Here is a 492,252-nt window from a genome sequence, read left to right on the forward strand (position 1 = left end):
CTGGAGGACACAAAGTTGGGAAAGGCTGCATGATTTTAAAGGAACATTTGACATATATTGTTCAGTGGGGTTTACTCCTATATCTGCATGTCCAGGACTGCAGACATGGAGATTTATTTTATTATTATTGTTATTGTTATTATTATTATTATAAAAATCATTCTAATACTGCAAACATACACACTTACCTGGGAATAATCCATTCTCCATTGAACTCAGGGAAGTAGTAGATACTAATTTCTGAATAAACATGTATAGGGTTGCGCTATAAGTGGATGTGTTTGGTTTAATCTTGTTGCTTTAGGCCAAGGTACACTTATCTAGCCGTAACTCTGCAACTGCTTCTGTTTCCCCCAAGTGACACTGCAAACACACACTCATGCACACCCCATGCACCGTTGCTTCTCCCTTTCCATTCACCAACAATATTGTTATCAATGTTACATGTACATCTTTCTCTTCCAAACGGTCAGAAATCTCAGGGGTTCCAGAGCTTACCCACAGTTCAATTTCCTAAGAAGGAGGTCACTGTAGACTTTTGGCACTTCTGTGATATGAGGTTAAATTACACACAATCTGAGCATAAGATATTAACTTTTTTTTTAGACTTATTTTAAACATTAACTTACATGGAAACTTGAGTTATGAATAAAGGCTCTGAAATTCAAAGAGAACTACAGCTAGTTTTGGTAATGCATGCCGTAAACTATAGAGCTAATGTCCTCAAATGGACTGCACTACTGAATGGAGATGGCCTTGTTTCATTGCTCACCCACATTAAAACACACACACACACACACCCTGCAAATTAAAACCTATTCCGTCAGGAAGAGAGAATGTAGCCCTGTCTCTCCCAGTTTTGTGATCTTCCACCTGAAGTTTGAAGTAGTGTGCAGTCTGAGACCATGGAAAGAATTGGGTTTTCCCAGGGTTTTTTATCCGTGGGAAAACCCCTCCCCTGGGAGTCCCTGTGCATCATTTAGACCACGGCCAAGGTTGCAATATTCTCAACATTCATTAACAACTGTCCAGAAGCTGATGAATACCTTTCTTCTTTTTTTTAGAAAACAATCAATTTGTAATTTTAATGTGTTCTTTTAATTAGTCTCTAATTTTTGAATATTTTAAACACTTTGATTGTTGTTGCATTGTGGTTTTCTGCTGTGTGTGTGTTGTGTTATGTTATGTAGTAAATTGGAAGGATGTTTTTAATTGTTAAATTAGTGACTGAGTCCTTGGAGATAAGTCAGAGCATAAATATTTTAAAACAAACAAATAAATGAATGATACAGAGAATTCTGGGATTTATTGTCTATTCACACAAGAAGCCTGTGCTACTTCCAGCATAGGTAGTTGCTAAGGTTCCAGGCTGATCCCTAATTTGATCCTTTGGTTGAGTAAGCCCTGGAGATTCCATATGATTACCTCTGCAGAGCTAGCAAATGGTAAAACAATGAAGAAAGGCTATGGGAAATAAGGAAAAAACAATATGAGAACTTGCTCCAGGGGCCTCATGTGAAACACTTGTGTTACTGGCAATGGATGCCGTTAATTGACAATTAGTATGTTTTACACTCATTTAAGCTTTTGATATGTTTTAACTGATCTCAGAACTGGAACAAGCTCTCCCGCCACCTGAGGCAGGGGAGCACACATGCCCCACTGCCACGTCACCATCGCCCCATTGCCTCCATGACCCAGAAAATCAGAGTTCTTGCTCACATGATTGGCTCCACAAATACAGGAGTGTTTCTTCTACAGAAGTCACCTCCAGAAGTAGAGGACGAGGGCTGAGACAAAGGAGAGGGGCGGGGCTAAAGCATTCCCTCTCCTCATGTGCTTGTCCTGTTCAGGTACAGAACGCCTGAATAGGGCATTCCTTCTCCTGACGAATGTGCTGACTGAGTCTGGGGGAAAGCAGCTTGAGCCTGAAGAGACACATAGGCCTGACAGTGGGTGCTTCCAGATGGATGGCTCCTAGCTTTACCAATAAGAAGACAGTGTACAATTATTTTGTCTTTCCTTCTTTAACAGGGTTGTGTTTTTTTTGAGGCCAGGAAAAAGAGGGAAGAAGCCTTGGGAAAACATGGGAGGGTTACAAATGGAATTCAGTGTTGTCTGGACTCCCATAAAAGTTTGCATTCGAGACAAGGCTATTTCACAATAAAACCTCATGTGGAAGTACCATTGCTCTCTGTGAGAATCCAATCTATGGCACTGGGACAGGGGGAGGAAATCTGAAAAGGAGACATATTTGTTGGAGTTAATGCTGTGAATCCACATCTTATACTTAACCAGTATATTTGTGTGCAAACCGCTCTGTGCACACTTGTGGAAAATGTAGTATATATATAAATTGACTGTGACTATGGCGATCTTGGAAATTTTCAACAAGTCTTTTGCCTGTTACTTTTGGAGGACTGAGTAATACTGCTCCCTGAGGGAACTCTTTATGAGGAGAGGAGATGGCAGTTCTAAGAAGGCATGATGTTCCAACTGCATGTACATTGAGAGTCAGAATGTACAGAGAGACAGAAGTGCAGGGAATGTTAATTAATTAATTAAATTTATACCCACTTTAAAAAGTGGCACTAAAAATGAATGGATTTATTCTAATTGCTAGATTTGTTCTTCTCCAACACAGTTATATCTCAGTAATTTCTGAACAAATATGGCCTTTACATTTCTTGTCCATCTGGTGAACTAGCAATCCCGCAAACTACCATTGTGACTTCAGGCTGTTGGACCAACTTCATTGCTGTTCACTCAGCAGTAACACAATTGGACTTAATCCACTGTGTTTTCTGTGGCTATAGCAACACATTAATTCTATTCTCCATGGCCATCTTGTTTGCATCCATCATCCTGTAATTGTTGTCCTCTTTTGTTTTAGTAGTTGTTACATCACACTGGCTGTTATAATTATGAATTTCATTCTTTCCTCTCCGATTTCTGGAACATTTGTATGAGCAATTAAGAGCTGTTGGCTTCCCAAGCCTAGATTATTCAGTAGCTGTTCTTGGCAGATATTTAAATCCCCAGCATATCAGGCTAGTTATTCATGGCCTGTAATAAGCTTGGACAAGTTGATGAAAATTAAGGAATGGGTTTGTAGCTTTTCTTCCTCTGTGGCCTAGGTTTTCATTATTTATTAAAGCTACAATCCTATACACACTTACCTGGGAGTCTCTGTCTGTGGTGAGGTAAATGTTCCCCAATGAAGTCCCATGGTTTGTGCCAACCAACTGACATCCAGAGTACTTATGCTTCTCTAGGGGGCATAATCCTATGCATGTTTAGACAGAAAGAAATGATGACTCCCAACAAGCCCCAGCCAGCAACAAGAATGATGGCAACTTCAGTCCAACACATCTGACAGGCACCATGTTGGGAAGGGTGGTCTACAGGGACCTTAGTCCCAAGCATTTTAGGGCTTTAAAGGAGCTCCATTGCTTACATTGGTACATAATACATGTTGAAGTTTAAGAACTGATCATAGACATTGGCAAGTTGTTGAATATGTAATGTGCATTCCTCTGCGAATGACGTCTATAGTTTCTGAAGCATTAAGACCAGAGCTTTTTTGGTAATACGTTTCATCATACAATCCCTATTCATCACTCGTCTGAGATCTGTGACAGTGGATTGCTTTGAGAATTGCATAGCATATATCTGAACTTTAAACAATGCAATCCACAGTGCTGTAGTAACCTCTTACCCTTTTGCCTCAAGGGTGGCTACAGCTTACTGTAAACCTCAATATTAGTATGAATAAGTTTGAGATATAATGGTTCCTCACTCTTTAGTATGCGTTTAGAGGACAGAAAGTGTGTGTGTGTGTTTGTTTGTTTGTACTAATAAAATCTGAAGTATCAGAGTATTTGAGCTCCATCAGATGAGTGTTTTATTGCCTGCTCCTTACTGGGCACTCACAGATTTTCACAGGTCCTCTCACGTCATCGTCTGCCTCTTGCACACCTCCCGTCCCTTCTAGCCTTCTTCGCACTACAAAAACACCCCAGTAAGTCCAACGTAAAATACAGATGGAAGCTGTCGCTATCTCCTGCTGTATGCAGGAGAAATAGCGCAATCAAAACAGCCCACTGGATGAGCCACATGCACGTTATTTACTTCCTTTTTCAAAAGAGGAAGTAATGAGGGCCAAACATGCAGGTGGAGAAGCGACAGTAAGCAAACGCAATTTCTCCCCATGTGATGTCTCCCTTTATCACCCCAGGGGTAATTGGAATTAATAACAGAAATACATTTGTTATGTGTATCCAGCAGCAGTTACAAGCAACCACCACTTGAGGTCCTCTTTCACCTAAATTACCATTATCTATTTCTAAAACTGGCCACACTTTCTAACATTATTTGTGCTTCTTTCAAAAAACATTCTTTTTGTGCTGGATTAGTACAAACACAAAATGAGGAAGGGAGTGTAGCTATTAGACAAAGATTGTGCTGGTAAAAAAAAGTACCTATGTTTTTGAGTTATACAGATCTTTCAGGCATAATGAAGAGTCGTTACAATCTTATTAGCTGAGAACATACCTTCCAACATTTCCCAGACGGAAATAGGTATGGAGTCTTGGAGCCCAACAGCATGGCCTGGCTGTTGGACAAAGGCAGAGCTGGTACAATTGGACTCAGATAGGCTACAAGGAACTAAAGGTGCATGCAAGTTTTGGTCATGATCATGGTGACAACAGCAATGAGGCAAGGCACGTACTACACAGCAAGTCAAATACATATACAGTATAGTAGACGTGTATATGCACTAAGTATACCTCCCTTCAACAGAAATTCCTAGGGTGGTTTACATTAAAAGATACAGATGTGATTAGAAATGTTCCCTTGTCCTAAGGAGTCAATTTTGTGAATCGGCCAGAGAGCTCCGGCTATTGGGCGGTATAGAAATGTAATAAATAAATAAACAAACAAATAAATTTTGGCTGACAGAAACCTGTAGGGCCTAAAGAATGTGAGGTGCAAAATATATCCAGGGCCAGTTTGATTATATGCCCTTCAGGTCTCTTTCCCTGCTGGCATTTTAAAGAACATTCCTTGTTTGCAGTATATTTGAGTCTGCTAACCCGGAGATTTAATTTTATTAAAGTCTCTAAATTTGGAACACTTCCATCTGCAGAAGAGACTGTTCTTCAGCTGTATTTTCTAACTGTGTTTGTTTCTGAGAGAAGCATTGCCAGAAGCAATACTTTTTTTCTTTTTCCTTTTTATAAAAGCAGGAGAATAATAAGTGTCCAGAGCAAATGGGGATGTGCAATTGCTCTGCCTGGGAAAAGTAACTGCCGCAGTCAAATGTACAGTTTGCACAGTTCAGCACATTTTGATATGTCATGAAATGGCCATGGCCATGGTATGTCCACCTCATTAGGTGCATTATACTGTGTCCTTAGACTTCATTTGGACTCCTCATGGGCTGGAAACAGAAAACGCCGCCTCAGCTTCGCACCTGTACAAACACTGGTTGCAACTCACTGCTCCTAGAACAGTGTACTATGATTTATCATTAGTAAGGGAAGCCGGTTCCCTAAACGCAAATTCCTTCAGGAAATCAGGACGCTGTCAAAAGAAAGCATCAAAAGGTGTATATTTCAATCTGAATGCATATTTTAGTAGAGGACTGCTTCATGAATGGATTGTTGTGGTATAAATATCTGTGACGCTTTGACAAAGTTCTGAACTATTCCGCCGGAAATATTTTAGTGGGGCTCTTTAAAAGAATAAGATCAGAAATTATTAGTGGTCCTCAAAATCAATGGGAGATCAGGAATAAGGGTGTACACTGCTCTAATGAATTATTTTAGACCATGGGTTAGCACTATATGCGAAGCAGCTCCTGGTTATGCAGAGTGCTTTAATGCATGGATTATTCTGTAACTCACTCCCTTATACACAGTGCTTTTAAATTAAAAGTCAACCATCCAACAGAGCTTGCTGGGCTTGTGAACATTTCAGTGCTCAGAGAATGATACTGTTCAATAACAATTTAAGATATTACACAGACAGGTGGAGTGGGGGTGGGAAGAACTATGCTATATGAATCTGGAACTGCAACAAAGACCAATGCTTAACAATCCAATGAATAAAAGCAGGATACAAAGCTCCTAATTATTTTCTCTTCTAACATAAATCAAACTGACTCACCCTCTCTCTTGTATAAGATTTCCCTTTATCTCAGAACATTGGTTGTGTTATTAATCCATTGTATCTTATGCGTTCATTGTTTTTGAAGTGGAGCTATGTGGAACTATAGCATTACTAATGCATTCTGAGTATTAAAAATGCAACTCCTAGTTGTTGTTCTTTAAAAAAGATAATTGATCTCATCAAGAGCAAACATTATGCATAAATTATGTAGGAGCATACTTCCCCTCCCTCCAAAATCATTGTTCAGCACAGCTATCTCAGAATTAAAATTCACAACACAGGAGAAGAAGCGTGATAAAGTGCATCATTGGGAAGTGAGGGAGACAGGAAAATATATTATTGTGATGTATTTTACAGTTCTGTATTTCAGAGCAGTGTCTTTATGCAAACTACATAAGGTCATGGTATGATGTTTCATGGCTTTCCCTTGCACTTAATATCAGAAGCATAGTTTTCACATATAGACTGATGGGATCTGAGCTGGTGATGACTGACCAGAAAGAGAACTTGGGGTCATGGTGGATAGATGTGCAGCAAATTCTATGGTAAGGATTATTAGGAAAGGGACTGAAAATAAATAATCATAATGACCTTAATATTAATCACTGGTGTGACCACACTTAGGGTATGTCTAGATGGGGCGATATCCCAGGGATTGTCCTGGGATCGTCCCTGTGCATCCACATGATGCACAGGGCATCCTGGAGCATGGAGGGATGATCCCTCCCTTGGCCCAGGATGTCACCCTACCCTTTCAGCAGGGTAATGATCCCTCCCTTGGCCCACCATCACGGTTTTGTCCTGGCTCCTCATGAGTAAATGCGAGGAGCCGGGAACCGGGCACAGAGCTCTGTGCCCATTGGGGGTGGGGTGAGGGGGTGCAAGGTTTTTTATTATTATAAAAAAAAAACTTACAATTTCATTCGAGCACTTGTACGCTCATTTTCCTTTTTTAAAAAAGTCCTCCTCCTGGGACGCCATGTGCCACATGTAGATTAGGGGAATGATCTCACAATCATAAAATCGCGAGATCATCCCCCTCCACCCCACTCGTCTAGCCATGCCGTTAGAATAGTGTGTACAGTTTTGGTCACTGCACCTCAAAAAGGATATTGTAGAACTGAAAAAGGATCAGAAAATGGTACCCAAAAGGTCTGAAGCAAGTCTCTTGAGAGGAATCGTTATTACAATTGGGGCTATTTATTTAAGAAAAGAGGCAGTAAAGGGGCACATAACAGAGGATTAAAGGATTGTGCATGGTGTGGAGAAAATGGATAGAAAGAAGTTTTTGTCCTGTCCTCATCACACTATAACCCAGGTCAATGAAGCTGAATGGTGGGAAATTCAGGACAGAGAAAAAGAAGCAGTTCTTGACTCAGTACATAATTAAACTATGGAGCCCTCTGCCACAAGGTGTAGAGATAGCCACAAACTTAGATGGTTTTAAAAGCCAGCTGTCCTCAGCTCAACCTAACTGAATTTGACTGTGAAACTTATTGAAACTTTTCCCAGTAGAAGAACTGACAAGATAAAGCTTCTGCAGCCACCCACACAAGCCTCTTTGCTTTTGAAAAAGAACACTTCTTCTGCCACCTTTGCTCAGGAAACACACACACATTCTTATAACAAATTCTCAGAAGCAAACACTAAGCAGATCTGCTGCAATTATATAGCAAGCAGGAAGCAGGTGGTCCGATTTCAAGATCGACAAAGGGTGTATGGGTAAGGAGGTGGAATCCTCCCCCAGCCTGCCACTTACTTATCCTCCTGCAGCCTCTTCCCCATAAGGCATTTTCTCCCAGCTGGGCTCACTTAGAGAATCATCAGACAAGGGTGAGGGGAAAACACGGTTCCTACCGTCAATTCTCCCACCCACCAACCCCACTCCACTACTGTCACACAAAACTTTCTCTTTCTTCATGGAGAAGAAAGAGGAACTAACAATGAGCACGTGGCCCATTCAGTGACCGTTATTAGCCCACAGCTTTTCCTGCACAGAGCAGGAGATCATGGCAAGTTTAGCATCTAAAAATAAATTGGACTTGCCGGGGCCTTTTTTTGTGATGGAAAGAAGGCCAGAAGGAGCAGGAGACACATGGGAGGCGGATGGCATCATCAAAGGGATCCGTGAAAAACTGTGAGTGGGCAGTAATGAGCGTGTGATAAAGTGCTCGTCTGATGACGCTCTTACACAGGATACTTGTTGAGGGAAAAGTGATGTCAAAGGAGAAGTTGGCAGGAAGCAAGCCACAGAGAGAGCAGAACCTCTGCACTCTTTGTCCACAGTCTGCTTTTGCACTAAAAATCATAGCCAGTGTCATGTAATTGACCCAGAAACTTCCATGAGTAGCCAGAAATGAGTGTGCTCTAAATAGCTTGTTCAGAGAAACCCTTAGCCATGCTATCCATTTTATGATGCTGCCAGAATGGTGGGAATCATTTGACATCAGATTAGGAAAAGACAGAGGAGAGGGTAAGTGACTTGGTAATTTTCCAGTCATACTGCATCTGGTAATAGAGCAGAAAGACAATGGGATACAAGGGGAGGGAGTAACACAAAGAAAATTGAGGTCCTGTTCCTATTACCAGGATGTAATGTGTGTGTGTGGTGGTGGTGGTGGTGGTATGACTTAATTGTGAAATACCTGTTTTACCTGGCATCCCAGAATCTACATAGTCCCAGGATCTCTTGACTAGGGCCAGATCTACACCAAGCAGGATAATACACCTTGAAATTGGCTTGCAAACTGTACATGGAAGGTGTTCTGGGCTCCAACAGTTGTCACTACTGTTATAAACCTTTTTAAAGCAGTAGGGTAGATCCTGCCTAGTTATTAGATAGCCTCCTCCAGACTGGTGCCTGCCACGACACAGGCTCTGAACACCAGGCCAGGCCGCAGCTACTCCCTGCTCAAGCCAAGCACCACTGCTTGATACGCCTGAGGCGAGGGATAAAAACCACCTTCCTCCAAGCTATGTGGAGAAAGGGGTTAAATGGAGAAGGATTTCAATATATAAAATAATACACTGTGAGTTATATGTGCTGAGGTGAATTATTGTCAGAGTGGGTGCTAAATGTATAAACTTCAGATAATATATGCCAAACAGACACGTGGGATTTTTGTGGTAGTTAAAACAAAATAATTAAAATTTATTTTAAAAGTTCACAAGCTTTGTTTCAAAATAAAACATTTTAAAAAAAACCTTTTTGAAACCTTCCATCCAATCCTTTCACCCATTCACATACACACTTTCCTTTCTCTCACACAATCACTTTTGAGCTTTCTTTATTATCAGTATTGTTTAATATACATCAACTATGTACACACCACATTCCAAAGACACCACTCTCTACACAGAACCTCAAATTCTCCAGAACCCAAGTACTCTAAACACCAAGAGCTAACACAAAGAGCGCGCTAACAATCCCCTCAGTCATTCCCTTATATAGCACTCTTCCCCCTCCCAAGACATTCTAACTCCGCCCACTCTGGTCAAAATTCTAAACTCACCACAGACTTACCAATACAGACATACATTAGGGAACTGACTTGTGGGGTGTAACGCCACAGTGCCCTCCAGATGTTTTGGGCTACAACTCCCACCATTCTGACCACTGGCCATGCTGGCTGGGGCCGATGAGAGTTGAAGTCCAAAACATTGGGAGCCCACAAGGTTGGGGAAAGCTGCAGTCATTTTGTCTTAACATTTCATTTATAACAGCAGTGAGCCTTACTTGTACCTTCACAGCACAGCCTTTCAGCTTGCGGCTTTTGAAAGACGGATGTAAGCTGTGCTGAAGAAAACACTTTCAAAGTCCTTAAACCATAAAAGGAATTCTTGATATCTAGCCTTTACACATCCATACCTTATTACATCTCTTGCTTTTTTAAAAAATAAATAAATCCGGTGAGGTCAACCTTGAGTCAGTTCAGCCTGCCCTCTGAACCTTCCTATATAGATCAATAGTTATAAAGTGGATCTTCCATCTTCCTTATTTTATTCACACTTTCTTTTTGTGATGATAAGGCTGAAATCCTATACCCATATACCTGGGTTACTCAATGAGACTTACTTCTGAGTAGCCATGTCTAAGATGGCATGGCAGATTGTCCTTATCCTAAATAAGTCATTATTAATCATATTTTCAAGTTAATGATTGTTTTTTCAAAATATTTATTTATTTATTTATTTATTACATTTCTATACTGCCCAATAGCCGGAGCTCTCTGGGCGGCTCACAAAAATTAAAACCATTCAAAGTATAAAACAACAGTATAAAACCATAATATAAAATACAATATAAAAGCTCAACCAGATAAAAACAGCAGCAATGCAAAATTACAAATTTAAAACACATTGTTAAAATGTATTTATAGATTGTTAAAATGCTGGGAGAATAAAAAGGTCTTTTGCTTCGGAAAGCAAAAAAATATGTTTTTTGCTTTCCGAAGATTTGCAGGAAGTAAGTAGACACGTCAGGCAATTGTTGAGTTGGTGATCTTAAGTGTTGCGTTTTTGCTTTTGTGTTGTGAATCATACTTGGTCCTCCAAAAGATTTCTTAAAATAATTTTCAACCTTGTTGCTAGTCTAAACATAGAGACAGAGATTCTCAGATGTGAACATTTTCATAAAATTATGAAATTATTTTCCTTGGCCTAGCTCCAAAGGTCTGTGTGATTAGTTCATAAGAACATGAAAAGCCCTTCTGGATCAGACCAAAGGCCTATTTAGTCCAACAACTTGTTTCCACAGTGGCCAACCAGAAGACAGTGGGAAGCCCACAAGCAGGATATGATGGCAACTGCAGCATCCTGTTTGTGTTCCCAAGGAATTGGTATTCAGAGGTGTGCACTAGCATCTGATACTGCAGATAATATATAGCATTCATGGCTGGTAGCCAGTCATAGCTTTATCCCCCTTGACTCTCAAATCCCCTTTAAAGCCATCCAAGTACATCTTAACTTATCAAGTTCTAAGTTTATTTATGCCCTGTGTTAAAAAGTATGTCCTTTTGTTTGTCCTGAATCACTTTTCATTCAGCTTCATTAGATGACCCTAGCATAGGGCATGTCTAGACCTAGGGCGGGGAGGGGGATGATCTCGCGATATGGTGATCACAAGATCCTCCCCCTCACTTCACACACAGTGCATGGTGCTACGTCCTGGGAGGAAGAAGACGTAGCACCCGCCTTTTTTTTTAAAAAAAAAATTGAAGATGGGGGGCACACGAGCGCTCCATCGAAAAGGTAAGGGCTTTTTTTTCCTTTTAAAGATCCTGCTCCCCCCTCCCACCCCTGAAGGGCACGAAGCTCCAGAAGAGCTCCGTGCCCCATGCCTGGTTCCTGGCTCCTCGCCTTTACTCGCGAGGAGCCAGGACGAAACCAGGACAGCTGCCCACGTGTCCCACGGTCCCGAGACCATGGGAAAAGTCAGGATTAAAGCCATCCCAGTTATCCTGGGGAAAGGGAGGGATCATCTCTCCCCACCACCGGGATCGCCTGTGCATCATGTGGATGCATAAGGATGATCCCAGGGCAATTCCTGGGATAAGGCATGGTGTAGACATTCCCTTAATGTTAATGAGAGAGAGAGAGAGAGAGAGAGAGAGAGAGAGAGAGATCTATCCACTCTCTCAACAACGTAAATAACTGTATACAGCCCTATCATGTTCCCCACCATCATCACCACCACCACCACCACCTTACTCACTTTTTTCAAAGTGAGAATGTTCCATGTTCCCTACAGAGGTTTGGACTTACATTTCTTGAAATGCAGCATGGCAAATCTTTTTTGAAACTGTGAGAATTTCATAAGCAGTTTTGTGATATGGAGGAGGGTCTGCCATTCAAAGCAAAACATATTTAAAATTCACTGAGCATGCCGCAGAATACTGAATGTGCCCAAAGAAGCTCCTTAAATCTGAGTCCTTTAATGTCCTGCAAACCTATCCATTTTTGATAAATAAAAAGAGCATCAAATTGCAGAACCATTTGTTGCCCCATTTTAAACTATGTGGCGCTCAGAATATCAGATAATAACACGTTTTAGAGCTGACATGAAGAGACTAACACAGAGTTTCTCTACACAAGGCCATTAATCTGCTGTATCTACTTACAGTTTCATCACAGAATTGAGATCTAAGGACTAAACAAAGAGCATTTCCTTTCCCGCGTTTCCACTACATAACTTCTAGGTGGCAGCAGGGCCAGCTCGCCTGGCCGGAAGCTGCTCTGGAAGAGTGACTTCCGGGCGCACCTTTCTGAAGCCAGCTGGCCCCACCCCCACCCTGGCATCCTGGCTTCGCTTCGGCTGGGCGGGCGAGATGGCGCCCCGCGCCCAGGTTCGCTGGGGTGGGGGTGGGGATGCTGGGGGTGGGTGGGGTGGGTGGGTGAAAGCAGCTCACCTGCTTGGGGCACAAAATAGTCTGGCACCAGCCCTGGGTGGCAGTGTGGTATAGCAGAATAGAAGTGAAAATAATGTTTTCTTTCACTTTCTTTAAAGAATACCGCATTTTCCCCCTTCCAAAAGAACAACAACCTCACTGAAAGTGCTATTTAAAAATGGAAGCAAAACTGGAGGGTCTCGGGCCCCATCTACACATTTCCAGTATGATTCAGTTTAAAACTGCATTTTCATCCATTTGGATTTGCTTCTCCCATGGCCCTCCCATCCAATTAAAGCAGTGTATACATGAGGAAAAAACTGCTTTCGTGTCTCAAACTGCACGAGAAACTGCATTAGTTCGGGCATATGTGCGTAGAGTCTTGTGGCATCAAAAAGTCATTAAACTTATGCGCTGGTCAGCCACAGTGAAAAAGCAGAGATTGAAAGCAAAAGGCATCAACGTGTTTCCTTTTTTGAAATCATTAAACTTATGTGCAAGGGAAGGTTTAAAACAAAAGGCAAAGCATTCCCCAATTCCCCACACCTCTCTCCCCTCCTGTGCTGAGTAAATGCAACTGAAGACAATGGCCCCGTTCAGAAGACACCTTCAACCATGGCTTTAACCATGGTTAATAAGGCTTTTTGCCTGACTCACCTTGGTTAAAGCCATGGTTTAAGGTGTCTTCTGAACATGGCCCCGGCTTTCTGGCTTAACCACTGGGATTAAAGCTGGGGTTTAAGGTGTCTTCTGAATGACGGCCACTGTGATTTACTTCTGAATAGACATGTTTATCCAGGCTGTTTTTAAGCTAGTAGTTCCTTCAGGTCATTAATATTATGTGAATATTTATATTTATTTATTTTATTTTTATTTATTTAAGCATTTTTATGCCGCCATTCAGCCAAAAAAAGGCTCTCACGGCGGCTTACAAAAGTATTTCTTGACAGTCCCTGCTCACAGGCTTACAATCTAAAAGACATGACACAAATGGAAAGGGGACTGGGAGGGAGGAGGGGGGGAAGGAAAGCAAATTCAGGCACTACAATCTTAGTTGCAAAGTTCAGCAGTGACAGTTGACAGTTGGCAGGAGGAGGGAGGGGGCTTTCAGCTGGAGCTGGACCCAGGCATGATGGAGAGGTGCCTGGCTGCTGCTTCCTCCCTCACTGGTGGCCTCTGCAGAGACAGTTGGTAGCAGGAGGGAAGGAGATTCTAAGAAAAAAGGAACCCCCGAAAAGCAATGTGCTGACTTTCTTGGGAAAAAGCTCATTTGGGAAAATATAAAACATGCTGAGCGAAGGGTAAAACCATCTCCTCTCCTCGAGTCCTCCCTTTTTCCTCCTCACAGCGCTGCTCCCCCAGCTGCTGAAGCCAATATCTCAAGTTGAGTCACAGATTCCCAAACCACACTGAAGTCGGCGCAATGAGAAAATCCTTCACAAAATGACTTCACAAAACTGCAGGTTTTATGGAATGAAAACCCACAGATGCTGCAGAGAGGGAAGAACATCCTGTGCCACGATCATATGTGAGGTGCAGTAGCACTGGGGCAAATCCTTGGGTAGATCCGGCCACATGTCATCTAAATAACCCGTAACCAACCATGAGTAGGGAATGATGAATACACAATAAATGACTGATGTAGAACAGCTGTTGTACTGAATTCACAGTACAATAGCTGTCCAATGGAGAGAGATCAGCACAAATTCCTCCTGCCATTCCTAAGATGCATCCAGTTAAACAAATCAAAGTTCGAAATGAGTTTAGACATTGTTGTCCGTATAAAGAACCCTAGGGGAATCTTTAAAATTGTTTTTTTTGGGGGGGGGTAATGCTTCTACTCTAATTATTCAATACTATAATTAAAATAATGCCTGCTGAAAAACCAACTGCAGTTTAAAATTACATGCCACTACCAAATCACTACATAATCATTTGGGAACCAATTATAGCTAACTGTAAAAACAAAACACAAAAAGCTTTCTTAGCTATTGCCATGATTTTCTATCCAGGATATTCTCAGATTTTATTGTGTATCCAAGGCTGAAAGAGTACATGCATGTCTTTTAAGGATTCCATCTTGACTAATTCACATCTCTCAATAATACTGTATATCATAAGTAGGGCTGTGCACCACCTAGGGCTGAATCCCTTAAACTGAGGCAAGGCAGACTGATTCAGCCCTCCTCACATCAGTTCTGAGTCATTTCTGGGTCAGCTTGAGGTGCCCCAAGGCCGAAGCAGATTGGTACCGAAGCTTCAGGGCATCTCGGGCCACTTTGTAGCGGCACAGGGCCCTTTCCATCTCATGAAAGCTGGCGCAAGGCCGGCGGTGAGGCTATTGGACTTACCTCCTTCTCCCCGCACTCCCTGCTCACCTCCCACCACTTCTGCATTGCCGCTGCTGCATCACCGCTGCCACACCACCACTGCATTGCCGCCGCTGCTGCATTGCCACTACCATTGCCGCCTGCTGCATCACTGCCATGACCAGGAAACACTGCATCCGCCTTAGAGCCAGGCCACATATTTTGTATAACTATGGCCGCAAACTACGGTGGCCATAAAGGGTAAATGGCCTTTTGTGGCCACCGTAGTTTGCCCCCCGCAATATCTTGAAATCATGGCCTGGCTCTCAGGAGGATGACACTGGTTGTAGAGGCAATGGGGGTGATGTAGCAGCGGTGATGATGCAGCAGCAATGAGACAGTAGCACGGCAGCAGCAGGTGAGCAGGTAAGTCCCAGCGGCAGGGGCTCTGGGGTGGGGGTGGGGGCAAGGGGGCAGCAAGGGCGGGAGCAGGAAATCCATTGGACTCCTGCCCAGCCTTGCTCCCAGCTTTCCTGGGTGCCAGCTGTACAGTCGGCACCAAGGGGCCTGCAAGGCCGAGTCGCCCCAAATCTCACCTTGGCTTCAGCACTTCGGCAAGGCGGGCAACTCCCGAAGCACCCCGAGTCAAATTGGGGTCATTTCGGGGGCTCTGAAATGTCCTCCAAGGCAAATTGTGGGGACCATTCACAGTCCTAATCATAAGAACAGAAGTAGAGTCATGCTGGATCAGACCATCTAGTCCAGCATTCTGTTCACACAATAGTCAACCAGCTGCCTGTGGGAAACCCACAAGTAGGACATGAATGCTATAGCACCCTTCCTGCTCATGTTCCCAGCAACTGGCATGCTGCTTGTGGTACTAAAGGTAGCATATAGTAGCCAGGAGTAGTAGAATTTGACTAATCCTCTTTTAAAGCCTTCCAAATTGGGGGCCATCACTACATTTTGTGGTAGCGAATGCCACGATTTGTCTATATGGTGGCATATTCACTCCACAGAAGCCTCCATACATTGAGTCAGAAATCCCAGTCTTGTAGCCCAGTATTGAACAGCTCCATATGGAGCTGTAACTCAGTGGGGCAGCACATGCTTAACACACAATGGGCCCGGACTTGATCCATCGCTATTTTCTTGCAGGAGATAGGGCTAAGAAGAGCCCCATACACACTTCCATTAGTACAGTTCAATGCCTACTTGGAGTCACTGGCACACAGACCAAGGGCCTAATTCACGTAGCTATCTGAACTAGTCATGTCACCTTCCCGCTGTAAAATGATGCCTATCCCCTGTTCATTGGATAACTTCCTTGGATTTGCTGGCTTCCCTGGCACACCTTGTTATCAGTATACCTGCTGCTATTTCAGTTACTCTGAAGAGGACACTGACAGGGTGCCCTGAGCTGCCCAGCTCACCACCTCACATCCAAGCACTCCAGCATACGTGGTTTGATTATTGGGTTGCTAATCCTCCAGAACCGTTATCCATGCAACATTTTGCTTTCCTGAGACTAAATTTGGAGTCTTCTCCCACGTGTGTAATTGAAAAATAACCTCAAGAGTCCTGGACTTCCAAGTTATTTTCCCCATCATTTCAACAAATCATTAATTTAAGCAGAGACTCCATTCCCACGTACATATCGGGTCAAGGCATAGGGAAGAGTGGTTTTGATCTTACTATAATGATAAGCCTCTCATGAACTCACTAGAGGTTGGAGAGGCTACGTCAATGAGAGATTTGTGTGAGCAATTACCTGTGCCTGCAATATGTCTGGCTGCTCATTTTCCTTATCACTTTGCCTGTGTTTTGCTCATGATTTTAAATTTATTTAATTTCAAATATAGCTCAAGTTGCAGAGCCAGCTGTTTCCATCATCCGGTAAAGTATGAGATAAACCCAGTAAACATGATTTCAGCGTACCAATATGAGTATTTAATCTCACTTTCCTAAATGGCTAAATAATTTCCTAAATAATTTGCATCAGTAACATTCACTCAGAAATAAATCTCTCTAAGTTCAGTGTGGCTCACTCCTAAGTAAGTATGCACAGCAACGCAGCCTTATTTATCTTAGCCCCAAATATGAAAAGTAACAAAAGTAAAATCAAAACCCAGATTTTTCTGAAACCTCAATACCTAGTCATAGCTGGACATTTCACTATTGCAAGGCTGATCAAAAGAAGAAAGAAACCATAGCAACTGTACAACCATGAACCAATTATAGCGCTGCTTGCACGCCTGCATAGAAAGCACCAATCATGACAGCAAAACTGAGGACAGAATTTAATCCTTTCCTCCACATCATAACCAAAGACGCAGGCAGGCAGAGGCAACAGAAGCATTATCTTTTCCTACTTCTTCAGCCTGTTTATCATAGAACAACTGGGAAGTACGAGTTTGAATCCATCACTTGCCCTGGTGACATTGATACTGCCTGAGTTATACCAACATCATCAATGTCAGAGAGAAGCAAAGCAATCTCTTGGGACCTGTCTAGTGCCTTTGATAAAGAACAATGGTAGGTTATGGGGAGAGGCTGGATCCTACCGCTGAGAGGTTTTCAAGATGAGGTACCCAGAGCACATCCTTCCATTGTGTGCTTGACTGTGAACACACTGGCGTCTGGGAATATGTGACCCACTATAGAAATAAAGGCATTGTTTTCATCTTGTCCATCAATATTCTGTTAAAAGTTTAATGTAGACAATCAAAGCTCTTTTGTAACCTTTGTTCAAATTTGGTGTGAAATCTTAACTTGATACAATGATCAAACCTGTTGTTCTGCTGGTCTCAATTTTTAATCCTAGCTCTTGAGTTCTCTGATTTTAAGAACAAAAAGGGAGATATGGACGAAGAGTGCAGAAGCCCCCGTGACTGCAGCTGACCTCTGTACAGTTCCTCCTTTGACATCACTTTCTCTTAATTGGTATTGACTTTTTTTCAGATGATGCACTAAGCCACAGTGGTTAAGCATTTTGCGCTAAACATTATGGCTTAGGGTGTCATGTGAACCAGGCCTTAGGCCCTAGGTAGACCTAAGGTTTATCCCGGGATCGTCCCAGGGTCATCCCTGTTCATGTAAATGACATACAGGGGATCCCAGGAGCAGGCAGGGACGACCCCGGGATGATCCCAGGATAAACCTTAGGTCTAGCCAAGACCTCAGTGTGTTGTGTAAACCATTCTTAACCATGGAGGCTACATAACCATATTTTAAACATCCTCACTAACCATTTGCTGCAAAGGGGTTAGTGGCCTAATCAGGGCTTAGCACGTTGTCTGAACAGGCCCATTGTGTGTATATCTCAGCTCAGTGATTAGAAAATGCCTAGGGGAAAGGGCTGCAGGTGGCGGGGGGCGGGGGAGTGATTCCACCTCCTCACTCATGCACCCCCTACCCCCTGCTTTCTTTGTAACTCCAGCAGATCTGGGTTTAGTTTGGTTCTGAGAATTTGTCACATGAAACTGTTTTTTCTTGAGCAAACAGCTTTGTGTGGGTGGCAGTGGAAGCTTTGTCTTGTCAATATTCTACCTGGAAAAGATTAACGACTCTCACAATAAAATTCCATGTGGCTGGGTTCTTCCTTTCTGATTTTTGCTGATGTGGGTCTGCCAGATTTTTATTACTTCCTGGAAAAACTGACTGGATGCATTTTGTCAGAAAGGAACATAAAATAAATAAGTGCTGCATTGATTGGATTATGTTCTTTCCCAGGAGCTCCAAAAGGATGGCAAACTGGTTTATTGTCAATCCATTACCAGAAGTAGTGTGAAAAACAACTTACCTTATATGAGTTGTTGGTTACAGTTTGTGTAACTTGGTGATAATGTGACATGTATTTATATAAGTTGCTCTATTCCAGCCTGAGTGGTACTATATTAATAATGAGTGAATTTTCATTAGCTTGGTTTAGAACTGACTCATTATTTATGAGCATTCTCTGCAAATATTTGGAGAAATGCTTCATAGTTTTTATCTGGTTGAGCTTTTATATTGTATTTTATATTATGGTTTTATACTGTTGTTTTATACTATGAATGGTTTTAATTTTTGTGAACCGCCCAGAGAGCTCCGGCTATTGGGCGGTATAGAAATGTAATAAATAAATAAATAAATAAATAAATAAATATTTTGTGTTGCGAAAGGCAAATTTGACAAGTCAGAAGAAATTACAAAGTGTTAGCCAGGGTACTAATATGCCACCCACGCCTTGGAATACCATATCTGGGCCCTGGCTAGCATTTTCTAATTTTCTCTAACAACTTTGCCTTTATTTATTTTTTATTTCTTTATTATTAGCATTTCTGTACCAGTTTATCCACTACAAAGCCACAAAGGTTTTTAGATACCATTCACATTTTATAAGCACAAGATGTGAGTGGTAAATTTATTTAGGAGAATTAGACCCAAAGTACACGTCACTTTAAAGGTGAAGCAAACAGCTGCATTGTTTTGTTTTAACTTTAGAGTAAGTGCAAGGGAACCTAGTGTGGAGGATTGGGAGGCTTTAACCCTTCCTCCCACACTGCAGTTCTGATCTGGACGCCTGCCTGCAATATTGGATCACTCTTTGGCAATGTGAAGCCCTCCTATACCCCACACTAGGATCCCAATCCATATTAGGACTTCAGTTCTTACTCTGAAGTAGCTGCTTTGGCTTTTGACGGCAGAAGGTTATAGAGGATTTGCATTTACTCCTTAATAGTTCCATTATCAGCCACCGCAAGTTGTCATGCAGCAAGCAAAACCAGAGCAAGTATAGAAACAAAGGATACTCCTGTAAGCAGAGGCAGGCAATCTAGCCCAGCATCCTGGTTTCCACAATGGCTAAGCAGGTGCTTTGTAGGGAGTCCAGGAGCAGCACACAAGCTCTACCGTCCTCTTCCACTGTGTTCCCCATCAACTGGCATGCAAAGCCATACTGCATCTGATCCTGGATACAGCCATTATCGATAGCCCTTATCCTTCATAAATCTGACTAACCTCCATTCAAAGCTGTCCAAGTTGGTATCACATCCTGTGGAAGTGAATTGCACAGTATAACCATGTGCTGTGTGAAGAACTATTTTCTCTGTCCTGAATTTACCACCATTTAGCTTCATTGGATGGTCTTGGTTTATAAAGCTTTTCTATAGGAGGCGTTTATTGTGTGCTTGTGATTCCTTACTAATGGTTGTTTATGGGTTCTTTAGATGACACCCTAATCTTCCAGTTTTGCTTGTTTTTTTTTAACACTTTACCGGGTTTTTTTTTTAGAATGGGGAAAATGGGGTATTATTTCTGAAAGCACTGTTTCTACTTCTTTAATTGTGCTATTCCACTGTAGCACAGCTCCACCTAGAGGTTATGTAGCCGAAAAAGAGGAAAGAAAAAGCTTTGTGTATAACTCAGGTCTCAAATCTGCGACAAATCCGAAAGTAGATACAGCAATTAACAGCCTCATGTAGAAAGGCTCACAGTTACAAGAACAGGACAAAAAAAAAAGAGTCCTTCTATCCATTTCCTCCACATTATGCATAATCCTGTAAGCCTCTCTTATGACTATTTAGTTTAGAAGAAGAAGAAAGTATGCTCCATTACATGCCTCTTTTCTGAACTAGATAGTCTCAAGTGTTGTAACTGTTCCTCTCAGGAGAGGTGCTTCAACCTTCTGATCCGTTTGGTTTCCCTTCTCTGAACCTTTTCTAGCTCTACAATATCCTTTTTGAGGTGCGATGACCTGAATTTCACACAGCATTGCAAATGTGGTAACACAACATATTTCTATTAAGGGCATTATGATATTGGCTGATTTATTTTGGATGCTTTTCCTAATAACAATTGGCATCGGATTTGACTTTTTCACGCTTGCTGCACACAGGATGAATGTTTTCATTGTTTTCAGTAAGGCCCCTGTCCAAAGAGGGCAGCACTGCTCAGCAACCCCAGGATGATGCTTCAATCTGGGTGATCCTTCTGCAAATCCCCACCCTTTCTCTGTCAGGTTCTCACAGAGAGCTTCTTCTTTTCAATGCCAAAGCTGGCAGGTGGATGGGGAGTAGGGTAGCTCCCCCTGGCTCTGATCTGAAAACAATGACAGAGATAACCTCACACAAATTTTGAGATTCCAGAGGTCAAATAGGCTCAAACCATTCCAGACTACTTTTAATTAAGGCCCTTGCTAGACCTACCTGTTAATCCGGTGGGGAGTAGGGGTGAGCCCGCGCTGCAGCTAGCATAGGCTGTCGCCCCAGTCTACACATGACATGCGACAGGGTAAGGGAAAGCCCCATTGCGTTGGCCATTTTAAAAAAACTTAAAGGGGCCATGTGTGCAGGAGCACACCAATGACAAGGTAGGTATTTATTTTTATTTTTAAAAAAGGGTTCCCCGCTTCCTCCTGCCTCTGATTTCCCCGTGCCGTGTCCAATGCCACCCGCTTACCTGCCATGTCCGATCCCCCACCTGCCCCCCGCTTGCTTGCCCCCTGCCCACTTGCCTCCACCCGCTTGCCATGTCTAATCCCCCACTTGCCCCCCTGCCCGCTTACCATATCCGATGCCCCCTCCGCCCCTCCGGCTGCAATTTCCCCACCCTGGCTTCGCTTATCCTCATCTCTCCTGCCTGGTCCGCTCTTCCCCTCTCGGCCCCCATCTCCCCCCGTGATTTCCCCCCAGCCCAATGGGCACAGCGCTCCTATGGAGCGCTGTGCCCAGTGCGTGTCTTCTCCTGGCTACTCGCAAGTAAGCCGCATAGCCAGGAAAAGCCACAGAACCGGCTAGACCTTCTGCAGCCCCAGGCTCAGCCCAGGGCTGCGGAAATACCAGGCCACAAGCGGATCCGGTTATCCTGGGCCAAAGGAGGGTTTAGCCCGGGCTGACCCCAGGATCCCCTGTGCGTCCACACAGGGGTGAGCCCAGGTATCAGCCTGGGCTAAACTCTCGTCTAGCAATGGCCTAAATCTTAGTTAAAAACTACAAAGCCCTACCATCGTGCTGAAACTGTTCCCTGACACAATGACTTCCAGACACCCCTCCCTTATCTGCATACTTGTTGAAATTCTCAAAAAATCTGAAAGGAAAATAAGTTAAGACTTACCTTTGCAGAAGCCATGTTTATTCTTCTTCAGCAAGACTTGTTCTTCTGTATTTTTTATATTTTTTCTGTAATTATGATTTCCATTATTTCCCTGGAACAGATTTAAGCTATCCAGCCTGCAATTTCCAGGATTCATCTTTCTAAAATTGGTGTTACATTGGCTACTTTCCAGTTCTCTAGTACAGAGGTTGACCTTAGGGATATGTTGCACATTTTCTTTAGTAGTTTAGCCATTTCAAATTTGAGTTGTTAAAGGACTCTCAGGTGGATAATATCTGGACCCAGTGGTTCATTAATTTTTAATTAATATGGCCTAGAAATTTACCTTGTATCACCATTTGCCTAATTTCTTCAGATTGCCTTCCTGAAAATGTCAATTCAGGTATGGGTACCTGCCATACATATTCCACAATGAAGGCAGATGCAAAGAATTCATTCAGATTTCCTTCAATCTTCTTATCTTCTGCTAGCACATGTTTAACCTCCTTGTCTAACAGTCCAACAACCTCTGGATGGTTGTTTGTTTTTGCTTCTGATGTATTTATAGAATGTTTAAATTGTTGGACTTAAATTTGTATTCCTTTTTGTTCTCTTCCTTTGGGTAAGATCTCCATTTTCTGAAGGAAACCTCCTTACTTCTAACAGCTTTCCTGACTCTGGCATCCTTCTGGACCTAGTGGTACTTTTCCTGACCTGCAGAATACATTCTAACTGAGCTTCTGTAATTGTCCTTTTGAATAATCTCCAAGCATTCTAGAGAGATTCAACCCTTTTAATCTTACCTTTCAACTTCCTTTTTACCAATTCCCTCATATTTGAAAAAAATTGGCTTCTTGGATGTTAACACATGGTCAGTGCAGATGTACCTTCAGAGCCCTTACAACAGCCAAAAGACTTATACTATCACATTGGAAGGACAAATTCACACCTCTCATAAAGCAATGGATCAAGGACCTAATAACATTATCAACTTTTGAACGGGTGTTATATAGACATAACTTGCAAGTGGATAAATATGCGTATATCTGGTCTGCTTTTCTTGAAACCGTTGTATAATTCTCTCCCCCCCCCCCTTTTTTTTTTTTTGAACAGTACACATGATGGAAATGACAATAATCCGATATATGCAATGTATGGGCTTTTTTCTTTCTTTTTCACAATGTATTTTCTGTTCTGTTTTGTTGATATTCACAATAAAATTTAAAAAAGAAAAAAAAGAAAAGAAAAAACATTTGAAAAATTTCCTCTTGAAGTAAAAATTGACCGTGTTAAACTTTCTTGGCAATTGTCCATTTACATATATGTTCAATCCCTTTCCCTGTGTATCCAGGGCTTGGAGAACACTGAGCTCAGTATAGGAAGGTCAAGGGGGAAAGTAAGGTGCCTCTGTGTAGTGTCTTCCTTGTGGCTTCCTCTACATGCTTACAGCAAGCTTGGAGTGTCCCAAATCTGCATAAATGGGGAGCAAGGAGGTAGGGATAGTTGGAGCAAAGGGAACATGAGAGGAACATGGGATAAGGTGATGGAAATGGGAGAGTAAATGGTTTTTCCCTATCTGTGAATACCACACTATCGTCACATCCACTGACACACCCGCAGCAAGTCATGTCTGTGTGTCAAATAACCCTGAGCAAAAGGAGTTAGAACTTATTTTTGTGGGGGGAAAGTTATTTATGAGTGTCTTTGGAGCATTCCTCTCATCTAGAAGATTGTAATGAAAAACGACAGCTGGAAAAATCAGACCATATGGTAAGTTCTGAAGTGGAATATGAAATCTGTGAAATAAATGCAGCTGAGATCTGCAGTGACCATAGGGTTATGTGTTCCATTTCAAAAGCTGTCTCTGCAAACGGTTCACTGCTGGTAGGCAGGTGTCAAGTTTTAGAATCTCAGCAAAATGTGTGATTGATAATGAGGACAAGCTAGTCTTTGATTTCCCGGGAAGACATTATTCAGTCATTGTCACCATGCTTTGGCAGAACGTCATAAAGAAGCTTATACTTCAGTATGCATGCTCTGTTCCTTTGCAGAAACTAGCTTTGAGTCATGAATTCATAATCAAATGCAAAAACATGTGGTCTCTGTTTTAGCATTGTTTAGAATGAATAGGCCCCTGTTGAAGAAGTTCGATTCAAGCCAATTGAATTAGTTTCGAAATATTTGTAGGCTGTGTATTTCCCTCTATCAACATGGTGTGTTCAAATCTTGTGATATTTGCTGTTGCTGATCAGAAGCAGGTGTTAGGAGAAAACAGGCAAGATGAACAGCAGTCAGCCGCTGGCCATCCTCTAGAGCAGAGAGAAAGAACAAAAAAGATAATACAAAACAGCGGGACCCGTTCTGTAGGAAACTTTTCATTTGAGAGACAGAAGCCTCCTCAGGTGTCATCGGTGGTGCTTCCCCAAATATATTGTATTGTGATGCGAGGCCTCAAAATAGACAAGAGTAATATTTGACACCTTGTTTCTGAATGCTTTCCATTTTGGTGGTTATGCTAGATTTTAATGTAAACTGATTGTTAGAATGCATCGGCGAAGGATATATTAAAAGGATTCTAAGCATGTACATGTATTGAATCAGGATGCTGGAGCGCACTAGATAAATGGGTGACGCATTCAGCCTGCAGATGAAGGAGACCGATTGTGGTTCAATGCATCATCTGAAAGTATCGGAAGAGCAACAATCATTTGAGAAGACGTTTGCTATTCTTGAACATTAGAAGCAGCTCTGTTTTCAAGATCAATAAATTGGAAGCCGCAGCAGAGTAACCAAGTTCATTAGGAAGCTTCTTACTCTCCTTGGCTTTCCTTTCCCATCTCAGCTGAACAAATGAGCTGAATTAATAATATATAAGGGATCACAGATCCAGAAAGTTGAAATGCCTGGCTATAATATGGCTGGCCTTAATGGCTGGCCTTATTTGGCAAGGGGTGGGTGAGGGGAGAATTCAGAGTGCTCTGAGTAAATGGCTGCGCTACAGCATTCAGAACTCACTCCTCTATTGCGTCTTCAACTGAAGTCAAACTCCTGAACTTCACCCTGCTGTGTATTTGGGGTGGATTTGTGATCCAGGTCATCCTTTCCTCTGCACTTCTGAGTTTGGCTACAGTCTCACTTCTGCTCTTTCAAAAGGGCAGCCAGGAAAGGACTGCTGGCAAGCCCCCAGCTGGTCACTGTTGCTTAGAGTTGTTGGCACTGCATTGCAGGGTGGTTTTCTCCTTGCATGCTAATTTATCTCAATATAATTAATCACTGGACTTTTCCCAAACTTGCCCCCTCCCCCCCGCAATTTGCACCTTCTTGGCCTATTCTCTGTTTGCTTTTCCTTATGACAGCCATACTGACCTGCCTGGCCTCCCTTTGGGGTTTTGGTCTTGCCCGGTGTCTATTTCTAGCCTGTGTTCCTGTTCCAGTTCTACCTTATCTAGACCTCAGGCCAGGCTCATCAAGGACTCTTTTGGCCAGACATACTGGACCAAAATTGCTATTAAACTGCTGCCAGTTCCTGTGATTTTTCCATTTCCATTTGAAAGCTTGGCAGTAAATGCATACCCAAAGCTCCTATTTGTTTTTGCATGAAGAACTGTTTCTTCTCAAAAGCAGATCATGCAGCCATTGTCCTTTTTGTGTGGGTATCCAGGTCTTACACACCAATCCTCTTCATGTTTACTTGGAATTTAAGTCCCAATGATTTGAATAAAACTTATCCCCAAGTAACAGTGCAATCATATACATATCTACTGTGAAGTAAGTCCCACTGAGTTAAACAGGACTTACACCGAGAAAATGTTGCAAAAGATTAAAAAGGGCTTAATTACATGAGGCTTTTATTGCACATTTGTGACTGGTCACTCATGGAAGTTTGTGTGTCCTTTACACAATGTTGTCAACTTCCAGGGCATTTCCCATGCTTTTTGAGCTGTATCCCCCTTCCAAAAAGTTCAGGGAAAACCCAACATGAAGACTTCAAAGTGCAATTCTTTCCCATAAAATTCTGGAGCTGCGCTATAACCACAGCATCATCTAGTGGCTGTAAAATGAAACATATAGAAAGGTATTCCCTGAATCCAAGCACATGTCCGCCTGTGTAAAGGAGCCGATCTTATTCCCACAAAGAATCTGGAAGCAGAAGGCCTGATAAGGATGTGGGATGTGTGGTGTAGTGGTTAGAGTGCTGGACTGAGAAACTGGAGATCCAGTTCTAGTCCTCACTCAGCTGTAGAAGCCCACATGGTGACTTTGGGCCAATCACAGACTCTCAGCCCAACCTACTTCACAGGGTTGTTGTTGTGAGGATAAAATGGAGAGGAGGATTATGTATGCTGCTTTGGGTTCATTGGAGGAAAAAAGGTGGGATTTATTTTATTTATTATTTACATTTATATACCACCACCACCCCCGCAATAGCTGAAGCTCTCTCAGCGGTTTACAAAAGTTAAAAACAATGAACATTAAAAACAAATATACAAAAATTTAAAAGCATAAAAACAGCAATATCCATTTAAAACAGCTATTCTGGGGTCAGCCGCTCTCTGCGTCCCCCTGCACTCGGCCACGTCCATTTCCCTCCAACTGCCTCCCCTCTGGTCTCCTCTGCCTGGAGCTGTCGCTGCTATTGCGATTCTTGGCTGTGTTGTTTTGTTATCGCCACCCTTCAACGCCACACTGATTGGCCGCCAGAGCCCTATATGTTCCACTTTGAAAATGACCAAAATTTCCAACCCAGTCCAACCTACTCCCACCCTGTATGTGTCACCAAATCTTGCATTCTTGCTGAAGCTCCCCTGGTGTGGTATATAAATGCAATATTATTATTATTATTGTTGTTGTTGTTGTTATTTTAGCCTCATGTGGTGAAACCCTAAGTGTGCATAAGATTGAAAATTCTCTGCCATGAATAGAAAATGTCTGTACCTAGGGAAAAAGTCCTTTTTCCTCTCTATTTGAAAGTGAGGTCTTGTGATAAAAGAAAGAGGACACTGTGAAAAATAGAAGGTGATTTTTTTAGATGAGATCATGTCTGTAAAGTAGATAATAGATCAATTTACTTTTTCAAGAATGTACTTCAGGTTTAATATTCTCACAGAACCCCCTAGACTGGAAATAGATGATAGTTCAGAGAGCTGGAAGTGGTGTGTGGCAGAGCTATCATTGTTCAAGCTGCATATATTCATTACTTTATCCTTCCATCTTTTCTCTAGTCAGACAAGTTTTGCAGGTTTCAGACACCACCTTCGAAAAAAACTCTTTGTCCAGAGAAAATGCTCAGGCAGAAAAAAAAATTAGGGAGAAATCCAACACTGCATGAGTGGAAGGCAAGCTTGTGTGACGGATATTTCTCTTCCCTTCTTCATTCCTGCAACCCCTGTAGCCCCCAGAAAGCCTTTCCAGGGTGTTAGGGGACCTACCAAACACTGGGGCTATGTCTTTATGGAGCTGCAGTGGAAGGGGAGTTGCCAAAAAGGGGTGGAGGAACACTGCGCCAATTGCACAGTGCAAGTCCCAGAGGCAAAGATGGCTCTATTATGTCACCTTCTATCACCTGTCTCCAGTTTACGAGGGGGAGGGGTGTCTTTCAAATTTTAGAGTCCACATTTATTATGTTGTGCCTCTCCTTTCTTGAGAGCCACAGAAGAAGAAGCTTCACTCAGATTTGTTCACTCCTACTTAACTTTCCTCCTGAACTAGTCTAAATTAATAGAATATGATCATTTGCTTTCATAGACTTTTTTTTTTTAAAAATGAGCCATTCACCTTTTACAAGAGGACAAATAAACAAGCACATTATGAAAACATGGCAGAGACTGCCGCCTTGCTACAAACCAATGCCAATTATGGGTTTATGAGAATGAGAATTGAAAGAAGGAAAGCACACATCCTGATGATGATCAGCAACAGACCTTATAATGGATTTTAATATCTTCTCTGTATAACTGTTTTTATTCTGTTATTGCTGGGGGATCATTGTGTTTTTATACATTGTTTTATTGTTTTAATCTCGTTTTCTTTATGATTGTAAGCTGCCTTGAGTGCCATTTTTCTTGGTAGAAAGGTAAGGTACAAATCAAATAAATAATCTCATTGTCTTAATTATAGTGACAACAGTTGTTGCTGTTGTTTTAAATACTTGCCCTGACTACAAGCCTTTTTAGGGCTCAAAGCTAGAAAACTGATTTGTACCCAAAAGGTTATAAAAAACCCAGGGCATTCCATGGACAATGCCCTGCCCTACCTTGGCATGGGGCTCCCAGGGAGGACTGGGCTGCAATGGTGGTACTGCCTAGAAAGGCTGGATCATGTTTGGCACAGCAAGGTCAGGTTAGGCAATGGAGATCGCCAACATATCTGTCAGGACCCTGGACAGATCACTGAGTGAAACTCACCCTTAATGAGATGTTTCAGCAGCATGCAGAGGTCTTCTGAAATTTATTGGAAGCTGGTAGATCTGGAGCTGCAGTTAACGCCACCCCCTCTGAGGAGCTGTCTACTTCTTAAAGGGCCACTGTCTGATTCTGCAGCTATTGGAGGCAGTGAGGATTACATCAGATGGTGCCCTCCGAGTCTGGTAAAGCCATGTCTGCTGTCCTGGAATGTTCTGGAGTAGGAGATGATGGATTACTGGTAGAAGCTTCTCCCCCTCTGACTCCTCCTCTGAGCCAGAGCTGGCAGGGCTTCAGGGCTAGAGAAAGGGTCTTCTTATTTGTTTGCCAATTTCCTACAGCAAATGACTTAACATAGCCAAGATACTGAAAAACAAACACTTCAGAATAGTCAGACTTTGAACAATAAAAAGAAGACATTTACCACAACACTCTTAAATGCTGGAGAGAGAGAGAGAGAGAGAGAGAGAGAGAGAGAGAGAGAGAGAGAGAGAGAGAGAGAGAACCCCTCCATTTTCAGGTGACATTTAATTTATACATCTAGGATGAAGCTTTTCTTTTTTTAAAAGAATTAGTACAATAAATCATTTCCTGGTTTTATTGTGTGTAATTATGTTAAGGTTTTGTCTCTAGGCTCCTGACTAGAAGCTGGAAGAAGTTGAGACAGTCTGCAATCCAATGTGCCGATGATAAAACTTGAGTGAAGAGCAGAATACAAAACAGGTGTGGTGGTTTGAGTGCACTCTATTCTGGAAAATACATTTTTCAGAAGTTCTCCAAAAATAAAATAACTGTACACCATTCTCAATGTAACTGCGTAAGCACAAAGATCATCATAAGCCAGATATGTTCTAATTGTTTCCCCCCCCCCCCCCGTAAATTGAGAACTGCTGTGAGGAAAAGATGGCAATTTACCTGTAATCCCCATCATTATGCAAGCTCTATCCAATTTAAAAATATCAGTCAATTCTGCACTTCAAGATGGGCTGATGCCACTTCATTTTGATTCCTTAAAAGATTTGCACCAATGTGTTTGCATCACAATGGCGTTCTTATTGATTTCATCCATCTGCATTCCCTTTCCCAAGCTGATTTTATATTTAGCAGTGCTATTCATATGCTGGCCTTGTCTCTTTTCCCTTCAGGCAGTGGAGAGGTACCTGAGCAGGCTCACCGATTCTTTTCAGTTCTCACAGAGCTGTCAAACACTCTATGGGCTCATTGGTCTTAAGCCCACAATCCCCAGAGTGAGACTGAAGCATAGACATCTGTTCAATAATACCATTCTGCTGATTTTTTAAAATTTATTTTTTACAGTGTACTCATCTTGGTTGTTTAAGTGATACTCCTGTTCCTATAGCAACCTCCATAATTTCGGAAAATGACTGAAGTAAGTAGATTTAAATTGAAACCATTAATCAAAGGGAGCAAACAACTTTAGTGGGGGAGAGAGAGAGAAATCTGCGATAAATAAAAATGGAAGTGTAGCTGAAGACTTGAGCAGGTAGCTAGTATACCTGGCACAAAATAAGGCATGGCTGCATTATCTATCTAAGGCTTGGAAGTTCTGCATTGTGTCTGTTGGGGCAATCTAGAAGCCAGTCTTAAGGGCCTATGAGGAATGTGTAGAATTTAGATGGATTCGTGATGGCTCTGGGGGATTTTCCAGTTGTTATGACTAATGGTGCTGTTAAATTCCTAGGTGACCTCTGGAATGGGGAAATGGCTTAGGCAATTGATATGGCCATTTCTGAGAACTTTCAAGAGCTGAATTTTCTTCCTGGATTTTTATGTAACTGGAAGTGATGAAACAGCGCAGACACTAGTACAATGGTGAAGGAAAACTTATGACACGTCCAACCCAACACTGGTTAGAGCCCATTTTATGGCCTACTTTGTGGCAGCAAAGGAATTAGACCTTTCTGCCAGTCTTGCATCTGCAGAGGTTCAACCAGCAGAGCTGTCCCAAGTGACAAGAGGCCTTTTATGTCTTACCTTTGGGGATAGACTGGAGGGTTCCTTGATGGCCCTCTGTGACCAGTTTGCAAGTCACTTCACAGACAAAGTCACTAACATCCATTGCAGCTTGGACTCCACTTTGATTTCAGAGCCATGTGTGTACTACCTGCAATTACCTGTCCTTTGCTCTTGATATTTTTGTATTTGTGCAGCCTCAGGAAGTGGATAGAAACCCTGGAGGTATGAGGCTGACTGTACTTAACCCTTGCCTTTCATAACTGATTAAGAGGTGCGTTGAATAAATAGGCAGAAAAGGCCATCAGTGTTTCCTTGAGGGACAGCATGCTACCAAGGAAGCTGTGGTAGAACATTTACTGAAAAAAATCCTCTTTAGAGTCCATTATGTTGATACTTTGACCAGTGTCAAATAACTAGCTGGAGCACATGATGGTAAACCAATGCAATTAGTCCCATGTAGTTTCTAGGGGGTTCAACTGAGACTATCTCCAAGTTTCAAGGATTAGAAATATGTCATAGATTCATGTCTGTCTTAGACTCTTATACACAACTTCCATTCCCATGTTGCTTTCTTGTTTCTGTGGTTTAGCTACTAGAATTGCTTAGGACAGAAAAAAACATCAGCTATGAAGATAACCCATAGACCAATACCTTTTTTGAACAGTGTTTTATCTGATTTCATATTTATAGCCACATTAATCATATAGTAAAAACTCATTATTGTCTTTCAGAAAGGACAGATCCCTAAAATATATAAAGAGCAAATGTAATTTACCTCCTTTGGTGATACTATAGTGTGTCTTTCTTTGCTATTGTTCAGTTTTAAGGCAGTAACCAGCTCACTGAAAAGGCCTGTTGGGTAGGACAGGAAGCCCAGTATTTAATTCAATGTACTGAACTCTGCATATCTTCTACATGATTACCTGATATTCCTGTGAGATAAAATTTTCTTAGAGCCCTGGAGTCTCCTGTTATGTTTTAAAATATCCCCACAGGGACACTTGGCTAAACAAATATACCTTGGCTCCAGTGACATTGCACAGATGGCTGTGCCTTGCAATTGCCCACAGCAACATCTTAGAAAATATATTTAAAGTGATCTGTGAAAGATGAGAGCATGAAGTAATGACCTTGAGCATCAATTATCATGCTTACGTATCATTCATTAGGCAAACATTCCTAGAAGCTTGAGCATCTGAACAGCTTTGGTGAGTTCAAAAGCTGGACTTCCCAAATCTATTCATTCAAATATAGTTCCTTGGGAATTAGTCTTGCTTCTCCTGGGGAAATGGATTCAGAGTTCCAGGGGAGGTGGGGGAAGAGTTGCAACATTGTTTTTAAAAAAGTTTGTTCTTTATTGTTGTTTATTATTTCAAGCCTACAACTATCTGCTAAAAACAGAATGTACAGGAGAGAAGATCCACAGTTTAATCTAACAATTTAGAATTCCCACATCCTAAAACCATCGAACAACAAGGAAATAATTAATGAAAGGGAAAGAAAATAACAACCAGAGCATGCATAAAGACATTCAAAAAAAGATTTGAGTAAGATTGCTTCTACAACCTATGTTAAAAATAACCAACCCAAGATTTTACAAAAAACAAGTTAGAGAGGATGGTTGTCTGTGCTCACTGGGAATGATGGGCATTGCAGCCTCTGGGGGGAACCAGATTGGGGAAGGCTGCACTGTGGCATCCTCCCTGGGGATTTCATATATGTTAAACCTCTAGAGTTGGATCCAAACAATGGTGGCGTTGCACTAGTGGAAAGGGCTTCAGTAAGAATGCAGGATCGGAGAAAAGGAGATGCCCAGCCTTGCACAAGTGTAAGTGCTTTCCACTATTGCAAAGCCACCATTAAATACATCCCCTAGTTCTGAGCACTAAAGGCTGCTTAAAGAGAATGCCCTTCAAATACTTCTAGCAGATGCTCAAGCTCATTCTTTATTAAACCTGTGGAAGGATGGAAATTCACAGCTGGGGAGTATCCAGCAAGATCTCTGTGTGTGGCTTCACCATTCTGTGCTTTATGCCTTTTATCTAAGCTGTTTTTGAGATGGTTGACTGCAAATCACTGTAAAACAGCTTAGAAGGTTTAGCTTTGCCCCACGTCCCACCCAACCATCTTCTGCACTTTAAAACCCTGTGCAACAACGATGCCTGGATCTTTTGTGAAAACACAAAGACACTAAATAATGGCATATCTGTGTTTTGTGGTTGCAGTAAAATAAGACAATCAATCTTCTGTTGGTAAAAACTAAAAAGCAAGAAGTCATAAACAGGGCTGGCATTAAAAAAAGAGCAGGCATGGTTGGGCACTGGCCAAGAGCCCACTCGCCAGCAGGGTCCGACTGACAAGAGCTCCCTGGACTTGCTCTTCCTCTTCACCACTGCAACTTACTTGTTTACCTGTTCACTGGTGAGGAGCAGGAGATGCCATGGCCTACTTGCTCACTGGCTGCCAAGCAAGCAAGTGGCAGCAATGATGAAAAAGAGAAGAAGGAGCAACAGCAGCTGGTAAAAATGGCAGCGAGAAGGTAGACTCCTGAAGAAGGGAACCCACTGACAGTATCTTGCCTATGGACCCAGAAGAACCTGGAGCCATCAACTATTATAATATTCTACTTATCTTACCCTCACAGGAAAATAAAGGCTTTTTCAGTTAAAATGAAACCTGAAGTTTGCATGTCTGGTCTAACTGCATACCAGAGCCAGGCATTGTGGGACGGGTATTTTTGGAGAGGGGAGTTAGAGACGTGTGGCATTAGGCAGGCAGCATGCAACAGCCGGTCCTCCTGGCGGGGAAGAGCGCATGCAATTTGCCTCTCCTCCCTCTCAGCTGCTTGAGGTGGTGGTGCGGTTTCACTTCGCTTCCTGAGAAGATGGGCCCTGCATACAAATGACCCGGCTGGTTTCGAGCAGAGCCTGATCCTTTCCCTATTAGTCAAGTGACTGCCTTCTTGTATCAGATCATCTTTCAGTGTCAATCTAGGCAGGCAGAGATGCGGTAAGGTCACAAAGTCACAGAGTTGATGGCACACCTGGGGGGAATCCGCACATAGTTCTCAGGGCGCTTCCATCCGCCCCCAGTGCACCCCGAAAACGAGTGTGTAACTTGCCTGTAAAAGAGCCGGGGAAGAAGCGTCCTTGCCGCCGCTGCCAGCCAACTCCCTCCTCGCCGGCTGGGACAAAGAGCTCGGCAGAAGAAGGTGGGGTGGAGAGCGGAAGAAGCTCTCCACCCCGCCTTCTTCCCCCGAGCTCTCCGTCCCAGCCGGCGAGGAGGGAGTTGGGTGGCGGCACCGGCAAGGACGCTTCTTCCCCGGCTCTTTTACAGGCAAGTTACACGCTCGTTTTCAGGGTGCACTGGGGGCGGATGGAAGTGCCCTGAGAACTACGTGCGGATTCCCCCCTGGTCAATCTCTGTTCAAATGCAAAAGCAAGACACCTTGCACATTTTCAGGGGCCTTCAGCTTGAGGTGCCAGCATATTGAAAACAAAAGTTGGCATCCATTAGCCAAAACCTGGCATTCAGGCATTCTAAAACCACTATTTTGAAATCTTATAAACTTACTAATGCTGCTGATACTTTAAGGGTTTTTTAATTGTTTAATTATTATATTATAATTGTATTGTGTTTTCATTGCTTCAGCTGTCATTGTAAGATGACCTGGGAGCTTCATTGGTGTGTGCCAGTGTTATTGCCATGGTTAAATGGGCAGGGTGTGGAAATTTACTTTATTATTGCATTTATATCCCATCTTTTCCCCTCTTGCAAGGAACTCAAGAAGACACCTTACCTGGTCCTCCTCCTCTCCATTTTATCCTCCCAATAACCTTGTGAGGTAGGTTAGCCTGAGAATCAATGACTGGCCCAAAGTCACCCAGTAAGATTTACAGCCTGAACTAAAACCTGGATCTCTGGCGTCTCAGTTCAACCATCTAACCACTACACCATACTGGCCCTCTTCGCTGGGTATTGCAGTTTCTGCATTGCACTGCAGTCCAATAGGCCCATGGGATTATCTTGTTTGTAGAGCATTCCAATACTTGAGAAAACTTCTCATTTTTTAATTGCCAGGCAATTAAAACTTAAACTGTGCTGAGGTTAAACTGATGTAAGCTAGCTGCTGGAGTAGCAGGCCCATTGGATTGCTCTGTCAAGCACACCAAGCTGCATGCTGCATTCTAGTCAGGATGTCTAATTAAAAAGCAAGGGGCAAGGTAACTGCACAATGTAATCGTTGACAGATTGTGCCTGAATGCAAAATACTGGAACACAGCCACTACTCATCGGAGAACAGTTGTCAATGTTCTCCAAGCTCCCCTTTTAGGTTATGTTTGTGGACCAAAACACGACTATTCACTGGTACAGCGCACTGCAGTTTGTACATTTTGTTATCCTTATTGCATATGCAGCAACGCAATCACAATAAGGTTTTGCACCAAAATTATAACCCCAATATCAATAAGTGGATTCTTGTGCAATGTGCCACCTTCTATCTCTTTCTTAGACCATCCCGCCTGCTGCTTAGTATAGGAAGTGATGCAATCATGGGAAGAGTTCATACTTTTAGTACTAGAAGTCTAAAATACTTACCCCTTCTCCAAAATGGAATTAAGCCCTTGAGATGAAAGCGCTCCCCCACCCCTGCGTTACATATTGCAGAAGATGCTTCTCCAGCTCCACGGCACTTTCATCCAGTCTTCAATGACCTGTACCGCACTGGCTTCTGAAGCATCTATTTGCATACTCGCTTGTTTACTTACTGTATTTATATCTTATCCGTTTGATCTGGAGAAATCCCCCAAGGCAGCTTGCGAGGAAATTAAAAGATAAAATGATAGGACACTATATTCCATAAAGCTATGCACAGCAATGAGACATACATAAAAACACAGCAAAACAGCAGCATGACCATACAAACCATACCCAACCATATCCAGCAGCTGAGAGCACAAGCAGCTCAATCAATGCAGGTGTGCGAGTAAACAGATTGCAAGAGCATCCTTTAAAAACAAAAGAAACACTGTCTTGGGGGTGTAGCAGGGTGACCATATGAAAAGGAGGACAGGGCTCCTGTATCTTTAACAGTTGCACAGAAAAGGGAATTTCAGCAGGCGTTATTTGTATATATGGAGAACCTGGTGAAATTCCCTCTTCATCACCACAGTTAAACTGCAGGAGCTATATTAGAGTGACCAGATTTAAAAGAGGGCAGGGCACCTGCAGCTTTAACTGTGGTGATGAAGAGGGAATTTCACCAGGTTCTCCAAATATACAAATGACACCTGCTGAAATTCCCTTTGAATGCAACTGTTAAAGATACAGGATACATATGGTCACCCTCGGTGTAGAAGGTTCAATCTCACAACGGTTATACTTGCTATGGAAACAACTGCAATATGCAGCGTAATCCTACTTGGAAGTAAATTCCATTGAATGCAATGGGGGCTGCCTCCCAAGCAACTGCCCAGGATTTCAGCCTCAATTATATCCAGCAAGATTTAGGGGATGAGTTAGAGAGGGAATAGTTCCCTGGGATTTTGTGTAACTGTGCATGTGTGTGCACTCGACTCGAGAAGCATTACCTCTTTCCCACAATCTGAGACCAACAGAAGGAGAATGAAATGTTAAGAAACTCTGAATGCTATAACAACATGTTTAAACAGTATCACCAGCATTCTTTTAAATCTATATCTAGCAGCTATGCCTTTGCCCCCATTTTTACTCTAGAGTAGGCAGAGGGGGCCTGATTCAGATTTTAAAAGCCCTCCTACTCCCCCCTTCCATGCTAAGATCCTGATCTGGATCAGGGCCCCTGTGCCGTCCCTAGAATAAAAATGAAAAAAGAAGACATAGCCGCTAGACATGTATTTAAAGTAATGGAACTTCCTGCTATGTCCTGCTGTGTGCAGGAAAAATGGAACAATAAAAACGGCCCACTGAATGGACCACATGGGCATTGTTTACTTCCACTTTCTTCTCTGTGAGAAAAAGGAAGTAATGTGCGACAGAAGCGGTGGCAGTGAAGTGACGGTAGGGAATCATGATTTCTCCCTGTCTGGTGGAACTCCTAAATCATCCCTCAGACTTTTCCCCAATCCCATTTGGTTTCTAAGATGTTGATAATACGTTCTAGCCACTTTGCCTGGAATGTTCCATTCTGATGTGGTTTGTTGCCATCCCAGTATAGATCAGGCAAGGGAGGTGAAATATATTAGGATGCTATAACCCTAGTGTGTAAGTGTGTTTGCTGTTGAATCAACACTTGAATATGAGTGGTGAGGAATGGAAGTATACGTAGAATATACCTACGTGATACAGTACAAGAAATGAAATAAGAGTTTTCCAGTCTCACTTTTTGCTGCCACCAGCTCTTTGGAACTTCCCACAGTTTGGGCCTCCTGCTTATTCTTCTGTGGCCTTAACAGCTCTCTTCAATATTTAAAGCCAGCAAACCTGTGCTGATATCAATATTTCAATAGCGAGGCAACCACATTGCCAACAGTCAGGAATCCTGAATAAAATAAAATAATTTGATTTCTTTTAAAGTGCATTGAAAATTCTGGGTTTTAATAGCACCTGAGAGCTTAGTGTTAAATGTATACTTATAGATTGCATGGTTGCATATTGCTTCAGTGAAAATGGTTTGACAAAATAGCACTATTTTTTGCAGCAGGAAAAAAAACACTGTTTGTTCAGACATGGCTCATTTTGACATGAAGCTGCTGGCACCCAGGAGGTGCTTGGTGTTCCGTGATCACAGTACAAGTAAATGCTAACAAAGTATTTTTCTGTATCACGTACACACGCGCACACACACACTTCCCTATTTTTTCTTTGTTCTGTCTGTTGATACTCAGTAGACATTTCCTACATGTGGTCTGTCACACTACAAAGTGGTTTTCAAAGTATATTGCACAGTAATCCATTTTACTTCGGATATTATCCTTTTAGAGAATAGTGGCTAAAGAATGCTCCAGGGCAAAGTGCTCCAGGGCAAAGAAAAGAGAAGATTCAAGTAATTTCAAGACTTCTACAGTAAACAGAACGAAAAGAAAACAGAAAGAAAAGATTATTAGTCAGATTCCATTTAATAAGAAAAGTGACACGATTGGAGCATTGTTCTATGAATGATTGGCATTGGTCAAAGCACAGAGTGAATTAGGCAGATGGGGAACAGAGAAATAATATTTCTGTATAGCAATAGCAGTATGTCATAGACCAAACATCTCCTCCCAAATTCCATTTCATAAAATATAATGTCCACGACAAAATTGTCATTCAGGAGATAAAATAATTCTGAGAACTCAGCAACACAAGATTTTAAATTCTGACTGGGGACCTGCAAGTAAAACATGTGAACATGGATAGCCTTCTCTTCCAGTAATATTATCCAACCCTCTTTTAAAGCCATCCAATTTTCAGCTACCACTACATCTTGTGGTAGTAAATTCCATAGTTAAACTATGCTCTGTGTGAAGAAGTACATCATTTTACCTGTCTTCAATCTCCTACCAATCAGCTTCATGGGATGACCTCAGGTTCTAGTATTATGGGAGAGAGAGAAAAATGTCTCCCTATCTACATTCTCTACATCATGCATAATTTTTTACACCTCTATCAGTTCTCCCCTTAGCCTCTTTTTTCCAGGTTAAATAATCCCAGGTGTTGTAACCTTTCCTCATAGGGGAGACATAGATTTGTATAAGGGCAGTACGATAGTGGCAGTTTTATCTCAATTCCTTTTCTAAAAATGCCTAAAATGGAGTTTGCTGCCTTTACAGCTACTGCACACTGGGATGTCATTTTCATCGAGCTGTCCACCACAACCCTAAAATTTCTTTCTTTGTCAGTCACCACCAGCTGAGATCCTATCAGGTTATACTTGATGTTGGGATTTTTTGTCCCAACATGCATCACTTTACACTTGCTTACGCTGAACCACATCTGCCATTTGGACACCCACTCTCCCAGCTTGGAGAGATCCTTTTGGAGCTCTTCATAATCCCTTTTTGTTTTAAACATCTTAAATAATTTTGTGTCATCGACAAACTTGGCCACTTCAATGCTCACTTCAAATTCCAGTTCATTTATGAACAAGTTGAAAAGAATTGGTCCCAATACAGATCCATGTGGGACCCCAGTATTTACTTCCCTCCATTGGGAGAATTTACCATTAATTCCTACTCTCTGCTTTCTGTTCTCTAACCAGTTACAGACGTTAAGCTAACTGGCCTATAATTTCCCAGATCCTCCCTGAATCCCTTTTAAAAAATTGTTGTTACATTGGCCATCTTCCAGTCCTCTGGTACAGAGCCTGAGCTTAGGGACATGCTGCATATTTTGGTTAGAAGATCAGCAATTTCATGTTTGAGTTATTTGAGAACTCCATGATGGACATCATCTGGGTCTGATGATTTATTTGCTTTCAATTTCTCAATAAGGTTTTTCTGGCTACCTAGTTTCTGGTACGTACAGGCTTAATACAGGTGTCTAGAAGCAGCCATTTACATCTTTTGTTGCTGATGAAACAGCTAGACTGCACACACAAACAAAACCCTCTTGGGGATTTATGCGATTCACTTCACTGGGCCTGTAGAAGTGCCTTGTCCTATAAAAATATTTTATTGGTGGAAAAACTACTGAAATGATGGGGAAAGTGTAGTAATTATATGTGGTGTGCAAGATATATTAGAAGCCATTTTTCATTTGCTATTGAAAGCAGATATGACATAATTACTGTAGTTGTTTGCATCTCTGTAATATTGAACCACTGTTTTTATACATGTACAGCTATATATTTTTAACTGCTCAATGTTGATAACATCCTGGGGACATTTTGTTTATGGTTCTGCAGCAATCATCAAGGATGAGCAAAGTAATGCTAGGGAGAATAGAATCACAGAATAGTAGAATTGGAAGGGGCCTATAAGGCCATCGAGTCCAACCCCCTGCTCAGTGCAGGAATCCACCCTAAAGCATCCCTGACAGATGGTTGTCCAGCTGCCTCTTGAATGCCTCTAGTGTGGGAGAGCCCACAACCTCCCTAGGTAACTGGTTCCATTGTCGTACTGCTCTAACAGTCAGGAAGTTTAGAACTTCAATTCACAACCGGAAACCCAAACATATATTGGCAAGACATGTTTAACAGAGCAGTCTTATCCTCGAGCTCTGTTGGCTCTGGTATTGTAGGATGTGGCAGAAGACCTACCACATGGGTGGAAGGCAGGATACACCCCCACCATGACAGTTAAACCAGCAGACCATTCCACCCACAAAGATTCACAGGGAGAAGGGCTCAAACAGGGCAAAGGCATGGGCAGGGTGGAGACAAACTACAGAAGGAGCACATTTGCACCTAAACACAAGCAATCAATGAATTAATCAACAAACAAACAACAACAAACAAACACAATAATACAAAATCCAATGACATTTTCTCTCTCCACAATCCAGCAGAGCCCCCCCCCCCAAGAACCAAACACCATCAGGCTTGTACAACATGTGGGCCGTCATGACTGACAACACATAGCAGTGTCTTGTAGTGTAGCCTGGGCCAGGTTCGTGGCTGTGCCACCACTTTTTGTATCTTAGGCAGCAGAAATGGGAGATCTATGAAGCCTCCAGTGGGCTAAGATACATGAACAGTGGCCTGTATTCAGCTTGCTATGGCCTAGGTAATGCAGCCTTACAGCCACTGACAATTTGGTTTACTTAAATGTTCTCCAAAGCCCGAAGAATTAAAATGTGCATATAAAGAAGATAGGAGCTAATAACAGCCAGAAGACACATGCATGCATTTCAGAGTTGAAATACAGTGCCTTTTCATTTGGGCATTCAAATCTGACTACAAAGCAATCTCATAGGAATTAGCCTCATGCAGGTGGTAAATGGCTCCGTTCTTTATAAACTAACTTCTGGATACCATTTCATAAGGCCCCTTAATGCCCCAAGGTGACCTGTTAAATCTTTGAACAAATAGCACAACTTGCAAATCATTTTAAGCTCCTGCTTTATGGCCCTATAGGAGGTAATAATTATTTTAAGACAAAGTAGCCTTTAATCTTTGCATTAACTTTTTACATTAACTTGTGTATGTGCAGATCTAAGGCATTAAATGCGCATAGCATAAAAATCCCTACAATCCCAAATAGATACATGGACAAATGCATAGGGAGGGTGAGAAGTCTGTAAAAGTGCCCACGTTGGACCCAGTTAGGAAGGGATGTCTTCTAATGCCTGAATGGAAGCAAACTATGGAAGAAAGTAGATAAGATGCTATTTTACACAGTTTGGAATCGTATGAATGGGTTTTTTTAAAAGTAAACACCATATGCAGGGGCCTGGATTAAAACCATGGCCAGGGTGTATGTGTGTTTCTTGGGCTTTTTTAAACCCCTTGCTTCCCACTGTGGTCAGGATCTAGACTGGCCTTCCACACCTGCTCTTTATATTGAAAGAAAAGCTCCCGTTTTGCTGCAATCCAATATCAGGCATGGATCAGGACCACAGAAGGAGGCAAAGGGCTAAAGCCCCCTTACTCCCCTTGCCACAGTGTATCTGAATTAAATCTGGACTGGGCCTCTTGTGTAGGGTGACCATATGGAAAGGAAGACAGGGCTCCTGTATCTTTAACAGTTGTATAGAGAAGGGAATTTCAGCAAGTGTCATTTGTATGCATGCAGCACCTGGTGAAATTCCTTCTTTATCACTACAGTTAAAGCTGCAAGAGCCCTGCCCTCTTTTGTATCTGGTCACTCTAGCTATATTCCTGCAGCTTTAACTGTTGTGATGAAGAGGGGGTTTCACCAGGTGCTGCTTGCATACCAACAACGCCTGCTGAAATTCCCTTTTTCTATACAACTACTAGAAATACAGGAGCCCTGGCCTCCTTTTCATATGGTCACCCTACTCTTGTGGCAGATATTTACTTTCAAAATTGAGAGAATGGTTCCTCATCTAGTATGGCTCTACAACAACAAAGAAGGCAGAAGGCACAGCACTTGTTGTCCTAGGCCTTTGACTGCTAGGAAGAAGGTAGGTCTGGAAGAGTGGGGTTCCTTTAAAAGACACAGTGTAATAGCTTACTCGAATCAGAGCCCCGGCACAACTCAAAATAGTGAGGGGTGGAGGTGGTGTGTGTGTGTGTGTGTGTGTAATATACCAACCTTGGAGCTGCATCCCTATCTTCTCTCCCATTGGAACCAAAATGTGATGCAAGTGGAAAAGAGAAAGTTGTTATTATTATTATTATTATTATTATTATTATTATTTATTTATTTATTTATTTATATAGCACCATTGTTCCTTCCACCCTGCTGGGATGAGCCTGGCAGGGCTTTGGATGCAGTCGTTCCTCCACCACAGTTTCCTCTCCCCCTCACCCCCATAGGATTCATCTGTAATTCTATTACAAACATTGCATATTTTGCATTAAGTGATCTCTTAAAAAAGCAAAAGGAAGAAGCATATGGAAGATTTGTCTATGCCTCCAGGGTTGCTGTACATGGATAAGAGGGAAATAGGACACAGCAAGCCTGGGTTGCGGCGATGGGGGAGACATGTTAAGAGCTACCCTAAAAGAAATAATTATGCAATATGTATTTGGGGAGACAGAGACAGATAAATACATCTGAAAGCTGGTGAGTCATTCAGAATGCTAATAGAATCCCAAGACAATTGCACGCCAACGGTAAAAAGAAAGCGGGCCAAAATTGTCATAAAAGTGAATAATTTAATACACTATTGATATTATGATGCATCAAGAACACTCTGACATAAAGTTAACCCCCCCCAATCCAATTATAAGTGTTTTGACAATAACAATCACTCAACATAATTTAATCTCATTGAGCACATATTCCTTGTACTCCATTGGCATATTTACAATTTAAGAATATTTTCAATCAATTTTTTGTGTGTGAACTTCGTGCATTGTACCACACGGGATGAAAACTGTGTCACCTCCGATTTATTTACGAATTAAAAGAACAAGACAAATCTAGCTGAGATGCTTACCTAGGGTGACCATATGACTGGATTTTTCCGGGGTTTTGATGACAAATCCGGGAGGGGGAGGGGAAATCCGGATTTTTCCAAAGAGCAGCATTTTAACAAAAATGCTTATAAATCCATCATTTTTTAAGATAAAGACATGAAACTTGGCACAATGGTAGCTCTTAGGAAGGGCTTTAGTCATACCAAATTTGAAACAGATCCGTTCATCCATTGATTTTTTAGGAATTTTTTTAAAATTGAGGTTTTAAAATTATTATTTTTAAAATCGTCATTTTTAAAGATAAAGAGATGGAACTTCGCACCATGATAGGATTTAGGTAGAGCTTTAGCCATACCAAATTTGAAACAGATCTGTTCATCCATTGCTTTTTAGGGATTTTTTAAAATTTGAGGATATAAAATTATTATTTTTAAATAACATTTTTAAAAGATAAAGGGCTGAAAGTTGGCACCATGATAGCTCTTAAGGAGAGATTTAGCCATGCCAGGTTTGAATCAGATCTGTTCATTCATTGTTTTTTTAGGATTTTTTTTAAAGTTCAAAGTTTTAACATTATTGTGTTTTAAAACTGCTGGAGCAGGGGGGCGGAGCTTGGCAGCCATGGCGGTGGCAGGTTTCTTCTGAGGCTCTGAGCGGCGTTGCCGGAAAAAGCAATTATCTATTTTTTAATGGGCATAAATCTTTGAGCAAACGACAGGAAATGATTATAAAAGCTATCGGAGCTGGAAAGTGTTGAGAAGAGCCGATGGGATGAGGTGAGCTTGACGGAATGTCTTTATAAACTGCAGAGGCAAAACCGAAAGTAAAGTAACATGATTGATGTCGCAGTTTGAAAAGAAAGAACTTATGCTTGTTAGACGTTGATCTGATTTACAGCGATCCTCACTTCTCATCCTTTATCTTAAGTTGGAAAGATTGAAATACTGGCTTTGAAGTTGTTTGCTGTAATCTTTGTAAAGTGGAAAGTGGAAGCTGTTTGCGGTGTGCCGAGAAGGGGGGGGTGAAGGGGAAGAAACAGCATTCTGTGAGGGAGATGTGGGATTTTGAGAAACTGTGAATGATTGGATCTGATCCCCTCTAGTGAATGCTGTTGTGAACTGAATATATTTCCTCCCCCTCGGGAAGAAGGTGGTGTGTTTGGCACATAGAAGAGAAGCCAGTAAAAGTTGCTAAGGAAGTGGGGGCTCTAAGATTTATGCCCTACTCAGAAGGGTCCTATGTCCAACATTAAAAAAAAGATTAAGAAGTGGGAAAAGTTGAATATACAAAAAAAGAAACCTTCAAATCATAATTTAACCCACCTCTCCCACCTGGAAGATACAGCCCCTGGAACAGACCAGGAAGACGAAGTTATAGACCCAGTTTCTTTGGATACAGTACCAAATAAAGAAAAGAATATGGCTGAAGGGGGAAAAGCAATGGACAGCAACTTTCCCTCCCTAGCAGAAATTAAGGCAGTTATTGTAGAGAACAATATCATCATTTTTAAAAAAATGGATCTGCAAATGAATGAATTTAGACAACAAATGCGTGTTCTTTCGGATAAGACCGCAGAAAACTCGGATAAGATCAAAGAGATAGAGGCAAAAGCGGAATTGGACCAGAAGAAGCAAGAGGCTTTTGAAAAATCAACAAATATTCAATTTAAGGAATGGGAATTACGTCTGATCGCCTTGGAAGACCAATCTCGTAGATCTTCAATTCGAATAAAGCAGCTGAAGCAGATACAAGGAGAAGATCTTAGAGAAATCATTCTGAACTGGTTCAAAGAGCTGATGCCTGACATACCAATAGATGGATCGGATCTGGACCGAGTCCACCGCGTGGGGGGGCAAAACTACAAAGGGACTAGAGATATTTTGGTGAAATTTGGTAACTATTATAAAAAAGAGCAAATCATGAAAGAATTGAGATCTTTGACCCAGTTACAATATAAAGGCAAAGCAGTGCAAATTTATAATGATCTTTCTCAACATACATTAAATTGGAGACGGAGTATTAAACCAATAACTGGAATGTTAATGCAGAACAAAATTCCATACGCATGGGGTTACCCGGTTTTCTTAAGATTTACATATGGGAGGAGGGAACACAGAGTAACCTCATTGGATCAAGGTAAAGAATTGCTGAAGAGGCTGGGTCTGGATGGGGAAGCAAATGGGGCTGGAGTGGGTGGGGGAGGGAATGAGGCTGGGACATCTGGAGAGTAAGAGAATTGTTAATTATGTTTGGAGATAATTGCAAATAGAAATGCTAATATAGAAACCTGCCGGCCAGGCGCAGCACTGCCTCCCCCCCCCTTTAAAGTAGATGGCTGGAGTACTAGACTCACGGGGATATGGGGGAGGATTAGAGTGGGGGGGTGGGGAGGGGGGGAAGGTAGGAGAGGAGGGATTGGGGTAGGAGGGTGGGGGTTTTATGTATGGAGTTTGTTTTTTTATGTAAGCAAGTTTGAACTGCTGAGCACAAGGGATCGGAAGAGATTTCAAAAGGGTGATTATGGATAAAAAGATAAAGGTATCAACACTCAATGTTAAAGGTTTGGGGGCAGTCGTGAAAAGGAAGAGAATAGAACAAATGCTTAATAAAGAGGGATCAGATATTATAATGGTCCAAGAGACACACCAAGGCTCCGAGAATTCGAATATGATAAAATTAAAGTGGTTAGCCTATTATGAAAAGTCATTAGGGACATCGAAAAAAAATGGAGTGGCCACTTTGATTTCAAAAAAAAGTGGGTTTATATTAGAAGAAGTAAAAAAGGATGATAAGGGCAGATATCTTATGTTAAAAGGTAAAATTGAGGGAAAGGTCTATACTTTGATTAATGTTTATGCCCCAAATGAGAGGCATAGAGAGTTTTTTATAAAGTTGTTTAAAGAAATAGAAGAATTTAAGGAGGGGTATGCTATATTAGCTGGGGATTTTAATATGGTTATGGATAATAAACGGGACAGGTCAAATCCCACTAATGCTGAAAAGAGGAACAATATGACTATATTGAATAAATTAGTAAAAGAAAATGATTATTTAGATTCGTGGCGTTTACTTAATGGGAATAGGCCTGGATTTTCATACTTTTCCCCAGTTCATCATACATACTCCAGGATAGATTATATATTTGTTTCAAAAGATTTTGCAACGAGGATTTGTAAAATGGAAATGGGGGTAATAAAAGTAACTGATCATGCCTTGTTAAGTCTAGAATTTACAGTTAAGAAAGATTATAAAGAGGCATATAGATGGAAGCTGAATACAAAGATATTGAAATATAATAAAATAGTAGATAAAATTCGGAAGTAACTGTCGGAGTCATGGGAAATTAATGAAAAAGGAGGAACAGCTGGGTCAGTCATTTGGGACACCATGAAGGCTGTAGCAAGAGGAATCTGTATTAGAGAAACATGTAGTTTAAAAAGACAACAACGTGCAGAACAGGAAAAGTTAGAGATAGAAATTAAAAACTTGGAGGAAAGATATTGGCGAGTTAAAGATAAATATAAATTAGTGGAAATACAAGCTAAGAAGAAACAATTAGAAAATTTAAATATAGAAGAGATTCAAAAGAATTTAATGTATATGAAAAGGGAATATTTTGAAAACAGTGATAAGAACTCGAGGTTGCTTGCCAAGCTCACACAAAAAGAAAAAGGGAGGAATGGGATAGAAACGTTGAAAGATAGCCGAGGGAATTATTGTCATGCAATGAAAGCTAAAATAAAAATTTTTCAGGAATTCTATCAGGAATTGTATAAGGGTAAAGAAAGTCAACAAGAAAAGGTGGAGGAGTATATTGGAAGGTTTATAAAGAAGGGAATAAAATTAGAATATAAGGAGTTAATGGAGTCAGTAATAACTCAAAGAGAAGTTGAAGAGGTTATTGATAAGTTAAAAGTTGGTAAATCACCGGGAGCAGATGGTTTGGGTCCAGAATATTATAAGGTCTTCAAAGACTGTTTAGTTCCAAAATTAATGGAACTTTATAATAGGATATTATCAGGAGAGAAGATACCTGAATCATGGGAACATTCAGTGATAATTCTGATCCCAAAACCAGATAAAGATTTGACTAATCCCGATTCTTATAGACCTATTTCTTTAATAAATCAGGATGCTAAAATTTTTACATCTATTATGGCCAAACGACTAAATAAATTTTTGGCAGAATATATAGGAGCAGATCAATGTGGGTTTGTGGTAGGAAGGCATATGCATAATTTAGTGGGTAGAGTTTTAAATGTAATAAATGTAATAAAAAAAGCAAATATTAAGGCAGGTATTATGGCATTAGATATTTTTAAAGCTTTTGATTGTGTGAGCTGGCAGGCACTAAAGAGTATTATAGATAAATTGGGATTTGGAAATAAATTTAAAAATGTAATAGAACAGCTATATTCCCAAAATACGGCGGTAGTGGTGGTAAATGACGGACTTACTGAAAAGATACGACTAGCCAGAGGAACAAGACAAGGATGTCCGCTCTCGCCGGTCCTGTTTGTAATGGTTATGGAAGTTTTGGCGAAGGCACTAAGGGAGGATGAAGAGTTAGAAGGAATTGGAGAGGTAAGGGAAATAAAGTTAAACATGTTTGCGGATGACACTTTATTGACCATTAAGAATCCATTAAGAAAGTTAGAAAGAATTAAATATCAGTTGAGGGAATTTGAGGAAATTACAGGGTTAAAAATAAATTGGTCTAAATCAGAGATGATGTTGTTTAACTATACCAAGAAGGAAGAAAAGGATTGGGAATTTAAGGGAATGGAATTGAAAGTTAAGAATGAGATTAAATATTTGGGAATTAAAATTACAAAAAATTTAGAGAATCTTGAAAAGGAAAATTTAACGAGGTTAAAGAAAGAGGTATTAGAGAAATTGGAGAAATATAAAAGATTAAATTTATCTTGGTTCGGAAGAATAGCCTTAATAAAAATGAAGATATTAGCTAAAATTAATTTTGTATTTAGAATGTTACCTATAAAAATATCAGAAACCGAGATAAAAAGTTGGCAAAATATTATTAATAAATATTGTAATGGAGAAAAGAGAGCAAGAGTGAATAAAAATAATTGGTACCTAAGCCAAAAAAAGGGGGGAATGGGTCTCCCAAACATAAAATTATACTACGTAGCAAATAGATTAAGACATGTTGTAGAAGCAATTGTGGGAGTAGGAGATTTATATTGGATGGAAGAAAAAACCATAAATAAGGTAGAGATGAATTTGGAGAATGTTTTTTTTAAAGACGGAGGAAGAAAGTGGGTTGGAAGTATAGATAATCCACTCCTGAGGACTCAATGGGAAATTTGGAGTAAATTTAAAGGGAAGCTGCTTCCGAGCAACTCTCCCTTAGCACCGATAATAATGTTAAAGAATTTCCCAGAGGATCTAAAGGGTAGATTATGTAGAATATTAAAAGAGAAAAATAAAATAAGATTAAAGGATTGGGTAAGAGATATTAAAACAAGAGAGGATATGGAAAATTTGTTAAAGGAGAAGAAGCTATCTTGGCTAGAATATGGTCAATTAGAGCAATGGAATAAAAAGTGGATTAAAGATAATAGAATGTGCAGAAAGATGACGAGGTTTGAAGAATTAGTAGTAAGTAAGGAGGAAGGGAAAGGAGGGAGTATAGTTTCAAAAGGATTAATGAGTGAAATATATAAAATATTGTTAGAGAAGGAGTTTAGAGAGAATACAGAGAAAATGGTTTGGGAATCAGATTTGAAGATACAAATAGGGCGACAGAGCTGGGAGGGACTATGGAAACAAAGAGTGTTGAGAAGTTTATCAGTAAGAATAAAGGAGAATTATTTTAAAATCCTATGGAGGTGGTACCTAACCCCGGTTAGATTGAATAAGATAAGTGATCAACATTCAGCAAATTGTTGGAGAGGTTGTGGGGAAAAAGGAACGTATTTACATATGTGGTGGCAATGCAAATATGTACAAAGATTATGGAAGATGGTGTTCTCAGAAATTGAAGAAATAGTGGGAATGAAAATAGAACAAACACCAAAAATAGCATTGCTGTCACTATTTGAAGATATAAAGTGTGGAAAAGGAACTATAGAGCTGATATCGAATTTGTTGGTTGCAGCACGACTGATGGTAGCTAGGAACTGGAAGGTCCAAGGGGAATATACTATTGAGGAATGGTACAAAGAAGTATGGGACATAGCCATTAATGATAAACTGACATGTAATATTAAGTGGAGAAAAGGCGTAACTAAAATAAATGAGTTCGAAGGAATTTGGAAACAGTTCCTAGTGTTTGTGTTTACTAAGGGAAGTGGGAAACCTCCAGCAGAAGAAACGATTAGATTTTGGACTCAAGAATGATCCCGAGGTGGGGGGTGCACTTTTATGTTAAGAACGAAGATGTTGTAGTATGATAAGGTATATGTAATAGTTTTTGATATTTGTACTCAACAATCATTCAATATGTATGCAGCAGATATTTGATGTTTTTCTTTTTCTTATTGTGTTTTGTTTCAGTTATATTTTGGTAATGTTTATCTATGTTTATATAGTGTTGAAAATGAATAAAAATTTAATTAAAAAAAAAATAAAACTGCTGGAGCCATATCCTTCAAACTCAGGTTGTCAAACCTCCTCTTTGGGGTTTTGCATATTGAGCAGTTTCAGCCCTTGGCATTAAGGGGATCTCCAGTCTTTAGGTAAACTGCCACAGCACCCACCCTAATATTAGAGTAGATAAACTTGTGACAATTATACACAAGCTTTTTTAAAAAATTGAAATGAAAAAAAGCCAGCCATCCGGCTGGCCAGTAGCAAACCCTGTTAACAACAACAGCAACTTGCAATGAGTGAAGATACAGTCAGAAAAGATATTTGAGGGATGGGGAGACTGTATCACACAAAGCATAGCAAAAGCTTCAAAGTACAGCAAAACCTACAAAAGTAGGAGTGAGTGAAGTTAATTTCAGATACATTGAATCTCTCACTTGTTCCTTATTTCAGTGATTTTAACATTAAGATGCTATGTAGAACACATTTGTCTTAAATGTGTGCTGTAAAATCAGACGTGACCAAGGCTATGTTCGGGTGGGCACGCCCCCTTGGTGCTGGACACGCCCCCTTGGGGGCCAACCATGTTGTCCTCCTTTTTGGTTTCCAAAATATGGTCACCCTAGCTTATCCCACAGAAACAACATACTGCAGCATATGCAGACATTAAGCACTGGTTTGGTCACGATTTTGAAAATGGTGTCACACCTGTGTACACATGCACATATAGTATGTGCACACACATTCACATACACACCAATTACCCGCACACCCAGCTCACCCTGTCCTAGAACCACATAAAGACAGACACCCCAATTGCTGCTTTACTGATCATTTGCTGGGATCTCTTAGGCAGGAAAAACACTCTAGGAATGAGCTCTATGCTTCTTGCCATAGAAGCCCTGTTTCTAGAGTGTCCTAGGGGGTCTTTGAGAACTGCTTCCTAGGAAGTTCCAGAACACTCTAAGAATGAAGCTTCTATGGCAGGAACCATAGAGCCTGTTCTGAGAGCATTTTCTCTTCCTTTTTGTTTTGTTTTTGTTTAGTGCCACCACTGATTTTTGGCAGCTGGGGGTTGGAGGAGGGCACCAGACCAGGCTGGCAGTGTGTGTGTGTGTGAACCTCTATACCAGAGGCTGCACTTTTTGCACCCTGTAAATAAATAAGCTAATGAAGCAAACAAGTACTGTGATTTTTGTAATTGGGTGGTATATAAATATTGTAAACAAGGCAGGATCTACACTACTGCTTCATAACGGTTTGTAACAGTATTGACAACTGCTGGGGCCCATGACAAATTCCATATATTGTTTTCAAAGCACTTTCAACATGTTATATCTTGCTTGGGGTAGATCTCATCCAAATAAATGAACAAGAACCGTGATGTGGGAGCAATTGACTGCCATCTTACTTTTCAGTCTCTTGCTCATTTAAGCGATCACCTCCTCACTGATAAATACAGTTCAAGATGCTAGTCAGTGTAAGGCCCGTTCAGTGCAAGGAGAACCAGGGAAAACATGCTGTTTCACTCCCACTTTCCATGCCTGGAACCACCTCATGCTAATTGTCATGTAATGATATTTAGGTAATAATTACAGAGCAAATTTGGTCCATCTCTCTGCTGTCATAGATGAGGCCCATTGGCACAGTAAGTTGCCCACACAAGTGAAATACAGACTCCGTTCAGCTCATATTTACAATGACCTTCTAAATATTTTCAAAGGATTGGAAGTTGTGCAATCCAAGAGCTTTAGTGATATTTGCAAGTCAGGTCTTGGATTTGCTCCATACACATCTAAATAAATGATCCAACTGAAAGCGTATTCATCAGCTCAATAGTCTCATGCATACATATGAAGCAATACTTCATGGAATTTTATATCTCCAAAGAGTATTCATTTACAATTGCAGTACATATTTCGTAAAATGTTTTTAACGGTGTTAATTGGATTGTAGAAGAATATGTTTATACATATATTTAGGAGAGGAGAGGAATGTAACTAATATGTTCTTTTATTTTCAGTGGTATGCAAATATTTTAAAATAATGACTTTTAAAAAGTGTAATTTCAGCCCATGCCTATAGATGGCATCAGAGGACTCCAGGGTCAGAGAGGAACTCTATACCAGGATTTTGTGGTGTGATCGTCATTCCATGGTATTTTCCAGGAGCTTTAAGCAACATCGTGGTCCTACAGTCATTTCCCCATGCCATCAAACTGCCATTGCCTGCCTGTGTACTTCTGCCATTACTCAATTAACTGCTTTGTGTGGGTGGGTCTTGGGGTTATGATGATGATGTCAGGAATGACGATGGGGTGGGAGTCTAGCCTTGTGCCACTGCACCTGCGCCCTTTTGCCTCTTCGTCATTCTGCTACTGCTTGGCCTGCAGAACACAACACGGGGATGTTAGATCAATGTTCTCTTTCACCCAAGGACGAGATCCAAACAGCCCTTAAGCACGACTCCACCATTCCAACGACAGAGGGTTCAAAGCGCTCAAAATAAAGTGCAGCAGAGTGACATAGTGGTAATACGGCATAGCTGAGATCGCTGAGACCATAGCACTTTATAATGGGTTGGGAGGAATCATAGCTGGTGCTTCACTCTGCTTTGCAGTTGCCGCCCAGAAAAGTTTAACCCCTTTCTACTCAATCCCTACGTACACACAAATGAAATGTAATTGTGATTCCCATTATTAATGTGCCTCATGATCAGATGTGCAGTATCACAAATTGTACTTGCTTACAATGTACACTCTGTGCAACGACACTTGTCCTTGGTCAACAAAGATGTCCCACATTGGCCTAGTTCTGTATTGCCTTATCTAACTTTCCTTCTAGAAGAGGGTTCCCTTTCACTGTTTAATCCAGCCTGCCAGCTACTTGTGAAAGAAACAAACATGAAATGGGTTAACTTATAGGATGATTCCTCTAGCAATACAGTAAGAGCATCATCAGATGGGGGACGACAACTGCATTTCATTACCATTGCTTTCCCCCACTTCTGTGCCACGATACTTCCTCTTTCTTCACACATGGCAAGAAAGAGAAAGTAAACAATGACCACGTGACCCATTCAGTGGCTGTTTTTATCGTGCTGCTTTTCCTGCATACAGCAGGAAATGATGTGACATTTTGCTTCCCCCCTCCAAAAAAAATTGGATTCACCAGGGGTTTATTTGTGGCAGAAAGGAGACCATAAGGAGTGGGAGATGCGCAGGAGGCGGATGGCGTCATCAAAAGGACCCGTGAAAAACTGTGAGTGGACAGTAATAAGCATGCGATAAAACACTCATCTGATGACGCTCTATGGCTCAGAGGCCTCATAAAGCAACATAGGTTGGGTGACCATATGACCGAACTTGCCCGGATATATCCGGGAATTGGGGGCCAAAACCGGGTCCAAGGGGAAAACCTTGAATTTGCCCCCAAATCCGGAAAAATTGCCTTACATGGGAAGCTAGAAGGCCCGTTTTTGCCACTTCTGGGTACAGGCTTTTCCAGCGTCTCCCATGGCACATCCGGGCTCTTGCTGGGTCATTGCCATGGCGATGACCCAGAAGGAACCTGGATGGGGGCTGGGCAAGGCTGGAGAAGCCTGTTTCTGGAAGTGACAAAAACAGGCCTTTCCAGCCTCTCCCACGGCGCATCCAGGGTTCTGCTGCCTCGTCGCCACAGCGACAACACAGCAGAAGCCCAGATCACTGCTCTGGGGAGGCTAGAAAGGCCCGTTTTTGTCACTTTCTGAAACAGGCCTTCCTAGCCCCGCCCATCCGGGCTTCTGCTGGGCGACGATCATGTGGGAGGTGCTGTGTCCGTTCCTGCCTTCCTGGGCCTCCGGAAACACTTTTCTGCCTCTCCCACATACCGGGGGCCATTGGCGCCTTTTTAAAAAAGCCTCTTCTGCCTAGGAGAATTTTTAAAATCTTGATGGCTCTGGTGGGTGGGAGAAGCGGCGTTCTTTTGAGGCCTCCAGCAAAAACTTTGCTGCCCACATGCTCCATGTGTCTTAAAAAAAAAAACTTATCCTGTCCAGCAGAGAGCTCTTAAAAAAAAAAAAAATCCCGATTGCTCCTGTGAGCGGGAAAAGCAAAGTGAAAGTGAAAGAAGACACTGCTGTTTACAAACTGCCCGGAGTGAGATGTGCTGTAGCTACAGCTTCTTTTGGTCTCCTTCTTCTGTCTCCTCTCCAAGGTAAGGAAAATGGAAAATGGAGCTCTCTGTTTTCTTTTGTGCCTTCCCCACTTACAAAGCAAAGCGACTCCAGTTTGGTAAAGACAATGGCCCCGCCTAAAAATGGCCTTTCCTGCTGCTGCAGGAAAGAGCTTTCTTTGAGTCCTGATGGCCCTGGGTGGTGGAAGGGAGAGGAAAGAGAATGAAAAAACAAACAACTTATACTAGAGCCTACCAGTGATACCAGAGCAGGGAAGAGTATAAACACTTGCGGGACGTCACTCTGCAGACTTTAAAAACTAGGGACACACACTGCTGTCTTCAAACTGCCCAGGGAGAGATGTGCTAAAGTGTCAGAATAAAACTCCAGCTTCTCTTGATCTCCTTCTTTTGTTTCCTTTCCAGGATACGGAAGCTGAAAATGTTAGCTTAGACAGTAAGGAGCTCTTTCTTTTCTTTTTTTGCCTCCCCTCTTACAAAACAATTTATTACCAAGCAACTCCAGTTTGGCAAAGACAATATGTCAGGAGAGCACTTTTTTGATTCTCTATGTACAAGGTGGGGGGTGGGGGAAGCTATCTGAATATTTATAAATTGGAGAATACTACATTTAATTCATATTACTTTCTTAGCCCATGGACTTCATATAATCTGAATCAATTTCAACTCAGTTACCCCAGCTTAATCAGTTTGGTGACCTGCAAAGAAATACCAGTAGCATTTTTTCCTCTTAATTCTTTACACTTTAAATGTATTATTATTATTATTATTATTATTATTATTATTATTATTATTTATTTATATAGCACCATCAATGTACATGGTGCTGTACAGAGTAAAACAGTAAATAGCAAGGCCCTGCCGCATAGGCTTACAATCTAATAAAATCATAGTAAAACAATAAGGAGGGGAAGAGAATGCCAACAGGCACAGGGTAGGGTAAGCAGGCACAGGGTAGGGTAAAACTAACAGTATAAAGTCTGCACAACATCAAGTTTTAAAAGCTTTAGGAAAAAGAAAAGTTTTTAGTTGAGCTTTAAAAGCTGCGATTGAACTTGTAGTTCTCAAATGTTCTGGAAGAGCGTTCCAGGCGTAAGGGGCAGCAGAAGAAAATGGACGAAGCCGAGCAAGGGAAGTAGAGGCCCTTGGGCAGGCGAGAAACATGGCATCAGAGGAGCGAAGAGCACGAGCGGGGCAATAGTGTGAGATGAGTGAGGAGAGATAGGAAGGAGCTAGACTGTGAAAAGCTTTGAAGGTTAACAGGAGAAGTTTATATTGGATTCTGAAGTGAATTGGAAGCCAATGAAGAGATTTCAGAAGTGGAGTAACATGGTCAGAGCGGCGAGCCAAGAAGATGATCTTTGTGGCAGAGTGGTGAACAGAAACCAACGGACTGATGTGAGAAGAAGGAAGGCCAGAGAGAAGAAGGTTGCAGTAGTCCAACCGTGAAATAAGCAGCGCATGAACAAGCGTCTTGGCAGAAGAGACAGACAAAAATGATCGAATCCTGGCAATATTATACAGGAAAAAACAACAAGATTTAGCTACTGCCTCAATATGAGGAATAAAGGAGAGCGAGGAGTCAAATATAAAGCCAAGGCTACGAGCTTCCTTGACCGAAGTAAGCGTAACATCATTGACAGTAAGAGAGAATGAGAGATGAGGAGAAGGTTTAGGAGGAAAAACAAGCAATTCAGTCTTTGCCATATTGAGTTTCAAACGACGATGAAGCAGCCAAGCTGAGATATCTGAAAGACATGCCGAGATACGATCGTGAACATCAGGAGAAAGTTCCGGAGATGACAGATATAGTTGTGTATCATCGGCATACAGATGATATTGGAGGCCATGAGATTGAATAAGCTTGCCCAAGGGCAACATGTATAAGGAAAACAACAACGGGCCAAGCACTGAGCCTTGCGGAACCCCTACTGAAAGGGGAAAGGAGGAAGACGAGCTGCCATTAGACAACACGCTGAAGGAGCGACCCGCTAGATAGGAGGCAAACCAGTTATAGACAGAGCCACAAAATCCAAGGTCATGAAGGGAATCTAAGAGAAGATCATGATCAACCGTGTCAAAGGCGGCAGTTAGATCAAGGAGAATAAGAACGGAATAATGGCCTTTAGACTTGGCAGTAAGGAGATCATTGGTGATCTTAGTAAGGGCTGTTTCGGTGGAATGCAGAGGATGGAATCCAGATTGAAAAGGATCCAAAGCAGAGTTACTAGAAAGAAAGTCAAGACAGCGAGAGTAGACCGCACGCTCCAGGATCTTTGAAACAAACGGCAACAAAGAGACAGGTCGGTAGTTAGACAGAGATAGCCTATCAAGAGTAGGTTTCTTAAGAATGGGAGAGACTGTAGCATGTTTAAAAGCAGAAGGAAATGAACCAGAGGACAGAGAAAGATTAATAATATGAAGCAAGGAAGGGAGGATAGCAGGAATAAGATTAATAAAGACGCGAGAAGGAATCGGATCACGAGAACAAGTGGAAGGCTTCGAAGAGCGCAGTATTGTAGACAGTTCATCCGCTGAGACCGAAGGAAACGCAGAGAAATTTGCAGGAGGAACTGACAGATGAGGAACAGGAACTGGAAGAGGAGCAGAGCTGGCCAGATCAGAGCAGATAGTTTGGATTTTAGCATTGAAAAAAGAGGCAGAGTTATTAGCAGACAGAGAGGCGGGGAGAGATGGCGGATTAGGCTTCAGAAGAGAATTGAAGGACGCAAAGAGCCGCTGAGGATGCCTAGCATTTGACTGGATCAGCGTTGAGTAGTACTGCTGTTTGGCCAATGAAATGGCAGAAGAGAAAGAGGAGAGTACAAATTTGTAATGGACAAAGTCCGCCCAGTCCCTGGTCTTACGCCAAAGGCGTTCAGCTGCCCGGGAACAAGAGCGAAGGTAGCGGAGGGAAGAGGTGAGCCACGGTTGGGGTTGAGAAGGGCGAACTATCCGAGTTGTAGATGGAGCAAGATTATCAAGAGTTGAAGATAAGGAGGAATTAAAGAAGGAGACAGCTGAGTCCAAGGAGACAGCTGAACAGACAGAAGGAAGGGAGGAGGCTAGAGACTGGGAAAAAGCCTCATAATTGATAGATTGCAAGTCACGACAAGAGCGAGAAGCGGGACGTGAAGGAGGAGGATTATGAGTAATATTGAAAGAAACTAGGTGATGATCTGACAACGGAAAGTGAGCAGTAGAAAAGTCCAACACAGAGCAATTCCGAGTGAGAACAAGATCCAGACAGTGTCCAAGGGAATGTGTGGGTGCATCAGACCAAAGCTTAAGATCATAAGAGGAAGATAATGAGCGAAATCGTAGAGCTGTTTTGCTATTCACAGGGCATGATTCATGCTCTTTCCTTACTAAGCTCTTATTGGGAAACTTGCCAAATCCCTATTTTCTAATTCTTTAGCCAAGCCATAGTGTCTTTATCTATTGCTCCCAAGATACGTAGCATCCCACATGGTTAAGGAGATACCTTAAACTGTATGCACAGCGTTTTGTACTAAATTAGATGGCCTGGGTTATTTGTAGAAACTCGTTTGATTTGTTTAGTAGTTGCCCGCTGTAACAGCTCAGTGACACAGTGGTTCAATAACATATCATTGTGGTTGGACAACATCACAGAGCATATAATAAATTGTTTAGGGAGCCTGATTAATTTTTCAATATTTCTTGTGAAAATGTTTGTTCCCTTGACTTCCATGGCATTAAGTTCACTACATGGATTTCTGATTAGGCAAGGTCACGTTTCTTTTTAAATGGTGTCATTTAAATGGCATTTGGAAAAGGAGATCCAGGGCAGTCCAAGCATCAAAATTAGCCTTTTCCAAGAGCTGACTTCTTCCTCCTCCCAGCACTACCTGTACAATCCATTCCTAACCACATCAGTCACTTGAGTTCAATGGGGTTTACTCTCCCTAGTAAAATCTCTCAATCCATGTTAGTGTAATGCCTTTATTGGGTCAACCAAAAGATCGCAAAAATATATAAGCTTTCAAGAGATCTCCAGGTCCCTCAAAAGCTTGCACAGTTTTTGTGATCTTTCAATAAAATAAATAAAAATTCTACCTCTCTAGAGGAATATAGTGCCAGTACAAAACCATATCTGTGGATTCAAAGCCAAAAAAACTTCAGAATTTTAATCGTAAAATAGCCTTTCCTTCATGATCCTATTCCTTCGTCTACTTTGCACTCTTCCCCGCCCCCTTGGTTACCTCTTTTTCCCCTCTCTCTTTCTGCCAGCTCCTTCTCTCTCTTCTGTGTATGTGTGTGTGTGTGCCACCCCATTTTCTCTCTCTCTTTCTGACACAGCATTTCTCCCTTCTCTCTCTTTCATTCCCTCTTCCTCCATGCCCAGCAAGGTGCCAAGGCAGGGATAGATCTCTCTGTCGCTTTATGATACCCTATTTCCCTCTCTTTCTATCCATCCATCTAGCCCCTACCCAACCTGGTTCCGTCCAGATGTATATTTTTCCTTCTCCTGCCCCTCCTCTTTTCCTCAAAGGCTGCATACTCCTTTCCTCCAGTGCAAGCCTCCAGCAATTAAAAACAGAATCCTTCTAACTACATTAAACGTGATTTTCTGTTTGACAAGATCCTTTGGAGCATTTCACAGTGCACTTGGGTTTTCACTATTCTAAATAATGTCACATCATCTGCAAACCTGGCCACTTCATTGCTTACCCTGACTCATTTTGAATAAATTAATTAGCACTTATTCCAGTACAGATCCTTGAGTAATTTCAATGTCCACTGTGAAAACTGTTAGTTTACTACTACCCTCTGTGTCCTGTTGTATTAACCAGTTCTCAACCCATAAGATCCTCTTATCCCAGGAGCTTTTGTTGAGGGACTTTAATCTTTTGGAAGTACAAATGTACAATGATGGGACTCCAAAAGAATTCCATAAGATTGGTGATGCAAGTCATCTCTTTGCAGAAGCTGTGTTGATTCTTTCTCAACCAAGCTTGTATTTAGTACTAAATCTGAGGGCTCTTAAATTCTATTTCCATGATCCTAGATGTGTTCTTATCAGAATTACATATTATACTATCCTCACCTTTTCAGTAGAAGTTGCTTTTTGCTAGCCAATCATGACAAGTGCTCCTTATTTGTTTTAACAGTTCAACAGGTGAATGCTCTAGAGAAGGTTATAGATACCTTCTTTTTGTACACATTGAGTTGGATTCAGACTTAAGTTATGCTTTTGTCTCATTGATTTCAATGGGGCCAATGCATGATTAACATACTCAAGATCCAACGCATTAGGTGGGTGGGGTGTACTGCTACATAGTCAAAATCAAGTGAAATCCTAAATTAGCAGGGAGTGTATGCTGCTTTAATATAGTCTTGCTACACAGCACAAAGTTTGGTAGATTTAGTGTAGTAGCTTTTAATAATTTATTTTTTAAATAATACATTTTGACCCATAGACCTTCCTCTCCAATTTGTTTTGATATAATTGGCATGATGTGTATTTTGTAACAATTGCTGATAATTGTTCATCCTTCTTAAACAATCTTTTTTTTAAAAAAAATTAACAGTGTTCCCATTATTATCTCTCTTTTTTGCTCGTGGTGTTTTTTCTAGATGAACATGATGGGCTTTGCCAAGCCATGCTCTCTTTTACTGATTCAGAAATTTCCTGACTATTGAACATATTGACTATTGACTATTGACTATTGACTGCTTTGTGGATGTTGGTGTGGATGTATTTTGGTAGGCCTAGTTTCTGAAGGTTTTCTGTAAAAAATAAAATTAAAAAATGATGTGACTGTTGACTAATGAAGAATTGTAACTTTTTCCTGCTGCCACAGTTCTTTAATTTCCATATCCAGTGGTGTATATTTTCCTCTCTTTTCCTCTTCCTTTTCTGCAACATTTTTGTTATTAGGAATTGCTATGTCAATGAGGTAGTTGTGTTTTTCTTTTTTGTTTAGTAACTGTTATGTCTGCTCGATTGCAAAGTATCATCTTGTCCCAGAATTAGAGTGACCATATGGAAAGGAGGACAGGGCTCCTGTATCTTTAACAGTTGCACAGAAAAGGGAATTTCTGTGGTTGTCATTTGTATGCATGTAGCACCTGGTGAAATTCCCTCTTCATCACAACAGCTCAAGCTGCAGGAGCTATTCTTGAATGACCAGATACAAAAGAGGGCAAGGCTCCTCCAGCTTTAACTGTTGTGATGAAGAGGGAATTTCACCAGGTGTGACTATGTGCTGTGAAATCAGATATGTGACCAAGGTCATGTTCAGGTGGGCATGCCCCCCTAGGAGCTGGACATGTTGGTAGGTATGCCCCTTTGAGGGCCGGACATGTTGGTGGGCACGCCCCCTTGGGGGCTGGACATGTTGGTGGGCACGCCTCTTTGGGGTGACCATTTTGTCCTCTTTTTTAGTTTCCAAAATATGGTCAGCCTATATAATCTCATTCTAGGGCATCGTGGGAAATTAGAACAGCAGCTAGGCCCAGCTGCCTGGTGGGGCTTTGAGGATGAGGCCAGAATATGTTTCTTAAGGGGTCCAGGGCAGGTATCCACGGTGGGCCTGGTCAGAGTGTTTGGGCCCTGGCAGCTATCCGAGGCACCAGATGCTGCCTCAATCTCCTTACAGGAAAAGGCAGGCTAGAAACATAACAAAGAAATAAATGTGTAAAAATCTTGGTCTCATTTGCAGTCTTTCACAGGAGAGGCAGGTCTCTTGCTGCAGCAAAGTTTCTGCCACTGGCACCATCACTGATAGTTCTTCAAAACAACCACTTCCTGGTACAGGTATTTGGCCACCCAGTTCTATTAATGCACCAAAGAGGGGAGTAGAAGAAGCCACAGATGGTTTCAGCTCAAGATGCCAGGCTGTCACACCTGTAAGGTGAAGGAGGGCTGGTTTTCAATGAAGAAAAACAACCTGCCCAAGGTCACCCAGAGAAAATAACAAAATTGGCACATCCTGAATTCCAATTCCAGTAATTCTGGATAGCAGCTTTGCCTATGGTGGCCAGGTGCCCTGCTTTACTGAGCTAATTGACAGTTTTCATAAGACAGTTTTCTGTTTGAAGGACTCATCTATTTCAGGGGTGATGAACTTCTTTGAGCCTGAGGACTGAGTTCTGTTTTGGAGAAGCTCTTGTGGGCAGCATTCCAGTGGTGGACAGGGCTGAATGAATAATCCACCTCAAATTATCCCCCAGGGATGGAAATTAGGGGCAGGCAACCCAATCAATTTCATGGGGTCCACTGGCTTGGGGAGGGTATAATAGGGGAACGCAGCTTGGGCTATCTATTTGACTATTCATTCAACTGGTGAAACAAATAGTATACGGAGTTCATGTGGCATGAATAGATAAATGCATACAGGCTTACAGATGCATATGTGCAAATGTACCACATAACATGAAAGGGACACATCAGAGCCATGAAATAATTATTTACGGCATTTATATACTGCTCCACATCTAAACAAATTCTGGAGCAATGAACTTTTTCCAGGTCTAGCCTTTAAGGCACTGCCAAGCTTCTCCTTGGCCTTTAGTTTTGGTTTTTTTTGGTTTGTTATCATTTTGCATTGTTTGCTATTTTTGTGTGTTTCATAAAATGATTTATTTATTTATTGCATCTATATCCCACCTTTTTTCCTCCAAGGAACTCAAGGCAGCGTACGTATTCGTTCCCTCAATTTATCCTCACATCAAAAACTTTGTGAGGAAGGTTCGGCTGAGAGTCTGGGACTGGCCCAAACTTACCCAGTGAGCTTCCACAGCTGAATAGCACCCAGAACCCGGATCTCCCAACTCCCAATTCAACACTCTAACCACTACACCACACTGGCTCTCAGTGCTGTGTGTGTGTGTTTTAAAAAAATAGAAAACTGGGGTAGAATTTAATAAGAATTAATTTGTGGAAGTAATTATCAAGCACAATTGTCCAAACCAGCCAATCCTATGCTGATGTAACCACCAGTGACCAAAGTCCAGAAGTCAAATGCATGCCATAAATGTGGCCCTCTTCTATAACTCCATAACACCTATGATCTTAATACTATCTTGAAAGTGAGTTTAAATGGGATTTCTTTCAAAGTGGGGGAGGGTTTTGGATAAGAAAATAACTTGCCCAGCAGAGTTTCATCTGAAGGAGCCCTGTCCCCCTCTGAGAATCCTCTCCTAGGCAAGGAGTGCCTGAACTCTGGCTCCAAGGGGAAGAACTCTCATCTTGGGAGGGACTGATGGCATTTGAGGGCCAACATCATCTGAAGGGCCATAGGCTCCCCAGCCCTGATCTGTGGTGACACGACCCTCTTATTTACTCTCCAGGAAAAACGGTCTACCCGGCAGCTTCTTTTGAAAACTGCTTAATCTTGCTCTTTTGGAAGGCTGGGCTAGTTCTAGTGAGTGTTTTATAAAGATATTTTTAATTCTACCAGTTGACACTTTTATTGACGTAATTTGTTTTCTTCATATTAATTTCATACGCCTTTGCCCGAGCCGTTCTGTTAGGCATGTGGCTCAAAATACCAAATAAAATGTTGAAAACAACCTCAACGAACTTCCTGACCTGAAGGAAATGAATGGCTACATTGGAGCTAATCGCCCATCCCCCAAAGGTGCATCATGGTATGTGAAGCTGTAGTCTAACAGGGGTTCTCAGTAGAGTTCCAGGCCCTGCTGTAATGCAGTGTCCTTGGGAAAATCCATTTCACCCCCACTTATTGTGAAGACTGCAGCTAAGCTCAAAGGGAATAGGACATTCTGAAGGGTGGGGATGGTGGAAGATGTCAGCATCCCAGCTAATAAACAATGTACCAACATGGCCTACTTGTGAGCCCTGTACCACTACCCTGGGATTATCTAGTGTCAGTTTTCACATTGGGAGCAGATGGCTGGCTGTGGCAAAAAGGGCAAGCCAGAGACTACCCTCTGTATTTTCTGACAGCAGGCTTTCCTTCTCCCTTCCCAGGCCAAGGACTTGACAGCAGATCTTGCAGCAGATCTCCTCCCTGGACATAATTTTAACTGATGTTGCTCTGCCCAAGGTAAGTGAAATAGTAATAAAAGAAGTCTTAATAGAATGTCTAACGTTAAAGGGAGGGAAGCAATGAGGGAGATGAATAACCTGAGTGTTGCAGAACAAACCCAATTTTGCATCCCAGCCAACCACACCTTTGAAGTTGGACCACATTTAGCTAATCCCCTTTGAAGCATCTCATCTCTCTTCAGTAACACCTACTTTCTTGGTGATAAGATGAAAGCATACGTGGGCTATATTTTTGTCTATTGAAGGGGTAGAATAATGTTACACATCAAGGCAACAACCTTCTGCTCCAGGCATCCTTGCTTCATTATCATTATTTATTACATTTCTCTACTGCCCCATAGTCAAAGCTTTCTGGGTGGTTGGCATAAAATTAAAAACATATACAATCTAAAACCATAAAAATATGCAGCATACACAACATACATAAAAACATGCAGCATACACAACATACATTAAAAAAAACCAATAAATATGCTTCTTCTGCCTTTATGCAATTCCAATGTGAGGTGGTTGCCCTCTGCCATCTCCGTTTGTACCTGAAAGGAAGCCTAGGCAGGTACAATTGAATTGGCTCACCTTTGTTGGCACCTTCTCCAAAAAACTCCACATATATTGATATATCAGCAATCCACAACCTGGTACCCTCCTAATGTTTTCAACTTCAACTCCCATCAGCCCTTGCCAGCACAGCCAATGGTCAGAAATGCTGGGGATCATAGTCCAAAACCTCTGAAGGGCACTAGGTTGGGAAAGGTTGTGCTCTATAAACTAGTGATGGGAAGATGTGCCTCAGGTGAAATTGTTTTCTTGTAGTCGCTCAAACAAGAGTTCTAATTTAATATGAAATCTCATTCAATGTGTCTGGGCTTTTCACCTTGGCGGTTTCCTCACACTCAGCTACATTTCCAGGAAGGATCCATCATGATGCCCCATCATTAAGCCACCTTCTATTAGGTCATCATTGCTACGCTGAGACATCCTCATGAAGGGGACTCTGGCTATGTGCAACACAGTTCTAAGTCAGCCATGTGCTGATGGCCTTGGCAGCCTTCCCAACGTACAACTTGAAGCAGCAAATGGACATTTGGAAGCAAGCAAAACACATAAACATACAACCCAGAGCTATGAGTATCTTCTTCCCTGAACTACTTAATGAATTCCATAGTGGTCCCCAAAAGTTCCATTGGGCTCCCTCAACCATTCTATTTTGTAGGGACAATTTCCTTACTTGCCCCATTTCAGAACTCATGGCTCCGAGGGCTTTGGCCAAAGAGTTTCCCAGTTCTTCTAGGGCTGAGGATAATTTTAAAATATCCATGTGATTGGCACCTGCCTCATAAAAGGGAACAGCTCCTCTGAGGTACGTTTCTATTATTGCTCCTCCATTAGCATTAAGATAATTGTGAATCTGGGGAGCAGGCAAGGATTTCAGGGTTCTCCCAGAGGAGGAAATATATGAAAGGCAACACAGGCCAGGGTCACTGCACGGAAGCATTTTGTGGACACTCTCTCTGCATTGCCAAAATCTTCCAGCTGCATATGAATAGACAAATATAATCTGCACATTGGTCAGACTGTCTTGGAAGGGATCTGCCAGACTCCTGCTTTTCCCTTGGCTCATCTGAGCATATATTTGGGTACTATTAGCATATGGGGAGGGTACCCACTTGTGCTAGAGGGTAAAAAGTTTTCATTACTTGGGGCCTACATCCAGGAGACATTTCCCCCATCCCACTCATGACTGGCCAGGACTGAAAATATGGGTAGGCCACTTTTGGCATCTTTGGGCCTGTGAGAACAGACCCAGTAGTGGGTCTTGTTCTGAGTCTTGTTCTATCTGCTTTACATGATGGAGGAAAGTGTTGCCTTAATAGAAGGAACTCACAGGGGTTACAAATGGGAAGACTAATAGGATTTCTCTTTTCATGAGAATTCTATCAACAGAATTATAGTAACAATAATAATGACTGTGAAAAGCAAACACACTAAGTAAGGCCAGCGTGGCTGAACCCATGAATAACTAGTTTCTAAACCAGTTTTCACTGAGGGCAAATCCTGTCAGTTCAGTCTCTTCAACTCCACTCTGAGGTCTCCCGAGGGGTTAGCAGTCCATCTGGTGGTCATGAGAAAGCCATCCGCAACTGCAGTCAGGTTTTTCTGGGCTGGGCAGCCTGCGTCGCTCCGTTGGGAATCGCTGTCTCTGTCCCTTGGTGTCATCTCTTGACTGGCGTCGGCAGTCACTCTTTTGCAGTGTGAGAAGTAGACCCAGCTGTTGTAGCCCTCACACTTATGGCATTGATTACCCTTAAAAGCGGCGTTGGTCGCAAGAAGCACCTGATACGAACTTTTCCACCACGGTTGCAGGACGTTCTTCCTTTGAAACAATTTGATGTAGATCCAATCTCCAGGCTGGAGATTCAATCTCCAAGCTCTAGTAGTTGATGCAATCTTTTGACTACCTGTGAATGAGAAGCTTGAACACACTTCATTAGGTTCTTGCAATAGTCAGACAGCAGTTCATCTACTAGCTCAGTCTGGCAAACCACTCTGTATATGGCTCAAAATACCCAGAAGATACGGGTTTTCCTCTCCTCTGAAACATGGTGTGTCCTTATATCCTCAATATTCCCTTTTCTTAAATGCAAAAAGAGATTTCATTAAATTCCAAGACCCCCAGGTGATCAGGCTGGAAGTTGGGATTTCATGAAGAGGAGTCAGGAAACTCAAACCAGCCTCCAAAGGAGGAAAAGGCCACATCATGCCTTGCAACAAGGTCACAATACGTTTAGGGTATCAAGACATGCTCTATGGGGTGAATAATAAACTTTACATTCTTTACTTACAGAGGCGGTCAGGTCCACTTTCCTGTTTTGCTTGGTCTCACAGAATTCCTGGGTTGGGATTCGAGCGTGCTCCGGACCCACGGTTCCACCCGAAGGGGAGGCCAAGCCAATAGGGATTTCAAAAGGTCCCTTACCTTGGTGCGCGCTGGGATGGTGGTCCCCAAAGGGCTTCTACCGATTTGGTCCTGACGAGCCTTGTCGACTCCCAGACAAGGAATCCAGGTATTGTCATGGATTTCCAAGGCACTGACAAAGACATTAGCAACAGCATTCGTTTCGGCAGCAAAAATTTTATATTGCAGAGTAAAGAAACTCCGTTTGCGTGACTCTTTTCTGGAAGAATTAACTAAATACTTTATGAACTCATCCTTCAGGATTAGAAGCTGCTGTGCAGGAGGATGGTCCATATGGATTGTTGAGGGTCAAGGAGTCAGCAGGGTCCAGGGAAGCAAGGCGACATCTTGAGGTTAACTTACAGTTGACTGCAGCAGAGATCTGGTTCCAGCTGGACTGATTTATGCCTGGTCCTTAAGAAGCAAAGCAGGCTAATTGAGTCAGCATGTTACTTTCAAAGGAGGTGCCAAGCTATGGCTTCTTCCTCCTCTACCGTTCACATCTGAACCTATGGCATCTGTACAGATGAAGCATCTCTGGGTCTGCTTCCTGCACATAGGGACATCTGAGAACAACATTGGAGGAGCCAAGCTGTTCTTCCAAACTTTCTGTGGAGTGCTGTCAGCTAGACCATGAGATCGCTTGCCTGATGGGCAACAAGGTAGGTTTAGGTCCCTAACATCCCAATGAAAGGAATGCTTTGACGGGCAGCTGGGTAGCTATAAGTCCCTGACATCCCAATGAATGGAACACTACCTGTGTCTAACACAATTTTAAGTCCACCAGCCCTTTAACAGGTCGCCGGGTAGCTGTAAGTCCCTGGTATCCCAATCAATGGGATACTAGCTGTGTCTAACACAGTTTTTAGTTCACAAGCCATTTAACAGGTGGCAGGGTAGCTATAAATGACTGGCATCCCAATGAATGGGACACTAGCTGTGTCTAACACAGTTTTAAATCCACCAGCCCTTTAACGGGTGGCAGGGTAGCTTTACGTCTCTGGTATCCCAGTGAATGGGAGACTACCTGTGTCTAACACAGTTATAAGTCAGCCAGCCCTTTAACAGGTGGCAGGGTAGCTATAAGTCCCAGGGATCCCAATGAATGGGATACTAGCTGTGTCTAACACAGTTTTAAGTCAGCCAGTCCTTTAACGGGTGGCAGGCAAGCTATAAGTCCCTGGGATCCCAATGAATGGGACACTAGCTGTGTCTAACACAGTTTTTAGTCCACCAGTCCTTTAACGGGTGGCAGTGTAGCTATAAGTCTCTGGCATCTCAATGAATGGGACACTAGCTGTGTCTAACACAGTTTTTAGTCAGCCAGTCCTTTAACGGGTGGCAAGGTAACTATTACTCCATGTCGTCCCAACGTATGGAACACTAGCTGTGTCTAACACTGTTTAATGTCCCCCAACCCTTTAACGGGTGGCATGGTAGCTATAAATCCCTGGGATTCCAATGAATGGGATACTAGCTGTGTCTAACACAGTCTTAAGTCATCCAGTCCTTCAACGGTGGCAGGGTAGCTATAAGTCCCTGGGATCCCAATGAATGGGACACTAGCTGTGTCTAACATAGTTTTTTGTCCACCAGTCCTTTAACGGGTGGCAGGGTAGCTATTAGTCTCTGGTATCCCAATGAATGGGATACTAACTGTGTCTTACACAGTTTTTAGTCCACCAGTCCTTTAACGGGCGGCAGGATAGCTATTAGTCTCTGGTATCCCAATGAATGGGATACTAACTGTGTCTTACACAGTTTTAAGTCAACCAGCCCTTTAACAGGTGGCAGGATAGCTATGAGTCCCTGGGATCCCAATGAATGGGATACTAGCTGTGTCTAACACAGTTTTAAGTCCGCCAGCCCTTTAATGGGTGGCAGAGTAGCTATAAGTCCCTGGGATCCCAATGAATGGGATACCAGCTGTGTCTAACACAGTTTTAAGTCAGCCAGTCCTTTAACGGGTGGCAGGCAAGCTATAAGTCCCTGGGATCCCAATGAATGGGACACTAGCTGTGTCTAACACAGTTTTTAGTCAGCCAGTCCTTTAACGGGTGGCAAGGTAACTATTACTCCATTTCATCCCAACATATGGAACACTAGCTGTGTCTAACACTGTTTAATATCCCCCAACCCTTTAACAGGTGGCAGGCTAGCTATAAGTCCCTGGGATCCCAATGAATGGGACACTAGCTGTGTCTAACTTAGTTTTTAGTCCACCAGTCCTTTAACGGGTGGCAGGCTAGCTATAAGTCCCTGGGATCCCAATGAATGGGACACTAGCTGTGTCTTACACAGTTTTAAGTCAGCCAGCCCTTTAACGGGTGGCAGGGTAGCTTTACGTCTCTGGTATCCCAATGAATGGACACTAGCTGTGTCTAACACAGTTTAATGTCCCCCAACCCTTTAACGGGTGGCATGGTAGCTATAAATCCCTGGGATTCCAATGAATGGGATACTAGCTGTGTCTGACACAGTTTTAAGTCCACCAGTCCTTTAACGGGTGGCAGGGTAGCTATTAGTCCCTAGAATCCCAATGAATGGGATACTAGCTGTGTCTAACACACTTTTAAGTCAGCCAGCCCTTTAACAGGTGGCATGGAAGCTATAAGTCCCTGGGATCCCAATGAATGGGATACTAGCTGTGTCTAACACAGTTTTAAGTCAGCCAGCCATTTAACAGGTGGCAAGGTAGCTATAAGTCCCTGGGATCCCAATGAATGGGATACTAGCTGTGTCTTACACAGTTTTAAGTCAGCAAGCCCTTTAACTGGTGGCAGGGTAGCTTTACGTCCCTGGGGTACTAGCTGTGTCTAACACAGTTTTAAGTCAGCCAGCCCTTTAACGGGTGGCATGGTAGCTATAAGTCCCTGGGATCCCAATGAATGGGATACTAGCTGTGTCTAACACATTTTAAGTCAGCCAGCCCTTTAACGGGTGGCAGGGTAGCTATAAGTCCCTGGGGTCCCAATGAATGGGATACTAGCTGTGTCTAACACAGTTTTAAGTCAGCCAGTCCTTTAACGGGTGGCAGGGTAGCTATAAGTCCCTGGGATCCCAATGAATGGGACACTAGCTGTGCCTAACACAGTTTTAAGTCAGCCAGCCCTTTAACAGGTGGCAGGATAGCTATGAGTCCCTGGGGTACTAGCTGTGTCTAACACAGTTTTAAGTCAGCCATCCCTTTAAGAGGTGGCAGTGAAGCTATAAGTCTCTGGCATCCCAATGAATGGGACACTAGCTGTGTCTAACACAGTTTTTAATCCACCAGCCCTTTAAAGGGTGGCAGGGTAGCTATAAGTCTCTGGTATCCCAGTGAATGGGATACTAACTGTGTCTTACACAGTTTTAAGTCAACCATCCCTTTAACAGGTGGCAGTGTAGCTATAAGTCCCTGGGAACCCAATGAATGGGATACTGGCTGTGTCTAACACAGTTTTTAATCCACCAGCCCTTTAACGGGTGACAGGATAACTATTACTCCATGTCATCCCAATGAATGGTAAACTAGCTGTGTCTAACACAGTTTTTAATCCACTAGCCCTTTAACGGGTGGCAGGGTAGCTATTAGTCTCTGGTATGCCAATGAATGGGATACTTACTGTGTCTTACACAGTTTTAAGTCAACCAGCCCTTTAACAGGTGGCAGGATAGCTATGAGTCCCTGGGATCCCAATGAATGGGATACTAGCTGTGTCTAATACAGTTTTAAGTCAGCCAGCCATTTAACAGGTGGCAAGGTAGCTATAAGTCCATGGGATCCCAATAAATGGGATACTAGCTGTGTCTAATACAGTTTTAAGTCAGCCAGCCCTTTAACAGGTGGCAGGATAGCTATGAGTCCCTGGGATCCCAATGAATGGGATACTAGCTGTGTCTAACACAGTTTTAAGTCAGCCAGTCCTTTAACGGATGGCAGGGTAGCTATAAGTCCCTGGGATCCCAATGAATGGGATACTAGCTGTGTCTTACACAGTTTTAAGTCAGCCAGCCCTTTAACTGGTGGCAGGGTAGCTTTACGTCCCTGGGGGACTAGCTGTGTCTAACACAGTTTTAAGTCAGCCAGCTCTTTAACTGGTGGCATGGTAGCTATAAGTCCCTGGGATCCCAATGAATGGGATACTAGCTGAGTCTAACACAGTTTTTAATCCACTAGCCCTTTAATGGGTGGCAGGGTAGCTATAAGTCCCTGGGATCCCAATGAATGGGATACTAGCTGTGTCTAACACAGTTTTAAGTCAGCCAGCCATTTAACAGGTGGCAAGGTAGCTATAAGTCCATGGGATCCCAATAAATGGGATACTAGCTGTGTCTAATACAGTTTTAAGTCAGCCAGCCCTTTAACAGGTGGCAGGATAGCTATGAGTCCCTGGGATCCCAATGAATGGGATACTAGCTGTGTCTAACACAGTTTTAAGTCAGCCAGTCCTTTAACGGATGGCAGGGTAGCTATAAGTCCCTGGGATCCCAATGAATGGGATACTAGCTGTGTCTTACACAGTTTTAAGTCAGCCAGCCCTTTAACTGGTGGCAGGGTAGCTTTACGTCCCTGGGGGACTAGCTGTGTCTAACACAGTTTTAAGTCAGCCAGCTCTTTAACTGGTGGCATGGTAGCTATAAGTCCCTGGGATCCCAATGAATGGGATACTAGCTGAGTCTAACACAGTTTTTAATCCACTAGCCCTTTAACGGGTGGCAGGGTAGCTATAAGTCTCTGGTATCCCAGTGAATGGGATACTAACTGTGTCTTACACAGTTTTAAGTCAACCAGCCCTTTAACAGGTGGCAGTGTAGCTATGAGTCCCTGGGATCCCAATGAATGGGATACTAGCTGTGTCTAACACAGTTTTAAGTCAGCCAGCCCTTTAATGGGTGGCAGGGTAGCTATAAGTCCCTGGGATCCCAATGAATGGGATACTAGCTGTGTCTAACAGAGTTTTAAGTCAGCCAGTCCTTTAACGGGTGGCAGGCAAGCTATGAGTCCCTGGGATCCCAATGAATGGGATACTAGCTGTGTCTAACACAGTTTTAAGTCAGCCAGCCCTTTAATGGGTGGCAGGGTAGCTATAAGTCCCTGGGATCCCAATGAATGGGATACTAGCTGTGTCTAACACAGTTTTAAGTCAGCCAGTCCTTTAACGGGTGGCAGGCAAGCTATAAGTCCCTGGGATCCCAATGAATGGGACACTAGCTGTGTCTAACACAGTTCTTAGTCCACCAGTCCTTTAACGGGTGGCAGTGTAGCTATAAGTCTCTGGCATCTCAATGAATGGGACACTAGCTGTGTCTAACACAGTTTTTAGTCAGCCAGTCCTTTAACGGGCGGCAGGGTAGCTATTAGTCTCTGGTATCCCAATGAATGGGATACTAACTGTGTCTTACACAGTTTTAAGTCAACCAGCCCTTTAACAGGTGGCAGGATAGCTACGAGTCCCTGGGATCCCAATGAATGGGATACTAGCTGTGTCTAACACAGTTTTAAGTCAGCCAGTCCTTTAACGGGTGGCAGGCAAGCTATAAGTCCCTGGGATCCCAATAAATGGGACACTAGCTGTGTCTAACACAGTTTTTAGTCCACCAGTCCTTTAACGGGTGGCAGTGTAGCTATCTCTGGCATCTCAATGAATGGGACACTAGCTGTGTCTAACACAGTTTTTAGTCAGCCAGTCCTTTAACGGGTGGCAAGGTAACTATTACTCCATGTCATCCCAACATATGGAACACTAGCTGGTCTAACACTGTTTAATATCCCCCAACCCTTTAACAGGTGGCAGGGTAGCTATAAGTCCCTGGGATCCCAATGAATGTGATACTAGCTGTGTCTAACACAGTTTTAAGTCAGCCAGTCCTTTAATGGGTGGCAGGCTAGCTATAAGTCCCTGGGATCCCAATGAATGGGACACTAGCTGTGTCTAACGTAGTTTTTAGTCCACCAGTCCTTTAACGGGTGGCAGGCTAGCTATAAGTCCCTGGGATCCCAATGAATGGGATACTAGCTGTGTCTTACACAGTTTTAAGTCAGCCAGCCCTTTAACGGGGGGAAGGGTAGCTTTACGTCTCTGGTATTCCAATGAATGGACACTAGCTGTGTCTAACACAGTTTAATGTCCCCCAACCCTTTAACGGGTGGCATGGTAGCTATAAATCCCTGGGATTCCAATGAATGGGATACTAGCTGTGTCTAACACAGTTTTAAGTCCACCAGTCCTTTAACGGGTGGCAGGGTAGCTATTAGTCCCTAGAATCCCAATGAATGGGATACTAGCTGTGTCTAACACACTTTTAAGTCAGCCAGCCCTTTAACAGGTGGCATGGAAGCTATAAGTCCCTGGGATCCCAATGAATGGGATACTAGCTGTGTCTAACACAGTTTTAAGTCAGCCAGCCATTTAACAGGTGGCAAGGTAGCTATAAGTCCCTGGGATCCCAATGAATGGGATACTAGCTGTGTGTAACACAGTTTTAAGTCAGCCAGCCCTTTAACAGGTGGCAGGATAGCTATGAGTCCCTGGGATCCCAATGAATGGGATACTAGCTGTGTCTAACACAGTTTTAAGTCAGCCAGTCCTTTAACGGATGGCAGGGTAGCTATAAGTCCCTGGGATCGCAATGAATGGGATACTAGCTGTGTCTTACACAGTTTTAAGTCAGCCAGCCCTTTAACGGGTGGCAGGGTAGCTTTACGTCTCTGGTATCCCAATGAATGGACACTAGCTGTGTCTTACACACTTTTAAGTCAGCCAGCCCTTTAACAGGTGGCATGGTAGCTATAAGTCCCTGGGATCTCAATGAATGGGATACTAGCTGTGTCTAACACAGTTTTAAGTCAGCCAGTCCTTTAACGGATGGCAGGGTAGCTATAAGTCCCTGGGATCCCAATGAATGGGATACTAGCTGTGTCTTACACAGTTTTAAGTCAGCCAGCCCTTTAACGGGTGGCAGGGTAGCTTTACGTCTCTGGTATCCCAATGAATGGGACACTACCTGTGTGTAAAACAGTTTTAAGTCAGCCAACCCTTTTAAGAGTTGGCAGTGAAGCTATAAGTCTCTGGCATCCCAATGAATGGGACACTAGCTGTGTCTAACACAGTTTTTAATCCACCAGCCCTTTAACGGGTGACAGGATAACTATTACTCCATGTCATCCCAATGAATGGGACACTAGCTGTGTCTAACACAGTTTTTAGTCCACCAGTCCTTTAACGGGTGGCAGGGTAGCTATTAGTCTCTGGTATGCCAATGAATGGGATACTAACTGTGTCTTACACAGTTTTTAACCCACCAGCCCTTTAACGGGTGGCAGGGTAGCTATGAGTCCCTGGGATCCCAATGAATGGGATACTAACTGTGTCTTACACAGTTTTTAATCCACCAGCCCTTTAACGGGTGGCAGGATAACTATTACTCCATGTCATCCCAATGTATGGAACACTAGCTATAAGTCCCTGGGATCCCAATGAATGGGATACTAGCTGTGTCTAACACAGTTTAATGTCCCCCAACCCTTTAACGGGTGGCATGGTAGCTATAAGTCCCTGGGATCCCAATGAATGGGATACTAGCTGTGTCTAACACAGTTTTAAGTCAGCCAGCCCTTTAACAGGTGGCATGGAAGCTATAATTCCCTGGGATCCCAATGAATGGGATACTAGCTGTGTCTAACACAGTCTTAAGTCAGCCAGCCATTTAACAGGTGGCAAGGTAGCTATAAGTCCCTGGGATCCCAATGAATGGGATACTAGCTGTGTCTAACACAGTTTTAAGTCAGCCAGCCCTTTAACAGGTGGCAGGATAGCTATGAGTCCCTGGGATCCCAATGAATGGGATACTAGCTGTGTCTAACACAGTTTTAAGTCAGCCAGTCCTTTAACGGATGGCAGGGTAGCTATAAGTCCCTGGGATCCCAATGAATGGGATACTAGCTGTGTCTTACACAGTTTTAAGTCAGCCAGCCCTTTAACTGGTGGCATGGTAGCTTTACGTCCCTGGGGTACTAGCTGTGTCTAACACAGTTTTAAGTCAGCCAGCCCTTTAACGGGTGGCATGGTAGCTATAAGTCCCTGGGATCCCAATGAATGGGATACTAGCTGTGTCTAACACAGTTTTAAGTCAGCCAGTCCTTTAACGGGTGGCAGGCTAGCTATAAGTCCCTGGGATCCCAATGAATGGGACACTAGCTGTGTCTTACACAGTTTTAAGTCAGCCAGCCCTTTAACGGGTGGCATGGTAGCTTTACGTCTCTGGTATCCCAATGAATGGACACTAGCTGTGTCTTACACACTTTTAAGTCAGCCAGCCCTTTAACAGGTGGCATGGTAGCTATAAGTCCCTGGGATCTCAATGAATGGGATACTAGCTGTGTCTAACACAGTTTTCAGTCAGCCAGCCATTTAACAGGTGGCAAGGTAGCTATAAGTCCCTGGGATCCCAATAAATGGGATACTAGCTGTGTCTAATACAGTTTTAAGTCAGCCAGCCCTTTAACAGGTGGCAGGATAGCTATGAGTCCCTGGGATCCCAATGAATGGGATACTAGCTGTGTCTAACACAGTTTTAAGTCAGCCAGTCCTTTAACGGATGGCAGGGTAGCTATAAGTCCCTGGGATCCCAATGAATGGGATACTAGCTGTGTCTTACACAGTTTTAAGTCAGCCAGCCCTTTAACTAGTGGCAGGGTAGCTTTACGTCCCTGGGGTACTAGCTGTGTCTAACACAGTTTTAAGTCAGCCAGCTCTTTAACTGGTGGCATGGTAGCTATAAGTCCCTGGGATCCCAATGAATGGGATACTAGCTGAGTCTAACACAATTTAATGTCCCCCAACCCTTTAACGGGTGGCATGGTAGCTATAACTCCCTGGAATCCCAATGAATGGGATACTAGCTGTGTCTAACACAGTTTTAAGTCAGCCAGCCCTTTAACAGGTGGCATGATAGCTATGAGTCCCTGGGAAACCAATGAATGGGATACTAGCTGTGTCTAACACAGTTTTAAGTCAGCCAGCCCTTTAACGGGTGGCAGGGTAGCTATAAGTCCCTGGGATCCCAATGAATGGGACACTAGCTGTGTCTAACACAGTTTTTAGTCCACCAGTCCTTTAACGGGTGGCAGTGTAGCTATAAGTCTCTGGCATCTCAATGAATGGGACACTAGCTGTGTCTAACACAGTTTAATGTCTCCCAACCCTTTAACAGGTGGCAGGCTAGCTATAAGTCCCTGGGATCCCAATGAATGGGACACTAGCTGTGTCTTACACAGTTTTAAGTCAGCCAGCCCTTTAACGGGTGGCAGGGTAGCTTTACGTCTCTGGTATCCCAATGAATGGAACACTAGCTGTGTCTAACACAGTTTAATGTCCCCCAACCCTTTAATGGATGGCATGGTAGCTATAAATCCCTGGGATGCCAATGAACGGGATACTGGCTGTGTCTAACACAGTTTTTAAATCCACCAGTCCTTTAACGGGTGGCAGGGTAGCTATTAGTCTCTGTTATCCCAATGAATGGGATACTAACTCTGTCTTACACAGTTTTAAGTCAACCAGCCCTTTAACAGGTGGCAGGATAGCTATGAGTCCCTGGGATCCCAATGAATGGGATACTAGCTGTGTCTAACACAGTTTTAAGTCAGCCAGCCCTTTAATGGGTGGCAGAGTAGCTATAAGTCCCTCGGATCCCAATGAATGGGATACTAGCTGTGTCTAACACAGTTTTAAGTCAGCCAGTCCTTTAACGGGTGGCAGGCAAGCTATAAGTCCCTGGGATCCCAATGAATGGGACACTAGCTGTGTCTAACACAGTTTTTAGTCCACCAGTCCTTTAACGGGTGGCAGTGTAGCTATAAGTCTCTGGCATCTCAATGAATGGGACACTAGCTGTGTCTAACACAGTTTTTAGTCAGCCAGTCCTTTAACGGGTGGCAAGGTAACTATTACTCCATGTCATCCCAACATATGGAACACTAGCTGTGTCTAACACTGTTTAATATCCCCCAACCCTTTAACAGGTGGCAGGGTAGCTATAAGTCCTTGGGATCCCAATGAATGTGATACTAGCTGTGTCTAACACAGTTTTAAGTCAGCCAGTCCTTTAACGGGTAGCAGGCTAGCTATAAGTCCCTGGGATCCCAATGAATGGGACACTAGCTGTGTCTAACGTAGTTTTTAGTCCACCAGTCCTTTAACGGGTGGCAGGCTAGCTATAAGTCCCTGGGATCCCAATGAATGGGACACTAGCTGTGTCTTACACAGTTTTAAGTCAGCCAGCCCTTTAACGGGTGGCAGGGTAGCTTTACGTCTCTGGTATTCCAATGAATGGACACTAGCTGTGTCTAACACAGTTTAATGTCCTCCAACCCTTCAACGGGTGGCATGGTAGCTATAAATCCCTGGGATTCCAATGAATGGGATACTAGCTGTGTCTAACACAGTTTTAAGTCCACCAGTCCTTTAACGGGTGGCAGGGTAGCTATTAGTCCCTAGAATCCCAATGAATGGGATACTAGCTCTGTCTAACACACTTTTAAGTCAGCCAGCCCTTTAACAGGTGGCATGGTAGCTATAAGTCCCTGGGATCTCAATGAATGGGATACTAGCTGTGTCTAACACAGTTTTAAGTCAGCCAGCCGTTTAACAGGTGGCAAGGTAGCTATAAGTCCCTGGGATCCCAATAAATGGGATACTAGCTGTGTCTAATACAGTTTTAAGTCAGCCAGCCCTTTAACAGGTGGCAGGATAGCTATGAGTCCCTGGGATCCCAATGAATGGGATACTAGCTGTGTCTAACACAGTTTTAAGTCAGCCAGTCCTTTAACGGATGGCAGGGCAGCTATAAGTCCCTGGGATCCCAATGAATGGGATACTAGCTGTGTCTTACACAGTTTTAAGTCAGCCAGCCCTTTAACTGGTGGCAGGGTAGCTTTACGTCCCTGGGGTACTAGCTGTGTCTAACACAGTTTTAAGTCAGCCAGCTCTTTAACTGGTGGCATGGTAGCTATAAGTCCCTGGGATCCCAATGAATGGGATACTAGCTGAGTCTAACACAGTTTAATGTCCCCCAACCTTTTAACGGGTGGCATGGTAGCTATAACTCCCTGGGATCCCAATGAATGGGATACTAGCTGTGTCTAACACAGTTTTAAGTCAGCCAGCCCTTTAACAGGTGGCATGATAGCTATGAGTCCCTGGGAAACCAATGAATGGGATACTAGCTGTGTCTAACACAGTTTTAAGTCAGCCAGCCCTTTAACGGGTGGCAGGGTAGCTATAAGTCCCTGGGATCCCAATGAATGGGACACTAGCTGTGTCTAACACAGTTTTTAGTCCACCAGTCCTTTAACGGGTGGCAGTGTAGCTATAAGTCTCTGGCATCTCAATGAATGGGACACTAGCTGTGTCTAACACAGTTTAATGTCTCCCAACCCTTTAACAGGTGGCAGGCTAGCTATAAGTCCCTGGGATCCCAATGAATGGGACACTAGCTGTGTCTTACACAGTTTTAAGTCAGCCAGCCCTTTAACGGGTGGCAGGGTAGCTTTACGTCTCTGGTATCCCAATGAATGGAACACTAGCTGTGTCTAACACAGTTTAATGTCCCCCAACCCTTTAACGGATGGCATGATAGCTATAAATCCCTGGGATGCCAATGAACGGGATACTGGCTTTGTCTAACACAGTTTTTTAATCCACCAGTCCTTTAACGGGTGGCAGGGTAGCTATTAGTCTCTGGTATCCCAATGAATGGGATACTAACTGTGTCTTACACAGTTTTAAGTCAACCAGCCCTTTAACAGGTGGCAGGATAGCTATGAGTCCCTGGGATCCCAATGAATGGGATACTAGCTGTGTCTAACACAGTTTTAAGTCAGCCAGTCCTTTAACGTGTGGCAAGGTAACTATTACTCCATGTCATCCCAACGTATGGAACCCTAGCTGTGTCTTACACAGTTTAATGTCCCCCAACCCTTTAACGGGTGGCATGGTAGCTATAAATCCCTGGGATTCCAATGAATGGGATACTAGCTGTGTGTAACACAGTTTTAAGTCAGCCATCCCTTTAACGTGTGGCAAGGTAACTATTACTCCATGTCATCCCAACGTATGGGACACTAGCTGTGTCTTACACAGTTTAATGTCCCCCAACCCTTTAACGGGTGGCATGGTAGCTATAAATCCCTGGGATTCCAATGAATGGGACACTACCTGTGTGTAACACAGTTTTAAGTCAGCCAGCCCTTTAACGGGTGGCAGGGTAGCTTTACGTCTCTGGCATCCCAATGAATGGGACACTAGCTGTGTCTAACACAGTTTTTAATCCACCAGCCCTTTAACGGGTGACAGGATAACTATTACTCCATGTCATCCCAATGAATGGGACACTAGCTGTGTCTAACACAGTTTTTAGTCCACCAGTCCTTTAACGGGTGGCAGGGTAGCTATTAGTCTCTGGTATGCCAATGAATGGGATACTAACTGTGTCTTACACAGTTTTTAACCCACCAGCCCTTTAACGGGTGGCAGGGTAGCTATGAGTCCCTGGGATCCCAATGAATGGGATACTAACTGTGTCTTACACAGTTTTTAATCCACCAGCCCTTTAACGGGTGGCAGGATAACTATTACTCCATGTCATCCCAATGTATGGAACACTAGCTGTGTCTAACACAGTTTAATGTCCCCCAACCCTTTAACGGGTGGCAGGGTAGCTATAAGTCCCTGGGATCCCAATGAATGGGACACTAGCTGTGTCTAACACACTTTTTAGTCCACCAGTCCTTTAACGGGTGGCAGGCTAGCTATTAGTCCCTAGAATCCCAATGAATGGGATACTAGCTGTGTCTAACACACTTTTAAGTCAGCCAGCCCTTTAACAGGTGGCATGGTAGCTATAAGTCTCTTGGATCCCAATGAATGGGATACTAGCTGTGTCTAACACAGTTTTAAGTCAGCCAGCCATTTAACAGGTGGCAAGGTAGCTATAAGTCCCTGGGATCCCAATGAATGGGATACTAGCTGTGTCTAACAGAGTTTTAAGTCAGCCAGCCCTTTAACAGGTGGCAGGATAGCTATGAGTCCCTGGGATCCCAATGAATGGGATACTAGCTGTGTCTAATATATTTTAATTCAGCCAGCCCTTTAACGGGTGGTAGGGTAGCTATAAGTCCCTGGGATCCCAATGAATGGGACACTAGCTGTGTCTAACACAGTTTTTAGTCCACCAGTCCTTTAACGGGTGGCAGGCTAGCGATAAGTCTCTGGGATCCCAATGAATGGGATACTAGCTGTGTCTAACACAGTTTTAAATCCACCAGCCCTTTAATGGGTGGCAGGGTAGCTTTACATCTCTGGGGTACTAGCTGTGTCTAACACAGTTTTAAGTCAGCCAGCCCTTTAACAGGTGGCAGTGAAGCTATAAGTCTCTGGCATCCCAATGAATGGGACACTAGCTGTGTCTAACACAGTTTAATGTCCCCCAACCCTTTAACATGTGGCAGGATAGCTATGAGTCCCTGGGATCCCAATGAATGGGATACTAGCTGTGTCTATCACAGTTTTAAGTCAGCCAGTCCTTTAATGGGTGGCAGGGCAGCTATAAGTCCCTGGGATCCCAATGAATGGGATACTAGCTGTGTCTAACACAGTTTTAAGTCAGCCAGCCGTTTAACAGGTGGCAGGATAGCTATAAGTCCCTGGGATCCCAATGAATGGGATACTAGCTGTGTCTAACACATTTTAAGTCAGCCAGCCCTTTAACGGGTAGCAGGGTAGCTATAAGTTCCTGGGGTCCCAATGAATGGGATACTAGCTGTGTCTAACACAGTTTTAAGTCAGCCAGTCCTTTAACGGGTGGCAGGCTAGCGTTAAGTCTCTGGAATCCCAATTAATGGGATACTAGCTGTGTCTAACACAGTTTTAAGTCAGCCAGTCCTTTAACAGGTGGCAGGCAAGCTATAAGTCCCTGGGATCCCAATGAATGGGACACTACCTGTGTCTAACACAGTTTTAAGTCAGCCAGCCCTTTAAGAGGTGGCAGTGAAGCTATAAGTCTCTGGCATCCCAATGAATGGGATACTAACTGTGTCTTACACAGTTTTTAACCCACCAGCCCTTTAACGGGTGGCAGGATAGCTATAAGTCTCTGGTATCCCAATGAATGGGATACTAACTGTGTCTTACACAGTTTTTAATCCACCAGCCCTTTAACGGGTGGCAGGATAACTATTACTCCATGTCATCCCAATGTATGGAACACTAGCTGTGTCTAACACAGTTTAATGTCCCCCAACCCTTTAACGGGTGGCATGGTAGCTATAAGTCCCTAGGATCCCAATGAATGGGACACTAGCTATGTCTAACACAGTTTTTAGTCCACCAGTCCTTTAACGGGTGGCAGGCTAGCGATAAGTCTCTGGGATCCCAATGAATGGGATACTAGCTGTGTCTAACACAGTTTTAAATCCACCAGCCCTTTAATGGGTGGCAGGGTAGCTTTACATCTCTGGGGTACTAGCTGTGTCTAACACAGTTTTAAGTCAGCCATTCCTTTAACGGGTGGCAGGCTAGCGTTAAGTCTCTGGAATCCCAATGAATGGGATACTAGCTGTGTATAACACAGTTTTAAGTCAGCCAGTCCTTTAACGGGTGGCAGGCAAGCTATAAGTCCCTGGGATCCCAATGAATGGGACACTAGCTGTGTCTAACACAGTTTTTAGTCCACCAGTCCTTTAACGGGTGGCAGTGTAGCTATAAGTCTCTGTCATCTCAATGAATGGGACACTAGCTGTGTCTAACACAGTTTTTAGTCAGCCAGTCCTTTAACGGGTGGCAAGGTAACTATTACTCCATGTCATCCCAACGTATGGAAAACTAGCTGTGTCTAACACAGTTTAATGTCCCCCAACCCTTTAACGGGTGGCATGGTAACTATAAATCCCTGGGATTCCAATGAATGGGATACTAGCTGTGTCTAACACAGTTTTAAGTCAGCCAGCCCTTTAACGGGTGGCAGGGTAGCTTTACGTCTCTGGTATCCCAATGAATGGGACACTACCTGTGTGTAACACAGTTTTAAGTCAGCCAGCCCTTTAAGAGGTGGCAGTGAAGCTATAAGTCTCTGGCATCCCAATGAATGGGACACTAGCTGTGTCTAACACAGTTTTTAATCCACCAGCCCTTTAACGGGTGACAGGATAACTATTACTCCATGTCATCCCAATGAATGGGACACTAGCTGTGTCTAACACAGTTTTTAGTCCACCAGTCCTTTAACGGGTGGCAGGGTAGCTATTAGTCTCTGGTATGCCAATGAATGGGATACTAACTGTGTCTTACACAGTTTTTAACCCACCAGCCCTTTAACGGGTGGCAGGGTAGCTATGAGTCCCTGGGATCCCAATGAATGGGATACTAACTGTGTCTTACACAGTTTTTAATCCACCAGCCCTTTAACGGGTGGCAGGATAACTATTACTCCATGTCATCCCAATGTATGGAACACTAGCTGTGTCTAACACAGTTTAACGTCCCCCAACCCTTTAACGGGTGGCAGGGTAGCTATAAGTCCCTGGGATCCCAATGAATGGGACACTAGCTGTGTCTAACACACTTTTTAGTCCACCAGTCCTTTAACGGGTGGCAGGCTAGCTATTAGTCCCTAGAATCCCAATGAATGGGATACTAGCTGTGTCTAACACACTTTTAAGTCAGCCAGCCCTTTAACAGGTGGCATGGTAGCTATAAGTCCCTGGGATCCCAATGAATGGGATACTAGCTGTGTCTAACACAGTTTTAAGTCAGCCAGCCATTTAACAGGTGGCAAGGTAGCTATAAGTCCCTGGGATCCCAATGAATGGGATACTAGCTGTGTCTAACAGAGTTTTAAGTCAGCCAGCCCTTTAACAGGTGGCAGGATAGCTATGAGTCCCTGGGATCCCAATGAATGGGACACTAGCTGTGTCTAACACAGTTTTTAGTCCACCAGTCCTTTAACGGGTGGCAGGCTAGCTATAAGTCCCAGGGATCCCAATGAATGGGATACTAGCTGTGTCTAACACAATTTTAAGTCAGCCAGCCCTTTAACGGGTGGCAGGGTAGCTTTACGTCTCTGGTATCCCAATAAATGGAACACTACCTGTGTCTAACACAGCTTTAAGTCAGCCAGCCCTTTAAGAGGTGGCAGTGAAGCTATAAGTCTCTGGCATCCCAATGAATGGGATACTAACTGTGTCTTACACAGTTTTTAACCCACCAGCCCTTTAACGGGTGGCAGGGTAGCTATAAGTCTCTGGTATCCCAATGAATGGGATACTAACTGTGTCTTACACAGTTTTTAATCCACCAGCCCTTTAACGGGTGGCAGGATAACTATTACTCCATGTCATCCCAATGTATGGAACACTAGCTGTGTCTAACACAGTTTAATATCCCCCAACCCTTTAACGGGTGGCATGGTAGCTATAAATCCCTGGGATTCCGATGAATGGGATACTAGCTGTGTCTAACACAGTTTTAAGTCCACCAGTCCTTTAACGGGTGGCAGGGTAGCTATTTGTCCCTAGAATCCCAATGAATGGGATACTAGCTGTGTCTAACACAGTTTAATGTCCCCTAACCCTTTAACGGGTGGCATGGTAGCTATAAGACCCTGGGATCCCAATGAATGGGATACTAGCTGTGTCTAACACACTTTTAAGTCAGCCAGCCCTTTAACGGGTAGCAGGGTAGATATAAGTTCCTGGGGTCCCAATAAATGGGATACTAGCTGTGTCTAACACAGTTTTAAGTCAGCCAGTTCTTTAACGGGTGGCAGACTAGCGTTTAGTCTCTGGAATCCCAATGAATGGGATACTAGCTGTGTCTAACACAGTTTTAAGTCAGCCAGTCCTTTAACGGGTGGCAGGCAAGCTATAAGTCCCTGGGATCCCAATGAATGGGACACTAGCTGTGTCTAACACAGTTTTTAGTCCACCAGTCCTTTAACGGGTGGCAGTGTAGCTATAAGTCTCTGGCATCTCAATGAATGGGACACTAGCTGTGTCTAACACAGTTTTTAGTCAGCCAGTCCTTTAACGGGTGGCAAGGTAACTATTACTCCATGTCATCCCAACGTATGGAAAACTAGCTGTGTCTAACACAGTTTAATGTCCCCCAACCCTTTAACGGGTGGCATGGTAGCTATAAATCCCTGGGATTCCAATGAATGGGATACTAGCTGTGTCTAACACAGTTTTAAGTCAGCCAGCCCTTTAACGGGTGGCAGTGAAGCTATAAGTCTCTGGCATCCCAATGAATGGGATACTAACTGTGTCTTACACAGTTTTTAACCCACCAGCCCTTTAACGGGTGGCAGGGTAGCTATAAGTCTCTGGTATCCCAATGAATGGGATACTAACTGTGTCTTACACAGTTTTTAATCCACCAGCCCTTTAACGGGTGGCAGGATAACTATTACTCCATGTCATCCCAATGTATGGAACACTAGCTGTGTCTAACACAGTTTAATGTCCCCCAACCCTTTAACGGGTGGCATGGTAGCTATAAATCCCTGGGATTCCAATGAATGGGATACTAGCTGTGTCTAACACAGTTTTAAGTCCACCAGTCCTTTAACGGGTGGCAGGGTAGCTATTTGTCCGTAGAATCCCAATGAATGGGATACTAGCTGTGTCAAACACAGTTTAATGTCCCCTAACCCTTCAACGGGTGGCATGGTAGCTATAAGTCCCTGGGATCCCAATGAATGGGATACTAGCTGTGTCTAACACAGTTTTAAATCCACCAGCCCTTTAATGGGTGGCAGGGTAGCTTTAGGTCTCTGGGGTGCTAGCTGTGTCTAACACAGTTTAATGTCCCCTAACCCTTTAACGGGTGGCATGTTAGCTATAAGTCCCTGGGATCCCAATGAATGGGACACTAGCTGTGTCTAACACAGTTTTTAATCCACCAGCCCTTTAACGGGTGGCAGGGTAGCTGTAAGTCTCTGGTATCCAAATGAATGGGATACTAACTGTCTCTTACACAGTTTTAAGTCAACCAGCCCTTTAACAGGTGGCAGTGTATCTATAAGTCCCTGGGATCCCAATGAATGGGATACTAGCTGTGTCTAACACAGTTTAATGTCCCCCAACCCTTTAACGGGTGGCATGGTAGCTATAAGTCCCTGGGATCCCAATGAATGGGATACTAGCTGTGTCTAACACAGTTTTAAGTCAGCCAGCCCTTTAACAGGTGGCAGGGTAGCTATAAGTCCCTGGGATCCCAATGAATGGGATACTAGCTGTGTCTAACACAGTTTTTAATCCACCAGCCCTTTAATGGGTGGCAGGGTATCTTTAAGTCTCTGGGGTACTAGCTGCATCTAACACAGTTTAATGTCCGCCAATTCTTTAACAGGTGGCAGTGTAGCTATAAGTCCCTGGGATCCCAATGATTGGGATACTAGCTGTGTCTAACACAATTTTAAATCCACCAGCCCTTTAATGGGTGGCAGGGTAGCTTTAAGCCTTTGGTGTACTAGCTGTGTCTCACACAGTTTAATGACCACCAACCCTTTAATGGGTGGCAGGGTAGCTATAAGTCTCTGGCATCCCAATGAATGGGACACTACCTGGGTCTAACACAGTTTTAAGTCAGCCAGCCCTTTAAGGGTGGCAGGGTAGCTATTACTCCCTGGCATCCCAATGAATGGGACACTAGCTGTGTCTAACAGAGTTTTTAATCCACCAGCCCTTTAATGGGTGGCAGGGTAGCTTTAAGTCCCTGGCATCCCAGTCAATGGGAGACTACCTGTGTCTAACATAGTTTTAAATTCACCAGCCCTTTAATAGGTGGCAGGGTAGCTTTACGTTCCTGGGGTTCTAGCTGTGTCTAACACAGTTTTTAGTCAACCAGCCCTTTAACAGGTGGCAGTGTAGCTTTAAGCCCCTGGGATCCCAATGAATGGGATACTAGCTGTGTCTAACACAGTTTTTAATCCACCAGCCCTTTAATGGGTGGCAGGGTAGCTTTAAGTCCCTGGCATCCCAGTCAATGGGAGACTAGCTGTGTCTAATACAATGTTAAATCCACCCACCCTTTAACGGGTGGCAGGGTAGCTTTAAGTCTCTTGGGTACTAGCAGCGTCTAAGTTTGTTGTGTTTGTTTTTGTTATTCTATTTTTGCACGCCTACAAATTATACTCTCACCTTTTGAAAAGTGAATTCATAATTCGTTTGCACACTTACCTGGGAGAAAGCTAATAAGCAACTTAATTTTTTAAAAGTTAGCACAAGCAAGGTCTTACAACTAAGTTCTTTGGACAATTAAGAACAACTGTTAAAACCATATTACACATTATTAATTATAAAGATAATTTCCAAATGTTGGAAGTACGCAGAATGTTTAAACATAAGATGTTACAATGTATTATGTTAAGTAACTCTGACAGAAACTTATTGAACATTTGAGAGTATTAAGAGGCGAAAAGAAAAATGACACTTTTGTAACAGAATGCCGGTGTTTTATTATACGCACAAACGAAATGAAAGCACCCACACGATTTTGAAATGTCTTTAATAGGTTATCATTACAATAGTTTTTCAGGAGAAAACATTAAAATACACAGTAAACTGACAGCCTTCCTTTTGATTTGGGACCTATCCTCTCATTAGTTAATTATATTTTAAATCTGCCTAAGAACTACTGTTAAATTTCTACTGTGTATTTATAGTGTTGGACTCTATAGTTGGACTTTATTTCTTTTTTAAAGAAGTATTTGCAATTTACTACTTACTCCTTGCATGCTGATATTTAAGTTTTATATTTGCAAATAAATTAAAATAAATTGCAATCCACAGCAATTCAAACCACGAAATATATTATGATGTAAAACACAAAAGCACATTTATAAAGCCAGGAAGTAATCTTGGTAAGGGTTTTTTAATCCTATCACTGCTAGCCAGTTTTCCTCTAATCACCATCCCTCAACCTGGCACCCTCCCATTTCACAGTTAGAGACGTTGGGATTTACTTCTAATTAAATACATGTAGAGGTGTGTGATAAAACCCTAAAAATGACACAAACCAACTTCCACAACTGATCTCTCTGGGCAGTTCACAACAATTCAGAGCACAAAATGCATCATCAAATGAAATTCAATCCACATGTCAAACCACAAAATGCATCATCAAATGAAATTCAATCTACAATTCAATCCACAAAATGCATCAACAAACAAAATGCAGTATTAAATGCGAAAGCACCATTAGAAAGCCATGAAGGAATCTTGGTAAGGTGTGTTTAACCCTGTCACGGCCAGCCGTTCTTCCTCTACACCATCCTTCCCCAACCTGGCGTCCTCCCATTTCACAGTCAAAGATCTTGGCCTTGTTCAGTAAACACCCAACACCTTAAACCACAGTGGCTAATGCTTTTTTGTTAACAAAAAAACCTTTACCACCATGGTTTAAGGTGCCTTCTGAACAGGGCCATTGGGATTTACTTCTGATTAAACACACAAAAGATTGTGTGATAAATGCTAAAGAATGACACAAACCAACTCTCAAACCGCAAAATACATGACAAAGTAAAATGCAACTCCCAATAATTCAAACCACAAAACATGTTATAAAATCAAATCCCAGGCACTTACCTTTCTTTGAAGCAAGCTGATCAAGCAGATAGACAAGCTGGGGAAGAGAAGTGAAAATGTACAATTACGTACAAGAACAAAACACACACAATAAGACTAAAAAAAAGGTAAAACTTACTAATTGCAAAATCCAAAGAGACACCTTAGTTTTCAGGTGTCCCACAAGCAGAAGCTGCATTTCAATAGGGATTCTTTGCTCATTTGCCATTCAGTACAGCCAGGAGGAGGAGGCCAGTACAGCTAGCTCAGATAAGCCATGACAGGCAAGGGTCAAGGGAAAATGTGGTGGGTTGAACCGATGCTAGTGTCTTGGCCACATCCTAGGCTCCAAAAACTGGGATTGATCCCACAAAACAGGATAAGACCATGCACTGGACACCTCAACAGACACTGAATCAATAGTGGCATTTGAGCCAGCGTGAAGGTGAGCAATTTTATCCTCAATGTGTCTTGCGAACTCATCACAGTGAGCCCTCGAGGGTTCTAGTATTGAATTGGGTGGGTTAGATGCAAGTAATCCCTGAACCACTCTGAAAAACTTAGCTAGACAACAGCTTGATGCAATGGAGGCAGCAAATAAGCCTTCTTTGCTGCCTTCACCACCATGCAGTAGGCATGATTATACACTCTTATGCATGTTCGGTCACCTTCATGATTAGTCTTACGCCACTTACACTCCAGCCATCTTCTGACCTGTTTCATTGCCCTGATCTCCCCAGTAAACCACGGCACCTTCCAAGTCCTACAGTGTTGAAAAGGGCACTCAGGAGTGATTGGGTCAATGGTCCTTCGCACTGCATCCTTCCATAGTATGACAAGGGCCTTGACAGAATCGCTGGCTCTGGCTACTGAAAATTCTCCCAAAGCATTCAGGAACCACTCGGATTTCGTAAGTCTCTGGGGCCAGACCATCTTAATGGGTCCCCCACCCTTGCAGGGAGGGACTGCCAGTGGCAGCACCAGAAAGGAAACTTGGGGGGGGGGGCACAGAAGGGGCAAAGTATATTTCTAGGTGAGCGGGCTGTGTCTCACATAAGTTCTCTGAAATAAAAATAATGGTATATTCTCACACTAAAACTGCTATCCTAACCATATATTCCGAAGTCATATATTGATTAATTTACCCAGTAGGTGTTTGTTTTTTAATCTAGCATGTATGAGCCAAATTCTAATTACTGTAAGTAGAAAAGCTTTCAAACAAGTTAAGAGTCACTACACAAACATTTTCTTGACATACAGATTACACAGACAGAACACTTTCTTTAGGAAACAGTTACTTTTGAACCAGTACAGGGTAGACTCCTAGTGTAAGGAAAGTAAGAGCAAACTGAGGCAAGATCTACACCAAGCAGGATATGACACTTTGAAAAATGGTTTGAAAACTGTACATGTAGTGTGTCCTGGGCCCCAACAGTTGTCACTACTGTTATAAACCATTTTAAACTGGGGAGAGGTAATGGGGGGGGGGGGTACCACAGGGCTCAGTCCTTTACCCAGTGCTCTTCAACATTTTTTTTTATGACTTGGATGAAGGGGTGCAGGGAATGCTTATTAAATTTGCAATTGACACAAAATTGGGTGGGATAGCTAATACCCTGGAAGACAGAAAAAACTTCAAAGTGATCTTGACAGGCTGGAGCAGAATGAAATTTAATAGCGATAAATGCCAAGTTCTACATCTAGGAAATAGAAATCAAATGCACAGTTACAAGATGGGGGATACTTGGCTCAGCAATACTACAAGCGAGAAGGATCTTGGAATTGTTGTAGATCACAAGCTGAATATGAGCCAACAGTGTGATGTGGCTGCAAAGAAACAAATGCTATTTTGGGCTGCATTAATAGAAGTGTAGTGTCCAAATCATGCGAGGTACTGGTTCCCCTCTATTCGGCACTGGTTAGGGCTCATCTTGAGTATTGTGTCCAGATCTGGGCACCACACTTCAAGAAGGATGGACAAGCTAGAGGGGGTTCAGAGGAGGGCAATGAGGATGATCAGGGGTCTGGAAACAAAGCCCTATGAGGAGAGAATGAAAGAATTGGACATGTTTAGCCTGGAGAAGAGAAGACTGAGGGGAGACAGAATAGCACTCTTCAAATACTTGAAAGGATGTCACACAGAGGAGGGCCAGGATCTCTTCTCAATCCTCCCAGAGTGTAGGATATGGAATAACGGGCTCAAGTTACAGGAAGCCAGATTCCAGCTGGACATCAGGAAAAACTTCCTGTTATTTATTTATTTATTTTATTACATTTATATACCGCCCCCCCAGCCGAAGCTCTCTGGGCGGTTTACAACAATTAAAAATAGTAGACATTAAAAGTATACAAAAAAATTAAAAAACATAAAAACAGTATAAAAACAACAACAGTATGTTAGAGCAGTACAACTATGGAACCAATTACCTAGGGAGGTTGTGGGCTCTCCCACAATAGAGGCATTCAAGAGGCAGCTGGACAGCCATCTGTCAGGTATGCTTTGAGGTGGATTCCTGCATTGAGCACAGGGTTGGACTCAATGTCCTTAGAGGCCTTTCCAACTCTACTATTCTATGTTTCTATGAAAGCAGTAGTGTAGATCCTGCCTGAGACACCTGGGCCCTGTACAGCTAGGAAACCCAATGCATGTTGTTCTGTATCTAACTTACAGCCATCTTCGGCCAGGGCCGCCTGAAGACATTTTGCTGCCCGAAGTGGAATAATAAATGACTTGATGCCCCCCCCTCAAAAAAAGTCACAGTGCACAAGCCAGTCAAGTCATTTTGGCACTTAAGGCCAGTTGACAACAGCTTATTATGCCTTAATAAAGTTATGAGTCTTCACGATGTCACAGGACACTTTATAGCTTTTGAAACCAAAAGAAGAGTTCCCTATGCTTTCCTTAACATCTGTTCACCTTTCTCTAGCAAGTGCAAACCCCTGCCAAGGAGGACTATACCACAACCTGGCCTTGTGGATCATAGAACTAGCAGGTACAGTCCAGAAAGATGTTTTGAGAGCCAAGGAAACAAGCAATTCAGACACAAGCAATTCAAGCCAAACCACACTACATACCCACATATTATCTTGTCCCTAGCCCAAACGTTGCTCACATCCCTTTTTGCTGCAGTGCCATTTCTGTCTCTTTAACCCAGTTAAGGGGCCTGGGCAGCTTGGAAGAAGCAACAGGTAAAGAAGGCCTCTGGCACTCCATTGAATATGGCAGAAGCCAGTCCACCCACTCCTCCCCTTGCCAGGACCCTCACTGTCTATAATGGCAAAGTGTAGTAATTAGCTGGGCACCTCTTTCTGCATAATCAGGTAGTAGCTTACAATGGTGTTGTTTAGCAATTTTAGATACTTATAGGCCCCTTTATATCTTAAAATGTATCACTTCAGTTCAAATGGCAGATATACCTTCCACACTGACAGCTGCTACATTCCTGATACTAGAGCAATTATATCAATCAAAAAATCAGTCAAACGTTTACTGGCTAAGTTTACTGGCTAAGACCATTTCACACACAATAAACACGTGTTAAAAACAAACAATACATGAATCTTAAAACATTACTTCAAAAAAGTCTATAATTAAGGTTATACAATATTTTAAAAGTTCAAAGTACATGCTCCTTTGTACTTTGTACTTAAGGCCCCACAAGATTTAGAAGCAGATACATGGCTCATTTAAAACACACACACATGTGAGGAGTTTCACATTTTAAACTCGTTTAAGGTGCAACCCTATGCATGCTTGGAAAGAAAAAAAAGTCCTACAATTCTCAGCATACCCTAGCCAGCATACCCTAAGAGTTGAAGGACTTTTTTCTGTCTGAACATGCATAAAATTGTGCCTTTAACTCATGCCACACTAGCATGAATATAGGAATCAAATAGGATTTCCTTTTGCAGTGGAACATGCTTACTTAGGAGTAAGCACCATTTTGTTATAAGAAAGGATATGTTTTTAATTAAAAAAAACACCTATCTGTTACCTGGTACAGAGTTTTCTCATGGAAAACCTAGCTGGTTCACTGTTGCAATTATTTGATTGAGACTAAAATACAGTTACACATGAATGAAGGAGAGGGGCACTAATTTTAAGGGCACTAATCATTACTGTACTTATTATTTTCTTTAAATATGGTTAAACATCCCACAGTTATCTTGCTATTCTATTTCTACAATGCCTTCATCGGTATCCTTTTCTCTTGTCTTTACTTCACCCTCCCTTCTTTTTCAGGCTGACTCTTATGCACATTTACCTCAGAGTAAGTCCTACTGATCTCAGTGGTGCTTACTTCTGTGTAGACATACTTAGGATTGTGCTGCACCTCTGTTTTTAAGGTGAAACAAGATACACACCTACCATGTTTACCAAAAGAACAGCTTGAAAAAAGGGGGTTGGACACCCTAAAATTAGCAAGGGCAGATAAGAATTGTTTTAGCAAACATTCTGAAAAAAGTGCTGCTGATGAGTCCTCCTTAACCCTCCCTCCTTTCTCTCTCAGTCTTGCTGGAGTCCAGACTTGGGGGGTGGGGAGAGAGAAAGAGCTAAGGAGAGAACACTCAAACATACAGCTTCTCTCTCTCTCCTTGGTCAGCAACTGTCGCGAGAGGTCAGGCAGAGCAGCTCATAGCAAGGAGCGGCTGGGTGGGGGAGTGAGCGGCTGAGCCAGTGAGAAAGATGTCCTTGGCCTTCCTTTGCAGGAGCGGGATGGGGAGAGCAGCTGAATTTGCCACTCTTTCCAGCCCCACTGCAACTGGGGTGGCAAGCTCTTTGTTTGGGGGGAGCATTTGCCCCCACCCCTGCCACTGTGTGAGACCAAATTTCACCAGGAAGTAGTCTGACCATGACAATGGGGTAATTTCCATTCCCCACAAAATCCAGACCACCCCCTCAAACCCTGAGGCAAAGACGGAGTCAAGGGTATGCCCTGCCCTGTGTGTCAAGCCTGCGACAAATGGAGACAGCCCCACAGTTGTCATGGAGAATATGAAATCCTGAGCTGGTCTTGTTAAGGTAGCCTCAACGTGAATATTGAAATCCCCCAGGACCAAGGCCCTAGGATTTCCCAAGACCACATCCGAGAGCTCCTCAGGCAGCTCAGGCAGGGAACCCATTGGGTAGCAGGGTGGGTGGTACACCAATAGTATCCCTAATCTGTCTCTTTGGCCCATCACAAGGTACAGGCCCTCATAGCCTATCCCAGGGCATAGGGGATCTCCTGCTGAGCAAGATTTAACTTTTATGATCATGGCAACTCCCAACCCTGGCCCTCAAGCCTGGATTGGGTCTGCATTAAATAACCATATGGGCAAAGCTGGGTCATGTCTACACCATAGGGTGACCATACAGAAAGGACGACAGGGCTTCTGTATCTTTAACTGTTACATAGAAAAGGGAATTTAAGCAGGTGTCATTTGTATGCATGCAGCACCTGGTGAAATTCCCTCTTCATCACAACAGCTAAAGCTGCATGAGCCCTGCCCCTTTTTGTATCTGATAATAATAAAAGTATTTATTTCTTACCCACCTCTCCATTTTGATTGAGGCAGGGAACAACAGTATCACTCCTGCAGCTTTAACTGTTGTGATAGAGGGAATTTCACCAGGTGCTGCATGCATAAAACAGCACCTGCTGAAATTCCCCTTTCAATACAAATGTTAAAGATACAGGAGCCCTGTCCTCTTTTCCAAATGGTCACCCTGCTACACTGCCCAGCTCACTGAACCATGTCTCAGTGATGAGTGAGATCTTGTTGCAAGCTGACCTGGCATTCACCACCAGCACCACAACCAGAATAGCTGTTTCCACAAGGATACTGTTGTTTTTATGCTTATGTTTTTAAATTTTGTATATTTGTTTTTAATGTTTACTGTTTTTAACTTCAGTAAACCACCCAGAGAGCTTCGGCTATGGGGCAGTATATAAATGCAATAAATAAACCAAGCCAGAGGGTTCAGTAGCCAGTCCACCAGGAACCTGGGGTGGGGTGGGGATCTGATCAGAAAGGGCAATGGCTTGTAGCCATCTAGCTCCCCCACAGCTTCGATAACATTTCCTCCCCATTGTGCCAGACCTTCCCTTATCCATGACAACTGCTATGGCAGCACCCTCTACCTCCATCTTACCCTCCCTTCTATCCTGGCACATCCTGGTTTGTAAAAATCCCTACCCCCGAATTGAGAGAGAGAGAGAGAGAGAGAAAGAGAGAGAGAATGAATAAGGAAAGCGAGAAAGAAGGGGGAGAGAAATGCCAAGCTTGCCCCCATTTGGGCAGCTTGCCCCACATTTGGGGGCAAGGCACCACTTGAGAACAAGCCAGGCAAGCCCCGCTCCCCATAGGTTTGGATGTTTATGAACCTCTCTACACTAATGCTTTTAAAGCGCTTTGAAAACGTTTTGAAACCTGTATATGCAGTGTGTCCTGGGCCCCAACAGTTGTCAAAACTGTTATAAAGCACTTTAAAGCAGTAGTGTAGATCCCTGAGGCTCTGGCCCAATCCATCCACCACACAGTCCCCAGCAGCAAACCCTTACCAGCAAAGCTGCAGATTGAAACAGTCCAGGTAAGCAGGCTGGCCACCAAGCAGCGCTTGGAGAAGCAAGAAGGCCCTCTTGCTGGCAGGTAAAGCAGCTAAGGCAGAGGGTGAGGCGTTTTGTGTGGCCCAATCAGCCCCATGCTGCCAGTTGGGCCCTTGTGCTGCTGGAAGGAAGGAAGGAAAGCCACGGCAGGGCTGGTTCTTTCATGAGCCTCTTCCAGCTGAGGCTCTGGCCCAATCCAGCCACCACACAGTCTCCAGCAGTAAACTTTTACTAGCAAGCTGTTGATTGAAACAGTCCAGGTAAGCAGGCCAGCCACCAAATAGAGCTTGGAGAAGCAAAAAGGCACTGTTGCTATCAGGTAAAATGCAGCTGAGGCAGAGGGCTGGGTGTTTTTCATGTGGCCCAGTAAGCCTCGTGCTGCCAATTGGTCCCTTGTGCTGCTCCCAGAAAAGCAGCCCATGGCAGGGCTGGTTCTTTTATCATCCACTTCCAGGTGAGTCTCTGGCCTAATCCAGTCACCACAGTCCCCAATGGCAAATCCTTACCAGCAAAGCTGCAGATTGAAACAGTCCAGGCCAAGCGAGAAGGCACTCTTACTAGCAGGTAAAACACAGTTGAGACAGAAGGCTCATTGCTTCGTGTGGCCCAGTTACCCCCATAGTGCCACTTGGGCCTTTGCACTGCTCTCAGGAAGAACGGAAAGCCATGAGAGAACTGGTTCTTTTTTGAGTTTCTCTCCTATGCAAACTCTCTACCTAACTAAGGAACTGGGAATACTGAGAGATTATATGCGCTGTGGCTCTGTAGCTGCACCTGAATTGAGTCTGGCTCGTTAGTATTCACAGGTGGTTCTTCCTTCACTTGAGTAGACCCCTCTAGTCTTCACCCTTTTGCTCCTGAGTAGGAATTTTCAGCCTTGAGCTTTTCGGTGTTCTGTAATGTGACAAGGTGGCGCATATATATGTGGGGGAACTGGTTCTTCCAAAGCTGATTTTCTCCTGCAAAGTAGGTGCATTACTACTGAGCACCAGCGCCAGTCCTCAATCCCCTTTAACTCTGCTTATGGGAAGGAGGGGGGAATGGACCCCTTCCCCTTCTGTAGCTGAAGACTCTAGACTGGGGGAACCCATGGCTTTTGTTTCCTTTCAGTTAATTTTACTGTGAGGGAGCAGTGCATCTAATGGGTGATTTGTGGCAGAGGTTTTTCTTGAAAAGGGACATGGAAGTTTGGAGGTGGGGTGGGTGCCTGAGAGTGAGGTGAGGAGAGAGATTAAGGACTGAACTGTGGAATGGGGCAGGGGGGGGAGAGTAAAAATCCCAAACATGAGGGAATACTAATATTTACTTTGGGAGTTTTGAGATTGCTTGGTGACAATTCTGTCTGAAGGACTTGAGAAACATGGCTGCTGCTGCAAGCTTCTTAATGACTTTTTACCTCAGGCCAAATTCCCTAAACCTTCACCCTCAGCAGATACACCCACAACCAGGTCCACCTCTTGGGTACAGTCTTCCTCTCACCCCTAATGTTTGTTACGCTGCAGCCAGCTGTTACTAATTGCATTCTGATTTCTTTGTCTGGGAACTGCTCTGTTAGGAGTTAAGGAGTTGCTCCTTTTGTTTGGGTGGGGGGATTTTTCTTCAGCATTGCTACCACCTATGTGATTTCTTATTTACAGCAAATGCCTATAGAAACACCCAACTGTAAGTACCATCAGTTTTGAAGAGTCCAAGTGTCTCCACTGCCCAGAGGCATGGGGCCATGATGCTGAAATTGCTGGGTTCCTTTACCACCACCTGGGGGGGAGGTGCCACACTGCTGCTGAAATCGCTGACCCTCTCCTCGCAGAGGAAAGGCTCCTGCTGAGACCACTAGGCTTCTTGCTTGCCAGTTGTATTGAAAGGGGAATTTCCACAGGTGTCATTTGTATGCATGCAGCACCTGGTGAAATTCCCTCTTCATCACAACAATAAAAGCTGCAGGAGCCCTGCCCTCTTTTGTATCTGGTCACGCTAGGCACAGAATTAATTTTTAAACTTTATTTGTGTTTCAGGTAGACACTTCCTGCAGTTGGAAACTCTACCTTTAAAGTAGACTATTTATTAGGAAGCAAAATCTGATTAACAAATACAAGGAGTTATTTACTAGACTTTACCACCATTTCAAGAGACAAAGGCAGGATCTACACTACTGCTTTAAAGCACTTTATAACAGTTTTGACAACTGTTGGGGCCCAGGACACACCCCATATACAGTTTTCAAAACATTTTCAAAGCGCTTTAAAGCAGTAGTGTTTCTGGAGAATGTTCTTTCTGTGCTACACAGCATTCCTTGACAGGCTTTATACTTGTAATTTCTACTTCTAAACATGCCACAGGATTTTGTTTACAATTTGGCATGGCAGAAACTTTAGACTGGGTTTGCTCACTCGAACTGGGGGATCTTTAAAATCTGGCCCTTTCATGGACTCACTTGGCTTAGGAAGTGAAGCCTCAACTTCTCTGGCTGAGGGGAAATTTCCCTTGTGCATTTCTGGGAGAGGTTTCTTTGGCAGTTAAGAGTATTGCCTCCTCCAGTGGCGAGGGCTTTAAGGAGAGTCTGGATTTCTGTTGGCTGCTTTGGGAAGTCTCTTTCTGACACTTTAGATTCTCCCTCTGGCAACAATTGTGCACCTGCACTGCCTATACTTACTTTTGCTGTTGGCTGGGCTAAGTATCCTGGTTCCCACTGTAGCCCTGTCAGGGGGGCATCCTCTGAGCATTACACTGAAGCTTCTTGTTCTCTTGAGGATGTCCATGGGGGAACTGGGGAACCCTATACTGCTGCACATGCTTCTCTCAAGACCTGCCTTTGCTCAGGAGTCCAGGAGTTGGCATCAGTGATTGGTGCTGCCTTTGCTCTGTTAATAATGCCCAAACCTTATACAAGAGTACAGTTGGCTGCTTGTAATTCATGTCTTCCCCTAAAGAACTGAGTTCATTCCATAGGGAAAAAATCTGAATGGATCTATTTTCATTTTGGGGGGAGCCTGTTTTGAAACTCCCTGCCTACTGCTTCCACTCAGCAGGCTTTGCTGACCAGGGCCCTTGGTAACTGGCACGAGGTTGGGGACCCCTGCCTTGCTTGGGTTTAACTGAGGAATGGGCTCCAGTAGGCAGAAGTTACAGCCTACAATAGCTCCAAGTGTGTCTTCCCCCCCCCCCCCCGGAAGAAATTCTTTAAGTTACCAGAGGTCCTTAGCAGTTTGGAGGCTTGCAAAAACTTGACTGTGTGAAGCCAAATATTGAAAACACTCAACTTTTCTTTTTAGATGCCAGCACCGCACAGCAAGGAGCTAAATCAAAGTGCACCCATGACTTGAGTGTACAAATACTAATGTTTTTGTAGGGTGACCATATGAAAAAGAGGGCAGGGCTTTGGTATCTCGTAGGGTGACTGTGAGAACAGAAGGACAGGGCGCTATATAAATAAATAATAATAATAATAATTTCAGCAGGTGTCATTTGTATGCAAGCCACACCTGGTGAAATTCCTTCTTCATCACAACAGTTAAAGCTGCAGGCGCTGTAATAGAGTGACCAGATACAAAACAGAGGAGGAATTTCACCAGATGCTGCATGTGTACAAATGACACCTTCTGAATTCTCCTTTTCAATACAATTGTTAAAGATACAGAAGCCCTCTCCTAGTTTTCACATGGTCATCCTATCTCAAGGGGTATCTTAAAACATCATTTGAGGATGTGTGCATCTGCCTCTTTACCACTTTTGAGAAAGCTCAGCTTAGCCATGTTCACTTTGGGTCTGATTTTGTGAATTCAGAGCTATTTCACCATCCCTTAGAGCCTTTCCTTTCACAGGTCAAACCTCCCCGCCCCCTCGATGTTGCCTTTCCCCTTTTGTTTGTCAGAGTTTGATATGACCACAATGCCCTTTGCAAGATTGTGGACCTGTTCAGAAGACACCTTAAACCCTGCTGGTTAAGGTCTTTTGTTAAGCAAAAGGCCATGTTTGGGTGGGCACGCCCCCTTGGGGGCTGGACATGTTGGGCACGCCCTATTGGGGGCTGGACATATTGGTGGGCATGCCCCCTTGGAAGCGGCCATGTTGTCCTCCTTTTTGGTTTCCAAAATATGGTCACCCTAAACATAGGGCCAGGACAACATGGGGGTATCCCATTCTCCCTATATGGAGAGAATGGCCCTGAAAGACCAATGAAAACTGTGACAGCATGGAGGGAAGTTTGTAAGCAAGCACAATTTGAGATGTTGCAGAACATTGTTACTGATCACAGGATGCGTCAATTAAGGCATGAGCCTTATTTTTCAATTTCTTGGGTTTGCGGAGCTTGAGTTAAGAGATGGTATATGACAATTTAAATGTCCTTTTGTTTTAGAAATAATAAAAGATTTTCTGAATAATAGAAATTATGTTCATATAACAGTCTGCCTATGTGCACCAGTTGTTGGGGCACATGGCTGGGAGGGTGTTGTTGCATTCATGCCTGCTTGTGGGTTTCCCATGGGAAGCTGGTTGGCCACTGTGTGAACAAAATGCTAGACTAGATGGACCCTTGGTCTGATCCAGCAGGGCTCTTCTTATGTTAAGGTATTAAGATTTCAGCAAAACATTTGGCAACTTTGCCTACTTAAATTTGAGAGCATTATAATTAACGCAGCCCTTATCAAATAGGTATGGAACCAAAATAGCAGCTTTAAAGTTTGAGCTGAGGAAAACAACCATAGATTACTTTTTTTTATGGCCCAGGGTAGAAAGCAGATAGACAAAGGCCACAGCTAGACCTAAGGTTTATCCTGGGATCATCCAGGGTTCGCCCCTGCCTGAGCACTGGATCCCCTGTGTGTCACCTAGATGAACAGGTTTGACCCCTGGACGATCCAGGGATAAACCTTAGGTCTAGCTATGGCCAAAGCAAGGGGTGGGGGCAATCATATAGGTGGGGAGAGAACCACTCTGTGACCTGGTGGGGTCATGAGCCTTCCTCATTTCCTCAATCCCCATATGCACTCACCAAAAGATGAGAAGGGTTGGTTGCTTCTCCTGCCTTGGGTCAAACATGGGCAGCCATAGTAGGGAATGGAAGGAAAAGGGGGAAATACTTCTATTGGAATGGGCTAGCTGGATTAGGCTAACAAGGCCCTCTACTGTGGTCACCTTGGTAATCTCTCTGCAAAGTGGCTTGTATAATGAAAAATTGCCTTCTTCTGTTATACAGTTTAATGCTTCCATGTAAATGCTAAGTAGATGTACTGCCAATAAATGCAATTACTGAAGATGCCACTATGAGATGAGAAATGAACCAGTTCTCGCTCAAGGTTATATTTCAAAGGACCTTGCTTTGTTTACCCAGCAATGTCCCTGAAAGACAGCTGAAATCATCAGAGCCAAAATATTATCAACTGTTCAGAAACAGTCCAACTGAGTTATCATAAAAAAATATGGTGATCACACCAACTATGCCATACATGGTACATATAAGCCATAGTTACACATTCCTCACGTGAATAGAGTGCGTTGAAAGGGGCAGGAGCCCTGCTATTTGTTTGGGCTCACCCTCCCAAGTCACATTGCTTCTTCCACCCCACCCCCTACTGCGGCTGAGTTTCTCATAAGATCTGAAGCGAGGCGCCTCCTGTAGCTGGGGAGGACCACTGCACAATGCAAAGATTACAACACGCTTTCCCTGCGCATCGGAGTAATACGGGAAGAGGGCTAATATTTTTTAAGGGAAATATACTGAGCTCTATTTGAGGCACAGATTAATTTGGCAAGAAGTGTTGGCATTTTGTCTCCACATCAGTCTTTCTTTACAAGAAAAAACGTGTAGTTTCAGAGCCACAGCTCTGCTGCAACGCACTATGTCATCACCTCTCTCACTTTTTTAGTTTTTCACTTTTTAGTTCAAAGATTTACAACTTCCAGAAATCTTTGTGCTGGAAAGGTCCTAAGTCAGGCCCAAATGAAAGCCTGGAGAACAACCTTCCCCTTCACACCACACCACATCCAGCTGATGCTGGAAAGTACATGTTTGGGAAAGGGAAGCGGGAAGAGGGCGGACAGCATGGAACTTATTTACAAGCTAAGCTGACTTTCAAAAGGATGTTGATTCAGTACATTAAAAAAATGCAAAAAAGTCATTATTTGTGACATTTAGCCACACCACTATAATTCAGTGGCCACCTTGTTCATGATTACTCAAAACTTTATTCTTGAAGCCCTTGTTTTGCCTCTCTGAGGAGAAATGACTATGGCCTTAGCTAGACGGGACTTTATCCCGGGGCGATCCCCGGGATCATCCCTGTGCGTCCAAATCATGCACAGGGGATCCCAGGATCAGGGACGGATGATCCCTCCTTTGCCCCAGGATCTTGCCCTCCACATTAGGGTTAGGGTTAGGCCTGGTTTTTTCCATGGTCATGGGCTGAGCCTGAGACTGCGGAATGTGTGGCTGGGCGTTGCGGTTTGTCCCGGCTCCTCGTGGTTCCTCGCAAGGAGCTGGGACCTGCGCACGCGACGCAGAGCTCTTGAGCTCTGCGCCCATTAGGGATGGGGTAGGGGGAGCGGGGATTTTTTTTTTTAAAAAAAGGCTTACCTTTTGCACACAAGCACTCGTGCACTACTGTCACTTTTTTAAAAAAGGTGGACGCAACACCACTCCCTCTGAGGCCGTCACGTGCCACATGTGAACAGGAGGGGAGATCTCACAATAAAAATATTGCAGGATCTTCACCCCCTCCGTCGTGCTAGACCGCTATGTCTACAGGCTGAGGCCTGTGATGCATGGAAGCATCCTTCATTTAGGGGGTGTTTTATCATTCCACTCTCCCTCATTCACAGAATTTTACGAGGGATCCGGACTAGGGAGGTGAAAAGTTATAAGACTTTATTTCATCAAGGTGCTCTGATTTCCACCTCAAAACTCATCCCAACTCATGTCTGTATCAGTTGTGACCTTTTCCCTCCCAGCTGCACAAAAACTTGTGCACTTTTTGGTATGCATTTTCCAAATGTACACATCAATTGTACAAATTTTTGAAAAATACACACTTTCCCCCCATTGGTTAAAACATGTTTGTACTCATCCCCCCACCCCCAAAGCATGCATTCAAGCATACTTCTTAAATGCACTTTTCATTTGTCCATGAATTCATACCAAACTTAGAAATGGATGGACTTCAACCACAGATGGTGTTTGGGTTTGGGAGAAGCAAACTGGATAAATTCTAGTCTAAATTAAACAAACTAAATAAAATTTCTCATACCTCCATAGTCCAGATGACAACCCTCTCATGTTTGCCTACCAGTTGTAACCTTCCCATGTTTACCCAACAATTTTTTCCATTTTTTCTTAAGGCAGAAAACCCATTAAGGAAAAAAAATGAAATTGCTGCACAATGCCTTCTGAGTGGTAGTGCTAGGAGTTCCTCTTTGTTTCTCAATCCAAGTTGAATTGGAAGAATCAGGAAATATATTCTATTGAGCACCTCTTGTTTCACTGCTACCCATTTTTAATGACCTGCCATATAAAGGCAATGCTGTAGAAAAATCAGTGTTCTTGTATGACCGCTCAGAACCTGCCTCTCATAAAAATAACAGTTTATTTCTAGTCTGGGATCCATCGTAAGTTTAATTTCCCTCCTATTGCCGCAGTGGAACCATAGAATTGTAGGTTCAAATATCTATTTTATGTTATTGGCAAAGGGCTCTTTGAAAACAGAAAGAAATCACCATGAGTTGAATCCAACTTTCTTTTTGCACCCATGGAATGGATACTGTGATGTTCAGCTGCTTTATATGCCTTAAATGTAAATATTTGCAAGGTTATTGTTTATATTATGCATAAAGTTCCAGGAAGTAAGTAGGCCTCAATGTACTTACAATTTGTATTTACAGTTTGGGTAAGTATATAGAAGAAGCGGTATGTGTGAATGCCTGAGTGCTGGTTGGATAGTGGAGGGGGAGGGCTTGGATTGGCTGGCTGTGTGAGAGTGGGAGGAGCTGGAGGAATGGAGTTCTCTCTATATATAGTTTTGAGCTAACAGGAAGACAGAAGTGTATGATTATAGGACAGAAGTGTATATGATTCTGTGAGAGAAGTGTATGATTCTGTGAGGAGAAAAGAGATACATGGCAGCAGTGTGCGGATTATGTGAAGAGAGTGTGAGGCAGACACTGGATAGGAAGGATTGGTATGGGGTATTGTTGAGAACAGATAGTAGTATTCTATAGTGGAACCTTTTAAGAAAGAACTTACAGAAACCATTACGCAAAGTAGCCTTGTAACTATACACATTGCAACTTAAGAAACCATTAAGCTTATGTACACACATTTACTTACGTTAATAAATTCCAATTACTTTCAAACAACTGGTGTGGTCTGTGGAAGAGTGACTGAGGAGGGAACAGTTAATGGTGGCAGTGGAATGGGACACTGAGGGCTAGGTTGCTGGGCTGTGGAGCTGTGGGGCCCCAAAAATAAAGGCGAGACAGGAGCAGCAACAGTAGGCCTAAACCCTCACATGCATCATCAGCACAGGGGGGACTGAAGTAGGTCCTGAGTGCTAGTGGCGTGGATACTAGTCTTGTCAGGTAGCCTGTGGGTGACACAGGTGAAGGCAAGACGTCACAAATACCACTGGCAAAACAAAACTTCTATGTTCTCTCCCTCTCCTGCATCCTCTTGAGGTTCCCCCAACCCTTTAGAGCAAATTTGGGGGACATCTATATCATGCCGTTTTTAGTACTGATTCCCCCCCAAAACCCAACTGCCTGTGCTGTGACCTCAACCTGGATTTCAACTGGATTTCAACCAGTTCTGCTGTAACCTGAACCCCATCGACTAACCACCTGTAGGCTTGACTGATGACTCTACTGCATTTAGAACTTGCGACAGCCAAAGCAGGACAGACATCGAAAATGCATAGCTTTGCAGGGAATAACACGACATGGCTACGAATTGGTGGCTGCATCATATAAACAACAGAGCGCAACTGCGCAGCCATGACAGAGTATACACAGTGTATAGACAAGCCTTGGAGGGCATGTGGGAGGCTGCAGGAAGTCCTTGTGGTATCCCAGGAAAATACTAGGGATGCCAAAACCTGGAATGTTATTTTCAGAAATGTTTGAACAAACTTTTGTTTTGGGATCAGTGGAGGGGGTGGGCTATATTGCAAAGGGATAGTTGGATGTAGAGTATTTCTACTTTCTCAGAAGTTTTTGTACATTTATTTGTACTGCAGATTTTGGGGGTAATCTGTCAAAATTTAATTTAGAAGTTAATAACAAAAACATGAGAATACTTTAGGAAGGAATTAGGATAATTATATTTAAAGTCATGACAGCTCTACAATTAATATGATTTAGAACCTATGTGTATAAATTAATATGATTTAGAGCTCTATGTGTATAAATTAAAAAACAACCTAACCATGAAAGGATAACAGCAACAAAAAAGCATCATAAAAATATATCAACTACCAGCACGTAAACCATAAACCCAAGTTCTAAATAACAAAATACCTGCCAGAACATGGCAGTCCTAAGGCGAGGTTTTAAAGTAAGCAAAGAAAGGGGCAAATTCCACCCCACTTGGGATGCTATTTCATAATTTAGGTATTGTAATGGAAAAGCCTTCTGTATTATCCCCACAAACTGCACTTCTGTTAACAAGAGGGCCTCAAACCAAATGAAGATCTCAAGCAGGTCCATATGGGAGGAGCTGATCTAAAGGAACCCTAATCCCAGCCCACTTAGGACTTTAAGGCTAATGCCATCACCTGGAAACAAAATGGTAGCCAATAAAGCTGGAACAAAATTGGCATAATATGGTCCAACCTGATGACTCAAAATCTGGGCACAGCATTCAGAACTTTCTGCACTGTCTTTCAAGGGCAGTGCCATGTAGAGTACATGATTATAGCAATCCAACCTGTAAGAGTCTAGACAGAAATTAATGAAGCTAGAACAGTTGGGGGCACTCATACTAGACATTTTTAATAATCTGTTCTGTGGATGTTTTACACATTGAATGACCAAGAAAGAGATCTTGGGGTTGTGGTGGACAGTTCGATGAAAATGTCAATCCATTGTGTGGCTGATATAAAGAAGGCAAACCCTATGTTAGACATTATTAGAAAGAGAATTGAGAATAAAACTGCGAGTATCATACTGCCTTTATACAACTCTATGGTGCGACCGAAATTAGAATACTAAATATATATATATTGTAGAGCTGGGAAAAGTGCAGGAAAGGGAAACTAAAATGGTCAAGGGACTACAGCGTCTTCCCTATGAGGGAAGGTTACAAGAGCTGGGATTGTTTAACTTGGAAAAAAGGAGGCTAAGAGGAGACATGATAGAGGTATATAGAATCGTGCATGGTGTGGAGAATGTAAATAGGGAGACATTTTTCTCCCTCTCCCATAATACTAGAACCCGGGGTCATCCCATGAAGCTGATTGGTGGGAGATTCAGGACAGATAAAAGGAAGTACTTCTTCACACAGTGCATAGATAATTATGGAATTTACTACCACAAGACATAGTGATGGCCACCAATTTGGATGGCTTTAAAAGGGGGTTGGATAAATTCCTGGAGGAGAAGGCTATCAATGGCTACTAGCCCTGATGGCTATGTGCTACCTCCAGTATCTTAGGAAGTAAGACTATATACACCAATTGTTCAGGAACATGTTGACCATGTCCTGTTTTTGGGTCCCTGGTAAACAGCTAGTTGGCCACTCTGTGAACAGAATGCTGGACTAGATGTATCCTTGGTTTGATCCAGCATGGCTCTTCTTATGTTCTTAACTCTTCCCACCTAGAAATACTGTGAAGACTGAAGATTGCTAGTACAATATCCTGCTAGCTTATCTGCTCTGTTTAGCACTGCTGGCCATGAGGAATGATTAAAAGCACATGGTGAAAGTAGAATAATTACAGTATATCTGTGCATGATCTGAATAATTTAAAATATCATGGGTAAATAGTCTTCTAGTATTTACATTCAAAGGTAGCCAAGATTGTATACATTAGTTAAATAAATCTCTGTGTGAGCTACACATATTGAATTACCTCAGATAAACATCAAAATTCTTTACCTTTCATATTATTTAAGCAGATGTTGCTTAGTGATAAGTATTTGATTTTTAAAAGGAAAAATCTGATGTGAAGTTGTACTGCAGACTGAAGGTAACAGCCCCCTCTAGCAAAATAGATGAATTAGTATCTCAGGCATACACTCAGTTGTTCTACATAGTTTAGTTCTTTAGACTATAAAAGAAATGAAACTTTAAAAAATCTTCAGAAGCCTAAATTCTTTAGGATAAAAAGCTCAGTGCCTTGGTTTATTAAGGTAGCTTTTATTCTATTCAAAAAGTATTGACTTTTATATTATAATTTTCTTGTGTTGTTGGACTTGATATTTTTGCTTCTGAATCAAGATTTTAAAAAGCACAGAAACCACTATATCACATAAATACCGGGCCAGCTGCCCCCACATTCCCTAGGGCATTTTTATATAAGCCATTTATCATGCGCTAGTGATTGTTCACTCATGAAAGTTCACGGGTCCTTTTTATCATGATATTGTCAACCACTGGTGCTTCTCTTGTCATTTATTCTGCCATTTCATAAATTGCTGAATATGCAGTAACAACCCCCCGCCCCGCCACTGCCAAAACCTGCCATCAAAAAAGTGATATAATTCAAGAATTGCTCCATATTGTTCAAATCTTGTAGTGTCATCTACTGGCTGTATAAATGAAACAGGGAATGTGTCCACAAAGGAACCCAGAAAAACAAAGCGGGGGGTGGAGGGCGCGTGTAATGTACTGATCGTAAACCTGCAGAGTCTCCAGAAGACAAAGCCCTGGTAAGGCTGCAGGATTTTTGCTTAATGTAGAGAAGCCCCTCGAGGGGGAATGATTGTTCACCCCTGCTCTATATGAGATAGCTGCTTCTGGTTTGGATTAAAAATCCATAGTTAGGTAGGATGACCATATGGAAAGGAAGACAGGGCTCCAGTATCTTTAACAGTTGCATACGAACGAGAATTTCAGCAGGTGCCAGTTGTATGCAAGGAGCACCTGGTGAAATTCCCTCTTCATCACAACAGTTAAAGCTGCAGAAGCCCTGTCCTCTTTTGTATCTGATCACTCTAACTATACTCCTGCAGTTTTAACTGTATGTGTGATTCAACACAGCAGGTGTCCCCTGCTCATCTTCCCAACACGCAGACAGACACACGCACACACAAGCAGCAAAAGCCTATGCTCTTTTAAAATTGGGCCTTACTTAGTCAAATATATTTATTTAGAATTTATTTATTTAGATTGGACAAGTGCAACCCATCTGCATATCCATGGAGCATGAGGTTTCTGCATGCAATTGGGCATTGGATTTAGCTTGGCAGGAAGCCTGGAGGGGCAATTTAAGTACATTGTACAACCTGAGGACTGTCTTGTGTTTCAAAGTTGACACAGTGCACCCCAAATTTACACAGACTCTGCCTTACAACTGTTGCAGCCACACCCATACCCATATCTTGAGTTTCATCTTAGCATAAGCAAAGCCATGCTGACACTAGAATTAAACGGTTCGTTAAAAATCTTGTGACTGGTACAAAAATAACACTCACTCTGGGTGAACTTTGAAGTCGCTGATTGATAAGCAAGTTCCTCTTACAGGAAAGAGCTAACTTAGCCATAGAAATTACAGGAAGCAGTTGTTGGCTAAGTTTGCTATTTCTGGAACAATACTTTGCACATGCTCAGTGTTTTATGCTTATGTGACCAGAAATTGGCCACGTAAGCATAAAACAGCTGACACACTCAGCAAGAGTCAGAGTAGGGTGCTCCTTGGCAGAGGTACATCTTCTCTCCATTGCAATGTGAATTCCTTTCTATCAATAAAAGTGTGTTGGATCATAAGAAGCGTCTTTGTAATGTTTGTGCCACAACACAAACTTGTCCAATCTAAATAAATAAATTGTAAATAAATATATTTGACTAAGTAAGGTCCAATTTTAAAAGAGCATAGGCTTTTGCTGCTTGTGTGTGCGTGAACCGCCCAGAGAGCTTCGGCTATTGGGCGGTATAAAAATGTAATAAAATAAATAAATAAATAAACACAACCAAACCTAAGTTTTTATTTGAACAAAGCCTTTCCACTGAGTTTTCCCAGGCAGTGGCCTCTCTCGCCTCAGGCCAGAAGCAGTGGATGCTGCCATCAGCCACTTCCTGTTTCCTCCCAGGAAGCACAACCCACACAGGCCGAATCCAGTACTTCTTTCATATTGTTACAGTCTTGTATTGGTAAATTTGGCTGGGAATACAAGGCAGCCTCAACCATGCAATATTACCAGTGGACTTCTACATGGCTTTCTACACAAGGCTTTATTGTGCGCTTGTAATTGCTCACTCACAGTAGTTTGTGTGGGTCCTTTACATGACATTGTCATCAGTCACGGCCCCTCCCGTGCTTTTGCAGCCATCATTGTGTGTTTTTCCTAACAAGGAAAGACTGGTATAATTCAGAAATGGTGGAATAAAAGTCTTGTGTAATTGCATAATTGTGCTATACCACAGCACCATCTAGTGGTTGTATGATGAAACATATTAAAAGGTAGATAAAGAAACCTCCCGAAAAAGCCCATGTGAATGAACCAATCTTAATCCAACAAAGACTCCAGAAGCAGATGCCTTGATATAGGTGTGGGATAAAAGCAGCACTACAGGGTCAATGTAGGCTATGCTCTCAGCATCAGCCCAACCTCCCTGCTCCAACTTGCAACAGGTTTTTAATACACAATGGGACAATACTTTAATGTTGTTGTAAACCATTTTCTCACAGTATTCAGGGCTGTCAGAAGTGGCTCTTCTCCAAGCCGCAGAGCCTTCCAAACTATACAGCACAATAAACTGCATTTGTCTTGATGGGAATAATGAGTGAAAAACCTAAAAAAAGTGGAGCTGTTTCATATTGAATAAGATCAGAGTTAGAAACAGCAGGAACTCCTCCCTGCTTTAATAAATTTTGCTGGGTGTGTGTGGAGGAGAGAATGACACTGGTGACCTATATAAAAACCTTTGATTTCTCCAGCGATTTCTATGGGCAGTTCTCACATCCACCCTGGAGCACATTCGAAAATGGTTTCTTAATGTGACCCAGGAAATGACTCATCCAAAAGAGATGGATCACTCCTATTCTTTTAATATCGTGTCTGAGAGTTATTACAATTACTTAAATGCTCTGATATATAAATTCTGTTCTTTTTAAGGGATATTTAAGTAAGTACAGCATTTGTGGTTATTTCCCTTTTTTAATGGCAGTTCAGGGTTGGCTAGCGCACTCTGCTGCCAGTACAGATTGATTTTGCCGACTTCTGCAGATATGAGGATGACAGCAAGTTAAAGCATCATATGTTATTTATTACAGTAGTGGAATATAAAAGTCTCAACTGCAATGTTAACCATATGTTGGTTTTTTCAAAATATGTCAATAGCTGCATTGGACAAAGTAAAATGCTTATCTTGGAGTATTTTTTTTTTTTTACTCCAAGATAAAATTCTAAGTATCTGCATTTTTGTCCAACACAGAGAGCTTTTAAATATAATATAAGCAGTATTCTGTTCAAAATGCAGAGTGTTGGATCCAGATTTATGCTGGATCAGCTGCAGCAGAATTTGACTTCGTCACCCATCCCTCCCATAGCAGCCCAACAGACCCCCAAAATCCCACATAGTCAGGAGACCCTGCTGAATGGAGTGAGCAGTAGTATAGAGGAGAAATGGAAGATCTCCATAAATCCACTGGAGGACCCTACGTGAGCAGGACTCTTCCTCTCGTGGAAAATCCCTCCTCGTTGATGGCAGACTCTCCACCATAGCTTCTTCTTTTTTAAAAATAGATGCTATATACTGAATTCTGTTCATCTGAGTCATGTTAGAAATACTGCAGCAGAAGTAGAAAACAGTGCTGAAACAAATGTCTCATTATGCAGCCAAAATAAAAGCAGCAGATTAACCCAAATGATCTATTTTGTATGCTTTAATTTTAGATGGCAGGATTTCTGGTCACAGTGTTTAGGACTTCAGAGCAAAATTTCTTACCCCCTGCTTAGGAGACACTTCAAGATGATTTTATCACTGTTATTAGCATTGTTGCCTTGACTGTGAGCCTATATATGACTGTTTTACTGCTATAAATACGACTTGGCACAAAACCCCTAGCCTGGTATCAAAGATGGTCAAAGCTCTATAGAACGTAATGCTTCGCTACAGGAATTTTCAGTGGAACGCATAAAAAACAAAGAGATGGCTAACACCAGCAAACAGCTGCCTTCCTTTTGCTACTACTGTAGTGATTGTATCCTCCATTGTCACATTATTTAATTGAGCAGAAAGAAGTGCTGAAAATTGCTGGGTGTCTGTGCAAGATTCATTTGCAGTCCTTTTTCTAAGAGCTGTGATTTATTCTTTGAAGAAAAAGCCCTGCCCCTCCCCAAGTCCATAGGCCAAGCATTTATGTATTTCTCTTTATTGTCAGTTTGCAAGTGGAGAGGGAAGCATGGAATAAAGGCACAGACACCAGAGCTTGGGATAAACTAGGGCCTCTTTATTTACATAAGGGAACTTTATCTCTCCCTGGATCTGCATGTGAAAGTGTGGGAATCTATTAGACCCTGTCTTCAGTCACCTAACCTGCCAATAAGGGCGAGCCGCTCCATTGAACACAGGGGTCGAGTAAACCCGCCCCCTTATTCAAGCTACACTTCAGTGTATGGGGAGACTGGCCTGCATCATCCCCACTCAGTGCTGCACAGCTCCAAGTAGATGAGACAGGAGGGTCCCCAAAGGCAAACTGTATCCTGACACGAGAGCTGCACAGCCCGAGGAGCAGGACCTCTGGATATGCCAATCACCAAAAGGTGCCAGAGTGCTCACCGTCCCTATTGTAATATTGTGCAAATTCCCGCACACCCCGGCACAGGAGGGTGCCAAGCCTCTGCTTCAGTGCCCTCCCTGCCCCAAGGACACAGACCGAGAGATGGCGCCAACTGTGAGACATTGGGCCCGGGCTGAAAGCCATGGTCCACATGCCTACGGTAAGAGGAGACGTCACCAAACTGTCTCTTCTCTGCTGGTAAAGCAAAAAGGTGGAAGGCAGAGCCCAAGGCAGATGCCGCTGGCCCACAGCCCCCTCCTTCGCAGTTCCTCGCACAGCTGAGAAGCAAAAGAGTCCGAGCTTTGGCAGGGCAGGCCTTTATAGGCTCTGCCCTGCCCACACATCACACTACCCATGTGCCATTGTACATGCAGCATCTTTCTTCCCCCCTTCCCACATGTAAAAGCTGCCCCCTGCCCCAAGCCGTTCCAGCTGGGCGGGAAGCAGGATTCTCTTGATACAATTTTAGTAGATATGCTGGCATGATCTAGCCAAAGGAAAGTATTTAAAAGTCCCATTCGTTTCAGTGCAAGCAGTCTACACAACTCTCCCATTAAAATGTATGGGACTAAAGAAATGCTACATTTTGGCTGGACTGTGCTCCATGTGTCCATCAGTGTTTCTCTAGGAATGTTCTAAATGTCCATGGTAGGGCATGAATTATATCTAAAGCCTGGTCTACATGTTGTGCCATCCAGTTTGCCACTTCAATCAATGTAAGTGGAACTGCTCTTGCCTGACACCATTTGAAACACCCTGCTGAGACTAATGAGGGATAGCATGGAGAATTCAACCCAGCAATATAACAGTGGACTGGTTTGCATAGAACGCTAACCCATGGTTTATTTAATCCATAGCATTTTGTCCTATCCAGAGCATGTCTGGCAAAAGAAGAAACAACTCAGTCCTTGGGTTGTTTCTTTCCCTCCACCTGCTTCATTCTTGTATATAAAATGCTACGGTAGTACTAACATGTAGAACATTTCTTTATTTGTTGTTTGTTTTAACCACTCTTCCCCACTGTCTTTTTAGCCTAATGAAATAACCCATGAACAAACCACAGTTCTGGGTACACATGTAATGACAACTATATGGTCTGAACAGTCCAGCCCAACAACAAATCATGGGTTCTCTTTCTCCCCACAACAGCCTCTCTAGCCCACTGAAAATCCTAAGCAGAGAGTCAGGAGACCCTGTTGAATGGAGTGAGATGTGGTGCAGGGGGAGGGAGGATCCCCAAAATTTGGATGGAGGGGCCTTCTATGAGCAGAGCCCTTCCTCTCACGGAAGGCAAACCCTGAACCCAACCGTCTGAAAATAAAGCTGGAGAATGCCAGTGATGAAAGGAATCCCTTAACCCCCTCCTCATTTCTGGACCCCAGTGATTTATTCGTCTGGAGCCAAGGAGCTGAATTTGTGAAGGAGGAAAAGAATCCCCCCCCCATCCCCGCTCATCTACCACTTCCTTTGCAGCTGGGGGTTAAGGAACTGGAGGGGGAGGAGAAACAGAAGGCTGTTCCATGGCATATTCTGGCACACACTCATAATCCCTGGTGGGAGCAAGCCAAGGCAGAAACAGCAGGATAAATGGATTTATTTGAATTATAGATGAATACAAAGAAATCCTATTTTAGGTTGCAATTATATGTACACTTATGCATTAAGGTGTGTGTGTGTGCGTGTGTGTGTTTTAAAAAAATAAACATCATTAGGATTGCGCTATAATTCTCACTTGTAACAACTCCCCCCCCCCCCCAACACACATACATTATGACGTCAAAGGAGAATATTGACTTTCCCAGACTGGATTGTTGGGTTGAGCAACACACTTACCTGGTAGTAAGTCCACTGAAGTCAATGGAATTTACTTCTAAGTAAATATGCATTGGATTGTGCTGTTGCCCTATTACCAGTCTTTAGTAGCTCACCAACTTTGGGATGGATCCAAGATCTGCCTTCCACAAGAGGAAGGGCACACATTTCTTCCACTTGATTCCCCACCCCCAATAAATCAGGCAGAGGGACCTTCTGCCCTTCCTCTTGCAGAAGGCGGATCCTGGATCCAAACCTACCTACCTACACATACACATACACATACACACACACCAGAGCTCACCCCTTTCAGCAGGGTCCCCTGGCTCTGCATAGAGCCAGGGGTGGAGAGGCTGCCATGTGAAGGAGGGGATGGAGAAGTCCACTTCCACCAGCACAGTTGATCCAGTTTAAATTTGGATCCAACCCTTAAAATTTTAGGGCCAAAAAAGAGATTTTAGTTTTTATTCTCGAGTAAGCACGAGTGGGGGGGGGGGAGGCTTATCTGAATCAGGATCCCAGAACACAGTGTGTACGTTAGGGTCCTTTAACCCTTTCCTCCCTGCTATGGGTCCCTATGCCTGCAATTTCTGTGGCAAAATAGTGATCCATTTGCTTTATTGGTATCATAAATGAATGCCTGTTTTGACCTTTAGGCTGCAAGGAATAGTGGAGAAGCCTAATATTCTTTCCACCAAATATTTTAACAAATGAGAACTCCAGCCACACCCAAGCCGCAGTCTCTTCTCCCAAGAAAGACTCCAGCAAACTCTGTTCACTTGCTTGTGATTGAACCTGACTCTGCTGTAAGGGTTTCGAACACCATGCTCTTACTCCAAGGTCATTTCTACACCTGCCTTTTTTCCAGGGATCGTCCCGGGATCATCCCTGTGCATGCAAATGACACACAGGGGATCCCGGGAGCGGGCAGGGATGATCCCTCCATTTTCCTGAGATAACCCTTAGGTGTAAAAAGGGCCCAAGTCTTTTCTTGCTCCTAATATAAGCAGTTTAAGTTGAAAGATTGCTGGTGTCTTCTTATGTCGCACCTGTTACAGGCCTGGATTGTCCACTCTCTTGGTATAGGCCAGGGCTAGGCAACCTTTTTGGACCATAGGCACATTTGACATTTGAGAAACTATACTGATCACCTCCACAAAATGGCTGCCATGGCAGGCAGGGCAAAGGACAAGTAAACTCCCCAAAAGACTGAGTATAAGTTAGAGCTTGGGTCTGAGCCCCAACACACTGTATTTTGTATTTCTTTATTTACAGTCAACAGACCAATATAAAAGAAGAAGATACACCATTATATAAAACAGTACAAAGTAGGGATAAAAAATAGGGAGTGTTACAAAACCACTAAAGATACTAGATTGTTATTTGTTGGTTTCTGAAAAGGGAACAGAATTGGGTTATTGGGGCCTAGCATAGTGAAAAAGGGAGGGATATATAGATAATAAAATTGCTAATCTGTGGATTTAAGCGCAATCAACATCCATAAGAGATCTGGTGAGGATGGCCAAATTCAGGAATTTGGCCACCTGCTCAGTGGTAGATTTACTGGAGCCCTGAAGTAGACTAATCAGGAGTGACTCGGGGGATCGTCCAGGGAGACGTTGCATAATAGGACATAATAGGTCTTTCCTTGCCTGTTGGTAAAAATTGCAATGGAAGAGCACATGCAGAATGGATTCCACCTCGATGTTATTACATGGGCAGTATCTGTTTTTGGATGGAATTTTCTTATATCTGCCCTCCAGCAACTTGGAGGACGTTAAATCTTGCTAGGGTGAATGCCTTCCTGTATTTGGGAATAGTTAACCAACCCAGGTATGGCATTCCGTCTTTGCAAGAAGGGACTGGGAGACCCAATGATTGGGGGGAACATGGTCCCCAGGCAGTTCCCCAGAGCTCTTGGTGGTCTATATCCAGTAGTCTCTGTTTGGTGATCTGTTTAGCACTGTCTAAGTCCAGAGATAGCAGGGAAAAAGGGGATAGCCCTATTGAGGTTACTTTTTGCGCCACTGCCCTAGACCAGTGAGATTCGGAGGGTTCTAACAGGACTTTGGTAACCAAGGAGTTGGAAGTGAGCATTAGGTGACAGCGGAGCCAGTAGTGTATGGTGAATATCCAAGCTTGGCATTTTAGTGTACTTAGTCCAGCCTCCAAGTTGAGGGCAGCACCGGAAACACATCTAGGGACTCCGAATATAAGCCTGAGGTAGAGATGTTGCACTCCTTCAAGAGAACTTTTGAAGTGTGGAAACCATATTGGAGCTCCAAACAGAGTCTGAGACACTATTTTAGCTTTGTAAACCCGGATGGCTGCCGGTAGATATTTCCCACCTTTCACAAAGAAGAATCGGGATAACGCACCAATAGTTTGTTCAGCTTTGCTCTTAGTGTGTTTGCCATGTGCCCTCCAGTTTTGAGCTTCATGAAACCATATGCCCAGGTACTTATATGCGTCAATTTGGTTGATTCTGTTTCCCCCCATGGACCAGGGGAATCTTACCTTCCTCCTGGAAAAAACTACCACTTTGGTTTTTGAATAGTTAATTGTCAGCAAATTTTTCTCGCCGTATTTGGCAAAACCATTTAGTAGTCTCCTGAGGCCCAGTCGAGTCTGGGAGATCAAAACAGCATCGTCAGCATAGAGAAGAATGGAAACTTTTGTTGAACCAATCTTGGGTGCATGCAATGGTAATGACGCCAACCAGGCAGGGAGGTCTGCCAGATAAAGGTTGAACAAAATGGGGGCGAGAACACATCCTTGTCTGACACCAAGTGAAGTGACAATCTCATTTGTGAGATGTCCTTGTCTACTGCAACGAACCTGGGCAGATGTTTTATGATACAGAGATTGAATCAGGAACAGAAGCCTGCTTTCGATAGAAAGCTGTTCCAGTTTGCTCCAAAGATGGGCTCGGCATATTGAATCGAAGGCAGATTTGAGATCAATAAAAGCGGTGAATAATTTGCCTCCACTGGGTGTAGAATATTTATGAACCAGGTGAGCCAGTACCAGGCAATGGTCAAGAGTAGAGCAGCCTGCTTTAAAACCAATCTGTTCTTCTCCCAAGATATTGTTATCAAGGATCCATGTCTTTAGTTTCAAGGCCAAGAAACTGGCATAGACCTTACCAACTACAGATAAGAGGCTAATAGGCCGATAGTTGGATGGGTCATCTTTGGGTCCTTTTTTATATATTGGAATGACAATGGCTTTTAGCCAGGTTGCGGGAATTAACCCAGTTTTATTTATTATGGAGAAAAGAGGCGCTAACAGGGCAGTCCACCAGCTGATGTTGCTTTTCAGCATCTCTGAGGGGATGCCATCTGGTCCAGGAGCCTTACCTGACTGTAGTATTAAGTCCTCTACAGTGCTGATATTGACATTGGGCCAGTTAGGGGAGTCAGGTGGCAGTCTCGGATCAGAATTTGATATGTGGCTGTCACTAAAGGCGATACGGAGATGATTCTCCCAGATTTCAGCTGGTATATGGCATTCCATGCTGCCATTGCTGTTTCCTAGGGCACCTGATACTATCTGCCAAAAGATTTTACAGTTGTTGGAAATGGTAGCCCCTATCAGTAGTTGCCAGGTTTCCCTGTCTGCCTCATTTTTTTTATGTTGCAGGAGCTTCTTGTATTTTTTCTTTAGCTCATAGTATGTGCGTGGTAGTTGGCGTTCATTGTTCTCACGGTAGGAGCGGTAGGTGAGCTGAATTTTTCTTTTAAGGTTTACACAGTCCCAATCAAACCATTTATTAGTACGAGCTCTCTTGCATTTGGGGTTGCTGAGATTGTTTAGGAGGGAGGAGTACCAATCCTGCATCTGCTCCTCGTAGGCTAAGAATCCCAACTCAGGGGGCACGTTTACTAAAATCTGCGCGATAGTATTCCTATAGCTGGAAGAGAGGACTAGCCGATCAAAAGCCTGTGCCGTTTTGTCTGTCCATTTGAGCTTTTTAGCACACACAGTAAAGGGTGGGCTGGAGAGTGGGAAATGTTTCGCTTCCATCCTAATAGGCTCTGGAATATGGAGAGAAAGCTTTAGGGGCAGATGGTCACTGTCAAAACGTTCTGCAACTCGGAGGTTACACCCCAGGGTTTTCAGGTCCTTTTCAGGGGGTTGGACTCGATGGCCTTGTAGGCCCCTTCCAACTCTGCTATTCTATGATTCTATGATTCTATGGACTAAAATGTAGTCGACCACACTGGGCCCCCTGGAGGAGATGAATGTGAATTCACCCCAGTTATCATCTGTGCAACAGCCGTTCAAGATAAGCAGAGCGTTTTTTGAGACAAATTGGAGCAAACATCGCCCAGCAGGGTTTACAAATGAGTCCTTAGAATGACGTACGTTGGCTCTAAGTTGCTCCTTGCTTGCGATCAAGCTATCACCGCAGTTGGCAGGGTCCACTAGGTAAGTTCCTGTTCTTGCATTTAAATCTCCTGCAATGATGGGGTAGGCGTGCGGATATTTGGCTATCGTTTCCAGATAGAAGCATTCAGCTTTAAGCCAGGAAGCCATTGCCTCCTCCTTGCAAGTTGCTGGAGTAAAATAGACATTAAATAAAAGTAGGGTCAAATTAAAGGCCCTCAGTTCCAGGATCAGGGCCAGCACAGAGGAGTCACAGCTAGGCAGCTCTGTTGTTTTGGCATCGAGGGAGGATGAAATCAGGAGACTCAGCCCCTTGCTTGCTCTGCCCTTACGTTTATTGGGAAGTGCAGGAAGACAAAAGGATACAAATCCATTCACATGTATATGCTCGCAACACCAAGTCTCTTGTAGCAGGACAATATCAAAGTCTGTCAGATAGTCGAGAATACTTTGGTTCCCACTTTTAGAGTTCCACCCAGCAATATTCCAGGAGAGGAGTTTTAGGGGAGGAGTTATTTTCCCCTTTCCTTGTCAATCTTGCTCGGTGATTGTGTCCAGGATTCCTTCCAGGTTTTCCAGGATACAGCCATTGAGAAAGTTTACTTGGGGGCTGGGTAGATCCCTGGTTAGCTTGCATGATTTGATAGGATCTGAGGAAACACCTTCATGGGTTTCTGGCTGTTTCGAGTTAGACCAAGATAAGTGATTTGAACTTAAGATTTTACTTTTAGGGTCATTTTTAGTAGACCTGTGTGGATCAACTAAGAGCTCCCTATTGCCCACACTGCCAAGTGCTGCGTTTTGGTGTAGATTGCAGGATTTTGATATCACAATCTTGGGGCTCAAAGCCACGCCTCCCTTGGAATACGGTTGCTGCAGATCGCATGTTCGATGCGCACCCTCATGCGTATCACAGTGTTCCTCTGCTGGAATTGCTTCCACGACAGCATAGCGATCAGGGGATTTTGGGCTGATTGTCGTTAGGCACTTTGCATTGTGTTGGTTATTGTGCATAAGGAGCTTTCTGAGGTTGGAAAGTCTCAGTAAAATCTTATGCTGTAGCTGTCATAGCTGTCTTATGCGTCATAGCTGTCAATTAGCTGAATTTCTTCAGGTGAAAGGTCCTTGTTGACAGAGTTGGTACTGTCTGGTGTAATTTTCTTAATGCAGTCGATTTTATTATTGTTATTTGGGCAGCCTACACTATGGTTAATTTCGAATGATTGGCAGAGAGTAGGGGGATAATCATCAGACACTGAACAATTCCTTTGAACGCAGAGTTTTCAGCATCAACAGAAACCTATTTCATAGCAATCCCAGCTTCCAAGTAACAAAATACTTTTTTAAAAAAAAAAAGTGATAGGGGTTAGGGTATCTTGGCGAGCATAAAGAAAGATAGCAAGGGATGTATTGATGTCTGTGAGCCTACTGCTGGTATAGCCTGTGTTATCTGGCATACTAAACTCCACTCCGAATTCCTGTAAGTCTGGCCAACTTTCCTGTTATTGACTAGCCTGGTTTATATTTTATTGCTGTTTGTAATGCCTATTTTTTTAATGCCTAGTTATTTGAATTAGCCTATTTCTTGGAACATTTTTGGAGGGAAAATGGTTGCCCTAGCAATTTCTGCATTACTCCCTATATTCTAAGTCTATTTAACACACACACACTTGTCCGTTTGTTTAGAGTTGTTAACAGATGGATGATACTAAAAAAGACAGGATAATATCTCAGTAGTGCTCATCTTTTCTGCTTTACCATATGTGTCAAGCTTAGATGAGGGATGGAGAAAAATACATATCTTTGCATGCTAATTATGTAAGGCACATGTCTATTCACACTTCTTGGAATATATTCTACTGAACTCAGTAAGATATATACTTGAGTAAATATACATAGGATTGAGGTAAACCTGTCTTATAGAACTGCACAATTCACTGGGACATTTTCCAACATGATCCATTTCATTTTATGTATTTAAGAATTTACATGCTGCCGAGGGTGACCATATGGAAAGGAGGCCAGGGCTCCTGTACCTTTAACAGTTGTATTGAAAGAGGAATTTCAGCAGATGTCATTTGTATGCATGCAGAAGCTGGTGAAATTCCCTCTTCATCCCAACAGTTAAAGCTGCAGGAGCCCTGGCCTCTTGACCAGATACAAAAGGGGCAGGGCTCCTGCAGCTTTAACTGCTGGGATGAAAAGAGAATTTCACCAGGTACCGCATGCATACAAATGACACCTGCTGAAATTCCCTTTGAAATACAATTTTAAAGATACAGGAGCCCTGTCCTCCTTTTCATCTGGTCACTCTAATGCTGCCTTTCAAAACACAAGCTTTCTCAAGGTGGCTTACGTTGGTATCATAAAAATAACTAAAACCTTGAACTTAAAACAGAAGAAAACAGGGAAGGAGCCAAATATACCTCCTTTGGGAGTGAGTTCCATAGAGGTGGGGCAACCACTGAAAAGTTGGACTTGGATGATTGACTTCACATGCAAAGAAGTTGATTACATTGTTAAGCACTTCTAAAATATAGATCAAGCTGTTCATGAATCAAACAGAACTTTTGTCAGCCAAACACAAGTATCTCAGTAGCTCCCTGCATTCTGAGGACCATATGTTGTCTACACCTGTTTTATTAGTTTAAACAAGTGATTGATGCCTGTCCTCTTTCCTTCGTTTGCAAAGACACCTTCTTTTATGTACAGCATTGTCAATACTTATTTATATGTAAATTTTTAAATCCTGCCTTCATTGTGGTTGACAACAAAACCAATTAAAACAATCTACAACATAGTATGTGGTATGTCCTCAGAGCCACCAGGGGCACTTGCTTCAGCTTCATAACTGTCTTGGAGACAGCTAACCCAAGACATATCACTGCCTGAAGTAAAGAACAAAATGGTGCTCATCCACCCCCATTCCACATACAGAAGCTAACTTGAGTTGCAGTTGACAGCATCTTTCAGCACACCTGAGCACAGCAAGCTATCTTGAGGGACACAAGGCAGGTCAGATAGCACACACAGTTCTGTCCTCCTCCAACAGAGGGAAATGATGGGGGTGGGATCAGGAGGAACAGCTGGGAGGGGGGCTACTGCCACTTCCCCCTGTGGTGGACACCTCACTTTGCCCAACCCTGTTGGAAAGAGATCCACTGCCTGAATTTTTGGAAGAGCTAGACAGAGTCAGCTTAGCAGCTTATCCATAGAGAGGCGCCTTTGAGGACATTGACAGAATCTTGTTATATAAATAAGGGAGAGCATTGCTAAAACATTTTAAGATCTTAATTTAATAGGAAACAGCATTTTTAAAACATTTCTTATTATCAAAGTCTTCAAGTCTTAAAAGTCTATTTAAGTTTAAATCTCTTCACTAAGCCTTAGGAGAGGCATTTCAACCTTTTACAATGGAGAAGAAAGTGCACAAAAGCCACCAAATGATCGGTGGTTGGGGGGACTGGGGGAAGGGCATCTGGCCATTTGGAGAACCCCAGGGGGATAGATTGGGATGCCAGGAGCTGGATTTGGCTGCCAAGCCTGAGGTTCTGCACCACTGGTCTAAAAGGGGGTGTTTCACCTGAATGTTTCCTATTGAGCTTCAAACAGGCTGTTCACCTGAATGATACTCAGGCCTAGTGAGCTTCCAGATGGTAAGAAACTACCTCATTCCAAAATCAGAACATGCTTATTCCTCTTTATGGAGATATTACCTCATAACCAATATTGTCTACTGTTGCTTAAATATGGGCTCACAGTCTTGACTTCTAAAAAAAAAAATGCCTATGAAATTAAAATATGTAACAATTCCTAAACATATATATATGTTAAGCTAGAAAAAAATAATTTTGAAAGTTATCCTTGAGGAAACAACTCCTTACTCGAAGTCTACTAATTAAAGTATTCCCCCCCCCGCAACACTGATATGTATGAAACTTTTTGAGGTTTGTACTTTATACAATGTTTTTTGCTCATGAATTGATAAGAGAAAACATTAAATTCACTTTTAAAAGAAAAGATAGCTGTACTGGTCCGTGGTGGTGGTGGTGAACCAAAATTCAATAAAAATGTGCAAGCTTGTTTTTGATATTAGTTACCAGTTTTTTATATCAGTTACCCAGAATTCATTGTGTTATCTGCTTGTGTCTTTCTGTGTCTTCCCTTTCATACAATTACTGCTGTTTACTTATTTACATCTCCAAATGCTTAATTATGGATCATTAAGCATTTTCAGCCATGCTTCACTTGGCATTTCATAACAAGACATCTTATATTGCTCTGGGGGATGGTAAGGCAACAATTTCTTAATTCCAATGAAGCCAAACCAGCTAGTCTATCAAAATCCTTGACATAACTGCTGAGGGGGACCAGTGGCTCTTGCACTGTTCATCTCTGCCTTCAACAGTACCGTGCCTCAGGTAGGTACACATATCTCTTTCCGGCACTTACTCCCTGGAGTCCAGGCCTAGGGACTGAATGTATGGCCTTTTGTCTGTAAAGTCTGTCTACTGCTTTAATTGAGCTCTTGAAGTTGCTGCATGAGGAACATACAATAGGATGCCAACTAGCGATGCCCAGTCATCACAGTGGCCATCTCAGCTAGCCCATAGCATATGTTTGTTAGGGTGCAATACTATGCATATTTAGACAGAAAAGAAATCCTACAACTCCCAGCATGCCCCGGCCAGTCATATTGGCTGGGGCATGCTAGGAATTTCTTTCTGTCTAAACATGCAGTGGGTTGCATCCTTAGTGATGTAAAGAGGCAGCTCTTATAGCTATAGTTATTAAATTAGTATTCAACTGAAAAGACAACCACAGAGTTGGGATCTACAGATTCTAGTACATTTGTTGTATTACTGTATTTCGTACAATTGTATGGGTAAAAAACATAATTGATAACACCCCCTCCCCTACCATCACACACACAATACTACCATAATGGTAATTGTAAACTGCAGCAGCAACTGGCATATGCTAGCACTACCTCTAGCTGAATGCAATTATTTGTGAAGAATGCAAGCCAACAAAATACTGGGGGGTTGATTGTGGCAGACATCAATCATGATATTAGGGTAAGAATCAAAACAAAATGGAAATTGATGCATGATAATGGGAGACTGTGCATAGTTATTAGATTTCACTAAATGCAGTTATATCAGTGGCTTTTGGGGAAATGTTAGAAAAGGGTTTATTTTCATGAGTTTGTTTCTCCTATGCTGCAAAACATCTTTTAGACTTGCTAGAAGGATGCAGCAGGTTGAAAACTAATTAAACTTGGACGAGACTGGACAGGGTTAATTTTGCCCACACTAGCTGAGTCCGAAATCTCTAAACCTGTTGCTTTGATTATTGTCAGAGCTGAGAATAACCAAGATTTATGCACATTGTCTACTCTCAGTCCAGAGAGACAAAGACGCTTTAGTAAAACTGACAGCACTGAGTAATCCGACTTTCTTTGTGGCCTCCAGTTGCCCATAGTCCCTCATGAAATATGAAGACCCTGAATTTGAAAGCTGATGCAACATATATAACACATTTTAGAAGGCAGGAGAAGTCTCTCCACAAAGTACTTTTCTCTGGACCTGTTTAGGATGTTGGCTGTAGTAAACCATAAAGAATATTGTAATGAAATTTAGGGGTGTGTGTAGTCTGAATAACCTCTTAAGGATACCCCCTCCAAACTGTGAGAATTTGTGGCTGTGAAAAAAGACTGCCAAAATGGATCAAACCGGTTGGTCAAGTTTACCTTGGCCCTCTCTCGATCTGTAAATGGGAGGCCTCTTTCAACCCCCCCCCCCAAGGAATCTGCTAGTTGAGTCTGGGGTAAGAAGGTGGGTTAGGGAGCAGTCTGTGCTAGAACAGAGACTGAGAGGAGGCAGGGAGCTGACGTTGCTCTCTGAAGGAAATCCCATGGCATTGTGGGTTTCCTCTAGAAATCTGATGGAGTGGGACTCTCTGTTGGAAGGCTACTGTTGTGACCCCTCACAACATTGGTGGGAGGGGTTCGTCAACTTAACAGCCTTCCCAGATTTAAGAAGCCATAAAGACTGAACTCTTCCAGCAGGCCTACCCAGTTGAATTTTAAGATGCCTTTTAATAATGTATTAGTTTTATATGTTTTTAATCAGTTTTATGTATTTTATGGTGTTTTGTATTTGGTGTTGTTCCCCGCCTCGCTCCAGAGGGAGAGGCGGATAAGAATATTTATTTATTTATTTATTTATTTATTGCATTTCTATACTGCCCAATAGCTGAAGCCCTCTGGGCGGTTCACAAAAATTAAAACCATTCAAAGTATAAAACAAACGGTATAAAAACATGATATAAAATACAATATAAAAGCACAAACAGAATAAAATCATCAGCAGTGCAGAAATACAAATTTAAAATAAAAATTTAAAACAGCAAAATTAAAGTTAAGTTTATAGACTGTTAAAATGCTGAGAGAATAAAAATGTCTTCACCTGGGCAGGATCTACACTTATGCTTTAAAACGTTAAGGAAGGGTTACGATTATTTACTGGGTCACATGACGCTACTTTTTTAATGTTTTATCTTCATTGTATTTCCCTTCATTCTTTTGTTGTATTTTTTCTTTTGTTACATTTTAAAAGCGTTGCACAACATCGTATGTGCCCCCTTACTTCGTTTTTGTTTTGTCTCATTGATATTTCAAACGTCGATGTTCAGTCAATCGCTTTCCTGGTGGCGTGTATACTTCTTTCCATCGCCAAAAACAACAGCTTCCTGCATTTCTTCTTGTGTTAATAGCGGGGAGGGCGAAGGCAGGAGAACAGGAAGTGGATGGATCACTGGAACAAATGATGAAAAGAAACTCCTTGCTAGAGCGACACAAGACACAGTGTGTCCTGCTTTAATGATTTACTAACATCAAAGTGAAAGGTAAGAAACGCTTTAATCCCTGAGTGTGCCCCGTGACATTTAAAAATGACCCTAATTATAACGTTTCCAATAGTAGGGAAAAAAACGTTATAAGCACTAGTGTAGATCGGCTTCTGGCATCTGAAATAAATAAATAAATATATTATTATTATTATTATTATTATTATTATTATTATTATATATGTGTAAATAAACCTTATATCACAGACATGCCAAATGTCTCCAGTGACCTCCTAAAGAAAGGAAATAAGTTCTGGAACGCCTGAAACATTTCACTGTTTGGAAGTGGGGTGAATATATAACACTGGTTTTAGATGTGGGATTGTATTTCCTAGAAAAGGAAGTGTGAGTAGTTGTGCCTGAGCCAACATGCAAGCTCTAAGCACAATACTCCTGAGCATATGAAGTTGATGTTCCAGTAGCAAATGAAGGCTTTGAGCCAGCAGGAAATGAAGCAGCAAAGACATCACTTTGAGCTGCAACTCAAAGACAGTCTCGGAGCAAAAATTGAGGCTTTGCAACTGCAAATAAGACAGGCTCGTGACTGGCCACTCTCGGAAGTTTGCAGGTCGTTTTGACAAAGTCATCAACTTCCTGCACATCTCCCGTGCCTTCCCCCAGTAATCCTGTTCTAAAAAAACCACCCTGGATATCCTGATTCTTCTGAAATATCTCAGTATTTCCTACTATGTGCAGCCAAAGTTGCACTACATAGCACCCACTAGAGGATGCTGTTTCATTCAAGGCTATGAGGTGGGGAAGTTTTCAGTTATAGGCCATGTAGTAGCCTCTCTCCACCTGAGTAATGCAGCCCATTACAATTGTGCAAGGGAAGCAGGAAGCAAAACCCCGGTAAAACAACGTGATTTCCCCGTAATCTAAAGAAGCCCTTACACCTTGGGTCAAATCATTATGATCCCACCATGGTGACACTATATCCCATTTATACCTCGTAGGACACACTGTGACATTTGTTGTGGTATTTTGGATAATATGGGACAAAAAGCATGAAACAACACTCTGAAAGTGGTATACAGAATGTGGATTGCGCCCCAACAGTTATTGGTGCACTTCAATACTGCTATGAAGCAATAGCGTAGATCTATCCTGAGGAGATCCATGAAGCCATAGAAGGCACCTGGAGAGCTTGGGCTGTGAGCAGCTGCAGTCAGCAGCGGAGAGGCAGGAGGCTTTGCCTAACCAGGGGGCTGCCTACACAGATGAGGGCAAGAAGATGGAGGAGCTGCAGCTCAAGATGGATATTGGTCACCAAGCAGGATATTGTACTATGAAAGTGGTATATAAAAAGGCAGGAGCCACACTACTGCTTTACAGTGGTATTGAAGTGCACTGACAACTTTTGGGGCCCATTGACACCTACCATATACCACTTTCATACCACTATGTCCTGCTTGGTGTGGCTCCTGCCTTTTATATACTGCTTTCATAGTGCAATATCCTGCTTGGTGTAGATTAGGCCTGAGAAAGCGAGTGCTGTGCTTATTCCCAGATACTCCATCACAATCAGAAAGAGAAGCAAAATCCTTACGGATATTTTGGCTTCTAGATCAATCTCTCTCACACACCCCTCCTAGCATTCTTTTGGTAAAGAAAATAAGAAGGGGTTTTGCCTATTGATGATAAAGCACTTTAAAAATATACTGGAGAAAGTAAACTGATTTCCCCATTTGTATGCACATCACACCATGGCTTTTTGAACCTCACACAAGTATGGTAAAGCAATCACGGTGAGGTAGGAATAAAAACAATGCTGTGGATGTTAAGATTTGCTTGCTAGAAGGCATTCAGGTGGAGTTGTTATCTGATGCTTTCTAATTTGTTCTGGACGGCAGTTTTCCTCAACCTGGTGCCCTCCAAATGCGTTAGGAGTAGCGGTTCAGCACATCTCAAGGCTGGGGAAAGCCACAGCATGGTATTGGCTGAAATGAAAGTAGACTTTGCTTTTGCACACAAATAAACTCTTTGCTTAAGGGCCATTTCATTTAGAAGTTGTGTGATGGCCATGATGAAAAGAGAGGCTTGACCGAAATGAAATTGCCAATAAGTTAACTGTCCAGTTGGCTAATTTAAATGCAAATCACTTGATTACAATCCTTAGTCCTTCAACCCTGCAAACTGCTAACCTTTCATTTGCTTCATACCATTCTTTTTCTTAAATTATGGTACATGATTCTCTCTGGTTTTGGCACTGACAAGTTCCTAGACTGAGCAATCTTCTTTTAAGTCAAAGTTAAATAGGCTTATAGGTGATATTAAATAATACCTCTCAACCGTGATACATCCAAAGCACAAATGGCTGCTTTAGGTCCTGTATTCCATTGTGTACTATAAAGAAAGAATACATAGATGTTGTATTTTTAGGCAAGCATCTGGGATTAAGAGTACAACATCTGGATCCAGATACAAAGGATAACAGGGCTCCTGTACTTTTTTAAATTGGGTTGAAAAGGGGTTTCTCCCTTAATTATAAGGAGGAAAAATGGGCAAGTGGAGCTTGCCATGAAGGGGTGAAAAAGCTGCATGTGCCAAAATATCCTATTCGAAACAAAGAGTGCTATGGTGCTTTAAAGATAATAAATATAGAGATTTTCTACACAAAGCTGTTAACTACTGTATCCACTTTTGGTTTCATTGCAGAATTGAGATCTGAGCTTCAAGCCCCTTATGACAGCCTATCACATTGAAAGGACAAATGCTCACCTCCCACAATGCAATGGACTGAGGCCCTAATAACACGCTCATCTTTTGAACGGGTGGTATATAGGCCCAAAGTCTGAGCAATGCATCCTGCAAGAACCCTCAGAAAATATGGAAAGCTACCAGATGAATCTGGCCACCAAACCATGGCAGCAACCAGAACAGCCCAAGTTAGATGGTATTAGAGGATTGACTGAGATGCCATCTGAAAATAATGTAGCCAATTTTTATGTGCTCCTCCTGCTCCTATTCCTTTAACAGCAGTTTGATCAACAGGGACTAGTAGGCATTGATGCTTGTCTCCATGCCATGAAAGGCTTCGCCTGCTGATTTCTGTCGATCAAGCTGCTCTTGGGCACAGGAGCAGGCAGCACTATTGTCTGAAGGTCCCAATAGTACTGAGAGAAAGAGATACACTGGTTTCCAGAATGTATTCTTAAATGTCAATGTATTGGGCAGAATTCCTTGTGGGGAGGAAATCGACTGCAGGAATATCTACAATCTCTTGATAGGCACAAGGAGACTCATGAAATCAGTAGAAGCATGTAGATTTCTCTACTTTATGCTAACAACAATAGGTCAAGAACAGCAGGCAGTAAAAGAGACAAATGAAAGAGAGAGAGAGAGAGAGAGACATTGATAGGAAAATGCAGGTGTAATTATAGTAATTATAACAGCAGTTCAGCTATTTTAACTGCTGATAATCACCTGCTATTGATTCCAGAGTAATTATTATTATGTTCAGATAACATGTGTGCATAACAAGGGTGACCATATGAAAAGGAGGACAGGGCTCCTGTATCTTTAACAGTTGTATTGAAAAGGGAATTTCAGCAGGTGTCATTTGCATATATGGGGAACGTGGTGAAATTCCCTCTTCATCACAGCAGTGAAAGCTGCAGGAGCTATACTAGAGTGACTAAATGACACCTGCAGAAATTCCCTTTTCAATACAGCTGTTAAAGATACAGGAGCCTTGCCCTCCTCTAATTTACCCAATATGCTCCTTATCATGGTTCTCATTCTTTGCCATGATTTCACATAAGATGGTGCATAGAAGAAATTCCTCTTAGTAAATAAAAAAATCCTCATAGTAAATAAAAATAAAGAAATGTTCAGGCTCCCAGACAAGAGTCTAAATCTGCAGACAACAATAGGAATGCAAGTGTTCTGCACTCATAAAGATGTAGTAACAATTTCAAGTAAGGATGACAATATATCACCCTCATTGCAAGAAGAATTGAATATAAATAATTTAACCTGGTTTGGAGCAATATAAAACCTGAATATTAAGTGACAGATGGAGCCTTTATATCTGTCCAAATAACAGTTCATTAGTAGTTCCTATTAACCTTTAAATTGCCTTAAGGCTATATTGTGTATTTCCAGAAACAGAATTTATGTCTAGGCTTAACTCTCCCACTGGGGCTGCATGCATCTGTTATGTTTGTGCTACGATGGAGAACATTATTTCAAGGCCATCAGTAACACCGCCCCGGTGATGCCATTCAGTGGCTGGCAACACAGTTCACTCCGTTGGGCTATTTAATCATCCAACTAATGATAGCACCTGAATTTCTGAAAGTTATATTATATCCAAGACTGGATCGTAAATACAGGAAAGATGGTTTCAAATTGTTCTCCTCCAACACTCCTCTCAGCAGCCAATTGATCCAAATACTATGCTCTGATACAATTTTAAAACACAGCAGAAATTCACAGTGAAATTAAGGAAGAAAGAGTATATTGCCGTTGAAGCAATTCACTGAAGACTCTGGATATGTTCTGCAGCTCTCCATGAATTTCATTTTGTAGAGATCACAGGCAAGTCATGTAATCTATTTGCCTCCCTCTCTGTACCTCACCGACCTCGGCTGTGGCTCTCTGGAGAAGTTACTGCTTCATTATATTTTCAGTGCCTGCAAGGGGATGGAACAATCCCAGCAGGTAAAATTATACAAAATGAATTCAAAGAACCATACTAGAGTGGTAGATCCACAGAGAACAAAAGTAAACAGTAAAGTAGATAGAGGGGGAGATAAACACACACCAGAGCCAGAGTTTTAAAATTGTCCTCTATAACAAGCTATTTATGTAGCAAAAGCTGAAATCCTAACAAGAGCATTAGGCTGCAGTCCTAAACACATTTACAAGGGAGTAAACCCCATTGGACATTGCACTGCAACACAGTTAGATCCTGGAACACATCCAGGCCGTAGCTAGACCTAAGGTTTATTCCAGGATCATCCCGGGTTCATCCCTGCCTGAGTGCTGGATGCCCTGTGTGGCAGTTAGATGAACAGGTTTGACCCCAGGACAATCCTGGGATAAACCTTAGGTCTAGCCACGGCCCCAGTCTAGGGTGACCATATGGAAAGGAGGGCAGGGCTCCTGTATCTTTAACAGTTGTATAAAAATGGGAATTTTAGCAGGTGTCATTTGTATGCATGCAGCACCTGGTGAAATGCTCTCTTCATCACAACAGTTAAAGCTGCAGGAGCCCTGCTCTCTTTTGTATTTGGTCACTTGTCCTTTCCTGTGTAGACCAACTGAAATTAATAAAGTAAAATTATAGGTCAATCCATCCCAATAGGTTGGAGTAAATAACAAAAGCGAAAAGCAAAACAGGCTAAGAGTTTCTTTACATGAGGGATTTATTGCACTCTTGTGACTGGCCACTCACAGAAGTTTGCCGGTCCTCTACACAACATCATCAAACTCCAGGACATCTCCTGCACTTTCCCCCACTAATCTCACTTTAAAAAAAACAAAAAAACAGAGATAATGCAGCATTTAAAATAATCACAGGATGTCACCAGTATATAAAGCTGGCACAATCCTAAACTGCATAATCCTGCCAAGTGGTGAGGACAATTTGATCAAGTGTAAATGTGGCAAAATGGTTCATATATAACAACCCACGATTGCTTGCACAATCTCATAATGCATCACTTGTGGACAGATAGCGGGAGGAGCAAGAGAAATGCTCACCTTGCCTGGTATCTATCTATGCCAATGGAGGCATGCCTTGCACTTTAAGAACCAGAGCCTCAGAGCATGTGATGCAACTGATATATCATAAGAAAAGCTTTAGGCAACAGACAACCAAATACAAATTGTTATTTATTACGGTCGCAGACCAGCAAAATCAACACCAAAACATGCAAAAGATAGATAAAAAGTGACATAAAAACCGAATACAGCTTAGTGAGTTGCTTCTCTCAGAAGGATTGCAGCGTTATTTTTCTAATTTGCATTGGGGTCATGAGAAACTAAGAGACCCTTTCAGTAATATGGGAGGACACATCCCTTAAACAGATTAATACCAATGTTGTGGGGTTACAATCAACTTACTGGATGAACATGGTTAATGTGGGGAAAGTTGCCCGCTTCTTAAATCAATCAATTGGTTTATTCCAGACTATAACACACAAATATATAAACTGCAAATATATACAAATACAATCAGAAAGAACGTTATCTGATTCAAACTACAAACCAACAAATCAAAAAAGTGATTTTACACAAATAAAAGCCATGGTCAACCAGAAGTTAAGAATACATAAAAAAGAATGCATACACAAGTAAAATCCATGTTCATCCATCAACAAAATAGTGCTCCCTTAGTTTATCTCTAGTTTTAATTCCCAGGACTAATAATTTGGCTACATCTAGCATGACCCCATGTTTAAATGTGTGGTCAAATGCAGCAATACAAACATGGCTGTTTTTTGTAGAATTGTATACTTGTGGTTGCTCACTCCTAATTGCTGACTAGTTTTGTTGCTATGCAGTGAAGACGTCTCCTCCTGTGCATTGCTGCAGAGCCTTTTCTATACTTCCTAGTTCTTTGTTTAGGCAAGTAAATGGTTTATTATGTCCTCACAATCTTCAATTTTTATTCATACTGATAGTAATGTTGTTTCAAAGCAGTAAATAGAATGTCCCCTCTTTTTTCTCTTGGGATAAATTCCAGGCTTTGAAAAATAAAATAAAGCTTGCCTAGCTCTTAAGTCTCTGGATTCCATTTTTTAACTTTGCTAATATTACACATTATTCCTGGGAGTAAGACCCAATGAACTCAGTAGGGCTTTCTTCTGAATAGACATGTATAGGATTGCACTGGTAGCCTCTGAAGCCATCTATTATGTGAGTTTTTAAAAGCATGTTTGTGACATGTACACATGGATGCATTGCAACCCCCCCCCAAATAAAATGAAAAGTATGTAAAATAATGTTCAGTTTAAACCTTGAAATCTAGATCAATCACATCCATCAGAATATATCAACAAGTCTTGAAACAGAAATCTGTCATTTTAAGAACTGCGTACAGCCAGGTTATTCTATATAGGTTAACTTTAGACTTAAGTCACCTGCTATGGATTTCTAATACAGATAACTAACTCACTAAGGGCACAATCCTATGCGTGTTTAGACAGCAGTGCTGGCTGGGGAATGCTGGGAGTTGAAAGGCTTTTTTCCTGTCTAAACATGCATAGGATTGCAACTTAAGCGAGTGATCCTGTGTTCCCTGGCGAGCGTCTCAGGGACCATGAACAGCTTGAAAAACCCCTCTGAGACAGAGCTCCATGCTCAGAAGCCATGCCCCACCCCTCACAGCCAATGCAAAGAGAACCAGAGCTTACTTTAACATGGACAAAAGCAAATCTACAGTAGAAAACCTCACCACTTGGAAGCTGGACACCTGCATTCAGTCAACAAACAACAGGAAGCTGGTCATTGTCCAATGTTCTTTTCTTCTTAGACTTCTGATATTAGCAAAATATGGCCTTGAGCATGCAGGGATTTTAAATGCTAGTGTAGAACAATATTCTGCCTCTTTGTGTTTCATAAAATGGCTTTTTATCAAAACATTTGAGAAAGCAGCAAGTAATTAGGCTTTTCTGGAAATATCTGTCATTAAGGGCAGAGCTAACTCAATTATAACCGGGAGGCTTGTTTGGTTCATCTGTTATGTTTGATCAGCGATTGGAATAATAATGCTTCCAAGGTTATCATCGCTTGGAAAGCAAACAGCATCAGTCAGGTGTTACTGAGCCACAAAAACTACAGGTGTCCTATGTTCCTGCAAATAATGCCTTAAATTGGAGGCATCTGTTGTTGGTTAGCTTACACCTGTTTATTTTTCCCCATGTAGCTGTGTTCATTTATATCTTCTTTAGTTTTCCCAGAAATCATTTGTAATAAGAGGCTTATAGAAACTAAGGGATCCTTTCCACAAGTTTGTTTTGGCATACGTGAACCTACCAGGAACACCTCTTAAGACCATTGTGTTTCTGTAGACAGCAGCCAGTTGTCCTCCTGTAATCTACAATGAAGAACCTAGGTTAGGATCTGTGCAGGAAGCATTCCAGTGAGATGAACTCTCTGCACTCAGTATGCATCATGCTCAGAGGGATATGGCTGTTATTGGCGATGATGCCCTGGCTGAAATAAGGAAAGCCTCCCAGTGCCCCCCTTTGCTCTGGGTCTTCCCAACTTAAATGGGCATCCCTTGAGAAAGCCCCTCTCTTTTTGTAGTATTCTCTCATTGCACACATGGAGACACATCCTGTTTTCCATGCCCTATGTTCGTTCTGGGTCATTGGGAAAATTACTGCTACAGCTGCCCACCTCTACCACCAGCACCAGGTGGACCCACCTGCCCCATCCAATGTAACAAGAAGGTCCAGCAAAGGCACTTTGTCCAGGGCTCCTCAAACCCAGGGCAGGGGTGGGAAGGTGACATGTGCATTGCCAAAAAGAGGAAAAGATTCACTGGGAGGAAAAAGAGGGTGCAGATTTGCATAAAATTGACACATCCAAATTTATATGTATAGATTAGGGTGATCATATGAAAAGGAGGACAGGGGTCCTGTATCTTTAACAGTTGTCTAGAAAAGGGAATTTCAGCAGGTGTCATTTGTATATATGGAGAACCTGGTGAAATTTCCTCTTCATCACCACAGTAAAAGCTGCAGGTGCTCTGCCCTCTTTTAAATCTGGTCACTCTAGTATAGCTCCTGCACTTTAACTGCTGTGATGAAGAGGGAATTTCACCAGGTTCTCCATATATACAAATGACACCTGTTGAAATTCCCTTTTGTACGCAACTGTTAAAGATACATGAGCCCTGTCCTCCTTTTCATATGGTCACCCTAGTATAGATGGAAGTTTAGAAATAAGACCTATAATGTAAATAGGATTACAATACATCTCACCATAATGCAAAAGACCTGGACCGGGTGACTTGTGTGCCTGCTCACTACTGTTGATGGGGAACTTCACCACCCTTCTTCTTATGGTTCTTTATCTTTAAGCTTGACTTGGGCTGAACAGCCCTTCAACACACAGAGATTCATTCATTTCAGGGGGTCTACTTTAAGTAAGATTGACATTGGGTTAATCCACAACCACCCTGGGAAATCTGAACAAGTTGGGCTTCTATGCATTGAGTCTTTGCATAGAGGGCCTGGTTTCTTCCTGCTGCTGCATGATATTTGCACAGCGGAGGGGAGGGGAGAACTCACTTCTTCACCACACAAGAAACGTGCCTGAAATGGGACTTCTTATCTCTTGGGGGCAGATCCATAGTTGGGATGAATCCTAATTTTAGCATAGTCATTCCAAACTATATTTTTAGAGGTATATATATTTAGCATCTAAAGATCAAGAGCTCCAAGCCAATGCAGTAGTAAAAAGAAATCCTTTTCTTGCTGTTAGTCATGACTCATGACACATATCTTCTATTATCACTAACCCTGTCTATCTCAGGCTCTTTCTGGCTCATCCCTATAATAAATCTTAATGACAAATGGGTATTATTTCCTGGGCTTGAAAGAAAAAATGCTTTAAAAGGACAGCCGTTTACTCTTAATCTTCCCATAAACTAATCTTTAATCAGTGTCTTTAAAAGGAAAAAAAAATGTGGTTAAGTCTTACCAGGCCATCGCGCTATGGGCTCCTATCTTTACATTCATATGTACATCAATCAATGATTTCCTACAGCATTTTTACAATGCATGAATCAACATTATTATTATTATTAAAAAAGGTGTGTGTGGGGAATTTACAAAACACATTGTATAAGAGCATTTGAGAGAGAGAGAGAGAGAGAGAGAGAGAGAATGAATGAATCCAATGCTTCATGGGTTTGCCAGTTTGATTTAATTGTATTGAAACATTTACTCCTCCCTACTAGGTCTTTAAGTAATACTACTATTGAAAGAAGCTTTAAAGTTTGTTTAAAACTTGTAAATCATGGCGCCTATGTTCCAGTTTCAATGGGGACATAGAGTTGGTGCTCAGCTTTGCAGAAGCAACTTGACATCTCATATTTATAAGTCTGCAGGCTTTATTCTTGGCACATTGTGCTTTACTTGCAGACTCTTCCAAATGGATTTCTAACTTGACTATCTCATGCTGATAAGTCTGTAGAGTTTATTCCTGGCACATCATCATGTTCATGCTGCATGGCCGTAGGGAAAGCATATTGACCACGATCGAGTGATTCTGCAGTATAAACAGGTGCTTTATTGAACTTGACAGAAAAATGGGTTAATTTAAATATTACTAGTTTCTTAAAATCATATATTTACATGATCTGTTTTGGTTTGGGGTTCAGCATTGTATGGTCTGTGAAAGGCAGCATCTGTTCTAAGATGGGTCTCATAGGGTGGGAGGGGGTTGAATTAAGGTTTGTACAGGAAAGAAAAATCAAATGAGAGAAGGTTCCAGTAGGAGTGAGATGCCACACTCCACCAAGAACACACTCTGTACAGTACAAAGAAGCCTGTCTGAAATTAATTAGAGTCATTCAATTGTATGCATCTTATTGGCATTTGCTTAATACATTCTTCAGTGTTGTCAGCCAGCCACAGCTCAGGAGAAACGCCGGGGAGCAGCAAGCACGGTAGTCCTCCAATGCTGTTTGAAACCTTAGATTTCCTGCTTCAGCAACTCTGCAACCGACTGTATTAACTGTCATGCACATTGCTCTGTTGTTTGCCTGGATAAAATTATTTCTTCTCTCAGGTGAGGAGGTGAAGCTGCAACACGCTGTTGAGAGCTCTGCCCTCCTTAATGCCGTAAGGTGCTGGTGTGTTTAATGGGTGTCATCAGTTACCCACCCCTTACACTGTGCAGTCACTACTATCTGATGGGTCGGGGAGGGGGGGGGCAGCTCCTGACAGCAGGAAGAACCAATGTGTTCAGTGAGTGGATGGAGGGAAGCAGTTCTGCGCAACATCATCAGCAGAGAACTGATAATTACGGGTGCTTCCAAACAGCTTAAGGTTACTAATCAAAAGATATTGCACAGCTGTTCTGTCTCCCCACCTTCCCTACCATGGATTTCCTGTAGAAAGAAAAGAGAGAGAAGCAGCTGTGGAAGAAGAACACAAGAATGGGAGATGGCGACATCTGGACCCCTGGTAAAATTCTGTGAATGAGGCAGGGTGGTTGCACAATAAAAGCTTCATCTGGGAGCACCGTAGGGCAGCAGCCATTTTGAGTAATTGTTGTAAGAATTGCACAATGCTAATAAACATACTATACAGGCACTTCTTATTACAAGGATCCACTCAATTTTTATTTGAGAACCTAAGTGGTACATTGGAGCTACCCCCAATTGGCTGGATATTTTAGCTGATTACTATATTTCTGCATCCTATGAAGAGTTCCAGGAGGTTATCGTGTCGTGCAGCAGTCAGTGGGCTATTTTGGTCAGCTACAGGATAGGTTTGACTGTGAGAGCAGTCAAAACCTTTTCTGCCACTCTCTTCCAGCCAACAGATCTGTTTCTGTGCAGGGTTTTGATGGTGCATTGGGTGCCTCCTGACTAGGGGACACTGTGTATGAGGTTTTGTCCCAGTCTTTCAAATTTCTAGTGCTTCAGAGCTGCCACCCCTCCCCCCCTTGTCAGGTTGATGCTGGAAGCACTGAATTAAGCCCTGTATTTTACCCCACGTCTCTCCCCTCTCATTGGGAACAAGTTGCCGTGATGTTGTCAATGGGTGAAACAGCACTACTGCTGGGGCAGCAGGACAGGGGGTGGGGAAAGGATGACTCAGGTTATACATAGTAGCTTATTTGTCGAATCATGTCAGGGATAACAGTAGCTTATTTTCGAAATAAACTACCGTGAGTAGTTTATTAACCCAACCCATCATGGCTTAAAGTGACACCAGAACCCAGCCCCTTGCTCACCTTGAACTGCATTTGCCATTTAGAAGCCCATTCTCCCAGTTTGGAAAGATCCTTTTGGAATTCTTCACAATTCCTTTTTGTTTTCACCACCCTAAATAATTGTGTCAGCAGCAAGCCTGGCTACTTTAGTGCTTACTCCTAATGCCAGATCATTTATGGAGAAGTTGAACAGTGCTTGTGTGGCATGCCACTATTTACATCCCTCCATTGGGAAAATTTACCATTTATTCCTACTCTCTGCTTACTTTTCTTTAAGCAACTGTACTTCATAAGTAGCAGCATTGCAGACTTTTAATATGGAGGATACATACAAAGCTGCCTTATATTGAATCAAATCATTGGTCCATCTAGCCTAATATGCCTACTCTGTCTACTAGCAGCTCTACAGAATCTCAGGAAGATTCCTTTTAACTGGAGATGCCGGAAAATTAAAACCTCAGTCCATCTGCATGCACATCAAGTGCTCTACCTCTGAGATACGGTCACTGTTGCTGAAGCAGAAGTTGCATTTGAGTCTGTTTAGTCCCACTGACCAGTCCAGAATCAATATTGTCCAGAAGTCAACATGCCATGGGCTCTCTGCTCTTATCCTAGGGTGAGGGACCATGTAGTGTAATCTGAATGGAGATTAGCTCTGGGTGGTCACAGAGTATCACAGAGGCTGTGGTCTCAACACATATCACCAGTCACATCTTCTGAGTTTACAGGATTCTCTCTCTATCCAACTGCAGGCCTCCTCCTCCTCGGAATATTTGGGGCCCTCAAATAGAAAACAATAAGGTTTTCTATAAAAAGGAAACAAAGGATAAAAAAACTGAAATTAAATATCCTTCCCCTTGTCTATGTTATGGATTTGTACATATGGGAAAATTTGGCCCTCATTTATTAACTTCATCTTTTATTTTTTGTCAAATGAATAATTCAGCTCTTAGCTCTTCACTCCCTCCACCACCCCTTTGCCCACTTCCTTCTTCCATACTATTATGCACACTTCAGTCCTCTTCCCCAGCCTCCTTTTCCATTTCCTAAAAGTGAGTGATAACTTAAAGTAATATTTACATCTCCTTACACTTGCTTTCCCTGGAATATCACACTTGTTTACCTTCTTGTAGAGGAACTTTGGGGTCCACCCAACATTCCTGCAAGGTAGACTCCTGGACCAAACACCCTGATTCCCAGGTAGCTTCCTCCCCAAGTCCTGTCCACAACTGGGAAGAGCCGGACCCTCGGAGAATAAAGCCAAACACACTTTAAGGACCAAAGCAAGTTTATTTACACACACTAAAAGCTAACACGTAAGGCTCTAGTCGGGCAGTAAAAGCTGAAGGGGAAGGGAAGAGAGGGGAAGGGAAGGGAAAGGAGGGGGGGAAATAGGGTAGAATCAGAGGAAAGGTTAGCAGCAAACAATTATACCATAAAACCATTAACCCCGCGCTCATTCTGTTGCGTGGCGGCCGGCCTTCCCCAGAGTATCCTGACACTTTAAAACATAAAAAACCTAACTAACCCCAAGCAGCATACCTCTGCTCGGACAAGATCTTCAACTTAACACACGTGTAGCCCACAGGAAGATGGAAGTCTCCAGCAACTGGCCTCTTTATCCATTTGCCAGCCAACAGGCCCTGTGATCAGTTTCCACCATCCAATGCCTGCCCCAGGCGCCCCCGCCTTTGAGGAATGAGGCCCATCCCTTCAAAGCATTCTTTCCCACAGCTGAAACAGATCAACATCCCAATTGACCCCATAACCTCCCCAGGTGCTGGGTAGGAGTTAGAAGTGCAGGCAACCAATTAACCAACTATGAGATCAACCTTGAGAGAGCTTCCCAGCTCACTCACTCCCCCTGGGTCCAAGAGCCTGGGCCAAGTTAGAGAATTTGAACACAGTGATACAATAATACAAGCAACCAGGCCCAGCCAGGCCAAGCAGGACTGGCGCCATCTTCACACTTCTTACTTGGAGTCCTAGAACATATCGAGGGCAATATGCCTGTGCAAACCAGTTGCTGGGGAACATGAGTGGGTTGGTACTAGTACACTCATGTCCTACTTCTGGGCTTCCCATAGACAACTGTTTGCCCACTATGAGAAACATAATGTTAGACTAGATAGACCTTTGGTCTGATCCCACATGAGTCTTCTTAGGTTCTTAGGTGGAAACCAGACCTCAGCTTTCTGTTTCCATAAGCTGAAAGGGATGCCAAAATTGGTACTAGTTAGCCCTCTGTACTTATTTAGTCAGTGTGGGAACAAGCAACTTATACCGCAAACTGGCATTGGCGTGGCACATCTGCGAAGCCAGCAGAAAGGTCTTGCTTCTCTCTCTCCTCAGCCTTTGCTATCCCTAAGCTCAGCACCTTTGTCTGCTTCCTTTCCATTGAAAATTGCTACTTAGGTAGTTCGCCTTCCAAAATAAGTATGTACGGGATTGTAGCCAAAGTCAGATTTATATTTAAATACTTCCATTCTATCATGTGCTTTCATCTTCCAGGGTAAGGCTGACACCATCTTTCTCAGTGAGGTTTTACTTTTATTGATTTATGTCATTCCCAAGGTTTTTCTTTATAAAGAGAACATAATCCTAGTAATAACCTGTTGAAGGTCAGTGAAAAGCAAACCTTGGTAACATCTCAGTGCTACTGAAGCTGGCTGTTATTAAATTTAAAAACTGTCCTGTTTGTCCGTGTTTTAAACCAAGTTAACTAGACACACACCCCTCTCTCTCTCTGAGGCAGGGTTAGCATGGTAGGTTGCTAAATTGGATTATAACACTGAAATGTACTCTGCTGTCCTGACTTTTAATAAGCCTGGGAGGTCTGGAAGCACCTAACTTGATTAATTTCCTCAAGGAAACTCTGATGTAAGAAGCATTAGCAAGAAACGAGCATGCTGAAAGACAAATACAATTATGTATGGGTTACACAAATAGACATTGGATGATTTAAATGATACCATCAAAAACAGAAATTCTTTCCTTCATGGGAGCATTTTTGGAATGATTCCTATAAGAAACAGATACAGGAAATGTTATACCAGATCTTGGAATTCATGTGGTATTTTCAGGAGCGGGCTATGATCACCAACATAAGATGCTTGCTGGGGTGTTGTTGTTGTTGTTACTCACTGGAAAATCCATGGATTCAGAATATTGACCTAATGTTTTCACAACTTGGAATTGTTTCAAAGAACATGCATTGTGTGAGCACACTGTTCCACCTATTTCTAGGGAACATATTTCTATAGAAAATGTGCTTGATAAAACAGCCACGAAGAAGAATATCCATCTGATCTCCTCTTTAAATAAAGAGATGAGAAACAATCCAGAGAAGGATAGGCTGTAATTCTAAACACACTTACCAGAGAATTAGCTCTATTGAGCTAATAGAGCTATAGTCACTTCTGAACTGACTATATCTGTTTAGAACTGTGCAGTTAAGTGTACCCACCCTAGTGAAATCAATAGGGGCCAGGGCAAAGGAGAACAGGGCTCCTATGCAAGATTTTGTTGCAGGTACCATTGGATATACAGGAGCAAGAACAGCTGTACTCAAAATTTGCATCCTTTGCTTTACATGCCTAGATGCATCCCTACCCAAAGAGCCCATTGAAGCATGGCATATTTGTTGATGTTGTGCAGACTTCTACTGTTACTTTCTACTGTTAGTTTTTCCCTACCCTGTGCCTGCTTACCCTACCCTGTACCTGTTTGCATTCTCTTCCCCTCCTTATTGTTTTACTATGATTTTATTAGATTTATTAGATTGTAAGCCTATGCGGCAGGGTCTTGCTATTTACTGTTTTACTCTGTACAGCACCATGTACATTGATGGTGCTATATAAATGAATAATAATAATAATAATAATAATAATAATAATAATAATAATAATTCCAGGGTTTAATTTGTGGCAGGAACCTGATCAAAAACCTACTTTTGTTCAGCCTTGGAATGTAATTTTTGCAGAAATACTAATGAAAAAGGCTCAGAGTATGTGCATGGTGATGTTAGTTCACCACTGAGTAACCACATCCACTTCTTGCATATCTAGGATCAGGAAGATGTGCTTCCGTGACAGGGGATACATCTGTCACACTAGGTTTTTTTTTTAGAAATTCACCATTGGCTTGTCCTCAAGTGATTCCTATGCATTTTCCAGATTCAGTACAAAGTAAGAGCATCATTAAAATTTTACTCACACCGTTACATAAGAACCCCTTCATACATGCAGTGCCAGGCAGCTTAAAATTAGTGTTGCTCTTCATTTTCAGTGAAAACCCACAAAGCCATTAAAGGAGTATGATGCTGTGTTGCAGACAACCAACATGACAGTCTTATCAAAATTCTAGGACAACAGGTTTTGCAGTGCCACATTTCCCTAACAAACTAGCTACTTAGTTTAATTCTCTTTATAGTAAAATGCAGCTAGACTCCACTGCACATACACATAGGGAAAGCTAATCTACAAATTTCAAGGAGAATAATGGTAACAATTGCATCTTTTGTTTTAGAAATGGTTTCTTGCTTCTTTCTGCTGCAGTGATCTTCTGTACTAAAGCAACTGAAGGGACTAAAATGAAGGCTACGTGTGTCCATCCACATGTAAAAATTAGACAGCCACTTTTGCTTTTACCCTGAATATATTTAACACATAGAATCGTAGAATAGTAGAGTTGGAAGGGGCCTACAAGACCATCGAGTCCAACCCCCTGTTCAATGCAGGAATCCACCCTAAAGCATCCCTGACAGATGGTTGTCCAGCTGTCTCTTGAATGCCTCTAGTGTGGGAGAGCCCACAACTTCCCTAGGTAATTGGTTCCATTGTCCTACTGCTCTAACAGTCAGGAAGTTTTTCCTGATGTCCAGACAGAATCTGGCTTCCTGTAACTTGAGCCCATTAGTCTGTGTCCTGCACTCTGTGATGATCAGGAAGAGATCCTGGCCCTCCACTGTGTGACAACCTTTCAAGTATTTGAAGAGTGCTATCATGTCTCCCCTCAACCTTCTCTTCTCAAGGCTAAACATGCGCAGTTCTTTCAGTGTCTCTTCATAGGGTTTTGTTTCCAGAGCCCTGATCATCTTCACTGCCCTCTTCTGAACCCCCTCCAGCTTGTCTGCATCCTTCTTGAAGTGTGGTGCCCAGAACTGGACAAAGTACCCAAGATGATATGAATCTCCATTTGCTTTTTAACAGGAGTTTTGCATTCCTAGAATCTGGGTTCTGTAATTTCATGCACTGCTGCAACTTCTCAAATATTGCTTCGAATACCCCTAAGTATTTGCTTTTTTTATCTACCTCTAAGAAAAAATTATAAACAAGATCTGAACATCTGATAGCTGAGATTTCTATCTATAAAGAATGTTTTCCCCTAAAGACTTTTATACTTTTGCTTACCTCCAGAGAGTAAGCAAGTGTGACAGCCTTGTTGACAATTAATCTAATCTTGTAAAATGAGTTTAGTTACAGATGTCATTCAGTGACTGTGAGAACATGGCTCCCGGGGGCCCTTTTTCAAAGTATGAACCACACCTGAATTGTGGTGTCTCTGTAAAACAGAAAGATGGAAAATCCTTATTCACCACACAAAGGTTATAGATGCTGGCTACACAACACAAAATAATAACTTTTTTTTCTCAGAAAATATCATTTATAATCAAATATCAATCCACAAAGATTTGAGAGATTTTAAACACATCTTCTCTTAGCATACAGTTTTTTTAAGTAGCAGGCATAGCAAACTAGTATAAAGAAGCTGTACTTCTTTTTTTACATGAGCAACTTCTTCCACCCCAAAAGAAGAACTAGTAAGGATCTTGTGGGCCTTTAGAAGATGAATGAATCCTTTGGGCCTTTTTGTATAAACCTTTGCATGAATGATGAAACACATCAGCTCAGTTCAGCTCTTCTAAAATCCTCCAAGGATGCAGTGGCATGGAGGATATAATATCTGACACAATAGAAACCTGTAGACAGCTGCTAGTTTCTTCTATTTTTTACCTGCCATACCCATGTGAATCACCCTCAATGGCAGCCATCTGTCGCTGAGCTTGGTCCTTATGAGGGGCCCCTGGGGGCTGTGATGTGAACATCACATTGTGGGCTCTCCCACACTAGAGGCCTTCAAGAGGCAGCTGGACAACCATCTGTCAGGGATGCTTTAGGGTGGATTCCTGCATTGAGCAGGGGGTTGGACTCGATGGCCTTGTAGGCCCCTTCCAACTCTGCTATTCTATGATTCTATGATTCTATGATTCATTTTGACAGCATTAGAACGGAAACATAGGGTTCTGTCTAAGGGCCCTAGATGTGCAAAGGACTCTTGTATGAGGAAGGCCTGCTATGATGCCTTACGTAGCATTTTGAGATCATAAAAGTTCTCAAGAATGCAAATAGGCAAAACCATCTTCTCCTAATGTACTCGTTTAGCTGGTAGAATTTTTGATTAAGATAGCAAACCAGTCCATTTCTTTAAAAAGCTTGGATAGCAATAGTTATTGGCATTCTAAAAGGTTATAGTATTGGGAGCTAGATTTTATAATGATCTATATTATCTATATATACTTCCCCTTTGACCTCTCCTCCTGCCACCACGATGCTACATGTTCTGCTACATGGCTGTTCCTTATTTCCCTGTACATCAGTATCCTCATCTCCAGGTTGATTTTTGGAATTCTGAAGAGGCAAACCAAGGGCATTAAGACAGTACCAGCCAGGGGCCACCTTAGGAATCAATTAATACATGGCAGAGAGGTCAGTCAAAGCTTCTTAAGATGAGTGTTTTATCACACACTCGCGACTGGCCACTCATGGTTCTTCGCAGGACATCTTGACGACGCAGCAATCCTCCCATGCGTCTTATGCTCCTTTTGCTCTTTTTTCTGTCATGAAATAAGACCCAGAAAATCCATTTTGGGGGACCATAATGAAAATTGCCTCCATTTCCTGCCGCGTGCAGGAGAAATTGCACGATAAAAACACCCACTGAATGGGCCGTGTGGTCATTGCTTGCTTCGTCTTTCTTCCCTGTGTGAAGAAAGAGCAAACTGCTCGTCCCTGTTGTGGGATAGAAGCAGGAGGCAAAGCAACAGCAGGGAAACGCAATTTCCCCCCATTTGATTATCCTCTCAATGTCTACTGTCTAGGATATCCAAAGGTGCCAGCAATCTCCATTCTCAGGCGGTATATCTCTTCACTACCAGATGCTAGGTACAGCCATTACCAGCACACTTTCCTTGGGAAGCGCTCTAAGGCGCTGTTCGCAGACATAATGCTGTGCCAGAGGGTCTCTTGGTCTGATCCAGCAATGCAGTATTTAAGCTCTTATGTGATATATCTGCAACTGTTCTCGTAGACATTTGCTGCTGTCTAGTCCTACAGATACTGACATGCAGAACACCGAAACTAAAACATGGTTCTCTCTTCCCCATTGCAGAAGTGTTTTAATAAAGCATTATAGGAACACACCACAGCAAACATTATTATGTCTCCTAATCTTCAAGAAAATGATCACAACATGCAATTTAGGTAGTATCTCACTCCTGCATGTTTGGGGGAAAATGTATAACATTCAGGAAGACAAATATTGGAGGTGTCATTCCTTAGGGGCTGATTTTATGCATATTTTCTGGTCATGCACCCTATAAACTATTTTGGCAAGATATGTTAAAAGGTATCAGTAGTTATATTCCTTTAACCCGTAAAATCGCATTTCTTGGATATTTGAATTAGCAACCAATTTACTTTACAGTAACAAGGCACATTATAGCATCATTATGGAAATCCCCAAGTCCCACATTAATGTCAAAATGATACAATACAGTACAGTCCACAGCTTTAAAAGCCAAATTTACTTACTATAAAAATTTTAAATAAAGATGTTTACAACTCCAAAAAAGTGAACATTTCCCCTTTTGTTATGGTATTCCGAGATTTCAAACTCATTCCTAGAGCAGTTAATATGCTCTGGCAGCAACAGAAATGTGTGTGTGGGATGGTGCAGGTCGGGGGGGTGGGGAGAGAGAGAGAGGGAGACCCTCCCAACTCTACTATTCTATGAGAGAGAGATCTATTATTCAATAATAAGGATGCAAGATATTTAAACACATCGCTCCCTACTTTATCTGCAATCCCAACCCATTTCACAACTGGACATGGAGATGGAGAACTGGAGATGGGGGACCTTACATCAGTCTCTCTTTTTTTAAATAGTTTTTTATTCTTTTCAATACTTAAACATACATCAATACAATAACAGGGGAAAAACCCCAACATAATACATAAAAATTGAGTAACCTTAATAGCATATTTTCTAATTAAATATTGACACATCAGTCTCTTTGTCATGGTCAGATCACTGCTGCTGAGGTTTAGACTTACAGCAGCTTTTCCCCTCTGCAAGGGTGGGGAACCTATTAAGATGGTCCGCCCTCCCCCAACCCCGGAGACTAATGGATCCAGATGGTTTCCAAAGGGCTCTGGGGAGTTTTCTGGCTGATAGGGCTGGCTCTCCTGTCGAAACCCTGGTTGATCTGTGGAATGCAGAAATGACTCGGGCAGTTGACACGATTGCTCCTGAGCGCCCTCTCCTGAGTAGAGCTCGTATGGCTCCGTGGTATACCCCAGAGCTGAGAGCGATGAAACAAAATAGGAGACGGCTTGAGGGCAGATGGAGACGAACTCCTAGTGGATGCAATCAAACACTGGTTGCAATCAAACACATGCAATCAAACACAGCTCCTGTCCCTCACCTGTCAGTTCCTCCTTCAACTCTCTCGGCGTTCCCTTCGGTCTCAGCTGATGAACTGTCTAAAATACTGCGCTCATCGAAGCCTTCCACTTGTTCCCGTGATCCGATTCCCTCTCGCGTCTTTATTAATCTTATCCCCGCTATCCTCCCGTCCTTGCTTCACATCATTAATTCTTCTATGTCCTCTGGTTCATTTCCTTCTGCTTTTAAACATTCTACAGTCTCTCCCATTCTCAAAAAACCCACTCTTGATCGACTATCCCTGTCTAACTACCGACCTGTCTCCCTCTTGCCCTTTGTCTCAAAGATCCTGGAACGTCTGGTCTACTCTCGTTGTCTTGACTTTCTCTCTAATAACTCTGCTCTGGATCCCTTTCAATCTGGCTTCCGTCCTTTGCATTCCACTGAAACAGCCCTTACCAAGATCACCAATGATCTTCTTACTGCCAAGTCTAAAGGCCATTATTCCGTTCTTATTCTCCTTGATCTAACCGCAGCCTTTGACACGGTTGATCACGATCTTCTCTTAGATTCCCTCCATGACCTTGGACTCTGTGGCTCTGTCTATAACTGGTTCGCCTCCTATCTAGAGGGTCGCTCTTTCAGTGTGTCGGCTAACGGCAGCTCGTCCTCCTCTTTTCCCCTTTCAGTTGGGGTTCCGCAAGGCTCGGTGCTTGGCCCGTTGTTGTTCTCTCTATACATGCTGCCCTTGGGCAAGCTTATTCAATCTCACGGCCTCCAATATCACCTGTATGCCGATGATACACAATTATATCTTTCATCTCCGGAACTTTCTCCAGATGTTCACGATCGTATCTCGGCATGTCTTTCAGATATCTCAGCCTGGCTGCTTCATAGTCGTTTGAAACTTAACATGGCAAAGACTGAATTGCTTGTTTTTCCTCCTAAACCTTCTCCTCACCTCTCATTCTCTCTTACTGTCAACGATGTCATGCTTACTCCGGTCAAGGAAGCTCGTAGTCTTGGCTTTATATTTGACTCCTCGCTCTCCTTTACTCCTCACATCGAGGCAGTAGCTAAATCCTGTCGTTTCTTCCTATATAATATTGCCAGGATTCGACCATTTTTGTCTGTCTCTTCTGCCAAGACTCTCGTTCACGCACTGGTTATCTCTCGGTTGGACTACTGCAACCTTCTTCTCTCTGGCCTTCCTTCGTCTCACATCAGTCCGCTGGTCTCTGTCCACCACTCTGCCGCTAAGATCATCTTCCTGGCCCGCCGCTCTGACCATGTCACTCCACTTCTGAAATCTCTTCATTGGCTTCCAATTCACTCCAGAATCCAATATAAACTTCTCCTGCTGACCTTCAAAGCTCTTCACGGTCTAGCTCCTGCCTATCTCTCCTCTCTCATCTCACACTATCACCCCGCTCGGGCTCTCCGCTCCTCTGATGCCATGCTTCTCGCCTGCCCAAGGACCTCCACTTCCCTTACTCGGCTTCGTCCTTTTTCTTCTGCTGCCCCTTACGCCTGGAACGCTCTTCCAGAACACTTGAGAACTACAAACTCAATCACTGCTTTTAAAACTCAGCTAAAAACTTTTCTTTTCCCTATAGCCTTCAAATATTGAGTTTGTTCTGACTCTATACTGTTAGCTTCACCCTACCCGGTGCCTGTTTACACTTCCCTGTGCCTGTTTGCATTCTCCTTCCCTCTTTATTGTTTACTACAACTTATTAGATTGTAAGCCTATGCGGCAGGGTCTTGCTATTTACTGTGTTATCTGTACAGCACCATGTACATTGATGGTGCTATATAAATAAATAAATAAATAATAATAATAATAATAATAATCTGGTAAGTGCTTATAGTAAGGCATATTCAGGGGCAGTGAGGGCAGCAAAAAACCAATACTTTGCTGCCACTATCAGTTCCTCAATCTTGAGGAATTGATTGAGGAATTCCTCAATCAATTCCTCAAGCCGCCCAGTGGAGCTTTCCAAAGTTGTCCAGGGGCTATGACATGCCGGCCCCAAGAACATGGTAGAACCATCTGAAGCCCGCTGTAATGAATTTGCTAGGCACTTCCAAAATAAAATCTTTTGCATTCCACATTATCAAGGATGGTATGCCACTTAAGTCAATGACTGAATGTATTTAAAATTCAACTACTTTACAGTATTTCTCCCCAAAGCATCCACATTTAAAACCAAGCGTGCCACACAAAATGTTCATTGTCAGGGACATGCCATTTTTTTGAGACAAACTAAGGTGGGCTGGTTCCAGTATTCTTCTCAACTCTATAGCAAGGGAAATCTTTTGTTCAAGTTTATCTCCAGAACCCAGAGACAGCATTCTGTCTCATATGTGTAACTGGATTCTCACTACACTGACCTCGATAGCAATCTTTTTATTTAGCTTTTGTTGCTTTTTTCCTATGTGAGATATATGCGGGTGCATTTTGTGATTCCTGGCACAGTTGTAGATTTCTAATTTACCTCTATGTTTTAAAATTCAGAAAGGAAATTAATCTTGTTTGCATTCAGAAGACTGTAAAGTTTTGCACCACATTCTCTAGTTATGAGTTTGCATCAACACCTCATTTCATAAGGCTTTCAATAAAACTAGTTAGTTTGAGCAATTTGCATTTCATAGATTCCATTTTATGTCATAATCACACAGAAAAGGCAGTATTCTGGAAATACTAAGTTACTGTTCTTTAAAAAAAAAGCTGGGTGAGTAGAATATATATATTCAAAGGGAGACAGAGTGAGATAGCTGTCTAATAAGTGGTTTGTTTAATTATGGACTTCACCATTTACTTCCTAGATTTTAATAATATGCAAGTAAATGTCAGGTCTGAACAAACATTTCCTGACTAAAAAAAAGGCTATACGTTTTAAGACTCAATAGAAAATTCAATGTATTTTTTTTTACACATTAAAAGAAGTCACTTTGACCATCATAGCTACTGATTGTACATTTAATCAGACTGAGGGCTCCATCACACCAGTGTTTTATCATGCTCTTGTCATGCCTGTTTTGCAGCACAATACTCACATGACATTGGGCCTGTCCTGCAGTCACCTCGCTTCTTCTCCTCCATTTTCTGTTTTCCTAGAGCAGGGAAACTCTGGTTTATTTCCTCTGTGCAGGATTAAAGTACTCTTTCCACCCCCGTGTATTGCCGTGCTTGCTTTATGTCCTTTGTTGGTGTTGTGTGCTTTGAAGAGGGGTCTTGCTGATGAAAGAGAAGGGTGGGGCGGTTCTCCTCCTCCAGCACGCTGTGTTGAACTAATGGACTTGTGCTGACTCAGTTGAACCACAAGAACCAATGAACTGGAGGGGGAAGGAGAAGAGGTGGGGTGGGGTGGGGCGGAGTGGAGTGGAGTGGGAGAGCAAACAAGCAAAAGGAGATTTCACCAGTACAGTGGCGATACTACAAACACACATGAAAGGGACCATTAGTTTGACCCACTAATGAAAAGAAGGTGGGAATCGCGGAGGCAAACCAGGAAAAAAAAGTAGGTGTGATGGAGCCCTGAGTGTAAACCACTTTGTTCAACCTCTGGAATAAACCAGTTGTTTCTATTTGAAGATCAGATGAAATGAAATTAATTGCTTCCTTCTTGAACAAGTTAGAACAGCTTTTGTGGCATCCACCTGATATGTTAGATTACAACTCCCATCATCCCCAGCCAGCAGGTCAATGTTCAGTCATGATAGGAATTGTAGTCCAAAGCATCTGGAAGGTACCAGTTTAGGAAAGGCTGTTCATGTTCAAGAAAGGTAGGTTGGGAAAAGCTGCACTAAAAGATTGCTTTGCTTTGTAAGAAAGCTATGATAACAAGCATGTTCCTGACATTGTATCACCCTGGAGTTTTATGGGAAATGTAAATGGCGCCAGCTGGCATTGATTCAAAGCACCATCTTCCAGGGGGAAAAACATGTAAAAGAGGGCTCAGGAATCTGAATTGGGCCCTGACATAGTGCTTGGGACCTGGTAGCTCCCTAAAATCCAGGTGAGGCAGTGGCTGTTCTGAATCAGTGTCTGGGTATGGAAAACCCACACAGTCCTTTTGATCATGAAATCGGAATATGAGTTTGGCAGGAATAGTTATTACCTGCTAACAGTCATATCATTTCATGGGGAAATTCCATCTCTAATCATCCACGTAAAGCACCAGCAGTGCATATATTTATACTAACTAAGGAACTTGTTTTTCACAGACATGCACAATCTACTTGGACCCTAATTCTGTGATGGATTTATTTATTTATAAATAAGCTTGTTTGGTGAAATCAGGTTACCTCAATCTTACTCAAAACCTTCAATTCTTAATACTATGAAAACAAATCAGTCCTCAAACTCTTGCGTTCCCCCACAGGGTGCTCAGTAACTATAGCTAGGACTTCTCCTGTGTTCAAAAGATTGTATTGCATCTATAAAAGGAGGGTCAATAGATATAAGCACAATTTAGCACTACAAAATGCCTCTAACAATATTATTCAGTGGCTTCTATAAATTATGCATTCGCTTTGCGTGTCCCCTTTCCTGGACAAATATAAACCTTCTCCATCTTCTTTTTGTATTCTTTGGAACTGAATGTATTAGTGTAGAGAAATAAAAAGAGACTTATGCTTTTCAAAGTAAAATTCCTGGAATCCCTTCAAGAAGTCTTTAGGCTAAACTGGATCAGCAGCTTATTTTGAGCCAGCTTATAACAGAAAAAAAGATGAGAACGTTTGAGCCAAAATAACTGGAGCAGAATGCTGTAGGGACTAAACAGATGAAAAGGGGTGTGCAAAAAGTAAAACTGTATTATTTATTTTTGTCTATATTTTTGTGCCACCTTTCCACAAAACTCACCAGAACTTTCCACAAAACTCACAACAAATCAAATAAAACAATAATAGCACAGAATAATAAAACCGTATTAAAACATTAAAACCACTAATAGCAATTTAAAAGGCCAAATTGAAAATAACTGCTTTATCTTCTTTGTTAAAAAATCCAAGAATGTGGCAATCTCTTCCTCATGTTTTATCATTCTTCCGTTTTGCTTGACTCCTTTCCCTCCTTCTTGTTTCTCTCCTTCCCTCCCTCCCTGCTTCTTGGTCTGTCTTTCTTTTTCTTAATCCACTTCCATTTTGTGTCCTCCACCCCCTTCTGATTCTAGGGCCATTTATTAAAAAAAACCTCCCTGTCAGTCCAGCATCCCCTCCCTTGCTCCAATCTGCTAGGCTGCAGGCACGCTGAGCATGCAGCACCCGCCAATGATGTCACTTCTGGGCGCCACCACCCACAGACAGAAATGGGGTGGCGAAGCTCCATAGTCATCTCCACAGAGCCAAAAGACAACATCCGCAGGCTGTCAGTCTGACCAGCTGAAAGGCTTCCTGGAGTAACCTCATAACCCCTTTTTCCTTCAGCCATTTTCTAGGTTAAAATCATTCATCCCAATTGCTTTTTCATCTACAGGTCAAAAGCTACTACGTGTTTGGTAACAACAACAACAACACAACAAAGGAAGTAAAATGGAAGTCCATGAGATGTCTAGTTTAGCCTTTATTATCTCTTCATTGCAGATGCAGGTGTGACAGTGTCTTCATGAATAAGCTAAGATTTGAATGGTAATGTTCTGGCTCTTGACTGTTAGCCTTTAAATCTTTTTAACTTGGCTGAGATGCTTCATCATGTACTTACTTTTTACTTCTTATTTTTGTGTTTAACCTCTTCTCCAAAGAAATAACATTTCTGGCAGAAATTCTAAATATTCTTATCAGAAACAAGTTTCATGGAAGTCTGAGGTCATGTTCTTCAGAATGGCACTCAGCAACATAAGCCAGAATTTATTGTTCTGATTTGCACTTTAACAACAACAACAAAAACAACAACAAGCTATCTTTCTGCGTTCTAATGGAACATTAGTTAATTTCTCAAGGGAAATAATTTAGACCCACTATAAACAGGTTTAAAAACTACTGAGTATAACTTTGTAAACCACCCAGAGAGCTTCGGCTATGGGGCGGTATATAAATGTAATAAAATAAATAAATAAATAAATAAACTTTAATTTATTTGCCTATTTGTATTTCTTGGATAATACAATCCTAGCTGTGTCTTCTCAGAAGTAAGTTCCACTGAGTTAATGAGCCTTACTCCCAGGTATGTTTGCATTGGACTACAGCCTTCAAAGATAATTAGTGGGTTGAAACAGCTGCTTTTGGTTAAGGTTGACTAAAGTAAGGGCAGGCCATATAGCCCAGGCTTAATTGAGGATGACAGAATTTTCTCTTTTAAGGTTTTCTCATTTTCATCCTCTGCCGGCAGGCACATAGCCCTCTGCACTACATTGTTTGGGTAGATTTTCTTGTCTTGATTCCCCATGTTTGAATCAATGCCTGGTATTCAGATTGCCTTTTTCTAATTTAAATGCCTGTTGCGCTGTTCTATGTCTTTTCTTACGTGAAGTATAGGCAATGATTTGGCCCCTAATAAAATCTTTGCTGGCCTCCCATTCCATGGCACAAGAACTTGCAGTACCCTCGTTAATATTAAAATATTCAGACAATTCAGCAGAGATCTAAGATTTAAACATCTCATCATTTAAAAGAGAAACATTTAAATGCCAAAGACCTTGGCAAGTCTGAAAACTGTAACACCAAGCATACTGGGGCGTGGTCTGAAATTACCAATGTATCAATCCTGCAAGCCTTTATTTGCTGCAGTAAAGAAATAGAAACCAGGAAATAATCTAATTGCAAACAGTTATGATGTACTGGTGAAATAAAGAAGTACTCTCTATCATCAGGGTGCAATATTCTCCAAACATCAAACAAACCAAGTTCTAACACATAGGCCTGAAGCATATGTCTCACCACTATTTGGGTCTTAGGGATGGGTGTATTTCTATCCAATGAGGGATCTAAGATCTCATTAAAATCCCCAATCAAATAATCATAGGTCATATCAACCAATTTACTGAAACATTTGTGAAACATAGCAGGAGATTCCATATTTGGTAGGGTGACCATATTTGGGAAACCAAAAAGGAGGACACCGTGTGTGTGTGTGTGTGGAAGCAGCTTTCTGAGTCCTGCAGAAAGTACGTTATTCCCCCGCCACCTTAAAGAACCCGATTGGAGTGGAGGAGGAGAAAGGATTTCATTCTGCACCACCACCATCCACTCCAATTGGGGCCTTTTCTATAATGTCCACGAATGACCCACTTTCCCCTTTAAGACCTCAATTGGAGCTCGGGGTGGGGGAATGATGTGCCTCAAGAAAGCATGTCATTCCCTCCTGCCATGCTAATGGCAGTCTTAAAGGGGAAGGTGTGTCATTCCAGGACATTATTGGAAATTATAGAAAATCCCCCCTGACACCATGGAAAGAACAAAAACCAGGACAAATCCGGGGAAATCCTGACAGTTGGTCACCCTAATATTTGGCCCATATACATTGATCATAGCAATGATTTTTCTCATGTATTTCCCAACCAAAATTAAAAAGCAACCCCCAAGAACAGTAATCACCTGTTGCAGAGAAAAGAAAAGTCATTTATGGATTAAATGACTTTTGTAAACTGTCCAGAGAGCTTCGGCTATGGGGCATTATGTAAATGTAATAAAATAAATAAATAATAAATAAACTAAATTCACCACCCTTTTGGAATGTGTTGAAGTATCTGTTACATGAACCTCACCAACCCAGCCCTTGTTTAACAAGTGGGCGTCTTCAGAGGCCAGATGGTTTTCTTGGAAAAATGCCACATCAACATTAAGCTCTTTTAAGCTTAGAAAGCACACTTTTCTGCTTGTTAGTATTTCAGAGCCCCTTGACATTTCATGAAGTCACATTTAGAGCTTCATCCCATGTACCTGTTTCCCTCGAATTATTCCCTACAGCGCTAAGCTGTCACCGTTGTTGTTGTTGTTGCTACCGGGTGGCTAGATCCTTTGCACACCAGGAAATGGGTTTAAGGGGAGAAATGTAAAAAGAATCATAAAAAATCAACAGATGACCTAATCCAATTCAAATTTGGTATGCTTAAAGCTCTCCTTAATATCTATTACTGTACCAATTTTGATCTCTTTACCTTTAAAGCTTACGAAGATGTAAGCATTTGTTTAATTTTTCTTCAAATCCTGCTCCTGCGCTCCAGTGGCCGCTCTGAAAACAACAAATGATATGCTCGAAAACTAGTAGCAAAATATTGCACTTCTTTTGGTTAAGAAGCGCAATTAAAGTAGGATGCATGGGAGTACTTTACAATAAAAGCAGATTATAAGATGGAAAACTTCGGAGTCCTTTGCACGCAATTCACAGTGATTGTACAGTATAACGCTGGTGTGATAAAGCTCTAAGCATTGGACAGTAAGAAGCGTGTTACTTTGCCCCTCCACATAAACAAATCATACCAATGTTACGAATTATTTCTAACATTTGAATCATAAACCACATTGAACCTTAATACACTATGTATTGGTCTGTAAAACTCAAAAAAGTCCACAGTAATATTAGTCTCTCCCAAATAATAATATAAAATGAAATGAAAAAACAGAACCAAAACCAACAACAAAAACAACCTTAAAAAAAGAAAAGTAATGAAAAAAGAATCCTGCATTCCATTAGGGACCACAGTGCACTCCCTCCTCCCACCCTCCTCTTGTACTGAGTTAGTCAAATATTCAATCAAAGCAGCAAGTAATATTGAAGTATTAGCAGACTGCCTTGGAAGAAGAAAAAAAAGGCAAAACAGTAATTAAAAACAATCATAATAGTAACATGTCCATTAATATTAAAGCCTATGCTAAACGCATTGCTTATAATTAGCAAAACAATTAATAAATATATGTGCAGACTGTATAATAAATAACAACAGCAACAAAAAGGGAGAAAATATAAAAGATACTTATGAAGTAGTTAAAAAGAATGTCCAGGAAACTGCAAAGGTCTGGAACTGGGGCCAGGGTAGACCACCGCCTTCCCTTATATACACCCAGGCAACATTTACAATCTTTAGAGGAGGCCCTGCTCGTCATCCCGAGACAAAGAGAATGTCACCATGAAGAACCTTGATGGTGGGCCTTCTTTGTAGTGGCACCCAACCTCTGGAACACCCTTCCTTGTGCGGTTTGGGAGGTGGAAAATGTAATAACTTTTAAACTCTTCCTAAAAACATATCTTTTTAAACAAGCCTTCCCTGGACTGTAACTTATTCTGGTTTGATGTGATTTTAAAGTTTTAAATTGGATTTTATGGCTTTAGTTGTAAACTGCCCAGAGAGCCTAGGCTGTTGGGAGGTATAAATATGTAATAAATAAACAAATAAATAAATTAGTTGCTGCTTGCATCTGAGCCTATGCTGCTCAGAGGGATGAATCATCCCTCCCGTACCTGGGGGAATCTATGAATGGCACAGGACAGACCAGGCTGCTGTTCTGATGATTTCAGGGGAGGGCTGTCAGCTGAAGCTTCCGGTTCCTCACCTGGCTCTGGCTAGGGCTTGTTATGTTGCCTCTCCAACTCCTCTTCTTCATCAGAGGCATAATACCTTAGACAATCCCTAACTAGCTGAACCATTTCTTCAGAGGTGAACCTCTTTAGCCAAAACTGAGCTAGCTGAATAAGTTCCCCAATGCCCTCTACATGGGGCTGCCTTTGAAGACGGTCCGGAAGCTGCAGCTTGTGCAAAATGCGGCGGCCAGATTGATAGCTGGAACAGGGAGGTTTGAGCATGTAACACCGATTCTGGCCCGCTTGCATTGGCTGCCTATATGTTTCCGAGCCCAATTCAAGGTGCTGGTCTTAACCTATAAAGCCCTACATGGCTTGGGACCACAATACCTGATGGAACGCCTCTCCCGACATGAACCTACCCGTACACTGCGCTCAACATCTAAGGTCCTCCTCCGAGTGCCTACTCCAAGGGAAGCTCGGAGGATGGCAACAAGGGAGAGGGCCTTTTCAGTGGTGGCCCCCCGACTGTGGAATGATCTCCCCGATGAGGCTCGCCTGGCGCCAACATTGTTATCTTTTCGGTGCCAGGTCAAGACTTTTCTCTTCTCCCAGGCATTTTTAACAGCATTTTAACAGCATTTAACAACGTTAAGTTTGTTTTTAATGGACCCCACAATTGTTGTTTTTAAATGGATACTGTTGTTTTTATACTGTTTTTGTGTGTGTGTGTGTGTGTGTGTGTGTGTGTGTGTGTTTTTAAATTGTATACTTTTAATGTTTACTATTTTAAAATGTTGTAAACCACCCAGAGAGCTTCGGCTGTGGGGCGGTATATAAATGTAATTAAATAAATAAATAAATAAAATAAATTTGGGGAGCTTGAGGGATGGGGAGAGAAATTTTACAGCAACCCAGCTGAAATAATTTGGCAAGAGTTCAGCTCTGGCCTGGAAGGACCTTGAAACTAGAATAGCATGAGATAATGCAGGGAGGCAGTTTAATGAGTGTGTACAGGCCCATCTTCCCGGAATTGTTTTTTTCTTCTTCTTCAGGCAACAAAGAGAACAAGGTTAGGTTTGGTGAGCCCCTTTTTTAGGCACCATTATAGGTGATTGGTAACATCTGAGGCCCACATCTGGGAGTCCTGAGACACCAGATGATGGGATAAGGGTTACCTCTGAGGGCAACCTTATTCACTTACTCAGAGTTTTGCAACGTGAGTGGGAGTGACAACGGAAAGTCTCCCTACCCCAAAAGGAGAATCAGGATGGGTGATGACCTACAAACACCATCCATCTGGATTTGATGGGATCACCCGATCCCAATATGGCCTATAAGTGACCTAGTTAGGATGCCCGTTAGGCCTCCATCACCATTCGCTCAACTTAAATAAATGTGGCCCTGTTTTAAATCAAACACTGTTGTCTCGTCTCTTTATTTCGCTGTCCACTTCCGCAACAAAGAAAATAGATTTCTTGACACTTCCTATGGAAAGCAATGGAGTGAAGTAGAGAGAAAAACACACAGACACACCCATTCAGAGTGGCAGGGATCATTGCAAGTCTTCCTCACTCCAGGACGTAGGATTGCTCTGTTAGAGAATTATGGCTATTTTTCCTTGGTTGGAAAATACTTTCTTTTATCCTGGTTTATTCCTTGTCTGTCACCCCTACTTGTAAGACTTCCTAATGAAACTTTCCATCCATTCTGATTATTTCAGACTGTAGTTTGTCAAATCCTTTCTAAACTTAGATGCCAGTTTTGAGTTTACACTCTTACTACATTTCATCAGTGGTCCCAGTTCTAAATTATTTATTTTAGATTGTGCTTCTGGTTCTTAAATTCCTTATCAATATGGAACAGTTAGGATATCTGTTTGATCTTGTGAAGATATTTTTCTAGAGAGAGTTCCAAAGATTCCACAAGGTGAAACATATTTTGAAGTAAGTTAATAAATCAATACAACTTCAGTTTACAAATTCAGTTTGTCAAATTTCATTCCTCCTCCTCCCCAGTATTATTTCATATATTTTTGCATGACTATGATTCCCTATGGAATGCCTTAGGATTTTTCAAAAAGTGGTTTATAAAGGACATTAAGGGTGTATGGCTGACTGGGGCATGCTGGGGGTTGTAGGACTTTTTCCTGTCTAAACATGCATAAGGATTGTGCCATGAGAAAGAAAAAAAGAACAAAAAACATTTACTCAAAAAATGTTGACACAAATCTAGAGGCTGCTAACAAAAATCCAGCAGATAGCTTTTCCCAAATGAAGACTGGTAAAAGAGAACTTGGCTACTCTAGGGTGACCATATGAAAAGGAGGACAGGGTTCCTGAATCTTTAACAGTTGTATTGAAAAGGGAATTTCAGCAGGTGTCATTTGTATATATGAAGAACCTGGTGAAATTTCCCCTTCATCACAACAGTTAAAGCTGCAGGTGCCCTGCCCTCTTTTAAATCTGGTCACTCTAGTATAGCTCCTGCACTTTAACTGTTGTAATGAACAGGGAATTTCACCAGGTTCTCCATATATACAAATGACACCTGTTGAAATTCCCTTTTCAATGCAACTGTTAAAGAGACAGGAGCCCTGTCCTCATTTTCATATGGACACCCTAGCTGCTCTGATGATCATCATCATCATCATTGGGTGCTTATTCATTATTAACATTAACTTCTGCATAAAGTGGAACTATAGTACTGGATTTATTGGCAAGAGCCTTGACAACCGAGCGAGTGAACAGCAGCAGCATCTTTGGTGCAGAAATTACGTCTTGTTTCTGTACAAAAATATTGTGTTGCCAGCCTAATCAGAGCTACTGTATTTTGCCTACATGATGAAATGCTTCATCTTGCCTCCTAGTACTTTGTTTACTCGCATTACATTTTGGCAGCATTGGGAAATGTCTAACCCTATTATTTGCTGGCTGGCTATCTGCATGGCTAAAAATCAGGGAACCTTTTAAATATAATTATATAAAGAAGGTTGTACTGAGTCCTTGAGCAACAAGAAGTTTTTTTTAAAATTGTACAGTGGTCTGTTCAAAAATTCTCTCTCTGTGTGTGTGCATGTAGTGAAGATAACATAGCCTTGAGATCTGAACTGTCCAGGAGAGGACAGGGGATAAAGGAGAAAACCAGGAAAGTCAAAACTTGCTGAGAGAAAATGAGCTTGGGAAATGTATGTGACTGTGAAGAAGAACAGATTTAGCTTATTTGAAAAATATTTGTATGTGTGTAAAGAAAGAAAAAATCCTGAATCAGACTGTAGGTTATGCAAGGGTTGTTTAGCCCTCAAATGATGCCAGCTGGCTGGATTCACACAAGAAGTCAACCCCTAGTCAGGGGTTGCATATTCATAATGGTAGCTGGTATGCACTGCAGCTAGGGTAAATTAACCCATGTTGGACTGTTGTGTCATTTGAACAGTCACTTTGTGAGTCTTTGCAGATTTGACTCACGACTGGAGGACTGAAAGATGAATGCAATCAATGCTCCTGCAGAAGGTTGTAGTTATTAAGACTCTATACCTGGGTTACATTTTGTATTTGTGTTTGAAGCTGTAATATTTGTGCTGCTTAGGCATATAACAGCAACATGATCAAGATTTTTTTTTCAGGACTTAACCTTCACAAAATTGAAAATTACATTCATTTTAACTATCATATAGAGTTAAATGCAGTTTAAAAATAAACAAACAAAACAGCAGAATCACTTTTGATGCTATTCATACACTACCTGCAGGCCATAACACTTCTGTGGCTAGTTTTCCAAATGGCAGATTCCAGGATCACTAAAAAAAAAAAAAATCATGCCAGAAGGAGCACTTATTTCATTTGCGGCATACACGTAATTATAACCCTGAGGGCAGAATCCATCAGGGCATTTATGCCCCAGCCATTTCTCCTGTGCCCTGCCAACTGCACTGTGCAAGTGCCCCCACCACTTACACAATGGCAATTCAATGTTTCCAGGGCAACCCATCACAAGGGGAAACACTTGTTTTTAGAAGTAGGCAGGTTGGCGGAGCTCATGTAAGGCAGCTCTGCCAGCCTACCTTCTTCCAAAAGTGAGCATTTCTGCTGGTTTGGGGGCATCCTTTAGGAAATGTTAGATCTCCCTTGAGTAAGCCGTCACTCCTGCTGCGCAACAGAATTGGCGGAACTTCCCATTTGCAGAAGAGAATTGGTAGGGTAGAAAGGAATCGGCAGATTAAGGGTGCAGCATGTTGGCCCCAGAGCCACAACCCACCCTCTGAGCTTCCCCAGATGACCACACTCCTACCCCCTTTCCTCCAATGACCAATTGTTTGGTGGTTTCCTCCTCCCCATTCTAAAACATTGAAATGCCTCTCCTAAGGCTTAGTTACTGGCAGTAAGAGCTTTCAACTAAAGTATTCTGGTACTTTGGATATTTTAGCCCTGCCCCTTTGCACTGGGCAGGGCTCTGAATAAGGTGGTGGCTCATTGCAGATCTTCCTCACTCAAGGATGTAGGATTACTCTGTTAGAGAATTGTGGCTATTTCTCCTGAGTTGGAAAATACTTACTTTTATCTTCTCCTCTCCTTTGCTTGGGTAACTGTTGGTCCAGTCAGGGATGAGGAAGCTGCAGCCTTCCAGATGTTCTTGGGCTGCAAATCACACCAGCCCCAGCCAGCATGGGCAGCGGAAGCTGCAGTTCAGCAACATCTGGAGGACCACAGGCTCCCCATCCTGTCTTAAAGCTCCATCTGTTGAGCATTTTACTGCACGCCCATCACTGGGCACTCGCGAATTACTCACATGATGTCATCTGCCTCTCGCCCATCTTCCGCCCCTTCTGGCCATTATTACGCCGCAAAAAAAACCCTTGTTAAGTCCAGTTGCTGCTCTCTCCTACTGGACTGAATGGGGCTAATTACTTCCTGTTTTCAGAAAGTGATGTGGGAACGGCGACAGAAGAAGCTACGGGAGCCACGCATTTGACTAGATGCAATGAAGCTGTAAGAGCAACAGCTGTCCAACCTGAGGAGGTGTTGGTGTTTGTGGGGGAGAGATTTCCCATCCCTCCCCTGAGAAACTAAGTGTGACTGCTGTAATACCTAAATTCTGCGGAAGTTCTACACATCATCCAAATATGTTTAACACAGAACCTGGAAACTTACATCACCAAAGACAAGATCTCATCTTGTAATGCACACACCTCACCCACTGCCACCAAAGCGAGTCAATCAGCTCCCTCTGGTTTGAGCCTTATCGAATTTTGGAGACACAATATGTTTTCTGTGTGAAAACTAATGCAATACGTTCAGAGAATACTCTCTATTGTTCTCATTGCTTCCACGGCGTTTGTTATCTCCGAAGCATCTTTTAGTTCATTTTCTGAAGAGGCAGTGCCTGCAAGACAGGATTACACCAGGATCTTGTAAAGATCAAGATAATCATCTACATATATATTAAGATTTTCAGAGTATAGGTTATATTTTTGTACACCATATTCACAATTTTGTATTTAATATTTTCATCTATGGTTGGCATGTACTAGTTGGGTCATGTGATTTGTTTAAGTGTCCCCACAATTCTATATTCCTGTTCTTGTGATTTGGATCATTCTCCAGTTGAATGCTTGATTAGCATTGTCAATTTTGGGTTCTGTTCAGCTGGTGCCCTACTTTGTTCCAAGGTAGGGTGACCATATGAAAAGGAGGACAGGGCTCCTGTATCTTTAACAGTTGCGTAGAAAAGGAAATTTCAGCAGGTGTCATTTGTATATATGGAGAATCTGGTGAAATTTCCTCTTCATCACAGCAGTTAAAGCTGTAGGAGCTATACTAGAGTGACGAGATTTAAAAGAGGGCAGGGCACCTGCAGCTTTAACTGTTGTGATGAAGAGGAACTTTCACCAGGTTCTCCATATATACAAATGACACCTGCTGAAATTCCCTTTTCCATACAACTGTTAAAGACACAGGAGCCCTGTCCTCCTTTTCATATGGTCACCCTATTCCAAGGTCCATACAGCCATCATTTGTATTTTGAGATCAGGCAAAAGCAAAGCAGATAGCCAGACCTGAATCCTTGCACATTTCTTGCAAATACACAGTGAGAGTCCCTTTTTTCCCATTAGCATGATTAGGCTTAGTATCTTTCAGTGCCAGGAGCCAGACTTAGTTAGCAAGCATGCTCTTCCGGCAGCACTCTCCTTGATCAAGAATTAGAGCAAGGATATTATATTCTTCAGCTTTAAGGGTCCATCCACATATCATGTGGCTGAGCTGTCTATCCACATGGGGGATCAATGTTACCTTGTATACATACATACTGAGAGTAGCACATGTGTCCGATCATTTACCATGCAACGAACAAAATATAGGCAGTCATAGCGGTCTACTAGAAGAGGGATGTAAACAGAGCAGTATCGTTATACCTTTATTGAGAGCTAGGTTTTGAGTTTCAGAGAATTCGATGATAGCTATTTAAAAACAACAACACACACAAGATGCCAGGGGGTAGAAAAATAAGATGTTTCTGTTAAAAGACATAGCAGAGGCTATCTGCAATATATGACAGTCTTAAGACAACAATTCCGAAGGCTCTTTGCAGAGTCATTCATGCAGATCACACCAAGTGCAAAAGATCTTAAATTGTACCAAAGACTACAAGCCAAAGCAGTGTTAAACTCTGATCCTCACTCCCTTGGAAAATAGAAATGGCCGTGGCTATTTGGCTCTGTCTCTAGCATTTATTGGAAAATACAAGTAAGGCAGAAAGCAGAAGAAAAGAAGACAACAATTCTTTTCTTCTGCTTTCTGCCTTACTTGTATTTTCAAACCTAAAAGTAAGGTTTGTACTTGCAAACCTAAAAATGTTAAATTTAGAGATTCAATAGTCATAGGGTCAATTGATTCTAGATCGTGCAATGATATCCTCAGCCAGATGAGTATAGGCACCAGCTGTCAAAGAACAAGGGTTGTATGTTTATCTACTTGAGCACTATGGATCCTTCCTCCGTTAATCCTATATGGATAGGTTAGGCAATCCAGTTTAAACAAGACTCTGGATGGAGTGCTATCAGGGCAGAGTTTTGTATATGCCTGGCAAAAGGCATACACAAAATGGGGCCAAAGTTACAACCATGATGTATAAACCCAACCAAACATAGGGCATTCTGCCTATAAAGTTTCCCAGGATCATCAGACGAGCATTTTATTGCACACTCGTTACTGGGCACTCATGGATTTTCCAGGTCCTTTTCACAATGCCATCTACCTTCTGTGTGCCTCCTGCTCCATCTGGTTGTTTTCCTGTTAAAAAAGAAAAGAACCCAGAAAATCCTATTTTTCCTCCTAGAGTGACATTTCCTGCTATTTGGAGGGAGAGCAGCACAATGAAAACGCCCACTTCAATGGGCCATGTGGGCTCTGTTTACTTCCTCTTTTTTCAGGGTGTGAAGGAAGGGGAAGCTGCTCATCCCTATTGTGGGACAGTGGCGAGAGGCAAAGCGACAGGAGGGAAACGTGATTGCCCCCCATCCGAAGAAGTTCTTAGGCAATTTACGTGTACTCATTTGATTGCATCTTAATTTGTTAAATGTACTGTTTATAAGGGTTACTGTTATTGTGATTGGTTTGGCACTATGATATTGATCAGAGTTACCTATAAATCAATATTTGAGTTATAAATCAATGACTTTATTTGTATTTTACTCAATAAGTTGTGCTTAGTTTTAGCCTCTCAGGTGATAGGTAAGAATCTGTTACTGGCTTAATGTTCGGCAACAATTTCTATTTCTCCTTGAAGATGTTTGATAATCAGGTTTTCTTGAGAGGAAAAAGGGCATTGTGTTGTTGTTTTTAATGCAAATTAAGTCAGACTTCATATTCCACCATTAAAACCTCTCATTTTCATGTAAATCGGCAATAAAAAGAATTAACAGAATATGAGGAAAAAACTGTTTCTCTTATTATGACAAATTGTTAATAAGAGAAACTAATGCCTGATGGTGCCAGGGTTTTTGCAGGGTGGCGGGGGAGGGAATTCTTTGTTAATATAATAAAAGGACAAACATATGCAAAATGTGATAGGATTCTACAGATAACTAATCTCCACAAAACAGGAGTAGCACAAGGTTGGTGATCTTTGCTTGTATGTATGCAGCCAAGATGGGTAGTGCAGTACCCGAAATAATCCTCCTTGATGTGAATTCAAAGGGAAAGAGAAAGAAAGCCAGACCTAGAGGGGTTTTGTTTTGTTGTGTGATTGCCTGGCCTAGAAATGGAGGGTGTTAGGATTCTTCCTGTATGTGATAATGTCTATTGTGCAGCAGGTTTTGTCTGAGCTCATTAGAGCTCCCTAATAGAGCCTATTAGAGCTCCCAGTTTCACAATAGCTCATGGTCATGTGTATTTTCAAAGTGGAACTTTCTATCTTTATCTATGTCTTTGCTCTTGAGAGAACTGAACTGTGCTTATGCAGTTTTGGTCACACAATTGTAAGTGAGCTCCATAACGATACCCTTTTCAGATGATCCTGTAGCTGGTTCACCGAATGCTTATTTCCCACAAGGCAACTTGTTTTCCCAGGCCCAGCTGTGATGGTCCATGATTACTCGCATGGATACTAAACTGTGTAAACCTGACAAAGATACATAAAGCTTGCATCACTTTCCACTGCTGAGATCAAGGCACTTTCTTCAGCTGCCATGAATGATAATGAGAACTGCTACGAGGTACACCAGTGATTGCTATATTGCTATATATGCACTTTCTGTTATATATATGAATGTGTACATGGGTAGGGGGACCATATTTTGGAAACCAAAAAGGAGGATAATATGGCTGCCCTCAGGAGGCGTGGCCACCCCAACATGTCCGGCCCCCAAGGGGGTATGGCCTTGGTCAGCCTCGGTTTCCCGTTGCATCTGGTCACCCTATACATGGGGACACTTGAGTGTTGAGACTGTGGCCTCAGCTAGACCTACGGGTCTAGCATGATGGAGGGGTGATTTTTATCACGAGATCTCTCCCTCTGTTTACCTGCAGTGCGCAACGACCTCAGAGGAAGAGGATGTCACAGCTGCATTTTTTTTTTTTGTTAAAGGAGAAGAGCGCATGAATGGTTGTGCGCAAAAGATGAGTTTTTTAAATTTAAAATTAATTTCCCTGCTCCCCATCCCACCCCACCTCACCCCACCCCACCTCGATGGGTACAAAGTTCCTGAAGAGCTCTGTGCCCTGTGCATGGGTCCCAGCTCTTCGCGAGTAACCGCAAGGAACCGGGACAAACTGCGATGCCCACACACACGTTCCACGGTCTTGGGATCATCCCGAGACCGTGTAAAAAGTGGGCTCGAAGGGGAGGGCGAGATCCCAGGGCAAGGGAGGGATCATCCCTCCTTGCTCCTGGGATCCCCTGTGTGTCATGTGGACACATAGGGATGATCCTGGGGATTGCCCCGGGATTTTGCCCCATCTAGCTATGGCCTGTGTGGCAGGAGGCAGTGGGGAGTGTATGCACGTATACTTGCAATTTACTCTCTGAACTACAACACATCACAACTTTTAAGCTGTATTTGAAAAAGAAATTATTATATAGTTTTAACAGGATGCCTGTTAAATTCCAAGGTAAATTGCTACCACCATCTAATAATATTTTAAACTCAGGCCAATAGATAACTAGAAACTCAAGACAGGCACAATTGGACCCTGAAAATGAATATATGGCTTTGTTGTTCAGCTAACCCTATCCTTCCAGTTCCTAAAACAATATTTTACTTTAGCACTTTAAGATACAGCAGCAGACACAAATGTGAGGGAGACAAACTTATTCTAAAATCATTCAGAGCAGAAGCTATTATAGCTAAACAAAATAAGGATTTATTACAGATATACAGAAAAGCATTTGCTCTGAAGCACCGAGAATAAAACAAACAATAAAAATACTTTTCTAAGTAGTCATCCTTTATTGAACTAGGTACAGGATGTATTGTTTTTAGAATAAATTCACCTACACAAATACCTCTGCATGCAATGATGATCAACAGACATCTATTGCATGAACCAGGACCACGTGAACTCTCAATATAATTCCCTTGATCATAATGATGTTTTTGGAAGTTGCCATAATCACAGCAGAAGTATGGGTTCATGTTATATATCTCCACATGATCTCTATACCAGTTGGGGCAGTTGGGAGGGAGCGTGTGGCGAAAGACAGTCACCTCTGTGGAAGTTTACCCAAAGTGCTTTCTCCATGTGATATTTTACTTAATTACACAATTACATAAAGAGACATATCCTCAAGTTAAAACAAAACAAGCCTCTAACCTACCAAATCAACTGTAGGACTGCTCCAAATCACATGGGGGTTTCTCCAGTAAGGTATATAATAAGAACCAGAGAGATTCTAATTGTACAGGAATTTCAATTCAATTTAAGGTAACTGGATTTCACTTTAAATCCAATTTTAGCACAACACATTTCATAGTGTTTTTCTCAAAAACTCTTTAGACATTCCACGGATAAGGTAAATTGTCTGTACATTTACTTATCTCCTTACCCTTACCATCCTAAACTGTAATCTTATATGCCCACCTTCCTGGGAATAAATCCCGCTGGACTAAATGGGATTTACTTCTGAGCAGTCATGCCTAGGATTGTGCTGTTAGAGAATCAAAAAATTAAGAAGGGACATCGGGTATTTCAAATATAAATACCTCCTGTCATGAAGCCTGATACCTAAATCTTCTGAAAGATTCAGCTCCTCTAGGTGACACATTGAATTGCCCTATTTCTCTTTTAGCTAGGATTATTTAAAGTAAACGTGTTCTGCTGCAATGTACTGGTAGTTCCTGTTTTCCGTCTCTTTTTATCCTGCTGGAGCTTCGGGTCTTGTTTGTTTTGTTAAACATTCCATTTAATTGCATTTCCACAAAATTGTACACAGGCAGTGGGCCAACAGCTAAACCAAACCAATTATTTTTACATGCAAGGACCTGTCATTATATCATGCCCACCAGGCATTAAGAAAATGCACATTTGTCGCTTCCAGACTCACAAGAAAATTGTGTAGTAGAGTACTAAAAAAGGAGCTATTTGCTATTTGTGATAGGAGTGGGGAGGATTTCTTCTGCCTGGGTAGTTCCATGATATATAAACGTTTCATGCAGATCCTTCTAGGTGTAATGGAGATACATGATCATGAACTACTGACTCATATAAGGCTCACTAACATAAATCATTCCTTCAGTTGTAAAAGACATATGCAGCTAAACAATTACTTAAAAAAAACAAATAGGCTGCAATTCTAAGCACACTGAGAAGTAAAACAGATTGAAATCAGGGAATAAATGCATTTTGGAATGGGCTAGTAATACATTATTTATGGAACACATAAAGGAACTATGTTGTTACGTGATGTGCTCTACTTAGACCCATCTACCAACATGCACACATTCTAATCAGACTTACACACCCACTTATAAGGAGATTCCCACTCAAAGAGATCTACACCATTGAAGAGGATAACGCCACAATGGCACATTTATTGATGTTTACACAGATTCAAATGCACAAGCTGAACAAATGGAGGCTCAGTTTCAAGACGGTGAGGAGTCTTCTTGGGACTTAGAGGATACATAAACAGAGAAAGCAGGGGAAAGAGAGGAGCTAGGGGGAATCCGCACGTCGTTCTCAGGGTGCTTCCATCCGCCCCAGTGCACCCCGAAAACGATCGTGTAACTCGCCTGTGAAAGAGCCGAGGAAGAAGCATCCTTGCCGGCGCCACCACCCAACTCCTTCCTCGCCGGCTCGGAGAGCTCGGGGGAAGAAGGCGGGGTGGAGAGCTTCTCCCGCTCTCCACCCCGCCTTCTTCTGCCGAGCTCTCCGAGCCGGCTGGTGAGGAGGGAGTTGGGTGGTGGTGGCGCCGGCAAGGACGCTTCTTCCTCGGCTCTTTTACAGGTGAGTTACACGATCGTTTTCGGGGTGCACTGGGGGCGGATGGAAGCGCCCTGAGAACGACGTGCGGATTCCCCCCAAATCTCTAAAACCAAAGTACCTTTCCCTGGGCTGAAGCCCTTTCCTGTAGACAGCAATGAGCATGTGTTGCAACTCCTGGGCCTAATCTACAGCAAGCAGGATAGTGCACTATGAAAGCAGTATATAAATGGCAGGACCCACACTACTGCTTTATAACAGCATTGAAGTGCACTGACAACTGTTGGGGCCCATTGACACATACCATATACCGCTTTCATAGTGCTATATCCTGTTTGGTGTAGATCAGGTCCTGGTCTCAGTGAAGAGAAGGAAGGAGCAGGAGCATTTCCTCTGGAAGGAGAGACTCAGCAATTTCAGCAGTAGTGGGGCAGCTTACCCCGGGGGTGGGAATGGTGGGTGGTAAGGCAGCAGGCTTCCATGGCTCAGGGAAGAGAGGGAATCTGACATCAGGAAAAACTTCTTCGCTGTTAGAGCAGTATGACAATGGAACCAGTTACCTAGGGAGGTTGTGGGCTCTCCCACACTAGAGACATTCAAGAGGCAGCTGGACAACCATCTGTCAGGGATGCTTTAAGGTGGATTCCTGCATTGAGCAGGGGGTTGGACTTGATGGCCTTATAGGACCCTTCCAACTCTACTATTCTATGATTCTATGATTCTATGCTCAATTTTACCCCCACCTTTGCCTCTGGGGAATGCATTTTAGGAGGTCTGTTAGAAACTAGCCGCTCTCAGTCCCATTCCTATGCCTTTGTCCCATCTTTGCTGGAGATGGGGGATGAAGACGCCTTGACTTTTGGCCTGCCTCAAAATGGAGTCAGTACTCATAAGAGAGCTACTTTGTAACAATGTGCTTTGGGAAATAAATAAATAAATGCTTACAGTTTCACAAGATAAAGATTTAAATAAATTGACAGTCCCTGACTGCAGGCTCCCTCGAAAAATATTTGTGCATATAGAAAATAGAGTGACATTTTTGTACAGAGAAATATTGTTGGTAATAGAGCTCCTCATCCTAACACACCTACTCTTGAGAAAGTACTGTTGATATCAATGCTGCCTGCTCAGAGCAAATGTGCTTAGGTTTGAAGCCACAATAAATAAGATATTGCAGAGTATGTGACTTATTCAGAAGCTGCATAATTAATCACGCAACAGCCGCTGCCGCCTTTTGCTTAAAAAAGAGTTTTGCCCTATAACACAACTTTAATGAGTTTTGCAGTAGATCAGTTCATTACTATACCTTATCTTTGAGCCTCCAGCTACCCATTAAGATTTATCCATCTTTTGAGATGTTGAAACTGGCTTTACATTTGTTTTTTGCCAGTTAAAAATGCTGGAAAAACATCTATGTTTTAGCATGTGAATTCTGAAAAAGAAAGAACGCCTAGCAGAGTTTTAAGGTGAGGAAGGGTTTCCTATAATTAAAGTATGTTGATTAACTTCAGTAAGTGTAAAATAAAATGGATGAACACACAACAGATACTCCATTAGGGACCAATAGGAATTAAGAGACACTGGAATTGTAAGGTTTATATAAACCCCTGCCATTAGGGTGTTATAGTTACAAAAGAACCCTGTACCCAAATATCATTTTTCTAGGCTCAGTACAAACTTGTCACATAGGCCCAGTGCCACATCACCAATTTTATGAAACGCCTTATTATGTACTTTGAAAAATAGAGGATTAATTGATGTGATTTAGCATTTTTACTTTTATGCTCCTATACTTATGACTTTCTGATTTATATTCATGTATGGTATGGTTTGGGGGGTTTTCTGTCTCCACCCCCCTGCTGCCGGGAGCATGATGGCACTTGCAAACAAGGCATGCGTTCCTTGCATGCCTTGTTTCCTTGTGAAATCACCATGGTTTTTGCTGCCATTGCTACAGCAATTTTGGCAGCAGCAATTTCGGAAGTGGCAGGGCAGTATGCAGTTTGGCCACCTGACTCCAGGTAGCTGCCCACCCCTGAAGTATGGTGTGTATGGATCTTGATTGTGCACATGTGACATATCCAGTGGAGACTGGTGGCTCCGATGTCGGTGCAGCTGTGAATCCGCTCTGGGTTTTCATCAGAACCAGCCAGAGCTCTAAAAGAGTTATCCAAGGTGAAGAAATTATTTTGGGGATAGGGTTTAGCACTGGGTTCAGCACCTCGGATAGCTCCTTGAGAATTCTGGCTGAAACCCATAGCGGATTCACAGCCCCACTGACATCGGAGCTACCAGCCTCCACTTGAGAAATCTCCTTTTAGACATAGCTCCCTGATCCTGGAATCTAGTGTCTAGTAGATACTCTGGCAATTGGAATCCTCTATTCCCATATGAAATATTTCATGTAAATTGTATTAGCAGCACTGGCTCCCTCATGTCCCTGGGATCTCAATATTTCTGATTATAATGGTGCTTGTTCCTTCTTCCTGCTGCCAGTCAGCCGCTACACCCAGTTGGCAAGACCTGGCTATGCATAGGAAATGTTGGCAAGAACTAAAGAATCCTGGGAGTTGTAGTTTTTCAGAGAGCATGTCACATAGGGTGTCAAACTTCTCTCTGTCTCTCAAACTACAAGTTCTACACTTTCCTGTACAATCTGATTCCCTCTACCCACTGTGTGTGTGTGTAGGTAGGACTTGGGTGAGCAGCTTAATGTTAAGCATGTTGCTTCTTCTGTTTTCACTCTGCTTCTGATTGACTCCAGCAATTTTCACAACATCTTAGAAGATCTGGCACCTCTTTTAGATACGTGAAGGGAGAACACGTTTTGTATAAACACCCTCATGCATGATGTACAACTTAGCCTCAATCTTTTCCTCATGGAAATGAGCTTGAAAACCAGGCTTAGACCCCATTTCCCAATCCACCCTATGGGAATAAATAATTCAGTCTTTGAAGCTTGCTTTTCCCTGGGGAGAGGGTATACTGTAAAAAAACCCAAACATAAACAAATACAAATAATTTAACAAATATAGGACTGCAAATAAAATGACATATTATTCACAATGAGGTGCATACCATATTGGATGCTGCTGATAGATCCATATATTTATGGTTCAAACATTATTATTATTGCCTGCCACAAATACATTACAAGCCCTATGAATCTTTTCAGTCTGCACTTGTGAGGGACTGTCTTCTCCTGTATAGGCCATCCTGGGGCATGTCTATACCATGGATTTTTTCCAGGGTTATCCCTGGATCATCCCTGTGCATCCAAATGATACACAGAGGATCCCAGGGGCAGGCAGGGATGACCCCTCCATTTCCCCAGTTATCCCAATTTTTCCTGCATTCCCAGGACCATCCCAAACCAGATTGTGGCTGGTTTGCCGTGCGCTCCTGGGGCCTGAAACGGGCATGGAGCCATGCAAGGCTGCTCCGAGCCCATGGGGGGGGGGAGCATCTTTTGCCGTGCGTGTGTGTAGCTCCTCCAGAAGAAAAAAAATGACAGCCGCAACATCCCTCTTTCCTTCCAGGATGTCGTGCTGCCGTTTGGATGCTGGGGGAGGATCATGGAAGCAGGTAAGTCTACAATCCTCCCACCCCCCTCCCCCTACACCCTTAGGTTTAGACATGCCCCTGGTCTCTAGGTTCTAAGGGCGAGGTGTTATTTACCATACGATGGCCTACTGAGGTTTGTTTATCCATGGAAGAGGAGGGTCTTCTCAGTTGTAGCACCCAAGATGTGAAATGATCTCCCCATGGAGATCAGGCAGGTTCCTAGTGTGGATTGTTTCCACTGACAATGTAAGAAACATTTGCCAGCAAACCCTGGTTATTTTGATAAGATGTTATTGTTTTATTGTTTTAATTATTGTCTTTAATTGTCTTATTATGACTTTATCTTGTAAACTTCTTGGAGAGGGATTGTTTGTTTATTTTAACCAGAAGTGGTGTAGAAATTATCTGAAATAAATAAATAAAAATATAATAGGGGCAAAGGGGTGCACGCAAGCCATGCCCCAATGCCCCTATGAGTATATGCACTTCTAAACACCTAAGGTCTTCATGGGGTGGGGATGTAACCACATTTAGACTTTCTGTATACACATGTTCTATTCAGGAACTAGGTTCAACAATTGATGCATCTATTCTGAATTGTGTACCCCAGACTAGCCTTATCTAACCTGATGCTCCTCTGATGAGTTAGGCTACAACTTCTGGCATGCCTTAGCCAGTCATGACTACCATGTAAGTCAGAAGGCTGGGGTGCTTTGCTGATGGGTAGATCAACTGGCAAGGAGGGTTCTCTGGTAAGCAGATCTGCTGTGACTGTTCACTCTGTCTTACTTTTTCAGCTGAAACTGCCTGTGTATACTCAAGGCATGTGCACTCACTTGTAGACAAACATACACATCTTGTTTGACAGTATTTAAGAACATAAGAACATAAGAAGAGCCATTCTGAATCAGACTGAGGGTCCATCTAGTCCACCAGCTATCAGACATGAATCCACAAGCAGGACACAGTGCAATAGAACACTCCCACCCATGTTCTCCAGCAGCAGGTGTATATATAGGCTTACTTATGATAGATTTACTATCAAAACAGTGGCAGAATTTTCTGAATTCTTCAATCACACTGGGTAAGTCAGTGAACTTCTCTATCTGACTATTATTCTAACTGAAAAACAGAGATCTCGGAGCACTGAGAATATTTTAACAAAAACAAGAGGCGCTATGCACATGACTCTGTGTTAAAGGTCTTGGAAAGTTATTGCTGAAGACTCTGAGGATATTGCTCACGTACAGCAGCCTAAGATTATTGTTGGCCTTGAGATCTAACAAGATTGATTAGCTGCTAGAACACTCTGGTGCGTTGGATAAAACAGCAAGTGCTAATTGTGCTACATTATTCTCTAGTTTTTATTCACATTTATTTATACCACAGTTAATCTTAATGAATATCTTTAATTATGAAGTCTTCAGTATGCCCCCATTTAGTTTCCAAGATACAACTTAGCGACTGAAGTTAAAACCCTCACAATTTGCTTAGGCTGCAATGTGCATGCATGAGCAGCACACTGCAAAACTCTAAAATTATGCCACCAACCTACTGCTAGCTCTGCAAGTCACACAGGTCATTGTTCTACCTGGAAATCCAGTAGCGGAGAAAAAGTAGAGTTGTGTTTCAACAACAGCATTAAAGACGGGAAAGAAAGAAAAAACTGAAAAGTGGCTGTGGGCAGACAAACTTGGCCGTGGTGTGAAAGAGGGAATTTTGCATAAAATCCAGTCTACGGATAAGGAGGCTTTGGGTGAAGGATGGCTCAGGAGATAGACTAAGGTAGTTTGGGAAGGGCCATACCTCCATGGCAGGGAGATGTAGCACACCAGTAAAGCACATGCTTTGCAAGCAAAAGGTTGCAGGTTCAGCCTCTGGCATTTCCTGGTAGGGCTGGAAAAGACTCCTGTCTGTAACATGGGAGAGCCACTGCCAGTCAATGTGTGAACAGAGTGATGGACTAGATTGGCCCTCGGTCTGATCCAGCATGGCACCTCTCATGTATTCACTCTTAACAGCAATAAGCTGAAACTTCTGGTTTCTTAAACCATAGTGTGAACATGCAGCATGCTCATGCATGCAACCCATTAGCTCCCGCTTTGCTCCTCCTTCATGCAAGTGGGTAAACAAACTATGCAGGGATAGCTTAGATAAGACAGGATTGTGGTTTATTGCACCCAAATAAACCAGGATCATAAGCCAGCTTTAAACCAGGGTTTGTTGTTAGCTTAAGAATCCTCGTGTATTTGAATGCAATGAACTATAATCTCTGGTTCAGGTGTCATGCTAAGCTATCCCTGCCTAGTTTGTTTACCTGTTTGCACCGGGTGTGTGGGTGTGAAGTGGAAACAAATGGGTTGCAGTAGCACTAGCATGCTGGTCATTTTCACTGGAATTTAATAAACCACAATTCATGGCTTACCATTACTTGTGATCTAGTACACAGTACTCAACTTAGTGGACCAATAGTATAACACTATGTTCTTATGACAGTGGGGTGAATTAGAACTCAGTGGTATAATGACACTCAAATCTCAAAGCCAAGTCTGGCCTGTGCTATCAAAAGTCAATTCTCCAGTGTGTTTTGCTGATCCGTAGTAAGGCATGTATGGACCTAGTTTGGTTGCTCTAGTCCTACAGATAAAACTTGGCAGGACAGGTGGTCAACTGATTTTTTCCAGATTAACTTAACTTTGCCCACAAATCATACTTCATCCTTCCCTTTACTTACGTTGCAGCAGGCACAGCTTGCCAGGAGAAGACAAGACCATTCTTTTCTATAACAGCAGGACAGGTGACCGATTGAGTGTGGCTGGCTACTCTGTACAGCACCATGTACATTGATGGTGTATATAAATACATAATAATAATAATAATAATAATAATAATAATAATAATAATAATAATATTGCAGTTGCTGCCACTTGAAAGGTAAGTGAATGGAAGGATGGAGCATGCTTTGGACCCTGGCAGGGAGATGTCTAAGGTATTGCACAACTGATGAGGACAGGCAGGGGCAACATCAGGAATTTCTCTGTGGCTTGGTTTTGAAGCTTGTAAAGTTCACTTCTCCTACAAGACAGTGCTTGGAAGATTTCACTAGCATCCCTTGGCCCTGATGCTCTGCCCAGGAGGTAGATAGGTCTTCATTCCAAGTTCTTGGCAATTCTCCTCATTACCTGGAATACAAAAGCCTGCATCTTAAAATTCCTTCCAGTTGTCAAGTATAGAAAACCTGGAAGATACATCAGTTTTATCACATCACTATTAAGTCATTTGAAAGGAAAGAAAAGGCCAGATCAACAGCTTAAAGGGTGATAAGTGGATTTTTGAAAGGTGCTTACTCTAGAAGGAACCAAAGTTATCAGATAATTGCATGCATACTTACTGAAAGCTTAAAGTGTATTATCACAACCTGTTTTCTTTTCAGAGCACAGTGACACTGAGAAAACTGTTGGATTCTAGAAAGGAATTATGCTTACGTTTACTGTGAACTTTTTTTTTTTTTTACATTGATAGTGAAATGTATTAATATAAATTTGGAAGGACATTTGCAAATTTCTATTCCAGTAGCTCGCACTTCAAATGCCATGTGCATATGTACTGGATTTGAATAGCTACACTCCAGGGCAATTCTACTCTTACCATCAGATAGCTGCCTCGGGCAGCATTTCGTAGGAAGATTCACTCTTGCCAAAGTGATCTTGCTCTGTCCTAGTGCTCCCTTGGCACACTTGATTCTGATGATCAGCAAAAAGGAGGGCATAAGGAAAGCTTAGAGAGGCTGAAAGAGCAAAGATATTAGAATCAATAGGAAGGAAGGTCTGAGGAGTCCAGGGAGTTCAGAACTGAGCATGATTTGGGTGAATAGTAGCAATCCCTTTGGAACCAGTGAGGTATATAGTTCAATGGGCATCTTGAAAGAGGGTGAGACAACTGGGAATTCTAGCAAAGGGATTCCGGCTGATGGCTCAATTACAAAAATAAACCCCACAATAAACCTATTGCACAGACTAAATTTCAGGTTTTATTTGTAATGACTGAGCTATCACAGCTGCAAATCCAAGTTCTGAAAAGGTGGTGATGGTGATAGACAGCTTTCTCTTTGTAGTAGCTATTTTTCAGAAAGGAGACATGTCTATTTTCCAGAATAAGAGCAAATAGATGTAAGATTACCATTCATATTATTGGTTTGATTTTTTTTTTTTAAAAAAAATACAGCCTTAATAGCAGAACAAAATTCTGGGATCTCCAGAGGATTCTTATTGGGTGGTGGTGGTGAAAATAAATAACATAGTTTAATTTTTTTAAAAAACAGTAGATGATTTTTATCCTTAGAAGTACACCTGGATGGCATGTGCATGTCATGTTTCCCACCCTTGATCCTTCCAGTGGCTCAGGGAGAGAAGGTTTCAGCTGCTACTCTGGGATCTCCCAAGCTAAAGGACGTAGATTTATCAGACACCTTGGACTCATAGGACACCCCTCTGATGAAGTCTTCACTGCCTCTACAGCACAGGAGCCGGTGGCTACAGAATTAGACAATGGCCCTTTAAAAAGAGTCAGCTCCTCAGAGGGAGTAAAGTTAATAGCAGGTCCAGACCTGCTTCAGAGGGCCTCTGCATATTGCTGAGATAGCAGTTGTTCTTGGGTGAGTTCCAGCCAGCATAGTCCTGTCCAGGGTCCTGAAAGACCTGGCCTTCCCATATAGTCAGACTTGATTCTGCCTCACAAGTGCTTCAGAGTGGTCCCCCTGGGGATTTTCAGCCAAGCTACGCAGGACATAATGGGAAGAAAAATTCAGTTTGCCATTCTCTGATTTTTCAGTGTGATAAATTATCCAATTATAGATAACCTATTTAGCCTCCCTATATTCTTTTAGAGAGCTAAATACTTCCCAGCTTGGCTTGAACAAGGGATAGCTAGCTCACCATAGAAGCTGAAGTTTTTTTAGCATACCCCCTCACCAGCACAATTAATCCACCTGTTAGTTCAGTTATCTCCTTTATTCATGTTATTGCTCTTTATAATATTCCCATGACTTGATGATGCCATTGAATCCATTATGGCACTGCATCTATAATTATTGCCTCCCTTACCTTACTTCCCAAAATTTCTTTATTTGTGGGCAGAGAAATTGGGCAGGAGAAGTGGACAAGTTCACTGAATTTCTCCAGGGGAAGGAGAAATTCTCCAACAGTTCCTCACAGGTAGGGGTTCACCATTGGTAGGGCTTGTAGTACAGCTGCCTATGATGCCTGTTTTGAAAGAAGTTCTGTGGGAGGAATTACCTCATATTTTTCTTTGGGCTTTAATTGAAGAGCAGGAAGCCGAGCAGGCTACATGCTACTGGAGAGATAATTGTACCATGAAAGACAGGACACTTGTGCCCCCTCCTCAGCCACCTCATAAGTAAGCACAAGAACCGTGAACCCAACCCAAATCCAAAAACGTTTGTTGCGCAATCCAGAGATCTTTGCAACACAAACAAACATAAACTTTTATTATACAATTATATAATATTACAAATAGTTAAAACAACAGAGCTTTCAGATACATAACATCCATTACTAAAATGATGGTAAGATGGGTACACAGCAAGCAGACAGAAACCTTTAATTACTTCTCAATCACGATTCATTTATATCTCTGAATCTTTATAACACCTCACACCAAGACTGTACAAAAACTTTACTCTACATCTGTTAGCTTTTGCTGCCAATAATGCAACCTCTGTATCACATATGGGCTGGTTGAATATAATGAACCCAACCCATGAGAATCTTTAAAAAAAATTCTTTTCTGTTAATTTCTTTTTGAAAACGATTCTTTTGAGAATGGTGACAAAAACGTGGGAGAAATTTTCATCACAGCACTAAATAGTACCAATACCTTTCAAAGGAGACTCAAGTGCAGCAGTTGTAAAAAAAAAATTAATTTCAAAATAGAAATATTTTCAAACATACTTTCACAGAAGATGAAAAAGCATATGGAAAGGGTTCTTCAGGAAGACAAAGCTGGATTTAAATCGGGAGGATAAAGATTAACCAAACAGATTTCAGAAAATTATCTGCACTCCAATCCAGGAAACATCTTCCATGACAGTGGTGATGTGATATATACACAATAGGGGGTCTCCCCGCATCCCCAGATTGGCTTCCTTTCTGCCATTGTAGATATCGATCTTTTCAGGAACTGAAATCACCATCACCTTTGCCCCACCCCTTTGGCTTCAAAAGGCTAGGTTTTAACACAAAGCCAGCCAACTATTGAAACCATATGGTAACGTTAAGATCCTTCTGTACAGAAAAGGCTTTTAAATATGCAGTGAAGTTGTATATAGCCTAACAACAAAGTGAGGAACAAAAATCTGTGTGTGTGTGTGTGTGTGTGTGTGTGTGTGTGTGTTTACATTCATACTCTACATTAAAAGGCCTTGAGACATTTTTGGTAAGTTTCCCCAGTTACAGACATTCTGTAAAACTGAAGGTTTGTGGAATTCTCTATTACAGGAATAATCGTTGATCAGCACGTACGTACAGACACACAGACACATAAAATCATAGGATCAACTTTATGCCTGCTAGTCAGTGTCTCAGGGGCCATAGGATATTTCAGATTCCCAGCTCTGAGGTCGGAGATAAGAATTGAAGCTCCACCCTACTCCCATCTCCACCCTCCGCTGCCATGATTCTGTCAAGAATCATGATGGCTACCTCTCCGAGGTCAGGAATGCAGGAACCTTGGCAAGGGGGAGAAAGGGGGTGTTTTACTAAATGGGAAGAGGAGGAGATTGGAGAGGCCAGGATATGATCTAACCTGGGGCCTCTCCAGCCTCCTTCTCTACCCCTACAAAAAGCTTTCACTAGACGGCAAAAAAGCCCATCTTGTGAAAATGCAGAGCAGGAAACCAGGGAGGCAAAGACCACCTCCACAGCTCCACCCGCACCACATAGGATGCTTGTAAGCTTCTGAGTTCAGGGGCTTATGAATATTGAGGTTGCAACCCATAGGATTGTGCCCTTTCAACTGTGTTATTCCTATTTCTTTTATAATGGTCCCATCTAATGATTCTACTCTAGGCAAAGATAGTCTAGATAGAGGATGCAATGATCTACTTGATAGACACTGGCTGTTGAGTGCTTTAGGATGTTGTAGAAGCCCCACTATTTTGGCACATTTTGAAATGAGGGATGGACTAAACAGTCTATATCCAGTCCATGTCATTCTCACATGTATTCATTCATAAATTTGTTCCATCCATTTTCCATATCCATCTGCAAATGAAAATCAAACGTGAAAATGTACATTTATTTTTATAAGCAACTTCCCCAAATATATGCATATTTTTATGCAACTTTCCTCTGTAAATGAATTTTTGTATGCATGTTTCATGTCATGGCCTGGTGCCAAGAGTATGGTGACCATATGGAAAGGAGGACAGGGCTCCTGTATCTTTAACAATTGTGATGAAGAGGGAATTTCACCAGGTGCTGCATGCATACCAATGACACCTGCTGAAATTCCCTTTTCTAAATAACTGTTAAAAGATACAGGAGTCCTGTCCTCTTTTACTTATGGCCACCCTAGTTAAAGCTGCAGGAGAATAGCTAGAGTGACCTTCAAAGCTTTTCACTGTCTAGCTCCTTCCTATCTCTCCTCTCTCATCTCACACTATTGCCCCGCTCGTGCTCTTCGCTCCTCTGATGCCATGTTTCTCGCCTGCCCAAGGGCCTCTACTTCCCTTGCTCGGCTTCATCCCTTCTCTTCTGCTGCCCCTTACGCCTGGAACGCTCTTCCAGAACATTTGAGAACTACAAGTTCAATCACAGCTTTTAAAGCTCAGCTAAAAACTTTTCTTTTTCCTAAAGCTTTTAAAACTTGATTTTGTTCTGACTTTATACTGTTAGTTTTACCCTACCCAGTGCCTGTTTACCCTACCCTGTGCCTGTTTGCATTCTCTTCCCCTCCTCATTGTTTTATTATGATTTTAGTAGAATGTAAGCCTATGCGGCAGGGTCTTGCTATTTACTGTTTTACTCTGTACAGCACCATGTACATTGATGGTGCTATATAAATAAATAATAATAATAATAATACAAAAGAGAGCAGGGCTCCTCCTCTTATTCACTCTCAGTTCGGTAATCCCAGTATAAGTTAAGATGGGACCTATAACACTAGAATGTTTACATAAAATACAGTCTGTTAATTATTTTAAGTGTTGCAGGTGCCATGTCGTTAATGATAATTGTAAACATATGTGGTGGGATTGCTCTATTGCCTCAATGTATTGGTCTCAGATAACTTGAACCACTGCAGATATAATGGGCTACCCATTAAGACCAACCTTGATGTTGATGATTTTTCAGATTATTCCTGATGAAATTCCTGGTAATTTAAAATCCTTGGTTACAGTAATGATAATCACAGCTAAGATTATTTGGGCCAGAAGGCAGAAAGCGGCACAATCTCCAGCGGGAAATGTACGGCTGAGAAAATATCTGGAACTTGCAGTTATGGATAAGCTGGCCGGAAGGAATTTTAAGAGGCGCGGAGTACATGGATAAGGTGGGCATGTTTGGTTTGGTTTTGGAATAATAGGTAGAGGAATAATAGGCTTGAGAAGTTTTGGTTTCATTACTTATTTGTATTGTAATTGTATTGTAATTGTTTGTATCATTTTTTCTTCATAGAAGACTGTGTGTTGAATACTTAACAAAAAGAATGACAGACACAGGAGCCCTGTCCTGCTTTTCATACGGTCACCTTAGCCACGAGCCCTTGAGGTCTCCAGGAGGCTCCACCGTTCCTTTGATTCTGAGGAGTGGATCTCAGACTCCTCCAGTGAGCAGGGATGCTCCAGGCAGTATTGCCCAGCACTCCCCAGACCCCCACTGCCCAGAAGAAGCCCGTGACTGCAGGAAAGGCCCTTAAGGGAACCATGTGCAGCACTTGAGGGTGTGGACGTCCCAAAAGGTCTCTGCTGGCCTGGCTATAAAACCCCTGTCAGTGCTGGAAACCAATGCTGGGGTGACCTGTCAGTGTTCTAACTGCAGGGTGACTCTTTGGTCCTGAACTCACTCCAAACCCTGGGCTTGTGCCTGCACCGCTGGCTGTAGGGCTAACAGCGCTCCTGCCATCTGCCCCACCTTGTACCTCCTTGCCTAAGCCATCGTCCACAGCAGACGGTGGGGTCCTAGGTGGAACAAGGCATTTTGAACCCAAAACTGCATCGCAGAATTTGGCAAGCGTGCAGATTGAAAGATCGCATAGGAAGTGCAAATTAGGTCAGTCCACTAAAAAAGAGAGAGCAAATAATATCCCCCTTTTCCTACTTAAGATACGCTGAATATCAGTAGTCAGTGACCATGAGTGAGTTATTCTCATCCCATAAACCTAATACTTTTTTTAAAGCTGTTTGATCTTGCACCATATAGATGGAAACCTTGCAATCACTTTTAGCTAACAAGATACCTCTTGCTTCCTTTATTGCTGCTGAATTGCTCTAACTTCCCTCCATGTGTGAAGATATTATTATGCTAATCGTTCATTTACAATCTGTTTGGTGAGTTTTCACTTGGGTGTTCATATTTTAATGTCTCCCAAAGGAGCTTTTTTATTTTAATAGGTCTGGAATTCCTCATAGAGCATGGCTGCTTTGGATCTCTATGCATCCTGAAGTTTGCCATTGTTCATTTGAGGGAGGCCAAAGGGTGGCCTTCAATGCATTCACATCAGCTGTGGCAATAAATGCTTATTTATTCTTACATTGTTTGATAATGGCAGACCAAGCTTATTTCACGAAAGTAATCAAAGGGAGGACCTTGAACCACCTAACATCTTTCTCAAGTGCAATACCTGTTATGATACTGAAGAACTAGTTCATTAAAGGTGTAAAGACAGAAAAATCAACAGCAACAAATGCCAAAAGGCATGCACAACACAAACAGGCAACTCACAAGGAACTTGCAGTTTCCTCCACAATACATATCAGGTTCAAAAACACAAGCTCACCACCATAGTTTGCCCACATTTCCATGACTTAAATATACAGCCCAAAAGAACTATAAGTACAGAGAATGGGTAGGCAACCTTTTGGGTTGCAAATTAAGGAACTGGGCACCACCACAAAATGGCTGTTATAGCTGCCCAGAGAGCTTTGGCTATTGAGTGGTATAGAATGCGATAAATAAATAAATACATAAATAAATAAAGAGATAGGGTGAGTCACTGCAGAGAAGGAACCTGCCCAAGAGACTTGAATACGAGGCAGACGTGGGTCTGAGCCCCAACACAATGAATGATTTCATTGAACTCACAGTTTACAATGGTAACAGAAATCTGTTTCAAAGAAGACAAGCTCTTTTTCTCTCTTCCCCTCTTCATCAGCCAACTCATTACCCCCCCTCTCTTCTGTAGAGCTTTTTCTACATGAAGATGTTAATCCATTGTACCGACCTTTGTTGAAGAATTGAGATCTGAGCACTACACAAAGAGGTTTTGCTTTCCAGATATATAACCTCTAGGTGAAGTTGTGTTATAGCAGAATAACAATTACAGAAGTAGAAAATTTGTGTTTTCTTTTACTTTCAGAAATAATACTCCATTTCCTCTGCTCTAAAAAACCTCAAGAAAGTGCTCTTAAAAAGAAGTGAAATTGGGCATCACAATGTCATCTAAAGAATCTGTAAACAACCGTGAGTAAGGAACGATGCACTGACAATAAATCCCTTGTGTAGGAAAGCTCCTATTCTCAACTGTGAATAAGAAAAAAGTGGGGGGGGGGGGGGCAGGGCACCTCAGCAGGTGCAGAGAAAGGGGTCCGGGGACACATGGGCTTATCCTGGTATAGAGAATAAGACAAAGCAGTACACAAAAAACAAAAACAAAAAGGTGATGTAGGAGGTTGGGAAAATATAAAAAAGAATACGTGTAAAGGTTTGCATTTTGGTCTGCTAACAAATTTAAAGGAGCAATAGGAATGGTGATGCCTGCTGGATCTTTCTTTCAGTTCTGCATAGGCTAAGGCTAATTGGAAGTAGTAGTAGAACAAGGAGTAGATGCTCTCTGCTACTTTCCTGAACTGCACAATAACCTTATATCTGTTTAACTATCATGGCTTCCCCTCAGGATTGACATCAGGGATAGGTGTAGTTGGGCATCGGCCAATGCCCCCACCTCTGCAGCCCCCCCCCCCCCCGTCAACCACCAGAGCCTCTTGATGGTCCTCCTTGCTGTCATTATATGTTCACCTGCTCTCTGAGCATGTAAGCGGCACCTTGAGCTTTTAATTGCTTTGAACTACCCGGAGTGCTTCGGCTATGGGGTGGTATATAAATGTAATAAATAAATGGACTGAGGAGGTAAAGCTGCGTCTTTGCATTCTTCCTCTGGGTGGTTGTACAAGTTGGGCCCAGAGGGAGAGGTCGAGAGAATGGGATAGCACTAAAGAGGAGATCAACCCACTGAGGAGGGGTCCCACTGAGGGCATATTGGCCTAGCCCTCCTCCCACCCAAGCCTGAAGTCAGCACTGCTTCCCTTCCACCTAAAATCAAAGGACTCCAGCAATGTTGGCAAAGGAATTTTGACTTAGTGAAGGAGCATCTGAAACTCAGGAGAGAGTTAATGGCACCCTAAAACTATTTTTTAAAAGATTAGTCATTACATATCTTGCTTTCTAACTAATAAAAATAGGAAGAAACATACCCATTCTGTTCTGTCCTAGACATATCAACCCCCAATTGTAATCCTGCAAAATTGCTGCAAAAATGTAACCCTGCAAAAAATAAATAAATTGAAAGCTTTGCTTATTAGTTCTTATGATGAGGAAAGAAAGACATTTTAGAAAATGAACGACATCCTTTTCAAATTAATTCATAATCTAGACAGAAACATGAAAGGAATTTTAAAGACAGTGCAAAGTCTGGAGCAGACTGTAGGGAACATGTTTACTGTTCTGAGGCAGGGAAGTTGAATTTTGTTGACTTCATTGTGCTGAATTCATCTCTGCTTTCAAGAACTTCCTTATTATGTAGCCATGTAGATGTCCAGTTTTAAGCATGTGACTTACTCCCTGGTAAGTGGATTGCATCCTGTGTTCATCAATATGTATACTGACAAAAAGAATCTAACCCTAATTGAAATGGTATTTGAAAAGATTTTTTTTCCTGAGTCTACATAATCTCTGACAAATAGAATACTTATAAAAGCTTCTGAAAGATTTATAGTTTGTTAGCTTTAAACAATAACATGGACTGAAAAGTGGTTATGCTCATTCTTCAATGAGACGTTCTCCACAGAACTCTTGTATCTCATCCATCTGATCAGTGGAATGCTTTTCTTTGCAGATCTCTTATTAAAAAATAATAAATATGGATTATAAAAGGAAATATTCCTCATATTCTAGTGGACAAGACTAATAATTTATTTATAACATTTGATACCACTCTTCTATAAAATCCTCTGTGCAGTATAGGAAAAAACACACACCACAAAAGCAAACATTCTGATTTCTGTCTCCCACGCTATCTAGTGCCCCAGCTGCAGCTGAAAGCAACCTTAAAAGGAAAGCACAAGGCAAAACGAAATAAAACAAAAATTGTTTGTGTACAGAAATTTCAATATTTTAGAGCTTCAGATACCAAAATACTCTCAACCAACTGGCTTGAGGCTGATACAAAACAATTGGGAAGTATCCAGCAGGTGAATCATGTTCAAACCTGGTTTGTGCACCATTATGGTATTGTGGAATGTCAGACACACAAACCACCAAGAAGTGCATGAATAAGTAGCCCAACAACCCCACAGAGACGACCTTGCTTTTTCACTCAGGACTTTGCTGCTACAGCTTCTGGGTTAGTATCTGCATTTGCCTGAGGGAAGAGCCTTCTCCTGGCTTCCTGAGTATCCAGCTGCTGCTGCAGTTCTTTCTTGCTGGCAGCTGTTTCCTCGCCACTTGGACTGTGGCTTGGATATCTGCACCCCGTCTGACTTCCCTTAATCTTGTACCCCCTGGCTTTGGGGATCTATGTTGAAATGATCCACCTCTTTAGTCCTGCGCTTGAGACCTGTTGTGTGTGTATGTTCCATGACAGAACAAAGCAAGTGGGCAAACAAGCAATATGCCTGCCTAATAAATAAGCAGTTACTACATTGCTATGTCCAGGAGTTATTAATAGGGCACGTAGACATATCAAAACACCTTTATCCAGTTACGCTGCCATTCGCATCAAACCCCAGGGTTTCAATTAACCCAGACAATTGCACGACGTGGAGGAAAGGGAACGTTATGGGTGTGACACACACACACACACCCACCAAAATATAGATAGGCTTTCATTTCTTCATTTTAATGACAATTCTCACAATGTTATAAAGCCAAGGAAAGCATTGTAGGAGGATATCTCCCAACTGAGCCTTTTAGTGCAGAGATCATCATGAAAGGTCCTATTTTTAGCTTTCCAAATACCATTTTATTCTGTTTCCCCGCATGCCTGTTCTTTGCATGCTGGCTCTCTGAATCTCCTGTGTGGTAGTGCTGTGTTGCACAAAATGCTTTCCAGGGGTGATGTGAGAGCATTACCAATTGGTCCACTACTGTAAGAACCATCAAAGTGCCTCCCTACAGCCTGTGCAATGCTGCCAAACCAAGTACTAAGGAGTACTTTTTAAAGAGCTTATAAGATAGCCCTTTAGCTGCTATGGCATAAATCACCAGTTGTCATGCTGCATTAACATGGTGTTAGGATAGGCTGTTGGAACAAGATTAGTTATAACTTGGAAGTAATGACAGTTTGGGTGTATACATACCAAAGTGAAAGGGCTTAAATGCTCTTAACGTGAATCATCTATCATACTTTACTCATATTGTTTTCATTCCCACTTACTTGATTTGTAATAGAGTTAAACCAAGCATTGGCAGTAAAGATGCATGTGTCAAAACAATCTGTCTTCAGGGACATTAATCAAATGAAATGGTGAACATGAGATAATATCACGAGGAAGTTGTGTGCCATCACACTAATTTGTTGGGAACAATGTAGAAGCAAATCCAACTCAATAAATTTGCCTCCAGATTTCAAAATGAGGTGCACATTTAGCACCCCAACCATTACAAATTATCAGTCCCTCCAACTGAACCTTGCAAGTTCAAACTGTAGAGCCAGCTCTTGATTGCCGCCAAGGATGGCACAGTCCTATAATAGGATGTTATTTTATTCCAATACCTCATTTATTTTCATTTTTAAAGAGCCTAGGACTAGAAGAAGAGTCCTGCAGGATCTGACCAAAGGCCTAACTAGCTCAGCTTTCTGTTCCTACAGTGGCCAGCCAGATGCCTCTGGGGAGCCCACTGCAGGACATGATATAATAGCACCTTCCTGCTTGGGTTCCCCAGCAACTTGCAGACATAGACATACTGCCTCTGTGGAGTTGTTTTGGAATGAATGGAAATTGCACTGCAGATCACAGAATTGAAACCTGAGTGCTACATGAAGAGCATTTTGTTTCCTTTTCTGCTACATAACCTCTAGGTGGCAAAGGATAGCACAATTGCGGAAGCTGAAAACATGTTTTCTTTTGCTTTGACAAATAACGTCACATTTTCCTGCATTAAAAACCCTCACCAGAAGTGCTGTTTTATAACAGAAGTAAGACTGGAGGGTCATGAGCTCATCTAAAGAATCTGCAAACAATGATGAGAGCTATGATGAGTGCGCAACAAATGCCTCGTGTAGAAAACATCTTTATCTAAAGAAAAAAAACTGGATTTCTAAACAAACAAACAAGGTGATCAATATCACTGTCAATCTTGGATGCAATGCTGCCCTTCAAAGACAGGATAATTCCAGTTCCAAAGGTATATGAAGAAGAAAATAACAAAGCGTTATGAAAACCACTTTGCATTCCCACACCATTACGATATTTCTCAAAGTCATGGATCCTGTCCTTTCAGTTTTATAAGAGAAATTGTTCACAGGCTTCCCCTTCAATTCTATCAGAGTCTGCCAAAAAAACCAACTTGTGCAAACAGACACTAATGGCATTGCCGTAAAAAAAGTATTTTCTGACAAGTATTTAATTTCACAGGCATCAGATCACGCATATGATAGAAGTAAGGCAAGTTAGCTGTTTAGTCATTGCTCCGGGCATTGTGCAATCTCAGAAAAATGTCTCTATATTCTCTATAGTTACATAAAACCCAGAAAAATGTCTCTATATTCTCTATGGTTGCATAAAACCCAGAAAAATGTCTCTATTCTCTATGGTTACATTCCTTTCTTCAATGTCCTGCAGATATTTATTTTAAATATTGGCATCTGGAGACTGCATTTTTTGCTTTGTTTTAAATAAATAGAACGGTGGAGAAGGTTTTGGAAACTGCCACCTTACCGTGTTATATGTTTGACAAAATATATAATCAATGAAGTAGAATCTCACGTGCCTATTTCCTGGATTTGCCTTCTAGTTGCTATGGATATGCAGCTTTAAATCTTCAGCAGCAGATCAGTTTTCTTTGAAAATTGTCAGCATCCATTGTACATACAATATGTCAACAAGTTATAATAAGCAGTCCAAAAATTGTTTGTCTTTCCTATGCTTTTCCCTCTCAGAAGAATACACACTGAGAGATTTTACTTTGATAACTAAGCTGCTACAGTGAAATTCTAGATGACCTTTCCACCTGAGTTGTCAAGATGGTATACAATTTTTAAAAAGCAAAGAAACTACAATACAATTAGGGTTATAATAAAACAAAAGGACAGGCAGAGTAATAAACCAGATGCAGTCTGAACTAGAAAATTGGAAGTGGGAGACGCCTGGCCTAGTGTTGCAAATTATAAAGGGATGTACTTTAAAAGTCTCTTTGAGGAGATTGTTCCATAGCTGTCATGCTAATACGGAAAACAAAACCTTGGAGCTCCAAGAGATTCAACTGGGCAAAAAGAAGACACTCTTGTCTCATTCATGGCTAACTCAGACTCTGGGGCATAAACAGTAGCTTGATGCTTACTGTGGTTGTGACATAACCTAGAAGGGTAAGTAACGTGGTGCCTGTGGGCACCAATGCACCCTGGACAGGTTTTTTGGCACCTATTAAGGTGCCCTATCCCTCTTACCTTTCCCCCCTCCTTTTTTCAATTCACACTCTTCCTTACCAGCAGCTAGGATTGCTGTGAAATTACATTGGTGCTGAAAACTGTGGGTTCAATGGAATAGTTTAGTGAGTTGGGGCTCAGAGTCCATCTCTGCCTTGTACTCGGTCTTTTGGGCAGGTTCCTGATTCTTTGCCACATCTCCCTTGGCATCCATTTTGTGGTGGTACTCAGGACAGTTTCTCAAATTTCCAAATGTGCCCATAGCCCCAAATGGCTGCCCACCCCTGACCTAGTGTTACTGTAGACTCTGCATGCTTGCTATGAGCATCAGGGTTCTCTTTGGGTGCAGGAGGGAAAAGGGGTGGTGATGGCAGACAATAATGCCTCTGGATTGGCCAGGACTCGCAAATCCAAGACTGGGAGTTTGGCCTTCTGTCTTTGCTGTGTCAACAGAGCAATACCTGCTGCACTGCAAGCTGTAGCTTATAGCCCCAGGCAGCCACTGATCCCAGGGGTTCAGAGCTGGAAAGCACACCTTCCAGGTCTACATTTTGGTACAGCTAGAGTGGCCACTTACGACCTGGCAAAAAAGAGGACAGTGATTTGAATAAAATTTGCATGTGCTAACTTGTATGTATGGATGCAAATTTAGAAATAATTGTTATAATTTAAATAGAAATACAGTACATCTGTATGGTTGTTACAACCATTCAAATAGGGAAGTTTGTGAAATGCTCATGAACAGGATCAATGTAAACAGGATGCTGCTCACCTTGATCATGTGAGCACTCGTGCTGGAGCCCCACTGACTTGGAGTGGGGGAGGAGGAAGCACAGAGATGAAGTGGACACTCTCCAGTCCCTGGCAGAGCATCTTTTACCACTGGAGATAGCATTGGGATTACCAGTCCCAGGATCCCTTCTGGAAATGACATGCTGCCAGAGCTCCATTTGATCCATTTTCCCACATGCTAAATTGATGCTATGGCAAAATGCAGATTTAAAAATTGGTAAGAAAATGTTTTTGTGGTGGACTTGGATGGATAAGGCATTTTTTATTGGTGGGTTCTGATGATCAGCTGGTGGGTGCTGATGATGAATTGCTGTTGTTCTCTATTTTGCGGGCTTAATGTGATTTGTCAGCTATGGCTGAATGGCAAATACTTGCAATTTCAGCATTTGTTAGTATCTAGATTTGGTCTTGCCACTTTACAGTGTCAGTGTCTACCTTGCTATTTGAAACACATTTTGAGACTGATCAGGCAAATCAACTGACAATCCATGTTTATAAATACACTCCATGGTGAATGATATATAGGTTCTTAAGCCAGCATGTAATGGGGAACTGGAAGCAAAAGTGTAATAGGGAACTGGATTGTCCCATTTTTCCTAATCAGTAGATTGCTGTCTTGATATCTGATTCTGATGCTTCTATGGATCTCAGATTGTGTCTTATTCAGACACCGCAACATTTTTTTAATAAGTGTCTGTCTAAGTCAGCTAATTGTTGGAGATGTAACACAGCAAACACTTCATTTAAACATGTTTTGGCATTGCCCAATAGCTGCCTCTTTTGGGGAGGAGGTCATTATATGGATAGATTTTATAATTTTTCTCTTTTAAATGAGCATCCTGGAAATTAATGCATGGTCAGTGCAAATGGATTCTCTGTGTCCTTCTGACAGCTCAAAAACTGATATCACAACATGCTCAACTTCTATAATGCAATGGATTGAAGTCCCTTGCAATGCTTTCAACATTTGAACAGGGGGTGAACAGGGTGCAAATGGGTACTTATTTGGATATTTGGTCTTCTTTTGTTGAAGTTTATGTATAGCTTTGGAAACCTGCATTTTCACACATTTCATATGTATGCATTGAAACTGATATATTTAAACATTTTCTTTCTTTTTCCTTTTCCTTTTGTTGAAATTTTGCAATAAAAAAACAAGTTTTAAAAAATACTGCAAATGCCACCTTTCTCTTCCCTGTTCAGACAGGTTCCTGGGACCCTTTGGTTTTTCATCAGTGAATACTGGGAAACATCATCATCATCGATATAGTGCTTTGTTATAAAGTGCTGTACATGAAATGAGTGTTTAGTTTTCAGGCTCGCCACAGCTTGATCCATTTCAGGCGGAGCTGGGGGATGCTCATTCCTCTCTATGCAGGGCCCAGTCTAGTGCCTTTAATGTCATGGACAGCCCCTTGAATTAGACTCACAAGCATGGATTGCAACTTCCATTCTGTGAAAATTTAGGACTTCCCCACTGTTTTGCCAAAGGCAATGGTTATTTTTGAATATCAGAAGCAATAAGTACTCAAGTAGACAGAAGTCTAAGATTTTATTCTATAGCAGGCAAAAAGATACAAGGAAATGCATAACCCCTGAGCAAGATAGCTTACTTCCCTTCTTACAGTTGTCAGGAGCTCCAGAAGAATGACAACGGAGAGACCTCAGTCACATGGCCAGCACTCAGCGCCTTCTGTAGTCCAGTTCTGTGTGGAAGCTCATTAGATAGGGTGACCATATGAAAAGGAGGACAGGGTTCCTGTATCTTTAACAGCTGTAGATGTAGATGGTGGATTCCTGCATTGAGCAGGGGGTTGGACTCGATGGCCTTGTAGGCCCCTTCTAACTCTGCTATTCTATGATTCTATAAAAAGGGATTTTCAGCAGGTGTCATTTGTATGCATACAGCCTCTTCATCGCAATAGTTAAAGCTGCAGGTGCCCTCCTCTCTTTTGTATTTGGTCAAGAGGGCAGGACTCCTGCAGCTTTAACTGTTATGATGAAGACAAAATTTCACCAGGTGCTACATGCATTTAAATGACACTTGCTGAAATTCCCTTTTCTATACAACTTTAAAGATACAGGAGCCCTGTCCTCCTTTTCATATGGTCACCCTACATTAGACAGAGGCTGGGGAGTCATATTTATATACAAAAGCCCCCTGGCCTACATGTGGGTTTGCACTCACGGTTTAACTGATCACATGTGATGGCATTCTTATCTATGTTTTCATTTTATTAATTACACCTGGTCTGATGGTCATTTTCTTGCCTTTTATCAGATATGTTATTAGTTGCAGCTGTCCAGTCTAGCTAGACAAGGACCTCTCCCAAACTCCAAGGTCACATCTTCCTATGTTGCATAGACAGAGCAAAGAAGCCTGCCCAAAGGCCCACCTGGCCAAAATACATGGAGATCAAGCCAGGGAGGGGAAGACTGAGCACATCATCCTAACTCCTCGTTCCAATGTCTTCCAGAAAGTTTCCCATACATCCACCTCCTCCTTCCCTCTGTAGCTCCATATGGCCCATGAACCCCATCCCCTCGTATGGTTTAGGGGTCCGTTAAGAAGAGAATGAGATGGAGCAGGGGAATCTGCAGCAGAAAAAAAGAATCACTGATCCCCTCACGCCCAGCCCAGTACTACAAGTGCATTTCTGCCCACACAGAACATTTTTAGTTCCAAGCAAATTGGTAGCCACTTGAAGTTGAGCAAGAATTAACTCCTTATCAATTTAATTATTTATTTTTCTTTATTAAGATTTGACTCCAAAGGTTTGAAACGTGTAGGAGAGGAGAGGCTGAGATTCTGCTCCCTTAAATGGTGCCCCTGAGTGAAAATACTCTAAAGAATTCCCCCACTTTTCAAAATTTCAGCTTATCAGTATAGTGCATTACACACTACGCGTTTATGGATGCTGTTTTAAATGTGCAAAATTTGCTGGTTTGGGGGAGAGATTTCTTGAGAACTCAAGGTACAGAGTTCACTAATGCATAGTAAGGAAATTATTTCTTTAGTTTGTCCTGACTTACCTTATCCGTACCTTACTGTCTTTGAATGTAAATTGTAAGCCCTGTAGTTAAGAGCCATTCTATTTCTATGTCATGTGCAGTGTACAGCAGGCTGTTAGCACTAAAATAAGCGTTAATTAACTCTAGAGATTTAGTATTATAACACTTCATATCTATGAACATGTCGATGTTTAGGAATGCTTAGTGTATCCAAAAGTGAAACCTCTACCTTTTATAAGCATGCGCCAGATAACACTACAAACTGCTTTATTTTAATTGGTTCACACAGTAGGTTCATAATGACAGATGATGTGCTATGTGTTATGCATATGCTGTTGTGAAGGAAGTGACAGATTTTACAATCCATGTAATTCAGAGCAGAGACAAGACTGCTTCTTCCAGCCATGCACTTGTTTAAAGGATTTAAATTGCCTGAAGTTATGAAAACAGTGAAACCATTTCTCAAGGACAAGCTTTTTGGAATTTATCATGTTCATGCTGTAACAGTGAGTGACTTAGGAAGCAAATATTCCATATAATGCTACAATTCACTTTACTTCCTGTGTATTGAAGCTGACACTTAAAAGCTCACTATGGCTTATGAAAGATGCACTGCATGTGTAATTCAAAAGCAGATTATACATCTTAGAGAGCTTTTTCGATGGATGATCTTTGCCATCTAAAGCTCTAAGGGCCTTACTAGACGAGGCCTTAGCGCGCCTTCTGACCCGGTTTCCCTGCTGTGTGTCCAGATGACGCACAGGGGAATCCAGAGACAGGCCGTGCTGAGGCCTGGTCTAACGCGCCATAAGCCAATGCGCTTATGGCACACTTTTTCCCCAGCTCCGGCCTCAGGCCGGGGCTGGGGGAAGTGTGGTGACTTCCGCGGCTTTTCGCGGCTCCTCGCTTACTCGCGAGGAGCCGCGAAAAGCCGCGGACCTGCCTGGCACAGCGCTCATAGGAAAAATAACCAAAACAACCGGACTTACCAGTCCGACGTCTTCGGGCCGCACCCGGCCCCTTTAAAAAAAAAATTAAAAATGGCGGATGCCGCAGGGACGCAATGTCCCTGCGCGTCTGACGTGTGTTAGCCTGGGGGAGGCATGCTAACGTTAGCGTGCCTCGGCCCCGCCTCCCTGCCGGTGTAAGCCGGCAGGTCTAGTAAGGCTCTAAATGTCTGGGCCCAATGTGCCATAAGGAATAATTTCTCCCCCTGTGGAGATGGGTTCTAGTATTGTGAGAGAGGGAGAAAAGTGTCACCCTGTCCACTTACTTGCCTTTTTTTTCTAAGCTAAACCATCTGAGATGTTGTAACCATTCCTCAAAGGGTAGTTGCTCTAACCACTTGATCACTTTAGCTACCCCTTTCTGCAGTTTTCTCAACTCTACATTATCCATTTTAGTGTGGTGCCCAGAATGGTACACAGTATTCCAAGTGTGCTCACCCCATAAATTTGTATATGGTAGATAGATAGGTTATTCAGAATTAGTATGGACACCATTTACATTTCTTTACGAATAAAAAGAAAATGCATATACAGACAAAATGTATGCTCATAATATTATAGGGACAGCCGTCACATACATTTAATGTTAAATGACCAAATTCAAGGTTCAGCGCTTGCAAGAATCTTAGGTCTAATGTTTAAAACTGTATTTAAAAACATTGCAACCTTCTGGATAATGTTGACATTACACCCCTTGCGACATAATAGAAGTGGCACCACATCTGAATGACCAGGATAGGATGCCAAAATTGGCTGAATCAGTTTTGTTCTGGCCCCTTGATAAAAAAAATTACAGCTAAGTATTGTGTGTGTCAAAGTTTCAACATCTCGAGAATCAGAAGGGCAAAGTATTAGAGCAAGAAATATGGGTATTCCTCCATATTGGACTTCTAAAAATTGGGACTTCATCACATTAAACCTAGCTAAAGTAAAAGCCACCTGATACTTTGGGATAAAATTACAAAATGCTGCATGCTTTTGCAACGAGTTAGAAAATGTCAGCTGATGAATTAAAGGTGAGCAAACACATTTAGCTTGTGGCAACGGGTTAAAGGAAGTACGACATTGACAGTTCTATTTTCGATTTCTTTCGTATTTATGCTTAATATGCAACTTCCTTTTTTGCAAAGCAGCTGCACACTGGGTTGACATTTTTACCACAAGCCCAAGATCTCTTTCTTAATTATAGGGCTTTGCTAGACCTACCTTAAAATCCGGGCGTGTGGAGGGGCGAGCCTGCGCTGCAGCTAGTGCGGGCTGTTGCTCTAATCCACATGTCAGTCACGCCAGGCTAAAGGAAAGCCCTGTCGCGTCCGCCATTTTTTAATTTTTAAAGGGCTGGGTGCGTAGGAGCGCCAAAGGTAAGGTTTTTTTTTAAAAAAATCTCCCCCCGTCCGCAATCTCCCCCCCTGTCCACGATCTCCCCCCTGGCTGCGATCTCTCCGCCCCTGGCCACGATCTCTCCCCCCGCCCCTGATCTCTCCCCCTGGCCACGATCTCCCCCCTGGCTGTGATCTCTCTCCCCCCGGCCACGATCTCTCCCCCCTGCCCCTGATCTCTCCCCCCTGCCCCCTGCGCAGCTTCTCCCGGCTACGTCCGAGAAAGCCGCGTAGCCTGGAAAAGCCGCGGAACAGGATAGTGGAGCCTGTTAACCCGGGGCAAGGAAGGGTTGACCCCTGCCTGACCCCAGGATCCCCTCTACATCATCTGGACACACAGGGGCGAGCCCGGGTATCAGCCTGGGCTAAACTCTGGTCTAGCAAAGCCTTTAGTCACTGCTAGCTCACACCCCATCAGCATATTGGTGATATAAGATTTCTCACAAATGGGCAGCCAAAACAGCATACAGTTTGACCATTAGGGTGGACTTTAATTATGTGGGGATGCAACTATGAAACAGCATCCTACGGGAAACCCATCTGGAAGCTTTTCTACTTGGCTTTCAATGTCAGACCAAGACATCCCATTCTCCAGGCTTTTTCGAATACAACTCCTTTTGCTGTCTTGTCATATGTTTATGCTGTATATTTGTAGATTGTTTTGTATTATCTTATATTACCTGAGGCATTTTTAATAGAAAACATATAAATGCACAAAATATATCCATGATTGGCTTTTTCAGGAAAGCGCTTAGGCTAGGCTACAACCCACCTCTGTCCTCTATTAATGAAAGCACAGGGTGAATTGGTCTTGGTCCTTCAATAGCTTCTCTACTCTTACAAAATCAGAAATCAAGCACACCCCTTTTCTGTTCTTTTTAAAACAATTTTATTGATTTTTATGCCTAGGGAAGTCAAAACATACATTTAGAAATGCAGGAAATTAAAACTACAAACCCAAGTAAGTACAGAGTATTCTGGTACAAAACCTAAGTATAAACAATAGTATATTGTTTGAAATATTTCATATGAACATCACGAGAAAATACTGTTAATATAGCCCACGGTGCAGTAGAACTTGCTATATCATTGGCTATGTTAAATTAAATATATTGTTTTCCCTATTAGAAATATGTTCCAGATGTATAGATCTTATTCTACATACTTCACTCCTACTGAATGCCTCTCCCGACATGAACCTACCCATACACTATGGTCAACGTCTAAGGCCCTCCTCCGGGTGCCCCCCAATTATGGAATGATCTCCCTGACGAGGCTTGCCTGGCACCAACATTGTTATCTTTTCAGCACCAGGTCTAGACTTTTCTCTTCTCCCAGGCATTTAATAGCATGTGTTGAGTTTTTTAACTGACCCAAGTTGTTTTAAATGGATATTGTATTTAATCTGTTTAATAATAATAATAATAATAATAATAATATATTTATTTATTTCTTACCCGCCTCTATATCGGTTTTTAATGTCCAGTGTTTTAATCTTTGTAAACTGCCCAGAGAGCTTCGGCTATGGGGTGGTATATAAATGTAATAAATAATAATAATAATAATAATAATAATAATAATAATAATAATAATAGGCCACTTCTTCTGCAACATGTGATCACTGCCCCTAACTCCCAAAAGGATGAGTAGCACCAAAGGGGGGGAATACCCAAACATGTACCATTAAAAAAAAAAAAGTACAATATTTCAAACTAAGCAGACTTCACCCTCTAGGAAACATATTTCTTATTTTCCAATGTCTTATCATACTAATCTTATTCTTTCAGAGGAATGAAAGTAAATGTTAACTTCCTGATTGTATATACATATACTATATCTCCTAGGTTAAGTGGATTCATACATTCAAAACTGTTTAACACAACTACGTTGCAGTCCTAATAACTTTTTAATGGAAGGTAAGGCCAATGGTCACAGAACAGCTGCCACACAGAAGCTGTGTTAAACCATTCCTTTTGGCAGCTGATTGCACAGGGCATGTTCTTTATATGACTGCAATACTGAACTCCACACAGTAAAAAAATAAATAAATCAGATTTGGCCTTGTCTTCTGCAGCATGTGGCCTTATCTCCAAACTAGAAGTGCAGTGTCCAAGGGGAAAACACCAAAACATGTTGTGATCTGCTAAATTACACTGAAACAATTCTGGGCACAAATTTGCACAAAGGAGATGCAAGCAGACAATAAGAGATGCTAAAAAGCATTTAGAGGAGCATATCACTAACAACATCAAGGTTAACACAAAAGAATCCTTTAAATACATCAGAAGCAGGAAACAAGCTAGGGAAACAATTGGATCACTGGATGATAGTGTAGTTAAAGAAGTACTAAAGGAGAATAAGGAGATTGCAGAGAAGCTGAATGAATTCTTTGCATTGGTGTTCACTGCAGAAGATACAGCTCAGATGCCTGTGCCTGAACGGATGTTTTCAGGAAGGAAATCTGAGGAACTGAGGCAAATAGTGGTGACAAAAGATGATTTTCTGAACCTTATTGACAAACTGAACAGAATGCTGGACTACACGGACCCTGCGTCTGATCCAGCATAGCTCTTCTTATGTTCTTATATTCTCCTAGGCCCTCTGAAAGTTGCTCTAGAAGGTTGGAGAAACTCCAAAACATGTGGGATACAGAGTACGGGTCTGCAAGGGGAAAGAGGAATAAATTAAAATTACCCCACATTCTCCGGCAGGAGCCTGCTTTGTTTTTAGGTCCCTTCCACAAATGAAAGGAGCGCTTCCGTTTGCAGAGGAGACACTCTGGATCCAAATTCTTAGTTTTGGTATATAGGCTGTTCTTTCTTTTTTGTTAATAGAGAATTAGAAATTCTTAATACTTAATTAGATATATTTTACAGCACCGACTCCTGTTGCTTCGAGAGTAGGCAAGCTTGCATCTTATTTCAGTTTGAATGATTTTCGATGAGTTAATGTTTTAAGTAGATCGTAATTCATATCAGCAAAGTCTTAGTCTGCCATTAAATTGTCCCTATTGCTTATTTTAAATTTAAACTCTTATTAAAATATCATTAACTGATTCGAGGAACTGCTCATAATAAATGATTAAGGGGTGATATTGCTTCCTATATCAGACTGACACATTTTAAAGGATTATTGAACATTGGCTTTGTTAAAATAGCTATAAAAACAAGGCCACAGATATGCATGCAAAGTGCTGTAATACAGCAGCTTAAAAGTGCAATCTTATATGTGTATACTTAGAAGTATACAAGTAAAATAAGGCTTTCTCTCTGGTAAGGGTGTATAGAATTGTGGCATAAGAATATAAGCTATGAGCAAGAAGTCTCTGTTTTAAATATTGGCTCAGTGATAAACTCATTAGCTGGCTTTAGGAAAGCCGTAAGTCCTACCCCTATCTCTAAAACAGAGATAATTTTGGCCTCCCTTAGAGAATCATATCTGTGCCAATTCCCTTTTAGATATATTGGCCCTGTTCAGATGCAACTTAGACTAACCATATGCATGGTGGTTAGTACTAACCACACTGTCTGCTCTCGTCACATAATCATGGAATCGCAGCCCGCAGCATGGTTGCCCTAACTATCCTCCACCTGGCCTAACCACCTTCCACTCTAACCAGGCTTCTTGAGCATGTGTAGCTTCCCCTTGCACTGCTCTGGGGCACAAGAGTAGCTGCTCTTCTGCAACTACTTGGACAACCATGGGAATAGGCTTTCATGCCATCTAGTGCTGAGGATGCCTTGGGCCTCAGGACTGCCCCAAAGTGTAATGAGGATGGACAGACTCACCCGCACCCAGTTTCACTGGGCATTTGCTGAGGTGCCAGTACCTGTGCCCTCTTGGTGCATTGCACAAGTTTCTGGACAGCTCAGCAAGCACCTAGCAAGTGCCACGGCACTCCCCGCTCTCGTAGCAAGCTGCCATTTTGCACAAAAATGGCAGCTCAGGGCTTTTCGTAAAGGGGTTTTTCGTAAAAGGCCTGTTACATAAAGGCAGGTGTACAGGGGCCAAATACACAATATTACAGATGAGAATAGACCATTCCTGCCTGTAATGTTATATAGCCCTTTTAAGGGGCTGGGGAAATGGAGTCACCATTTTTGCACATAAATAGCATCTTGCTATGAGGATGGGCAGCCTGCAGCGCTTGTGTACTGCATGGTGCTCAGTGAGTGGGTCCACAAGTGCCTTACAGCTTGGCAAATGGAGTCTGGATCCATCAGACTCCACCCCACTGCAGACTCCCACAACATCCTTAAAGTGCGATGAAGACTTCCACCTCAGCTTTGGATCACATCTGCATCTTCGTTCTCTCATGCTTCTTCCCCACCTCCCCCTTCAAAACCATTTTTTATCTCGGCACATTCCTCAAATTGCGTACTGTGTGGGGGGATGGAGAGCAAGAGGGCTGGCTCACGGTGGCAGCATCATGTGTTGCTAGGCAGACTTTGGCCATGGTGATCTTGCGCAGTGGCAGGAGTGGCGTTGGGGTTTTGTGCCATTCTTGCACAAATATGGCAGTGTTTGGTTAACCACACTGTCCTTATAGCCGACACAGTGAGCCATGATTAGGACCACTAACCCTTTTGCAATGTGTGGTTAGTGTCGAGGAAATGTGTGGATGAGCTGCTTTATCTGTGCCCCCCATTTTGATGTAAGCCCCTTCTACTAGAAATTAAATTCTGTAGCAATTTGATCCAAACTGTAACTGAAAATATATTGAGTAACACTTGCTCAACCAACAAGAAGTGTTGACACATTAGTCAGAGTGTGAGCCTCCAGGCGAGGACAGGAAGAGTAGTAACTACAAGTAACAGATGTTCTAGGATTGCAATAACCATCCACGTCTTGTTTTTCCTGTCCTTAGAACTCTGCACATGCATATCAATCCTTGCCTATCATTGGTTGAAAAGCTTACCTATTATTGTATTATGATTGGTTACTATATAAGGAAGTTCTGTTGTTGCTTCTGAGGATGTTACCCTATAAGTATGTTAGCTTTGCCTGCAACTAGTGGGCAGTCCTTCAGATCCTCTAGGGGATGCCACCTTGCAGTGCTGCAGCACTGCTCGTAATAAACTTTTTCTAAAATGAGAGAAACCATGCCTTAGCCACTCAACGAATCCCAATTAGAAGGAACCTGCCTTTCCAGGGTTCACATTAGTGAGAGTGGTTAAACAATGGTTATGTAGCCACCATGGTTAGGAAAAATGCCCATCATACAACATGCTAAGTTACCATGGTTAGCTCAAAATGCTTAACCATCATGGCTTAGCATGTTGTCTGAATGTGGCCATTATAAGAGCAGTATAAAGACTTGGTGCATATCTGGGCTGCCACATTTGCTGGTATTTACTTCAGTTTTACTACTCCACAACCATGCTGGAATAACTTAATAACAATTGCCCTGCTAGATTAAATCATCTGGTTGCTAACAGTGGAGTTTAAAATTATTCCCCACGGTGGCCAGGCAGATGTATAATATGATTTGGGGAAAGGTTTATCTATGCAGACTATGTAGTCTTTCTAGTACAAATAATCACAGCACTCCATAATTGCTTATTATGTTGAGCTAATGCATACATTGCCTCTGCTGGGCTGTAGCAGCAGTACTGAGAGTGTTGGAGACCAATGAGTTCTTGGCCAAAATGTATTCCTTTTCTCTAGGTACTATTTAACATGATTAAATAACGATATTTCCCTATTATATATGTTACTTTCTCTATTCATGGTGATGTAGAAGAGAAGGCTTAATACAATCTGCAGTTATAATATTCACTGAAGCAATGATACCATGAGTAATTATCTATTTTTATAAAAGTAGATATACTCTTGGCCATCTGTTAATCAGCTCATCATTATGCCTTTTAAACATTCATCATTATTATTTTGCTTACAATGACGTAACAAAGCATCCTTCAAGTTAATCATGTGCAATTCTGTTCAGCTATTCAGTTTCAACTGATGATCTCCTTCATGTGTTAATTTCTGTGTTCAATGGAACTTTGCCAGCAGACGGAGTTCTCTATTCCATGAAAAGGTTATTGCTAGAATGAGAGATGATCAGCTGAACTAGGCAGCGGTGCAGGAAATATTTGACCCTGGATTCATTGTAAAAGGGTTTTCTTCAGACAGCCTTCAGTGTTATTGAATTTGTGAAGCACAAAACCACATTTTTCTCCCTTCCAACACCCCTGAACTACCATTCCATGCCTTACAACAGCTTCTACATTCCTATTATGTTAGAAGGGATACCCAACACTGCCCACATGCTAGCAGGAGGACCCACTGCTAGCCCAACAGCAAGCTAGCAGATCCTGAATAAAAAACTAAAATGAGCAGAAACCATTGCTTCTGGAAGAGAGCAAGTCAATGGAGCTTGTAGAAGGCAGCTCCACTAACCTGTCCTCTTCTGAAAATGAGCATTTCTGCTCACTTCCATGGTTACTTTAAGAGTTATCCAATAAAAGAAGTACATACAAAAATATCTATAGTAGGGGAAAGTGTATATAAGTGAATATGTAAGTGAATATAAATGACTTTCACATGTATATAACAACATTCCAGAAATATTGTGTAAATATTGTGTCAGAGCTTTGAAAGAACACATCCAGATACAGTAAATGAGGTTTTTAAAATTCATTTGGATATGTAACATATCCTTCCTCTTTTTTCAAATTAGTATAACAAACAACATAAACGTATGTAATAACGCCACTGTTAAATCTCAAATCAGTGTTAAAACATTTATCCATATGTTAAAATGCATCTTAAATGGAAGGTTATTGATTGCTACTAGCAATGATGGCTGTATATTATGTACCTCTATATACTAGTTGCTGGGGAACATGAGTTTGAGGGTGCTCTTGTACTCATGTCCTACCTGTGGGTCTCCCGTGGGCAGCTAGTTGGCCACTGTGTGAACAGAATGCTGGACTAGATGGGCCCTTAGTCTGATCCAAGATGGTTCTTCTTATGTTTTTATGAAGCAACTGTTAAAAAGAATAATTTTATGACAGGCAATAATGAAGCAATGGGCCAACATTGCCAATTATTGGAAGCTGTTGCCATAATCTCCTTCTATATTTACAATGGATTTATGGGATTGAAAAATTATAATGGTTGTAGAAGGTTAGGAGTAGCTACCAAAATTGGCCCAAAGCATTGATATTCAGTGTTAATTTGACCAAGTAGTGTGCTCCCTTTGGAGTCTAATATAGACACCAGGTAGTAACCCAGACTCTTTTCCCCATTCTCAAATGTAGTGGATACTAATGTAACACAACAGGAGGCAGGTGATGTAGTTCCATATAATTGCCAATGAAAATGTATGAAGGGAACAATCAAGCCAAAGTTATACATTAAAACTCTGCTTATTGTACTGTATGAGAGAATGAAGAATGTGCTGAATTTCCATTAAAATCAGTGGGAATTACTTGTGTTTAACTTTGGCTGGATTGTACCCAGTGAAAGGTTATAAACCTCCTGTTGGAAAAAGTGCACGGTGCAGAAATTAGAACCTCGTCACCTGCTGAGGTATGATGCTGTCTACTTCTGGAAATATAATAAGTATATAGTCACTTCTTAATTTGGTTGAATAAGCAGAATTATTTAATTGGTACTTACCTAATAAAAATTATATAATAAGTAGTTTCCAAACACTAAACAGCATTTAAATATTCTTTCCTTTTATGTATCACTTTGCCCTTATTCTTTGGGAAATAATACTGTCTAGTGTAAAGGTTTGATAATATTCATCATACTTGTTCAGCTTTGGTGCAGAAGCTATTGCTGCAACATGGTATTCCTCACACAAAGTAAAACATGGATAATAACCACATAGAGGGGTGTATTTTCATCTGCATGTCCAGCCAGATGGGAGGTCATATCCACATCTACACTGAAATACTGCTGGAGATCCATGCATTGGATATGCATTGTATTGTGGATACATAGCTGGATGTACATGTACATCTGATCTGTACTCTGTGTTGCACAATCTTTGCATCTTTCCCAATCTACGACCTGAAACTGTGTACATAGCCTCAACTGCAATTAGGGAACCTAAACACACAGTCCCCCATTGCTAATACATGTTCGTATGATAAGGACTATCTATGTGAGTAAAGCTCTGGTAGTAATTTCACTCAGCCAAGATAATGATTTATTTCATTTCTATACCACTCAATAGGTGAGGCTCTATGGGCTGTTCACAATAATTCAAAGATACCATGGGATTTTTGCAAATGTCATGTGAATTAGTTCATCCAAGGCCATTAGAGGTAGAGGAAGCAGCAATCAAGCTACTTCTGTCATGCCTGGATAAAATTCCAGCTTGACCAGGGATCAGGAAGAATCTGAAGCTGGCTGCACTTTTCATGGCAGAATTTACACAGAAGCAGATCTACAAAGTAGTCCTTCTAGGACATTGTCACCTACATAGTAAAGAATGCACTCAAACATCAGCTGCTTACAACTTACAGTTTTCTTCCTGTACACATGAAATGCCTGGGACAAAAAATATCCCAAGAATTCTGTTGTTTTTTGCTGTTAGGCTAAAAAAATGTCCCATGGTGGGTTGTTGTTTTTCCCAATCAAAACTGATCCAGAGTCGACCTATATGCTTTCTGACACCACACACATGGATTTGTTTGGAAGAAGTTCACTACCCTAAGATATATTTGATTTGAATTTGGCTTGATGTAGAAAAAAAAACCCCAAAACTTATTTGAATATGTTTTAGTTTCAGTTCATTGATTAATAGACTCTGAATTTCATCATTTTGGATTTTTCCCCATGTGCTTGATCAGTTAGTGCCACCCTCCTATGTTACTCCATCACTATTTAATACTCCATGGCTAGCTCTGCCAGCTTTCCTGAGTATGTGTGGGGACTGAATCCAAGCATCTTTCTTCTCTGTTTGGTGAGAAGAAAAGTGGAAAGTCTTGGTTGGAGCTTCCCCTCCAAAAGGAGGTTTGATCCTATTAAAGTGTACACATCCCTTGATTAGACCCATGCTGATAATTGAAGTATAAATATGTGAGAAGAAACATATTATTTCAATGTGATCACCAATTCACTCACAATTTAATTTATTTCTTGAATTTAACCCAGAACCTTATATATTAATTGCTGTTCCCAGAGTGGCTAACAAACAAACAAACAAACAATACTACAAAAACTCAAATTTAAAACATAAACAACAATTTGAACAATAAATAAATAACAGAATTACCAAAAATCAAAACAAAACTCTCCAATAAAAATTGACTCTTACAGCAGCTTAAAGGGGCTTAGAAAGGGCTTTAAATTAAAAAAAAAAAAAGTTAAAATCCTGGGGAAAATGGATTGTCTGGTGCTGGAATAATAATAAAGAAGGTGCCATGTAACCCACCTTAGGGATTTAATTGTAAGTTTAATTTCAGCACCACTGAAAAGGTCCTCTCCTCTGCCTATCTTACATTCAATAGTGTTCTCAATGTATTGGAGAAGGGGGCAAACAGATACCTGAATCCTAGACGTCTGTGTCTTGGACCATGATTCTACCAGAGAGTGATTTCAGCAAGAGATGAATGGCAAAGGCAATGAGAAGAACCACAGGTGCCAGAAACACCAGGAACCAGTGCAAATCAAGCATACAGGATATTTTGAGTCTCAAGTTTTTATAGTATTTTTAAACAAAGTCAAACAAAAAGGCAACAAATACCTTGCCATGATGAGTACCTGCATTCAAAAGCTGAACTTCCCTGCCAAAACAAATCAAAACAGAATCTCCTGTAAATTTAATCAAAAACAGAATCCTCCTGTAGTTCTGTACCCAAAGCTGGAGATCTCCATCTGCCAGTTATAGTTATCAGTAGTTATGCAACAATTTGACTGGGTATATTCAGGCAAAACTCCTGATTAATGTGCCCTAAACCCATCCTGAGGCAATACGTTTTAGTGTGGCTAATTGAGTTATATACTGAATCTTGTTCTGTGATCAGAGGCTCCTGACCTATGAGGCAATCACTTGCTGGGCCTCCTCCTTCTTCCTAGGGTGCTTTCTCCTATTGGAGGTCAGTTATCATTACAGCTATTTTTGGTTTTGACACCGCTTCTCTAAATAATTGTATAGAAGTAAAGCTATGCCATTCCCTCAAGTTCTTTAGCCATGATGTTTGTCTTCTTCCCACAGATCCTTTTCCTTCAATTTTCCCTTGTATAATAAGTTGGAGAATGGTATATTTTTCTCCTCGAATAAAATGACCAATAATATGGCCTCCCACCCTTTCCAAAAAGAGGTACTAGTCTTTCATGCTGGTGCTTCATCATAGAGCCAGGCTGGAGTTATTAAGGCAACCTTACACCATATTACAAATAATACTGGAATGAACTGATTCTTAGGCTCCTACGTCCAGCAGCCTGCCAACTGTCGGTACAAACAAAACAATGTTAAGAACTGTAGGGACCAGGAAATTCTTAATGCTATTACTCCTCCAAGGTGCTGATTTGACTCTGCACCAAAGTGCAGTTTTAACCCTGTAGTCCAAAGCGAATCTCAGATTGAAGGATTAACTGTAAAATCTGAGATTCACTTTGGACTAGAGGGTCAAAACTGCACTTCGGTGGAATAGCATCATTAATCAAGAATTTCCTGCTGCCTTTTCTTTTTTGTGCCAGAGTTGGGCATAGTCAGTTCCCAGTGCTGGCAAAAGGGTTTCATCCTTGTGTTGAAGTTGGGACCTTTTAATCCCAGTTTTATAGGCTTCAAAGAATTAGATGAGACAATGTGTTTCAATTGACATTTGTCATTTATATTTTTCCAAAAAATATAATTTATTTATTTATTTCATTTCTATACCACCCAATAGCTGGGGCTCTCTGGGCAGTTTATAAAATGTTAACATTTTCCATTTGTGAGTAGTTACTTTTTAAACCTTACCTATGTTACAGACTATACTCCTTATACTTCTTTGAATGTCTTAGAAAATATAAACAAACTTGTATCAATCAGTAATTCAATTTTATGGTTCAACTACTGCTGTCCTTTCAAATTCTGTTGCTGCAAGTAAATATATTGTTGCTTATCTGAATTTTACAGTATGCGACAGCCGTGATTATTTAGTACAAACTAAAGCAATAATTAATTAGAACAATTTGTGTTCACCTACTTTTGTTGTCAACTGATTATTATGAACCCATTAATTCAGAGAATAAGTTCCTACGCAAAACAAGTTTGAATGAGTTTCAATTCCATGTGATTAGCTCACATTTGGTACATTTTTATGGTACCGTGATTTGCAGTTTTTCATGAGCAGGAAATTATCTTTTGCCATGAGTACATGAAACCCATATCTTTGGGGATTAGTATGCAACAAATGGGATGAAGAGCAAAATATTGCAGTGTGTTCATGGTTCTATCCAGCTAGCCATACTCCATTCCATCCCCACTCTCACCCCTTTTGTATCCCCCCCCCAGCTGTCAGTCTGCATTCTGTGCTCAGTCATTATTGGTTGGTACTTCCCCTCTTTAGGATTCCCCCCCCCAATTTGTTTTTTGCACTCTTGCAAACCTTTGGTTTCCCCCAAGCCAGCCAATACTTTGCGTGTGGATGCTGGACTCAACCCTGAACTTTGGAAATAGAGGGAATGACTTAACTGAATATAAAACGGGAATCATGGCATATTTCCCATACAGTTGTGGGATGCTACCAATGTACATTTTTAATGTAGCCAAATAGGAGCCTTTACATTTTAATCTGATTTGTTCTGATTTTCAATTGTCTTAAGTTTAAAACATACCAACTAGTCAAGATGTTACTGTCTACATGGGAGTCAACAGGAGGAAGAGAGATTTCTGACTCTAGGATTCCCCCATTGATGAGACAGTAACTTCCACATTGAAAATGACAAGTTACCATGAATTATGTTCATAGGGGAACATAGAAACAGCTATGTTGCTTAACCAGGTCTTGTTATAAGAAAGAAAAGGCGGGTAACACAAGTCTGTAGAAAAAGGAAATACCTGATCCTCCAACAGGGTCATCAAGAAAAGCAAATGCATAAAAAGGCTGATTTGCAGCTATTCAAAGCTTTTGGTTCCTGCTATTTTTGGGACTGTGTATGAAGAAGCAAAGGTATGTGTGGAAGCAAAACTAATCTGTCCAGCATATGTAATACAGTAGTGCAATTTTCAGCCTTATTAGTACTTAGGATGTGGTTACATACATACTGAAGCATCATATAATGTTAACATGCAAGCACTGATTATACCAGTGGAGCCCACCCCAATCCAATTTTTATCTTACTAAGCACAACATTCTAGGTTAGGCACTCTAGCTTCAGAACTAGTGAAACTAGCATCACTATGTTCTACTGTGCAGCACCATGGACAGCATCCTTTAACATTCGCTTCAATTTGTTCTGCTGTCTAGATTCTATTAAAATATAATTCACAGAAGGCAAAATAACATTGATAGAAAATAACATTAAACACCATTTCAGATTGCTAGAGCTTTGATCTGGAAAGGAATTTCATATGTCTTATTGCAAAGAAAACATTTGCTCTTTGAAGTAGGCTAGGATTTACCTTTACAAATAAATAAATAAATCCTCTCCGAGGATTGATAGCAACAATAAATCAAAGTAGAATTGCCTTCCAAAATGGAGTGGTGGCTTGGTAGACCAGTTTCTGCCCTTTAATGACACCATTTATTAAGATGGCAATTTAGACTCAAGTACTGCCAGGATCAAATCCAGCAAGTATATTGAGAGTCATGGTGGTATAGTGGTTAGAGCATATTGTGCAGGCTTCCCCAACCTGGTGCCCTCCAGATGTATTGGGCCACAATTCCCATCATCCACAATCAGCATTTCCAGTAGCCATACTGGCTGGTATTCTAGAAGTCATCAATCAACACACCTGGAGGGCACCGTGTTGGGGTAAGTTGCTGTAATGGTTAGAACTAAGGAAACTTGGATTCAGTCCACACTCACCCATAAAATTTACTGAGTAACCTTGGGCTAGTCATTACCTTTCAGCTTATCTAACATCACAGGATTATTGTGAAGATAAAGGTGTTGGGTTGGGGGATAATGTACACTACTCTACACTCCTTTGAGGAAAAGTGAGAGAAACATGGAATAATTACTAACAATAATAATTGGAGTGTCAGAGATGTGAGACCTGCTGAGTAGAAATGTCCTCTGTTACACATCTTCTACATCACACCAGCCTTGGAACACTTACCCGCAGAATCTGCTTTCTTTGGTTTTCTGCTGAATCTGCTCTCATCTAAATCTTTTACTGCTAGTTTTTGGGTCCTTCGACAGTAGTGTAATTTCTTCTCCATTAGCTGTTCCAGCATTGAGAAGCCTAACTGATTCCTTGTCTCATCCTCAACTTTTGCTGGTTTCTTCACCCCTACCTCACCATACACAAATACATGGAACACTATTGCTGGATGGAACAAGATAGCATTTCAGCAGAACTGGTTTTATCTCCCCCCCCCCTTTTAAATGTATTTGCTTTTATTATGCATGTCATCCTGATTGCTTTGGCTATAGGACAGATCATAAATTGAATGAATATATAAATAAAAATAAATAAACTGGTACACCAAGTTCTAATAACAAAATCAAATATGAGCCTATATGGACAACAATTCAAACCATACATTCTAGGCCACACATCTGCACCTCATGTATGATGAAACTCTCCATTTCAATTGACTGGGTGATTCAGATAAATCAAGTTACCCTAGGGTGAGAACGTTCACCTTATATAGCACAGTTGTTGGAAAGGGGTCTATGTCACCAATATACAAAAAGAAGGCAACAAAGCAGGTGACTGCAGTCCAAATGGGATGTAAGTAAAACATGCATGACCGTGGCCTGATCAGACATCTCTAGGAATGGGTGCAGTTGGTGCACTAGCCTCAGCTGTGCAAATGTACTCCTGTCCATTGCTGAGACCTGGACATCCAGGTTCAGGGCTGAGTCCAAGAGTACACCCAAACTGCAAGCCTAAGTCTTCAGGAGGAGTGTAACCCCACCCAGCACAGGCTGAATCCCCTTGACTGTGATGTAGAACACTTTAATATGTGAATCATGAGGAAGTATAGTTCCATGAAAGAACTGCACTGTCAGCATGCTCCAGGTCAAGTTCAAGATTTTGTAATTGATGTATAAAGCTTTTAACAACTTGGGGCTAGATAAGATTACCTCAAAGATCGTCTGATTCTCAATACCTACAGCCCTAGGAGAGGCACTCTTGGTGGTGCAGCATGGTTCGCTTTATGGATCCCAAGAACATTAGGGACAATTGATCTTGGAGGGATAAAAAAATTGATCAAGGATAAGGTGTCCAATAACATAGTATTTTGAATGTTGCAGCTCTTGCAGTATGGAACTCCTCAGTTAATATTAGGCTTGTGACAACATCTTTGCATTTTAAGTGTTTGCTTAAGATGTATCTGTTCACTCAGGCTCTCCTTGTAGTGTGACCCTGCTAAAGATGTATGGATTTTGTTAAATTTGTTCTGTCTGTGTTTCATGGACTGTGAGATGTCTTTCATTCCATTGTTTGTTTATTAGCTGAAGCATTTTTTTTAATGGATATACGAGAATTTCATTTTACTTGAGTATGTGTGCATTAGCGCTAATGCACATTTGTGCAAATCTCCCCCAAAGTAACAATAACAACTGGTCTGCAAGTCCACGAAATCTGCACAACTCAGAAAAAGCTGGTCTGCTGCAGAATCCTCAGGTTGGATTCTAAAAAATCTGAACTTATTTGAATCTGTTGCGGAGTTCTCCCACATCCCCAGTCCCAGCTATGCATATTGGTTTTATTATGTGACTGTTTCATCGCTATCCTGCATTTTTATTGTTGTGGTTTTAATGCTGTACAGCACAGTGGTATCAGTTTATGTTCAGCAGTACATAAATGTGTACAAATAAAAACAAATGACAGGGCTATTACCCCGTCTTGTTTGAAAGAGCCCTCCTGATGACTGAGCTACCAGGGGAAGAAGTCGCGTGAGAATGTCCAGTTCTCATCCCAGCAATGCGCTTCTCGTCCTTGACAAAATGGCTGGAGGTGGATGACAGCAATCTTATGCAGAGAGGACCTCTCTGGGTTTGCTTAACCAGCGTTGTGCTCTCAGGAAGGTTTCCACTCGCAACGTGAGATTTCCCTAGGAAATTGGCGACTCTGAGGCAAAGCGCACATGATGGGAGGGGCCGTTTCCAAGAGGGATTTTCCTGCGTGGTGGGGGGGGGGGGAGGAGGACGAGGCTTTCCCGCCGAAACGAGAGTTCGGGGCGAACCCGGCAGCAGCAGCGGCAGCAGCAGCAGCAGCGTCGCCCTCGCTGAGGGTTCCCCCTTAACCTCGAAAACGAAGCTGTACGCGGCTCGGCTGGGCGCCGCCGCTTCTCTGCCTGTGCATATTCATAGCGAAGCAAGGCGGCTGGGCGGCTGCCATCTAGAGACGGGAGGGCGGGACAAGCAAGGCAGCAGCAGCAGCAAGCAGCAATAGCCGCCGCCGCCGCCGGCTTCAGAGCGCTCGCAGAGACAGGCAACGCCAGCCCTTTCCCTCCGTGCGCGACCCAGCGAGGCGGCGTGCCGAGCCTCCGCCTGGGCAGGCGCCTACTGTCTGCCCGCCGTCCGTCCGTCGGTCCCTGACTGCCCATCGCGTCCCCTCCCTTGGCGGCCAGATGATGAACTTTCTGCGGCGCAGGCTCTCGGACAGCAGCTTCATCGCCAACCTGCCCAATGGCTACATGACCGACCTGCAGCGGCCGGAGCCCCAGCAGGCGCCGCCGCCGCCGCCCTCGTCGTCGGCAGCTCCGTCCTCGCCTTCCCCGGCCTCGGAGCGCAGGCAGCCGCAGCCGGCGGCGCCTCCTTCCCCAGCCCAGCAACAGCCGCCGCCGCCGCCACAGCAGCAGCAGTCGGTGGGCAGCAGTTTCTTCAGCTCCCTCTCCAATGCCGTGAAGCAGACGGCGGCCTCGGCGGGCTTGGTGGACGCGGGCTCGGCTTCCTCGGCGGCAGCCAAAAAGTTCAAGCTGCTCCTGGTCATCGATGAGCCTCACACGGACTGGTAAGGTGCAGCTCGCTCTCCTCCCGACGCCCCCTCCCCGCGCCACTTGCCATGTGTCAGGATTGGGGTTCAGTCCCCTTTCTCCCCACCCTACCCTCGGTTTTGGATTGATGCAGCGGGCGGAAAAAGCCAACGCTGAATAGGCGACATGGCCATGCCCGCGCCTAGAGAAGAAATGCTTGTCAGCTGCATTGGCGCCCATTGGGCTGCAGCGGGGCCAGAGGGAATGGCCCTAGAACCATTATGCCGAGGGGAATGTCAACAGCAGTCCATGAAGTTGCCTTTGCAGTGAAGGGGCAAAGGGGCTCCCCCCTCCCCAACTTATTTCCTTCACGCAGAGAACTTCCACATAGGGAAGGTGGGGTGGGGGGAAGCGTCAAACCTTCCTGTAGATTGTCACGTGGTACTTTTACACGTGTGCATATTTGCCTGGGAGTACGTGCGCTGCAAAGTTACAGCTGATTGCAGCTTCCCAGCTTGGGTACACTTGATGAATCTCACATACAAAGCGTCAACGCACATGATGATTCTAGGCACAGATTTCATGCGTTTCTTAGGCAATGAGGGAAGGGTTCCTTATGTGCTGCAATGGAATGGCAGTGGTGATTGATTAGACCAAAGATGAAATCTCTGATTATATCCAATGGGTTGTATGAATCCTGTGTTAGTATAACTTAAATCCCATTCAATACAACCCCATAAGACAAAATGTGTGACTTACATGGTCTCACATATATACATTTCTTTAAAAATTACTCATGACATTTTGAGATTGGCTTATATATCATGAACATTTAAAATGATAAATACATTTTTGTTTAAATAGCAGCAGTTTGTTTAATGTCTATTATCTGATTTGTTCCAAATAGGTAAACTATATTAAGCAACTCTGCAGTACTGACGGCTAGATTACTGGCATATTTGCTGTGTGCAAGTAAATACTGATTTTAATGGGTGGAAGGAAGGAAATTCTTATAACATCCAAAGTGCAACCAGTGTCCTGAGCATAAGCATAAATTCTCAATTATCTCATTCTTGGGCTACATTGTTTTCTTGATGCTGTGAAAAATATTTACACAATGAACTCTGAATGGTCCGGGAGCACCAGATGCTGCAGCATAAAAAGGCTAAGCAGGTGTGCATCTGATCAGCAATCTGGACAGCAGATTATTGGGACCTCTATGCAAGATCAGGAGATATATACATGTAGTTTAAAAAGAAAGAAAAGGCCACAGAGTCGACAATGAAGTCATCAAATGTTCCTAGATGATAACACGAAGAGGTGTACAACATTTTAAATCTCATGGTGTTCCTGTGACCCTGTCAGCCATGATTATGTGTCTACTGTAGTCCACAAACACTTATGCCCTAATGGATTTATTAATCTTTAAGGTGCCACAGGACTCTAACCATGCAATTCTATACATGTCTACTCAGAAGTAAGATCCGCTGTGTTCAATACATCCATAGGCATCCATGCACTTACTTACATGTGAGTAGTTCCATTAAACTCAGTGGGTCTTGCTTCCAATTAGACATTACTGCAACAGACTAACATAGCTGGTTGTTTGTGATATGCATGAAAATTAGAAGTTTTTGAAGATGCTTTTGAAGAAACATTAAAAAATCTCGATCTTTCATTATCTTTTTATCAGATGTGCCATGGAATATGGTTATTGTTGAAAATGAAACAAAAGCAGATAATGATTCAGTATCTAATTTGGTTTCTCTTCCCTGTTGTTGTTGTTGTTGTTGTAGTTTAATTGGCGTTATGTGTAAATCCTACTTAAGGGCCTCAAACCAATAACATTCTCAGCAGGCAGTCTAACTTTTTAATACCTAAAAATGGTAGTCTGAATCTAAAGGGAAATGCACTACCACAAGTTGTGGTACTTATGGCTTGACAGCTTACAAAACACAAGTTAAAGTCAAGAATAGATCTCTGTATGGCTATTAACCATGATACTTAAGTGGAATGACCATGTTCAGAGGCATTCTACCTTGGAGTATCAAATGCTGAGGACAAGTATTTGGATGGTTGCTTTGGTCTGATCCACTAAGGCAAATCTTATCTGCTTAGGGTACAATCCTATGCATGTTTAGACACAAAAAAGTCTTACAACTCCCAGCATTCCCCATCCATTAAGGTTGAGTGACTGCAACTGGCAAACATTTCCCAAGGTGGCATATTCCTTTGGCTTTTGTGCAGCAACATAATATAAGCATTTTCCTACTGGCCTAGTGATGCCTATGAACCTTTGAGTATTGCCTTATGCTATTCAGATTTTCCATTCTAAAAGGCTTCTTGAGTGCACATATTTATTATAATAGACCCCAGTGTAAATTGGGGTTTTCTGTATGTGGGAGTTATAAAACAACTCACCATCTTTTTGTTTTCAAGATCTATGCAATAAATTAGAGTTTAGGTAATTCCAGCTATGGTGTACCTCTGTTAATTTTGTGTATCTTCCAACTGAGGTCACATTTAAGCTTGTGTGAAGTTGTTTTTATTCCTAAGGCTCCCATTTTTAAAGTCAGAAGGCAAAATTGGGAGTCTGCAGAAAACCTACTGATGATTCTTTAGATTTTAGTGTGGAAAGCACCATTGAAGTTTATATTACATATAGTGCATTTGCTTCATTAGAAAACAAATAGGTAGGGCATCTTATGTGTATGGCCATGGTTTGCTTGTAAGAATCTCATTCTTCATATTTATGTTTGAATGTATTAGTAGACATTTCTGGTATGCGATATTAATATGACTAATTATATGTGAAATTGAGCTACATTTTAGAAGATATTTTAGTATTTATTTAGTATTCCAACATAAAATATAATTTTAAAATGTGTAAAATAATTCTCAAGTATTTTTTCACTGTAAAATCATGTTGTACTAAAGAATAGTATTTGCGGTTTTGCTTCACTTGCAATCCTATATTAAATTTATTACACTTAAATAACTCTGCACTTTGGCAACCTTGTAAATAAGCCTGCATTTTTTTAACCTGCATCCAATTTTACTGGCCTGCGTAGGAGTGCTCTTGGATGTTTCTATATTTTATAAGTCTATACATTGCAACAAATACCAGTGACTTTCAGTTTTGGGAGTGAAATCACATAATTGCAGCAACAGATGCCTTGATATTAAAGATGCTGTGTTATTCTCATAATGGAGAAAGTAGTGCAATAGCCCAGTCAACGGAGGTATAGCTCAGTAGCCAGCAAAACAGAAAGCTAGTCATAACTCTATTAAAGAATTAGATGTACAGCAGCCAGACACTTTGTGCAGTTGGAATTTGTTTAAACACACTCAGAGAGAATAATACATTACTATCTTTCACTTCCAAAGTGTTAAAATGTGTAATTTTATTAAGTCTGTCTCTTCAAAATGACTAGTGTGACCATATGGCAAGGAGGACAGCTTTAATAGTTGTATAGAAAAGGGAATTTCAGCAGGTGTTATTTGTATGCATGCAGCACCTGGTGAAATTCCCTCTTCATCACAACAGTTAAAGCTGCAGGAGCCCTGCCCTCTTTTGTATCTGGTTACTCTAGCAGGACTTCTGCAGCTTTAACTGTTGTGATGAAGAGGGAATTCCACCAGGTGCTGCATGCATACAAATGACACCTGCTGAAATTCTGTCTTCTAAACAACTGTTAAAGATATAGGAGCCTTGTTCTACTTTTAATATGGTCACCCTAAACAACATGCAATAATGATAGGATCTGAATTAGTATTTGAAATAACAACTTGGAAAATCCTGCCCTCTTATAAATCACATGCCTATTTTTGTAGATACAATGTGGCTACTTAGTGAGGCAAAATACTTGCAGAAATATTTCACAAATCAGTCTTGCCTGGGTTATGATTTAAATCACTTACAGTGCAATCGAATACACATTTACCCAGTAGTAAGTCCCACTGTGATCAATGGGGCTTACTCCCTAATAAGTGTATTTAGGGTTGTAGCTTAAGGTCACACTCTGATATGTACTAACCTGGGACTAAGGCCTTAGCTAGACCTAAGGTTTATCCCAGGATTGTTCCTGCCTGCCCCCGGGATATCCTGTGTGTCATTTACATGAACAGGGATGACCCCGGGACAATCTCAGGATAAACCTTAGGTCTAGCTAAGGCCTAAGTCCCATGGGATACAGTGCAACTTACTTCAAATATGCATAGGACTAGGCTGAAAGATTTTGGATCCTCTCCAAAGGCCGTTCATTTGTATACAGTTTATATTTTTAAGAAATAAAATATTCAACTAAATAGATGCAGATATTTCAGCTTGCTGCCTTGTAGTCTGAAATCATAAAATGTGCATCTTCAATTCCCCCTTCTCCTATGATCTCAGTAACAGTAAAGCATCCCTAAAGTACACAAACCTCTTTTATTTCAGGGGAATCCCACCCCCACAACTCTAATTAGTTTGTTTAATAACATTATTCACTGGTGAAACCTTTTCATATCTGCTGACTCATTTTGTGTGTCTGTTTAAACTACATCCAGGTAAAGAGATAGGAACAACATCTTTAGGCCATAGGATTTTATGATGCATTCAAAATTACTGAATGTGTTGTTATGACTTATATATTCTAATGCATCTTGGTCTATAAATCGGATATTCTTCTTATCATATAGTAGTGTGTGCAGACGGCTGCTGCTTCTGCAGCAGCACATGTGTCTACTAGAGCTAGGCCAATGCCTTTAGCAGTCTTACATGTGACATAAAAGAACACCACCAGGCGTGGCTTTTTTGCCACTGTAATAGTGTGGTGTAAATATATAGGAGTGGTCTCAGGCACCTTGCATCAGGGTGTTCTTTGGACCTGTTCTTTGGGTGAACAGGTGGATCCATGTGTGTGTGTGTGTGTGTGTGTGTGTGTGTGCATGCACATCTAGTGCTCTTTTCCTCCTGAAATATTTTGCCCGCCTGGAAAGAAGTCCAGTTAGAAAGTTCAGAGAGATAGCCTGAACAATAAGACAGCATGGGTTTTTCCACAAAATACACTCCATCCCCTGAAATTTTCTCTCTAAGGAAGTACAGAGGAAGAGCCATAAGAAGATTTACTGAGCATTCATGGTATCACCAGCCAAAACACAAATCCCATTCCTTCTCAAAATAATTGCATTATTATAACCAGTGCACCACACCTGATGAATAGTTGTACTTTTTCAAAGTGAAAAAAAATCTACATATGAAGAGTCTGGAAGGAGCGGTGTGGTAATAGTGATTCATTTCCTTTCCTTTTCCTTTCTTTTTCCTTTCCTTTCTACTTTATTCTGTTTAGTATTTTAGAACATGTTGTTTTACAATTGTCTTTAAAATAACTGGCTACCTAAATTGATGAATGGTTGGGAGTGGTTGTTATGAAAATATGAGCGTAGCAGACCAACTATTTGGGTTGTGTAGAAAAAAGGATAATTATGATATATGGTCACCAGAATTATGTTGGAATAAATGGGCTCAGCTGCTCCTATAATAAAAATTGGTTGTGTTATCCTGTGTTAATGCTGTAATAGCCACAAAGTATGCAGTAACGGTCTGAGAACTTGAAGAAATATTAATTTCCCTTAATTGGACACTGTTGCATATAAACATTTCTTTCTTCAATATTAAAATAATTTATAATAGTTTCCTGCATACTGGGATGGCACCATATAAAACAAAATTATCCTTCTAATTATATCACACATATATTAATGTATGTTGAAATTTTAGACTTAGATGAAACGTATATTGTACCTGCTTTGTATAGCTAGTTATGTATGCTGCACAGATAACTAATTTTGAAGATTGCAATGATAAAAGCTATTGCTTTTGCCTCCTGCCAAAATAAGTTCATACCAGTGCTTTAAGATAAATCATAGTAATTTAAAATCTAGTAATTTATCATTATTGCTGAGTAATCTGCACCTATAGATCCCAAAATATTTTTAGAAAGTTAACTCTCAACATCACAGTTTCATATCTCAGAGATCAGATAACTGGGGCAAAGGGGAGAGGTTCTGTATCTAAAGCTCTGAGACTAGAAAGTTTAGGGATTTTTGTATCAATGAGACCCTAGATAGAGAAAAGTATTCTGCTGCACAATTCATTTTCGTAGAAGAGAGCAAAGAAAATAGAAGAGGCAGTTTTTAATATTGAACCAGGGGAAGAGTTGGGCAACTTTATTAGACCAAAGTTTGGGCAGTACAGATGACATACAACTGATTAATCCTACATTTGGGATGCTTTTTAATATTGAAACGAACCTTTTCACCCTCCCCTCTACAAATCTTTGTACTAGGAGCCAGCATACTCAATTGCATCAACCCTAGCCCAAGGATTATAGGCTTGCTTGGGTTCCAGAAGCTACAGCACATCAGGCCACCCAGGTCAGGCCTTACCTCTAGGCAGAACTTGCAGAGGTCAAGTTCTCAGCACCTTTTTGGTGTATGTGTTTCTCTTCCATAGGAGCTATATTAACATTGGAAGGACCACGATTCTAATATTAAAATGTGGCAATAAGGGACTGCAGCAACAGTAGTAGAGGAAGAATCCAGGTTGGTTAGGGGCCCAACTATAGGCCATCTGTCAACTGATTTGACTCTTGGGTTGCCAGGTACAGGCTGCAGCATCTAGCCAAAATATTTAGTCAATCACAATATTAGCTATTTATAAGAAGCCATTTAACAACAAGTGGTTACAGAAACATTTCTGGAATGTTTTTAACATTTTTATTATTAACTCTTATTTTGGTATATAAGGCACATCCAGGTTTTCATGATTGTGCCAAATTACTTGGAAAACATTAACTTTGGCCTTAGCTAGACCGGGCTTTATCATGGGGCGAACCCCAGGATCATCCCTGGGGTCCACATGATGCACAGGGGATCCTGGGAGCAGGGAGGGATGATCCCTCCCTTGCCCTGGGATCTCGCTCTCCCCTTTGGGCCCGCTTTTTCCACAGTCCCAGGTTTATTTATTTATTTATTTAAGGATTTTTATGCCGCCATTCAGCCAAAAAAGGCTCTCATGGCGGCTTACAAAAGTATTTCTTGACAGTCCCTGCCCACAGGCTTACAATCTAAAAGACATGACACAAAAGAAAAGGGGATTGGGAGGGAGGAGGAGGAGGGGGAAAAGGAAAGGAAATTCAGGCACTACAATCTTAGTTGGAAAGTTCAGCAGTTACAGTTGACAGCAGGAGGGAGGGGGCTCTCAGCTGGAGCTGGACCCAGGCACGGTGGAGAGGTGCCTGGCTGCTGCTTCCTCCCTCACTGGTGGCCTCTGCAGTGACAGTTGACAGCAGGAGGGAGGGGGCTCTCAGCTGGAGCTGGACCCAGGCACGGTGGAGAGGTGCCTGGCTGCTGCTTCCTCCCTCACTGGTGGCCTCTGCAGTGACAGTTGACAGCAGGAGGGAGGGGGCTCTCAGCTGGAGCTGGACCCAGGCACAGTGGAGAGGTGCCTGGCTGCTGCTTCCTCCCTCACTGGTGGCCTCTGCAGAGACAGTTGACAGCAGGAGGGAGGGGGCTCTCAGCTGGAGCTGGACCCAGGCACGGTGGAGAGGTGCCTGGCTGCTGCTTCCTCCCTCACTGGTGGCCTCTGCAGAGACAGTTGACAGCAGGAGGGAGGGGGCTCTCAGCTGGAGCTGGACCCAGGCACGGTGGAGAGGTGCCTGGCTGCTGCTTCCTCCCTCACTGGTGGCCTCTGCAGAGACAGTTGACAGCAGGAGGGAGGGGGCTCTCAGCTGGAGCTGGACCCAGGCACGGTGGAGAGGTGCCTGGCTGCTGCTTCCTCCCTCACTGGTGGCCTCTGCAGAGACAGTTGGTAGCAGGAGGGAGGGGGCTCTCAGCTGGAGCTGGACCCAGGCACGGTGGAGAGGTGCCTGGCTGCTGCTTCCTCTCTCCGGTTGAGCCGGAGACCGTAGAACGTGTGGCCCGTTTTCGCGGTTTGACCCAGCTCTGCACGATTCCTTGCACAGAGCGGGGAGCTGCGCCCATCAGGGGTAGGGGAGCGGGAAAAGTAATTAAAATAAAAAAACACTTACCTTTAGCGCATGAGCATTCATGAGCTCCTTCCTCTTTAAAAAAAAATGGCGGGCGTGACGCCTCTCCTCCTGAGGTCGTCACGCCTCACATGTAAACGGGAGAAGGTGGGATCTTGCATTAATCACAAAGCGAGATCTTCCCTCCTCCATTGCAGACTATGAGGTAGGTCTAGCTAAGGCCCTAGACATAATCTGTAGAACCGTAGGAATAAAATGCAGCTGGGTTTGCCTCATTTCCTTTCCCACCATTTTACCTACCCTCTCTGCTGAACCTTGAGTTAAATAGACGTGTTAGAGTTTAGCACAGAGAGCTGATGATGTGGACACTTTAGAGCCAAGCTGCCTGAGCACAACTATTGTCCACCAGGAGAAGAGCCTTCAGTGTGGTGGGCCCCCCATCCTATGGAAGTCCCTGCCTCTGGAGGTCCGGCAGGTGCCAACTTTGTATTCCTTCCAATGCCTCCTGAAAATGTTGTTCAAGGAAGCCTTCCTTAATGACAAGCCGCAGTTTATTTTGCACTTTCTTTTGTTTGTTTCTTTTTAAAATGTACCTTTAATGTGTTTTTATTCTGTTTTTATGCTATTTTATTTTGTCCACCGCTCTAAAATTCTGAATGGGGAGCGGTATATTAATATTGTAAATAAAATAAATAAACTATATCTCCACAGAAACATCCACTGCATGGTGACCTTAAGATTAAAATTAATGCTGTCTATTAGTGGTGGTATTAAATTTATTTATTTAATACATTTTTATAATGCCTTTCTGCTAGGGCACCAAAGGCAGGTTACAATTTTTTAAATACTAAAACAAGCAAATAAATATTAATCCACTCACCCCAGCAAGCATCAGAATATAGTTAAAGGCAAACAGAAGAAACAATCTCAATAAACTGAATTACTGAATGGAAAGTAACATTTCTGGGGTTATGCAGAATTGTATTCCAATCATAGGATCTTAATCCAAAAAAATCTTCTGCTCTGTTCCTATAAAGAAAAGGTGTATAACAATGTCTGCATTCCCTCTCAATTTTCAAATACCAAACCATTATTTATTTATTTATTTATTTACATTTATATACTGCCCCATAGCCGAAGCTCTCTGGGAAAAGGGAGTCAAATTTGAATAAGAAATCTGTTTTACATTTTACCAGCAGTTGTACTGGTGCCAGATAATACTTCTAGAATATGTTGAAAATGTCCTAATTTTCCATGTGTTGTTTTGTAGATGTAGATGGCTGAACATGAGTATTATTCCTGAAACAGCAAGATTAATTAGATGGAAATGGATAATTGCTTTAAATTCAGAATATCAAATCACTTCATTAATATTTAATTCCTTAGTGGCATGGATCCATTGTTTCTTTGGATGGATGAACATATATGTTTTTTTTTTTTTTTATGATTGCTATGATTTCTGTGCTGGAAAGAAATCATATCTCCTGAGAAGTTATTAAATGTAAACTGCTGCTGTTACATGATATATATGAAGAAAACATTGCACAACAGATGCACTGACAGTTTAGATAAAAATTGATGATCACCCCCCCCTGAAAATATGGTTTAAAAAATGAAATTGGATTTTTTTTAAAATTTAAAAATGTATATACTAAATTTCTCTTAAATAATTAGAGTAGCATTAAGTAGTCTGAATATAAGCATGTTAGCTGTGCAGTTGATCTCTAAACTGAATCAATACCTCTATGAGATACATTGAATTAAAGGAAACTTTTCAATGGAAATGGAAGAATCTGGTCATTTTTCAAATATGAATATTTACACTATTAGACTTAAGCATTTCGTTTTCATATAATGAAAGCAAAAAGTTCTGGTATGCTCAACCTTGCTTTGACCTGCCAGTATTGGAAATTTTATTTTTTTGTTTTGTTTTTGTGAGGACCAAGCCATAGTAAAGCACGAAGGAAGAATACTGGAAAGAAAAAGTGTGCATCTTTCTTTATTCCCATACTTAGACTGCAATCCTATGTTTGTCTGAGAGTAAGAACCATTGAACTCAATGGAATGCATTTCTGAATAAACATTTATAGGACTGCACTGTTAGCCTCAAACTGCCGTGGGTGCTGGTCATAAGAAAGACCTTATATGAGCATATTTTAAAGGTAAAAAAGAAAAGCATGCAAATATATAACATGGGACAAAGAGTTGCAAAGCCTACTTATAAGAATAAAAGTGTAAATAATACCGTTATTTAGTTGTAAATTAATGTTTAGGTGGTCAGATTTGCATCTCTGTTAAGGAAATATATAGAATCATAGAATAGTAGAGTTGGAAGGAACCTACAAGGCCATCGAGTCCAACCCCCTGCTCAATGCAGGAATCTACTCTAAAGCATCCCTGACAGATGGCTGTCCAGCTGCCTCTTAAATGCCTCTAGTGTGGGAGAGCCCACAACCTCCCTAGGTAACTGGTTACATTGTCGTACTGCTCTAACAGTCAGGAAGTTCTACCTGATGTCCAGCCGGACTCTGGCTTCCTGCAACTTGAGCCCATTATTCCGTGTCCTGCACTCTGGGGTGATTGAGAAGAGATCCTGGCCCTCCTCTGTGTGACAACTTTTTAAGTATTTGAAGAGTGCTATCATGTCTCCCCTCAATCTGCTCTTCTCCAGGCTAAACATGCCCAGTTCAGCAGCAGCAGTCCATACATACATTTTATTATGCGGTCACAGACCCAATAGAAACAAGACCAACAATTAATTTAAAACCATAAAATCACAGTCATTTGTTCATTATACGAACAGGCTAAAAGAGATTTAAAACATACACATAGTTAAAATATATAGGCATAGTTAGTAAAATTGGGAAAGTGGGTCCCATGCTGCAGGTTGGGAATCCGAGGTGGGTCATGGGTCTGGACCAGTTGAAGACCACTCGCACATGAAATATTCTGGCCCCTGACCATTAAAGGCAGGAGCGTCAAATCTCTTTCACCCTGAGCACGGAGTTACATACATACATACATACATTTTATTATGCGGTCACAGACCCAATAGAAACAATACCAACAATCATTAATTTAAAACCATAAAATCACAGTCATTTGTTCATTATACAAACAGGCTAAAAGAGTTATTTAAAACATACACGTATTTAAAATATATAGGCATAGTTAGAACACCCGGTACAAAAGATAAGCAACAACAGCATGGGATAGAAGTTACAATTAAGATGAGATCAATTTGCAATTCCTTTGTATGGAGAGGAGGAACTTAGCCACTAACTCTGTTGTTAACTTGTTTGTACCTGCCAGAAAATATTCCAAATACTGTTTGGGTGTCCTTCCAGGGCATTTTCTCATAAGAGAGCCAAGAAATCTATTTCTCTCCTCCCTGTGGAAGCTACATTGGAAAAAAACATGGTCTAGTGTTTCGACTGCTTTGTCACCACAGGGACACAAGCGGTCTTCATATGGGATGCCCTGATAACACCCTTCCAAGATTGCAGAAGTAAGGCAGTTAAATCTAGCCCTTGTAAAAGCATGTCGGTACTTGGGGATGGTCAAATAGTCCAGATATCTAGCATATCTGGGAAATTCAAAAATTAGACCAGAGTGTATTGGGGAGCAGGATCTACGTGCCTTTGTCATAGCATATTGAAAATCTATATCTTTAATCCGTTGTTCTACTATGGATTTTGCCACAGAGTAATCTGTGTATGTAGAAAATCCATTGATAGACCTAATATGCACAATTTGACAGTAAAACCTTTAAACCATGAACTGGTAAAAACATCCCTTTGCAAAAGATAAAGATAGCTTTAGGATGAATTGGCATATACAACCTTTAGCCAATATCAAAGGCAAGGGACCAAGCCCTTCCTTCTATAGATGCTAAGCCAGCCTCCAGGTGCAATGCAGCAGATGGCACACACCTCGATATTCCAAAAAGTGAGTGCAAGAAGTTTGACAGAACACTCTCGGCAGTTGTATTAAATCCCTGGATCCATATTGGGATAGCGTACAACAACTGACACGCCCAGTTCTTTTAGTCTCTCCTGTAAAAGTTTAAGTTGGAAACATGATTTAAATCCATCTTTTTTTCTTGCTGATATAAACCATTGATTTAAATTGTCTTGAAGTAAATAATACATCCTGCTAGTGACTACAATTTTAATAAGCTTGATGCTTATACAATAGACCTATTTGCACAATCAAACAGCTCACCATGGCTTATTTAAGCCATGGTGGACTGTGCTGGTGGCCATTTTGAATATTCAAGTTGTGACTGTAGCTTGTGTCATCTGAATCTAGCAGAGGTGGATTGTGCAAGGATTTAACAACCCTCACAGAATTTATGGCCTGTTTTGGGGTTATGCGAGCATTGTTTAATCCCTGCACAACCTACCGCCACTGGATGACATGACAAGCCATGTTGTGATTGGGATATTCAGGATGGTACCACAATAAGCCTCGGCAATCGTGTGAACCTGGACAATGTGAGGTAGAAGCAGTAATCTGTAGCCTGTGATGGTGGAATTAAACCTGAGTCTAGCACTTTGTGAGTGAAAAGGGGTGGGGGGATAAAGATGAGACACAGATATATGGTATAAACTTGGACCACATTAATTTGGAGATCTGCAAAGGGGGGAGTTTTGCAAGCTTCTAATCTATGCAAGCAACTAGCCTGAATGTGCATTTAGTGAGACATCCTATCCCTGTTGAGTGCCATCTATGAGATCGCTACCCCTCAGGATTACTCCATTTGGATTTGGGAGGCCTTCTTGTGTCACCCCTCCTGGGACCACTAAACTCTGAGTGGCTGAGTTGAGTTAGCCTCAAAGGCAATCATTATCTATGGACTAGGCCTCATAGTCCTGAGCGGGAAGCCTCAGGCATTACTTATTACTGTAAAGGTGCCTCAGGATGCTCAAGGTGCCCACATATTTCTGCCAATAAAATTATGACCGAATCAACCTTAAGAAACCAGAATTGAACCAATTAACCTATAACCACCATACTAACTCATCCCAGCTTACAGCGTAAAGTTGTCGAAAAGACCCAATCAGACAGGAATTCCTACTTGACTCTAAAAGGTGACCAGCAGAGCCCAAACTGAATATAGGGAGGGAGGCACAAATCAAAGAGACCTGGGGGGGATGGGTGACCCTTCTGCAACCTGATATCGTTGTCTTGCCTCCCCCCATATGCACAATGTCTTCCCCATGCCAAGGTGAGCCAGGCATAGGGGATGCATTTGCCATCTCTGTCCTTACAGGTAACTGGGATTATCCACATGGTTGGAAGCTGCAGATTCTACCTCAACATAGTGGTCATCTATAAGATGCCGGGATTGTGCCTCATTATTTTTTAAACTGCATTTTCTGTGATTCGATTCTCCTCCCACATTGTCATACTGCAGCAGCTACAGCGCTTTATCCTTTCAATTTAAGGTGGAGAATCCTGTCATATGAGCACGTGCGGAGCGAGGTTGCTCCATGTGGGTGGGAACCTTTAAAAAAAAGAAGAAGTATCATTCTTTATGCGAACCTCTGCATATATGCACATACAAGGGTACAGAAGTCTGCACGCCCGGATGGCTAAACATATAATTTAAAATCTACATACCTAGATTTACTTATATTAAAGAACTAAGGAAGATAAAATGAAATGGTGACGTCAAAGTTCCCCCCATAATGTTGGGGAAAGTACGCCCCTGATGGCCAAATCTTGACCATAGTTTCGCAATCCTTTGCATCTGTGCAGGTAAATACCTGCAGGATGCGCACACCTTGGTACCCACAATGGCAATTGCTCCCATCTATCAATTCATCTTCCTTCAATTTTTCTGTGAAACGGTGGTCCAGTCTACCGATCTACAGCCCTGTCTACAGATCTGCACAGCATCATTTATACAATCTAGTGCCCAGTGTACCTCCTTCATTTCTTCCATGAAAGGGCAGCTTGGTCTGCCAATCTGCGCAGCATCGTGTATACAATAGAGTGCCCAGTCTACCCCCTTAAGTGCTCTCTCTTTAAATGGACTTTACGTGATGTGAGGTCCCGTCTACCCATACAATACAAAGGCAAACTGCTCTGCCAACCTAATCACCTTTTATTTCCACTGAAATTGGTGCCCGTAACTACAATCTCTCTTGCAGAAACGGGCAGGTATGAGAGAGGTATGGGAAGTGAGAGGTGTGGCGGGAAATGGGCAAGATATGACATCACTTTGTCCTGCCCTCAAAGCTATGCCCACAAAAGCCAAATTTACACGCACACTCCTGTAACAGATGTCAGGGTCCACCTGATAGCCCTGCAAGGTAGGCTTCTGGACCAAATGTCCTAACTCCCAGGCAACCCACCACCCTAGCCTTGTCCACAACCGGGACGAGCCAGATGTTCAGGGAATAACATACATACACACATTTAGGGACTAAAGCAAATTTTTTGCAATCACTAAAACTAACACATAAGGCCTTGGTCGGTAAAAAGCCTCTTAAAAAGGGAAAGGGGAAAAAGGGAAGGCGATGAGGAAAAGGGAGTGAGGAAGGAAGGTGAGGAAAATGTCTAACACTTAGCCATTACCCCAATAAACAATCATACATCCCCACACCCAGCTGAAGTGACGGCTGGCCTTTTCCAAGATACCCAAGATACCCACACACTTTAAAACATAAACCTTTCTAACTCTGGGCAAATTCCCCCCCCCCCCGCCCTGGTTGCCTCGGAACTGATCTTCCCACTTGACATACGCATACACCACCAAGGAAGATGGAGGGTCTTCTTCATGGTTTTTCCCCCTCTTCTCTAGACCCCCAGCCTCGTGACCCTTGTTAACCAACCTGTGCCCTTCCCGGGCTTCTGCCTACCCCTCCCCACAGGGGCAAAGCCCACCTTCTTTTCCCACAGTTGAATCCAGTTAGCTTCTTCACCACCCTGATAGCCTCCAGGTGCTAGAGTGGGAGTCATACTGGCTCAAGGCAGGAATGACCTTGGCCGGCGGACACCAGCTCTCTCCCTCCCTACCCGAGCCTGGCACAGCAGATTTGAAACACAATAGAGCATACATAGAAGGCAGATTTCACAATCACATAGCAACAGCTCGGAGGCGCAATCAGAGGCACAAGTTTGCACTCCTGTCCTTCACAACCCCCAGCGACACATAAGGGATAAAGCAGGGTAAACACGAACATTTTGGGAAAGTCATTGTATAATTGAAGGTACAAATATGTGCATTTGGGGGGCTATATAGCGGCACTGCAGCGACTTCGCGGCTGCGTCATGTGACGAACAACTGGAAAATGAGGAGGTAAGCTGATTTAAAGAGCCCGTTTAGATGTGCCCATAGTCAAACCTGGGCTGGATCTACACTATTGCTTTAAAGCGCTTTATAACAGTTTTATAGTGCTTTAAAGCAGTTAAAGCGCTTTATAACTGTTATAAAGCGTTTTAAAGCAGTAGTGTAGATCCGGCCCTGGTGCCAGTATGAGGCATGCTTGGGCAGTTGCTGGGACCCAAGCTCAACCATTATTGTCTGTTTTTGTTTGTATTTTATGCTTTTTATGGTTTTTAATTTTGTATACTTGTTTTTAATGTTCACTGTTTTTAACTTTTGTAAACCGCCCAGAGAGCTTTGGCTATGGGGCGGTACAATAATAATAATAATAACAACAACAACAACAACAAATAGTTGAATGGAGAAAGAACTAGCAAAATATCTTGGGAAGATTGATATAGGAAGATGGAAAGAAATAGCTGTTCGTGAGCCACAAGCCAGTCTCTTGAACTTGTTGATGGGGGATCCCAGAGAATTAGCATCTGTGCAAAGGTTGTGGCAACTGGGCCTTAGAATGTCAACAGGGCAAATTATTCTCAATAGTGAGCCAAATGTTAATACAGCAAGAAATTTGTCAATTTGTGAGTCATACTTAAGGTTGCAGTCATAATTAAATGGAATGTAATTCTGGGTAAGTTTAAGTCATTTCTATCTTTAAAAAAACAAGTACATATTGCAGTTCAGAAAGTCTATTCCTAACTCACTCTGGAGTTTTAAAAAAATGTTTTTTAAAAGCATATCTTGTTAGAAAAGATTTACTCATTGATTGAGAGCTTAGCCTTGCACATTTTCTTGTTGTGAAATAATTTCTAAATAATTATCTGAATTAACTGTTGGCAGACAACATACGTTGACTGTCCATTTTGAAGTGCATGTTCATTCTCTTTCACTTCATTCACTATGAAAATGATGTAATGAAATAATTATAATAAACTTTAATAGGGAAGCTATTCTTTAATAAGAACAAACATGACAGCACAAAGAAATAACTGGGTGGGAGAAAGTTTTGTTGGCGACTGATGCTGCCTTACATATTGTCTCTCTGGTATGCTTTTCCATGTCCACATTTGTAAATAAAAAGATATCGCAAAAGGAACCATAAATTTCCAGTGCTCTCGTTCCAGCACAGCGTAGTTAGATAAAGAGTTGTGCCAGTATGACTACACAGCTTGTACATTGCCAGCCAAAGTAGTTGATACATGCAGCTGCAATATTATAGTTGTTCTAAAACAGATGTGTAGTGCAAGAACTAGTGCATTTAACAAAGGGTAGAGGAGAAATAGAGATATAGGCCTGGTTCAGACAACATGCTAAACCAGGCTGCTTAACCACAAAATGGTTAACGGAATGCATTGACCTTAATGCATTCCATTTCAGTTTTTTGTTTTAAATCTGTTACTGTATTTTTAAAACTTTGCATTGTTGCCAGGATTTATTTTGGCTTTTACTTTTATTTTACGTTTTAAACTTTTATATTGCATTTATGTTATATTTTATGGTTTAAATTGTTGTTGTGAACTGCCTAGAGAGCTTTTGCTATTGGGCAGTACAGAAATGTAATAATTAAATAAATAAAATATGATTTGAGAACCATAAGTGATGTGGCATCCATTCATTGAAGCATGTGGCTATGTAATTACAACATAGTGATTGCTTTGATTATTGCATGCCATGGCCATTGTCTAAATGAAGTTGCCAGGATTAGAAAATTGCATTCAAAGAAGCTATAAATAGTGCTAAATTTAACCCACATTTATAAGGACAGAATAAATGTCTACATTCTAATTAAAATAGAGGACTTATACATTTAGTTATTAATTCTAAAGCAGTAGCTTCCTATTACCTCGTTGTTTTTAAAGCAGTCGAGTTTTTCAAGTACTTCTTTGGTGCATGAATTAGATGGCCTGTTGTGCTATCAGGACAAGCTCAGTGCTGCTGGTGAGGATGTTAGGCTCACTTCCACCAGCCTCCTCACAGTCTGTTTTCCTCTTATAGATTTGCTGTACTGCCTGGCTTTTTCTTTGTAAATGAATTCTAAGCTTTCATTTACAAAGAAAAAGCAAGTCTCTAGTCCTTGTAATTTCAGAGATATTAGGGGAAATGTGCAGGTAATACTTTGCCCAGAAGAAAGCTTCCTGCCTTCTACCCTGTGGCTACTATTGTGATTGATGTATAATTGACCAATGAATAAGTAGACCTGCTGCTTGTTTCTGATTGTTCAAGGTCACAGAGGGAAATTGTATTGTGTAGTGTATTGTCTGGATTGATAATAGTACAACTCGAATAATATTCAGAGTGAGCACAGGGCAGTGGAGGGGGAGATCAGAAACCCAGCTTTTCAGGAGTTCCTGATCGTACAAAGAGACCCTGGGTTCGCACAACATGCTTTTTGAACCTTGGATTGTTTGTTGAACTGTGAGTTAGGGTGTTTTCTGAAACCAGGACATTTTTTTGGCAGGGTGGCTTGTTAACCATGCAGGGTGGCTTATTTTTCTTGCATAAGCTACCTTGAGAACCCATAATGTGTTGTTGGATTGTTCAAGGTGGTTAACAAGCCACACTGCATGGTTAACAAGCTACCGTGCAGAAAATGTCCTGGTTTCAGACAACACACTAACCTATGGTTCAACAACAAGCCACTGAGTGTGGGTTAGCATGTTGTGTGAACAGCTCCATTGTGTGTAGACTGTATGCTTCTGTTAAACTGACTGAAATGTAGTGGGGCCTGTTGCTGTGATCTTGCTTCCTTCCACTTCATATGTCCGTTCGCTTAGATGTAGTGGCTGAATAGGCTTTATATCCTGTTCTCATCAAAGGAAATCCCTCAAAATTATTATGTACTAATTCCTGGAGTCATTTGAAAATATTTCCTCTGCAAGCCCCCTACTATGGAGTCTTGAATTCACTATCTGTCTATGGCACCACACGGCCTAGATTCTCTGACTTCTTTATCTTGGGGGAAGGAGTTTCTTTGTGGACCGTCTTGCCTTGAAGCTAAAGAAATAAAGTTTGGATTTGTTGGCCTTATTCTTTCCAGCCTAAAGATTTTATTATTGATATTAAAGCTGAAGTTCAAGTTTGATTTCTAACTAGTTAGACAATCTAACTATAGTTATGAAACTTCAGTGTTTAGTTTCAAACTGATAACTGATAAGGCAGAGGTGAATAATAATTGGTACTGTTTGCATATGAAATTTCAAATCACATAAGGAATGTGTGCAGGTGGGGTTTCAATGCCCTTTTAAAATACTGCATCTGAGGGGGGCAACCACACATTCCTTGAGAGGGAATTCCATAAGGTAGGGGCAGCTACTGAGAAGCCTCTGTGTCTAGTGGCCGTCAACTAACTAATACGAAAGATGATTCATTGACCTGGTTTGTATGACACGGCACAGCTTGCTGTGGGTTATTTAACCCATGATGAGACACATGTCCCACAAGCACCACTTTGCATATCCAACCCCCATTTGGGGGTTATTCTGTTGTGCAAACCTGGAGGGGTGGGTTATGTGCGGGCTAAACACAACCCATGCTCATATAACTCACACTCACCAGGTTCACATGAGAGGGGTTGGTTATGCAAAATGGCAACTGCACGTTCCCCTCACACACCACAACCTCACCTTGGGTTAAGTAACCCACACTGGGATTCCCTGCCATGCGAACTGTGTTGTGTCATGATCTTAAAACATGGGCAGGTTCATATAGGCATATTTATTTATTTCATTTATTACCGTCCAATAACTGAAGCTCTGTAAGTGATTTTGAATGCAGCAGCCTCCCCCTGGTGATGTCTTGGTGCAAAAATGTGCATCACGTGTATTGATCATAATCTTTAAGTGGATTATTTTCATTTTGTAGGTCCTGCAGTGTAATTGCCTCCTGGACTCTGATGTAAAGGCATGCTAGAATTTTTTTAGTGGCATATTTTAAGGCAATTTCAGTATGGCTAAACACCTGTTTCTGGTGTGTCTCTTTATTACCATGCCTAAAATTGCTGAAAATTGCTTTCCATTGATAAGGTCATTTGGTCCCCATAACTTTATGTGGTGCTGGAATACAGTGTTGTTGATTCTTGTTGTTGAATTTTCTCAGGGAATGCAAAAAAAGCATGACAGAAAAAATAGCATTATGTATTTTGAAAGTAAAAACCTTTTCAACCCTTAGTATCCTTTCTCTTTATCCTGAACACAAAAAATTTAAATTCAAGAAGGGGAAAAACATGTATGTGGATAAAGGTCTGTAAAATATGCTAATTGGTAAACACATCTAAAATGCTTGTGAGATGGAACAAGATGTTCCCAATATCTGCTTTGATACTAGCTTTCATTTTATTTCCTGAATAGACTCGAATGTAAAGAAAAGAAAAGAACTGAAATAACAGCTTAATTATATAGGAATTGAGGAGTTATCTCTTATTGTTAAATAATATTCTGACTAGTTTTAGTTTAATTTCCCTAGAAACTAGTGCTTAATTTGACGCAAATTAAATATTTTTATATGGAAGTGCAGCATTTTGGTGAAATGGTTATAAAGTACCTCTGCCTCCAAAAATATTAATGGAATTAATTTTAAGGTGCTTACAAATGTCTTTTGTGTAGGATTGTTTATCAACTAGAAGTATAATTTCCTTGTTATCTGAAGCATTTAATAATCTGGTAAACAAACAAGACGTAATCTGAAATATGTGATAATAAACAGAGAGAGAGAGAGAGAGAGAGAGAGAGAGCATTATAATATGAAAATATTGCAGTAGCCTTGGATACAGTATATGACTATGATGGATACAGTATATGACTATGAATTACTTTATTTACTACATTTTTAGATTGTTGATTTTTCTCTTTGCACCCATAAGCGACTTCACTTATGGCGCGTTAGAGGAGGCCTCAGTGCGGCCTGGGCCCGGATTCCCCTGTGCGTCATCTGGACGCACAGCAGGGAAACCGGGTCTCAAAGCGCGCTAAGGCCTTGTCTAGCAAGGCCCTAAGGCTTTAAATATCAATGCTAGCACTTTAAATTGGGCTTGGAAATGCACTGGTAACTACTGCAGCTAGTGCAGTAGGTATTTCATGATCTGACTGCCTCAGCCCCCACCAACATTCAGGCAGCCACATTTTGCACTAGTGTGTCTTATTCAGAGAAATGTCAGAACTTCTGTTAACAACTCTAGAAAGCTACTACCCCACACCTAGAACATCAATGAGCTACTATTTATTATTTATTTATTTATTTAATTACATTTATATACCGCCCCACAGCCGAAGCTCTCTGGGCGGTTTACAACAATTAAAAATAGTAAACATTAAAAGTATACAAAAATTTAAAAAACATACCCACACCCCACATCAATGAGAGGTTAGTAGAAGGGGAATAGTTCAACTGGAGACCCATTCCCAGCATATTGTGGTCCTCTGAGTACGCAATAGAGAAACAAGAAGTAGAGGCTCCAGAAAAACTTGGTTGGTATGGGAATGGGACTTATATGAAGGGTGGAAAGGCAGAGCTCTCTCCCCTAATAGCAGAAGCAAGGTTGCCAACTTGTCTGTACCCAAGTGAATTAAATGGAAGGAACATGTAAATAAAGCAGTGTTAAACTTTGGTGTCTGCATCTTCATGTAACTAATTGAAAAAGGAGGATATAATGTGCCCCTCCCAGACGGTTTTACCACACCATAGCTTTGCCACCAGTCTCCACAAGGTGGTTAGCGTCTTACATTCAGAGCTAATTCAGATGTCATACTGTGCTTGATGAGTGATGAAGGAATTCCTAAGGAGTGGTCATTGGTAGTTTACAACAGCTCTTTGTTTTATTGTGTGTGTTGAAAATAGTAGTGGGACTATAAGACTAGGGCCGAATCTACACTTTCAGGCCTTCCAGGATGGGGGGAGGATCTCGGGTTTTCCAGCTTCTGGGAACGTCCCCCAGGGTCCAAACGCTAGCACATCATCCCGGAACTGAAGAGGGGCGTTCCAACATGGTGTTTGTTTTTTTTAAAAAAAAGAAGAGGCATTGCGCAATTGCGCAGGCATGATCCTGTGCCAAAAGTTGTTTTTTTAAAAAAACAAAAAAAACTCAGCACTGGAAACCATCAAGAGCCATCCCTAGGATAAATGGATACTGTTGTTTTTATACTGTTGTTTTTATGTTTCTGATGGTTTTTAAATTTTGTATACTTTTTTAATGTTTACTGTTTTTGACTTTTGTAAACCACCCAGAAAGCTTCAGCTATGGGGTGGTATATAAATATAATAAATGAAATATAAATAAATAAAATGCTGCCCTCCCCATCTGCAATGGGCACCATGGCCTCAGCTAGACCTACCTGGTCCAGAGGGGTGAAGATCTCGCAATATTTTAAACATGAGATCTGTTTACACGCAGCACGCAATGACCTCGTGGAGAGAGAACATCGCGGCCACCATTTCGTTTTATTTTTTCTTAAAGGGGCAGAGCGCATGAACGCTCGTGCGCAAAAGGTAAGTTGGTTTTTTACACTTTTTCCCACCCACCCACCCCCAATGGGCACAGATCTCCTGAGGAGCTCTGTGCCCTGTGCGCAGGTCCCGGCTTCTTGCAAGTAACCGTGAGGAGCCGGGACAAACTGCGACGCTAAGGCCTCTGTTTACTCTGGCTTCCCCTGATTATGTTTTATTGGCCTCTTGTGGGTTGTAACAACAGTTGTGTTGTGGGTTTTGCCTTATGCTGAAGTTTGTTGCTTTTATGAATATATGCTGTTTTATTAATGTATTGGTTTTTATTATATGAATGTAATGCTTGTAAGCCTAGAAATATTCTATATTATTATTATTATTATTATTATTATTATTATTTACATATATATACTGCCCCATAGCCGAAACTCTCTGGGCAGTTTACAAAAGTTAAAAATACAAAATTTAAAACCATAAAAAGCATAAAATACAAACAAAAACAGACAATATTCATTTAAAACAACTATTCTGGGGACAGCATAAAATAAGTTGCAGAGCTCTCCCAGGGAAGAGGTTTTAAATCCTGAGTAGTGCTAAATACAGACAGCAGCAGAACAACCCATTTTCCAGGGAATCTGCCAGGACTAAATAGTGAGCAAGCCTGTCATTCCAAGTGTAAATACATAAGCTTATAGGCAGAAACACATGGAGAAAGACTGGAAAGCCACACAGGCAAGGTCAGAATTTAGTTGTTTAGTGCCTGATTATTATTCCAGATCAGGAAGAAAAAAGTGGCTGGCTTGGGAAGCCATGCCAGGACCTGGCAGGAAAATTGTGCACTTTCCCCTACTCCGCCATTTTCAGTGTCTCAGCAGAAGGAACACCAGTGCACAGAGCAGCAATTTTCCATTTTAGTCTTGCCTCATCCTGATAGCAGATAAGCTTTCTCTCCAAAAACAGGAATATAGGACTATGATCCTATGTAGTATTGAGCACATTATTCATGCCTCGTACACAAAGGACCTGACAGTTGCAGCTGTGTTGTTGTTTTACAGATGTAGCTAGCCTTTTTATGTAGTATGTTAAACAAGAGACTATTGTTTCAGTAGGAAATCATGGTTACATCTGAGCTGAAAAATATAGTACCCATCTCCACGGTGTATTTTTTCGACACAAAAATATATCTGTTCTGATAAACCTATTGTGCTTGGATTTCCATATATTTTTAGTCTAACCAATACCAGGTTGTTAGTGATAGCAAACAGTTTGGGAAGACAATATGACTACCTTTGACACTGAAGAGAAAAAAGCACAGGAACTTTCAAAGGGCATACAATATAATTAAAATTTTAAAATTAAAAAATGTGTATTCTAGGTAGCTCAGTCTCTTGAGTACTTGTTGCTTGATTGTAGCTCTGTGTGTACCAAATTTCCCTGAATGTCATTTTATTTACTCAAGTTATGATAACTAAAATAATGTTTTATGAATCCTGGTAGTATAGTAGTAGTAGTGCACATCAATTATTAGTTATTGAATAAAGGGCTGTCCCAGGGCATTTTACTGCTGAGGCAGAGGACAAGATGCCCCCTCCCCTACCTTTCCACATACAGAAGCCGACTGGACAGTAGTTGAATCTTATTCCAATAGTGGTGACAGGGTGCCCTACTCCTTCCACTTAAAAACAAACAAACATATTTTCATACCAGCAGCTGGGATTGCTGTGAAATAGGTTTGTGTTGGTGATGAAACTTGTGGGTTCAAAGGAGTTGTTTAATGGGCAGGGGTTCAGAACCCATCTCTACCTTGACTCAGAACCAGTTGCCTAGGGAGGTTGTGGGCTCACCCACACTAGAGGCATTCAAGAGGCAGCTGGACAACCATCTGCCAGGTATGCTTTAGGGTGGATTCCTGCATCGAGCGGGGGTTGGACTCGATGGCCTTATAGGCCCCTTTCAACTCTACTATTCTGTGATTCTATGATTTGGGCAGGTTAATTGTCCTTTGCTATGCCTTCCTTAGCAGCCATTTTGTGGTGGTGCTTAGGTCTGTTTCTCAAATTGCTAAATGTGCCTATGGTCCAAAAAGGGTTCCTACCCCTGAAGTATAGGATTGCAGCTCAAGATTTGTTAAACTTTCTTTTCTCACAACAGAATAGGAACCATTTTTGTCTCTTGTGAGGAAATTGTGATGGCATCCGAGATGAAAAATAGTGTACACATCTGCATGGTGTATGTTGTAGCTGGTGCCATCTTGGAAGAATCATTGCCTGTTTTGTGAAAGAAAAGGGACAATGCCTCTTCTAAGTTGGTGCCTATATATCTATATCTACATCTATCTATCTGATTAATCAGGGATGCCTTTTTAGTCAATTAAAATGAATGCTGCTTCCTGGCAAAATTATTCAAGTTGTAGAACTTTTAATACTGTCACTTCTGCCTTTTGACTTAGGAGTGAACAGATGAGCTTGTTATGTATCATTCTAGAGTTTCACTATTACTACATTCAAGAAATCAATTATTTGCAGAAAGCTGTATTTTATTTTTATTTTTAAAAAATGCTTTTACCCACATGCAGTAAATCCCTTGAGTGGTATAGAATGGCTGGTTTCAGGAAAGTATTTATTGTGCTGGTTTGACATCATGTTCCCTTAACTATAGCATTTTCCTGTACTGACTGACATGCCTTGCCTTCTAAAATCTATTTTTCCATTGCTATAGCTGTTACTTACGTGAAATTTTTAGTGTTCTAAAGAGAATAATTATTTTTCATTATTCACAGCTTTGGAGGTTATCTTGTAAAAAAATATTTTTGTATTTTTATAGTAGATTGTAGAAGGTTGAGCTTATGCTTGGGAAAGGCTCTGTGACACAGAACTGTGTGCTCTGCTTGATATCTATATAAATAAAAATGAAAAAGACCGTTCGTTGCTGTCGTTATATCTCCGAAAGTTCTTCACCGATTGCTTTGAAATTTTGACACAGCATTGCGTTCGAATACGCGAGCGTTGTTATGTAACTATGTTCTCTATGGGGTCAAAGGTTTGTCTTAAAATCGAAGAAATAGGCCTCCTCAAAACCAGTCCTGCTGATCATTGTGACATCACCAACCAGTAGGCCAATCCGCTGCCTCTGCCTCCTCTCCTATTTGCATGTACTCTCGCAATTGGCTGAGTGAATATAGATGTCACACCTGTGACAGTTACACGTTCTGAAGAAAGGTAACTGCCAGGAGTTTCCAGTAACCTCCTCACCGTAAAAACATGCTTTTATATCTCCGAAAGTTCTTCACCGATTGCTTTGAAATTTTGACACAGCGTTGCGTTCGAATACGTGAGCGTTGTTATGTAACTATGTTCTCTATGGGGTCAAAGGTTTGTCTTAAAATCGAAGAAATAGGCCTCCTCAAAACCAGTCCTGCTGATCATTGTGACATCACCAACCAGTAGGCCAATCTGCTCCCTCTGCCTCCTCTCCTATTTGCATGTACTCCCGCAATTGGCTGAGTGAATATAGATGTCACACCCGTGACAGTTACACGTTCAGAAGAAAGGTAACTGCCATGAGTTTCCAGTAACCTCCTCAACATAAAAAAAAACCTTTTTTAAAAACCAAACAAACTGCTTTACTTCATCCAAATAATGCCTCGCAGAAGATCACACTTAGGGCGTCGTACTTGCGGAGCGGAAGCACTGCGACGAGAAATTGCAAATCAGACTCAGGAAGAATGGGCTTCAGCAAATGAGAAAAAAAGAAAAAAAATGGCTCAAATACGTGCCAAGGAATCAACCAAGCAACGTTCAGCCAGACTTGAGGTTGCACGGTTGCGAGCACGGCAATCGTGTACTACAGCTACAGATCTGCTTTGTTCTCAACAGAATGAATGCGACAGGCTGAGAGTGGCTGAAAGACGTCAACGAGAAACAGCACATCAGCGTCAAACACGACTCCGTGGTAAACAATCACACAATTACAATCGCCTTGCATTCCGGTACAACCCAGCTGATGATTATAGTTTGAGGCGGCATGTTCTCATCGGCACTATGACTGAAGTGTGTCCTTATTGCAAGGCTCTTAAATTTAATGGAGAAACAAAAAGAATGTGTTGCGCTGCTGGAAAAATTAAACTGCCTCAACTTGGAGAACCACCAGAGCCATTACAAACTTTGCTTGCCGGATAACCGCAGAATCAAAGCATTTCCTATCTAACATCAGGAAATACAACTCATGCTTCCAAATAATGTCGTTCGGTGCAGAAATCATCACAGCTCCATTTATGCCAACTTTCAAAGTCAAAGGACAAATTTATCATAAAGCCGGCTCCTTCCTTCCGTTTCAAGATAGTCAGCATAAATTCCTACAAATGTATTTCATTGGTGATGGCAATGATGAATTGAATGCACGCTGCGGAATTTATACCGGCATAAAAAGGTCCATCGTTTCAAAACTGCAACAGCTACTTCACGAAAAAAACAATTTAGTACATTTGTTCAAAACAGCAATTGACATGATGCCATCTGATACACACAAGATTGTTATTCATGCTGACAAAACGCCTGCTGGAGAACATGTGCGAAGATTCAATGCTCCAGCTATAGACGAAGTGGCAATTGTTATAGTCGGAGATCAATCTTGACAGGACCTTTCAAAGGTGAAGATGTCCTCATTCCTCGCATTCCTATGATTCCAACAGATATGCCATTTCAATTTAAGAGATTGCAATTCCCAATTCGATTGGCGTTTGCAATCACCATCAACAAAGCTCAGGGCCAATCTTTAGAATTGTGCGGTTTAGATCTAGACACAGATTGCTTCTCACATGGACAATTATATGTTGCGTGTTCTAGAGTCGGCAAACCAGACAATCTCTATATCTACACAGACAATGGAACAACTAAAAATATTGTATATCCACAAGCATTGTGAAATTAAACATATTAGAAACATCCGCTTTGTCTTTACTCTCTTTTCAATTTAACCAGACTGAGCCACAGCAACGCGTGGCAGGGTACAGCTAGTGCTTAATAAATTCTAATAAGGGCTGCCATTTGTTTTAAGACATCTTTGTTGATTAATCAAATTAATGTTGGTAGATTATATTTGCATATGACTAAAGCAATAGATTTGAAGAAAAATGTTTTTAGATAGTGCATGTGTATGTTGCAGCTCATGCCATCTTAGGGCCTTGCTAGACCTACCTCAGAATCCGTGTGGGAGGAGCAGCCAGCCCGCGCTAGAAGTAGCGTGGTCTGTCACTCCTTTCCACATGTCAGACGTGACGGGGGAAGGATAGGCCCATCGCGTCCTCTATTTTTAAAAAAAAGTTAAAGGGGCCATGTGCACAGGAGCGCACCAACGAAAAGGTAAGTTGGGTTTTTTTTAAAAAAATAAAGGATTATCCACTCCCCCTGCCCCCGATTTCCCCCCCCACAATGTCTGATGCCCCCTCACTCACCCGTCCGCTCGCCGCCCCTGCTCGCCATGTCCGATGCCCCCTCCACCACCACCCCGTCTGCGATCTCCCCATCCTGGCTCCGCTCTTCCCCCCATCTCTCCTGCCAGGTCCGCTCTTCCCTCCCTGGCCCCCATCTCTCCCCCCTGCGATTCCCTCACCCCTGGACCGATGGGCACAGCACTCCTATGGAGTAAGCGAGCAGCCGGGAAAAGCCGCGGACCCAGCTAGCCCGGGGCTGCGGAAAAATTGGGCCACAAGTGGATCCAGTTATCCCAGATCAAGGGATCCTGACCCTGGGATCCCCTGTGCATCATCTTCATGCACAGCAAGGAGCCCAGGCCTCGCACCGGGCTATACCCTCGTCTAGGAAGGCCCTTAGAAAGAGTTATTGCCTATTGTATGAAAGAAAATTATATGAAAACAATTAACATTAAATGAATATCTGATAAATCAGGGATGCTTTTTTAGTCAATGAAAATCAATTTAACCTTAACTGGTTAATTGATTAAACATTCAAGCCCTATGTGACCTAATTGGTATTATCCTGACACCTTGGCTCAGGAATCCTTCCCCCCCCCCAGAAGACACAAATGTTTATTCATATTGCTCAGGCAGCCGACATGTTTGTTGGTTTCAGCTTGGTTGTTCCTTGTGACTCTTTCCTAGCACCTTCATTGCTCTTGTGCCTAGTCCACATTCCAAGGGCCAGAAATCCCCACTTGATTTTTACACCACTAATTTCCTTGTTTGCCCAGAGAGATTGCTGTGTGTACACTCAGAGAAAAAGCTTAAACCCAATAAAGTTCATTGAGTCCAGTTCCAAACATAACACAGCAATCCTGTGAGCTCTTTAGCCAATTATTTTTAGTGCCTATACAAGGGGCTGTCTTTAATATGTCAATCCTGACTCTAAAGGGTCATAGTTGGAGAGTGAACCTAAAATATTGAGAAGTTGCTACCAAAGAGCTCTGGCCAAGTGTAAACATCTTTGGCCACCTTTCTAACACTGAAGGAAAACCCTCATTTGTAAGGCTCTCCTTATCCAAATTCTTATTATATTTTTCACCAAAGTTGGTGGCTGTGGGGTCCCTAATAATGGCTTCATCTCTCTTCAGTCTCCCTCTCATTGCCATGAGTACTAGGAAATTAATCCTATTTGGATAAATCCACTATTCAGTTGTCTCTGGATAAGTTGGTGATCAACAGTGTCATGGTGGCTGGATCAGACCAAGGGTCCATCTAGTCCAGCACTCTCTTCACACAGTAGCCAACCAGCCATCGGCCACGGATGTACAAGCAGGACATGGTGCAACTGCACCCTCCCACCCATGTTTCCCAGCAACTGGTGCACATAGGCTTACTGCCTCTGATACTGTAGGTAGCACATGACCATCATGCTAGTAGCCATTGATAGCCTTCTCCTCCAGGAATGTATCCAACTCCCCTTTTAAAGCCATTTAAATTGGTGGCTGTCACTACATCTTGTGGTAGTGAATTCCAAAGTTTAACTATGTGCTGTGTGAAGAAGTACTTCCTTTTATCTGGCTTGATTCTCCCACCAATCAGCTTCATGGGATGACCCCAGGTTCTAGTAGTATGGGAGAGGGAGAACAATGCCTCCCTATCCTCTTTCTCCACACCATGCATAATTTTGTAAACCTCTATCATGTCAACCCTTAGCTTCCTTTTTTCGAAGCTAAACAATCCAAGCTGTTGTAATCTTCTCTCATAGGGGAGATGCTCCAGTCCATTGATCATTTTAAAAGATTATGAATCTTCTATGATTTCAGAGGTCTTGAATACTTGTCTGTTGACTGTCACTTAGAAATTCTTGCTTTCTTACATGTGGGTGATCTAGGAATGGCATGGATTTAATTGAATCTGTACTTTTATCTTAAATACAAGGCTTAAAATGGCACAGAAAGATATCTATGTTATATCAGAAAGCTCATGAGGTTTATGCTGGATCTTGTGAAGCTTCTGAAGTAGGTTCACAATACTCATGCATTCAACGAGGGGTAGGCAACATGGGACATAGCTAGACCTAAGGTTTATCCCAGAATTGTCCTGGGGGCAAACCTGTTCATCTAAGTGCCACACAGGGCATCCAGTTCTCAGGCAGGCAGGATGATCCCAGGATAAACCTTAGGTCTAGCTGTGGACTAGGTGTCATCTAGATGTTTTGGACTACACTTTCCATAATCCATTACTATTTGTCATACTGCCTGTGATTTATGGGAGTTATAGTCCAAAACATCTGAAGGTTACCTACATCTGTATTAGATTTAGGGCCTTTAGAATTACCCAGGCAGAAATATAAACAAGAGCGTAACTCATGAGGATCTTTATAGCTGTTAATACTATATAGAAATTCTAGTATACAACTTCCTGAAGTTGAACGCTTAACAGCTTACTTCAGTTGAATCATTTACAAGAAAGACAGTGACATGTCTCACATTATGAGACTAATGTGGGAAGCATTAGTCATGCCTTGGCTTCTTCCAGCACTCTTTTTGACCATAGTCTAATTAAGTCCGCCTACCAAGTGCCTGAAGCAGTTGTCTTGAAAACATTTGTAATAATCCTGAAAGTACAATGGATAGAGTAGAAAAATGACTTCATTAAGAATGAGTTGCCTGTCCATTGTAAACATAATGAAGTTGCTTCACCTATGGACAAAAGTTTCATTCACTCTCCATTCTAAATTTAATTAAAGCATGAAGATGGGAAAGAAAGCAATATAGCTAATATTATATTTTATTGAAATCTCATTTCAACTACTACTTACACTAGGGGTGGGCAACTGCGGGAAGTCCAGGGAATCTTGGTTCCATGTTTGGCATGGATATAATATTTCTTAAATAACATAGAGTTGTAGCATCAGACATAATATTAATGGATCTATTCGTGCAACATTGACATATTTAATGAATGGGACTGTGAAGGAAGGCGCAGGATCATGCTTGAGAAACAGCATCTTCCTGAGCTCAGGTATCTTTCTGTAATGTTTGATTGATTTTCAGACCTGACTTCTGGCTTGTTTCTTAAGTCTGCTTCCTGATTTCTCTTTTGGTCCTGGCTTGGTCTGGAGTCACAGGCTTCTGGCTTTGTCGCACAGCTCCTTTTTTTATTATTATTATTATTTATTTATATAGCACCATCAATGTACATTTTTTCCTTGTACAATGTCCTTTTTCCTGGCTCATCTCAGATTGCTGTCCGTGGCTCAGCCCTGGCATCCTCCACGCATTGAGTTTCCAAAGATAAATTGTGCAAATTGTAATATTTGCTCCTGTAGCCAAATATTATTAGTTGTATCCAATGCTATCCTTATGGGATGGACATTACTAATAAATAAATAAATAAATAAATAAATTCTTAGCAGATAGAATTACTCCTACCTGCAGCACCCATGTGCTCTCCAAATCTGTTTTGGAGAATTGGGGATTTAGGGGGCATGCGGAGAGGACGATGGGAAGGTGCTGTGTGAATGCAAGTCTACATAACTTTCGTTCTAGCTCTAAGTTAGCTATATGTTCAGAGAAATTCTTCCTCTTTTTTATTTTAGGAGGTTCTGCTAGTTTCATTTATTCTTTAACGATGACAGTTACTGTAGTGTACTACACTTATGGAGCTCCCCAGTGGCTCATTAGCGCCAACTTTATGAAACTTTGTACTCAACCATGTTCTTTACTGCACCCGGAACCCTTGGATTAGGCTGTCCTGACTTCAACCTTTGCAAAAATATTTGATGAAAAAATGAGTATTGTCTAGAAGAAGCATTGTCACTGATTTATTTCTCATTGACTGATGAATATAGACATCCATCTAACTTTATGGATTTGATTAATTGAAATTTTCCAAAGTTGTCTTGTTTTATTCAGTTGTAAAAAGATTATATTTTGAAATGTTAGGTCTAGAGCTACTAAATTTAATTGTAAACCTTGTCTTTATTAGGCTAATGTAGAACTGCACTCTAAAAGAAGAATTTTAGATCCTGGAGGGTTTCCCTTCTTCACTCCATCCTCTTACTCTAATGCAGAACAGTGGTGTACGTGTTGTATTAGATTTGTCCCATTATTCCCAAGTTTCCCATTATTGCAGGGCATTGCATCGATTGCCTGTCAAGGCAAGGACACAATTTAAACTCTTTGCCTTGCCTTTTAAAGCTCTGCACTCTTTCCTTCCCAGTTATTTGGCGGAGTTGGTCGAATGGCAAGCTCCTCTTAGGAGAACTCAGTCCGCAGTTTCCAGACTTCTGGTGGTACCTTGAACTAAGGTAGCAAATTGAAGGCTCTGGGCATTTTCCCATTTCACCCCACAATTCTAGAACTCTCTTCCTCTATACCTTCGTATGGAACCAGAGAGGGACAAATTCAGATGAGGCCTGAAAACTTATTTGTTCAAATCAAAGCCATAGGTGTTGGTGTATGTAGTGAGGAACAATCAGTTTATGTTTGTGTTTTAAATTGTTTGGTTGTTTTAATTGATTGGTTGTGAATTAGTTTAAGTTTTGGTTAGTAGTTTACCTAATGTGTATTTATTGATTTTTGTTTATATTGCTGTCTTTTGCATGTTTTGGTTAATTGGAATGTGCTCTGGTATAGAGCGCAATATAAATTTTTGTTGTTGTTGTTAAACAGTGCAATCCTAACATATCCATGGAGAAGCACGTCCCACTGAGTTCAATGGGACTTACACCCATTTAAGTATATATAGGATTGTATTTTGTTGTCCAGAATTCACTCCAACTAATTTTTTCACCCTGCATCACCTAATATTTGTGCAAGTGGCACTGAGACGTTTCTAATCGAATTATATTTTAAAAACTGCCTTACAAATATCACTGTAGCATCCAGTATTCATTTTGTGAACTGCCAAGAGGACTTGTGTTATGATGTAGCCTTGCAAATTTAGTAAAAACATAAGAGGATAATTTTGGATCAGACCAAAGGCCTATCTAGTTCAGCATTCTGTTTGTATAGTGGACAACTAGATGCCCACAGGAAGCCCACAAACAGAACTTGAGTGTAATTGTGTTTGCATCAGCTACTATACAGAAGCATACTGCCCTTGATGCTGGAGGCAATATATAGCCACTGTGACAGTACTCATTGATAGTCTCTGTCCTCTATGAATGTATCTAGTTCCTTTTTAAAGCCATTGATGTTGATAGCCTCACTATGAGCGTCATCAGATGGGGGGAAATGATGGTTCCCTACCGTCGCTTCTCTGCCCCTGCTTCTGTTGCACAATACTTCCTCTTTCTCAGCTGAGAAGAAAGAGGAAGTAAACAACGACCATGTGGCCCATTCAGTGGGCATTTTTATCATGCTGCTTCTCCTGCACATAGCAGGAGATCGCGGCAAGTTCCATTTCTAAAAATAAATTGGATTTACCAGGGTCTTTTTTTATCACGGGAAGAAGGCCAGAAAGAGCGGGAAACATATTGGAGGTGGACAGCATCCCATGAAAATCCACGAGTGCCCAGTAACAAGCCTGCTATAAATGCTTGTCTGATGATCTCCTACATCTTGTGCTAGGAAATTCCAAAGTTTAACTCTGCGCTGTGTGAAGAAGTACTTCCTTTTATCTGTCCTCACTTTCTTACCATTCAGCTTTATGGGATTACCTCGGATTTTAGTATTATGACAGGGATTAAAACACCTGTATCATCTATCTCCTTACTTGCCTTTTTTCCCAAGGTCAACTGCCCCAAGCAATGTAACCTTTCCTCTTAGGGAAGTTGCCCCAACCCCTTGATCATTTTGGTTGCCCTTTTCTGCACCCACAATATCCCTTTTTAGGTGTAGTGACCTAAATTATAGTGGGGTCTCGCCATAGATTTGTATAATGGCAGTATGATATTCACAGTTTTGTTTTCAATTCCTTTTCTAATTATACCCAATATGGAATTTACATTTTCCACAACAGCCACACATTGAGGTGACAGTTTCATCAAGATATCTACCACAGCCCCAAGATCTTTCTTTAGCAGTTACCACCAGCTCATATCCCATCAGCATATAGGCAAATATAGGATTTCTTTTTACCCCAATGTTGTGCTGAGTACCCAGCTGGAGCAAACAGCTCATTGAGATAAAGTCAGGGAGAAGACTGAGGGATTATATATTTGCTATCCCTGATGTACAAGCTGGGTATAGAAAAGGCAGAGGAACTAGAGACCAAATTGCCAATACCCGCTGGATAATGGAGAAAGCCAGGGAGTTCCAGAAAAACATCTATTTCTGTTTTATTGACTATTCTAAAGCCTTTGACTGTGTGGATCATAACAAACTGTGGCAAATTCTTGGTGGTATGGGGATACCAAGTCATTTTGTCTGCCTCCTGAGGAATCTGTATAACGAACAAGTAGCAATGGTAAGAACAGACCACGGAACAACGGACTGGTTTAAGATTGGGAAAGGAGTACGGCAGGGTTGTATACTCTCACCTTATCTATTTAACTTGTATGCAGAACACATCATGCGACGTGCTGGGCTTGACGAATCCAAGGCTGGAGTTAAAATCTCAGGAAGAAACATTGACAATCTCAGATATGCAGATGACACCACTTTGATGGCTGAAAGCGAGGAGGAGCTGAGGAGCCTTATGACAAAGGTGAAAAAAGAAAGTGCAAAAGCTGGGTTGCAGTTAAACCTCAAAAAAACCAAGATTATGGTAACCAGCTTGATTGATAACTGGCAAATAGAGGGAGAAAACGTGGAGGCAGTGACAGACTTTGTATTTCTGGGTGCAAAGGTTACTGCAGACGCTGACTGCAGCCAGGAAATCAGAAGACGTTTACTTCTTGGGAGGAGAGCAATGACAAATCTTGATAAAATAGTTAAGAGCAGAGACACCACACTGACAACAAAGGTCCACATAGCTAAAGCAATGGTATTCCCCGTAGTACCTATGGCTGCGAGAGCTGGACCATAAGGAAAGCTGAGTGAAGGAAGATAGATGCTTTTGAACTGCGGTGTTGGAGGAAAATTCTGAGAGTGTCTTGGACTGCAAGAAGATCAAACCAGTCCATACTCCAGGAAATAAAGCCAGACTGCTCACTTGAGGGAATGGTATTAAAGGCAAAACTGAAGTACTTTGGCCACATAATGAGAAGACAGGATACCCTGGAGAAGATGCTGATGCTAGGGAAAGTGGAAGGCAAAAGGAAGAGGGGCTGACCAAGGGCAAGATGGATGGATGATATTCTGGAGGTGACAGACTTGACCTTGGGGGAGCTAGGGGTGGCGACAGCTGACAGAAAGCTCTGGCGTGGGCTGGTCCATGAAGTCACGAAGAGTCGGAAACGACTGAATGAATAAACAACAGCAACAAATCCCTGATTCACCATTTGCAACTGGGTGTATTTCTTCACTGGCTACGGTTAGGTATTCCTCCTCACAAGTAGACCCTAGTTCTCAAATAGACCCTCTCTCCTGAGTAAAACCTGGGCAAAGGGGTCTTCTGGTGCCCAGCTGGCTGCTTCAGTGACAACTCTGAGCATCCCATCTGGTCTGGTGCTGCTGGTGCACTGGAGAGCCATGGGACAAGAGAGGAAAGTCAAAGAAAGTACCACAGCAGGGCTTAGGATGGGGGTGAAGGGATTGTTTAAGAGCTCAGGCAAGGCATCCCTCCAACAGGACTCCTCAGGTTGCCCCATGTCTTCTTTGGGAGTGGGGTTTGCTAAGGAATCCAAATTCTTTGCTTCTGAGCTTGGAGCCTGACAAATGTGCATCACTTTACATTTGCTTACATTGAACTGCATTTCAATGTTGTTTTTATACTGTTTTTATTTTTTTTTAATTTTTGTATACTTTTAATGTTTACTATTTTTAATTGTTGTAAACTGCCCAGAGAGCTTCGGTTGTGGGGCGGTATATAAATGTAAATAAATAAATAAATTTGCTATTTTAATGCCCATTCTCGGAGTTTGGAGAACTCCATTTGGCGTTCTTTGCAATCCCTGTCTGTTTTAACCATCCTAAATGATTTGGTGTTGCCAGCAAACTTTGCTATCTCACTGCTCATGCTTAGCCTGAGATCATTTATGAATAGGTAAAAAAGCACCCATCCCTCCATTGCAAGAACTGATAATTTATTCCTACTCTCTTTAACCCATTACTGATCCATACGAGGAGCTCTCCTCTTAGGCATTGCTAGACAAGGGTTTAGCCTGGGCTGATACCCAGGCTCACCCCTGTGCGTCCAGATGACACACAGGGGATCCCAGGGTCAGCCCAGGCTAAACCCTCCTTTGGCCCAGGATAACTGGCACCGGTTGTGGCCCGGTATTTCTGCAGCCCTGGGCTGCGCTGTGCCCATTGGGCCGGGGGGGGTTGTGGGGGGGGAGAGCTGGGGGCCGGGGGAGAAGAGCTGACCCAGCGGGAGAGATGGGGGGGAAGAGCAGAGCCAGGGTAGGGAGATCGCGGCGGGGGGGATCGGAGATCGTGGCCGGGGGGGCGGAGGAGGCATCGGACATGGCGAGCGGGCAGGTGGGTGAGCGAGCGGGGGGGACCAGACATGGCAAGCGGGTGGGTGAGTGGGGAGCGGGCGGGGGATCGGACATGGTGAGCGAGTGGGGGACGGGCGGGGGATTGGACATGGATGGCAGGCAGAGGGGCATCGGACATTGCAGGGGAAAATCGGGGGCAGGGGGGAGCGGGGAACCCTTTTTTAAAAAAAGACCTACCTTGTCGTTGGTGCACTCCTGCGCACATGGCCCCTTTAAGTTTTTTAAAAATGCCTGACACAACGGGGCGTTCCCTTACCCCGTCGTGTGTCACATGTAGCCTGGGGTGATGGCCTGCGCTAGTTGCAGCGCGGGCTCGCCCCTACTCCCCACTGGATTAACAGGTAGGTCTAGCAAAGCCCTTAGCCTATGAGTATTGAGTTTGCTTTGGAATCTTTGTTGAATGCCTTTTTGAAATCCAAGTAAATAATGTCTACCGGATCACCACTGCCTCTATATTCATTGACACTTTCAAAGAACTCTAAAAGGTTACTGTGGTGTTATGTTACGTATGCTAACCTTTGCAGAATTCATGTCTTTTTTTCAGCAGGATTTGTCCTTCTATATGCTTGATAGTTTTATCTTTAATAATGCTTTCCACTATCTATCTGGAGCAAGCGTCAAGCTAAACAGCATGATGCTTTATTGAGGAACTTTAGTGCTCTCTTCCAGCTTCATTGTCAAATGCCTCCACCTCCACCTCCTGCCCAGCCAAGCCCTGTTCAACCCACACCTATGTGTGAGAAATTGAGCTGTGGAGCCAGTTCAATTATTTGTGCTGACTCTGAGGAGGATAGTAAAGTGATACCCAGAATAACATATGTCTGACATCCCTGATTATGGTATTGTGGGACATTTCAGTGAATTGTGTTTAGCTAGGGTGGCCATGTGTTCTATTTTACAGAGAAAATTCTTCTACTAGAAGGCAACTACAGTTTCAGGTAAGCAACCTGCCTATCACACTCTCAAACAATCCCTGCACAATCACCACAGAGACCTCTCCTTGTCTCTATCTGACTCCCATAGCACAAAGTTTATGTAGTTCACACACTTCACCTTCGAACCGCTCACACCCCATAATGCAATGGACTTAGGACTTAACAACACTATCAACATTTGAATGGGTCTTATATAGGCGCAACTTGCAAGTGGATAAGTACATGGATATTTGGTCTGTTTTCCTTGAAACCTATGCATAACTCCCCCCACTTTTTAAAAAAAAACGAACGGTACATTTGATGGAAAAAACGCATTTCTTTACTTCAGTTTTTCATGATTTATTTTTTGTTCTGTTTTGTTAATATTCACAATAGAAAATGAAGACAAGACATAGGTTTAAAAGCAGTACTTTTAACATTTAATAGATTTATAAGATGACATTTTGAGAGTGGGGAGTTTTCTTACAGTTGTTCTATGCCATTAACTCATTGCTCTAATAGTATGCTTGACAGAATGGTCCTGTACTCCTTGTCTTCCATAAATAATAAAAGCAAAATCAAAGCTTTCTAGCCATGGTTTAGTTTTTATAAGGTCATCCATCATCTTTCATCCAAACGTAGTACACAATAATATGCCTGTCAAAAATAATGGAAGCTGAAGGCTGACATGATCCAATATGTCAGTGTGAACTTTCTAACCTAGTGAAAATTGTAAAAAGAATGCCTTGCTGTTTCAATTATTGCAGCTTGGCTTTCCTAATGTAGGTATTTTCAGGATAGGAAATGCTGTCGAATATAACACCAGCATTGTGACATTAATTCCCACCCCACCCCCACCCCTTTCCCTTCATTCCCTTTCCCAACTGTTTGACAATATACAAAATTTGGTCTGTTTACATATTACATCCTGTGGAGACTACTTGGAACTGCATCTATGTGATGGCTTGCTGCCACTATCACGTTTTGAGCCCATCGCCATGTTGCGCTTCTGTATCTCATATCCAGTTTTCACAAGGATACTGTTGTTTTTATGCTTCTTGTGTTTTTAAATTTTGTATACGTATTTGTTTTTAATGTTTACTGGTTTTAACTTTTGTAAACCGCCCAGAGAGCTTTGGCTATATTTATTTATATAAACGCAATAAATAAATAAATGCCAGCCACCCCACAGAGTGTGTGGATTATATACAGCAGTGTCATTCCAGATCGTCCCCTGACCCCTTCTGGAGGCTCCCTTGAATCTTTGTGTAGCATTTTGGTGGGTTCTGGGGTTTGTTTGGGAAAGGAGAAGTTGGGGAAATTCACTGACATGGACTCCCTCCCCCCCAGCACGACTTTGGATGGAACCCTGTGCTGTTAGCATGAAGATGCATCACATGATTAAGAAGAGCAGTGTGTTGAGAGGTTCTTCCCACAGCAATGGTAGGGGTGAGCCACCATACTCTTGCTGTTCTGCATCTGCTCTCAGAGCAGACTGCTACCTGTTACTGACAAGTGTTTCCATCTACTTGGTACTAGTAGCCAGTACTTGTTGGTTTGCCGTCCTTGCTGCCAGCCAGGCCTCTTGAAGTTTCAGAAGCACCTCACAGGCCCTGAGCCCCTCTAGAACATAACAGTTAAGAACATAGGAAGCTGCCTTATACTGAGTCAAACCATGGGTCCATCTAGCCCAGTATTGTTGACACTGACTGGCAGTGGCTTTCTGGGGTTTCAGGCAGGGTTTTTTTCCTGCCCTACCTGGAGATAACAGGGATCAAACCTGGGGCCTGCTGCATCTGTGCCCTGTTCTGCTGAAGAAAAGTGCATAGGAATTGTGAATGGAGCAAGAGTGGCTGGAGAACAGGAAATAAGAGAGAAGGGCAGGAAGCTGTGCAGGGCAATGAAGACTTAATTTGTTTACTAAAAGCTTGGATACAACAGGAGGAAATAGTATTTATGAACTGCCCAGAGAGCTTTGACTATTAGGTGGTATAGAAATAATAGTACCTAATAAATTATCAGTAAAATTGTCTCTGACTGCACAATGCTTCTGTTCAGCCTTATGTAGAGCATGCAGAATCTAGCATTCAGTTTCTGCTTCCAAGAACACGGAGTTTTCTATAAAAGAAAAGAAAACGGATCCACCCCTTCTCACTTATCTGAGTAGGCTGGCTACAGTGTGGTTAAGAAGGTTGGACTAGGATCCAGGAGACCAGGGGTCAAAACTCAGGAGGCTAAGGACTATCCAGTATAGGGCGGCCTGAGCATGGAGGCAATCCTCACCTTCATGTTCTCGCCACCCTGCATTTTTGACTAGATGGGTGATTTTGCCTGTCACGCCAAGGAGCTTCAGAGCAGGAGGGAGGAGAAGCTGTGCAGTTCATAGGAAACTACATAAAGTGGCTTCTATAGTTTACTCTCCGTCCTGCCCCAAGGACCACCCCCTTTTCCTCTTCTTCATGCTCTATTTCTGAGGCGGGGAAGAACCGCACTAGCTGCAAGTGGTAGGGGAGTGGGGGTTTTGAGCTCCAAGGTGGAGTCCTGGTTCTGGCCTTGGAACCCAGAATGGAAAAATCCTAAGTCCCCCAGATGGTGTTGAGAGGGTTTATAAATAAATTCAAGTCTCAAGGGAAGATGAATAACATCCCCAGGTGTTGAAAGGACTTGTGGACATTATTTCAGAGTCACTGCCTGTAATCTTTGAGAACTCCTGGAGAACAGGGGAGGTTGCAGAAGACTGGAGCCAAGCAAATGTCTCCATCTTCAAGAATGGGAAAAATGTATTGTAGTTACACACTAGTCAGCCTGATGTCAATACTGGGCAAAATTCTTCAACAGATTCTTAAGCATTCAGTCTGTGAGCATCTAGAACAGGAGTCCCCAAAGTTTTGGGCCAATGGGCACATTGTATTTTTGAGTTAGTGTGGTGGGCACTCTTACATAATGGCTGCAACAAAACATTTATTTCCTAGAAGACAAACTGGTAAGACTAGAAGAAAAGTAACTCATGTAAGAACCAAAGTAGAAGGCAGAGATTTAAAACACACACACACACACACACACACGCTTTTCAATTCAAATAAAGATGATTATGTAAGACAGCACTCTTCTTTGCAGCATACCAGCCTCCCCATTAATATTTTTAGTTAAAAATCTTAAGGAATAAAATAAAAATCAGGATGAACAGAGACCCTGGCAGGCACCGAGAGGGGTTTTTGTGGGCACATTGGTGACAATAGGCACCAGGTTGGATACCACAGATCTAGAAAAGAATGAATGATTACTAGGAGTCAACATGGGTTTGCCAGGAATAAGGTGGGCCAAAATAACCTTATCTCCTTTTTCAATAGAGTTACTGTTTTAGTAGGTTATGTAAATACTGCGGACATAATAAATCTTGATCTCAGAAAAGCATTTGACAAGTTTTCCCATTATATCCTTGTTGACAAGAAAGTAAAATGTGGGTTGGACAATACAAAAATGAGGTGCATCCACAACTGGTTAAGGAACTGCATTCAATTAGTGCAAATAAATGTCTTGGCACACTCCTGAAGATCTTGAGGAGAGATTTTCATAAATGGCTTATATGAGAGTGTAGCGAGGTTCCTTATCATTTTTGCAGATGATATGAAGCTAGGAGAGATAGCCAACACCATAGATGACAGAATCAAGGTTCAAAGCATTTAGACAGACTAAAACACTGGGCTGAATCTAATAGGGTGAGATTCAACACAGATAAATGCAAAATCTGGCATTTAGGTACCCACCCACCCAAAAAATCAAAGACACAAGTATAGGTTAGAGGGGGTGGAACCTGGCCTTGCAGTACATGTGGGAAAATATAGGTGTCCTAGTGGATCACAAGCTGAATATGAGACAGCAGTGGGATGTGGCAGCTAAGGTAACAAATGCAATCTTATTTTATTTATTATTGCATTTATATCCCTCCTTTTTTCCTCCAAGGAACCCAAGGTGGCATACATAATCCTCCTCCTCTCCATTTCATCCTCACAACAACAATCCTGTGAGGTAGGTTGGGCTAAGAGTCCGTGATTGGCCCAAAGTCACCCAGTGGGTTTCCATGGCCAAGTGGGGACTAGAACCTGGCTCTCCCAACTCCCAGTCCAATACTTCAGCCACTACTCCACACCAGCTCTTGGATTGCATTAACAGAAGCATATTGTCCAGATCACGGAGGTAATAGTTTAGCTTAATTTTGTGTTAGTCCGGCCACATTTGAAGTACTGTGCTCAGTTCTGGGTGCTTATTTTAAAAAAGTCATTGACAAGTGGCAGAAAAGAGCAACCAGGATGATGAAAGGTCTAGAAACCAAATAGTTTGAGGAATGGTTGAAAGAGCTGGGTATGCTTAACCTCAAGAAGAAGATTAAGGGGAGACATGATAGTGGTCTTCAAATATCTGAAAAATTCTCCAACAGAATATGGAACAGACTTGTTCTGTGTTGATCCAGAGGGCAGGACTAGAACCAATGGGTGGAAACTGCAGGGAAGCATATTTCAGGTAAATATTATGAGAAACTTCCTAACAGTGAGAGATGTTCAGCAGTGGAACAGATTGTCCTGAGAGGTGGTGGGTTCCCCATTGCTGGTTGGCCATCTGTCAGGGATGCTGTAGCTGCACCCTGCATTGCAGGGCCTGCATTGAGCAGGGGTTGGACTTGATAATCTCTTAAGAACCCTCCAACTCTGTGATTCTGTGAAATAGAATGACATGTGGCAATAGTTGAATGCATTCAAAAGAATGCCAGACTTTACTGTGGGACAATTAATAACTGTCTCCTCTGCGACATAGTTATAAAAACAAAATTTCACTTTTGGCCAGAGCTAGTTAATTTAGCCTTGCTTAGGGCATTATAAATCCTTCTGTGGCAGAGTGAGCAGACAAATCTTTGATTTGCATTTAAGAAGCATGTGAGAAATTAATGCCATTCCGCTTGTGCTTAGCATCGTAAACACTTTAGAGATAGCAGATTTTAAGCAGCACATACACATACACACACACACACACACACAAAAGAGGACCCATTCTTGCTATACCTCTAATGTCAGAAAGGCATCATTAATTTTCTTTGAGAGAAGCTAGAAAGCATGTGTGGGTGTAAGAAAAATGACTGGAGGCATTTAACAGAAGGGAGGGCTAGAGACACTGCTGTAGTGAAACCACCCACACTTGTTTTATCAGGAATGAGCAGTAGCTGATATATTCTGTACGATTCAATCCAGAAGAGGGCTTCTCAGGGAGCTTAGTTGCATTTTAAATGCCATATTTTTAAGTACTATATCCTATGTTGTTGTTGTTGTTGTTGTTGTTGTTATTACATATTTATATCCCGCCTTTTTTCCTCCAAGGAACCCAAGGCAGAGTACATAATCATCATCCTTTCCATTTTATCCTCACAATAACAACCCTGTGAGGTTGGTTGGGCTGAGAGTCTGTGACTGGCCCAAAGTCACCCAGTGGGTTTCCAAAACTGAGTGAGGACTAGAACCCAGATCTCCCGACTCCCAGTCCGACACTTTTGCCACTACACCACATTTGAAGTTTTGATGTAAATTGTGAGAAATATATTTGTTCCTATTAGACTGTTAATGTGCAGTGACTTTTAGCTATGATAACATGCAAAGGCTCAGCCTGACATAAGGTGATGACACAGATGGTTATTCAATGGCTACTTACATTTGTAGTACTCCATTGACTTCTGCATGCTTGTTTAAATGTGTTATATTTATCCCCATGGTAACACAAATCTATGCACCATTAATTTCCCTATTGGTTATATAAAATATACCTATTCGTAGTTCCAGTTGTTCAGCTACATTATGGGATGGAAACTATATTGCGTATAGATTACTTCAAAGTTAATCACAAAGGTCTTTTTGTCAGGTAGCTAGATTAATAGCTTTATTCTTTGTCTTCCTCAAAAGTGAAATTTTACTTTCCTCAATCTTTGTCATGACAAATGACTAGGAAATATGTGTGAATGCTTTGAAACACAACAACAATTAATCAACCTAATGGATTATCAACTACAATTAAGTATCATAGGCCTTAGCTAGACCTAGGGTTTATCCCGGGATCGTCCCAGGGTCCCCTGTGTGAACAGGGATGACCCCGGGACGATCCCAGGATAAACCTTAGGTCTAGCTAAGGCCATAGTCTTATGCTGTCTGACCACATGTGATAGGTGGAGCAGTTATTTTCCTTTACCAGAAGAATATTAAAGAATAAAATTGTACTGGCATGAACCCATGCCCCAACAATCAAGGGTAGCAATCCTATTAGACATCCAGAGAGAGCTGGAATGTCCCTCCGTGTTACCAAATCCATAGCACTTTCGATCTCTTCCATGACATTTGAGTGCATGCATACATTGCAGCTTTTTCACACTTCAATACCTAAAAACATTATTTGCAGATCAGGGTGCAAGTATTTCATGTGGAAAATAGAAATGTCAGAAACATGTATGAGGTATGATCCACTTTTGTTGGATGTTGATAGGAAAAAAAAGGTTAATTCAAGACTGTGCAGGGAGGTTATGAGGCTTGATGTATCTCTGGTTGTCTTAGTTTTGCTAAGCCTATTGTGCAAATATGCGGTACATACACACACACACACACACACACACACGGCATCAGCATGAATGCAACTAAGAAAAATATAATTGTGTTAAAGTCAAGAACCGATAACCCCCCTCCCCCACACACATTAAAACATTGGGCAGTATCCAGTGTGTCACCAATACCCACTGCTGGCACAAGAGGAAGCTAGGGCTTCCTAGAACAACTCTATAAATGAGACAAAATGTTGCATTCCGGAATGAGACAGGTCAGCGGAGCTCCCATCTGAGAGCTCCACTAATATGTTCCATTCTGGAAATCAGTGATGGTTCATTTCCAGGTGCTTGAGAACCATTTTTATGCATTAAACAGAATTTTGAGAACAACATGCACTGTGGGCACGAGCTTCATTGAAGTAAATATTGTACCACGGATATATCATGGAAATCCTGCAATGAGACTTGGAAGCAAGATGTGAAGACTGACTCTCCTTGAGAAAATATAATGTAAATCGACATTTAAACCATCAGTTTGTCTCAAATTGAGAATTTCTTTCATGTTGATTGTAAACAAAAGCACTTGAATTCATAGGAGGAAATCTGACCTAATTACAGCTTTCCCATAATTATTTTCTATTTTATTTTATTTTTTGCTAGCCTGCACAAGACTAGATCAAAGGTTTGAGGCCCACTTACTCACCTGTTTGAGCTAGTACCCATCTTTTCCTGCTGTTTCCAGGTCTCCTAAATCCCAGTTGATTCCAAAACCAGAATTGCCAAGGAATCAAAGAATAATCCCCCAGCACTACTTTCCAGAACCGGCCCTCCCATTTAGGAATAGTACCACGCCCAACTCGGAGAGTCTATTGTAACATGGTTCTTGGTATCAAAAACATGGTTCTTGAACTGCTGTAAGGTCCTGGAGAATCAGCTGAATCGCACTTCTCCTGACAGATTCTTAAAAATGGTCATTCCAAAGGGTGACCAAGCCAGTTTTTCTTTAAAGCTAGACCTGAAGCCCAATTTGAAATGGATCTAGATAAACAGTTATATCCAAGAATGCCTGAAGTGGCCTGCCACTACACTCGGGTTGGGGAAGGTTGCTCAATAACATGCTGTGATGTATTATTTGCAAGATACTTTTGAAGGTAAAGTCATTCAAATCTATCACGACTTGGAGTCTGCAATTGCAATGCTGTCAATAGAGGTGTCTAGAGTACTATCTGGTTCACTTTTGATGGATATCCTTGTTAATGAAGCCTGACGGTGTGGACAAGGTGCTTGTTCAAGTCAGCCAACCATGTGTATGCTTGACCCTTGCCCTTCATGGCTTTTTACATCTAGCAGGAAGGGGATATCTGGCTTGGTCCAGGATATTGTAAATGTTGATTTGTTCACCAGAATGTACTACTTCAATTTTTTAAAAAAATAATAATACAATTTTTATTAATTTTCAAGTAAGAACAAATACAATAAACACACAGAGTAAAAGAAAACACTCAACAACAATATGAATGTTCCCACAGCACCACTGTAAAAAAGCATGGGTGTTCAAATCTTCAATAAGCACTTAGTAAATACAGAAATCTTAGTCAAATCTACACTTTCTTGTACAGAAAAAGATGCAGGTTAAGTTAGAACCTCTGACCAAAAGGATTCCTGAGTCAGTGGAGGTCTAGGTTCACCAGGATTCATATTAATAAATGAGTAAAATTCCAACCAGTTTTCCAAAAATGTGTCTGATGTTATTTCCCCTCTTGCTAACCTGCTATGTTGAGTCAATTTATCATTTAAAGCTAGTTTCCAAATCTTATCAAACAAGCGTTGATGGTCAAGAGGTCTGTCGCTTTTCCAGAAGTGGGCAATTTCCCACCTGGCTGCAACCAGCAAGTGGGTAACCAAGGCTTTGAGAAAAATGTTTCTATTGGCATCCTTAAAAATAGAAAGTAGAGCCAGTGCTGGATCAGTTTCTACTTCAATGTACTACTTCATTTGAGAAAAACCCAGTGTAGATGTCATCCTAGGAATCTAAGAAGGCAATCCTATGGTCCCTAAGAGAGCACCCCAGAGACCATAGGATATTGTGGAGATATCCTATGGTCCTCTGAGGCTGTAGACACTGCTACAACCTCAGGAGGGAAATTCAAATGGGGATCTTCTCCCACCCATCATAGCTGTCGTGGAATGCACTGCAGCAGCTTCCTCATCCGATCTAAAGTCTTTCAGCCACAACTTTACGCGATGCAGTCAGAAACATGTCTAATGGAAAAGCCACAGAAATGAGGATACAGAGGCAAAAATTGCCTCATCACTCCCCCTTCTCTGCTGGGTGTCTTCTGGCAGAATATAAGATGTTTGGGATGCTCTGACATTGGAATGCTCCTTGGATTGCTCCATCTGGCAAAAGAAGGTGTTGACAAGGTGCTCCGACAAGTCCTTGACATAGGGTAGGGGTGGACTGCAATTGAGCAGATCAGTTTACCCTCACATTAACCATTGAGAAGGTCCATTACAGATGTGAGATTTGTAATGTGGTTTGGCCTTGTGTGGGTTATTTCGGTGAAAAAAACTAGCTGGAGGGGGGTTGCCAAGCTGGATTGCGAGTGTGGATGGTTTATTTAATCTTTTGTCCTTACCATGGTCCCGATTCGAATTGGACCTCCTCATCTGCACTTGCTATACTTGTTACATGATAATTAAAGAATGGTGCATGTGAGGAATATGAATCCAAAATTATCTAAATGATAGATTTTATTGTGCTTCTAGGGTATGAATTTTCCACACTTTTTTTTTTAAAAAAAAAATCTTACCACATGTTGAAAGCCTGCAATATTCATTTGGTAAAGGTGTCATCTGAACCATTTTCTTTCTTGCCTGTTTGTCGAGCATGCTTGGGGTTTAAAAAAATATTTACAAGTGATCTCCCTTCACTTTGTATTTCACTTATCCCATGTCATGAAACTGTAATGAACTGTTATGCAAGGTATGAAAAATTAATAATAGGAACATCTATTTAGGGATTATTTTTTCCCTTCCATACTGTAGCGTTCCCAGCTGTAAGGTTTAAATTATATTAATTATTCTCTTTAGAAAACACTTTGGTACAGGTGGTAGAAGGCTGTTCTGGTCTTTGTTGCTATCCATTCCCCTAATTAGGTTAGTGTATGATTTGGTAGAGTCAATAATTGCCAGTGATGTTCAGAGAGAGAGTTTCTTGCATTATACTGATGTACATATTTCCAAAACTGCTAAGTTAATTATTGCCAGGATGAAATTTGATTGCATGTCATTGGAGCATTTATTTTTGCCCTGGTGTAATTTCAAAAAGTAAACACTACTTCAACAATTTAAAAATGATGCAGTTATAGATGTTGTTCATCTAGGTAGATTGGCAGTACTATTCATACTAAAGTAAAACTCAGTACAGTTTGCTGTTAACAGTTTACTAAAACTCACAAGTATCTGCACCTACTACAGATCAGTCATCATAAAACCAGTCAGTTTAAGACCAAAGTTAAGGCTATTTCATGTTGGCTCAAACTCCACAGCCAGGAAATTGGAAGCAAAGGCTGATGCCTTAACAGAAAGAATCATAGAATCATAGAACAGCAGAGTTGGAAGGGGCCTACAAGGCCATCGAGTCCAACCCCCTGCTCATGCAGGAGTCCACCCTAAAGCATCCCCGACAGATGCTTGTCCAGCTGCCTCTTGAAGGCCTCTAGTGTGGGAGAGCCCACAACCTCCCTAGGTAACTGATTCCATTGTCGCACTGCTCTAACAGTCAGGAAGTTTTTCCTGATGTCCAGCTGGAATCTGGCTTCCTTTAACTTGAGCCCGTTATTCCGTGTCCTGCACTCCGGGATGATCGAGAAGAGATCCTCCTCTGTGTGACAACCTTTTAAGTATTTGAAGAGTGCTATCATGTCTCCCCTCAATCTTCTCTTCTCCAGGCTAAACATGCCCAGTTCTTTCAGTCTCTCTTCATAGGGCTTTGTTTCCAGACCCCTGATCATCCTGGTTGCCCTCCTCTGAACACGTTCCAGCTTGTCTGCGTCCTTCTTGAATTGTGGAGCCCAGAACTGGATGCAATACTCTAGATGAGGCCTAACCAGGGATGAATAGAGAGGAACCAGTACCTCACGTGATTTGGAAGCTATACTTCTATTAATGCAGCCCAAAATAGCATTTGCGTTTCTTGCAGCCATATCGCACTGTTGGCTCATATTCAGCTTGCGATCTACAACAATTCCAAGATCCTTCTTGTTTGTAGTGTTGCTGAGCCAAGTATCCCCCATCTTGTAACTGTGCCTTTGGTTTCTGTTTCCCAAATGTAGAACTTGGCATTTATCCCTATTAAATTTCATCCTGTTGTTTTCAGCCCAGCTCTCCAGCCTATCAAGATCACTTTGAAGTTTGTTTTTGTCTTCCAGGGTATTAGCTATCCCACCCAATAGTAATGCTTGCTTACAACTTACCCTCCATGCACCTACCTACACTTTTCATTGGTCTTTCAGGCCCAAATTCAGATGGGGAAAATGGAGTGCTGGGACCAACAAAGATCATCCATTAGTCCTGTATTGCCTTTTGAAGCATCTGAACCTTACTATATTGGTAAAGGAATCCTCCTGTGAATTGATTCATGCTTATTTGTTGACATCGCACATCGTTTCTGTTCACAGGGCACATCTGTTAGTTTCCAATTTCCTGGCTTTATGGAGCTTGAGCCAACATTACTTTTTTTGGTAAAATTCAAACAAAAGAAAAAATGTAGCTACATAAGTTTAAATATATCAATTTCAACGCATGCCTATGAAGTGTGTGTCTCTGTGTGTGTATGTGACGTTTTAAGAATCACACATGAATGTGAACAAAAACAACAAATATCCATATAAGTATCCATTTACCAGTCGTATCTATACACCACCCTTTCAAATATTGAAAACATTGTAACACCTTCAATCCACTGCATTATAGGATGTGAGTATTTATCTTTCCAATATTGTACTACAAGGCTTTTAACTGTCAAAAGGGTGTGGAGAATCCCTTTGCACTGACTATGTGTTAACTTCCAGGAATCAGGTAGATAATTTAAAAGGACATGTGCATCAGTAAATATGAAAGAGTGTTCCAATACAAAGTTTTATCTGTATAATAACCTCTCCCCAAAAGAGTCACCTATTAAACAGAGCTAAAACATATAGTTTAAAAAGCATTAGCTGTGCTATACTTCCTGCAAATAGCCGACTTAGACAAACCCTTATTAAAGAGATGTTGTGATGTCCAATAGACATGGAACAAGAGTTTTTGCTGAATAAAATGTAACCTAAGATGCGTAGATACTTCAGATACAGACGCTAAAGTGGAGATCCTTTGTTTAGGCAAAATGGGACAATCCAATTCCCTATTCCATTCCTGCTTAAAACCAATGATAAGTATTTATAACATGGATCATGGGTTGATATAACTGATTGGTCTCAGTAAGTGCTTACAATAGTGAAGGAGACTCTGAAGTGTAAATGTAGTGGGCCAAACATAGCTTCTGACAAATGCTGTAATTGGGAGCATTGTCATTCAGCCATAGCAGGCAAGTCATATTTGGCACAGAAAGTGGAAAATGACTAAACCTCATAATCGTCATCCATTAATTGAGCCAACATGAGCTTTGTGGAGCTGAGTCATCTGTCAGGTTTTTTATCATTGAATTTGCCTGGGTTTTTTTTTTTTTTTTTTTTAAGGAAATTTATTACTACAGTGTTCTGGAGGGAAAAAGACACAAACTAAAAAACAAAACACAAATAAGTCATTGACACTGTTCTCATATCACTGTTACAAATAATGGATTATTTAACCCATTATTTATATGGATGCATGCTGCCTGCAAGCCCATGTGGTTTCTGTAAAAACCTCTGATCGATCTGTTTAGAAGTTGTATGGGATGCATGCCTGGATCGATGGGATGTTTAGTGGTTTGTTGTTGGGTGAACAGCTGGGTTGTCCAGCCCCTAAACAACCCAGTGGTCCGGATTCGTACATCATGCTCACAGCATCTGATCAGGCCCATTGGAGGTTGTCTACAGAAAATTGAAGCGGCTCGTGTGCAGCATGCATCCCAACAAATCATGGGTAATTAACTCGTGATTTGCTGCTGTGATGTGCAAACTGGCCCATTAACTGTGTAGATGCATACAAATGGATAGACATGTCCCTCTCTATTCAGAAAGACTTGTTTTTCAGTAAACCTGCATAGGATTCCAGCATAGGTTTTCTTTTTCCTCCCTCTTCATCAGTGATCTGTCTGTCAGGCAGAATGACTCCCCCAACTCTCAAAACTACCTCAGTGTTTTCTCAATTGTCAATTTCCTGTTACCCCCCTCCCCCACTGTCAGAATATTGACAGGAGAACTGTACTGGCAATGCCTGACTTACGTCAAGTATCAGGATTCTAAAATCTCCTGGAGAGTTTCCACGAATAGAGGAGGCTCCCCTTTGCACACAACTGCCTCCATGAATAGAGGGCAGCAAGAACAGGGAGGGAGGGAAGTGGAGCCATTTCCACAGCTCCTCCATGTGTGTAGAGCAATTTTGTAGGGCTAGATTCTCACATCCATCTTAATGAGCACACCTAGAGTAGAATACATGTTCACTATAATGTGTGAATACCCCAAGTATGAGACAAGATCCTTGCATGTCTGTTTCCTGCCACACAGAAAAGAACAGCTAAGACTGGGGCCTTTATACTGTCTTTCTGCCTTTGGAAAATTAATGTGTGGGCCCCAATCCCCATACTTCCATTACCTACCACATGGAAAGTAAGTCAGGGATTGGGGTCCTCATGTTGCCTTTCGGCTTTCAGAAGGGTGGTATGAGGCTCTGATCCTTCTGCTTCCCCCATCTGCATTCCGTTCTCTGCAAATCAAACTACATGTTGCTTTAAGAAGATATAGCTAGTTGTTTTTTTACTGAAAAGTAAGCACATGGGACATAATATAGATCTGGACCCTAAAGTGGGGAGTAAGGATCTTTCGCCCCACCTGCTTTCCACACATGATCTTAGAGTCTCTTGTCTTAATTTCCCTTTTGGCAATATATTTCTGCTAAATTCAAATGACTGATTTCCTGCCTTGCTGTGCGTGGGACTTTGCAAGAAAGGAAGCTGGGTAGAAAAGTAGATCCATTTTTGTCAGGACTGCAGCAGGTGAGGAAAAGATTAAAGTTCTTCTCCCCACCTGCTGTGATTCTAATAATTATCAGCACCCCTCCTCTGATTTTTAGAAATGTGCACTTTAATTTCCAGTGTCGTGTCGTGTTTAATTTCATGTCAAATTTGGCTTGGGTGAACAGATCTAGATGCTCTAGGAAAGGGTACTTACAAACTAGAGTCAAAGCTGTTTTTTCCTCTGTACTTTAAACAAATATCTCAAAAAAAAAACCAAAAAGAAATCCCAAGAAAAGCCTAGTTGTGTGGCCTCTATACCTTACACAAATGAAGGGAGCATGCCTGCCTTTGTTTTGTACAATGTATTCTGCTTCTTCTAAACAGCAATCTTATACATATCTTTTCAGACACAGAGCGTCATCAGACAGGGAGAAATCACATTTCCTTACTGTCACTCCCCACCCCTGCTTCTGTCCCACAATACTTCCTTTTTCTTTACATGGGAAAGAAAGAGGAAGTAAACAATGACCATGTGGCCCATTCACTGGGTGTTTTTATCCCACTGCTTCTTCTGAACACAGCAGAAAAAGGTGGGACATTTTGCTACAGCCAAAAAAGTAGGATTTTCCGGGTCTTTTTTTGCGATGGGAGAACAAGCAGAAGGGGCCGGTATCATTGTAAAAAGGACCCGTGAAAAACTGTGAATGCCCAGTAACGCTCATCTGATGATGCACATAAGCTCTATTGAGTTCTGTGGGTCTTACTCATATATAGGATTGCAGCCCTTATCATAATTGCAGTCAGTGTGGTGTAGTGGCTAAAGTGTTGGACTGGGAGTCAGGAGATCCAGGTTCTAGTCTCCACTTGGCCATGCCAGTCACAGACTCTCAGCCCAACATACCTCACAGGGTTGTTGTTGTGGGGATAAAAATGGAGATGAGGAGGATTTGTATGCCGCCTTGGGTTTTCTGGAGGGAAAAAGGCAGGATATAAATGCCATAATAAATAAATAAAATAAATAAAGATAACTTTGGCTATTGGGTGGTATAAAAATGTAATAAATAAATGCATAAATAAAATGATCCTGAAACCCTTTGGACTAATGTATATATGAACTTATTCTCAAGCACTGTCTTACATCTGCTGGAATATGTTGCCAACAGAGACTTCCCTCCTGAAGCAAATAGAACCCTGAAGGGGATTTTCAATGAAATAATGCTGGGTGGATGGTTAAATTCCCTCTCGTTTGCTGCTCATTTGCCTAACCTGCTGGTGCTACGTACATTTTTTTTTTACAAAAATGAATGTTGTTTTTACTCAGTCAGCATGTAAGTGGCATCCAAAGCATTAGATTTTGTTTTAATTTGCTGGGGTTCAAAGTTTATATCTGTCTTCCTTATTTTATTTTATTTTATTTAAAAAAAACACCTTTTACTCAAGGTGGCAAACAAGTACACATTTCTAAAATGATAGGTTAAAATATGAACAGTATAGTAGCATTATACAAATTGGCAACAATACAAAGAATAGAAATTAAATTCAGAAAACTACTAGAAAAAACCTGGTGGAAGAGAAAAGTATTCAGTGATTTATGAAAGGCAAATAGTGATTAGGTCAAAGTGTTCTGCTGTCCTGGTGTCCCACAGAAAAGGCCTTGTTCCTAATGCCCATCCACCATACCTCAGGTGAGATAGGGGCATGGAGAAGGATCTCAGTAGGGCATCTCAGGGGCTGGGTAGATTCATTGAACTCAGCTTAGAACTGGGTTGGAGAAAGCCAGGTACTCCTGTTCAAAAATTTTCACAGCACTACTTCTCCTTGTCTAAATGGTTATTTATTTGAATGAATATGTCACTTAAAATTAGCATTTTGTGTTTTAGTTACTTTAGATATACCAAGTATAAAACATAAAGACTGCAACCCTACATCCATTGACCTGGGAGGAAGCCCCATTAAAACAATGGGACATACTTCTGAGTAGACATGTATAAGAATTGCTCTGTAAATCTCTCTACTTTTTTCATTGTGAAATGAAATGTTCATTTTTTTTAGTATTTGTCTAACCATAGTGTGTGTGTATGTGCGCTCTCTCTTGTTATGAGATGACATTGGATGTGTTATATCTTCTGAATAATCTGGGGAAATTGCAAGGAAAGCTCATAAACACGTCCTTGGGATTCATGGAGCTGAAGGCCTGTTATCATTATGAAATGGAAATGTTTTCTCGTTTTCCCCAATTTGATAGTGCTTTATATTTATGACATTAACTCATAATATTTTAATAGACATAATAATGATAGAACATGATATGAATTTATATAGGAAGGGGAGAGAAAAATAAAGAAATAAGGCTTCCACAAATGTTTCATAACAGAACATCATTGTCATCTCATCCTGACAATCTGCATTTATAGAAGAGGATGAAGCAAGAGACCCCCCCTCCCTTTTTGAAAACTGAGGGGAGAAAATGTCTTACTTTTTGCCCATTCAGGCAGGTGAGAAAACAGAGTTGGTGTCAACATCTGAGATGGTTGGGCAGCTGACATGGGACCACTGGTACTAACAATGGGACCATTTGTGGTTCTGAGTTGCTCATTAATTTACTGGGTTGTGGTTCATGTTTTATGCCATATAAAAAATAAAGTGCCTTTTGCCTAAACGTTTTCATATCCATATGCTACAAATAGTATTATCTGTTTACACACACACATGAATCTGCAACTCCAAGCATTCCCCAGTCAGCATGAGAAAGTAGCTTACAGACATAACAAAAACACAATGGGTGAGTTTGCATGTCATACTAAGTGACCTTGAGAATAATTCATCATGGGTTGGTTGATCACTTGCTAACCAGACAGATAATAAGGTGTTCTGTGGCTTACCATGGTTGTTTCCCCCCACTCAGTTTTCTCCGCTGGCTCCAGCATGTATCCCAGGCGCCTGTAAAGTAGAACTCCTTGTTTCCTCAATCCCTATGCCAACCCACTTTCTGCAGTTGGTCAGCTGGGGTTCCTAGCTCCTGTGGAAAATCCCCCCTCCCCAGTAGTTTGCCAAATGGAATTAATTTTCTGAGCCCTTATGAATGAATGAATGCATTTGCAAACTTCTTTCTTCTTCAGGATTTTCTCCATTATTTAGCCAAGCATACCAATATCCCTCTCTTGTCAATGGCCTTGTCAATTTCATCATCCAGTTCAGCACTTTCCTTTGCTATTGAACACCTTTTCTTTTTTTAAAAAAAAAGGTTACTTCACATTACACTGAAGTAAGAACACCCACCCCTAAATCTCATTTTCTCCTGCAACTGTCAGCCACTTTCGGTATCTCCTGCCCCCTTGTACTTATTGCTTCCCTCCACTGGTCTCTGTTGCTAGCTGTCACGTTTACATATGGATTACAGAGCAGTGAGCAGGATCACTAAGCATACTCAAATGTACTGGCAAAGCAGTAAAATGGAAGGGGAAATTATGTACGTTTCAAGGCAGAGCCATAAAACGGAGAGGATAGTTATGCACATTTCCTAGCAGTGGACATTCACTTCTGAGCACTTGTGCAGTACTGTGGGGAGGGGGGTAATGCAAACATATTCAGGACACACTCTGGTGTGCTTTCCTCTCTATTATTGGGAGTACAGGGTGGAGGGCGCTGAGGAGGGATGAAGGACAATGGTGGTGGTTCTTGCAGGATTGCAAGGAGCGACGGGTTTTCATGGCACTTGCTGAGTAAGTCTCTAGCCAGCGACAATCGACGATGCTGGGTTCAGATGAATGAGAAGTCACCATGGGTATGAACAACCCTACAGCAAGCCATAGGTTATCAGGGTGATTTGTTCATGAAAAATAAGCCACCCTGCGGAAACTGCCAGGTTCACACAGCGCAACAACTCAATTGTCCTGTCATGTGAACCAGGTCAATATGTATATTGTACATTCAGACGTGAGGAGATGACACATCATTACCCAGGGCTACAGATGCGAAAGGAGAAATTAGGTTAAAGGAAATGAAAATAGATTACCAGTTAGATGGGTGAGGTGGGGCCCATGACCAAATTAGAACTTGATATATGCTAAATTTCTATTGAACTATCCCCAAAGTAATCTGGTTGTGTTAAAAAAATATTTTAACCAGCCTTTCAAGTTAGGACCTTTTTGAAGTTTTAATCTTATAATTATTTCTAACTACCTTTTGCCCTGACCAAAAGCATGCCTTGCAAAAGTTCCATACTGATATTCAGAATGCTTCCAAGTTATAAAGTATCCACTTTGCATTAGATATTAGTTTGTGTGGCTTAATAGAATTCATTGTTATCTTTTTGAACCCAACCTAATTATCAAGGACTGAATGTGGGCGGTAATAACTAATGTGCAGCTTCACTTTTACATAATGTATTCATTTTTAATGAATATTTGTTCTTCACCTTTAGTTGCTCATTTATCTTCCCTGCATTGAACAAATTAGAGGGCATTTTAAAGTTGAAGAATATTGAAGGAATAAAAAGTAATACAAAGGGTATAACTTTTTCCAACAAAATCCTAAGCTCTTTAAATCAGGGGTGGTGGAATGTGTGGCCCTCAAGATATGGGAGTTGCAGTCCAACAGCATGTGGAGTGCCACAAGTCCACCATCCCTGTTCTAAATCCTCTGTAATTTGGATTGTGCATCAGTGATGTATCCCTAATATATAGACTGCTTTAATTCCAAACTAGTACCGAATCAGTGACAATCATTACATAGCTTTAGTTTAAGGAAGAGTACATACTGCCAGCAGTTTCAACACCTTTAGGAGTGAGTGGAGCCATGGGTGGGGGGCTGTTATATGTACTGGTGTGTTTTATGTGTGGACTAAGGCCTCATCTACACCTAGAGGTCTTCTGGGATGGGTGGGGGAGGATCCTGGCTTATCTGCTTCTGGGAACATCCCCATGCTTCTAAGCACTAGTGTGTTGTCCCAGAACTGAAAAACGGACTTCTGGTGCGGCAGGTTTTTTTTAAAAAAGAAGAGGCATTGTGCAATTGCGCAGGCACAGTCCTGTGCCAAAAGTACGTATTTTAAAATATATATATATTAAAAATCTTGGTGCCAAAACCAACAATAGCCATCCCAGGGATGGTGAAAATGCTGCCCCATCCACCCCCGATGGGAATGGAACCCCCTCCGCACAGTTCCGTGCCCATTTGCATCATAGTCAGTTACACAGTTGCACTTCTATGGCAGGCTGAAATGGAATAATGAGTGAGCAGTTCTGCTATGAGAAACTGAAGCAAAACAACTCAATAGATGGATGCTATACAGATGTGTTGTTCCTCTATGTAAGCAAACAATTCAAAAATTGCTGAGATTAATTTGTTCACAGTCAAATTTTTGTTCAAAGCCACAATGGGTTCTTTTTCATGTGCTGCTGTTTCCTTGATTAACCGTACCACACAGTACAGGTTGTCGTGTTGTCCAAACCATGTGACGTCTGTGGCAAGGGTGGCTTCCAAACCACCTTGCAACCCATGGGTTGTTGTAGGGGTTATGGGGTGGTTTGGAAGCTTCCTCATGCCATGCACCTTGGCAGGTTTAGATAACCTGGTAACCTGCACCATGGCAATGTTAGTTAAGGAAATGGCAGGCAAGTGCAGGGCAGGAAAAAAGAAGGCAAACCCAGTCACTGTATGTTCCAATGCCACTGAACTGGTTTTTTTCCAATTTCTCATACTCAATTACTTACCCATCTTAATATGTTTTTTCTTTAGACTTTGTATTAAGTGCCCAGTCCTGATGAGGGAAAATGATTATTGCCTTTACTTAACACTGGATGAAGAGTAGTGCTATAGATGCTTTGTTTAGGATCTAAACTTTAGATGGGAAATATACAGATAATCTGATCTTTTTGTTTTTAAATAAGGCTGGAACAAGAGACGATATACATGTGGGCCGCCACCAAAAGTGGCAGCCATGTATGTAGTTTACGTACAGCATCAGTTTCCTGATGTTCAATTGTTCTGTGCTTCCTGCTCTCTGTAGCTGTTAAGAGAATATTTTGTAGAGCACTTATGACAGAACACAGATTTCCCAATCAGAGTATCACTACAAAAAAGAGAATGGTGATTTGGTTCTGCCCGGATCATGTTCTCAGTCTGACCTGTACTCTGATATTTCTCTATTTCTCTTTGAACTTGTTCTTTATCACCTTCTCTTCTCTCATTTTACATATTTTTATTGTATTCTTTAATACTCTGGCTTTCATGAGAGTTCATTACATTTGGAAGCAGTTTGCGACCAGTTTCATTGTAATGTAGTGTGATAATTTTAATTCTTTCCTGCATAATATTTATACAGCACCTTGAATACTCTAAAGCACTTTGTTTGTATTAACTTAGTAAGAATATGCATAATATATTGTGAAATATTAAATACACTGATGGGTTTGTTTCATATTGATTTATAAAGGCATTACTAACTGATAGGAATTATTTGAGTTGTTCATGCCGAAAATGACAATGCTCAATTAAGAGAATGGTCCTTTTTAGAGAATATGAATTGAATTCCCTAAAAGAAGAACCCTCTTCATTAAAAACCATTTTATACATGTTTTTGATTGTATGTATGTTTTCCTATACAACATATGTATCTTGTGACTATACCTAAAATTCCGTTTCCATAAGGAAAAAAGTTTTAAACGTTTTATTAAACTCTCAAGGATGAGAATTTATTTTGTCTAGGCTGAGAATTTATTTTGTCTAATTTGGCTTCTGAGTGAAAGTTGCCACAGAGAGATTATTCAAATGTATCCTAAATTTCATTTTGAAATGAGCTATGCAAAGAGGAAGTACAATTCAGTGATCATCTATTCGTAAAAATAGTTGCAGGAAATAGTTCACAAACTGCTTCCAAGTCTGGCATACCTCTTGAATCCAATTAAACTCTAGGCTTCTGAAGTAGTGTAAAATGTGATATAAAAATGCCACAAGCATAAAAATAATGTAGTGAAAATGACATGAATTTTCAAGCTTGATTATTGTGTGGATTTTTATATATATTCTTCGTCAGCATTACCTCACAAACATTTTGAGAACTAAGTAAAATGTTAACTAGATCAGCCCTTTGGCCATCAGTCAAAGTGACAATGCATTTTGTACAACTAATTTGCATGTTACTTTAAGATTAATTAGAATCCCTGTTAATAATTTACACCTAGTTTATCACAAAAGACAATAAATACATGCCCGTCCAAGGATTTATTAGTTTTGTTGATTCAGTATGCAATATAACTGAGGAAACATTTAACACCTCTGATGATAACTACTTCCCAAAGGAATGCATGAGCTATATATTCAGTACAAATGTGGTAGAGTCCTTCTTAGACGACTTTGAATTGCAGGTGGGGAATATATTCTTAAATGCTCTTTCATATGAACTCACACACAAACCCCCTTCCTACATAGAGTAGCATATTCAAATTCACCATTTGAAATAATCCTGAGGTAGTGAAAAGCAACTGCTGTTTCAGATTCTTTGGCTATATAATGTTCATATAAGATTACTGTTGATTGCTTGAGGGATCATGTCAGGAATCACTCCTCTCCCTTCTCTGGGTTTGGAACCCCTGTATGGATTGATCTTCCCTTGTGTTCGGAACTGTGGAGTTGGCAATGGGGAAACCACGCAGATGGGGATCTCGTCACAGCTTTTGACTGTTCTGGAATTCCTTGGAGCCTATAGCTACTGTTGTTGTTTATTCATTCAGTCACTACTGACCATCAGCTATATGATTTCTGAAGTGTGTAACATTAAGCATTGTCATGGGATTTCCTCCAATAAAGAAGTCTCACTGATTTGGGTGTCCCATGTCAGTTTGCCAGAATGTGTGCTTGCATGAGGGACCTGACAAGTTCCTAGTTGAACCCCTGATGTAGCCTTCAGAAAATGTTTTGAAGGCATATACTTCTCTCTCAATGTTAAAAACAACAAAAATATGACAAGTGCAGGGTGACAAAAATATTAATTTTAGATCAATACAATTGTTCATAAACAAAGTTAGCCATGCTGGTCCATTGGGTGGGAGACGGGGGAATCCATGAATGGGCAATTATTACAACCAGTCAAAATGCCACAAAAGTTTGTGCAAGCTTTTGAGTTCTTCAGAATGCTTCATTAGGCTAGTTGATAAAAAGCAGAGGATGGGGGGAATAACAGAAATGTCCAAAAATTAGTTCTGCAGTTTAGAGCTAATATTAAGATGGAGATTTTAAAATCATTTCAATGGCTACCAATTAGTTTCCGGGCAAAGTATAAGGTGTTGGTTATTACCTTTGAAGGCTTACATGGTTTGGGTCCAAATTACCTGCGGGATCGCCTTCTCCCGTACAATCCGCCCTGCAGACTCAGGTCCTCTGGGAAGAATTTACTTCAGTCATCAAAGACTACGCTGACAACCATTACCCAGAGGACCTTCTCTTCTGCTGCTACCAGACTGTGGAATGGCCTGGGAGAGATCCACCAACTTAACAGTCTTTCTGAATTTTAAAAAAGCTATAAAGACTGATCTCTTCTAGCAGGCCTACCCAGTCGAATTTTAAGATGTCTGGCTGTTATTATTATTTTAATTATGTATTAGTTTTATATGTTTAATCAGTTTTATTATTTTATAGTATTTTTATATTTGATGTTGTTCCCCGCCTCGATCTAGAGAGAGAGTCGGGTAAGAAATAATTTCATCATTATTATTATTATTATTATTGTACACCAAATGGATTAGTCACTGGTAAGCGTTGCAGATATCAGATTACACCTAGCCTGAATGAAGTAATGGTGACCCCCATTTCTGAAGACATAAAGACTGGTGTAACTCAGGTCTGTCTCTTGCTCTGGATAAAACACTCAGGTTTCTTGGTAGGCAGAGAGCAGAAGTGAAGAAAAACACAACAGCTTTTATAGTAGCAAAGCCAGAAATCTATTGTAGGTGCTGCAGTAGGTAACAATTAGCTAAGCGTTATGGATTATCTGAATATATGAAAAGACAACTATATATCATTTGCAAATTAATGTAACAAAGTCCTGGCAGATTTTAAGAAATTAAAAACAACCTGACGATGAATGCAATTTAATTGGAGAAGTAGCAGGTGTAAGCATGCAAAAGGAGACCTACAAAACAGGAAATCAACAGTTTTTCGTTTGAATGAAAAAATGGCCAGCAAAGAAAGGACTAATCATTCCTCCCAACTCTGCTATGTTCAGTATCAATCTCCCATTCTTCTTTTCATTTTAATATTTTTAATATTTTATTTTAATGTTGTGAGCCGCTGAGAGATTTGATTATATTCAGCTGTATATAAATGTTACAAATAAATAAATAAATTGTTGTTTAAAAAAGGAAAAGGAACAAAAAAATCCCCTAAAACTGCTAGAGTTTCAGTACACACACTTGCGTGTTACATGTTGTTTGCCCACTGGGTTTCCTGGACCCATGTCAGCAGCATCTTGCTATTGGGAATGTAAAAGAGGTGCTTCAGTTGCAAAGATGTTTTACTGATATCTTTGATATTTTTAGTAGTTTTGTTTGAAGCAATGCTTATTCTGTTAATACTCACTGATGCTATAAAATGCTATTTCTTTTCAACGAATTAGAGAGTATTTAATTATTTCACCCCTAGTTTCTGAGGGATTTGTGCTCAAGGGAATATCCAAGCAGTTTTTCTATACACAGCTATCAACAAGAATTCTAGGAAGGGGGAAGTATTATTTAGACCATTTGGTCTTTCTGCCTCTGGCTGATATGCACCTGTGCCCAGCAAGGGCTTCCTCCAGTTTCTAATGAGTCCATGGCTTGATTTTCAAGGACAGAAAGCCATTTGCTAAACCAGAATGATGACATAGATACAATATAGCAGCAGTATGCAAGACTCATGCTGAGTAACTTCTTCATAATCTGCTTGTCACTAATAATTAACCCCATAATCTTTTCCTATTAGAAATATTTAGAGACAAGCTTGTGTCCAAAATCTCCTAATGCTGAACACTGGCATATTTTTGTTCATTTTAAAAGCCTTTGGATGTTAAATGAAAATAATATACAAATGTTATGTATGTCATCCTACCTGATGAGAAATAGACTTTCATCTATGTGTATGTAATTTTATGTGATTCTAAGAGGGAATCATCTGCTGTAAAAATGTTTTGGGATCCTATTTCCAATAAAATATGCCAGCAGTGAACTATTTAATTTATTTTTATTTTTATTGTGAATTTAACAAAATAACAAAAATGATCATGAAAAATAAAAACAAAGAAACATTACATACATAGGAATATCGTCATTCCCCCCCCCATTAGATATACCATTAAAAAGGGGGAGAGTTATGAATAGGTTTCTAGAAAAGCAGACCAAATATCCATGTACTTATTCACTTGCAAGTGGCGTCGATATAACACCCGTTCAAGTGTTAATGGTGTTGTTAAGTCCTCAGTCCATTGCATTATGGGAGGTGAGCATTTATCTTTCTGATGTGATAGCGTGAGACATTTAGCTGTCATAAGGGCTATGAAAATCTATTTTCACTGACCATTTGTTAAATTCCAAGAAGCCGGTAGGTAGTTTAGGAGGACATGCTCACCGTTCCATATTAAAGATTGTTTCAGTACAAAGTTTATCCTTACTATAACTTCCTCCCCAAAAGGGGCAACTAGTGGGCATTTCCAAAACACATGAATTAAAGAAGCATTAGGTGCTAAGAATTTAAGCATCATATACATATTATTATTATTATTATTATTATTGTTATTATTTATTTATATAGCACCATCAATGTACATGGTGCTGTACAGAGTAAAACAGTAAATAGCAAGACCCTGCCGTATAGGCTTACATTCTAATAAAATCATAATAAAACAATAAGGAGGGGAAGAGAATGCACCAAACAGGCACAGGGTAGGGTAAAACTAGCAGTATATTATCACGAAAAATGCAGTTGTACCTACAGCCTAAACTCCTCCCTGGTGATATCCTAAGATAGCGTCTTTTCTGCAGTGGCACCCATACTGTGGTAACTTTCTCCTTGAAAAAATCCAGCAAGCTCTCTCTTTCTAAGCATGCTTTTATAATATGCTTTTATTTAGCAGGGTCTTTTAATCATTTCAATCTACATGTGCATGATTTTAAAAGAAGACCTTGGCATGATTTTAAAAGGAGACCTTTTAACCATGCTGCTATTGTGTTATTTTGTTTATATTGTGATTTTAATGTTTTAATGATGTGTTTTAATGATGTGTTTTAATGATGTGTATACATCGGCTTAGCAGCGATGTATACTTTGGCATAGTTATGAAAAGATGATTTCCAATCAGATCCTGACTATAACCCCAGCTCAGGCTGCAGGCAGCATGTCTAATTGCGTAAAGAGGTATTAGCTGTCTTAGAACTTTTTGTCAGATCCTCTGCTGGAGAAAAACTATGCTGTCTGCTGCGTCAGATGGCTTGTTAACATCTGTTTCAGAATAGCAACTTGAAAGGTGACGTTCCACCTTAACAGTGGCAGGTATTAAGAAAAAGATAGAATTTTATCAAAAGCTTATGCGACAGAAGGGTTCTTTTAACAGAAAAAGACAAAAAAAAACAAAACACCCTCTTTACAGTTTTTTTCCAGAACAAAAAGGACATTTTTGCGGAAAGTGAAAAATAAGCAATAGTTCTCTTTATAGATCTAAAGTCACTTTGTTGCTTGAGGACATCCTTCCCCAACCTTTGGATGTTTTGAACTTCAGTTCCCATCAGCCCCTGCCAGCATGGTCAATGGTCAGGAATGCTGGGCACTGTTGTCCAAAATATCTGAAGGGCACCAGGTTAGAAACATAAAGCAGTCCCTGAAACATCTGGATTATTATTATTATTATTATTATTATTATTATTATTATTATTATTATTATATTTATATTTATATCCCGCCTTTTTCCAAGTACTGAGACTCAAGGCCATTTACAAGATTAAAACATGTACAATTAAAACATATAAATATAAATTTACAAAAGTTAAAATAGAATTAAACCTGCAGTAAAATTACAAACATGTTAAAAAATTAAATAACAGGAACGGATTTTAAAAAAATAAAATTCCAATACATTAACATAGTCCAAGGCCTGCTGGAACAAAAAAGTTTTGAAAATGTGGCACAGAGGAAGCCAACCTAGCCTCCCTTGGAAAGGATTCCAGAGACTTGGAGCAGCCACCGAGAAGGCCCTCTCCTGCCTACCCATCAGGTATGTCTGGGATGTTGCTAGGACTGAGAGAAAGGCCTCCCCAGAATATCTCAGAGCACGGCAGGCTCATATGGGAGAATACGGTTTTTCAGATAACCTGGACCTGAGCCATATAGGGCTTTATAGGTGATAACCAGCACTTTGAATTGTGTCCGGAAATAGACTCGAAGCCAGTAGAGCTGTTGTAACAGGTGATTTGTGTGCTCCCTGTAACCAGCCCCAGTCAACAATCTGGCTGCAGCTCTTTGAACCAGCTGAAGTTTTCGAACACTTTTTAAAGGCAGCCACACGTAGAGCACATTACAGTAATCCAATTGGGATGTAACTAAGGCATGTGTCACTGTAACCAGGTCCCATCTCAAGGAATGGGCGCAGCTGGCGCACTAGCTTTAACTGTGCAAATACACTCTTGGCCACTGCCGAAACCTGGACATCCAGGCTCAGGGCTGAATCCAACAGTACACCCAAGCTGCAAACCTGTGTCTTCAGGGGGAGTGCAACCCCATCCAGCACAAGCTGAATAGCTGTTCCCTGATCTGCCTTTTGACTGACCAGGAGCACCTCTGTCTTGTCTGGATTAAGCTTCAATTTGTTTGCCCTGATCCAGTCCTTTACTGCCAAGCACCGAAACAACTTCTTTGGAATTGGGTGGAAAGGAGTAGTAGAGTTGGGTGTCATCAGTGTACTGGTGGCACCACATCCCAAAACTCCGGACAACCTCTCCCAATAGTTTCATGTATATGTTAAATAGCATGGGGGACAAAACAGTGCCATTAGGGACTCCACAAGCCAACGGCCAAGAAGTCGAACAGAAGTCTCCCAGGACTTCAATGTTTGCCCCTCCAAGGCACTGTAAAACAGTGCCTCTAAGTCCCATCCCGGCAAGGTGGCCAAGAAGGATACCATGGTTGATGGTATCAAATGCTGTTGAGAAGTCCAGCAGGGACACAGGGCTTGTCTACACCAGCCATTAAATCCGGGCTGGTCTCTTGTATGTCCCTGTGTGTCCATTAGTACTATACCCCATCTAACATCACTATGTCCACCATCTGTTATTTCCCCAGTATCTTGATGGCCGCACAATGGTGTGTGTGTGGGGAGAAATGTGCACTTTCCCCTTCAGTGCAGGGGGTGGGGGAAAGCATGTTTTCTGGAGCCCATTAATGCAGTGGGGTAAAGGGCCAAAGCCAGGGCGGGTGTGATGCTAATATTAGGGCTGCAGCCTGTATGTTGTTCTTCCATCTGTAAATGGGGAGTAGGTTTCTCCTGAGGAAGAGTTTGAGGAGTTGAACCATTTGTTTAAGGAATTGTAATATAAGCAACTGTAGCTGAACAGTTGATGGAATAATTTCTTTTTAGTTGACATAGCAAGATCTGAAGGTCTTAAAAGTGCTCTTGACTTCCATGTCTTCTCACAAGAGCTCACCATTTTTCATATTCGCGTAAAAAGGCATTAGCACTTATACAGTACATATCACTTTAGGAGTGGTCCTACCATCATTGTGATCATTAATGGTTCTTGGGTGGGGTGCTGATGAAACCTCTGTGGGTAGTGGGAACACATAAACTCTCATTTGCCTTTACATATGGGCTCAGAAACCCTTTCTCGGGTAGAGCTGCAAGCCATGTGACAATGTGACATGCTCATAAAGTACCCCTGTTAATTAGAACAGGGGTGAGGGTGTGTTTTACAAAATGAATGCTTAGAAAGACAGAAAAGAGAGGATCAAAATCCCAACCCAAAGGAGGATTCCTAGAGCCTTAAGGATTATTGCTGTTTATCAAAGGGCATCAGTATGGTTTAATATCTGATACCCCAAAATGTCTAGGAAGATGGCCATTTGAAAGTCTCACCACAAAAATGACTGAGATCTCTGGCTTGAAGTGTCATAAGAAAAAGAGGGCTTTCTGTCATGCAGGTTGTTTCTGGGTAGGTACCTGGCAGAATTTCTGGGTTGCAAGCTCTAGGGAAGCATCTTATTTAATGTGATCGAAATTAAAGTGCAACAGGTATGTCAATACATAGTGCAAAGGACATTTAGTTTCCTCTTTGATGATAATCCCTATTCCCACTTGACTCTCCATAATCTTTTGCATGACCTCCAATTGTAAATATTTTATGTGTGTCTTGAATTCATTTTGTAATATAAGATAGTTGAAACGTAATACATGGGTAAGAAATATGGATTGATGTCAATCTCTAAGGCATTTTAAGTTTAATATAGGAGAATTCAGTGAATTTTGGGGACATTTTGCATTGATGAGTAGGCACCACTGAAAAAAATATATGCTAAGCCATTTGACATGTAATGATTAGTGTGAAAAGTACTTATGGAAATTGATTGCTTCGGCAAATTCAGTTTCTAATTGTATGATTTCTGAATATGAATATAAAGGTTTGAATATAATACTTAGAGCTTCTTACGATGGCATTCAAATTAATGGAATATATAGGCATGGAATAAGTGTGATTAGGATTTGGTTGTTTAATTGCAGCTATAACATTTCTAGAAATGTATATAATTTTTTAATGGCATCAGTCACTAGAATTGTGATGCTTAGCATAGCCACAGTGAAGATGTTTTAAATTGCATACTGTGATGTGGTGTTCAGATCTAAATATAGTGTATGAGTCATCTAAGTACATGTCTCTAGCAAGATGCTACTAACAAAGACAAGCTGTGCTGATGCTTAGAGTATCCAGGTGCTGTGGATGAATGTCGGCAAGCTACAGTATGAACACAAAGGGCATTAAGGGCATGATTTTTTTCACCCCAAAGAAAAATACCATTGCTCTTTTTTACAACAATGAAATGGCTAAACGTATTAAGATTATATGAAGTTTTCGCATTGGAAGGACATTTTTCCTCAATAGTTCAGCACGTGCGTTAAACATTTTATCATTGGTAACCTGGTTCCAGGCTGTAAACACTGGTTATTACTTAGCCTGCCAACCAATGCAGGGTATCAGGATCAGATTACACCCGTCCTGCACTGGTTGGCAATTGCTTTCTGGGCTCAATTCAACATGTTGGTCTTAACCTTTTAAGTCCTAAATGGCTTAGGACCTGGCTACATAAGGGATCACCTGTCTTGCTTTGAACCTTCCTGAGTACTAAGATCTGCAGGAGAGGCCTTTTTCAGGACACCATTTCTCACAGAGGCCCACTTGTTGGACATGTGTGAAAGAGCATAACCTAAGAGCTAATTGTAGGTTAACCTTGGGATGTTTAACCACTCATAGGCTGGGTTTGCAGCTTGTCATGGATTATTCAACTCATGACAAGCCATGGTGCCTACGGGCATCAAGTTGCTTATGCAATCTTTGCTTGGGGGTTGTCATATCATGTAAACCAGGCAAGCATGGATTATATAACCCTTAGATAGACCATGGGTTATGCGATGGTTGTTTAACCCATGCTTGTTGGGCTTCGCACAACACAACAATCTCTGAGCAGGGTTGCACATTCAAAATAGTGGCCGCACATGCCCAGTGCATACCAGGGTTTAATAGACTAGGCAGGGTCCAGCCCACAAGTGCTTGCATCCCGCTCACATGGCCTGCCCCCAGGAAGCTGCGTGAGCTTCAGCCGGGTACTTGCAGGGCTTGCAAGCGCTCAGCAGCCACCCGCCCTGGCTTTGGCCCTTTACCCTACTGCATTAATGGGCTCCAGAAAATATGCTTCCCCCCTCCCGCACTGATGGAGAAATTGCACATTCCTCCCCACACACACAGCAATGGGGGCCTTAAAGGCCCTGTTAACACAATATGTTTAAGATTGGTGGGCATGCCATGATATTTCTCCAGTTCTGACAGATTTTAGGCATCTTGGGACATGAGGACCAAGCAGATGCCATGATCCCTAGCCAGGGCAGTAGCACTGACTGTGATCTAGATGAGATGCCAGCCAGTTTGGAAAGACCTGCAGTGAAGACCACAGAAGGACCTGATCCAGGCACAGGCCTGAGCCAAAGCCTGTCACTAAGAGACCCATGCACATGGAAGACCTCTGAGTCCGAAATTCCGGAGGAACTGACTACCCTCTCCCCTTGGGACCCCACACTCTCTATTGCTGGATTGCCAGCACAGACCACTTCTGTTGTTGTTGTTGTTGTTGTTGTTGTTGTTCAATTTTTAAACTGCATTTTCAGAATTGATTATTCCCTCAGGTTTGCAGTAGACAATAAAACAACATAAGATGAATATACAAAAACATATGTCCTAATAAGTTCACCCAGAAAAACCCAAACAACAGCATATAAATCAATAGATCAGATAAAACAGTCGGATAAAAATAATTGGATGGGTTGCACTCCCCTCGAAGGAGCAGGTTCTTATTTTGGGGGTTCTCTTGGAGCCATCTCTGTAAATGGAGTCTCAAGTGGCTTCAGTGGCATGGAGTGCCTTCTACCAACTTCAGCTGGTGACCCAGGTTTTCACCTATCTCCACGGCAATAACCTGGATTCAGTCATCTGTGCTCTGGTAACCTCCAAGTTAAATTACTGCAATGCATTCTACATGGAGCTGCCCTTGAAGATTGTTCAGAAGCTGCACTCTGTACATGAACTCTCCTAACTGGAACTTTGCATTGCTAAGGATTTGCCATGGAAAGAACTATGAGGCTTTTCAATGACTTGAACTCTTGTTTGCTGTGGGTTGTGTGTCTTTGTGTGTCGGCAACGCAGTGTACTGGCAGACTGGGTTTGATCTACGGTTGTTGGGCTTTCCTCTGCCTGGACTCATGCGACATGGAGTTGCCCATGAGAAAGCTGACATAAGGCCTTACGTTGTTGTAAGAATAACTTGATTTTTTAAAAAGTAGGATACATGCTAGCATAACACAGAAAGCTTTGTGATTGAATTTCATGTTTATTTCAAATGCCTTTTCTTAGGTTTTCTTCTTGAGTAATTGTGTAGGATTCCACTATAAGGTTGTATTGCCCTTCATACTTCCAGGGTTTAGAGACAAAGAATTCTGAGCCAGGGCTTATGAGCAGATTTAACCAAAAGCCCCTGTCTTTCTACAAAGACAGCACTCCTATGAAAAGTTCGGCTGCCTAAATTCTCCTGACCTCATGAGATTTGAGCAACCTATTCATAGAGTTTTTGCTTTTTATTGACATGAATAGCTATTCAACAGAATTACAGTTCCCATATACATATATTTAAACAACTGTTACTAGCTAACCTGTCTTTAAGGTCAGTTTCTTTTTATATTATCACCATAACAGCTTAGTTTTCAAACTTTTATAGAGAAATAATTTCACAATACGTAATAATGAAATGTTTCTTTCAACAGCGTGTTTTATGTATTGGCAGTAGTAGCGTCTCCCCACCAGTTAAAATCACAGGGCTATATCCAATGGTGGTTTTATACTAGCAGAAAGCAATTATGCTTATGCAATGCAGAGCATCCTATTTTTTCAGATCCCTGTACTTTATCTTATTTTATTTATTAAAAACATTTCTTGACTGCCTTTAAGGGCAGAGGCCCTCATAAGGTGGCTTACAACAATAAAATACATAAAATATTAAAAGCAATAAAATATTAAAATTAAAGCAATAAAAACATGATCGCAATAAAACAGCAATAAAAACAATAAAAACAACAACAACAAAACCCAACAGGAATAACAATAGCAGCAATAACAACAATAACAGCAATAATAATACTCATCATGGGAAGGCCATGGTCAAATAAAATGTTCTTGAAAGCTTGCAAGTATGCTGCATGGCAGACCTCCAATAGGAGTTTGTTCCAGAGGTTTGGGGCCACTGCAGAGAAGGCCCTCAACCATATGGACACCCACCTAACTGCCCTCACAGGTGGGCAAATGAGAAAGGCTTCTCATTCTGATCTTAAAGTGTGGGCAGGCTGATATGGGTGAAGGCGGTCCTAGAAATAACTTGGTCCCAAAGGGCTTTAAAGGTCAAAACCAGCACTGTACTTACTGCAGTCCCCTAATGCAATCTCCCATACTGCTCTGGAAGGCTCCCTCAGTTCTCGGGAGCAGCTTTTTGAGAGGTGCAGTGGGTAAAGGCAGCAGGATTGGCAAAATGCCCCGATGCAATGACTTGTGAGAGAGTAAATGCATTTGGGTAGTGCAAAAACACTATTGGATTTAACTTATGGAATCAAGAGAGCAGAGTATCATGAACCTCCCAGAGTGCAGGATATGGAATAACGGTCTCAAATTACAGGAAGCCAGATTCTGGCTGGACATCAGGAAAAACTTCCTGACCGTTAGAGCAGTACAACAATGGAACCAGTTACCTAGGGAGGTTGTGGGTTCTCCCACACTAGAGGCATTCAAGAGGCAGCTGGACAACCATATGTCAGGTATGCTTTAGGGTGGATTCCTGCATTGAGCAGGGGGTTGGACTTGATGGCCTTGTAGGCCCATTCCAACTCTACTATTCTATGATTCTGTGATTCTGTGAACAGATATTAAATAAATATGTCACATCACAGAACATTAATGCAAGGGAAATAATTTTAGATCTCAGAAATTACATTATAATTTTGAAGGCTTATGAGAAGACATTGCCAGTCTGGATTTTGCTATTGCTTGTTTCTTTTCATTGGTCAATTACGTATCAGTCATAACAATGGTTTCCACTCAATGGCTGAAATTTTGGAAGGTTTCAGACCTGTATCTTTCCGAACATAATATTGGACATAATACTGCCTGCACATTTTGGATTTACCGTATTTCTTTGATTCTAAGACTCCATCGATTGTAAGACACACTCTAATTTCAGTACCACCAACAGAAAAAAAGCTTTGATTCTAAGAAATAATAAACACACCTGCGATTCTAAGACACACCCCATTTTTAGAGATGTTTATATGGGGGGAAAAGTGTGTCTTAGAATCGAAGAAATACAGTAATACTGCTGCATGTTTTCCCTATTATCTCTGAATCTATCAGACTTTGTGTTAAAGTGAAATCTAACAATCTGGCCCAGTTAATGTCCTGATTGGGTTTGCTAGGAGTCCAGGCAAATGCCTTCTATTTGGGCAGTGAGGCAACTCTATTGCACATTTACTAGCACAATGGTAGGAGTGGCTCAAATCCACCACTATATGTAGAATTGAGTGAAAGGAAAAATAAGAACACATGAGGAGCCAATAATAAAAACAAACGAACATATAGTCAACTATGCAAATAGAAAATATACAAAATATGTTGAGGATATCCTGCATTGAAAGTAAAGGATGCCCTGATAGTTAACAGCTGGTTAATATAAGATCCAATTGTATATTCGCTAGTCACGTCTTTGAAGCTGGTTGTGAAAATGCCCTTCCTGTACCACCACCACCACAACTCCAAAATATATTGCCTCAGCCCCCCACTATTACAAAATAGTCTGTAAAGCATTATATTGTAGTTCCAAGGGATAACATATCCACAGAGTGTGAAACAAAAGGCATCCCCACTTCCACATTTTCATAGTTACGAAATTGGAACTTCTTCATTGTTGCAAAAGACCCAAGAGTAAGCATCAACAGGCTATTGAATTCTGCTGTGCCAATAGGCCAGAGAATTATGGCGGGGGGATATTAGTGTTTTCCTTAGAAGGAGACAGCCATCTCCAGCAAAATATTCCTGCAGGTTTCAAAGTCTCATTTATGGCCAAAGGAAACCATATCAAATGAACTGCTCTGTTCTCTTATCCATCAAAATGCCGGAGGCCAGCCCCACTGCAGTGTTGTAAACCGCTCAGACAGCTTTGGCTATTGGGCAGTATAGAAATGAAATAATAACAACAAAGCTCTTGGTTGCACCATATATGCACCTCGGATTCATGGGTCAGAAGCTGTCCAGGACAGGCATAAAATTTGAGAGAGTTGATATACCAAACTCCTTGGGGCAAATAGAAAGAAACATTCACCTACTCTAAGTATTTTATTCATTTTATGAAGTGATTTATTTATTTTTTACACAAAGGAATATTTAGCGGTTTCCCTTGAATTCTCTGTGTGTGAGTGTGTGTTCTGTTGCACTTCAAAAATACATAATTTTTTCCACGTGTTGAAAGGATGATGCTCATATTACAAATAAGGAATGAAAAGAGATCTGTCAACTTTCTAATATATTTTTAAAAAGTTTTTAAAGTAGCTGTTTGTATTAGCCCAAACTCTTTCATCTGATCTGAAACAATTACCACCTACCAGCTTGGGCTGCAGTTGCTGACAGCTTGTTGAAGAATGGAAGCAACTAGGCTGTGTTTTAGTTAGCACCTCATGATTAATGTGTGCATGGAGTATGGCATATAGTAGGGACACATCACCCACACATGCTACTGTGTGGGTCATGGGATGAAATCTCACTCCCTATCTGTGTTGCTGTCTTTTAGCCTTTTCCTGACAAGTCCCCAAGTGGTAACTCTAAAGTGTTACTACCTTCAGTCTTTTGGTGTTATGTAAGAGGGAGGATAGAAACTTAGGTCCCTAATGTGATTGATCCTGGGCTTCAACTGTAATATTAATTTGTCCACCTGATTTTGAAGAGGCAGTTTTAAATGTTTGAGTACAATGAGCTTTTCTTTTCTTGTAATAATTGAATTGAGAAGCACTCATTGATTAGTTCTGTAGCTCATCGGGAAGCTTTACCAAAGAGAAATAAAGATTTCTCTTGTGAAGGGATGGAGTCAGTTAGGAGAGCAATGAGAACTCTTGCTGTGGAAAGGATGTTGTAACTACCCAGACGGACTGCTCATCACTCTGAAAACTTCATTCTATGTTACAGTAGAGGATGGGAAATACCAGATGTTTGTTTGCACCTCCATTAGTCAGGCTGTAGAACAGGCTGTAATACACCCTTTGTTTAGGGCAGGTGAGGACAACCTATGGGGCTGGTGGGTTTGTCCCATGTGTAGGGTGAGAGCAAATGGAGCATCTGGCCTGTTTACCTCTTAAGGCTGGCCCCACCCTCTGTTGAAACCAGTGTAGCACCCTCCCTCCAACTCTAGGTGACAGTTTGGGATTGGGGGAGGGGGGTGAGTAGGAATTTTTGGGTGTTCCTGATTGGCTGTTGGGGAACCTTTTTTCACCTGCTTCTTACTGGTCGTTGTGGTGCTGAGATTAATTTGGCTTGACTGGCTTTATTTGGTCACAGCAGACAGGTAGCATGGCCATTCTGGCAGGTGAGCACTCCAAGGGGCCTGTAGAGTGGTGGGTGCATTCATCAACCTCTTATTGCCATCTGGCTCAAAAGAGACTAGAAGGCTGGGGTTGGGGCACCTTCACCCTGAATGTTGCCCAGCGAAGGTAGGCTGGAACACCCAGCGATCTCTCAGCCAACTTTCAAAGTAGATTAGTGAAGAAAGGTCCATGTAGGATAACTTCAGTCATGGGACCTCAGATGAGGGTGGAATTGCCCAACAAAAGGCTGATGGAGCTTTCACCAGCTGCAGACTGGGTGTTCTTAGCCAGTTATATGTTGTTGCTTGTTTCAGATCTTTCTGCTGTTGAGCTTAATAAAGCTGTGACTCTACAGTACTTACCAATACTTGTAGAGTAAATTCCATAAAAATTAAAGCACTTAACAAATACCTATCCCTGCACAGAAATACAGGCGGATCAGACTGGGAGCCCCATTGAGAGCATCTGGGTTAAAATAAATGGGGCAAGGAATAAAAAGAACATGATAATCAGAGTCTACTACCGACCACCCAATCGAGGAGAAGACGAGGACGAAACTTTTGAGAAACAAATTGCCAGTGTTTCAAGGAAGTGTGATGTAGTAGTGATGGGGGACTTCAATTACCCTGATATCCGTTGGGAGACAAATACTGCCAAAAGCAGCCCTTCCAAGAAATTCCTGACATGTGTGGGTGATAGCTTTCTCCTACAGAAAGTGGAGGAAGGAACTAGAGGATCGGCAATCCTAGACTTGATATTGACCAGTTACAGGAACTCTGGGGGAAAGTGACCACATCATACTTGAATTCTTGATTATGAAGGAGACAAAAATTGAGTGTCACCATACACGTACTCTGGATTTTAGGAAAGCTGATTTTAATAAACTCAGAACTATGATAAGTAAGGTCCTATGGCAAGTGAGCTGAATGAGAACAGGACTGCAGGATGGGTGGGAGTATTTAAAAAAGGAAATTTTAAAGGCACAGTTACAAATAATTCCAACAAGGAGAAAAGATAGAAGACAACAGAGGAAACCAATGTGGCTCCACAAAAAGCTTAGAGATGACCTGAAAACAAAAAGGGATACATATAGGAAGTGGAAGGAAGGCCAGGCTACAAAAGAAGAGTACAGACAGGTGGCACAGAAGTACCGAAATGGCGTCAGGAAGGCTAAAGCTGTGAATGAGCTAAGATTAGCGAGGGATGCTAAAAGCAATAAAAAGGCTTTCTTCAGATACGTGAATAGTAAAAGACAGAGGAAAGAAATGGTGGTTCAACTGCTTAATGAGGATGGCAAATTGATAACAGATGACAAAGAAAAGGCTGAAGTGCTCAATTCCTACTTTGCCTCAGTCTTCTCCCAAAAGCAGGTCTATGACCCCCCTGGAAAAAGTGAAGCAGAAGTTGAGGGTGCAGGATTGCAGTTTGAGATTGATAAACAAATGGTCTAATTTCCTTGAATGAGTTCAAATCTCCAGGGCCCGCTGAACTGCATCCAAGAGTAATGAAGGAGCTAGCGGAAGAACTCTCAGAACCATTGTCTATTATCTTTGCAAAATCATGGAAGACGGGTGAGGTGCCGGACGACTGGAGGAGGGCTAACATTGTCCCTATCTTCAAAAAGATAGGGTCCAGCTGCCTGAGTTCAGCTCCAGCTCAGAGCCCCCTCCCTCCTGCTGCCAACTGTCTCTGGAGAGGCCACCAGTGAGGGAGGAAGCAGCAGCCAGGCAACTCTCCACCGTGCCTGGGTCCAGCTCCAGCTCAGAGCCCCCTCCCTCCTGCTGCCAACTGTCTCTGGAGAGGCCACCAGTGAGGGAGGAAGCAGCAGCCAGGCAACTCTCCACCGTGCCTGGGTCCAGCTCCAGCTCAGAGCCCCCTCCCTCCTGCTGCCAACTGTCTCTGGAGAGGCCACCAGTGAGGGAGGAAGCAGCAGCCAGGCACCTCTCCACCGTGCCTGGGTCCAGCTCCAGCTGAGAGCCCCCTCCCTCCTGCTACCAACTGTTGCTGCAGAGGCCACCAGTGAGGGAGGAAGCAGCAGCCAGGCACCTCTCCACCGTGCCTGGGTCCAGCTCCAGCTGAGAGCCCCCTCCCTCCTGCTACCAACTGTCTCTGCAGAGGCCACCAGTGAGGGAGGAAGCAGCAGCCAGGCACCTCTCCACCGTGCCTGGGTCCAGCTCCAGCTGAGAGCCCCCTCCCTCCTGCTGTCACCTGTAACTGCTGAACTTTCCAACTAAGATTGTAGTGCCTGAATTTGCTTTCCTTTTCTCCCTCCTCCTCCTCCCTGCCAATCCCCTTTCCTTTTGTGTCATGTCTTTTAGATTGTAAGCCTGTGGGCAGGGACTGTCAAGAAATACTTTTGTAAGCCGCCATGAGAGCCTTTTTTGGCTGAATGGCGGCATAAAAATCCTTAAATAAATAAATAAATAAATAGGGCAAAAAGGAGGAACCTGGAAACTACAGACCTGTCAGTCTGACATCCATCCCTGGGAAAATTCTGGAGCAGATTATAAAGAAGTCAATCTGTAAACACCTTGAAATCAATGCAGTGATTACTAGAAGCCAACAAGGATTTGTCAGGAACAAATCCTGTCAGACTAAGTTGATCTCATTTTTTGATTGGGTAACCTCCCTTGACGACTGTGGGAATGCTGTGGACGTCTTATATCTTGACTTCAGCAAAGCTTTTGACAAAGTACCACATGACATTCTGATTAACAAAGTAGCTGAAAGTAGGCTAGATGAAACACCTATAAGGTGGATTCACAGCTGGCTACAGAATCGGACTCAAAGAGTACTTATCAATGGAACCTTCTCAAACTGGGGAGAGGCAACGAGTGGGGTACCGCAGGGCTCGGTCCTGGGCCCACTGCTCTTCAACATTTTTATTAATGATTTGGACAAGGAGGTGCAGGGAACGCTTATCAAATTTGCAGATGATACAAAATTGGGTGGGATAGCGAATACCCTGGAAGACAGAAACAAACTTCAAAGTGATCTTGATAGGCTGGAGTGCTGGGCTGAAAACAACAGAATGAAATTTAATAGGGATAAATGCCAAGTTCTACATTTAGGAAATAGAAACCAAATGCACAGTTACAAGATGGGGGATACTTGGCTCAGCAATACTACAAACGAGAAGGATCTTGGAATTGTTGTAGATCACAAGCTGAATATGAGCCAACAGTGTGATATGGCTGCAAGAAAGGCAAATGCTATTTTGGGCTGCATTAATAGAAGTATAGCTTCCAAATCACGTGAGGTACTGGTTCCTCTCTATTCGGCCCTGGTTAGGCCTCATCTAGAGTATTGCATCCAGTTCTGGGCTCCACAATTCAAGAAGGATGCAGACAAGCTGGAGCGTGTTTAGAGGAGGGCAACCAGGATGATCAGGGATCTGGAAACAAAGCCCTATGAAGAGAGACTGAAAGAACTGGGCATGTTTAGCCTGGAGAAGAGAAGATTGAGGGGAGACATGATAGCACTCTTCAAATACTTAAAAGGTTGTCACACAGAAAAGGGCCAGGATCTCTTCTCGATCCTCCCAGAGTGCAGGACACGGAATAACAAGCTCAAGTTAAAGGAAGCCAGATTCCAGCTGGACATCAGGAAAAACCTCCTGACTGTTAGAGCAGTACGAGAATGGAACCAGTTACCTAGGGAGGTTGTGGGCTCTCCCACACTAGAGGCCTTCAAGAGGCAGCTGGACAAGCATCTGTCAGGGATGCTTTAAGGTAGATTCCTGCAATGAGCAGGGGGTTGGACTCAATGGCCTTGTAGGCCCCTGCCAACTCTGCTATTCTATGATTCTATGAAATGCTAGATTTCATAGAATTGTTTCCCTTTAGATGTATATTCCTTTAGTTAATAGCTTGGCTTTTGCTCTAAGGAATAACACAAAGGGGGGGCTGCTTGACAGCTCAATACCAATGCTATATTTGATATTTTAACCTTTAGTAAAAAAAAAAAAATCAACTGGCTGCAAAAAGACTATGTCTGCAGAACTAGCTTTAAGATGCTCATGTCATCTTTCTGCTCTCTACAGCTAGAATAACAATGTGTTTCAGTGATTGGGACCAATTTATTCAGGGCTGCTTCTTGCACATCACTCGGACAATATTCATTTCGCCCATAGAGATACCTCCTGAAATACAGGGAACATTTCTCCCTTTCTCAGTTTCCAGACTCCCCCAACACATATAAATGTAAAATGCTAGGCTGGCAGCTCTCAGTGAATGGATTGGTAAAGAAACCTCCTGAAAATCCTCCTTCTCGAAGCCTGAACAGGACTACAAGGTTCCTATTCCAGGCTATCTGGAAACCTGAACAGGAACTCTGACTTTAGGTGGTGAGGATGCACTGCAACAGTGTGTGTCCGATTCCATGTCTCAGTTTTCAGCAATTGTCTATGAAGCGCTTGGTTTCAACTGGCAAATACAGACGATCATTATAAATCTAGTTAAACTGCCTAAGTTCATAAATACATGCTGTTATGCAGATACATACTAATGATACAGCTAAGTGATGTGCAGCACTTCTTAACATCTAACTGATGTTACAGAAAGAACAAGATCTCAAAAATAAAATAGGCAGCCTAGTGGGAAGGAGGTAGGGCACAATAGCTAAACAATCTGTTTGAGTGAGAATCAGTCTGAAAATCACTTGTTCATCGTTCGTTTTAATGCAATCTAATTGATGGCCATGATCTCGCTTCTGGCAGCTAACAAGCTTTCACAGATGTGACTAAGTCAATGGGTTTTTAAATTATTTTTTCTTCCCATAATATCAGTTAACTATTTTAAAACATGCAGCTGTGTCATTGGCATGCACTATGCTACTGAATAAGTATCAAGGTCCATTTGCACAATACACATGTTTTCATATGCACCTGTTTACAAATATAGGCTATAACTCACTAGGCTTGATTGAGCTGACCTATTTGCTTTTGATAATCAAGCACGCTTGTACATAATGGCAATAAAACATAGATTCTTGCCTAATAGTACATGATTCATGCTGATAAGAATAAGAGCACAGTATAAGAGAGAGGTTTTTGTTTTACATTAGTGGGTTCCTCAGGGATCCATTTTGCCTCCCATGTGGTTAAACTCTTACATGAAACCAATAAATGGGGTCAAAGATATGGAGTTGGGTGCTATCAATATCCTGATGACAGTCATCTCTATCTGACTTTTTTCTGCTGAGTCACGTGAGATATAGGAAATGCTGATCTAGTGTTTGGGAACTGGAATGGATTGGATGAGGGTCAATGAATTAACATTAAATTCTGACGAGATAGAGGTACTATTGGTGGGTGGTTCACCTGTCCAGAGCGGAGGTATTCAACCAGGTCTGGAGGAGATTGCACTCTCCCTAAGGGATTCAGTTATGTAGTGTAGGAGTGCTATCTTTGTCACTTGAGGCTCAAGTAGTGATAATGACATAAGGGGCCTTTTACCAGGCAAGGCTGATATGTTGATTGCAACTCCTACTGGGCAAAGATAAATATCCATGCCCTGGTAATGTGTAGGTTGGACTACTACAATGTGCTCAATGTGGGGATGGTATTGAAGTCAATTTGGAAACTGTAGCTAGTCCAGAAGACTGCAGCAAGACTACTAATACGAATCTAGTGACCTTGCTTGTATTAAAACAAATCTGCCGTCTGGCTCTCTGAGAGTTTCTTAGCTCAATTCAAAATGATGGTTTTGAACCCCTACATGGCTAAGGACCCAAATATCCATTGGGTTGCCATACTTCTCATCAATTTGCCTGTCCCCTGAGATCATCATTAGAGACTTTTCTCAATGTGTCCTGATTTCTGAAGTGAGATGGGAAGTGGCTGAAGAGAAAATATTTTCAGATTGCTTTACCCAGGGAGATTTACCAGAGAGATTTACCACGTTTAGCATTTTCACTTTTTTATTATTTTTACTGTATATTTCAATAGTCCATTGCTGCCCAGGAAGCCCCGGGTGGTGGTGCAGGCGATGCATTCCTCTGGTATCTGCTTTGGCACAGAGTGTCTGCCTGCCTGCCTGCCCTCTTGAGAACCCCTGTCACCAGCCTGTCTTCCCTTATTCTGCTTTTCTTTGTCCTGCTCCTTCCCAGAGCTTTATTACAGGATCTTGATGAGGCCCTTATCAGCCTGAGCCATCCCCAGTCAGTGCTCCCTTTTAACTTTATACTCATACAGAGCCATCTACTGCCTCTCTCATGGTCAGTACTGACCGGTTATGGATGTGTGTGTGTGTGTCCTTTAGACAAAGTCGTCCACCTCCCACACATTTCCTGCTCCTTCTGCTTGTTTTTCCATTGCAAAATAGACCCCTTTTAATCTCCCTTTTTTTAAAAAAAGAAAACACCTTAATGTGCCTCGATGTCCTGCTGTGTTCAAGAAAAGTGGCACACTAAAAATGTCCCATGAATGGGCCATGTGGTCTTTGTTTACTTCCTGTTTCCCCTTCAGGAAGAAAGAGGAAGTAATGAGGGACAAAATGGGGGCAGAGAAGTGACGGATAGGAAACATTTTCTATTGTGTGATGACGCCCTACATTTCTTAAAGCTCTGAGAGCTGTTTTAATAAATGCCTGAAAGCAAGACTAAATTGGTTGTTTGATAAATTGCAAGGCAGAATACTTTGTCTGATGGGCTGGCATATATCCTGAGACTCTGTTTCTGTTTAGGAAAATTCAGCTGATTGTGTGCTACAGAACAAAGCTTGTATTTATGCTGTGGAGGCTGGCAAATGTCTTGCCCATTCCTCTCACTATACTGTTTCTTGCACAGCAGGAAAACCAAGATGAAGTCTCAGACATATTTCTTTAATAAATTATAAATTAGGTAATTGTTTTTCAGTGTGCTTCCTTCTGCTTCTCTGTACATAGTCTCTAGATGGAATATGTCTGTGAGTGAACTCCCCCTAGTGAATGGAGAGAAGATGTCATTTAATTTGGAAGACACTTAGAGCATCATCAGACAAGTGTTTTATAGCATTGTTGTTACTGGTCACTCACGGATTTTCATGTTTCCTTTTCATGATGCCATCCACCTTCCACTACTTTGTTCTTTTTTCTGTCATAAGAAAAGACTCAGGGCCTTGCTAGACGAGGCCTTAGCGCGCCTTGAGAGCCAGTTTCCCTGCTGTGCTTCCACATGATGCACAGGGGAATCTGGCCCCAGGCCGCACTGAAGCCTCCTCTAATGCGCATAAGCGAAGTCGCTTATGGCGCGCCTTTTCTGCAGCTCCGGCCTGAGGCCGGGGCTGCAGAACGTCTAGAGACTTCCGTGGCTTTTTGCGGCTACTCGCTTACTTGTGAGTAGCCGCAAAAAACCGCGGACCTGGCACAGCGCTCATACGAGCGCTGTGCCCATCGGCCCGGGGGGGAGGGAAGAGAGAGGCAGGGGGAAGGCCAGACCCGGGGATGACAAGGGGGGAGGGTGGGTGAGAGAGAGAGTGCCGGGCGCTGCCGCCCAAGCAAACAGGTGAGCAGTGCTGCCAGGGCAAGGCCTGGCATGGGGGGAGCCGGCATCGCCCGGGCAAGTGCCGGGCGCCGCCGCCCAGGCAAGCAGGCGAGCGGTGCCACCAGGGCAAGGCCAGGGACAGGGAGGGGGGGCTTCATTTAAAAACAAAAACGGACTTACCTGGTCCGGAGTCTTCGGGACGCACGTGGCCCCTTTAAACTTAAAAAAAAATGGCGGACGCTGCAGGGATCCCAACGTCCCTGCGTGTCCCACGTCTGGAAGCCGGGGCGGCGCGCGCTAACTTCAGCGCGCCATCGCCCCGCCTCCCTGCCGGCTTATCCCGGCAGGTCTAGCAAGGCCCTCAGAAAATCCATTTTTTTTGGCTGTAATGAAACTTGCCACAATAAAAAAGCCCACTGAATGGGCCACATGGTCATTGCTTGCTTCCTCTTTCTTTCCCATGTGAAGAAAGGGGAAGCTGTTCATTCCTATTGTGGAACAGCAGTAGGAGGCAAAGCGATGGTAGGGAAACACGATCTCCCCCCCCCCCATCTGATGATGCTCTTAGGAAGTTGAAATGAAAGTACTTAATTTGGGATTTTTCTTCCTCTCCCTCTCCCCCATGTTTTTAACTCTTCTGTTCTTGGGGGGGAAAGCATTTCTGCCCTGTGGCAGATAGGGCCTAGTTATGCCACGTTTTGTTTTGATTTGATTTGATTTATTACATTTATATACTGCCCCACAGCCAAAGCTCTCCGGGCGGTCCACAAAAGCCAAAAACAGTGAACCTTAAAAAGTAAACAAAATTTAAAACCATCAAAAACATAAACAGTATAAAAACAATGGTATCCAAATAATAATAATAATAATAATAATAATAATAATAATAATAATAATAATAGAATTATTGCTATAAAATAGAGATCTGCCAATGCAGATATGGTATTTGTGGTCTGAGATGACTCCATGTTAATCAAAATCTTCTGGATAAATTAGCAGATGAAATTAAATTAAGCTAACTGTTACATCAGTATGTAATTGACCTCAATACTTTTTAAGTTAAATTCTCAATTTAAACACAAGCCGTAGCCGTTTGAAACATCCCCATCTTAATTAATGGAGTAGGAAACAATGCAAATAGTAAAATTCAAGGGAAGGATAAAGAAACTGATTTGGTCCTTGCAATATCTTTTTCCTTACCCACAAGCAGATTAATGGAGTGAAGCTCTCCATTAGCTTGTATGGGAGGGCTTTTGGGGCCAAACCTGAAGGATGGATGGGGGAGCCAAGGCAAACAAATTGAGTGCTTTGTTCCATCGGTTTGTAGGGAAAAATATGTTATGAGGACCATATTCAGGAGGAGGAAATGGAGGACTGCGTTTAGTGTGTGAGGGGCTGGCAGGACAGGCAGAACACAGCCTGGAATTATCGCCTAGATCAGATTTTAATCTCAGCCTGTGAAGAATTTCGGGGCTTATACAGCTTGCCTCTCTTCATGAGGTGGGGCTTATGAGTTCTTAAAGCTCATGTCCAAGCTGAAGCTCAACAGCATCCCTAGATCTATCACAGAACAGGTCAGAATTTGCCCTGCCAAGAATGATACAGGATCATCATAACTTGAAGCCTTGTGGTCAAAAGCTTGTATACTAAACAACTGATTATATTTTGGTACCATTCATCTTCTACAGTATAAATAGTAGTTTTGAAGAGATGGTCTAATTTTCTTCTTCATTCTTTGTCTCTGCTGTACGTGTCCTATTTTTCTCTAGCACAGAGCAAAGATAAGAACTTGTACTAGCAATCAACCCACTCTCCAGGGGCCACAGTGTTAAAACCTCTGCCCTAAATACAAGTTTAAAAAGAGAAAGGAGCAAAACATACTCAAAGCAGGAAGGTTTCTTCAAATCTAAATCACATTTTAGGCACAAGCCTGACATAACAATGAATAGCAATTCAGATTCTTAGGTACCAGGTGTACATTTTAAAGTGACAAAGCACCTATTGGATCTCCAGTATAGAAATTGGACCAAGATACATCAGCAACTCATATAACTCACACAGGATAGATCCTTGCTCATATTCTGCTGGTTAGCTTATAATATTTCCAAATATAAGTCAGTATTGTACTAACATAGTTGTTACAGTAGAGACTAGCTGCATTAAAACACTTTATTGACATTAGAAACATTTGTATCCCACAAGTCACCTTATGACTGAGCCATGATTGGCTGCACTTCCTTGCTGACTGAAAAACCTGGAGGTATAATATGTGTAACTGCCAGTGTTATGCAGAACACTGGGGGGGGGGGAGCCTCATAGCCCTTCAAATATTTAACAGAATTATTTTGACATAAACTGCCACAATAAACCCATTACATCTATAAGATGCCCCAAGAAAATTATCTTTTTAAAAATTGATATAATAGACAACAGAGCTTATCCTTCTGCAGTTTGTAATTCTGCAGCAGATTTGGAGTTCAATACTCACAGATTTGTGGGCAGAATTTTTTCATGTCTTAGCATAATTCTAATAGGTTCCAATACCTCTGATAATTTCTGCCACACGTGTGTGTGTGTGTGTGTGTGTGTGTGTGTGTGTGTGTGTAAACCGTCATCCAACTACACTATGCTTCTTTTTTTATTCATTCATTTTCATTTGTGATGTAGCATAATTGTTGCTGTTTATAACAACTCAAAGCTGGTGTGCTGTCTCACTGCAAAATATTGAGTTAATTTAAATAACAGAACAATCCTAAAAGTTTTTAAGATGAGCTAGTGTAGCAGTCTTTGCAGCCCAAGCACTTGTTTAGTACTGCAAGGCTTGTAAGATTTTGCCATGAATCAAGCTTAAATCTATTTCCCACCCACTTGTGTATTTGTTAGCATTCCAAATGTAGCATTTTACAAGCAACTTCATAGATGAGATAATTAATTTAATAGTACAAATGAAAATATTTGAGAATATGGCATTTGATTATATTGTAACTGCCATGACTTAGGTATGGAAAGTGATAAGATTGTCTTCTCTTGGACTCAGTGGAATATGTTGCTTGATGGGGATGGGGGAGGGCAGAAATCAGAGCTGCGGTGAGAAGCTCTTAATGCCACATTTCCCCCCAGCCACCAGGAATGCATAGTGATAATGGCTTGGTGCTGTGCTGAGAGACTTATAGCACTGTCACCAACGAACCACTTTGAAGCACTTTTCCCTTCAAGCTTTCAGACAGCAAGGGAGAGATGAGCAGCAACCCTATGAGAATCGCATTTCTTAAGCACTGTATTAAAGCACTCTTGCAACCCCAGAAGCTACTAAAGCAGTCTGGCTCAGCATATGCTTCTTACTAAAGCAAAACTCAATTGTCTCCCTTCATCCCCATTTAAAGGGCAGCCAGACCTTTGTGATTTTTGGGGGACCTTGTCTTCAGGATGGTTCATCCTTGCCATCCTCAATTTGGCTGCATTCCTACACCCATTTACATGGGAGTACGCCTCATTGAAATAATTTTACCTGAACAACTCCTAACAATTGATGCTTAAATTTTCTTGTTTTCCTTTCTCTCTTTTGTAAGCCACTCAGAGAGCTTTCTCTATTGGGCAGTATAGAAAGGTAATGAATGAATGAATTAATGATCCCTTTTTTCTATTGTGTCTTATAAGTCTGCAGTCAGACTTTGTAATCTTTGTACAGCATCTAGAAAATGTTAGGCATTTTATAAATTATTATTATTATTATTATTATTATTATTAATAATAATAATAATTAATAATACCCCCATCACATGAGAAATTGTAATACCTTCTGTTCCCTTTTGCTTGGCCTCTTGCAGCATGGACTTTTCTATACAACACATTTATCATGTACTTATCACTCCCTACTCATGGTTGTTTATGGGTTGTTTAAACAACACAGACCCAGTTTCGTTTCTGTGTCTAAAGAGCACTTTCGGTGACCTTTTTTTTTGGATCAGGGAAAGTGTAGTATTTAATTGTTTTATATATAATATATATATATTTTTATTGACTTTTTACCTACATCAATACAATTAACAGAAAAAGAACATAATACATAAACTCAAAGTAACATTTATATCATATATTCACGCTTAATCTATTTAACATAATCATACTCAACATAAAAGTGCACCCCCCACCACGGGATCTCATTCCTATTTCCAAAAACACATAGTTTCTTCTGCTGGTGGTTTCCCGCTTCCCTTAGAAAACACAAATACTAGGAACTTTTTCCAGATTCCCTCAAAATCATTCGTTTTTACTATACCTCACTTTAATATTACATGTCAATTTATCATTAATAGCAATATCCCACACTTCTTTATACCATTCTTCAATGCAATAATCACCTTGAGTCTTCCAGTTCCTAGCTAAGATTAACCTTGCTGCTGTCAACAAATTCATTATCAATTCCTTGATTTCTTTAGTACATTTAAAGTCTTCTTGCAGTGAGAGTAATGCAACTCTTGGTGTTTGTTATATTTTCATTCCAACAATTTCTTCAATCTCTGAAAACACCATCTTCCACAACTTTTGCACATATTTACATTCCCACCACAGCCCCTCCAACAATCTGCTGAATGCTGATTATTAATCTTGTTTAATCGAACCGGGGTTAGGTACCACCTCCATCAAATTTTATAATAATTCTCCTTTATTCTCACTGACATATTTCTCAACACTCTCTGTCTCCATAGTCCTTCCCAACTCAGCTGTCCTATCTGTATCTTCAGATCTGTCTCCCAAACCGATTTTCCTACACTATCCAACGAACCTTTCTCAAGTAGTATATTATATATTTGACTCATTAAACCTTTTGTCACTATATTCTCTCCCTTATCAATTTCTTTTTTATCAATTAATTTCTCGAACTTCATCATCTCTCTACCCTCTCCGTTTTCTCTTACCCAATTTTTGGTCCATTGTTCCAATTGCCAATAATTTAGCCAAGTTAATTTTCTATCTTTTAGAACCTCTTCCATCTTTTCTCTTATATTCATCCCTCTTAACCATTCTCTTAATTTCATTTTGTTTTTCTCTATTAAAACTTTACTTAATCTATTCTTTAAATCTTCAGGAAAATTCTTTAACATTATTACCCGTGTTAAAGGGGAGCTGCTTGGAAGCAACTCCTTTTTATATTTGCTCCAAAGTTCCCAATGGAACTTCAAGAGCTGATTACCTATAGCTTCAACCCATTTTTTATCTCCTTCCTTAAAAAATACATTATCCAAATTTAATTCTATATTGTTTATAGTTTTATCCTCCATCCAATCTAAATCACCTACCCCTAAAATTACTTCTACAATATGTCTTAACCTATTTGCTACATAGTATAGGTTAATGTTTGGGAGTCCCAATCCTCCCTTTTTTGGGGTTAAATACCATTTACTTTTATTTATTCTGGCTTTCTTCTCCGCATTACAATAATTATTTATAATATTCTGCCAACTTTTTAGCTCTATGTCTGAAATATTTATTGGTAGCATCCTAAAAACAAAATTAATCTTTGGTAAAATCTTCATCTTTATTAATGCTATTCTTCCAAACCATGAAAGGTTCAGTCTTTTATATTTTTTCAATTTTTCTAATATCTCTTTTTTCAAAACACTTACATTCTCTTTTTCTAAATTTTCTAAATTTTTAGTAATCCTGATTCCCAAATATCTAATCTGTTCTTTAATTCTCATTTCTGTTACTTTCCCTACCCATTCCTTTTCCTAGTTTTTAGTATAGTTAAATAACATCAACTCTGGTTTTGCCCAGTTTATTCTTAACCCAGTAATTTCTTCAAATTCTTTCAACTGCTGTTTAATTCTTTCCATCTTCCCTACTGGATCTTTAATAGTTAACAATGTATCATCCGCAAACATATTCAATTTTATTTTATTAATACTACCTATCCCTTCTATCTCCCCATCATCTCTTATTACATTTGCCAATAATTCCATAACCAATACAAACAGGATGGGTGAGAGTGGACACCCTTGTCTTGTCCCTCTGGCTAGTTGTATCTTATCCGTAACTCCATCATTTACTACCACTACGGCTGTATTTTGGGAATATAACTGCTCTATTGTAGCTTTAAATTTGTTTCCAAATCCCATTTTATTTAAAACCATCTTTAATGCTTGCCAACTCACACAATCAAAAGCCTTAAAAATATCCAGCGCTAAAATTCCCGCTTTAATCTTTGACTTTTTTATCCCCTGTATTACATTTAAAACTCTACCCACTAAACTATGCATTTGTCTACCTGTTATAAAACCACATTGGTCTTCCCCTACATACTTAGCTATAAATTTGTTTAATCGTTTAGCCAAAATAGATGAAAAAAATTTTGCATCTTGATTTATTAACGAAATCGGTCTATATGAGTCAGGGAGAGTCAAATCCTAGTATTTAATTGTAAAAGTGAACGAAACTTTTTTTACTTGTGTATTTGTGTTACTCCACTATTATTATTATTATTATTATTATTATTATTATTTATTTATATAGCACCATCAATGTACATGGTGCTGTACAGAGTAAAACAGTAAATAGCAAGACCCTGCCGCATAGGCTTACAATCTAATAAAATCATAGTAAAACAATAAGGAGGGGAAGAGAATGCAAACAGGTACAGGGTAGGGTAAGCAGGCACTGGGTAGGGAAAAACTAACAGTAGAAAGTAACAGTAGAAGTCTGCACAACATCAAGTTTTAAAAGCTTTAGGAAAAAGAAAAGTTTTTAGTTGTGCTTTAAAAGCTGTGGTTGAACTTGTAGTTCTCAAATGTTCTGGAAGAGCGTTCCAGGCGTAAGGGGCAGCAGACGAAAATGGACGAAGCTGAGCAAGGGAAGTAGAGGCCCTTGGGCAGGCGAGAAACATGGCATCAGAGGAGCGAAGAGCACGAGCGGGGCAATAGTGTGAGATGAGAGAGGAGAGATAGGAAGGAGCTAGACCGTGAAAAGCTTTGAAGGTTAACAGGAGAAGTTTATATTGGATTCTGAAGTGAATTGGAAGCCAATGAAGAGATTTCAGAAGCGGAGTAACATGGTCAGAGCGGCGAGCCAAGAAGATGATCTTTGCGGCAGAGTGGTGAACAGAAACCAACGGACTGATGTGAGAAGAAGGAAGGCCAGAGAGAAGAAGGTTGCAGTAGTCCAACCGTGAAATAACCAGTGCATGAACAAGCGTCTTGGCAGAAGAGACAGACAAAAATGATCGAATCCTGGCAATATTATACAGGAAAAATCGACAAGATTTAGCTACTGCCTCAATATGAGGAATAAAGGAGAGCGAGGAGTCGAAGATAAAGCCAAGGCTACGAGCTTCCTTGACCGGAGTAAGCGTAACATCATTGACAGTAAGAGAGAATGAAAGATGAGGAGAAGGTTTAGGAGGAAAAACAAGCAATTCAGTCTTTGCCATGTTAAGTTTCAAGCGACGATGAAGCAGCCAAGCTGAGATATCTGAAAGACATGCCGAGATACGATCGTGAACATCAGGAGAAAGTTCCGGAGATGACAGATATAGTTGTGTATCATCGGCGTACAGATGATATTGGAGGCCATGAGATTGAATAAGCTTGCCCAAGGGCAACATGTATAAGGAAAACAACAACGGGCCAAGCACCGAGCCTTGCGGAACCCCTACTGAAAGGGGTGCCCCCTAGAGGTTATGTAGCAGAAAAGCAGGAAAGAAAATGATTTTTGTCTAGTGTTGGGATCTCAATTCTGTGATGAAACCGAAAGCAGATATAACAGATAACAACTGATTGACAGCTTCATGTAGAAAAGCTCAAAGTCAAAGCTATTTCTCCCACCCCTGTCTTCCAGAGAACATTGTGCTTGAAGCCAAATTTGAACAAACCATATAAATGGGAAATGAGATTTTATAAAGCTGATGTCCAGTCTTCTCCTCCTTTCTTCTCTTTGTTTTCATAAGATAAATGTCCTGTCTTCACAGCTTCTTATGTAATATGGACGATAATCATGGGGAGTATTAGCTTTTTTTCTTTGTACTTAATTCAGTTCTTTTATTATTTTTTAAGGAGAAGTGTCAAACTATAATCTCAAATGTAAAGACTTTATTGCTTTATAAAAGGGATTTATCATATCGTTGTCTATCACTTTCTGCATAATATTTATGCCTGCAGAATATTTTTGCTTTTTGTTGTTGGATGTGACACATTGCACCATTTCTTAAAGGAATTATTCATAGAAACCTTTTCTTGTTTGATAATAGCTAGAGAACTTAACAGGATACCTGTATAAGTATGATTAGTTTTCTGTTGCATACTGCTCATTTATTAGCACTGCATTTTTCCTACCATTTCAGTCCTAGTGTTCTTGAAATGCACAGTTTGCTTTTATATAATAACATAAATTTACTAGTAATATAACAAGTTTTCATTTTATTGATTGATTTAATTTCCACCAAGTTGGCACTAAAGGCTGCAAACAATTTTAGTAACTATTTTTAAATAAAAACTTGTTTAAAACAATAATAAAACAAATACATTAAAATACAATTAAAAACACTACAATAACAGAATAAAAATAGCACCCAAACAAGCAGACCAGCCTACACGTTTTATTAATGTTTGAATAAAAACATGTTTGCCTGCCAGTGGAAGGACAGTAGAGAGGAGGCCAACGTAGCTTCCCTCATCAAGTAGTTCCACAGCCTGGGAGCAGCCATTGAGAAGACCTTCTCTCATGTTGCCACCAAATGTCCCTCTGAAGGTGAAGAAAAAGGCCTCCCCAAAATATCTTGAAACCTCGGCAGGCTTGTATAAGAGAAGGTGGTGTTTCAGATATCCCAGCCCTGAGCCATATAGGGCTTTAAAATCTGTTGCAATTAAGACACTCTTAAATATCATTTAACAGTCAACTGTACATTTTCTGTTTAGGTTATTAATAAATATGTCAAAGTATTTGGTATTATATTCCACTGTTTTGAGGATCAATACTTTCTGTAGCTTCTACTGGGGAGTCTCTTAAGTCATATCCACCAAGACTTATTTATTTATTTATTTATTTGTTACATTTTTATACCGCCCAATAGCTGAAGCTCTCTGGGCAGTTCACAAAAATTAAAACCATAATAAAAGTTTGTTCTCCCAAGCATGTTCTCCTAGGAGTTGCCTACATGGTTGATAAGTCCATTAGGCCTACAATAGAGGTGTAACATTCCTGGCAATTTTGAAGCCATGGGGAATCAGAGCATCAGATTTCTACTGCCAAGGTTAGAAATTCTCTATTTCGAGCATTCAATTTAACAATAATTCAGCTCTTATAGACTTTATTGCAGCAAGATTAACCAATCATGCCTTTAATCTTCATCACACACACACAAGTAATTCACCATTTCCTTTCTTCACCAGAACTGCAACCTTGTGGTCCCAGTACCATTTGTGCTCATGGGTCATGTCTACACCTCCTGGCGATCAGGGAGAGAGGGAGGAGGATCTCACGATATGCTGATCGTGAGATCCTCCCCCTGTCTTCACCCGCAGTGTTCAACATCCAGGAAGGAAGGACGTCGTGCCAGCCATTTTTTTTAAGAATACAGGAGTTGTGCTCCTGCAAAAAAGTAAATACAATAAAAATACCCAACCCCCCACCCCAACCCTGATGGTCCTAGACTCTTCCCGTCCCGGCTACTTGCCTCAAGTGACCCCTGCTACTCGCGGGGAAGAGGGAAGAAGCCAGGACAGCCGGCCACACCACTCACAGTCCTCAGGATCATCCCAGGACCATGGGAAAAGCCCCGAAGAAAGGATATGGTGATATTCCCGGGGAAATGCAGGGATCTTCCCTCCCTGCTCCTGGGATCCACTGTGCATCAAGTGGATGCACAGGGATGATCCCGGGACGATTCCTGGATATAGTCTGGTGTAGACATGCCCATGGTGACCCAGCACACAGACTTACATATTAAGAGTGACTGCGTAGGTGCCACAAGTGTCCCAATATTGCAACAGCTACAGTTAAGCAGAGATTACAGCTCCAAGCAGCATGCAAATCAAGCTGCTTCACAGTGAAGTGTCTTTGGTTTCTTACAGTAAGAGTGCACTGATGACCTCCACCACTTAGTGGCTTATGTTTTTCTCTACAGCTTTGCAATAAAATGGTAGTCATTGTGACTCAAAATTAATATGTTTGTTAAAACCAGTACATTAGAACACACTTAAGTTATTCTTAATTAAATTAAGCATTTGTTGGTGGCGGGGCCTTACAAAACAGCAATAGCAGCGTCTGTTGTGGTGATCTTTCACTGACACACAACATTATATTGCAGTGGGCAGTAGCATAAAATAATTAGCCTTCCTCTTAGTGGTTGACTGAACGTATAAATCAAGTGAAAAGACAAGTTCTTCCGAAATGGTTTTTCCTTATTAGCTACATTAGCGTTGAAGACTGCACTCTTGGGGATTATATTTTTATCTCATAATAAAGCAAAATGTAGCCTTTTATTTTATTTTTAAAATAACTTCTCCAGTAGCCTAAATGCACATTGTAGAAAGGTCATGACCATCAAAGCAGCTGAGTTTAAATATGACACTGAGAGATGACATTCCTCAAGGCTGGTGTCGGGCTGCTTCAGAAAATACTGTTTATGCTCCAGCAGAGTCAGAGCTTGGCCTTTGGGGCACTGTGTTTCTGCAGAATCTGCCCTTCCATAAAAGAACTTGAGTGATGGGTTTGGTTCAGAGGGGGGTAATGCTAGGCTGGAAACTATTTCAAAGTTGAATTTGGAAAACATAACTTTAATCTGTTGATAAAAATTGAGCATTCTTTGAAAATTAAAAATAACCTAGACCAAGGGGATCATCAGACAAGCATTTTTTGCACATTCCTTGCTGGGCACTCACAGATTTTCTCAGGTCCCTCTCATGACATTGTTTGCGTCCTGCACGCCTCCTGCCCCTTGTAGCCTTCTTCACATGACAAAACAACAACAACAACTAGTAAGTCTGACTTATTTTTTGAGGTGGAAGTTGCCGCTATCTCCAGCTGTGATCAAAACAGCATGATCAAAACTGCCCACTGAATGGGCTATGTGCGCATTGCTTACTTCCTGCCCGTATGCTGCTGCACTCCCTTTGGCAAGTTTGCATATGCAGGTAACCTCTTGGGCCTTTTGATGACAGTGGACTTCTGGCCAGCCTTGGATCAGTCTCAAAGCAGCCCAGGCATAGGAGGCAGACTGTACCTGTTGGCATGTATCCTGCAACCCACATTGCTAGGTTTAATAATGGCAACTGTGTCATGGTTTGCGAGCATTGCAACACCTTGCTTTTCATTGGTGAATCGTCAACTCTTTGCTGCCAAAACAAAAAGGTTTCATTACCACTGCTCACGGTTCCAGACTTAATCCACAACATTGTCACTGATGGCTCTAGTGCCCTAGGCTTTGGTTGGTTCCATCTGTACACCACTAAAGATGGCATGGCTGCAAAGACTAGACCATTGGTCTTCAAGGCGCAAGTGTCAGTTTAACATCTGATGGGCACTTTGCAGTCAGATGAGATCCCAAGCTATGGCCAGCTCTACATTCTTGACAGCTCACCTTGAGCAAGCAGAGAACTGGATTGCACCTTGCTGGATCCTGCTCCTTAATGTTAACCCATAAGCTAATGAGTAGCAGGATATCAGTGAAATCTTTGAGTTTGAGAACGCTGCTGCACTTGCATGGACAGTCACGGCAACTCTTGGTTTGCATTTTGTTGCACTTTCATTGTGAGGTATGATGTGGTCTGCCTACACCTGTCTTCCATCTTAAGACAACTGTACATTGCTATTAGTCATGTGCCATGAGTCATATGCACTCATTGGCAAACCTCAAGATTTAAGTCATCGATGAACCAGAACAAAAATGACACCAAGAACATTGTATTTAAGGAAGTTTTGTAAAGATAAAAGATGTAGCACTTTGAATGTTTCAGTAAATGCAGTTAGTTAAGTTAAACCTTTCATTAGATTTGATTTTCCCCATGAACTGTATTCCCAGGTAACCAAGTTGTTTCTTGTCAAGTACCACCTTTACCATTCTAATTCCAATAAATATAGACATTTAGCAAAACCTTTTCACCATGTCCTTCTCTCATATGGATGAATGTGATCTGTTGTTGTTGTTGTTTTTGGCGATTCCAAAAGTTATGAAGTTTTCATCTGAATGTTTTGATTTTGTACTGGGAATAACTTCAGAGCTGCATACTTTATGCTCTACTAAGGCTGTGACAAAATGCCCTCTCCAACTATGTTGGGCTATGCACATCCCTGCTTTTCAGCAATTCTCTTTTTTGATGAGGAGGCTATGAACAGGACAGAAAGCATTCTCACGAGCTGAAATAGCCAATGAGGTCTGGAGCTACATCAGACTGAGGTCAAGGAGATGTTTCCAGCTCTGATGCCTTGTGGGTAAAGAAAAATGGAACCAAGCAAGAGTGTGGGGATGCAGTCACCACTGGGACTACGAAAAGGAGAAGGAAAGAAACTGAGCATTGGCACTGCTATTGAACTTTCCCTTCTTAGTCAAAAGAGTTTGTATGCGAACTCTCATTTTTAGCCTTAGTCTGTACATCTGTGTAATGTGTCTCAGTATCTGTAAAACATGAACATTTCTATGCTTGAATACCTCAGGCTGCAATATTATACTTACTTGTGTGTTCATCACACTGAATCCAATACTGCTTATTTCCAATGTTCCAATTTTATTCTAAAGCAATGCCCTTAATTACATACATATTTAAGGTATTGTTCATAATTTTATGCTATGCATGTGTGATAGTCTTCAGTATTGTCTGGCTTCCTATTCCTGCAAAGATAGTGTACTTGTATGTGTACTTGTGCACGTGTGTATGTGCATGTGTATTTGCGCACGTACAAACATACACAGGCTGCACACTTGACCTAAGATGTTAATATCATATTAGTTTCAGTGGTTTCAACTTTATTACTGCTTGCAGGGTTGCACTGAATTCTTCAGCATTAGGAAAAGCTTTTTATTAAAACAACCCCAAGTTGTGATCGTTTAGGTAGATTGACACAATGACACAAAGACTGTTTATTGTTAAAATTTCCTTGCTCAGGAGTATGTCAGGGGAAATTTCTGAGCTATTGTCTCAGAAATAAGGGACAATTTCATTTCAACCTGCAGGAAACTGGAAGCATAAGGCAAACATCTATGTGGGGTTGAGTTGTTCAAACCCAACACCTTTAATAAGATTTTGAAATAGCCTCTGTCAAGAGGAGATGTAGGTATCTTCAGAAGACTCTATTTGCAAGATTATTTTTAGGTCACATATATACAGCAGTTCAGGAATATTTTTCTGTAACAATGTGCTTTTGAAAGTTATTTAATCACCCTTTATATCTGTCTTACCTGTCCTTCTTAACAGTGTTCTACAGTGTTCCTTCTTGCAAAGTGTATAAATCCTATCCTTTAAATTGTCTGTCAGCTTGAACCTTCTGAAAGCTGGATTTTTTAAAGACTGCACAGATACAAATATCATTCCATGGTTATAACTTCCCTAATTATAAGAATGGTGTTGTAGTTTCCATCCTGTCTGACCCTTTTTAATGTCTGCTTTTTAGTTAAGAAACAAAAGGGGGCAAGAGTGCCTTGAATAAGCTCACCTTGTTGGGTTTATATATTAAAGTACCTTCTGCATCTCATTAGGGAAACTGTGTAGCATGTTAGATAAAATCTTCTTGTCTCTTCCACAGCAACTCAGCCTCAAATACCTTGCCCTCTATTCAGCTTGAAAGCAAGACCGATACAAAGCAAGAATACTCAGAAATGGGGATAGATATCACTTAAGGAGTGGGTTATTCAGCATGGCTGCCAGACACTGTAAATCTTTGATGTCATATCTATTAAATTTAATTGGCACTATCTTGAATTCCTTTTATCTAGCTTCATTTCACTGTCTTTTTACAATAGTAGTCCTTGATGTTCAGTCTAGTTTCTAAAGAAGAGCCACACTCTGGGTAACTTTATGGCCACCTGTCCTGAATCCTTTCTAATTAAGAACATGGTTGCTGCTAAATGAAAGCTAGAGCCATTACATTGGATAAAGGTCAGCTTCATTATAGCAACACAGAAATGCAGTGTAGTGGGGTTTTGTTTTGTTTTAAAAAAAACAGTTCAGAATATGCTTTGGAAGTTAGATTCTGTCTCAATATTGTGCGGTTTGTACTGAGTCATGGGACATGATTGTTTCAACGTTTTTATAGGTTGATTTTTGTTGTTTTCTTGAACTTGAAGTGTGTGCTTAGGCAATATTTTAAGGATGTTATCAAAAAAGATTATCTCTGAAAAGGATGCAAATTCCAGTTAAAGAAGGTGGGTTTGGTTTCCCAGATCTTTATATAATTGAACTGATCTGCTGACTTGTGCTAAATTTTTCCTCTTTCCCAAATGCATTGGAGAAGAACATAAGAAGAGCCATGCTGTGAGCATTTCAAGCAATCAGAGTTTGTAACTGAAGCTTACAAATTACAAACTTTGACAGAATCTCTCTTTGCCAGTAATAGTCTCATTTAGTTCTAAAAAAAACCCTGTAGCTTGCCATCCATATCCACCATTACTGCTATATTATGAGCAAATCATAGCAAATTTATTTCCTTCCCATTTTCTTTACTGTACAAGTCTACTACTTCTTTTTTGAAAACTGCAGCCTCTATGAATATGATAAACAATTCAGAGAACAGTAAACACCGTGCTGGACCCATTTCAAATGTTGGCAGTCTGTTCATATCATTTACTCTAATTATAACTTCCTTGTTGCTGTTGTTTTTATTATCTTCACTTGGTTGTTTTCAATTAAAGTTTCATATGTGTGAGCAGGTTAAGTAGTAAAACAAGGAGAAGGGCCAGGGTAAGAGTGGTTTTCTAGATCTATGGAAGATCTCTGAGATACGCAGGAAATTGTGGGCTTGGTGTTGTTGTTTTTAACAAAAATCTCCAATTACCTCCAAAAACCACAAGAACCAAGAGCTGCCCATATGGACTACCATATGGTGGTGATGGCCACCAATTTGGATGGCTTTAAAAGGGGGTTGGATAAATTCCTTGAAGGAAGTTTTATCAGTGGCCACTTGTCCTGATGGCTAAGTGCAAAACTCCAGTATCAGAGGCAGTACGCCTGTATACACTAGTTGTTGGGGAACGTGGGAAGGTGCGGTTGCACCATGTCCTGCTTGTGGTTTCCTGGTCGACAGCTCTGTGTGAATAGAGTGCTGAACTAGATGGAGCCTTGCTTTGATCCAGCATGGCTCTTCTTGGGTTCTTACCTTGATACTGTCAATGGCCATTGGCAGCAGACAGCCATGTGCAGGTGGGATCCCTAAAGTATTGGAGGCTGGCAGTAAGGCTGAAGGAATAAACAGGTTGCTGCTTCCGTCTGTTCTTCTTTGAACCCAATGTGGGGGGAGGGGCGGAGAAGAGAATTGGGCACCAAAGATGTGCACAAACTTTTTTTAGGATTGTGCACAATTTTTTTTTAATAAAAAGAGGTAGGTGTGTGGGTCTGTTGCAGCAAAACTAGAGAAACAAATTGATTATGGCATAAGCTTGCATAGACTCCGTTAACAAAATCTTATGCCATAATTTTGTTAGTCTTTAAGGTGCCACAAAACTCTTAGTTGGGTTTTTTTTGACGGTTTTTTTTAATGTATACTTATAAGTTGCCCAATTTTTACACCATCCTAACATAGTAAATATTTTATTCCATCCAAATCTGTCAAAGGATTTTTCTAGGATACTTCCCAATTCCTAATATTCTCTCTGTTAATATTCAGCTTATATGGATGCCTTTCCTTGTTTCTCTTTGATTTCTAAAATGAAATCAATCCTCACATAATTGTTCTTTTAAAGTTTTAATTTCTTTAAATTAGTATTTTTTAAGTATGGCCAAATAAGCTCTTTTAAATCTGTGCCACAGAAATGAAGGGCTGATGCTGAATTCCTAGATACCAAGACTGAATTCCCTCAACAGTTAATTAGGGGACAAATATTGTCTGTAGGGAAGTTGTCTAGGAGTCTACATGTAATAATTCGGCATGTGGTGTAGCCAGTGTGGTGTAGTGGCTGAAGTGTTGGACTGAGAGTCGGGAGATCAGAGTTCTAGTCCCCACTCGGCCATGGAAACCCACTGGGTGACTTTGGACCAGTCACAGATTCTCAGCCCAACCTACCTCACAGGGTTGTGGTTGTGAGGATAAAATGGAGAGGAGGATTATGTACACCGCCTTGGGTTCCTTAAGAGGAAAAATACGGGATATAAATGCAATAATAATTTGCAAAAAGTGTGCCTTTGGGTTCTTCAATCTGAGTAAATTTGTATCGGATTGAGGTGCATGTGTCCAATATGATTGACAGTTCTTCATCTCCAGAAAGTCCTGTGTGGGAGATAATACTTCATTTTTCAGATGGAGATCTTGTTTTGCTTAAACTACCTTGGAAATTGATGGTTTTCCAGCTCCTGGATCATGATGACTATCTATTTAGCATGTCAGAAAAACATGTCACAAATCCATTTGTTTGACTCTGAATTTCATATTACCTCTGTCTATCCTTCACTGAGAATTTTTTAAAAATTATTTTTAAACTTCTCAATTTGAAATTATTATAGGAACAAGTATACTGCATCTGTAAGCAAATGTTATTTAGATCTCTATTTATTTCCTTGCTTTTAGAAGCAATATTATAAGGGGAGACTGTGAATGTAGTGTCCACTGAAGCCAGTGGGACTTTCTTCAGACCAACTGTGTTTTGAATTGGATCAGGGAGAATTACATTAGGGAATTTCATGACGTAGGAGATTAATTGAGAGTATTTTAATAATTATTCTGTTTATTAGGTTTTAAGGTTGGTTAATAACTATGTACGGTGGCCGTATGCATGTTACCCAGGATGTGAGAAACAGATGCATTTTGTAATAATTAAAAAAAGAATGAAGGACACCCTAAATCTATGCTCCAAAGGAGATTGACTTTGAACAAACATTTAACCAGCAGGTGGCAGTCATTCATAATCTATTGTATTTACTGTTAAAAGTCTTCCGTCGTAGTATTGTTAAATAATGAGCATTGTGGCTTTTTGGATTTTATATTAAGTTGATGGATAATCTGAGTCTGAATCAGTTTAAAATTGATGTTATTGCCTTGACATGAGCTACTGGAGCAATTGGCTGCATTTCTCAAATAATTCAAAGCACATATGTATAGACGTGTGTGTGTGTGTGTTTGTGTGTGTATGCAAATACATGTGTGAAAATATGTTTTGGGCCATAGCTAGACGAGGGCTTATCCCAGGCATCGCAACGGGATCATCCCGGTGTGTCCAGATGACGCACAAGGGATCCTGGCAGCAGGGAGGGATGATCCCTCCATTTCCCTGGGATTTTACCTTACCCTTCTAGCCTGTTTTTTCTGCAGTCCTGGGCTGATCCCGAGACCGTGGAACATGTGACCAGGCATCTTAGTTTGTCCCGCAAGTAACCACGAGAAGCCAGGAGCTGCACACGGGGCACAGAGCTCCTTTGTGGGGTGGGGGGAGCGAGGATTTTGTTTTTTTAAAAAGAACAACCCACTTACTTTCTGCACACGAGCACCCGTGTGCTCCATCTCCTTTAAAAAAAATGGCGGCCGCGATGTCATGTGCCGCGTGTAAACCAGGGCGACCATCTTGCGATCATAAAATCGCAAGATTGCCTCCCTCCAACCCCTGAGGCCTTGCACTACATCAAGTAGATTTGGAAGTACAGGAAATCTATTTATACTAAATTGTGTAAAACTTTACTGAATAATTCATTATGCTTCTCAGCAACAGACACTACTCTCAGAGAAATGCAATACAAAGGCATTCTTGATCCTATGGATTACTCTCAGCTAGAATCCACGTTTAGAGCATAATCAATAGTTGTTCCCATGATATCTGCTTGTCTTATTTTGATGGCTGTATTTCAGCTTATTCAGGCTCAAGATGTGGACAAGTTGCTTGGAGGTTTGAGAAAAGCTACATGCCTGGTCAACAATTGCCCATTTTATTTGGTAAAAACTTCCAGAAGAAGCCAGTCCAATTGGATTGCAGGAGTTATCAGCACATCTTTAACAGATATATCCCATAATATTCCAATACATATCTCTGGTGTAAAAGACAATCCTGGGCGAACTGTCATCACTATTTAGCCACTCAGCATCACAGAACTAAGGCCATGGCTAGACCAGGCCTATATCCCGGGATTGTCCTGGGATCATCCCTGTGCATCCAAATGACACTCAGGGAATCCCGGGAGCAGGCGGGGACAACCCCTCCATTTGCCTGGGATAATCCTTAGGTCTAGCTAAGGCCTAAGAAATAGAAATACAGTTCTTAAGATGTCAGAAACATTGCAAAACTGGAAAACTGTGAAGTTAAATACTTGTATTTAGTGGCACTTAACTTGACTTGGCATCTACTTGTTTCTACACAAGAGGGCAGCAGACGCCAGCATTTGTATATCAACTTGTGTGTTTTTGCAAACTCCACAGAGGAGGATTGTGAAGACAGCATAGTGAAATCATGAGAGAGCTGAGAAGATACTCCTTTTCTTTGAAATTACAATGAGAAACAGAGACTAAGTACTGAAGAAAGAAACAACATATTTTAGAATATATACTAAAACTGCCAGTGTATTGCATTTTTAAAAGTATATTTCATGTTTTTGTGGATTTCCTAAGGCTTTAGAGATGTTTAGTATTTCTCATTCTTCAGATATAATAGGCCTATAGAAATAATATATCCTCTTTATTTTAGAACACTACAGATTTTTCAAGGAGATACAGTATTTATTTATTTATTTCATTTCTATACCACCCTATAACCAAAGCTCTCTGGGTGGTTCGCAGCAATTAAAACCATAAAATACAATATAAGATACACTATAAAAGTTTAAAAGTTTAAAACTTCAATATAAAATACGAAGTACAATGTATTTCTCAATTTTGAATTACTGCTCTGGCAAATGTTGAATATTCTACAAGAGGCAACAAGAAATTTGGAAACAATTTAACTATTAGTCCCCAAATCTCCCAGTGTGCTGAGCTGGAAAATATGTATTGTTTCCACTTGTGGTATTAGGAAAATTAGAATGCATATAATGGGAACAGAAGAATGGCATGTTCTTCCTCTAGGAGCAGAAGAATGGAATGTTCTCATAGATAATTTCATCAGTGTTAATTCTCCTGAAGCCCCATTGGAATGATGGGAGCTTTAGAGTACTGCTTAGTGGATTACAAGTTTTTAAAAAATACAGTTATATTTATATAGCATTTATATCTTGTCTGTCCTCTTGAAATAAATAAATAAATAAATCTCTCTAGGGCCAGCAGCCAGTAGTCACCAAACATAATACCTTTTGTTGTTGAATTGATTGGGTACTGCAGTTCGGTTGTTAAGTGTAAAACGATCTTCCTATTCTTATTAGAATCAACTTTGCGACTTGGTTTAATTTATTTTCAAGAATCAGTCTGACAAGTGCTTAGATCTGGTTCATTAACAAGGTAATGTTTTGTGATGCTGGCTAATTGCCAGAATTCAAAGGGAGATGGCAAAAAATAATAATTCCATTCCTTATGAACGTAACATAACACCACATCACGTATAATTTTAGTGTGTCATGGCCAGAAGACTTTGTGTTTAGGCCCACATACATCAAATTAAAAATATTATTATTGCTGACATGATTCTTATCTATTCCATCTTGCATGGATTGTAATGGTAGTGCTTTAGAGTTGTAAAGATATATTTCAGTAATGGTATTCTCAAGGAAGTTGCCATTGGCCAACTTTGTAAGGAATAGCTGAGCTGTAGTTGTGGTGGAATATATTTAATTTGCTGAAGGGTCATAATTCTGCTGTGTCTGCCTCTCCCATTTCTGCATCTATGAGCAAGAACGCTACTTAGATGAGCTACAAATATAAGTTGTTTTGATGAGGAGGCTATTCAAGCTACAAGCTTTCATGGCCAGTATGGGCGAGCTCTGCCACTCTTCTGAGCAACTGCAGTAGCAGCAGAACAATCAGCCCAGACTCAGGCCTTTTCTACACCTAAGGGTTATCCCAGGAAAATGGAGAGATCATCCCTGCCTTCTCCCGGGATCCCCTGTGTGGCATTTGGATGATGATGATGATGATAATAATAATAATATATTTATTTATTTGTTACCCGCCTCTCCCTCTGGATCGAGGCGGGGTACAACACAAATAAAAACACCATAAAATACATACAACTAATTCAAACGTTTAAAACCAGTGCATAATTAAAAGCAGCACACCATTAAAAAAGGGGGCGATCCTGGGGACAAAGGCAGGTGTAGAAATGGCCTTAGTTACCGCCTTGTGAAGAAGGAAGCAGCAGTTTCGAGTGTCCTTTGCTTTGTTCTTGGCTTTGTTTGCTAATTTGCTTGCAATATTTTTTGGAAAAGTTGGGGTTGGGTGGCTGGGGAGCCAGCCAGCTAACCTGGCAGTTGCAATATCTTTAGCCAGAAATCTGGTACAACAGCTATGTTGACATTTTTCTTAATTGTGGGGTGACAAAATAATTTTTAAAATCCCAAGCCCATGTTCCTCTGTGCCCAGCCAAATTCATTTATTTTTTTAAAAAAAGGATCTATCTTTGGTCAAATTGATCTCTCTAAATGTATTTTTTTTATCATAGTGGCCATATAAGTATTTGATCGTATATACTTTAAAAAAAAACTATTAGTGTGTGTGTCTCAGTGTGTTGGGAAGCAAGCCACATTAATTTATCTTTCCTTTGTATTATTGTTTGTTCTCTGTTGGGGAGCAGCATTACGAACTTATCTTAGAAAAAAACTTTTGTGTTTCTTTCTAGACTGCATTAATTTATCTTAAGAAAGATTTGTGTGTTTCTCTCTAGAGTACATCCATGTATCTTTTTTTGTGATTAATTTATTATTAATGGCTGCTTGGAAGCCCCGCAAACTGTGTGGGCTTCCGAGATTCCTATGTGCAGCCAGGCCTCCGATCTTTGATTTTTTGCTAGTGATGTTGCTTTGAATGGAGAGGGAAGGAGGCTGGAAGAGGAATATTCCAGCTGCAAGGGGCACTTGGGGGAGATCTCCAACTCCCTCTTCTGAGAATTGAGCACTTGAATCTAAGACATCCTACAGTCCCAGGGACGCTCTCCTAGGGACTATAGGATTGCTCTCCCAAAACACTTTTGTCTTTTTTTGTGGTTGTGGTTTGCCAAATTTCATGGGTTGTATTTTTTTAAAAAAAATCCTGTGCAGATAATGGCTGGCTAGTGTATATGCATACGTTGTTGTTTTTTTGTATTGTGCTGCTTCTTACCACTGTTACTTGGATTTATAGATGTTCTGCTGTGTTCCAAGGGCTGCTTTTCTGTGTGATTCTGAGGATGAGGATGATTCAGGATGATGTGTGGCTGTGTGGAGTCTCCCCTCCCGCTCATGATCTTAAAGTCACTTGATTCTCTGCAATGGGGGTTGCTGTTGGACCAGGAGAATGAGCATCTAAAGAAATGTGAACCGCCCAGAGAGCTTCGGCTATTGGGCGGTATAAAAATGTAATAAATAAATAAATAAATAAATAAATGTGTTTGTGTGGGTTGTGTTGTCCTATTCTACCACCACCAGCACTTCCCACACAGATGGTACTCATGATTTCAAAGACAATTGATTCTGCTTCCATCTCTACGCAATGTGGGTTGCTGCAGGAACAAAAAAATGTGGCTCCAAAGGCATGCTTTTGTGTGGATTAATATTACTATTGTTGCAGTTACAACATGCAAAAAGGTGAATTTTGAATGCATTGAGAACTTGCTGCTGTGTTGACTATGGGTTATGTCAGCAAAGTAGCCCATGGCTATTATGCCTACATTGCTGGGTAGGAGAGTAGTAGTGTATGACATCACTGCAAAGTAGACTTCAGGCAGCAAAACGTCCTCTTTTTGCTGTGATGGTGTGTGTCCCGTTTGGCTGCTGCATCTGAGTGAGTCAGTCTATGTCACTTCATAAGTATATGTACAATATGTGTGTGAGAGAGAAAGGGAAAGGGAGAGAGGGAGGGAGGAAATTCTTCAATGTGCATTTATGTTTTCTGGATGTGAAGATTGTTTTTGCATTATTATTGTTGTTGTTGTTGTTGTTAGTTGCTGATTGTGTGTATGCACAAATTTGTGAATTCAGTACTGGGGGCTGAGTAGAGACCCCACCACGGATCATAAGCCCTGGAACCGACACGCCTTGATCCAGCCCTGGGTGTGTGGCTCTGAGGATACCATCATAGAATATCATTATAAGATATTATCATGATCATTAGCAGCATGAGTTTGTGTGGCTGTGTGAATTGTACCCACCACCACCACCACCACACACTTGAGTCTCTGTAGAATGGGAGATGTTGCTCGAACAAAAGAATGTGGGTCCAAAGAAGTGTTTTTGTGTGGCTGTGTGATTTCCCCACCCCTCCTTTGCACATATGATCTTAAAATCCATGTGCCTCAGTTTTCCCTTTCTATGGCATAGGTTGCTGGCTGTTGGGGATTCAAAAGACTGTCCCCCTCCACTGACTCCCTTGTCTCTGCCTCTGCTGACCCACCACCAGCACCAGCAGCCTCAGTAGGCACCAGCTGCCACTGCATTTGAGACATTAGCATGAAAGAAGCATAGTTATGGTCTAAGCAGAGATGGAACACTTTTTAAGTTCCATTTATTTCAACAGGATAATTAAGAACATGCTTGAATATCTCTCACTGAAGTAGGATAGATCGTGCCCTATGTTAAGTTGTAAAAATAGTACTTGCCTCAGTGAACAAAAATATCCTTCGGGAAAATATTGTGACTCGCAGCATTCTGTATAGCAAAAATAAGTGACTCAAAGTAAAAAAAAAAGTAGCTTTTGTACTTTTACAGATTATAGGGTATAATTCCAAAATAGTTTCCACAGCCAGACTCATCGAAAAGAGAAACTCAATTGAACTTATTTCTGCTTGCCATTTGCTAACAGAATAAAAGATAGGCTTTTTTATTTTGAAGATAAAATAATGTTGATGATGATTCTGTTATTAATTCTTCCAACATATTTTAATTTTTGACAACTCTAGGCGTGCAATCCTATGTATGTCTAGTCAGAAGTAATTCCTATTGAGCTCAATGGCACTTACTCCCAGGTAAGTGAGCATAGGATTGCAACCTGACAAAGCAATCCTATACAACAATTACACAAGGTAGTGGTGGGAAGACACCATATAGTATAGACTATCTGCTCAGCCTTGGAGGGGAGCGGGAAAAGAACATAAGAAGATAAGAAGAGTTGTGCTGGTTCAGACCAAGGGTCCATCTAGTCCAGCACTCTGTTCAGATAGTGGCCAACCAGCTGTCAACCAGGAAACCACAAGCAGGGCATGAGTGCAAAGCACCCTCCCACCCATGTTCCCCAGCAACTGGTGTACACAGGCTTACTGCCTCTGATACTGGAGGTAAAGCATAGCTATCGGGACTAGTAGCCATTGATAGCCTTATTTTCCAAGAAGTCTTCTAACCCAAATTAAGGAGGCCATCCAAATTAGTGGCCATCACTACATCTTGTGGTAGCGAATTCCATAGTTTTCACAACCAGAAAATACAAAAGCAGTCATGTCCTTAAAAACACCACCAAAGTCTACCAATCAGCAACTGTGCTGGCACCGACACCCACATACAGAGGTAACCAATGAACTCAAAATGACAGCACAGTTCCTCCATCACCACACAAAATGTTGCCAGAATGTCTCCATTCTATCAGCCCCAGTGGCTCAGGCAGCGGTGACCCGGTTACTGTCATGCCCTGGCTTTCCTCCAAGCAGGAGATCAAATCCCTTTATTCTCCCCACAACCACCATTTTGATGTACTACAGACACAAGGGAGGAAGGAGACCCCATACAACACAGTAGCCACATAGCTTTCTGGGCAGGACATCTGTTGCATCTGTTATCCTGGGACAAGTGTCCAAGATCCACCTTAGGGAGAAAAAGACTATTGACAGGCAGCCAGATTGAGGGACCAGGGTAGGCAACAAGGGAAGCCACACAATGATTGCAGAACACCTCCAAACCCATCTCTTGTAGCCACAGTAGCCATAGGGCATGGAGTTGGGAAGCAGCAGGTGTGAATTTGAGTCTTGCCAGGTATGTATGCAGAAGCAGTGGTGATGGGAAGCAATATCAGGGGCAAAAGAGAGAAACCCCACACTTGAACCCACACCACAGGCTCACAGAGCAGCACCTAACCACTCAGAGACAAAAAAACACAATTTGTCTCCAGCCAGAAGACTTAGTTGTTGGGGTTGCAGGAGGAGCCTTAGCTGGGTAGAACAGCCCATATTTTACATGCAAGGGGTCCCAAGTTCAAATCCAGCATATAGTCCCACACTAGGAAAGTAGAGGAGGGGATCCTACACCAGGCACACCTAAGCCAATCAGCAGGACTGCTACATGGATCAATAGCATGGTCCCTGCGTGGGCCAATCAGTTTTTTTGGCCCAACTCCTCGCACTGTCAACCCATGTGACCAATTCACAGGACCCCCCCCCCCCATTTTGTCCAACAGGCCAGTGCTACTGGTAGATCTCAACACACATCCTCATCTCCATCTCTTTCACATCCTCCCCCCCCCACTCATTCCATCCTCATTCCTTTCATACCGCCTCACCTGACTACCTCACACATCCTGGCAATAGCTGCATCCATTCCACTTGTGTATCCTTCCCCTTCACAGTCCAGGGAAATTGAGTGTGCAGAGAGAGGAAGGGACCCCAAACACATTAAGCTTCCTGCCCCACTACCACCCTCAAACTCCCAGCTTGAGGCCTACTGATATTGGAGTGGGGAAAAGGAATCCCCCACTCAATAGAAAGTTGAGTAGAATTGGCGGGGGGGGGGGGGAAGCAAAAACAAACAAAGGGAGGAAAGGCATAGCAGTTAAATGTCAGCAATGACATAAGTGGAGATAATCATGTTGGCCAAAAGAATTCTAAAAGAACAATGCTAAAAGCCAGATTAGCATAATATTGTTATTATTTATTTGATTTAGGGGATTTCTATACCACTTTTCTTTTTTTAAAAAAAAATATCCAAGGTAGTTTACAAGTTAAAATCAGGATAAAAATACAATAAAACAAATCATTAAAACAATAAAATCTCATTAAAATAATGAAGGGTATCTGACAAAGGTAGTGGTCAAGAAAATGCCTGGGGAAATAGATGTGTTTTAAGTTGGCAGTGGTAATGCTCCACACTAGGAACTTCCCTGATCTCAATGGGGAGATCATTCCACATGGTGGGTGCCACAACTAAGAAGGCCCTCCTTCGCACCATGCCAAACTGAGTCTCAGTTGTCCTGGGTATGGTTAGGAAGGTCTACTCCTCAGACTAGGATAACTTCAGTTAAATAGAATGCCTTTATTAGGCCAATTCAGAGATCGTAAAATGCTGTGAAAACTTTTGAGAAGTTTGCATAGTATTTTTTTAGGAGTTGGCCTAATAAAGTTATTATGCTAGAATGGATTTTAGCATTTTTCTATAGCCATGACATACATGGCAACCAAAAGGTCAGTCTTGAATGGATCTATCAGTTAATTTTTTTGTAAACAGGCTGCTGTAGCAAGCACATTTAAGCAAAAAGAAAAATAGTCTAGATTAGAATGATTAAATGGGCATATTCATTCCATATACAAGCGTTGTATTCAAACAGGAAAGGCCAATAGGTTTATTTAAAATATGGAAGTATGAAGAAGAAAAATATTAAGGTAATTGTGTATTATATGAAGTTTATTATCCTGTCGAGTAAATTCTGCTATACCCAGACCTCTCTGTGAGCCTTTCTCCCCTCCATTGGAGCCATTTCCAACTCCCCTCCCACTGGTTTGATCGTTTTTCTGGTGGATTAGGGCACAGTCCTCTACTGACCCGGGTGCTTCTCTCTTAGCCAACGGGCTTGCACATTCTGCTTGCCTGATTATCAAATGTTCTCTCAAAGACGTCAGACGCCTCAGGATATCTTTCTGTGCTTCTAGGTCCAACGCACAGAAAGAGTCCAAAAGAGCTATCTCCTCATTAGTATAGGGTTCATCATCCTTATAGCATCTGTGCCACTGATCCCATGCTGTTTTTTGATCAGCTTGGCCTTTAAGAGTAGGAGCCCTTTTGTGGACCATGTGAATGGGAATTCCACAGGCCGTCACTGAATCTGTGGAGTTATTCAAGTTTATTGAGTTGTTGATCTGCTTCTTTCCACAGTGCTCCGGGTGTTTTATATTATATCCTCCTGAGTCCAGCAGTGATTCTTGTTTTTTTGGAGACACCCTTATACTGCTATAAATAGGACTTTCATTACTATCTGAGAACTTCTGGGTGTTTATACCTTTATGGCTAAAGAGAGTTCCGTCTGTGGTATCAAAGTCAATTAAATTTGTAGTGGCACATGTCTCCTTCTCATAGGTGTTTTTTGGGTATAAAGAACTGGAAAGACCTAAAGCCAGAGGTGTCAGGTTTTCAAAAAATCTTGAGAAAAAAATGCCCCTCCCAGCAAAAGCTTCTCTGCTGTCATATACAGTTTTGGCCTTGCCCCACTCATTGAAGGTAACCACAGCACGAGCATGTGTATAATTATAGTATAAGTATTCCACATGGACAATATTATTTAAAGTAACCAGCCCTGGGAAAACTGCATCCAAGATTATTTTTAAGTGCCGTTTGCGTTCGTGCTGGGTTAAAAAACCTGCAGGCTTAGGATAATTCACTAATACCAACTTCTGGCAATTCTATATTAAGTTCCAACTGGAGTATTTTACGTTTTTTGTCTGGTGGAGCTTCTTTTTCTGTGGGGCTAGTGTCCAAGGATCCTGCGTATCAGAAACTTGGATCTGTTCCTGTACTGATGTTAGTGGGATGGGCTGTAGGGGGGTATCAAATATAATTTCAGATTGGAGCTTGCCAGTATCACCAATAGTTTCCTTGTTCTTGGTTTCCTTAACTTTTGAATCTGCTTTCTGCTTGGGACTTTTGTCAAGCAGTTTAAAAAGTTTCTTGAATTCCATTTTCTTGTATCTTACAGAGTTAGCATTTTTCACATTTTTGGTCTTTTTTAGATTACTGCCCCCTTTCTTCTTGGCCAATCTCCTGCCCACCTTCCTATTTGGCATAGTAGAATTGTTTGTTTGTGCTTCAGTTTTATGCATCTCCATTTCTGAAACCACTCCTCCAAGCTCAGGGGCGTCTTTTGTGTATACTTCAGCCAGTGTTGTTAGAAGGTTGGAATTTGACATTGGTTTTTGCTCAGATGTCTTACTTTCAATTTCACTTGTGTTGCCTTGGATTCCTTTCTTAGATCTGCCTAGTGCAAAAACTGTTAATGTAGTCAGAAGCTCCTTGCATTCTGAGAGAAACTTCTTTATCAGAGATATATCATCTGCCCAGCTCGTAAACAGTCTCTTGGTCAGTTCATGTTGGCTGCTAAGCAGATTGGCTACCACATGGGGATCTTTGTCATCAGAGAAGATAGAGTGAATGTTTCGATATGGGGGTAAAGAATCGAAGTTCTTGCCCAAAAATGCATCCAGGCAGGTCGGTATGACAGAACTTTTTGAGCTGCCTTGTGGAGTTTCAGACGAGCAAATCGGATGTCCAGTCTCTGCAAGGGGGACCCCCACAGATGCGAATTCTGCAGCTAAACTGCATCTGCGTTCCTCTGGGTTTTTCCAGTCCATGACCCTTATTATACTCTGAGGTCTCAGGGACCAGTCTAGAACCTCCTTATCAGGAGGTTCTTTGTCTCAGGTGTTAGATTTAAAAGTTCCTCAGAGTTGATAGGAAAAAAGTTAGTGATTTTTAATTGTTTTTGGGCCTTGGTATAGGAGATCACATCTTCAGTGACTGGAACCAGACCTTGTTGTTTATATCCACCTCTGGTGAGGACCATTGTGTTCTTTATGATGTTACACACTATTAACCAGAAAGCAGAAATAAGCCCAGCGAGGCACAGGAAGTGGTATCCAGTAATCAATGGCCAATGTCTTTCTGGTAATTCCTTTTGCTATTACATCTGAATGGCTGTGGTTATTTTGATCCCTGGTTCCCTTAGTTCTTGTTTGGTTCTTCCCCCTCCTCTGTACACCCTGAGAGGTTTGATATGTGGGGGAACTTCTCTAGCAGCATCCAAAGAACACTGAATCTCCAGGTGTCTGAGTATTGTGGAACGTTACTTCAACTGTCCGTAGACCTCTAGGTAGCGGCTTCTTGCCCACGGCGGAGAGCCTCAGGCCGAGAGCCCTTTTGCTCGTGCCGCAGGCTCGCACCTACAGGATGTTGAAGGCTTAAATACCTGGGGAAAGAGGACAGGTTGCTTGCAGCTGCTGGGGATGGAGGGCAACAGCGAGCACTCACAGGACTCCTCCAATGCAACCCCAACCCTCTCCTGGCCAAGGTGCCTCTAGAAGCCTCGTTTTAAATACCTGGGGAAAGGTATGTTCTGCTGTATTGTTCCTTTTATCAAGATCTACGCCAAACATTTATAACCTCTATCCTGCAGTGAATTCCCGGTAGATCAGATGAATATTACATAAAACATCTTCTATCGGATCAGAATCCTCAGATTACTCTAAAAGTGGCCAGTTTTTGTGCGGCTGCCATAAGCCAACGGAAATTAATGTTGAAGAATTTTATTGCACCTTAGACTAAGGCTGAGACTGCCACGTTTTATGGATTTTATGTATGTATTTTATTGTATATTGGGGGTTTTATGGATTTTATGTATGTATTTTATTGTATATTGGGGGTTTTATGGATTTTATGTATGTATTTTATTGTATATTGGGGTTTTTAATATTATTGTGATGATGTTTTCTGTTGTGCTGGTCTATGACCGAAATAAACAAACTTTGACTTTGATTATATGAAGGTGGAAGTTTTATTTAAAATGATGATGATGATGATGATGATGATGATGATGATGATGCCTTTAATGGTAGAAACCCCTCAAGGTGTTTCTTTTCAAACTGCTAATCTAAAAACTAACTGACCTCACTTCTTTGCATTTAATGAAGCCAAACATATACTCAAACTTATAAAACTTGAGTATACCAATAAATCCCTCATTTGTTTGTTTGTTTGTTTCTACAATGTATAAAGCTAAGAACTGAGATTATAAGAACTCTAACCCTGCTCACCAGGTCAGAAGAAATTATGACTTGGGTTGCTTCCACACTAGCCCTTTTCTCTGGAATGGACATTAAGGTCCTTTCTACACCTAAGGAAAATGGAGGGATCGTCCCTGCCTGCTCCCGGGATCCCCTGTGTTGCATTTGGATGCACAGGAACGATCCCGGGATGATCTTGGGGGAAAAGGGCAAGTGTAGAAACTGCCTAATTTTCTCAGTTATTATGGAATGTCAAACGGTTGCATTCAATTCTAGTGTTTTCTGTGATTCTATCCTGTCTTTTCAAATGCATGGTTCTGTTTTGTCCTGACTTTAAAGGAACTGTGGAATGGCAAAGTGCATTCGATGCACCTGGTGTGGGTCCATGCGTAATAATGCCCATCACTTCTGTCCATCTGAGGCCTTTGGCATCCTTTACGGGCTTACCCCAAGTAGTGCAAGGAAAGTCTCACCCACCCCTTTCTCCTGCTATCCCTCTCTATCTCCCATTGTTCCGGGAAAACAAACTTTTCTGGCTTCAGCAAGGAAGAAATCAGCTACCTCAATTAATGAGAGAAAAAGCGAGCCTTTTTTAGGCAACAGATTGGGAAATGCAGGAAGACCCTCCTTGGAATGCAGGTTCCCACCTTCCTCCCATTCATCAGGCCTGAAGGAAAAGGTGCTTCTCCACAAACAGTGTCCTTGGCCAGGAACATGCTCTGGGTGGGTGTGGATCCTGTATAGCACTGGAGCTCTTCTGCAGTCCCATGGCCGTGCTTCCAGGGCACCTCCTCTGCCTGCACTATGTAACAGCTACTGAGAGCAACACTGAATCCCAGCATTGGCTTGATAGCCCCCCTCCTCCCCTCCAGAGGCAGAGTCTTTTCCTACATTTGATTATTCACAGAGGCAGCTGTAGTTTTATTTTACACTTAAGTCAGTGCAGCTACCACCTAAACAGTGACAATGCATTCCCTTACCTGGATGTGAGCTGGCAGGAGAACTGCCTTCCTCTTCACATGCCCCTCCATCTCTCTGCTGTGCAGCCAAGCATGTCTGCTTCCCGCCACTCTAGCTATCAATTTATTATATTAGACATCAATTTATTATATTTTCATTGCTGTTCCAACAACAACAACAACGAGAGAAAGAGAGCAAGTGGTGAAATTTGAAGTAAAGTTCAGAGAAGTACAGAGGAAAGCAAACAAGTTCAGGAACTAATTATAGGATCATCTCAATAATGAAATAGGCTTTTATAGGGCCCCAAAGCCTGGTTCAGGAGATTTTTTCTGCTATCACTAACGCTATGGGGAGTCCTAATCCATACCTAATCACAGGCCAGGCTGCAAGCCAAAGAGTGTCTGAAGAAGGCTGGAACAGGGAGGCAGGCAAGTGGACAAGGTAGATTGTGAGGGAAGAGGGGAGGGAAAATAGAAGATAGAATGAGATCTGCTTGTAGATCTCTTGGTGAGTTGCAGTAGATAAGCAAGGGTTTTTTGAGTCCTACCTGTTTAACAATAGCAGCAATAACAAGCCTTCCCACTGCCCTCAAATTCTGCTGTGTCTTTCTTCTGTAGCAACTCAAATGTAGATTTGTAGTTATTCGTACAGCTCATGGGTATTGCAGGTAATAATTGGCTCCACCCCCTGTGTAACTATCTTCCTTCTGGCTTCACCCACAACTGTACAAACAGTTCACCTTCACTTGTAGAGTTGGCAACACTGACCTGCATGGCCACCGTTGTATTACTATTTTCTTACCACCACGGTAAAATTTACAACAGTATCCATTCAAGAAAAAGGTATACATGTGGGCGATTGCATTGCCTTATATCATAGGGATAAATCATGAATCCAGATTATGCATCAAGTCATGAAATGGGCTACAGTGGAATTTTTTTTAAAAAAGGTATTCAGAAGTTGAATAAGTGTAAGAGACACCATTTGGCTTAGGACTGTTTGGCTTCTACTGCCCAAACTTGCCAAACACTGTTACCACTCCCAACAGTTTCCTTGGCGTTACTTCTTGACCATGCTGGTAACCTCTGGAACTTGGTTGTTTCTTTCCTGACTATGGTATAGTCAGGAAAGACTATGGTATCTCTAGCTGAACTATTATTGTAGTTTTGAGAAACCCCCAAGCATTGGGGGGAGATTTTACCTTTGACATTCACTTTCAGTTTTCTTTTTACCAGTCCATTTTCTTTCTTTCTTTCTTTCTTTCTTTCTTTCTTTCTTTCTTTTTTAGAAATTTCCTCTTTTGAAGTCAAATGTGACTGTGTTGGACTTCATTGGGAATTTTCTTCCTATATATAAATTCAAATTAATGGCATTGTGGTCACTGTTTCTAATATGTTCAGCACTACTCATATCTCAGCGAGGATTAAGTCAAGGTCACCTTGCCCTCTGGTTGGTTCCATGACTAAGTGTTCCAGGGCACAGTCATTTAGGGTATCTAGAAATTGTCACGACCAGAATATGCATTTATCCATTCTTTGTGTCAGTGACGGTTTCTTCTTCTTATGCCTCCCCAATTTTATTCATTATCTCAATATCACCCTGAGCATTTTGGTTGGGCTGGGCAATAGCATGTCCCCAGTATTAAATTACTGGGGATATTTCCACTAACAACAGTTTAGAGTTTGAACAACATGCTAAGCTGTGATGAGTCTAAAACAAAAGTGGAACCTTCCAATAGAGGAGGAAGGGAAACATCTGAATCCAAGGCTCATCCAGGCTAATTCTTCTGATACTAAACTATGGTTTAGTGTTATGTTTGAACCAGCCCTATATATCCCCACCATTACACAAGGCATTTCTGTAGTCAAAGTAAAATGTTGAAGGTGGTCAGAAAATATGTGTGTGGGTTGAAATAAACTAGCTTGTGAAAGACTGGCTTTCAGGTCTGAATGAGGAAATGTTTGCTAAGAAAACAGACAAAATATTGTCTGATGTTAACCAGAAGTTTAACTGTGGGGTTCCGTGATGAATCAAACCATAAAGTTAAATCATGAAGAGCCTGAATGCTCTTTGTGTTGCTTGTCTTCTCTTAAATGAGCTGTTTTTATTTATGCTGTACAACTAAAATGCCTTGACTGAAAACTCCATTACAAGACCTGTTAAAATAAGGCATTTCCTGGTAGAGTACTAATGACAAACAGTGTTTTCACTAGTTACAAGTGGTAATGAAATGGCTTGGTTTGCAGACTAAAATCAAGAGCAACATCAAGGAGCAGCAGAACATAGTAATTTTAATCCAATTTATAAACAGCTATCTTCCATATTACCAATATGTACAATTAACAACCTTTGGAAATGTTGTATTATAAACTGAAAGATGTTCATAGTGTTGCCAGTGACCTCTAGGGGCTGTCTTCACGGTGTTGGGTTGGCGCTGCCTCCCTCTTCAACCCCATGCTTTCCCTCTCCTATGGCAGCATCGGGAGGGAGCACAGGGTTTCTGGGCGGCCATCCAGGTCCCAGAGCTGTCCCCTCCCTCTTCCTGGTAAAAGGTGACCAATCGCTGGTTGCCTTCCACCAGGATCTGCCCCCAGGTTGACCCCAGATTGGCCCCAGAGTGATGTCACACAGCGGAACAGGCATGTTGACATTGCTTCATTTGAAAAAGTTGGGGCAAATCCCTGACTTTTTCAAAAAGCAGCATCGCAGGGAAGTCGCATGGTGGCTGCAAAGCTGTGTCTGTGTCGTCCAACTGACACGGCACAGATCCAAAGCCACCATAGGGATTTCCCCGGGTATAGAGAGCACCCTAGTGTGTTTTACTGAAGCTTATCATTAGGAAATTCGTTCCATATGTAGCAGCTTCACATTTTCTCTATAAAATAAATCCTTTGACATTTTAATTACTTTCATCACACATCTCAGCTCTAAGCTCAGCTTTCTGCTCCCTCACATTTTCACACCTCCTCCTCCCAGCATTTGTTCAACTAATCTCACATATACTCTTCTTCCCTACACGTGGGAGTTGATGCCTAGTAGTAGGTGGCGGAACTGGGGAAGAGTGCAGGAAATGATGCCTAAATAATCCTGACACCATATGGACACCAAGGCCAGATCTACATCAAGCAGGATATAACAGTTTGAAAACTGTATACAGAGTGTGTCATGGGCCCAACTGTTGTCAATGCTGTTATAAACCGTTTTAAAGCAGTAGTGTAGATCCTGCCTCATTCTTCAGGAACCAGAACATGAAGAGACACTATCTAAGCAAAGTATTTTATTTATTTAATAATTATTAATTACATTTCTATACCACCCAATAGCCGGAGCTCTCTGGGTGGTTCACAAAAATTAAAACCATTCAAAGTATAAAACAACAGTATAAAACCATAATATAAAATACAATAAGTTTATTATTTTAGTATTGAATAAGTATTTAGGTTGAGGTCTACTGGAATCTAACACAGATGCCTGATTGGGTCTAACTAGTAAACACAGAGAGAGGAAAAGTGACAGATTGTGTCCTAAGCTAGAACTGTTCGGAAAACTGTTAATTTTTATAGACACCATGTAATTTCTGTGCCTATGCTAGCGTTGAACATGATTGTGCCATGATAATGTTTTCTGTCTCTGCAGGCTATAACTGAACAAATAAAGGAGTGATGCAACTTCGAAGATATGATTTTAAATAGATGTTTTAGCCATGTTCAGTATTGTCATTGCTGAGTAGGGAAAATAAACCTTGGCTACTAATTTGGCATATCTTAAAAAAGTGCATCCATATATTTTAATGTCAAAAGCTCAGTCATCTCTTCATTGAAGAGGCATAACAATATTAGTGCTTGAAACTGTATTCTGAATATGAGCTAAAACGTGCATCCATAAAATAGATATATTAATATATGTCCCCTTTTCTAGATTCTATTTTATTTATTTATTTATTTATTTATTAATATTAATTAACGCATGCCACATTCTGGTAGGAAAATGAATTCTACATAAAGAGAGGGGAATTATCCATCATCTTTATTTCCAGCACACCATATTTTATATTTCCAGCACAACTATTTTACTTCCATCAGGAACGCTTTATTTTGTTAACCTTTCTTAAACTGGCAAGCAGCTGTTCTCTTGGCCACTGTTGATTTACCTTACATAGTAGCTGTAAACCAAGCAGGGGATTGCTGCCGTTACCAAACAAGACTTTCTAGGAGTTTCCATATATTTAATATTCCCCCTTTTCATGCAAGGATGTAATTTAGACATTAAATGAATATATGTCAACATGGCTGCAAATTTCCCAAGTAAGTATGCTGGGAATAATTAAGGCTTGTTGATGTTTTGTTTAAGCACTGAAGGCGCCACTTAACTTTGGAATGGGCCCAAGTTCTCAGTAAATGAACGCTTCGAAAGTTAGTCAAGGTTTAGTCCTCTGAATCTGGGAATGCAAGAATATGCTTTATAACGTTATGCTTGGGTAAAAAGACCAAGAAAGATCTTTTAAGCCTAAAATGTTCAGGAAGCTTTTTGTGCTTCTGTGGAAGTAAGTTCACTGGAAGAATTCCTAGCCTTATTTTGTTTAATGTTTTGTTAGACTCCAGATGGCATAATTTAGTGTTCCGTATTAGTGTTTATTTTCAAAACTGAAGTCATTTGTTGAAACATGAATCATGCCAGAGGTTTAATAATTGCCTCATCCAGCGGATGTTTACAAAGAAAAGGTGAATCTGAGGGGGAGTATTACAGTTCATATGCCAAAATATAAAAGAGATTCTAATGATTTTAAAGCATCAACCTTTTAAGTATGTAGATCTATTAAATAGTTTATTTTTAAAAATGTCAAACATAAACGTAACTTTTTTGCTTTAGATGAGTTTAAATGAAATGTAGAATTTATCACAAAAGCTCAGTAATGTTAAAAATATATTGTCCAGCTTTCTAAAAGATAATAATTTTATTGGTGTCATTAGACATACACCATTATAGTTACAACTATAATTCTTATCTTTTCCAGGACCAAAAGTTTTCGTGGGAAAAAAGTCCATGGGGAATATGACATCAAAGTTGAACAGGTACTAATTTACTGTCATTTTTATGCACACCTTTTTTTCTGTTCCCTGTATCATTAAAATACTGTACTCAGGTTGTTGAGAATGGAGGATTTTTTTCATAAGCCAGCAAGCCACATTGAAATTCCATCTGTATTGACATAAAACAATACAATGCAATTTACATAAAATATTCACAACTATTTGATCCATAACTTTCTTTTGAACTTGTACAATGTTTAATACCAGCCTGGAAATTAGTTATCCAGCTATATCCAATCTCTTATATCCTGCCCTTACAATTGTTAAAATATCACAATCACATAATTACACAACAGCATAAAAACAAAATCATATAAAATAATATTAAAATTAAGTCACACATTTATTATTTATTTATTTATTTATTTATTACATTTTTATACCGCCCAATAGCCGAAGCTCTCTGGGCGGTTCACAAAAATTAAAACCATCATAAAACAACCAACAAGTTAAAAATACAAATACAAAATACAATATAAAAAGCATAACCAGGATAAAACCACGCAGCAAAATTGATATAAGGTTAAAATACAGAGTTAAAACAGTATAATTTAAATTTAAGTTAAAATTAAGTGTTAAAATACTGAGTGAATAAAAAGGTCTTCAGCTGGCGACGAAAGGAGTACAGTGTAGGCGCCAGGCGGACCTCTCTGGGGAGCTCATTCTACAACCGGGGTGCCACAGCGGAGAAAGCCCTCCTCCTAGTAGCCACCTGCCTCACTTCCTTTGGCAGGGGCTCACGGAGAAGGGCCCCTGTAGATGATCTTAAGGTCCGGGTAGGTACATATGGGAGGAGGCGTTCCTTCAAATAACCTGGCCCCAAACCGTTTAGGGCTTTAAATGTCAATACCAGCACTTTGAATCGGGCCCGGACCTGGACTGGCAGCCAATGAAGCTGGAAAAGGACTGGCGTAATGTGATCTCACCAGCCAGTCCCTGTTAGTAAACGGGCTGCCCTGTTTTGTACCAGCTGAAGCTTCCGGACCGTTTTCAAAGGCAGCCCCACGTATAACGCATTGCAGTAATCCAAACGAGAGGTTATCAGAGCATGGATAACTGTAGCTAGGCTATCACTGTCCAGATAAGGGCGCAGTTGGTATATCAGCCTAAGCTGATAAAAGGTGCTCTTTGCCACTGAGTTCACCTGTGCCTCGAGTGACAGTTCTGGATCGAAGAGCACCCCCAAACTACGGACCCGATCCTTTAGGGAGAGTGCAACCCCGTCCAGGACAGGGCAAACATCACCTCACCGGACAGAAGAACCACCCGCTAACAGTACCTCCGTCTTGTCTGGATTGAGTCTCAGTTTGTTAGCCCTCATCCAGTCCATTACCGTGCCCAGGCACTGGTTCAGAACAGTCACTGCCTCACCTGGGTTTGATGAAAAGGAAAGGTAGAGCTGGGTGTCATCCGCATATTGATGACACCTCAGTCCACATCTCCGGATAACCTCCCCCAGCGGCTTCATGTATATGTTAAACAGCATAGGGGATAAAATAGAGCCCTGCGGAACCCCATGGCTTAGGAGCCACGGCACAGAGCAATAATCCCCCAGCACCACCTTCTGGAATCGGCCATCCAAGTAGGAGCGGAACCACTGCAACGCAGTACCTCCAACTCCCAGTTCAGACAACCTATCCAGAAGGATACCATGGTCGATGGTATCGAAGGCCGCTGAGAGGTCCAGGAGAACCAACAGGGTCGCACTCCCCCTGTCTCTCTCCCGACAGAGGTCATCCCACAGGGCGACCAAGGCAGTTTCCGTTCCAAAACCAGGCCTGAAACCCGATTGAAATGGATCTAGATAATCCGTTTCATTCAAGAGTGCCTGGAGTTGTCCTACAACCACCCGCTCAAGCACCTTGCCCAGGAAAGGGATATTTGCCATTTAGAATTATCTGTATGAAGTTCTCTATTTTATTTTTTTAGAAGTCCATAATTATGACCATTTTATACACCCATGCATTCTATATATTCTACTATACATTTGTACCTGATGTGTGGTTATACTTTCCATAGCACTAGGGAGGATAATGCAGTGTTGGCAAACTGTTCAATAGTAGAGCAGGCACAGCAACCACCACCCCATTGGTAGGGTGACCATATAGAAAGGAGCATAGGGTTCCTATATCTTTAATAGTTGTATAAAAAAGGGAATTTCAGGAAGTGTCATTTGTATGTATGGAGCACCTGAAATTCCCTCTTCATCACAACAGTTAAAGCCGCAAGAGCCCTGCCGTCTTTTGTAGTGTGGCCAGATACAAAAGAGGGCAGGACTCCTTCAGCTTTAACTGTTGTATACAACTGTTAAAGATACAGGAGCCCTGCCCTCCTTTCCATATGGTCACACTATTCATTAGTATTTGGCAAACTTTGAGTTCTCTCTGAGAGACAGACTTAGAGTCATGACAGAACAAGTGAACAACTGATCTTGCCAGAAGCAAAGCAACAGTGAGTTACCTTTACAAGGGTAAATTTACCAAAACCACTTAAAACAAACAGCACTTTTTGAGTGGCCAATAACTGGATTATTGATATGCAGGTGTATTACAGCCTTCGATCATCAACCAGGAATTTTTCACACGTTTTGGAAGTATCACAGTCTTGATTAACTTGAGGCACAACCCATTTCTAGTTCATCCTTTGGGGACTCTTGATGATTTCCATTTCTATAATTCTATGAAACCACTATTAACTGTACCTGAGAGTCTCACTCTTTGTTTTATTGTTACATTTGGACTCAGCATCTTTTGACCAACTTCAACCCCTTTTTAAAGGAACCATTTTTCTCAGCTGAAAGCCCAGCTTCAGCTATAATAGGATGGATCTACTGAGATCCAAGGAAATATATCTTTCAAGCCCTACCCTACTTTCTGGAGTTTTCCACCTACAGTATAAATTTTAGTTCCTTATCCCATACCTTCTGTTTTGTCCTTACGTGAGTGTGTGACAGTTTGGGTTATCCTTGAACTAGTTTTTGGGTGGAAGGCCAGCCTTCCCCTGGTCAACTAGTAGGAAGAATTCCAGCCAGGTCTCCTAAATTGGACAATTTTTGTTCCTTCTTCACCCTATTGCTATCAAGTCAAATTCTCCAAAGAGTTTGTCTAATACACAGTCAGTCCCTTTCTGAAGAATATAGTTCTCAAAGAAGACAAGAAGAAAGGATTGCGCACTAGACTCTCGAAATTGGAGTAAATGTGTGAATTCGACATAGGTAACCCCAGTCCTGCTCTCCTCTTTTGTCACAGTGACCATGCGTCAGGACCAGCTTTGCCGCACAGCCTATATAGACCCAAAGGTAGTTACATTTCTAAACAAACTTACATATTGTTTCTAGCTTTTATATGAAAAATATTTCAACAAAATGTTTTGCATTCTAAATAAGGTTGCTAACATGCCCTAAGGGAAGAGTTCCTGTAGCAATTTCTTGTTTTACTTGTTCTGCTTTTACCTGCCTTCGGTACAAATGTTAAAGATAGAGTCAGCGGCACTAACCCTAAACAGAGTAGCACCTTCAGATGTATGAAGAATCTAATCTAACTGGTTTATTTATGCAGGTTCTTTTTTTAACTTACAGGCACAATTTTCAGAGGTCAATTTAATAGCTCACGCTGATGGGAATTACGCTGTAGACATACAAGCATTCCGAAATGGCATTAAAGTTGTCAGGTAAGTTGTGTATCCAAATTAAACTAAGTCAATAGAATGGTGATCTTCACTAGATCACCGTTCACTAGGACCCCTTCATGTAATTTTCAACAGGCGTACAACCAGAATCCATTGCCTGCCTGGTTCTGCAAGTGCCTCCACCTTCTTCTAGACAGGTCCATGATTAGCACCCCCCAAGTGTAAAAACATTACTACAAAATACTATGAAAACATTACCAACCAAAATATTTTGGTGTCTAAAGTACAAACTCCCCCCCCCACACACACTCATTGAATAATATGAGATAAACGTTACTAGGAAGTTTCCTTATGAAATCTCTTTGAAATGAACAAGGGCTATGCAAAAGCACCACAGGCAAAGAAAATGGAAAGGAATTTCAGGGAAGGGGGACAGAACTCACCTGGCAGCATCAGCACTGCATCTAGTGTTGCCTGCTAGTGGCCTTTATTTATTTATTTATTACACAGAATTGTCCAGAATGATAATTTGTGATGATGCAACGTTGCTCAGATAGGAGCTTCTGGTTAATAAATAAATAAAATAAATGCAGCCCCTTCTCAGTACTGGGGGCTACCTATTTTTATCCTGAAGTCTCCAGCAGAGTGACACTACATCTTAATGTAGCATTATTCTAGGTACTTCTGAGTAATAAGTGGGGGTGGGGCAGGGAGGGGAAGCAACTACCACATGGACCACTGGCGCCAGTTAGTGAGTTTTGACCCCACTACAGATGTTGCCTCTCCACTCTGGCAAATTGCCCAGGAGGTTCAGAAACTCTTTAATCTTTTAACCTCCCAGCCTCAAGGGGGGCTGTCTTGATAATGGGGCATTGGTGCTGCAAGCCCCCAAAACCCCACACTTGTCCCCACGCCAAGGAGCAAATGCAGGGTTTATAACTGGGGTAGGGGAGGGAGGAGCCTCTCCACCGTGCCAATGCAGGAGCTGCAATGCGCCTCGGCGTGGCCCTCCTTGTGCGGTATTGAATGGGGGAAGACTTCACTATTGTGGACAACACATTCCTACTTCTCCCAGGACGCACGGAGGCATGGAGGCATTCCAGCAGCCATTCGGCTCACTGGCCTGCCCCCTTCTCACTGTCCAGCTGATAGTGACCAATCAGGGATCACCACTGGCCAGGACATGCCCCCGCTGCAAGTCCGGAGCAAGGCGACAGGCAGAGATGCACCATCATCACCTTTCTCCACAAAAAAATGTCAGGTTAAGTCCCCGATTTTTAAAATTCAGAGCTTGAGGGGAAAGCCCTGGGATGGCTGCTGCGTCATATAAATGATCTAGCGGCACTATTGGGCCACTCTGGGTCTTTCCCCTGGTATAGACAACCCCAAGGTCAAAGTTTCCTATGAGAACATTGGTCACAGTCCTTCCATTGTGGAGAAAGTACTGTTCTGTTTCAGAAAAGCTTGGGTCTAAATTTGAGAGAGCAGATGAAGACATAATCTTAATATTCACAAATAAGAAGAAACAAGTGAACAAAATGTTCCGGTGTTTTGCATTAAGACTATCAGACATTGTAGTGAAGAGATAAAAGAGAGGTTGGGCATGGAGTTGTGTGTTCTGTCACCGCAGGAATTTGCTTTCCACTTTTTAATAATAGTGACTGACCTTTTTTACATATAAGCTACATTTTAAAAATTCTATATTATTATCCCTTTTCATATACCATATTTTGCAGCTCTAAAGTGAATATGACGTGACAGACAGTTCTGGGCTTCAGGCTAAATTAGCAGCCATGCTTATACATTACATTTATTTAATAAATTAATGAACTGTAGTTGAACTGCTACCTTAATCAAAATCTCAGCTAAATGTGCCTGACTGGCACTCAGCCTCCAATAGTCTTACACAGTAGAGGATCCTTTCCTGATTTTCAAGACTCTTGGAGGCTAGGCACCAGGTGAGGAACCTTTCTATGCATTTCCTTTGAAATTGGCATTAATGAGGACACATTTCCCTGAGCTTTCTATGAGCCATGAGAAGCATGGGGATACGTCTAGTTGGGTCTGGCTGGCTAGGGAGTGAGTGACTGTAGTGGATGCTCTATTAATGGAGTCCCTGAAATTCTTATGCAGCTCTATTCTCTCCCCTTTGTTTTGCACGTCTGCACTCATCTGTTTTCAGGAGGGTGGGGGAAGAGTTGTCCTCTGAAGATACTTTTTAGATTTTGTAGTCCACAGAGAGCATCCCAGGGACCATAAGGATATTTCAGATTTCCCCTACTGAGGCCATAGACATTTGTACAACCTCAAGAGGGAGAATCCAACATCACTTGCCCCTGTCCCCTCGCAGCCATTGTGGAAAGAACTGAGCTAACTCCTTTCTGAGGTCCCAACAGGGACCTCAGATGACCTCATAGACCTTGAACAGGGGGCATTCCAGTGGGCAGTGAAGGGAGGGGGAGAGGAAAGGCCAGAATCTACCGAACCCTATGGCCATTCCATTGCCTGTCCCTGCACACTGTTTCAAAGTTGGTGGATTGCACTGGCAGTAAGCAAGCTAGATGGGCTCAGAGGCCCATCTAGCTGTTTTGGGGGGGGGTGGTGGGTTTTTTTGGTGGGGAGGTTGGAAAAGGATGTGCTACTAGTGATCATTTGATTTGTTTTGGGGGTACTGTATTATGCGCATCGCATCGCCTGCATATCAGTACATTTAAATATTTTATATATATTTTTAAATTTATACTTAAAGGTGCTGATGATGCAATTTACAATGATAAGAAAAAACAGTAACAACAATAAAAGAGTAACTAAAACAATAAACGTAACAATGAAATATAAAACATTTAAATATTAAAAATATTAAAGAGTGAGCATTAAAATTAATAATCAGACCAACAGATTAAATGTCTTCTGGAAGCGATGGTCTTAACCTGACATCTGCATTGAAAACTCCAGGGACATCTCCCTGGGAAGGGCATTCCATACATGGAAGGCCACTACAGAGAAGGCTCTTTTCCTGGAAGACACCCGTCACACCATTGTAGCACCCAGCAGCCAGAGAACACCCTTGTTGGCACACCAAAGGTTTAGTCCAACCTATGATTGCCAGCAGTGGCCAGTGGCTCTGAAAAGCCTACAAACAGGCTTCCTATTTTGCTTTCAGCTCCACATTCCAATTTCAGTTCCACCAAGGTGTATGGTGGCATTTTGAACACGATCCCAATTTCGGGTCCAAAATTAGTCTGTAGTGCTGGTGTAGCATCGTGCCTAAAAGGCTGCGCTATGAATTTGGAAGCCCCCCAATATGAATCTCGCTTCTGCCATGAACTCGGTAGGTGATCTTAAGCAAACCCATACTCTCGCGCCCTTAGCAGCTCCGTGTATATTGTGAATTCCACAATATAGGAATAATAAACTACTAGCCTATCTTAGAGAGTTGTTTTAAGGATTAAAGCAAGTTAATGTATATGAAACACTTTAAACAATCTCGGTATTATTCTTATTCTTATCCTTATTCTTATTATTTCGTTTGAACAGGTTTTTGCTAAAACCTATGGTGTCATTTTGAGTTATACCACAGTCAATTAGATTAGTGTGTGGCGAGCTGTTTCAACAGCTGTGGAATTTGTACAGCAAAAGAACAAACCCCTTTTTAATAAAGACATATTAATGAAATCAACTTTGGTAGGCAGACTTATTTTTCAAATCATAAAATGTTTTCTGAAAGTGCTTATTCATTTGGCTGTTCTGTTACGAGTTTTTTGTCTTGTTTTTTGTTTTACTAATGTTGTTTGTTTCTGTAAAGGCACTTCAATATTTGTGGAGACTTGCCTTTAATATCACTCCAAACTTCCTGCCTTTGCAGAACAGGTGATTCATTATAAATGAAGTCCCCCATTGTACTAAGGTAGATTTATCCATGCTCCAGTAAATAGGGAGGGGAAAAACCACAAATAGTTGTGTTGCACCCATGATTAATACTAATATAGGGCTCATCCCATGTTTCCATGGGCAAACATCTACAAGTGGAGGAATTGTCACCGGGCATAACGCAATCTTGTCCCCCTCTGGTGCATACACAGAAGCATGGCACAGGCATGGTGCCAAGCCATTATGGGAAAGGGGAGGCCTGGGTGTGCATAACCTCATAAAGACCAGATGTGCACAAGGGCTGCAGTGGGTAATGGGGCAGGCAGGGCTCTGTCCTGCACTTTGTGGATCTCTCCCTGCACTAGTCCTCTGGCCTCAATGCAACTGGATAGAGTTCATACTAATTAGAAAGACTAGCAAATATTTCTGCTGGTTAAAAGTTATATTAAATTGCCTAGTATAAGTAGGAAATTTATAAACGGAGAGGAACTGTGCATAGATTTAAAAAGGTATTGTGGAACATGTGTCAGAAAAGTAATGGGTAGAATGGGTTTTATTTCTGAAAAGTTGTTTTGAAATTTTAAAAATAATTAAAATCAATAAAAGCTAGGATGAAATATGTCAAATGTAAATATCTTCCTAGGCCATGATTTAAGTTCTTTGGAATTATGATTTACTGAGTCACTGTTGTATGCTTATTAACTCTGAAGTAAATCCCATTTAATTCACTTAGGCTTGCTCCAGATAAGGTTTAGTTTGATTTATATGTACTTCTATGGCACACTTGATGATTCTATATGGTTGGGACCCCCCACAACAGTGGTAATCCTTGGGACTAGGACGTAATTATTGATGTAAATGATGTGGTCAATTACTGTACCGGCATTATTTCTTCTCGGGGCCAGCAACAATGATGTTTGGGAAGTATTTATGGTATCTGCCCAACTCACCTGGTTTCCTATTGTAAATGACACTACTTTGATGTAAGATCCCAACTGCACGGAAGGAGACACAACACTGCAAAGACATTATGAACTAGGCATTGTATTTCACAACAATGGAGCAACAGGCTTCACTCTTTAACATTATTGTTCAGTAAGAAGTCCCATTAGTAATAAATAAATAAATAATCTGTTGCATAGGATTGAAATAAAGCAGAGGATTTCTCCTTGCACCACAAAACATAAGGAAACCATTCTGTGTAACAATATACCATAATATACTGGTTCTCAGCTAAGTTCTTCCCAGACCAGTAGCCTGGAAGGAATACATTATAACCTAATAAGAGGGGTGATGAACGAGACAATGGGTATTGCTTGTAAGAGGAAGAAGGACTAGCACTGAGATGCTCCAGATAGGTAGCCGTGTTGAATTATATCGGGGGATAGGCTGGTTTTCTTCAGTCTTCACATGAATGCTCTTTCCTTCAACTCCCTTTCATTCTCCCCAACCCGTTTCCTGACATCCCCTCTCCATTTTTTGTGCTTTTCATTCTCACATCTATCGCCTCAGGCCTCTCACTTCTGTCCAACAATTCTGAGGTGTTTTCTGTCCGTTCGTATCCACTGTAGGTTATAGATAGGAGAAAATTGATTGCAGTGTCCCATGAAATACAAAAAATAAAATTCTGATGGTTCCCCCCCCTTTTAACATATTATCCAAATAACATGGTGACATTTCGAAGAAATAGCTAAAATAGGGTTTTCAATTAGATTGGAAGAACCTTATCGTATTTTTTAACAGTGGCATGGGAGCCACTAGGACAGGTTTAAATGCTAGGCACCACATGAGCAGAGAGAGGCATGTGGGTCCTTTCCATGCAGTCATCACATGGTCAGGATTGAGGGCAAGAATTCAGTGGTGACGATATTCTTTAGTCTCCTTACCCATGTGCATTTAAGAAGTGTGGCAGCAGCATGGGAGGAACTCAAAGTTAAGAAGTTCTCTAGCCGTAAAAAGTATATGGCTTCTGAGATTACATTGCAGATGTATATTTCTTATACAAGAATGGGAAGCTGTTGTTGATATTTAGGACCAGATACTTGCTAGATCAGAGATATATGGCTATAGATTATTAAGATACAGGCTCTTGTGCTATTAGACAACGTAATTTTGGATATGCATCGCAAACTGAAGCATGTTTACTCCGAACAAAATGCAATGGACTTAATTCCAACTAAGTCTGAATAGGATGACAGGTTTAATAACATAGATCAATAGATTCTGAAAGGAAGAGTTCTCCTGCCAAAAATACATTTTCTGTTTTTTCGCTTGATATTTTTCCTGTAAATGTTATTTTAATCTCCTCTAATAGAAGCTCATATTTCTTTCCTTTAAAAGGAAATTAATGTGTGTAATTTTTTTATAAAACCATTCCTCCTTAGATCATTCAGGCCTGACTTTGTTCTTGTTCGACAACACTCATTCAGCATGGCAGAAAATGAAGACTTCCGTAACTTAATTATTGGGATGCATTACGCTGGCATCCCAAGTGTTAACTCCCTAGAGTCAATCTACAACTTCTGCGACAAGCCCTGGGTGGTAAGTATTCTGATATAAATTTCGAGTTCCATATATCCATATATGAAGGTTGAAGAGGGGGACTGGAAGGGGCTCCATTGAGCCTTATTCCATTCTCTCCATCCATGCATGACTGCAGGTCATGTCCTCTGATAGCAAGTTTATCTTTGTAGACCCATTCCTAATGTTAAGTGATGTAAGCAAATTCCCTCTTAATGCTATTTTAATCACTGTGAATACTTTGAGACATAAGAATTAGCTAGTTTCTTTAAAACTAATGTTAATCATTTTTATTTAGCCCTCTTGGGAGGAAAATTGACATGTCCAGTTTGTACAACAGCTACTATGTTTTGCGAAATCTTTGAACTACAAACAAAATGTGACTGAAATTACTCTTAGACGGGTTAGGCAGCTAGTCTTCTAACAGTTTAGTTCAACTAATATAGGACTAAATCCAGAGTTAGGTGAGCAGACCTGCTAACTCAAAGGGATTTCCTTTTCCCTCCTCCCTCCCTTGCAGGTCCCCTCCCCTGCAGTCCACCCACATTCCCTAACCTTCTGCCTCAGGTTTGGGAGGGGGGGAAGCTGCAGGGGAGGGAACATTCGATCCGCCAGTAGTATCTGTTCCCCTGGCAGAGGGACACAAATGGATACAACCCATAGAGAGGTAGCCCAGGTTAATCTGTAGAAGCAAAAACATCAAAGCTGCTTGTGGCATCTTAAAGACAATTATTATGTCTTTAAGCTTTGATGGTCTTGAGACCACTTCATCAGATGTATGATTTTTAAATCTTTATATGCCTTCTTGTATGTTTCTTGTACATTGTTACAAATGTTATTCTTGTGTATGTATTATTTTCCATAGGGTTTTAATTTTTTTTAAAAAATGGATTCATTGCATACTATCCAACTAATTGACAAAAGCTGTAAAATGTATATGAGATAACTGAGAAACAAACTGTTAATGATCAACATCCCTTTGTGTTCTTTTAGCACATTACAACTGTTGAGGGGTTTAAATGTTTATGTGTTTGCTTGGATGCTTATTATTTTTTCATTGGATCTAATTACATAGGGTATATTTGCAAAAGAAGCTATTGTGTGAATAGGAGAACTCCACACTGCAACATTTTGTAGATATTGTACATACAAACCGTAGCTGCTGTGCACACCCCTAATCTTTGTTAATTTTGTCCCATCTTCCTGCTGCTCATTCTTGCAGTCAGTGTGTGCATGCTGCAGTTCCCATAAAACCACTTGTACAGGCTGAAAGCTAATTTGAATTGATAAGCTTCCTAGGATGCCTTTGCCTTCAAGAAGGCTCTTTAATATTGAGGCACCTGCTGGCATTAAGGACAAAACCAGCTAAACTTGTATTCAGCTTCCTTCTGCCTTTGGCTGTCGTTCTGACATTCCTGCTATTGTTAAAAAGGTTGCGGGCATTTGGATTGACCTTGCAACGCGTTATCATTTTAAACCAGGATGCTTTTATCTTCCACTCAGCCTTTTGCATATGAAACTGGCTTTTTAGATTTTCAGAATAACCTTGAAGAACTGGAACATGGCAGACTGAGTGAAAGCATAAGCACCTATATATTGAGGGCTGGGATTATGTTATAAAAATTACATGAGCTACCCACTTGTCAGTTATCAAAAAATTCACTTTAAAAATAATAATAATCTGTCATAAAGTAGCTCGGTGGAACCACTCTGGAGCTAGTTCTGTAGTATGTGAGAGTTCCATTAATTTACTATGTTTTAGCAAAATACATTGACTCAAGAAAATACATTTATTTATTTATTTATTTATTACATTTTTATACCACCCAATAGCCGAAGCTCTCTGGGCCGTTCACAAAAATATATCCTACCTTTTTCTCTAAGGAGATCTAAGCAGCATGCATAACCGCCCCGTTTTATCCTCCCAATAACCCTTTGTGGTTGGTAAAGCTCGGAGATTGTGATTTGCCCAAGGTCAGCCAGTGAACTTCATGCATGAGTAGGAAGGTTTGAACCTGAGTCTGCCAGAGGCCCTAGCCAGACACTCTACACTAGGGACAGGCTAATGTTGGGCTTCCAGTTGTTGTAGGACTCCAACCCCATCAGCCCCAGTCAGCAAAGCCAATGCTGAAGCCAGTGGTTGTCCATCTCTCAACTAGACTACACTGGATTATGAAAGTATTTTGAAGAAGAATAAGTGGACTTTGTCATTTCAACCTTGATGTTTTGCTTTTCATCAAGTATAATTGTATGTCTAGGTGTTCAATACGGTGCTTATTTGTGTATTCATTTGAGCATCACAAAACTACTGCAATTCTGTGGAAGATTCCCATATTTACACCTTGGGAATTTCTGTGCTGTTATGAGTATTATACAAGGAAGACTTTTGCCAAATGCAGCATTCCGTATTACAGTGCTGCAATGCCAAGAGACTCCTCAATCTAGGACACACATACAGAGCCACACAGACCTGGCATTTACTTTTTTAAAGTCTTTTGTGCAATTTTTAAAATTGTGTGACTGGTGTCTTGGCTCAGTTGGCTCTAAGTGTGTGATTAGAACAGCATGTCCCCTCATTCTCAGGTCTAATCTTCTACGTCAGGAGTGGGCAGATGTTATGCTTGCACGATCTACTTTGGGTTGTTGTTGTTTTACTAAAAGCCCAAGATCTACCAGGTACAAAAAACATACAATTAGAATTAAAGATTTCCGAGCTCAGGAATTTGTTTTGAGTACCAGAACTAAACAGAGCTCACAGTCTGTCCATAAAAAAATCCACTCCTGGTTACTCTAAGCTTTCTTCATTACAGCATTATAATTATATTTTATTTTGGTAGTGTGTGGGGTTGGGGGGGCTGGGCTGCTATTGTTCCTGCTATTGATAAACTGTTGGGAATCAGAAATCCTTCCCAATCTAGGGCAACCAGTAAATCCTGATCTACCTTCCACCAATCCCTGTGCTATATAACCCAAGGAGGTGTTGATTCTATTTTGAATAAACAGTGACCACAGAACTTTCACAGAAATGGCGGATGGGAACTAGCTGCAAGACTGATTAGGTATGATGAAATTGGAATAAAGCTCTTCCCCATATGGTTCTTCAGAGGCAGCTCCATCAAGCTTTGGAGCTGCCTCCAAAGCCTGAGGAATGACTGGTGGCTTTACAAACAAACAAAATATTTGCATAGCGCTGAAATTGTCCCATGTGGAAACTTGATTCTAAATATGTCTACTTAGAAACATGTTGGATGTGAGCAATATTGACATATCACTATGGCTGAAATCAAGTGAACATGTGTAAAGAATGATATTATCTGATAGATGGATAATCTATACTTACACATTTTAGTTTTTATATATTCTTTCTCTGCAGGTGGCTAATAATAATCTTGAAGGGTAGAAGCCATTCTGGAGTGGGTTTTTGAGCTTTTAATAGATAGTGACTACAGTCCTGAGTAACAATGTTGTAGTAATTTCTATATAATTTGCACTAAAGTTCTACTTATTGTTTTCTGCAGTTTGCCCAGTTGGTGTCCATCTACAGAACTATGGGACCAGAGAAGTTCCCTCTAATTGAACAAATATTTTATCCAAATCACAAGGAAATGGTAAGTGTAAATAATAAACATATATATAATTTGCTCCTACATAGAAAGAAAAGGAGCTATAATAATGCACAGTTCATTTTGCCCACTTTGTTGATATCAAATGCTATTTTGTCTTCTTCCAAATGTGACTGTTGGAAACATTTCAGGCAATGAAAATGGGAAAAGATTCCTAAATGGGTTCGGGGTTTTTAAAGCTGTAGTCATTGAATTGAAGTATATACTCTTTCAGTGTGTATTCAGTATAGCCATCACCCATTTATCTTCAAATGGTGTTTTGTTGGTTTTGGTGGATTATGCAATCTGTATGGATTGCCAACCTTTTTAAAAAGTGCATTTGGTTGATAAAATATTGTTAACAATTTGTTTTTGTGCTTTTAAACACTTAAATGTTCATCTTTTTGCTAACAAGTGTTTCTCCTATAAGTTTCAAATACTTCATCTACTATTTGATATAATAATGGACTGTTGTTTCCTCAAACCAAGGTAGTGGCTTAAATATGATTGTTGGATAGATGATGATGGAAGTGTATTTATTAATTTTATTTTGAAAATACGTATGTCACACCTTTATTGGGATGGGGAAAGAAAGTCAGCATGAAACAAAAGTACAAGGCAGGCCTCCAAATATTTTCATTGACCTTAGTAACCAACCAAAACCTTGTGGCCACCAAGACTCTGCTCCTTACACGAAGGAAGTATCTTGTCTCTGACTTCACACTGTGCACCTGAAAGTCAGTGCACTGCCAGGGACAATCTACCACTCCCTTTTCCAGCTCGAATCCTGGCCTTGGGGAGATGCAGTTTGTTTCTTTTTTGTGCTTCAGTTCCAAGGCACTTGGAGTGCCTTCTAAATGCAGAGCAAAAAAAAAGTCCCTGGCCTCTCTTATAGCCTGAAGAGGGGTGGGAATCATCCTATAGTTGCTTTGGATGTACTCAGAATCTTGGAAACCCAGTGCAACTGCAGGGGCAATCACTGGCACTCTCACACACACTGTGCTTCTGAGCCTCTGGATTCTCTCTTTCTCTGAGTGGAGGGTTGGGGCTTGTTGTCACTGTGCTTCTGAATGGTGCCAAAGCAAGACCCGGTCTTCCTCCCAACCTTGAAGCTAGAGGGAGTGTGGGGATCATCCCCACAGTTGTAGCATGCTTCCAAGGCACTCTGTGAATCTCCAAAGCACATGCGAATATGGAGACAATTGCTGCCATTTCTTCAGTTCCAAGGTTGGTAGTAGGGTCTGGGCCTCACGTGTGCCATCATGCATGGGAAGCATTGTGAGTTGAATTGCGGGCTCCCAGTACGACATTTGCAGAAAGCATTGTTGATTTCTAGACGGATAGACAGAAGTCTGCTTTGGCATGAAGTGGTATTATTCTGAAAACCTTGCTTTGTCCTGTTGATAGGCATTGGAGTAGTAGTATTGCAAAGTTATCTCCGTATGGTTCTGTGTTGACCAGTGAAGCTGAATGGTAGCACATACAGGACAGATAAAGGGAAATCCTTCTTCACACAACATATCATTAAAGCTATGCTACTAAAATGTAGTGATTGCTATAAATATGGATGGGCTTTAATCAATAACTACTAGTCATGATAGCTGTGTATTACCTTCAGTATTAGATGAAATATCTCTCAATACCAGATGTTGGGGGAAATCACTGAGAGGAGGAAGGTATTGCACTCATGTCCTAATTCTGGGCTTCCTACAGGGATCTGGTTGGCCACTGTGGGAACATGACACTAAACTAGATAGGCCTTTGGTCTGATCCAGAACAACTCTTCTTAAATTCTTGTTTATATGATGTATCTATTATAGGATTACAACATAAGTATCCTTATGTTCAGTAAGTTACTCCCTAATGAGACTGCAATCCTACACATACTTACCTGGGAGTAAATCTCACTGAAGGTAGTAGGGCTTACTCCTGAGTAAACATGTAAAGGATTGCACTATGTATTTAGGACTGCATTGCTAATTTGATTTTGCTTTCTGGTGTTTACTTGGAGTTCCTGTGGGTTTAAAATCTTCACTATTAACATATTAACATATTTTTGTTCTCTTTTCCCCTATATTAATACCACAAAGTCATGATATCTGAGGCTGTACTTAACTTTTGGTTAATAATATACTGCGTAGTATGTGGATATAAACATGAACACAATTCTTATTCTATTCCTGTATTCTTTCGTTGTGGATGTTTCAAATGAGCAGAGATGGCTGTAAATTTCAAGATGCTTCCTGTTGTGATTCTCTTTCTCTGAGAGAGGCTTTGTAAAGTCAGTGACTTGGAAAACAGTTGATGCAGAGTGACAGATAGATTTTGGAGTTTCTGTGAATTGCTTAAACTGCTGTTGTGGGATGATCCAAAGAGAGAACATTGTCAGTAGCAATGCTAGAGCCAAACCACAGTGCTTAAAGCTGTGTTGTCTATGCAGATATTTTGTGATGTTTCAGGAGTTTCTCACAGTTTCCTCTTTATCTCTCACTATTCAGAATCTTATACCTCAGACAAGAGAGTATTCTGGGGCTCTAAGTCCTGTAGGTTTGAAGTTTGTAGACTGGATATACTTGTATTCCTTTTATAAAATTCCAATAATTGTTCTTTGACTTCCTTGCATTCTTTTTAAACTCTAAGAAGGCAATAAAATGTAACCAAAGACAGCTGTATTCTGAACAGTTTTAGCAGAAGACTTTTAAAAATAGATGCATTTAATTTTAGAGAGCTCCGGCTATTGGGCGGTATAGAAATGTAATAAATAAATAAATAAATAAATAAATGGTCATTGCCACTGGGGAAAAAAGGCTTCACATTTATTTAAGAAAAGCAGCAGTTATAAGTTGACCCAGGATGTAGACAGAACTGGGGGTGGGGTCTGTTTGTTTTCCTTTCACCATTCTGACTAGATAGTTCTGGATTATTCAGAGGCAATGTGATTTCTATCTTGATCTCTGTATTAAACACACACACATACACTAATAACCATTGTTGCTGGTACTGGTGGTGATTTGTGGTGGGTGGTTCTCAGAAGTTATTGAAAGACATGTTTTACATATACCTTAAAAAGATTGTACCCAAGGTGAGCACAATTTTTAATGCAAATTCTAATTGTGCTGTGTTAACATGAAGACTAAAAGATCACGTTCCCGTATTTATATTTAATTATTTTTCTTGTAGCACATACATGCATTGCACTAAAAAAGTTATATCTCAGAAAAATATTAATAAATGTTTAAATCTCTGAATAATCTATACACTGGCATTAATAAACAAACATTTACCACTGGAAATTTTGATGATTTCTTTTTTAAACCAATCATAATGGGCAGCCAGTTACTTTGAAGTATCTAAGATCTACTGTTATGTCATTTATGGAAGTAAATGTCACATTTACGACAGATTAGATACATCAAAATAATCTAAAATAAAAGTCATTCTAAAATACTTTGTTTCACACAAAAGATATATGAATGTTGAAGAAAAACCGCAATTAAAGACAAATTTTAGCGGAAGACAACTTGAGTTATATGCCAGAGATTCCTTGTTGAAGGGCTAAGAATTAAAACTTAACTATAATAAGTGATAAAGAAGAAAGCAATATATTCTTACTCAAAACATACAATTATTGTTTAATGAGGAGGTGTGGTGTGGGGAGAGAATCGTACAGGATATGTATAAAAAATAGTGCAATCCAGTGCGATGTTCTTTTCTTGCGGAAGAACATCACACTGACATATATGTGAGGTTTGAAGTTCTGGTTGAATTGTGAGCAACATTAGCCACATATGCTGCAAATATATATAATCATCATCTATAGATGCATTTTTCTGGGAATCATTGTGGTATGACCAAAAAAAAAGTTAGCTTCCACTATCAGCTAAAGCATATCCAGCTGTCTAAACACTGCACTGACATTAAATCATTTTTCAGAAGCATCTTTGCATTTCATTGTTTGTTTTAGGAAGTGAGTAATCTTTATATCATGTATTTCTAAAGAGTATGGGCCTTCCTAGACCTGCCGGCTTACGCCGGCAGGGAGGCAGGGCCAAGGCGCGCTAACGTTAGCGCGCCTCCCCCACGCTTCCAGACGGCGGAGCCGCAGGGAGGATGCAAGCCCTGCGGCGTCCGCCATTTTTTTGTTTGTTAAAAGGGGCCGCGGGTGGCCCGAAGACTCCGGGAAGGTAAGTGGCTGTTTTGTTATTATTTTTAAAACGGGGGGGGGGGGCGAAGGATGGGAGGGGGGGGTGGCACGGGGGGAGGGCGGGTGCGATCGCACCACCGCCGCCCAAGCAAGCAGCCAAGCGGCGCTTGCCCGGGCAATGCCCGGGATGGGCGGCATTGCCCGGGCAAGCGCCGCTCGGCTGCTTGCTCGGGCGGCAGCGGCGCGATCGCACCCGCCCTCCCCCCGTGCCACCCACCCTCCCATCCTTCGCCCTCTCCTCTCTTCCCCCCCCCCCCCGCCGATGGGCACAGCGCTCCTATGAGCGCTGTGCCAGGTCCGCAGCTTTTCGCGGCTCCTCGCGAGTAAGCGAGGAGCCGCGAAAAGCCGTGGAAGTCTCCACACTTCCCCCAGCCCCGGCCTAAGGCCGGAGCTGGGGAAAAGGTGCGCCATAAGCGACTTAGCTTATGGCGCGCTAGACCAGGCCTCACTGCGGCCTGCCGCCGGATTCCCCTGTGCGTCATCTGGACGCACAGCAGGGAAACCGGGTTGGAAGGCGCGCTAAGGCCTGTTCTAGCAAGGCCCTATATCACAAGTGAGGGATATCATGAAAAGGTTAGCACCTCTTCAATGAAGTACTATATTTGCATGGTTTACACGAAGAAACCAGGAAATGGATGCTTACTATCATGACAGGATGTGCAATGGGGATGCTGGACTGGACACTCTACACTTTGTGACTGGTGAGGAGAGCTGGACCTGGGGGAAGCGGAGTGTTTTTTACTGCTCTGAACAACTGCTTGGCAACAGCTTCCAGTAATACTCCCTTGTGTTGGACTGACATCAGTTGCTGAGTGATAATACCTGTTGGAGAAACCACCAAGCTGAAGCAAGCACTATTTCTGAGCCATTTGAGACCTTCAGTCCCCTTAGAAATACTGTATAAGCAGTAGGGGTGTCCCCAAAAGGGGAGACACCAAAGGGGTCTCACCCCTTTGTTTTGCCCCTTGAGGATGCCACAATGGCAAGGCTCCTCTCATTTTCTCTGTCTCTCTTTTGTCTGTCTGTCTGTTTAGTTTAATTCCTGTTGTGTGGGGGAGGAGGTGTTCCTGGGTGAGAGTAGGGGCCACCTGATGATAGCTGTCTCTGGCTTCTGGCCTTGAGATTTGTAAATTAATCTCCACCTTGAGCGAGAGATGAGGGTTAGTGGCTTTCTGTGCTAGAGCTGCTGCTTCTGCCAAGGATGGGAGCCTATGTTGTCTAGAAGTGGGATTCTCTCTGGATGAGAGCCAAGGATGAGAAGATAGATAAAAGATAAAGTGACCATGAACTTGTGAAAGGTGGTTTGAATAGCTAAGAAATATGTGCTTTTGTTGTTCTCTGTTTGTATGGTGGGTTGGCAAGTCTGATAGGATGAGTTTTTAACTGACCCGAGAATAGTTGTTTTAAATGGATATTGTTCTTTTTTATACTTTTAGTGGTTTTTAAATTTTGTATATCAGTTTTAACGTTCATTGTTTTTAACTTTTGTAAACCACCCAGAGAGCTTTGGCTATGGGCCGGTATATAAATGTAATAAATAAATAAATAAATAAATAAGGGTTAGGAAGTCTATATGTCTAGTGGCTGGTTATAATCACAAGTTATAATCTATGATTGTACCAGGTTGATTTGTCTGATTGGATGGATGAATGGAGTTTGTTCAGTTTTGAGTGGTTGAGCGAATGTTTGAGTTGTGAATGCATGTTGAGATTGTGTGGAAAGTTTTGGTGTGATAAGGATGTGCTGGGAAACTCTGATGCAAGAGACCCATGGAGGTGGTACCTCTATTCCAGTGACTTGGGCAGAAGAAGATATGGTCCAGCAACCTCCTTGAGTAAGCTGGTCTCAAGTATGGTGTTGGAGTTACCCAGTATGGTGGTTCTGGGTGACTTTAATTTCCATGCTGATGCTGTCTTTGGAGCTCTGGCCCAGGCCTTCATGGCCTTCATGACAACCATGGGGCTGTCTCAGTTTTTCATCAGCCCAACACATGAAGTGGAGCGGGGCATACCCTTGATTTTGTCTTTGCTCAAAGCTGTGAGATGAGTAATCTGAAAAATGGATGGTCAAAGTAACCTCATAGTCACGGTCAGACATTTCCTAGTGAGATTTGAACTCATGGCATTATTTCTCTTCTGCAGGGATAGAGGACTCATTCAGATGTTCCACTGCAGGAGATGGAATCCAATGGATTTCTGAACACACTTGGGGATTTTCCAGTGGACAGAGCTGATGATCTAGCCAAGGCCCTAGTCTCACTGTGGAACAGTGAAATGCAGAGGCCCGTCAATTTGATTGCCCCTGAGTGCCCTCTCCAGCACTGTAGAGCTCCCTCTGCTCCTTAGTATACTGGGGAGCTAAAGTCAATGAAACAAGCTAGATGTTGGCTAGAGTGCAAATGGTGTAAGACAACTGAAATTGTGCCTGTTTCATGGTGGTGCAGGCAGCAAAGAAGCCTTATTTTGCTGCCTCCATTGCATCTTCAAATAGACAGAGCTCTTTTGAGTGGTCCGGGGGCTGTTAACACGCTCCCCAGTGAATGGGGCCCTAGTCCTCTTGAGGACCCTCTATGACCTTTTTGCATCACACTTTGAAGACAAAAACTGCTTGTCTCCGCAGTGAACCTGACAGATGGTGGCGTCAAGCACCTGATGGTGCTTGATGCCACCATCTGTCCCAATTTTGTGGGGTCAATCTCAGTTGCTGCTGATGACGTGGACAAGGTGCTTACAGGAATGCAACCAGCTACCTGCCTTATTATCTTTGGCCCTACTGGCCTATAAAAAGTAGCTGAGGGGTTATGACTTGGGGCCTTGCTAGACCAGGCCTTAGCGCGCCTTCCAACCCGGTTTCCCTGCTGTGCGTCCAGATGACGCACAGGGGAATCCGGCGGCAGGCCGCAGTGAGGCCTGGTCTAGCGCGCCATAAGCTAAGTCGCTTATGGCGCACCTTTTCCCCAGCTCCGGCCTTAGGCCGGGGCTGGGGGAAGTGTGGAGACTTCCACGGCTTTTCGCGGCTCCTCGCTTACTCGCGAGGAGCCGCGAAAAGCTGCGGACCTGGCACAGCGCTCATAGGAGCGCTGTGCCCATCGGCGGGGGGGGGGGGAAGAGAGGAGAGGGCGAAGGATGGGAGGGTGGGTGGCACGGGGGGAGGGCGGGTGCGATCGCGCCGCTGCCGCCCGAGCAAGCAGCCGAGCGGCGCTTGCCCGGGCAATGCCGCCCATCCCGGGCATTGCCCGGGCAAGCGCCGCTTGGCTGCTTGCTTGGGCGGCGGTGGTGCGATCGCACCCGCCCTCCCCCCGTGCCACCCCCCCTCCCATCCTTCGCCCCCCCCCCCCCCCCCCGTTTTAAAAATAATAACAAAACAGCCACTTACCTTCCCGGAGTCTTCGGGCCACCCGCGGCCCCTTTAAACAAACAAAAAAATGGCGGACGCCGCAGGGCTTGCGTCCTCCCTGCGGCTCCGCCGTCTGGAAGCGTGGGGGAGGCGCGCTAATGTTAGTGCGCCTTGGCCCCGCCTCCCTGCCGGCGTAAGCCGGCAGGTCTAAGAAGGCCCTTGGTTGTTCTAGGGAGTGGTAAATGCATCTCTGTGTGAAGGGGTGATTTCTTTGGTCTTTAAGGAGTCAGTAGTGCAACCACTCCTGGAAAAAAACCATTCAGGATCCAGTGGTATTTCACAACTCCCACCTTGTCACAAATCCCCCTTTCTTAGGAAAGGGTTGAAAGGGTTGTGGTGAAGCAGCTATAGGCATTCTTGAAGGATACTGATCATCCACACCCATTTTAGTCTGGGTTTCGACATGATTATTGGACCGAATCAGCCTTGTTTGCACCTTTATTGAGAGAGGAACAGGGAGAGTGCAACCTTGTTCATTCTGCTCCATCTTTCATTGACTTTTGATATCATGGTATTCTTCTGGAATGGGCTGGTCATTGGAGGCATTGTGTTATGGTGGTTCAAGTTTTACCTGTGGGGCCAGTTTCAGAGAGTAACATTGAATGGGGGTGTCTATACACTCTATTAAATTTGTAGGGGCTGCTTAGTGGTGCTGCATTGTTTATATAATGCAGCTGCCAACTCGCAGCCACATTGGGATTTCCCCCCTAAAACCATGCGTTTTCAAACTCTCGATTGACAGTGACTTTTACCCTTCCTCTGAGGTACCCCATTGTTTCCCGGCTTTGTTTTGGATTATCCAGTGGGCATAGCTTGGGTAAGTGCAGGAACACAGGGCAGGGGGCAGGGGTGCGGTTGACAACAGAATGGCCACCGACACTGCGGTTTTTCTGGCCAGATATCCATTCTCCCTCCTGCCCTGTCTAGTTTTTTTTATTTCACTTCACAGCAGCAATGCTGCAAGCTTTTGAGCTGATTCTCTTCCAACATGGCATTGTATAGACACTTCCAGTGACTATTCCTCGGCTCCTTGGCAATTGCGCTATAAGGCTCTGCGGAGTACCATTTTGTCCCTAATGTTATTCAATATCTACGTATATGAAGCTGCTGTTCATTAAGGTATTTGGAGAAAAATAGCATCATTAAGCTGATGACACACAGCTCTATGTCCCTGTGACATCTGAATCAGGTAAGGCTGTTAAAGTCCTGGATGAGTGTCTAGACTCAGTGATGGGTTGAGGGCCAATAAACTGAAGCTGAAACCTGGCAAGATGGAAGCTCATTACCTGTTCCGAATGTGGTTGCACTCTCTTTGAAAGATCACATTTGTAGATCCATCACTGTTGCTGGAGGCCCAAGTGACCATGGCAGCTCGGAGTGCTTTCTATCAGCTTGCGGTGGTTTGCCTTCTATAGCCTCTCTTGGGTAGGGATAACTTTTCTGCTAGTAACCTCAAGACTAGGTTACTACAGTGGGGCTGCCCTTAAGGATGCTCCAGAAACTGAAGCTAGGGCAGGATGCAGCAGCTTGGCTCTTGTCAGGATCTGCCCCTTTTCAGCATGCAGTTCCTTTGCTAAGGGAATTGCACTGGCTGCCTATTCACTACGGGGCCAGGTTCAAGGTTCTAGTACTAATGTATAAAGCCTACGTGAGAGACTGCCTCTCCCTTATCAACCTGACTTGTCATCAGATGGCATTCTCCTGGGGATTTCTCATGGACAATTGGAGTCCACCCGGAGAAGAGCCTTCAGTGTTGTCCCCTTTCTATGGAACTTCCTGTCTCTGGAGGTCAGGCAGGGTCCAACGTTGTGTTGCACCTCCTGAAAATATCTTTATTCCAAGAAGCGTTCCTTGATTAACCAGGCACAGGTTTTTATTGGTACTCTGTTTTTAAAAACATTTTTTTAATATGCTTTCCCCACCTTTTTTTTTTATCATTCACCGCTCATGATGTGTCTCTTTCTATTTTCAAAGACATAAAACATAAAAATGAGCTGGAACACTATATCTGTTAGTTTCTGGAATCTTCTTTTTCAACAACATAATATATTGGCTTGGTCTTATGCTTACCAAAAACATTATTGGTATATGATCTCAGAATATGCCTAAAAAGCAAAGTTCTAAAACAAAGTTTGCCATTTATTTTGATTGAATAGTGTTGGTATAACTATGTTTCTCAATTACTTCATTTGTTTAGTTAAGCTGTTCATTAATATTTAATACAAGTGTACTGAGCAAGAAAGTAACAATTCTTCCATATGATAATAACGATTCAGAGTGGACTTTGATCCAATAATAATAATAATAATAATAATAATAATAATAATAATCAGATTCAGAGATGGAAAGTTCAAGCTCTGGTCTTACATGAAGAAATTTAGATGTTATGGTTCAGGATACATTACTTTTTAAAATATTGATCATATTCCAATGGAAATGGGATTTTCAGGCTTAATCGTTTTTGATGAAACTATAGTTAAAATTCTTTGAGTCAACTTCAAAATGAATTGAATCTTTGCCATTGACTTTGATTTGATCAATATTGCATGCACACTACATTTTGAACATATAACACTTGTAATTTTTTTTATTGCTACAGAAGTTTATACTGCATTTTTGTCCATCTGACTTTAATTTGCACAACAAACAAAGGACTGAACTAGTCATGACAGTTGTAGTAACAGATAAGGTATTCCACATCTAAAAGCACACTGTTCTCTGTTTATGTTCAAATATTGTATATTATAATTAGGAATGAGGAGATTTTTCAGAAATGGGATTTAAAAATGCAAGCCTTCCCACCCCCATTCAAAAAGCAAACATTGCAATTAATTTTAAAGTGGTCCATGACTGTGCCTAGGATCCTTCCCATCCCTTCCAGGTCCCCCCAGCCCCAGTTCACAAGCAACCACAAAAAGCCAATCACTTATGATTGTAAATGATGGAAAGAATGGAAGGAACACAACTAATAGCTCCATAACTTGAAATGATAGTTCTGAGCATACTCAGAACTGTCATTTCAAGCTACAGAGCTGGCTGGTAGGCCAGGAGGCTGCATGTTTGAGAATAGGGCCCCTCTCCCAACACTGGTTATCTTCTTTACAAAACGTAAGGGCTTCCTTGCAAAGGAGGCAGGAGTCCCATATTGGTTTTGACATTTCTCAGTACTCAAAAAACCTTCCAAGTTTTTTCAAGTACTCGCAGTGAATAATCACAAAGCTCAGATAGGTTGTACTACGATCAGGAAGAATTTTGCCCATCTCAAGTGTGATGGTGATATATTTAAAATGTAACTAATATTTCTTTGCTTCATGAGTGTGTTTTAGGGATTAAATTGGGATTCTGATTCTGTAAACATTTAAGTATATGTTTCGGTAACGAACCACAAAAGTGTTCCTTTGCCCGTGTGTCTGTATAGACATACACCAGCAGTCAGAGCATTGCCAAAATGTTCCAACCAGGAATAGGGCTGTGCTAGTAGTAGTTCTATAGGCTCTGGGTCATGTGACATCCAACTCCCAAGTATGCCTGGAGTTTATCTGAGGTTTAGCTGCCTATGATTGCACACAGAAAGTTTAGGAAATGCCACCAGTGCCGAAACCTTTGTGGATCATGCATGTCTTTAGCACATGGGTCTTGAGCTGATGAGCAGGCTGAAGTAACTGATTTGCTTCATGTTAAGTAGGGGCATTATTTCTGTTTAGTTTTCTAAACCAGTCTTTTAAAACAATTGTAGTTTTAAATATCTCAGTATTGGCAAATGTTGAAACCTTCAACATGTGGTTTCCCATTGAAATTGTTCCTTAAAAATGGAAGTGCTAACATTACCCTACCCAGTGCCTGTTTACCCTACCCAGTGCCTGTTCGCATTCTCTTCCCCTCCTTATTGTTTTATTATGATTTTATTAGAATGTAAGCCTATGCGGCAGGGTCTTGCTATTTACTGTTTTACTCTGTACAGCACCATGTACATTGATGGTGCTATATAAATAAATAATAATAATAATGCTTGCCAAGCCCTTGAAAGATAAAATATTGCCTATTTTTCCCAAGTCATAAGAATTCCTATCAATGCATTTCAGCATATAAAATAAGATTTTAAAGATCAGATTGATATTTCGAGAATTATCTTTTAAGAAGAGTATTCTTTAGATTAGCCACTAAAGCAGAAAAACTGGAAGTATTTTTGGCAGATTGGTTGTTTGTTCTGCATCACAGAACATGGTTTGAGATGTGCAGGAGTCAAATTTGCTTACTAGAACTATGCTTTGATTAACTCTGATATATATGGCTCCATTTCTTGCATCACATTGTTAGATAAATCTATCAACATGACCACGTGCATATTTTCAAATGTTTATATAATCCCTCTCTCCCAAAATGTAGTTAGGCAAGGACTAAACCACATTCGTCTGGCCCATGTATTGAGGTGATCCATATCATGTGAAGTCTCCAATCACAGTACCTGGATACATTTGTTAAGTCTACACAAATCGTCCGACATATTTCCCAGTGCTGAAGTACTAGGCAGTGTATGTGGAAATCCACAGTTATGGGAGCATTCACGGTCATGATACTCTCATTCCACGTACAAAGGCACAGCACATAAACCTAATTTTGTAAATCACTCTAAGGTAGAGGTTGTCAAATTCCCTACTGCCTCACCTGCAAATGCCCTACTATAATCAAGAGAGACTGAGCTTTCCTGTTGCTATGATTTCTTCATCTATCTCCATATTTTGCTCATGCTTTCCTCTCTTCACTTTGCTTGTTGTTGAAATTATATAGTTACCAAGGCTTGGTAACCAAGTACATCTCAAGTTATTGGAAAGCCTGTTTTCTTTTTGACTAGCTGTGGTACATTCACTGCAAAAAGTATTGAATTTACTTAGTCTGAGGATACCATTCCATGCTATCCCCTTTGGTGGTGCAATGTCATAATAATTACATAATAGAACGATCAACCTTAGTTTCTGTTTTACAACTATTCCCCTTCTGGTGATGCAGTATCATTAAAGTTACATAATAGAATAATCGACCTTAGTTTCTGCTTTACAGCATATTCCAATCCATTGGATTAATCTGCTTTTGATTATCAAAGATGTGTTATGAACAAATTCTTCAGAACATTAATAGGGCTAGATGAGACATAGTAAGTAGCATACAGAAAAGTGAAGTAAAATATTTCATATGGCGCACACACACACACCACATTTCACTTGCATCATTGGAAACAGAGAACATTAATCTTTGAGACTTTTTACAGCAGATTGTTATAATATCTTACATACACATTGTCCAAGCTTTTTTTGTGTGTCTCAGAACACTACTCTAAAAAAATGTTTATACAAAAGTGTTCCCCTGCCCACAGAAATACATTTTGGATTAAAACAAGGTGTTTTTTTATTCAACTTATTAACAAGAATAGGAGTCCAAATTTTGATGAATTCTTGTTTTGTATGGGTACATTCATTTTGATAAAAAAGAAAATTATTATTCTTAGAAAATAAAGAAGTGTTCTCACATATCATTGCTCTATATAAAAAAAACTTTAGAGAGCAGCTACCTCTCTTCTTGTCTGGATGCCAATTCTACAGACTCTGCTTTATTTGCACAGCACAATTTGCTTTTGTTTCTAAGCAAGAGACAGTTGTTGGAAGTTCAAAGCAGCAGTGAGCGCACAGTGTTGGGTGGACTTAACCTCTGGGGCTTTGAAAGAAATTACATCATTCATGGTTCACTGATGTCAACAAACTCTTTCTCTGGAGGAGGACCACCACGATACCAACTGCATGTTCCATCACTGCGCTTGATACAGGCATAATGCTTTGCTTGATGCCCATACAGCTTCCTTTCTATCAGCCAATCTGTCCACAGGCATTCATTTGGTGTAGTGATGGAACAGGGGACCATGTAGCAGGTAGAAATCTAAATGCAGAAAATTACATTAATCCTCCACTCTTCTTCTTTTAAGAGCATAACTTTGCCAATACATAAAATTCCATTTACCCATATCTGTAAAGGCACACAAAATTATTACACTGAAGTTAAAACATTTATAAATTGATGGAAAATTTTCAGTTGCCTTGATAGACCTTTGGGCCAACCCCTTCCTCCTTCTCTCTCTCTCTATTATATTTTAAAATGCAGGATGGATTCTTTCAACACAGAAGCATAAGACAATATAGAAAACCCAATATATATTTTACTACAATTTCAGTTTTCTGTGAGAAGTCCTCTTTTAAATGCCCCACCCCCAACAAGTTGTTCTTCGACTCAGTAAATTCTTATTGATGTTACCTTCATGGATCTAACAGGAAATTAATAGATTGACCAGATATCCATATTATGCATTTGAAGCAGAGGAGGCATCCTTGGGCCCAGGCACCCTTTGCCACAGTGCATACAACTTTTAAAGTGAACAAAGATATATTCATATCAATACTCTGCCTCCTCATGGTGGATTTTGTGACTGAGAACTACTTGGGTATACATCTAGCGTGGAAAAGCAAGAGTGAGACTCATTCCTGTACCATGTTGCATAACCTCGTGCCCAGATGATGTGTGAATATATCAGATTCAAATTATATGAGCATGGTAGGATTGCTATCATAAAATCAATTCCATATAAAGGGGGAGCAGGGAGCTTCCATACTACGCTCATACTTTCTGTAATCAGCTAATTATAGAAGGTTAATCCGGAAGCTAATTCTCTGGATCCACCAACTCTTAAAGTAGTATATAGGTGGCTACATATACTAGTAGATATGCTTAGGAAGCCAATTACAGCCATTAGAGCTACAGTGAGTCCTCAACCTGTAGTCATAATGCATTAGTCAGGCTTTACATAGACATTTACTTAGGAGTAAGCATACACATTATCAGCTGATCCCCATGTCTGTGTCGAGTTGCAGTACTATAAGAGTGTAGCTTGTAACCAGATCACAAGAAGAGATAGTTTCCATACCCATAATGAACACCACCAGGAAAATCAAGCATTGGTGAGAAATTACCAACCTAAGGATGTGTAACATGTAGACACAGGGCTGGGCAAAGCTGGTAGTAGGCCCAGGGCAGATGGGAAATGTAGGCCCCATTTCAAACTGCTCATTAAGTATTTTTAATCAGTTACATATGAACTAGAACGATTTATATAAAAAAGGTAATGGCAAGCACTTTTATTCAAGATGTATATAAGACATCACTTCTTCACATTCAGAAATGCTTTACGTGCTTTTCTTTGGGCAAATTCATCACCAACAACAGAAAAATCAAGCAACTTTACCCAGGGGGACTCGGAGTAGCCCCCCTCAAAATCAGAGGCCCACGCCAACTGGCACCACTGCCCCCCCCCCTCTGCCCAGCCCTGTAGAGAAATGAACATTTCCTTTCAAGTTAGATGCAGTCCTTCTCCGTTTCAATGAGACAAGGCAGGCCATGTAAAGCTAATGTGTTCTAACAAATGAAAGTTTAGGCATTCCAATGAATAGTTAAATAAAAGAGATTGCTGGGTCCGCTTACTTTCCTTTTGCTCCAGGACTGAAACAGCAATAGCACTTCAACGGATTATATATACTTACTTTACAACCACAGCCCATTTGATATCTTTGATTTAGACTTTTCTTTTGAGAGAAGGTCAAGTCATCCCATGGTTCAATGTAATTACACAAATGGATAAGAACTTTGCCATCATCTAAAATTTGCCCTGAATTGGGGAAAATATGAAAACAGAGAATTAAAAAACTGCATTCTCAACATTAGAAATGTAAACTACATCCAATAAATCAATGAAAATTTCACTTTCAGTAAGTTGTGGATTTCACTCTAAGAATATGTTGAAGTAAATAATTTGAAACGGCAATAAAATATCCAAATGTAACCCCACCTCTAAGAGGTGTTTAATGAAGTCAGCAACATCCTCTTCTGAGTTACAGTTAGGGGCTCAAGTAGGTCTATCTCCTCCCTTTTCTGATTTTCTTTTCCAGCTGGCATTCCACTTTCTGTGGATTTTGAAGATAACTGGACATATTCAGTCCTTGAGCTGGGTTTAATTGTTTTTTACAGAGTGGTGGTGAGGGGTATTTAATTTTTATTTTAATTAATTTACTTGTGTGTAAAGGAATGCCTAAGGAATCCCCAAGGAATTACTACTTTTTGGCAGGGGGATGGCCCCATATCCCTGCCAAGCCAATAGGAATTTAATCAGCAGAATTTGCTATTAGAGGGAAATTATATTATGTCAGATGTGTGTGTGTGTGTGTGTGTCTTTTGTTTTGTTTTGTTTTAGTAGTTTCCCAGCTATCACCATATACACCATTTAAATTAAAGCATCCCCCCTGCAAAAAGCACACTTTTAAGAGAAATGTCATTGATTTTATCAGGGAACTCAGCTATGCATTGCACTACAGCCAAAACATTGCCATTATCTAGGCTGTAGTGTTTAAAATATTTTAAAATAGTGTAATAAAGCTCTTGGTTGAATAGTCCCATGATCATGGTAGCGTGTATTGCTTAAGCTTCTATGTACTGTACCTGTAAGGAGATATTGCTTCTTGTTGTTGGCTTCTAATTTCACTCCACAAAGAGATGAATCAAAAGGTGTGAAGACATATTGAACATCTTTCAACTTTTCAAATCCTTTAAACATCTATATTAGAAAAAAAAGTAAGGAAAAGTGTTGTAGCTAAGGATTTGTATGAGATACAAAAACTACAGTAGTTCTCCATGTATGTAACTATGTTACTGAAATATTAATTAAATTATGCAGTTTCTTTTTCCACCATCAGTGAGAGGTGGCTTGTTTTGTCTGTTGGTTTGTGTGCAGAGGATAGGTTTTGGGTGGTTGGGTGGTATCCCATTCTGTGGTTACCTGAAGCTCACAGGGGAAGCTAATATCATCTGACAGGGTCAGATCTGAGCAAGGAGATCCAGTCCAAGTAGAATAGTCAGGTGAGGTTATATGTTAGATAAGTAGAGTCTGGTCAAGATAAGTGCATCAGGCACAGCAAGCCAGGTAAAGGCAGAAGCCCTCTTGTATAAAGGGCAGCTTCAACAGAAAGCTCAGCTTTGCTGGCTGGAGCTCCCTCCTGCTAGAAGCATAGGAGAACGTTGTTGCAGCAGCAGCAAGCTAGAGACAACTGAACTCTTATGTAGGCAGCCAGGGTTTGTGGTGTGGTTAGCTCCAATTCCTCTGGAGGAGCTGACTGGACTATAAAAAGGTCCACACTTGATTCAGTAGTCTCAGATTTCTGTGAGGCTGCATAGATGGAGATTCTGGCTCAAAGGCTGATGGCATGGCCATGTTTTCTGGCCAAGGGAGGCCCTGAATATGGGACTGACTATCCTTCCCCTGGAAGAACAGTATGATTCTTGTCATTATCACTATGAAAAGGTCAAAGGCTGGGAGAGATGACAGATGGTGGATAGAGATATGAGGCCTGGGGGAAGGGGGGAAATTGATTGGGTTGTGTATTATTTTTCTTTAAGATTATTATTATTTTTCGTTTTGTCCAATAGAAAAATTGGAAATTTTGTGGGACACTGAAAATAATCTCCTAGGAAATGTTTTCTCATTTGGAATAAGTGGATTTTTTTTTAAGACAAGGTTTTATTGACGCAAAATTTGTAGTATGAAAATTTTTGTGTTAGAGAATCTATTAGAGATGGATAATTCTATGTAGACATATAGAACAGCCAGATCCAATACACATTTCTGCACCTAAAGTATGCTCCCATCTTCATGAGAAGCGCTTACAGGGCTGTCATTACTTATGAATTGCTGCTTGCCTCCGTCCGACAAACACTGAACTAGCTTGGTGATACTAGAAGCAAGTATTCTGCATCTGCTGTTTTTCTGAACAGTTTCCTTCCTTGCAGTTGACCTTTTCACTTCTCCTCTCAAATGACTGTGAAACGGACATCCTGCTACAAACTGGATACAAGCAGCTTATTGCCATGCCTTGCTGGAGAATAAAAAGGTCAGAAGGAGATGGAATAGAAACTGCAAAAGACTTGTTGTAGGTGCAGTCTTAGGCAAAAAATCTGAAAACTTCGATGACAATCGAGCTTTAACCAAGACCCACGGAAGCTAGATGGGCTCTATCTAGCTAAGTAAATCTGCATAATTTTGTTCTGTGAATTGCATAAATATGTCAAAAGGTACAATTTTATACACTGAGTAAATTATACATTATACTATTTATTTATTTATTGCATTTTTATACCGCCCAATAGCCGAAGCTCTCTGGGCGGTTTACAAAAATTAAAGCATTAAAATACATTTAGGTTTGATAAGGAAGTAAGAATTGCATATATTTTAATATCCACACACACCAATTTATGGGTTCTTCCATGGCTTCAGATTTTCTGGAAATGTTACCTCTTTAGTGGTGGTGTAGCATTGCTGCAGCTTGGTTTGTGGCTTGTCTGTGCAATTACCTGCAAACACCTTCCCACAGGGTGGGAAGCCATGCAGTTTAGAAATACCTTTTGCAGTTCGATCCAGTGGAACTATGAACAAGCTACAGTGATGTCTAATATACGACTTTCTTACACAAATAAATATTTGCTTGCCTAACTTGCTAGTTCTTTAAAGTTGATTCTACTCCCAGTTTTTAGTATGTTTGTTGATGAACTAACATAAGTATGTTGACGTCCATACCTCCTGTGCCTCTATTTCTGTGATGATTATTTAAGATTCCCTTTGTCTGAAACTCACATAAAACTGTTCATGCAAACTACTAGAAAAATGAGTATAAGCTGCTTGTAAGCTTGAATTATTCATTGTTTACATGTATCTACAAAGTAAACTTCCATATATCCACATGCATAAGGTCAATCTGAGTCTCAGTTGTAATTCCATACAGTGCTTGTGGTATACAGTGTTCCTCAAATATTGCTGGTGTAATGAATTATGGAATGCTATTAAATAAAACCCATGTATGTTATACTCATGTTTGTAAGGAACCATGAAATGTTGAGCACCTTCTAAATGCCTGCCATCAGTTGCTATAACATTACTAAAATAAAATCCTAGATGAGGTCTCATGATTACATCATGGTAAGTATTGACAACTGTAAGCAGTTTAAAGTCCAAAATTCTAGAGCCTTAATATAGCTAGAAAATGTATATCTAATATTCTGTTAACATACTACACTGAAAAGTTTCATAAAATACAGCTCAACAGCTATTAAATTATAGCTGCAATCATGAGATAATGTAGGTAAAATTTGCCAAATAAAATAAACAAGTCTGAATGATTTAGTCCTAAATGGACATGTTTATATTGTATTACTGTTTACAAGGGGCAGATATTACTGGGATTGTCTCCACCTATAAATATTTCTATACAGGGTTGTTATATCTTTATAACAACATTTAAGTCAATGAAAATTTTGACAATAGCTGCAGGGTTAAGATTTGTTCTGAGGAGAGCATGTATTATGTTCTGAATCTTGTGTGGCTTTTCATCACAAAATGCTAATCATTAAATCTGGATTAAAAGTGCAATTAACACCACATCTACTTAGAAGTAAATCCTACTAAGCCCGAGACCGTGGAAAAAGTGGGCCGAAAGGGGAGGGCAAGATCCCAGGGCAAGGGAGGGATGATCCCTCCCTGATCCTGGCATCCCCTCCAGGGTTTGTCCCGGGATTTCGCCCAGTCTACCTAAGGCCTAAATGTCTGCTTCCTAAGGCTTCAGCACACGAGGCTGAAATCTAACATCCTTACTAGGGCTTCTTCTGGATTCTTTGTGGGATTAGGATCGGCTCCTTTACACAGGTGGACACGTGCTTTGAATCAGGGAACTTGTTTCTCGGCAAATTCTGTTTCATTTTACAGCCACTAGACAGCAGTGTGATTATAGTGGAACTGCACAATTTCACACAGACATTAAAGCAGATTTACATTTATCACTGCATTATCACCAGTTTTTAAAAAAAGAGGGATGAAAGTCAGAAAGCATGGGAGATGCCCTGGAAGTTAAAGACATTCATGTAAAGGACACGCAAACTTTCGTGAGTGATCAATCACGAGTGTGCAATAAAAGCCTTATATAGAAATGCTCATAGTTTCCTGCATCTTTCTATATAGTGTTAATTGTTTGTTCCCCACCTTAAAGCAGTCCGAAGTTGTTTTGGACTATTTACTATAGTGCAGTTTAGCTATGGCTAACTTTCATTATGACTAACTTTCAGTAGACATATACATATAACTCTCAATATTCAACTGCAGCAAAAATAGTAAACAAAATAAGAATTTCACCCTCTTGGAAATTGCTATTTACATGCTTCTGTGTTTCAATGAAAGCCTAGAGCTGTACATGTCTCCCACAGATCAGGATGTCAGTATATATCGCCTGAAGTGTTTTCTCCCAAAGTGACCAAAACCAACATAATGAAATATCAAAACATTCGTTACAATAATATCTGTCTAGTGTATAAAAATGCTTAAAGGCTGTTTAAAAGGTTCCTGGGATTTTAAAATAAAGACAATAGACAAATGTGGAGCCTGGATTGTATTGGTAGTCTCATCCAGGAATCAATTTCAGCTGTTCCTTATGCTTTGAAGAACTGTTTTCCACTAGCTAGCACTGACAGAATTTGCTTTTTTCTTTCTATACGCATGTGTCTATTGAGTTTAATCCATGTGGACCTAAGCATTTTGAGGCAAAAACAAACACTGAAGTCAGTTTCTGGTTTCTTGATTGAAATATTGAACTAAAGAAGTGTCTAATAGTGCACTCGTACATGTCTACTCAGAAGTAAGCCTCATTGATTTCAAAGGGACTTGCTTCCAAGTTAATGATTACAGTGTAAAACAGTATTTTTTTACACTGGATTACAGTGTAATCCAGTGTAATATTTTTCTTTTTATTCATTAAGAGCGTAGTCCTATCAGATTGATGCTCTTTACATGGAAGGTTTTTAATGCTTTATGTGTGTATGTTCTGCATTTTAGAATTTTAAATTTTGTATACTCATTTTTATCTTAATTTTAGAATTTCTGTAAACCGCCCAGAGAGCCCTGGCTATGGGGGCAGTATATAAGTGTAATAAATAAATAAATAAATAAATAAGTTCTGCCCATCCAAAGCCCTGCTGGCAAGAACCAGGCACGGTGGGACAATAGAGGTGTTTTAGTTACTTGTTTAACCTTTAAAATCATTTTCAGCTAGTAAGCCTCTCAGCCTGTCTAATGGACATACTTTGCTGTGGAAGGACAAGCAATGAAGAGGGTTGTGGATCTAGCGAATCTACATCTCTTCTTTCACTTCTCAATGTGTCTACAGTCTGGGCAGGGGGATCTGAACCATCCTATGGTCCCTGGGAAACCTTCTCAGGGCCCTTAAGTTTGCTCTGCCCAGAAATTGGCTTATAAAAAATTCAAATAAATAAATAAAACAGAAGAATCTGCAAAAGGCAACAGCTTGCTACCTGGGGCCTTCTGAAATAGCCAGAGCTTAATTGACTGCCTAAAAGCTGAAACACCGTGGACCTGACAGGCTTCTCATAAGAGGGAATCCCACAAAGAGGGACGCTTCAAAACAGGTGATATATTTTGTGAATATTAATCTATATCGGTTAACTGACATACTGCATTAACTGCAACTGCATACTGCATTAGTTGAAGTCTCCAAAACATCTTCAAATCAGGTATAATAAAACATTATTATAGCTATTTAATCTGGAAGTCACTCAATCATGAGAAGAAGTGGCCAAATCTGTCTTCCTGCAGCAGTCATACCTAGCATATCAGCTGAAGCTAATAAAAGGCATTCTGAAGCCCAAGTCCCAACTCTGAATCCCTGCTTGAATGACCGTAAGTTATGAATTGAGCATATGGAATGTGGCATATATACTGACTGATATGGTAAGAGGGAAAGAAGACAGGTGGACAGTTGTACTGAAAAATGGAATTTTATTTCTTGCCATAATAACAAAATGATGTTCAATCTTATACTGTACTGGGAGTTAAAAAGAAATATTAGTTTATTAAAGTCCCTCCCAGCCACAGGGAAAAGTTTGTTTATAGCATTTTTAATATATACTTACTGCCTCTAATATAGCTATAATGACTAGTAGCCATTGATACCCATATTGACCATGAAAATGTCTAATCACCTTTTAAAGCCCTCAAGCTAGTGGCTATCACTACAGCTTGTGGCTGTGAACTGCATATGAGAGGCTTTCTCCTCAAAGAACTACAGATAGTTCCAAGTGATCATAACTAAAAGGCTCCAACTGGCATTTTAACTATTGTAGATGGTAGGTGGGAAAGTAAGTCCTCTTTACTGCCAGTGTTGCCATGGAGTAGGCTCCATACTGTGTTCAGTGGGATTCTTCCTAAGTCTTCTGCCATATGTGTCCTAGCTGTCATCCCAACCAACAATTTTGAGCTTCAGATGTCAGTATTAGCATCATGAATTGTATCTAGTGGAAGTTACTGAATGTCTGCTCATTACAAGTTGACTAGCTCTTGTCAATAGCAAAGGTGCCATTTGGAGTAGCTGAAGTTTTCAAACAATCTTCAGGAGCACTTCCATGTGGAGCACATTACATAGTCCAAATAGGGAGTTATTAGAGCTTGTGTCACAGTTGCATGGTCCCTATTCCCCAGGAAAGGATGCATCTGGAAAACCAGCTAGAGCTGATGAAAGGTACTTGTGGTTATGGATGCCACCTCAGGATCCAGGAACAATGCTGGATCTAGGGTCGTCCTTAGACTGCAACCTGACCTTTCAGGACAACCAGAACATCACTTGCACTGGGTTAACTAGACTACCAGCCCTGGCACAAGCTGTCCCACCGCTCCACTGCCTGAGGACCCACCTCATGAGAGGGCCGATCCTGTAGGTTACCCATGATTAATTTCAAATTACATCTATGTGCTTATTGCTGCTCCTGAAATTAGAAACAAAAATTATTTAAGATAAATCTCCTACCATCACATTTATTTTCAAAGTGTTTTGTCTGTCAAGAGTGTGAAGAAGAACAATTTAAACATCTATAGCATCAACTCATATCTCTTAAGTTTCTTTGTTCTGCATAATCTCAATATTTGGGAAGGTCACATCCCAGGACATCCTCAAGTAGCTGCCAATGATGATATAAAATGAACTTGATATCATTTGTAAATATGTTACAATTCTTTATCTTTGAACTTTGCAATCTGCTATTTGATCTCTTTAAAAAGACTGCTTTTGTCTGTGGTTGTATGAATATGTATATTCAAAGGGTTTTTAAAGTGTAGTTTAAAGGTTTCTGCAGTGCAGTGAGTCTAGTTTCCAACACAAATATCTGTAATTAGTTGTTTTCTAATCCAAATTCCACTACAAAATTATTTCTCCTAATCATGGATTAGAACTGACTATTTCTCCACCTTACTTCAGCTACTAAATTATTTTACAACTAATTCCTATGCATGTCTGCTTCAGGTGCAATCCTATGCCTGGCTGAAAAATGATCAGAAATGTAGGACTCCCCCTCCCTATCTAAACATGCATTAGATTGTACTCTTAGATGTAAGTCCCATTAAGTTCATAGGATCTTACTCCCAGCTAAGTGGGTATGGGACTGCCGTCTGAATCTATCCTCCAGTTTATATTCACCTCAGTATTTAGGTATAAGTTTGTTACTTCAGTGAGTGGGAACTTATTTAGGCCCTCAACTGCAATATTATTCACTGGCATTTAAGACTCAAAATGGATTTTGTGTACCTTTATTTGTTTGATTTCATACCGGATCATTTTGTGAGTATGAAGAGGATCGTCACTTGATGCAATCACTTTTTCACTGGAAATTTTTGCTCGAATCACTGCAAGGACATCAAAACAAAATGTTAATTGCAACAAAACAGATGTTTTAGCTCGTATTCCCCCATTCTTCTTTTACTGCCAGATAATATTTGTACAATGAGGCACAGCCATTATTACCATCTTAATTCGCCGCCCCAAGCTATTATAAAGCAGATCAAGACTAGTGGTAGGCACAATTCCTGACTCCCTTCTGGAAATAATTTAATGTAATCCAGATTTCTCATGTAGTCACCAACAAATTTCTGAAAATGCAATCCTGATTCTGATCTGGAATCTGTATCCTCCTTTCTACCAATGGCCAGAACATATGAAAGGGGTGGACCTTTAAGGATTATCTTGGCTATAGCTTTACCTATAGTTTCAGAGAGGAGGAAGACCTGCCTGCCATATACCAACCCGTCCTCAGAACACAACCATTAAGCTGTTTCAAAACAGCAGTGCTTCACTTGACAGCAGCCACTCTTCCTCCCACTCCCACCCCCCACGCATACAATTAGGCAAAGGCAACAAGTGCCAGAGTAAACAACATACAGCTGCTTTCAAACAGCATGGTGGTGCAGCTGCTCTGAAGTTAGGTTCATATGTATGGCAGCTCTTTCTCCTCCTCTCTAGGAAGACATTGAAAGGCTAATGCTGAGAGTCTCTCCATCACTCCCTGCCGAGTTCTGGCTACTGGAGCTGTTTGCTAGCAAGAGTCCTTCCTTCACATCCATGGTCTTAGCCATTTTTTCCTCCCTAGAACATCTCTTGCTAACAAGCGAAATAGGTCAAAGGAAAACTATACTCATGTGGCATCCTTGGAAATAGCAGGAGAAACCAGTATGCATCAGCAATTGTAAGGGAGAGGGAAGAAGATAGTTCAGACTGTGGGAAACACGCCACCAAGGCAAAGAGACAGGCACAGACTCCTGCAAAAACTGGTCTACCAGAACGCAGTTCTCTAATGCCTTTCTTCATGATCAGAAAATAGTATATGGCTAGAGGATTGTTTTATTTCTCCTTTCTGTCATCAATATACAGAGTATCACTGGCAAATAGGAAGGACTGCTCCCCCAAGGTCCTTCAATCTAAATAAAATGATAGGATGTAAAAGTTGTAAAAACCCGAGAAACTCAGGTTGCTTTTTCTTCTTGGAGAAATACTGCTGGACAGAGATTGAGAAAGAGAGAGAGAAAGAATGTTCATTTCCTGCACATTAGCTAATTTAAACAAATGCAGTTAAGGAAAAAAGTTTCCTCTGGTCTATAGTTTCAGCCCTTGCATTCAGAGACTGTACAGGGACAAATGTTCCATATTTTAGAATAGCTTTCTTTTAAAAGAATAAATAATTAACTGGAAAAAGAACAAAAATTCCCATTGTTCAAATCACAGAAGTAGCTTTTTGTGAACCGGAGTTTGAAACTAACCATAGACCCATTTTCGTATTTATTATCAGCAGCCTCAAGGGCTATTTGGGATGTCAATCAACTTTCTTTAATGGAGGCAAAGTTAGAAGCAGACTATTCCTTAGTTAACCATGTAATTTAATAGCAGCATGATGTCACGCTGTAAGTCATCCACCAGGGTCACTGTGCCTCTCGATACCTATTGCTGGGTAGCAGCAACAGGAGTAGCATCTGGGGGACACAGGACATTCCAGTTCCCCGGCTCCAAGCTCAGTGACAGGGCTCCAAGCTCAGAGAGAGGAAACCATGCTCCCCCCCTCCTCCCTCAGCCCCCCTCACAGCCAACACAGAGAGAACTATGAAAGGGGGCGTTCCCAAAGGCAGGGAGGGGACGAGACTGGAGACATGGGAATATGAGGTATCTCCAGCCATCCCCAGCCTCCTTCCCTCCCTCTCCCCAAAGGCTCCGTTAGACAGATGAAATCGCCTGTCTACCTAAAATGCAGAGAGGAAGTGCCCTGCTCTGCATTAGACACTCATAACTTTCCAAGTCTGGAAGCTTATGAGTACCCAGTATTGTATTGTGTCCTTAATGTTGTAAGAACTTTTACTATAAAAATGAAGGAAGAATAACAGTTTTTTCAAGGATGAGGTCTGTGGCACCATAAAAACTAAAAAAATTGTGGCATGACTGCCATCCTGTGTTAGTTACCTGGAACGTATGCCATTGACTAGCATATGTTCAAAAACTTTATTCTGTGTTTGTCAGGCCACATTTAGAGTGCTGGGTCCAGTTCTGGGCACTACATTTTAAGAAGGACATTTGCAAACAGGAGTATGTCCAAAGAAGAGCAACCAGGATGGTGAGGGAACCTGGAAATTAAGTTCTGTGTGGAATGATGGAAAGAGCTAGATATGTTTAGCCTGGAAAAGAGCGGACTTCAAATATCTAAAGGGCTATCATGAAGAGGCTAGGCTGCAGCAGATTTGTTCTCTGTTGCTCTAGAAGGCAAGACTTAAATCAAGGGCTGGAAGTTTCAGGGAGGCAGATTTAGGGTTAAAATTAAGAGAAATGTTCTAACAGTGAGAAATGCAAACAAACTCAGAAAGAAGTATGACACACTAAACATTTTGAGCTAAACATTACGGCTTAGTTGGATGAACCATTACTTAGTGTGTCATGTGAATCATTCCCCACGATTTAAACATGCTCACTAACCATTTGCTGTAAAAGGGTTAGCAGCCTAACCATGGCTTAGTGTGTTGTTTGAACATGAAGTAAGAAAAGTATCAATCCACTGCTTGATTGTCCTCACTCTCTCTATCTCTATACCTTATGGTAGAGGTGGATAACCTGGTGTCCTGTAGAAGTTTTGGACTACAATTCCCATAATTGCTGACCATTGCTCATGCTGGTCAGTTGTCCAAAACATCTGGACAGCACCAAATTGCCTAATCCTGTTTAACTGGGAGCTAATCTGTCCCAAACAATAATAAAAACTGAAAGCCCCATTATCACATCATTCATGTGATAAGGTAAGGTGTTCCCTCAATTACCCTGGTGCTCTGGCAGGCAATGACATAATTCCTGCTCTGAGAAACATCTCAGAGCTGCACTCCTCTGCATTTCCCTTCCACCACAACACCAGCTATTCCTGCCTGCCTGCCTTTCAGTGGTTTCCTGGAGGCTGAGCCAAGAGTCAGAGACTGTTGTAGGGTCCTCTCTCTTCCCCTGCCCCAATGCTGAACACATGATTCAAGCATATGCTCAAATAACGATTGTCCATGAGAATTATCCCCATTTTTCCTGCCCTTTCCCTGGCCATAATTATATATGAGAAATATGCATACTATTTGCAGTTTACTGCTGGATGATACATTTTCAAAGAGCTCATAATGTACCAGAAAATCCCATCCATAAATCATAGTATTCTAAATTTTATTCAGCTTCTAGGGGGGAAATGTAGTGTGCTTTGTGTCCGATACAGTATTTTATTTATTTATTATTACATTTATATACCGCCCCATAACCGAAGTTCTCTGGGCAGTTTACAAAAGTTAAAAACAGTGAACATTAAAAACAAATATACAGAAATTTAAAACCATCAAAAGCATAAAAACAGCAATATTCAATTAAAACAGTATTACAAAAGACTGGCTGTAGATATTTCTGTCTTGCAGTCATGAAGAAAATACAGACCTCTAAAGTTCTGGTTAACCAAAATTGTAATGATGAAAGCACTCTCATGTGTAACGGTATGGGTTGTCTCTTCCAATTTCTGTTTAGCTCTGTGCAGTTCTCTTATTTTAGCTGGAGTCAAGCATCATTAGTGTGATGAACAGTAGCCAATTTGGAAATATCAACTGTGATAATTACACTAATTAGCTAGTTTTCATTCTTTCAATGGTAAAATATTGGATCATCCAAGTTTTCTGATTAATATGTCAGTGGGTTTTTAATGAGTTCCAGAGCTTCAGGAGTCATAATAAAATTGCTGACAGGGACTTTGACATCTTATATGTTGAGGTTTGTGGCTTTGTTCGTAAAAGAAACAAAGAAAAAATTCTAACATGGTTCCATAGACTCAAAAGCCCCAATCCTTTTTGAGCAAGGAAAATTCAGCTTCTGTGTAGCAAATGAGTACATTTGCAGAAGCTTGTTAATAGACCCATTATGCAGCAAGGAGCAAGGATGGAACACAGCTCTTTCTGGCTTTATAAACTACAACACTAAAGATTGATGTCGACCTAACATAGGAGCCATGGATGATGATGACGATGACGACGACATTTCTACAATGCCTCATAGCCGAAGCTCTCTGGGCAGTTTACAAAAACTGGTTAACATAGAAGGCCTTTCAGATTAGTTGTGGATTTGATAACTTTAAATATAGAAAGAACTGACCAGGCAGCCATTGTCTCTTTGGATGCTGAGAAGGCCTTTGACAAAATTCATTGGAAGTTTATACTTGCTACATTGAGTAATTTGGGTTTTTCAATGGATTCTGAAGTGGCTTAGAATCTTATATTCATCCCCAAGAGCAAGAGTCATAACTAATGGTTGGTTGTCGGGGGGGGGGGGGTTGTGTTTCGGCGAGGTACTAGGCAAGGATGTCTACCCCACTGATATTTGATCTATGCTTGGAACCCCTGGCTTGCGCAATTACACAGAATAGTAGCATTCATGGGTTTGTGCATGCTGACTTAGAATTTATAATTATTCTTTATGCTGATGATCTTTTATTGTTTATTTCTAAACTCCAGGCATCTATCCCTGCTTTGATGGATCTGATCAGTGCTTTCAGTGATCTGTCCCGTTACTCAAATAATTGGTCAAAGTCTGAATCGATGCTGATTAGAGGTAGTATATCTCCTAGTGTGTTGGCTAATGGTCAGTTTCGATGGTGTTCTGACTCCCAGAGAGATATCTTAATTGATTAAAATAAATTTGAATAAGCTGATTGATGAGATTGCATGAAATATAGATAAATGGGCACAGTTAGAGTGGAGTTTGTGGGGTAAAGTCAACACACTTAAGATGAATGTTGTAGCTCAAATTCTCTATGTTATAAGTGGGATTCTTTTACTTATACCTGGAAAATAGTGCAGTAATAAATATGATGCCCATAATTTAAGACAGGATTGGAATCGAGAATTGGAGCATCCTATTTTGCCTAATCAATGGGATTGTTGCCTTAGAGTCTGTATTTGAAGCTTCTATGGATCTTAGGCTACGTCTTATTCAGCAAAAAAATCTTGTTTCAGGTCTACTGGACTCCACAACGCCTTTTCAATAAGGGTCTATCTAATTTACATAATTGTTTTAATTCATATGTTTTGGCAATGCCCAGTAGTTGCCCCCTTTTGGGAGGAGGTTAAAATAAGGATAAATTTTGTACTGAAACAATCTTTAATATGAAAGGATGTGCATGTCCTCCTAAACTACTTTCCAGCTTCTTGGAAACTAGCACAGGGTCAGCGCAAATGCATTTTCAGGGTGATTACGACAGCTAAAAGACTTATACTATCACATTGGAAGGATAAATGCTCACCTCCCATAATGCAATGGATTTAGGGCTTAATATGTTATCAACATTTGAACGGGTAATATATGGGCACAACTTGTGAGCGGATAAATACATGGCTATATGGCCTGCCTTTTTTTAAACCTATACATAATTCTCTCCCGCCCCCCTTTTTTTTTTCTTTGCATTCTTGATGAAAAATGATGACATTTCTCTATACATAATGTGGTTTTTTTTTCACGATTTATTTTTGTTGTTGCTCTGTTTTGTTGATATTTAGGTGAGATTTATCCATTAACTCCCTGCTGCTTGTGATCATGTATTACATAAGGAGAACTATTCTGGCATCAAGAAAGAGTGGGTAGTTGCCCTTTGACGGCTTTGGTTTCAATTGGGAGGCTAGTTATCCAGGGTTGGGAAAGAGGTTGTTACTGCAAAAGAAAGAACTTCCTTCTCCAATATGAGATCAGCCTGGTGATTTTCCAAACAGCCCAGAGCCTATAATAAATAATCATTATCATCACCTCACTTTAAATATTTTCAAGATGGCTTCATAAAATTCAATGCAGATCTATGAAGGTGGGGCAGCTAAAACAGGTACAGGGTGGCATAATATCAAACCCTCCTTCCTGCTCTCTGGTGTTCCTACCATTGCTGCTACTAGCCTTAAGAATGAGAGAGAAGTAGTTTCCCTCCAGGAAGTGTGTCGCTAGCAAATGAGGCCTCTTACACAGGTCAGATAGAATCTGGTTCCTAGTTCTTCTCTTGATGGTGGGGTAGCCAGGAGAGATGCTGGGGGACCATGAAATTAAATCCTATCCCAGCTCTCTGAGTGTTATCCCATCTGCAGGAAAGGAAGGGAGGAAGAAATCTTCCTCTACATTTAAAGAAACCATAACTATTTAGATAGGAGAGGGACAAGGCACTGGAAGAACATAAGACGAACTGCGCTAGATCAGACCAAAGTCCTATCTAGAGCAGTCCACCACTCTGTCCCATAGTGGCCGACTAGATGTCTATGGGATGCCCAGAAGGAGGACATGACTCCAATAGCAGCCTCCTGCTCGTGTTTCCCACAACTGGTATTGAGAGGCAGCCTGCCCCTAATACTGGAGACAATATGTAGTCACCATGACTAGTAGCCATTGATGGCCTTATCCTCTATGGTGAAATATAATCTGCACTGGACTAATGGTTTACATGTTGCTTGAGCTGTTCCTGCAAACTTTGCTTGAGCCACCCCATGCTGGCTAGGGATGGTAGGAACTCTAACCCAACCCATCTGGAAGATGCCAGGTTGGAAGGCCACTGTAAGTGAAAGAAATTGAGCCATATCTCCCAATCTGACTGCTTGTATCCTCTATCATTAGGTTTTATTTCACATACCTAAGGTTGTCAGTTGACCAGAAAACTGACCTGGCCTTTTGTCTGCCTTGTACGGTGCCGTTATCTTCAGAAATCAGCAAGTGAAGATGTTTATAGCATGGAGCATATTATAGCATATTTATATGTTTATAGCATATATCTACTGATGAAGCTGCTGCTGATGCATAGGAGTAAGGGGCATTTAAAAAGTGGCATATCACATTCTAGGGACCAACACAAAATCTCTCTTATGGCATGGCCTAAGTAAGGAGTGATTCTGCAGTATCATAATCCAAGAACAAGGGCAACTAAGATGGGTATCATTGGTATATTGATAGTACCTAATTTCAAATTATGTGGGATCTTGTTGAACAGCCTCATGTAGATGTTGAATATTGAAAAGCTTTATATGCTTCTTTATACTCAAAATGTAATTACCATCTTAATGGAAGTGGGCAAGGTACAGTGTAGAACCCTGTGAGGAATGTCTGCAGTAGGTAACAAGCATCCATCCATTACAACCATCTGGGATATACTTGTTTCCAGAAATATAAATATTTTATATAAATAAATACTAGAAGATGTTACAACTTATCCCTCAAAGCTGACCCATTACAAAGAAACCAGTCTTCGTTATATAGCACGTTGACCCAAGGAAGCAACCCCAAGACTTGCCACAAACAAAATGTTCAGTTTTTAGAGTTATTTATAGGTAGCAATCATTTACCTTCAACAACCCTAAAAAGTATAATCTGAAACATAGTAAAGTATAATTGCTTTGTGGTGAAGACAAATAAGGTAAGAAGTAGAAAATAAGAAATATTGGCATGCCTTGGGGAAAGTATTCAGTTCTTTGAAGAAGTGGTTCCCAGTTGGCTTGGTTCTTGCATTGTTGTGTTAAGGTTACATATAAAGGTGCTAACAATGTCTGATAACTACTGACTTTCTTCTGTGTAAATTAGCACAATACACAGCTTCTGCTGCCATATACCAGACCTAATGTACTTTTAAAATTCATGTCCTTGTTTTCTGCGTGTCCTCATCCCACATGATCTCTCTCAATTTCAGCACTCCCATCTGATTTTTCTCAAGTTATTTGGGCCTATTTGTAGCTATGGATGTTTTGAAACTTGGCATAGCTTGAAGCAACAAAAGCTCCCCTGACAGGAATATACAAAATGTCATTCCACTAATCATAGGGACAAATGCTACAATAAAGTTCTCCTTGTTTCATCTTGGGAATGCTGGGGCTTCTGAATTAGCCAGAGATTGTTCATTGTCTCTTGATTCGCCAGTGCCTGTGCCACCTTCCTCATTCACAGGTAAATTTTAAAGGAGAAAGATTAGGAAAAGTAACAGAGGTTGAAAAACAAAAAAAGAATAGTCTGAACCACTGAGGCAGGTTTCTTATTTCTCCTCTGCATAATAGATACATTTTTTGAGCAGTGGGTATTGATTCCGTTTTTCTATTCTGAAAAAGTACTCAAAATAGCCTTATTTTAATAATTTCATTATTTTTAAATTCTGTGGCACTAGTTAAATTGCAAAGGAAATAAAAGCCTATCTCTTTAAGAAGCAAATGTCTAGGTGTAATGATGCCTCAAATTTAGATGCTGTTGTCGAATTATTATTATTATTATTATTATTATTATTATTATTATTATTATTATCATCATCATTTGTATACCGCTCCATAGCTGAGGCTCTCTGGGCAGTTTACATAGGATAAAAACACCTAAAAACAATATACTAAAATTTAAAATCACAAAAACATACAATTTAAAACCACAAAAACATACAAAAACAAATCCAGGCTAATTACATATTAATGTTTACCATTTTTAACTGTTGTAAACCGCCCAGAGAGCTTCGGCTGTGGGGTGGTACATAAATGTAATAAATAAATAAATAAATAAATATAGCTGGGGGTGGCGACAGCCGACAAAAAGCTCTGGCGTGGGCTGGTCCAAGAAGTCACGAAGGGTCGGAAACGACTGAACGAATAAACAACAACAAATGCCTACATATAATGTAGGCTAAATGCCTACATATTGTTAAATGCCTACATACAAGTGCTTCATGCTCTTCAGATCATGGAAACTGCAGCATAAGGAATTAGCTGCATCTTCCCAATTCTTTTCAACCTACTCTGCTTTAAAGCAATGCTACACATATGCCTTTCATTGAGTATCCATTGGTATTTCTTTAGTAGATAGCCTATACCCTTCTTTTTTTTACTACCTTTCCTCCTCCCCTTTTTTATCTAGGAAAAGGAGATAACAGGTATAGGAAACAATCACAATTCCATGAACAAACTTTCAAAGACAACTTCGTAGAATCAGCATTCTTCCATATCCCTTCCTGAGCATTATTCTTATGTATAGGTGACATTGACTACATAGCGAGCTGAATAATTCAGGGATACAGGTTTACAAGTGGGAGCTGCTACAAAATGTTGCAGTAAGGAGTCCTCTTTTTCAATCTGCCTGCCAGCTATGCCCACTTCCAGGATACTTCATTCCATTCCCCCCTCCCTACCACGTTTTCTATTCCTCCCTTCCCTCCAAGGCCAGCTCAGTCCTTATTGGCTGTTTTGGGGGAGGAATGCCACTTAGGTTTTATCCCATAAGGATTATTTGTGTTTGTGCAAATCATGGGTATCTCCAAGAATACTGGAGCTTTCTTATTGTTTCTTGGTGGCCCTATATTAGCCTCAATCCTGTCAGCATTTGCCAGCTGAGTATATAGCATATACAAGGTATTTATCTACAATCCACATGACCCAGTTTTTTCTCTATCATATATAAATACTGAGTAGCCTTCGCTTCCCACAGCTGCCTGGGATATCAACACTCCAGAGAGCCCTGAGTAAAAGAGTGGAGAATTCCTCCCCCATGCAATTCATAAGATTTCTTTAATCTCTAAAAACTGACCATACATGCTATCCTGATCCAAGTTAACTTTATGATTATATCCTTCAAAATAAACAAATAGTTCCATTGCTATAATGGAGCAAGATGGAATGTTTAGTTTATAATGTACTTTATATGGGCAACTAGAATAAGCAGTGTTATATTTGGTCTGGGCTACTGAATCTTTATTTTTGTCCCATTTTATAGCAATGCTTCTGATTGCTCTAAACTCTAGAAGATGCCATAGTCTTCTTCCCTAGCCTCAAGTGGATCACCAACACTAACTATGTTGATATATATTTCACATTTCAGAGAAGTGTTATGCACAAGAAGAATGCAACAGAATTGCATTGCATTTGGGTACTATTTTGATTCTTTATCACGTTTGATAGCTGTAGAACTAACTGGTACTTTCCCCTGTACTTCACATTATTCTAGAGTGGCATGTCTGGTGTAGGCAATTTAATGAAAACATTACTTAACATAGCTGGATTAAGAAACAATTTAATTGATGGTCTTAAACAGAGTTTAGAGTTTGTCATGGCTACAAAGATTTTCTGTCAGCACATGAAAGCAATTAATCAGTATGCAGAAGGTATTGCCTGTCCCATAGAAATGCTAATTTTGTGACATTTTAGAAACTCATGTTCTACATTTACTGTTCACTCTGGATGGAAGCTAACTAGCCACAGCTTGAGCAGATAAAATGAAAAGACTGCAAAATGACACATTTTCTTATCCAAGTGTTTTCTAATTGTGAAACTTTAGGTTTTTTAATATGTAGATTGAATGCTTAGCAGGAAAGTTGGCCATATTTGTATAAAGGATAGGCATATATTTATATATAAAACAATCTAGCAGAAGTATCATCTATAAATTACTTTAAATAGCCTGCTAGGAGCCTAAGGGTCCTTATCATTTAAAATGATTTTAAAAAACCAGATTATTATAGCAAACACCAATGAATGTCTATATCTTATCTACTCTGTTCTATTCACAGGGCAGTGTAACTAACCAAAATACCTAAAATCTATGCACAGTACACATATTACATAACCCATATCTTCACTGTTCTGTATATTAAATGTCAGTAATGCTCAATCTCAGCTCAGGTACTTATTATTGTAAGGAAAGTCCATAAAGAATTTAATACAGCAGTTACAACAAATCGTTGCAAAGAACTCTGAAAAGCAAAGGAAATGGGAGCAATGGCTTCCAAATGCTTTTTGAAATTCATTTCATCCCTGAAGTCATTTTTGTGTTTAAACCTCCACTTTTAGAGCTCTATAAACGACCACTGTTACATATGATCCCCGAGAGCACTGCAAAGGCATAATGCCCACAGTTAATCTAGTTTCTGTTGCTTCCTTACCGGTAGCATTAAAAAGTGTATAGTGTTTATGACTCACCTAAAGCAGAATCACAGATTTGCTGCTGTGGATGAGCAGGGGCACAGCTGCAGGCTTCTATCAGCTCCTGAATTCTGAGGGTTAGAAGAAGTAGCAGGGAAAATAACAAGGTACTGAGTAGAGGATTCATGCTGCTTGAAACACGGCTTGCTGGCCAGCTTGAAGAAAATGTTCTTTCACTCTTGAGTTTATATCTAAACTTCCTAATGACTGTCTGGTTTCTTCTTCGTGCAAGCAGCAGTTCAATTTCAGCAGACTTAAAATGCTTGCCCAGAGGTGGGGTGTGTGTGAAGAGCCTTCTCAGCTCAGCCTGAACATATACTTATGTTAACTGACTTCTAATGTCTCTGACATAAAACCCTCTTATTTATTGCCCCGACACTTACTTGTAAGCCCGCCTTCCTTTAAGCAAAAGCACATCATTGGTGAAAATATTGTATGACAGGTTTGTTTTACCAAAGGGAAAGGTTACCTTATTTGATTACATCACAATGTTGTTGTTGTGAGTCATTGTCAGCAATAATCACAATGGCCTTTCATACACTCCTTGATTTTAGGATATTTAGTACATTTTTTTAAAAAAAGATATAGATTCGCCAGGAATGTTATATGCCATTTCCCATATTGTCAAAGTAAACTGCATATCAAAACCCAGTACTAACTTTCACTTTAAAACTCAGTTTTAGTTTCAGCCCCTAAACTTTCCCTTCCCCTTTCAACATTTTCCTGGAATTACGCCCCTATGCTGTTTGCACCGACCATCATTCATGAAGACGAAATGTTTTAATGCCTTATTTGTGTGGCTTGCACAATTGCTTCATGCAAGTGCTATCTGTAGGAAGTCTTGCAAAAGAGTGGTTTTAAAGTATTGATTAACATTTTCTTTAAAGGGTGAATTTGTTAGATGGGCTTCTAATTTAACATCATGTTAGTGCTGACCTAAAACAGGACTGTGTGATTTGCAAAAATAAAAATAAAAATCTCTTCTTGCTCATTGTATCTCCCTTTATGCAATTTCGGGGTGACAAAAAAATTCACCTTGCAGAGTAGTGGCAATCATTCTACTGGGAGCAAGCAGAGTGGGAATGAAGCAGGAAGAGGGTGAGGTTGCATGAAGCGCAGGTTTGAGGGTACATGAGGTGCAGCAGTTCAGGTGGTAGCAAATCTGTCAAGCTCAATTTCACCCAGGTTCTCTTTTTTCCAAGGCTGTTTGTTCCATCCTGATTCCATATTGGATTTCAGTTTTCTTTTTAATCTGCATGAAAAATTTGTACATGCATATAGTATGCATTTCCTCCAAATCTACACATTTCTGTGTGTACTTCTTCAAATGTATGCATTTTCCCTGTTGAATAAGGCATATTTGTTCACACCTTTTGCAAATTGAAACATTTTTTAAAAAAATACATTAACACTATGCTTTTTACATGCATTTTTTTAACTGCATCACAAACTTTGGAAATGTATGAATTTCGGCAACAAACTGCATTCCAGTTTGTTTAGGTTTAAGTGTGAATTTAGTAAATTTTTCTCACCCATCCCTACTAGTAGGTATGTTTCTATTCACAACTAAGACAACAGCTGAGTTCGGACGACACTTTAGGCAACAGTGTGTGTGTGTGGGGGGGGAATAGGCAACTAACCTTGTGTTTTATTGCTGGTACTCCCTACATAACATGTAGTCTTGCCCCCATTGCGCGGCTGAAAGTCCTGTCATCTTTCTGGGCAGCTGGTGCTCCTCCCTCAGTCCTCCCAAGCCCTATCCCATCATGCATTGCAGTTCTGCTGGCTGTATAGGAGCGGTGGGGCTCTTTCAGCCGCTCCTGCCAGATACCTCTATGGCCAATGGAAATAATGCATGGTACACACAATGGAGCCTGTCACCCAACATTTTATTCAACGGGTCTCCAGAAAAGCAACAGAGCAGCCTGTTGTTTTTCTCCGTGGGTTAAATGGGAAAAGTAGTGTGCCGTGAGTTGTATGGCCATTGTTTGTGTCCCACAAACACACAACATGATAAGCAACAAAATGGACGATTGACTCTTTACCCCCTCTGTTGCTTATTGTGTAGTTCGAAACCAGCCAATGAGATGTAGGAAGCATTGCCCAGTAGTTATCCTAACAATGTTCATTTAGAAGCTCATCTTACAAATTGAGGCTTAAGAAGTTTTCAGTCAATCCATTTCCATCAGTACATCAACCAAATTGATAGAGGAAGCATTGCCTTGACACGGAAGTATTATTTGTTCTCAGTGAAATATTTATTTATTTCAGATATGCACAAATCTGACTAGCTCTATAGCCACATTCATGTGTTGTATGTGTGAAATCGCTCCTCGTGATTAACAGGAAGTGGGGCATTGATTCTGCAGTCACGTATCTGCCTGGCCTGCCCTTCTAATGCACCTGATGCCTATGTGATTGGGGTCCCAGATCATGTGGAAGCCAAGGTGCATAGTCCTCCTCTCTACAGACATCCGTGCTCAAATGTGTGAACAGTGGTGGGGCCAGGGATGCACACAAATTGGGTGGGGTCAGTCATGTGGAATTTTTCATGCATGTAACACATGAAGAGGGATTATGACATCACACTAACTATGAGATCCCTGATTGTCTACTGAATGAAATCAAACTAAGGGGGGAAGGGAAATGGCACTGGAGCAGCAGGAGATATGATCACAAACAGGTGCAAAAAGGGATACAAAGGGCAAGAAAAGGGTCCAAATACTTGCATCCAGTTTCATTCAACGCAATTAAAAACACTTGAATTTGCTTTATGTTGTGATTTTTCTATACCCTTGGGAACAAGAGCTCCTATGGGATTGCTGTGACGCACACACTAGAAGGCTGTCCAGGTAAAATCAGTTCATGAGTGGACCACTATCAGGGGATACACAGGCTCTCCAATGATGACCCTTGGTTCAGCCTGGTTGAGAGTCTGGTTGCTTCCCATAGGTGTGCCCAGCACGTTTCATTAGGGTATGCACCCAAGTTTTTTGTTTTTTCTAAAGGCCAACATTTATTGGATACTCAATCAAAAAGAACATTGTTTTTATTCATCTATTTATTAAACACTGTAGACACTGATGCCCTAGTCTGTGTTCAGCTTGCCTTACTACAGGAGGGTCGTAGCAGGTGAGGGGGTGGAATGAAGACATACTCCTCATTGGTGGGGCTTTGTAATAATACTGGCCAGAGGAGGGGCTTATGAGGTGGTATTACCCTTCGGGGCCCTCCTCCTAGCTTCTTTAAAGGCTCCTGGCAAAACGATTCCTTTTCGCTCCTGCTGCCTAGAGCAATGGCATGCTGTCAGGGGTGGCAGCAGCGGAGCAACTGGAGGGCAGCCAGAGGACTGTTCCCGGTGCATCTGGATCCCCCTCTGGATCCCTATTCAATGGCCCCCTCAAGCTTATTGCTTGAGACATTACGGTGTGCCTGGGCATAGCTGGCACACCCCTTGCGCACACCTATGTTGCTTCCAGATGGAGGGGTTCCTAGTGCTAACATTCAGAAGACATTGCAATTATTCCATCTGTTTTTCCTTAATCAATGTTCCTTGGCAAGAAAAAAAAGATGGAAGAAATAGTGAGAAAACATGAGATCGTTACAAGTGAATCCCCTGTAAAATTCTGTGAATGAGGCCAGATGTTGGCTCCATAAAAGTCTCCTCTGGAAGCACCTTCTGAGACAGCTGCTGTAAAGAAACCGGACTTTGCCATATGTCTCAGCTCTCCCGAGGCCAGAGGACCCTCCCACCACCCCAATCACCTCTTCACCCAGGAACAAAGACAGTGGCAATCCCAAACAGCAGCCACTATTAGTCGGAGGGATGCTTGCCTACCAGGATGACACCCCTCTCCACCACATTCTTGCTCCTGAACACAAGAACTGTCTTCAGTGTTTCCAAGATCAGAGCATCTGCTGATGTACCAGGAAGGGTGCCACTTCAAGGCCAATTATAAGAAACCTGAGTTGCTGCCTCATTGGTGCTGGTGCAGCACCTGTCCTTGCTATCTTAGCTACCTTATGGGCAGCTCTCTTGTTATCAAGGCTAGGGTCCTGACTCCAGTATCCTTCCTGTCAGGACATTTCTCTCTTGTTAAAGAGTTTTTATTGTTGTTTCAGTGTGCCTTTGGTTTGTAGGTTTACTGGCATTATGCTGTGCTTGGTTTTTAATCTGGTTTGGATGGGATTGGTTTGTATCTGTTGCTGCTGTTTCCAATTGCTTTGCCTTATTATAATTCTGCATTGCTTATATTCTAATTGTTTTAATTTTTAAAAGCTGCTTTGGGTGTCCTCAAGACAGCGAAACAGCATAAAAGTAATGGATTTAATTGTCCCTCCTGGCTAGGCAGTCCCACCACCTCCTGTTAATCTATGGCCTTAGCTAGACCTAAGGTTTATCCCAGGATCGTCCTGGGGTCATCTCTGTTCATGTAAATGACACACAGGATATCCCGGGAGCATGCAGGGACGGCCCCAGGATGATCCCGGGATAAACCTTAGGACTAGCTAAGGCCTAAGCCTATCAGTTCCTGGGGTTGCAGGAACAGGATAGTCCTGAAGTTAGGCTTCCACCCCAACCTGTGTCTGTTATGCTACTCTTTTGCCTGCTTCTGGATTTCATAGAATTGAGGTAAAGCCACATCATGGGGCAGGAGAGGGGAGGGGCTGCTTTATTCAATGTACTGTATGACAGTATCTTGTACTTTAGAACTGTTATACACTTTCCAAACTGTTTGGCCATTACTGGCTTAGGCTCTTAAATAATAACACCGCCTCCTCTTTTCTGCCTATAAGTATGCATTCCACTTTGGTTTACGGAAAACTCCATGAAATCTATTCATCCTCCATTAGTTCCTCATGTCTATGAGATTAATCCCCCCCCCATTACCTAAATGTGGGTCTGTTTGTCTCAATAGTTGGCAGCATCTCAAGCGACAGTTTGCCTGTTAATCAGCAGCTAATTATTTAACACGAGTTGCTACAGGACAAATGCTTTAAAAGAAAGAAAAGGTAATAGTTAATTATATTGGGGTAATTGCTTTTATACAGAACATTCATGTAGTGTCTTGAAGCCAGTGTGACAGTCAAACAACCTGTGGACACTTTGATTCAGGGCAAACTGTCCATTAGCCCCTGTGTACAGGTGGAGATATTCTTTTACTAAGTTCATTTGATGGATACAGTCCTGTCAGTAGTGAAGCCCAACTAGTAGTTGCCCTTCTCAGAGAACACACTGGGTATTTTTATATTGACCTTGGCTCCATAAAGTTCTGTGTTCCCAGCCTATCCCCTCACCAACTGATATGGGGGGGGGGGAATCATATCAGTTGGTGAGGAGATAGGCTGGGAACAGTCTGCTTTGCCATGTTGCAGCAGCAACAGACAAATTAAAACTTCTTGGTGCTTTCTTCAGTAAACTGGCCCTTTAACTCTAGTGTTATACTGCTGAAGTTGAAGCTCAGGGCCAGTTTCATGCTGTTTTAGGAAATTAGTTATCTGTCCTTCCTACTGTCTTCCGAATTCATTGTTTTTAACCTGCTGATTATTACTTTTTTTTTAATTTTCACAAGCTGCTTGAACTGTGTAAATGAAGATGCCAATTTTTTAATGTTATGAGGAAAAGCAGAATTTCAATAAAACAATCACAGCAGGAACAGTACATCTGTATCTCCTATGATTCATCAGTGATTCTTATGGTGTTCATTCAACATGCTAAAAGACCCCCACCCCCCACCCATATGTTGCAATATTCTATATCTTTCAGAAAGATTATTTCTGTTAACATTTATAGATTGCGAAACTACTGAATATCTATAAACATGTTTCTGAAAAACATCATAGTAGCCGTGTGTATATGTGATATATATATGGCAGAATACTATGTAACAGGTACACAAATGGGCAAATCCATTCTCAGTCATCTAAATTTACCACTGCAAAGTTTGCTGGCTAAGACTGAAATCCTAGACACTCTTACATTGAGTAATCCTCATTGACACAGTGGGATTTACTGCTGAGTAAACATACATAGCATTGAATTGCAAGGCACTATAAGGACTAGGAGTACCTTGCTGTTGTTCATGTAAGGTGCCATCCCAATGAAAGTAAGTATTACTAGAATCAATGCAGTGTGGAGTATTCTTGTTCAGGATTTCAACCAGCTAGCCATGCCTACTTGCAGGACACTCTATTTCACTCCCCATCTTCACAATTTCCTCTTCTCCACACCCCTTTCAGTAATTTGATCAACATTCTGTGCCAGTGTTGTCCCTAACCTAAAAGCTGCAGTCTTAGAAAGGCTGCAGAACCTTGAACCGCCCGGAGAGATTCAGCTATTGGGCAGTATGAAAATGCAATAAATAAATAAATAAATAAATATTGATTCCTACTTGGCAGGAAGGAGAACTGCACAACAGGTCAGTCTCTCCCAATGTAGTGCCTGCAGATGTGTTAGAGAACAATTCCAAATATCCCCAACCAGCATGGGGATTGAAGTTCAACACATCTGGAAGGCACCAGATTGGAGGAGGGCTGCACTAGATGTTGAGATCTTCACAGTGATCACAGAGCTTTTCTACATGAGGCATTTATTGTGCACTTGTGATTCCTTATGGTTACATACAGCTTCTTTAGGCGATATCATGATTCTCGGGTTCACTTCTGTTTTTTAAGAGCACTTTCCCAGTTTTTCTATAGCGTGCGAAATGGGGTATTATCTCTGAAAACAAACAAAAAACGTTATTTTCTTACTGGTGTAATTGTTATATTCTGCTATAGCACAGTACCACCTACAGGTTATGTTGCAGAAAAGCAGGAAAGTAAAATGCCTCTAGGTAGAGCTCAGATCTCAGTTCTGCGATGAAAGCAAAGGTAGATGCAGCTATTAACACCCTCATGTAGAAAAGCTCATTATTTCTAATGATGAAAGAATGCGCAATTTCATTTTCTGTATTTGCTCTGTTCCACTATACCATAATGCAACCTAGAGGTTATATACTGTAGCAGAAGAGCAGGAAAGGAAACACTAATTCGGGGCTAGAATCTCAGTTCTGCAACAAAACTGAAAGTAGATGCAACAGATTAACAGCTTCCGGTAGAAAATTCCATAGGTAATCATGAGATTGGAGAGTTTGCTTATTCTGCACAGGGCAGTTCTGTATGGTGGTGAAATCTCTGCTGTGCAACTGACAGAAATCAAGGATATCAGTGCTCCTCAAATGTCCTTAGCTGCTGGATCCAGAGGCAAGCAGACTTTCTTGTGGCCAGGAAAAATATGGATAAGAGGCTTGCAGAAATCAAGTGAGATTGGAATTGGCCAGTCAAAGGACGGGGAATGGGAGTTAGTGTTACGGGCTGAGGATATGTCTACCTAGTTGAGATCTAATGTGCTCATGTAAAAATACAGTGTTTAATGTAGCCACAAATGCTTTTTATGTAAAAGGTTTTCTAAAGTCTAACTTCCTTATTCTTTTTTTAAAAAATGTTCAGTCTTTTTATCTAAAATTGGTAATTGTTTTTATCCATAATACCCAAACCAGTGGCTCTTCTAAACATGGAGTTTGAATGAGAACGCAGGAGTTTCTTCTCAAGAAGAAACTTCCCACTTAGTGTTTAATGTTCGTGTAATTCCTAGCTTCCAACCCTATTGAATGCATTTCCCGCCAATACTAAGCACAGCTTTCCATTGGGATGACATTGCAGTTTCTGTATAATATTTAAATCATAATACCCATGGAAGCAGGCACACTATAAACTAGTGTCACAGTATGCTGGGCTTCTCATTCCAGGAGACAATAAAAACATCTTAAAATCAGATATGCAAATGACTCAAATATTTCACTCTGACGCAGCGTGTTTTGTAATGAAAATGCCATTAACTGATAAATCTAATTAAGCATAACCTGCTATGAAAAGAGCAATAAAACAAGTGTGCAATAAAATTCCCCATACCAGAAAAGTTTACGCTTAAATAAACATTAAGTTAAATCCATTAGTGTATAGCAAAAGCTGAGAAAGAAACCTTCGAAACCAAGCAAAAATATTATTCTTTAATTATTACTGTCAACTTAAATCACAGGGTGGACTTTTTTGCAAAGGAAAAACAAAACAAACTGCAAAGTACAATATAAATTATTCAGAACAATGGATCTTTAATTTTTTTATTTTTATTTTTTACAATTGGAGCCTATTGACCTGTTTAAGTGATATTAAAATGATATTTTATTAGCATTGATTAAAACATAGCTAATGACTCATTTATTAGCAGAAGTCAAAAAGAAAAAACAAATTTCCACTGAAGCATTCTTTTTATACCATTTCTTATGTCTATATAGTTAAGAACATAAGTGCCATACTGGATCAGACCAAGGGTCCATCTAGTCCAGCACTCTGTTCACACAGTGGCCAACCTTGAGAAACCATGTTGTATGAATGAATGAATTTTATTTACGGTCACAAGACCAGCAAAACAACACAAGAATATGAGCACGTATAATATTCCCAAACCAACAGAATAAAATGGGACTATGAATAAAACAATATATGGTAACAATTAATTAGTACATGTCCCACATATTTTAAGAGATTAAAACATTATCACAATCAGATGATATCATCCCACGCCGACAAGCAATGGCCGCAGCACAAAATTTAGCCACCTTGGAGGTTATCTGAGAGTTCTGATCAGCCAAAAGATAGTCTGTATAGAACACATCAGATCTCCCAGGTATTCCTTGTAAAATAGGAGTGATGAAAGTATGCCGAAAATCACAATAAAAGGAGCAGTACAACAATACATGATCCACAGTTTCTATCATGTCAGCTTTACAGGGGCATAGGCGCTTAGAATATGGAATATTATTATATTTACCCTCCAAAAATGCGGAGGGAAGCACATTAAATTTAGCCTGCATGAACGCTTTCCTGTATTTTGGAATAGTTAAAGAAGTTAAATATGTTGCAGGAAGGAGAGCCTGCCCCCTATCTCTAAATTCAGGATATGGGGTTGCTGCTCTTATATGATCTTGTAACTCAATGTCACTAATATGCTGGTATATATCCTCCTTGGCTTTTGAAAGGCCTAATGTCAAAATGGCATTTCGCGAGAAAGCCAAAGTACACAATTTATCATTCACAGACTTTTTCCATTTGGACTGAAATGCATCAGTCAGAGTCAAAGGGGCCAAGCCTTGAGGAGAGAATGTCATTTTTAGCCAGAAGTTTAACTTGTACCTCCAGGCACGGGATTCAACCGAGATTTGACCTGTCTCTAGACATTGGGCACACAGCTTGGAAGACAAAGAATATTTCTCAGAAATTTTGTTTGGGTGGATTCCATAGCAGTAAAATTGCTGTAAGTACAGAATTGTGCACCTTGGCGGAAAACACTTGTAAGATTGATAGTATGTACTGTCCTCCTTTGGCATAAAAAAAAGAAATTAGTGATTTGGCACTCCTCTGTGCATTTGCAATGGCATTAGAGATTTGACTCCTCCATGAGCCAGACGATTGAAAGATGACTCCCAAATATTTATAAGTTTTAACCTGTTCAATTAAATGCCCATTTATCTGCCAATGATGTTTAATCCGCTTTCTGGTAAAAAAACAAGACTTTAGATTTAGTGTAATTAATTACCAACTTTTCGGCTTTACAATAGATGCTTAAAGCTCTTAATAACCACCTTAAGCCAATGCATGTCAAAGAGAGAAGTACCGCGTCATCTGCATATAGTAAAATAGACAACGATCTATGTGCTAACTTGGGAGGGTGAGAGTTTATCTCAGAGAGCCCCTTGACCAAAGAGTTGATATAAATGTTAAACAAGGTGGGGGCAAGAACACAGCCCTGTCTAACACCAATGTGAGTTGGAATCGCTCTGGTCAGATGGCTTACGCGGTCGCATCTCACCTGCACCCACGTTTTATCATAGAGGCAACAAATAAGAAACAACAATCGCCTATCAATGTTGGTATCCTCAAGCCTTTGCCACAACCTGTCTCTCAGGATTAAATCGAAAGCAGACTTAAAGTCGATGAAGGCTGTGTAAAGTGCCCCTCCGGAAGCAGAGGAGTATTTCTCAGCCAGATTTTGTAGTACAAGTCCTTGATCCGCTGTGGAACTCCCAGGTCTGAAGCCTGCCTGCTCATCTTCCAGAAGATTTTCCTCCTCCATCCAGCTTAAAAGTTTTTCAAGGAGGTGACTAGCATACAACTTACTCACAATGCTCAGCAGACTAATTGGCCTATAATTAGTGGGGTCCCCTCTTTTCCCTTTTTTATATATCGGAACAATTGTAGCAAGGCCCCAGTCCTCTGGTATACATGCTGTCCGATTGATACAAGTAAATAAGACTGCTAGAACAGGGGCCCACCACTCCATATTGTTAGAATATTGGAATAGGACTGGGGAAACCCACACTGAATTCCTACTCAGCCATGAGGCTCACAGGGTGACTTTTGGTCAGTTACTGTCTTTCTGCCTTATCTACCTTATCTACCTCACAAGATTGTTGTGAGGATAAAGTTCATATATTTACTATTTTATCTACTCATACATCTATACAATGGGATGGATGGACATATGAGTCACACAAGTACATGAGTTAGGTATTAAGAACACAAGAAGAGCCTGGCTAGATCAGTTCAAAGAACCATCTAGTCCAGCATCCAGTGTCTTACATTGGCCAAAGCCAACAAAAAGAAAACATCCCACAGCAACTGCCTAAAAAAGCCAAGGGCAAAGGGGCAGAAAAAAGGATGTATAATATAAAAGAGCTCCAACGTGTTTCAGAACCTCAAGGCCCTTCTTTAGGGTACTTTGTTGGAATGTAATAGTTACCATGATATTTAATCCAGGTCCCTAGTCTCCTACGCTATGTTCACTCCAAGATAAAACACTGTATGAGAAAAACACAATATTTCTTCTGTATATTCAAATATCTGGTGTTTTCTCTTGGAGCTCCAACGAGGGAAATCTTAATTCCAACAAGTGAAATATATATGCATGAAAATCAAACCATCTAGTATCACTATTTAGTCCTTGCACGTTAAACCATTTAAATTCTTGGGAATGAAAAACACATGCGTTGGAACTATTCATGCAGCCGTAACACTCTAAAACCCATTAACCGGAATGTAACATCATTGCACGATGGGACTTTCCTCTCCTCTCCTTTTCCTAGCACCCCACCTGCACCACATCAAATCATTTCCAGAGGGTCCCCCAACCTTCCAGAGAAGTTGGGGGGGGCAACAAACTGTAGGAGGGAGGGGGATTGAGCTCCTTGCCATTCTATCATTGGGACAGATTAATTGGATACCACCCATTATGTCACAAAACTGTGAACAAATATATGCTTCAGAAAGGATTGCTTTAATTGTTGAAAAGTTGGAACTTAACAAATTTTTAATTCGCAACTAGATTTTCTCATGATACCTACCAACAATTTTAACTACAGTTCACTGTACTATATGTATAACAATAATCCATATACATGATCCAATGTAAAACTGGTATGAAATGGTTTCCCAGTAATTCTAATGGCTTTTCTCAGTTTTATTTAGTACTCTTCAAATGGGAAAAAACAAATATGTCTACTAATCCAGAAAATGACAGCAAAAGATACAAACTTTGTATTATATTCAATTACCCTAATGTTTCTGACCTTCAAAAAAGACTCGCCCTTAACTTTCTTGATTATATCAGAGGCATCTCAGTATTTAAATCGTTCCCTTCAAACCACAACTGCTCTAGAGAATAATGTTGGTCATTTTAAAAACCAAAAGTGTAATGTTTCACAGCCCTTGTTGTTGTTAAAATACTGCTTGTTCTAAAGCAGAGGTGGCCAACTTCTGAGCTTCTGCGGGCCAGTTTCTGCCCTCTAGAACCCAGTGAAGGCTGTGTCACTGCCACTGTCAAAACCACGGTGACTGACGGAAGCCTCAGGGGAGCATGATGTTGCATTAAAATAAGATACACACTTCCTATGTGCCTTGTTTGAAAAGAACAATGTGGCTTTTTTTCGCACTGCAGCATGATACCAAAATTCAGCAGCATTCTGGCAGTCTGGCAGCAATTTGGGGTGGTGAGGCCGCAAAAAAAGGGGCACCTCTCTTATAAACTGCTCTCATAACTTCTGGGGCAGTAATTCATAGATTTGGAACACATGAGTTTCACACCTGCAAGAGTAGCACCGGTATTGACTTCTGGAACTGTCAGTGGTTTTAAGAACTGGAAAAATAAAAATGAGGCTGAAACCAGGAAATACTTTGGTGAAAATATCAAAATAAAAAAATTTAAGATGTTGCAATAACATGACGTATAGCTTAAGTTGATATTTACCTTTCTGATTAACATGTTGGTTTACTTTGAGCAAATGGTTTTTTTTCTTTCCTAAAAAAATTACTCTTTATTTTCATGTTTGCCAGAAACAAAAGGAGAACTGTAGATGTACCCAATATACACGGAAACAGACTTTTAAAATTCTTTATTGCCTAGTACATGGAAGTCCAGCATTAAGAGGAACCATATGAGTGATTTAAAAATGCATCTACTAGGATTGGAATAATTATATATTCTACTTTTCTCTAGAAAGGTGAATTAAAGAAGTGCCAGTTTTGATTTCTTGGTGAGAAGACTGTATACAAACCCTTCAAGGCACTGTATGCCTTGCACTGAGTAGCCTATGGGGATAATTGGAACCCTGTTGCTAACTTAGGAAGGCAAAGTTTTAAATTTCTAGACCCACATGAAATCATGAACGACTTTTTTTAGTGGCACTAAGGAGGCGGAGCACTGCGAGGAACTGAAAAACTAGGGCTTGGAAATGCAATAGAATGAAAATCCCAAAATAGCCCTATCCAGGCATTCTCAAAGTAGTTAGACTACAAGAGGAAATGGAGTGGGCAAGCCCACCCCTTCATCTACTTTCTTAAACCTCTATCATGGAGGGTGACTTTTTGAAGAGGAGAGCATCCTGTATTCCTAAAGGCTCTGCATATGATTGGGAACAGTGATTTTCCAGTGTTTTCAATCATGTGGTAAGCCTCAACTGATACAGGAAGCTCTTCTCTTCAAAAAGTTGCCCTCCACATGCAGAGGGTAATGAACACTTCACCAGAGAAGGCAGGGCTAGTATGCTGTCTCTTATGCATTTAGTTTAACAACTTTGAGAGTGCCTGAATGGGTATAGGTGTAAAGCACTTCCAGTTTTGGGGCAAAAAAGACTAAACGTTGACCATTAGAGTAACCCCTCCTTAACTGCTTCTTCTACATAGGCCTTTAGACTGTCTAGGCAATGACCTTCCCTTTGCTTTCTTTTCAATAAAACATCTAAAGGCTAAGAAATGAAAAAAATGCTTTACAACACAGGAGTTGCAGTTGCTGGCCTATGACTTTTCACAAGTGGATATATCAAGCAGGGTATATTAAATTTGATATATTAGTGACCCAGATATATCTTTATTATGTTCACATGTCTTTCCTTGTAGACTAGAAAGTGAAGCTCACTTAACCAAGTCTTACCTGATTTTAAAAATCACTGAGAAATGTCAAACCTTCAAGAACATATTATAAGCTATTAAGAATTATGTGGAAATACGTGTATTTTGCAGGTGCTACTAGACAGTAATGGGAAAAATTGTTCCGGGGGAAAATATTGGGTTGTCTTTTTTCACTTTTAATTTAAAATGTTTTTATTGTTTATTTAAAATAAAATAGTGAAGAGTAATAAAGTAATAATCACCATTTGCAAAACTACATGTCATTCTTTTACCCCAGGTTTTTTTTATTTTTCTATTCTATCCTCGGGATATCTGCAGGCCCTTTTTTCCTGGATTTTCCCATGGTCCCGGAATGATCCCGAGGACCGCAGGTGGTGTGGGCACCCATCCTGGCTTCTTCCCTCCTCCCCATGAGTAGCAGGGGTCAGCAGAGGGAAGGAGCCGGGATGGGGGGAGTCCAAGGACATCGGGGGTTGGGGGGGAGTGGGGTTGGGCCTTTTTTTTTTACTCACTTTTTCACTGGAGAGCAAGTGCGCTCCAGCTCCTGGCTTTAAAAAAAAAAGGCGGGCACAACGTCCTGCTTCCTCCCTGGATGTCACGTGCTATGGAACCTAGGGGGAGGATCTCGCAATCAGCATATTGCGAGATCCTCCCCGCTCCCTCCCCTGGTGTAGACATGCCCAAGGGCTACTAGCCCTGATGGTTAAGTGCTATCTCCAGTATCCGAGGCAGTAAGCCTGTGTGCACCAGTTGCTGGGGAACATGGATGGGAAGGTGCTGTTACACCATGTCCTGCTTTGTTGGTCCCTGGCTGACACCTGATTGGCTACTGTGTGAATGGAGTGATGAAACCTTGGTCTGATCCAGCATTAGGGATCTTCTTATGTTCTTAAACTATTAAACATGGTATTTTCCCCTCCCCTTTTGCCTTCAGCTTTACTTGAATGTGAGAGTTCTCCAAAATTGAACATGGCCCTCTGGCTGAAAAAAATTATTTTTATAGCCCAGAACTAGGAGCTCATGGATTTTCATATTTTATTATAGTCACATGCCTGTTTTGAGGAGTAAACAAAACAGTTAAGTAAACTGCAAAGAAAACTGGTGGCATTTAAAACAGTTTAAAACACACACACACACACACGGCAAATGTGTTTTATAACAGGATATTACAATCACAGTTTGTGTATGCTGCAATATTTGCATTACAGATTTTAGCAGTTCCAAGATTAACAGTCTAATCCTATTTATTTCTATTTAGAATTAAGTCCCAGTTAGTTTTTTGAGACTTGCTTCCAGGTAAGTGTGAATAGCATTGCAGCTTAAGTCCCTTTTCCTTGTCCTTGAAAATGTTAGCTGCAAATTTAACAAATATTGTTTGACTTTGAATAGTATGCCAAAGTAATTCTAAATGTTTCTCTGCTCATTTAATGCTATGTCAGACATGAGTAAACTCTACTAAGAAAGTGTCTTATGATACAGAATAATCTAATTTATTTCCTGACAGTAGTGCTTAGCAGTCATCATTAAAGCCTGTCATTTCAGAGAAAGCCAACTTTCATATGAAATGTTTTTCAGTTTGAAATTTAGGAATCTTTGGTTCGTTGTCTCCCGTCTTTTAATTTAACATCCATTCTGTTGAATATAATGTGAATATAATATCTTTCAGAATATATATATATATATATATATAAGATCATAGCAACCATGAGCTGGTGAAGTCAATGGCAAAGTTATTATTCACTTTAACACACTCAGTATTGTACTCTTTTTGGCATAATTCAGAAGCAGAATGAAACCCATCTCATTTCCAAAGCCAAGGACATTCATAAGGTTGGATCCACAGTCATCCTACCCCAGAAGGCATTCGATCCAACAGAGCACTTCTGCTAGCGGAACAGGAAAGGAGGTGACTCTCTGTAACAGTGCGGTCAGTGGTTCTGGAGGCTACAGAGGGAGGGGGATTGACAAAGCTTGCCTCCCCACCACTTGCTGCTGGTCAAGCCTTCCGAGTGCAGCTCTGCACAGGTAATTCTTCCATACCGGCAAGCAGAAAAGAACCTGGATCCAAGCCATTGTATAAATAAGTATTTACACATTGGAGATACCACTCACCATCCAATGAGTTCCAGGAACAATTGTGGCTTCAAGGAAATGTCTGTATTGAGTTGATTTTTACAGATTGTTGAAAAAAGAGTGACCCAAGTAGATTAATCAGAGTTGATCCTCTAGCCAGTTACTCTGCCCAACTTTTTTTGGTAATGATAAAGCATAACATTTATCAGCTGTACAGCCAACCATAACATAATAGGATGGGGAAATAGTGAAATGAATGTATATAAATATAGTTTGCTTCAGTTTTCATTTCTGTCACCGTTTTCTGTAGAAAGTTCTGAGCATGGGTTTTAACAAGTAAAGATAACAATATGCTAGTTCAGTAAAATGTTGCTCTTGAAACCCCCCCCCCCTCAATACACACACACACACACACACAAATGACACAACAAAGCAGCAATAGATCAGAATGTTACCTTTATGGAAATGCAGCTGGTACATTTGCACTGCTGAAATTTTCCCTAGAAGGTATTCAGCATGGGTGAAGTTCAGGAAATACTGATTGGAGCTGAGGAATTGGTCCATGCAGTCTAATAGGCCCAAAAGTTAGACCAGGCATCATCACGCATCAAACAAGTCAATAAGATCTTGTTTTTGATAAGAATTCAGAGCTATGGAATCATAGCATATTGGGAAATACGGTAGTACAAAGATTTCATTGTACCACCATGGTTAATTTTGCGATCGTTTGAATTGTAAATTCTATTTTAGTAGTTTATTGCTAAACCACAAACATCTACTGTTGTATTTTAAAATAATGAGCAGTTAGGAAATTACTTTTACTGACATTTAAAGAAGAAGAAGAAAAATTTAAAGCTCCAATGAAATAATTAAAAGTTAGTCCATTTGTAATATGCATAGTTTTTAAAGCAATTTTAAAGCTGGGGTTGTTTAGCTTGGAAAAGAGGAGGCTGAGGGGGGGCCATGATAGAGGTGTACAAAATTATGCATGGTAAGGAGAATGTGGATAGGGAGACATTTTTCTCCCTCTCTCAAAATACTAGAATCCGGGGTCATTCCATGAAGCTGATTGGTGGGAGATCCAGGACAAATAAAAGGAAGTATTTATTCAAACAGTGCATAGTTAAATTATGGAGCTCACTACCACAAGATGTGGTGATTGCCACCAAATTGGATGGCTTTAAAAGGGGGTTGAATAAATTCCTGGAGGCAAAGGCTATCAGTGGCTACCAGCCCTGATGGTTGTGTGCTATCTCCAGTATTCGAGGCAGTAAGCCTGTGTGCACCAGTTGCTGGGGGACATGGGTGGGAGGGTGCTGTTGCACCATGTCCTGCTTGTTCATCCCTGACCAATGGCTGGTTGGCCACTGTGTGAACGGAGTGCTGGACTAGATGGACCCTTGGTCTGATCCAGCATCAGCGCACTTCTTATGTTCTTAACATAATCGTTGTTAATTCTGTTTGGTATTTTGCTGTTTTGCTCAAGTACATGAATCCACTGGAAAAAGCACAGAAGTAATTTACAGTAATTCAATATGCATTAATGATGATAACCTTATGTAATGTGAATTATAGGTTGGGAAGCACACTTTATCTATAGATGCATAAAATGAAAGTTTACAGCCATTAAAATGATGAAAATGCAATTAAGTAAAAAATAGGGACATACACAAATCTGCTGAGGATATCTGGTTATTTAGGGGGGAAAGAATTTGAATGAACGAACAAGCTTATTTAGTGCTAACTATTATATTTAAAGATAATGCAGTCCAACAAATCAGACATTTGACAGCATAAAGTATCAGAAAAGGTTGTTTCAAGGTTTGCTACTTGGTAATTTTGAGCAATACACTTGCAGTATTTCCGTGTAAATGGGAGGTAACAGAGTTTAATTTGTGAAGAATTTGGAATATGGATCTGTGCTAAGCCAATGTAATTCCTGTCATTGGCATTAGTGACAGTGATTGCTGTGTTTCATGGTTGATTCCTATTTTTTAAAATGGATTTGTTTTAATGTTGACATTGCCAGAATATAATAAGATGCAGACCGGGGTTGCATGCCATGCCCAACAATGATGATTTGTTTTCCAGAACAAACCATTGTTGGTAAGCGTGTCATCTGAACCTGGATCATTCTTCTGAGGGTTGGTTGTTTTCCCCAAACAATGCACTCTAAGAACCCATGATCTGCAGTAGGAGTTGCTTTGCCCACAATGGGTTGGTGTGTTGTCCGAACCTGGACATGCCAACCCGTTGTAGGTAAAGGGTATCAGGCAGCAAACCATTCAGCAAAAGCAGCAGCGGGGCCACAATCTTGTCCAGCAGGGCCATAATCACCATTTGCAAACGTGACCAATCCCCGTTCCCTTTCCCCTTGTACGCACCCCCTTCCAAAAGTGGACTCCCCACTTCTTCAGAAGAAATGGGGGGACTTAAAAAAATCTTCATTCTGATTTTGCAGAAGACAAGCATGAAGAAATACCAAAAAAACACACACACACACACACACACACAAAGGAAAGGAGAGGGGGAAATGGGTGCCCAAGTGGGGGACCCCTTAATGTGTTGGGAACCCATTCTACCCACCCTTCCTCCTTCACAAGAAAGTGGCTGCTTTTCCACCTCCCCATAAGAATTGCTGAAGCTGTCAACTTTTGACAGCTGACAGCTAATAATAAGAAAAGCCCTATTTTTCTCAGTCCCAAATTTCCATTCATGATCACAACCTAAGCTATGAGTGGGACTTGGCAGCAGACAAGACAGGTCTGCCACCAGGTCCACTGGGATGCGGGCAGGAGAACTGAGGGAGAGGAGGGGGCAAACAAACCACCCACAGTGGTGGGCTAACCATGCGGGCTGGCTAGTCACATATCATGGGCTACCATGTTGTGTGAACAGGCCCACAGCTGGTGAATTCGTTCCATTCAGTCTTTGTTGTATACGAATTATTAGCCCCAACATTAAAAATCTGTGTAATTCCAGAAGTCATGAACGTAGAGTTGGAAATTAGAATATTTGACCAACTGAATAAATTGGCACTTCTTTTCTTATTGCTTCCTTGTTTGAGGGTCTGTAACATATACTGGCTTCAAGTGCTTTCAAGTGTATCTCCTCAGCTGTTAATGGAAATAGCTGGAATTTCATTCCCTGCTTTTTAAATACATTGTGTGCCTATCCACACACGATTGTGGGAAGGGTGGTTTGGGTAACTATGGAGCAGGGAGAATTAGTGAAACCATAACATGTACACCCATCAGATGACCAGAAACTGCAGTACTGCATCATTTACTTATTTCTCCCCGCTCCTTGATTATTCCATTGTCCTTCCGCTGCTGCAGCCACATATCCTAGCAGCCACCATGGCAAGGATCAGGTCATGCCAAAAGCCATAGATGGCATGTGGTGATCCCAACCATTGAGAAAGTCTGCACCAGCTACAGTGTTGCAGGAAGTTGCAGCCGCTCTAGGCAGCTGACTCATTTTTTTTTCATGGAACAGCCGTTTTAACCATTGAAGATCCCAACAGATGACATGGTAAGCCACCCAGGGGCCCTTTAACCCCACTACAGTGGGGGCACTTACACAATGTGGTTTATTAGGCATCATTGTCAGGTATTTCTCCCCCCCTCATGACACACTAAACCACCATAGTTTGCTTCCCAACCCTTACCACGGTGGCTTAGCTTTACGTGTGGACAGACCCAGTGTGATATGTTTGAAACCTCTTGAGACCGATACAGATTAGGATTTCATGTCACTGGCCCAGTTCACATGAGACTGAGGTGAGGCCACTTTTGATCATGTAATGATCGCACACTCCTGTCCCCAAACCTGAGGTCTGGCAGAGTTTGTGTGGAGCTGTCATTCATGTGAATGTCTCCAGGTCTATATGCAGCCACCCCATGACTGTGATGGTTGTAACACTTCAACATCATCAGGGAATCTGAATATACATTAACCATGTTGAGTTTTTGATCCAGATAAATGACATCTCCTCAAATGACATAAGACTCCATCCCTTTCAAATTATAAAGAGGCACACTTATTTCCTTTTATTTGCTATAGCAATAAAACATTTGCAGAGTTAATCCATACTGGTAAGAACGTTTAGGGAGTATGAATTAATAAAGAAGTTCACACCATAAACTTATATACAGATGACATATTGCTTATGCTCTCAAATCTGAAAAATGTTATTCCAAAGCTTAAATTAAAACTATCTGAATATGAGGAAATGGCAAGTTTAGAAAAAAATTGCTTAAAATCTGAGTTGATGTGTTTGAATATGACAGAGGAGCAGCAGAACAGGCTATAAAAAAATCTTGAAATTGACCTTGCACTATCCAGCTTTAAATATTTAGGTATAATAATTCCAAAAGACTAAAAAAACTGTGTAAAAGAAACTTTGATCCACTATATAAAAATATTAAGGCAGATGTTAAATCATGGAAGCAGTTGAACTTTTCCTGGCTCTGTAGAATGACTGCCATCAAGACAGTGTCTCACCCTATATTCTTATTTTTATTTCAAAGATTGCCAATTGAAACCACTCTTATACTCTTTAAAAAGTGGCAGAAAGTTATGGAATCATGTAGTACTGAGGGTAAATAATTATGCATAAGTAAACAAAAAAATACATCAGACAGACAAAGAGTCGAGACTTGGTTTTCCTAATTTAAAACTTTATTATGATTCCTTTCAAGTTGAACAGGTTATACTACTAATACAAACAGACCATACTGTGCCTTGGGTATCCATAGAGCTTTCCCACAACAACCATAATATCATATCCCTCCTTTTTTGTCTCTCAGGAAAGCGGCATTGGAAACGATAAAAATCCCTTCCAATAAAAAATACATTGAGAGTGTGGCTCTCTGGAACAAAATTCATGCTCCTTCTGTATCTCCACTTTTGGACCACACAGAGTTCAGTGATTTGGATAAATACAAGCAATACAAAAGCTGGGTAGGAAAAGGAATACACAGACTTAGGCCACAGCTAGACCTAAGGTTTATCCTGGGATCATCCAGAGTTCGCCCCTGCCTGAGCGCTGGATCCCCTGTGTGTCACCTAGATTAACAGGTTTGACCCCTGGACGATCCAGGGATAAACCTTAGGTCTAGCTATGGCCTTAGAGACGTCATATAAAAAGTGTGGTGTCACCACGCTCTTTGATGCTACTGCTACCCTCTATTATATTGACACGATCCTTTTCCTTTTAAGAGAGAACTTTAAACTTCTTTGTGTGTAAATGTGTATATCGCCAAATTTTGAATTTCTTCCTTTGTGGTTTCTTCTACCCCTTTCTTGTCAAAAAAATGAGATCAAGAAAGGCATGGTTTAACATAACAAAACAATATTGAAAACTTTACAAGAATAAGGATGTTTTAATACAACCTCAGCTTTATGGTGTTAAAATAAATTTCTAATGTTTTACTAATTCTTTTCCTAATAATCAGATTTTAAAATTAATGTTTCACCCTCTGCCTCCCAGGGAAATCTAAACACATCCCAAATATAAAGCTCCAATTCCCTAATCCTACACGTCTGACAGCCAGTCTTAACGTAATTCGCAAAGAAAACTTCAGTGACAGTGACTCCCTCTCTCTCAACTGAAAATGAAATAACCAATCAGAAGACGCCATTCAAACAGCTAAATATTCTAACTCCCCTTTCCCACCAACTTGCCTGTAAGAGAAAGGATTTGTTAAAGTAAATCAAACCTGCAACCAAACATTCAAATATATACACACACACACACACACACACACATATATATACAAAGAGCAAAATTAAATACCATTTCATCACAGGGAGGAAAGCATATTTCAACAGAAAAATTGCAAGAGAAATTGCAAGATACAGAAGGAAACTGGTTTCAAATCACTCACATACAAAGCTTTGCTTCAAAACTAATATGAATGAATGAGGCAACCCGATCCCTCACCATCTTCGACAATGAACGTGCTAGCTCACAGGGCAGGTCTAAAGGTTTAGTCCCTTATCTATAGCCAGCTAATAACACATCATAGCAGAACAACAGGAGGATTGTTTGGGAGAATGATATTGGGGAATGGATTACAGATTTAAAACTTGATGTTGTTTGGACTTTACACTGTTAGTTTTACCCTACCCTGTGCCTGTTTACCCTACCCAGTGCCTGTTTACATTCTCTTCCCCTCTTTATTGCTTTACTATGATTTTATAGATTGTAAGCCTATGTGGCAGGGTCTTGCGATTTACTGTTTTACTCTGTACAGCACCATGTACATTGATGGTGCTATATAAATAAATAAATAAATAAATAAATAAATAAATAATAAGCTCTTGGGAAAATTCCTCCCCAACTCCTGGAGAATCTTGGGGAATTTCTTCCCTTGCTCCCTGTCTTGGCTGGGCTTCTGGTAGTTCAGGGTCCGAGTCTGATTCAGACAGTTCATGGCACCTAATTATTGGCTCTTCTTTTTATTTTAATGACACACAAAAGCAGCTGTTACATAAAGATCTAATTTTACTATTACCAGCAGCATCAAGAATGGTTATAGCACAATACTGGAAAATGAAAATAGGATATACTGTGAATGGATGGTTTCTGAAAATCTGGGAGGTGGCTCTTGCTGAAAATCTAACATAGCATAACCGATTGATCAGAGGGATAATCAAACAGGACCCGTTCTTGGAAACATGGTTCCCCTCATTAATTCATGTGTTGACGTTTTTGTTGTTATATCTTTATTACCTTATATTTCTTAAATAATCCAGTACCAAGGTGACAGGCAAGTGTAGTTTGAAAAAAGGCTAAATCTGGCCATTGAAGTGTTCTGTAGCAGTTTGCCACCAATTTTCAGTGGCAAATCATTATTTTACCAGTGTAAGGAATTTCAGGCTATAGTGGTAGGGGTGCTACCTCATGCAATCCAGCCAGTTACACTTAACAGTCTAAGTTCTGTGCATGTAGATGTACTGGGCTTGTTCAAACAGCACACTAAGCCGTGGTTAGGCCGCTGACCCTTTCCGAGTAAATGGTTAGTGAGCATGTTATGTAGCCACCATGGTTAGGAATGGTTAACACAACATGCTAAGTTATGGTTCAGATGACACACTAAGCCATAATGTTTAGGTCAAAATGCTTAACTACTGTTGCTTAATGTGTCATCTGAACACGGTCACTGTGTCGGTGCTTCCAGTTGGCCAACTCTTACCACTACAAGTCAAATGGCTTGGTGCAGCTATTCTGTCTTTCTGTCCATAAACTGATGATTTGTGGTAATAAAAAAGAAGGAAGAAATGGTAGAAAAACATGGGAGGGGTTGCGAATGAAAGACGTAATCTATACATGTAAAACTCTGTTTGAAGCAGGGTGATTGCACAATAAAAGTGTTGTCTGGAAGCTCCCAGTGTTGTCATTCTATAATATATACAGATACAAAGCCTTATAATCTATGAAAAAACCCTTACTGGTGTATTAATATGTGCATTAACAAATTGGAAAACTTGGATCTTTGGCCAGTGTTTTAAAACATTTATGGTGGCATTGTAAAGGAACAAACATGGGTTCTTCCAAGTTGCTGATAATCAGTATTGCTTGACTGTATATATACTGTATGAGCTAATATAATGTTGACTTTTGCAACTCTACTTTGTTTAAACTAAGTATATTAACCCATAGAATCTATACAAAGGAAAATGCACTGTTCTTTTCTTCCAGTCTATGTAGTGTCATATTGCAATAATGAGATTAAAATGTGTGATTAGTATTTAATTTGGCTACACATGTCAAATCATATTGAGAAATCAGATTTATGTCTGTTACCACTTTACATCTATCGCCTAAAATGAACTTAAAAGGTACCTTTTTGTTGCTAATTCCACTGTTCTATATTCCACTTTTTTCCCTAGGATAGCATTATTTCAACATTTGATTACCTCTTATGGTACCTAACAAATAGATTTGCCTTATTGTAACTCCTCTTTTTGGATAGGTGTGCAATCAGTATCACAATATTATGTGATTGTTCCAAGGAAGCATATGCATGTAAAGATCTATATGTGTAGGCTGCGTGGCTCAGACATCTGTGCCTAACGCATGAAGAGGGTTCTACTGTCCAGTCTTCACTGTAGGGTGGTTTTGGGTAAAGAGAAGCAGTTACTGCCACCATCCTATCCAACCCTTCACTCACTCATTCTCATTCGAGGAATACATACCAGCCTTGCAGAGGAGGTGCAGGATTACTAAGGAGGTTTGGTATGGATTCTTCAGGCTGTGAGAAAGCAAGTGGAGGGGAGGTTTGAATGGTGTTGCTACTGCTATTTATTTATACATATACGTACATGGGAGCTTCCGGCCAGCTCTGCAGCCACTGTCTCGATATACATATATATGAGAGGGGCCACCAGGAGGGAGGAGGGCCACTGTGGATCTCTTGGCTAGCATCCACAAAAATCTGGAGCTGAATCCCTGTTAAACATGTTACCTACTTTGGGGGGTTCTTTGCAAATGGAAAAGCAGGCTAAAAATGTCTCAAATAAATAAATAAAATATTCCATCCCTAAAATGTAAGGGAAAGGACTTGGCCTCTCTCTGCTAGAAAAGGCTGTGCTGGGAAACCATAGGAATGTGACTTAAGGAAAGGGATCATGAGGACTAGTTCTGAATTAATGAAATTTACTTAATTTCATCTTCTGGATAAACGTGATTCTACAGTAGGGACTTGTAATTAAAAATTGATCTAGAATTGTCCACGGCCGCAGATAACGTATTGAGAAACATCTGAATTGCATGCTACTATATTCAAGAGAAGAAGAAAAATCCTGCATGGAAGTTATACTCCTTGTGTTATATAAAATAAAAGGCAGGAGAGCAGTGTACCATGGTAATGAGGATGGCCTGCCAATAGCAATTTGCCACATACAGACATTCAAGACAAGCTGAATCCCGACTGCCAAGCTTTCTAATGAATCCTTTCTACCTACAGAGAAGTATGATCCTGATAATGAAATGTTCATTGCTTAAGCAACCATTTTAAATCTTGTTTTTCTTTCTTGTCCTCAGCTGACATTGCCAACATTTCCTGTTGTTGTGAAGATTGGACATGCTCATTCGGGCATGGGAAAGGTACAGGTGCTATTTATCTCTTGGGGGAATATGGTGGGGCTACCTGTTAGAAGTTTGCTATGTCAGTATTACAGGCTTCAAACTTTCTAATGGAAGCAGTTAAAACCTCAGGGCAATAATTAGAGAAATCCATATTGAGGCATATGCTCAAGAACCCATCTCTGTGTATTTGCTTAATTTGAGGCATATGTGTAAATCTCTTGAGCATAGGTTTATAATCCTCCTGTGATTGCCAATGCTTTTAAAATAGAAAGACACGTCAAAGTATTATAAACTATTCAGATGACTAAAATTTGACACATAGTGACAGAAATACTGTGCACCCATGATATTCTTCCTCTATTTTATGATTATTTAGCCCATGTTATGGTTCTATAATGAATTAGGCCCCATCCTACTCATTTCTAGTATCAGACAAATTTCTCATAGAATGTATTGGATTGGCTCAGGCAATAAGCCAAAAAGTCAAGCAATACCTTGGCTCATTACCAAGCCAATCTGAATTCAGCATGGCCTACCCCTCCTAGCCACTTGTCTTTAACCCAGGTCCCCCAAACTTCCTACCCCCTTCCCCTTTAACCCTACCTACTGTCTAGAAGTCCCACAGTGGCAAAATCTGCAGGGAGAGGGAAGACTGTGGCAGGAGAACACAAGTCCCAGTAGTCCTGGAGAATGTAGTTTTTTTTAAGGTCGACTTCTCCCAAGACACATGCAGTATGGCAAGCACCAAGGGGGCAGGGAAAGACTTCTGTCACTTTGTAGCTGCTTGCTGCCATTGGCTGCACCACTCAGTTTAGTGGGGTTAAAGGGAAGTAGTGGTTGGGAATTCAGGTTGGTGATAATAATGGCCTTGGATTGGCATTCTTATTTGGTTCAGATTTTAATATGAAACGGAGAATAATTTTTGCCTCATCTTTGAGGCAAACATAATATATACCTGCACCCTTCTCCTCATTTTAATAGTCTACCGCACACCCTATCTGTTCAGTGCCATAGGATGATGATGATGATGATGATGATGATGATGATGATGATGATTTTATTACATTTATATACCTCCCCATAGCCAAAGCTCTCTGAGCAGTTCACAAAGATTAAAACAGTGAGCATTACATCTGACATCCAGCATAGCATCTACTCAGCATTTTCAATTCTAAATAGGTCAACTTCTGCATTCAAAAACCTACATGTACCTCAGGCCAAAGTATTTCCTATTGGGGTGGAGGTGTCAGAGGTTGCTAAATCTATTGATTCTGTTGAAGAGGAGTTTAGGAGGAACCAAGCTCTCTCCAGGCATGAATTGGATTAAAATATACTATGATAATCTGAGCTAGTGAATGATGCTAATTAAACATTCCTCTGAATGTAACCTTAAACATTTAGAGAAGAACAAACATTTTACACGCTTTGTTCAGTTTTTAATTCTTTACTCAAACATTTTGCGCAAAAGAATTTGAAATCCGATCTCCCGTGTACAGAGGCAGTGGGGGCGGGGGGAGAGATTGGCAAACATCATCTCCTCCCTTACTTTCTATCAGTAGGAGCATTCTGAGCAAATCTCCACTCAGGTAATGCTTCTGCTTGCTGGATTGAACCTAATTAATTTCAAGACCCTTCATATTTCAAGACCACTTAATATGGTTACTTTTCATAATAGCCTGATAAATAACAATGCAGTCTGAACGCAGAGAAGAGGGACTTCTTATACGGCACACCTCACTACAGGTAATTTTTAGTCAGGTTATCGCTGCTACTATCAGAACTGTTATTTAGAATTGGATCAAGAAACCTGTTTATGCCCAATGGTTTACTTTCTTTTCTACAGCCCTCAAGTGTATCCTGTTTCCCTTGTGGAACCTTTCCAGTTAGTACATCTTACTGCTACAGACACACACTTGCACACATACATCAACATTCTAGCAAAATAGTAAAGCAGTCTCAGGCCCACAGAATGATCCTCACAAAATCAAAGGAATTTGACACAACCAGCAAAGGAAGACAGACTGACTCTGTTCCAGCAAAGCATGGCTTGTACACACATAACCCTTTTAAAAAGCTGAACACTTGCCACTTAGTTTATTGGCAGGGAAGAAGAACAGAGGGGTTTTTTATTTATTTATTTATCTATTTATTTATTTATTTATTTGAGTTTTATACCACCCAAAGTAGCCAAAGCTCTCTGTGCAGTTCGAAACAATTAAAACTTTAAAATGCAACATGATAAATTACAATTTAAAAGTTTAAAACTACAGTATAAAATAAAAATAAAAACTAAAATATATCATAGCTGCAGTGAAAAGAATTAAAATACAGTGGCAAATTTAAAACAACAGAAACTGAAATACTAAAACAGCTAGGAAAATAAGAAGGTTTTCACCTGGCATCACACAGAGCAAACCTAAGCACCAAGCAAGCTTCTCTGGGGAGCTCATTCCACAACTAGAGTCCCACAACAGACAAGGCCCTCTCCTTAGTAGCCACCTACCTCACTTCCTTTGGCAGAAGCTTCTGCAGAAGGACCACTGAAGATGATCTTAGGGTCCAGGCACATACATAAGGAAGGAGACAATTCCTCAGGTAACCTGGTCCCAAGACATGAATATTACTACCACACTTTGAATTGGGCCTAGAAATAGACTGGCAGCCAGTGCAGATGGGAAAGTACTGGCATAATACGATCACGTTGGCCATTCCCCGTTAACAACCTCACTGCCCTCTTTTGGACCAGCTGAATTTTGCAGATTGTTTTCAAAGATCAACGCATTGCAGTAATCCACACGAGAGGTTACCAGAGCATGGATAACTGTGGATAGGTTATCTCTGCCCAAATGGGGACGTAGTTGGTATATCTAAGCTGATAAAAGCTGCTTTGTGTCACATCTAGTGCCTCTAGTGACAATGTTGGATCCAGGTCTACCTCCAAATTATGAACCTGATACTTTAGGGGGGAGTGCAATCCCCTTAAGAACAGGTTGAACATCACTTAGCTGGGCAGACAAACCACCCACTACCTCCATTTGTCTGGATTGGATCTCAGTTTACTGGCCCTCATCCAGTTGATTACCATGTCTAGAAACTGATTCAGAACAGCCACTGCCTCACCTACATTTGATGAAGGAGAGATGGAGCTGGGTGTTATCTTCATATTGATGACACCACAGCCCATACCTCCAGATAAGCTCCCCCACTGGTTTAATGTAGATGTTGAACAGCATGGGGGGGGGGTAGAATAGAGCCCTGTGGAACCCCATAGCATAGCTTCCAAGGCACAGAGCAATAATCTCCCAGCACCATCTTCTAGAATCTTCCATCCAAGTAGGAGTGGAACCACTGCAATGCAATGCTTCCAACCTCCAACCAAGACAGTCTATCCAGAAGGACTCATGGTCAATTACATCAGAAGCCACAAAGAGAATTAACAGGTCACACTCCTTCTGCCCCTCTCTAGGTTTCCCACAGACCTAGTTTTGGAATGGAAAAGGCAGTTTCCATTCTAAAACTAGGCCTAAACCCTGATTGAAATGGGGCTCGATAATCAGTTCCATTCAAGAGTGTCTGGAATTGACTGGCAACCACCCATTGGGCAGGAAGGGGATGTTGGCTACTGGCCTACAGTAGGCTTTTTTCAAGAGCGGCCTAATTACCACCTCCTTTAAAGTGGCTGGTACCATCCCCTCTCTCCAGGATGAATTTGCAACCTTCTGGACCCAGCCACACATCCCCTCTCTATGAATATGAATATGAATATGGCCGAATATGAGCCAACAGTGCGATATGGCTGCAAGAAAGGCAAATGCTATTTTGGGCTGCATTAATAGAAGTATAGCTTCCAAATCACGTGAGGTACTGGTTCCTCTCTATTTGGCCCTGGTTAGGCCTCATCTAAAGTATTGCGTCCAGTTCTGGGCTCCACAATTCAAGAAGGACGCAGACAAGCTGGAGCGTGTTCAGAGGAGGGCAACCAGGATGATCAGGGGTCTGGAAACAAAGCCCTATGAAGAGAGACTGAAAGAACTGGGCATGTTTAGCCTGGAGAAGAGAAGATTGAGGGGGAGACATGATAGCACTCTTCAAATACTTAAAAGGTTGTCACACAGAGGAGGGCCAGGATCTCTTCTCAATCCTCCCAGAGTGCAGGACACGGAATAATGGACTCAAGTTAAAGGAAGCCAGATTCCAGCTGGACATCAGGAAAAACTTCCTGACTGTTAGAGCAGTGCGACAATGGAATCAGTTACGTAGGGAGGTTGTGGGCTCTCCCACACTAGAGGCCTTCAAGAGGCAGCTGGACAAGCATCTGTCAGGGATGCTTTAGGGTGGATTCCTGCATTGAGCAGGGGGTTGGACTCGATGGCCTTGTAGGCCCCTTCCAACTCTGCGATTCTATGATTCTGTTAGATGTAATAAGCTGTGAAGGACAAGGGTCAAACACACAGGTGTTGGTTGACTGGATTTGGCCAAGCATCTTATCCTCAGGCACCAACAACTGAAACATATCCAATTAAACTGAACCAGATGGTGTTCTGAGCACCTCTACTAATAGAAATTCATTAATTTTAGTGTGTAAAACTAATTCAGTTTTTTGAAGAAGGTTCCATGAGAATTGTGTGTGCAACACTTATGGTGTATACAGTTCCTAATTCAGCTAAGAATCCAAATATGGGCAGAAGCCTTTTCCTGTATATGTGTAACCTCTATCTGGATGGGGACAATAATAGTAACAAGCACATTAAATAGAAATTGAAATGATGCTAGCACACACATACATACAGAATGGGCACCCTTTCCAAAAAGTTAAAAACCCACCCACCAGCTATTTTTCAGGGGATGGAGAAGAATCTAACCCTCTGTCATACACACCTTTTGAACTTTCTTGAAACGGCTTGGCAAATACAGCCTCGTTGTTAGATCATCGAGAGGAACTGAATATGCAACATCGGTTTCACAAGAGTAGGTTTGTGGAGCTATTTACACACACAGTGTTGTAAATTGAATTGGGGTGATTTTGTTTAATATTCACCAATATGATATGTAAGATGTAGCTAACCATATAAACAGAATTTCATTCTAGGAATCCACCAGACTTTGAGTCTGAGCATTTTCTGAACACAATGCAAGACATTTTCTAGCGTGGGAGGGGACATTGTAGTCATATTTTGTTGGTATGTTTTCATTTTGTACTTTAAATCATTTGTATTTCAGACTTTAAAATTTTCCTAAGCATAAAGAATAGAACAATACAGAAAGCAGAAATAATATAGTTTTGTGATGCATGTGCTAGAAATGGTGTTTTCTTTATTAAACAAATCTAACTGATCTTATCTTCCTTCCTTTCTTTTTTCTTTTGTCTCCCCATGCTAAATATCTGTGGGTCGATAACAGGTCAAGGTAGACAACCATTATGATTTTCAGGATATAGCCAGTGTGGTAGCACTCACACAGACCTACGCCACCACTGAGCCCTTCATAGACTCCAAATACGACATCAGGATCCAAAAGATAGGCAACAACTACAAAGCATACATGTGAGCAAACAGATTCTATTTCCCCCCGCATCTTTCATAATTAGCTATAAAGCAGGTAACGACCAGAGTTTATTGGCCTTGCATGAAAGTTCACCATTATCCCAGTTTGGGGAAAGGAAGATAATCTATGGTGCTTCAGCAATACTGTCAATCAGAAAGTCAAATAATAGGGTTTCTAAAAAGGATCTTAACCTATTCAGTAAAATGAGTTGAATAATTCATATTTTTCAGCTATGTGCATTAGAATACAGTGGGAACATTAAATTATTCATGAAATAAAAACAAAGCAAAGGTTCTGCACAAAAATGAAGAGAAAGAGATATTGCACCGGAAACTCATAAAATTATTTTCAATATTTTAAAGCAACTGTAAAGAAAAAAAAGAAACCAACTCTTTTTCCAAATTTTTAAAGACTTCTCTGCCAGGTTGGCTGCAGAAGTTTCTTCTGTGCTACAAATAAGCAAATGCTTATTTTTGAGTCAGTTTTAAGGTATGCTGATCTTATTAGGAAAGCTTGTTAGCTTCTATAGCTCTCTTATCCTTAAATCCTTCATGAACAGGATGTTCATATCATTATCATACTGCTGCATGGAGCAGTGCTTGAATTATAAGAGGGGGAAAGGTAGGAGGGTCCTTAATAAGATCAACAAGTCCATTCCCTGACTCCACTCAATTTTAGCCAGATCAGGGCCTGTCTGTGGCTGACAAAGAATACTTAAGATGGCCTCTGGTCATCATGTAATTCAAACACTGACATGGAGCATGTCCTACTTTCCAGTTCCCTAATCTGTTGTCTTATGTAGGCTATTGGCTCTTCAGAGTAAGAAGCAGAAGAGAAGGACTGTCCAGTTGGCATTTGCTATCCTTTTTAACACTTACCTGATTTGAAAATCTACAGTCCTCAAACTGCTTGACATAGGGCCTTTGAAGAAAGCTGTAATATATTGAGTGTTACATTGGTACTGGACCAGTACTACTGGTAAAAAAAATTCTACAGGAATATGCAGAAGCCTTTGTTAGACAATACCAAATGTGTTTAACGAGGCTCATCATATAGGATTAGCTTATTAATAATACAAAATGACCAACTGCCAAGTGACTCAGGGAGCAAAAGTTTTCTGTTCAGTCCGTCAGTCTTTGTATTTAGCCAGTATATAAGCAATTTCCAAACACATGTTTTAAAGACATTTTATGGTTTTCCCTGCTAATAACCATCACACACTCAGAAATAGAGTGGTTGTGTTGGGAGGATTGCTTACATACACATTTCCTGTCTTGCAAAGGATTCTGTATAGCTCTTAAAACACTGCTAAGAAGTTACAATAGATGCAGAATATGAAGACCATCTCTTCTTGGTGATGTGTTCTCTGGAATCTTGTAAGTGACTCAGAGAGAGTTCAAAGTGTTATTTCCATTTTAGGATCAAACCAAAGCCTTCAGGTGTTTCAAATCCAGTAAGAGTAAATATGTGAGGAGGGGAGTACACTATCGCCACCCTCTTTTGTCATTGCGTTCTTTGCCTTCTGCACATTGTGGGCAACTTCCATGTGTAGTGGAGATCCTCCCCCTATCCATAAAAGCTCTCCATGCAATCCAGCACACTGATTTTCCAGCGTTCCAAATTGCATGGAGAAGGCAGAGGCTCTGCTCTTCACAAATGACCTCCACATGTAGAGGGTGGTGAAAGAAACGACAGAAGGGGTGGGGATAGGGTGCTCCCCCACCCATATGTTTAATATAGACAGTTTTGAAAGTCTGAAGAAGTTAGATGTTACTGTAAGATGTTACTGTAAAGATGCAGCTAGCAGCTTCCCCCCACCCTACCGTACTCAAAATGTAAGCATGGGGAGGTTCCCCATCCAGATTGGGACCCTAGCATGATGTTGCTGTTAGGTAGCTGCCACCAAATGTATTCATTTATTTTTAATATTTGCATCCTGTTTTATAGCCTCAAGAGGCTCTCAAGCTGACTTGCCTCAAATAAGTTCAGCTTTTTGATAAATTAAAACTAATTCCAATAGAGAAGTCAAAGCAAGCCAAAAGTTAAGCACAGTTCACCAGGCAAACATGGATTTTCCAGAGACAAGTTGGAGACATAGCCAAGGTTAAATACATAGGATATCAGTCAAGTGAATTCAGACTTTCAAAAACCAGTGTGAGGCAGAAGTCCAAAAGACAATAGCATGGAGGTCCAAACACAAGTCAAGATCAGGGTACATAATACAGGAGCTGCAGTGATGGCATTATTTCCAGCAAAGATCAGATTTATCATGCAGGTTTATGTCACCAGAGTCTCCTGAGCCCCACCCAAGGCTCAGCTGTCTTTCTCCTGAGGAGTTCCCTCCTTTTGAAGAGCCCTTGAAGTTGCATGCTTTTGGGCAAGTCAGGGACTGCAAAGCATATATATGTATGTTTAGATGGTTCTGACTTCTGAGAGGCAGTACAATTGAATATGTAGCAGCACAATCAAGATTATATTTCCTATGGAGTTTAGAATGAGGACTGTATTGTACACAGGCCATCAGGGAGTTGTTAAAGGGTGTTTAAGGGGTAACTAATCTACATTAAATGACCTTAAGTGCATCATTACTGTCATTTCATTTGGACCCTGTCATTTCATTTCATTCTATGCTAGGAATCTCTCTTTCTATTGTAATGGGAACAAATTATAAAATAAATTCTATGCTCTGTTCCCAATGTCTTTTTAGTGCAGTCGTTCCAGGCTCAATACTTTTATGGCGTTCATTGGCTTAGCAGCAATGACTACATAAGTCAATGTATGTGTCATTTCTGTTTTATTACTCTCACTTTAGCAGGTTGCTACCTCTATGTCCTTTAGACCTACTGCTCTTGACCTAACTCATGCTTCTTCTGCTGTTCACATCATTTTTCATTCATTTCCACACAGTGATAATTTTGGACATCCCAATTAATTCTGTTAGTTTTGTGGCATGTTTTAGAATGTTTGCTTGTAGTAGGGAGGCACAGAGCTCTCTCCAAACGAAAAGAGGTGTGAATCCAGGGGAAGACAATATGAGTCCTTATAGGAAGAGTGGGGATACAACTGCAATAAGAATATAAAAGAAGTTAGATTTGAAGGTACAAATAGGGCGACAGAGATGGGAGGGACTATGGAAACAAAGAGTGTTGAGAAGTTTGTCAGTGAGAATAAAGGAGAACTATTATAAAATTTTGTGGAGGTGGTACCTAACCCCGATTACTCTGAATAAGATAAATGATCAGCAGTCAGCAAATTGTTGGAGAGGTTGTGGGGAAAAAGGAACGTATTTACATATGTGGTGGGAATGCAAATATGTACAAAGATTATGGAAGATGGTGTTTTCAGAAATTGAAGAAATAGTGGGAATGAAAATAGAACAAACACCAAAGATTGCATTACTGTCACTATTTGAAGATATAAAGTGTGGAAAAGAAAATATAGAGCTGATATCGAGTTTGTTGGTTGTAGCACGATTGATGGTAGCTAGGAACTGGAAGATTCAAGGGGAATATTTGATTGAAGAATGGTATAAAGAAGTATGGGATATAGCCATTAATGATAAACTGACATGTAATATTAAGTGGAGAAAAGGTGTAACTAAAATAAATGAGTTTGAAGGAATCTGGAAACAGTTCCTAATATTTGTGTTTACTAAGGGAAGTGGGAAACCGCCAGCGGAAGAAACGATAAGATTTTGGATTCAGGAATAGATCCCGAGATGGGGGGTGCACTTGTATGTTAAGAATGATTATGTTGTAGTATGATAATGTATAGGTAATACTTATTCAACATATAAGTACTCAACATTTATTCAATATGTATGTAGCAGTTTTGATGTTTTTGTTTCATTATTATTATTCTTGTAATGTTGTATGTTTATATAGTGTAGAAAAATAATAATAATAATAATAAAAAGAATATAAAAGAATGAAAATTGCCCTGGAAAATCATCAATCCCACTGCTGAATTTGAATCCTTAGGAGGATTAAGACTAGGGCCATTGCTAGACGAGGGTTTAGCCTGGGCTGATACCCAGATGACGCACAGGGGATCCTGGGGTCAGCCCGGGCTAAACCCTCCCTTGACCCGGGATAACCGGATCCACTTGTGCCCGGGGCTGGGGAAAGTCTAGCCAGTTCCGTGGCTTACTCATGAGTAGCCAGGAGAAGCCTTGCACCGGCCGGGGGGGGGGGAATCATGGGGGAGAGTTGGGGGCCAGGGGGAAAAAGAGCAGACCCGGCAGGAGAGATGGGGGGAAGAGCAGAGCTTAAATAGAAAATCTTAAATAGAAAACTAGATAGATTTTTCCTCAAAATCCCATTTAAATAATACAAAATCCAATTTAAATTTAAAAAATCCAATTTTTATTTTTTTTTAAAAAAAAAACATGGATTTTTATCCACCCTGTTTTCAATTATACTTTATCAAGGGAAGGACTATCTGGCAGAATATTACTACCTTTGAGACTATTTCCTTTGCTTTCACTGTCAAATCATGTTAATAATCAATTATTATCAGTTATAAGCTTAAGATCATGAAACTTCTATCATGCTTCATATGCAGTTAGATATGTTTCATCTGTAGCTTGATGTTCCACAGCTGTTTTTCTTTCGTGTGTGTGTGTGTGTGTGTTTGTGCATGCACATGCTTTTAATAATTACTTTAAGAGCTGCCACAGGAAATAACAGCTGTTATTATAGCTTTAAAGCTCCTATGGAAATGCTTATATTGTAATCTTCTGTTGTATATGTGATTGTGAGTGCAAACCTCACATTGTAGATGGCTTATTATGGTCAGATAAGTGGAATATAGTATGGAATCATTCCCAATACCACAGGTCCTCCAATATTTAGGGATTCATACATATGGACATTAAGATCAATAAATCATTGTTTCAAGAAAATGACATGCAGTTGAAAAAGAAACAAAAACAGTAGGAACAAAATCACACACATGGAAACTTGTCAAATTTGTTCCTATAAACTTGTTTTTCTCCAAAAACAATATACTGAATGCATAGGTTTATGTGTGAATATTATGCAAAATTATGCTGGTCTAAATTGCAGTATTTTCTATAGATTCAGACCACACAGTGATGATGAATGACACAACTCTTTATAAAGCCATATGTTTATTGCTACAGAACACAAATTTATAGGTCATAAGCAGGTTACTATTTTTCTAAGATGAACAGAAATATTCTCTTTTAACACAGCTGCATTGAGCTCAGAGTCTTAATCATCTTTTTTTTTTTTTTTTGTTCTTCTTCTTCTTAGTTTAAATTCCTTTTCCAAGTCAGGATAGACAACTATGAGTTAACTCATTGTACCAGTTGTTTACTTTTATGAGCTTGTGTTATTCTTTTATTTGCATCAGCCACAGGCCTTAGCATTTAAAATGAAATGTACAAAAAATAAAAACAAGATTGTACTTGACCAAAATTACCCAAGTTGCATTCTAAAAGATTGCATTAAATACAAATTCAAAAATTAATACAAGTCTTTACACATAAAATAAAAATAAGTAAATAAAACAAATAAACTTCTGTTCAGTCAAAGGAACTGTGAGAAATTAAAACTCTGATAAAATGGTAGGTCTTGTTTTGATAGCACCTGCTAAAAAATTTGCAGTTTTTGCTGTCACCTGCTTATTTTGGTCTGCAAGAAGAAAAGACACAGAAGCAATAACTGTCCGCCCTGGAATAGATAACAGTAGTGGAGTGATCACCTCTTTCCTCAAGACTCTGTAAAAAGTACAAAATAATAATACTTGAGCTACTGTTTCAATACTGCCATCTCCACATGGGCATATGTGGTTTTCCAATGGAATTCTTTTAAATCGGCCCTCGGGTACAGCTGATGGCAGTATATTCAGTCTTGCATAAGTCTTGCATAAGTGAAAGCTCATCTGTATTTTAAAACAGTTAAGTTTTGCAAATAAGATGCCAATGTGTCAAAAAGACCAGATGGAAAGTAGTCATACCATGGCCAAAATTTTCTTATAGTGGCCAATATCATGTAGGCGCTGTGTAATTAAATCTTTTGCTTTGCTTAACCCCAGAGTTAATAAATGTTGTGATAAACCAGAGGAGTAAAGTTTTAAAGTGGTGGTCTTCATGCAAACGCTCTCATGAGGATCCTGCAGAACCAAGGGGAGTAAACTATTGGGAGTTAAGTTCAGCCAAAGCCAATAATTAACTGTCCTGCACCAAGCCCGTAAACTAATAGAGGGAAGATTAGCCTCCAAATGCAAGGAGGCATTTGGAACACAGCATGAGACAAAAAAATTGTCTTAAAAACTTAGACTGAACAACTTCCACAGGTCTAGAATAAGCATCCACCCAAACCTGAGTCCCATATAACAACTGTGCTAAAAGTTTGGCTTTAAAAACTTCAAGTGCTGAGGGTATATGGTTGCCACCTTTTGTGTAAAAGAAGCATATCAAAATTTTAGCACTCTGAGATGCTTTTTCCACCACATATTTCTGATGGGCTGACCATGACCCTGTTGATTGAAAGACCACACCAAGGTATTTATAGACTTTGACTTGTTCTATTAACTGTTTATCCATATACCATCTATGGGCCCTGTATTTTTTTGAGAAAACCATAACTTTAGTTTTGTTATAATTCACAACTAGATGTTAGTTTTGGCGCTATTCAGAAAATGCCCTCATTACTCTTTTTAAGCCCACTTTTGTTTGAGAAAGAAGTACAGCATCGTCTGCGTACAATAAGATGGAAAAAGCTTTTGTAGCCAATTTAGGGGTGTGAAATTCTGGAGATGTTAAGTTCTTGACAATATAATTTGTATACAAATTCAACAATACAGGGGCCAAAATGCAGCCTTGCTTAACTTCCTTTGTGGCTAGCACAGACCCTGTAAGCTGTCCATCTGTAGGGCATCACTCCTTCAGCCAAGTGTTATTATATAAACATTTAATCAAAAAAAGAAGTCTTTTGTCTATAGTTGAGGAATTTAATTTGTCCCAGACTATTGTGTGAGAGATTGAGTCAAATGCCACTTTCAATTCAAGAAAAGCTGCATATAGCACACCACCTGGATTCTTAGCATATTTATCAATTAAATGGGCTAGTGCAAAGCAATGATCTATGGTGGATCTACCTTGTCTGAACCCTGCTTGCTCATCAGCCAGAATAGCTTCCTTGGTTATCCAATCAATTAGCTTGTTGTAAAGATGCTTTGCTATTTACACATAACAAATTAATTGGGTGATAATTTTCTGAATCAGATATGAGGCCTTTTTTGAATTATAGGGACAACTACCACTGTGCCTCCAAATTTCAGGCAGTAGCCCTGTTGAATCAATAAATGAAAATACTACTGCCAGAAGGGAAGCCCACCAGTCAGTGTTAGATTTCAGAAATTCTGGGGGTAAAAAATCTATGCCTGGTGCTTTGTTACTTTTCAGCTGAAGAATTAAGATCCTTAACCTGGCCACTCTGGTAAATTTTCTAAAGTTTCCATTATTTGATTGACATCATCATCATGGTCAAAATATAGTGAATGATAGGTCCAATAGTGCTCACTGGAGCCTTTCTAGTAGACCTGATATTGTGCACCAGAAGAGGCAAATGTCCCTGTCATTAGATGCATAATCTAATATTGCATAATCTAACCTATATTAGAATTTGTCAAGCATGTTTTTCAGCTTGCTGTTTTTCCCCCTTATCAGAAGTTTATACTTTTGCCTTAGGGAAGCATCCTCATTGGTCAAAAGGCCTGAATTAGAGTTCCTATATTTGCAATAAACTCTCTTCAGCTGACGCTTAGCCTGTTTGCACTCTCTGTCGAACCAGCTAGAAGATATTAAGGTTCTTCTTGAGCCGGTATTCCTAATCTTAGTTCTCAATTGGTCTTGCAACATATCAATCAGGGTTTTAAATAAATTAATGGCCTCAGTAGCAGAGATGGCTGAAAGAATAGCAGCATGAATAGCCATTAGATCCACCATATGAAGGAGGTTAGTCAAAGCTAAATTGAGTGTTGATGTCCACTTAATTCTCTTGCTAGCAGTTATACCTAAATCTCCATTAGAGATAGATTGAGTTTTTGGGTTATGTGCTGGGCATGCTAGTGATCACTTTCTATATTGAAGCCTACCTCAAAGTCAGTGACATAGTTGTATGCAAACCGTGAGATATAGTCAATCACACTACCTCCATGTTTTTTAAAATGGGTGTATTCCCTAGGTTGATCTCCATCTGCCATACCATTTAATATTAGCAAATCCCTCCTCCTTACAAATTGGGCTAAACAAAACCCTGAATAATTAGATCTGGAATCTTTAGAAGATCAGAAGGTGCTACAACCTGTTTACTTCTATGAGCACACTCATGTTTTTCTGAACATAAATGCTTGTGTTCAGAAAAAAATAGTTGAAAATTAAAAGTTGTTTTAACTTTGTGCTTTTAAAGCTGCTTTGCATCTCATTATTAAGAAAAAACCATTTCTAATAAATGAATATTAATAAAATAAAATTAAGTTGTCAGTGTTCTTCTTACTTAAGCATTTTTATTTCTCCACAGGAGGACTTCTATATCTGGAAACTGGAAGACAAACACTGGATCTGCAATGTTGGAACAAATTGCCATGTCAGATAGGTAAATAAGTTAAGAACATAAGGACAGCCATGCTAGATCAGATCAAGGGTCCATCTGGTCCAGTATTCTGTTCACACAGTGTCCAACCAGCTATTGACCAGGAACCCATAAGCAGGACATGGTGCAAGAGCTCCACCACCCCATGATTCCCAGCAACTGGTGCACATAGGCTTACTGCCTCTGATACTGTAGGTAGCACATAGCCATCAGGACTAGTAGCCATTGCCAGCCTTCTCCTCCAGGAATTTATCCAACCCCCTTTTAAAGCCATTCAAATTGGTGGCCATCACCACATCTTATGGTAGTGAATTCCATAGTTTTACTATGTGCTGTGCGAAGAATTTTTGATATACTAAGCAATAATTTAATTTAAAAATATAAAGTGGTAAGGAACATAGGCAGCGGCCTTGTACTGAGTCAAATCATTGGTCCATCTAGCTCATTATTGTTGATGCTGAATGGCAACAGGTCTCCAGGACTTCAGGCAAGAGTTTTTCCTGCCCTACCTGGAAAAGCCAGGGATCGAACCTGGAAACTTCTGCATGCAAAGTATGTTCTCTACTCCTGAGCAATGGCCCACTTCCAGACTGGGATCAAGGGTACACTGTGCCTGATAAAATTTAGGGGTGTTGTTGAATGCAGCCCCCATTTGTTTGTATATTGCTTTTCTATATAGCCCAACAGCTGAAGCTCTCTAAACGATTCACAATTTGTGCTAATATCACTCTGTAGCATCAGTCCAGAGTCTGAATGGATTAGGAACAGCCAACCCAGCCCCTTTTTTCATTACTAGATGCTCGGGGGTTAATTATTAAAGAGTTTTTACGCTTTTCAGCTTTTCCTTTCCATCACCATTGATTGTGAATAACATGTAGATCTTTATATTAAATGGATATCCTGTCTTCCCTTTTTTAATCAATATCAACCTGATACCAAGGATGTCATGTTTCTCAGCATGACATTCACTCTTATTTCCACTGAGATATGACATTCTGCATTCAACTTAGTCCTCTTGACATTCTCCAAATTTACAATTTATGCATGGAAAAGGAAGGAGCATAACACACCCACCCAACACTGTATGTCCTGCTGGCCCTTTTAACATATAGGTATATGTACGTAGGTGCCCTTTTTAGACCTTTGGGCTCCATGTGCAAATGTTGGATTTGGGTCCAATGTTGTTTTCCTGCTTCCCCCATGGGGAATGACTGGAGAGGGCTCTTGGTGGAGATTCATACAGAGGTTCAACACAGGTTTTACAGGTGTGTCCTCCTGCTGCCAAACATGGCCAACAAGCGGCAGCATGTCTTTCTGCATAGAGTGTGGGGAAGCCAAAAAAAATGTGCTGAGACTCATCACAGAATTAGGATCCACATTATTGCTAGGTGATTATGCAAAATCAGACCATATAAAAAGAGACTCTCATACACAGCTACACACAGTTTCTCCAACCATATTTTGTACTCAGTTATGGAAAATATGCATGTTTACTGTGTGAAGTATATATGAGTGTATATATTAAAGCCCTAAACAGCTTGGGACCTCGATACTTGAGGGAGCGCCTGTCCTTATATATGCTTGCCTGAGCCTTGAGATCTGTTGGAGAAGCCCTTCTCCGCATCCCACCAGCGCAACACATACGCTATGATGGGACAAGGGAGATGGCTTTCATGGTTTAATTTTTTTTTTAGCTGTGTATATTTATTGTTTCATACTGTATGCTTTTATCTGTACGCCGCCCTGAGATCTTAATGATATAGGGCGGGATACAAATGTTTTAAATAAAAAAATAAATAAAATATATTACTGCTCCCCTTTAAAATACAAAAAAACAACAGTTGGAAAAGGATTGTCTGTGAAAAGGATTGTCTGTCTCCTTGTCTGGAAAAGGCGAAAAAAGCAATATATGTACCCTTTGGGCTTTTCGAGTGTAAGTAAGGACCTATAGGTTCAAAATTACAAAATCAAAATTACAATATCAACTGTACAAAATCAAGGTTCCAATTGCAATAACAAATCAAGACGGTAATTTATTTATTTATTTATTTATTACATTTTTATATCGCCCAATAGCCGAAGCTCTGTGGGCGGTTCACAAAAATTAAAACCATTGTAAAACAACCAACAGGTTAAAAACACAAATACAAAATACAGTATAAAAAGCACAACCAGGATAAAACCACGCAGCAAAATTGATATAAGGTTAAAATACAGAGTTAAAACAGTATAATTTAAATTTAAGTTAAAATTAAGTGTTAAAATACTGAGTGAATAAAAAGGTCTTCAGCTGGCGACGAAAGGAGTACAGTGTAGGCACCAGGCGGACCTCTCTGGGGAGCTCATTCCACAACCGGGGTGCCACAGCGGAGAAAGCCCTCCTCCTAGTAGCCACCTGCCTCACTTCCTTTGGCAGGGGCTCATGGAGAAGGGCCCCTGTAGATGATCTTAAGGTCCGGGCAGGTACATATGGGAGGAGGCGTTCCTTCAGATAACCTGGCCCCAAACCGTTTAGGGCTTTAAATGTCAATACCAGCACTTTGAATCGGGCCCGGACCTGGACTGGCAGCCAATGAAGTTGTAAAAGGACTGGCGTAATGTGATCTCGCCAGCCAGTCCCTGTTAGTAAACGGGCTGCCCTGTTTACTAACAGGGCTGAAGCTTCCGGACCGTTTTCAAAGGCAGCCCCATGTATAACGCATTGCAGTAATCCAAACGAGAGGTTATCAGAGCATGGATAACTGTAGCTAGGCTATCTCTGTCCAGATAAGGGCGCAGTTGGTATATCAGCCTAAGCTAATTCCGGATTGTCACTGCAATTGGAACCTTGATTTTGCACTGTTGGTATTGTATTTGGACTATTGACTTGATTTGATGACATAATGACTGTTGTAAAAATATAACTCAATGATGTATGTTAAATATACATCATTGAGTTAACAAAAATATCTCACAAGATAATTTGCGTTCTAAGTATTTTAGGAATTTGAGCTATACCCTATAGGTCCTTACTTACACTCAATTATTGCGAAGGCCACTCCCTTCCTTTTTTCTTGTTTGTACCCCTTTGGGCTTTTCGACATGAGGCATTTATCGTGCACTCGTCACTCCCTACTCACTGTTTTTTTAAGGGTTCTTTGGATGACGATGTGACCTTCCAGCTTCACTACTATATCTAAAGATCCACTTGTGTATTTGCACTATTCCACAGTGCTACCTAGAGGTTATGTAGCAGAAAAGCAGGAAAGGAAACACTCTTTATGTGCTCAGATCTCAATTCTGCAATGAAAGTAGATACAGCTGATTAACAGCCTCATGTAGAAAAGCTCTTTGTCTGATTCAGAATGTGTACCCGAGTACAAAATGTAGTATAAGCACCTGTCTTCAAATAGACATGGTTTCACTAGGAATTTTTAAGTAGAATTTTAACTTTGTATTATTACATTCTGAGAAATATCCATGGGAAACTTAACAGTATTTGATTCCTAGATTGTTCATGTTAACAGCTTATAAAATTAGGTGTTTTGTGCTCGAAGGTAAAACAACTGAGTTTTCAAGCATGACTTTATTAAAGCAGACTTTTAAAAAATCATCTTTGATTTTGTAAACTATGAAGCATCCAGTTGCACTTGTTGAAATTGCAGGGATAAGTCAAAGACATGTCATATCTTGAAGGGTAAAAGGAGATAGATAATGAGCCACAGATCCCAGAAAATTGTAAACTGAGAGGATGATTACTCCACATCGTGAAGGTTTATTATGGATAAAGTTAATAAATTCCATCCTACTCCCTTCATACAGCCAAAGTAGACGTTACAGGGGAGATGCACGTAACCATCTATCAGCATTTATGCTTAAGTGAAAAGTGGGACGAGGGGGAAGGAGCTGTCAAATCCTTTTCCCCTCCTGCAGTTTGTCCACTCAAAGTCCCTCCTCCCAGCTTCTTTTAACCCCATAGGGAAAATTATACAGGGACCTCTGAGATTGCTTTTATTTAGCACAGAAGACAAAAGACTACATATCACTTATCTTTTGAGAGCAAAAGATAAGTGCCCAAGTGGTGGAACCTGGTAGTGGCCCCTTTGGTGAATGCAACCTTTGGAAATCCGTGCTTTAGATCTGCATTGGGTTGCATCTGACCCTCAAAAACATGTGACACAGACATGCTCTTATGTAGCAGCCATTAAGTTCATAGCAGTCCTTCCACCCTCAATATCTTTTTCCATCTGTTTTGTATGTATATGAAAACTGACTTCAATAAAATCTTCTCAGTGTTTCTTTAGTTTCATAGGAAGGGCTTTTCAAAAACAGCTTTCTTTGTTTGGTTTGGTTTTTCTCCAGGTTTACCATTAAAAGAAGGAACACTTCTCCTAGATTCAAATGACTATAGCACTTTATAGCGAGAACGGTTTATAAACAAATAAACTCAATCACTGCAGTCAGCACTTTTACAGATGTTGAATTTGGCATGCATCCAAAAAGAAAAAGCCTCAGAAATGAGTTGTTCAAGAAATAAGAAGACAATCCTTATATTACATAAGATTTCATCAATATTTTTCCACAACATTTTTACAAATGTATACATTTAGCTTTTACTTTAAAGAGAAATCGTTCTTCTCGAATAAAATTCAAATAGTAACATCTATAGTGTATATAGGGGTCCCCAACCTTTTTGGATCAGTGGAGACATTGGGAATTAAAATGGCTGTCATTATGGATATGGCCACTTTCAAATTGCCCCTTTCCAAGAAGGCAAACTGGTGAGCCTAAAAGAAAAGTAACCTGCACAAGAACCTAAATCCAATAAAGAGATGGGGGTCTGTCAGATTGCCAGAGCGTATGAAGGAAACCTGACAGGAGTCCAGGCATCAAAAAACAAAAACCACCCGTTTGAACCCACAGTTTTCTGCTTCAGCATCCATTTCACAGAAAACAAAATTGTCCAAGAAACTCAGAACATTTCTACATGAATCATTTATTGTACGCTCATTGTTCTCTATTCAGTTATTTACGGTCTCTTTAGACAGTTTCACTTCTCTGTGTAAATAGCACCTTTGGCAAGGTTTTTTTTTTTTTTAGAGCAGGGAAAATGGAGTATTATTTCTGATGGTAGAAATTAAACACCATTTCAATTTGTGTGTTTGTGCTATTCCAGTATACCACAATGCCTAGAAGTTACGTAGCGGAAAAGCAGGAAAGGAAACACTCCTTGAGTAATGCTCGGATCTAAATTCTGCCACAAAACTTAAAGTAAATGCAGCAGAATGTGTAGAGAGGCAGCTTTGTGTAGAAAAAACATGAGTACAAGGCAGGCATGGGGTCTGAGCTTCAAATGCCAAATCACATATTTGTTCCCACAAAACATACCAAAATGCACATTTCACAGAAGGCAAACCAGTGATGCTTAGAGAGAAACACACACTCACACCAAAGGAAACAAAACAAAAAAGCAACACACACATACAACTATGGCCATAGTTATTTGGAGGATATGTTTGAGTTGACAGAACCACACATCTTCCTGGTAATGATTTTTTAAAACGTAATGCCAAGAATACATGTGTTCCCGTTGCTGCATCTGACCATTCATATATGTAAAAATATTTTAGGCTACTTCCTTTAAAATATGTGAGGTGGGAGGAGTCATATGGAATGCAGTCTCAATCCAAGCTATATAGCTAGATCTGTATTATCGTTCTTCAGACTAATGGGAGCTTCTCTTCACATTCCAGGTACAAGGTTTGGATTGACAGCTGCTCTGAGATGTTTGGAGGATTGGACATCTGTGCTGTCAAAGCAGTTCATGGCAAGGATGGGAAAGATTATATTTTTGAGGTATGATGACTGCCTTTTTTCCAGTTAGCTCGTTGCTGCTCTTGCTGTTGTTGTTGAGATAATCTCTGTTTCCACTTAGCTTTTTTTGGATAGGTGATTCAGAGTGTGCAGAGCATTCTGGAACACACTTAAATAATCAAGCAAAGCCAGATATCCCAGCAAATGGCACTGCTTGTGGGAAAGCACAACTGTATCATGAGGTGGTGTAATTTTGCTTCTGAGTATATATTCTCAGGCTGAGGATCAAAATACTTGTGTCATATTTTCCTAATCCTTCAGCTTTCCTTGCTAAATGAACTCGCCATTATTGCTTTGGTGCAAGATTTATAGGTAGCCATTTCCCAAGAAAATTACATCTTTACATAAAAATAGGAAATTAAGAATATAATAATATATCCTCTTTACAGACAATATATATCTTATTCCCTATATATTAGAGTATGCTACTCAACAGTTGAACATCTGACTTTCGTGGTTTGTGGGATAAACAAATATTCTCTAATCCAGACAAAATGCAACCACCTTGTGTTATTTAGCAATCAGGATGCATTTGAATTGTGGAAAATCAGTGTGCCCTAGGATGTAGACTTATCTAGGAATCAAGGGGGGGGGGGTGTCGAGTGGGAGCAGAAAGTTACATTTATTCACACAAAAGGAGGTTTGCAGTTTTCACTGACTCTCTGTCCATCTCCAGTCTTGACACCATATCCTGCACCATTCTAGAGGGTTCTCCATCCCTCTGCATCACCTTTTCAGTGGGGCACTGGGGCTGCAGCAGGGAGAAGAGTTTAGGAAGGCCAATTCTATTAACACTGTGGTTTAACTGCTGCACCTGCTGACACAATGGCACCTATAAAGACCTCCCCAGCATCTGTGAAGCTTCTGTGCGCCTCCCTCACACTATCTTCTTCAGCAAACACACTCAGCTACCAAAAGTATATTGAGAGGAGAGGAGAGTGAGAAGAACATTATTCTTTTCCACTTCCTATTGCAACTCTACATGGTTTTCCAGGCTGAGATGAGGGCAAAGCAGATGTTGGGAGCAGCTAGAGGGAAAATGTCCTGCAAAATTGTTTGGAAAGAAAGACAGAAAGAAAACAGTAAGTTTGGGGAAGTGGGGGGGTGCGTGCGTGTCTCAGTGCTCTTTTTGGTTCTAGAATGTATGATGAGGCCATGACCTGAAGTTCTCAGCTATCTGTGGTTCAGCTGAAGACAATGAGAAGCAGGCCATTCTCTCTTATGGCACCCTCCATATGGAATGCTGTACTTTGTTCATGATCTTTGTTCAGGAAGTCTGTAATGACTTGTTTGTTGCAGAGGGCCTGGGATTTATTGGACATTTTGAAAGCTGTACAGCTGCAACTAGCTCTTTTATTGGCTCTTTGTGTGTGTGTGGGGGGGGGGGGTAATTTGATTTTTGTTTGAAGTTTTGTATCCTGTTTTAAACTATGGTAACCCACATTGGTGGCTGTTTTGTGGCTAAATGGAGGGTACCCCTCCTCAAAACAGATAAATGGTTGTTTCCAGGTTTTGTGGGTCAGGCCAGAGGGGAATAGATGTACTATCTTGGTTATGGGTTGTATACCCATTGGAATTAGAAAGAGAACAACAGGAAGGTTATGGGTTGAAGTAAGGGGAAGCAAGCTGAAGGAAGGAGAAAATGTAAGAACAATAGAAGAGCCTTTGTATTTGTCCAAAATCTTATTTCCAACAGTAGCTAGCTAGAAGCTCCAAGGATACCCAAAAGCAGGACTTCAAGACATCATCATCATCATCATCATAAATTTATTTCTTGCCCGCCTCTCCGTTCTGATCGAGGCAAGAAACAACAATAAATGATAAAATACATAATACTTAATTAAAACATAGTATACATTGTTAAAAACATCCTTAAAAAATCCTAAAAACATTTTTAAAACATCTTAAAATTCCATTGGATAGGCCTGCCGGAAGAGATCAATCTTCATAGCTTTCTTGAATGCTAGTAGACTGTATCCCAACAACTGATATTGAGATACCAGGCAGTAGTTCAGACGGAAAGGCGAGGACTTGTGAATCTTCTCAAAGATTTGTGGAAGCCTGCAGATTGTGCTTCTGTCACTATACTCTCATCATTACCACTTCTGTCACTTCTCCTGAGCTCCCTATGTTTCAGGGTACCAGCAAAGATAAGTCTCTGTTCTGTCATGTTATTGGGCCTCCTACACGTTCACTTTCCTTTTTATTGGAACTAAGTATGGCCAGAGAATCATATGCACAAACTTCACTATAGAACAGGGGTGGGCAACTTGATAAGGTATGGGGCCATTTTCACACAACCCACGTGGGCTGCACAAATACATCCACGGTTGACAGAAACACAGTTGTATGGGGGCAGGGTAAGAAAGCAAAATGGCATCCAGAGCTGCTACAAAGTGCCAAAAAAGTCAAATTTTGCTTGAAATTTTTTTTGGAAACATTTTTGGGGAGATTCCACTGGGTGTCTGTGGGGGGGGGTGTCAAATATGGCCCACAATCTGCATGTTGCCCCCACTCCCTGCTATAGAGTCTATTGACAGTTGAGAATTGTTTTATTTATTTATCTTAAACATTTATATACTACCCTTCATCCAGTTTAGGATTCCAGGATGATGCATAACTGAATACGAACAATAATAAAACAAGAGCTAAAATCAGAAAAGCATTTAAAATTTACAAGTTAAAAGTTTAAATGTCTGTGTAAATAAAAATGTTTTTGCCTGGTGCTGAAAAGAATAACCATTTCATAGCCAGATAATTAAGAACTTCTTTCTTTCTTCTTGGAACAAAAAGAAGCCTTAAGTCAAAATCCCATAGAGAAGTAAGGAGACTATTAAATACGCTTAGCCAGAAGATGCAACTCTTAGATTAAAAGCAAGAAAGCCAAGCTATTACTCTGTGTCACCCATAAGCTATTTATTTATAGTTTCTGTTTCTTTCACCCCTAGTTTGAACGTTCAAATGCTAAGCACCAATTACACAAGAGACAGGCTGTGAAAACAGGAGGAGGTTTTTACAAATGAATCGCATAAGCTTCCACTCTCGTAATTGTTTCGTGAGTTCATACTTAGAAAGCATAACTTTTTCACACCTATGCCAGTGATAGAAAACCAGTTCACACAGTAGTAGGATATGCTCTTCAAACTTAAGAACATTATTTTCACTTAGCAGCACTTTTACTTTGCAATGGCTTAATTGAGTAGGCTAATTGAAAGAGAGAGAGTAAAACAAAGCTCAGATAGTTAATTACCATTGCCCGTCTGGTCCTCTTCCCAGACCAAGAAACATTGAGTATCATTTTTGGTGAGCTCCATGCCCTCCAGCTGTTGTATATTAATGAAACATGACTGACTTATGGATGAGTGTGCCAGTCCAGTGTGTAATACAAAGACATGGCAGAATAATGATGGAGGGCTCCTTCTAGCTCAGCAAATTCTAGATAGATACAGTACAGCATCAGCCTAGGCCTTGGTGGATAAGGAAGGTGGACTTGTGATCAACTGCAAGGAGTTTATTCAGAGCATATCCCTGTTGGAAGTATGTTTAAGTCCAAATATAGGAGATTCTTGTGGGTACTGTTCATCTTGCTTTCCACTGTTCATCTTGTGGCCATATGAACTTTCCTGATAATTAACGTTTGTTCAGAAGGACATGCTTAGAGTTTCACACTCCTGAGAACCACAGTCTGCAAACATGCATGGGAAGCTTTCTCTGCATTGACAAAAAGCTATAGAACATACGTGTTAGGGAGGCCCACTACTGCAATCCTGTAGACAGTTAACTGGGAATAAGTCCCATTGAACTCAGTGGGGTGTAGTCCTGGGTACACATTGTTTAAGATTGCACTGTTGGCTTGCAATCCTATAGATGTTTAGACAGAAAAAAGTACTACAATTCCCAGCATGCCCCAGCAAGTATGCCTGGATGGGGATGCTGGGAATTGTAGGACTTTTTCCATCTAGGATTGCTGATATTTGGTCTTGAATTAAGTCTTTATGTGATCTTAATGGTATGGATTGTTCATGCTTTCATATTTATAGTTTTAAAGATTTTACATGTTATTGCTGTTGTTGTTTTGCCTGTTTTATTTTGTTCTTCACTGCTTTGTACATTTTTAATGGAAAATCAGTTAAATTTTTTGAAGTGTGTATGTTATAAAAAATTGTAAAAGAACATTGATTTTTGTCATCTCTGCTTAAGAAAAAAATTAAAAGGAAGATAAAGAAAATAGATTTTTAGTTCTCATATATAACTAGAATTCTGCATCAAAACTTTGTGGTAAAACAAGAGCATGGTTTGCTGCAATAGTGCATTTATGCTGCAGTGTAGTATGCCCTTCATCACCCAGTGTAGTCCGTGTCATTCAGCCTGGAGGAAATGAAATTGTTTTGATGTTTTGTCTGTTCTTCATTTGTGGTGAAGCCAAGAGAAAAGAGAATACAGTAGATTTCCAGTCTGCTGGTTAGCATGGTAGCTCACCACTTTCTAATTTCAACTCTATCGTTCAAGCGTGGCTGACCAATTGAAATAATATACCACCTACTATTTCCCATGTGGCTTCTTTGCCACATTAAAGTCTTGTTCCAAAAGGATGATTTCATCAGTCAACATAATTTATCCTAACTTTTTTAGGCTTTCACACAGCCTTACAGAAAGAGTATACATTACATAGCAAAAGTTAGACATTTTTGTTGGCCAAAGAAGCAGTACATCATAGAAACAAGTAGTGTTTCTGTAAACACACACACACACACACATACAGTACACACAAGTTCCAGAAAGATTGCAATGTCAGCATGGCTCAGTTGCAGCTCTGTGTAGAGGATGTTCCACAATTGAGGTGCCATAACAGAGAAGGCTCTCTCCCTTGTTGACTATGGCCTTAGCTAGACCTAAGGTTTATCCCAGGATCGTCCCTGCCTGCTCCCAGGATATCCTGTGTGTCATTTACATGAACAGGGATGACCCCGGGACAATCCTGGGATAAACCTTAGGTCTAGCTAAGGCCATATAGGGCCTGTTCAGAAGACACCTTAAACCATGGCTTTAACCATGGTGATTAAGACAGAAAGCCAGGCCGTGTTCAGAAGACACCTTAAACCACAGCTTTAACCATGGCAAATAAGACCTTTTTCTTTATTCACCATGGTTAAAGCCATGGTTTAAGGTGTCTTCTGAACGGGGCCTTAATGTGTTGAATATACTTGAAGAAAAGCTTCTCCTTAAGAAATGGGCAGACTGATATATAGAGAGGTCTACTCCTTTAGATAATTGGGTCCCAAGATGTTTTGGACTTTAAAATTTCGTGTGCTCTACATTCAAAAATAAAGGGACTGTCCTGGGTCAATGATTTCTCGTATCACTATATAAAGCAAACATTTTATACTGACCTAGGTAGCTGCTGAATATTCTATTACATAGTTGTTAACTACAAAGAGCTAGAGAGATAACTGGAGCATATCTGGTGGAAGATCCACCTGAAATGTGACCGAGCATCCCATAGGGTCTGGTGGAGTGGCAAAGAAATCATTTTCTTATCACCATTGCTGAATTATGCCCAGTAATGCTGTTTAGGGTGTTGAATAGTTTAAATGCCCAAGGGTTAGGCCTGAAGATTCAGTGTCATCTAGGGCCCTTTGGGACAATTTTTCTCTGTACTGTGCTTATAAAATTGTTCAGATCAATCCAACTGGAATGTCGTTGTTATGGTAGAGTCTGAGCCAGGGTTGCCAGAGGATAATACTTGTCACAATGTGATTGATTGGAACACTGTAGCCTGCTTAGCTCTGAAAAGATTAACAGAGTGCCAGCAGTTGTGAAGGCCACTAAAGAAGGTGGCTTTCACAACTGCTGAGAAGGTGGGAGCATAGGCAGTCATATTCCGCAGAGGTTGCACTGTGTATACTTAGATCAGTTTAAGATGTTCTATCGTTTACAGACCTCCTTCATGGCTTGGGAGCTGCATGATGCCAGGACTGTTTCTTCCCATATATCCCACCCCTCCCCCAACCAAATAAGATCTCCTGCATGAGGTCTGCCAAAACTCATCTTTCCTGGTTTTTGGAGGAGCCTACAAGGCCTTTCTGTTTAGAAATGCATTGAAAACTGAATGAATTTGGGATGGGTATTGCATTAGCTGTTTTTTCTTTAAATGTTTTTCTGGTTTATAACTTCATTTTTATGAATAAGGGATGTTGTGATTTTAATTATGATCAAACCCAGCCTTAAGCAGATGATAGTAGAGGTAAAACTAATTGAATTCCATAGATAAATTTTGTCGACATGTACAGTATACTGGGAAGCAACTCTCATTGAACTTGTTTTTGAGTAAGTGCATTTATTGTTTAGGTTGAGATTCTCTAATAAATTCCCTGTGATAATCTAATTAGCTTTTGGGGAATACTCTGAGATAAAGGGTTGAGTACCAAACTATATATAATGCGAGAGATCTGGGTTTAGATTTCCCATTATGTTTTTTTAAGACATAAAACCAGCCAGGGGATGGACCCTATGCTGCTTTTTAAAGAAGTTTTTTACCAATGATAATAATAATAATAATAATAATAATAATAGTAATACATTTGCCCATAATTATAATAAGCAGACCAATCTAATAATTTGATTATTAGAAATAATAATTTATTTATTATTTGTCAAGAAATACTTTTGTAAGCCGCCATGAGAGCCTTTTTTGGCTGAATGGCGGCATAAAAATCCTTAAATAAATAAATAAATAAATAAAATTAATTTCCATATTGTTCATACAACACAATAGCCTGAATCCCACAGAGAATTTTGTTCAGTTTAAGCCCATTGCCTAAGTTTCTCTTGTGTTGCATGTCAAACTTATACTTTGAAGTGAGAGAAGAATGGTAATCTGAATTAATTCTAATATAACACCCTCACAGGTGGTGAAAAATAATTTTATGAAGGTAGGTATGATAGGTCCCAAGTTGAAAGACAAAAGCAAACAGGTTGAACAGTCATTATTGAAGATGAACCTTAAGAATATACTTCTAATGACAACTGCAGGAAAAAAACCCTACCTTTTAAAATTACAGCTGTTTCTTCAGGGAAATGTTTTATGGGAACGGTGAGGCTGTAAATTATCGCAATGAGACACAGAAGAGAAGACTAGTTTGTTCAAATGATCATTTTAGAAAGCATTAAACTGCTAGCAGACTAGTTATACAATTCTAGCCCTATTATCTGGCATCAAAGCTTTTGTTACCATGGATAACTCAGAGTCACTGTGGGGCAGCAGTGGCAAAAAGATTTGATCAGAAAAGCTAAAGAAAACTCTTGCTCATTTGTCCAGCATGAAATCAGTATAAATAGAAACAAATAGGCTGCAAGGAATATATTAAGTTAAAGGAAATTGTATGCAATAAAACTTGGGCAGTGGCATTATAGAGAACTGCAGGTCCGCTGAAATTCTATTAGGTCACTTGCTCTCCAATTTAAATATGTAGGTTTTTATCAACAGAGCTGCCTTTGGCCTTAGCTAGACAGGGCTTTATCACGGGGCGAACCCCAGGATCATCCCTGTGCGTCCACATGACGCACAGGGGATCCTGGAATCAGGGAGGGATCATCCCTCTCTTGCTCCGGGATAGAGCCCTCCCCTTTGGGCCCGCTTTTTCCGCCGTCCCGGGCTGAGCCCGAGACCGCAGAATGTGTGGCCTGTTGCTGCGGTTTGACCCAGCTCCACATGATTCCTCGTGCAGAGCCAGGAGCTGCGCCCATTGGGGGTAGGGTGGGGGGAGCGGGGAAATTAAGTTAAATTTAAAAAAAACTACCTTCAGCACCCGAGCGTTCGTGCGCTCCGTCCTCTTTAAAAATAAAAAATAAAATGGCAGGCGCGACGCCTCTCTCCCTGAGGTCGTCGCGCCTCACATGTAAACAGAGGAGAGATCTCGCGTTAAACACAACACGAGATCTTCCCTCCTCCGTCCTGGATTAAACGGTAGGTCTAGCTAAAGCCTGCGTTGTGGCCAAAAAGAGCATTAGGATGGTGCATAATTGTCACCATTCTGAACTTTGCCTCTGACCCACACACTTCGTTTTACACTCATGCTTTACATTAGAAATGTAATAACTAAAACGATGGATTGATTTGCCCTTGGGAGCATTTTGCTTGATGTATATCCTGCTGTATTCATGTAACAGCCTGGACAGTTGCTGGTGTAACGTAACAAGATGTGGAGCCTGGTTTTTTGTCCAGTTTATTCTTTATTTCTTCTGTGATACCATCAGCTTCCAGGATCATAGGGCCTGAACCAAAGGCACATTCCAGTAAGCTTTCTGTGCCCCTGGTACTTCCTCTAGTGGAAAAGATAAGCAAATAATGTTCCACATGGAGCGGGGAGGGAAAAGCTGTTTCTGATGCTTCACCATTAAAACCACTTTAGGTTTATGGAGAAATGTGGCATGTCATAAAATTCTTTGACTCATCATCAGGCCAAGAGTGAATTTGTTAATAAGGGGCGAGTTGACATTTTTACAACAAACGATTAACTTTTTAGAAACTTCACATTTTTAAAAAAAAATCACCCCTTGGTATATTATTTTGGAGAACTCACACAGCAGATTTCTGAGGTAAGCATGAGATGGCCAATCAACCACATGAGGAAAGGGCAGGGCCACACCACATGCAAATTTTGGAGGGGGATTCACTATGCACGAGCCATATTTGCATTATTCATGATCTCCTCTTTAGTGAGGGAACTAAAGGGCAGAACAGAGGAAAGGGAGCTCGATCAGGGCACCCCACATCATTCTTCTTGAGAGAGATATTCTACCAAGGAACAGTTCAAATCCTGCAAGGAAGAAACAATGGTCCGTTTCATATGTAATGACTAACTGTGAGTTCAACAACCCATAGTCAGTTGGGGCTGCACGCACGCTGCCTCCCACCTGCTCTCTACTTCGCATCTGGTTTCATCAACAACTCAGAACACCCCATGTTTGATGAGATATGTGAACCTGGATCTCTGGGTTGTTGCTGGACAAACAACCCAGAGTTTGAACCCATGGTTTGTTGTTGTCCTTCAACAAGCCAGAGTTCCGGGTTCACAAGTTGCATCAAGCAGCCCAGGAATAGGATGTTCTTGGGTTATTGATGAAACCAGATGCAAAGCAGAAGTGACAAGCACACGGGAGGCAGCCCCACAATTCATGGGTTAAGCAACCCATGAACCGGCATTATGTGTGAACCAGATCAATTTTTATATACTCTAGTTCAGCTTCCTTCCCATGTTAAAAAACAAAACAAAAATTGAGACACCATCACAAATTTCCTCACCTTCCATAATAATCAAAATTGCCCAAATTTTGGATGGAAGATTTTTAAAATGCTTGGCAGTGTCCTTTATTTATAACGCTGTCATCTCTGAACCTCAGGATGGATAATATTGGCTGTGACAGAACATAGAAAATCATTAAAATAATGTTTCTCAGCTTAACCAGCTTTTGTGTCTTCTAGGTTATGGATTCTGCAATGCCTTTGATTGGTGAACATCAGGTTGAAGACAAACAGCTTATAACTGAACTTGTTGTAAGCAGAATGAACCAAATATTATCTAAAACACCTACACCATCCCCGCAGAAACCAACTGCCACTCAGCAGCCTCTGGTAAGGAATGCTGATGCCCTCTCTCTCACATACACACAGTAGATGTTGAATCATTATTAGAAGAAAAAACCGAGCAATGCAAAGGGGTGTGCCTGGATGATTCGTTGGACCAGAATTTCAACATCATATATTTAAAATATCCAAATAGAGATCTGAAAAAAATAAGTTGGGACGTTGCTTTTGGCAGAGCAATGGCATTAAAAGTAAGTTTCAGGATATTGTGTGTGTGTGTGTGTGTGTGTGTTGTTACACATTTAGCTAGGACTATTCCATCTGAATCAACCATCTTATCTCCGGTTTGCTTCAAGGCATTTCTTTTCTACTCACTTCCTTAAGGCACTGCTAAGGCTGATGTCTAGCAACTTTATGCTGCTGGGCTGTGGGAGGGGCTGTGACTTAGTGATAGAAGGATCTTCTTTGCATGCAGGAGGGCCCAAGTTCAATCCCTGGCTTCTCCAGGTCGGGCTGGAAAAATTGCCTGAAACCCTTGAGGGCCAGTGTTGACAATACTGGGCTAGATGGACCAATGGTCTGACAGTGGTATAAGGCAGCTTCTTATGTTTCTATATGATTCTGGTACTTTTCATTTTATTTATTTAAAATATGCATATGTCGCATTTACCAAGGTCCAGGCAGTTTATATCAAAATGTAGTAAACAGTGTAATTATATAATTAAACATACAAAAATAGTAAAACTTAGCAGCTAATACCAAACACAGACATCTGTTCAAGGCAGCCTTCACAAGCTACCCAGAATAGTTGAGAGTTGCAGTCCCCGTTGAAAGCCATAAGGGAGATCATCCCAGAGACTCAGGCCTAATCTACACCAAGCAGAATATTCCACTATGAAAGCGGTATATAAAAGGCAGGAGCCACACTACTGCTTTATAGTGGTATTAAAGTGCACTGACAACTGTTGAGGCCCAGTGACACATACCATATACCGCTTTCATACCACTTTCATAGTGCTATATCTTGATGATGTGGCTCCTGCCTTTTATATACCGCTTTCATAGTGCAATATCCCACTTGCTGTAGATTAGGCCTCAGATCAATTTCAGTAAATGTTCCTCGCTGTTGATGTTTTCACCTCACATAATAAGGGTAAAAGGAGCAGGATCTGATCAGAGGATCTTAATCAGCATGCAGGTTCCTACTGGGTGGTAATTTACCTTTAGGTGAAAAGAGAACTGAAGAAAGAGCAGGTTGTCCATGGCTAAAATGCATGTCTAACGTGTTTCAGTGGAGACTTCGATTATGAAACTGACTCCAATATGCAGGTTGAACAACTTTCTTACGGAATAGCTCCATAGACTGGTTTTGATTCATGCTTAAGGGTGTTTCTACATTTCCATGTTACGCTTGTCACATGGAGACTACTAGAATTGGAATGCCCCCATAATGTAGAACATCTCCAGCCCACCATGAGCCATACCTTTAGATGGCTGTCCACTGACATAGAAATGGTATGATGGTTGCTCTGTGGTTATCATGCAGAGGCTGTTTCCATGCCTTTTGCATTTGCAAACATAACACATAGACCTGCCCTAACTCAACATGGTATTGGGTTCACAACAGGATTTTCCCTCAGGTTTCATTTGCTACTTGGGGGAAACATTTACTGCTGACTATGTTTTATGGTTGTTTTTAATTTTCTCCATCTGGAGGCATCTGTTTTGCTGAGCCATTTCTTTCTAACAGGCTCTTCTGATATGTGTGCACCTTGTTCACTCTTGCTTCACATTTTAGAGTAGATTCAAAAGGTCATTTGAGATGGTTAGTGTTGTCTTTTTGTTTTGGTTTTGCTTTGAGTCATTGAATGCTTTGATGGTGAGATTGCAGCTTATTGCTTCCTGGAAAACTTAAAAGTTAAGGGGTGAACTGGTCAGCCCTCATTTTACGATATATTGCTATGACAAGTCAGGTTTTTTTTAATCCTTGGTGTATGCTTTCCCACATTAGCTGCCACCTCAAATGATCATTGCGATCCATCATCCTAATGAACTGGAGGTTGTGGGCAAATTTGAAGGAGAATTAACCTCTGGACGATCCTGCCCTAGTGATCGCTCTTGTAATCACTCTTGTAATCACTCTTACAGTCAGAGTGATTTGACTGTAAGCCCTGAGACTCAACTAGTCCTGTGAACACTGGTGGATATCCCACTTTTCTTTGAATGAGCAACTGAGAAATTGATTTTGTCCATAGTAGCTGCCAGACAAGCAACTGAGAAATTGATTATGCCCATGGTTGCTGCCAAATAATAGTAATGGGTTCAAATTATTTGATGCAAGTTTCTAAGATAAATTATATATATTGGAAGAACCCATAGCAGGTAAACAATTTGAAAACAAATTTGTGGTACACCTCAAATTGGCCTGTTCTTGGAAAAGTATGACTGGTTTTTCTTTTAAAAATATCATCATATCCTTTGAGTAAAAAACTACAATCCCACAGAATTGGGATTGCAGTTATGCTTCTGTTTCATACTGTACCACTTGAAAGAGAACACAAAATTCTTTCAGTTTCATAGCCACATACCATGAAAAATCTACTGTAAGTAAACTTTGTAAAGGGACTTCAAAGGAATTGCCAAATGGACCAAAATATAGGTAGTATTTGTAGTGTTCATGCCTGTTCCCTCTGGCATTCACATGTGCTGGCAAGCTGACACAAGACACTATTGAGGAAATCACACAGTAAATAATGTAATGGTTACATTGTCTCCAAAACACACTTAAAGCTGAACAATAGTTAGAAAGCTTTAGGCTCCTTTTCTGATACAATACTTATGGCAATCACTTGGGGTGGGGGTTTAGGGTTAGCCACCATCTCATTTGAGCTTCTCCAGACGCCGCATATGCTAGCAGCTCAAGGGACATGGCCACAGCGTAAAACAAAATCCCAGGGAGGGGTATGCGCTGAACCACCAGAGCCGGGCAGAGAAGATAAGTCACGCACCAGTCAGTCACAGCCTGCCACAACTGAACAGACCCTGGTTACCATGACCACAGGGAAGGTAACGTTTCAGGCCCAGGAACTCTCCTGCATGTAACGTTAGGTCTGGGGAAGCTCCCTTGCCACATGAGTCCCACACGCAGACAATCCACAGCAAATGCAAGACCGAGTCTTTGAAAAGCCTTACAGTTCTTAGATATCCAAAGTCCAAATAGCAAGGTGTCCATGTGCAGAGTGCTTTCAAAGTCCCAACCGGAGATGGAATCCCAAGCAGGCCTTGTGTCAAGAGATGAAACCTAGCAAAGCTTTTTTTATCTTTGCACCAGCATTTAAGGCCTATTCAAAGCCACTTGACAGACAGGTCCTCTGACCTGTAACCTATGCCCATGTGCCAACAGTGCAGAACTGCTCCATCCACTAAGGTGATGCTACAATCTGAGTGACAGCTTCTAAGAGTGGCCTCCTCCTTTCCAAACACTCTCAAGTTCCCAGAACACTAGCAGCTTCAAGGTTGCAACAGGGAGTAAGCAAGCTAGATCCCATGGGAACTTCTTACAGAGATAAGCTTGCAGAGACATCTGACATTCTCAAACAATTTCCTAATAAATCTACCTACTCAGTACAAGGCCGGCCTTTCCTCCTGCCAAAGACCACCACCTTGGTCTTTGAATAATTAATTGTTAGTAGCTCTTGATTACAATATAAATGCAAAGCCCTCATTAAGTGTCTTAACCCAATACTGGTTAGAGATAACAGCACAGCATCATCAGCATATAAAAGAATTGATAAAGAATGATGGTTCAACTTAGGTGGATGGAAATCAACTACACCTGACAGTATTTTGCTAGCAAAACATTTTTCTCATCTATACCAAATTACGTTATCCTAAATAACTGCATGATGATGATGATGATGATGATGATGATGATGATGAAGAAGAAGAAGAAGAAGAAGAAGAAGAAGAAGAAGAAGAAGAAGAAGAAGAAGAATCTAAAAAAAAATCCAGATGAGATCACACAAAAGTTTGCACATTTTTATTCTGAAGGAAGCAAATTTCTGGCCCATTTTGCAACACTGATATTTTTCAACAGATGTTTTTCATTTGGCTTTTCACTGCAGGGAGAAGTGGGATACAGCTAGGGATGGGCGGCACTGGGAATTCCATTCTGTTTGAGCAGGGTTTACATTCCGGCAAGCAGTGGTGGACTGTAGCAGGGTTTTTTTTCCAATTCTGGAAAAAAATTGCCTCTCACCATTTACCCTAATGGTAATTTACGCAAATTGGATTGGAGGGGGTTATATCTTGAAATTGTTCAAATGAGGTGTGTGTTTTTAATTCTCCCCACAGGGGGTTTGCAAGTGTGCAAATCACAGATTCAGCTATTCCATATATGTAGTCTTGCCTTGTCAATTTCCTTGTATGTTTCAGCTGACAAGGGGAGCATCAAAGTGGAGTGCACTCTTGCACACTTGTGATAGACCTGGGGGGATTTAAAAAACCAAAAACAAATGCAACCCCATTTCTGCAAATGTCAAGATCCCCCCCTCTAAAACATCCAATTTGCGCAAATTGCCACCATAAAAAAACACCCTGCTGGTGGATCGAATCGACACCAGCAGGAGGAAATGGAATGAAATCCACCAGTTTTCACTCCCCACAAATGGAATTCTGATAAATCCCTAAGGTTCAGCATTACAGAATCCAAATGTGGGAGCAGTTTGGAATTTCCCTAAAAAATGAGGGGAACCCTCTAAAAAGAATAATACAAAAATGGTTGCTTTTTAATTTTTGCAAGCACATAGAAGGAAGTGTTGGGTAAGAGGTTAGAGCAGTGAAAATGACTATAAACCTGTAAAAAGATATTAACATTTTAAAAAGTTAAGGTGACTCCCTTCTCAGAAATCCAAAACATATGGAAAATATCTTTAATATCTGTCAGGAATAGTTTTAATCTACACGCTTAGTTAGAGAATAAATAAGTTTATCATTAATCAATGGCAACATCTCCATGATTTTCCTTAATAAATCAAGCCTAAATATTTGTGTATGCTTATTGCTCTGGAAATTAACAATATACATGTACATATTTTACAATTTAAGTGAAAGTAGATTTTGCTGTTATGCACTTTATTATGTAACATCTTTCCAATGGAGAGACTGCTGGTATTTACTTCAAAAACATTCATGTCTCCCTACAAGAAAAGAAACAAATATCCCATTCGTTTATTATTATTCATTTAATAGATTTTATATACCGTTGTCCATATTTTAAAATACCTCTAAGTGGTTCTACACATAGAAGGCTGAAATTCTATAAATGTTTACCTGGAAGCAAGTAGTCATGTATAGGATTGTGCCCTAAGTGACTCCTTACACACACAGAATATCTGTTCCAAGTGTGCATATTGGGGGTAGGAAGGGCCCTGCACATGTAAATTGTTAGAAGAGATTCCTGTGAACAGAAAATGCAATCTTAACACCATGTAACCTAGCACAGGACTAGTTAAAATCTGCCTGCTGCCACGTCTCTTAGCATGGAAGTGAATGTGTCTTTGTTTCATATCTGATGGCTTTGCCACATGGGTGCAGGTTTTTTTCCAGAGTTGTACATAATACCATTTTGCAAACAAGCATCTCAGAATTCAAGCCGTAAGCTGCAATCCACAAATTGGTTATTGAAGAGTAACCCCCTCAACATTAGTGGGTCTGGAGTGAATGTAATTGCAGTGCACATGTTAAGAAAAATGCAGCCTACAGCAGAAAGTATTAAAATATAAGTTTCTACAATCATCCAAAATATGCAAAGAATAGAAAAAAAATATATCCTGATAAATGTATGGGAAAGTGAAATTTTAAGTTATATAGGAGCACATACAAATTGATAGCTCTTAATGCTGTAAACATTAACAGTATTTGGAGATTTCAAGATACCAAATTGAAAAACCAAAGGCTATCTCAACTCTTGTTCTTGTTTTAAAATCAATCTTTATTGTCAACCTGTATATACAATATCTGTGTAACTCTTTTCAAAGGGTCAGTGAGCTCTCAGAACTAACAATAATATAGTTCAGTTATCTTAACACCTGTGCCCCTTTCTACTGGTAGGGAAAGCTTCCAGGCTTAAAAGTATACTCATAGCCACAGTTCTGAAAACACTCTATGTCTGGATATGATGCATTTCCCCCTCAAGATTATAGCACCATCTTGTGGAAATTCCTCTCTTATATTGGAAATAAGTTCTTTCCTTCTGTTTATAATGACATATTTAACAAATTGAACTAGTATATCAAGGGCTATAAGATAAATTTCAAAATTGATTCAGTCAAAATCTAGTTTTAAAACATATGCATGTCTACTTGTCTCAATTTCTGCTTATTGGACAACCCTTGGTGGAGTGGTATATCTCTATTTGTTTTAACTGTACATGTTTTAATTTGTAAAGCCACCTTGAGTCCCAGTTTTGGGGAAAAGGCAGGAAATTAATAATAATAATAATAATAATAATAATAATAATAATAATAATGTGCCATTATCTTAGTGTTTCTGACTTTCTCAAGCTATGCTTAGCTGATCAAGCCAAATCAATTAACTCAAAGTATGGTTAATCAAGCTTAACTGTTTATGTCTGCCTGATACCCTGCCCCTAAATATTTGTATTGATATATTTGCAGGATCCTATTAGAGGATGTACATATGCACAGATGTACGTATGTCCTAGAATTTGTTTACTGGCGCCACAAGCCTTAAAAATAAATAAAAAGACATGCTGTAACTGCTTACAAAAACATTTTCCCTCCCTCTGGATCTGTCGTTAGGATGTTAGTACCAGTGCAAGATCTTACCTTCAGGCCAGCACCAACCCTGCCTGGGCTTAGTGCTACCAGCAGTGGCAGATCCAGATTTTTGGGTGCTCTTGGGCCGTTCCCACACCTGCCTTTTCTCCAGGGATCATCCCGGGATCATCCCTGTGCATGCAAATGACACACAGGGGATCCCGGGAGCGGGCAGGGACGATCCCTCCATTTCCCTGGGATAACCCTTAGGTGTAGAAAGGGCCTTGGACAAGGTACCCTCAGTGAAGCCCCTTCCTCAGTCAATCTTCCTTCTCACTGCCATTGTCACCGGCTACTACTGCACCCCCACCCTCTTTCTTATTATCGTTAGCACTTGGGTGCTTGATAGGCAGAAAGCCAGCCAGCCAGCTTGCAGTGGCATCTACTGCTGCTCCTTCACAGCACCACCGCTGTCTGGGCCAGAGCAAGAGGCAGGTGAACGAGCGAGTTGCAACGATAAAGGGGAGGAGCGAGTCCAAGGGGCCCCTGCTGGATTGTGGGCCCTCAGCAGGTGCGCCACCATGTTCAATCTGCTGGTGGGCCCTGGCTGTTGATGTAAGCAACAGAGGCAGGCATTGTGGACACAGAGAGTTACCAGTATGTCTGTTGGCTTAATGCACCAGCAGATGGCGGTGTTGTTATATGGCAGCAAGATAAGTAGATTGGTGCTTTGCTTTGCTTTGCTTTTTGTTGCAGCTCAACTTTATGAATAATGAAAAAGCACTTCTTCAGGAATAGAAAATGGTTCATGTCTCTAATCTAGTTAAATACCATTTATTAAAGAGCATGTCACACTGAATGGCAGTCTCATAAACACGCATTTTCTTCATGCGTATCCTCTGCAATATGCATGTAAACCATGAGGCAAGATGTAACCTCTCGTGGCTCAAGATGCAGTGAGATCTCTCACAGGAGAAGGTCGAATGAGATCCCATTGTGGCTCTTTTGCTTCAAAATGAAACTACTAATCAGGAATATAACTGCGGAGTATAGAAGATTGGAAGATGTGAATAAGGACCAGTGACCTACCCTTACACATAATCCTAATACTCAAGGAAGGTATCCATTGAAATGAATAGATAGATGGTTCAAAGTTAAGAAATAAAATATATAGCACAGAAAACCTGTGGGAATATATGGAATTCAGATTTAAGCTGGACCAACTGTTGTGGTGGAAGTGGAGTTCCCTGCCGCCTCCTTCCCATGGTGGCCGCTCCAGCCCCCTGCAAATGCTACACAGGGAATCCGGAGACCCTGATGGGTGGAGTAAGATGTGGATCAAGGGGAGGGGGAAGGACCTTTCGCAAGCAGAGGTCTTCCGCAGACAGATGGTCCTTTCCATTTGCAAAAGACAGTTCCTGGATCTAAACTTTTTCTGAAGTCTAAACTTCAGAAAAAGATGTTAGAACCTTCATGGTAGTTAGAGCCATTAGATAGGCTGGTTGGGGCTTTCCTTATAACGCCAAAGGCTAAGAATGGAAGATGGGGAATGGAAGATAGGGAATCTGCTTTTTAAACTTCCTGAAAGATTTGAATCAGGCTAGAGAAAGAATGCTGACCTGGGGAGCCCCATACTGAGCCATATTGAGGAAACCTCTCAGGGCCTTACTAGACGAGGCCTTAGCGCGCCTTCTGACCCGGTTTCCCTGCTGTGCGTCCAGATGACGCACAGGGGAATCCGGAGGCATGCCGCGCTGAGGCCTCCTCCAACGCGCCATAAGCGAATGCGCTTATGGCGCGCTTTTCCCCCAGCTCCGGCCTCAGGCCAGGGCTGGGGGAAGTGTGGGGACTTCCGCGGCTTTTTGCGGCTCCTCGCTTACTCGCGAGGAGCCGCGAAAAGCCGCGGACTGGCCTGGCACAGCGCTTGTATGAGCGCTGTGCCCATCGGCCCGGGGGCAGGGGGGAAAGAGAGGGGAGGGCGAAGGATGGGAGGGTGGGTGGGAAGGGGGGCGGGTGACAGAGGGAGCGCTGCTCGCCGCCGCCGCTTGCGAGCGGCAGCGAGCGGCGCTCCCTCTGTCACCCGCCCCCCCTTCCCACCCACCCTCCCATCCTTCCCCCCCCCCCTGTTTTTACAAAAACACCCCTTACCTTCACGAAGTCTTCGGGCCACCCGCGGCCCCTTTAAACAAACAAAAAAAAAATGGCAGACGCCGCAGGGCTTCCGTCCTCCCTGTGGCTCCGGCGTCTGGAAGCGTGGTAGCGCGCCTCAGCCCCACCTCCCTGCCGGCGTAAGCCGGCAGGTCTAGCAAGGCCCTCAGACTCCGACCAGTTTTCTGAGACTCTTACCCTATGGGTCAGCATAAGGAGTGTCAGCCATGCTAGCTGAAGCACAATCCTAGGCTCAGCCAGCAGAGCAGAGATGTCCAAGCACACTCTGCACTCTCTCTTCTCACTTGCATTTATGGTGTTTTGGAAGGTTTTTCTGTACTGGCCTCTATGGCTCCTCCGTGAATGCTGCCACGTGCCTGTTCAGTAGCCCTTCCCTGCCACAGCACTGGTGTAGGTGCCTTAGGCTCAACCTTATGAGTGCTGCCTCAGCACGGTATCTCGCAGCACCAGACTATGAGGCAACACAACAGAAAATATGGGCAGCTCCAGTTACTGCAATTATCCTGGCAGCACTTGGCTTCCAGTACAGCTTTACAGCTATTGCTATTTAAGAGATGATAGGTTGGGCAGAATTATAATACTTTCTGCAGATGTCAAGAGTGAGTAGATATAAAATGCATAATTAACCAGAGGCTGGCTGCATTTGAATCTAATAAAGAATAATTTTCCCTCCCAGGCTTCATTCACTCAGTTCAGTGAGCTGTCCTCCAGAGCCAAATTTTGAGGATTATCTTGCTTCTGTCAGTCTGGGCGTGCAGGCACCACATTTAGAAGGTCTCTTAGCTTGTCTCCCCTTCAGAATGTGTTGAGCAGGCATGTAATCTCAGAGGGTATTTTGTCTAAGGGCTAATCTGCACTGTCCCTTTCATGCTGGTTCCCTTAGGGTACTCAGGGCTACTGCTGGATCTTCCATTGCATGGAACGCCAAAATATCTAAAGAATGTTTGGAGAACTCCCGTGCTAGTTCTAGCAGGGAAGTGCTTTAATTTGTAAACTGAGAATATTGCATTTAACCCTTGACTAGATACCCATGCGAACCTTTGAGTCTGTGACCATTTTTGCATGCCAGGATGTGGTTTGAAGTTCCAAGGCTTTGAAGTCATCACAGCTCATCCAATTTATACTCATGAATCAAAACCAGTGAGTTGTGCCTAACCCTGGGATATGGTAGGAGTTTAAACTGCAGAACAATTGCCCCTGGAAGCATTTTGGACACCCCAGATACAACCTAAGCTCCTAACAGATAGAAGGAAACTTTTATAACGGGTATTGTTGCTGACTGGCAACAAAACAGGACATGTCTGTCTCCATTTAACAAGCCCATTCTTTGCTGCCTCAGAGTAGTTCATATCCATAGGATCTAAGCCTAAGGTCACTGAAACTTTTGATAGATGCATGGTTTTCTGAGAATACTTAATTCCCTTGGGTGAACTATAGCAAACAATTTTGAGATTTTAATAATCTGGCTTCTTTTAATATTCAAGGCTTGGTTGCTCTGTCTGATAGGCATATATGTGCAAGGGAAAGATTTCATCTCCTTAAAAAAAAACCCTTCTGAGTAAAAGCTAGCACCCTTAAATCGTGTCATACTAATTAATTTCTTTTGGTTCAGTCTAGGCAGGTAGACATGGGTGACATGGGGGTCTGACGTGTCTTCATGTTTGGTAAAGAAGGATTCTGTGCCTGATACAATACAAGCAGGGAACGGGAGCCCCTGATTAGCCAGCCACAAGTGCATCCGTAGGAAAGTGTGCAAGTGAAGGTTCCAAAAAACTTAAACAAAACATGTGTTTGAGGAAATGAACAGGAAGTAGGAGCTAGCATGCTGGAAAGCCTAATTTAAGGCAAAGGCATTTCCTTTGAGATGGACTATATTAAGCTTAGATTGTAGATCTATTGGCTTGGTAAAGACTTTAAACACTGGAGGGTTTTCATCACACCCAAGAACGTTTGAGGAATATAGTGAGTCCCTTAGTCCTCCCCTTTCTGGCAAATTCAAATAAGTCTGTATCCAACAACGTATTAGTTTTCCTCAGTCCCATGAATAACACTTATGTTATGCTTGCCTAAACAGATGACAGAGAAGATTGTGTCAAGCCCCAGGTCAGAATAGGCAAAATTTCCTGTGTGCCAGTTGAATAGGGGATACAGCAACAAGGACCAAAAGGACACATAGCATCTTCTTTGCCAGAGAAAGTTGGCAGGTTCCCCCCAAGTTGCCATTGATTGTTCCAGTCTGGAGTAGATCTTACAAATGTTCTGGTACCCTCTGGACAGATTTGTATTGGTCTAAGGGCTGCTTCTTAGACCCTGCTTGCACAGTGTGTCTACTCATTGTCCTAGGAAGGAGAGACGCTGGGTGGGGGAGCTCCCATTCTCTCCAATAGGAGCTTTCCCCCCAATGCAAATATCAGGTGTGAGCGAGCAATCCAGATCAGGACCACAGTGGGGGGCAAAACACATACACCTAGAGCATACCCCATGAACTAGCAATTTACTTTTTAAAATGCCATTCTTGCAATTGCTAATTGTATGAATGGTGGCGAATCTAGTTTCACCTTTATTTCTTTTCTTCCAAATACAAATTAGAAGAAATAAGACAATAATTCTTATAAGCATACGTATACATTAATTTCCGTTTCTCTTTAGAAAAGCATTCTGCAACTTTTGTTCCTGACAGGTGACAATGTATGTGTTTGACTTTTCCTAAATCAAATCTGTAGCAAATTTGCATACTGTAGTTTGAGAAGCATTACATCTGAACTTCCTAAATACAGTGTATGGAATATACAGTCATTTCTCTCTCGTGTCGCCAAATAAAAACAGATTCTACACGCCTTGAGAGAGATGTTGCCTTGTAATTATTTCTTTCCTGTATTCTGAAGAACATTTCACTGTGTGCCTTTTGTGATAGCATGGACAGCCAGGCCAAAAAGTATTTCATTCTGAGTACTTCAGTTGCTATCAGACTGAATGTTGTCCCCAACTATATATGACAGACTTTCAAGGGCTCAATAAATCTCCTGTTTTGGCTGCTGAACTGAATTCAGCTTGATGGGTCACAAGTTGTGCAGACCCGAATATAAATCCAAAGCAAATGTGGTACATGTCACAGGCCTAAACTAGAGTTGATGTTAAACAGAAACAAGTCAGTTTCCCCCCCTTAATTGTTAGCAAGCAGGAAGGGGGGGTTGATTTTCATTGGGACTGCAATAGGCAGGAAGGGTAGATTTAACTCTTTCCTCCCCTGCACTGATGTTAGCTCACTTTTATTTTTCTGAGGATAACAGCCGTGCAGGGTGGGCCGATATTAGCCGGGGGAGGATAGAGTTAAACACCTCCATGTATGCTACAGTTTTAATGAAAATTGGGGTTCTTTGCAGCCTGACATGGAGCATCTCTACATTAAGGGGAAATCGCGCTGCCTTACCAGGACTGCACCTTTGCGCAATTATGATGGCCTCCATTACATGAGCAGAGAGGGGCAACCACCTGGTTTGAATTGCCAACCCCTTGGTTTGCAATTGAAAAGCCCATTACCCCCGTTCAGCCGGTACAGCTTGAGCGGGGGAATTGGCAATTGCGGTGGGAAGGAGGGGAATAAAGACCTCACGTGTAGGCACAAATGGCATGTGAGGCAGGGGCGGGGCCAAGCCTATAAAGGCTGGTCCCGCCCCGTTCTCAGCCTCTCCTTTCGGTGCTCATAGCCTTGAATGGGACAGCGCCATCAATTGGCTGCTTTATAGTGTAACTTCAGCTTTAGACGCTGGGAAAACCTGCACTATTTCTAAAGGACTGGAATATCTCAGGGGGGTTTTAGAGTGAGCTTTCCAGAGGAAGGTGTGGGAGAGGCCCTGAAGGTTGACGAAGACATCTAAAGGACTCACAAACTTCCGTGAGTGGCCAACCACAAGCGTGCCATATATCACTGGTCTAAAGACACACTCATGGTTCCTAATAAAGCATTTAGCATCACATCTGCCTTGCCCTCAGAAATGGTTTGTACCTAATAGGAGGTTCTTAAGGTTTAGGAAGAAGTTTCTAATGACAAGAAGGACAATCTCCTAGCTGTGACTCCTATTTTAGCCCACTTCTTTTAACCTCTCTTCTGTTTTTCTTTTCTTTCTTTTTTTTTAATTATTATTTTTGCAGAGTGGATCACTTAAGGAGACAGAACCAAACAAAGTCCCACCCCAGCGACCACCTCCTCAAGGTTGTTTACAGTACATTCTCGACTGTAATGGCGTTGCAGTAGGACCAAAACAAGTCCAGGCTACTTAAATTATTGAGATTAAACATGGGGGTTAAACAAACAAAAAAAGGAAGAAAGAAAGGAATCAAACAATACCAGTTTTTGTGCAGTTTTTGCATTGTTTCAGTGCTGACCTGGACTGTGTTTTTTTCTATGCAGTGTCAACTATACTGTCTGGTTGTTTATCTGTTCATGTTTGTGTTGTAATGCTTACTTACGTTTCTCTGTATAACTTGTGATTCAGGGCTGTTGTCAACAGTGTACAAGAATTGTGCCTCTACCAAGTCAGTGCGACCGTATATTCTGGATGGTTAGACAGTATTTTTTTTTTTAAGTATTCTATATTGTGGGGTAAAAAGACTAACCAACCCAAGTTGAGATTTAAATACTTTTGCTTAACTCTATGAGTATGTGTGTTATTTTTTTTAATGTGCATGATTAATGTAGAAAGAGGATTCTGATATTTTAAAAGTCTCATTTAATAGTATGTTGAATGAGGCATCTTTTTTATAATTTTATATAGATTATCAAGTTTTGAGTTCATACTTATAGGTAAAATGAAAGACTAGTGTTTTATTTTGTTTCCTATGATATATGAAATAATTATTTCCAGGTATACATAAATATCCTGTATTTTCAATGCAGACTTTTAAAAAAAGTCTGCTTAAATTATTAGCCTCCGTGCTATAAAATGGGCCACCTATGTGCAATATTGATTAAAATGTGAGGGTATTGAATGTATTTAAGTTCAATTAGAGAGTTTCTTTGGTGGTTATAAAGTAGCCATGTGGTCTTGTACAAAACTAAAGCAAATGTTTACCAGAAATTCCTTATCTACATAATTCAGGTAAACTACAGCTGTTTGATAGAAAAAGTCAACAAGGCCATTAAAAAGCCTTGCAAGATTAATCATCTTCTTTTCCAACATTGGGCTAGACACTATACTGTTTTGGGGCTTTTTAAAAAAAGAAATGAAGTTCATGGATTCATCATTGGGCTATGTTGTTCTATATTAGCTGAGGTTATTGCCAAGCAATTTAAATAAAAAACAATGCAGCTATGATCTATTCTATTATTTTGAGCATAAGCAACAGAATATTTGAAGGAATGTAAAAGGCTTAGGCTTAAAAGGTCATACTTGTGACTCAAGTATGTGTAAATAATAAAGCAAGGTGACCTGAGGGGTTTTATTTTTACCAAACTTTCTTATAGCCATAATTGCTTATGACTGTCACATAACCAATGGCTATGTGCATAATCTTACAAGCAATACCCAGGCAGGCAGTTAAACTGTTGCAGAAAATCTCGCCTGTAAGCACTGAGGTGCGCAACTCAAGCATACTGTAGAACTAGCTGTGAGCAAGGGAAAGAATTGTATTTTGTCAATTAGAGTCTAATACTAAGGTAAATAGTAGTCCCTAGGTTAATACAAACAAGTCTGTTTTCTTGTGAAACAATGTCAGGGTCTGGTTTTATTTTCCTTGCAAACACTGCCACAAAAAGTTTAGCTTGGTTACCAAGTGGTCATTTTCTTTCAATTCAGGCTGATGAGCTGAGAATTATAAGATGCTTTTAATGACAATTTCAGTGCTTCGGCATAGTTTTCTGCCCTTTTCTTTCCTTTGGTCTATTATAATAAGAACATTCCGCTTTTGTGGTTATTGTTTCTGGTTAGCGGTCTCTTGATAACTACACCAATGATTTTGGTTGTGTAGAATGAGTGCATCCCCTTCGCCAACAGGTTCACACACACACACCCCGTCCTTCTCACCTCCAAATCTCAGTCCAAGTGAACAAAAACAGCTTCCTGCTCTGGGGTGAAGAAGTGAGCCTGCTGACTGAATGCCATTAATATCAAGCCATGATTGTTCTTTTGCATGTAGTAGTCTGAGTATTTACAGGTGCTTCTGTGCATTGTTTATGGGCTCTGCGTGTGTTTGTGTGTGTGTGTGTGTGTGTGTGTGGTGAGCAGACCACAGAGAAAAAGAGTTGCATTCCAGCAGGACTTCAGTACGTTTAATGCAAAAGGTCTTAGAAGGGCACACACCAGTTACTGCCTACCACAGATCAGAAGCAAGCCAAAATGTCTCTCTGCATGCTAGCATGCTTAGGTGCAATATTGTGGGAAATTGGGAGCTGATATTTTACAGTGTAGGATTAATGTCCAAGGGATTGGTGTGTGTGTTTTTTGTTTTTGTTTTTTTAGTAAAAGCTTTTTAAATTATTATTATTATTGTTGCCTTTTTGTACCAAACCAGCTGCAAGAAAGTGAGCAAATGCTGAAGTGTGACTGCAGTATATATTTTGTGAAATATCTTGTACAGCTTAATGTGCAATAAAAAAAAGTTACATCTGTCTTCAGTGTATAGTTTCTGGCATACAAGCCTCCATACCCAAATGGGGGGAAATCTTTTAAATTCAGCAAAGGAAAGCTAAGCAATTAAAGAATGATTGTTTTAGTAGGATGCAAAACAGAACATCTTTGCGAAAATGGCCCAAATTCAAAACCTCGCAATGTATTGAAAATAAAACCTCCAAGTGAACACACTAGCCCTGATTTATATAGCATGGCAATTATAAGGAAAATGGAGTGTGGGTGTGATCACGCCTGCTGATTCTACCTATGACCAATACACATTCACTAAAGCTTGTGAACAGACCTACATGCATACAAGCATTTGCACAGTCCGAGATCCCATTTAACTTTGAACGCATATAGCATCTGTTCACAAGCTCTCACGAACATACTTAGGTTTTGGGCAGGACCAGCAGACATGATCCTGAGTCCTCTTTCACACACATTCCCTTTACATGCCATGTTGCATGAAGAGGGATATATAACTAGTCCCACAGAGAAAATTTCTTTGCCATGTACCCTATTTCTTCGATTCTAAGACACACTTTTTTCCCATATAAACATCTCTAAAAATGGGGTGCGTCTTAGAATCGCGGGTGTGTCTTAGGTGTTTTTTTTTTCTGTTAGTGGTACTGAAATTAGTGTGCGTCTTACAATCGATGGCGTCTTACAATCGAAGAAATACGGTACTTCAATATCCTCACATAGTTGAATGTGAAACATCAAGGTTGCCTCAGGATCAGTTGTAAAATCCTGTTTGATTGATTTTCTAAATCATCTAAAATGTTCACTCTGTATTTGCCCTTCATGCAGAGGTGCTATTTGGGGTTTATGGAAAGAGAGGAGAAAAGATTTTTCAAGAACTGTGAAGTTTTCATAGGTATTCTATTCTTGGTAGATCTTCTAGTCAAAACAACATGTGGACATCACATACAAGATAAAGCACAGCTCATGTGCTGAATAAATGTGTTACTAGTTCATTTTTCAGTTAGAAAGTATCCAGCCTGAGTGATGATGTGGCATCATTCTAATAGACTGATAATCAGCTGATAATATCAGAACGTAAAGTGTGCTGCACAAACCTCTCTCATGATTTGTACAATGCGAGTGTTTCCTTTCCATCTGAGAACATACTCAGAAGAAAGGCACAGTGTCTTTTGTAGAGATCTGTCTTCCACCTTGATGTCTGCCATATGCAAATATTGATCGCTCCCTCTTCCCAGTCCAGAGCACAGTGTGCACTCTGAGGCACACATGGAACTTCTCCGAGAGTGTTCTTCCCCATCACTTTCCTGGAGAGGCCAGCTCTTTGCATACCCCTCTTTGCATGCACAGAGCTTGTCCCCCCCTACCCCAACCTGAAGTTAATGGGGAAGCCCTTGCAAGCAAGTCTGGGATCCAAATTACTACTGAGGTTTACATGAGGGGCTTGAACTAGCCCAGTGGATTTTTTTTTCACATTCTATTGCAAACTTCTTTTGCCACTGGCCTGGGGTGATGTTCAAGAAAAAAACAAGTTTAAGTTCTCCTTGGGCTCATGGAACTAAATTCATGATACTTTGGATCCTAGCCAGAGAATTTTATAATGGCAGTGGTGGTGAAATGCTATGTAGTTGTACAATGGTGGACACAACATTCATTTGTTGGCATCGTAAGTCTTAAAGGCAAGCTATAAATCTTTTTAAACTGAACTACTTTGGATCCAGCCATTGGACCCTTTAAGGTCACTGGGACTAAATTGGCTCCAGTCCAAGAAGTCCAGGGATGCAGATTCAGCAGTACTTTAAAATCTACTGCTTACATAGCTTTATAAAAGGAAGCCAGACGTCAGCCTAAGGCATGCACTCAAGGAGCTTTCAAATGTCTGCAGTTCAGCCTCGGTTAGCTAAATATCGGTTAGGTTACTAAAATATGGAGCTGCCCTGGGTTGATCTTGCAAGGCCTGAATAGGTTTGCTCCCTCATAATCTCACTGTAGGTCACTCAAGCAGTACCTGGTTCACGTTTTTCAAAATAGCTGCTGAAGTATCATTAAATCGCCATGGCAAGTATACACTTCTATATGACATTTAAAAACAAACAAGCAAAACAGACCCCCAAAGCTTGAAGTATAGCAAGAAGATAACTAGCTTGGGCTGATATTGTCTTATGCCTTGGTGTATATTACTATACATACTAATAACCTGGCTTCTCCTAGTTGTAACTCCCATTGCATTCAATTTGAATAGAGCAATTTAGGATATGGTTCTTGCTTATCAGACGCTTAGAAGTGAAACGGAGAAATGCTGTCATTAATGTAGTCTGCTCTAGATGGTTATTATCCTGTGGATCACAAAGAAAAAGGCGTGACTGCCAGAGTAATACCCTTTCTCAGACCACCTCAGTATTGGTGTGGGGGTTTGCAAGCATTCCAGTTATGCAGCAGGATGGCTAATGACAATGAGTGCCAAAACGTGACTTTATGGCATCCTAACGACACTGAACTTTATTGGTTACAGGTTTATATTTTAAAGTGTTGGATATAAGAGCGAGTACAAAATTACTGATACATTATGAAGTTTTTCTTGTACTGAACCTAGGGGGCCCTGTGCAACCCCAAGGAATCCAATCACAAAGCCAGGAGCCATTGCAACCACAGCGCGTGTTCCTTCCGGGGCAGCCAGCAAAGCCCTCAAGTTCCCTGCCTCCACGACCACCTGGCCCTGCAACTCAGCAACCCTGCGCCCAGGCCACGGGTCCTTCACATGCCGGGCCAGCAACAGGCACAGAGACTGAGCCTTCACCAGCTCCACCACAGAAGACTCAGTCACATCCCCAACTGAAGTAAGGCCTTCATTTTATTTTCTCCGCACTTGTTTTGTATGGCTTCAGTTTGCCGGAGAGGTTTGAATGTAACCTGTACAAATCTCCTGTTCTGTAAGGAAAAAGGAGAGACTTTTTTTACCTTTAGAACAGCTCTGCTTCTCTTTGACCTGCAACAGGAACTTTTCCAATGAGAAGAAAACGTTGCTGAAAAAGCAACATTTCCTGCAATACATGCAGATTTCTGCTCATATTAGGCCAAATTTGAGAATGTGTCATCCTCTATATCTCCTCACCACCCCAAAAGGCATTGACTCATGTTTGGATGTGCTGTCTGTAAGACAGCTGCTGAGGGGGGGGTGAGGAGAAAGCCTTATCTACTTAAACTTTTAACCTTGCAGCCACTCAGACAACAGCAGCTTTCCAGTTTAAAAGGCTGGACTAAAACCCATGGGATGTTTTTTCTTGCCAAAAATGTTTCTTCCAAGGCAATGTGTAGGTATACCCACATTTATTACACAAGTAATACATTCCAGTACTGCATACAACGAACCCAAATCCATCATTAGTGGAACCCATAAGTTAAGTAAAAAAAGTTTAGCTGCAGGCTTTGATTTTTATGGAATTCATAATTTTAAAGCATGACTATGGATGGGTAATAACAGAAAGGAAAGAAATATTATTTGTGATGGGTTTGAGGACAGAAAAATCAAATAAATTGGACAGTATCAAAAGCCATCTCAGAGCAAAGGAAAATTGCTTCTGGGCTTACAAGTGATATAACCCTGCATTTCTGTTTCAAATGTGCTCATCTTAGATTCCCAGAAAAACACATTCTCTGGCCAAGTATAGCTTTCACACACTACTCATAAACACATAGAGTACAGACAGCCACGCGTAACGAACATTAATCAGGATTTTCTCCTTCCACCTCTCTTTAGTGAAGTTGTTCCCATTGTGAACACATTGTGAAGCCCAGACACGCTGTAACACCTTCACTCTAAGCCATGCATCTTCTTCTACTGAGTCCTGAAATAGAGGATTCACTACATCCAATGTCAATAGGCAAGACAGTAGCAAGAAGTGATGGTATTCCAGTATGTGCACACACCAACAAAATCTTTGTACTGGCAGATCACAAACCCAATATTTGTTTATCTCACCTTTCTCTGTAAAGTAGACAAAATGTGGATTCTAGCAACAAAAATTAAAGAGCAACAATTAACAAGCAGAAAATTAAAAACAATACACTGTAAACAGAAGCAATAGAAAATCAAATCCTAAAAGGCTTTTAGTTATGCATGTAAACTTATTTTATGTATTTACTTGTATTTAAATTGATGGTTTTAACTATATAGTGCCTGTATGATTTCCCCCATCAGGAAAACCCACACACATATTAAAAGGCTGATTAAAAATACACAGCTAAAATGGTGCCAACTGTAAAGGTACAGAGCTATAGGTGCATGTTGATAGGCTCGCTTGCCCTGTACATAGCTACACGCATCCATACCACACTAAAAAGATGGAAGACCAGTGTTAAGGCTGCCCACTCCTTTGAAGATTGCACCACTGTCCCATTCTTTTTTAAACATCAGGATTTGGGGGTTTGAACAAAGTTTGAAGGAATACAGAAAAAGCACAGCATGACAATAATCTGATAGCACCGTTGTTTAGAAGCCCTGTAACCCCTTTTTGTTACAGAGTGTCATATAAATATCATAAATGAATAAAAGAAATAGTTAGTGAACAAAGCATGGCTCTGGCCCTAGTGAATAGGTAAATGCATAGCGCAGAAGCACCCAGACATGGGGCTGCTAGGAGAGAGATGCTGTAGAGGTTACAGTGGGATCCACATACCTCCAAATGGATATTATTTTCCAAATCACTAAGTATTAGAGTTAGCTTGCCTCAAGATGAACTGTCTCACTAAAATACTTTCAAGGTAAGGCCTCTGATCCAGAATGATTCTTCTGCCAGTGGAAGATTGGGGGATCCTCGAGAACAGATTTGAAGGGCGGCTGCAGGGGAGAAGAGTGAATGCAGAAGTCCCATTCCGCTAGTGGTCTCCTTCAGCTGGCGGAAAGACAATTCTGGATCCAACCCAAGGACCTCTCTAACTTCAAAAGAATGACTGTAAAATCATGTGAAAGTTAAACAGTCGTAGAACATTGGCCTGGAAACTTTCCAGTTCCCCTTTTCTCCATACCTCTGTTCTTGAATGAGATTTAATCTTCCATTATTCAAATGTAACTTTTTAAAAAGTCTCTGCTTACATCCCAGTCCTAAAAGACGTCTGAGCCTGCAATGCCAGAGTCATACCCCTGGAAAGGCCAGCATCATGGTTAAGTGTCCTTGATTTCCTGGCATGGCACATCTTGAGGTCATTCCAAAAACAATTGAAAGCTATAGCCATGTAGGGTGCCATCAAGTCTTACTGAAGGGAAGTAACAGGCTTATTCCAATTCATATTCCAATTTCCAAAATAAATAAATAAATCAAACCCAATTGCCAATAGGATTAACTGTACTCATTCTCTTTGGCATTTCCGTGCCTTCCATTCTCACCCACGTGCTGTTGCTTAACATGTGCATGCAGGTTATTAGCCTGTGAATAAATATTTAATTAGGCCATTTATTTTTGAGTTTCTAATCAAGTGAAGTCCTGCTTTGCCTTTCCACCCCCTCCTTTCAGTGAATATTAAACCCTGGTACAATGGAAAGGAAAGACTGAACACACACAGGCAGCACTGCTTGCTCTGACTTTTGACAAAAGGTGTGTGTTCAAAACAAGCCAGCTGTGAATCGCTGCCTCATGGTGAGGCATATAGTACAGTTAGCACAAGCCACATAATGTGGAGGCCTCACAGCTTTTTCCTTCTACCAGCCTTCGATTGTATAGGATAAATCAGGCAGAAAAGTGTTTGCTACTATTCGCACAATCTGCTAACTTGCATTCAGTCCAGTCCTATTAAATTGAAAAATATAATTCCAGGGAAAGTGGCTTGAGTATTACAGAGGTAAGGTAGATGTATTTGTTTTGAGGTACCATCTGGAATTGCAACATTCAAGTGGTATTTGCTATTCACCAGGATTACACACTTTGGATACAATCCACAGAAAGATAAGTATCCTTAAGGCTGTAATCCTAATACATTTACTAGGAAGCAAATCCTGTTGACAACAGCAGGACTTATTTCTGAGCAAACACCTAGGGATTGCACTACACAATGTGGGATAAGTTTAGTTTACGTAAATCTTTTGGATTATTTTATCAGGTATGAAATCTCACTGAAACCAGTAAGGCTTATTTTCCAATAAGCACTGTTAGGAATAAGCTACATTCATTTCAATGGGACCTCAGCACTCTTAACATTCCCTAGTCCAGAATTTAATCTACACTTTGATGTAATGTGTACTCTGATGCATAATGCAGTTCTTTTGAGTTTCAGAGAGGTTGCCGTATGTTACATTTTGTGTATAGTCTAATACTCTGCCTACACTGCTGAAGGGACGATCAGCGTGGTCAGCTTTGAATCCAGATATTGTCTGCTCCAAACATATGACCATTTGTGTCAAAGCTAGCAATGGTGACCATCTATCTCTTGAGAGAAGGAGATACAGGGATCACAGCCTATATCTCCTGCCCATTATATGAAATTATAAGTGGAATCCTGAAGGGTGGCTTTACCAGTAATCACAGGATAACAGCATTTGTTTGGAAGCTTCAAATATGCTAACCTTGCTGTGGATTTGGTTTCTGTTTTATCTTGCAGCAAATCCCAGTCTCTGACCAATGCCTTCAACTTCACGGAGTCGTCCTTCTTTCGATCATCCGTGAACGAGGATGAAGCAAAAGCTGAAACCATCCGAAACTTGAGAAAATCTTTTGCCAGCCTCTTTTCGGACTAGCCATGTAGAGTCAGATTCTGTGCGTCTGTAACATGTTTAAAAGTCTATCATGAACATCATTTCGCAAACCTAATTCGTGAATGGTCCTCCTTTGCTGTTCCAACTGTTGTATTAAGCAATATGTTATGCTTTTTTTTAAAAAAAGAAACTATAATGAGATACACTTCAGGTATATTTTTTAAAAAGCCACTTTAAAAAAAAAGCCAAGAGGAAAAGCTATACAGCAGAACGCTTAAAGTTCTCGTCAACTGTGATATTGTGGCCTTACCATTAAATGCACTAGGTCATCACATTGGCCTCTCCTTTGTGAAAACATTAGAACCACCCACCATTATGTTGTAAGTATTCCTCTCACTACAGTTTTCTCCAGTGCTCAACAACCCACTGCATGTTATTTGTTTATTTAAAGTATCTTGTCCTGCAAGGCTACAGTCGTGAAACCTGCTTTCTTGTCCCAAGATCTTTAGGATACAGCTTCACACTGGTGTTTGCTCTTGACCCTCTTTCACCTTATGAGAAACTAAAGCAGCTTTCTTCCCATAGCAAGCTTTCCATCAGTGGAATGTAGCATTCGGATATGCTACTAAGAACAATTCCCTAGGATGAACCCATGTTATAAAGTTACATGTGTCTATATCATTGTATCCTCACGTCTGTTGTACAATTATTTGCAACCTGTTGACAGTGACATTCAATTTGTAAAGTGCCATGCATGACCTCATGTTACCCATAATTCCTGTAACCTAATAAAAGCAAAAGTCTATACCTGGTAGTAAGCACTGTTCTGCAGAATGTGTATGCACTGTGGTACTGATTTCTCTAACAAGCAGCCTGAATAAGATCTAAAACATTCTTTTTCTATTTACTCTAACTTCAAATCACCCATGGTTAGTAACTGACCGGAAGAAAATATATATCACTGTAACACAATACTTGACAGAAATGAAGCACTTTGTCTTCTGGACTATATAGTTATATTGCTAAATACTTGTCTATAACATTCATTTATTGCCTTTCTATATTGTCCAACAGCCAAAGCTCTCTGGGCAGTTCATAGCATGATAAAACATAAAATAACCTTCTTTAACATTAAAAAATTAAAAAAGTTCAAAAACAAGTTTAAAAATTGACAATGAAACTACCAAGACCTGTTACACTAAAACATCCCATCATATGCTGTGAAATGCCTGGAATTAAAAGAAAGTCTTAGTCAATGGGCTTTTCTACACGAGGCTGTTAATCTGCTGCATCTACTTTTGGTTACATCACAAAATTGAGATCTGAGCACTACATGAGGAGTGTTTCCTTCCCTGCTTTTCCACTATACCACAGGCACTGTGGTATAGGAGAAATGCAAAAGTGGAAACAGTGCTTTCTTTCACCATCAGAAGTAATACTCTAACCCTAATCTACCCAGTAACAAATATTCATTGGGCAAACTACCAACAGAATAAAATACAGTACAAAGTTTTTTAAAAAGCGTAGAATTATATAAATATAGAGAATAACATAAAACCTAAAAAAGGGGGGGGGAGGTCTCTAAAATGCCTGGGAGAAAGGAAAGATCTTTGCCTGGCATTGAAAAGATAGGCAAGCCTTCTTGGAGAGGTCATTCCATAAATGAGGAGGCACCTGGAAGACAAACTGTGAAGATAATCTAAGGGAAGTATGTTCCTTTAAATATGTTTATCCCACGCCATTTGAGGCTATAAAGGTTTACATTAACACAGTGAGCTGATTCACACAGTCTGCATCAAAACAGCCCACAGGTTGCAGATGGTTCATTAAATCACACTACCAACCCACACACTCCAGGTTCAGATGTCACAATAAGGCATGGTGTTTGCCCTTCAAAGCTTGAATATTCACAATAGTCACCTGCACAGTGGGTAGCAGTGATCATGCAAACCAAGTCTTTGAACTGGGTTTGGAAATGGACTGGAAGCCAGGGCAGCTGCTGATCACATTGATTAATCCCAATTAGTAAGCTAGCAGTCTGGGACAATGTTAGGCTTAGGCCCATATGCTTCCTGGTTCCAAAACTATTTAACAGGGGCCTAGGACTTTTACTCACAGCCCTCAGTGTCCATTGGTATGAATAGGACTTTCCCCACAATTTAATTGTCCTGCAATGAGCAATACCTAAGGGGCTATACCCACAGGACTGCACCCTAAATTGGTGAGTACCACAGACAGGGCTTTTTTTTATGATGGCCCCACACTTGCAGTATTCCTCCCCCCAAGGATTCCGTGGGAATTCATGGCCCTAAAATACTTATTTTAAAAATTCTTTCAAGCTTCTTCTTCTTTTTTATCTTCTCAATTTGAAGATTTTTTTTTTATCTGCATGTATTTCTATTTGTTTTGTTTTTAACATTTTTGTTGTAAGTTGCCTTGTGAGGGCTTGCCCAAAAAGCAGGGTAGAACAATATTAAACAAATTCTCCACCATTTCCTCTATGACTGTGACATCTAGAAAGGAAATGTGTCATGTGTGAAGTGGCCTCAATTAAGAGGGTTGCTACCTTATCGTTAATGCCCCCTGCTCCTAGGCTTTCAACCATCCGGCCTGCATAAGTTTAGCAGTTAAAGGTTTTCTTCATCACTTTCTCCATACCAGGGAAATGTCTAAATTTCTGAATCTCTACCAGATGTTTTAAAAATAGGAGCAGCAGCAGTTTTTAAGTGTAAGTGTGTGTGTGTGTGTGTGTGTGTGTGTATCACACACGTAGATACACATATTTTTAGGTTTGCAATGGAGTAACCACAGCTGGAAGTTTCATAACTTGAAGCAGGAAGCAAGACGGCTATCCAAAGGTGGGGCTTCCAAGTGATAAATCCTACACCTCCCATTTTACAAATAACAATATCATCCTGCAAAGCTAAAGGTACAAAGTTACTTAATACAGATAGATAAGTTACTTATGATTATCTTCCAATGTAGCAATGCAGGCAATTGCAATGTAACCACAGGATTAGAAGAAGCAGGCTTGCTCTTCTGGCAAGTTCACAGCAGACAGGTTTGGATGACATGACATGGCCCATCATGGGGCCAGCGGTGGGCAAGTTACTCACCCAGATCCCACTCAAGGGTTGTCGGGTTATGCACACCTGTTGAATCTGAGCTATGTGAAGGTTAAACAACCCTCGCATAATGTTAAAACAGACCATGAGTTATGCACCTTGTATAACCCACACTTGCCAGATTTGCATGACATGACAACACCCGAGTGGGAGTTGCACATTCAGAATGGCAGCTGCACGTGCCCTGCATGCACTGCAGCTTTATTGTTGGTTAAATAACCCAGGATGGGGTGTTGTGAATAGTCCTACTAACAACTCAGGCCTAATGGACTGCAGTTGAAACTGCAATTAGGATTCCTGAAGACAGGAAAAGCAGTAGAGGCAGGAAGGATATCATTCTGGAAGAAAACATGGGAAACACCATTTTCATCATCACAAGGATTGTCCGCTCCCAAGAGGGATTAGATTCCCCTATTACTTATGTTGCCAGGATCTCCATCACCATCATATCACCACTTAACACATTTTGTGTTGGGTACAGATCTGTCATTCTGCCAGTGGAAATTAGCACTTGTGGAATGGGACTTCTGCATCCTGTCCTCCACCTTGCAGCTGAGATGTGTCCTCTGAGTTTGCTCTGGAGAAGCCCTCTGGAGCAGATTTGGAAAGCACGCAGGAGAATGAAGCGGGAGGCGAGGATACAGATGTCCCGTTCCATGAGTGGCATTCTTCTTCCACAGACCGAAGGACAGATCTGGATCCAATCCTTTCACTATACCTTAGTCTAGATATTCTAGCTAGCATAGCAATGGGTCTTTAAAATGATGTTTTCCAAGTTCTTGGGACAGAATTGCAATAAATACTGGCAGTGCTTGAAAGGGAGGGGTGAATGGGGTGGTTTCATTTCAAATTAGGCCAGATTCAATTATGACCATTTTTTGAGGCCGCCTGAAAAGAAGATGGCAGCACCCCACCCCACTTATGGCTGTCCAATATTTATACCTGCCCTTGTATGTTTCAGCTGTCAAAGGGAGCAAAGACCAGTAGGAAACATACCAGGAATTTGACAAGATGAGACTGCATATAGGCTAATTTGTACATCGTTGACAGTTACAGGTCAGAAAAAGGAGGAAAGATTGGGAGAAGCAATATCACCCATTTGCCAAGGTGATCCTCTGGGGTTTAGGTGTTGAACTGGCACATGTCAGTGTCCTGCTTCCATTCAACAGTCTTCCAAGTCTCCATCTGCGCAAGAAAGGGGAGATCTAGGCTCCCCCTTCCTTTTTGTTTCTCCCATTTACTGCTGCAGTTACTGCGAAAGGGGATGAAACTAGATAGATAGATAGATAGATAGATAGATAGATAGATAGATAGATAGATAGATAGATAGAACAGCCCCAAATAATAATTTAAAAAGCGCCAGAGTGAGAAAAGCGGTTGTGATCGGAGGGGGGGATGGGACGGGCAGACAAGACAGGTTCTGCCACAGTACCAGCTGGAGGTCCATGGAAGGAGGGGGAGAATAACCCATGGTGAGCCTGATCATCTGTCGGGCATACCGCGGATTGTTCTGTGAAAAACCCACACTGCATAACTTATTCGCAGGGTAAGTTGTTGGGTCATGAGAACCTGCCCAATATTTTAGTTAGTTATTATATTTCAATATTTCCCAAAGCTCGCTAGACGTTTCACAATGCTACTCTCATTCTTAAAACAGATCCCAGCAGGTGGAATTAGACCATGGTCTACTGAGTGTCTGCTGTGATTAAAATAGTACTAGTTCAAAATCAGGAATAATGGTACATTTGCCAACTTTACCCAACATCAGTGAATTACCACTCCCTCTTAAAGAAACATGAGCCCCAGGAGTACAAGGTTAAGATGGAAATGTATGAAGTTTCTATTACTTGCCATTGTATTACAACCACTGTAGATCAAGGTTTCTCAAGGTAGGTACTTTTAATGGCACAAAGAAGACCCAGGACTTGAGGATCCCCATCACAGAAACATACCGGAGGTTGGTATTTATTTCTTTATTACAATTATATCCTGCCTTTTGTCCAATGCTGGGCCTCAAGGTGGCATTACAAAATTTAAAACAGATACAATTAAAACCTATAAATAGAAACATACAAAGTTAAAAAAAAATATTCAATATATCCCAATATTTAAACATTTAAAATGACAGTTTTAAAAGTCCTTTTATCATCAGCCCACCTTTGGCTGGAAGCTTCAAACTAAAGAGGCTAAAGCGGAGCAATGGGATTGGTGAGCATGCCCCAATGTGATCATGCAATGGCTTGTGCCCTGCTTAGGCTGCACCATTGCCGGGAAGTGCGGCAAAACCAGGAACCCCCTATTTGTTTATTTTTATTTAAAAACATTTTTATTTAAGAACATATTTTTAGCCCCTAACCATCCGTTTTCAGTTGTGGACAAAAGACGCCATTGGATGCTGCACATGAAAGGGGCAGGGACATTCTGTTCCTTCTCTCTTTCCATCAGGGCCTGGAGACAGTGGCGCTGAAGGGAAGATTGGACCCAGAATGGGGTCACTAGAACTGCACCCCAACATAGCAATTGATAGGATGAAGCAATCATTTCAAATTTGGACACCTCTCTATAAAGGCCGTCTTTCGATTTATGGGCTTATTCTACTTTGTGTTGACTCCCCTGTAAAGGAAGGCCCCACATGGTGTAATCTTTACAATACTACAGTTACTTTACTTGCAATCTTGTGTCATAAAAAGTTCACTTATTTTGGAAGTCCATAACGATTTAGTATCTTCCACTTTATTAACCTCCTAAGGTATATTTTCTTTCAAACTTGCAACAAGATCCTGATTTATGAATTGCAGGGAAAGCTTAGTTGTTGCCACATCCCATAGCAGATGTTATTAGACAGTGGTTCTTCTGCAATAATTTAATAGGGGGTTGCAGAGGCAGCTACCCGTCACTTAAAAGAGAAATGGCACTATGCCATGCAAGCTCTTACTACTTCTTAGGTTTATTGGTTTTGACACACAAGTTGAGGGAACCTATCCAGCATACTTTGGCATACGGGGGCAGATGAGCTGCTTTTTCATTTCATTTCATCACATAGATTGTAGGATAACTGCAAACCAGGGGACATCTGAGCAAGCTGCACATGGAGCAGAGAATCAGGTGCCCTAGTCCCTATTGCCAGCGCCCTTGGTTCAAGGCAGCTGGTTCTTTATAAGTAAGGGCGGCTGCAAAAGCACATTTCTAGGGCAGCGACCATAGCCGAGGTGTAGTGTTGCTCTGAGGTTCTAGGCTCAGCCTGTAACACCTCAAGGTAAAGGATCAGGGTCAGCTGATGGGAAAGGCCTTTGCCTGAAACCTTGGAGAGCCACTGCCAGACAGACAATACTGGACGTGAGGGACTAATCATCTGACCCCATATAAGGCGGCTTCCCATGAGTGATGAATGGTGTCTAATTAGGAAGACCTGATTAGTGAGCATAAGAGAAAGGGAGAGAGAGAGATCAATACATAGGCAGGGCACCAACTCAAAGACATTAAAACAAATAGCCTCCAGGTGTCCCCCCCCCTCCCCACTTCAGGATCAAGTTGATTCAATGAGAGATTGCCCATCGGCTGAAGACTTAACATAAATGATTTTATTATTGGGATTGGAAAACAATTTAGCCAAAAAGATCAATCTGTGTGACCTGTAACCACTTGCTTTTGAAGTAACAGGCTTTAACTGCCTTCTCTTCTAGAGGATCTCAGTAGATGGTAATTCAACAGGGAAATCATGTATTGTTTGATCTGCTTTTGCCCCGAACATTTAAATCCCAACTTGTATCTCAGTGACACAGGAACAGAGGTGGGCAACCTGCAGCCTTAGCACCACAACTGATTAGTTTTGACATCTGGAAAGAGTGAGGCCACTTGGGAGGGAGGAAGAGGGGCAGTGTGTGGGGGGGAAGGGGAGTGGCACAGAGAGGGAGAGAGGTGGCCTTTCTTGGACCACAGTAGTGCATGCACTCGTAACTTCCCAGTTAGACTACTGCAATGCACAACATGGGGCTGCCCTTAAAGACAACATGGAAGTTGCAGCTAGTGCAAAATGCAGCAGCTAGTCTGCTGACTGGTGCATCTCACAGAGACTACGTAATACCTGCCTTAAAGGAATTGCACTGGCTGCTTCCAGTCAGAATTCAAGATGTTGGTAATGACTTTTAAAGCCCTAAACAGCTTGGGAAGCGCCTCTCCTTATATATGACTGCTCAAGATTTGAGGTCTGTTGGAGGAGCCCTCCTCTGCATCCCACCAACGCGAGACATACGCTATGGTGGGATGTGGGAGAGGGCTTTCTCTGTTGTGGCACCCTGGCTGTGGAATGCCCTCCCCTTGGAGGCCCAACTGGCGCCAATGCTGACTTTATTCCAGTGCCAAGTAAAGACATGGCTTTTTAACAAAGCCTTTCATGGCTAAATTCACCAAGCTTGCACATTGTTTTAACTGTTTTAATTGGTTTTTACTGTTTTTAAATTCTATACTGGTTTTAACTTATTAATTGTTTAATTTATTTTTAGCTGTGTATATTTATAGTTTTATATTGTTTGCATGACTTTACCTGTAGGCCGCCCTGAGATCCTTGTGATATAGGGCGGGATACAAATGTTTTAATAAATAAATAAGAAAAAAGGGATGGCAGAGAGAGAAGGGAGTAGCCCTGCCCACTTTTGTTTTGGGCACCACCTACCACTAGCTTTAGCCCCACCCACTAGCAGCATGCAGGCTATGATGGATTACCTCCAAAGAAATGTAACTCTCAGCAGAAAAAGATTTTCCATCCCTGTTGAATTGCATCTCAGCACATTAATGAGGATTAATGCCATGAGATATTCTCCACATCCCCAAACCACCAACAGGAAAGTTTTGTAGTGGTGTTTAGAAAACCACACTCAAGATGGAGGGCTCCTAGCACCATCAGTGAGAAGGCATTACGTAGCTATTTTGTCTTTTTCTCCTTAACTTATTCTCTGTGGTGAGGAAAAAACGGAGGATTATGAGATGATGACATGTGAACACCCACGTCACCCTGGTCAATTCCATGGATGAGGCAAGGTGGTGGCACTATAAAAGCCCCACCTGGAAGGAGACAGGGTGGATGGCAGCAGATCTGTGAAATAATAGTTATACCTGTGCCTATTTGTTTGATTGTGATTTTATTACAATGTATGCCTCTGTGGCAGGAAGGTACTCTTTTATTGTTTTACTTGTACAGCACCATGTGCATTGATGGTGCTATATAAATAATAATAATAATAATAATAATAATAATAATAATAATGATGATGATGTCAGCGCACACAAATAGCTTGCTGTGAGAAGCAGGTATCATTCAGATTATGTTTCATGCTGCATGATACAGGCCTAAAATTCAGGAATCCAGGTCCTTGCTCTTACTCTCCAACCTGGTTCGCATGACACAGCCAAGTGTGTGCTGGGGCCATTTTGATTGTGCAAACCCTGAACAGGTGTTGTGCCATGTTAGCCGAATCTGGTCATTGTGGGTTATTTAAAAGTTAACCCCATGATTTGCCGTAGAGGTTAAGCAAAGGTTGTTTTACTCTTGAATAACCCACAATGACCAGTTTTGTATGACAGGGCGCAACCTCCCAGCAGCCTGATTGGGATTACGCAATCAAAATTGTGGGTGGGTGTGCCCAGCACATGCCACTGCTCATTGTGGGTTAAATAACCCACAATGAGTCGGCCATGCTGTGCAAACCGGCCTTCTGTATGTGACTCAAATCCATCAGCAGCAGAGAACTGGATATTACACCATCCTCAAAGAAAGAGGACTCTTGTTGTGCCTTGGCAAGAGCTGTTTAGCTAGTCACCCATTCTGAGGCAATAAGTTTGCATAATCCATGATAAACTCTTGTAAATGGGTGATGACGAGTATATAAACCCACAGGTGAGCTGTTTTGGGACAAGTCCTCCATAACTAGCTTCACTCTCTGGTTTGGCATGATCAGTGGCCTGTGAAGAGAATGAAGTGAGAGGGAAATACAAGGCTCTGGCTTAGGAGCTCTTGACTTCAGGGATCAGAAGTTTTTGTAAACCAGATGTTTTTAATGTATCTGCAGAGGCAGATGGAGTTCAGAATTCACTGCAAGCAAAAAATTGACTGGAAAGTCACCACAACTGCAAACAAAGCATGTGTGATGGGAAAATCCTAAGTCACATGTCAAGTAAACAGTGGAGGTTGAATCAGGAAAACACACAGAAACAGCCACGACATTCTGTGGAAGAGGCAAAAGCCATGACTCAGCAGATCAGGTTTTCACCAACCAGATTTCATTTATTTAGTTCTTTGGAAATTAGGCTGACGTGTATGTATGTATGTACGTTATGTTCCATACCTTGGAGTTTCCTTTTTCTTCTTCTTCTTCCCACTATCCTTCCTCTGGCCTGTTTGGTGTACTCCCTGGGCTCCACTTTCCAAAGACTGGTTAAACTAATAATAAAGTACAGTCAAGGAGCAAATTCAACTAATAATAAAACACACTCAAGGAGCAAATTAATTATTGCTACCAAGAAAAGCAGAATAATTGTGCATATTTTGGCAATGCACATAATTGGTACCTGTCTAATTTCAACAGCATGCAGTACAGAACGTATTACCGGGTGCTCATTAGTTCAAGTCCCACCTCATGACCTGGAGCAAAGTTTCACACTATATTAATATGAAATTCCATCCCACCTCTTCCTGAAGGTGGGGGTGGGAAGGCCTTCACTGCAGCTTTTGTCTTCTATTCTGTGCAAGAAGAAAAAAGGGTGATGCAACCAGCCCTGCGTGACAACGCCTCCCACGCCAAAGGGGGAGTGCCAACAAGTCTCTCTAAACCTTTGCAGTGTGAATATGCATCAGCCACAAGCTGGTGCACGCCTGTTTCAAAAGTTTAGCTTTGGACTTGGCTTGAAAAAGGCATCTATCAGCCATCCAGAAACCAAAATGCTCGCGTGCTTTAAGATGAAGTAGTTGCCATGTGTGAGTTCACAGAGGGCGAGTTGCTTCATCCTGATGAGTTCCTGTTCCTGCCCTCTCTTCCTGTACAGATTCAGCTGGAATTCTTACGCTTCATGTCAGTGAATGATGTCTCTGCAATTATATAACTTCGGGGGGGGGGGCTATGATGAGACAAGTTTTCATTTCTTGGTTTGATTTATAGATCTAACTAGTTGATATGCCTGGCATTGCTCGGGTGCGTGAATAACGTTTATAACATTGATTTGATATATAATAAATTTCTATGCAACTTATTCATCTTTAAGTTGGTTGGGGGGGGTTAGTTTGGCTGAGTTAGTAAATTGTTTTGTTAGAATAAATGGTAAATTGTGTTAATAAGAACTGTATTTTAAATTAGAGCTTCGTGATAAGCCACATTTTTTGTTTTACCTGAAAAGCCTACACCTCCTATCATGCCTTGGCCAGAGAAGATGTCTAAAATTAAAAAAAAAAAATCAGGACACACAACACCCGTTCTACTAGCTAAAAAAGATGCAAACCTAAAAATATGTTTTCAAAATATACCCACCATTGCCTAGATATCTGAATAATGTATAGTAGGGAAGCGGATCCACCATCTTAAAGTAGCAGGCCAGTGCTAGGCCTGTGAGTTAACCTTTAAACAAATTAAATTCATTCTCCCCCCCCCCTTACCCTCACAACAACCCAGCAAGGTAGGCCTGTCCTAGGCCTGTGAGGTAACTTTAAAACAAATTAAATTAGTTTCTTCTCTCTCTCTTTCCCTCAACGCCTGGCCAGGGCCATCTTGAAGTTGTCGTCATGAATTTCCTTGTCCCCACAGAAAACAAAAACTACAATTCCCAGCATGCCTTTTGCCCAGAGATGCAACCTCCTTCCCTTCTGTTCCCAATGGGGCCTAATAACTGAGGCAGCCTACTCAGGCGATCTCCCTTCAGGCAAACCACTTTTAGATGATAGCTGCCACAGCCTGTTAAATCTTCCCTCCCACCCAAGGCTATTGAAGCAGAAGAGTGAATGGAGGAATGACTAACAACTAAGGCTAGAATGGAATAGTGGGCGGAGTTAATGGCAGTTGGGGAAAGTCAGTTAGTGGGGGCCGAGTTAGGACTGAGAGATAGTGATGCCAGTACTACACCTCCCAGCATGCCTTTGGTGGCCCTCAGGTGCCCATGTCCTCTGAGAGGCACTTTCCCATCTCGTGGCTGATGCTGCTTCTTGACAGAGCATCCAATAGGATCACCAAGGAATAGGGGAGGTAAGCGGCTATCAGAGGACGTGCACAACTCCCGCCAAGCCCTGCTGGGACTGCCTCAGCCCACACTTCCCACCCACGAAGTGCTCCATCAGGAGCCTGTACTGAAGGGCCGGCATGCTCAGAGTGCTTCCCTTTCCTCCCTCCCTCTCTCTTAAGGGTGAAGGCTGTGCGATATCAGGACAGGGTGCCCTTGAGCATGTCCACAGTTCGGCCTCTCAAAGACACGCTGCTGTATCTGGTTATGATTTTAAATCCGCACATGGGAGGAGGCACCACGAATGGATGTAGCCCATTTATGTGGGTTGTTTCCTTTTATGTGGAATTGGGTTCACTGCTTGAGACTGAGCTTAGGAATCACCATGGCTGCCAAAGGCCAGTAAGTCTGGCCTCCCACCCAAGGCATGCTGGGAATTGTAGGCATAAACCTAGGTTTTTTATGAAATTCTTTAAAAATACTTAAAACCCCAAAATTCATGTTTTTAGATTTTTTTTCTGATCCATGTACACGAAGACCTGTCTGTGTGAACAGCATTAAGGCAGCACCATATTTGGAAGTGGGTAAACATTTCCTGACACACGTGACACACACAAATACTTTCCGCTTTATAGGTAGAGATGCAGGGACTGGCAGTAGCAGCTGGCCAGTGATTGGGCCGCTAGATCAATAGAGATTACTAGATGTGATCACTCATCTCTCTCTCTCTCTCTTTCTCTCACTCTCTCTCAGCCACCTACTGATGCATGCTGCATTCACATAAGAATGCTCATCCCTCTGTATCAATGCTTTGCTATCCATTTTGCAATCAGATCTTTACATGATGTTCATTAGCATTATACAATGTAGAAATGTAGACAAGAATAATTGCCAGCCCTCAATCATTCACAACTTTGTTCAAGTCATCATCATTGAAAACATGTGTTGGGTTACAGTCAGACTTTGGTGGGTGCAGCTGGGGGTATCTGAAGCAGATTTGCCCCCCCCCTCACAGCAGTCCCTCACTACATATGTTAATTAGCTCACCATTACAATGATAGCTGTGTTATCACCCAACAACATTTTGCAAATGGCCACCATGAAGGTGTTCTTCACTGTCTGTACTTTTACCATTTCAATTACCTCTGACAACACAGTTTGCATTCCCTCCCGCCTCCAGTATGTGCATGCGTATTTCATAGAATCATAGTAGAGTTGGAAGGGGACTATAAGGCCACCAAGTCCAACCCCCTGCTCAGTGCAGGAATCTGCCAATTTATTTGTTTATTTCTTTGTTTATTTATTGCATATCTATGCTAAAGCTCTCTGGGCGGTTCACAAAAATCCAAACCATAAGTACAATTTAAAGTATAAAACTTAGACCACAATGTAAAAACTCAACATAAAAGTACAATATAAAAGTACAACCAGAATAAAATAGAGCAATAATACAAAGATTTAAAATACAGATTTAAAATACAAATTTAAAACAGGAAAGTTAAAAGACTAAGATGATAAAATATTAAAATACTGGAAAAATAAAAAGGGTTTCACTTGGCATTGAAAAGAGTATAGCGCAGGTGCGAGGCAAACCTCTCTAAGGAGCTCATTCCACAGCCAGGGCGCCACAGCAAAGAAGGCCCTCCTCCTGGTAGCGACCTGCTTCACTCCCTTTGGCAGGGATCCACAGAGAAGGACCCCTGAAGATGATCTTATTAGGAGGAGATGTTCCTTCAGATAACCTGGCCCCAAGATATTTAGGGCTTTGAATGTTAATACCAGCACTTTGAATTGGGACCGGACCTGGACTGGCAGCCAGTGTAGCTGGAAAAGGACTTGCATAATGTGGTCTCATTGGCCAGTCCCTGTTAACCATCTTGCTGCCCTGTTTGGGGGATAAAATAGCACCCTGTGGAATCCATGGCCTAGGTGCCATGGCACATAGCAATAATTCCCCAGCACCACCTTCTGGAACCGGCCATCCAAGTAGGAGTGGAACCACTGCAACACAGTGCCTCCAACTCCCAGCCCAGACAACCTGTCCAGAAGCATACTGTGATTGATGGTATCTGTGATGTTCTACTGCCTTAGTCTGTGATGTTAAGTTTAATATAAAGGTTTATCTATATAAATAAAAATGAAAAAGACCGTTCGTTACTGTCGTTATATCTCCGAAAGTTCTTCACCGATTGCTTTGAAATTTTGACACAGCGTTGCATTCGAATACGCGAGCGTTGTTATGTAACTATGTTCTATATGGGGTCAAAGGTTTGTCTTAAAATCGAAGAAATAGGCCTCCTCAAAACCAGTCCTGCTGATCATTGTGACATCACCAACCAGTAGGCCAATCCGCTGCCTCTGCCTCTTCTCCTATTTGCATGTACTCTCGCAATTGGCTGAGTGAATATAGATGTCACACCTGTGACAGTTACACGTTCTGAAGAAAGGTAACTGCCAGGAGTTTCCAGTAACCTCCTCACCGTAAAAACATGCTTTTATATCTCCGAAAGTTCTTCACCGATTGCTTTGAAATTTTGACACAGCGTTGCGTGTCAAAATACGCGAGCGTTGTTATGTAACTATGTTCTCTATGGGGTCAAAGGTTTGTCTTAAAATTGAAGAAATAGACCTCCTCAAAACCAGTCCTGCTGATCATTGTGACATCACCAACCAGTAGGCCAATCCACTGCCTCTGCCTCCTCTCCTATTTGCATGTTCTCTCCTATTTGCTCTTATAGGTCATTGTGACATCGCCAACCAGTAGACCAATCCACTGCCTCTGCCTTCTCTCCTATTTGCATGTTCTCTCCTATTTGCTCTTATAAGTCATTGTGACATCACCAACCAGTAGGCCAATCCACTGCCTCTGCCTTCTCTCCTATTTGCATGTTCTCTCCTATTTGCTCTTATAAGTCATTGTGATATCGCCAACCAGTAGGCCAATCCACTGCCTCTGCCTCCTCTCCTATTTGCATATTCTCTCACAATTGGCTGAGTGAATATAGATGTCACACCTGTGACAGTTACACGTTCTGAAGAAAGGTAACTGCCAGGAGTTTCCACTAACCTCCTCACCGTAAAAACATCCTTTTTTAAAAACCAAACAATCTGCTTTACTTCATCCAAATAATGCCTCGCAGAAGATCACACTTAGGTTGTCGTACTCGCAGAGCGGAAGCACTGCGACGAGAAATTGCAAATCAGACTGAGGAAGAACGGGCATCAGCAAACGAGAAAAAAAGAAAAAGAATGCCTCAAATACATGCCAAGGAACCAGCCAAGCAACGTTCAGCCAGACTTGAGGATGCACAGTTGCGAGCACAGCAATCGCATTCTACAGCTTCAGATCTGCTTTGTTCTCAACAGAATGAACACGACAGGCTGAGAGGGGCTGAAAGACGTCAATGAGAAACAGCACATCAGCGTCAAACACGACTCCGTGGTAAACAATCACACGATTACAATCGCCTTGCATTCTGGTACAACCCAGCTGATGATTATAGTTTGAGGTGGCATGTTCTCATCAGCACTATGACTGAAGTGTGTCCTTATTGCAAGGCTCTTAAATTTAATGGAGAAACAAAAGGAATGTGTTGCGCTGCTGGAAAAATTAAACTGCCTCAACTTGGAGAACCACCAGAGCCATTACAAACTTTGCTTGCCGGATATACCGCAGAATCAAAGCATTTCCTATCTAACATCAGGAAATACAACTCTTGCTTCCAAATGACGTCATTCGGCGCAGAAATCATCACAGCTCCATTTATGCCAACTTTCAAAGTCAAAGGACAAATTCATCATAAAGCCGGCTCCTTCCTTCCGTTTCAAGATAGTCAACATAAATTCCTACAAATGTATTTCATTGGTGATGGCAATGATGAATTGAATGCACGCTGCGGAATTTATACCGGCATAAAAAGGTCCATCATTTCAAAACTGCAACAGCTACTTCACGAAAAAAACAATTTAGTACATTTGTTCAAAACAGCAATTGACATGATGCCATCTGATACACACAAGATTGTTATTCATGCTGACAAAACGCCTGCTGGAGAACATGTGCGAAGATTCAATGCTCCAACTATAGACGAAGTGGCAATTGTTATAGTCGGAGATCAATCTTGACAGGACCTTTCAAAGGTGAAGATGTCCTCATTCCTCGCATTCCTATGATTCCAACAGATATGCCATTTCAATTTAAGAGATTGCAATTCCCAATTCAATTGGCGTTTGCAATCACCATCAACAAAGCTCAGGGCCAATCTTTAGAATTGTGCGGTTTAGATCTAGACACAGATTGCTTCTCACATGGACAATTACATGTTGCTTGTTCTAGAGTCAGCAAACGAGACAATTTCTATATCTACACAGACAATGGAACAACTAAAAATATTGTATATCCACAAGCATTGTGAAATTAAACATATTAGAAACATCTGCTTTGTCTTTTTTTTCTTTTCAATTTAACCAGACTGAGCCACAGCAACGCGTGGCAGGGTACAGCTAGTTAAGTAATAAGAATGACTGAAAAGTTTAAAGAAGGTACTCACTGTGTAGTTATAGCAGATTGATAAGCATAAGGCCATGAGGGGGGAGTGAGTGCTGGATGGAAGGAGAGTGCTAACTGGATGTCGGTGTGGAGCGTCTGGATTGGCTGTGAGAGAATGAGAGGAGTTGGAGGACTGAGTGAGTATATATGCTGCTGCTGACAGGACAGAAGGTATAATGATATGTGGGTTAGAGATGATGATGATGATGATGATGATGATGATGATGATGATGATGATGATGATGGATGAGTTTTGGATCAGAGATAGGAAGGATCTGCACGCTTTGTTGTTTTGGGTGGATTAGAGTGTGGGAGAGAGAATGTAGTGTAGGAGGGGTAGAGTAGACAGGAGAACATTTGAAATGTTTAAGAGAAATTACTGACTGAAACCATTACGCTTGAGAACTGAGGAAACAGTTAAGCTTTTGTACCTGCAATAACTACTTGTTAATAAATTACATTTAATTACAACTGGTGTGGTCCTTGGAGTACCTGGGAAGGGTATAGGTCTATGGTGGCAGTGGAAGAGAGAATTTGGGGTAAGGGTGCTGAACTCCTTTTTGGTTTCCAAAATATGGTCACCCTAAACATGGCTATCTTTGCTTTTCTGCAAGACTTGAAGAATACCGTATTTAGCTTTCCTACAGCAGGATGGTATAATGGAGGACAAGGTTTTACATCAACAGAAGCTGGAGTTCCATTCTCTGAGAACTCACCCTCCCAAACACTCGGTAATGCTACCCAAATTGACTTCGATTGGCTTTTATTGCCTAGAACAGTGTCTAAGCTATACAAAGACTGCCTAATTTCTGTGATCCACCAGCAAACGGAGCCTGTGTGCTTAGATGAGGATGGAAAATACTTCTGAGAATAACTGGACTTTACATCCCCCAAAATAGAGGATACGACATTCCCCCAATTTCTTCCCAGTAGAGTCCTCTGGTAACCATCTCATGACCTGCTGACCTACAGATTCCTACCCCAACACTGCACCTGGGACTAAGTTGTCTGGATTTGCAGGCAATGGGCAGTGCTGCGCCCCTGCTGATTCTGTTCTGCAAGTGAGGCCTGCCGTTTGTGCAACAGCGCTTTAACTGCTTCCAGAAGCAACTGAAAATGAGGGGACAGGGCAAGTCAGTGGAACTCATATAAGGGAGCTCCACAGACCTGTCCTGACCCAGAAAAGAACATCTCCACTCATTTTGGGGCTTCCTAGCAGAAGCGTAACATCCCTATTGTGCAATGAAATCCAAGGAAGGGCCTGCTTGAGGAACAGAATCACCAGGAGGGGGTGGATGCTTGTACAGTGGTCCTGTTGGATACTGCCCAATGTGACTTTACCACCTAGTGACTTTTCCCCCTCTCCTTTTTTGATTTCTTGCCTGGTTGGCCTAGTAAAGGTATTGCAGCAACATGATTTTTGGAATTGCATCGACTGTTTTCATTTTCATTTTCTTAACAAAAGCAATAAAAAGAATGCAGGTCTTAAAGATGGCTTTTAAACAGTTTTATTTATGTAACCAAGGAATCAGCTTTGGTTTGAATCAGACTGGCATTTTGCCTCCCCATTTTATACATGCCCTACAGATAAGAGGACAGTCAACCAACTGCACTTTTTAATTAAATGTAGATCCATAAATTAGTCATGCCAGGGAATGTGAACTCAATCAAAAAGGCATCTTAAAGTGTATTTTGTATGCTGCTTTTGTTTTGTTTTAATACTCACCACATGTTCAGCGTTAAAGTTTCTTCCTCTTAGGCTGCAATCCTATACCCACATACCTGAGAGTAAGCCTCATTGAACTCAATGGGACTTACTTTTGAATAGACATTTATGGGATGTCTATCCCAGCATTACTTACACTGGCTGGCAGCTTGCCAGAGCCCCAGCTAGGATCCCTCCCCAGTTCTACCTGGAAATGCCAGGGATAGAACCTGGGACCATCTGCATGCAAAGCAGGTGCTCCACCACTGAACCAAGGCCCTTGCTCACAAGATGCAGAAAGGCAGGAGAAAGCAATCAGTGGCATAGAGAGCAATGCTGAATGCACGCATAGGCACTTGCCAGCACTTTCCTTGGTATTCCTTAAGGACAGGAGATAAGACTACGGATATCTTATGACCTTATCAGTCCATAATTGTCAACCATTATTACGTTATTACATTATATACATTTACAAATAACGTAATAAATTAAAAACAGTGCTCATTAGACTCTGGCCATACACGTTTTGACTTGTTAGTCTTCGTCAGTGGCCCAATCACTAAAAATATACAGAAAATCATTTGTTAGTGCCTTAGATGGAAGCAAAGGAATTTTCTCTTTCCCCCGCTCTTCCTGTTTATATAACATCAAGTTTTTGGGGACCTACCTAGGCTGTTGAGTACTCAGAAAAAGTTTTTCAAAAGGGGCTGACTTAAGTATTCCCAAAGTTAGGGATTTATATGTCATTCCCCAAAAGGGTACATAGAGTGCACCCTGAAATAAGAATGAAATACTTGATTATACCTTTACTTTACTGGAGTGCACAAACATATTTACCAAAAATAAAATAAAGAGTACTCATAGGCATGTTGGCTTAGCCTCAACTCTCGTGCATAATAAGGTACGTCTGAAATAAAAAGTCTAAAACGAGGCTTCCTTTATATGCCTAATTAGTCAAGTAATTATACTTATTAATAGGGCTATGAACTGCCTTGGATCCGAACCCCGAATCTGAAGCGGATCGGGGTGGTTCAGACCCTTCTGAACCGGATTTGAGGCAGCTCGGGCGAAGGCCGAGGCAGTCCGAAGCCAATTGGTTCCGAAGCTTTGGGCCACCTTGGCACTTCAGAGCCGGCCCCACCCACCCTACCCATCTCCTTACCTGCTGCTTCCGTCGCTGCTGCCATCTTTCTTCTGGCAGCTTCCGGTGCCGCTGCCAGAAATGAAAGGGAGTAGGCCGCATGATTTTAAGTTATCGCGCAGCCTACTCCCTTTCATTTCCAGTGGCACCGGAAGCCACCAGAAGAAAGATGGCGGTGGCGACGGAGGCAGCAGGTAAGCCCCCTTCCCCACTTACCTGCATCCGCTGTCGCTGGACACAAGCTAGCAGCAGCAGTGGCGGACCCAGGTAAGCCCCCCTTCCCCACTTACCTACATGCGCCGCCACTGAAGCTGCTGGGTTGCATCCTGCGACTTAAACTCAAGGACGCTGAAGGCTGGATGCAGGCTGTGGCCTGCTTCCAGCATTCAGCGTCCTTAAGTAGAAGCCACCGGACACAACCCAGGTCGCACTTACACAGGTAATCGGGGAAGGGAAGGAGGGGGGCTTACCTAGTGCCTCTGCCGTCCGTGGCAGCAGACAGCAGAGGCACCAGGTAAGTGGGGAGATTTTTCTGGGTGCCAGCTGCGCAGCCCAGAAAACTCCAAGTCACCTTGGTGGGTCCGAATTTCACCGCAGCTTTGGCACCGTGGCGGATCGGGAACCCCTGAGGCAGCCTCGAGGCGGATCACGGCTGTTTCGGGGGCTCCGGATCGTCCTTCAAGTCCCTGCACAGCCCTACTTATCAGCTGTACTCTCAGCATAGGGAAAAATGGCCCTTTAAAATAAAAATCCCTGTCTGAATCTTCAAAGACACTCATAATACATCAGAACCATGATGGATAATTGATTAAAGACAGGTAATCCCAAACGGTGTAAATCCAATCTTTTACAATACAAGACCAATTATATTCTTCATTTAAGCCATTGGGCATTATTGTTCCAAGTATGAAGATCCAAAACAGTTCCCTCCTTTTCAATCTGTTCTCCAGTAGTTTTCCAGCGCTGGACCGTCTCTCCAGGATCCAGAATTTAACATCCTTTTCGGAATGTCCCAACTCGATGAAATGTTTCTCCATGAGAGCATGCAGTCTTTGTTTTCTGATGCAGGTCTTCTGTTCACAAATTCTTGTTTTTATTTTTCTAGTGGTCATACAAACGTACAAAAGTTTACACTGAATAACATATACAACTCCCCTGGACTCACAGTTGTACAAATCCCTAAGGACGTATTTCTTATTATCCTGTGGGTTTGTAAAGTCTATTTTCATGCAATTCTCACAAACACTACAGTGGTGGCATGGAAAATTACCCTTAGTTTTCTGATGTAGGATTAAATCTTTACTACCCTCATTACTGCTCCTGAGGGTGCTGTGCACTAATAGGTCTTTCAGGTTCTTGGCACATTTATAAACTTTCTATGCAGCTGATCAATTTCTCATGCCTTTATATTCATTTTTTATTAGATTTCTATCCTGACTTTTTTCCTTTAACAGGGAATCCAACGCAGCTTTTTTCCTTTAACAGGGAATCCAAGGCATGGTCTTCTTCCTCCTCCTCTCCAGTTTAGCCTCACAACAACAACCCTGTAAGGTTGGTTAGGCTTAGAGCCAGTGACTGGCCCAAAGTCACCCAGTGAGCTTCATGGCCGAGTGGGGCCCAGAACCCTGGTCTCCTGAGTCATACTCCAACACTTTAACTGCTACACCACACTGGCTCACTCTGTACATTTCAGTCAAATTAAATGACATATAGAAGCATTCCAGGTGTGTGAGAGAGAGCGAAAGAGAGAGAGGCTGTTGTACTTGGCATCCACTGTACCAGGCACAAGTTGAGCGAGCTGGCTGGAAAAAGCACAAGCAAGTTGGCTCTGGATTCGGGTGATGCGTTCCAGCTGGTAACATTTGACAGCCCTGCCCATTGTTCTCGATCCTTCTGCACCGTGCTCATGGATTTTCCCTGTAAGTTGAGCCGGAGCAGGAACAAGGGAGAAACAAAAGCTACATGTGAGTGATGACAGTCTGCACTGACAAGTCACTTGCCAAGTTATGGTTCGGTTCCTTGCATAGAGGTTTTACTGCTTAAGTTTTCCCAAACGAATGATTATGTAAATACTTAAACAGGGACTTCTAATTCAGGGTTCACACAGTGCTTCCTGCATCTCTTCTACTGAAGCCAAGCTTGTGTTAATTGGGTACAGCACAAAGGCCTTCCCTTCACTAAACCAGAGTAGAAGCATCTGAAAGTGGATCTCCTCCACAGGCATCTGATAAGGCCTGCTCAGCCCCCAGCTACACAGCAAGAGGGCTGCAGCTTATCATAGAATCATATAGAATAGCAGAGTTGGAAGGGGCCTACAAGGCCATCGAGTCCAACCCCCTGCTCAATGCAGGAATCTACCCTAAAGCATCCCTGACAGATGGTTGTCTACCTGCCTCTTGAAGGCCTCTAATGTGGGAGAGCCCACAACCTCCCTAGGTAACTGATTCCATTGTCGTACTGCTCTAACAGTCAGGAAGTTTTTCCTGATGTCCAGCTGGAATCTGGCTTCCTTTAACTTGAGCCCGTTATTCCATGTCCTGCACTCTGGGAGGATCGAGAAGAGATCCTGGCCCTCCTCTGTGTGACAACCTTTTAAGTATTTGAAGAGTACTATCATGTCTCCCCTCAATCTTCTCTTCTCCAGGCTAAACATGCCCAGTTTTTCAGTCTCTCTTCATAGGGCTTTGTTTCCAGACCCCTGATTATCCTGGTTGCCCTCTTCTGAACACGCTCCAGCTTGTCTGCGTCCTTCTTGAATTGTGGAGCCCAGAACTGGGTGCAATACTCTAGATGAGGCCTAACCAGGGCCGAATAGAGAGGAACCAGTACCTCACGTGATTTGGAAGCTATACTTCTATTAATGCAGCCCAAAATAGCATTTGCCTTTCTTGCAGCCATATCGCACTGCTGGCTCATATTCAGCTTGCGATCTACAACAATTCCAAGATCCTTCTCATTTGTAGTATTGCTGAGTCAAGTATCCCCCCATCCTGTAACTGTGCATTGGGTTTCTATTTCCTAAATGTAGAACTTGGCATTTATCCCTATGAAATTTCATTCTGTTGTTTTCAGCCCAGCACTCCAGCCTATCAAGATCACTTTGAAGATTGTTTCTGTCTTCCAGGGTATTAGCTATCCCACCCAATTTTGTGTCATCTGCAAATTTGATAAGCGTTCCCTGCACCTCCTCATCCAAATCATTAATAAAAATGTTGAAGAGCACTGGGCCCAGGACTGAGCCCTGCGGTACCCCACTCGTTGCCTCTCCCCAGTTTGAGAAGGTTCCATTGATAAGTACTCTTTGAGTCCGATTCTGCAGACAACTGTGAATCCACCTAATAGTTGTTCCATCTAGCCCACTTTTAGCTACTTTGTTAATCAGAATGTCATGTGGTACTTTGTCAAAAGCTTTGCTGAAGTCAAGATATATGATGTCCACAGCATTCCCACAGTCCATAAGGGAGGTTACCCTATCAAAAAATGAGATCAAATTTGTCTGACAGGACTTGTTCTTGACAAATCCATGTTGGCTTCTAGTGATCACCGCATTGATTTCAAGGTGTTTACAGATTGACTTCTTTATAATCTGCTCCAGAATTTTCCCAGGGATGGATCAGACTGACTGGTCTGTAGTTCCCAGGTTCCTCCTTTTTGCCCTTTTTGAAGATGGGGACAACGTTAGCCCTCCTCCAGTCGTCCGGTACCTCACCCGTCTTCCATGATTTTGCAAAGATAATAGACAAAGGTTCTGAGAGTTCTTCCGCTAGCTCCTTCATTACTCTAGGATGCAGTTCATCGGGCCCTGGAGATTTGAACTCATTCAAGGAAATTAGGTGTTCTTTGACCATTTGTTTACCAATCTCAAACTGTAATCCTGCCCCCTCAACTTCTGCTTCACTTTTTCCAGGGGGGTCATAGACCCGCTTTTGGGAGAAGGCTGAGGCAAAGTAGGAATTGAGCACTTCAGTCTTTTCTTTGTCATCTGTTATCAATTTGCCATCCTCATTAAGCAGTTGAACCACCATTTCTTTCCTCTGTCTTTTACTACTCACGTATCTGAAGAAAGCCTTTTTATTGCTTTTAGCATCCCTCGCTAATCTCAGCTCATTCTCAGCTTTAGCCTTCCTGACGCCATTTCGGCACTTCTGCGCCACCTGTCTGTTCTCTTCTTTTGTAGCCTGGCCTTCCTTCCACTTCCTATATGTATCCTTTTTTGTTTTCAGGTCATCTCTAAGCTTTTTGTGGAGCCACACTGGTTTCCTCTATTGTCTTCTATCTTTTCTCCTTGTTGGAATTGTTTGTAACTGTGCCTTTAAAATTTCCTTTTTTAATACTCTCACCCATCCTGCACTCCTTTTCTCATTAGGCTCATTTGCCATGGGACCTTACTTATCATAGTTCTGAGTTCATTAAAATCAGCTTTCCTAAAATCCAGAGTACGTGTATGGCTACACTCAACTTTTGTCTCCTTCATAATCAAGAATTCAAGTATAACGTGGTCACTTTCCCCCAGAGTTCCCGTAACTGCCACTTTATCCACTAAGTCATCCCTATTGGTCAATATCAAGTCAAGGATTGCCGATCCTCTAGTTCCTTCCTCCACTTTCTGTGGGAGAAAGTTATCACCCACACATGTCAGGAATTTCTTGAAAGGGCTGCTTTTGGCAGTATTGGTCTCCCAACAGATATCAGGGTAATTGAAGTCCCCCATCACTACTACATCACACTTCCTTGAAACACTGGCAATTTGTTTCTCAAAAGTTTCGTCCTCGTCTTCTCCTTGATTGGGTGGTCGGTAGTGGACTCCGATTATCATGTTCTTTTTATTCCTTGCCCCATTTATTTTAATCCATATGCTCTCGATGGGGTTCCCAGTCTGATCTGCCTGTATTTCTGTGCAGGGATAGGTATTTTTAACATATAGTGCAACTCCACGTCCCTTTCTATTTCTTCTGTTCTTTTTGAACAAGTTATATCCTTCAATTGCTATATTCCAGTCATGGGAGTCATCCCACCAAGTTTCAGTTATACCTATCAAGTCGTATTTGCCTTCATGTAATAAGAGTTCAAGTTCATTCTGTTTGTTTCCCATGCTCTGGGCATTAGTATATAGACATCGAAGACCATGTGTTTTATAGTCTGGCTTTGTTCCTACATTGTTGCGGACACTATTTTGGGGCACTATTGGAGCTGTTCTCTGTACTGTGGTGCATTAGCCTTCATCCATTGTTGCTTCAAAGTTTAAGTCTCCTGCCCCTGTGTGCGTGTCGAGGAAGAGGCATTACAACCGCTGCCTCCAGCTTCTGTGAGAATTAAAAACCTCTTCCTTGGAGCTCTGCCATTTCAGCTTGCAACTCAGCACACAGAAGCCCCACCAAAGATTTGCAAAGGCAAAACAGTGAAGGAAGGGGGACGGCAGACCTGGGTAGTAAAAGGAGTCTGCCTTAAGAGAACAGACAACCATGTTTCTATTGGATCAGAAAGAGATTAAATCCAAACACTAATTTAAATGTGGTTTGGGCGACATAGCAGAGTAAAACCTTGTAAGGACCAGGATTAGAGCCTGCTAAGGACCTGGTGGCTGGTTCTTCAAAAGTTATTTTATGTGGTTTGGGAAATGGCCTTGGCCCGAGGTCTTCTCTGGAAGCCACACCTGGGGAGAGGAGGAGCAGAGGTCCTGTGAAAGGCTTTTGCTGGATAGAAGAGGAGGAGCTAAAGGTGGAGAGACAGAGGTGAGGACCCTCTGTAACAGCATGAGATGTTGTTGCGCCTGCAAACCTGTAGGGGCGCAGGGAATCCGCAAAAGCACAGCTTTATTTGATTGATTGATTGATTGATTGATTTACTGTACATTTAATCTGCTGAATAACCAAAGTTCTCTAGATGGTGCCTAATCCACTAAAAACATAAAATACTAACATTAAAACAAAGAATATAAACAGCACAGAATAAAACCAAGATAAAACCAGCAGCAAAGCATCGAACTATCCCAGACAAAAAATCAATTTAAAACCAGCTGCAGAATTCATTATTGAATCTCTGCCTATAAAGCGGAAAGTATGTTTGTGTCACTTTTCGGGGGGGGAAAAGGTGATATAATGGGATTGCAAATAAGCATAATTTGAAGTCAATTTGCAGGAAAATACTGTCTGTCTCTTATCTGAGCTCTCAATACTTGGCCAAACCTCTGGGCAAATGAACAGGCCCCCAGGTTCCTTTGCTCCTTTTCAGATATGTAATTTCCCTCGCTGCTGTTCCTGGAACACGATGATGCAAAGCCACCGGCCTGAGGTGTCCGTAGTCCATTATTGAAAGCGCAGGCGTGTCTACAATTGCTCTAAATCTTCCTGTGTTAGCACTGGAATTGCATAAGCACCTGGCTGATGGCATCAGCATGATTCAGCACAAATTTCGTTCCGTTTGCTTTCCGGTTAGAGGATGATTAAAGACTTTCTTTCCTTTGTCACATGCTATGAAACAGAGATTGTTACTATCAGGTTCAAGGTTTTGAAATAACACTGAATACTATTTCATGTTAGCAAATTACTACACCTAGGAGGAGGGAATAGGTGTTTTGTTTTGTTTTAATTTGAAGATTGTCATTTGACTGATAAAGGATTCTACTTTTAATGAAGGGTTGCAGTAAGCTTCCAAATCACGTGAGGTACTGGTTCCTCTCTATTCAGCCCTGGTTAGGCCTCATCTAGAGTATTGCATCCAGTTCTGGGCTCCACAATTCAAGAAGGACACAGACAAGCTGGAGCGTGTTCAGAGGAGGGCAACCAGGATGATCAGGGGTCTGGAAACAAAGCCCTATGAAGAGAGACTGAAAGAACTGGGCATGTTTAGCCTGGAGAAGAGAAGATTGAGGGGAGACATGATAGCACTCTTCAAGTACTTAAAAGGTTGTTACACAGAGGAGGGCCAGGATCTCTTCTCGATCCTTCCAGAGTGCAGGACACGGAATAATGGGCTCAAGTTAAAGGAAGCCAGATTCCAGCTGGACATCAGGAAAAACTTCCTGACTGTTAGAGAAGTACGACAATGGAATCAGTTACGTAGGGAGGTTGTGGGCTCTCCCACACTAGAGGCCTTCAAGAGGCAGCTGGAAAACCATCTGTCAGGGATGCTTTAGGGTGGATTCCTGCATTGAGCAGGGAGTTGGACTCGATGGCCTTGTAGGCCCCTTCCAACTCTGCTATTCTATGATTCTATGATTCTACAGGAAACTCTGGGCTCATCTACACCAATCAGGATATTCCACTATGAAAGTGGTATGAAAGCAGTATGTAAGAGGCAGGAGCCACACTACTGCTTTATAGTGATATTGAAGTGTGCTGCAGGATCAACACTACTGCTTTAGAGTGGTAATGAAGTTCACTGACAACTGTTGGGGCCCATGACACGTCTACACCAAGTAGGATATAACACCGTGAAAGTGGTATGAAAGCAGTATGTGTCAATGGGCCCCAATAGTTGTCAGTGCACTTCAATACTGTTGTTTTTATACTGTTGTTTTTATTTTTTTAAATTTTGTATACTTTTAATGTTTACTGTTTTTAACTTCTGTAAACCGCCCAGAGAGCTTCGGCTATGGGCCGGTATATAAATGTAATAAATAAATAAATAAATAAATACTGCTATAAAGCAGTAGTGTTGCTCCTGCCTTTTATATACCACTTTCATACCACTTTAATAGTGGAATATCCTGCTTGGTGTAGATGAGCCCTCTGTGTTGGACTTAAACATGTAGCCTTGAGTACTTATATCTGAAAGAAAATGCCACTGAAGTCAACAGGAATTACTTCCAAGATGAAGATTGGGGTTTTAGATGCATACTTGACTGTATGTCAACCATGAAATTGATCAGTTGCCTTGAGCAAACCTTTTTTATTCTGCCTACTGCTTGAAAAATGCAAATTGTAAACCCTCTTTTGTTTCTGAGGCATCACTGCGCCAATATTGGGTTGTATTTACAGCGCAATTCCGTGGTACATACCAATGTATAGGGAGAAGGCACCAGGGAAGTTGGTACCAGTTTTAGGTCATGTGGGCTGTTTCAGGGAATGACTTTTTCTCTCTCAGGTAAGCCCATGCTCACCTGTCCTGATGGTTATCTGCACAGAGTATTTTGCAAATGGTTTCACTGCATCTGGTGGTGTGCTTCCCTTTACCATTCAATGTGCTGGGATTGTGCTACTGTGCTTTGCTGTGGCTTTGCTGTGGCTGCCCTTTGGAGTTGCGTCACCTGTCCAGGTGCCTTGTGCTCCTTTGATATGGCTTGGTAGGGGCGGGGTCAAGAGTTCTTTCCCCCAAGTCCACCCTATGCTCTGCTCTCCTCCACCCCCAGGGAAGTAACCCAATAGATTTGACTCTCCCCATCTACCATCACCTCCTTCACATTTGGATGATTGATTCGGGTAAAAGATCTACACTTTCTGCCCCACAATGTCAGTTCTTCTCCTGATCCTGGGGCCTGCGATTACAAATTAGGAATAGGGACAATACATATATACTCAAAGGCCATCTGTCCCTACAACAAGAATGTCTGTTAAATTTAAATTCTACTTGGCAAACACTATGGTCCACCCCTTCAAATCATGGGCAAATATGACCAGTTTGATGTGTTGTTTTAGTAGTCTGTTGTAGTCTAATTCATAGAGCTTCATCCCACATACCTGTTTCCCTCAAATTATTCCCTACAGTGCTAAGCTGTCGCCGTTGTTGTTGCTACCGGGCAGCTAGATCCTTTGCATACCAGGAAATGGGTTTAAGGGGGGAAATGTAAAAAAAATCATAAAAAAATCAATGGATGACCCAATCCGATTCAAAATTGGTATGCTTAAAGCTCTCCCTAATATCTATTACTGTGCCAATTTTGATGTCTTTATCTTTAAAGCTTACGCAGATGTAAGTATTTGTTTAATTTTTCTTCAAATCCTGCTCCTGCGCCCCAGTGGCCACTCGGAAAACAACAAATGATACGCTCGAAAACTAGTAGCAAAATAGGGCGAGGCTTTTGCCTTTGAAGCACAATTAAAGCAGGATGCATGGAAGTACTTCACAATAAAAGCAGACTATAAGCTGGAACACATCGGAGTCCTTTGCATGCAATTCACAGTGATTGCACAGTATAACGCTGGTGTGATAAAGCTCATACGCTTGAGTAAAATCCAAAATCCACGTGGCCAAGGTTTACACCTTTGCCATCAAAGGGCACATCATCAGGTACAAGTTCATACAGTTCAAAAGGCAGTTTTAGGTCATCCAAGGCAGCAGTCTTCATTCCAAGGGGGTTGGTCTCCCCCTTGGCTTGAGGTCATTCCTGGGAAATGGGGATGCAGCCTCTGAGCTGTCCCCGAGCCGATGGCAGACGCCAGAAGCCTTTGTGTTCTCCAGCCCATATATATGAGGTTGCTAAAGCATGCAAAAGTCTTGTCATGCCCCATGCTTAATTTGCTTTCCTTCCAAGTTATTCTTGTTGAGGCCTCTGTGGAATTTCAATCTTTTCGAATGGGAGAATGCCTGAATACGATTTATGAGGATTTGTTGTTCCTTCCTATGGGGAGGGAAACTCTGCACCTTCCCCGTGGCACTCTCTTCTTACTTCACGTGTTCTAGTGCTGAGAACAGATTCCAGAGGGAAGTCCATTTGGAGTTCTGGCTCCGATGAAGCCCTGATAAAACTGAATCTGTGCTGTACACATTTCAGTGTGGAATAATAAAACATTCAGATTGGCAGGGGGGGTATAAATTGGTAACAGTAAATTAAAGGTAGTCAAGGAGATTGCAAAAAAAGGAAGCATGAGCTGGGCCTTCGGTGCACGTGAGGATTCTAATCATGTTTTACAGCACAATCCTATAGACGTCTATGCAGAACAAGTCCCACTGAATTCAGTGAGACTTACTCCCAGATAAAGCTGGTACAGGATTGCAGCCTTAGTGACTCTGGGCCAGCTTATAGAATGAACAGAACCCACCTCAGTAAAACATGGACTTTTCTTAAATTGAGCTGCTTCGGAAGCCCTTGCATATAGAAATGGAGCATGGCTTTGAGAAGGGTTTGGCTTAGCTATCTCCTCAACAGGAAGTTGGGGGTGGGGAACATTTCAATATGGTAGGGTGTCCATATGGAAAGGAGGACAGGGCTCCTGTATGTTTAACAGTTGTACAGAAAAGGGAATTTCAGCAGGTCTCATTTGCATGCATGCAGCACCTGGTAAAATCCCCCTTCATAACAACAGTTAAAGCTGCAGGAGCTCTGCCCTCATGACCACATGGAAGGGCTCCTGCAGTTTATATTGTTATGATGAAGAGGGAATTTCACCAGGTTCCCCATATATACAAATGACACCTACTAAAATTCCCTTTTCTATGCACCTGTTAAAGATACAAGAGCCCTGTCCGCCTTTCCATATGGTCACCCTACCTCACAGGGTTGTTGTGAGGATAAAATGGAAAGGAGGTTTTTACAAGCCACCTTGGGCGCCTTGGAGGAAAAGGTGGGATATAAACAGGATATACATTTGAGTTATTTGTAGCTTATTGCTGTGCTTTTCTGTGGCTTTCCATGTTGGACTCGATGGCCTTATAGGCCCTTTCCAACTCTACTATTCTATGATTCTATGCACACAAACACACACCTAATTGTAATGATGCATGAGATGCCTTCCTTCTGTTTGCCCATCAGGAAGTGAAATCTCAAAGACTGGCACTGCTATCATCATGACCAGCCCAGACCGGCAAGTGTGCAGACTGATGCAATAGCAGCAGCACTCCCTGGTTGATAAATACAAACGCTGCTTCCTCAGCAATCATTCCACCATCCCTCATATGGTGGTTTTAAAAAAGAACCCACTTCCTCTCTTCTTTTAATAGAGGAATCTACAGTCTACTGGAGCAAAAATATCACAGAGCTTATCAGCTTTATAAAGTCATTGGAACTGAATCACTGCGCAATGACAGCATTTCTTGAAGGTCACTTTGCATTTTCTAAAATAACTAAGACTTTTGTGGCACTTTAACGACTAACTAGAGATGTGGAGGCCTGGAAAACCCCGGAAAAATGGGGGGGGAATATGTTTTTCCCCCCATTTTTTCCCAAAGCCTTTTTTGGTTTTTTTCTGAAAAATTGAAAAAAATGAAGAAAAAATGATTATGGGATGTTTTATTTTAGCATGATGAATAAAATGTTTAAGACAAGGTGTTCAGATATTTACTTCTCCAAATGATTTCTAAAAACTATGTACAGTATTAGATTATCACAATTTCTGTGCACTGAGGACAAGCAAGTCTTAGGTTGCAAATTGAGACTACAACTCTCAAGTGCAAGAGCAAGATGCATTTCTGCTTCTAGGGGGCACTTCCATGGAAGCAGAGACTGAAACTGACAGTGATAGCTATAGCTCAGGAAATGAGTCTGATTAAATTTCATGCATATTCATTGACTCTTGGTCCCCCTCCTTCCCCCCCCCCAGTTCTTTTTATGGGAATGGGTGCTTTATATCCGCTTGACAGTATGGAAGACTAGCAGAGACATAAATAATTTTATTTGTTACTAATGTTGATGGTTTCCTCTGTTGTTGTTTTAAATTATTTTTTGCCTGCTCCTCATAAACTGGCAAAACCAAAGAGGTTCCTTACAGTTCAGGTGTTCCTAACAGTTCAGGAGCTTGTAGCTCCATTTGTTACCAAAAAAGGTAAAAATATATATTAAAAAGTAAATTCAGTTTGTAATAATTGTTTGAATACACTGCTCTTTTAATATACCAAATGTAATGATTTTATGCCAAACCAACTTGGACATAATTACATTTTAAGTTCCTAAAGTAACAAAGTGACTTTCAATCTGTAAAAAGTGCTAATATTGCATTATTTCGATTTTTCTAAAAATTTCCATTTTCCCCAAAAAACTTTTTATTCCATGGCTTCAAAATTTCCAGAAATTTTACATCTCTACAACTAACCCATTTAATTCGACATAAACTGCTGTGGACTACAGCACAATTCATCAGAAGCATGAAGTATTAGGGAGAGTTTCAGATTTATACCTAGTACATATGGGGCAGGGAGTGGGGAATTGTAAACAGTGAGGATAGAAGGAAATTAAATGCAAAATGTGACAATCACATTATTGACAGTGGTGATTCACTGGGAAGTTGTTACTGATAACACCAACAGCCTGGCATTAGGGAAAGCAATTAACAAATGTAGTGTGATAAAAAATCCTTTATCCTGATTCATTCTTCTGGCAATAGAAATGAATCTATGGATGAATTCCAACCGAGCCTTCTCTTGCTCTAAACTCCCTTCACAGTATCTTTGCCCCATAGTGGCAAAGGAACTTCACTGTCCACTTCATCAGATGCATGAAGTGTTAACCTCTAATTGGCAGTTTTATACACACATGCTGGGGCAGGGAGGATGGGGAAACTGCTTTGTCAAAAAGAATTGAAATGCAGAAAGTATGGACAATGGAGATACCTTAATGATTGCCATTCACAAAATGTTGGATGATAACACAGATATCATTTAAAGGTGAGCTTTTAAAAAAATATTTTAAAAAAAGTTTGTCGCTATTCAGATCACAAGAAATAGAGTTGAATATCTTGATGAGTTGTACTTCAGAATTTTTATATCTGCCTTTGAAAGTCCTTTGTTCAAGTATTGCCAATTGAAAATTATTGACAGTGTGTCCTGGGAAACTGAAATGTTTCCTCACTGGTTTCTGAACATTGCCATGCCTGGTGTCAGATTTCTATCCATTCTGTAGCTACTGGCCTGTTTTCCCTATGTGATATAAGCTATCTTCTGCCAATGGAAAGGCATTGCTGGAAGAAGATGGCATATATTACATTGGAAGATGAGCAATTGAATAAGCCCCTAATATTGTGACTGACATTATTAGGTCCTGTAACAGTATTGTCAGAGCTGGCATCTGGGTTTGTTGCAAGGTCTGGTCCTTGTTGTGTGACTTCTTGTTGTTGTTGTGGTTGTTGTTGTTGTTTTACATTGTGGGGATGTCTAAAAGCAAATACAAGCCTACTACTATCCAAGGCCTGTGGATGGGAGATGTCATTATTCAAGATGGGATATAGATCATTCGTGATGCATTTGAATGGTTTTGAATTTTCTAGGTAATGTAAGATGAGAGAATCCAGAGACAGTTTTCTACTTCCAAACATAAGGACTGTCTTATGAGATCTGACCCAAGATCTATTTAGGCCACAGTTGGTTCTCTTTTCAACAGCAATGAGTCAGATATCTCTGGGGAAGCTCACAAGCAGGGCAGAAAGTGACAAGCCTCCTCTGCTGATTATCCCTCACATCTGATATTCAAAGGTATACTGTCTCTGAAGAAGGAGGTTCCATTTAATAGTCCTTGGCTAATAGTCCTTGATAGAGCATCCATGAAGAATTTCCCTTTTCCTATTCAAGATACCTAAGGCAGTGGTCATCACCACATCTTGTGGCCATGAGTTCCATAATTTAATTATACATTGTGTGAAAAATTAAGACTGCTGATCAGTTCTCAAATGAACGCCAATCCATTTTGAGCTGTGGGCTAGTATTGAAAGGGGGAGGAAAAGGGATCCATTCAAGAGGCAGCTGGACAACCATCTGTCAGGGATGCTTTAGGGTGGATTCCTGCATTGAGCAGGGGGTTGGACTCGATGGCCTTGTAGGCCCCTTCCAACTCTGCGATTCTATGATTCTATGATTCTATGATTCTCCACAATGTTAGCAATTGTAATAAACCAACTCATTCCCCCCTTTCCCCCCTTTTCTTTTTCTTAAAATAAAAATAAAAACACCAAATGTACATTCTAGGAAGGAGCAAGGCCTACAGAATGATGTATAAAAATGCACACAAAAACCCTCAAAGAGGAAATGCATTTTAAGGCTGAAATCCTATGCACACTGACTTGGGAGTAAGTGCCATTGAATTCAGTGGAGCTTACTTCAGAGTAAATACACATTCAGGCTGCATGAGTGCTTAACTGATAAATGGTTTGATTCTGTGAATACATCTTTGAAATAATTCAATTGACCAAGTACAAAATCAAAACAAAAATGCTCTTCCTCTTCACAATGGGATTCATTTCTTTTTTTAACATTTCTTTTATGTGTAGAAAAATCTTTCTAGTGAGCTTATGATTGTGTTAGTAACTGATTTCATGAAATGAAAATGTCATATGTCAATAAATAAAGCAATAGTTAGCAGATTCATGTATGTGTCTGCATACACTGCAGTCTTCTTACAGCACTTTAGCCTAAGATTTCCCTGGCTGGGCTCCTGTGTTTTCAGCAGCCATTTATTTATTTATTTATTGCATTTTTATACCGCCCAATAGCTGAAGCTCTCTGGCCGACATTCAACAGGTGCAGGTTTCCCCTAGCATGGCACAGTGTGCGTCCAGTGATGGGGGAAAAGATTAAACAGTTGAATTTCTGTCTAGTGTGTGATTGGACCTTTCCTAGGAAAATGTGGCAACCCTAAAACGTCTGCACTCTAAATCCCCAAATAAATTCCCCAAATGGATTTATTGGAGCAGTGGCACAGAGAGTGGTTAAATAAATGATTATGTTGGCACAGATCCTTCTCGTTTTGGGGGATTTTTTTGTTATTGTAAACTGCCCCGATGGCAGTTGGGTGGTATACTAATCTAATAAATAAATCAATGAAGTGCCCACCTGCACATGAGTTGTACACAGGCGTTCCCCATTGCAATCAGGAACCCTTGCAAAAGGCCAGGTAGATCATGTGTACAGAGGCTGCATGCATAAGCTTCTACAAGGATCTGTTCCATACTGCTGCTAACACCAGGGTTACAGCAGCCAGCAGGAACATTTCCAATCCATATATCTTGCAACTTGTGCAAAATGCAGCAGCCAGATATAAAATTGGGATCAGAAGGTCTGAGCATATAAGACCAATTCTGGCCCGCTGACATTGGCTGTCTATATGTTTCCAAGACCGATAAAGCCTTACACGGCTCAAGACCACAATATCTGACAGAACATCTCTTTCTTAAATCTGAGGCCTGATCCAGCCATGACCAACACACTAAATAGATTCGAATTAGGCGTGAGCTGTGAAGTGGTCAAGTTTGCAATTGACACCAAATTATTTAGGGTGCTTAAAATAAAAAAGGAGCATAAGGACCTCCAAAAGGATTTCTCAAAACTGGGAGAGCGGGCATTCAATTGCAGTTCAAGCTTCTGTGAGTAGCAAAAGAATTGCTGACCTTCACTGTTTGTGAATACAGCTATGAGAATCAACTCTAGAGTCATAAAATTGCCAGCAGTTCTAACTAATTAGTATAACTGTGCTATTATATACTGCATATGACTGAGTAAATTCACACCAGACTTCTTGCCATACTTTCAAACCCAAACCCAATATAGCCTGTCCTGACATGAACCTACCCACATGCAACGATCAACATCTGAGGCCTTCATCTAAATTTCTTTTCCAAGGGAGGCTTGAAAGGTAGCAGCAAAGGAGAGGGCCTTCTCAGTGGTGGTGCCATGACTTGGAATAAACTCCCCACTGATGCCTGCCTGGTGCCAATACTGTCATCGTTATAGCACCAGGCTAAGACTGCCCTCTACTCCCAGGCATTTAATGGCATATAATGGGACATTTATGTCAGATAGCTTGAACAGGTCTGTTATTGAAATTGTTTACGGAAATTGTTTTTAGCTATTTAAATTGTTTCAAATTTTGATGTTAAAATGTTTTAGACTATGTTTTATTATAATGTTGTATTGTGTAATGTTGTATAATGTTTATAATTTTGCAGTTTGACTTATTGTGAACTGCACAGAGGGCCTTGACTCTTGGGTTGTATAGAAATGAAATAAGCAAATAAATAAACAGTATGTTCACATAGAGAGTATGGATACAGGTACAGACATGCCTTCTATGTTTTCATGCCTTCTGTCTTCCTAGCAAGGCTTCCCAGCTTCATAACTGAGAGATTTTCTCGGGGGGAACTTTCAGCATACAACTAGAATCTGAAAAATAAGGGCTTTCACCGGAGTCTCTGTTTTCTCATCTATTGGTCAATATGCTTTGACCTGCTAATGCCAGTAAATGTTAGTTAGTTGACTGGAAAATGCTGCAGAACAGGTACAGTCAGGTATGGTCAGTAATGTCACCTTGCAAGAACAGCAAACCGGATATCCACACCACGCAAACCCAGAAGTTTCCTTACTGAAATAGTTAGCCAATAAAGCTAAGTGCTAGGCAAAGGATTTGGAGCAATGTCATGGAAAATATATAGCAACGGCATGTCGGGAGTAAAGTTAGTAGAATCCTAACCCCCAGCCTTGGAAGGGGCCATTTAGGCCACCGATTCCAATCCCCTCCACATGAGCAATGTCAACCATCACTAGCTAATCATTCATGTGGAGTAGTGCAATATGAGGTTAAAGTGGGGTGGGGTTCCCAGGAATATATTAATTGATTTCCTGCCTTTCTGCCCCCGAATTACAAGCAGCTAACTATATAACCCAGATTAAAAACAGAATCATGAGATATAACATACCAACAAATGAATTTAAAACACAATGACAGAATAAGCAGCACCAACCAATTAAAAACCCCTTCAGCAATAGACCACCTTACATGCTGAAGGGCCTGCCTGAATAAAAACATATTTCTCTGACAGAAGAAGGACAGCAGGGAGGGGGCCAAGATAGCCTCCATCGGCAGGAAGTTCCAGAAACTGGGAGTAGTAACCAAGAAGGCCTTCTCTTGCATCCTCACCAAAACATACCTCTGATGGCAGCACTACTGAGACAAGGGCCTCCTCCAAAGAACTTCAAACTTGGGCAGGATTGCATGGGAAAGGCGGCCTTTCACGTAGCCTGGTCCCGGGCTGTATGGGGTTTTACAGGCCAGAACCATCACCTTGAATTCTGTCTGGAAACAGACTACTGGTAACAAGGGGGTGACGTGCTCCCTGTAACCAACCCCAGTCAAGAGTATGGCCACAACATTCTGGACCGGGTGAAGTTCCCAAACACTTTTCAAAGACAGCTCTGTCTATCCAGAAGATTGTACTGGGCAAATAATTAGCTGCATAACTATTACTCAATTCTTGCAGAGCATCCAGGTATTGCACCTGCAAGTCAGAACTATGCAATGTTTGACTCACCCAAGCTGAAAAGCAGCCATACTGCGGCCTACTAGGGCTTTGATCAATACCCTGGTTTTGCTGCCTGCTTGATTTACCAAAACTGGAGTTGTCAAGAACCCGCCACACTAAGTCACAACCTGTGCCAAGCAATAGAACTGTGGGAATTCAAGATGCCTTTCCTCAAAGCTGTGCTTTCGTTGTGGGGACATTTACCTACTCAGACATGATTGTCGTCGTCTGAGGCCCTCCACCAGGTGTAAGGCTGTAAGAGAAAGGGCCTTTTCAGTGGTGGCACCCTGTTTGCGGTGTGCCCTCTGCAGAGAAGCTCATCGGATACCTAGAGTATGGTGAAGTCCTTTTTATTCTCCCAAGGCATTTTAAGAATTGGTTTTAGTGCTTTTATCCTGCCACTGGTTTTAATCTGATTTTATGATTTTGTGATGGTTTTATTCTTTGCTGCCGGTTTTATTTTTCGTTTTAATGTTTGTACTGTATATTGTACTGTATATTTTAATGCATTGTACATCACTTTGAGAACTTCAGTTATTGGATGGTTTAAAAGTACAGTAAATAAATAAATATATCGCATTTTACTGGTACTGGTATTTTGTTCCTAGGACAATCAAACTTGTCTCTTTCCCTTTCTCCTCTAGTGCATCTATTGTGTATCTGTTGTGGAGAAGGAAACAATGACCTAGGTTGCATGCAATGACAACCCTTGGGTTGTTTAAATCCTGGGTTGTTGTAAATGTGGCAGCTTGCTGGTGCACACTGTCCAATCGCTGCAGCTGTGAGCAGGAGTGGCTAAACAACCCAGAGAAATAAGCCATGGTTTGTTGCAGGATTATTTCTATGGGGGCCTTGCTAGACAGACCTACATTTGAATTCAATTGGGAGGAGGGGCCAGCCCACGCTAAAAGTAGCACGGGCTTTTGCCCCAGTCTAAAGACGCGACAGGCTGCAGGAAAGCCCTGCCGCATCTGCCATTTTTAATTTTTAAAGGGCCGTGTGTGCAGGAGCGCACCATTGATTAAAGTAGGCTTCTTCTTCTTCTTCTTTTTTTTTAAAAAGGGTTCCTCACTCCCCCCCACCCCCGATTTCCCCACCCTGGCTGTGATCCCCCCCACCCGTGATCTCCGATCCCCCCATCTCCCCCCGGCTCCATTTCCCCCCCATCCCCCCTGGCTCCATCTCCCCACCCTGCCCTGATGGCTACTTTTCCATCTGCCACTTTTCCTGACTACTCATGAGTAAATGTGGTAGCTGGGAAAAGTGGTGGAACAGGCTACACGCCTGCGGTCTCGGGCTCAGGAAATACAGGACCACAACCGTTGCCGGTTATCGCGGGCCAAGGGAGGGTTACACCTGCCTAAGCCCAGGATCCCTGTGTGTCCAGATGATGCACGGGGGCCGGGCCGGGGCTCGCACCGGGCAACCCCATTGTCTAGCAAGGCCCTGGGTTGTCTCTCCCCAGAGAAACAATAACAATCCATGGGATAATAATAATAATAATAATAATAATAATAATAATAATAATAATAATAATTTATTTCTTACCTGCCTCTCTGTTTCGATCGAGGCAGGGAACAACAATAAGTACATAAAATTGATTAAAAACATATTACACATTATTAAAACATCCTAAAAAAATTCCTAAAAACAAGTATTTAAGACTTGGAAAGCAATTCTCAGTTCTTGCTACTGAAGATTAGATACAATCTGAAGTAGCAAAATAGATACAATCTGACTGGCAACGCAATTGCTTTAATCTATATCTATATCACTCTCTATATGTATCAGTAGCTATTCATAGTGGGTGTGTGAAGTACGCTATGTAGCAGGAAAATAGAAGTCATACAACTACTTCTGCTCCACCATCCACCCCGATTATTATAGTGCTGATGTATATGATAATTCAGATAACAAAAAGATTCTGTATGGAAGTATTTGTGATTTTGGTTTTAATAATAACAATCTTTTGTAAACTGCCTAGAGTGCTTCAACATGGATTCTGCACTTCGTTATAATGGATTCAACCAGACCTGTTCTCGGCAGGGTTCAGCTGGTGCTGCAGAAAAGGGCAGGACAGCGATTTTCTCTCATTCCCCCTACAGCACCCAGTGCCACCTCCCATGGTATTCTGGAGGATTGAGGGGACTCTGGAACAGCATGGGAGGTGGCGCTCAAGGCTGCAGGCGAACGAAAGGAAAGCCCGTTGCTCCACTAAGAAGCCTCCTCTGGCTCCTCCTTCCATTCATGGAGGGGGCAAAGTTGGATCCAACCCAATGTGCCTAGGAACTCACGTTATCTGGTTAATTGCTAAACAAAGGCATGTGGTTATCTGGTTGATTGCTAAACAAAGGTATGTCAGCTATGCTGGACACTTTGCTGGTGATGTTCTTGATAGCTGTGTGACAAACGTCCAGTTTACCTAATTGAAATGTCCAAAGCATTTGTATTCACGGCTGTCACCTGGTCAGAAAAAAAACACCTGGCTCTGCCTGTTCTTATGTTTTGAACAGTCATATGCTGTGCAGATATGAGCAGCTTTTCATAGGGGGATGATAAACATTATCACCTGCTAATTGCTTCATATCGCATTGTTATTAAAACGTAGTGAACTGGGCCAATTCTAAATTGGCAACGTCTGTCTGCATTATCAGCATACCTGATCCATTCAATGTATCAGCTGAAATATGCGTTGAATTTTATTTCAACTGAAAAGAGGTTTTACTCTCTCACACAAACACATGGGGCCGGTCCACATGATCACTGCAGCTCACTGTGGTGTGTGCCAGTGGCCATTTTGAATATTCATTGCCTTAATTTGCCGCTTCATCTGAACTTAGGTGGTAGGGGTTGTTGGAAGGAAATAACCCATGGTCTGTTGTGGGGTTATTTGAGGGTTGTTATCCTCTCCAACAATAGCTGCCTGCCACCTGGGCTCAGACAGCACAGCAAACCACGGCAACCCCATGCTGGAGGTGAATATTCAAAATGGCCACTGTCATGTGCTGCAACATGGTGTGGCTTAAATAAGCCACAGTGAGCTTCAATGATCGTGACAAACCCAGTCATGGGGTTGAATCCAGCAGTGTGATATTTCAAGCAGAGGCTACCACTTGCAGAACAGGACATCCATGTCCTCTATCTCCCCTGTCCCCACCCCCAAATTGGCTCCAGAGGGTCCCCCACCCTTCTGGAGCAGATTTAGAAATTGCACAGGGAGAAGAATAGAACACAGAAGTCCCATCCTTCCTCTTGCAAAATCGCAATGGTGGCTCCAACCCACGCACATTACACACACACCAACGCCAACCCCAACAAATAATGGTCTAATAAAAGGCTCTTTTATTTGTACGTTTGTACATTTGTACATTTATTTGTACATTTGTACAGTCGATACCAAGACTGGTATAGATAGGAATTGTCTATATCTTTTTATTTTGCAAGCCCAGTGACAAGGCTACAGAATTCAAACACCCTGGCTCTTATTTATTATTTATTTCTTTAGAGTATTTTTATCCTGCACCTCAGCCAAAAAGGCTCCTGAAGCGGCTTACAATTGATCAGTAAAGAAGACAGTCCCTGCCCTCAGGCTTACATTCTAAAAAAGACATGAAACACACAAGGAAAAGGGGATGGGGAGGGAAGAGGGAGAAAATAAAAAGAAATTATGGAGACTGTTCAGGCTGGTGGGAAGACCCTGCTCCATCCTCTCATCTCCCACCAGAGGGGCAGACCAACAGCTGCTGCTGCTTCCCCACAGGGTCAAGATGACAGTTAGCCCTGCGGGGGTGGGGGTGGGGGGGTTCCAACTGAAGCAGGCTCTGATGGTCTCTGCCTGCTCCTGTCTGATTGCTCTCTGGGTTTGATTACTCTGATTATGAATGTTGAATGAATGTTTGTTTATTTTGGTCATAGACCAGCACAACAGAAAACATCATCACAATAATATTAAAACCCCCAATATACAATAAAATACATACATAAAATACATAAAACGCGGCAGTCTCAGCCTAGTCTAAGGTGCAATAAAATTCTTCAACATCAATTTCCGTTGGCTTATGGGAGCCGCACAAAAATTGGCCACTTTTAGAGTAACCTGAGGATTCTGATCCGATAGAAGATGTTTTATGTAATATTCATCTGATCTACCGGGAGTTTGCTGCAAGATAGAGGTTATAAATGTTTGGTGCAAATCTTGATAAAAGGAACAATACAGCAGAACGTGGCCTACTGTTTCCACTTTACCCATCTCACAAGGACATACCCGTTCTTGGTAGGGTACATTTCCAAACCTTCCATCCAAAAGGGCTGAAGGTAGAAGGTTAAACCTGGCCAGAGTGAAAACTTTCCTGAATTTAGGAATATTCAAGTCCACCAGATATTTTGCATAAGCAAATATCCTCCCATTATCTCTAAATTCAGGATACCTTGAAGCCAAACTCAAATGATTTTGCAATTCTATATCCCAAATACGTTGTTGAATTGTCATTTTAGCTTTTTCATAACCAAGAGCAACTAGGGCATTTGGTGAGAAGCCTAGAACTCTCAGTTTTTCATATAGTGTAGTTTTCCATTTTGTCTGGAATGTATCAATTAATGTCAGCGGGGCCAGGCCCACTGGGGAGAAAATCAGCTTCAGCCAGTAATGAATCCTAAGGATCCATATACGGGCCTCAATAGAAAATTGCCCTGTCTCTAAACGGACAAATACATTTGGAACACAACTTGGGACTCCCAAAACTGAACGCAAAAACTTAGTCTGAGTGACTTCAAAGGGGGCAAAACTTTTGTATGCACACAACTGTGATCCATATAACATCTGGGAGATGGCCTTCGCCTTGAAAACTTGAATGGGTGAGGGAATATATTGGCCTCCTTTCGTATAGAAAAAGTAGAGGAGAGCCTTGATGCTTCTCTGTGCATTCTCAATTGCATTTTTAGTTTGCAAACTCCATAAGCCAGAAGAATGAAATGTTATACCCAAGTATCTAAAGGATGAAACTTGTTCAATGGGTTGGTTGTTAATCTGCCATTTATGCTTTAACCTTCTTCTGGAAAAAAACATAACCTTAGATTTAAGATGGTTGATCAACAGTAATTCATTTTTACAATAGAGATCCAATGCTTTTAAAAGACGTCTTAGTCCTACACTTGTTAAGGAAAGCAGCACAGCATCGTCAGCATACAGAAGTACTGACAAGTGCTTATTTGCCAATTTTGGGAGATGGGAACATACTTCCCTCACACTTTCAACTAATGAATTGATATAGAAATTAAATAGAGTAGGTGCAAGTATACAGCCTTGCTTTACTCCATTAAAAGTTGGGATTTGATCAGTTAGGTGTCCCACCCAATCGCAACTTATCTGAAGATAAGAGTTCTCATATAAGCAGCGTATGAGAGTTAAGAGACGTCTATCAATATTTGTATCCGCAATTTTTCCCCATAACCTCTCTCTTGAAATTAGGTCAAAGGCCGATTTGAAATCAATAAAGGCTGCATAGAGAGCTCCTCTAGCTTTTGATGCATATTTTTCAACCAGGTGTTGGAGAACCAAGCCTTGGTCAATAGTAGATCGCCCAGACCTAAATCTTGCCTGTTCATCTTCTAGAATATTTTCTTGATCCATCCACATAACTAGTTTTTCATGAAGATGGCTGGCATACAATTTACTAATTACTCTGATTACTCTCAGATCATTCTACATTTTGGTCTTCTTGCCCCAGCTTCAAGAACAATGAACTAAACGGTCTGACCCACTGACCCATTTGCTTCAAAAAGGCCCGTCCCGACAGAACACCTTTGAGAGTTAAGCTCTTAATCATTGTGGGACCACAGAAGTTGAGGTCTATGCAACGGTTCCCTCTATAAGTCATTGTCACTGTTTGTACTAGCAAAATTTACTGGATTAAGAAATCACTGTTGTTCTGAAAACACAGCAATCAAGAAGCAAGTCAGCATATTTTTGCTGAGAGCTCAGTTGTCAGCCAACCAAAGTGAATTCCACTGCACCGCCCACACTTATGCTCTCATCCTCCCCCTCCCCAGAGAAACTGCTGCTTCTGGAAACATTGCAATAAAAAAAAAAATCCCAACCCAGTCGATGAATCAATGGTATACCTGCCCTTCATATTAATTGTCCATGTCACCTCTATATTTGTTCTCATCATTTCAAGTCTAGATTTATACCCTTCTTAACTGTTACTACTATAAAAGTCAGGCCAGAAGAACATGCGGTTTCTAAAATGTAAAGTCAAGGCCAGATAAAGCTGGCAACTAGTAAAATGAATGAAAACCTCATCATTCCAATATTTCTCACAGAAACTACGATCCATAATTTTGTTCAGAAGTAGACATGACATGTAGCACAGGTCTACCACTGAACATGTATTCATTCATTACGTTTATAGCCCACCTTTCCTCCTAGGAGCTATATGTGGCATATGTAGTTGTTGTCCCCTTCTGCCTAGCTGAGAGTGACCATCCCAAGGTTTGGGATGGTCTAAGACATTTGCTGCCTGAGGCAAGGAACTATGGAATTCACTGCCACAAGCTGTAACGATGGCCACCAATTTGGATGGCTTTCAAAGGGTAGTGGTAGATAAATTCCCAGAGGAGAAGGCTATCAATGGCTGCTAGTCCTGATCACTATGTGTACCTCCAGTATCAGAAGCAGTGTGCCCAAATATACCTGTTACTGGGGAACATGAATTGGGAGGATGCTGCTGCACCATGTCCTGCTTGTGGGTCCCTGGTCAACAGCTAGTTGGCCACTCTGAGAACAGAGTGCTGGACGAGATGGACCCTTGGGCTGATGCAGCATGGCTCTCCTTATGTTCTTAACAAGATGGCTTCCCCCTCCATTTCCATGTAAAGAAGTTCAGTGCACCGGCAATTGAATCTTATTTCAATGGTGGCAAGAGATAATGTCCCATTATAGGAGTAGCTATTACCAACTTTGGTTGGTACACCAACTACACCCGTTCCTGGATAGGGACCTCCTAGACACAGTGATCCACGCACTGATAACTTTATGAATAGACTATTGTGCTCTATGTGGAGCCGCCCATCTGCCTGTTTTGTAAGCACACTGACTTTTAATATGAAAATGGCAGCCTCATGTTGAACTGTAGTTATATGGGTGGGTGTGTTTTTAGACATTTTTAACCCACATGTCAAATATTCACAAGGTAGGGAACAAAACACAATCAAAAGATCTATAAAACAATAATGACCAATAAGAACAACCAAATGACAACTTCAGATGGGAATGAAAACAGTAACTACATATCTGACTGACATGTTCAGTGATCATTCAAAACATAACCTGAGTAAAAAGGTTTTCAAGGCATGCAAAAAAGAAGCAGCTCCTTGATCAAGAGAATTCCTTGTGGGAGATGGCCTTGACAGCCATCACCACTAATTTTATAGTAATTGCTTGCAATAAATAGCTATTACTAAATTTCAATAAGCAGAAGGGTACATAGGGGAGAAGGCACCCTTCAGGTATCTCAGCCATAGGCCATGAAAGGCATAACATAGGTGCAAACACCCTAAATTTGCCCTAGGAACAAAACTAGATGAGGCTTTTATCGTGCGCTTGTTATTTCTCTTCTGATAGTTTACAGGTCCTTTAGTCAATGTCAGAGCAGCATCCCCAATGTCATTCCTGTGTTTTCCAACCACTTTTTAAATTGATTTATTTAGTAGAGCTGGGGCAGTGCCACGAACGTCATATCTCTCTCTTCTAGGAAGGGACATGTTGTGTCAAATAACTTTGACAGAACATACTTTTGACCATTTCCTCAACCTGGGAGTCCAGGAGAAAGCTCAAATCCAGAAGTACTCTAAACCTATGCCCATGTTCCCCCCCCCCTCAGAATGTGCCTCAACAGCTTCCACTTTATCTGGGTTAAACTTTAATTTATTCACCCTCATCCATTCCATTAGTATGGATCACTATTCAAGAACAAAACAGCCATTTGGTTCAGATGGAAGAAAGGAACAGAGGCCCTTTCTACACCTAAGGGTTATCCCAAGAAAATGGAGGGATCGTCCCTGCCTGCTCCCGGGATCCCCTGCGTGTCATTTGGATGCACAGGAACGATCCTGGGACGATCCTGGGGGGAAAGGCAGGTGTAGAAACAACCAGAGTGTCACCAGCATTACTCCAAAGCTCCAGCCATGCTGGAATATATTTATCTATATATATTTATCTATATATTTATCTATATATTTATCTATATATTCACAAACCTGGGGTACAGAACAGACCACAAGTGAGCACACAGGACCACTTTCTGAAAAGTTCCAATGAGGTAAGAGTAGAAGTACTGCAAAGCAATTTCCCTGACCCTAATCCTTTGAGGCTGTCCAAAAGGATACTGTGTTCAATTGGACCAAAAGCCACTGAGAGGTTCAAGAGAATCAACAGGATCACAGTTGCCCTATATATGTTCTGCCAATGTTTAGGAAGTCCTACTCGTGATGTTTCCCCATGCATCCAATGCTGAGGAGCAGTGGTGATGGCATGCTTCATGTGATGGCTTTAGAACATCAGTTAGAGCACAATTCTATCAGACAGATGCTCAAAGGATGGAGGGCTGTGAACTAGGAGCCCTCCATCCATCCAAAGCTCTGCTGGCTAAACCTGGCTGGGTGGGAGAGATGGCAGAGGCTTTCTGTCATCCAATTTCACTATGTTTGCTAGACAGGCCTCTGAGACAGTCTAGCACAGTCACATTACCTTAAGCATTAATTTTAGTGGGAAGGCAGGATATACGCCTTTGAAGCAAACAAACAAATTGGGAAAGGCAATTTTCACTGATGCTTCCGTCCCTCTGTGGTCCCCTGCACCACCACCACCCCATCTGTGGTGGGTGCTCCAGAAGGAAAGGGTGACTCTGCAAACACTGCCTCCCTCCCCTTTGCCTTCATGGAAGCCTCTGCTGAAGCAAACAGCCTTTCGTGGGTGGAGGGACACAATTCGGTATGACCCTTGTATGTAGCGCAATCCTATACATGTCTACTCAGAAGTAGAATCTACTACTTCTTAAACTGAGTAGTTTAAGGGGGGCTGCTCCTATGTAATTGGGCAGAGATTGCAGCTTTCCTATCCTTTTGTTACTCCAAGAAGAATTTAATTTAAGAAACAAAATTTTGTAACTCAGTAAAAAAAGCCCTGAGCAATTTCTATTTGAGGTATGCACCCAGAAAACTAAATCAGAGTTGCAAAATACAGTGTATCTCTAACCGTTTTCAACAAAATAGTGCCAGTATTGCACACTGAATTGGTACATCTTCCAGTCTAAAATTAGGTTTCTCAGAGCCAGCATCAACATTGCAAAAATGTGAGATTGCACAGACAAAACAAGCAACAGCCCAGTAAAAATACAATTCAAAGAAGCTCCAATGCCATTGTTCACGTAGTAGAAAGTGAAGCCTTTCACATGTTTCTTAATTTATTTCCCTAAAGGTAGCAGACAGAAAGGACCTGTTTTTACTTCCAGTTTCAACATTCTGACTCAAATTCCATTTAATTACACAAGAATTCCAGTATTCAGTTCCTTCTGTTTTCTTGTATTTTCCAGTCGCTTTCATTATTGTCTCATTCAAGTGCTGCTCTTTATCTTATACAAGAGATTCAAGACCACACCACCAAGCACTCCTTCCTGACTGTGGCACTCTGTGCCACCTCCAATGTATTGAAAAGAGAGTCCTCACAATGAAGGGTTTTCAGGGAAACCGTTCTCCCATTTTTTCCCCTTCAAAGCTGTATACACGAAGAAAGACAGCTTTGATATTTTTTCCTCAGTCACCTCGAGAAGATAAAATCCAGATCATCCTTATCATCCTCATCATCTCAAGCATCTAACAGTCCTTTGGGGAAAGGTCTTAGTTCGGTGGCAGAGCACCTGCATTCCATGCAGAAGGCCTCAAATTCAATTCCTGGCATCTCCAGGTAAAACTGGGAAAGATCCCTGCCTGAAGCCCTGGGGAGCCATTGCTGCCCGACAGTGTTGACATAACAAGGCTAAGGGGCTGTCTTGGTGATGGCGCATTGGTGCTAATACCCCTCAAACCCCCGCATTTGCGCTCCTGCAGGGATGTCCCCATGCGAAGGAGCGAGCATGGAAGTTTGTATCAATGGGAGGGGGAGGAGCCACTCTGCTACATCTTCTCGAGCTGGCAGGGAGCTCTGGCTTAGCTCCTCCGGTCGCCCCCCAACCACGTCACTTTCCATGGAGAATGATTGCTCTCCGAGCAGCCCTTCTTCTCCCTACCTCGTGCAGCTTGAGTTCCCCAAGCACAGAGGCATTCCAGTGGCCATTTGTCTCGCTGCCTCCCCTTCTTCCTGTCCAGCCAATGGCGACCAATCATGGGTTCCCATTGGCTGGCCACGCCTCCACTGCAACACCAGAGCAAGGTGACAGACACAGACAAGCTGGCGTTGCCTTGCTCCACAGAAAAAAGCCAGAGTAAGTATTCTGAACTTTGAGGGAAAGGCCTGGGATGGCTGCCACTGGAGAACCACCCCAGGGCCTTCCCCATGTATATACCACCCCCGTTGATGGACCAAAGGCTGGCTCAGTATTAGGCAGCTACCTTTATAAATTTTCCTTATAAGAAAAATTATAATCCACAAACCTTGCCCACAAACTTACAATAAAAAACAACATAGAAGGTAAGGCATGAAGAAAATGGGAGGCAAAGCTAGGAAAAACTAAGGGAAATAATGAACTCATTATTTTTCTCCATTCCTCTCTTACAATGTCTAGAATTGTTTTCCTAGGCTTCTGTGATATCAACCCTATATCTTGCTTACCTAAAGCCAAAGTAATAGAGGCGTGCAGATGCTACTAAACATTGGATAGTAATCTAGCTCTGTATAGGTTGGGTGGATTATGGTTTGGCATCGCCTTTATGGTAATGTTAAATAAATACATTTATTTGTTTGGCCATCAGTCAAATTTATTGCAATCATGTTGTAATCATTTTACACTTAAGAAATGACTATTGTGTAATTTCTCAGTCTAACAAATTAAATACCTGACGTCCTTTCTTCTGCACAAGACAGGCCCTATCAGTCAAGGAAGCAGAAACCTGCATCCTATATTTTTCACTAGGAACAGAGTTTGATCTAAAACATCCTCTTGTACTCGACTTGGTAAGGGACCTTTGTTCAGACTTACCTATATCTGACCACTGCCAAGAGAGGAAGTCGAGTTCTGCAATCTTGGCAACTTTTTGCGGGGGTGGTGGCAGTACACTATTGTATTCTCAGAGCACGCGTTCTCAAAAGGCTATTCTGAACATGGTACTAAATAGAATTCTTAGTATCAGGATGCAAGGAGGGGGGTCCAAGATTAAAGCTGTGTTCCAAGTAGGGATGTTACTGTTGACCCCATTCATAGCACAACCATCTTGTTCTTAGTCACTAGACACAGCTTACTCTGTCATGATGAAAGAAGAGGGTTAGCAAGGCTTGGATAACAGAAAAAGAAATTTACTACTGGTGAATTAATATAGAAGTTAAATTTATATATTAATTTTCCACTCAGTTTATACAAGTGTGTCAAGCTCATTCAGTTAATAGAGAAGCAATTCCAGATGACAATAGCTGTGAACTTGCATATGTTATCCTCTGTAAGAGAGAACTAATAAGAGAGCCTTTGGATGTCACATACAGGAAGTGCAAGTGAGTCAGGCTTCCTGTATTAATACAAATCGGTAAAACCCTAAGTGAATGCTTATACGTCTCCACATTGCAGAACACTTAGTAGGAAGATGTGTGTGCCTACTCTTCAAATGTTAATGTTATGTGTAAATAAGAAAGTGCAACTCTCCTCGCAGCTTACATTTTCACAAATATCCAGTGGGAAGAAGATCCAATGCGTTTTGGAAAGATGACCCAGTGACCCAACACTCATTGCAGCTCATGTTTGCACAAGCACCCAATGGACAGATGCTCCAATGGGTTTTGAAGATCCCAATTATTGGGATCAACATGATTGCCTGGTTAATTGAATTTT

General features: G+C 41.3%; 2 protein-coding genes across 2 annotated transcripts; one reads left to right on the forward strand and one right to left on the reverse strand.

The window, feature by feature from the left end:
- Nucleotides 1–204,668: 204,668 nt before the first annotated feature.
- Nucleotides 204,669–445,171, forward strand: SYN2 (synapsin II). The gene is made up of 13 exons (XM_063121222.1): nt 204,669–205,221; nt 319,631–319,688; nt 323,284–323,375; nt 329,588–329,744; nt 333,242–333,331; nt 392,471–392,533; nt 397,916–398,058; nt 406,609–406,683; nt 412,413–412,515; nt 422,018–422,167; nt 435,220–435,280; nt 440,254–440,497; nt 444,252–445,171. The coding sequence occupies exons 1-13, from the start codon at nt 204,839–204,841 to the stop codon at nt 444,385–444,387; spliced, it is 1,755 nt and encodes a 584-aa protein (XP_062977292.1). The 5' UTR covers nt 204,669–204,838; the 3' UTR covers nt 444,388–445,171.
- Nucleotides 346,473–368,256, reverse strand: TIMP4 (TIMP metallopeptidase inhibitor 4). The gene is made up of 5 exons (XM_063121221.1): nt 367,840–368,256; nt 356,645–356,742; nt 349,458–349,572; nt 348,506–348,630; nt 346,473–346,853 (listed from the first exon to the last, which is right to left on the reverse strand). The coding sequence occupies exons 1-5, from the start codon at nt 367,967–367,969 to the stop codon at nt 346,656–346,658; spliced, it is 666 nt and encodes a 221-aa protein (XP_062977291.1). The 5' UTR covers nt 367,970–368,256; the 3' UTR covers nt 346,473–346,655.
- Nucleotides 445,172–492,252: the final 47,081 nt, after the last annotated feature.

Source organism: Elgaria multicarinata, chromosome 3, assembly GCF_023053635.1.
Source record: "Elgaria multicarinata webbii isolate HBS135686 ecotype San Diego chromosome 3, rElgMul1.1.pri, whole genome shotgun sequence".
In the NCBI taxonomy this organism is placed as follows: Eukaryota; Metazoa; Chordata; class Lepidosauria; order Squamata; family Anguidae; genus Elgaria; species Elgaria multicarinata.

What these genes read in the sequence shown, in the direction of transcription:
- SYN2 (XM_063121222.1), top strand. Translation starts at nt 204,839, where the DNA reads ATGATGAACTTTCTGCGGCGCAGGCTCTCGGACAGCAGCTTCATCGCC. An exon ending in GATGAGCCTCACACGGACTG is followed by an intron (nt 205,222 to 319,630) that starts GTAAGGTGCAGC and finishes TATCTTTTCCAG; the next exon opens with GACCAAAAGTTTTCGTGGGA. An exon ending in GGAAAGATTATATTTTTGAG is followed by an intron (nt 412,516 to 422,017) that starts GTATGATGACTG and finishes TGTGTCTTCTAG; the next exon opens with GTTATGGATTCTGCAATGCC.
- TIMP4 (XM_063121221.1), bottom strand. Translation starts at nt 367,969, where the DNA reads ATGAATCCTCTACTCAGTACCTTGTTATTTTCCCTGCTACTTCTTCTA. An exon ending in AATCTGTGATTCTGCTTTAG is followed by an intron (nt 356,743 to 367,839) that starts GTGAGTCATAAA and finishes ATGTCCTTGCAG; the next exon opens with TGATTCGAGCAAAAATTTCC. An exon ending in GAAGCAATATCTCCTTACAG is followed by an intron (nt 348,631 to 349,457) that starts GTACAGTACATA and finishes TCCCCAATTCAG; the next exon opens with GGCAAATTTTAGATGATGGC.